General features: G+C 40.2%; 1 protein-coding gene, 2 non-coding genes and 1 pseudogene across 7 annotated transcripts; 2 read left to right on the top strand and 2 right to left on the bottom strand.

Moving 5' to 3' along the window:
- Positions 1-105,881: 105,881 nt before the first annotated feature.
- Positions 105,882-536,266, bottom strand: LTBP1 (latent transforming growth factor beta binding protein 1). Of its 5 annotated transcripts, none has more exons than XM_060117483.1 (34): positions 535,782-536,266; positions 534,641-534,711; positions 479,604-479,901; positions 386,755-386,924; positions 363,331-363,498; positions 317,414-317,638; positions 315,962-316,236; positions 290,848-290,950; positions 286,509-286,580; positions 263,686-263,808; positions 253,954-254,121; positions 250,973-251,200; positions 248,782-248,804; positions 244,021-244,120; positions 243,100-243,198; positions 233,534-233,659; positions 232,195-232,320; positions 231,670-231,792; positions 228,053-228,172; positions 208,055-208,177; positions 201,836-201,958; positions 198,987-199,109; positions 192,185-192,307; positions 186,277-186,402; positions 158,487-158,612; positions 154,975-155,118; positions 143,348-143,524; positions 142,546-142,632; positions 140,494-140,622; positions 139,680-139,820; positions 138,519-138,689; positions 116,764-116,886; positions 110,241-110,390; positions 105,882-108,607 (listed from the first exon to the last, which is right to left on the bottom strand). In XM_060117483.1, exons 1-34 carry the CDS (start codon positions 536,249-536,251, stop codon positions 108,426-108,428), a joined length of 5,136 nt encoding a protein of 1,711 aa, XP_059973466.1. In that variant the 5' UTR covers positions 536,252-536,266; the 3' UTR covers positions 105,882-108,425. The 5 variants fall into 5 exon arrangements, with proteins under 5 accessions (XP_059973466.1, XP_059973467.1, XP_059973468.1 ...); XM_060117484.1 differs by having other exon boundaries at positions 243,100-243,195; XM_060117485.1 differs by having other exon boundaries at positions 250,973-251,041.
- LOC132501770 (GA-binding protein alpha chain-like) lies at positions 245,514-246,916 on the bottom strand (annotated as a pseudogene).
- Positions 528,484-528,591, top strand: LOC132502240 (U6 spliceosomal RNA). The gene has a single exon (XR_009534435.1). It is a non-coding gene; the product is annotated as a U6 spliceosomal RNA (small nuclear RNA).
- A 4,502-nt stretch (positions 536,267-540,768) lies between the features above and the next one.
- On the top strand, positions 540,769-540,884 carry LOC132502259 (U5 spliceosomal RNA). The gene has a single exon (XR_009534452.1). It is a non-coding gene; the product is annotated as a U5 spliceosomal RNA (small nuclear RNA).
- Positions 540,885-576,716: the final 35,832 nt, after the last annotated feature.

Raw genomic sequence — 576,716 nt, 5'->3', positions numbered from 1 at the left:
TTTTAAGCTTCAATGTGTGAGATTAGCATAGGAGCTCCACTTTTATTTGTTTAGTGTGTGCAGATTCTGGAGTCTGATCTCGGTGTCACTTCTGCCTGTGTCATGTATAGCTGAGTGGCTACAGTCTCTGAACTTCGGTTTCTCTAGCTATAAAACTGGAATAATTATATAAAGCACATAGACTTGTTGTGAGGATTATATGAACATAAATACACTTGTACAGCACATCATTTGGCAAAGTGCACAATAAGTGTAAGTTATAACTATTAGTGTTAATATTATGATGGTAGTAGTAGCAGAAGCCTTGAGCTCTTTTCAAGCTCTACCACTCACTAGCACTGGGACCCAGAAAAATGTTCTACAACTTCCTCATCTTTGAAATGAAGGCATTAAGTTGTGCATTCTATAATTCCTATCCTAGAATTAAAAGCTTTGGTTCTATGGACATACTATCTGCATGTAAAATAATTATCTCTGTTATTCTGATATTAATATTTTGAAGGTCAAGATATTTTATAATTCAAAGGATACTCAGATTGCCATTAAGACCCTCTCAGTTTTATGGTGTGTGACTCTATGATTCTGGAGACAAAATTTCACCTGAGAGTTCTTTTGCGCTATCAGCCTTCAGAAAAAGGGAAACTATACCAGAAGCAAACTCCCTAAAGAATGGCCCCTTGGGCAGCTGGTGCCCTGCAGTCAGACAGGGAACTCACGGGGCCACGTGGCCACATGCTGACCCAAGGACCTCGCCCAACTGGTATAAAGAGGAACAAAAGAGTTGGAAATATTATTTTCTCACTGGACATTCTAGGTTTTGTGAATCCTGCATTTTAAGGGAAAGGAGGAGAAAAACCTCCCAATGCCAGACTAGCCAGGCATCTGAATCTGCTTCCATCCCAGATCTTTGGCTGATGTGGCAACTCAAGACCAACCATGCTGAGGGAAACTTGGATAGAACCAGCGTGTCATTTTCAATCCATACTCCATATATGAGGAGATGTGGCAGGGGTGCAGGGAGAGCAGTGCTCCCTCCATGTAGCAGGCAGAAATTGCAAGCAAACTGTACAGCCTGAGCCTATGTGACAATCTGTCAGTAACTTGGGGAAACAAGCACACTTCAGGGTTCCCTGGGTTTCTCACAAGCAAAATAACTGTTTGGTCAGAATTCAAATCAAAACGCCACTCTCTGCCCCCCTCTTTAATGTCCAGGCAATCCAGAAAAGTGAACTTGTTTGGTTACCTGCCCCCATGGGTCTGATTCAGAGGCCTGTCACTTTCAGAGGTTTACATCACTGATGCAGGGTTCTGCCCTCTCCCTTTCCCCTTTTCCTTTCTTCTTAAACATTCTGTCTGGTGAAAACCATGGAAGGACAAAAGCCTGTGAACAACAGCTTTGTTCCAGGGTTGTGCTTGCTTCGCTGCTTTCCCAAGAGAAAGCTCCATTACTGCCGAATGAACCAAAGAAAGAACAAGTCCTCTCAGTTTTGGATGCCAGGACACCCCCCCACCACCACCCTAGGGTTGATAATTGGCTTCAGACAACACCTTTATAATCCAGGTCATAAACAAGGAAGAAAGACTCTGCCCATCATAAAAACATGAACTTCCCCGTATCTAAAAGCAAGAAGACCAGGGACAACTAAAAATTTTAGCTGTAAAGTGATGAAAGTGACTTAGAAAAGCTGTAAAGCAATGAAGATGAGAAGAAAAGAATTATAAAGTATATCTTTCAATGAATTAGAAAGCATGCCTAAAATCTAAATATAATTGCTAATCTAAATATTATTTTGTTAGCTTTCTGTATTGCAGATTTTTACACATAGTTAAATGAGACAATCTTCAAAATTGACTAGGAATGGTCCAGTCAGACATACAATTGATTCACAAGCTATTTCTCAAACAACATTTTCAATGGTTAAAAAAAAAAAAGTTTCAATGATAAAACTGACTAAAATCAAATCTAGTTATCAACTCACTTCAATAGTCTCTACTTTGTAACCTGAATCTTAGCTTTGAACCTAAAACACCGTGGACCATAAAAATTCCGAATACCAGGAAATAAACTCGCTGTTTCCTAGATAGGAATCAAGCAATATGCCTCACTAATCCTTAAAGTTAGAAAACAATGTTGCTGAAAAGAAGAGTTTCTTAAAAAAAAAAAAAAAATCAGTAAAAAGACGAATGGTTATTAGGAACAGGAACAAATAAAATACCTCCTTTAGTGCCAGAAGGAAATCAAAATCAAAATTAAAAATTGTCAGTAGCTTGCAAAACACGTGTGCACATGCACACACACACACGCACACACACACACACACACACACACAGAAGAAAGTTCTCCAGTTACTTACTGGGGCGGTTGGGCGCGGTATTCCTCACATCAGCACCCTGCCTGTTCAGCTGCCAAGTGCCAGAGCACTCTGCGAGCAGCTGTTTCCTTCATGCTGGGGCTCTGTGTCTTAACCAGTCACATGCACCTCCTGATAAATGCCGTTGCATGCCAGGAGGTCAGAAACTGAAGATCATTATTCTCCTAATTCACAAACCTTCTCGTAACCCCTGTGCTGGCTCAGCCATTTCATTAGCATGTAGAGCAGTACATTCCATAATTTGTTTTCTTTTAGTGACAAAATCCAAACAGCTGTTGGGTCACCCTGGAGAGCAGGTCACTGCAAGTGGAAAGTTGATGTGTTTGTATTGGGGAGGGCGTTGGGAGGGATGGGCTGGCAGTCCATCTGCTCTCTTATCTCCCTCAGGTTTTCACTGGGACACGTGAACAGCAGGAAGAAGGAACCCCAGGCAGTACAGCAGGTGGCAGCAGCTCTTCTTTCCAGGTGCCCCTAGACTACATCAATCTGCCACTGACTTTGCTGCACTTGGTTTCGTTTTCTCAGCATCCCAACCTCCAGTTTGTTGCAAGAGCCACAGACTAAGTGGACTCTTCTGAGGAGGGCAGACTAGCAGCCTAAGGATGCTTAGGTTTAGTTTCAAAGGACAGGGCTGCTGTGCCCAGTGATGCTGAAGGCCAGATGTGTGTGGGGTTAATGAGGAATAGCAAAAACACAGCTTAATCTAAAGAGCTAATGGAAATGATTTCAGGCAGCTGAAGACCAAACTTCCGCATAGTTATCTGTTGGATTGTGTCAACATTTGGGGGCGCTGTTGAGATTACCAGCCCGGGAATGAGAGTGGAAACAGAAATTATAGAAATTTACGAAGCACTTTACAGATGTGCTGCTGCCCGCTTTGGTATGCTAGGAAATGGGACCAGCCTGCTGTTTCCTGTGTTGCTCACAAAAGTGGCAAACCATCCTGAATGCTTTGTTGAATTCATGCTTCTCACCTGAGCTGCTTTTCCCAACCCCCCCCCTCCCCCACTTCCTATTCGTCCCTCTCTCCCAAGAAAGCCCTTAAACTATCTGACTTTGGGTAGTATCTAACCTTGGGTATCTGACCTCTTGGTGTAGTAAGAGTGACACTTCCCCAAATCAGTGCCCAAGCAGGGTAGAGTGGAGATACCACAGAGAGAGTAAGCCCTTTTGGCAAACTGAACATCCAAAAAAGATTTTAAAAGGTTAAAATGTCCCAGGGGATTTCTGAACCATAATGAGCCTGTTAAACTTTCAACTTTGATTTTAATAAGTGAGATCTTACTCAATAGAAGAGCCTGTGTGGGCAATTTTTCATATCTGGATTTTGTCTCATAATTATTTACAGTGTTAATCAAACCAGAAGTTTCCCTCTGTACAGAAGATAGACTCTTTTTCCAGAATAACAGCAAAAGACTAAAAACCCCTCAGTCTTACCAGTCTTTCAGGGTATTCACTTGTTAGCAACATGTGAGAGCCCAAAGTACAAATGAAATTTTTTTTACAAGCTTCAAAATGTATCTCTTTTTAAGGGTTCAAAGTTAGTAATAGAAATAAGACATCAACATACAATGTGCTAAAATACATGTCAGCTTCATAAACATTTTTTCTTCATATGTTGATATGACAATCATTAATCAGAAACAGAAAAGGAGGCCTATTGAAGATTTAAAATATTATTTTGATTTATTTTTACTTTGTAACTACAGAAACTTTTGTGACCTTTTGGCATCCATCAGTTACTTTATTTGCAATTGACTTGTTAATTGTTCTGAGGATCTGTTGCATACCACATGGTTAGCAAAAGAGAGAAAGCCTTCAATAACCAATAGAAAAAAACAAACTCAGGAAACGTAAACACAGAAATGCCTTTCTCCTTTTGGCAGAGAGGAAGAGATGGATCCTGAATCATACCTATGAAGCAAACTGTCAACTTCAGACCAAGACCCGGGAACTTCCCGGTCCAGGAATGTAATAGAAGGTTCTACAATAACACCTTCCAGCCTCGTGAAGAAATGCTGAGATCCCACCTCCCTGCCCAAACTGTCTCTAGGTACCAATCACTTCCTTCAACTCAAAAAAAGTCGCCCTCCTCCAACCAGAGGCCATCCACCCCCTGGGTTTGTGTCTAATTTTGCAACTCCTAAATGTTTAGGATGTTTTTTACCAACAACCGTGCCTTCATTCCCTGTCTGCTCACCCTCTTCATTATCTAAATATGCTCACGGTTTTCTATTTCCTAAAAAAAGGATCCTTTGCTTCTTTAATTCCTGCCCTAACCCACTCATTCCCTTCACAACTAAGCTTCTGGGGAAATACTCCTTGTCTCCATCATCTCGCATCCCAGTTAAGTCTCAACCTGCTTACAGTCTGGCTTCTCCCATCCATTTCACTGAAACTGCCTTCCCCAAGTCACCAAACACCAAGCCTATTGGCTCTGCTTTTATTTTACTCGACTTCTCAGCTGCATTTGACCCAACTGTTTCAAATGTTCTCCTGAGACTACCATAAAATTTTACTCCTACCTCCTTCAGCCTCCTATATGGACTTTTCTTCTACTTGCCCCTTAAGTGTGAAAATCCCCTCTTTTCTTTGTGTTTTCTTACATCTCTCATATGTCTTGATTTATTACTGAATGACTATAGTGGTTTCTTAATTAGTCGCTTTGCCTCCAAAAGCCTGTCTCTGCCTTCAGTTTATTTATTTATTTTTACACTTTTAGAATGAAAGCCTCTCAGGGGCCATGGTGATGTCTTTGGTACCTTCATATTCCCAGAACCTATGACTGGGCTTGAATTTTTCTCTTGTATTTTCTGCTGCTGTTGCATTTCTTACTCTGTATTATAATTAGGTCTTCATGTATCTATGTTGCATCTAAACGTTGACTACCTTAGAGAAAGCATATGACTTATTCATTTTATAGCCTGCAACGCCTAATACAATGCCTGACATATAGGAGACATGTGGCTGAAACCATGCTGAATGAATAAATGAATGATTAAAGAGAAGGATTTTCTGCCTACTCCTTTAAGAAAAGATAATTTTTAAAGTGTGCAAAAACATTTTATATTAGGTCATTAAACCATCCTAAGTAATTTCCCCCCAAAAGAAATTATTTTGTCCACATTCTATGACCATGCTATAGTAAAACTATAAAACAATCACAAAAGTGTAAGTTAGAAAAGAGCCAAGCTCTTGGAAAATTTTTATAACTCTTCTTTAAAAAAATCATTGACTGGAAAAGAAGAAAAAAACATCTATAGAATGCTTAGAAGATTTCAATAATGAGAACACCACATACCAAAAAGTGTGCACAAAGCCAAAACAGTTAATTAGAGGCAAACTGACTCAAAAAGAACTTGAAAAACAATAGATCAATAATCATGGAAAAAAGTAAAAGTTATTGAGAACTTGTTTCCAAGAAAACTTTTTGGTCCAAATTACTTACACAATCAAGTTCTCTTGGGGCTTGAAGCCACAGATAATTCCCAGGCTATATAAAATGTTCAAGTGGACAAAACTAGCAGAAAGCTAACATAATACCCTTGACTTAAAACAAACAAATAAACTGATAAAACATAATAAAGGAAACCACAGACTAACCTCCTGTATAAACATAGTTTACCCTTGAGATGAAAAAAAAAATCTCAGTATTAAAGAATGCACTAGCATAGTGACATAAATATGTCAATGGAAAAAAGCTTTCAGTTTAGCACAATAGGTAATCTTAACAAGTCTTTTGATAAAATTAAATATCAATTAAAAAAAATAAAATAGGAGAATTTTTCTTAGCATGGTAAAGATTGTGTATCTCAAACCAAACACAGGCATCATACCTAAAGGTGTAATACTAGAAGTATTAACATTAAAATCAGAAACAAACATGAAAAGGATGCTCATTGTCACTACCATCATTTAGCATACTATTCTGGACCAGATAAGAAAAAGAAGCTAAAAAAAGAATTATGAGAGAGCAGGAGACAAAATTACCCAACTTGTACATGTTATAATCACTACTCAACAGAATCAACTTTTTAAATAATTGGAAATATCAGTGGGGTGAACAGTTAAAAAATAAATACATGAAATTAATAGAATTTTCTACATAACAGCCAAAACCTGATAGGAAACATAATGGGGGAAAAAAAAACCTCATTCATAATAGTAACAACAACAACAAAATTTCTAGGAATGACAAAAAAAGTGAATAACATATTAAAAATTTTTATAAAACTCTATTGAGAAAATAGAAAATATTTCAATAAATGGAGAGTTATACAATTTTCTGGGACCAGAAGACTCAACATTGTCAAGATGTCAATTCTCCCCTATTTAATTTATAAACATAATTAATTTTTGGTTAAAATCCCAAAGAGATTTTTTGAACTGCTTAAAAAAGAAATCCTGAAGTTTATCTGAAAGAATAAAAAACTGAGACTGGTAAAGAAATTTTTAGAAAACAACAGGGGGGCAGTCCTAGGTATTAAATAGGCTAAAAAAATCAAGAGTTAAAAGTTTGATACTGATGCCAAAAGAGGCAGAGCAATGGAACAGAACAGAAAGCCTAGAAATATAAATACAAGTACTATAATAAAATGTTTATTTGTTAAATACAGTATTTAAACTCAGTGGGGAAAAATTATTCAGTAACTTGTTGAATAGTTAATTATTAGGAAAAATAAAGATCCAATTATTACCTCACATCATACACAAAGTAAATGCCTAGTGAACCGAAGAGTAAAATGTGAGAATAAAATCACAAACTTGAAGAAAATGCTGTGATTGTTTTTATAACCTTAAAATCATTTTAATCATGATTAAATATTTTTATCATGAAAATTATTCTATGATCATAAAAGCAGAAACCATAAAGAAAAAATTACTATTTAAATGGATAAAATGTAAAATTTGTGTATGTCAGAAATAAGCCCACCATAGCCAAAATTAAATCACAAATGACAAAATGAGATTAAAAAATAAAACCTTTATGTTAAAGGTTTAAGAGCCTTAACATATGAATAGCATTTGTAATTAACAACTAGGCAAAGGATATTATAAATAGTTCACAAGGGAAGAAATATAAATGACCAATATACATCTGAAAAATACTCAGTTTTCTAAAAATGAGTACAAATTAGACAATAATAGGATACCATTTATTACCTATAAGCGTGACAAAGATGGAAACTTGATACTTCCCAATGTTGGCAGGAGGTTTGGAAAATGGCACCAACAGAGTCTGCTGGCAAGAGTATAAATTTTTACAACATTTGAGGAAGATAATTTTGTAATATGTAGCAAAACTTTAAAAAATATGTATAATATTTAATTCTTCAGTTCCTGTTCTAGAGATATATCCCAAAAATATAATATGGATTTTCATATATAAGGGTGTTTCTCACAGCACTGTTTATACTAGTGAAAAATTTGAAACAATCTATGTGCCAGAAGTAGAATAAATCATAACACATTCATAAGAGGTAGTACTATGGAATCATTATAAAATAATGTTGAAATATATTAATGTAGAAAAATATTTGGCATAGATTAAGTGAAAAACACAAGTTACAAAACAATTTATTCAGTATGATTTCATTTTTCTAAGAAAAGATGTGAACATCTAGAAGTCTGAAACTTTAGATATCAAATTTTTAATAGTGGTTATCTCTGGGAGTTGAGGTCACATGCAATTTTTCCCCCTTCTTTATGCTTATCAACTTTTTTCTATTGTTTCCATGACAAATGTGTATCAGTTGTTCATTTTCAAATGAGATCTTTTTATATAAGAAAAAAGATACAGACCTATAGGTCTACTTAAGTACTTTAATCATCTACGCAAAGAAGAGAAAGCCATTGACAAGAAATATGATCAAGAAAAAAGGACCAAGAGCAGGAAAGCCTCACCATCCATTAACAAAGCCAGACACTTCCTCTCAACTAAGTCTCTATTCTCTACTGCTGGTCCTGGATGCAATAAATATTGCAAATCACTGAAGTGATGGAACTACCAGGTTCAAAAGTTGCAGGAAGAAGAGGGAAACATGGTCTGGCTTGAACACCTTGGATTCAGTTTCTCAGAGACGTCCTGATGGGCCTTTGTGCCTATCAGAGGCATTCCCATAAGTAGAAATTCCCAAATGGTATCCATCCCATGCATGCATGATCAGGTAGCATGAACCAGCCCCTGCCAGCTGCCCCCTCCTAAAGCTGCCCAGCCATCCGTCTACTTTGTGCCAAACTCCAAACAAGCTGCTCCAAGTTGGTGACACACCACCTGCTGGTCAACTTGAGGTACTAATTCCATGCTGCATCCCCACTCCCACCTTCTTTTCAGGGGACATTGTAGGCAACATTACTCTCTTATTTTTTGAATTCAGTAAATTCTACCTGATTATTTCTTTCTCAGATATGTATACTTTTGGTGTCCTTTCTCTCTTTCTCTTTTTCATCCAACATTTGTCTAAGAATCATGGGGAATTTTCTCTACCCCTCTTGTTCTTCCCTTTTTCTACCCCTTGAACCATGTGTGAGCCAAAATAAATACCGAATCACCATCAATTATAAGAGCTGTGCTGGCTACCTGCCTGTAACAAATAGAAAGAAAAAAATTGTGAAAGAATCAGAGTAGAGCTTTTAATCTCCAAAGCCCTTGAACAAAGCAAATCATTGTCAATAAATGAGAAAATACAGTGTCTTGTGTTTAACGTGCATCGCATTTAGGGATTCACCAAAGTATGTGACAAAAATCTCTGCTCTCAAGGCTTGTAATGTCTCTGGGAGAAAAGTGGAACATGTAGAAAGCCATATATAAGGAATAATGATAATTATATATCATAACAATCAGTATCTATTAGTACTGGGTTGGCCAAAAAGTTCATTCAGGTTTTTCATCGTACAGAAAAACCCGAACAAACTTTTTGGCCAAACTGATATTATACTATATTAATATACTGTTAACAGTATATAACAAGCTAACATCTTTGAAAAATGCTCCTTTAATTCTCACAGCAATGCTCTATGGAGATGCTGTTATTATCCCCAGATAAAAGCAGCAAAGGAGACAGTTGGATGTGACTGCCTGTCTGACTCCAAACCCTGCACATTTACCCCACAAAATGATTTATTGTCATAGAAGTTTTCATAGACTTGCTTGTCCTTTTCTAGTTAAACCTGCATATCCTCAAGCACAACAGCCAAGCCAATTGTATTGCACTTTGGGGGCTAACTACTGGCATCACCACAGTAGTTTGCCGCTATTATCCATTGCAAATGTGCACTATTTCAGCCAGTGATATTGGTTAAGTGGTCGTGAGGTGGCCTGGTAGACTGAGTGGCATTTATAACATTGCTTCTGCGGATACTGCTTCTGTGGGTTAAAAACATCTTGAGTTCCAAATAACTGATTCACAAGTGAACCTTTGGAACCGAAGCCTTTCATAAATTGGAGACGGGCTGTAGAAAAATAAAGAGGAGAATGAATGAGGACAGTCTTCACCAGAGGAGGCCTCAGCAGAAGATGCCCTCACACCCCATCCTCTACGACCCCCTTTTATGCACCATTCCTGAAGAAACTCGCAAATTTCTGGACAAATCAGTCCAGATTAAAAATAGGCTTCCACTTTCAGTCTCCTTCTTTTTCCTGCCTATCTCTTCTTTTCTTCTTCCTTTTTATAAAATTTCATTTACTTTTTAAAAACACATTACATATTAGTATAGTTGCATTTATTCAATCTAATTCATTTAAATTTATCTTTATGGCAACATTTTTCCCTCCATCTAAGCTTCTTAGACTTCTTAGCATAGCTTCTTAGACTACACTAGATTTCTAGCTGAAGCTGTATTCAATAACCCAGGAAGGAGAATTAAGCGTTCACGGCATAAAATACCTTACTTAGCATAATTACTTACATAATGACTTTTCCCCCAATAGCTTTATTTCAAAACCCTGACTTGAAAGCAAATTTCATTAGTCTTTGAAGATCTCACCCCTAGAAACCACAGACTCATGGTAAAGTTAAACTAAATCTAAATCTTCTAAAATGTCACTGCTGTTTCCACAATTCTTTTAGTTCTTGAAAAAGGTTGCTTAGAGTAATAAATAAATTAATTAAAATAAAATCCCTGAGGCTGCCTCTGTGCATTTTTCTGAGAATCATTTGGTGTGTAGAAAATAATAGGAGGGGAGTTTTCAGATTTATGGTTTCCTTTCTATTTAAGGGTCAGCATCATTGCTATTTCAAAGCATAAAATACAAATCTGATTCAGTGATAAATGAGGCAAAGAAAATATTTATATTTATTTTTTTTCTTGAAATGTGTGATAGCTAAGTGCAAGAGGTGGGGCACAGTTTGATCTTCCTAGGAATCATAGGAAAAGCATAGTGAGAAACTCCAAACCCTCTTATTCTCATATGCAAACTATAGGCCCCCTCTGCCTCACTTCTTCCCATTCTCTCATTGCTATTTTGCTCCTGTTAGACACTGGCCTCCTTCTGAGTCAGCTAAGCTGTCCTGGGTTCACACCACAGCCCACTGGCCTGAACTGGAGGATGATGCTCAGTAGATACTTTCTAAATGAATGAATGAATGAATGAATTTATGTTTACACCATGGTTATACTTATAAAAAGCCACAATATTTTGATACCAAATCCAATTGCTCAAAATTGTGCATAGTTCTAAACAATGTCAATGTTCTACTTAATCACTTCTGCTCTTCACTTTACCATATTATCCAAACTCAGTCAGCTGACTACAAGTCCTGTTTTCCAGTCTTTTTTTTTTTTTAACATCTTTATTGGAGTATAATTGCTTTACAATGGTGTGTTAGTTTCTGCTTTATAACAAAGTGAATCAGCTATACATATACATATGTCCCCATATCTCCTCCCTCTTGTGTCTCCCACCCTCCCTATTCCACCCCTCTAGGTGGTCACAAAGCACCGAGCTGATCTCCCTGTGCTATGTGGCTGCTTCCCACTAGCTATCTATTTTATATTTGATAGTGTATATATGTCCATGCCACTCTCTCACTTCGTCCCAGCTTACCCTTCCCCCTCCCCATGTCCTCAAGTCCATTCTCTACGTCTGTGTCTTTATTCCTGTCCTGCCCCTAGGTTCTTCAGGACCTTTTTTTTTTTTTTAGATTCCATATATACGTGTAAGCATACGGTATTTGTTTTTCTCCTTCTGACTTACTTCACTCTGTATGACAGACTCTAGGTCCATTCACCTCACTACAAGTAACTCAATTTCGTTTCTTTTTATGGCTGAGTAATATTCCATTGTATATATGTGCCACATCTTCTTTATCCATTCATCTGTCGATGGACACTTAGGTTGCTTCCATGTCCTGGCTATTGTAAATAGAGCTGCAGTGAACATTGTGGTACATGACTCTTTTTGAATTATGGTTTTCTCAGGGTATATGCCCAGTAGTGGGATTGCTGGGTCATATGGTAGTTCTATTTTTAGTTTTTTAAGGAACCTCCATACTGTCCTCCATAGTGGCTGTATCAATTTACATTCCCACCACCAGTGCAAGAGGGTTCCCTTTTCTCCACACTGTTTTCCAGTCTTTAGTGCCAAATTGCTTGCTCAAGTTTTAATCCACCCATCAGCACCTGTAGATTATAAATCTGTGAGGCCTGAGCTTCTAACTTCATTTCCATATCCTTTCCTAAGGTATCACTGTCTTTATCATACACTTGGTTAAATATCGCCATGGTTTACTTGCACTTTATTTGCTGAAACTTTTGGCTGCATCTCAGCCTTATTTATAATCTTTGTGTGTAGAAAGCCTTTGGATAAGATATTCTTTTTTATGACTTCCTGGAAAAACACAAAGGCAACCACAATCAGAGTGGGAACCTGCCGAGGAATGAGGATCTAATATTCTTGCTACAGGGTTTTCTTATTTGCAGATCACAGGAAATAAACTAAGAAAGCCCTTTTAGAAGCACATAAAAAAGTGGTAGGGACATTTCTAGTTTTCCTTCATGTTTTAATTAAACAAGGAGTGTTTGTTCTCAGGGCTTTTCTTGGTGATTGCCATTCTCATCAGTGAAAGGCAGTAGATCCATTTATGTTGTGGTAAAACTCTCAAATTGAGAGGCAAGCGCAGGGGAGGGGTCAGAGCTGAGAGGTGGGTGCTGTTTCCTTAATACAACCATAGGAAGTAAGAAGGTCAGCCAAAGCTTCTTGGCTGGTGGAAATAAACACATGGTAGTGAGAGATCAAAGCAGGAGAGCATGGGCTAAAACAGCTGAAAAGCAACATAAATGGTGAGGCTTCAAAAGGTATTTGAATGCCTATAAATTCTTTTTAAATATATATTTTAATGGTCAGAAAAACTACATTATCACTTGGAAGAATGGTCTTGTTTCCCTTTACAAAATAAGAAAAACAGGATGCTTGTGTGTTTTTTAATTTATAAGATATTTAAACTTAAAAAGCAATAATGCTCATTGTAGCAAGTAAAACAATACAGAGATACACATAAAGAAAATATATTATTATGGAACCCCTCTTTCTCACTGAGATAGCACACACCTATGAGAAATGTATCTCATATGTACATACATACACATGTAGGGTTTTATTTTTCCATTAAAAAATTAATCTGTAATTTGATTTTCCCCATAACAGTGTATCATGGTTATATATATTGGCTCCAAGATCAATAATACAGATTTAATTTATTCTTTTTAATAGTTTCATACTCCTTCACAGTGTAGTTATATTATAGTTAATTCACCTTATTGCTGAACACTAAAGTTGCTCCCAGTGTTTTGCCTCTATAAGCAGTGTTGCACTAAACATTCTAGCACATATATCTTAGTTTCTGGTGCTTTTATTTCCAGAGTATAGATCTCCAAAACTGGGATTATTGGCATTGCAAAGTTATTCATTTTACTATGCATTCTCAGTTATTTTCCCAAGACTAAACTAAAAGCAATGCAAGAGTCATGACCTTTAAAAGACTGATAAATGTCAACTTAGAGCATCAAAATTATTCATTATTCATTTTCAGAATCCTATCCTAGCAGGCATATTAACTAAATCACTTGTATTGAAGATATTTGCCTGCTTTTCATGTAGAATAATATTTTTTAAAAAAACCAAAGCATCTTAAGCCAAATTGACTAAAATTGGCCAAAGTTAAAAGCTGGAGTCTATTTCTCTCTGGCTAATCCTTATTATCTGCATACACCAAAAATTCCATGAACTCTAAAGGCCATTCCAATTGTAGAATCAACTGCTGATTGATTTTAAAAAATGTATGAGCAAATGTGAACTGATAAAAGAACAAAAATGTTAAGGTTGGACTAGAAATTTTTGACTATACTTTCAAAGCATGCAATGGTACTAGTGTGAAAAGGGGTCTCACGCACCCTCACTTGTTTCTAACTTATTTTCTGGACTATGGCCATAGTAACTGAAGAGACACCTCTTCCACATGCCAGCTCAGTGAGGCAGGAATGGGGCCCACAATCCAAACATAAGGATAGGAGCACCCAAGTTCTGCAACTACACTCCTTCTGGCATGGGGTATTTATCACAAACCACCTCTTCTAATTTATATGCTTTCACCATGTCGTTTACTTTGGGACTTTGGAGTGAGAGTTTGGACTATATTAGTCTGTATTTTAACAGCATATATATTCCACATTACCATTAACTAATATGGCTATACCAGCCAACACACTCTAAGACACAGATGACTGAGCATAGGGTTGCCTGCCTTAAGGGAAAAAAAAGTTATATTCAACATGAATTAAGGGAAAATTGTTCACATTACCAAAGCATTCTTTGTTTTAGAAAGCCACTCATTGCAGGATTACAAGAAATATGTGTACCCCTGGTGCATTAAAAATGGCATTCAACCAACCAAAATTCAACTCATATTATTCAAGAACACGCTTATTACGTAAAATAAACATGAGTCCAGTTTTGGACCCAACTTACTGGCCTAGATGGTCTGTGTCCTTTCCTTCAGAACAAAAAATTAGGCAAGCAATTCCTAGCAGCCTGTGGTAGACAGGCTATTTTACAACCCCTCCAGGGATGCTTAAAAGTAACCTGCTAAAAATAGCCCCTCAACTCTTATGTTAGTGTCCTCAACTGCAGGGCCAAGTGAAACTAAAAATTGCCTGAAATATGTCCCTTGCATTCTAATTCCATAGGACTACTATTAGCTGAAAATCCCCAGTAATCTTCTTGACAATTCCAACATTAATAAACTTTTCCTTTTTTAACCATTTTCCAAACTAGTAGGAGAGGCTGCGCGGTGAGTGGTGAGGATGTTGGCACATTGGAGAACTGGGAAATCAGGATTCTCATACCCTCATCAGCCTCTCACTAGCTAAGTCACTTAACCCTTTTAAGTACAGACGGTCCCCGATTTACCATGGTTCAACTTACAAATTTTTGACCTTATGGTGCTGTGAAAGCTATATGCATTCAGTAGAAACCGTACTTTGAATTCTGAATTCTGATCTCTTCCCAGGCTAGCAGTGTGCACTCCGATACTCTGTAGTGATGCTGAGCAAGCTGCAGCTCCCAGTCAGCCCCACAATAACAAGGGGAAACAACCCATACACTTAACGACCATTCTGAACCCCTACAATCATTGTTTTTCACTTTCAGTACAGTATTCAATCAATTACATGGGATACTCAACATTTGGTTATAAAATAGGCTTTGTGTTAGATAATTTTGCCTGACTATAGGCTAATGTAAGTGTTCTGAGTACTTTTTTTTTTTTTTTTTTTTTTTGCGGTACGCGGGCCTCTCGCTGTTGTGGCCTCTCCCGTTGCAGAGCACAGGCTCCGGACGCGCAGGCTCAGCGGCCATGGCTCACGGGCCCAGCCGCTCCGCGGCATGTGGGATCTTCCCGGACCGGGGCACGAACCCTTGTCCCCTGCATCGGCAGGTGGACTCTCAACCACTGCGCCACCAGGGGAGCCCCCTGAGTACATTTAAGGTAGGCTAGGCTAAGCGATGATGTTCAGTTGGTTCGGTGTATTAAATCCATTTTCCACTTAACAATATTCTCAACTTACGATGGACATATTGGGACATAACCCCCTTGTAAGTAGAGGAAGATCTGTGTAAGATTCCTCAACTGCAAAAGGGAAATGATAATATCCAACTCAAAGGGTGGCTATATGGTTTGGAAATAATGCATTGCTTTGCATTTCAGACTTTTAGCCTATTAAAAATATTCAATAAATGAACAAGGATATACATAAGACAAGTTCAATGCAACACTTGTAATAACAATAAAAAAAAGGAAACAACCTAAAATTAAGGGAGATTGATCAAAATAATCACAATGTATTATCAATGCTGAATAAATCATGCAGCCATGAGAAGGATGGATGGGAAGATGGCTTTGATGTAATAATTGAAAAAAGCAAGCTGCAAAAAACAGTAAGCATAAATGATTACTGTTTTAAGCCAAAAAACAACCCCACAATGTATCTAGGCCCATTTTTATTACAATCGTTTATGTTGTCAAATGCATAGAAAATATCTGCGGTGACAACAAGCAATAAACATGTATCTACTCTGAAGAAAAAAAAAAAGAGGATTGCAAGTCTTTCCTCTTTTATACTATTCATTTTGATATTGAGTACATTCACTTATAATAAACTCGCAGTGCATTTATAATTAAAAATTAAAGACAATAAATAAAGAAATGAGAAATAATTAATGTAAAGCACTTAGCAGAATGCCTAGTGGGCTTGGATGAATGGTGATTATCATAGTTACTTCTGTACAGAAGCAACAGAACTCCTTAAGTAAAACAAGTTTACATGCAATCAGGTATGTTCGTGTGTGAACTCAAATCAGTATTTTTTTAAGGGGTTGATTACTATGTTTATTGTGGTGATACATATGGATGTATACATATGTCAAGACATCAAATTATATATTTTATTATATGCCATTTATTATATATCAATTATACCTCAACAAAATTGTTTATAAAAAGTGGAGCTAAAATTTGCAACTGTAAAAACATAAAAGATGGGAGCCTGAGATTGGAATTAAAGGTTTCTAAGATCTTTATGTTATTCAGAAGAAGATTTCTTTATGTTATTTGGAAGATGTTAATATGAAGATATTAACATTAGGCTTTGCTAAATCAAATATGTATTTTAAAATTTTAAATATAACTAATAAAAGAAAAGAAATAGATTACATAACTCCCAAAACACTAGAGGGGAGAAATTGGAATACAGAAAACTTGAAAAATCCAAAAGAAAGCAGGAGAGGAGAGAAAAAGAATGGAAAATAGAAAATAAAAAATACCTCAATAACCACAGTGTTGATTGTCTGAATTCACCATTAAAATACAAAGACTATCATTAAATAACAAACTAAAAAGATGGATCCATTTTTAATCCATTCAGTTCCACAGGTGTAGGATATGTGTATGTATGAGTGTAAGAGTATGTATATATGAGTATATGTATATGTGTTTACACACACAGATAAGAGGATCAGATAATGCTCCCTGACTCAACTTCTTTTAACTATTTTTCTGAAGACTTAAAACTAATTGAAGGATACCCAAAGCAATCTACAGATTCAATGCAATCCTTACCAAATTACCAATGGCATTTTTTGCAGAACTAGAACAAAAAATCTTAAAATTTGTATGGAGACACAAAAGACCCCGAATAGCCAAAGCAATCTGCAGGAAAAAAATGAAGGTGGAGGAATCAGACTCCCTGATTTCAGACTATATTGCAAAGTGACAGCAATCAAGACAATATGGTACTGGCACAAAAACAGAACTATAGATAAATGGAACAGGATAGAAAGCCCAGAGATAAACCCATGCACATATGGTCACCTCATCTTTGATAAAGGAGGCAAGAATATACAACACAGAAAAGACAGCATCTTCAATAAGAGGTGCTGGGAAAACTGGACAGCTCCATGTAAAAGAATAAAATTAGAACACTCCCTAATACCATACACAAAAATAAACTGTGTGTGATTCCAAAAATCATGTATGTTCACCATAAAAAAAATGAAAAGTATAGAAAAGCACAAAGAAAAATAAGATCAGCTCTAATCATACCATTCTTAAAATTTTTATTTCAGTGTATATTTGTGGTCACCTGCCAATGGTCCCCAGTGATCCCCACATGCCCTGTGTTGTCCTTGCTGAATAAAGGCTGACCCAGGGCTGGTCCTGCATGACTACTGGAATACAAGAGCAGCAGTGGTGTGTAACCCCCAAGGCAAGGTCATAAAAAGCATTCCAGCTTTCATCTTAGTCAAGAATCTCTCACTCGGAAGGAAGTCAGATGCCATGTCATGAAGATATTCAAGCAGCCTACAGAGAAATCCAAGAGGATAGGAACTGGGGGGGGGGTCCCAGCCAACAGCCAACACTGACCTGCCAGCCATGGGTATGATGTGCTTCAAAGGTAGGTCTTCAAGTCCCTACTTCAGATCAAGTCTTCAGATGACTGAAACCCCACCTGACACCTGATTGCAACCCACTCTTTAAAGGCACTTAGTTTGGGAATGACTTGTTACACAGAAATAGGTAACTAACTAATAAATATCTTTCCTATCTTTTATAAAATTTAAAATGGGCATATAGATTTTCAGTCTGCCTTTTTAATTTATCATAAATATTTCCAATGTCAATAAATATTCTCAAAGATTCCAATGTCATCAAATATTCCTCTGAAACATGATTTGTCCCATGGCTGCACAATGTTCCATCTTACCTACATAGTATATTATATTATGTCTTTTTTTTGAGACTGAAAGAGCATAAAGCTTTATTTAATGGCCAGAGAATGGAGAAGCAGGAATCTAGTTCACAAATCAACTTCTCTTTTAATATATTATGTCTTAAAAGCAGGTATTTGGAAAACAATGTCTCAGTCCTAAAGAATGAAACCCCAGTGATGGTAAGTTGGTGGTGGAAAAAAATACATATATGAGTAGAAATTCTGTATACCTTGTTAATATTTTTATTCATTCTTTCACCAAACATAAAATTAGTATATTGGTGTGTAATACTTTATAGCAGGTACTCCACAAAAGATAAAAATGATTGACATATCTGCTCCTCTATCACATTTAAATTTGTGTCTTAACAAATCTCATTACAAATTATAATGTCGTGATGACTCACAACAAATGATAAAAGTATTACTTACACACTTATTATACATAGTATCTGGTTCCCAGAGGGAATTTTTAAAAAATAGCTTTATTGGGACATAATTCACATACCATACAATTCATTGGTTTGGGTATATTACATTATTATTATTTTTTAATTGTGGTAAGATATATATAACAAAAAATTACTACTTTGACCGTTTTTAAGTTTACAATTCAGAAGGATGTTACATTCACAATGTTGTGCAACCATTACCATTATTTCCAAAAGTTTTTTACCACCCAGATTAGAAATTCTATAACCATTAAGGAAGAATTCTCCACTCATCCCTGCCCCTAGCCTTCAATAACATGTAACTTGCTTTCTGTCTCTATGATTTGCCTATTCAAGTTATTTAACGTAAGTGGAATTACACAATTTTTCTCCTTTTGTGTCTGGATTATTTCACTTACAAGACACATCCATGTTGTAGAATATATCAGAACTTTATTCCTTTCTATGGCTAAAGAATATTCCATCATATGTATATACCATTATTTGTTTATCCATTCATCTGTTGATGGACACTTGGGTTGTTTCCACTCTTTGGCTATGGTGAATAATGCTTCTATGAACACTGACCTACTCCAGAGGGAGGTTTTCCAAAGCACAAAACATGGCTCATACCTCAAGGAATTCATAATTAGGTCGATGAGAGAAGGAACTCCTGGAAAATTAACTATATAGGCAAATAATGGCTGAATAAATGAAAGAATACCACCAAACATCATGTGATTAAATATATTAGACAATTAGACAGTGTGTTATAGTATTTCAGAAGAGGTGATGTCACAGAAGACTAGCGATGGTTTCATCAAAGAGAGCACATCTGTGCTGCATCTGGAAGCATATGCAGGCTTTGAATTGAGAGAAAAGAGGGGGGTGGCATAACTCTAGCTGGCCAGATCAGCACAGGAAAGTCTAGAGGGAGAGAAAATACATGGCACTTTCAGGGAAAGTTAGGAGACACATTGGTTAAGGCCTGAGAGAGAGAGGTCAGAAAAAATAAGACGCCCTATTACACCTGAATGCCAGGTGTGTAAGAAACAGCTTTGGCGGTCCCAGCTCAAGCCCCTCTTTGCTTAAAACTGCCCCCATCTTCAGGATTAGTATAGTGACCCCCCACTCCCAAGGCCATAAATGACTAGACAAGGTATTGACACCTGAGGCAGGTATAGGTCAGCTGGATAATTAGATTCTTTCTCAAGAGAATTTGGAATTTAGAGCTATCAGTGCTTGAACAAAAAGGACAAACAGGAGCTGATGGACATCCTCTTTCTCCCTGTGCATGGTGAAGCAGGGAAAGATGGAGACAGAGAAAGACAGAGAGAAGCAGAACCTCCCAGGAGGAGTGGAGGTAAGGAACCATCAAGTTCTCCAGTCAGGTCTCAGACCCTTTATCAGCTGGTTTCTGGAGGGAGGCCCCTGCCAGTCTCAGCTTCATTTCTTGTGCTTCTGTGAGATACACTTTTTTTCTTATAACCACTATAGCTACTTTGAATGTATTTCCATTTATTGCAACTTGGCTAAGATCCCAAGCAGTTTGCCTGCCGAGTGTTTAGCTAAGCTACTCCATGGTATTGCTGCCTCGGCATCCATTTTGTTCGGCTAAGTGGCCCTCTGGGTGCCTTAAACTGACACTCGCCCCTCATACAAGGGCATGCCCTAGAAAACAGCCAGAAGAGTCACAGGTAAGTTAACTTCCTGATATGACTTCCCCAATAACCCTTGTGATCAAAGTTTCCCCTACCTCCAAGAGCCCTGTGTCCCTTAGTTAGGAGCCCCAAACTCCTAACGTGGAGCTTACCAAAACCCTGCTTCTTTTGGTTTGAATTGAGCCTTAGCTCAGGAACCCCAAAGCATTCCACCCACGGATTCTACCCTAATATAAGCGTGTGCCCCAGCTCCTGTCCCTGCCTTGACCTCCCCCTCCAGGGCTGCTGAGTACTTCCCCCAGGGTAAACCTCTCCATTTCAATTTCTCTTGTGGTCTTTTGTTTTGCTCACCATCCTACACCTGGGGCTCTACTTAACAAATGTTAATTCAACAAAGTCACAACAACCCCCAAGACAGATTACAGCTGGTCAGTTCTTCTGTATCTGTGGGTTCAAAAAAATTTTTTTCGGAAGATCCCAAAAAGCAAAACTTGAATTTGCCATGCACTAGCAACTATTTCCATAGCACTTCCATTGTATTAGGTATTACACATAATCTGAGATGGTGATTTAAAGTATAGGATGTGTAGTTTAAACGCAAACACTATGCCATCTTACGTAAGGGACTTGAGCATCTGAGGATTTTCATACCAGCAAGGGTCTTGGAACCAATCCCTGAGGATAGAGAATACTAAGGGACGAAACTGCTCTCAGGCGTGTGGAGAGTTGAATGTGTGGGGAGGGGGCACCCTGAGGGAAGGAAATCAGCTGGAGTGAGTCCTTGAATAAGGGGAAAAGGAGCAAACATAGAAGCAATAGGGCTTCCCTGGTGGCGCAGTGGTTGAGAGTCTGCCTGCCGATGCAGGGGACACGGGCTCATGCCCCGGTCCGGGAGGATCCCACATGCTGCGGAGCGGCTGGGCCCGTGAGCCATGGCCGCTGGGCCTGCGCATCCGGAGCCTGTGCTCCGCAGCGGGAGAGGTCACAACGGTGAGAGGCCCGCGTACCACAAAAAAACATAGAAGCAATAGTGACGGTAAGGAAGGAATGGGGTAATCTCAACTCACCTGTATGTCCCTGAATTCTCTTGCTGATTTGTGAAATCAATCGGTGGCCCCACTCAACCCAGACTTCTTGACCTTTTGCCTAAAGACCAGTTTGTGCCTAGCCTTGCCACCTGCTCCTCATTTACTAGTGATAAGGAAAAGCAGCAGTAGTATCTGCAGGATCCAACAGCTAATGGCGCTCACGAAGATATGAAAGACTGACTCGGAAAGCACAATCCACACGCAAAGGTCAGTTGCACACGCCTCCCTCCCCTCCTTTTCCCCCTTCTGGAAGCTGCACAGGAAAATTTAGAGAATGATCCAAGTCCTGGTTCCCCCGCGCTCTGCCTCCCCACCCCCGCCCACGCCTCCAGAAGGACGGAGCAAGTTTGTAGAATTCTCTTCCTCAGGTGTCCCTACATTCACTTTCACAGCAACCTTTCTCTTACCTTCTCTTCTACCTCTCTGCCAAATGTGACTTAGGAAAATCACGCTCTATTTAGGAACCAAAAAAACCTCCTAATTATGGCTACACACTGAAGAGCAGCGCTAGAGGTACTCGGTCCTAAGGACGGGAAAAAAAGGAGAATCCAAAGTTTAGAAGTTAAAATTAGACACAAATGAAAAGGCCTTCGCCACCTAAGAGTCACGCAGATAATAAGGCCGTCTCCTGAGAAAAGAATTCCATCTATTTCCTCATTCTTCTCCAGTGAAGTTGCTTTCCTACTGACATTAGCAAACAAAATAAATACAATTTATCTTTTATGCTTGTCCCGGCATCTGATAGAGCACCTGGCACTTCCTAGATTCTCTATCAGTGCTTTTGCTTTGCGTAGATGGAGATTGTAAGTTGATTCAATATATTATTTTTCTGTTTGGGTTAATTATTCATGTATTATTAACGTATAAATGTAATGTAGTTATTAACAGTATTAGTGCACGGTATAATGTATTAATGTAGAGATGATACATTAATAGTTATATTTCATTGTAAATGCATTGGAATAATTTAATAATTAATACACATTTATAATAAATTATAATGATTTAAGCATAATAATTTAATGTAATACATTGTGAATACATTGTAAATACACGGTAATGATTTCATTGTAAGTATATGAGATATGATATTTTAGGTGCACATACTAGTCACTCTACAACTTTGCTTCTATGGGAAAAATGAAAAGTTTATTCAGAGGGCCAAGAACATTCTTAAAAACAAGCTTTTGGAACACTTCCAATTTGTATATCACGCAATGGATGATCATTATTTACATTTTAAATGTCTTTAACTTTTATTTTGATTTTAGAATTTTCTGATTGCTTTAAATCTAGCTCTGTAATCAAACCTTCATGGAATAAGAAATGAACCCAAAATATGATCATTTCAGTTGGCTGTGACTCCTTGCCAGGACTTCAGAAGCCCTTGTTTCCAGGTCTCTTGCCATTGGCGGGGCCTTAAGAACCTACAGTGTCTTTTAGTTTTATCCACTTCCATTGGTTCTATTTTTGTATATCCATACTTAGCACACAGAACTATCTTTGTCACTCCAGCTGACTGGCATGAGAGTCCCCAGGGCATAGTAGTTATACAAGATTATTGAAGCATACTTCCTACCCTTCAAATAAGACAATGCAGACTGCAGAAAAGACATCAGAAATGGTCACAATGGTAGAAGTGTGTGTGTGTGTGTGTGTGTGTGTGAGTGTGAGTGAATTGCTAAAGATTTCTTTCTTTGTACTAAGTTTTATGCATTATTAAGAGCACAACATCTATAATGCTTTCTAGAAGTTCATTTAAGGCTGTGTAATATCTGTTACCATGTCTAAATTCACTTGGAAACATCATGATAAAATAAAGTTTCTTATAATCATATAACCCAGATTTCAAAAATTGAGAGTTTTTTAAAACCTCTATTACCCTTATTCTCAACTGAAAAATCCATCGTTACTCGCAGCATTCCAGTTGGTCCAATGAACAGTTGGACTGTTCTAAGAGGCCAAAACTTAGAAACTGTCAATCCTTTGCTTGCCTTTCAGTGATTCAGTTTTATTTGATACATGTAAGAGTGGCCTGCTGAGTACATCAGAAAGAAGACTGTGAGTCCTGAGCAGACAGCAGAATCTCACAGCCCAAACTTCACATGCCATTCATGTAACTGCGTAGCACTGCAGCTCTGCTATTGAGATTTGCACTGCCTACTCCAGTAGCCACTAGGCACCTTAAGCCACTGAGCACATGAAATGAGGCCCGTCTGAACCGAGATATGTAGCAGGCATAAAACACACCCTGGATTTCAAAGACTTGGTACCAAAGAAGAAGGTAAGATATCTCATTAACAATCTTTTATATTGATTGCATGTCAGTGATAATGTTTTGTATATATTAGGTTCAACAAATGAGATTCTTAAAACTAATTTTTACCTGTCTCTTTACTTCCTTAATGTGGCCACTAGAAAATATAAAATGACATTTGTGGCTCACTTTATATTTCTATTGGACAGTGCTTGGTCTAGAGGCCTCCCCAACAAATTGCATGACCAGTAATTAGTCTTTCAGATTGGAAGTCAGAGCCGCTGCAGAATTTTACTCCAAATTGGGCTAATCAGAGGAGAATATGACCAGGAGTAAAGATTAAAGCAGCCCCTACATGTTTAGTTTTCCCAAACAAAGCATTTTAATAATACCCAACAGGACAGTTAAGTCATGTCTAAGGACACAAGTCACTGGTTGAGATACTGATAAATGTCACTGCAGTGCACGTAGTACCTGCCTTACTTAGCTCTTTCCCAGTTGATAACTCATCCTTCATTTTCATCTCAGTCGTTGTTAACTGTACTCATTTCATAGCACGGAAACAGGAGAGTGAATCATGAATTCACTTGTTTTGACTTTTTATTGTTGGTTTCCCCCACCATTGCTGTTAAAATGAAGACAAGGGATCTTTTCACAGAAAATAAAAACGTGAATTTGATTTTTTAAAATTTAATGGAAAACAAAACTTTTAAGATTCTGTGTACGGGCAACAGGGGGCTAGTTATTATTATAGCAGCATTGTAACTGGACACGTCATGCACATGGAGAAGTTTATACTGACACTGAATATTAACATACATAAAAATTCAGTCCCAAATCACTGATGTGGGATTACCAGATTACTGAATTAAAAACACATTGGGGGTCACTACTGCCAGCAAAGAGTTGTGTAACTGCTGGTAAAAACAATAGTGATTTCAGGAGTAGATTGAAAACAAAACAATAATATCTTTGTAATGTTCTGAAATTGTTACACTAATAGAACTAAGACAGGCTTCATTGCATTTCCCAGTCCTATTTGCTGACCATCTTGTCTGCCCATAATTGTTTTCTGACATTCATTTCCTCCAATTGTCAATTATTGCTAAAACAATTATGAAAAAAACAAGTGTCTGTCTTTGTTTCCTGTTGCCCATGAATACAGTGAAGTCATAGACCAGACTAGTGCATCATAATCTTTTCCATTACAATGAATTATGCTGTCACAAACAGGATACAGTGGTTTACTAGGCAAAGAAGCCAAAATGGGGCTGAATTAGCACAAACCTGACTGTCAGCCATGACAGCAAACAATTAGAGCACTGGGACTTAGTTTTCCACTTTTTCAAAACATACTGGTTTTTGTACCTGATTATAAAAGTACATGGATAGACCCAGAGACTGTCATACAGAGTGACGTAAGTCAGAAAGAGAAAAACAAATATTGTATAATATTGTTTATATGTGGAATCTAGAAAAATGGTACAGATAAACTTATTGGCAAAGCAGAAATAGAGACACAGTGTAGAGAACAAACTTATGGATACCAAGGTGGGGGGAGTGGGATGAATTGGGAGACTGGGGTTGACATATATACACTACTATGTATAAAATAGATGACTAATGAGAACCTACTGTATAGCACAGGGAACTCTACTCGATGCTTTGTGATGACCTAAATGGAAAGGAAATCTAAAAAAGAGGGGATATATGTATATGTATAACTGATTCACTTTGCTATACAACAGAAACTAACACAACATTGTAAAGTAACTATACTCCAATAAAAATTTAAAAAATAAAATAAAATAAAAGTAGTATATGCTATCCCAGAGACAAAGTAGAAAATAAAAATCACCATTACCTCACTGACCAGAGATTCTTTTTTTTTTTTTTTTTTTCGGTACGTGGGCCTCTCACTGTTGTGGTCTCTCCCATTGTGGAGCACAGGCTCCGGACGTGCAGGCTCAGCGGCCATGGCTCACGGGCCCAGCCGCTCCGTGGCACGCGGGATCCTCCCGGACCGGGGCACAAACCCATGTCCCCTTCATCGGCAGGCGGACTCTCAACCACTGCGCCACCAGGGAAGCCCCAGAAATTCTTATTGTTAACATTTTGGTGTACGAATTTTTAGTTCTTAACTCTTTTTCATATATACATTTATAATTTTTAAGAAAATGGGATCACACCATGTACATAATTTTTTGTCTTCTCTTTTTCACCTAACATTTACTACAAAGAGTTTCCAAAGCCATTAAATATTTTAATGTAATTTAATGGCTATTTGTAATTTCATATTGTGGAATATTATTTGGCAATTCCCTTATTTTGTATATTTGTCCAAAATTTGTCTGTTTCAAATAGATAAACTTTCTTTTACATACATTTTTGCCTCAATCTATGAATATTTCCTTAGGATATATTCCTAAAAGATAGACTATTTACTTTATATGTATATATATATATATTTTAAATTTATTTATTTAATTTATTTATTTTGGGCTGTGTTGGGCCTTTGTTGCTGCGCGTGGGCTTTCTCTAGGTGGGTGAGCGGGGGCTACTCTTTGTTGCGATGTGTGGGCTTCTCATTGCGGTGGCTTCTTGTTGTGGAGCATGGGTTCTAGGTGCGCAGGCTTCAGTAGTTGCAGCACGCAGGCTCAGTAGTTGTGGCTCACGGGCTCTAGAGCACAGGCTCAGTAGTTGTGGCGCACAGGCTTAGTTGCTCCACGGCATGTGGGATCTTCCTGGACCAGGGATCGAACCCGTGTCCCCTGCATTGGCAGGCAGATTCTCAACCACTGCACCACCAGGGAAGCCCCAGACTATTTACTTTTTAGTAGAAAAAATATTGTGTATTTTGAAATAAATATTTAGAATAAAATATCTAGGAAAATTTCTTAACAATCAAGGCACAGATGTGCATTAAAAATTTAATAACCAAGCTTGATATATGTACTTTCCTAACAGGATAAACAAGTGAAATATTTTCAATGATTACAAAGTTTAAGATAAATCTAAAACGGGCCTATCCAAAATGCCCTTTGGCCAGCCAGCTGTAAAAGTCTAAGTAATTCCACAAAGTCCTTTTCCAGAATCTTTTAGCACAACTAGCCTCCAAACCTTTTAGGAGCCCACAGATGATTCTGCAGTGATTCTGTGACCTCTTAGTTTCCTAAAGAGTTTGCTTCTAGTGGCTACCTGCACTGTCCCTGACCTGGGCTGAGCATTGTTACCTGGTTCTGCCACTAGAGGGAAGCCAAGGACAGGGAGAGGTGTTTAACACCCTTCTTGGTCCTGTTTTCTCTTCGGTATGGTATAACCTTTATTTCATAAGATAACCGAGGAGAAATCTAAAAATGAGGCACTGAAGGGAAAAACAATTTAAGTAATAAATATACAAATAAGTAAAATCAATAAGAAAATCTCTGTGTATAAACTATTCCCGTTTCCTCAGAGAGATTAACCAAAAGGTGCAGAATTGTGAGGGCTACCGCAGTGAGGAACAAAGACCAGGCATCTGGTTAAAAAGGTGGTTACAGGGCTTCCCAGGTGGCGCAGTGGTTGAGAGTCCGCCTGCCCATGCAGGAGACACGGGTTCGTGCCCCGGTCTGGGAAGATCCCACATGCCGCGGAGCGGCTGGGCCCGTGAGCCATGGCCGCTGAGCCTGCGCGTCTGGAGTCTGTGCTCCACAATGGGAGAGGCCACAAAGGTGAGAGGCCCGCGTACCACAAAAAAAAAAAAAAAAAAAAAAAAATGGGTTACAGCATGAACAATTGTGCCCTTAGATCTTTGCAGATGGAGAAAGTGAATCCACAGCAGATACATTCTCCACGGGAATGAGTGGGTACATGGCTTTGAGCTCATGCACACCTGGCTTCCATTTTCTGTCTCTAGCTAGGTAATCAAGGACAAGTCACTGAACCTCTCTGAGCCTTAGTTTTCTCATTTATACAATGTGTCTAGCAATGGAACCTGCCCATAGGTGGTTTTGAGCACGAAATAAGAGAATGTATATTAAAAAGCTTGGCATATAGAAAATTCTCCATCAATGTTGGCCGTTGTTATTTTCCAGCCCTCATCTTTCTCCTAAGCTGTTTCCCATTTCCAGCTGTCCACTTACTATTTCTACTTGATTATCCCATCATCACCTCAAATTTAATATGTCTGAAAATAAAATCCTTGCTTCCCTCACTAACTCCCTGACCTGCTTCTATCTCTTTGGCTATTTCTTTGAATGGACTCTAAGTAAAACATAATATCCTCTCTAACACTTCTTCTCCTCCTAAAACCATATCCAATTTGTTTACAAAACATGTGGGATTTGTTCTCTAATGTGTCTCCAATCTGGTTGGTTTCTTTCTCTCTATTGTCACCAGCACCCAGACCTTGGTGACCTGCTCTTTGCCCCAGCAGGTCCTGCCTTAAATGGGCAGATCTTATTGATGTCATTTCCCTTCTCAAAATCCTCAGTGGCTTCCCAGTGTCTTCAAATTAGATTCTAACTTCCTTAGTCTGGCATTATTGTCCCACTGCAGTCTGACTTCAACCTCCTCCAGATGCTTTTCTCTTGTTCTGTATGGGCATTGCCCCTGCTCCTATCAAGCTGGTTGACACAGAGTTCCCTGGTAGGGTTGCCAGTAGGAAATAAAAACACAGGACACTCAGTTAAATGTGAATCAGATAAACAACAAATATATTTTGTATAAGTATGTCTCATGCAATACGCCTCATACACACCAGTGAAATAGGACATACTCTTACTAGAAAAAGTATATGTCGTTTATCTGAAATTCATATTTCAGTGGGAATCCTGTATTTCATCCAGCAGCCCAAGTATCAATACATTCCTATCTCTTCCCACGCACACAGCTCCGTTCTTGTCTTGGATGCTCTTATCTCTTGCCATACCCATCAGATCTCCCTCTTCCCTTCAAGGCTCAGCTCAGCCTCATCCCTCCATGAAGCCTGCCTGGATCAGGTCTTCCTTATCTGTACTTATTATCTACATCATTCATTTGGTTCCATATATAGGATGCCTTGTGTTCTGTGTAATTCCCACCCTCCAAGTAAATGTTGAGTTTATCAAAGGTAGAGAATATATTATAAGTAGGAGAACTTAACAACTATGCTTTGGTGGTGTGGTGCTGTGCTGACCTGTAATATAGGATGTGAGAGGATGAGAGCACAGGAGAAAGAGAACATCCAGAGGCCACTAATCTGGATTTAAGGTGCTCATAGACCCACGAAAATCAATTTGCAACTCCCCCTCCTTCCATAGCATCAGGCCAGGTGGGTATGGCTGCCTGGCCTTGGCATGCTTCTCCCCACACCCCCCCTTCAATACATCCTACATGTTGTGGATTACATTTGGTAACTAAATTTCTTAAAACTCCACTCTATCTGAAGAGTAATCTGATTTCACTTATATTTCTATGTGAGAGTCGGGGTGGCTATACTATGCAACCTGTAAACACATAGTGATTATAGGAGTTATGCAGGAAATGAAGAAATAAATGACTATTTAATTAATAGAGAAGCTAAAAAAATTGGCAATTTTTTTTTTTCAGAATTAGCTAACTCTAATAATGTACCGTATTCTCAGGAGCTTGAGAATATATCAAGAAAGCTATGGGGCTTCCCTGGTGGCGCAGTGGTTGAGAGTCCGCCTGCCGATGCAGGGGACACGGGTTCGTGCCCCGGTCTGGGAAGATCCCAAATGCTGCGGAGCGGCTAGGCCCGTGAGCCATGGCCACTGAGCCTGCGCGTCCGGAGCCTGTGCTCCGCAACGGGAGAGGCCACAACAGTGAGAGGCCCACGTACTGTAAAAAAAAAAAGAAAAAGAAAAAAAAAAAAAAGAAAGCTATGAAACTATTAAGCCTTTCCCAAGAAACCTATTTTAAATAACTGGTATTTCATGGATACATTTATAAGCATCTATGGGCAACCAGAAACCAATGACCAACAACAGACTTTTAAAAGTGAAAAAATACATATTCTTAGAATAAAATACGTAACTCATTATTTTATCTATTATTTAAACCTTCAATAGTGTTTAAAACATTTTTATTCTCATCATGTAAACATATGAATGTGTCAAGTGAGAACGTTGTTTTGAAATTATAAGAGGAAAGATTCAACATGAACAGAAACCAGGATCATTGTAAGCAATGTCCCTATCGCTGATGCACCTGGAGTAGCAATTAATTAGGTTACCTCAGACTTTTCTTTGTGGAAATAATAAAATGGATTCAGCACTGAATTCAGGACTTTTCAGCACTGGAATGTCCTGGAAACAAGGGCTAAGAGTGTTTTATTTCTTTCTTCAGACCCATCATATTTGTCCAGATTAATTTTATTTCGCTCTATTTTTTACAACCTAATTTTAACTAGGAAATATTGCTCTTTCTACTCAAGAATATTATACTTTGCTATTTCCATGGAATGAATTATAATTTTCTAATCAGAAGAAAATAACCCTTAAATTATTCCATGAAAGAGAACAGCCAATGCGATCCACATTGAGACAGAACTGAGCCTTGGCCTCCTGCACTAGTTGCAATCTGGCTGGCTCAGCTTTTCTGGCTTCTAGCTTTGCTATCTTCTTAAGACAGATTCTAAACATACCAGTCTCAAACTGGGATAAGCCAAAATAACAGCAACACATTTCCTTTGGCTCTTCCTTTTCAGTAAACCACCAGAACCTTATTCCTTTGTTTGACATCATGGTAACATTAATCACGTTTCTCCAGGACACAAATGTGGATATTATCAGCGGTGAATGCAAATATGGTGCATCATCTAAACAAACGTACTTGTTTGATGGCAAAGAACGTTAACAGAAGTTGGAATGTCTCTAGGAGCTTTACAGGTTTTTGTGGGCAGCATCAGCTGCTCTCAGATTTAATCCATTCCGTTTCGACCTTTCCACTTCCAAACCCATGGACATTTTTTCAGGTCACTCAGAAAATATATGTTGAATGAATGTTTTGAAATAATAACTTAAATGTAAATAATTATTGTGAACAGTTTCTATCACTGGAGCTGTTATTAAGTGCTGTTTTTTGTGCTGCTAGAGGGTTTTTCTTGGTCTGAAAATGAATGTTCAGGAGAAGCTCTGTATTAAAAAAAATTAATCTTCACATAATTTTATATAAAATTTAATTTTTAGTTAAAATAAGTTTTCTAAAATAGACCACTTTTGCTTGAGGGCCTCTCTATTAAATGTGTTCTAAACCAGTATTGATCCCCCCAAAATGGTATATGGATCACTCATCAGCACTTTGAAAAGGGTAGAAAAACAGACAAATATCAAGAAATTATTTTTCAAAAATGATCTTCAATGAAATTATGTATACTGTTTAATCCCCTGGTGATAATCAAACCAAAGAAAACTTAGTGGCTATAAAGCTATCTTAAGGAAAAAACTACTTTAAAAACATTATTGTTAAAAACCGAAGATGTCACAAGTGAGGCTGATTTCCACATTTTTTCAGAGATATAAGCAAAGCTTATGAGCTCTTCATGAGTGTCCGCTCTCAAATTATACGCACCGTCTGGGGCTAATATCCACAGTGCATAATATGCATGTAGACACAACAATAGACGGTCTTAAAAAGGACACTTACCTTAACTCGCAGGTGTGGAATCATTTCAAGCTCATCCCTCTGTTGAATCTTCTCTTTCCTTCTGCTTCACCAACCCCTAACAAGTTTCTCTTCCACATATCTAAACACCTAGAGATTCCTGTTCTCTCTTTTAAAATGCTGCGTTCACCTTCATTGCCCAAATCCAGTTCAAAAATGGGGAGAGTAAAAAATTCGAATTTGCAAGCTGTTTATGCCTAACGACGACAGCGAAGCTGCTAAGCTTTGAGCTCACTGAATTAAAGGTTGTTTGGCTAAATGGCAGGCACACTTCCTCCTATTCTTTCTGAACTTAGTTTTCCTGCCTCCAGCGGAGCTTTTTCCTTTCCTGGGCTATAAATAGGCTGGTCGTAAGAGTCCGGAGGAAAGAAGAAGGCAGGAAATACATTTGATTTCAAAAAGCCGTCTTAGGGTGTGTGTGTGTGTGTGTGTTTCTTTCAAGTGAATACCAATAAACAAGTTAAGGAAAATTCAGCTTTGGTGTGTGCACCATAGTCAATATTTTCTTTGATTTCCTATAACCTCAGTTTGGCTATAAGCTGTCATTTCTCATAAGCAAAGCTTGGGTTTAGAGACGTATTATTTTCTATAAACCATAAAAAAATCTACATCTAAGCCATCATTTTTCAAAGGATTGCCAAATAAATCAAATTTTCCGGGGGAACTGAGGAAAGGGGCAGACAAGGGGGCTTACCGTAGTTGTTTCTTTTCATTCAAAAGGAGGTGAAGCAGTACTTTTTGAAGCAAGATTCAACAAAAGGAAAATATCAGGTGAACAAGAAAAGCAGATACTTTTGCTTGGATGAAAGTATGACGTCGAATTTATAAGCCAGTCAGCTATTTGCACTAAATTAATAGATTGTCCACAGTCTTGCTACTCAAAGTTGTTTAACTTCTCTCATAATTATATGCAACACAAAGTAAAAGAAAAATTAGACGTCATTTTTCACATGTCAGAATGGCAGATCAAAATTTTGGATATTGTATGCTACCATTAAAGTGTGGAGAAATAAGCATCCGTATAATAGTAGATGGGAGTGTAAACTGGTATAGACTATTTGATAGAGGGCAATTCTCAACCTCTTTCAGAATGTTAAGTGCACATACTCTAACAAGATACTTAAACATGCTTGATTCTGCAAAGCGGGAGTGGAGATCTAGAAAGGGGGAACAGTTTAGTTTCTGATATACATATTTTGTGCTCTTTTAACTTTTATACTGGGTATGCCATGCTTTAAAAACTTATTAAAAGGTAGAATTCTTAAAACTGTTATTACTTAAGTAATAAATAATAACATAGGATTCATAGGATTCTATTATCTATTTATTATCCATCATCTATCTGTCAATCATTATACACTTACCGTCTCAACAAGCTTTTCTTTTCATTGGTTTACATTGGATAACACTTTAAGAAGCAACACTGGAATACCCAGGAATCTCTTGGCGGGGGAAGGGCTGAGTACTGAGAGCACTGTCCACAGATCAATAGCATCAGTAGCACTTTGATCAGAGCCTCCAGGGCAGGGCCCAGCAATCTGTATTTTAACTCCAGATGGTTCTCATGCTCACTAAAGTATGAGAAGCACCAGACTATAGAATTATTTTGTTTGTTTGTTTATTAGTATCTCACCCTCTAAAAAGAATTTGAGAGTACAGCTGGGTGACAAGGGTTAATAATACCATACTGCATATTTGAAAGTTACTAAGAGAGGAAATCTTAAAAGTCCTCATCATGGGCCTCCCTGGTGGCGCAAGTGGTTGAGAGTCCGCCTGCCGATGCAGGGGATACGGGTTCGTGCCCCGGTCTGGGAGGATCCCATATGCCGCGGAGCGGCTGGGCCCGTGAGCCATGGCCGCTGAGCCTGTGCGTCCGGAGCCTGCGCGTCCGGAGCCTGTGCTCCGCAACGGGGGAGGCCACAACAGTGAGAGGCCCGCATACCGCAAAAAAAAAAAAAAAAAAAAAAAAAAAAAAAAAGTCCTCATCACAAGAAAGAAAATTTTTTGTAACTATGAATGGTGGGGATGTTAACTAGACTTACGGTGGTGATCATTTCACAGTATACACAAATATCAAACCATTAGGTAGTACACCTGAAACTAATATAATGTTATATGTCAATTATACCTCAATTAAAATAAGTAAAAAATGAATGAAAATAAAAGGGCTTGAGACAAGTGATTTTATTTTATGGAAAAATAAGGATAACTTTAAACACTTAATGCCATGACTCCTATTTAGAAGGCTAGAAGAGTTCTTACACATAAAGGTTAAAAAGACATACTAATTTCCCAGTTACTTTGGAGGAAGCTATCTAAAGCGAGGCAAAAGCAGTGGAAAGAGCAAGCTGATGGTATTTAAGGGAGAGACAAAAGCAATCTCTCATTTGGGGTTAATTGTAATTAAAATGGATAAATTCAAAGCAGAATTTACTAATGTGGATGTTTGAAAATCGTTGCTACCTGAAATAAAACAAAACAAAGAAAATATGAAGAAATTAAAAGAAAAGTCTCTAAATGCAGACAAAATATTCCACTCCCTATTTTTGTTGAGTAATTTGATGACGGTTTTCTGAGCCAGCCGTTTTTTGTCCGTTCGTAGCCTTAATGCAAAGCCCTATCTTTGAGAAACAATAGGTTGAACAATGAGTGCAGCCTCAGCTGGTGAGGGAAAAGCAACAGTATCTGCATCCCAGGCACAGATGGGGAGGAAAAGATTTCTTTTAAAAAAAAGAGAGAGAGAGAAAGGAATGAATGACCTCGTTGTAATAGCAGAAAGGAAGAAGGAAGTCCACAGTGGTCAGGATATAACAGCTGCAGTGTACTGAAGTGGCTAAAAGGTACATGAGTTGACTTTGGCAGAAAAGTGACTGGCAACGGGGTAATAAGTTTCTGGGAGCAAAACCATCCTCCCATGTGGGAAGAATGAACTCTTCTAAGAAACTCCGAGTACAATTACCAGGCTTTCATTGTTCTCTGGAAACTTTCCTTCTCTTTTTGTGGGGAAATACTTTACTTCTCAAAAAGAACAACTTCATAGAGCTCCCCATATAGCCCATCTCGAGGAATGAAGCATTAAAACATTTATGGAAACAGAAAGGCTCTGTACTCTTAATCTAAAATTAACAATAGACTCTCTTAAAAGGCATTAGGGGAAAAAGCCAAAGGCCTCGCAAGGAAAGGTAATGCACAAATTTCTTCAACTGCTTTGGGTTTGCAAGTGGAGGAAAATACATTTTTTTATTGCATTCATCTACAAAGAATTTCAATGTATACAATATAAAGGAAACCCAAGCAAAAGTCCTCAAGGAAAATGTGAAAGAAGTCTGCATATTATTTCTCAAATGACCTGAATGCACTGCATGTATCTGAGCCTGTATGTCTTGCAGGTATTTTTTAAAAAAGCCTATCTTCATTCACAAAGTGCAGAAGTTCTAGGTATTACCAAATTGTGGGGAACTGTGTTCCTTTGACTTGAATTGTTGTATCATACTAATAAAAATAAATCAGAGCTGCTGGAATGACTAATCAAAAGGACATCAGTAAAGGATGGGTCTCTAAATTTTAGCAGGAACATTGAAAAGCTGGTTGAAAGTAAGGAAGGAGTTCTATGTTATAAAAATAAAATATAAAAGTTAACAACTCTTTGAAGGAATTAGAAGACTTAGTGGGATAAAGTGTGTCCATAAATTGTGTTCATCAGTAGTTTATTTTTTACTTAGCCTAATAATGTTAAAGTTACCTTGCAAAATTACAGTAATCCTGGCACAAATGAAGCAGTTCTCAGTATCTCCCAGTAGAAGCCCAGCCTTGGTTTAAATTCAGTGGAGAAATCTAAATTAGACTGCCCTCACTGGATTTGGCTTTGGACTGGATTGGTATTCTGTCAGTTTGCCATGCACCTAAAATAAAACAGCACTAGTTTCCATGTAATGATGATTTTAAAAAAATGATCTTGAAACTCTCCAGTTATGAATGTCTAGAGCTTATCAGTTTTGTCAAGACTAAAATCTGATGTCATAATAACTAAAGGAAATTCTAATTGGTGTTGTAGTAAAAGTCTTTATTAATTTTAAAACATGGACACTTTCATTTTATTGTTTCTGTCAGTTGTGTGTTCTTTGGGGGAAAAACCTTTGGACTCAACCATGAGGTGGTTTGTGAAGCTAATCACTGGTGGAGGCAAGAAGAAGCAAAACCATCACGGGGAGGAAAATATGCAGAAAAGAAAACAGATCATTGTAGGCACAGTGCATGGCACACTTCTGAAGACAGAGGGAGATTGCCATGGGCTCCAAGAGCATTGGTGCCCAAATATAACATTTTTGTGCAACATTTGGAAAGAAGAAGGGAAGGAAGTAGGGGAGAGAACATGGCAGTGAAATTGATTTACCTATCTAAGGTAAAATTTATTGCTTTGGCAGACACTCTAGTCTAGTGAAGGCCAAGTGGTAGGTTGGTTGCTGATTTAATAGTTCATACAGGTTCCTTGCTTACACAATAGATTAGTTTGAATTCATAATAGAGTCAGTATACTCCATAATCCCCTGAAACATATGATTATACACTTAATGAAAAAAGTATAAATTGAGTTTATATTGATGTTGTCAAGGTGAACGCAATCACAAGCTCTAGAATCCTCACATAAATTACGGGGTGCAGGACTTCCCAGGTGGCGCAGTGGTTGAGAGTCCGCCTGCCGATGCAGGCGACATGGGTTCGTGCCCCGGTCCGGGAAGATCCCACATGCTGCGGAGCGGCTGGGCCCGTGAGCCATGGCCGCTGAGCCTGCGCGTCCGGAGCCTGTGCTCCGCAACAGGAGAGGCCACAACAGTGAGAGCCCCACATACCATACACACACAAAAAAATTACGGGGTGCAAGTTCACACCAATTAGATGCAGCAAGTTAAAATAACTGAGTCTGGATTAAAGACCTAAATGTAAGTCCAGACACTATAAAACTCTTAGAGGAAAACATAGGCAGAACACTCTATGACATAAATCACAGCAAGATCCTTTTTGACCCACCTCCTAGAGAAATGGAAATAAAAACAAAAATAAACAAATGAGACATAATGAAACTTAAAAGTTTTTGCACAGCAAAGGAAACCATAAATAAGACGAAAAGACAATGGGAGAAAATATTTTCAAACACATCAATGGACAAAGGATTAATCTCCAAAATTTACAGGCAGCTCATGCAGCACAATATCAAAAAAACAAACAACCCAATCCAAAAATGGGCAGAAGACTAAATAGACATTTCTCCAAAGAAGATATACAGATTGCCAACAAACACATGAAAGGATGCTCAACATCACTAATCGTTAGAGAAATGCAAGTCAAAACTACAATGAGGTATCACCTCACACCAGTCAGAATGGCCATCATCAAAAAATCTACAAACAATAAATGTTGGAGAGGGTGTGGAGAAAAGGGAACCCTCTTGCACTGTTGGTGGGAATGTAAATTGATACAGCCACTATGGAGAACAGTATGGAGGTTCCTTTAAAAACTACAAATAGAACTACCATACGACCCAGCGATCCCACTACTGGGCATATACCCTGAGAAAACCAGAATTCAAAAAGAGTCATGGACCACAATGTTCAATACAGCTCTATTTACGATAGCCAGGACATGGAAGCAACCTAAGTGTCCATCGACAGATGAATGGGTAAAGAAGATGTGGCACATATATACAATGGAATATTACTCAGCCCTAAAAAGGAACAAAACTGAGTTATTTGTAGTGAGGTGGATGGACCTAGAGTCTGTCATACAGAGTGAAGTAAGTCAGAAAGAGAAAAATAAATACCATATGCTAACACATATACATGGAATAAAAAAAACCCCAAACAAACAAACAAACAAAAATGGTTCTGAAGAACCTAGGGGCAGGACAGGAATAAAGAAGCAGACATAGGGGATAGACTTGAGGGCACAGAGAGGTGGAAGGGTAAGGTGGGACAAAGTGAGAGAGTGGCATGGACTTATATACACTACCAAATGTAAAATAGATAGCTAGTGGGAGGCAGTCGTATAGCACAGGGAGATCAGCTCGGTGCTTTTTGACCACCTAGAGGGGTGGGAGGGAGATGCAAGAGGGAGGAGATATGGGGATATATGTATATGTATAGCTGATTCACTTTGTTATAAAGCAGAAATTAACACACCATTGTAAAGCAATTATACTCCAATAAAGATGTTAAAAAAATAAAAATAAAAAAGATAAAATAACTGTGTCTTATGGTTGTAGCCAATGTGACTCAAAGACTGTCCCTTGCTGGCTTTGAAGAAGCAAGCTGTCATGTTGTGAGCTGCCTCTGGAGAGCACCACGTCGCAAGGTACTGAAGCAGCCTCCCTCCAACAGTCAGCAAGAAACTGAGGCCTTCAATCCAGCAACATGCAAGGACTGGACGCTGCCAACAACCATATGAGCTGGAAACAGCTCCTTCCCAAGTGAAGCTTCAGATGAGACCAAAGCCCCAGCTGATAACTTGATTGCATCCTTGTAAGACTCTGAATCAGTGGACCCAGCTATGTCATGTCTGGCCAGGCAGACTATAAGAGAGTCTCCTAACAAGTTGGTTTATAGTCATGTGTAAGGTCATCATATACACATAACCATGTATATTGCATCACCTTTGCTGCATTCTATTAGTGAGCAGGAAGTCATAGGTCCTGCCTATACTCGGGGGGAAGGGGATAAAAGTGTGTGAATCCCAAGAGGCAGGGGATCATGGTGGCCACCCTAGAGTTTGTCTACCACAGTGGGTAACCAACCTAGAAAGAAGAAACATGTAGACATAATACCAAGTGGATTTCTAAAGGATAGTGAGGACAGTGTTATCCACAGGAAGAACAGACAAAACAACTGCTTAATTATTCCTCCTTCAAAGCAGTGGGAAGTGCACTGCCTCAACAGAGAAGCAGATCATCTCTCCACCATTATACACTCTTGAGCAACTCAGTAACCTAAATGTTCTTCTGCTCCAACTCTGAGGTCCTTTCAGTTCTAAGCTTCTGTGACTTTGGACCTGCCCCTTCAAGCCTCTCAAGACATTTTGGAATGTCACAAATCCTGGTTGTATTCATACAATGCATTTGGTGACCATTGTGTTACTGTTGAAACCTTAAAACGGGGTGGGGGTGGGGAAGAGCATATATAAAAGCTTAATCCCTTAGAAAAGTTAAAAGACAAATCAGTTGGGGTGTTACTATCTGATCCAATGTTTGGTTTTCCACTTGAATGTTTATATTTCTAAAGTATGACATCATTCTAAAAATACATGAAGATAAAACTATTAGGCAATTCACTTTGTACAGGCAAATTTTGGGCTAAAACTATGTTCTCTGTGGGGAACAAATTACATTGCATGTTACATCCAAGTAATATTGAGTGTATCAAAAATTACTTTGGCAGTATAAATTCACAGATTCTCAGGGTTAGATAGAGCCTTCACAGACATTTATCTAAACATCCATCTAATGGGCAAAAATCCTCCAGAACATGAAGAACAAATTGTCTTATTAATTTCTAAGTAAAAAGACTGTCATTGCACATCCTCATGATATCATAAATGTAAATGACTATTAAAATTATGAATTTAATCTGAATGAGGCAACTCCAAATTGCTTTGCTCACTAGATAAATGACACTTTTTTTCTTCAGACAAAAAGTTAAATTCTAAAGTATATGGTATTTAAAAGTATATTCATAGTTATTCTTGTGTGGACAGACTACACGATGAAATGAATGTTATAAATGTTCTCCAATACTTCCTTGTAAACACATTGAAAGTTGCAAGTGAGTTGAAACTAGGAATGCTTCATTTCTATCTAGAGGCTGAAGAGGGATAAAAAGTTCAAAAAGGAAATGACATTTTTAGAGCTATATGAGATCAGAGTCTCTCAGAGTCTGGATTTCAAAACACTAAACACTAAAGCCACATTTTTGGAGATAGCATCACATTATAGCTCATTATATGGCTTGCTCAAATACATATTAATGCACAATTAATTCTAAAATAAACCACATGCTACAGATTGTATTTTATTCGGACAAGTCCAGAAAAATGTTTTTTTTTTCTTTATTTTTTCAACCACATGGGAGTCCTTACTAAGTACAAATCTCTGGGACTGAGCCCATAGAAGAAAAAATAAAATTAAATATTTGGTCCTTGCCTTAAATGCAGCATACCTTCTAAAGCAGAATTTCTCAAACTGTGGTTCAATGACAGCCTGTTTCAACATAATATAGAGTTTATTTAACATACAGATTTTCCTCAGACTCAGGGGATTTCTAATTCTGTAGGCATAGGGTAAGACTTGGAATATGCATATATAATAAGCCTGTGATTTTTATTACACACTGAAGTTTGAGAACCCATGATCCAGGGGTCAAAACATATATTTTTAACTAATACAAGAGAGTGATCCAAAGGATCAAGTTATATAATTACTGTGTGAATTCTGACTGTAGCCAACATCAAGGTTCCATATTGGAATACATGTTGTAGCATAAACTTCCCTTAAAACAAGTTCAAATTTGTAGCAAATTTAATTTGTCATCCCAAATACACATACAAACTAAGTAAAAATAGGATGTTTGTTATGCAAAAGCAGCTTAATGACAGACTCCTTAGCTCCCCCTCCCAGCTGAATTGCTACCCCCAAGTCATGTATGGAAATTTTGATGCTGTTAGGAGCCTCTGATTCTACTATGGCTTGAACCTGAAGGTGGGCACTGATTGTTCTGATCTCTGTGTGTGGGGCCTGGCCAGCTTCATTTTCCCAGTAGCAGGTGTGTGCTGCTCAAACCAGTCCCCATATATGAGACATGCCCCAGCACAATACATGGATGACTGTGTGCCCACCTGGAGGTGGCAGCAGAGAGTGGTGACCATAACCAGCTATTGTGGCTTGCAGTTCACCCCTAGAGTTGTGTAGGCTGAGGACGGAAAGTAACTCTTCAGGTAGCAATCTCCATTTGTCTAGATTTGGGGTTGATGAATTCCAAAGGCAGCTTGCAAAATGATTCCTAATGTGTGTTACCTATTGTCATAGAGTAAGACACACCTGGAAAAGAGGGATCTTTTTTGCCTTGTGGCTCTTTCTGGCCCACCATGTTTACTGCAAGGACCAGAATTGCTTTGAGACTGAAGTTATGAGAGCACTTACTCAATGTGTCCTCAGAATTACTACCTGAACATTGCAGAGTACTAATCCCAGTGACCTTTTCAGCTCTAGACTGGTCCATCTCATGGCATCTCAACATCTCCACTTGGATGTTCCTGGGCATCTCAAACTCATCATGTTCAAGATTGGATTCCATTTCTTTTTCATTCAATTTTCCCCATGGGAAGTAGGTGAGAAGCAATAGCTTTCTTCAATGCAGCCACTGAAACCAGAAATCTCGTGTCATCCTAGAATCTTCCCTTTTTCCTCTCTCGTACTGGCTTCAAACTGCTTGGATAATCTATGTGACATATCAGTGAATAAAATGAAATTTTTTTGCCTAATTGGGAAAAAAATCAGTAAAAGGTAAATCTGGGAAAGACTTTTATTCAAATGTCTCTCTTACAAGGGAATCATGAGCAAATGGAGGGCGGGGCTGCTGATTAGAAACATGGGGAGAGAATTCTGAAGATCTCTAGCTCTGATCTGCAGGAGGAGTTTGAGAACACAAATTCAAAGAGTTGTTTGACTCCTGTTGCCTGATTCTGAAATGCAGAAGTGCCCTGGTAGGCAACACTGTGGAGAGTACAGACTACACCATCCTGCCATTGTCCACCCCACAAGGGGCTGAGCAACTGGAGCAGAAGGAAGTTGTGTTTTTTGTATTGTTTTATTTTTGTCTTAAAGAGATATCCTTCTTAATATGTATATTAAAGTCGTGAATAAAGACGTAGAGGGTATGCAAACTTGAAAGAGATAGAAACCATACTGAATCAGAATCAGAATCTCAAAAGATCTTGACAGGCTAAAGTAAAGGTACAAAGGACAGAAAGTGAAATTAATAGGAGCAAAGGTAAAATTCTGCATTGAGGTTAAAAAACCAGTTGCACAAATTCAGAATGGGGAGACATGGCTTAACAGGATCCTATACTTTTCAAACTTGTCATTGATGTTACGTTCGTCAGCATGTGCTAATTGCTATAATGTCCAAGCTTCAGTGGTTTTAAGATATCCAAGGGAGGAAAAAGTGCCAAAGAGATGACAGTCCTGCCTCAGTCAATTGACTGCTTCTAGCAAGTCTTCAGACATTCCATTAACGTGTGCCCAGTGAGGAGATTTTCAGATAATATCTCATTTTAACTAGGTTAACACTCATATTGGAAAAATAGTTTAAAAGCTTTCTGCAAAAAAGTAACTGGTGAAAGAAAGATAACAGCAAAATGAACTTAAAGAAAATGGCAGAGCAAACCTTTCTACTCTGAGTACAAGTCAGCTGCCTTATGGTAAAAAAAAAAAAAAAAAAAAGAATGCTAATGCGATTAGAACAGCAAGAAGGAGTCCCTCCAAATCTAAAATTATGAAGAAGACCATTTAAAATATGGATTTACATCGACTTACATTAATGGACATATACATTCATGATAAAATTCTCCTTAGTTGGCTAGCATATTATGTCTTGAGATCTTATCTATTAATAATATGAATTCCAGTGATTAACCAGACATTTAAAAGCTAAGCATTCAGAGCAGGAAGACAAACTTCAGCAGTTTTTTTGGAGATTTCAAAGTTATGTGGAACAAACCCAGTTCTTGACAAATCTCATGAAACCTACTGATAATTGCTTAGAAGGCTCTTTTGAGGTTTTTCACTTTACAATTAAGGAACAAAAGCCACGAGCCATCAGTGTCTCTGGTTCTTCCTGCCACAGTAAAAGATGGTTGAAGTAATTATAAAACAAAGGACCAGCAAACTCAAAAGCATTGCTTTGTCAGCACATTTTTGGTGAAGTCACATAGAAAACATTGCTGAAGATATGAAGAAACAAATATTAGAACAGATTGGCCATGTATTTGGGTGAAAGTACAAATGTTTGTAACATGTCTCCATCTATGGTACTTGTTAGATTCTATTTCAATAGTTACATTCCCAAAGAACTGCTTTTTTTGTGAGGCATTTAAAAAACCTTACTGAAAAATCCTACCAAAGAATATCCCAGTGATAAATGATTTCATAAATAAAAACAATTTTTTTTTTTTTTGCCGTACACAGGCCTCTCACCGCTGTGGCCTCTCCGCGGAGCACAGGTTCCGGACGCGCAGGCTCAGCGGCCATGGCTCACGGGCCCAGCCGCTCCGCGGCATGTGGGATCTTCCCAGACCGGGGCACGAACCCGTGTCCCCTGCATTGGCAGGCGGACTCTCAACCACTGCGCCACCAGGGAAGCCCTAAAAACAATATTTTTATGGGAAACCTATTGAAGTGTAACCACTGAATTCAGAGAATAAAAGGTATTCCTGCAGAGGAATAAAAGGATTTTGGAAACCCTGACAGGGATGTTCATCTCTGTGGTGTTCATCCAATGTTTCATTCTTTGGGGAGCTAATTCAGTGAAGAAATTGAGGCTAGAAGTGCCAGTGATACTACTTGATGCCACTGATGTGATTGGTTTTAATGAAAACCTTTAAACAGTAGAACTTTACAAGATTGTAAGGAGATGGAGAGTCTGCTGAATTTGAAAATCTATTTTCTTCTTCTACCTAATATCACTTCCTTCTCTTCCCTTCTACAGGTATGTTTCCCCAAAACACTCCCTAATGCAATTCCCATGTGATGAGGCTGCTTCCCAGGAAACTCAACCTGCAACAGTGGTAGGAGTGGTCCAAGAAAACAGATGCTCATGTGGGATTCTGAAGCTGCCACCTGACTAGCCAGCTAGCAGTGAGGACCCTGATCATCAGAAGGAGGAGGGCTGCTCTATATAATGGGACAGAGAAGAATGTGATGGTATCCTCCTGATCCACTGGAGTGCCTCTTGACATTTCCTTGCTCATCTTGATGATAAATGGATAAACACAGCAGTAATACTTAAGAAAGGCATGGAGATCAGGAGCTCAGAGGCCTCAGAAATGAAGATCTGGGTCTTGCCAACAGCTAAAGCATCTACTCGGCAAAGACAGTGGCTCAGAATGAGCAATCTAGAATGGATAGTAGATGGTGAGTATCAGTTGTGGTCCCAAGTGCTTGAGCTCCAACTGCTTACAGCCAGGGGTATAATGTATCCTATTAACCTTCTTATCCATTTCCCCTAAGAAAAGAGATCCAACAGAATCTTGGAGGAACTCTTCCCAGAATTTATATGAAGTGGATCTGAGTAGTGCAAATGGTGGACCATAGTGGAAGCTGTGATGTGCCACTCTGTCTCCTTGAAGACTGAAGGACTTATTCCTCCAGCTATTCAGGGCACCATTGGCTGACAGTCATCAGAAATTACTATAGGCTGGAGAGTTCTGTCTTGCACAAAGTTCCCATGCTTCCTTCCCCAGGGCAGCTCAGATCTAATAACTGGTCAATGTATAATATAAAGGCCCAAATCCCTCACCTTATCTCAGGACATTAAAGGACATCAGAGCTTCAGGGTCCCCAGAGGGTTAGCCTAGCCTTTGCTGATACCACATCACAGTGCAATTTCTTCTATTGCTTCCTTCTCTCCCTTTCCACAGTGTTCATCCTGAGAGTGCTCCCTAGAAAAATTTCTGCACACTGATCTCCATCCCAGAGTTTGCTTCCTGGGAACCCCACCCTACTACAAAACCATTGGGACACCTGATGAAATTTGAATATGGACTCTTTTTTAAATAATGGGGTTGTACCAATGTTAAATTTCCTGATTTTTGATCATATATTGTGTTTACATAAGAGAATGTTTTTGTTCTTAGGAAACACACAGACAAAAACAGGAATAAAGGCACACAATATCTGCAACTTAATTTCAAATGATTTAGAAAAAAATTGTACATGGAGAGGTGGAAGATCAGACAGAAAGAAGAAAATAGGGCTAAATGGAAACAATTGGTGAACCTGGGTAAAAACTATGGAGGTTGTTTATACACTTCTTGCAACTTTTCTGTAAGTTTGAATTTACATCAATATTAAAAATTACCAAAGTAAAATGACCAGACTTCATACCATTCTCAGAGATTCTGATTCCCTTGGGTGCTATTATATTTCCAGCACTCAGCTCTGGTCTGTAGGTATTCAATAAATATTTATTGAGTAAATGAATGAGTTAATGAGTAACCTTGGAAGTTAAGATAATGAGTTCAATTTTGGATATGGAGACCTTTGAGTGCCTGTGAGTCCTCTTTTGAAAGTCCACTCTAGGGACTGAATAACCTTTTGCTCAATTCTGAAGGTAACAAGTGAAGATATAACTCCTGTGTCCTTTTTTGAGACCATTATTCTCCCTAGCATTTAGAAGTTTGAAGTCCCTATGAGACCTTGTGTAAACAATATCTCATCACTTTGGACCTAATTTGATTTTTAAATGACATAGTGACTGAGTATTGACCTTAAATGATGGAGAAATTGCCTGACTTTTGTGGGCATCCAAATTTCTGTATCCTGTTTTGACCACAGTACACATAATTATCTTTCCTTTTTTAATTTTTTTATTTTTGAACTTTAGCCTAGCAAGTCAGAAGCATATCACATTAAGGTGTTCTGGTAGAAGTTAACTCTAAAAGCATGGCATTTGTAAGTGGACAAGATGGACTAGCTAATGAGTAGAAGGGAAAAAAAAAAGAGGGGGGGAACTCCAAGGATTGTTACTGCCAACCAGTGGTGGTGCTCTCAGATAAAGATGGTTCAAAGCCCATCATTAATCTCTGTTTTCCACTGCAAAGTCCCAAATGCCATTCATTCAAGCTTAGGGACTAAACTGCGATGCTAACTTGCCATGAAATTTGTATTATGGTTTTCTGATTTTAAAGTAATAACTTCAGTTTGTCCTCTTGTGGTCCTGAAGAAGATCATATGCTTCCAGAGCAACCACTTTACTCTGAGAGTGTATTCAATGTGGGGAGAATCTGGCCCATTAGAGCACTTGTCTTGATGACACCCCAAACCCCTGTCCTGTTCTCCCTAGCTCTGCCCATTTACACACCCTTATAGAGAGAGAACATCACTGATTCACCTTTCAGTCCCTACTGGACATTTCCAAGTCATTTTTTATCTGTGAGCTCCTACATTTTAACTGTGAGCTCCTATATTGACTATTTCAGGCCCAGGGAAATAAAAAAGGGAATTGGCCAAAGCCCAACTCATTGATTTTAACCCAGCAAGAGCCTTTGCCTACTGGAGAAAAAAAAAAGAAAATTATCACCAAATTTAGAATAAAAGAAAAAAATTGGCCCAAGCATATCATGTAAGTTTTATATAAAGCACACTTTTTGGCCTTGACAAACACCATCCAGTTTACACAAAGCTCATAAAAGCGTTAATGTTTCCTACTTTTAAAACTCACATATAGTGTTCTCTGTGCACTAACGATGTGTCCTGTTAACCAAAGTTTGACCTTTCTGTGCTGTAAGTCCAAGCCCACACACCAGCTTGTCCAATGCCATAATCTCTGGCAGTGATGTCATTCCTTGACACTAAAAACAAACACCACCCAGATCTGTTTCCTTTCTCCTGCAGGTTTGTAGTCTATTGTAGAGATGCCAATGGGTAGGGGCTCAGGAGACTACAGGGCTTTGCTTGTATCTAGTGGCTTGAGCAGCTGGCTTCCAGGGACTGGCCCAGACCAAAAACCAAAAACAAAACAACAACAACAACAAAAACCCCAAACCACCTCCAGAGAATGCTGTGCAAACTCTGCTTATATAATTCATAAGGATGTAAAGACCAAAGTAAGCAGTTGGCATCCAATAAAAGCTCAATATATATTGTATTTACTGGCAGATAACTTATGCCAGTTTTACAAGGAAATTTGGTAGATGGGAATGTGGAGGAAAAAATTGAAATAGTTTTCATCTTACTTGTTTTAAAGAGAGTTTTAAAGGGGTTCTGTAGATATAGTATTCAATATACAGACATCCAGATGAAAATCACTGGTTTTGATTATGCAAGAATATTCTACTAATCCTGAAAAAAAATAAATTCACATGGTTAAAAAGAAATATATCAGTGACATTTGGTACTGAGTAGGCTATAAAACAAAACAAATTTACTGGTAAGTGAAATCCCATATCCCACATGGAATTCTGTATAAATAGATATCAATACACTCTTCCAACAAATAATGGAAACCAAAAGTTAATAACAACATGAGATAAATTTGAATAAACTTTTACAAAAGCTGACAAATCAACTAGCAAAACAATACATAAGAACAGTTTCTTCTACAGTTGCAAAAGGAGTCAGTTAAAACTTGGTACGAAACACACAACAAGAAAATAAATGTGAAAGAATGCCCATTTCACACTCATACATATAGTAAAAGTAAATATTTCACTGGATATTAGTACAGTCATCCCTCCATATCTGTGGGGGATTGGTTCCAGGACACCCACAGATGCCTCATACATTGATAAAATGGCATAGGACCATTGGCCCTCCATATCTGCAGGTTCCATATCCCAGAGGATTCAACTCTTGAATCTTAGAATGCAGAACCTGTGATATAGAGGGCTGACCGTATACAGTAAACAGCAGAAAAAAATTAATGGATTCTAGTGCAAACCCTTGACACTAACATCATAGCAATGCCTCCATTGGCTCTTAGATGGACAATATCCACTTTGCTCTGATGTTTGTGTCTCCATGCCCTTTTCACTAGGAGATCTTATTATTGCTATTGTCTTCCTGTTTTTTACTCCACCCTTCCTTACTTCCTCTCTACATTGTTGGCTCTTTCATCTTTAATATGGGTACATTGGGGGATGGGGTGGGGAGGATGTATGCTGCTAGAGCAAATGAAGTAAATCTGTGCTTCCTAGGTGCTAGGGCACTGCATTTGACTGTTCTATGCCTCTGAACTGAAGGCTTCCTAGACAAGCCCCTCTGGAAATAAAATACACTCATGGTTTTAATTTTGCACCAATGTATGTACTTAGAGTTGTACACTGTTTGAGAAGTCAAGTCATAATTTCCATAAAACTTCCATAATTCTTACAGGAGAAGGGTTCCCTCTGCCTCTCTGAAGCCATCACTTACTGCTCTACCCGGTGCTCCTTCCACTGCATCCACACTGGCCTTGCTGGCCCGAAAGACACCCCCACCTGAGGTTCTTTGTACTTCCTCTAAGACAGAAGAGTTCCTTCCCCAAGATATTTGCAGGCCTTTCATGCCCTTACTTCACTGAGGCCTTTGCTGAAATATAATCCCAGGAGATGCCTTCCCTGATATTACAGGAAATAGCTGTCTCCATCGCCCTCCATCTAACTTTAGAGAGTTTTTACTAGCATGATGTTATACTTATTATTGCCCCCTCACTAGAATGGAAGTTCCATGAAGGCAGGAATGTTGTTTATAAGATTGCTGCTGGATCCTAGCACCTCATATGCCAGCCAGTACATAGCAGTACTCAGTAAATCTTTATTGAGGGAATAAATGAAGGAATGAATGAATGGGAGGAGATATATACCCTTGAGCCTGACATTGTGCTTCAGCCTCTGTGACCTGGGGCTCATTAATGCTAAGTAACCAGGAGTCTGATAAAAGACTTGCCCTAAGAGACTCTGCAGGAGAATATCCGCTACACCCATTTTAATTTCCTGATGTAAACTGAGGAGTGTATGTTTTCTTCCTAAGCAAGAGTATGCAAGACTGTGGGCAATTGAGACATGATGGATGGGAGTATGGGCTGGGAACTCAGCTGATGCTCTGGGTAATATTCCTTGTGGAACCCTGGGCCTTTCTTTAACCTCTCCAAGCCACAGTTCCTCATCTATAATATGGAGATGGAGTAAGGTTTCATGAAAATCAGACGATAGGCTTGACACAGAACAAGGGATCAATAAGTAGCAGTTTTAATGTTTGGAAAAGGAGACCAGAAAGAGATGGCACAGACAGGGATAGTTAATGCAACTGTGGCAGAAGGTGCTTTGCTGGGAGTGGGGCCCATAAGATCAATATGTAAAATACAACTGTATTTCTCTACAGTAGCAATAAGTAAACTGAAATTGAAGAAAACAATTCCATTTATATTAGCACCAAAAAGAATAAAATACTTAGGAATAAATTTAATCAAGCAATGTACAATATACATTCTGAAAACTGCTTAAAGTTGTTGAAAGAAATGAAAGAAGATTTAGGTAGATGGAAAGACTTCTGATGATCATGGTTTGGAAGACTTAATATTGTTAAGATGGCATTGCTCTCCAAATTGACCTACACATTCAGCACAATCCCTATCAAAATCCCTGTCTGTGTCTCAAGATCCTGTTCAGGATGGGAGAACAAATCCGCAGTTAAACTTGAGATTTCTGCAGGTCAGTGTGGCCAATTTTTCCAAGAGAGGAGCCAAGAAAACCTTAAACATAAAAGACCTTCTTAAAGGGGAATGATTTCAAAAATAGTTAAGGCTGTCCTCAAAGGTGTGGTTTATTGTTATCTAATTAATACAGTTCCCTTCCACCCCACCTAATTCTATCAGTTTAAGCTGATACAGCCTTTTCTGCCCTACACCAGGGTGGAGCCTTGTGCCTTCTGGATGCCCCCCAGTTGACTGAAACAAACTCAGGTATCACCAAGAGAGCCCTGTAAGAAAAACAGGCTGATTTGGGAGTTACAAGACCTGGGTTAAAATTCCTATATATGCAATCTTGGCCAACTCAACTTCATTGATCCTGTTTCCCTCATTTATAAGAAAGGATCATTCAGTGGTGCACTGGTAAATGTTTAATAATCTGCTCTCCATCTGCCAATTTCTTTGGTGTAAATACTCTCACCATGGCCAGTTTCCAGCCACCAGTGAGCTGGGAAAAGATATGCCCGATTAGCTCTCATGAGCTGGTAATGGCCAGCTCCAGCAACACCTCTTAATACTTAGGTTACAGGGTTGTTATGATGATTAAATGTGAAATGTATGAAAAATAATTAGTGGAGTGCTCTTGTAGACCATCAGTAAATAAAATACTATCCAATACTATTGGATAAGGTGAGAAAAAAGGCATTTACTTTGGGTCCACTTGGAGGGGTGAAGTTCAGGCTGGTTAATTGAGGAAAAGCTGGTGGGTTGGGGGGCAGAAATAGGAAAAAGAGAATGAAACTGAGCTTTTATCTCAGTGCCTGGGAGCTCATTGGGCATAGGATCTTCCTGAAAGAAGTCCCATGATTTCTGGAGCCTAGTGGGCACCTGTTGCCCACCAAACAGACGGTTATTTATGGCAGCGATTCTCAAACATTATCATGAGTCAGAATTCTCTGGAGGGCTTCTTAAAACATTTCTGAGCTGCAGCCCCAGAGTTTCTGGTCCAGTAGGTCTGGGGTAGAGCTGAGAATTTGCATTTCTAATGAGTTTCCAGGTGATGCCGATGCTGCTGTTTGGGGCCCACACTTGGAGAACACCTGAGTTATGGCAATGACGGCCAGAGGAGCTAGAGGTGGAGTTTTCTCTGTCTTGGCAGGTATCTTTGGCTTTCTTTCTCCGGGGTTCAGGGCTCTGTAATCCTCCTCTTGCCCCTGTTTGCTGCTATGCCAAAAATGATTGATTATATTTGGCAGAAGTGAAATGTGTGTGGTGCTCTCTGAAGCTAAGACAAGATGATTTATGTGAGTTCATTTGTTGTTTTTCTTAAACATTGATTGTAAATTTGCATTGGAGGGCCGTCGTAGGAACAAAGACATTGTTTCCTTTGCCATAAACAGCTTTCTGCCTAGTACTTCACTGGGGAACCACAGGTTGGAGGAGGGAATTGGGAGAGAATGGATCCTCGTGAAGTGTGAGGGCCAGTGTACGGTCAGACCATAGGGCTGACCACACTAGCCACGGGTGCCTATTTAAATTTAGATAAAATTATCTAAAAGTAGATAAAATCTAAAACTCAGTTCCTCACTTGCACTAACTAATTTTCAAGTCCTCAATAGCCACGTGTGGCTAGTGGCTATCATACAGGATAACTCAGATATAGAACCTTCCCATCATGGCAGGAAGTTCTATGGGATAGCACTGGTCCAGAGAACTAATGAAGAGAGTGCAAAGGAGGATTTGAAAAGGAGGGAAGGAGTGATATCCCTTGGGAAGTGAGTTTCTGCCCCATCAACCAGGCTGGGAAGATTTTGGAGGACATTTAACTGCTCTCAGACAATTTGCAGAAACTGCAGTGTTTTCAATTCAGTGAACAAAGGTGAAAGTAGTCCAGAGGTGTCCCGGCCCTTGTCCAGCTAAGTAATTTTGCAATTAAAGCTTGAAAATCATGAATGGCAATTGCACTGAATGATTTGAGTGCTTTTCTGTTCAACACATTGTTTCTTGGTCACACAGCTTCTTGGTCATCAAGCTCAGTGTCATGGCCTTGCTGGGAAGAAAGGTGTCCCAGGAAAACAGGTTGGGTGTTCCCAGACCGAGCCTACCATGCTATCCAGGAACTGATTGCCTCTCACTCTACATGGTGGTGGAAGGTTTCTGGCCTATTCTCACTGAATCACCAGGATTCAGCTACACTGATGGCAGGACCTCCCTCCTAGGGCCTTGGCTACGTCTCACGATCCCATTCAGGTGGGAGAATAAAGCCTCAGGTACACTTCAGATTATGTGGGTCAGTGTGGCCAGTTTTCTCCAAAGAAGAGAGGATCCAAGAAATTCTTGAAAATTGAATACTTTTAAACTGTGTCTCAAATGACACTTAACCAGCTTGTGCAGCTAAAGCCATTTTGTTCTCCGATTAATTCCCTTTTTCTCCCACACTTTCTAATACAGATTCTGCCTCCAAAATCCCATGTTTTTTTTTTTTATTAACAATGTTGTGCTAGTTTCAGGTGTACTGCAAAGTGATTCAGTAATACATATACCTGTATCTATTCTTTTTCAAATTCTTTTCCCATTTAGGTTATTACAGAATATTGAGCAGAGTTCCCTGTGCTATACGATGCCTTTTTTTCAGAAGGTTTAGATGACTCCTAAATTTTACATATAACTTTTCTAGTTTGACCCTCCAAGATCTTTTGTTTCTGATCCTCCATTGCAGCCATTTCCTCCAGAAAATTATTTCACTATCTGGGCAAGGAATAGGGTCTCTAGATCCTGGAGAAGTGGAGAGTTTAAATGAAAGTGTATCAAAAGAAAGCCTCGGGTTTGGAGGAAAGCAGCTGGGAAGGGAAGAGAGAAGAAGGAATCCAGACTAATTCTTTGCTGTAGTAAAAGGATCATGTAGAAGAGTCAAGGTTTTAAAGTGTTTAGTGACATGGGGCAACGAATAATCATTCCTTACCTGCGCACAATGAATCCTGGTTTGTAAAGCTTTTTCTATATGATCTTATTTTGATCCTTCTACACTCCTGTGAAGTAGTAAGGGCAGGTATCATTGTCCCTATTTTATAGATAAGGAACATCGTTCAAAGAGTAACAGTTCTAAGAATTCCACTGCACCCCAGGCCAATTAAATCAGAACTTCTGGAAATAGGGCCATCAGTTTTTGAAGCTCCCCAAGTGATTCCAATACACAGCCAAACAAAACCCACTTCTTTAAAAGAGTGCTTCTGAAAAGTTAATATGCAGAGGAATCATCTGGGGTATCTTGTTTGTAGGCCAGAGATTCTGCATTTCTGAAGCTCTCTCAGGAAATACAACTGGTCTGAGGACCACACTTTGAGTGTGCCTGGCTTCAGGGGTATTTGGGGAGGGGGTGGAATTCTCATGCAGGCTTCAGTGAATTCTTATGTAAATACATGTGTGGGCATGGGGAGCATGTGGGGAGGAAGCATCAGGATAATCAGAGTCCTATTCAATATTCTGTGTTTGTTCACAAGAAAGCATTGCATGTTTTAGTTATGCTTAGTCATCTATAAAAAAGAAAAACCCTCTTCATAAATGCCTTGGAAGATAACTGTTACTCCTTCAACAATGGCTGTCCTACACTCTCAAAGATAGGTGAAAGCTGGTGATGAAACGGAGGGTAATCGTTAGTTAAATCCAATTCACCTGTAACCTGCCTTGACCTATCAAGGCCGTTTTAATTGTTGCCACAGAAGACTTACATGTCTTCCAAGGGGCAAGTAACTTAAACAGTAAGATGTTTGGCCCAGGTGTCTTCCAGAAACTTGGAGTCAGCTGTGTCTATTTCAGTTGAGCTGGTTAAGACGAGATGGGACCACTGACCCTTCAACTGGGCAGGCGCGAGTGTCCACCTGGTGACCTGAAAGTACACAGACCTGTAGTTTAGCTACGCCTGCGCAGAATGATGATTACCGTGATTCCCGCACCTTTTTCCAATCACGGCTCCACGCCTCTCACGCTCCCCACGTTCCCGACGCTCCCCACCAGGTTCCTCACGCTGCCTGCCTCTTTACTCCTTACCTCAAATACTCCGAGCCCATGCCCTCTGGGAGGCGGATTTGAGATTTGTTCTCCAGTTTCCTCACTTGGCTGCCTTGCGAACAAGTTTTCTCTTTGCTGCAAACCTCTGCGTCTCCGTATTTTGGCTTGCTGTGCGTCAGGCAAAACAAACCTGAGTTGGTAACAGATTTGTTGAGGGCAAGTCCAGGAGGGAAGTCCAGATGGACCTTTTGCCCATGGCTCTTCAGCCCCGTGCAGGTACTGAGAACCTGTGGACAAGTCCCAGCAGCCGCCTCGTCCATTAGCTCTGGCACCATCCCTGGCTTTCAGCGGTGAGGTGCTGCCGACCTTCAGTGCTTAGTTTTGCAGCGGAAAAACAAACGGTTTTGGAGGTTTGGTTTGGAAGACATCTTTTGGGTGAGTAACTTCATTAAAGAACCACACCCGTTTCTAGATTGTGTTTGCAATTCTGACCAGATAGTGGGTTGGTGGCCCCACTGGGCAAAAACAGTTTGGTTTTGTCTGGATTTTGTCAGTCAGTATAAAAGGTTACAGCTGCTGAGGTACTCACTACCTGGGTTAAAGGCCTGGGGCTCTGGTTTTTGTTTTCATCTTGTTTGTCCATGTCCGTTTACGTCTGATTGTCTTAATTGTTAAGAACTGGCTATTGGGGATTAAACTTCTTGACTAGGACCCTCAGAAAGATTTCATTGCTGTGACCCATGGAAGCAATGCCCCTTCAAGGTGGGAAATGTTCATTCAACTCCCTCTTGCAGCCCTCTCTGCTGCATTCTCCAAAACTGGTACATTCAATTATGAATCTGGGGAAAAGAAAAACATGGTATTTTTTGGTAATACTGCATGGCCACAATAGCTTTTAGAGTCCAGAGCAAAATGGTCTGAAAATGGGTCCTTAAATTACAATATAATTTTGCAAATAGACGTATTTTGTAAATGGGGAGAAAAATGGGATGAAATACCTATGTACCGTCTTGTATGTTGTATCAAAATAAATGTGGTCAAAGAAAATAAGATTATGATCCAACAGGAAGGAAAGGCAAACCTGTTTTTCTTGATTCTAATGAAAAGGAGGACAACTTGCTGTTGGTTTAGTTGAACACTCAGAAGCCTCCTTCTCCCACCTTATGTTGATGCTGCTGCTGCTCCTTTGCTGCCAAGGCCTGAGCTGCAGGCTCAGCATCCCCGACTCCCACCCTTGTCTCTGAAGAGGGAGAAATAGGAAGGGTCTTGACCCCTCATACCTGCCAGGGAGCTACCCAAACTCAGGTGGGGCAATATCCATTAAGTCAAGTCCCCACTGGGGATGTGAATGCTGAGACTGGGTAGCTGATGGGATTGATCTGGGTCCACTCCCCTTTTTCAACTTTGGATTTATTTAGTTGGAAGAACAATATGCCAACTTAGAGATGACCCAAAGAGAATGGAAAATCTTTTTTCATCAGTTTGGTTTTTTTTTTCCTGCAAACCGTAACCCAACCTAGGCAGCTGTTCAAAATGTATTAAATAACCTCACTTGAGAAGAATGTAAAATGGTGCTGGATAAAGCTAGGAGAGAGGCAGATGGGCTTCATAAAGAAACCCCTGGCAACCCAGTACTGGCTGCTGCAAGAGTAGCTGTGCCAACAGCGGATCCTAATGAAGTACAGGAGGTAAAACAAACTGCATTAGGATCCTTCAGAATTTCTAGAAGAGGTCTTTAAATCCTAGAAGCAATATACAGATCTACATCCTGAGGCCCAGAGAATTTATTTTTGTCTTTGCCATTATGGTTTATTACAGGATATTGGATATAGTTACCCGTGCTATACAGTTGGACCTTGTTGTTTACCCATTTCTATACAATTGTTTGCATCTGCAAGTGCCAAACTCCCAATCCAACCCTTCCCTGCCCCACCCCCACCTTGGCAACCAGAGAATTTAAATATGGTTAATGGCTTTTATTGGTCAGAGAGCCCCCGATACACAGAAGAAATTGCAGAAGGTGGAAGAGGCTTTAGGACTGCCTATGTCTCTGTTACCAACCAGGGTTCTTGGCCTCCTTAATCAATAGAAATTGATAAGAGGCTGGACAAGAAATTCAGGCAAGGCTTTATTGGGACTCCTGCTGCAGCACAAGGGAGCAAAAACAAGCAACAGGTTCCCTTGGTTACTCCTCGAGGAGGGGCTAGTTGGTTCTTTATATGGGGTGAGTGTAGGGGTGCGTCCAGGGGTGGGGCTGGAGGAGTGGCTGAGGTGTTTTGGTTTTTTTTTGCGGTACGCGGGCCTCTCACTGTTGTGGCCTCTCCCATTGCAGAGCACAGGCTCCGGATGCACAGGTTCAGCGGCCACGGCTCACGGGCCCAGCCGCTCCGCGGCATATGGGATGTTCCCAGACCGGGACACAAACCCGTGTCCCCTGCATCAGCAGGCGGACTCTCAACCACTGCGCCACCAGGGAAGCCCAAGCTTAGGTGTTTTGCGCAGCCCTTTGTGATGGGTGTACAGGGAGCATGCGCAGTACCCTGCTTTTGCTCCCAGCTATTCAGAAGTGGCAGTTGGGTTCTTTTGGTCTTTTTGTATCTTGTTGCCTATAATTTGTCCCAACTGCACGCAGTTGTTTTTAGTTCCTTATAAGTTCTTTGTATTCTGTTGCTTGAGGATACGTTTGTCCAGGTGAAGCACGGCAGCAAAGGGTCCCAGGTTCCAGCCTGTCTCATCTCAACTTGTTGAAATTGCCTTCAAAGTTTTTAACGACAGCGACCAGGTTCAGGAAAAAGGAACAAACAAACAAAAAAAATGAAATAGGCTATTCTGCTTGAAGCTGTCTTAATACAGGGAAGAGCCAGACCCAATGAAGCACCCCAGCAAGGGACTCAGCAAAAGGTAGGAGGCCCCAAGCCCCTACCTTCCACTCGAATGAGGCACCCGATAGTAGGGGCCCGCCAAAGTGCATATTGCAAATAGGAGGGACATTGGAAAAAAGACTGTCCCATCCTGAATAAGATTCTTGAAGGTAAATAACAGGCGGCACATCAGACGCCCATGTAAATGAGAATGACAGTGACCAGGAATGACAACGGGGCCCAGGGCTTCCTTTAAATCCCACTGAGTACATCAATATTGGAATCCCAGGTGACTATGATGGTGGGAAATCAACTTTTGGACTTTCTGATCTAGTTGGGGGCCACTTACTTGGTTTTAAATACCCGGCTTTCTAAACTTTCTTCTGAGACTTAGTAACTGGGGTATCCGGAGAAATCTTGGAAAAGCCTTTTTTCCAGCCTATAAACTGTCAAAAGGGGAGACCCATCTGAAGCATAGCTTTTTTTTTTTTTTTTTTTGAAGCATAGCTTTCTATACAAGCCTAAATGCCCCATTCCTCTTCTGGGATGAAATTTACTAACTAAATTAAATGCCAAGATTACATTTGCACCTGGACGAATGGACATTGAAGTACCACCAGAGCAGGCTTATGCATTGTAGACTCTATTGCTCAAAACCCAAAGAGAATGGCCAGCAACCATTCTGGAAGAGATACTACAGAAGGTGAGCCCAGAGGTATGGGTAGGTGGGACACCAGCAAGAGCAAGGAGGCTATGTCTATAAAGGTTAGTCTTCGCCCTGGGGCAAAAATTCCAAATTTAAAGGAGCAGGCAAAGTGTGGAGTTCAACTCCTGCTAACAGACTTCCTTGAATATGTTTTAATATGCCCCTGCTGGTCACCTTGCAATACTCCAATTTTACCAGTCCAGAAACCAGACACAGATGAGTATCAGTTTATGCAGGACTTAAGAGCAAATAATCAAATTCTAGAAGATATTCATCCAGTAGTCCCTAACCCATACACTCTGCTCACTATTCTGTCCAGAGGTTTTTGTTTGTTTACCGTATTGGATTTGAAGGATGCCCCCCACCACCCCACCTTTTATTTTGGTATACCCTTCAGTTTTGAATCCTAGGAGTTGTTTGCTTTCAAATGTGAAGATCTAGATAAAAAAGTTAAACAACAGTACTGCTAGACAGTACTGCAAGGATTTAAAAATTCCTCCACAATATTTGGAGAAATCTTGGCAAAAGATTTGAGGGACCCTTAACTAAATGAGGGAGCCCTGCTCCAGTATGTGGATGATACTCTGATTGCTAGTAAGACAAAGGACACTTCAGACCAAAATACAGTTTTGACTTTGAACTTTTTGGCTGAATGAGGCTATAAGGTCTCAAAGAAAAAGGCACAGATTTCTCAGCCTTCTAAAATCTTTGGGTTTTGAACTGACGGAAGAAATTTTGACATATTGAGGTATGGGAAAGTCATTCTGGCTTACACGTGATTTAACTTGAATTTTATACTAAGTAAAACAGACTGTTTGTGTCCTATCAAACATATATTGTACATCTGCTTTTTTTAAACTTTTTTTTTTTTTTTTTTTTTTTTGCGGTACGCAGTCCTCTCACTGTTGTGGCCTCTCCCATTGCGGAGCACAGGCTCCGGACACGCAGGCTCAGCGGCCATGGCTCACGGGCCCAGCCGCTCCGCGGCATGTGGGATCCTCCCGGACCGGGGCACGAACCCGTGTCCCCTGCATCGGCAGGCGGACTCTCAACCACTGTGCCACCAGGGAAGCCCCTTAAACTATTTTTTAAGGTTAGTTTCACAATATTATGTAAGTTATAGGTGTACAATATAGTGATTCACAATTTTTAAAGGTTATACTCTATAGTGATTATAAAATATTGGCTATATTCCCTGTGTTGAACAATATATCCTTGTAGCTTATTTTATACACAATACTTTGTACCTCTTAATCCTGTCCACTGGTAACCACTAGTTTGTTCTCTATATCTGTGAGTCTGCTACTTTGTTGTTATATTCACTAGTTTGTTGTATTTTTAGATTCCACATATAAGTGACATCATACAGTATTTCTTTCTCTGCCTGACATTTCACTTAGCATAATACCTCCAAGTTCATCCATGTTGTTGCAAATGGCAAAATTTTCTTCTATTTTATGGCTAAGTCATATTCCGTTGTATGTACACCACATCTTTATCCATTTATCTGTTGATGAACAGTTTAGTTGCTTCCGTATCTTGGCCATTGTAAATAATGCTTCTATGAACATTGGATGCATGAATCTTTCTGAATTAGTGTGCTTTTTGTTTTTTTTGATATGTATCTAGGAGTGGAATTGCTGAGTCATATGGTAGTTTATTTTTAGCTTTGAGAAACCTTCACACTGTTTTCCACAGTGGCTGCACCAATTTACATTCCCACCAACAGAGTATGAGGGGTCCCTTTTCTCCAGATCCTCACCAACATTTATTATTTGTAGACTTTTTGATGACAGCCATTCTGATGGATATGAGGTGATATCTCATTGTGGTTTTGATTTGCATTTCCCTGATGATCAGTGATGTTGAGCATCTTTTCATGTGCCTGTTGGCCATCTGCATTTCCTCTTCGGAAAAATGTCTATTCAGGTATTTTTTTTTTGAAGTATGGTTGATTTACAGTACTATTTCAGGAATACAGCAAAGTGATTCAGTTACACGTATATATGTATTTTTTCAGATTCTTTTCCATTATAGGTCATTACAAGATACTGAATATAGTTCCTTGTGCTATATAGTAAATCCTTGTTGTTCATCTATTTTATATAATAGTGTATATCTGTTAATCCCATACTCCTAATTTATTCCTCCCCCCTTCCCCTTTGATAACCAAAACTTTGTTTTCTATGAGTCTGTTTCTGTTTTGTAAGTAAGTTTATTTGTATTTTTTAGATTCCACATACAAGTGATATCATATAATATTTATCTTTGTCTGTCTGACTTAGTATGATAACCTCTAGGTCCATTCATGTTGCTTCAAATGGCAATATTTCATTTTTATGGCCAAGTAATAGTCCATTTTGTTTGTGTGTGTGTATGTATAATATATATATATCTCATCTTCTTTATCCATTCATCTGTTGATGGACATTTAGTTTGCTTCCATGTCTTGGCTATTTTAAATAGTGCTGCAGTGAACATAGGGGTGCATGTATCTTTGAGTTTTCATTTTTTCTGGATATATGTCCAGGAGTGGGATTGCTGGATCATATGGTAACTCCGGTTTATTTTTGTTGTTGTTCATTGTTTTTTTTAATACATGAGTTAAAAGCATTATAACTCTTATGGCCAAAAAATTATTCTCCAATTGTATGGGGGGATGACAAAGCTGTACAAAAAGCACCCAACAGTACTCTCATCAGTGTACCAACCAGTGAGAGACCCAAGTGGTTCACAAGGGTTGTGAGGTTAAAATGGAATTCCCAGGGAATTCCCTGGCAGTCTAATGGTTAGGGCTTCATGCTTCCCTTGCAGGGGCCCCAGGTTCGATCTTTGGTTGGGGAACTAAGATCCTGCAAGCCGTGTGGCATGGCCAAAAATACAAAATGGAGTTCCCAGCATCTGAAGATTAATTTGTTTTCTCAGGTTCTAAATCTAAATAGTTTACTCCTCTACGGAGTAATTGCCTCTTGGCCTTGTCAACCACTGGTATAGAGGGCATGGCAATTTGGAATCCAGTAGCAGTATCCCTTTTGTGCAGAGTTCATCACTTAAGAATGTCTCTTATTAATTCAAGAAATATTACTAAGGGCCTACCATTCATTAAGCACTGTGTATAAAGATAAATTTTTAAAAAGTGGAGTTTGCCATCTTATAAGAAAAACGACTATAAAGCAGTGTTTTATGATAACATGGGAGGGGGCGATTAAGGGAGCAGAAAAAAAGGAACATGTAACTTTGACTGAAAAGGGCTGGAAAAATCCTTATGGATACAGTATCACTAGAGCTGAGTCCTAAAGAATAAGTAGGTATTCACTTGGCTACAAAGAAGGGCAAAGCATTCCAGGCAGAAGTAACAAGGTCTGCAGAGGGTATTGTGTGTGTGTTGCACACACAGCACATTGAGGAAGGAACTGGAATACTTGCGATTGATCATGATGGTCCAAAAGGGGTGGGGTGAGCATGGGCAGTCTGTGATTTAAATCTTTATACTTTAGAAAGCACAAGGCATTTTCATAGTAAAACTTGTTAAAAAGCTAAGTTTAATAAAAATCTTAGCTGTGTTAAGGATAAACAAGCAGACAAAGGGAGAAATTGAGCCTCTTGGGATAAGGAGAAATCTCTCTCCATCAGAATGTTTATCAAAAAGGAGCCTGGGGGCTTTCCTGGTGGCGCAGGGGTTGAGAGTCCGCCTGCCGATGCAGGGGACACGGGCTTGTGCCCCCGTCTGGGAAGATCCCACATGCTGTGGAGTGGCTAGGCCCGTGAGCCATGGCCGCTGAGCCTGCGTGTCCGGAGCCTGTGCTCCGCAACGGGAGAGGCCACAACAGTGAGAGGCCCACGTACTGGAAAAAAAAAAAAAAAAAAAGGAGCCTGAGGGACAGAAAACTCTTGGACATAAATCACAGCAGTATCTTTTTGGATCCTAGATTAATGGAAATAGAAACAAAAATAAACAAATGAACCTAATTAAACTTAAAAGCTTTTGCACAGCAAATCATAAACAAAAAGAAAAGACAACCTACAGAAGAAGAGAAAATATTTGGAAATGGTGTAACCAACAAGGGATTAATCTACAAAATATACAAACAGCTCGTGCAGCTCAATATCAAAAAAAAACCCAATCAAAAAATGGATTAGAAGACCTAAATAGACATTTCTCCAAAGAAGACATATGGCCAAAAGGCACATAAAAAGATGCTCAACGTCACTAATTATTAGAGAAATGCAAATCAAAACTATAGTGAGGGGGCTTCCCTGGTGGTGCAGTGGTTAGGAATCCACCTGCCAATGCAGGGGACACAGGTTCGAACCCTGGTCTGGGAAGACCCCACAGGTCACGGAGCAACTAAGCCCATACGCCACAACTACTGAGCCTGCACTCTAGAGCCCGTGAGCCACAACTACTGAGCCTGCCTGCCACAACTACTGAAGCCCATGCACCTAGAGCCCATGCTCCACAACAAAAGAAGCCACCACAGTGAGAAGCCCGCACACTGCAACGAAGAGTAGCCCCCACTCACCACAACTAGAGAAAGCCTGCACGCAGCAGCGAAGACCCAATGCAGCCAAAGATAAAATAAATAAATAAATTTATTAAAAAAAAAAAAACTGTAGTGAGGTATCAACTCACACCAGTCAGAATAGCCATCATCTGAAAGTCTACAGATAAATGCTGGAAAAGTTGTGGAGAAAAGGGAGCCCTCCTACTCTGTTGGTGGGAACGTAAATTGGTACAGCCACTATGGAGAATAGTATGGAGTTTCCTTAAACTGAAAATAGAGCTATCATATGATCCTGCAATTGCACTCCTAGACATATGTCTGGAGAAAATCATACTTCAAAAAGATACATGCACCCCACTGTTCACAATAGCCAAGACATGGAAGCAACCTAAATGTCCATTGACAGATGAATGGATAAAGGGGTGTGTGTATGTGTGTATGTATGTAAACAGACACACAATGGAATATTACATAGTGATAAAAAAGTGAAATAATGCAATTTGTGGCAACATGGATGGACCTAGAGATTATCATACTAAGTGAAATAAACCAGACAAAGACAAATGTCATATGATATTGCTTACATGTGGAATCTAAAAAAATTGATGCAAATGAACTTATATACAGGACAGAAACAGACCCACAGACATAGAAAACAAACTTGTGGTTACCAAAGGGGAAAGGTGGAGGAGAGATAAATTAGGGGTTTGGGATTAACATATACATGTTACTATATATAAAATAACCAACAAGGACCTACTGTATAACATGGAACTATACTCAATATTTTGTAATAACCTATAAAAAGAATCTGAAAAAGAATAGATATATATGTATAACTGAATCATTCTGCTGTACACCTGAAACTAACACAACATTGTAAATCAACTAAACTTCAATTAAAAAGGAGCCTGCAGAACACTGGACAAAAACATGATCACACAGGATGAACTAGAGATGAGGCTGGCAAGGTAGGCAGAAGAAGCTAGGTTATGGCGTTCTGTGTTGCCCTGTTTTATGGAAGATCGAAAAAAGAGAAACTATGCACTGGAAAAGATTTTAGATGAAAGATGAGGATTAGTTGTTTGAATATACTGAGTTTAAAATTACTATGGGATGTATAAGTGAAGATATTAAATAGGCAGTTAGAAAGAAGATTTAGAGAGCAGGAGAGAAGCTGGGATTCATGTTGCAGGTTGGGAGTCAGCCTAACATTATAGGTGGTAGAGCCATGGTTATGAATAACATCACATAAGAGTACAGTTGACTATTGAACAATGAAGGGGTTAAGGGTGCAACCCTCCTGGCAGTCAAAAATCTAAGTTATAATTTATAGTTGGCCCTCCATATCCGTGGTTCCTCCATATCTGTGGCTGTCTAGCTTTCCCAACACCACTTGCTGAAGAGACTGTCTTTTCTCCATTGTATATTCTTGCCTCCTTTGTTGAAGATTAATTGACCATAGGTGTTTGGGGTTATTTCTGGGCTCTCTCTTCTGTTCCATTGATCTATATGTCTGTTTTTGTGCCAGTACCACTCAGTTTTGATTACTATGGTTTTGTAGTATTGTCCGAAGTCGGGGAGGGTTATGCCTCCTGCTTTGTTCTTTTTCTTCAGGATTGCAGAATTGCCACAATTCTGGGTCTTTTATGGTTCCATATAACTTTTAGGATTATTTTTTCTAGTTCTGTGAAAAATGTTATGGGTAATTTGTTAGGAATCGCATTAAATCTGTAGATTGCTTTAGGTAGTATTGACATTTTAACAATATTCGTTCTTCCAATCCAAGAGCATGGGATATCTTTCAATTTCTTTGAATCATTTTCAATTTCCTTTATTAATGTTTTATAATTCTCAGTGTATAAGTCTTTCACCTCCTTGGTCAGGTTTATACCTAAGTATTTTATTTTTGGGGGTGTGGTTTTGAAAGTTATTGGTTTTTTTACACTCCTTTTCTGATATTTCATTGTTAGTGTAAAGAAATGAAACTGATTTCTGTATGTTAATCTTGTATCCTGCTACCTTGCTGAATTCGTTTATGAGTTCTAGTAGTTTTTGTGTGGAATCTTTAGGGTTTTCTATATAGAGTATCATGTCATCTGCATATAATGACAGTTTTACCTCTCTCATTCCAATTTGGATACCTTTTATTTTTCTCATCTGATTGCTGTGCTAAGGCTTCCAATATGATGTTAAATACATGAAGTGAGAGTGGGTATCCTTGTCTTGTTCCAGAGTTTAGCAGGAAGGCTTTCAGCTTTTCACCATTAAATATGATATTGGCTGTGGGTTTGTCATAAATAGCTTTTATTATGTTGAGATATGTTCCATCTATACCCACTTTGGTAAGAGTTTTTATCATGAATGGATATTGAATTTTATCAAATGCTTTTTCTGCATCTATTGAGATGATCATATGGTTTGTCTTTCATTTATGTGGTGTATCACATTGATTGACTGCATACGTTGAACCATCCTTGTGAATTTAGGATGACTCCCACTTGGTCATGGTGTACGATGTTTTTTATGTGTTGTTGGATTTGGTTTGCCAATACTTTGTTAAGAATTTTTGCATCTATATTCATCAAAGATATTGGCCTGTAATTTTCTCTTTTGGTGGTGTCTTTGTCTGGTTTTGGTATCAGGGTTATTTTGGCTTCATAGAATGTCTTTGGGAGTGTTGCCTCCTCTTCAATTTTTTGGAAGAGTTTGAGAAGGATTGGTATTAGATGCTCCTATACTGGGTGCTCCTATATGTTAACGAGTGTGATATCTTCTTGTATTCATCCTTTTATCATCATAGTGTCCTTCTTTGTCTTTGTTTATAGACTTTGTTTTAAAGTCTATTTTGTATTGCTACCCTCACTTTCTTGTCGTTTCTAGAATGACAAGAAATATCTTTTTCCATTTCCTCACTTTCAATCTGTCTATGACTTTTGCCCTAATGTGGTTGTCTTGTAGGCAGCATACTGTAGGTTCTTTTCTGCCCATTTTTAAAATTGGGTTTCTTTTTTTTTTTCTTTGACGTTGAGTTGTAGGACCTGTTTATGTATTTTATGTCTTTTGGATATTAACCCCCTATCGGTCATATAATTTATAAATATTTTCTCCCATTCAGGTTGTCTTTTCATTTTGTCAGTGGTTTCCTTTGCTGTGGAATTAAGCTTAATTTGGTCCCATTTATTTCTTTTGCCTTTATTTCCTTTGATTTAGGAGACAGATCCAAAAAATTTTGCTACTATTTATGTCAGAGTGTTCTATGTTTTCCTCTAGGAATGTTATGGTTTCTGATCTTCCATTTAGGTCTTTAATTCATTTTGAGTTTTTTTTTTGAGGGATGTGGTATAATTTTTTTTATTGAGGTATAGTTGATTTACAATGTTGTATTAGTTTCAGGTGTACAGCAAAGTGGTTTATATATATATATATATATATACACACACACACACATATACACACACACACACATTCTTTTTTCAGATTCTTTTCCCATATAGGTTATTACAAAATAATGAGTATAGTTCCCTGTGCTATACAGTAGGTCCTTGTTGTTTATCTATTTTATATATAGTAATATGTATATGTTACTCCCAAATCCTAACTTATCCCTCCCAACCCACTTTCCCCTTTGGTGACCAAAAGTTTGTTTTCTATGTCTGTGAATCTGTTTTTGTTTTGTAAATAAGTTCATTTGTATCATTTTTTAGATTCCACATATAAGTGATATCATATATTTCTCTTTCTCTGTCTGACTTACTTCACTTAGTATGATAATCTCTAGGTCCATCCATATTGCTGCAAATGGCATTATTTCATTCTTCTTTATGGCTGAGTAATATTCCATTGTATATATATATATATATATATATATATATATACCACATCTTCTTTATTAATTCATCTGTCAATGGACATTTAGATTGCTTCCATGTCTTGACTATTGTAAGTAGTGCTGAAGTGAACACTGAGGTGCATGTATCTGTTCAAAGTATGGTTTTCTCTGGATATATACCCAGGAGTGGGGTTGCTGGGTCATATCGTAGCTCTATTTTTAGTGTTTTAAGGAACCTCTATACTGTTCTCCATAGTGGCTGAACCAATTTACATTCCCACCAACAGTGTAGGAGGATTCCCTTTTCTCCACACCCTCTCCAGAATTTATTATCTGTAGATTTTGGATGATGGCCATTCTGACCAGTGTGAAGTGATACCTCATTGTAGTTTTGATTTGCATTTCTCTAATAATTAGCAATGTTGAGCACCTTTCATGTGCCTTTTGGCTATTTGTATGTCTTCTTTGGATAAATATCTATTCGTATCTTCTGCCCATTTTTTGATTGGGTTGTTTGTGTTTTTCTTTGATATTGAGCTGTATGAGATGTTTGTATATTTTGGAGATTAATCCCTTGTCAGTTGCATCATTCGCAAATCATATTTTCTCCCATTCTGAGTGTTGTCTTTTCATTTTCTTTATGGTTTCCTTTGCTATGTCAAAGCTTTTAAGTTTAATTAGGTCCCATTTGTTTATTTTTTATTTCCATTACTCTAGGAGACAGATCCAAAAAGATATTGCTGTGATTTATGTCAAAGAGTGCCTTGACTATGTTTTCTTCTAGGAATTTTATAGTATCCAGCCTTACATTTAGGTTTTTAATCCATTTTGAGTTTCTTTTTGTATATGGTGTTAGAGAATGTTCTAATTTCATTCTTTTACATGTAGCTGTCCAGTTTTCCCAGCACCACTTACTGAAGAGACTGTCTTTTCTCCATTGTAAATTTTTTTTATTTTTTAACTTTATTTATTACTATTTTTCTGTCTTAATTACCAGCAGTATAATGATATTTAAAAAATAAAACAGCTTTATGGAGATATAATTCATATACTATAAAATTCACCCATTTAAAGTGTACAATTCAGTATTCTTTAGTGTATTCACAGAGTTGTGCAATCAATTTTAGAACATTTTCATCATCTCCAGAAGAAACCCCAGACCCATTAGCAGTACTCCCTATTCCTACTTGCTCCCAGCCCCTGGTTCTACTTTTCTCTCTATGGATTTGCCTATTATAGATGTTTCATAAAAATGATATCATATAATGTATGATATTTTGTGACTGTTTTTTTTCTTAGCATAATATTTTCAAAATTCTCCCATGTTGTAGTATGTATTAGTACTTCATTTCTTTTTATTGCCTAAAATATCCCATCATTCCATTGTATATTCTTGCCTCCATTGTCATAGATTAATTGACCATAAGTGAGTAGATTTATTTCTGGGCTCTCTATTTGGTTCCATTGATCTGTGTGTCTATTTTTGTGCCACGAACATACTGTTTTGATTACTGTAGCTTTGTACTATAGTCTGAAGTCAGGGAGCATGATTCCTCCGCTCTGATTTTTCCTCAAGATTGTTTTGGGTATTCAGGTTCTTTTGTGTTTCCATACAAATTTTAAAATTGTTTGTTCTAATTCTGTGAAAAATGCCATTGTTATTTTGATAGGGATTGCATTGAATCTGTAGATTGCTTTGGGTAGTATGTCATTTTAACAATATTGATTCTTGCAAGAACATGGTATATCTTTCCATCTGTTTGTGTTGTCTTCAATTTCTTTCATCAGTGTCTTATAGTTTTCCAAGTACAGGTCTTTTGCCTCCTTAGGTAGGTTTATTCCTAGGTTATTTATTCTTTTTTGATGTGATGGTAAATGGGATTGTTTCCTTAATTTCTGATAGTTTGTTGATGGTGTATATAAATGCAGCAGTATATTAATTTTATATCCTGTAACTTTAGCAAATTCATTGAGCTCTAGTAGTTTTCTGGTGGCATTTCTAGGATTTTCTATGTATAGAGTCATGTCATCTATAAACAGTTTTACTTCTTCCTTTCCAATTTGGTTTCCTTTTATTTCTTGTCTGATTGCTGTGGCTAGGACTTCCAATACTATATTAAATAAAAATGGCAGGAATGTACATCCTTGTCTTTTTCCTAATCTTAGAGGAAATGATTTCAGCTTTTCACTTTTGAGTATGATATTTATTGTGGGTTTGTCATATATGGCCTTTATTTTTAAGTATGTTCCCTCTATGCCCACTCTCTGGAAAGTTATTTTATCATAAATGGATGTTGAATTTTGTCAAAAGCTTTTCCTGAATCTATTGAGATTATCATATGGTTTTTATTCTTCAATTTGTTTATTTGGTAAATCACATTGAGTTGCAAATATTGAAAAATCCTTGCATCACTGGGGTATATCCCACTTGATTATGGTGTATGATTCTTTTAATATATTGTTGGATTCAGTTTGCTAATATTTTTTTGAGGATTTTTGCATCTATGTTCATCAGTGTTCTTGGCCCATAATTTTGTTTTTGTGATATCCATCTGGTTTTGCTATCAGGGTGATGCTGGCCTCATAGAATGAGTTTGGAAATGTTCCTCCTCTGCAGTTTTTTGGAATAGTTTGAGAAGGATAGATGTTAATTATCCTCTAAGTGTTTGGTAGAATTCAAACATTTAGAAGCCATCTGGTCTGGGACTTTTGTTTGCTGGGAATTTTAAAATTATTGATTCAGTTTCATTACTGGTAATTTGTTCATATTTTCTGTTTCTTCCTATTTCAGTCTTGGGAGAGTGTACTTTTTAAAAATTTGTCCCCTTTTAAAGGTTGTCCATTTTATCAGCATGTAGTTGTTCATAGTAGTCTCTTATCCTTTGTATTTCTGTGGTGTCAGTTGTAACGTCTCCTTTTTAATTTCTAATTTCATCGATTTAGGCCTTCTCCCTTTTTTTTTTGTTCTTGATGAGTCTGGCTAAAGGTTTATCAATATTATCTTTTCAAAGAAAGAGCTTTTATTTTCATTGATCTTTTCTATTGTTTTTTTAGTCTCTATTATTTATTTCTGCACTGATCTTTATGATTTCTTTCTTCTACTAACTTTGGGTTTTGTTTATTCTCCTCTAGATCCTTTTAGGTGTAAGGTTAGGTTGTTTATTTGAGATTTTTCTTGTTTCCTGAGGTAAGCTTATATTGCTATAAATTTCCCTCTTAGAATTGCTTTTGTTGCATTCTGTAGGTTTTAGATTGTCGTTTCATTTTCATTTGTCTCTAGGTAATTTTTAATTTCCTCTTTGATTTCTTCAGTGATCCATTGATTGTTTAGTGTCATATAGTTTAGCCTCCACATGTTTTGGGTTTTTTTGCAGTTTTTTTTCTTGTATTTGATTTCTAGTCTGATAGTGTTGTGGTTGGAAGAGATGGTTGATTATGATTTCAAACTTACTGAGGCTTGTTTTGTGGCCTAGCATGTAAGCTATCCTGGAGAATGTTCCATGTGCCCTTGAAAAGAATGTGTAGTCTTCTGCTTTTGGATGGAATGCCCTGTATATATAGATATCAAGTACGTGTTGTCCAATCTGTCATTTAAGGCCAGTGATTCCTTATTTTTTTTCTGTCTGGATGATCTGTCCATTGATGTAAGTGGGGGGCTTAAAGTCCCCTAGTACTATTGTGTTACTGTCAATTTCTCCTTTTATGCCCATTAATATTTGACTTACATATTTAGGTGCTCCTGTATTGAGTGCACATATATTTGCAGTTATTATTTTTTCTTGGATTGAATCCTTGATCATTATGTAGTGTCTTTGTCTTTTGTAACAGTATTTATTTTAAAGTCAATTTTTGTATGATATAAGTATTGCTACTCTGACTTTCTTTTGATTTCCATTTGCATGAAATACCTTTTTCCATCCCCTCACTTTCAATCCCTGTGTGTCTTTTCATCTGAAATGAGTCTCTTGTAGGCAGAATAAATATGGGTCTTGTTTTTGTATCCATTCAGTCATTCTATTTCTTTTGATTGGAGCATGTAGTCCATTTACATTTAAGGTAATTATTGATATGTATGTTCTTATTTCCATTTTGTTAATCGTTTTGTGGTTGTTTTTGTTTTGTCTTTTATTTTCCTTCTTTTGTTCTCTTGTGATTTGATGACTATCTTCAGTGTTATGTTTGGATTCCTTTGTGTGTGTGTGTATACTACAGATTTTTGGTTTGTGGTTACCATGAGGTGTATATATATGTATGTGTGTGTGTGTGTGTATATACACACACACAATTGTTTTAATTTGCTGATCTCTTAATTTCAAATGCATTTTTTAAAATCCTGCATTCATACTCTCCTCCACTCATGATTACTGTTTGTGATACCATATTTTACAGCTAATTTTTCTGTGTATCCGTTAACTGCTTATTGTGGATATAGATGATTTTACTACTTTTGTCTTCTAACCTTCCTACTAGCTTTGTGCATGGATGATTTCCTACCTTAACTGTAGGTTTGCCTTTACCAGTGAGCTTTTTCATTTTGTAACTTTGTTTCTAGTTATGGTCTTTTTTTCCCCCCAACTAGAGAGGTTCCTTTTAACACTCTTTGTAAAGCTGGTTTAGTGGTGCTGAACTCTTTTAGCTTTTGCTTGTCTGTAAAGCTTTTGATTTCTCCACCAAATCTGCATGAGAGCCTTGCTGGGTAGAGTATTCTTTGTTGTAGGTTTTTCCCTTTCATCACTTTAAATATATCATGTTATTCCCTTCTGACCTGCAGAGCTTCTGCTGAAAAATCAGCTGATAGCCTTATGGGAGTTAACTTGTATGTTGCTTTCCCTTGATGCTTGTGGTATCCTCTCCTTATCTTTAATTTTTGTCGTTTGAATTACAATGTGTCTTGGTGTGTTCCTCTTTGGGTTAATCCTGTGTGGGACTCTCCGTGCTTCTTGGACTTGGACGATTTTTTTTCCTTTCCCAGTTTAAGGATATTTTCAGCCATTATGTCTTCAAATATGTTCTCAGGCCCTTTCTCTCTCTCTTCTCCTCTGGGACCCCATAATGCAAATATTAGTGTGCTTGATGTTTTAATTTGCTAACTTTTGTTAAAAATTCTAATTCCTTGCTCTGTGCATCCATTCTTCTCCTCTTTACAATCATTACCCTGAACTCTTTCTTGGGTAGATTGCTTATCTCCACTTCACTTAGTTCTTCTGGGGTTTTATCTTGTTCCTTTGTCTGAAACATGTTCCTCTGATGCTTTGTTTTGTCTAAGTTGCCCTTTGTAGTTTTATGTATCTGTAGGTTAGTTACATTTCCTGACCTTGGAGAAGTGGCCTTCTGTAGGAGGTGTCCTATGCATCCCAGCAGCACACTCCCCTTTTGTCACTCAACCTATATGCTATAGGGGTTCCCTCTCTGAGGGCTGCGTTGGTCTTTCGGTTGTGGTGGGCTGACTATGTGGGTGGTCTGGTAGGCTTGGTTGGTCCCTAGTCCATTTGGTTGCCAGGCCCTGCTTTCTGCAGAGGCTGCCAGCTGCAGGTTGTAGGTTCTGGTCATTAGGTGGCTGACTACAGAACCCTAGGAGGCCCTGGGGCTAGTGCTGGCTCACTGGTGGGTGGAGTCGGGGTCCAGAAGACTCAGGGGCCATTGCCCTCCCACTGGTGGGTGAAGCCAGGTCCTGGGATTAATGACAGGCTACTGGCAGGCAGAGCTGTGTCCTGGGTTCTGGCTGCAGGGCCCAGGGATCCCAGAGCTGGTGTCAGATTGCAGGTGGGTGAGGTTTATTTATGACACAGTTGGATATGGGGTCCAGGGTGTCCCAAATCTTGTGCTGGCCTGCTGGTGGGCAGGGCCAGGGCCTAGCTGTTCCTGGGGCAGGGTCTGGCCTTCTGTGGGCAGGCTGGGTTGGTAGGCTGCAGGATTGTGATTTTGTTGTATCTGGTGTCTGCTCCTTGGTGGGTGAGCCTTGTCCAGAAGCTAAGGCAGGCTTCCTGGAAGGCAGGGCCAGTGCCTGCCTGTTGGTGGGTGGAACTGTGTCCTGGACCTCTGGGCAGGGCTGCATCTAGATGTGCCTGTGGGTTCAGGAAGCTTTTAGGCAGCCTGTCTGCTAATGGGCGAGGCTGTGTCCCCACCCAGTTAGTTGCTTGGCCTGAGGTATCACAGCATTGGTGCCTACCTACAGGCTATTGGGTGGGGCCAGGTCTTGGCACTAATGAGTTAGAGGGAGGATTTTGCATGTGGCACCTGCCAGTGCTAGGGTCCACATGGTAGAAGGAGCTCCTAAGAATGGCTGTGGCCAGGATCTATATACCCAGGGTGAGCCACTGCCATGCCCCATTTCTGAGAGACTCTCCAAGACCAGCAGGTAGGTCTGGCCCAGGCTTCTATCAAATTACTGCTTTTGCCCTTGGTCCAGAGCATCTGAGGTTTTGTGTGTGCATTTTCTTTCTTTCTTTTTTTTTTTTTTTTTTGCGGTACGTGGGCCTCTCACTGTTGTGGCCTCTCCCGTTGTGGAGCACAGGCTCCGGACGTGCAGGCTCAGCGGCCACGGCTCACAGGCCCAGCCGCTCCGCGGCACGTGGGATCTTCCTGGACCGGGGCACAAACCTGTGTCCCCTGCATCGGCAGGCGGACTCTCAACCACTGCGCCACCAGGGAAGCCCTGTGTATGCTTTTAAGAGTGAAGTCTCTATTTCCCCCAGCCCTTTGGGACTCCTGAAATTAAGCCCCCTTGGCCTTCAAAGCCAAATGCTCTTGGGGTTCATCTTCCTGGCACAGGACTCCTAGGTTGGGGAGCCCAACGTTGAGCTTGGAACTCTCACTCCTGTTGGAGAACCTCTGCAGTATAATTATCCTCCAGTCTGTGGGTCACCCACCTGGGAGTATGAGACTTGATTATATTGCAAGTCCGGCCCTCCTACACTTGTTGTGGTTTCTTCTTTATGTCTTCAGTTGTAGAAAATCTCTTCTAGTAGCTTCCAGTCTTTTACATTGATGGTTGTTCTGCACATAGTTGTGTTTCTGGTGAGCTCAGGGGCTGTCAACAACATCTTGGCCTGATCTCCCGCCTCTGCTTTTCTTATTAAAGAAAAGAGTGTATTGACCAGAAGTAAAGAATGTTCATGTTTAAAAATAAAGATTAAATGCCTCTCTTCCTGGGATGCCAGTGCTGGGACTCCTTTGATGAGACTCCTTTCCCAGGTGCCAAGGCCATACTGACTCACTGTGTACATGCTGGGTCTTTTTGTTTTGTTTTTTTAAATCTTGACTGTATCCCTGACTTACTTGTTCTTTGTTCTAACAAGATACGAAACTGCTGAAATCATGCTACTCCAGAGCAGTTTCCCAGAGTTAACAGAAGAGACAAGGCCTCAGGGGGAAGCTCTGAGCGAACTGGGTTGGCTGACTTTTTTTTTTTTTTTTTTTTTTAATGTGGCTTAAAGTTGGAAAGATTTGTACCATATAATAAAACAGAACTGAAAGAAAGTGGGAAATTGTGTTTCTAAAGCTTACCAGCTCCCGGATAGGCAGCCACCCACTGAAACTCCAGCTGGTTTCTATAATTGTTATGGAGCCAATACTTGAAAATACTTTTCTAACCCTAAAACAGCTGGAGCAGAGCTCTTCTGACATTCCAAACCTCATTTTTGCCTGCACATTTAATGAAAGCTGGCTTGATGAAACACACTTTCAAAATTCTGTTCCTGAGAGAACAAAAGTATTCCAGAGAAAGCTTGAAATCGTAACTCTTTAAGTCTTTGAAATGTAAACACAGGCCACATTGCCTGAGACTATAACCTTGACTCAACTAGTAGAACCTAAAACTGAAGGGGGAAAAAAGGAAAAGAGGCCTTTTAAAACTCAAGCAGGAAAACTGAGATCTGTCTCTCTGGATTTATGTATATCTGTTATAAATGTTTTTACCTCTGGATGATATTGTTAACTTATGAAAGAGCTCTATTGAATTGACTTAAAAGTAAGCGCTTACAAATCAAGTATTTCTAAATATAACAAAAAACTAACCCAAATTTTTAAGGGATCATGTGATCTAGGATTATCTTTAACGAAAAACAAGTTCAAGTTGTTTAATGCAGATATGTCTTTAGAGTCATCAACATTAAGTACAATACTTTTATTGTACCTAGGTTTACTAAAATGTCTATAAGCTCATAAATTTGTCAACAAGAAATTGGTGTGATATTTTCATAAGTAATAGAGTTAAATGGGATAAAAGTTCTTAGGTGAACTCTTTAAGAATGGTTATGTTTTATGGTATGTATGCCTAGTTAAAAATCGTTTCTCCAGACTTTTGGTAACTTGAAACTTTAGTGTTTGCTAGATTAAGTTAGATGATGGGAATTCACTGAAGATTCAGATCATTTCTAATTAAGATAAAATACTGACAAATCAATGGCTAAGCAAGGCTAAGTTGTCCTACTTTGTCTTATTGGAGAGAAACTAAAGATGTTTGGGCTTAACTGGGCTCATGTCTTGTACCACACTGAGAAAAGAAATTCTGTTCTGAGAAAATGTATGTTTCTAGAGGTTATGGAATATGTTCATAAGTTTGCCAATCAGGAAACGCTAGTATGAAAAACAATTTACAATTTCTTGTTTCTTGGGTTTTGCTAGAGATTAAGGTTTTTTTAAGGGTTAAAATTACATGTAATTTTAAGCTACTAGAAATAATAAGGGAAATATTTCCATTTACTAGGAAAATAAGATGTGTGTTTTCAGCAAAGGGTATGAAGAATGGAAATGCACTTTAAGGGAAAAGAAAGTGACTTTTTTTTTGGTCCTGAAGCATCTCAGAGATTAATGAGTCTTATTTGGTATGTTAAATTACATGGGAAGCATTGTCAAAAGGTAATATTAAGCCTTTCAATGCCAGTACAGTATGTACTATAAGTGCTCGAGAAATTATGTGAAATTCCTGGAAGTCTTATGTGTCCTGATATAAAGTGTTACCTGGTATCAAAACTGAAGGTCACACTAAAGGGCCTGAACACAAGTATCAGGGAAATGCCCAGCTGACTTACATGCAAAGGCAACAGCAACAGAATCTGTCAAGATTATGGTATGTATAAAGTTCATTCTGCTCCTGCAAAAAATTAACCCCTCATTGTCGGACTTTTTCTATCTTAATGTCCCTGTAACATGGCAACAGTCTGCTCCTAAATCAGAGAAACTAAGATGGGAAATCAATAGCTGTGAATTAAACAATCAGTGCTACAGGAAACCCAAGGCAGCCACATAGCTCTTTCTAGCTCCCTGGCAAACCCCATATTTTTGTATGATGGATTAAAGCCTTCCCTTGCTGCAAGGCTGATGCCCTCACAATGACAAACTGTTAGATATGTTTTCCACTTGGGGTACTTTACTCAGTCTCTAATGATCAAGGCACCCAGTTCACTGGACAAATCATACAAGCCTTAACAAAAACCTCACAAACTTCTTGAAATTATCACTGTCACTATCACCCTCAGTCACCAGGCAAGGTCGACAGAACTAATGGAGAAACTGGACTCAAACAGAAAAAGGATTAGTTTCATGGAATTGAATGAAATGATAAATAGGATAATTTTTATGACTTTTTTTCTGACATATTACTGGCCTTTAATCTTTGCTTTACAGATATAAGGGAACTCTTTCCCTTTAAGCTAATTATGACTTGCAGCAATTTAATAAGTCATACATTTATAAATAGAATTGAAGCATTTATCTTTATACCTGATCCTTCCAGAATTTGGAAACTCTTAGCTTCCCAACAGCCTTTCCAGGTAAATAAGAAAGGGCACTTTTTGACAGGTGCAAGAACCTCAAGAAGAGAGGAATCCACCTAAATCTGTAGGTATTGCAGGCAGAATTTAATGGCATGGCTTTCCTGGTCTTGAGAGACTTTTTTTTTTTTTTTCCGGTATGCGGGTCTCTCCTGTGGCCTCTCCCATTGCGGAGCACAGGCTCCAGACGCGCAGGCTCAGCGGCCATGGCTCACGGGCCCAGCCGCTCTGCAGCCTGTGGGATCTTCGCAGACCGGGGCACGAACCCGTGTCCCCTGCATCGGCAGGCGGACTCTCAACCATTGTGCCACCAGGGAAGCCCGAGAGACCTTTTTTTAAAAGTTCAATTTGAGTTTCCTTAGGAAAAGTTCCAGGAAAGCCAATTTAAAAGAACCTATATGATCAATTACCCTTATGTAAATAATCAGACCAAGTTTATTGAAGCCAGATTTATTTTGCAAACAAATTAGTCTTAATTTGACTATTAGATAGAAATAAGGGTAATTTTAGAGAGAAATTTCAACAATACACCTTTGTAGATATTTCTAGTGTTACTATCTTTGAGGTTTGGTATTTTCTACCTTAAACTCGCTTCCTAGAAGGCTCCTCGTTACTATGTTACATTATTGTAAAGTTTAATTGAATTATTAAAAGGATATTCTAAGTTTGTTTCTGAAGCTGATCTCGTAATCTACCTTTGGATGAAGATCAGATGCCCTGTGACTTATAATCAGGAGATCATGGAAACTGAAAAAGACATCATTTAAAGGGCTCTGTCTAACCTAGATGGAAGAACCCTTATCAGGTACTCCTAACTAGCTCATGCACAATGAAACTGAAGGGAATTGACTCCTGAATTCATACTTCTCACTTCAAAAGAGCCTCTGCACTGGACTGGCCTATAGAGAGAATTGTGAAACTCAAACTCATCTTAAAACAACCATCAAGCCAGGACAAGAAGATGAAAACAGTGGTAGACAGCTCCCTCAAGGATCTGGACCAGGCCTGTAAGACCCACCCTATTAGCTCAGTTGAACTGTTTACCAAATATTTGTCTCCTTATGAAAATTGAAAATTATTGTTTTCACTTTTGTCCCAATGTTCAGGACAGAAAGAAAATTCTTTTGTGAAGTTGTCATAAAGTATAGCTACTGGGATAGAACCCTTATAATGCCTATTACTGACTCTTCAGATATTCCTAACATTACCACTTACCCAGACCAACCTCTCTCTGGCCTAACCTCTCAGGTTCAAATTCTTCAACATATTAATAGGTCCATTCTTTGTCTGATACTATCCTTAGTCATTAGAGACCAACCACAACTTACCCCAGGAGCCCCTCGCTCTGTCCCTTATTTAATGGAAAAATGTCTTAACGGGAAAAAAGAGTAAATTAAGCCAGCAACTCCCATATGTTAAATACCATGCAAAAGACTTCTGGAAACACTACAACAGAAGAGATCCATAGTTGGATATTGTGTTGATGAAGCTTCCAAGTAATGAGGCTATCAATGAGAGCATTCTAGGAGGAATCGTTTGTGCTCCCCCAGGTTTTACCTTCATATGTGATATTGGAGTTGATCCACCTTTCCAAGGATGGGCATATACATGTTTTCAATAGCTGTGCAAATACAATGATGATGTTTATTGGGACATTATGTTACTCCATTGTCTGTACATAAGGAAATAGATAAACTTTTTTCTCCTCATTGCAGAGTTGAGAGATCCATGTTAACAGGATACAAACAGGTGGCAAAATGCTTTGGGGATCTTGGTTCTTAATGAATGAATACATGCAAACAGATGATCAGAAATCTGTCAGCCACCATTGGTCAAATAGCCGAAAAGATTACAAAAAGCATTGCAACACAACAGATATCCTTAAATTCCTTAGCCCAAGTAATAATAGATACAAGGGTTGCCTTAGATTTTCTACTGGCTAAACAAGGAGTCATTTGTGCTATCGCTCAGACTATTTGTTGCACTTTTAATCAATACCCCTGGAGAAGTTGAGACGCGCCTAGAAAAACTTTCGCAAAAGGTGCAATGAGCTGCAAAATGTAAAAAACAAAAAAACTTCTTTATAAAATGATCTGTTCAATTGGCTTCCATCAGGAATAGACAGTCTTTTTTTTCAGTTTTTATTTTATATTGGAGTATAGTTGATTTAACACAACTAATGTGTTAGTTTCAGGTGTACAGCAAAGTGATTTTGTTTTATATATATATATATATATATATCTACACACACATATATATACATATATAACTAAATCTTTTAGTTATATATATATAACTAAATCTTTTTCATATTCTTTTCCCATATAGGTTATTAGAGTTTTGAGTAGAGTTCTCTGTGCTATACAGTAGGTCTTTGTTGATTATCTCTCTTATATATAGTATTGTGTATATATTAATCCCAACCTCCTAATTTATCCCTCCTGCCCCCCACCTTTCCCCTTTGGTAACCATAAGTTTGTTTTCTGAGTCTGTTTCTGTTTTGTAAATAAGTTCATTAGTATCATTTTTTTTAGCTTTCTTATATAAGTGATATCATATGATATTTGTCTTTGACTTAATTCACTTAGTATGATAACCTCTAGGTCCATCCATGTTGTCACAAATGACATTATTTCATTTTTTATGGCCGAGTAATATTCCATTGTATATATGTACCACATCTTCTTTTTCCATTCCTCTGTTGATGAACATTGAAGTTGCTTCCATGTCTTGGCTATTGTAAATAGTGCTGCAATGAACATTGGGGTGAATGGCTCTTTTCAAAGTATGGTTTTCTCCAGATATACGCCCAGGAGTGGGATTGCTAGATCATATGGTAGCTCTATTTTTAGTTTTTTAAGGAACCTCCATACATTCTCCCTAATGATTGTATGGATTTACTTTCCTACAAACAGTGTAGGAGGGTTCTCTTGTCTCCACACCCTCTCAAGCATTTATGGTTTGTAGACTTTCTGATGATGGCCATTCTGACTGGTGTGAGGTGATAAGTCATTGCAGTTTTGATTTGCATTTCTCTAAAAATTAGTGATGCTGGGCATCTTTTCATGTGCCTTTTGGCCATCTGTCTTCTATAGAGAAATGTCTATTTAGATCTGCCCATTTTTGATTGGGTTGTTTATTTTTTGATAGTGAACTGCATGAACTGCTTATAAAATTGAAGATTAATCCCTTGTTGGTCACATCGTTTGTAAATGTTTTCTCCCATTCTGTGGGTTGTATTTTTGTTTTGTTTATGGTTTCCTTTGCTGTGCAAAAGCTTTTATGTTTAATTAGGTCCCATTTGTTTATTTTTGTTTTTATTTTCATTAGTCTAGGAGGTGGATCCAAGAAGATATTGCTGCAATTTATGTCAGAGTGTTCTGCCTATGTTTTCCTCTAAGAGTTTTATAGTATCCAGTCTTACATTTAGGTTTTTAATCCATTTTGAGTTTATTTTCATGTACGGTGTTAGAAAATGTTCTAATTTCATTCTTTTACATGTAGCTGTCCAGTTTTCCCAGCACTAGTTATTGAAGAGACTATCTTTTCTCCGTTGTATATTCTTGCCTCCTTTGTCATAGATTAATTGACCTTAGGTGCATGGGTTTATTTCTGGGCCTTCTGTCCTGTTCCATTCATCTATGTCTGTCTTTGTGCCACTCCCATACTGTTTTGATTACTGTAGCTTTATAGTATAGTCTGAAGTCAGGGAGCCTGATTCCTCCAGCTCTGTTTTTCTTTCTCAGGATTGTTTGGCTATCCAAGGTCTTTTGTGTTTCCATACAAATTTTAAGACTTTTTTGTTCTAGATCTGAAAAAAATGCCATTGGTAACTTGATAGGTGTTGCATTGAATCTGTAGATTATCCTGGGTAATATAGTCATTTTGACAATATTGATCCTTCCAATCCAAGAACATGATACAATATATCTTTCCATCTGTTTGTGTTGTCTTTGATTTCTTTCATCAGCATCTTGTAGTTTTCAGAGTACAGGCCTTTTGCCTCATTAGGTAATTTTATTCCTAGGTATTTTATTCTTTTTGATGTGGTGGTACCTGGGATTGTTTCCTTAATTTATCTTTCTTATCTTTTGTTAGTGTATAGGAATGCAACAGATTTCTGTGTATTAATTTTTTTAACATCTTTATTGGAGTATAATTGCTTTACAATGGTGTGTTAGTTTCTGCTTTATAACAAAGTGTATCAGTTATACATATACATATGTCCCCATATCTCTTCTCTCTTGCATCTCCCTCCTTCCCACCCTCCCTATCCCACCCCTCTAGGTGATCACAAAGCACCGAGCTGATCTCCCTGTGCTATGTGGCTGCTTCCCACTAGCTATCTATTTTTGTGTATTAATTTTGTATCCTGCAAATTTACCAAATTCACTGATGAGCTCTAGTAGTTTTCTGGCAGCATCTTTAGAATTTCAATGTACATTATCATGTCATCTGCAAACAGTGACAATTTTACTACTCCTTTTCCAGTTTGGATTCCTTTTATTTCTTCTCTGATTGCCATGGCTAGGACTTCCAAAACTATGTTGAATAAAAGTGGCAAGAGTGGACATCCTTTTCTTGTTCCTGATCAAGGAACAATAGACAATCTTTTCCACTTTGCTTTGTAGACAGTTATCATTGTCACAGTATGTATTATTTTCCTAGCCATCAAACTACTCACAACATAAATCACTGCTTGCTTTAAGCCTACTGCTAAAAGCATATATACAATGTTTGTGTGACAATCAGTGTAATTGATAAAATGTATATCCTACAAAATATCCCCATTAGCATACCTCTGTGCTTGTTCAGTGTACCTGATTAGTTCCCACCCCCCACCCATCCCAACGTGGATAAGTAGGCCAATCTCTTTCTCTCTCTCTCTATCCCTCTCCCTATATGTATGTGTGTGTATATATAATATAAATAAATAAATAAATAAATAAATAAATAAATATATATATATATATATATATATATATATATATATATATATATATGTAAACCAATAAAAGAAGGCCTAGCACTGAGGACCATGAAGAACCCAGGGAAGGTGGCAACCACCCTGGCAGTGAAGAACAAATATTTTGATCATCAGTGCTTTCTATTGAAAGACTTATGTTCAAAAGAGGGAAGTGATAGAAGATATTTTCACATAGTGAGGAATGGGGAAGTCATTTTGGCTTATACATGATTTAATTTGAATTTTATACTAACTAAAACAGCCTATTTGTAGCCTATCAAACATTATACACCTGCTTTAATTAATAAAGAAAAGGGTTCATTGACCATAAGTTAAAAAAATAAAGATTAAAATGCCTCCCTTCCTGGGATGCCAATGCTGGTATTCCTTCAATGATTAGACTCCCTGCTCAGTGCCAAGTGCATACTGACTTGATGTGTACATGCTGGGGTTTTTTGTTTTTTGTTTTTTTTTGAAGGTTGAAGGAAGGTATCCTTGACTTGTTTGATATTCTTTGCTCTGATAAGATATAAAATAGTGCTGAAAAGAACCATGCTTCTCCAGAGCAGTTCCTCAGAGTTATCTGAGAGGCTGCCTCCCAGGCTATAGTCCTCAGTTTGGCTCAAATAAAACTCTTCTATTACTATTATACATCTTTTATTGATTGTTTTCATTGTCAGAACTTTCACAAGGACAGAAACTTGCTCCCTGACAGAAGGGAAGTTCTAGCTAGGGTTGCAGTTCCCACTACCAAGAGACAATTATGGGGATTCCTGGGAATGACTGGGTTCTGCTGAATTTGGATACCCCACTTTGGATTCATAGCAAAACCCCTTTGTGAAGCTCTTAACTGGACTGGGGGAATTCCATAAGGAATTCCAGGTTATCAAAGAAAAAGTGCCCTGGTTTTAGGCCCTCCAGATATCAGAAAGCTTTCTGACTTATTTATGAGACACAAAGAGTCATCCTTGGAGTTCTAAGTCAGAACCTGGGCAGCATAAGGAGACCTGTTGCATATTTCTCAAAGCCAGTAGATAGAGTCACTAAGGGATGGCCAGTCTGCCTGTGTACTCTCCTTACTGTGTACTCCCTCCCCGGGCTCCCGCACTAGAACAGAAGAGAGGATATAGGTTAACTTCAGGAAGATTGAGAAAATACTAGGCTTACATTATTGGATAATCCTACTGTTACTCTGAAAGCAGTCTTTATCTTGAATCCTACCACTTTACGCCCGATGAATACTAAATTGCCTATGCATGATTGTATTCAGATAATTGAACAGATCTATTCCAGCCATTCTGACCTGACAGACTGGCCACTGAAGGGCCCTTTTCCAGACCTTGAGATGTTCACAGATGGAGAAGCTTTATGGACCAGGGATGACACAAGTCTGGGTAGATGGTAGTGACTCATCAAAAGACACTGGAAGCAGAAGCTGTTCCACCAGGTACCTCCATACAAAAGGTGGAGCTTATAGCCCTGATGAGATCCCTCTATCTAGGTAAGGATAAAAGTAATTATTTTCACTGATTCCAAATATGCATTCTTGGTGGTCCATGCCCATGGGGCCATTTGGAGAAAGAGAGCTGTAAACTGCAGAGAAGAAGGAAATTAAACATGTCAAAGAAATTTTAAACTTACTAGAAGCTTTCATGGAGCCAAAAGAATTGCTATTGTTCACTGTCCAGGACATCAGAAATTGACTGCTTGAGGAAAGAATCTAGCAGATCAAGTGGTAAAGCTAGCAGCCAGGACAAAAACACATAGATCCCTGATGTGAATTTGACAAGATGCTATCCAGAGTATTCTCCTGAAGACCTAGGTAGTACCAATGAATGTGGATTTGATTGGAGTCCTGGCCATTCTCAGGATGCTGACTATAGGTACACAAGGAAGGGTGGATTTATAATAGATGAGGCAAGGTCCTCATATGCAAATAGCTTATGGAAGATGTAGTAAACTACGTACACCAGAGTACCACTATGGTAGAGACGCCACCCTCCAGTGGATTCAGAAGTTCGTTATAGGACCAAATATGCAAAGGACAATTCAAAAGGTGATACAGATATGCATCGTATGTGCTAAAAATAATCCTAAAACTGGGCCACCGCCAATTGTCAAAGGAGTTCAGACTCTAGGTGCTGGACTCAGGCAAAGACTGTCAGGTTGATGTCAGTGTGATGCCAGGAGCCACTAGAAACCTTGGGTATTTACCAGTATTTGTGGATGCTTTTACTTGTTGGGGTAGAAGCATTTCCTTGCTGGTTTGAAAAAGCTTGTGAGGTTATTAACACTCTACTGAAGGAAATAATTCCAAGGTTTGGGTTACCTGTACCCATTCAGAGTGACAGTGGAGGGTGTCTTCATAGCAAGAATAACTCAAGTATCAGGAGCCTTCATCGGAAATTACATGCTTCTTTGTGACCCCAATCTACCGGAAAAAATGAAAAAGATGAATCGTACTCTTAAAAATACTGTAGCTGGGCTTCCCTGGTGGCGCAGTGGTTGAGAGTCCGCCTGCCGATGCAGGGGATACGGGTTCGTGCCCCGGTCTGGGAGGATCCCATATGCCGCGGAGCGGCTGGGCCCGTGAGCCATGGCCGCTGGGCCTGCGCATCCGGAGCCTGTGCTCCGCAACGGGAGGGGCCACAACAGTGAGAGGCCCGCATACCGCAAAAAGAAAAAAAAAAAAAAAAAAAAATGCCAGGACTGAAACCAAGGGTAATCATTAGTTAAATCCACTTCACCTGTAACCTGCCTTTATTAATCAAGGTCATTTTAATTGTTCCTACAAAAGACTTGCATGTCCTCCAAGTGGCATGTAGCCTAAACAATAAGATGTTTTTCCAAATTGTTCTCAAGAAACTGCATCAGCTGTGTGTAGTTCAGCTGAGCTGGTTAAAACTGGATGGGACCACCAATCCTTCAGCTGGGTGTGTGTCCACCTGGTGACCTTTTGAATGTGCAGATGCCGGTAGCTTCATGACACTGGCACAGAGTGATGATTATCGTACCTTTTTTTTTTTTTTTTTTTTTTTGCAGTACGCGGGCCTCTCACTGTTGTGGCCTTTCCCATTGCGGAGCACAGGCTCCGGACGCGCAGGCTCAGCGGCCATGGCTCATGGGCCCAGCCGCTCCGCGGCATGTGAGATCCTCCCGGACCGGGGCACGAACCCATGTCCCCCGCATCGGCAAGCGGACTCTCAACCACTGCGCCACAAGGGAAGCCCTATCGTACCTTTTTACAATCACTGCTCCCTGTGCCTTTATTCTTCATCCCACAAATACCCTAAGCCCCTTGCCTTTGGGGAGACATATTTGAGAGTTGTTCTGCAGTCTCCTTGCTTGGTTGCCTTGCAAAAACATCCTTTCTTTGCTGCAAATCTCAGCATCTCAGTGTTTTGGACTGCTGTGGATCAGGCAAAATGAACGTGGGTCGGTAACGTATTCAGCGAAGGCAAGCCCATGAAAGAAGTCTAGATGGACCTTTTGCCCATGGCTCACTGGTCCCTTGCAGGTACTGAGAGCCTGTGGACAAGTCCGAGCACCTGCCTCATCTGTTAGTTCTGGGACTGTCCCTGGATTTCTCTGGTGGGTGCTGCCGACCTTCAACCCTTAGTTTAGTTTTGCAGCGGAGAAACAAGTTGTTTTGGGGTTTGGGTTTGGAAGACGTCTTTTGGGTGAGTAAACTTGACAAAGAAACACACCTGTGCCTAGGTGGTCTTTGCAATTCTGACCAGATGGTGGGTTGGAGGCCCACCTGGAGGGATTTTGGCAGACAGTATAAAAGGTTACAGCTGCTGAGGTACTCACTATCTGTGTTAATGGCCTGCGGCTCTGTTTTTTGGTTTTGTTTTGGTCTGTTTGGACATGTCCATTTATGTCTGAGTGTCTTTTATTATTAAGAAGTGGCTACTGGAGACTGAGCTTCTTGGTGACTGTAGCAAGGACCCTCAGGAAGATTTCATTGCTGCGACCCCCTGAAAGAAAATCCCCTTCAAAATGGGAAACATTAATTCTCTTCCCTTTTGCAGCCCTCTAGGCTGCATTCTCCAAAATTGGGGAACTTTCAGTTATGAATTTGGGGAAAAGAAAAAGATGGTATTTTTTGGCAACACTGTATGGCAACCATATCGTTTAGATTCTGGAGCAAAATGGTCTGAAAATTAATCCTTAAATTACAATACAGTGTTTCAACTAGACTTATTTTGTAAATGGGAAGAAAAATGGGATGAAATACCTTATGTAGAGTCTTGTGTTTATTGTAACAGAATAAACCTGTGCAAATAAAATGATTGTTCCAATAGGAAGGAAAGGCAAAGAAACCTGTTTGGCTTGATTCTAATGAAAAGGAGGATGACTTGCTATTAATTCAGTTGAACACTGACTGCTCTCCCTCCACCTTTACATGATGCTGCCACTGCTCCTTTGCTGCCAGCGCCTGAGCCACAGCCTCAGGCTTGCCCTGCCCACCAACCCACCCCTTGTCTTTAAGGATGGAGAAATACGAATGGTCTCCCCCTCTCACACCAGCCAGGGTACTCAGTTTGGCCAGGGAGCTACCCTAACTCAGGTGGGACGATATCCATTAAGTCAAGTCCCCATTGGGGGTATGAATGCTGAGACTGGGCAGCTGGTGGGATTGATCTGGGTCCACTCCCTGTTTTCAACTTCACATTTATGGATTTATTTAATTAAAAACAGTATGACAACTTAGGTGGCCCAAAGAGAATGTAAAATCTTTTCTCATTTTTTTTTTTTTGTTGTTGTTGTTGCAACACACAACCCAACCTGGGCAGATGTTCAAAATGTATTGAGTACCCTCTTCACTTCAGAAGAATGTAGAATGCTGCTGGATAAAGCTAGGAAGGTGGTAGATGGGCTTCATACAGAAACCCCTGGCAACTCACTACTGGCTGCTGCAAGAGTAGCTATGCCAACAGTGAGTCCTAATTGGGATGTAAATGGAGGGGAGAGGCCAAAACTTGACCATTATGGAGACTGCACTCTTGTGGGATTGTGAAGAGGGCTACCAGACAAAGAAGCCTTAATAAAGTGCAGGAGGTAAAACAGAAACCCTGAATGAAGATCCTTCAGAATTTCTAGAAAGGGTCTTTATTGCCTGTAGGCAATATACAGATCTAGACCCTGAAGCCCAGAGAATTTACAGATGGTTAATGACTATTAGTCAGAGAGCCCCAGATACACAGAAGAACATGCAAAAGATGGAAGGGACTTTTGGACTGCCTATGTCTCAACTTGTTAAAATTGCCTTCAAAATTTTTAATGGCAGGGACCAGGTTCAGGAGAAAAAGGAACAGTGGAGAATGAAAGAGGCTGCTCTGCTGGCAGCTGACTTGACATAATGATGAACCAGACCAAATTGAAGACTCCCACAAGGAACTCAGCAAAAGGTAGGCCCTAAGCCCCAAACGTCAACTCAAACGGGATACCTGATAGTGAAACCCTGCCAATGTGTATGTTGCGAACAGGAGGAACACTGGAAAAGAGACTGTCTCCAGGCTCCCCATGCCTCAGACCACCGTGCTTTATTCTTTACCCCATAAATACTCAGAGCCCCTTGCATTCCAGGAGGTGGATTTGAGATTTGTTCTCCCATCCCTTTGCTTGGCTGTCTCTCTTTGCCACAAACCTGGGTGTCTCAGCATTTTGACTTGGTGAGAGTCAAGTAAAACAAACCTGGGTTGATATTTAGGGAAATCTGAGTCCTATGACTGTAAATGTTTTGTCCTAAATTAGGAAGCTATTTTCCCTGAGAAATGTGTTATCAGATTGTAATTTATTCTTGCGCTTTGCAGATACCTTCTTATACTTTTTCTCATGGTTGCAATTACCCATTACTTTGATACTGATTCATGACAGCCATCTTTACTTACTTCTTTTCTTTCCTCTCTTTTTAAAAAAAATTTATTTTTTATATCAGAGTATATTTGATTTACAATGTTGTGTTAGTTTCAGGTGTACCGCAAAGTGATTTAGTTATACATACACATAAATCTGTTTTTTCAGATTCTTTTCCCATAAAGGTTATTACAGAGTATTGAATATACTCCCCTGTGCTGTACAGTAGGTCCTTGTTATTATCTATTTTATATTTAGTAGTGTGGATATGTTCATCCCAACCTCCTAATTTATCCCCCCACCACCTTTCCCCTTTGGTAACCATAAGTTTGTTTTCTAAGTCTGTGAGTTTGTTTCTGTTTCGTGAATGAGTTCATTTGTACCGTTTTTTTTTTTTTTAAGATTCCACATATAAGGGATATCATGTGATATTTGTCTTCCTCTGTATGGCTTACTTCACTTAGTATAATAATTTCTGGGTCCATCCATGTTGCTGAAAATGGCATTATTTCATTCTTTTTTATGGCTGAGTAATAATCCATTGAATATATGTGCCACATCTTCTTTATCCATTCATCAGTCAGTGGACATTTAGGTTGCTTCCATGTCTTCGCTATTGTAAATAGTGCTGCAATGAACATTGGGGTGCATGTATCTTTCTGAAGTATGGTTTTCTCCAGATGTACACCCAGGAGTGGGATTGCTGGATCAGATGGTAGCTCTGTTTTTAGTTTTTTAAGGAACCTCCATACTGTTCTCCATAGTGACTACATTGCCATCAACAGTGTAGGAGGGTCCCTTTTCTCCACACCCTCTCCAGTATTTATTGTTTGTAGACTTTTGGATGGCCATTCTGACCGGTGTGAGGTGATACCTCATTGTAGTTTTGATTTGCATTTCTCTAATAATTAGCAACGTTGAGCATCTTTTCATGTGCTTTTTGGCCATCTGTATGTCTTCTTTGGAGAAATGTCTATTTAGTTGGGTTTTTTTTTGATATTGAGCTGTATGAGATGTTTGTGTATTTTGGAGATTAATCTGTTGTCAGTTGCATCATTTGCAAATATTTTCTCCCATTCTGTGGGTTGTATTTTTGTTTTGTTTATGGTTTCCTTTGCTGTGCAAAGCTTTTAAGTTTAATTAGGTCCCATTTGCTTTCTTTTTCTTTTTCTTTCCATTACTCTAAGAGGTGGATACAAAAAGATCTTGCTGCAATTTATGTCAGAGAGTGTTCTACCTATGTTTTCTTCTAAGAGTTTTATAGTATCTGATCTTACATTTAGGTCTTTAATCCATTTTGAGTTTATTTTTGTGTATATTGTTAGAGAATGTTCTAATTTCATTCTTTTACATGTAGCTGTCCAGTTTTCCCAGCACCAGTTATTGAAGAGACTGTCGTTTCTCCATTGTATAGTCTTGCCTCCTCTGTTGTGGATTAATTGGCCATAGGTGTGTGGGTTTATTTCTGGGACTTCTATCCTGTTCCATTGACCTGTAAGTCTGTCTTTGTGCCAGTACCATAGTATCTTGATTACTGTAGCTTTATAGTATAGTCTGAAGCTGGGGGGCTGATTCCTCTAGCTCTGTTTTTCTTTCTCAAGATTGTTTTGGCTATTCATGGGTCTTTTGTGTTTCCATACAAATTTTAAGATTTTTTATTCTAGATCTGCAAAAAATGCCATTGGTAATTTGATAGGGATTGCATTGAATCTATCACCCTGGGTAGCATAGTCATTTTGACAATATTGATTCTTCCAATCCAAGAACACGGTATATCTTTCCATCTGTTGTGTCATCTTCAGTTTCTTCCATCAGCGACTTATAGTTTTTGGAGTACAGGTCTTTTGCCTCCTTAGGTAAGTTTATTCCTAGGTATCGTATTCTTTTTGATGCGATGGTAAATGTGATTGTTTCCTTAATTTCTCTTTCTAATCTTTTATTGTTAGTGTGTAGAAATGCAGCAAATTTCTGTGTATTAATTTTGTGTCCTACAACTTTACTGAATTCATTGATTAGCCTTAGTAGTTTTCTGGTAGCATCTTTAGAATTTTCTATGTACATTATCATGTCATCTGCAAACAATGACAGCTTTGATTCTTCTTTTCCAATTTGGATTCCTTTTCTTTCTTTTTCTTCTCTGATTGCTATGGCTGGGACTTCCAAACCTACATTGAATAAACTGGTAAGAGTGGACATCCTTGTCTTGCTCCTGATCTTAGAGGAAATGCTTTGTTTTTCACCATTGAGAATGATGTTAACTGTGGGTTAACATATATGGCCTTTACTATGTTGAGATAGGTTACCTCTAGGCCCACTTTCTGGAGAGTTTTTGTCATAAATGGGTGTTGGATTTTGTCAAAAGCTTTTTCTGCATTTATTGAGATGATCATATGGTTTTTATTCTTCTGTTTCTTAATGTGGTGTATCACACTGATTGATTTGCAAATATTGAAGAATATTTGCACCCCTGTGATAAACCCCACTTGATCATGGTGTATGGTCCATAATGTATTGTTGGATTTAGTTTGCTAATATTTTGTTGAGGATTTTTGCGTCTATGTTCATCAGTGATATTGGCCTGTAATTTCCTTTTTGTGTGTGTGGTATCTTTGTCTGGTTTTGGTATCAGGTTGATGGTGGCCTCATAGAATGAGTTTGGGAGCATTCCTTCCTCTGCAGTTTTTTGAAATACTTTCAGAAGGATAGGTGCTAACTCTTCTTTAAATGTTTGCTAGAATTCATATGTGAAGTCATCTGGTCCTAGACTTTCTTTGGGAGTTTTTAAATCACAGCTTCAATTTCAGTGCTTGTGATTGGCCTGTTCATATTTTCTATTTCTTCCTGGTACAGTTTTGGGAGAATTACACCTTTCTAAGAATTTGTCCATTTCTTCTAGATTGTTCATTTTATTGGAATATAGTTGCTTGTAGTAGTCTTTTATGATCTTTTGTATTTCTGTGGTGTCCATTGTAACTTCTCCTTTTTCATTTCTACTTTTATTGATTTGAGCCCTTTCCCTGTTTTTCTTGATGAGTCTGGCTAAAGGTTTATCAATTTTGTTTGTCTTTTCAAAGAGCTAGCTTTTCATTTCACTGATAGTTTCTATTGTTTCCTTCATCTCTATTTCGTTTATTTCTCCTCTAATCTTTATGATTTCTTTCCTTCTGCTAACTTTGGGTTTTGTTTGTTCTTCTTTCTCTAATTGCTTTAGGTGTAAGGTTAGGCTCTTTGAGATTTCTTTTTTCCTGAGGTAAGATTGAATTGCTCTAAACTTCACTCTTAGAACTACTTTTGCTGTGTCCCATACGTTTTGGATCTTCGTGTTTTTGTTTTCATTTATTCCTAGGAATTTTTTGATTTCCTCTTCGATTTCTTCAGTGATCCATTGGTTGTTTAGTAGCATATTGTTTAGCCTCCCTGCGTTTGTTTTTTACAGTTTTTTTCCTTGTAGTTGATTTCTAATCTCAAAGTGTTGTGGTTGAAAAGATGCTTGATATGACTTCAATTTTTAAAAATTTACCGATGCTTGATTTGTGACCCAAGGTGTGATCTATTCCTGAGAAGGAAGTGTATTCTGCTGCTTTCAGGTGGAATGCTCTATAAATATCAGTTAAGTCCATCTGATCTAATGTGTCATTTAAGGCCTGTGTTTTCTTATTGATTTTCTGTCTGGATGATCTGCCCACTGATGTAAGTGGGGTGTTAAAGCCCCTCTCTATTATTGTGTTACTGTCAGTTTCTCCTTTTATGGCTGTTATCATTTGCCTTATATATTGAGGTGCTCTTATGTTGGGTGCATAAATATTTAAATTGTTATATCTTCTTCTTGATTGATTCCTTGATCATTATGTTGTCCTTCCTTGTCTCTTGTAATAGTCTTTATTTTAAAGTCTATTTTGTCTGATAAGAGTATTGCTACTCCAGCTTTCTTTTGATTTCCATTTGCATGGGATACATTTTTCTATCCCCTCACTTTCAGTCTGTATGTGTCCCTAGATCTGAAGTGGGTCTCTTGTAGACAGCATATATATGTGTCTTGTTTTTCTATCCATTTAGCCAGTCTATGTCTTTTGCTTGGAGCATTTAATCCATTTACATTTAAGGTAATTATTGATATGTATGTTCTTATTGCCATTTTGTTATTGTTTTGGGATTGTTTTCATAGGTCTTTTTTCTTCCCTTCCTCTTTTGTTCTCTTGTGATTTGATGACTGTCTTTAATGTTGTGTTTGGATTCCTGTTTCTTCTTTGTGTGTATATCTATTGTAGATTTTTGGTTTGCAGTTACCATGAGATTTTGATATAGCAGTCTATACAGTAAGTCCCCTACAACCTTCAAGTTGAGAACTTTCGAAGATGCAAACGTGCGTTCATGTCTCCAGTCATGTAAGTTAGTTCACATGTCTGTTGTACATTGTCATGTGCATGCATCCTCTACAAGTGGTTGTGCTTTTGTGTATTTTATAGTCCTATAGCATTTGTTGTAAAGCTGGTTTGGTGGTGCTGAATTTTCTTAGCTTTTGCTTGTCTGTAAAGGTTTTAATTTCTCTGTCGAATCTGAATGAGATCCTTGCTGGGTAGAGTAATCTTGGTTGTAGGTTCTTCCCTTTCATCACCTTAAATATATCATGACACTCCCTTCTGGCCTGCAGAGTTTCTGCTGAAAAATCAGCTGATAGCCTTATGGGGATTCCCTTGTATGTTATTTGTTGCTTTTCCCTTGTTGCTTTCAATATTTTCTCCTTGTCTTTAATTTTTGTCAGTTAGATTAATAAGTGTCATGGTTGTTCCTCCTTGGGTTTATCCTTTATGAGACTCTCTGTGCTTCCTGGACTTGGGTGACTATTTCCTTTCCCATGTTAGGAAGTTTTCAGCTATTATCTCATCAAATATTTTTTCAGACCCTTTCTGTCTTCTCCTTCTGGGACCCTTGTAATGGGAATGTTGGTGTGATTAATGTTGTCCCAGAGGTCTCTTAAGCTGTCCTCATTTCTTTTCATTCTTTTTTCTTTATTCTGTTCTGTGGCAGTGATTTCCACCATTCTGTCTTCCAGCTCACTTATCCATTCTTCTGCCTCATTTATTCTGCTATTGATTCCTTCTAGTGTATTTTTCATTTCAGTTATTGTATTGTTCATCTGCTTGTCTTTTAAATATTCTAGGTCTTTGTTAAACATTTCTTGTATCTTCTCAATCTGTGCCTCCATTTTTTTCCTGAGATCTTGGATCATCTTTAACTATCATAACTCTGAGTTCTTTTTCATGTAGATTGCCTATCTCTGCTTCACTTTGTTCTTCTGGAGATTTTAATCTTGTTCCTTTGTCTGTAGTATATTCCTCTGCCATCTCATTTTGTCTAACTTTCTGTGTTTGTGGTCCCATAGGCTTCAGGATTGTAGTTCCTCTTTCTTCTGGTGTCTGCTCCCTGGTGCATGAGGCTAGTCTGAGTCTTGTGCAGGCTTCCTGGTGGAAGGGACTGGTGCCTGCCCACTGGTGGGTGGAGCTGGGCCTTGTCCCTCTGGTGGGCAGGGCCATGTCAAATGATGTGTTTAGTGCTGGCTGTGGGCTCAGGAAAGCTTTAAGCTGCCTGTCTGCTGATGGGTGGGGATGTTTTCCTGCCATGTTGGTTGTCTGGCCTGTGGTGTCCCAGCCCTGGAGCCTTTGGGCTGTTGGGTGGGGTTAGGTCTTGGTGTCAAATTGGTGGCCTCCAGGACAACTCACTCCAGTGAGTACTCAGTAACTCCACCACCAGTGCTCTTGTCCCCACAGTGAGCCACAGCCACCCCCAACTCCCCACGAGACCCTCCAAGACCAGCAGGTAGGTCTGTCCCAGGCTCCTGTGAAGTCACTGCTTTTTCCCCTGGGTCCCAGTGTACATGAGACCTTGTGTGCGCCCTCCAAGAGTGGTGCTTCTGTTTCCCCCAGTCCTGTGGAGTTCCTGCTATCAAGCCCTGCTGGTCTTCAAAGCCAAATGCTCTCGGGGCTCCTCCTCCCGATACCAGACCCCCAGATTGGGGAGCCTGATGTGGGGCTTGGAACTCTCACTCCTGTGAGAGAACGATGATATAATTATTTTCCAGTTTGTGGGTCACCCACCTGGCAGGTAAGGGATTTGATTGTATCATAAATATACCCCTCCTCCCCTACCATCTCATTGTGACTTCTTCTTTGTCTTTGGAAGAATATCTTTTTTGGTAGGTTCCAGTCCTTTCTTGTTGGTGGTGGTTCAGCAGTTAGTTTTGATTTTGGTGTCTTCATGAGAAGAGGTGAGCTCAGGTCCTTCTACTCTACCGTCTTGTCCCAAAATTGACCAGAATCTTTACTTCCTTCTTGCCAAAGATTTGAGTAGTAAATCATAGGTGTTCTAGTACATATTTAAATCATTCTTATTTGAGAGTCGAAGAGATGATTAGAAAGTGTTTTAGTGCTGCACTTATTAGAGCAATTCCTAAACCCATGGTTATGGTTTGTCCCCACAAGGAGGGGCATATGGCATTGACAGGCATGTTAATTGTCTTCTTGTACTGTTGACCCAAGTGAAATGTTCATGAACCTCATTTTTTACATTTAGAGTTATTCTTGCCCATATGAGAACATTAAGATTTACCAGGAGAATTCAAGTACATGTTAGAGTAAGAAAATTAGTCCTTTGTGTGTGAAAACACTAAAGCTAAACTATGGTATTCTTTGAACCTATAAACATTTTTTTTTAGAGACATGATGAAATCATGCAAAACAACATTGATACACTTAAGGGTTTGGTTTGCTGGATTTGTACTTAGTACTCATTTCAACAAATATTGCAGAGTTGAAGAATGTAAATTCAAATTGCATAGGCTTAAATTGGATAGCCAGGTCTAGTTTTGGAGCAATGTTTCATTTTTATGCCAAAAGCATAGAATGTTACTAACTGCTAGTATTTTAAGGTACAGAGAACGGTTCTGTGGATGGACAGAGGAAGAGACCCCTTACTCAGGCAGCTGGAAAATACATATATTAGTATACTGGGTTAAATAAAATGGATGAGAAGGTACTACATGCCTGTCTCTTCATGGCTAATAAATTAGGAGCACGGTCACAGAATCCCAAACTTGAGACTTGGAGGACAATTTGGCATTAAAAGTAAAATTGTGTAACTACTGAAAAGAGCTAAAAGAATTGTATATATTATAAAAATTTTTTTTCCAGGGCTGTGAAACAAAACTTAACTTGAACTGTAACTTCTATTTTGTCTATGTATCTTCATTACATATATAGGCATCTCCTGCTTAATGTTAGTAACCTGTGAAAATTAAAGTTTCTGGGCCTCCCTGGTGGCGCAGTGGTTAAGAGTCCACCTGCCGATGCAGGGGATACGGGTTCGTGCCCCAGTCTGGGAGGATCCCATATGCCGTGGAGCGGCTGGGCCCGTGAGCCATGGCCGCTGGGCCTGCGCATCCGGAGCCTGTGCTCCGCAACGGGAGAGGCCACAACAGTGAGAGGCCCGCATACCGCAAAAAGAAAAAAAAAAAAAAAAAAATTAAAGTTTCTGTGTGAAAATGCTAAAAGAATTTATGATTCACTGCAGCCAAAATTCCCCAATCACTTTCCTAGAAATACAATTAAAATACAATAAAATGATGCTGGAATGTAATATGCTTAAAACACCTCTTCTTGATCATCAGTGAGGTTTCCTTAGTGTGCAGTAGTCTTTTCTGTTGTGAGTGCTTACTCACATGGATTCCTTCTCTACAATTTGACACTTGCTCAATCTTATTTGTGACTCCATATCACTAGGAGAAAACAAGAGCTAGTTGGCCATGGGAAACACTATGGAAATGCATTCAGGACCAGCACAGGAGTTAGTGGCTGGTCATACTAAATATGATGTGCCAGGCTTCTTGGTGTCAGTGATGTCCCAGTGCACATCCACTTGGTCGATAGTGTTTGTGCTCTTCAAACATCTATGATTCCAACTATTGTATTTGGAATATAACTCAAGACTGTGCCAACATCATTTAAAATGCTGTATTGAATTGTGGGGATATGAATCTTTACTATATAAACATTAGTTGAAAAATGTTGAGATAGGTACATTCTATGACGATGGGTTATTGTTTTAGCTTTCTAGTGCTGCTGCAACAAATTACCACAAACTTAAGTGGCTTCAAACAACACACATTTGTTATCTTACAGTGATATAGGTTAGAGGTTGACACAAGCTTCACTAGACTAAAATCAAGGTGTCCGCAGTGTTGCATTCTGGAGGCGCTAGGCAAGAATAACCACACCTTGCCTTTTCCAGCTTGGCTCCTGCTGTCTCCCCTTTTCTCCATCTTCAAAGCCACCAGTGGCAGGCAGTCTCATATCGCATCTGACTTCTTCTGTAGTCACACATCCCCCTGACTCTCCTCTCCTGCTGCCTTTTCCTTCCACTCTTGCAGTTACAGGGGGCCCATCTGGATAATTTCTATTTTAAAGCCAGCTGATTACCAACCTTAATTCCCCTTTGACATATACGGTAACATTGTGGCTCTAGGGATTAGGACATGGACATTTTATCTATCTATCTATCTATCTGAAGTATAATTGATTTACAATGTTGTGCTAATTTCTGCTGTACAGCAGAGTGACTCAGTTATACACATATATACATTCTTTTTTATATTCTTTTCCATTATGGTTTATCCCAGGAGATTGGATATGGTTCCCAGTGCTATACAGTAGGACCTTGTTGTTTATCCATTTTAAATATAATCATTCACATCTACTAACCGCAAACTCCCAGTCCATCTCCCTCCCTCCCTCTATCCCCCTTGGCAACCACAAGTCTGTTCTCTATGTCTGTGAGTCTGTTTCTGTTTTGTAGATAGGTTCATTTGTGCCATATTTTAGATTCAACATATAAGTGATGTGATATATGGTATTTGTCTTTCTGACTTCACTTAGTATGATAATCTCTAGTTGCATCCGTGTTGCTGCAAATGGCGTTATTTCATTCTTTTTTTATAGCTGAGTAGTATTCCATTGTATATATGTACTACATCTTTATCCATTCCTCTATTGATAGACATTTAGGTTGTTTCCATGTCTTGGCTATTGTGAACAGCGCTTCTATGAACATAGGGGGTGCATGTATCTTTTGAATTATAGTTTTGTCTGGATGTATGCCCAGGACTGGGATTGCTGGATCATATGGTAATTTTATTTTTAGTTTTCTGAGGAACCTCCATACTGTTTTCCATAGTGGCTGTACCAACTTACATTCCCACCAACAGTGTAGGAAAGTTCCCTTTTCTCCACACCCTCTCCAGCATTTGTTATTTGTAGAATTTTTAATGATGGCCATTCTGGCTACTATGAGATGGTACCTCATTGTAGTTTTGATTTGCATTTCTCCAATAATTAGTGATGTTGAGCATCTTTTCAGGTGCCTACTGGCCACCTGTATGTCTTCTGTGGAGAAATGTCTGTTTAGCTCTTTTGTTCATTTTTCAGTTGGGTTGTTTGTTTTTGTGTTGTTGAATTGTATGAGCTGTTTGTATATTTTGGAGATTAAGCCCTTGTTGATATCATTATTTGCAAATATTTTCCCCCATTTCGTAGGTTGTCTTTTCATTTTGTTCATGGTTTCCTTTGCTGTGCAAAAGCTTTTATGTTTGATTAGGTCCCGTTTTTTTAGTTTTGTTTTTACTTCTGTTACCTTGGGAGACTGACCTAAGAAAACATTGGTATGATTTATGTTAGAAAATGTTTTGCCTATGTTCTCTTCTAGGAGTTTTCATGGTGTCATGTCTTATGTTTAAGTCTTTAAGCCATTTTGAGTTTATTTTTGTGCATGGTGTCAGGGTGTGTTCTAACTTCATTGATTTACATCCACCTGTCCAACTTTCCCAGCACCACTTGCTGAAGAGACTGTCTTTTTCCCATTTTATATTCTTGCCTCCTCTCTTGAAGATTGACTGTAGATGTGTGGGTTTATTTCTGGGCTCTCTATTCTTTTCCATTGATCCATATGTCTGTTTTTGTACCAATATCACACAATTTTGATTACTTTAGCTTTGTAGTATTGTCTGAAGTCGGGGAGGGTTATGCCTCCTGCTTTGTCTTTTTTTCCTCAGGATTGCTTTGGCAATTCTGGGTCTTTTATGGTTCCATATAAATTTTTGGATTATTTGTTCTAGTCTTGTGAAAAATGTCATAGCTAATTTCATAGGGATCACATTAAATCTGTAGATTGCTTTGAATAGTATGGGCATTTTAACAATATTAATTCTTCCAGTTGAAGATCATGGGATATCTTTCCATTTCTTTGAATCCTCTTTAATTTGCTTTATTAATGTTTTGTAGTTCTCAGCATATAAGTCTTTCATATATATAGATATATGTATATATATTGGGTGCGATTTTTTTTTTTTTTTCTTTTTGCGGTATGCGGGCCTCTCACTGTTGTGGCCTCTCCCGTTGCGGAGCACAGGCTCCGGATGCGCAGGCCCAGCGGCCATGGCTCACGGGCCCAGCCACTCCGCGGCATATGGGATCCTCCCAGACCGGGGCACGAACCCGTATCCCCTGCATCGGCAGGCGGACTCTTAACCACTGCGCCACCAGGGAGGCCCATGGGTGCGATTTTAAAAGGTGTTGTTTTACATTCCTCTTCTGATATTTCATTGTTAGTATAGAGAAATGCAACTGATTTCTGAATGTTAATCTTGTATCCTGCTACTTTGCTGAATTCATTTATCAGTTCTAGTAGTTTTTGTGTCCTTAGGGTTTTCTATATATAGTATCATTCTCTTTTGAGTCCTTAGGGTTTTCTATATATAGTATCATGTCATCTGCAAATAGTGTCCGTTTTACCTCTTCCCTTCCAATTTGGATACCTTTTATTTCTTTTTCTTGTCTGATTGATGTGGCTAGAACTTCCAATACTATGTTGAAGAGAAGATGTGAGAATGGGCATCCTTGTCTTGTTCCAGATTTTAGCGGGAAGGCTTTCAGCTTTTCACCATTGAGTATTGTGTTGGCTGTGGGTTTGTCATAAATAGCTTTTACTATGTTGAGATGTGTTCCGTCTCTACCCACTTTGGTAAGAGTATTTATCATGAATGGAGATTGAATTTTATCAAATTCTTTTTCTCCATCTGTTGAGAAGATCATGTGGTTTTTGACTTTTCTTTTGTTAATGTGGTGTATTACATTGATTTGTGTATGTCAAACCATCCTTGTGAACTTGGGATGAATCCTACTTGGTTGTGGTGTATGATCTTTTTTTATGAGTTGTTGGATTTGGTTTGCTAATATTTTGTTGAATTTTTGCGTTTATAGTCATCAAAGATATTGGCCTGTAATTTTCTTTTTTGGTGGTATCTTTTTCTGGTTTTGGTATCAGGGTGATGGTTGCTTCATAGAATGTCTTTGGGGGTGTTCCCTTCTCTTAATCTTTTGAAAGAGTTTGAGAAGGATCAGTATAAGTTCTTCTTTATATGTTTGGTAGAAATTGCCTGTTAAACCATCTGGTCCTGGGCTTTTATTTATAGGGATTTAAAAAAACTATTTCTTCTTGATTCAATTTTGGTGGGCTGTATGTTTCTAGAAAGTTGTCCATTTCTTCTAGGTTGTTAAATTTCTTGCCATATAATTGTTCATAGTATTCTCTTATTTTTTTTTTTTTGTATTTCTGCAGTATCAGTTGAGATTTCTTCTTTTTCATTTCTTATTTTGTTTATTTGGGTTCTCTCTTTTCTTCTTGGTGAGCCTGGCCAGAGGTTTTTCAGTTTTGTTTACCCTTTCAAAGAACTAGCTCTTGGTTTTATTGATTTTTTTTTCTATTTTTAAAATCTCTGTTTTATTTATTGCCTCTCTGATCTTTATTATTTCCTTCCTTCTGCTGACTTTAGGTTTTATTTGTTCTTCTTTTTCTAATTCTTTTTTTAATTTCATTTGATTTTTTATACAGCAGATTCTTATTAGTTATCTATTTTATACATATTAGTGTATATATGTCAATCTTTTTCTAATTCCTTTAGGTGGTAGTTTATGTTGTCTGTTTGAGGTTTTTCTTCTTTTTGAGGAGGGCCTGTATCACTGTGAACTTCCCTCTAAGAACCACTTTGGCTACATCCCATAGATTTTGTATGGCTGTGTTTTCACTGTCATGTGTCTCAAGGTATTTTTTAATTTCCTTTTTGATTTCCTAATTGACCCAGTGGTTTTTAGTAGCATGTTGTTTAGTCTTTATGCAATCATTTTTTCTCATTTCTTTTCCTGTGATTGATTTCTAGTTTCATGCTGTTGTGATCAGAGAAGATGCTTGACACACTTTCTATAATCTTAACTTTGTTGAGGTTAGTTTTGTGCCCTAGTATATGGTCAATCCTAGAGAATGTTCCATGTGCACTTGAAAAGAATCTGTATTCTGGTTTTTTTGGATGAAATGTCCTGAAAATATCAATTAAGTCTAACTGTTCTGTTGTATCATTCAGGATCTCTCTTGCCTTATTGATTTTCTGTCTAGAAGATCTGTGCATTGATGTGAATGTGGTGTTAAAGACTCCTACTATTATTGTATTCCCATCAATGTCTCCCTTTCTGTCTGTTAGTGTTTGTTTTATGTATTTGGGTGCTCCTATATCAGGTGTATATATGTTGATGAGTGTAAAATCCTCTTCTTGTATTGATCCTTTTATCATTATATAGTGTCCTTCTTTATCCTTCTTTAGGGCATTTGTTTTAAAGTCTATTTGGTCTGATATGAGTATTGTGACTCCTGCTTTCTTGTCATTTCTATTTGCATGAAATGTCTTTTTGTATCCCCTCACTTTCGATCTATGTGTGTTCTTTCCCCTAAGGTGGGTCTCTTGTAGGCAGCATGTTGTAGGTCCTTGTTTTTTAATCCAGTCTGCCACTCTGTCTTTTTTTTTTTTTACATCTTTATTGGAGTATAATTGCTTTACAATGGTGTGTTTTTTTTCTGCTTTATGACAAAGTGAATCAGTTATACATATACATATGTCCCCATATCTCTTCCCTCTTGTGTCTCCCTCCCTCCCACCCTCCCTATCCCACCCCTCTAGGTAGTCACAAAGCACCGAGTTGATCTCCCTCTGCTATGCCGCTGCTTCCCACTAGCTATCTGTTTTATGTTTGGTAGTGTATATATGTCCATGCCACTCTCTCACTTTGTCCCAGCTTACCCTTCCCGCTCCCCATATCCTCAAGTCCATTCTCTAGTAGGTCTGTGTCTTTATTCCTATCTTACCCCTAGGTTCTTCATAACATTTTTTTTCTTAGATTCCATATATATGTGTTAGCATCCGGTATTTGTCTTTCTCTTTCTGACTTACTTCACTCTGTATGACAGATTTTAGTTCCATCCACCTCACTACAAATAACTCAATTTCATTTCTTTTTATCGCTGAGTAATATTCCATTGTATATATGTGCCACATCTTCTTTATCCATTCATCCGATGATGGACACTTAGGTTGTTTCCATCTCCTGGCTATTGTAAATGGAGCTGCAATGAACATTTTGGTACAGGACTCCTTTTATTTATTTATTTATTTATTTATTTCTTTTTGCGGTATGTGGGCCTCTCACTGTTGTGGCCTCTCCCGTTGCGGAGCACAGGCTCCGGATGCGCAGGCCCAGCGGCCATGGCTCATGGGCCCAGCCGCTCCGCGGCATATGGGATCCTCCCAGACTGGGGCACGAACCCGTATCCCCTGCATCGGCAGGCGGACTCTTAACCACTGCGCCACCAGGGAGGCCCAGGACTCCTTTTGAATTATGGTTTTCTCAGGGTATATGCCCAGTAGTGGGATTGCTGGGTCATATGGTAGTTCTATTTTTAGTTTTTTAAGGAACCTCCATACTGTTCTCCATAGTGGCTGTACCAATTCACATTCCCACCAGCAGTGCAAGAGTGTTCCCTTTTCTCCACACCCTCTCCAGCATTTATTGTTTCTAGATTTTTTGATGATGGCCATTCTGACTGGTGTGAGATGATATCTCATTGTAGTTTTGATTTGCATTTCTCTGATGATTAATGGTGTTGAGCATTCTTTCATGTGTTTGCTGGCAATCTGTATATCTTCTTTGGAGAAATGTCTATTTAGGTCTTCTGCCCATTTTTGGATTGGGTTGTTTGTTTTTTTGTTATTGAGCTGTATGAGCTGATTGTAAATTTTGGAGATTAATCCTTTGTCAGTTGCTTCATTTACAAATGTTTTCTCCCATTCTGAGGGTTGTCTTTTGGTCGTGTTTATGGTTTCCTTTGCTGTGCAAAAGCTTTTAAGTTTCATTATGTCCCATTTGTTTATCTTTGTTTTTATTTCCATTTCTCTAGGAGGTGGGTCCAAAAGGCTCTTGCTGTGATTTATGTCATAGAGTGTTCTGCCTATGTTTTCCTCTAAGAGTTTGATAGTTTCTGGCCTTACATTTAGGTCTTTAATCCATTTTGAGCTTATTTTTGTGTATGGTGTTAGGGATTGATCTAATCTCATACTTTTACATGTCCCTGTCCAGTTTTCCCAGCACCACTTATTGAAGAGGCTGTCCTTTCTCCACTGTACATTCCTGCCTCCTTTATCAAAGATAAGGTGACCATATGTGTGTGGGTTTATCTCTGGGCTTTCTATCCTGTTCCATTGATCTATCTTTCTGTTTTTGTGCCAGTACCATACTGTCTTGATAACTGTAGCTTTGTAGTGTAGTCTGAAGTCAGGGAGCCTGATTCCTCCAGCTCCGTTTTTCGTTCTCAAGATTGCTTTGGCTATTCGGGGTCTTTTGTGTTTCCATACAGATTGTGAAATTTTTTGTTCTAGTTCTGTGAAAAATGCCAGTGGTAGTTTGATAGGGATTGCATTGAATCTGTAGATTGCTTTGGGTAGTAGAGTCATTTTCACAATGTTGATTCTTTCAATCCAAGAACATGGAATATCTCTCCATTTGTTTGTATCATCTTTAATTTCTTTCATCAATGTCTTATAATTTTCTGCATGCAGGTCTTTTGTCTCCTTAGGTAGGTTTATACCTAGATATTTTATTTTATTTTTTTTGTTGCAGTGGTAAATGGGAGTGTTTTCTTGATTTCATTTTCAGATGTTTCATCATTAGTGTATAGGAATGCCAGAGATTTCTGTGCATTAATTTTGTATCCTGCTACTTTACCAAATTCATTGATTAGCTCTAGTAGTTTTCTGGTGGCATCTTTAGGATTCTCTATGTATAGTATCATGTCATCTGCAAACAGTGACAGCTTTACTTCTTCTTTTCCGATTTGGATTCCTTTTATTTCCTTTTCTTCTCTGGTTGCTGTGGCTAAAACTTCCAAAACTATGTTGAATAAGAGTGGTGAGAGTGGGCAACCTTGTCTTGTTCCTGATCTTAGTGGAAATGCTTTCAGTTTTTCACCATTGAGGACGATGTTGGCTGTGGGTTTGTCATATATGGCCTTTATTATGTTGAGGAAAATTCCCTCTATGCCTACTTTCTGGAGGGTTTTTATCGTAAATGGGTGTTGAATTTTGTTGAAAGCTTTCTCTGCATCTATTGTGATGACCATATGGTTTTTCTCCTTCAGTTTGTTAATATGTGTATCACATTGATTGATTTGCATATATTGAAGAATCCTTGCATTCCTGGAATAAACCCCACCTGATCATGCTGTATGATCCTCTTAATGTGCTGTTGGATTCTGTTTGCTAGTATTTTGTTGAGGATTTTTGCATCTATGTTCATCAGTGATATTGGCCTGTAGTTTTCTTTCTTTGTGACATCCTTGTCTGGTTTTGGTATAGGGGGATGGTGGCCTCGTAGAATGAGTTTGAGAGTGTTCCTCCCTCTGCTATATTTTGGAAGAGTTTGAGAAGGATAGGTGTTAGGTCTTCTCTAAATGTTTGATAGAATTCGCCTGTAAAGCCATCTGGTCCTGGGCTTTTGTTTGTTGGAAGATTTTTAATCACAGTTTCAATTTCAGTGCTTGTGATTGGTCTGTTCATATTTTCTATTTCTTCCTGATTCAGTCTTGGCACATTGTGCATTTCTAAGAATTTGTCCATTTCTTCCAGGTTGTCCATTTTATTGGCATAGAGTTGCTTGTAGTAATCTCTCATGATCCTTTGTATTTCTGCAGTGTCAGTTGTTACTTCTACTTTTTCATTTATAATTCTATTGATTTGAATCTTCTCCCTTTTTTTCTTGATGAGTCTGGCTAATGGTTTATCAATTTTATTTACCTTCTCAAAGAACCAGCTTTTAGTTTTATTGATCTTTGCTGTCGTTTCCTTCATTTCTTTTTATTTCTGATCTGATCTTTATGATTTCTTTCCTTCTGCTAACTTTGGGTTTTTTTGTTCTTCTTTCTCTAATTGCTTTAGGTGCAAGCTTAGGTTGTTTATTCGAGATGTTTCCTGTTTCTTTCTTTTTTTTTTTTTTTTTTTTTTTTGCGGTACGCAGGCCTCTCACTGTTGTGGCCTCTCCCATTGCGGAGCACAGGCTTCGGATGCGCAGGCTCAGCAGCCATGGCTCACAGGCCCAGACTCTCCGCGGCATGTGGTATCTTCCCGGACTGGGGCATGAACCCGTATCCCCTGCATCGGCAGGCGGATTCTCAACCACTGCGCCACCAGGGAAGCCCTCCTGTTTCTTAAGGTAGGATTGTACTGCTATAAACTTCCCTCTTAGAACTGCTTTTGCTGCATCCCATAGGTTTTGGGTCGTCGTGTCTCCATTGTCAGTTGTTTCTAGGTATTTTTTGATTTCCTCTTTGATTTCTTCAGTGATCACTTCGTTATTAAGTAGTGTATTGTTTAGACTCCATGTGTTTGTATTTTTTACAGGTCTTTTCCTGTAATTGATATCTAGTCTCATAGCATTGTGGTCAGAAAAGATACTTGATACAACTTCAATTTTCTTAAATTTACCAAGGCTTGATTTGTGACCCAAGATATGATCTATCCTGAAGAATGTTCCATGAGCACTTGAGAAAAATGTGTATTCTGTTGTTTTTGGATGGAATGTCCTATAAATATCAATTAAGTCCATCTTGTTTAATGTATCATTTAAAGCTTGTGTTTCCTTATTTATTTTCATTTTGGATGATCTGTTTGTTGGTGAAAGTGGGGTGTTAAAGTCCCCTACTTTGAATGTGTTACTGTCGATTTCCCCTGTTATGGCTGTTAGTATTTGCCTTATGTATTGAGGTGCTCCTATGTTGGGTGCATAAATATTTACAATTGTAATATCTTCTTCTTGGATCGATTCCTTGATCATTATGTAGTGTCCTTCTCTATCTCTCTTAATAGTCTTTATTTTAACATCTATTTTGTCTGATATGAGAATTGCTACTCCAGCTTTCTTTTGGTTTCCATTTGCCTGGAATATCTTTTTCCATCCCCTCACTTTCAGTCTGTATGTGTCTCGAGGTCTGAAGTGGGTCTCTTGTAGACAGCATATATATGGATCTTGTTTTTGTATCCATTCAGCCAGTCTGTGTCTTTTGGTGGGTGCATTTAATCCATTTACATTTAAGGTAATTATCGATTTGTATGTTCCTATTCCCATTTTCTTAATTGTTTTGGGTTTGTTATTGTAGGTCTTTTCCTTCTCTTGTGTTTCTTGCCTAGAGCAGATCCTTTAGCATTTTTTGTAAAGCTGGTTTGGTGGTGCTGAACTCTCAGCTTTTGCTTGTCTGTAAAGGTTTAAATTTCTCCATCAAATCTGAATGACATCCTTGCTGGGTAGAGTAATCTTGGTTGCAGGTTTTTCTTCTTCATCACTTTAAATATGTCCTGCCAGTCCCTTCTGGCTTGCAGAGTTTCTGCTGAAAGATCAGCTGTTAACCTTATGGGGATTCCCTTGTGTGTTATTTGTTGTTTTTCCCTTGCTGTTTTTAATATGTTTTCTTTGTATTTAACTTTTGACAGTTTGATTAATATGTGTCTTGGCATGTTTCTCCTTGGATTTATCCTGTATGGGACTCTCTGTGCTTCCTGGACTTGATTAACTATTTCCTTTCTCATATTAGGGAAGTTTTCAACTATAAACTCTTCAAATATTTTCTCAGTCCCTTTCTTTTCTTCTTCTGGAACCCCTATAATTCGAATGTTCATGTGTTTAATGTTGTCCTAGAGGTCTCTGAGACTGTCCTCAATTATTTTCATTCTGTTTTCTTTATTCTGCTCTGCAGTAGTTATTTCCACTATTTTATCTTCCAGGTCACTTATCCGTTCTTCTGCCTCAGTTATTCTATGATCCCTTCTAGAGTATTTTTAATTTCATTTATTGTGTTGTTCATCGTTGCTTGTTTCATCTTTAGTTTTTCTAGGTCCTTGTTAAATGTTTCTTGAATTTTCTCTATTCTATTTCCAAGATTTTGGATCATCTTTACTACCATTATTCTGAATTCTTTTTCAGGTAGACTGCCTATTTCCTCTTCATTTGTTAGGTCTGGTGGGTTTTTATCTTGCTACTTCATTTGCTGTGTGTTTTCTGTCTTCTCATTTTTCTTAACTTACTGTGTTTGGGGTCTTCTTTCTGCAGGCTGCAGGTTTGTAGTTCCCGTTGTTTTTGGTGTCTGTCCCCAGTGGCTAAAGTTGGTTCAGTGGGTTTTGTAGGCTTCCTGGTGGAGGGGACTAGTGCCTGTGTTCTGGTGGATGAGGCTGTATCTTGTCTTTCTGGTGAGCAGGTCCACGTCTGGTGGTGTATTTTGGGGTGTCTGTGGCCTTATTATGATTTTAGGCAGCCTCTCTGCTAATGGGTGGGGTTGTGTTCCTGTCTTGGTAGTTGTTTGGCATAGGGTGTCCAGCATTGTAGCTTGCTGGTCGTTGGCCACTCTGTCTTTTGATTGGAGCATTCAGTCCATTGACATTTAAGGTAATTATTGATACATCTGTATTTATTGCCATTTTAAACCTTGTTTTCCAATTGATTCTATGTTTCTTCTTTGTTTCTCTGTTTTTCTTTTCTTCTTTTTATGGTTCCTTTCATGTTTTATGTTTGCATTCTCTTCTTTTTGGCTTTTATGAATCTGTTGTATGTTATTGATTTGTGGTTACCCTGTTTTTCAGGTATGCTGACCCCTTTCTATAACTGCTTGCTTTAGACTGATAGTCTTAGAATAGACATTGTAAGAAGGAAAAAAAATAATCTACATTTTCTTATTCTCCTTCCCCACATGTTGTGATTTTGATGTCCTTTTTTAATCTTCATGTTTATCCTTTTGCTGTTCCTTATGTTTATCATTGCTTTCACAAATAGGTTATTTTTTCTTTTTGATCTGTAAACCGGCTTAAGTGATTTACTTTCCAATTGTGATTCCCTCTTTCCTATATCTTCTTGCTTCTTTTCTATTTAGGGAAGACCTTTCAATATTTCTTTTAAGATAGGTTTAATATTGCTGTATTCTTTTAGTTTTTGCTTTTTTAAAAATTTTATTTTACTTTTATGGCTGCGTCAGGTCTTAGTTGTGGCATGCGGGATCTTTCATGTGGTGCACGGGCTCTTTGTTGCAGTGCACAGGCTTCTCTCTGGTTGTGGTGTGCAGGTTTTCTCTTCTCTAGTTGTGGTGTGCAGGCCCCAGAGAGAGTGGGCTCTGCAGTTTTCAGCATGTGGGCTCTCTAGTTGAGGGGCGTGAACTCATTAGTTGCGGTGTGCGGGATTAATTGCCCCGCAGCATGTGGGATCTTAGTTCCCTGACCAGGGATCAGAACTTTGACCCCTGCATTGGAAGGCAGATTCTTTATACCACCAGGGAAGTCCCTGAGAAATTCTTTCTCTCCTCCTAAGTGATAATCTTGCAGGGTAGAGTATTCTAGGTTGCAGATTTTTCCCTTTCATGACTTTGAATATATTTTGCCACTCCCTTCTGGCCTGCAGCATTTCTGTAGAGAAATCAGCTGATAGCCCTGTAGGGGGTTCCCTTGTAATTAACTTCTTTTCTTGCTGCCTTTAGAATCCTCTATCTTTAACTTCTTCCAATTTTATTATAATATGTCTTGGTGTAGGACTGTTTGGGACCCTCTGTGCTTCCTGTATCTGGATATCTGTTTCCTTCTTTAGGTTTGAGAAGTTTTCAGCCATAATTTCTTCAAATTTTTTTTTTTTTTTTTTTGCGGTACGTGGGCCTCTCACTGTTGTGGCCTCTCCTGTTGCAGAACACAGGCTCTGGACACACAGGCTCAGCAGCCATGGCTCACGGGCCCAGCTGCTCCATGGCATGTGGGATCTTCCTGGACCGGGGCACAAACCCATGTCCCCTGCATCGGCAGGTGGACTCTCAACCACTGCGCCACCAGGGAAGCCCTTCAAATACATTTTTAATCCCCCCCTTCTCTTTCTTCTCTTTCTGAAATCCCTATTATGCATAGACTGGCAAGCTTTATATTTTTTTACATTATATTGGTCATACTTATTATATTATTCCATAGGTCTCTTATATTGCTTTCATTTTTTTTCATTTGGCTGTCTCCTGTTCTGATTGGGTAATTTCCATCACTATATTCTATCTTGCAGATCACTTATTCTTTCTTCTGCATTATGTACAGTAAGCCCCCTACATACAAATGAGTTCTGTTCCAAGAGTGCATTCATTAAGTCTCATTTGTTTATAAGTCCAACGAAGTTAGCCTACGTACCCAACTAACACAATCAGCTATATAGTACTGTACTATAATAGGTTTATAATAATTTTCAAATAATACATAATAATGTATTTACAAATAATACATAAAAAACAAACACAAAAATAAAACATTTTTAATCTTACAGTACAGTACCTTGAGAAGTACAGTAGTACAGTACAACAGCTGGCATACAGGGGCTGGTGTTGAGTGAACAGGCAAGAAGAGTTACTGACTGGAGGAGGGAGAGGAGGTGGGAGATGGTAGAGCCGAAGGATCATCAGCAATAGGAGACAGAGGGCAAGCTGCAATTTCATTCACACCTGACGTTGATGGAACGCATGTTCACATCTTGGAAAGTTGGCAACTTGAAGGTTCGTATGTAGGGGACTTAATGTATTCATCCTGCTATTCATTGCCTTGAGCTCAGCTTTTGTCTTGGCAAATGAATTTTCTAATTTTTCTTGGCTCCACCTTAATTTCGAATTCCTTTTTACAGTAATCTGCATTTCTGTTGACAGCCTTTCTTAATTCCTTCAGTATTTTCATTACCTCCTTTTTGAACTCGGTGTCTATTAGACTGAAGAGGTCTGTTGCATTGTTTGTTCCTTCAGGGGAATTCTCTTGGTCTTTTAAGTGAGAGTGATTTCTCTGCTTCTTCATTTTGCTTATACTGTATTTCTCTTACTCTGTGAGTTGAGGAGAAACAATTATCTACTGTAATCTTGGAGGTCTATTTATAAGTGGGAGTGTCCCTGTGTAGCTTGTGTGGGTTTAATATTTTTTTGGTGTGAGAGCTGCTTTTAGTTTGGGTGTCTCTTTCCTTACCGTGTGCTGGCCATTATCCCCTTGACACGGGGTGTGCAGTTGCACGGCCCGTGCAAGATCCTGGGAAGGCAGGGACAGTGGTTGGTGCCCGGTCATAGGACTCTTGGTGGTAGAGGACATGGACATTTTAGATGTCCCATTCCTCCTATGGCAGATACTAAAATCCAAAAGCCTGTCTTACAAGAAAATGTTAAATGGGGATATTTTCTGCTGAGTATGCCTATCCATGGTTTGTTTTTGAAAACTCAGATGCTCTTATTAAAAATGATTCTGAGGGATTTCCCCAGTGGTCCAGTGGTTGGGACTTCGCCTTCCAATGCAGGGGCTGCGGGTTTGATCCCTGGTTGGGGAGCTGGGATCCCACATTCCTCACGCCAAAAAGCCAAAACATGGAACAGATGCAATATTGTAACAAATTCAATAGAGACTTTGAAAATGGTCCACATCAAAAAAGTCTTAAAAAAAAAGATCCTGAAATTCAGGTTAAATAAGACAACTGTGTGACTGTAGATTTGTATTAAGTAAGGCTTGGAACATTGAAAGCTATTCTTCCTATGTTATGCACCTGTATTCATTTACCAAAGGCTGTCAAAGTGCCACATACTGGGTGGCTTAAATTTATTTATTTTTAATTCTGGAGGCTAGAAGTTCAAGATCGAGGTATTACAGAATTTTCTTCTTAGGCCTCTCTCCTTGGCTTGTAGATGGCTGTTGGCCCCCTGTGCTGTCCCAGGATCTTCCTGTGTATGTCCTAGTTTCATATAAGAGCACCAGTCCTATTGGATTAGGGCCCACCCTGCTGACCTTCTTCAACCTTAATTATCTCATCTAAAAATACAGTCATAGTCTGAGGTACTGAGGGGACATGACTCAACATGAAATCTGGGGACACAATTCCACCCATAACAGTATCTAACAAATGTAATAATTAACCTGTAAAAGACTCTACATTCATAGAAGACCATTGATAGAGTGGGGTGGTCGGGAACAACTTGTGTGCATATGGTTATTGACATTACTCGGATGTAGAAATTTTCTAAAAAAATGGTGATTTATTTTGCTTTAACATACAATGGTAAATATATTGGGATCATCAAGTTTTAAAATTTGCTGGTCCTACTTTACACATTATAATACTAATGTAAGCTCATTAGTTCTTCCATTTCATTGTAGGAAAGGGATCCAATTAACACCTACCAGCAGCTTGGCTAAAAATGGACATTAAAATCAGATACCACATTGTAAATATAAAGTACTTTTCTCCAAATGTGTATAAAAGTTTTGAAACAATCAATCACTGCCTGCTCCACAGGACAATTTGGATTTTAAAAATGTTCCAGACCAGGAATAGCATAACCCTGTGTAACAATACTTATAATAGTTTAGTTTAAACAATATTTTATCAAAGGCTTTTGCACTTGACATTTGAAAGAGAGAAACAGTAGCCAAGGAACTGCATAACCAAAAAATGAAAATTATATAAAATATTTCCACCACTATTTAAATGCCAGATTTAATCAAGCAATAGTAAAAAATATCAAAACAAAAAACATAATAATACAACCTTCTGTTTAAAATAATAGCACTGTTCTGCCTCTTTTCCACTGAATTTTACATATGAACAGACTATATATACTGTTTTTTCAGAGAAATGTCCATTTGGTCTGTCACACAAGTCAGGCTCACACTGAATCCTTTCGCTTCTGAGGATATACAACTCTATGATGTTTCCATATTTCCAACATTCTGGGTCAAGTGAAATGTCTGAAGTATAATACATTTCTCTTTCTCCTTTACACAGTGCAGAGTATACAGGCTTAGGTTATGTGGCTTCACTTTTACTCCAGGTCACTGTCTTTTTCTAAATTCAAGGCGGTATTCAATGGAGTGCAGTAGTTTGGCTTGTCGGAAGGTACAAAGCCGGGCAGACACACACACTTATAGGAACCTTCGGTGTTGATACACTTGGCATTCTTGCAGAGAGACATCCGGTTGTTCAACTCATCACATTCGTTGACATCTGCAATAAGCCAAACCACGCAGGTTAGCAAGCTTCAGCATCACTCCGGGAGGAAATGCAATCTACACACTACCTGAGGCATCCGGCCTGAACACAGCCTGGCTGTTCTGTGCTCTCCCCCCCCCCCCCCAGTAAACTGCATAGTCTTTCCCATTATTGTCTGTCTGTTCCAATTACATGCAAGAGAAATACTACTTTCTAGATCTTAAAAAGGTGATTATCCAGGAGGTTCTAGAATATCTTTCCCTGTTTGTTATTTAACACAACAGGGACCATTTTGTCAGCTTGACTTTTTATAGTCAAACCTTAAGAAAGCTGGAACAACTATCCTACTTCTAAATTCCTCTCTGCACATGCAGAAGAACTGTTAGGTTGTCACGAGAAATACAGAGAGCCTCTGAGCAGCCTCTCTAAAGGTTTAAGTTACTTTCTTAGATTTCTTTCCACAGGAAAGAAAGGCTCTATGCACTTGAAACATCTTTAATAACCCAGGTTACCTTTTTTTCTAGACCCACCTCAGACTGAGACTAACAAAACTGAAGTGGGGAAACTACACGACAGAGCAAAACAGCCACAAAAATGAAAAAAATGATACAAGTCAAGAGTCATTTAGCAAGGAGGCCAACAGGCTCAGGAACACAGCCTCAATCACAGGTAAGGATAAACATATTTTTACTGTTCTCTTAAAAGTAAGAGGGGGGCTTCCCTGGTGGTGCAGTGGTTGAGAGTCCGCCTGCCGATGCAGGGGACACGGGTTTGTGCCCCAGTCTGGGAAGATCCCACATGCTGCGGAGCGGCTGGGCCCATGAGCCATGGCCACTGAGCCTGCACGTCCGGAGCCTGTGCTCCACAATGGGAGAGGCCACAACAGTGAGAGGCCCGCGTACCGCAAAAAAAAAAAAAAAAAAAAAAAAAGTAAGAGGGAAGGCAACGTGAGAGTTGTGAAAAGCACTTTCTCTAAAATGGAAGTTGTATTTTCTTTTTCATCTATGTTCCCCTCTTGCTGGTGTCAGGTATTCAGGGAGAACATTAGCTGCAGTCAAAAGCTCAATTTAAAAGAGTCAAACTAATTACCCCAAACTTTCTGGCCTTTCCTCCATAGGTATGTACCATTTATATGAATTCTTTTTTTTTTTTTTTTTTTTTTTTTGCGGTATGCGGGCCTCTCACTGTTGTGGCCTCCCCCGTTGCGGAGCACAGGCTCCGGACACGCAGGCTCCGGACGCGCAGGCTCAGCGGCCATGGCTCACGGGCCCAGCCGCTCCGCGGCATATGGGATCCTCCCAGACCGGGGCACGAACCCGTATCCCCTGCATCGGCAGGCGGACTCTCAACCACTTGCGCCACCAGGGAGGCCCATTTATATGAATTCTTAAATATCAACTTTTAAAAAATTTGTGGTAAAATATATGGAACATAAAATTGACCATTTTAACCATTTTTGCGTGGATAGTCCAGTGGCATTAAGTACCTTCACATTTTTGTATAATCATCACCACTGTCCATCTCCAGAACTTTTCTCATCTTCCCAAACTGAAACTCTGCAAATCTTAAATGTACTAGATTGTCTGAGGTCCAGCCACAGGGCATTCAGGAAAAGAGTAATTTCCCATCAAATACATATGATTCTTACCAACACAGGTCATCTTGGCCATATCCAAGTGATACCCATCAAAGCAATCGCAGGTGTAACCTTCCTGCACCCTGACACAGCGCCCGTTTTCACAGCCGTTGAGGATGCCACATTCTTCAGCCTGCAACTCCTCAAAGCTATTTAAAAAGCCTGGAAGGGAAAGGACAGGAGGCAAGTTAGAAATTTTCAACCTCTTACACCGTTTTTTAAAATGACATGATCATTAAGGTTATGGTTCGTCATACATACATATTTCCAATTCCTTAAAGATAGCATTAAAATTTAAGCAGATATATCTGTACACAATATTAAGCAAACTATTACCAACCTTGTGTAGGCTGTACAGATTAGCCCCACATCTTGAATTCTGATGCTCTACATTAAAATCACATAAAACGATACAGCAAGTAGGGTATTTGTTTTTGCCCTTAATTATTAAAATTTTTTGTCTAAGATTTTAAATTTCCTGAGTTCTCAGTAGGGTAAATGTCAGAACATCTTTCAGGACAGAACCAATGGAACTCACTATGAGGGCAGACATTTGCTAAGATGCACAAGCATTGGAGGCAGTGCTCTTTCATGGGGAGTTCCCAGGAGTGGAGAAAAGCCAGGCTGGCCTTGCCATGTGAGGTCTGTTTGCTCTGGCTCTGGAATGAGCCTTACAAAAGGGCTCTTGGGGGATCAAAGGGATAAAGGCAGTAAAAGGGACTCAAAACATCCTGATAAATGAGAAATACATCATAGTTCTGTTTAGAAAACCAAAATTCTTTTAAAGAAAACAAAGAAGCTCTTGTTTGGCTCTTTTTTTTTTAGATATCTTTAAACTGATTCGGAGCTAGAGTTTAGTAATACAAAAACAATGTAGCCAGGCATCAAGAATATTTTCCTCTGTTTCTAGAGAGGAAAGTTGTAAATATAAATCCACGGTGACCCAAACACATTGTTGATGTGGGGGGGTCTCATCCTCTCCCCCACCTTCTGAAGGCACCATGTATTTGCTTTTTTTAATATATAAATTAATTTATTTTTGGCTGTGTTGGGTCTTCGTTGCTGTGCAAGGTTTTCTGTAGTTGTGGCGAGTGGGGGCTACTCTTCGTTGCAGTGTGTGGGCTTCTCATTGCAGTGGCTTCTCTTGTTGCAGAGCACGGGCTCTAGCGCAGGCTTCAGCAGTTGTGGCTCATGGGCTCTAGAGCACAGGCTCAGTCATTGTGGCGCACTGGCTTAGCTGCTCCGCAGCATGTGGGATCTTCCCGGATCAGGGCTCGAACCTGTGTCCCCTGCATTTGCAGGCAGATTCTTAACCACTGCACCACCAGGGAAGCCCCACGTATTAGCTTTTAAGGGAAAAAAAAAAATCAACCTAGGGTCAGAACTCTACATCTGGCCTTTGAAGTAATTCTCCAGTCGAACTGCAGGGGGCAGCAAAATATTTCTTATGCAGGGCTGTAAGGTCTAACAATGATTTTAAAAATTAAGTAATACATCTAAAAAGGAAAAAAAATAGGACTGGGCATCAAGACTGTCAGCAGATCCTGAAGCCAGTTTCAGAAATATTGACAAGAAAGTCAACCTATGGAAATATTTCAAAGTCCAGGTAACACAGCAAAGTCCATTTTAACTAGTAAAATTATATTTATTACAGAAGTTAAAACATGAAATTAAAATTTGAAACTCCTACACACACATTAAGCAGACTCCCCAAAATACTTCTACAGGACTCTAAAACAACAACAGTCAGCAAAGGACAGCCCGTGCTCTAACGTGGGCCTGCTACCTATTTTTATAAATGAAGTTTACTGGAACACAGCCTCACCTATTTGCTAATATCTGTCTGTGGCTGCTTTCCTGATTCCAGAGCACAGTTGAGTAGCTGCAAAAGAGACTATATAGCCTGAAAAGCCTACAAATTTTACTATCTGGCCATTTATAGAAAAAGTTGATCTGTGCTCTAGAAAATTCCAGTTTTAGAAATACTGCTCTAACTAAAAGAAAATTCCAGTTTTAGAAATAGTGCTCTAGCTAAAGGTGACACCAGTCAGTCATTAGCCCAACTTTCTTCAACAGAAAGGCACAAGATGATAAATAATAAAGGTGGTGTGATTCAGCCTCTCTTTTACTATCTTACCCCATATGATTTTATGTCTTCAGTAGGGCCAGAGAGCCTTTGATCCTGGTCTAGGAAGGAGGAGCTATTTCTCTGCAACTTGTAAGAAATTTAAAGGCCGTTACATAGTCAAAGCTGGGGGTCTTTGAACTGCATCTGCAACTTCCTATGTTGCTAAACAGGAAATTGACCTGATACCAACATGCTTATTTCTTAACGTTTGTAGTGAATTTTAAAAGTTTTAAAGCAATGACAGCTTAAAAAAAAAAAACTACATAAGCCAGAACATTTCAACATTAAAATTCCTGGCATCTGAACTATAATGCATTAGAGGCTGCACACACAAGCCATGGCATTGTGTCAGAGTTACACGTAGATTTACCCTGGTATTTTGGATTTATGGGGCAGGCAAACTGTACTTTCTTGTAACTTTAAAAAAAAAAAAGGGAGAAGAAATATTAAAGTAAATGTTTACTGACCTATAAATATATACACAGAAGTGTAGAAACCATAAGTGCACAGGCTTATAGCTGTCAATGTATTTAAGCACATTTCTTGAAGTAGTGCATGATTATTTGTGGTTGATTAAAAGAAAATCTAAGGCAGGGGTCCCCAACCCCTGGGCTACAGACCGGTACTGGTCCATGGCCTGTTAGGAACTGGGCTGCACAGCAGGAGGTGAGCGGTGGGCAAGTGAGTGAAGCTTCATCTGCTGCTCCCCATCGCTCGCATTACTGCCTGAGCTCCACCTCCTGTTAGCATTACGGTGAGTTGTATAATTATTTCATTATATATTACAATCTAATAATAAAGTGCACAATAAATGTAATGAACTTGAATCATCCTAAAACCACCACCCCCCACATCTGTGGAAAAATTGTCTTCCACAAAACCGGTCCCTGGTGCCAAAAAGGTTGGGGACCACTGACCTAAGGTGTTAGAAGTTAGGATAGTGGTTACCCTGGGTGGGTGGGAGGGCGGCTGGGAAAAGGGAACCAGGTGTCCTTCTGGATGCTGGCAATGCTCTAGATCCACTCAGGTCTAGACGACCCAACCCAGCTGATTTAATAGAATGCTGTTTTCATGTAAATTTTAAAGCAGTTTTAATTTGGCAGAAGGATCAATACACTGCATACTTTAAAAAACAAAAGGAGGGAAGGGAAAGAGGGAAGGAGGAAAACACTCTGGCTCAGAACTGAAGTAGCTCCAGAGGCAGCCACAAAGCTTGTGTTGCTCCTCAGGACCCAGGTCACAGCTAGTTTGCTTTGTGCACAGGTGAAAGGTCCCAAAGAAAGAACAGCATTGCTGTATTTTATAATTTCAGCAGTGTCTCCAAAGTCCTAACCCCAACTACCTGGTCTGCAGGGATTCTGTCTTGAAAATCTGGAGCAGCTTCACTTGCTGCAATGAGGCCCCCTCTGTAGGATGTGGAACAGGCACCTGGACTCCACTGCTCTAGTCCCATTCTTGAAGGCAGACAACCCATTATCTACTGATATTTCAATTTGTACCATCCCATTTTTCAGACTTCACATAATTAGTCTGTATTTGCAAGCTCTGGTCTCTCCCACAGACATATTTAGCTTGTGTGGCTTCCTTATCTGGGACACTCTGGTTGTACATTTAGGCATTTACTTTCTAAATGGGAACAGGATTCACACATACACACTCCACCTCCCATTTGAAAAGTCTGCTCACAAATCCAGGAAAAGCATCACACATCATTTCTTACTTAATAAACCCCCTCACAAGTGAATTCTAAAGATTAATCTCTGACCAGGAGAGCAATCATTTTATCTCCCATTCTAAGAGAATGGACTTGAGGACATGGGGAGGGGGAAGGGTAAGCTGGGATGAAGTGAGAGAGAGGCAGTGACATATATACACTACCAAATGTAAGTAGATAGCTAGTGGGAAGCAGCTGCATAGCACAGGGTGATCAGCTCAGTGCTTTGTGACCACCTAGAGAGGTGGGATAGGGAGGGAAATGCAAGAGGGAAGGGGATATTGGGATATATGTATACGTATAGCTGATTCACTTTGTTATACAGCAGAAACTAACACAACAACATTGTAAAGCAACTACAATAAAGATGTTAAAATAAAGATCAACTCAGTACAGTTAATATTTACCATTTCCTTGTATGAAAAAAGACTACAATATAATAACCAAGCTATCAAGAAAACTCTGACCCTTAAACTAGGCCACCACTTCATGGGTAAAAAAATGATTTTGTCATGGAAATTATAACAAATAAGATTTTCTTTAAAGAAAATAAACATCCCAAAGCAATCTACAGATTCAATGCAATCCCTATCAAATTACCAATGGCATTTTTTACAGAATTAATTAGAACAAAAAGTCTTAAAATTTGTATGGAGACACAAAAGACCCTGAATAGCCAAAGCAGTCTTGAGGGAAAAAAGCAGAGCTGGAGGAATCAGACTCCCTGACTTCAGACAATACTACAAAGCTAGGTAATCAAGACAATATGGTACTGGCTCAAAAACAGAAATATAGATCAATGGAACAACATAGAAAGCCCAGAGATAAACCCATGCACCTATGGTCAGCTAATTTATGACAAAGGATGCAAGGATATACAAGACGGTCTCTTCAATAAGTGGTGCTGGGAAAACTGGACAGCTACATGTAAAAGAATGAAATTAGAACACTCCCTAACATCATACACAAAAATAAACTCAAATTGGTTTCGAGACCTAAATGTAAGACCAGACACTATAAAACTCTTAGAGGAAAACATAGGAAGAACACTCTTTGACATAAATCACAGCAAGATATTTTTTGATCCACCTCCTAGAGTAATGGAAATAAAAACAAAAATAAACAAATGGGACCTAATGAAACTTCAAAGCTTTTACACAGCAAAGGAAACCATACACAAGACGAAAAGACAACCCTCAGAATGGGAGAAAATATTTGCAAATGAAGCAACGGACAAAGGATTAATCTCCAAAATACATAAACAGCTAATGCAGCTCAATATTAAAAAGACAAACAACCCAATCCAAAAATGGGCAGAAGAGCTAAATAGACATGTCTCCAAAGACACACAGATGGCCAAGAAGCACATGAAAAGCTGCTCAACAGCACTAATTGAGAAATGCAAATCAAAACCACAACGAGGTATCACCTCACACCAGTTAGAATGGACATCGTCAGAAAATCTACAGACAACAAATGCTAGAGAGGGTGTGGAGAAAAGGGAACCCTCTTGCACTGTTGGTGAGAATGTAAATTGATACAGCCACTATGGAGAACAGTATGGAGGTTCCTTAAAAAGCTAAAAATAGAATTCCCATATGATCCAGCAATCCCACTACTCGGCATATATCCAGAGAAAACCATAATTCAAAAAGACACATGAACCCCAATGTTCACTGCAGCAGTATTTACAATCACTGCAGCACTATTTACAATAGCTAGGTCATGGAAGCAACCTAAATGCCCATCAACAGACAAATGGATAAAGAAGATGTGGTGCATATATACAATGGAATATTACTCAGCTATAAAAAGGAACGAAACTGGGTCATTTGTTGAGACGTGGATGGATCTAGAGACTGTCCTACAGAGTGAAGTAAGTCAGAAAGAGAAATATATCGTATATTAACGCATATATTTGGAACCTAGAAAAATGGTACAGATGAACTGGTTTGCAGGGCAGAAATAGAGACACAGATGTAGAGCACAAATGTATGAACACCAAGGGGTAAAGCAGTGGGGGGGGGGGTGTGATGCATGGGAGATTGGGATTGAGATGTATACACTGATGTGTGTAAAACTGATGACTAATAAGAACCTGCTGTATAAAAAAATAAATAGGGCTTCCCTGGTGGCACAGTAGGTGGGAATCTGCCTGCCAATGCAGGGGACACGGGTTCAATCCCTGGCCCGGGAAGATTCCCACATGCCGCGGAGCAACTAAGCCATGTGCCACGACTACTGAGCCTGCACTCTAGAGCCCATGCTCTGCAGCAGGAGAGGCCACGACAATGAGAAGCCCGCGCACCACTCTCTGCAACTAGAGAAAGCCTGCGCACAGAACAAAGACCCAACACAGCCAAAAATAAAAACAAATAAATTTATAAAAATAAATAAATAAAATAAAATTCAAAAAATAAATAAAAGAAAATAAACGTAATAGCATTCCCACCAGTGAGACTCATAAGCTGATCCGGTGGTTCTCAAACTTGAGTGTACGTAAGGCTTACTCAGAGGGCTGGTAAAGCCGATTGGTGGGTCTCACCCCAGTATCTAATTCATCAGGTCTACAGCATAGCTCCCAGCATGCAAATTTGCATTTCTTACAAGTTCTCAGGGACTACATTTTGAGAACCACTGACTAAACCTCAGAACCACAATTTAGTTCCAAAGTAACTAAAAATGTTGCTTACGGTCCTGAATGAAGTAGGGATCAGCTTCGGGAGCATACTGTTCACTGAAGTCGACCAAGGCATCCTGTCCATATGGCTGCCGGCGTCCCGTGACGGGGATGTTACACAGCTGGGCATAATCATCTGAGAAGGAAATGACAATGAATGTGACACACCATCGCTGTTTGCTCACACCTGGATGCACCCAGTCACCGCGTGCCCCATCTCCCACACACACCCCTGATCCTGAAACATCTCAATATTCTTTATGGATGCTCTATACATCCACATACAATTCACGCTGTATAGCATAATTAAGATTCTGAATAGCAGACCCAACACAGTAGCTGAACAGTTGGTAGAATGTATCCCAGGAGAGTAAAGGATTGAAAAAATGAGCCATCGGAGAGTGCTGCAAGCCTTTTGGAAGAATGGCTTTATCTGAACCCATCAGGTGTTTTCATCAAAACATTTAAAGTGTATAAAGTAGCCATTCATACAGAGATACAGTTTTCCACTCACTAGAGAGAGAAAAAAATGCATCTCCGGTGATCCAAAAATGAGACACAACCAAACGAAGATGCAACGAAGTACCATTTGAATTTTGTACCTACTATTATACTTCTCTACTCAAGACCTGGTCCTTATGAATAACATTTATAGCAGTGATGGTGATGATCATTATCATGACAGTAATAGTGAAGTAATGGTACTAGTAATAATAGCTAAGAGTTGTATAATGTTTGCTCTGTGCCAGATACTGTTTTAAGCACTTAATACACATTAATTCACTAAAATATTTACACCACCCTATGAAAAGGTACTATTATCTCCATTTTACCAATGGGAAGTAGAAGCATGGAGTGGCTAAATGACAACTGGTATGAGGCAGCACCATACGTGAACTCAGTCATGCAGCTGAAGGGCATACACTTAACAGTCTTCCCCTCCTGCATCTACCTTAGCTCCTTTGTAATTCCTGTCTTTGCCTCTTCTGCACCTTAGCTAAATTCATCTGCAGTTACCATTTCTTGAGGCTACATTCCCATTCCCTGGCCATCTGACTTAATTCCCCTTTAGTCCTCCTCACAGGACCCACCTAGCACATGGGATCTTGGTTCTCCACATGTTCGGGGATGATTGTGCTTTCAGTGCATTTCACGGTCTCAGGCTCTTACCCGTACTTTGGAGCACAGTTATTTAGAAGGTCTAGAGAGGAAAGCTTTAGAAGAGATATCTTCATTCTCTGCACATTTTATAGAAAATATACTGCCCAAGGATTTATCCAGCAGTTGGTGAAAATTCTGGGGCTACCTAGACTTCAACATCTCTGCCGGAACTGAGAGCTGCAGGTCAGCCGGCCCCAGGACTGGCTGGACACTCAGGGCAGCCACACCAGGCAGCAGCCACACTTGCCTGGACCAGAGATTGAAGGAGTTTTCCTCTATTTTAGTTCCTTCTGTAACAAAACTAAAGAAAGGCACTGAGGCAAGTGTGTGAACTCTCAAGGCTTTCTTCCATCACCTTCCTCTTAAAGGAGTCAAAGGTGTGTGTGAGGTATGTGTGTGTATGTGCACGCATGCACGTGCACACACCCGCACATTCTCCCCTTAAGGTAAAAAAGGGAGCGTAAAAGCAGAAAAGACCCTGAACCCCTAGACAGGGTAGGATCATGGTTGCCCCTTCCTAAAATTCTTCTTGTGGGAAGCATTCCAGGAATGGCACACACCCCCATCGCAGACATCCCCGAGCACTTCCTCATGAAACCATTTCATGAGAAATATTAATTTCATTAAGGAAATAGCTAAACCTGGAAAAAGATCGTTGACTCACAAAAATAAAGCTTCAAACAAAGAGAACACAAATGGTTGTCAGTTCTGCTTCAGGTTTGGAAGAGAAGAATTAAGGATTTCCCTGCAAAGGCAAGATTGCAGAAATGTTTACAAGTTTCACACACTGAGGTCATTTTCTCTCATGACTTTTTATATATGTTTGTTGTACATCTGAAAGGGAGACAACATTTTGTATCCAGGCAACAGTTGTGATCAAGAGTGGATATTTTAAAAAGTTAATTCATGCTCTTATTTTGCAAACCTAAGTCCAGAGATGGCTGAGCAGTATGCTCCTCTTTAGCATCTTGCTCTCAAGTCCCGGGCCCATGGCTTTTCCCCTAGACCATGCCTCTTCCACCAAGAAATGACCTGGTCTCCACCCTCCAAGCTCTCACCATCTAACATCACAAAAGGAAGGGATCAAATGGGAGAGGAGTGGAGGAGGAATGGACTTCTGTTCCTGTGTGATGTTTAGGAACAGCTTCCTAGAAAAGGGACACTTGACCTGAAACTAAGTAGATGAGAAGGATTTACTTAATAGAAGGTATTTGGGATTCTAAAAAGAGTTTACCCAAAGGCATCACAAAAGCAAACTGTAAGCTGTGTTTGGGGACTACCAAGTAGCTCCTAAGAAAGGCTTTGGACGTGACCCAGGCCGTAAAGGGAAGCAGAGGAGAGTCATGGGCAGGGGACCCTCTGCGGTTTTCTGCATCTTCCTTCCCCTCCCTTCATCCCTGGCCATGCATTTTTTTCAAGTTTCTAGAACTTACTGTCCTTTGCTGCTTCACTTTATCTAACATGTTACCAATCCAAACTTCAAGATTTTTGGTCAGTTATCAAAACATCATTTCTACATTAAATGTACTCTCTTGTATTTGAAGATGTGCTACAGTCCCATCAACACCAGGACATGCATTTTGAGTTATTTTTTTGGGAGCATGATGGGTCTATCCTAATCCACCATGCTGCCTCTCCCATTGCGCACATCTGCTCTCGTTCTTGGCCAGGGTCAAGGGTGAAATGAGCACGGGGTAATGAAAAGAACATGGGCTTCAGAGGCAGAAGCCGGGGCTCAAGTCCTGACTGTACCACTTACTTTCCAGCTTAGCAACTGTGGGCAAGCCTCAGTTTTCACATCTGTCACATGGGGATAATTCCTGTTTGCCTCTCTGTTACTGGTGTATTAAAAAATGAGATGATGTTATGGAACTGTTCATAAATTTTGAAGCACCAAGAAAATGGAGGTTACAATTTTTTCTTTTAGGTAAAATCACTCATGTCCCTGCTAAACATCTGGAAATAAATGAGGATTTGCAAAGACGGTATCAGAATGATTGATATAACATAGTGTTAGCAAAACTTTAAACGTACTTGTCAATGGGCAAAAACTTGTACAATAAATTAAGAGCAATGAAAGCACAGTCTCCAGATGTTTTTAGATATTGTTTCAAGATTTGAAATTTTTAAATAGATGGAGGGAAACTCCAACTCAGTTAACAGAGAAAGATGTCTTCATCTCAAAAATTATTGACTGCCTGGGCAAATTTAATTGCTTGATCAGACAGTGATAAGGTATCAGCAACAACACATTATAACACTAGATCAACAAAACTCAAAATACAGGGGGAAAAACTGATGTTCAGCAGTTGTTAGTATATGCTCGACCCCTTCAGAAATGCCTTGAGTAGCCAGTAGGTTTCTCATCATCTTTTAAGGCAACAACTGGAATATCGTGGAGTTTTCTAGTGAACCCTGGGTAAGGGGTCTCCTCCAGGATCTGGGCACATGCACCTTTCTAACATGTGCTGGATCTCTGAGTATCCCAAGCCACACCAGAGCCCACTGAGCTTGGAGGTGCTTGGCCTTGGTTATCCCTAGGGCTGGTCATGGCTATAGTCCAGCTGGGGAGGCAATGAGTTGTGGTTGGCTGAGGCTGTGGAGCTGGGAATAGCAGATCCCTGAACTGTTTCCACAGCTCCTGATGGCAGCCCATGGGAACCTCTTGGCTGCCATTTCATCCAGCTCAACATGTAGAGAAGAACACATTTTTTGTCCCTAGAGTCTTTTTCCTTCTGCAAGACACATCTTACTTAAGCAAGTTGATGACAATTAAGCACCTGGTTGTCTGGGGCTTGGTGCAAAGGAAGAGCTCTGCTTAGCAGGGCTTGTACTTTGTGAGGCAAATGCCATTTCTGGGACACCATACAATGTGTCCATCCAGGATCTAGCCAAATATGAATGTGAAATGAATAGGAAGTGGAAATATTCACACCTCAAAGTCCCCCCACTCATTGCACTCTTCACCTCTGCAGGCACAAATGCTAAGCTCTTGATCAAAGCTATGAAAGACAGACACATATGGGATGGTGTGGGCCGCCATCACTTACGTGGTCTAAACAAGATCCAGGCTATGGATCACGCTCAGTTCCCTGGCATGGCAGATTCACATGACAGATGGTACTGCTTTGATTTTAATTCTAAATTGAAAAAAAAAGTTTAAAAATTGCCCCCCTGGAGCCGAGAGGTCTGGGGCCCCCGCTGTCAGCAGCAATGGGAAGCACATTATCATATCCTGGCAGGAAATCTCCTTCCTTATGACAGACACATCTGTAGGGCTGGGTCTGGACAGTCACACATCACAATGCCAATCAGGCATGTGAGGAAACTGGGAGGTGAAGTCTGACTGAGGCAGATTAAATTCAGCTGCTTTTAGAAATGATGAAGAGGCTGCACTTTGTTCTCCACACATCAGGGCTGAAAACCTAGTGCTCTAAAGTTTGAAGTGCATGATTTTCAAATAAAGGAGAAGGACCAATTCATATGCATAAGGAAAAATGGGTCATATTTTACTGAAACTTCTAGATCAGGTGTTTTTCCTACAGGCCTCCACATGTACTATTAATTGATGATGGTGTTTGGAAAACATACACACCAGGAAATGGAGGAAGGAGACAGGGAGAATGGAACGAATATTTACCTGAGCGCATGCTGAGCCAGTAGTATAATCGGCATTTTTCTTTGAAATTAGCAAAAGCTATGGAATTAGAAAAATGTTGACCATTTACAGAACATACCATCCAGTACTGATGACAGAAGGAGGAACGTAAGAGAGAGGATTCTACTGGTGATGCCACACCCTGTGGAACTGGACATCTGTTTAGGTGTCTGTCTGCTTATGCTCATTCTCAGAGAGTACATACACTCTTATCCACAGTGCCTGGTGAGCAGGCAGTGAACCTGCTTTCCTGATGTTAAAACTTGCTGAGCTGTGAGAGAAAATTAGGTATCCGAAAAAGCAGCAGTCCCCAACCTTTGTGGCACCAGGGACAGGTTTCATGGAAGACGATATTTCCACGGACTGGGGGGAGGTTCAGGTGGTAATGCGAGCGATGGGGAGCGGCAGATGAAGCTTCGCTCGCTCATCTGCTGCTCGCCTCCTGCTGTGCGGCCCGGTACCAGTCCGCGGCCTGGGGGTTGGGGACCTCCTGCTAAAAAGAGAAGCACCCAGAGTCAAAAGCCCGGGGTTCTAGTCCTACTGCTTCCATCATTGGATGAATGGATAAAGATGATGTGGCACATATATACAGTGGAATATTACTCAGCCATAAAAAGAAACGAAATTGAGTTACTTGTAGTGAGGTGGATGGACCTAGAGTCTGTCATACAAAGTGAAGTAGGTCAGAAAGAGAAAAACAAATACCGTATGCTGACACATATATGTATGGAATCTAAGGAAAAAAATGTCATGAAAAACCTAGGGGTAAGACGGGAATAAAGACAGACCTACTAGAGAATGGACTTGGGGATATGGAGAGGGGGAGGGGTGAGCTGTGACGGGGTGAGAGAGTGGCATGGACATATATACACTATCAAATGTAACATAGATAGCTAGTGGGAAGCAGCCGCATAGCACAGGGAGATCAGCTCGGTGCTTTGTGACCACCTAGAGGGGTGGGATGGGGAGGGGGGAGGGAGGGAGATGCAAGAGGGAAGAGATTTGGGAACATATGTCTATGTATAACTGATTCACTTTGTTATAAAGCAGAAACTAACACATCATTGTAAAGCAATTATACTCCAATAAAGGTGTAAAAAATAATAATAATAAAAAGAGAAGCACCCAGAGTCAAAAGCCCGGGGTTCTAGTCCTACTGCTTCCTATTCTTTGGACTAGATACCTTCCTTTGAGCTGTGTCTGTTGAACAGGATTATGGTGCTGTGCCTTAGCAGCATTAAAGGCAGTTCATTGCTCCATTCAGTGATTGACTCACTCATCTGACCAGAGGCTGAGAATATTACAGGCAGCGTGGGGTTTGGGAGAGAGAGAGGAAGGATAAAACGACAGTACACTGACATGTGCAGTAGTGCATGAAGAAGAGGTAATGCCTAGAGTCAGCCAGGAAGAGCTGCGGAAGCCTTCACCTTGGAGATGAGCATCTACAGAAAGGGGGTCAGCCAGGTGAAGAAGAGGAGGGAAGGTAACTCAGAGTCATAGGCGTATATAACAGGTAAGAAAGTCTTAGGGAAATGAAAGGACCACATAAATGCTGCCTACTACCGATCCCTGCTAAAGAACAGTCGAAAAAAGGAAAGTTAGCTAACATGCACTATTAAGCTCCTGTGTGCTAGGTGCTGTGTACCTTTGCACACACTTTTCCCTTTATATCTCAGAATCCTATGAAATAACTGTAATTAGCTCCTTTTGTCTCCGATAAGGAAGCTAAGGTTTACAGCATAACTGTCCTAGCTTAGTTGAAGGATTGACTCTGTTGGTCTATCTGCAAAACCATGCTCTTTGAATTCCACAGCTGCCCTTCTGAAACCCTTAGAAGAAAATTATTAAATACATTCCCTAGACTGTAAGTATCAGGTAAGTACTTAGTTCAGCAATAAGCATTTCTGACTAAAATTCCAGGGAGAGTAATAACCGTGAATGCTGGTGAGCTCAGCCCCACCAGGGTCAGCTTTATCATTAGCAGGATTTATATTTATTGAATTTGCTCAATTTATTAGGTGGAAGAGATCAAATTGCTTAATGTTTAATTAAATTGTACTTGTCGAGGAGAGGGAAGTAGTGAAGTCTAGTCTCGACAGGGTTTACATTCTGTGGGACGCCTGTAAATGTTAATGCTCTAAGGAAACTCACAGGCTGTAGACCAACCAAGTTCCCTCACCCCCAACCTTCACCTAATGCTGCCCCTTCCAAGTTCAGTCACTCCCAGCATTTTCCATCACACTGCTGTTTACGTAGCCAGACTATAACTGGAGAGAGAGATTTGTTGGGTGTGAATGCCAAAACAATGGAGGTTCCATTTAGAAATCCATTTCTAAAACATGGATTCAAAATTTATAGACTTGTAACAGCATTAAATTATGCCACACATGAAAACCTTAAAATAATGATTGATAACATGAATTTCTCAGGAAGGACTGCATGAAAGGTTTCCCCTATTTCTAAGTAAACAGGGCTTTGGAAATAAAACATTAAGTCTTGCATTCAGGCAATCTCAGAGGAAATTAGGAATGAAGTAACTTCTAATATTCGATGAGACAAGACTGGACAATGCAATGAACAGGCAAATAGGAGGAAAGTTCAACATGTTAATTTTCTAGGCTGATCTACTTCATATTTTTCCAACTGGAAGGACAGATAAACTGTTTCATTTCCTGCTTTCCTAATCATTAAGTGCCGCTCTGAAGTGACAAACTGAGAAGTCAACAATTAGGAAAAATAAATATTATATGGAAGGAATACATTTTGTTTTTTCTGTTATGTTTTTTGCATTAACCAAGTAAGAATTATTATAAAATTTGAGCTACACATGTGCTTAAGATTAAAGAGGATGTTGCACAACATACGGAATATACTAAATGCCACAGAATTATTCACTATAAAATGCTTAACTTTATGTCATGTGAATTTAACCCCAATTAAAAAACAAGTCAAGAGAAACAAAAAAATGTATTCTTTAAAGTCTGGTATTCATCTAACCTTTCTACTTTTAATTGGTAAAATGAGAAAACAAGACTAGTTGATCTCTAAGGTCCTTTCTAGCTTACATATTCTACAATTCTAAGCAGACATTTTTACTATTAGGCTGCAAAATATTGGGAAGACAATCTGTCACTGAAACTTGTGGGCTATAATATGAGGTAATTACCACCAGATGGCGCTATTGTCTTCAGGTGGTGCTCACACGGGTGTTTCCAGATGACTCAGAATAATGGAATTGAATGCACTGTAAGTAATCATGGACAGTCTAACCTCATTCGTTTTCCTGCTGAGGAAACTGAGGTCCAGAGAAATTTAATGATATTTCAAAGGTCAAGTCAGGTTAAATTTTCAAAATATTGTTTTCTTTTAATAAAACTAAATTATTAAAATCTAAGGGTAAAAATAATTGTATCTTAAGTTTTGAAGCTGTTCAAAATTCTCTTAATGAATATTCAAAAGTATAGACCTCAAGGTTATGAAATAAAGATGTACTACTGGATCATCATTTGAAGAGCAAGTTCTAGGTAATTAATGCAATATTAAAGTACTGCTAAACATAATTAATAGATTATTCATAAATATGTATCCCATTTAATTATAGGAAATAAGCTAAAGCTGCAAAGCAAAACTCAAGTGTTTTAAGATCTGTAACTCTGTTTTATGGTTTGCTCATAGATTGCTATTTATCTTAATCTGAAGTAACTCCCTTCTTACCTTCCCCTCTGGATCTATTCAGAATCAAATACAGTCCTAGTAACTCTTCCCTCTGGCAGTGATTTATTTGGCTACCTCGGTAGGCACTGAAAGATTATGATGTGAATGGTAACTTCTAGGGTTGAACAGTGCACAACTAACACAACTGTTCGTAACAGCTCTGCTTGCCACTGAGACTTGAAGCTCAGAAGGAAGCATAAAAGAAGGCCTTGTTGTGCCAGGAAGCCTTCCAATGAGCTAATCTTTTGTAATTTGCTTCTTAAGACACTGGCTACTGATGTTGAGCAAAATAATTATCATCCAAGTTTCTGCTCCTTGCAGATTTATGCCAACACGCCTCCTAAGCACTTTCTAGATGCTTTCCTCCCAGTCATAAGAGGTGCAATCTGTCTGCTGCATGAAGGGAGAGCAGATAAAATTTCCCTCACCCTTCCTCTGCCAGGCGTGCCTGCTCTAGCCATGAGGTCAGCATATAAAAGACATGGGCAGCCAGTGGCTTTTTTCCAGCCATACTTGTCTTATAAAGTCAATTAGGAAAAGGTCAAAATAAATACAACATTATTTGATTTCAAAACCTCAAACACAGAACAGGGCTTTAAGCAATTACATACAGTGATATTTTTCATAGTCCCACTCAGCACAGTTCATTTTCTGAGAGTACATTTCAGCTATCAATGAAGAGAAAAAAATCCTATCGGCAAAATTTCTTTCAAATATGTGAAAGTAAAATTTCCACTAAAGAGAAAATCAACACCAAAAAGGCATTTCTAGAAAATCGAATGCCTATTCGTAATGTCTGATTTCAAGGTAGAAAGTTTAAACTGCTAAAAATTTGATTTAAGATCAATTAGGTTGCTTGTTACTAAAAAATAAAAGTGCTGCTTTTTGTGATCTGATGGATCATTTTACATGCATATCTTAATTTCTCTACTTTGGCTTTACATTAGAAAGATTCTAATAGATACATATGATTATAATAATAATGCAAGTTATTCTCCAGTCAGAATATTTTCAATAACAGAGCATGGCCAAATACCTTCTTAGCACTTCAATGTAGTATAGCTATTAAGAAAATAAGCCTTGAATAAAATTGATACCCCAAAGTCCAAATCGTACACAAACTAAAATTTCAGAAGTGTTCTTGTCACCAACTTTCCATCTTCCCATCAAATTCCCCTCACATTTAGCTGTTCTCTAATAGTTGTTGAGGCCACTGAGACAATAGCTTCAACCAGCGTGCTGGTCCTCCCCAGCTGGCATCCCAAACCCTCGCTGACTCACACTAACTCCAGGGAATTGGGTTTGGGAACTGCTGCCCAGTTCCAGGACACTCCTCCCAAGTTCTGTCACCAACAGTTTAGCGGGAAATGGAGTAAGTTTTCCCCTTTATGAGAGTTTTTTAAATTTTCCTTTTTAGCTTTCCTTACCCTGAGACAAACCGTGTTTCCTACTATGACAGCAATATGATCATAACCTGAACATGGCTTACTTGCCCATTGCTTTCTCTTCCTTTAAAGCACCTGCCCAAGACAATGTTGTTTTAAGAATCCACATTTTGGCTTCATTTCTAGTGTTCTTCCTCTCATGCAGTCCCTGTTTTTGTGCCTGGCCTTTGTATCATTCATTCCTGTTTATTCACTCCCTTCCACAAGTCCAATATCTCTTTCCTGGTTTTCCCCGACCTGCCATAAAAGCCCTGTCCAGCCGGGGGTCCTGATTGAGTGCTCAGTATCCCACCTCCTCCCTGCCCTTTTCCAGTGTGTATCTGGGGAAGGAGAAGAACGACATTTCACTGCCAACTGAAAATAAAGGCCCTTGCTTAAGTGTGTGTTTGTACAGGATGGTAGTGGGAGCTGGAGAAGCTCTACAAAATGCAAATATTTTCTTTAACTGGTTCTCAACCTTTTTTTCAATCCCAGTTGTGATGGCTAATATCACGTGTCAACTAGGCTAGGCCACAGACTGCCCAGATGAAGTTGGTCAAACGTTATTTTGGGTGTTTCTGGATGGGATTAACATTTACATTGGTGGATCTGAGTAAATCAAATTACCCTCCATAATGTGAGTGGGCCTCCTTCAATGGGTTGATGGCTTGATTAGAACAGAAAGACTGGCCCTCCTATGAGAAAGAGAATTCCACTGCCCACTGCCCAACTGCCTTTGGACTTCAGACTTCATCTACAAAACTGGCTCTTTCTGGCTGACAGCTTTTGACCTGGAACCTCGGCTTTCCTTGGGCCTCCACAACATTAGCCACCCTAGAGATTTTGAATTTACCAGCTTCTATAATCACATGAGCCAATTCCTTAAAATGAATCAGTGACTCAATCAATCAATCAATCTTTCTCTCTCTCCTATTGGTTCTGTTTTTCTGGAGAACGCTGAATATTGCCCAAAACCTTCTTTACTGGGTCAGGGGAAGTTTGTCATTTGTGTGGTACAGAATTTCAATAAGGTGAGCACATACCTTTAGCAGAAGGTACCTGATTCTTGAGGGGAGTTATGTGTAGTTAGAGAAAAGCTTTTATTAATTTTATCTGCCCTATTATTCCCTTGAGAGTCACTGCAATGGAAGGTATTGCTTATAAAAACAGTACACATTAGGAACACGTGGGGTCCCCTGTTAACATGGAAACAACAGAATGTGCTCTGCATGTCACACATGGCTACTTAGACTCACACTGTGAGTATACACATCCCGTGTCCTGGTCTTAATTCTCTAATAACTGACAATCACAGTCATGAATTTTTCTACCCAGCAACCTTAGCTGGCCCAAGATGGTAATTCTGCTATACAGATAATGACATACATTAAGTTTAGAACATTAATACTTTACTGTGAAAGTTTTAGAGTAAGGGGTTTTTTGTTGTTGCTATTTAATGTCTATGATGTTTAAGAGAACCATATACTAGATAATCTGATGGGCCTTGTGATTTCAATTTGAAATATCTAGGATTTTATATTACATGAGAATTCACAGAACTCTATTAGGTCAGTAAGTATTTAGATTCATTAGGGAATTCAATTTGTTGCATTTTAAGCTTGATTTGTTAGATTGATAAGAGCTGCTTAAATACCTAAGAAGAAAATGCTTTTTAGGATTGGAGGCTGCCCTTTCAGGTATATAAAATGCATGAGATAAAATCAAATACATAAAATTTATAAATCAGAGGCCAAAGTGTTAGAGACTTAATTAACTGAGTTTTGATATAGAAATAACTCTCAAGGAAAATTTAATCTGTTCCTTGAGCTATATAAACATTAATCACAAAATAAAACTTGATCTTATTTTATATAAAAATATTGGACTTATAAACAGAAGGACAAAATGTTTACGTTGAACTTAAATTCTTAGGTAAGTCCAGGTTTTAACATTGATAAATTGGATACACTGAATGTTCATTTAAAACCCCACCCTGAGTGGTCTTTTCCAGGCACAAGGCCTCTCTCAGACATTATATAATAACTCACACTGGTAGCCTGGAAGCCTCGAGGGGCACAGAAGCAGCAGGTTCTCTCAGGGGCTGCAGAGATTATCTGGCTCTGCATTAGTCCCCAAACTCTCACCTGCCCCTCATCGTCTTTGACTCTTGCTTACTTTCAAAGAGACTTCTAGCACTGTATAGTAAGGTAACAATGGGGAATAATCATTAGCTCAACTCATATCCTGGAACAAGATTTGATCTATAATCATCGCTAACACCTACGAAGCATTTACTGTATGCCAAGCATCTAACATGCGTTAGCACATTTTTAACCCTCAAACAATCCTTAGGAAGATGTTGCTACTACCATTTTACAAGTGAGGAAACTAACGTAATGATCACATTTAATACCAAGGCTCTATGTGCATAATTCACTACTAAATTTTATTTTGCAATAAGCCTTTTATAGTGAGAAAAGTACTTTCACCCTTTTCGGGAAAGTAAGGGGTAGCCTTCTAAATAAATACAAAGAATCTTTTCAATAAGAAACAATATAAATTGCTTACTTGCCCTTCCATATGGTATCCAATTCAGTCTAGTTCCATGGATACCAAGAATTCTGTCCCAGAGAACTGGACCACTTACCTCTGAGAGTATTCTCTCTGTATATATAGTGTACACATATGGTGGCCACTCAATTTAGGAGGCCTTTTATATCTTTCCAATTTGATTTAAATTCTCCGCTATAGCTTATTAACAGCTGCACTTTCTTTGATCATAATAATCTGGATCTATGATCACAATGATAAATGCTTTCATACTTACAGAGTATTAATTATCATAACCTCAAAAGAGTTCTCAACTTCAGATATAGGAAAATGAAGTAACTCGCCCAGTGCAATTGACAGAAGCAGTGCCAAAAGCAGAACGAGATCCCTGGACTGCCCAAACCAAAGGCGGTGACCACTCACTGTGCCTCACATGTAGGATGTTCCAGAGTTATTATTAACATTCTTTGGAAACATAGTTCTTGGAAAAGCCTTTAAACTGTGACTGCTGAAAGGCCTTTTGCAACCGCTGCCCAATTACAATATTTTTTCAAGTTTAGTCCATGAGTCAAATCCCTGTCTTCCTTCACACCTCCAAGGGTATTATGAAACTTCTTACACTCAGATCTTTGGGAACATGTAAGAGCCGTGCACAGATAGGAAAGAAATCACTAGCTTAACTGTTCAAAGACAGATTCCAGATTCTTTCACTCTTACAAAACCATATGAAAAGACGGGGTAGATAAGTTACTAGGAAGTATTAAAAAATAGTGTGTCACAGGAGATGATGAATTTATTACATAAGGATGTTATCTGTACAATTGAATGAGCAATACTGAGGAATGAACTTCTAGTTTAGCAGTACAACATAATTTTATATCATGTCAGTTCTACAGAATTTTACATTTCCTGTAAATACAGACTGTACGTCTGCTCCAAAATTTATTGCCTAGATGTGGCCTTGTAGGTGGTTCAAGTAAAAAATGAAATGAAGGAATATGTAGATAATTTAACTGAAACTGAAGACAGGCAAACTATAAGTAATTTAGACTGCATTTCAGACATGGTTCTTACTAACTGCACCTTGCATATAATAGTTTACTAAACATGTTGTTATTTGACTTTTTAAAAAATAAGAATTAGACATAAATCTATATTACGATCTATAGAATTCTTTACTGACAGAATTGATTTCAAAGTTTTCCTATGCTGTAATGATTATATTTTTCTTCCTGGCACTCAAGTACAAGGATAATCTCTATTCCCACAACCAGAGTTTTCTAATCAAATCTATCTATATATCTATATCTTCGAATTGCTCTGTGAGCAAAACTGAGAGGACCAATGCCTTCGCACTTTGATCAATAGCAGTGTTTCACAAAACATTTTAAGCATTTGACAATTTCTTTTGTGGTACTTCAGTTTCCTTGGAGTTTTTTTTTTTAACCCCACCGTGACTTTTCTATGCCTGACCTGCACCTAGTACTTCAGAGGTTAAAACACCTGTGGTGCAGTACACTGTACCAACCAAGAGGTGGCAATCTCTCAACACACTAAGTCTCCCCTCAAAATGTCTTAACTTATACGTTTTAGATCAAGACTTTATCAATTCTTTATGTTCAGTTTGTTCACAATAAGTCTAATTATTTTAATAATCTACTTAACAGAAGTCTAACTTTTTTTTTGCGGTACGCCGGCCTCTCACTGTTGTGGCCTCTCCCGTTGCAGAGCACAGGCTCCGGACGCGCAGGCTCAGCAGCCATGGCTCACGGGCCCAGCCGCTCCGTGGCATGTGGGATCTTCCCGGACCGGGGCACGAACCCGTGTGCCCTGCATCGGCAGGCGGACTCTCAACCACTGCGCCACCAGGGAATCCCCCAGAAGTCTAATTATTTTAACAAGATAACCACAGACACTGGGATCCCTGGGTACTTTAGATTCCAGTGTTCAAATATGTCTAATTTTCTTTCATTTGCAGGTCAATAGGTTTTTATTTCCATAAGATAATAGCACCCTACATATCTTGTAACCCATAGGTACATTTTTCCAGAAAATTTTGAGTTTATACTTTTAAGAGTAGCAATAAATAAAAACATTAAAAGTTCATTTTACCTATGTGCTAGGCATCACCAACAGTTTAATTCACTGAGAATTACTGACTTGCTTTAATCCATTAATTCATCAAGTATGTATTGTTATCTATTATGGCTACCGTGTGCTCGATTCTGATACAGAGTCTAAGTTGGCTAAGCTTACTGACTGGCTCTAAGGCTGTAGAGTTTCTCTCTCAGCACACAACGCATGAGGAAATTGAAAAAAAATCTCATCCTTAATTTTTCACTTTGTTACTTTTATATTCTAAGTGACACTATTTATCTAAGATGTGCTTTGAGACCTTGGGGAGATAGGGACTGGGGTAACACTAAAGTGGTTGATAGCACGGATGCCTGGATTTGAATCTGCCACTTGCTGGTATCTGACCACAGATGGTAATCTTGTGTGTTTCAGTTCCTCTCCCCCCAAAAGGAGGTAATTATAGACTTACCTCATAGGATGGCTTGGAGAATTAAATATCTTAATTGATGGTAAGCCTCTTGAACAGTGCCTGGCATTGTGTTATACACATGTCAGCTACCATCATTTTTTACTCAGGTGGAGACCCAGAAAAACCAAGCTACATAAAACTCGTATTCAATAAGCTCCAGATTTGAGAGTTCATGACTTCCTTCTAGCATGGCACTGAAAACTTCCAGAAAGATCAAACAATGACCACCCTCTCTCATTCAAAATATGGACACAGTGGTTTGTCTTTCCTGACTTGGTTTTTCGAATAGCTTTTTCTCGCAGAGGCTGGCCATGATAAAGAGCCCAAATTTGATGGTCCTCCCAAAGCAGTTCAGCCATTCTCCTCAAACCAAGGGAAAAAAAATTTTTTTAAGAACAGGCAGGATTAGAGGGTATTGAGAGGGGCAGGAGAAGAAGAGGATGCTGGGGCAGGAATAAGAGAAACTCCAGAGGCTGAGGAGGCGGAGGATGTCAGGACACGACCACTTCAGCAAACTCACTGCCGGGCCGCCCAAAACCATCTGAAACCTTCTCCTAATACCTGGTGTCTGGACTCCCAGACTTTAGCTGAGGATTATAATGGGAGCCCCAAGCAGCTCCAGAAATGTACTGAATGGTACAACTAGGCAATTCTTCTCATGTAAAGTGACCCTGACACAATCCATCAGCCTCCACTCACTCACCCGGCATGTGGTACCAGTCTGCACCTGGTACCAATCTGCAAGTTGCCATCTAACTTCAGAGAACACTATTTCAGGAGCCACTCCTACCTCCTCCAACTACCAGTATTCTCAGATGCAGTTGCTGCCTTAGCGAGAATTAGTGCCCATAACCTATTGGACCAGAAGTGTGAAAGCCTGTTTTGGAGCCAAAGCTTTACTTTACACACTGCACTTTAATGCTCAAAGCTGATGACAAGCACTGCGATTTATTACTTAAATTCCTCCAGCACTGTTTCCATCAGTAACTAATTGTTCCCCACAGCAGTGCTGCACTCCTACGGAAACTGGAAATTTCAGTGCCTGACAGGCTGGAATTCATCCAGTGCTTTTATTAACAAATAGACAATATGGTCCTTTCTCAACTATCATGTATTCCTGAAGAGCAACATTTAAAAGGCTCAATGGCAGAATGAGCAAATCAGTCTTAAAATTCACACATTCTCTGCTTCCTCTACGAAAAATTAATAACGGCATTAAAGTCGGTTTTAACAAAATCAGGTTGAATGCTGCTACGTGTCTCTAGAACCTTGCTAGTGTGGCCTGAGGACCAGCAGCAGCATTGTATTGGGACTTAAGAATGCAGAATCCTGCCCACCCACATCCACCTAGAAACCAGAATCTTTTTTTTTTTTTAATAACATCACCAGGTAATTAACATGCCCATTAATGTTTGTGAAGCAGTGGTCTAGAAGAGAAAGTTTTATATGAGGACAATTATTTCTGCATTTGTCTATCCTTAATTTCTTTTTTTTTTTTTTTTTTTTTTTTTTGCTGTACGCGGGCCTCTCACTGCTGTGGCCTCTCCCGTTGCGGAGCACAGGCTCCGGACACACAGGCTCCGCGGCCATGGCTCGCGGGCCCAGCCGCTCCGCGGCATGTGGGATCTTCCCGGACCAGGGCACGAACCCGTGTCCCCTGCATCGGCAGGCGGACTCTCAACCACTGCGCCACCAGGGAAGCCCCTATCCTTAATTTCTTAATTCATGTTCAGATGCTATTAGGTAAGTGTATTTCATGAGAACCTTAGATTTCAGTTACATTTGAAAATGCATTTGATCTGACTCACCCGGCAGTAGTAGCATTAGGTGCTACAACCTGCTAATGCTTACTGTGTGTCAAGCACCATGCTAAGTGTTCATGTATTAACTGATTCTTACAACAACCCTGTGAGGCAAGTGATATTAGTTGCATGTGAGGAAACTAAGGCACAGAGAGACAAAGGAACAAGGCTGTGTAGATGGAAAGTTGCCAAACCAGGATTCCCACCCAGGCAACCTGGCTCCAGAGTCCATGTGCTAATAACCCCTCTGCTCTGGCTCTTCTTGCTTGCTATACTCCGGCAGAAACATGCTCAACGGGAGACGGTTTGGTGTAGATATGACCAGAACATCAGGTACCAATCAAGGAAATGCCAGCTAATCACAGGGCCTCTGGAAAAATTGCTTAACTTTGCCATGGGCTTCTCCCTGGATTCAGGGTAGAGTATCCCTAAGTCTAGTTCAAGGCCTATAATTTCAGGGGTATAAAAGAAATACTCCTTCTGGGATGTCTAACTACTTCCTATGCTCCAACAGAAACAGAACAGTGTTTTTCAATATATGTTCCCTGGAACCCTGGGGTCCTTCACAGATACCTCAAGAGCCTAACTAGTTGTTCTCCCTACCAGCTCCAGCATCTTTCACGTTAATGAATTTATATATATTGGAAGTTAAAATAATAATTCCGTTGACAAAAGACTACCTTTTTCTAAAAAAATAAAAGACTGAAAATCACTGATTTTTGAGGATTTGGTTGACTGTAGACTAGTGATTCTTTTTGGAAAATTTATCACCAGTACTGTGCATATATAAGCTAGAAAGAGTGCAGCAAAGATACTAAACTTTTTTTTTTTAATTTGGCATGTGGGACCACTATTTCCTCGTACCCCATACTTTCCTAAAGATATTATACAGTATATATGTGTTCCCATGGATTTGTTTGAATTTACATTTAAAATTTTGTTTTGTAAAGTCTCAGTTAAAAATAATTGATGCAATATTCTAGAATTCATTTCTAACACGAAAATAACTTGAATATTCTTTTAAAAACGTAGTCAGTTAGATTTGATTTGCAAAGGCAACTAGCTCATCAGGTTTTCATGCCATAAATACTTAACATCCCAGCATCAGGACAGGGACAGAATAAAGTGCAAATACACGCAGAACCTTTTCATAAAGAAGCTTCCGTAACCCAAGTGTTGGGGTTGCAGACAGAATAGGCACAGCACTCCTACAAATCAGCAAGAAAAAGACACAAAGTCCAACCAGAGAAATGGGCAAAGGGTATAACTCACTGACAGAGAAACACAAATCATCTATAAACAAGAAAAAGATGCTCCAATTCCCTAGAAATAGGGAGACGCATATAAGATACCCTTCTTATCCATATGATAACAATTGTAAAGACTGAGAATATCTAGTGGTAAAAGGGTATGAGGAAAAGGCATTTCAAACACTGTCAGTGTGAGTGTAAATCTGTCCTGTATTTTTTGGAGAGTAATATAGTATAGTATTTTCATTTGTAGGAATTTTCTTATCAAGACACTTCCACAGTATCTATATATAAGATACATATGTGAAGGTTCATTGCAGCATTGTTTATAACAGGAAAATCAAGACTGGGGAAGGGCAGGGGTTGGGGGAGACAGACAGCCCAGATGTCCAGTGCTGGAGGTGATTAAATAAACCATGGTACAGGCATACCTTGTTCTACTGTGCGTCGCTTTACTGTTTTTTTTTTTTTTTAGCAAATTGAAGGCTTGTGGCAGCCTTGCATCAAGCAAGTCTACTGCAGCATATTTCCAACCACATTTGCTCACTGCCTGTCTGTGTCACATTTTGGAAATTCTCACAATATTTCAAACTTTACCACTATTACTACATTTGTTATGGTATTAGTGATCTTTGATGTTACTATTGTAATTGTTGTAGAGTGCCACAAACCCCACCCATATGAGACAGTAAACTTAACTGTGGAAACAAAGGATTTAGAATATTACATAAAACTAATTGAGAAAGCAGCAGCAGGGGTTGAGAGGACTGACTTGAATTCTGAAGGAAGTTCTATTCTAGGGAAAATGCTATTAAACAGCATTGCATACCACAGAGAAATTGTTTGTCAAGGCAGAATCAATTGAGGTGCAAACTTTACTGTTGGCTGTTTTTAAGAAATTACCACAGTCACCCCCATCCCCAGCAATCACCTCCCTGATCAGTCAGCAGCCACCAACAGGGAGGCAAGACCCTCCACCAACAAAAAGATGACTTGCTGAAAGCTCAGGTGATGGTTAGCATTTTCTAGCAATACAGTATTTTTAAATATCATGTATAGTTTTTTAGACATAATGCTATTGCACACTTAACAGACATAAACACTGTACAGTGTAAATTTAACTTTTATATGCCCTGGGAAACCAAAAAATTTGGGTGACCCTTGCTTTATTGCAATATTCACTTTATTGTGGTGGTGTGGAACTGAACCCATAATATCTCCAAGGTATGCCTGTACATCCATAAAACAGAGTCTGTGCAGCCATTTAAAAGTTACCATCTTTCACCAGTTCTAAGATACCCTAGATTGCAAAATACATCCTGATATAACAGACACTAAAATGTAAAAAAATCGCTTGTGGCCATTAATAGATGCCATCAATTATAAGATACCCCCAATTTCAGAGATGCTAACAAGTAAATCAAAAAACGTGTGCCTCAGATCGATGATATGGATTTCAGCTTTAAATATTCTCTTAAATATAAATTTATAATAACTAATATGGATTAAAAATATAACAATAATTAATGTATAGAAAAAAGACTTGGATAATTAAAACCAACTGTTAAGAGTGAACATCTTCAGAGGTACAAGCTATTAGGTATAAAATAAGTTATAAGGATATATTGTACAACATGGGGAATATAGCCAATATTTCACAATAACTATAAATGGAGTATAATGTTTAAAAATTGTGAATAATTACATTGTACACCTGTAACATACGGTACATCAACACTGTACTTCAATTAAAAAAAAACTGTGTGGGGGCTTCCCTGGTGGTGCAGTGGTTAAGAATCCACCTGCCAATGCAGGGAACACGGGTTCAAGCCCTGGTCCGGGAAGATCCCACATGCCGCAGAGCAACTAAGCCCGTGTGCCACAACTACTGAGCCTGCGCTCTAGAGCCTGCGAGCCACAACTACTGTAGCCAGCACACCTAGAGCCCGTGCTCCACAACAAGAGAAGCCACCGCAATGAGAAGCACGCGCACTGCAACGAAGAGTAGCCCCCCGCTCGCTGCAACTAGAGAAAGCCCGCGCACAGCAACGAAGACCCAGCACAGCCAAAAATAAATTAAGTAATTAATTTAAAAAAAAAAGAGTGAACATCTTCAAGGAGCAGATCTTCAAGGAGCGGAGTTCAGCTGTGATGGGGTAGATGGAGGGGGACATAACCTCTTTGATTAATTCTTTAGAAGAAGGATATATTTTTTAAAAAAATTAAACAATAAAAACACTGCCTAAGTAGAAAGGTTTGAGGTATTCAAGCATCGTGAGAAGATGACTCAAGTCATATATATTATAGTCACTTCCTTAAGTTTTCACCTTCTTCTCCTTGTGGCAATTGCCTCTAGGGACAGAGGCTACAGTAACGCTAATAATATACCACACTCCTTGTGTTCCTGCCCTATCTACATCCTCCCAGTTCTCACAACAACTCAACAAGACAGATGCCTCCATTAATGAGCTGCATTGGGTGAGGTTCTCTTTCCCCAAGTCATACAGCTGCTGTGGGCAGTTCTGAATTCCAGATCCAAATTTTCTGGCCCCAGAACCCATCCCCTTTCCATTTCTGGGCTACTATCATTACCATCTATATCTTTAAGAGGTTGCTCTTCATCCCTTGCTGTTCCTTTTCCTTTTACAGCATTTCAAATTACTTTCTTTTTTGTGCTACATTGGTTTAAGTTATTTCCAAGCTAAAAAGCTAATTTATTATTAAATATCTTGAAGATTACATTCTAATTAACTAAAAATAAATGCAGTTCCTCTTTTCAAGCAATTCTTCCCCTCTTGGCCATTCTGAGAATTTGTTCATTATAAACTCTTTCACTTTATATCCACACAGAATTTTTCCAGCTTTAACAAATCGATTCTATAGTCAAAGACAAAATGCTATACTGAACACTTTCAAGTGCTTTCCTTTAACAGGCAGTAAGTAGCTGTGGCGTCAAGAAGAGAAATAAGCAATCGGCGCACAACCCAACAGTCACCAAGTAGCTCAGCCTGGGAGCCAAGAGTCAGCACCTTCCAGCCCTCCTCCCACATGAGGAGAGGGGAGGAAACTGAGAGCTTAGCCAGTCCCATTTTTTTTCCATTTGACCAAAGGTTTTAACCCCAGGTCTAAAACTTGAAAGTCAAGGAGATTTGTTCAAGTACATTTTACTTACTTTCTACTCTCTTCCTTTATGGAGAGATTCTGTGATCTCTCCCACAAAGAGGTTGACATAAAAACTTGGGCTTTGACCTATATTGTCTATATTAATACTTTTTGCTCTAAGTAGAAACTGTTAGAAATGAGGAGGACTGTAGGGGGGGAAAAAAAAAAAAAGAAGTATCAGGAAATATAAATTCTAAAGACCTATGCCACCAACTGCTAAGATGCATTATATTTCTTTGGGTTATTTAGCATTCTTTGGCGAAATGGAACGAGGGTTTCAAAAATTAATGACAAGGTCTGGATTGGATGTAAACCAGGAGCCGGATGTTATGCAGTCCTGCTCTTCCACTCCCTAAACACACACACGCGTGCACACACACCCCCCTCTGATGAAAGCAAGGTATCAGGAGTGCAGGTGAAGATATATAAGTAAAAGAGAATTGTCAGGCTCCAAGGGATACTTCCAAAGGCCTGCAATAGAAGGAACTAGGTAAGGGCTCACCTGAATCTTTCATGGGGCAGAGGGCACACTGCATACCCCAGGCCTCTCCATACAAACAGCAGCACTCAGTATATGTTGTCTGCTTGCCTACAAGAGGCCGGCTACACACATACTCATCACTCAGATGTTCCCAGCACAGATCTTGGTAGACATCGGTTTCTTCAATTTGTTCTGAAAAGGAAGACATGGTTCCATGACAATTGCACTATTATTCCTATTTCATAAACACTGTGGTAGAAGCCAGCGAGTCTCAAAGTTTCCATCCCTATTTCTAAGAGTGACTTCCAAGCAAAAGTCTGAAGCCAGTCTGGTCTTTCCATGGATCAAACCTCTGTCATCTCCAACTGGGTGTCATTCTAATCAGCTGAAATTCAACCTGCCCATCATGTTCCAATTAAATCCTTCCCTCTCTAGCTTCCATCATTACATAAAACCCTCCACTATCTTGCCTGTACTTCATAATCCTGATGGACTTCTTATTCTTCTGATCTTTGATGTTTCACATTTACTCTCCTGTCAAATCCTACCATTTCTTTCTATATAAAATTTTTGGGATTCATCCTTTTTCATCCATTTCATTTGCCGAAGCCCTGAACTAGTGACACTTCATCCTAGGTCCTTAATGCGAACCTTTCTACTTTCCAATTGATTTCAACCAAAGTAGTTTCCTGAATGTGCTGATACATTGATCAATTAAGCCATTGATCAGTCAGTGGCACATTACCTTCTCGGGGATGAACAGGGATTCCTACCGATTCCTTCAGAGCCCTCCACCAACCTGATGAATTCTGCCCTCTGCTCTGTCCAGCCTCATCTGTCTCCTCCAGTCCAGTCAAGTAAACCTAATTATTTTTCCCTCAACTTACATCTTCCTCAGTTGCCTTTAATGGTTCAATGTGATCAACCCTCAGGCACTAACAGCTCTGCCATCTGCTCAGCCACTCCGTATTCTGTTGTCCATTAAATCAGTATGTGCAAGGTGTTAAATCTCCTACATATTGATGATATGCATCTTATTCTTTCTCTTAGCATCTCATTTTAATTATTTCAAAATACCCAAGGAATCAATTTTAAAATTTTCCAACAGCTCACATTTCAGTCAAAAGGAAAACCTTATGATGTTTATTTGGACACAGACTTGCATTTCATATCCAGACATACCATGTGATTCAGTCGGTCGGATACATCTTTTTTCCGAAGCATCCAGGACCATTGGGTGGGTACAGAAGCAGTTATAAGAGCCTTCTGTATTAACGCACTGGCCATCAATACAACTGTTGGGGTCTTGACACTCATCTATATCTTAAGAGAAAAAAATGAAAGAAAATCAGCAATCAGCTGCACCTCATACACTTAACCAAACTTAATACACTGCTAAATTTAGTCCAGATTCCAGGGGCTGCCACATTTTAATCAGCTACACATCATCATCCAAAAGAGAACAGCTCCAACTATAAAAATGTTAAGTTGTATTGACTGGAAAAATAATACCGCCCTACAGCTGCTGACATTAAATAAGCAAAGAAAACATTTAAGAACAGGATATGCTTAGAAATTTAAGATAAAATGTCTCTTTATGACAATTTTAAAATTATTTTCTTTTGCTATGTTTTTCTGCCTAGTGTATACGGTTTTCTGCTTAGGCATTAAAGTCTGGGTCAGTATTTAAAAATGACTTTCAGTGCATGGTATGAGTGATGAAACAGGAGGCTCCCCAGACCAAAAGAACACTTCAGTTATACCAGTGACCTGAATTATAATCCCACATTGAACATTAACTCTTCGAAATCTATTCAAATAGTAGTATGAAGGGTTTTTATTTTCTTAAATATTGCTCAAGAAAAAGATCCATAAAACATTTACAGATCTTTTCAACACATGATTTAGATTCAAAGACATTGTTTTTATATGTAGCATTACTTATTTTTTCCATGTATTTGCATAGCACATCACACTATATCCTCTTAAAACTTACCAAAGCACTGCAATTTGACGGGATCATAGTATGTCCCCTGCTTACAGTAGCATTCATAACCAGGCTGAGTGTTCAAACAGAAGCCATTTTTGCAGATTTCTTGTCCAAAAAGTAGGCATTCATCTGCATCTATGGGGGAAAAATGGAGAAATATTTAGAAAGAGGAGTTATTTTGGGATTTTCAGTTAAATAGAAGAGTCTAACCAATATTGGGCAAGTTAGATATTATAATATTTTTATTACAAAGAGTCTTAAAAACACAGCAATATCAAATTCTTAAAGTTAGGACTAATTCACAGAGGTAGAAATATAATCAGGCTTCTCTGTTTAAGGAGCAATGCCCAAAACATTATCAGAGAAGGTATATTTGTAAATAGAGCTTCGGAGATGCTACCTCGTATTTGATGAAATAGTCTACAGGTTCCATAATGGCACCAATAATATTCTCTGTAGAAAATACCCTTTAAGACATGTGCCTTTCTATAAATGTATATTTTGGCCCATTAACTAGTTGAGATGAAGAAAACTCCCGCGAAGAGTTTGATGCAACTTGATGGAAGTCTTCTTTCTTGATAATGAGCTAATGAAAGCACAGATGCTAAGAATGCTGGCAGACCCATTCCTCCACAGAATTTACAGAGCTTATTGTCCACAAACCTCAGTTTACTCAGTGGTAAACTGGAGATAAGAGGAACATCGACCTGATAGGATTGAAAGGATTCAATGAGAAAATCCACGCAGAGGACTCGGTATACTCTCAAAAAGTGTGATCTATTGCTTTTGTGCAAGTATTATTAGCATCATTTCTAACATTTTAAAGCTAATGTCATCTAGTCCTCATTTAAAAAACTGGAGACTTCATAGATAAATTGCTCAAAGTTACACAGCTGGAAAATGGCAAAACCAAGTCGACAATATATGACTGTTTGAATCCGAATCTAATATTCTTTCAACCATTTACAGCACTGCTAAGATAGGGTGAAGAGGAATTTATTTTTATTTTAAAAAAGAGGATGACTTTATGGTGAAATCAGGGCTCCACTTCATAGCACAAAGTGAAATTTAACTACATCTCTGAAAGAACATAGTATATGATATTTGCAAATTTGAAAACCGTTAAACACATTTCGCCAACTAAGTCTTGTTATTTCACTGAATTAAATCATAGATGTACTTAAAAAAACACATATGGAATTTCTTATCCAGCTGCTGAATTATACCATATTGGTAAAACCCTGGTTTGCAAAAATGGATAGACAATAAAAATGTTTTTAGTCTGTTTTCCAGCCACTTAACAGTTTTCAATATTAAACTGTAAAGAAAAAAAAATCACTTTGTATATAAAAGGCCATAATATCTCTATCACTGAAATATTAAAAGTTAGGGGTTAATGAGGAAATACTCATATCTGTAGTTTAAATTTCACCAAAATTAAAAAGCTGCACATTTATTTTAGAATTACAGACTAATAGCATTAAATATATAAAACACACATCTCCTTTTGCTTTCTTCCTTTCCATTCCTTATTATTAGTCTGTGGCCATTAGTAAATGGTCCTAGCAAAGTAGGATGCTTTCTAAAAAGGCGAGTATCTTTGCTTTGTTGATGACCATTAAAGGCCAACATGATGATGGTCAAATTTATATTGGTCCTAACGTATGATTTCTAATATAATTCTACAATAAAAGAATGAATTTATTAAGTACAGAATTTTGTGTTAAGTACTTTTACATATGATATCTCATTTAATCCTCATGACAACCTTTGAAACATTATTCTTATCTCAGAAGTGGAAACTCAGAATCTTAAGTGAAGTCCCACTATCATACAGCCTTAAGTGTTCTAACACCCAAGCCACGGTTCTCCCTAGAGTCCATTGGAGCCTTCTTCCAATGGTAGAATTCAAGGCTTTGTAATTAGTTTCCATGGCTGAAAAGAATTCTTCTTCTGTCTAACCCAAGCCACGAGTTTATTTGAATGTCAAATATGCATACACACACACACAAAAAAATATGCATACACACTGCAAATTAGTTTCTGCTTGATTCTGACCTTTATAGTTCTCGCCATCAACATCGTAAGAGGATTCTCCAGTGGGGACAAAACCTTTCCCTTTAGGACACATTTCAGTGAATTCAGCTGATTTCAGGAGAGATAAGGGGGAAAAAAAAGTTAAAAAAAAAAAAAACCAATATCTTCCATGAGTATTTAAATTCAGTTTTGCTTGCCATCTAATTCAGACAAATAAATTCATCTAATTTTACTTGCCATCTAATTCAGACAAATAAATTCAGTACAATCTCAAAAATTACAGACTAGGTGCAAATAAACCTAATGACTTCATAAGTATAATTTACAAAAAACCTTGCTAGTTCACCCATATATTATTTACACATGTTTTAGCTATGGGTACTATGGTGTGTTATGACTTATTTCTCCATTACTGTGGTCTCTAGTATTTTCAAATTTCAATAAGAATCCAAAATCCTAGCTTAAATATGCAAGCTCCAGTTAGGAATAATGCTGCGTCATTGTTAGCAAAAATGTTTAGTTTTACCTTAAAAATGGAATAAAACTGAATAATCTTTCTGGCAAAATATTATATGGAATGTCACTATAACAGCATATTGTGTGAGAAACAGAAGTTTAAGAATTCATACTGAAGTGGGATAAGGGTATGGGTCCAGCCCTGAATGAAACCCACTCTAAGGTAATCTCACTTCAATTTGACTATGGCAGGTACCAGTAGATGTTACCATTTCAAGGCTTCAATAACCCAAATGAGAACATTCCAAGGCCCATGAACACCACACAACAAATACCAGTATGAACAGAGCACTTAGCTAATTCTTACCAGTCCCCAAGACTGGGCAGGGGAAAATCTCACAGTTATCTCCCCACCCAGCACCAGAGGTACAGCAGCATTCTTGTTTGGTGACATTGGGGGCCAGCACATTGTCACAAAGACTGGCGTCATTTAGATTATAGTAGCACTCTTTCTTTTCTTCTTTGGGTTGATCTACTTCTAAGTCTAAAAAGAGTAGAGAAAGTAAAAAAGAGTGTTGACAGGATACATCAGATCTACCTGTATCACAACGGAATTGAAAACACAGTGGTAAAAAAGCTTGACTGGACGTGCCAATGGCACTTCATTTACAGAAAGCTGCTTTCCATTTTGTGTTGGATTCTTCCACTTCAAGATAAAAATGCACATGAATCCTGAATTTTGGTGGATTTCTAACCCACCCCAAGAGTGTAAGTCTGTCAAAATCATTTCCTTTTACCTTAACCAATTACTTTATACTGGTAAATTTGGCTGTGAGTACAGTTTCTATATCTGCTTTCTTGCCACACACAGGGTCATTCTTTACTGAGCTAGAACACCTATGTAAATCAATGAAAATATTCCCCAACACTGGACCAGAGATATGGGGCCACACATAATATTTAACCCTTAGATGGTTATTGAGATAACCATGCCCCCCCAAATCTTCTGAACAGTACAAAGCAGAAGATGACAAATAGAAAAACACTGCAGTAACCTGAGTCTATTCAAAAAAAACCCTTTCATTACTAGAAATCTACTTACAGTGCTGCAAATATATGATTCTGAATGAAACAATAAGAGCCAGCTAATCCCAGGGGTAGAATTTCAAGGCTGGGTTCTAGTCCCAGCTCAAGTGTGTCCTAAAGAATATATTGATATATTCCAACAGTGTCTGTTTAACCCTCTGTGATAAAAGTCAAGGTGATATGATAGAATACAAATGATAAGAACAACTCCACCTACTTTCAGTTAATACTAAAAATGATTTAATTCCATCAGATTTGAAGTCTACAAACAAGTTTGTGCTTTTAAAAAATGATAAAAAAACTTCCCTACTAAATGCTATAGAGTTCAAATTACTGCCTATGATCCAGTTAGAATTTCTTATTTTAATTTTATGCTATGTCAGATAAACTGACTACTGCCATCACAATTACTTAGATTAATACTAATGAAATATTTTCATTAGAACTGCTATCTACAGATTCTTAACCCAAAGAAACTATAGGGACAAGGGGATAACACTTGCCAGTAAGGATAAGACTTTAATCTCAATACCTACCTTTTAAAAAAAAGTTGGCAGATCATTATACTATGAGGAAAGTTTAATGATTTATTTTGATAATAGTTTCCTATATATTTACTTTGGCAGGGTCAAACTGACTGCGGAAACCTGATTAATATGTCATATAACAAAGGTGTTCTTAAAATGTAAGTTCATAAAATTCTATCAGAAGAGCTACTGCCCTTTCTTTCCCCTTATGGCAGTAAAGGCAAGCAAACAAAGCTTCGACGTATATATTACTCCCAGAATGCGGAATATCAATGAGAATGTAAAGGATCCCTCTCACCCTTGATTCTGGCTAATTCTCGGATTATTCTACCTTTGACAATTCAGCTTGGACTCTAACTTAGTCTTAATAGCTGATGACAAATTCAAACCTAGAATAAGTGTCCAGGAAAAAACTGAAATGAGGATTCCTATGCAGTTTATGAAGTGGCTTTAAATCATTTCCTTGTGTGTGAAATTGGATAAAGCCTGCCACATCCCTTGTCTCAACTAGCTTTTCAAGTGTGCAGGGGACAGACATGTGCTTTTTGCCTGCTTTCATGGAATAGATCACCATCACTAGTTCATTCCCTTCAAGAGGGGCTCCAAGCTCTTACACAGGGTATTACTGAGGAAAATTAAGGGTAGGTATTTTAAATTAATATGAAATCAATCATGAACTCTGTAAAAAATTTTATAAACTTTCTCCCAGTATATGTGAATAGATTGACAGACTATTAATATGGACAATTCCACTCATTTTATTCAGTTTGCCTAAAACACAGTTATTAATGAATGCATTTAGGAATATAAATCAAGTCAGCAGCACAACTAGAGTTCTGCCAATCAGGTTTACAGTCTATGTTAAAAGAGTGCTCAATAATTGTTTTTCTCTTTGTACAAAGTTGTAGATATGTCACAGTTTTTATTACAATATGGAAACATTGTACAGTAACACTTCAGTGAAGGCTGCTGTATTCATAGGTAATGAGAGACCACAGGCTTCTGAGTCAAAAACTTCATATACATTTAAACACTATTTCTACCATGTTTTCTTATACTCACAGAAATAAAATAGTTTTTTCTTTTTTCTTTGGAAGGAAACTCAAAGGTGACTGCATAAGGGAAATAATAAATATCACTGTATTATTCAGGTTTTACATTGGTTATTACAAGTTTTACTCTTATTTTCTTTCCAAGCAGTTTGAAGCTTCAATGTTTACACAGCTGAAATTGAGGGTTAGTCAGGCCCTCATCCGTGTTTGGAAAGAGATGCAAATTCCTTTTAAAAAAACTGGTCCACAAAGGTCATTCTGTGAAAAGCTACAATTTCCTTATCTTCTTAACCTTTAAATAATTAATTGCCTAGAGCATTTTTCCACAGGGGGAACACTCTGATCAGTAAAGACATGTAACGTGATTTCTTTAAAAAATCTCTATGAGTTTGTCACTGTCGTTAGGGGAGGAATTTTTCTATCACAAAATAACTTTAAAAGATCAAATCAAAAGTTATAGAAGGTGCCAAGCTCAGAAAAGAATGAGTTCTATTTTTCAGAAAGATTTTATTAATAAGGTTAGCCATACTTCATATCTCATGCCATAGACTTCTAGGAAATATATTACTTCACCTCCAGTATTTTCAGATTTGATTTTTCAATATGTATTAAGAGGTTAGCTTAACATTTGTGTATAAAAAGCAATGTGTCTATTTTAATCCCAGGGTATGTATGGCTGGTGATAAGAAATGAGTTTTTGGACCTCTCACGTGTGTGCCTTTTTTGAAGAAATTTTCACAAATGCCTTTTCATGTGATACACAAAGTAACTCCATGAGCTAGACGGCGCAGGTTATAGAGCATCCTCACTTTTTGGAGGAGAACATTTAGGTTGGGTCCAATGTCCAGTGCCTAATGCTTTCCCTAAACCTCTTCTATGGGGCTCAGCTTCTTAGCATTTCAGCGAGCATGAGTTTGTTTTGCTTTGCCTTTGCCCAGGGGGCAGCAGATAATCCTGCTGATATAGAGTTCAGTGACAAAGCAGCACGCAGCGTGACCCTCTTCCCTTGCTCTGAATATTAAAGAGAGGGTTTGAGCAGTAGGTACCGCTGGTGAACTGCCCTTTCTAGAAGCTCTTCTCTCTTTGTCAGAAAGAAGAGGATGTGGGTGTTCACTGACAGGATTATTTCCTGCTTTAGTCTTTCCCTAAATACGTCTACTCTTAGGTTTGCTGTTGGAGTGGGGAGATCTGGAACATTTCTTTGGTTAGAGTGGACACAAACATTCTAAATGGCCCTTGCCTTTGCTTTCACTTTCCATTTGCAATAGTTTCTGAAGGCCTTCAGATGCCAATCCCCTCCACATCCTTCTGAGACAGGATGATGACAGTGACCCAAGAGTCACATCACAAATACGTGTGAGTAAACAATGCCCCCAAATGAAACACCTGCCCTAGTCCTGAAAAAGACATCAATTTATAGTCTGTGTCTGTAATAATGTTCAGCAAACGACTTTGAATAGGATTACTCAGTAAGCTTTATTCTCTTTATTTTGAAAATCACCACAGGCACTAATGTTTTATACCAACTCATACTTTAATGAGAAAAAGCATTCCAGTGTAATAATCCAAAGGGAGTAAAAGAGAACTTGGAAATTCATTTTTTCCCCTAGTTTTCTCATTCAAAGACTTGGAAGATGAGAAGTGTGTGTGTGTTTTAAGTGGAATTTAAAAGAAAGCCATTGGTGAGTTTCAGAAAATAAGCACTGACAATAGGCATGGACTGAACATGAAGGGATGCAAATAAAAAGGAAGATCATAGAAAGGTGGTAACTTCAGATAGTAAAGGACGTGGAAGGAGTCAAAATAAAGTTTAGAAAGTGAAGTACAAGAGCAAAAATACTTTCAAAGCAGATTCTTCCACACAGTGCCTATCCTTAAAGAGGTCAATCAGGTGGTAAGCCACACTGTAAAGGGTCAGGGAGCAAGGCAATCCTGGAAGGCTGCCTGGAGGAGCTGACATTTTGAGTCAAGTTCTTGAAAAATAAACTTTAAAAAATTGGCTAGAAAGTAAGGTGTGACAGAGGTGAGGAGGAGTAAAAAGTACAGCTATCCTTAGGTCTGTGTGGGTAGAGCAGGCAAGGGGAGAAGTGGTCTGTGGAAGGAGTCACAGAACTGATTTTGAGAACAAGAGAATGGGGCAGGGATGCATTAACATGTGAACAAGTGATAGGTGTGTTTGTGACTTAGGTGCTGAGGCAGAGGACAATGCCAGTCTCTATTGGAAGAGAGTCACCTCAGCCTTGCCACGTGGAATGGAGGGTATTTTTGGTTTTGCTTTTTCTGGTGAAGAAGTTAGAAGACACTGGGAGGAGGGAGCCTGGGATAGGAACAGGCTGGGGAGACGGTGAGAAGTGAAAGTCTCAATGATGGAAATATTATTAGAAACTGGAGAAGTCAGAAGAAAAGCGGGCAGATCTGGGTGAAAGAAGAGACTCCTGAAGGCAGAATAAAGCTCCCCAGAGAAAGAAAACTGGGAGATGCACACTGGGACGAGGTGCAACAGGCAGCACAGACGGAAAGGAGATGGCATCACAGCAGAATGACGGCGGTCACAACACCCGCACACGTGCATGGCGAGGCCCTGTGAGGACGACCTCAAGAATAAAGCCACATCTGCAGCGACATGTAAAATGTCTGGAAACGTTTAAACGGAACTGTACAAACCGTTCCTCTCCAGGCCTTATTGGTAGTGAATTCTAGGATACAAAATGCATTTCTAATGCAACAGCGTGGTGTCTCTTGTATTAAGAGGATAAAATGGTTTATGTACATGGTTTACTTAACTGATATGTCAGTTCATTCAAATATCAACACCTCTTTATTAAAAACTCATTTTAGATACTATACACAGCAAGCATAAAACTTCAGGAAAATAAAAGCACCATTTGGTAGTAAACTCTTCTCACTCTTGTTTTTGAAGGTGGGAAGAAACCTGACTTTTTTTTTTTTAAAGTAACAAATGAGCATATTTTCCTCAGCCTTAGCTACATTTATGGTATAGATCCATTACGAATACACAATAAGACCTCAGGAGTTTTATGGCATTTTACAATGTTTGCATTCTAAATACTGTGGTTTCACTGTCTTTAATTTTTTTCCTACCAAAGGTGTTTTTTTTTCCAATCAGAAATTATTAAAAAAAAATTCTTCCAAAGTGAATTTAGTTTACAGGTTACCTAAATACATTTAAAAAAAAAACCACCCCACTGTGCCAGATATAATGGTTGAGTGATATTATATGTGGTCTCATGCCTTTAAAAAAATATGTACATACACAAAACCTGTAGTGGACCTCTCCAGGAACAGAGAACAAGCACTCTGTTTAGGTTCAATTGTCAGAACCACAAGGATGATTTGCACAGTGTCCCCTGTGAGCAGGGACCTGCTCTTTTTTTATTTATTTTTTGCTCTACTTGTAATTTAACCAAAGCACACAGGGGTACTGTCCCCTCTACCTAGAAGTGTGACTAGGTCAATTAAATGTGGTCCACGATACCTTTGATAAAACGAATAATTCTTACTCTGTAGAACGAGCTGGGAACGAGATGATGGGATAGAGAAGGAACACATTCTCGAATGCGGAGAAGCCTATTACTCAACAGGCTACAGTGTCTGCTGTAGGTCAGGCACGATGCCTAGCAGTGAGCTGGGTGACAGACAATACAAAGAGGAATAAATGACTGAGCATAAAGGGTCCTGTTACCCTGCTGATGGATTTGGACTTCATGCTGGAGGCAGGAATAAGCAGCTGAAAGTTTTAAGGGTTTAAAACCAGATGTATGTTTCAAAAATGTGAATTGGCAGCAATGTGGAACAGGAACTGATGGGGGAGGCAGGGAGAGAAGTCAGAAGGCAAGTGCCACAGTCCAGGGAAGACAGGCTGAAGGCCTGGCCCAGGGCAGTGGTAGCAGAGGAGCAGAGAGATTTGAAGGATACTGTTGAGGTAGAGATAGCAGAATGTTATGATGGCTTGGATGGATGGAGAGAGAAAGTAAAGTATGACTTCAGGATCTATAGTATGGCTGTTTGGCAATTAATGAGTGTACACAGGGAGAGCAACAGATTGGAGAGGGTATGGTAATTAATTTGCTTTTGGATAATTTTAGGCAGAGATGCTTCCAAGACACCCTGGGAGGAAGGTTCAGAAACAGGCAGCTGGAAATAGGAGTGTGGCACTCAAGAGAGAGGTGGAGAGGCATAGATATTCAGTTGGTCATCCACACCAAGTAAGTAATACTCCAAGTAAACTGACTTGGAGAAGAAGATAAAATATCCCAGGAGAAGAATACAGAGTAAAAAGAGGGCTAACCCTGCAACTCTCTGGGATGTTATTATTTAAGGAATGGCGAAAGAAAGAGTCAAGAATGAGACAGAAAAAGACCAGGGCAAGAGGTGGGAGGATACAGGGAGGAGTAATGTCCTGAAATCAAGAAAAGGGAAAGGGGGAGGGAAGATGAGAAACTACTGTCACAGGAGGAAAGAGCTTCACCCAGATGAAGGGTCTGAGGGCTCGATCTCAGTGCGTTGAGGATCAACTGGGAGACGGTTCAGTGGAGGCAGGGAGGCCCCTTCAAAGAATCTGGAGGTCAGCATGATCACAGAGATTATCCCTGGACGGTAACACAGCAGGGGATTTTCTCTTTTGATCTATTTTTGTATTTGCCAATTTTCTAAGAATATGCATTGTTTCAATAACAAGAACAAAACAAAGAAATAAAGTGAAAAGGAAGCCAACTTTTAGAAGAATGTGCTGTCATGGGGTCCTCAGCCTTGAGAAGTAGAATTAAGGGGAAAGACCCTGGAGTCGGGTTCCTGGGCCCATTCTGCCAGTCATTAGCAATATGGCCCTACGTTTAACATTTAGAACTTCTCTCTGGGCCTCGGCTTCCTTACCTGGAAATGAAGTTGCTGGGCTGGAAAAACGGTGTTTTCTAGATGTAGAAGTCTAGGGCTTAGCTTGCGATGTGAGAATAAGCTCTCAAATATATTAGAGAAAACTGATATTTAAGGAAACCCTATTGTGAATTGTGTGAAGAACAATTATTTTATAATACAAATAATCTTTAATTTCTGATCTTGTTTATTTATAGATTTTAATTTCTGATCTTATTTATAGATCTTTAATTTCTGATCTTGTTTTTTTGCTTGTCTTAAAGTGAAGAACAATTATTACACAATGCAAATAATCAGCCTGATTTACATGTTTTATCATTTCTGATCTTGTTTACTTTGTTTTCTTAAAGCAAGGCACACCTGCATTAATTATAATATATATCTTTGTGTTCTTTTCATTATACCTTCTGTTGTAAAAATAAAATTCAGTTCCCACCACCACAGAGTCTCCTCTGTGCACCAATCAAGACAGAGAACAGCAGTTTGTGTGTAGGGCTTGAAGGCTGCAGTTGCCAACACTAAATATTTACTGCTACCCTTAGAGTGCCCAAGGACATAACGTTTTTATAGAGTAATTGTCACAGGCACTGAGGAAGTAAAAGCATCAGGCTATATTTCATGGCCACACCCTCTTACAGGTGATGAGTGGTCTGATATGGACATTTTGTAGTTATTTCTGTTTCAGGTGCTTTTACACAATGTATAGCAATGTAAATTAGTGGCCAAAGGCCCAGGCAATGAAAACATTAGACCAGACCTAAAAAATTAGGTGGGAGCCAAGAAGTATTTTAGAAATAAAAATCCTAGGACATTCAAGTTCAAAAGTACCCTCAAGGTCACCTGGGACAATGTCATGCTGGAAGTAGGAGCCCTTCTGCCAGCCAGTGAGTCTCTCACCTGTTCTTGGACACCTCTAAGGAAACACCCACGATTTCATGAGACCGTTATGTGCTGACTGTCTCTAGCTGTTGGAAAGTTCTTCTGCATACTGATCTGAAATCTGCCTTGCTGACAGCCAGTTCTGTCCTCAGTAAGATACCACTTCAGATGATGATGCTACTGCTCCGTGTTGGAATGTCTGTTGTCCTGGGGAAATTTTAAAGCCGAGGAAATATTACAGCCTAGAGAGCAAATGTATCTTTCTTTTCCTAATTACCTTCCAGGAGGGATGAGATCTAAGCTGTTAGTCTATCAGGTATATAATGAAATTAATTTGAATCCGATCTTGATAAAAACTTTAACTTAAATTTGGTACAAAATGTTTTGTTCTGTATAACAGCAGATTCTTTGACTGGAGTATGATACAAACTTTTAACTAGCCTCCACTTAACCACCTTGTTAGATGAACTAATGTTCTCCTGTCCTCTGAAAAACATCCTGGCTAATGCCCACAAGCAGGTGGAAGGCTCACAGCCAGCTGGCTGTTCTCAGGTGGGTCAGCATACTTCTGTACTGACGTGTTGAGCGGTATGCCGACAGAGACTCAGCTATGTTCATTCTCAAACACTCTGTGCCAATGTATTGATTATTGTAATTACATAATTAAATAGTATATAAACCAATAAAATATGAATGAGTAGAAGAGTTGTTTCTAGAACAAGTTAAACCTTTAGAAAGACTAAGGTTACAAAAAGTAAAAAAGAAAAAAAAAAGGTTATCAAACTAGGAATGGATAATACAACTGCAGAAGATTGAAAAAGAAAAAAGAAAACCTAAAGTGACTTTGCACTTATTTACTCAGCAAAGGCCTTTAAATTCTTACTCCCTTTAAAGTGGGCAGTGTAGATAATGCATAATAGATATGGTTTATGCAAGACAAGCCCATACAGAATGCAAATGGATTTCTACTCGAAGACAGACCTTGGCTCTTCTTCGGAGACTGGGGAATAAATGTACATTATGTGCTTTAAGTTAAAACTTAAATATTTAAAAGATGTATTATCTTTCTTTACGATTTCCAGTTTTAATCACCTTTTTCAAACAAATGAGCTATGATGAAGTCTGATGAAGTCTGATGAAGTCAGAGAGGGAAACTCCTGCTGCAGTTTATAGCTGATCTATCTCTCAGGAGAGAGAATTGCTAAAATGAAGATGTTATCATAGACAATCTTAAGACTCCATACGATCAGTTCGAATTTGCCAAGAACCCTACAAATTGAGGTATGGTAGAAGTCAGAATTGCCAGGAACTATACAAATTAATAAGCTTATCCAGTTACTAAGGCAGATTATACTGACATGGACCAATAAAACGACTGAGTATGTACAATATTTGGCAGAGGCCAGAGAACTATGGGGAAAATAAGCAAGAAGCTATTAAAGGATCAGATATAATGTTAAGTGGAAAGAGAAACTATGTATTCACTGGCAGACAAGCTTTATGAAGCTGAGTATTCAAAATGCTGTTCTTTGCAAAAGCAGGAGAGTACTTAGTGAACTCTGACTGGAAGAACTTTCCAGAAAGAGTCAACGAGAGACCAAGGAGACAAAGAGAGCAAAAAGGCAAAGCAGTTGTTAAGGACTTGGTTACAGAAGAACTTAAAAAATAGGAGATGAGGAACAAGGCTTACAAAAAGAGTCACTGTAAAGTTTTAAGAAGTAGTTTACAGTGAGCTAATCCAGTTCATCAAAAATGGTTCAGATTGTCTCATGATCCTATTAAAGCATTATTAATCTCTACAAAAGACATGAGCAAACTTTAGGATCCCAGACATGTACCTTAACTGAAGCTATGTGAACTGAACAAACCACTTCTTGACATTACTAAAACATTCCAGCAAAACTGTATTTATAGTTTAAAAAACCCACCATCTCAGAAGAGATCACAAAAGGAAGAGATATAGATAACCCTTATGTGTTTGAATTTTAATAATTCATTTTAATACTTCATATAGTACTTAGTTATTAACAAATGGCTTTTATGTATATAATTTAAAAAAAAGCATAAAACTCTGTGAGGTAAATATAACCTTTCTTTTATAGGCGAGAAAATTGAAACTCATAGATGTTGAATGCTTACATAACTGGAAAATAGAAGACCAGAACCCTGGTCATTCCAGTTTAAAGTATTACAAAAAGTTTGGAAAATAAAGGAAAAAACTAAAATTTCCATTAATTCTAATAATTATCTTTTTACATCTTCTTTCCTTCCCTCCCTCCACAGATTGTGATCACTGGAGTATCTTTTTTTTCACCTGACATTGTACAACATGCATCTATCATGACTACCTAACCTTCATATAGATGACAATGACTCTACAATATTATATGTGAATTCTTCCAGTCAAAATAATACTATGGGGAAGGCGCTACTCTATAGAACCAAAGCCAAATAAGAAAAAGGCCGTTACTTCACCAGTCCTGTTATTGACCAGCCAGGTTTTTGATTTTTGGTTTTTTTCCATTACAAGTAGAGCTAAAATGAAAAGTCTTTTCTTTATGGCTCATGAGTTGCAGGGGTGGTCACTGAAGGAAGAGCAATCCTTCCCTCCAGAAACACTCTCTTTCCCGTCATAGTGTTTTTGAATTACTGTCCGTACATTTAATTCTGCACCCATCACCTTTCTATATTTAATCATTGAGAAGAAAATGTGTGTGGATGAAAATAGTGTTATATTTTATTCCCTACTGCTTGCAAAGATAATTGTCTCACACAGAACAAGTGTACCCTATTGAGGAAGAGCGAAAGCTTTCTTAGAAGCATAGATAAAATCAACCGGGATTGAGCAAGATAGTAACACAGTCTATGTTTCATTTTATTTGGGTCTCAAAGGACCATTTAGTCTCCTGCTTCCCTCAAAATACAACCATGCTTTAGCCACATGGCGTAAACTGAAATGGTGATCTGGAAGTTGATGATTTATCTGGAAAAGTATCAGCTCTCCATTTCAATATGTGCCATGATGACACAGCCTCAATCAAATTTTCAACAAACACAATCATGGCCACTCTCGAGGCCAAATTCTGGGGGGAAAAAATAAAAAACACCTTAAGAATTCCAAGTGGAAGGAAGTCTTTGTAGATCCTGAGGGGCCTTTATGTTGCTTTCAATTTAGAGAAGTGTCAAAATACGTTTCTCCAAGGGCCAAGAAAGAAGAATTATGCAACTTAATGAGATGTTGCCATATTAAACCCTGGGCTGACGGTTCTGAGTTTTAGGCAATTCCCAGCCAATGTGCTCATCATTTTGGATCCTTCACCCTACCCATGGCGTCTCCGGGCTGGAAAGCACATTAGAGGCCATGTAGCTGCAACAGTCATCACCCACATCCCAATTCCACTGATAAGGCAGGCTCGGAAAGAGCATGGAAGCTTCCAGAAACAGCATGGCGCCAAAATATTTGGTTATTTCTTCCTCACTCCCAGAGTGTTTGGCCCAAACCTGTGTAGGTACAGGTGCCTGAGAGAAGCCCTCCGTCCCGACACAGTGTCACTTACCTGCCGAGGCCCGGGAGCGGCACTGCCCAGTCATCGGGCTGTACTCCTGGTTTTCATCAACGCACACACACAGGAAGGACCCTTCTACATTTTCACAGAAGGCTTCACCACACACGCCACTGAGCAGCTCACATTCGTTCACATCTGGAAAAGGGAGCACAGATCAAGTCAGACGTGTTCCTCACTCCTGACAGCTCTTTGTTTTACCAGCTGTGCCAAGACTAGTGGTGTTTGCTGGAAACAAGGTGACCCCCTGGGAGCAATCAAACCCTTCAGCTATTTGGGGGAAGGGGCTCCCAGAGGCAGGGCTGAAAGCTTTGGTTTGTGTGAAAGGACCGTGAAATCACAAAGCAAAGTTTTCAAACTCCAATCCTGGCTTTAAGGAACAACTCGGAATTGTACTGCAAGCATCGTATGTACACTGTTGAATTTTCTCTTCCCTGACTTTTTGACATAATGAAGTTTTAAATAATATGACACTTCTCTCTCGGTTTTAATTCAAGGAAACTTAGCAGCACTGGCACTTCAGAAACTGCAGAATTCTTTAAGTGCATTTTTAGAAATTGTTTTACATCTACTCAAATGTCTAAAACTATAGTTTCCTAGCAGCCAAAATGTCCATAACTTAACAACCAGAATTCAGGTTGTGTATCCCTTTGAGAAATGAAGGAACAACCCCTGTAAGTAGTCACTGGGCTACATTAATCATTCATGGGAAACAAACTGGTCCAGTAACTCCTCAGTGATTTCACGATGCCTTTAAAAATTCTGTTGGTGTTCCACAGTGTAATTTCTATTTTGCCAGATATTTTTCTTTTGTACTTAAATATACTTAATTAAAACACTAAAAACTCACAGATAAGTCCATTTTATTTAAGTACATGGCCATAAAGAAAGGCTAATTTTGTGTTTGCCCTTGCCCAATACTACTTTTTACCCATTCTCCTCTGAAGAAATTTTATTAATGGGTGTCCAGTTAAACAAAGTACCTGACTTGGCATCTGAAATGCTCATGTATTTTATGCATTAAACATGATTAAACATGTACAAACATCAGTTTTCATGAGCACACTCTGAGATGGTTTATACAAAGTTAAAAATTTGAGCAATTATCCAAATCATTCAGGAAAAAAAATACAATTTTCACCTGCTATTCCCAGTTAATTGGACAAAAAGTTTATGTCTCTTGACTTATTTGGATAATTACCTCGGTTTTCCATTTCACTTTGTATATAAACAGATATAAATCCAATGAGCTGAGTTTTGCTTATGAAAAGATATTATGACAAAGTAAAGCAGACAGTTGGTATATTTAATCAACCTGGACAGTCATAATTTAGAACAGAAAAATTGACTTTAGAAATTTGCCAGTTTGCATTTATCAATTTTAGGTAACTGTCAAATGGAATTTTCTACTTTCTAACTTGTAATATTTCCAAGGCTATTGAAATCTCTCCTACCAGACTGTACATCCAATCAAAAAATATTTTCTAGTTTACTTCTATGGGTCAGATTGGGGAGACAATGATGAGTCAGGCAGGCCCAACTCCTGCCTTCAGGGAGCTTATTGTCAAGTCAGGGAGATTAATCAGATAATCATACAGGCCAGGAGAAGGGCTGGGAATGAAAAGTACAGAGCACGATGACAGCATGGAACAGTGGACCTTAAGTGCAGGGGTGGGTTAGGGAAGTGACAGAGGAGCCAAGCTCTACCTGAAGGATGCGCAGGTAAGAAGAGGGGGCAGCCAGGGTCCAAGCAGAGGGAAAAGTGTGGCCAAAGGCTGCTCCCAGAGGGCTGATTCATCTCTTAAACTCTATAGAACACCCAGAGTGGTGAGGTACATATAAGAGGTGTTCAGTTAATATTTTTCAAAGAGAGAAGAAACAGACAAATATAACGATATTTGTTGGGTTCATTAACATAACAAATATTCCTTCTATAAGGGTGGTATTTTATGGGTCAAAATGAAGCATCAACATGGGTTCGGTGTGCTCCTCTGACTGGTTAGAAATGAACATTAACCAGGGGCCCAGGAGCTATGTGGAGTCAGTGGTTTGACATCTGATACCTCATTAGGTAACAGTTAACATTTACTGAGCACCTACAACAGGCCAAACATTAGGCCCAGCAAGGAGAGAGAGACACACAAAATTCTCAATCACACGGAGCTTACTGCCTTGGAAAAGGCAGCTGCAGGCGGTACATACATGATTAAATTATTGCAAAAAAGCTTGTAAGTACTATAATAGAATTTGTTCAAGGTTTTCCAGAAGCAGGAGAAGGGATCACAGCTCAGCTGGAGTGAGAAGTGGGGCAGGGATGGTATCTGGGAGGAGATGGCATCTAACTGCCGGCTTTAGGAACACGTGGGATGGATCTAGGCTCAGGGAAGGGGAGGCCACGAGGATATTCCCAGCAGAAGGAGCAAACAACAGCCTAATAACTTCCCAGTTACGTGAACAACCATAAGCAGTTTTATGCTGCAGGAACGTAAATGGGGAGGAAGCAGGTGGTGAGGCTGAGAAGGTTAAGTGGGGGCCAGACCACACAACGTATTAAGTCAAAATATCTAGTGAATAGCAGATGGTTTTTACCACTTGTATTTTAGTGCAAAGGAGACTACAGCAGGAATTGGAACAAGTGTTAACGACAGTGTTAGCTTAAAGGCAGTTACTATTCAAGTGCTTTTATTGTTCAATTTCTAGATTTTGTTTTTCCAGTTTAATCTGGATGGGAAATGAATTGGTGCTTTAATTGCAAATTTCCAAACTAAAAAGTTACTGACTCCTCGTCAAGTGTCATCTGCCATGTAACGACCAGAGGTTTCCTCCTTAATTAAGAATAAGGAAAAAGCCTTGCTATCGGTGAAGTTATGAAATGAATACCCTCCTTCCCATTTAACTGCTCTAATTGCAAACGTTTCATAATGAATTTCACTTAAAGAAATCATGGCTGATCAGAACATGAACTATAAAGTATCTTCTTTTATGTGAGCATGTGCTGGACCACATTCTAGGACATCTGATGATATTCAAGATTCCTTCCAGCTCCGACAATCCCAGAACAGATTGAAGAAATATGCTTGCACAATCCAAAGCATCATTTTACGGGTGTCATTCCTGGAAACAGAAACCCATGCCAACACTTTTCCTTAAATGCACTTGCCTAAGGGAGGTGCATTTTGAAGACAGACAAGCTCCACCACACACCAGACTCTATTTCCTGTGCAGGAGGGACTGAAGCGTTCCACATACCCAGCTAAGAGTTTAAACAGATGCTCTTTTTAATATACATTTAAATCCAAAGTTATGCTTCTCTATTTCTGAATGTCCCTAACCATTTCAGAAGCCACAGGATCTTTTTGCACATCTCCAAACCGTACGACAAGATCAAATTATGATGTAATTCTGCCCAATTATCTTGCTTCCATCTCTCCTGTGGTTGATGACTTTGATTTCTTTTCGATTGAGAGATATGAAACATGTCGGGAGAAAAAAATCTAAAAACTCACCCACACACCCTTGCCCATCCTGTGGGGCCTGAAAGCCCTGATAACAGAGGCAGCGGAAGGAGCCAGCTGTATTGTCACAAAACCCGTGACTGTCACAAATAGTGTTGTTTACACATTCATCAATATCTGCAAAAAAGACATTGACCATGAGACACAAAACATAGACAAACACCAGCTATTAATGGGTAGACAGAGGTGCTCAACACACCCCGATTAGTATGAGATGATCATGTTTCTACAGAATGAACTTCTAAAACATTTTACATATACATAAAATGTTTGATGAACGTATCTCATTAGACAAAATATTGGGTTCTATGAGAAAGAAAACAGTTACTTTTCCTCAGGAAATGTTTTCAAACTGAAATGACTGCTGCAGTTGCCACGGTCAGTGTTTTCTAAATGTTTTCAACTCTTTATCTCCAAGGAGAGGAGATTCCTACAGCGGGAATATGTGAAAGTATTGTCACCTTTTTTGATTGCTGTAAATGCTAATCGTTCTATCTGGCGAACTGGGAGCTGAAAGCATTGGCCTGCCTGGGCAAAGATTTATTCAACCCTAGAGATAAGCTTGGTCAAGTCTAAACAGCATTCCCACGAAGGGGGCTGGGAATGGGGGGTGGGAGTAGGGGGAAAGGAGGAGGGGGAGAGGGAGAATTTGATCTGATAAGTTCAGCGGTGTAGCCAGCCAGTCCCAGTTATTCTAGAAAAAAAGACTTTAGTCACAAGAAACAATTTCCTGTCACCAAGTTATAGCCACTCAGGTCCTAAATGTCAGTGCTGCTCCAACTGATTAGCCAGTGGCCAACTTGTGAATTCACTTTGTTCTCTATAAACCTGATGATAGGAGTCCTGTGCTTTCTATCCCCTGTTAATAAAAATGTTCTCATAAAAGTGATGTCTCAATTGTGAAGTTACAAATGGACTTTTCGATACAGTTCTTCCTTACCCTCACAGCTACTCCCTTTCCTCTCCATTCTCCCATCCCCATCACTCCCGTTCTCCTTGTTTATGGCCACACTGCACATTCCACCCTCCAGGCTCCCTGTCCTCTCTGCCTCTGGACTACACAGGCCCCAAACACAAGTTTTTGGAGAAACAATCAAGATAAAACGCAATTACTGCATCCAAATACATGTGAAGAAGATTTCACGTTTATGTTCAAATAAAGAAATAAGATAACAAACGATAAAGAAAGTGACAAGTTAAATTGCACTCGACAGAATTTAGTTTGGTGGAGTTCATACTAATAAAGTTGAGTTTTCTCTTTCTAAAATTTTAAACACCAAGTCAAAAATTTTTCAAGAAGAAAAAGAAGATGCATGCAATGATATTCAGCAGCTCTCACTTCTCTTCCTAACTGTCCAACACTATCAAGCATAACTTCAGAGACTGTCTCACTTCTGAATTGTAAAATATGAGTGACTACAAACTTTTCTTAATTTTCTCAACTCAAAACTGTGTCCGAGGCCCCTTCTCCATCCCTACCAGTCTCTTCTTCCTCTAGTCCCACCTGCTCATCCTTCTTCTGCATCTTCGATTATTCCTCCCTGGCTCCTTCCCTCACTGCCTTCAAACATGTTAAAATCTCTTGGAAAAGCTTTCATTTTACCATGATGTCACCAACCATGTTTTTCCATTCTTTCTATCATTGCAAAACATATCAAAAGAACTATCTACATGTATTGCTTTTATCTCCTAATATACTTCAACAGTAAAAAGGAAACTAACAATACTGATAACATTAATAATATTAGTACATTTCTAGAATTACTATGATAATTTACAAAATAACATGTATAAAGCACTCAGAACATTGCCTGGCATGTAAGGTAGGAAGTGTACATGTTACCTACTATTATTACTACTATAATTATTACTCCTCCTCCTCTTACTCCTCCCTTAATGACCTACAATCTGTCTTTCTAATTCTTCATCCCACGAAACCCCTTTGAGAAAAAACACCAATGGCCAACCTATCGTTAAGTTCAATGATCATTTCCCAGTCAATCTTCATCACCCTAGACCTCTATGTCTGGTCAACATCTTCTCCTTGAACTCCCTTTTCACGACCCCAGGGAGAGTATTATTCTACCTTTAACCACTCTGGCTCACTCTCACCCTTTTCCAGCCTGAAGGTGGTGTCTGCCCGGGCTCAGCCCTCCCTGGGATCTGCTTCATCCTCAGCACTCCCTTCTTCTCTGCTCTCCACCCTTTCCACACTCTCCAGACTTCACAGGGCACAAATCCCCAGAACTTTGTCTCCAGTCAGGATCCTTCTTATTCTTGATCATTTCATCTTCTATTATCATCTCCAACTTACCGAGCCTAAAACCACATTCACTGTCTTCCTACTAAACCCCACTTGCTGGCCTTCGTGAGCAATCCCTCTCACCTCTATCCTTCCTCTTTTGCCTCTTCATCTTACCTCAATTTCAATGGAAAAACTCAATGAAATTATTTCACATCTTAAAAAAATGAATCTCCCTTGCAGCATCTAACACAAAGACACTCAATAAATCTGCCCTGATGGATTTTCAATGTCAGCATCAGGCTGGGATCACAACTGATTTACTAATCACAACCATGAGAAGGGTAACTGCACTGTGTCATCAAGTCACTTCACACAGGCCACTGCTCATTTTAGACTTCCTGAAATGGGCACTTGTTGAAGAGATTACGTTATTCACTGAACCACAGGATTTAAGGGCTGGAAAGAAACTCAGAAATGCTTTAATTACCACTTAACGTACTGACGGTCTCCCAGTCTCTCTCAAGGGCTGGCCCTCTGTCCTTTAGAACCATTTATCTAATATCTATTGGACATGTTCATAGTAAGTGAACTTACTCACCATTTCTCCTGTATTCCCTTCTCCCGAGAACCCAACGCGTCACCCCAGCCATGAACCTTCCTGTCAATCCTTCCCTCTCTCCTACTCCTCATCCCTCCCCAATCATACCCTCTTATCTTTCCTGATATTCCTCATACTCCTAATTGGTTTATCTCTGGTCTTGTCTCCCTCCCTCTAATCCATTCTCCACCAAACTGCAAACCTGCCAGGGACATTCCCTCGCTCTGAATGTTCCATACCTCTTTGCGGCTAGAGAACACCAGACCACTCTTCCTGGCAGAGCCCCGAGCCCTGAGCCCCCTTCATCATCTGGCCTCTGGCTACATGTCTGGTCATGGTTCTTAGCCAACCTCCTTCCTAATTTATGCTCCAGTCCTATGAGGATATGCACTAGAGTTCTTTGAAAACCCTGGAGTCTTTAATTTCTCACTGATTTTGTGCACATCTCTTCCTCCACTAGAAATTCTCCCCTCTGTCCGCTTTGCTCAGAAACTCTCCCTGGCCCTTAGTCAGCCCAAGAGACACCTCCTGTGTGGCAGATTTCAGGGACCCTTCTTTGTGCTCCCAGAGTGTTTGGAGACATTACCGTGCTTATCAGGGCTACTTTTGGGGGTGGGGAACCTTCAACTAAACCTCACCAGCAACTTTTTCCCTACGAAATGGGACAGCGGACAGCAAAGGAGGAGGAAGGGAAAGCAGCGCCTGGAAACCTGGTGGCTTTTCAGTCCAGATTCTTGAAGTAAAAGCTCTTGCTTTCCTTTTTATGAACTCTTGTGCACTTATAGATGACGATTTCTTGTTAATGATTGCCAGCTCAGGGACTGAATAACTGACCTTAAGGTGAACAAATCCAGAGCCGGTTATGAATTACTGGGTGTCTTGCAGTCTCAGACTTACTGTAATAGTGATTAACAGAGAAAGTTTAGATGAGCAATATTTTGGATTTCAACAAATAGGAAAAATAACATAAAATGCCTGGAGACTAGCTCTTCAACAACTAATATTTTATGAAAATGATATACTCTAACTTTCAGCAGTTTCATGTTTCAACAATGAGGTGAAGTAATAGCTTAATAAGAGGATGTTTGCTTCACTTCTCTAATGACCTATATTTAAAAAAACATCATTTCATTAGAATGTTTTTTGATGGCATGAGCTCTCAGAGATTTTTTTCCATTGTTAGTCCTGTCTATAAATAGATTTATAAGAACTGCTACAACTAATATTAACTCTAAGAATAAAGCTAAATATTAAGAAAATTTATTATTATGCTAGAATAAAAGCCTGATCAAGATGCCAACTTCATTAAATGGATGAGTAAAAGCCACCCCATTTTTGCTGAAGTTGAATTTTGAATATGAAACTAAATTTTGAATGATTCATATATCACAGATTTTCTTTTTGCTTAATGAAGGATGACTCTGTTAAATTACTAAAAGAATCTTGCTTGGGCATCTGTAAAAGCCATGCATGGGCTTCCCTGGTGGCGCAGTGGTTGAGAGTCCGCCTGCCGATGCAGGGGACACGGGTTCGTGCCCCGATCCCGGAAGATCCCACATGCCGCGGAGCGGCTGGGCCCGCGAGCCATGGCCGCGGAGCCTGTGTGTCCGGAGCCTGTGCTCCGCAACGGGAGAGGCCACAGCAGTGAGAGGCCCGCGTACAGCAAAAAAAAAAAAAAAAAAAAAAAAAAAAGCCATGCATGATATTATCTATCACCAGTCATACTGTCCACCAGGTAAGTGATACAGGAGTAGCTGTCCAGAGATCTCTCAGCTGACAACCCAGATGAATTTGATACACTACTGTAAAAATTGATTTCTCATGCAAGTTTTTGTGTTACATTTTACTAAGCAAGGCAGATATAAATATTATCATTTCAATGGAAATGAATTCAAGAAAAAATTACACAGACCAAGGAAAGCAGATTACTGGTGTGAATTTTCCAATAACAAGATAACCTAAATGTCAGAAAGAGAAATAGAGCATAGTCCTGGATGAACGGAACTGCCAGGGGCTCATTTTTAAAGGAGTAATGTTGTCAATGACCAACAGGCCCACACTTTGAGGGTCTTAACCACTGTCCTACTTGGTAGATCAATTTTCCTTGTCCGTATGCTTTTTACTTAGTCCATTTTCTCAATGAACCAAAAGTTTTTCAAAACCTACTGACTGTTATTAGGGATTCTACATATAACAGGAGAACTCCAACCTTGTACCATGTCCTTCGATTCTCACTTAGGTAAAGTGAACTATGAAATAACATGAAAGTATGGAGAGGAAACATGATTTTCTAAAAGGAGCTGGGGTCAGGTAAACTTTATTTACTAACCAAGAAATTACAACTGTGTTCAAAGACCTCAACAATGAAATTCATAACAAAACCTCAATGATTCCATTAGATGTTCTGTGTTATATGCAGAAAAGTCCATGTGCATGGGGAAAAGGGGTATTTGGGTATATTCTGTCAAATAAATGATGTGGTTTTCTTCTTTTCAGATATGCTCTTCAGTTTTTTGTTTTGCTTTGAATTAACAAGAGTCTTTTTCTCACTTTCTTAACATCTCCTACCTTTGTTTTCTTGCTTTTCCTTTTCCTTATTCTGAGCAAGACATATCCATCTATTGAAGGAAGGAGCTCTCTGACGAGCCTTCCTTCTGCTGCCAGGGCTCTCTAGAGAGGCGCATGATGGGAACGGGGTGTCATTTTTGATAAGGGATGACTCAGGAAAATCCCCACAGCTCTTGGATGGTTGGGAAGAAAAAGCCTTCCTGTCATCAAAGCACTTTATTTTTATTTATTTTTTTTTAAAGATTTTTTTGGATGTGGACCATTTTTAAAGTCTTTATTGAATTTGTTACAATATTGCTTCTGTTTTATGTTTTGGTTTTTTGGCTGCAAGGCATGGGGGATCTTAGTTCCCCGACCAGGGATCAAACCTGCACCCCCTGCATTGGAAGGCAAAGTCGTAACCACTGGACCACCAGGGAAGTCCCCATCAAAGCATTTTTAGATGAATGATAAGGTTTATCTTAATTCAAAGAGACTTTGAAGATTATCCAGTTCAATCTCTTCATTTTAAGAACCAGAAGACAGAGGCCTAGAGAGGAGAAGTAACTTGCCTCAAGGTTACCCAGTCAATCAGTGGTACAACTGGCAAAGGAACAGAGCTTAATGAAGGAACAATCTTCAGAATCTAAGTTTGTGGCTGTATCCACCACATCTTCTTGCCTCCCACCATGGTTATAAAACTGAGAGGATGAACAGAACTAGCCCAATTGTGAGCCCATCAAGTACACTGGAGTGTGTCCACTATGAAGGTGTAAGTCAGAACACATACTCCTAGACTTACCACTTACTGACTTACAGTTTAATCAAGTAACCTCCGCTTGTCCTTCAACAAGGCCTTGACATCAAGTATCATCATACCTGAAATCTAAAGATCTGAGGTTTTGTAGGTCCTGAAGATGCTACTTTTCTAGGAGACCCTTGCAAAGAAAGACCCATCAAGCACCAGGGATGTGTAACCCACGGAATGTCCCAGGACCATGTCCAGAATTGGTGCTCTTTGGATCTCTCCATGAGAAGGAATGACCCACTGTTTCAGCCCAAGGATTCCTGACCAACTGGAATTAGTTAAATGTTTGGCACTAGACTCTTAGGAGAATAGAGCCAAAGAAAGGGGGCTTACACTGGAAGGGATGTAGGGTTCCTGCTTCAGGAGAAATGCAGCCCTCGGACTCTTTACTGAATGGAACAGAAGCAGACCAGGAGACGGTAAATACCAGCCAAGAAGTGGGACTGAACAATGTTAAACCAGCTGAATATCTGCCCAAAGGAATTTTTAAATGGCATGGCTATGGGCCCAAAAGAGATTAAGGTCTCTCTCACAGCATAGGAGGGAAGCCAAGATTAAACGGAAGATGAGTGCAGGCCTAAAGAAAAAAAATAAAATTTAGCCAATAGGAAATTAAAAACTGGATTTGGAGACGGTCCAGACAACACAATAGGATATGGAAAGAGCCTTTTAAAAAAGGTCCACTGAGGTCTGGCAACATCAACAAGGCTGAAGAATATGGGCCTTATTGTTATGGAAAATAACTTTGTTCTGGGAAATGGGGATGAGCCAGAAAACAGCAGAAGATGACATCCTTGTGCAGAGTTTGACTTCCATGCTGTTGCCTGACAGAGAAGTTGGGGAGAAAACCTGTGGACCTTCATGGTCACAAGTATGTTTTGAAAGCTAGTGGCCTAAGATCAGCATTGAGAAATGACAGATGTATAGCAAGTTATTTCAAATCCAACTTTCCAGCCCCAAATTCTGGAAAACAAGGCTGGCCAGTGAGAGATCAATTTTTTTTTCCAGCCTTGAAACTCACTACTTTAAAAGAGATTTACTTGAATTATTCTTTAAAGCTTACCCAGAGCAGCCTCCCAAATGATATCTGGGAATAGCTAGAAGTTCCCGAGAAACAAAACTTAAACTCTGCTCTGATTTTAATCATCCATTACATGAATAACATACATTCACCAGCCACAATTAAAGATAACCTAGTGGAAAACCACCCTAAAATCACAATCATCATAATCCCAAACTTATCCAAAGACACGGGACTCATCCTCGGTCACCTCCCCACATACAAGCATCGCACTCCTCTGATTTTCTCTCTTGTTCTATCTCCAATCTCTCCCCTCTTCTCCAACCTTACTGGGGGCCTCCTCATCTCTCATCGGAATTCCTGCAGTGACATTCTACCGGGTTTTGTGCTCTCAGCCACTCACTGCCACTCCAAACCCATCCTCCACAATGAGAGAATGATTAACCTATTGACATAGTCCAACCAAATACTTCTTTGCTTAAAGCCTCTTCAGTTTTTCTCCAGGGATAACAGTATCAAGGCCCATGCCATGTGCCTTCTGGAGCTCATCCGTACTCGGCTTCTCAGATTATTTGCTTTCCTAGCTGGCCCCTCTGCCCCTGCATCTTCTACTGCCCTTTCCCTGTCTACTGGATCATTCCATCAGGATCAAACACTTCCTGCTATCATCTTAAAAACAACAAAGAGCCTCAGGGCACAAAATCCCTTCAGCTAGGACCATATTTCTCACCCCCTTTAACAGTCAAGTTTCCAGACTTTCCTACATGTGCTGTGTCTACTCCATTAGTTCTCTTTTGCTCCTGGGTGGCTCTAATATATAGTACTCCACCAAAACGGCTCTTGATAAGGTCATCATTTTGTAAAATCCAAAGGACTCTTCTTGATTGTCATGTTAATAGATCTCTCAGTGGTGTTTAACACACTTGACAACTCTCTTCTTCTTAAAGCAGGCTCTTCCCTTAGATTCCATGGTCCTATATGCTCCAGGGTTTTCTCTTAATCCTCTAGCCACATTCCACAGTCTTTCTCTTTTACTTGACCCCTAGATGTGTTTTTCAGGGCTTAGTCCTAGGCCTTCTTTTCTTCTCATTGCATGGTCTCGCTTGATGGCCTCATCCATTCTAATAGCTTCAAACACCATCTATATCTGGGGACTTCCAGTTTGTATCTCCAGCACAGACTTCCATTTCAAGCACCAGATCTAACTTGATCCAATTGCTTGACTGTCACACCCACATGGACATCTCAAAGGCAACTCTAGTTCAATACACCCAAATCATACTTTTGATGTTAAAATTTTTTTTTTGCTTAATTTTCACCATGTCAGCAAATAGTGCCACCAAATATCTAATTGTTACATTCAGAACCAGGGATCTATCCTCAGTATCCCTTTTCCTCCTTACCCTACATCCAAACCAGCACTATGTTCTAATCCAGTACCAGGTTCTCTTTCCAAACCATTTCTTGAGTCATTCGTTTCTCTCCATAATACTGTTACTACTCTAGCCTGAGCTACCAATATGCTTGGTCTGAACAACATCTGAGAAGACACCCTGAGTTTTCTCTTGCCCCTCTAATCCCATTTTCAAATGTACCCTGGGCAATATACACTTTAAAAATATAGAGTATTGAATAACATCAAACCTAAGAGTTTACTTTATATACCACCAAAAGAGAAAGAAAAAAGTCTCTGCAAATTCAAGTATTTCATACTGCTTATTTTTAAACAAATCACATCAACTGGAAGAAGCATCCCAATATTAAAGTGTGAAAAAATATGCATCTTAGAAATGATGAAATTTAGTATATCACTGTCCTGCTTAAAATCTATCAGTCTATTTCAATTATTCTTAGAATGATATTCAAACCCTTAATGTCTCCTGTGAGGCTTTGTACATTCCATCCCCAACTCTCCAGTCCATCCCTCACTGTGTCTCCCTCCCTTTAAGCACCAGGCATTGGTCTTTTTCACCTCCCTGAATGCACCTAGTACTTTCCTACCTCAGCACCTTTGCCCTTCCTCCAACTCCACCTGGGAACGCTCCACACCACCTCACTCTTCCACGGGAAACTCCCTCCTCAGGGCTCAGCTCAAATGCCATTTCTTAAGAGACCCTTCAGGTGAAATAAATGAGCTTTCCCTCCTCTTTCCTCTCATTGACTCTGTTCTTTCCCTTGCAGCAGCATAATGATCTGTGGTCATATGCTTTTTGAAACGTTTACTTGTGTATTTACTGCTTGCGCCCTGCAAGTGCAGTTCCTAGAAGGCAGAGATCATGTCTGTTTTGCTAATCACTGTATGTCCATAGCCTTGAACAAAGTCTGGCACATAATAGGTGTGTAATGGCAACATTAAACATAATACTGTTGAATACAAAAGCAAGCAAGCCTTCCACAATCCAGCCTTTGCCTACTTCTTTAGCTATATCTTATGTATCACTTTTCCCCCCATCACACATGTTCAACTGAAACCAATTTAATTACTATGTCCCAAAATCCATGCCGTATTTCATGTCTTCAAATCTTTGCTAGTGGCATCTATTATGCCAGAACACCCTCTCCCCATCCGTTCCCCACAGATCTCAGTTCACATTTTTCACCTAGATAATGTTCCTCTGCCCTCCAAGCTCTTCTAGTCTCAGCTGGAGCTTCTTAGAAGATTTTTTGACCCAATCTTGTGTTGAAAATGTGTCTACTCACACAGGCTCTTCCTGACCCTCACTAAACACTTATGAAGATCTTAGAATGATGGTATATCACATCATCACCAAAACACAAGGCTGAGCACTCCCAGCCACAGCATGGGAGGAAGAACTACTGAAGCAATGGAGCTGAGCTAGAAAAACAGCTGGTAACCTAGCCATTTCCCATCCATCCGAAAGCAACAGTCAAATTAAAGCTGTGCTGCAGACAGTTTAAAAAGTAGAATTTATAACGCAGGAACATGTATTTGAAAATTTCAAATTCCAATTTCAAACACTCTTCTAGAATGAGGAGAAAAGGACAAACTGATGGGCAATAAAACATTCTTTTTTTTTTTTTGCGGTACACGGACCTCTCACTGTTGTGGCCTCTCCCGTTGCAGAGCACAGGCCCCGGACGCGCAGGCCCAGTGGCCATGGCTTATGGGGCCAGCCACTCCACGGCACGCAGGATCCTCTCGGACCAGGGCATGAACCCGTGTCCCCTGCATCGGCAGGCGGACTCTCAACCACTGTGCCACCAGGGAAGCCCAAAACATTCATTTTTATATCCCAGATATATGAAAGAGTTAAATACAAAAAAAAAAAAAAAACCTCACAAAGATAAAATACTATAAGAAATATAAATATACAATTGTTCACAACAGAACAGGGAAAATGGCCAAGTATAAAGCAATGAAAGAAATAACGGCACTATAAAATTAAAAGGCAAGTTAAAGAATGGGGAAAACATTTGTAAAATATTGATCAGTGATTATTATCCTTAGTACACATAAATCAGTTAGAAAAACTTTACCTCAGGTAGGTAAAAAAAATATCTCACAGAAGAAAGGAGATAAATATAAAAGAAGTTAACCTAATATAAAATGCAAATTAAATATTATTTTATTCTTATCAAATTAACAGAGAAAAAAATGAACATGAGTTTCTTTTTGGAGAGAATGTTAGGAGGTCTAGGAGGTCTAGACTAGGAAGTCTCATTGGGTTCTGGTGGAAGCAGAAACTGGTACAACATTTCTGGAAAGCAAGGAGCTCACATATGTTGTTAAGACCCATAAAGCTGCTAATATCCTTTGATCTTGTAATTAAATATCTTAGAATCTACTCTAGGGACATGATCATTGATGAAAAGAAATGTTTATATACAAGTTTCTTCATAAAACATTTTTAACAGCAATAACAACATAGGACAGAGTCTATCTCCGTAATTAGGAGCATATCTTTAAAAATGTATGGTACAATCATAATACTAAGTGAAAAAGTAAAGATAAAAGCATATGATCTTATTAAAACACTTAAATACTGAAAACTTAAAAAAGAAATAGACCAAATAGCAACTGGTTGGTTGATAAATGATTTTTTTTTCACTTCTTAACATTTTCTAAGTTTTTCAGATTGAGGACATATGACTCTTAAAATCAGAAAAATTATTTGTTTGCAGTCAACTATTTGAAGATATGAAAGTAAAAAATTATTCTACTTGAGTATATACCTAAGTATATTCTGCACTCTAACAGCAATGAATAAAACTGTACAAAAGTGGAATAGACATTCATAAATATTCTAAAATATACTGAAAAACTTGTAACATTTAAATAATTCTTCAAATTGACAATTAAGAAAGCTGAATGTTTTACTTTAAAATAAACTGTTTTGCTTGAAATGATTTTTAAAAATTACTTAAGAGAAATGCTGCTGATAATTATTAAGTTAGGAAATATTTTAAGTTAGGAAACCATAGCAATTTTCAACAATTACAGCTGCAATTGAAAACAATAAAGCAAACAAAAATAATCCAAACAAAAAGACTTTAAGTGCTTTTTAATCTAACCAAGATTTTTTTTTTTTTTTTTTTTTTTGCATACAAAGCTGTATTTGTTTAGTTTCAAAAACTCTGGAGACGCTGCCCAAAAGTACAGTCTTCTGAACGTGAATTCAGAGATTCTGTTGAATGAAAAATAAACACTTTGAACCTAATCTCTTCCTCAAACACAAATAGTACATTGCCACTTGTAAATGTTTCTATCTGAAGATTGACTTTTCTACTGCTTACAGATAAGTATTGTATACAATTTCACTTTTTATTATGTGAAAATAGAATTTAGACCAAAACATTTTAGATCTCAAACTTAACTTTTGGTGCATTTTATTTTCCTTTCATTCACTATCCAGTTTAAAAATCATAGGAAAACATTCTTTCCAAAATATATATAAAAAAATAAGTTAGGGGTGATATAATCAAAAATACTCTAAAAGGGGGTGGGTGGGGAAGAAAGGAAAAGGAACAAAGAGATGAGACAAATGGAAAACAGAATTAGGTACAGATTTGAACCTCTCAAATACCAGTAATTAAATGTATACAAACTAAATTCTCCAATTAGAAGACAAAGACTGTCAACATGAATTAGACAAGAACTAATATATCCTTTTTACAAGAGAAAGAACGTTCAATATAAGAACAAAGAAAGACAGGAAAAGATAAGTTGTGCAACAGCAAACGAAACCATAAACAAGACGAAAAGACAACCCTCAGAATGGGAGAAAATATTTGCAAATGAAGCAACTGACAAAGGATTAATCTCAAAAACTTACAAGCAGCTCATGCAGCTCAATATCAAAAAAGCAAACAACCCAATCCAAAAATGGTCAGAAGACCTAAATAGACATTTCTCCAAAGAAGATGTACAGATTACCAATAAACACATGAAAGAATGCTCAACATCACTAATCATTAGAGAAATGCAAATCAAAACTACAATGAGGTATCACCTCACACCAGTCAGAATGGCCATCATCAAAAAATTTACAAACAATAAATGCTGGAGAGGGTGTGGAGAAAAGGGAACCCTCTTGCACTGTTGGTGAGAATGTAAATTGATACAGTCACTATGGAGAACAGTATGGAGGTTCCTTAAAAAACTAAAAATAGAACTACCATATGACCCAGCGATCCCACTACTGGGCATATACCCTGAGAAAACCATAATTCAAAAAGAGTCATGTACCACAATGTTCATTGCAGCTCTATTTACAATAGCCAGGACATGGAAGCAACCCAAGTGTCCACTGACAGATGAATGGATAAAGATGTGGCACATATATGGAATGGAATATTACTCAGCCATAAAAAGGAACGAAACAGAGTTATTTGTAGTGAGGTGGATGGACCTAGAGACTGTCATACAGAGTGAAGTAATTCAGAAAGAGAAAAACAAATACCATATGCTAACACATATATATGGAACCTAAAAAAAAAAAGGTTATGAAGAACCTAGGGGCAGGACGGGAATAAAGACGGAGACTTACTAGAGAACGGACTTGAGGACATGGGGAGGGGGAAGGGTAAGCTGGGACAAAATGAGAGAGTGGCATGGACATATATACACTACCAAATGTAAAATAGATAGCTAGTGGGAAGCAACAGCACAGCACAGGGAGATCAGCTCAGTGCTTTTTGACCACCTAGAGGGGTGGGAGGGAGGGAGACACAAGAGGGAAGAGATATGGGGATATATGTATATGTATAGCTGATTCACTTTGTTATAAAGCAGAAACTAACACACCATTGTAAAGCAATTATACTCCAGTAAAGATGTTAAAAAAAAAAGATAAATTGTGCAAAATTTAACTGAAAGCATATGTAGCTATATGAAAGATAAAGTAGATTTAAAGGTAAGATGCACTGATAGAGACAAATAGTGACATTTCAAAGGGATGAAAGGTTCAATCCACCAGGAGGATACAAAAACTCTATATTTAATTCCAGTGTCAGAAAATATATAAAACAAAATCCAGAAAACTAAAATTAGAAACATAAATCTCCATAATAATGGAGATTATAAAATACTCCCTCAGTAAATTATGTAATAAGCAGGCAAAAAAATCAATAGGGATATAGATGATATGAACAACACAATTTACAAACTGATCCCAATTAATATACACAGGTCCAAATGCAGAATATACATTGCTTTCAAGTACACAAGAGATAGTTACTAAAAGTGACCATATTCTGAGCCACAACAAACTTTAAGGATTGAAGTCATTGAAAGTATGTTTAGCTGACTAGAGATAGAAATTAATAACAAAAAGATAAATAAAAATCTCTAAATTTCTAGATATTAAACAAAACAACTCTAAATAATTCATTGGTCAAAGAAAAAAGACAATGGACTTGAAATATTTTTATCTGAATAACAAAAAAACATCAGAACTTGTGAATGCAGTAAAGCCATTCTTAGTCATAAATACATATATTAGAAAAGTTTGAAATCCAATGATCCAAGGATCAATCGCAAGAAGTTAGAATTAAGGACAAATTAAACCCCAAGAAAGTAAAAAGAAGAAGTATAAAAGCAGAAATTAATATAATCACAAACGAAGAAAACTTAACAAAAGAAAGTTGTTTCTTTGCAAAGACCAATACCCCCTAGGAAGACTGAGAGCAAAACAGAGAAAGCATAAATTACTAAAATAAAAAATGGAAGGCATTACTACACATTCTACTGACATTAGGAAGAGATAAGAAGATGATATTATGAACAACTTTGTGCCAATGCACTGGAAATTTTACCTAAAGTGTATAGATTCCTTGAAAAACAAAAGTTACCAAAACTGACATGAAAAGTCAAAAAAACAATGTTATTTTATCTTTTAAGTACATCTTAACTACAGTTTAAAAACTTTCATAACACACACACCCCCAAAATAAAACAAAACCAAAAATTCCAGGCACAAATGACTTTACCTGTAAATTCTTCAAGGAATCCGAGGAAAAAGTAACACCAATTTAACACATACTTTTTTCAGAAAATCCGAAAGAAGGGATACTCTCAACTTATTTTATGAAACCAGAACCACCATGATTCCACAGCTTTACCAGGACATTAAGAGGAAGGAAAATTTACATGAACACGGATGTAGATATTCTAAAAAAATGTTATCAGTTTGCCTCTAGGGATATGTAAGAAGGCTAATACATCATGACTAATGGGTTTATGGTAAGAATGCAAGGGTATTTTCACTAAAAAAAAAATTAATATGGCTGGAATGCACATGTGATGGTGACCACTAGAGCTACCATCTTGGACCATGATACGGAAACCACATGTCAAGGACAGCAGAATAAAACAGCTATTGTCTGGGTTCCAGTGCTGTACACTTGCATTCTGAACGCTCAATTACTTGTTCTTGAACAGCTACATAGAGAGAAACAAACTTTCATCTTGTTTAAACAAATCAGTCCATGCAATTCACATTAACAGAATAAAGGAGAAAATAATTTTTTAAATAGACACAGAAAAAGCATCTATTACAATTCAAAACCATTCATAATAAAGACTTAGCAAATCATAAATAGAAAAGAAGTTCCTTATCTGATAAAGAGTACATATTAAAAACAAAAACAAAACTATGGCAAACACCATACATAAATATTAAATGCTTTCCCTGCTGAGATCAGGAATGAGACAAAGAAGCTAGCTATCACAACCTTTATGTAGTAGAGGTCCTAGAAAGACTAAGATAAGAAAAGTATAATTATCAAAAGAAAATAAGTAAATACTTTTTCATCTATAACATAATGGTTTATGTACAAAATCCAAAAGAATCTGCAGATAAACTACTAGAAATAACAAGTAAATTTAGTAAGGTAATAGATACAAGGTCAATGTACAAAAATCAAATGTAGCTCTATGCACTAGTAACAAACAATTATAAGGGTAAAAAAACCCACTTTAAGTACCATTCACTACAGTACAGAAATATTAAAAACCTAGGCATAAGTCTAAAAATGTTGTGTAAGACCTTACACAAAAAAGCTGTAATGAAACACCAAGATAAATGAAAGAAAACCTAAACTAATTGAGGGATAAGTCTTATTTAGGATTGGAAGACTCAATATGGTAAAATGTGAAATCTTCCCAAATTGACCTGTTGAGTCAATGCAATTCCAAACAAAATCCCAGCAGAGTTTTTTTTGGTGAAAATTGATAAGCTGATTATAAAACTTATATAGAAATGAAAAGGGCCAAGAATAGGCCTGACAATCTCAGTGAACAACAAAATATAACAATTTAGAATTTGCAGCACCATATATTTAAATTGATTATAAAGCCACTGTAATTAAGAGAGTATGCTATTGGAGCAAGGGTAGATAAGTAAACCTATGGATAGAATGAGGAAGAAATAGACCCATATATATTTGACCACATGCTTCATAACAGAGTTACCAGTGCAGATCAGTGGGAAAAGGCTGCTCTTCTCAAACAGCCATGACCCAATTGGACATAGGAAAAAAGTATTGAGTTGGCCAAAAAGTTCGGACATAGGAAAAAAAGTATTGAGTTCGGGTTTTCCCAGAAGATGGCGCCATAACCCAAACAAACTTTTTGGCCAACCCAATAAATCTTGACCTCTATTTCGCACCATATGCAAAAATCAATTTCATGGCAAGGACAGATTCCAAATGTAAAATATAAAATAAAGCTTTCAGAAGAAAATATAAAAGGTATCATAATGACTTCAGGGTTTGCAAAGATTATGGACACAATAAGTACTGATCTCAAATGAAATAATGAAAACACTGGACTTCATTAAAATTAAGAACTTGGGTTCAACTGAAGTTACCATGGAGAGAATTGTTGTGTAGGGTACCTCCTTTTGAAGAGTTTTGTTATACAGAAGTAGACAAATGAAACAATTCTGAAAGAGCCAATATAAAGGTATGAAAAGTTGTTGCACATCAGTCCTCACAAGGGAAATGCAAATTGACACCACAGTGAGATACCATCACTCAGCATAGCTAACCTTTAAAAGGACTGACAATTCCAACTGTTGACAAGATGTGGCACTGGAAGTCTCACACTTAACTGGCGGCAGTGTAAATTGGTAGTCTGAAAAACTGGCTGTATTTATGAAAATGAGACATACATATGTTCTATGACCTATAAATTACACTACCAGGTAATATCCAACAGAAATTAGTGATTACATCCACCAAAAGGTATGTTCAAGATTACTAAGGCTTTATTTACAACAGTCCCAAACTTGAAGAAATCCAAATGGCCATCAACAGTAGAATGGATACATAATTAAAGTATATTCATACAATGAAATACTGTACAGCACTGAAGATGAAGAACTGCTACATATAACACAGGTGAAGTTTATAAGCATAATGTTGAATGAAATAAGCCAGACACAAATGAGTACCTACTACATAATTCCACTGATACAATGTTCAAAAACAGGCAAAACAAAGCCATGGTAATGAAGACAAAATAGTGGTTACTGCTGTGTATGGGTATTGGGCAGGGGGATGGGTAATAATCAGGAAGAAGCTTGAGAGAGCATTCAAGGAGCTCATTACCAAGTGTGCTCACTCTGTAAAAGTTTATCAAAAGTATCCTTATGACTGATGCACTTTTCTTTATATATTTTAAGCAATTTAAAAAATTTACTTAAAAAAAAAAAGCCAATCCACACTGCTATATTTCCTGGTTAAAGACCATCTTACACATTCAAAAGCTCATTCTGTCTCCCTTTCTCCTTGGTAAGAGATATATACTTATTAGACTAAAATATTAAGGGAATCTAAGTAGCAATCCTGGTCACCATTCACTACCTGTCCATTGTAAGCCATTCAAATACTCTGACACTTAAATTTCTTCCATATGCAAATGAAGTCGCTATTTTTCTGTTTTTTCTTAAGTAGGAATACAGGTGAAAATAAGAGAACCAATGTAACACAAAATATCTTTTCTTAAAATTTTAAAATTTCTATGTGACCCACTGCAAGTCAAGGGAATCATTTGAATACTGTCCAGACTATGCTACTATTTTCTGTCTCATAGGTGATGGAGAATTACTATGGAATGAATTTTTAAATCATTTTCTTAGAATTATAACAGCATTGCTGTATGTCCAGAACAGACTGGAATCCTAATGTTCCAGGATATAGGGTTTTAGGAATCATGAATATTTAAACAGAAACATGTGATGTGAAAAGGGAGGTCATATTTGACTATTAAGCATTAATGATGATTGATCTGGATCAGTACAGCTCCCCAGGCCCTTACTGGCAACACTCCCTCCCACGTGCATCTGAAATGCTGAGAGTGGGTTCCTAGTTCTCCTCTCTTTCTCCACCCTACATGCCCTTTCATAAGTTTAAAATTAATACAGCTAGTAAATGTTCTTCTTCATGAGGGTAAAATATAAAATTAATGAGTTTTTAAATTTTGTGCGTTTTTTTTAAGACCCCAGAAAGTCCTAAGAATTTTTCAAGTATTTAAATAATGTCCCTTCTCATTTCCATTTGGCTTTTGAAGACAAGGAAGTGGAATAAATGTACAGAAGATTATCTCTATTATTCAAAATAAGGCCAAGGATGAAAATCCTCATGAATGAAATAATTTTAGGTCAACTGCTTTAGAAAAAACTTCAGAAGAGTGTTTTGGCTTTCACATTTCAAACTGGATTAACAAACTCATGCAGTGAAAGACTAAGAAAATGGGGAAAGTGGTCTGTCTCACTTCTCCTCAGGTTCTGTAGCTGGAAAGGGCATCTGTGTCATTAAACAGCTCTGAAAGCCTGCAGTTTGCACTGGGTACAGATCTTTCCCCTCAGAAAACGGAGACACAGGTGGAGGGGAGAGGTGCTGCCTGGGGAAGCCACTGCAAGCACCAGATGTTTGTTCAATTACGATAAAACCTCGGTATTATCGGTGAAAATCCAAAACTGAGTATCTGTGACATTTAAAGGAAAAACTCTAAGTTGAAAAGGTAGTATATTTTTAATGAGACACCAAACACTTTTTCTTTTCACAAAAGCAAAACTTGTAAACACAATAAATCATCCATGCTTCTTTTGAAAGAATAAAAGTGATTTCTGAACTTAAAAAGCCATTTTCTTCCTATTTCTTCCCACGATGGACTGAAAAAATGTTATATAAAAACTGGGAAACTGAATGAGAAGGATTTGAATTTGCCACAGAAAAAAACATTTCTAAAAATTTAAAGAGAAGAAACTGGAAGAAATCTTTTTAAAAACACTTTTCTACTCCCAAAGGTCAAGAATAATCCTCATTTACCATCATATAATGGAATATCACAAAAAGTGGAGTATTTGAATAAATTCTCCATTTTGAATAAATTCCATGCCATTAAGAAAAAGTTCTTTAGATACTCATGGAAAATATCCTGAACTCCAATTGCATATTTCTCCTGCCACAATTACTTGAAAAAGATACTCTGTGTGTTTTTACATTGTATCAGTTTTTAAAACGCACTATTTTGTCTTATCAGGTCAATTTATAACCGTTTGGATTATCTCTGCATTCATTTAATGGTTTTACACTTTAACACCTGAGCTTTTCTATAAAATATCTCATTCTAACTTCAGAGTCATGCTGTACATTTTCCCTTCTCATATAGTGTCTCTTATACTAAGAGGTGCTGCCAGTGAGACTGGGAGAAAACGCTAAGCACAGGCCAAATACATCAAACCCCATATTCATCTTTTTGACACTTGGGCCCCAGAAGCAATATAAGATCAGCCAAAAAAATTCCCATTTTTTTTCACTATTCTAATTTTTCTCTTTCTATATTCAAACAGGAGGCCAAGAAAGATTAGTTATGAAACCACAGAAGATAGACAGTGTACCTCTAGAAATAACAGTGTCAATACTTAAATGCAAATAAGCATTAGCATGAGCAATCAGTTTACTGACAATTGACACATCAAACACTTAAAAACTTGAAATACCTCAGAGGTGAATGGGGAAAGTTAGTCACATGTAATGCTCAGGGAACACAAAGGGTGAGGAATTTAAAGCAAATTATATATAAATGAGTTACTGTACCATATTCTACATGACTTTAATAAAATTGGGAGTTTAAAAATGGAAAAAATATAGTAATTTGTTTATATCCAGACCTGGACTTAGAACTACCAGACAATTTAATTCACAAACAATACAACTGTGTGTTGTATATTTTCTAAGCACAGATCATTTAAAAGTAAATAGATGTTAAATGTCCCCTTCCTTTTAGGTGCCCACATATTAAGGGAAACAAATGGCAATAACTAGAGTGCCCGTGTAAGAAGTGCTATAATACTAACAATAATTCACATTCATAGAACATGTTCTAGGGGCCAGGCTGCATTCTAAGTTGATAGTTGCCAACACATATCAACACACTTACCTCTCCCAACAAACTCCACGTAGGTGCTGTATTTTATCCTCATCATGCAGTGGGGAACTGAGGCATGTGAGCATCTTACTCAACTTACTCAAGTCCACACAGCTTGGAAGTGCTGGAGCAAGAGTTCAAGCCCATGTATACTCAGACTCCAGAGCCTAACTTCTTAACCACTGCTGCACCAAATTACTAAGCAGGGTGTGCTTTAGGGAATTAAGTCCTCAAAAAAAAAGGGAAGGCTTCGCAGAAGTGCACAACACACTCAATTATGTCTGTTTCCTGACAGTCCAGGATGAGTTACAGACAGTTCATCATCCCTTCATTCGTTCACAAAGTATTTATTGGGCCCTAACTAATGGCACAAAGTAGTGAACAAAACAGATGAAGAGGGCTTCCCTGGTGGCGCAGTGGTTGAGAGTCCGCCTGCCGATGCAGGGGACACGGGTTCGTGCCCCGATCCCGGAAGATCCCACATGCCGCGGAGCGGCTGGGCCCGCGAGCCATGGCCGTGGAGCCTGTGTGTCCGGAGCCTGTGCTCCGCAACGGGAGAGGCCACAGCAGTGAGAGGCCCGCGTACAGCAAAAAAAAAAAAACAAAAAAAAACAGATGAAGATTCCTGTCTTATTAGCCTTAGAGTCTAGCAGGGGGTCGGACAATAAATAATAGATAAGACACAGAAGGAGAATAAAGTAGTTAAAAAAAAAACAGGGAACGGGAATGTTGGGGGTGAGTGAAGGTGAGAAAGGGTGGTTAGAAAAGGGCTTACTGACAGATGAATGGGTAAAGAAGATGTGGTACATATATACAATGGAATACTACTCAGCCATAAAAAAGAATGAAATAATGCCATTTGCACCAACATGGATGCAACTGGAGATTATCATACTAAGTGACGTAAGTCAGAAAGAGAAGACAAATACTGCATGATATCACTTATTTGTGGAATCAAAAATATGACACAAATGAACCTGTCTATGAAAGAGAAATAGAATCAGGGACATAGAGAATAGACTGGTGGCTGCCAACGGGGAGGAGGGTGGGAAAGGTATGGATTGGGAGTTTGGGATTAGCAGATACAAACTATTATATATAGAATGGATAAACAACAGGGTCCTACTGTATAGCGCAGGGAACTATATTCAATATCCTATGATAAACCATAATGGAAAAGAATATGAAAAAGAATGTATATATGTATAACTGAATCACTTTGCTGTACAGCAATAATTAACACAACATTGTAAGTCAACTATACTTTAAAAAAATGAGAAAAAAAAAGGGCTTACTGAGAAAGTGACGTTAAATAAAGACCTAGAGTAGATGAGAGGTGACAACCTCTGCACTTCTTATTAGTATAATAAATTTCTTTATAGTAAGCTGCTCATTGCAGCCAAAAGCATACCAATTAGTACTTAACCTACCTATAGGTTTGTTGTGAAGATTAAAAGAGAAAACGGGTACAACACGCTTAGCATAGTGCCTGGCTCCTAACAAGAACTCAGTGAATGCTGGCTATTACTATTACCGCTGTTGTTTTAATAAAGTCATGAAATCAGACATGTGAAGTATCTCCAGTCCACTCACACTGGGCGTCCAAGACAACCATATGATATTCTCTGTTAGATGCCTAAAAAGTAACTGATTCTGGAATCAATATATTAAGCATTACAATGTAGGTCTAAAGTATAAAAATATTATTCACAACAACCTTCCATGATCTCTCAAGAACTTGGGTTGTTGATGACATCAAAAGACTGGTCAAAGTAGATGCAGGAAGCTCTCGGTGCCCCAGACGTGAGCTGGGGGAGGGGGGGCCACAGTAGGAAGTGTTAGGGACAGCCCGCCTATTCATAGACTTCCCTTTCTGGCAGTTTCATGTCTATTTTTTTGGCTGCAAGGAAAAGTGTTTACTTCTTCTATGAACAGATGATTTTCCATAGCTCTGGGGTTTTAAAAAGTCAGCAGTGATAAAAGGCTTAGGAAGAGCTCTTGAATTTTTTTTGCTACCATTATGAATTTCTTTATAAAAATGTTCATATACGGAGGACAATCAAACAATGCATGGAAAATATGTATTCCAGGTCCAAAAGCAGCTTATTCCAGCAAGATTTCCTCAGCTCTCTCCCTAATGATTTCATCATCCATTTCATTCACTTCTGCAGAAGGACATTCACAGGAGGAGTGAGTGTGAAGAACAGTAGCCTTTACAGCAAGAGGCCACTTCCCTTCCTTACCTGGAATGTTGTCTGATCCTTTTTTACACAAGGGAGGGAAAGGATCCTGTTGTTAAGCTGAATTCCCTGTCTTTAGAAAAGCAACACTCCAGGCTGTGTTCTCTTACTGGGCTTTTCAGTTTCCAACTCTAAAAGTACTAAAAAAAACCCTAAAAATCTTTGCACCAAGCAGCCAGATGTAATATATTATTGTGTCAGGGTACTTCAATGTCCTACTTGGCTAAGTCATTTTCAAAAATATTTTCTCTTCAGTGATAGACATAAAGTTCTATCTCCATGCCACAAAACCACCAACTGCCTTGGAGTGTTGTCAACAATGGTTTTATACTTTCTTTCTACACTGTTCACAGAAAATGTACCTTAAAGTCTGAAAACAAAACCACACTAGCTCCCAGTTCGTTTTTATTTCTTTGATTTGGCAAAGGTTGCCTTTACTGTATTTTCTGGTTCCCAGCAAACACAAAATTGGCCTAAGAGTTTGGACCCAACTTCTTTTAATCTTTCTGATATCACTGTTCTCAGTCAACTTCAAGACACTGGCCTTCCTTACCACTTGCAGTTGTTGTGTTTTCCCTTCCAAATGAATGAGTTAGCAAGAAGTGGTTTATGGTAGATATCTAAATAGGTTACAGCCTTTACAGCTGTTCAACAATAGGACTTGATTCTTTGAGTGCTTTGGGATTCAGAGTTCAGCCTAGATGTTCTAAGAAGTCCCCTTCCAATCCTATAGTTCTCAATTTTTAAATCAATATGAGAGTTGTTTTGAATAGGAGAGAAGTTCCTGACCACATACTCCATCTGGGGTATTATTTTGAAAAGTGAGAAATAAACAACAAAATTCAGGGGAGAAAAAGATAGCAGTCGAATATAGACTTGAACTTAAAGGTTTTGATTTTTTGTTTTTTTCTGATGAAGAACAGGTAATGCCAGGGATGCCTGATTTTTAAAAACAGACTTTAAAGAGCAGTTTCAGGTTCACAGTAAAATTTCACAGAAAGTTTCCACATTCCCCTTGTTTTCCCAAAACCCTCCCCTAGCATCACCCACTGTCAACATCCCCCCCACCAGAGGGGTCCATTTGTTACAACTGATGAACCTACACTGACACATCATGATCACCCAAAGCTGATAATTCACATTAGGGTTTGCTCTTGGTGTTGTACTCTGATTTTTTTTTTTTTTTTTTTTTTTTTTGCGGTATGCGGGCCTCTCACTGTTGTGGCCTCCCCCGTCGCGGAGCACAGGCTCCGGACGCGCAGGCTCAGCGGCCATGGCTCACGGGCCCAGCCGCTCCGCGGCATATGGGATCCTCCCAGACCGGGGCACGAACCCGTATCCCCTGCATCGGCAGGCGGACTCTCAACCACTTGCGCCACCAGGGAGGCCCTGTACTCTGATTTTTTATTCCCCTGTCTGGACAACAGAACTCATGTTGGTAATTGGAAAAAGGTCTTTAGCAGATGATCTCATGTCCTCTTGTCTATTTATTGACAGGCTATTATCACTTAGCCAGGAGATGATCAGTTTGAAAAAGAAAGGCACTTAATATGGCTTTATCTGTTACTCAGACACAATTTTAGTATTACTTTCATTAACCCATATTACAGAGGCAGAACAGCCCATTGTGACTACCCTAGTCTGTATTGTACCAGCTTCCATTCTTCACTCTAGCCCTCAGAACCCCATTACTCCTCTCTTTTTCATGGGGTTTATCACTCTCTAGCATATTACGTAGTTTGCATATTAGTTTATTGCCTCCAAGAAACTGGGGATCTTTTTTTGTTCACTGACACAGCCTCAGTTCCTAGAAGAGTGGCCAGTACATAGCACACACGTAATAAATATTTGTCAAATGGATGAATGAATGAGGCTGCTTTCTAAAGGACAGGGCTTTAGGGAGTGATCTTGTCATGGTTTGGAGGCCTAATTAGCCATGACTAAGCAGGTTCTGTAAGTCACCAATGCTCCCTCTGTGTTGCCAGGCTCCTCTGAGGTCCCTGCTAGACCAGTGTGCCCAGTCTATTACGTGAACAGACTAGAAAGCACAGTGGGGTCCAGAGATGCCCAATGTCCCCAATTCTACTTGTTGTCATACAAGGTCTCAGTCAACCTGGACACCCAACTGGGAGAGCACAGCCATCCCTGGCCAAGAGCAGCCTGCCCAGAGGCACGTGAATGGAGTGATGCCAAGTCAGAGACCAGGAGGCATTTCTCTATGGGAGTCAGGGGACAGACAGGGTGACACTGAGGGTACAGCCACAAGTTTCCCTATTCTTCTTCCCACTCACTCACATTCTGCTGACGATGAAGAAACCAAACCCTGAGTCAGCTTATAAACGGGATGATACATATTTTTCCTATGAATTAAAATGCTGCCATTTAAAAAGTGGGGGAAAATAAAGGAGCCAAAGAATTGTAACTTTTACAACAAATCGATAAGATAAATTGAAATATAAAACAGTGAGCTGAATGAAAGAAGAAAAAATTTCCTTTGTTTTCCTACACAAGATAAAAGCTCTGGCTAGAGGGTGCAAAGGAGGTGGCAGGAAAAGATGAACTGCAGGTATGAGAAGAAAAGAAAGAATTACCGAGAACTACCAAGGTGGAAGTAAATCAGAAGGGTCCTGCTTCCCTGCACTTTCCTGACATCCACATGTAGGACTCGGGGAAGAAAAACCTGTGCATTATAAATTATATATGGCATGCCATACCTTGCATTTATGTATATCCATAAAGTATAACCATGTTAAATTATTTACAACAACATAATTTTCTATATGTACTATTTACTTATTGATCCCTGAATCCCTTCCTAGAACGTAGGCTCCATGTGGACAAGAACAGGGTGTGTCTTGCCCTCGGAACAGTAATGGTGCCTGGCACAAGAGAGGCACTCTGTCACTGCTGAGGGAATGAATAAATAAATAGCTGCTCACCCATCACTTCCTTCCCACTCCACTCAAACTTCAAATGACACTGTTGTTCCTCATCTCACATAGAAAAAACAAGATGTTTCTCCATCCTCTCCCACATACGTGCTCCCAGAGCAGCACATACATAAGGGAAAGGAAGGAGCCGGTGGTGCTGTTTGTATTTCCAAAGAATCGGCCATGCTACTTGATACCTGAGACAGTTCATGCTGAGAGAGTACACCTCTTCGTTGTGGTTCAATAACTGTGCAGAGATGCTGACAACTCTCCAAGTCATAGGAAATCAGGGAAGGGCCCTCCTTCCCTCAGCTGGGTGGGATTCCTTCAGCCCTGCTTAAAGCAGGGTATGCCAGCCCTCACACGTCCACGTGGCTTCAACTGCTTTAATTAGAAGTTCGGAAGTAAGCTGGTGGATGGGCCTGAAATAAGGGTGCCAGCCACTTCTCAATGTTAATTCAAGTCCTATGCACATCACCTCCATAGCTAAATCCCCATCACATGGACTAGCTTCGTCCTACACCACTGCCAAAGGTAGAATCAGGACATACTGCTACTGTCACAAGTTTCAGACTAAGTCCAACAACAAAAAATTTGGACCAGTTTAATATATTGGATTAAGACCACAAAAAATGAAAATCTTGCAAAGCTTATTCTAAAAAGAGATTAACATGCCTAATAATTAGGGAGCTTTCTAGTTATACTGCCATATATCAGCACAATATTCTAAATTATCTACTTTTTTTGATTCCGGAGTAAAAAATATGGAACAAGTGTCAAAGACAGTATATTAAAGTACAGTAATTTACAAAGCACTGCAAGTTTTCTAAAAGCACGTTTTAAAATTCAAATCTCTGCCAAGTAAATGACTAACAAAATTAGAACTGCAATTAAATTAGAATGATTATGTAACTCTGGAGTTGCAGAAATCAGGATTTTAAAAGATACAGAATTAAAGAAAAATTATAAAGTACAAAAGAAAAAATAAATGTGAATATGCTTATATTGGTATATTCTTCTGGAGCAATGGCTTTGACTGGTGAGCACTTGAGGTGACTTACATTTTTTTCTGAATATAGTTTTTGCATGGCACAGCTATTGGCAGTTGTAACCGGGACCATTTTTCAGCAAAGGAAGCCCTTACTATCCATGTTTTAGAGCTAGCTGAAGAAGCAAACCTGCACCTTTCTAGAAGGCAGGGAAATGTGCATTCTGCAAATTCCTTTCGTCCCTGACTCAGATGGGCTAGTACCCTATTCCCTCCACCAGGGATACTGTGATCCCCCCAGCATGTATGCATTCATGCCCTGTCTTTCTTAAGAGCTCTAAATATAAAATTAATTAAAACTCAAACCACTGAAACATGGAGTAAACCTCTCATGGCCATCTTTACGATTTTTTTCTCCATTTCCCCACTTTTGATCACTTTCAAACCCCTCAGAAGCTGCTTGTTTAAACCCCACCCTGCACTATCTCTCTTTCACTTGAAACCAAATCTGGTATCAATGTTTTGTCTGCTCAGCAAGAGAGCAATTTCAACAATCTCCTGCTTTTTATAAGATCAGTTTATTCTTCCCAATATAATAATTAGTTTCAGATGAACCTGGTTGCCGTTCCTCGGCTTGATTCCACTGTGGTATGGGTAAGGAGAGCACACACTTCCTGCTGCACTATTTTTTAGAGCAAAGCATTTGGATCCTATCATAGGCCCAGAACAAAACCTTCATACTTCTTTAAAATATAGCTGGGTTTTGATAACCTAGATTCAGAAAGGGATGGATTAAAATTATGATTATAGGAATCTTCTTGGTTTACTTTTATAAAGGTTCAAATGAATTATTCCTCAATTTATCAAACTATAATAAGTCACCAAGATATAAATCTTATGAATATAACCAGAGCTGTATCCCTGCAAACATACAGAGGTTGCCAATGGGAAGCCCACAGTGTTATCTTAACATCTTACAAGTTAATTAGCTTTTAGGACATAATAAATACTGATAGATAAGAAAATATACTGGCTTAGAGCTAAGGATATTAGAGGAATAACTCTGGAAAATCTCTGCTGACAGTGGTGCAGAGAAAAAATCAAGCAAGGCATTTTTATAAACAGAATGATTCAGATGGTCTATATGAAGCATAATCAAAACTGGCAGAGTCTCGAGTTACATCAGGATGTTGCCCCCGTTTTCCTTTAGGTCTCCCATGTGCACTTAAAATCATCACCTCCCACACATTTTGACTTGTTAATTCAGTACCAGTAGTGGAATCACCTGTGAGTATTTTCACCATTATAATGGCTGGTTATCCTGTTTGTAAATACCAGCCACCCCGAGCTGTGATTTCGGGTAGGGGTCACCTTGGTGCATACATGTTCTAAGGCTTTAAATCATGAGTGTCTTTCAGTGTCTCAGAGCCTTTGCCTATTAAAATAGAGAGTGATCTCCTCTCTGCTTTATCATGGAATAATTATGTGATGTCTTAAGGTTTGTCTTACCTTCACATGTATGTCCATCTGCAGAGATTGAGAAACCCTGCTCGCAGACGCAGTGAAAAGAACCGTCTGTGTTTAGACACTGTCCATGAGGACCACAGAGTCCAGGCTGTTCACATTCATTAATATCTGGAATCGAGAAGAGTTCCACATAGTTGAAAAAAATCTGTTTTGTTTTCTTATGATACCAGGCATACAGGAAGAAAAATCTATTACAAAATGGTCAGACACTTATTTGGTGGCACAACTATACAGTTTGTACACACACCAGACCACAAGACAAGTTGGATTGTCAGCAGAGAGAAACTACTTAGGTTGAATCACAGGAACTAGCCAATTTTCAAACCATTTTCAACCTAAAAAAAAAGCAGTTTCATAGTTTCAACCCAAAGGTACCCTTTTTTTAAAAGACATATTGGAGGCTTGAGGGTCTACAATCAAATAAATCCTCTGTGAAATATTCTTCAGTGTGAATACTGGGCTCTCCTTTGTCCTCTCCCACCACCATGCAAACAACTCTCCTGTGGCCTGTACGTCTCCCCATGTCCATGCCTATCCATCCCTGGGACGTGAACTCCTTAAGGGCAAGGCTGGACGTGTCTTACAGTGTTTGGCTCAAAAATGGCACTTCTCAGATGTCTGAATATACAAATGAAATAGACTACGATCTATATTTCACTGAAAATGGATACAAGAAATAAAGTACAAGAAAAAGGTCTTTGATACCAGGGAAAGTCTTAATATTGGCACAGCTTTGTGATGATGAAATTAGTGAATGAGCATCAGGCACTTAATGCAGTACCCAACACAAACAAGAGTCAAAAGGTGGTAGCGACTGTTACCATGAACAAATCATGCTGTAGTTGTGTTGACCATCTCATACTCTGCTCGCCCTCAATGAAGAATGATTATGCTCCCTGTAGCCAGGGCGATGATGCACTCCTAAACACTGATAATGCCTGAAGTATTGGGTGTAAATGCAGTGTTCTTTCAAACTAATCCTAGTTATGCTGGCTAAGAGTGCCCAAAGTGGACAACATAAGGAATCACGGAGAATGGTTCACCTATTCACACTGGTGCTGACACATGCAACTGCCTATGCGCACTGCATTTTAACTGCTGTTTGTCTCATCTGTGTTCCTCTTGCACTGACTGCTTCTTAAGGAGAACTGCATATTTTAACTCTGAGTCCCCAACTCCTAGCACAGCAAGTGAACAGTGTATTATGAATGTTTGCCCACCAAAAAATTTCACAGTTTTGTTCATGCTCTAATAACTGAAGAGTGATTGATTGAGGCTCTCTTAGTTAATTGGGGGTCATAAAAAGTATCACAGGTCCTTGGCACCATCCAGGCAGTAGCCCTACTAAGGTCATTTTCCTATCTTTCTGAAGTCTCCTAGGTCCTCCTCTTTATCTCTTGCTAAAGAGGTCCTCAACATATCCTCTTAAAAATCCATCTTTAATTCAATTAAAAACTTTTGCCGAAGGCTTCCTATGAGAAGGCTGAGTAGGAAGGGGCCCTTGCCATTATGAAGCTCACAATGTAACAGGGGAGGCAGGAACCGACATGAATAACTGTAAAGCTTAATGGGAACATGGAAAAGGTACAGATGATGGGACCTTCCTAGTGACCTCTAGAACATGCTTAGCCACCAACCCGGCAGCTCACCTCCTCCAGAGAGTCATCCCTTTCCCCGTATCCAGGATCTCCTGGGGCTCTTCTTTTTGCCCTGTTGATCTCACTGTGTAATAGGAATTCCGGCAATATTACTGATTTAGGCATCTCTGTATTAACAAGCCTGAACACTTTACCCTTCCTTCTGCCATATATTTCAGGCTAACTGGCTTATCTAAGGCTGAACCCAACTAAGAAATCAAATACGAATTACTCATTTTCTTAACAATTCTCCCATTCTTCTAATTGTCATTAAAATAGTTCAAGGAAGAGCAATGAATCATTTCCTACTTTACTATTTCTCAACATGATTCCACTCTGTGAAATTCTTCACTTCTTTTATAAAATCTCTGGTAGGTATCTTCTGTGTTTCCTCTCTACCTACTGATAATACCTTAGGTTGTAATCTTTCTTGAACTCTGACCTTCTTTTACCAGTTCGCTCCATTCTTTCTTTCCAATCTGCTGCCTAGAATCTGTTGCCCTCTACCTGGGCAACAAAGTGCCATAAACTTCCACTGGCCTGGAGATCAAGACCCAGGTCGATATCCATCTTGTAGAGCCCTAGAGGTTATCCGAGACCACCTCCTTATTTTATCTGTGACTCAATATGGCCCTATAAAGCTGTCAGACTTTGCAACTTTGCATAGGGAAGAATGGGCATAAACTTCTTGCTTAAAGAGAAGTCACTGATTAACAAATAATTGTCTAAAAAGTCTGATGACAGGAACTGAAGATGAATTCCCAGACTTTTTTCCAGGAAACCACCAAGAAAGAACAACACAAATATCTGGAACCAGAGAAACATATGCATTCAATTTGGGTTGCACTTATTGAGGCATTTCTAAACTATGCTGCTAGTAACTCTGCTGAAAGCCAGACTATATTTAAGTTGGGTTTCTTTCATAGGTCCAAGATTCCACAGAAATTCACAATTTGGCACGTGTAAGTCAAAACGTGAAACTGAGTGTGTTCTGAAGATCAAATGTATGCTGCCACATTCCTAAAGAGAGTATTAACATAGAATTTCCATGCTGTCTGTATGACATCGTTAACTTTGCTGGGGGAAGAGATTCTTACACTCTCAACTGAAAATGCCTTCCTGAATATGGAACTATCTTCAGATTATTAGGTGAGGTTTAAAGTTTATGCCTATCATGCATTATTATTCAAATATGTTCCACGGTTATTCACATCGTCATCAATTATGTTTTCAGCATTAAAACAAACTGAAATCTACACCCATGTACAGAATGCTGACATGATCATGGGATTAGATAGAAGTAGGCTACTAACTTCAGGTAGAGTGAAGGATCACAAAGCTGCCTCCAGTGACGTGGCAAAGAGAGATGATTCAAAACAAGGTGAGTGCACATGGTATTATAAACAGACTCTAATCAGAGAAGGTGGGTGATGGAGCATATTCACAGATAGTATTTTTTAAATGGTACTCGATCCCGCTTCAGGAATATTTTTCATTCGTTTGGATATAAGTTTTTCAAGCAGACATTAATTTATTCTGGAAATCAGGAATCACCGACGTGACTGAGAACAAAGTCAATTTAATAATGATTTATAGTCAATAAAACATCGTATGTTTGGAGCAGTCATATATGAGTTCCTATAAAATCACAAACACAAATTTAATATACAGAGAGAAGACAGTATAATTAATTAATCAGATGGTTAAATGAGTTTTATGCACTTTAACTCTAGAAGTGCATATAATTTGCAATATGAAATCATGGTCTCTTTATATAAGACTTGGTTTTACCTCTATTTGGTCAAAAATTTGTGACAAGAGGAAACAGAAAAAATATTACTTCTAAGTCCAAATGTCTGTAACAAAAACAGGACTCAGGTGGTTTGGGGGCTATCTCTTGGCATGTTTATATAAATCAAGATTTTATTAAGATGTAAAAGACCCCAAATGGAAATATTGTCACATAAATTTATAATTCAAACCTTTCTTCTCAACTACATTAAATCCAAGCACATTTAATTTCTGTATTGGAAACACTGAAAAATTTAAATTCACCTTGAAGGTAAATAAATATATGATATCAAATGAGGTACACACTGCAGTATATTTAAATCTTGGGATCAGTAAGGCAAAGGCCCATGTCTTTTGTACCTCAGGGACACAAAGCTGAGTGTAGATAATGATACACAGAGTATAATATTCACAACTAAGAGAATAGACGCCATATTCCCTTTTAAGAATACTGTGATTTGGGACACGTGAGAGGGATAGAATTAATGACAACTGAGAACAAAAAAGTCATACATGTCCAGTAGCAATGGATAAAAAATGACTCCAACAAGCTTTTATTTATATGTACTTTGGGATACACTACAGAGTTCCATAATGACGGAGGAACAATGAGAAAAAATTTATCCAGTATTAGAAATAAATAAGAGTACAGGTAAGTGAGTTTTCAATGGGAAAAAAGGCATGGATTTATTAAGACTAATAATTATAGGAAAACTTGTGGGGCAGTTAGGTGTAGCTAAAAATGATGGAACAAATGATCTAGACAATCTGATTTTTTAACCCCAGCATCAACAATAACTCAATGTGTTACACTGGGAAAAAAAAATTCACTGAATCTCATTGTCTTCCTTCCTTTGGCTATAAGTGTAACAATAATTGGCACAGCAATGTAGAGAAAAGAGTGGGGAAAGATCTTGGGTTCAAATCTCAGCTCAATTACTTATTAGTGAGGAACATGCTAATTAACTTCTCTGAGCTTCAGTTACTCATGTACAAAATGGATAAAAGAAAAGTTGCCTCTTCAATCCTCTATAAATTAAGTAAGGTAATTCAGCAACTGGCACATAGTAGGTATTCAGTTAAAGCTGTGCTGTGATTGGTGCTGTGTTCTTATTAGTACCTTGCGTCCACTGTACAGTCAGTCCTCCCATACCCCCGGGGGATACATTGTAAGACCCCGGTGGATACCTGAAACCATGGATGGTCCTGAACCCTATATATACTACCTTTTTCTTATACATACATATAATAAAGTTTAATTGATAAATTAGGCACAGTAAGAAATAAACAACACTAACTAAAAATAGAATTATAACAGTATACTGTAATAAAAGTTATGTGAATGTAATTTCTCTCTCTTTCCAATTATCTTATTGTACATATTTAATGCCTTTTTCATCTTAACTAAGGACTTATGCACTGTGGCCGTAACTTTTGCAGTTTGAGGGGTGACAACAAAGCTAGAACAAATTTCTTTTTCCCTCTTTATTCTTACTATAGATCTTAGCAACCTCAACACATGATTTTTTTCTTTCCTTAATAATTCAAGAACTTTCACCTCTTCATTTAAAAAAAGAAGCACCTTTATGGCTTCTTTTTGGTATATCCAAACTGCTGAATCACTACCCTTGTACTCTGGAACTATTATTAGGTAAAATAAGAGTTACTGGAACACAGGAACTGTGATACCTCAACAGTGGATCTGACGACGGAGATGGCTACTAAGTGACTAACAGATGAGACATGTTGGACAAAGGGATGATTCACGCTCCGGGTGGGATGAAATGGGATGGAACGAGATTTCATTACACTACTTAGGACAGTGAGCAATTTAAAACTTGTGAATTGTTTCTGGAATTTTCCACCTAATATTTTCTGACTGCAGCTGACTGTGGGTAACAAACTGCAGAAGGTGAAACCACAGATAAGGGGAGGAGGACTGCTGTTTAGGAGATTAAACATGATAGCACTTTGAAAAAACATAAAATCCTGTCCTCTATAATTGTGACCAAAACATTAGTGAGGTTTCTGGAGGAGAGGAGAAGCTGGATACTGGATAAAAACAGGGATCAGGAAAAAAAAAAAAAAAAAAGCAGATACCTATCAGCTACGGGACAAAATTAAATAGACCCATGAAGGAGATAAAAAAGCTAGAAGATAATTTAGAATCAAGTACCAAGGTTGGCCCATGGAAGGAACAGCAAAGTACAGGTGATCGCAGTTACCACAGAAGCACACAAAGCTAGGACACAGTTCCAAAACACATGAGTTTCAGTTAACATGGTGCAGTGGAAAGGGAGAACTTCCTGTACTTGATGTAGACTCAAGAAAAATATTATACAAATACAAATTGGCATAGCTCACTTACATATAAAGTGGTAAAACCGCAGACTGTCATCAGGAAGCAACACAGAACTGAACAATAATGTAAATTATAACTTAAAAGATGGAGAGAGAAGTACCTTGACATCCTTTATTGTCATTTAGCTGGAATCCATCTGGACAAGTACAATCATAGGACCCTTCAGTATTAATGCAGTCTCCTCCCTGGCAAACACTATTGTCCTCCAAGCACTCGTTGATATCTACAAGTCAATTTACAAAATTTAAAAGACAAAATGTATTTAGAAAAACATTTTCCTTATGTTTACACACCAGACTCACATAAATGAACACTATTTTACATCTCTCATAATGCATGATTTTAAATGGATGACGGTTTACCTTTGAAATATTTTGAAAGGATTTTAGCTTTGCACAATAAACAAACAAGTTTTAACATCAAATAAAATCAATTCAAAGAGGAAAGTAAAGATTCTATAACAAACAGTAATTTACTTGGTTAAATTCTCTGTGATGATAGAGAATAAAATTATTCTTCAAATAAGAATATCTTGAGCATCTATTTATAAAAGATCCTGTATTATGCATTACAGGAAAGATTTTTAAAGTACTTGGCATGCTCCCTGCCTCCAAAGAAAAATGATTGTACCAAAACACCCAAATTATATTAATAAGAAAAATATTGAGTTGCTTTATAAGTTTAAAATAATTTAACATAAGAATTGTCAAAAAAGATATCTGTCGGGCTTCCCTGGTGGCACAGTGGTTGAGAGTCCGCCTGCCGATGCAGGGGACACGGGTTCGTGCCCCGGTCCGGAAAGATCCCACATGCCGTGGAGTGGCTGGGTCCGTGAGCCATGGCCGCTGAGCCTGCGCGTCTGGAGCCTGTGCTCCGCAACGGGAGAGGCCACAACAGTGAGAGGCCCGCGTACCGCAAAAAAAAGAAAAAAAAAAAAAGATATTTGTCAAAAGAATAAAACCAACTTCCAGTGTCACATGAATTTAGAGAAGAGACACTACAGAGGTCAAAGGTGGCCTGTGTAACATAAGGAACTTACTCGGGGCCTTGACAGCACGGTGGAAAGTGGCAGTGGGGGAAGAAGAGTTTTTGGCGGGCAAGGGAGTCAACAAAGTCCAAAGTCACTTACTCAGCAGTTATCACAAACAGGTATAATGTTGCCTGGATTTTTTCTAATGTATGTACTTATAACGTATATGCAACTAAAAATGGTTTATGTAGCCAATAATGGGTCTTGACTGTGAGCATGTAAGACAATTAATGACCCCCCCCCTTGCTGCATGAACTTGAGGCAGATCTTCCACTAGGGCTGTTTATTACCTCATTTACTCCTAGTCACAGCTCATTATTCCTAACAAACTCCATGAGCCCTGATTCTGTTGTATGTGTAGGATTCAAATTATTAGCACTGAAGAAACCTAAAGAACAATTTCTTTTCTCAGAAATTTGGCATGTTATGGCATTTCTTGCTAATAATTATGATTGCTGCTAAAATATATGAGGAGGTCCAGGAAGAAGTGAATATGGAGACTGTTGCTGCCTTATTCTCCTCGCTGTCTGGTTGAAAACGTGGGCACAAGGAATTAAATATTCCTCATAGAACCCAAGCAACTAATTAACTGCCTTCTGTACCATTCATGGGGCAGATAAAAGAGAAGCACCTTATAATTTCATTCTATCAAAATAAATTATTGAGGTTCACCCATTTTTAAAGTGTTTCTGAATACTTGATCCTAAAATGTAAAACAATGCTGTTGTGACTCCATCACAACTAAAGTGATTTATCACTTCTTTAGTGTGTTTCTCCAACTTCACTTAAGTATAATTTACATAAAACGAATGTGTCTAAGAGTCCAGTTCAGTGAGTTTTGACAAATGTAGACACATTCTTGTGACCATCATCACAATCAAGGCACAGGTATTTCTGTATCAATTTATATCTGTAAGGATCCACTGCTGGATTCTTAACATCATTGCAAATGCAATGTTTTTTAAGGAATTAATGACACACCTTTGTAAGAATGTCATTCTGTAGTGACAAACATAAGGCTTGGTGACATTTTCCTTAGTCTCTTTTTCCAGTCTGACCTTAAAATCTCCATTCCTGTTAATCTAATGCCTGGGGTGTTATAATTTCTGTGAAAGAATCCGTAAAGGAACCATCATGCACAATTAAGAAAGGTAACAGCACGGAGGACTAAGTGTCTCCTGCAAAGCTTGACTATGCCAACAAAGTTTTGTTTTTTGGGGTTTTTTTGCGGTACGCGGGCCTCTCACTGCTGTGGCCTCTCCCGTTGCAGAGCACAGGCTCCGGATGCGCAGGCCCAGCCGCTCTGCGGCATGTGGGATCTTCCCGGACCGGGGCACAAACCCGTGTCCCCTGCATCGGCAGGCGGACTCTCAACCACTGCGCCACCAGGGAAGCCCGCCAACAAAGGTTTTATTCACTGATTAACTGACCTTTGGTAGATCAAGATTCCTAAAAGTGGAACCAAATTTAATTGAGAAAAGGTTTTTAGATATAAATTCTGTGAAAATAATTCTTAAGCCCCAACTCTCTGCTTATTTCATGATTTTGAAGTGGTTGAACCAAATGGGGATATTCTAGTCTACTGTTTATGGATCTTTGCCATAAAACATGTACTAAAGGAATAACCTGGACCAATCATTACCAAAAAGGTATAGGCATTTCCATTGCCCCAAAAGGTTACTTGTTCCCCTGTTCTGTTTGGCTTCTTCTGCTCAGCACAGTGTTTTTGAGTTGTCATGTGTATCAACAGCTCTCTCCTCATTATTGCTGAGGAGTGTTCTATTGTATGAATGTACCACGATTTGCCTACCCCTCACCTATGATGAGTATTTGGACTGTTTACAGTTTTGCTATTATGAATGAAGTTTTGATAAACATTCATGTGTAAGTCTTTGTGTGAATATAGGCTTTCATGTTCCTTGAGTAAATTCCTAGGAATAGAATGGCTGGGTCACATAGTAGGATTCACTTTTGAAGTTTCTACTGTGGCTGTATCATTTTACATTCCCACCAGCAAGGTAAGAGAGTTCCAACTGTTCCATATTTATTCTAATAGCTCCACAGCCATTCTAACAGGTGTTGAGTTGGAGGTCCATTTTTAGATCTACCTTTCTTTCTTTGCTCTTTCGGAAATTGAGACAACAAAATAAGAAAAGGCACATTTGATCATTAGCATTATGTGAAAAATCTCAATTCAAAATAGAGCAAGTAGAATCCTGTGGATATGAATTTCAGGAACAACACTCTACTACCAATATATGTGCCTCAGCATAATGGAAATGTGTCAGCTTTGTTCACCCTATCCTAAAATAATTTTCATTCACTTTCCAAAATCTAAGAGAAATAATGCATATGAGAGTAAAAGGAAGCATTTTAAAAATGTTTATAAATAATTGTACAGATTTTAAAACTCAGTGCATTATGTTAGAGTCTGGTTTAGTTTAAAAATTTTGCAAGATAGCTGTCTTCAAAAGCAAAAAAAAGAGTAGGTGGAATATTAAGAGAGCCCAGTGTGGGATTGTCTGACACCACCGACTAGGGTGATATGAAAGAGGAATTTCTTCTAGGAGCTGGCCATCAGGCTTTAAGGATAGCAACAGTCAGTCGTGGTCACCTCTCCACTGAGACTGCTTTGGCAGTCACCAAGGACCTCCACCTGGCTAGATGCCATGGTCAACTTTTGGTCTTCATGTTGCCTAGCAGCAATGTTTGACACAAGCTCATCACGCCCTCTTTGAAATGTTCTCTTCTCTTGGATTCTGGTTTTGCTCCTTCACTTGCCACTTTTTCTCAATCCCCTCTGCTTGTTCCTTATCACCTCCTCACTTCTAAATAAATGAGGGACAAGGACTCAGTCTTTGGACAGCTTCTCTCTTCTAGCTACATTCACTCCCTTGGTGATCCCATCCAACTTCATGGCTTTAAACACTGTCTACATGCTGATGAATCCCAGCTCAGAACTCACCCCTGAATTCCAAACACATAGGTCCAATTGCCTTTCAGATATCTTCATTTGGATACCCACTGTAGGCAACACAAACTGAAAATGCCCAAGTCAAGCTCCTAATCTCCTCCACAAAGCCTTTTCATGGAACACTCCCCCAGAAATAATCAAATGTCATCATCTCAGGCTAACCTCTGCTTGCCTACTTATTTAAGACCATCACTCTCCCTCCCTCCCTCAGCAACCCAACCCCCATGTACCCCACTTTAATTTTCCCCTTAACACTTACTGCCATTTAACAAACTATATAGTTTATTTATTTATCATTTTTATTGTTATCTCCCTCACTAAAATGTAAGCTCCACGAGGGCAGGACTTTTTGTCTGTTTGGTTTATTGCTGTATATCCTGTACCTAGAACAGTGCCTGCCACATCCTTGACACTCAAATTTTTGTTGAATGAATGCATAAATGAATAAATGGATGACTCTGACTTGGAAAGAAATGTCAGAAGGTAAGAAATACTAGCACTTCTTCCCTTTTTCGATTTGGTCTGCAAAGAAATGACCAACAGAGAAGGGCCATAGGAAGACAGAGTAAATCATGAATCTTCTTCTCAGGCTTTGCAAGGGACTAGCATGGAGCAACCACAGCAAGGGGCTGGGGAAGGTGCCAAGGTAGGCATGGAAGCAGAGACTGTGCCTGGAGGGAAAACAAGTCAGAGGCAGAGCCTTTGAAGGCTGAGATGCCAACACCTCTAATAACCAGGACAACTGAGGCCACCTAGAATCACAGACTGAGTGGCTACTGAGTGTGCCGGCATACGTTGCCCACAGAAATTAGCACAATGCTTGGGATTCTGACGCCACAAGAAGGCCAGCAGGACTGCAGGATAATGCTGTAAGAAAACAAGTCTCTGCCAGAGTTAGAAGAGGAAAATTACACATGTAAATAGAAATGCCAACAAGAAAGATGGCTCTTCCTCCCACAGCTGTGAAAGGTATGTGAGCTGTCACAGCTCAGTTAATTACAGCTGCATAAGACTGGGAAGGGTCAGAAACAGTGCTAGTTGGGAATTAGCAGGCTGAAGTGCTAATATCGTTTCAAAGGGAGCTCTGGATTAATTGACTGGGACTCCAGTCCTATTTATAACCTAAGACACTAGGGAAATTAGCCCTGACTTGAAAAGAGTCTGATTATATACTTAAAAAGAAGCTTTCTTATGGAACATATATATTAATGACAAGCAAGCTGGGGAAAAGTTTTTATTTGGCTTGTCATGAAATGGATGGTTTTAGAATAAAAATATTGGACTTCTGGTGAAATGGTTACATATTAAAACAGCCAAAATAGAGGAACATGTCCTATAATAAGCACCCATTACCCAAGACTTAGTCAGTGGCCTGGTTATCCTCTTGGCTAGGCCAGGAATTAGGGCAAAAAACATACTGGTGGTCAGTGTAGGTTTTCAGTGCCTTAGCATGTACCCTACCACCTACTTACTTCTAGAATAGATTCTTCCATGACTGGCTCCCAGAAACACGACTGCCTCTTCCATCTTGCATTGCCACTATGTTGAATCATCAACATTTACCCATATATTGTAGAGTTCCCCATCCACAGTTTTCAGACAACCAATTATTATTGTTATTATGACTTATCACTTGATCATTTGCCTATTTTTTCAATAGGTATGTTGATTACAACTTTTCACTGGATGTATTAACCCTTTGAAAAACATTATTACCTTAGGATAAAATCCTAGAAGATGACCCACTGATTCAACAATAATGTACATTTTAACACCTCTGAAACGGTACCAATTGCCCTCCAGACAGGTTGTGACTGTTTGAGCCAAGTTCTCTGGTCAGAAGAGAAGGATACAATACAGTTGATCTTTCCCAACCAATGGGACTGAAAAGTCCAAAAGTACCTGGGGCCACTGAAGTATGTGCCACAAAACCAGTCACTGAAAAACTCATTCTCTTCTATCAAAGGTGGGGTTCAGGGCTTCCCTGGTGGCGCAGTGGTTGAGAGTCCGCCTGCCGATGCAGTGAACACGGGTTCGTGCCCCGGTCCGGGAGGATCCCGCATGCCGCGGGGCGGCTGGGCCCGTGGGCCATGGCCGCTGAGCCTGTGCGTCCGGAGCCTGTGCTCCACAACGGGAGAGACCACAACAGTGAGAGGCCCGCATACCACAAAAAAAAAAAAAAAAAAAAAAAAAGGTGGGGTTCAGACCCTCAAGCAGACACCACCTCACCATGTGAGGCAAACCCTGCCATGTTCACATTTCTGCTTTCATAACTGACAGGGTCTAAATGCAGCAAATCAGCAGATGAGTGGGAAAAACACACAGTGAACACAGAGAATTCACAAGTGACAGGCTGGTGACAGGCAGTTTCAGCAGCCCTGACCACCCAAAGGGGTTCTGAGCCAAGGCAAGTAGGGAAAGTGGTGAACAACTCACAATGCCGTACACATGGGTTATCTTGAAGAAATATTTTATGTGAAAAGCTCAAAACTGAATTGAAGTCTGGCTTTAAAAACTTTACATTTATCTGGAAAATTAACTTGTCTTTACTTACTTGGATCGTTGGTACCACTGGTCCTGCACCCCAATGGATGCTATACAGAACTATACATCCAGGATAAACCGTCCACAGCTGAGAAAAGTTAAACTGATTCTTTATTCATTTAGCTGGCATAGTTCTTCTGGCATAACTGCTCTGAGTAGTGTAAGGAAAACCTTGATTCTATGCACTTCTTGGCACTATTTGTGTGACCATGGGGAAAATATCTTGCAGGGACCTAGTGTCCTCAACTGTGAAGTCAAAAGTATAGGGTCAAGGACAGAGGCCAGGATGATGTCCAGATTTCCCTGATCCTGATTCTCACATTTTATGATTCTGCAATCAAGAGCAATTCTCACCTTCACAATGGTCTCCAAGGGCGGACGCTCTGTAACCCTGGTCACAAACACAGCGGAAGGAGCCCTCCGTGTTCCTGCACTGCCCATTACTGCAGAGATGACGGTGCTGGCATTCATTAATATCTATGAGCAAGAGAGTAAAAAGAAACTTAGAAGTGGTGCTTTAAAAGTGAGTTTTTAATCATTCATGTAAAGGAGGTCTATAAACTATCTGGTTTCTAATTAATTTAGAATTTTCATTATGTGATTCAAACTGACCTCTAGTAGAAGGTCACTCATTAATATCCCTGTAGGGAAAACCAGATGACCTTAAAATTTTAAGCAATGAGCTAAAAATCTGTACATATTAATTCCACTGGTCACTGATAAGGGGCAAATACTTGGCTGTAATCTGGGAGTCACAACGAAGCTTCTCGGAATTCCTTCTATAGGTTCAAGTTGAACACTCTGAGTTTAAAAGCACTAAGGCCTGTGATAGTCTAAAGCAGGGGTCAGCAAGCTACAGCCCACCACTGCCTATTATTATAAATAAAGTTTTATTGGAAAATAGCACCACACATTCATATACTATCTGGCCCTTTACAGGAGAAGTTTGCTGACCCCCCTGATTGAAAAGTGTCATGGCGTGAATGTCTTCAATTCATTTTCAGTAATTTACCCTTTAGACCCCTAGCAATCAGGCTTCCACCTTCTCTCTCTCTCAATGATTTTCTGGGCAAATCTAATGGTCCTTCAAATGGGCTCTCAGCCCATTTGATACCTACATTGCCTCTGAATCTCTCTTGCTTGACACACACAGCCTCTGCTTAGAGATTATTTGTTTTGTAACCGCAGTCCTGAGCTCAGGCTCACACACGTGCCTGCGTCATATCCACACATAGAAGGCATGATAATATATTGCATGTATTCCATCATTTACTTTCACCATTAGATTCTGACTTTCCTAAGGCAGGGCTTATGTCTACCACATCTTTTTTACTCCTTAGATGACCTAGTGTTTCAACAATCAGCAGGCACTTATTTCATGTTGTTTGCTGATAAACTTTATTCATCACATTTTGCGTATGTGTTACTTCTGGCAATGTGATGCTGCAAGACTTAACACCACAGGGACCCTACACCACTGCTCTATCCTACTCTGCTTATAGCATCACTCTGATTATCCTGGCATTTAGCAACTAAAATTGGTTTGCCCCAATTTCTAACCTGGTGGGTGATTCTCCTGTGTCTGACTTATCTCTAGGAGTGACATCACTGGCCCTTCAAAAGGCAGGACTATGAACACGATGGCCTTATTATATTATGTGTGGACCTCTACTCTTTTTTTTTTTTTTTTTTTTCCTTTTTGTGCTATGTGGGCCTCTCACTGTTGTGGCCTCTCCCGTTGCGGAGCACAGGCTCCGGACGCGCAGGCCCAGCGGCCATGGCTCACGGGCCCAGCCGCTCCGCGGCATATGGGATCTTCCCGGACCGGGGCACGAACCCGTATCCCCTGCATCGGCAGGCGGACTCTCAACCACTGCGCCACCAGGGAGGCCCTGGACCTCTACTCTTATCACACACACTGTAAAGGTCAGGCTTCATTAAATAAAGTATAAAAACTTTGAGAGGGACTAGAATCTAGAACAAATTATTTAATTTATCTGTGTACATGAGTGTGCTTGTGTGTGTTTGATCGTTCTTCACCTCTAGATTAGGTAGTGTAATGACTTTCTATGTTCTAGAAAGGGATAATTGAAGAAGGTTATGACAGTATTGGTAGATGCCTTTGTAGGACCACCATACGTTGTCTCTTTTCTAACACTACCTCAGGAGACCTTTCTACTTATTAAGTATCTAGAGTTTACATACAGACATGGATATGATTTGTTTCCCTATAATAAAACAACTGATCATGTACAGTGTGTATTCTTAAATAAATGACGTTTAAATGACATTTCTTTTCAGGAACTCTGGACACTTGTGCTTGTCACTGGTGATACCATAGTATTTTCAAGCTCAGGAAGCATATACTTGCTGGGAAGTGAAGTACAGTTGACCCTTGAACAATGAGGGGGTTAGGGGTGCCAACCACCACACAGTCAAAAATTGCACTTAACCTGACAGTTGGTCTTCTGTCTCCGCAGTTCTGCATCTGAGGATTCAACCAACCACAGATCGTGTAGTACTCTACTAAGTATTCAGTGAAAAAAATCTGCGTATAAATGGACCCATGCAGTTCAAACATGTGTTGTTGAAGGGCCAATCTGTAATTCTGTATGAAGTTCAATGAAGAAAAATACTTTTTTTAAGTCTAAGGTCAACCCCAGTGAGGTCCAAAATCCTCACTATCACCTGTAGGAACAGGGTATATTTCACAAACTTTATCCCTGAGTATAAGAGGGATGCTATTCCAGTCTTCCTGAAAAGTCTTGTTTAGTGATTATTTTTTTTTAAAGTAAGAATTTTCAAAAGCTCAATGCATATAAAAACTAGATCATTAATATTCCAAAACATAATACCAGGCTGACATAGTTCTCTTCTAAGTGTTAATCCTATTAGGTGAAACTTTCAAATGATTTTAATACAACTGATTTTCTGCAAGTAAGGAATTAACACAGAGAGCAACCATTTTTCTTTCCAATAGTAATGCCCAGCCACTGATCACTAATACCTTAGTTTTCAAATTTAGACTTTTCCCATCCTGTTTCATTGACTTTCCTGACTTAATTGTAAGTCCCTTGATTTCTGGCACAATAAAACAATCACATAGGTAGTTTCTCAAAACCCACTCACTTTACTGAGTGCACTTTGTTTTAGGCACGTGCCTTAAACTGCAATCACAGTAGTTCATGGTGTTATACTCCTACCTTCACACTGGTCTTTTGTTGCTGACAGCTGGTAGCCCTGCCCACAGGTACACCTGAAGGAGCCCTCGGTGTTTTTGCACTGCCCGTTTATGCACAGATTCCCTTGCTGACATTCGTCAACATCTGTAAACACAATGACAATTGTTTACATTAGTTCTTATATCTAAACACCCCATTAGCTAAAGTTTGAGACTGTAAACCAAGCTACTGCCCTCAAAGCCTTCCATTTCCAGGCTGGCCTTTTAAGGCATGACCCACAATAGAAAATTTTTAATAAGCAGAAAAAAAGGCTCTGTCCTTTCCAATGCATTCTGGGGTTATTACCACAAAAATAATAGTACTTCTCCTAGGTGAGGCCCTCTACATTTTAGTTTGAATCAGCCCACCAGTGTTCCAACCATCAACCTCAGTATGCTAAACTGTAGAAAAGAAATAATTACAAATAGATTATAAATTTATGATGAAGTAAAATTGCTTTCAATACAACAGCAAGCTCTTTGGCAACTCTTCTCTCTCATATTTTGGATATAGCACAAACACAATATGAAATATTTTAGAGCTGAAAAAAGAAAGAACCTCAACACAAAATAATGGCTACGAGGCAGTTTGCAGACCTGTAGAAGGCAGAAAATAGGCAGAATTAAAACTCTCCCAAGAATTTAAAAAACAAAACCATAATGGAGGCAGTTATGGGAGGAAATAGACATTTCTACCATTCTAGAAGAACCTGGAAAAGTATAAGGTCAAACAGTTGTGTTAAAGGACACTGAGCTTATTTTCAAAGTAACAAGGAAAGCCAAGAGGCACGATAATGTTTTGATGATAGATGTTGGAATGTCTAAGGAGAAAGTGATGAGTGAGGATTTTTTTTCAAATGCCTTGAATAAACATAGAGCTATTGACTGAGAAAGAACATAATTCTTTATAAGTTTCCTAGTCGTGGATATGAATTTACACGAATGAAGAAAAGCCTGGCCTCCTCAATAACTTGAACACTTGTGGTAGAAGCAGCGCGTGTTTTCTAAACGTTTTTGTTTGGCTGTCAGGTTGGTCTGATCTAATTAGATAGTGCTGTCTTGCCTTCTCTCTGCGGATACAGCCTCAGAATGTTCTGCTGAAGAGCTAGTCAGTTTGTAAGAGTTTATGATTATTAAAATATGGTAGGACTGGGCTTCACCACCTCCACTACAGGTTTGCTGTGAGAATTAGTGGAGACAATGGATGAAAACACACCAGCCCTGTACTCAGAGTGGGAGAGAGGAGTCCTGATCTTAAAAGAGCAGAACTTGTTTTAAGGAAATCACATCCTAAAGATCAATGTCTGACTGGTGCTTCCTTCTGAAAACATCCTGTTACTTAAAATGCATCTACAAGGTTTTTTTCTTAAATTTTTTTATATAGCAGGTTCTTATTAGTTATCCATTTTATACATATTAGTGTATACATGTCAATCCCAATCTCCCAATTCATCCCACCACCACGCCCCTCCTCCATCACTTTCCCCCCTTGCATCTACAAGTTTTTGCCAGGAGAACTCAATTAACTGCACAGTCCTTTCCCTCAAGTATCACTGACAATTACCTGTTTCCTGAGCAAAGTTGCATTTCTTAACCTCTAGAGAGGCATTAACCTTTTGAATTTTATCTTCATGCAAGCAAGGTGTCAGTTTATGTTTCCTGAAAAAGCTCACATTGACTATTAATGTAACTGGAGTTCAGAAATTTGTTTCTGATTTAATTTCTTGCAGAAATTACTTGAGTTTACCAGAAACTTTTGTTTCACTTATTGTGAAGTTGATCCCTTTTGTTTATATATAATTCCTGGCTGTCAACTGTTGACTACCAACAGAGAAATTAAATAAGAATTTTGTCTTACGAATGACTTTACACCTTTCCAGCATTCTCAGTCTACTAGCTTTTCAAGTGGTCGACAGCAAAGACGAGCCCACACCATGTTTTCTTTCAGCACATTCTATAAAATACTTGAGACGTCAGTTCAAGAATTTAAGACCAACAATAGCTCATGTAGCTGGTTGGATCTCACGTAATGTCTGACAACATTTTTAATGCTTTGGCCTCTTTTTGACTTTCTCAAAGAAGATGACAAATTAAGCATTCCCATGTGAAGATGTCTGCAGCAAGACTATACCCTCTATTCCAAGTACTGTCAGGATACACCAGACATCTTACATAAGTTACTCATTTATGTTGGGAAGACTGTCAGAAGTAATTCATTATAAGTAATGATACACATATTTGGAAAAACTTGAGGCAACTCTGTTATCTTGAATGAGGTGATCTTTGGGTCTTTAAAAGGACACGGGAACAGAGGCAGCATAATTCTACACATTAAAAAGCATTTTTTCTTTTCTGATGAGGGACAAAATTCCTATGACAAAAGAACACTTTCTAATAAAATAGGCATGCAGGACAAATGTCTTCTCTCTCTTGTGCCAAGAGATGAACAGAAAATATTATTCTTCACAAAAGGTATTTGTTTGTTTGGTTTTTTAAATAAATTTATTTATTTTATTTTTATTTTGGCTGCGTTGGGTCTTTGTTGCTGCACGCAGGCTTTCTCTAGTTGCGGCGAGCAGGGGCTACTCTTCATTGTGGTGTGTGGGCTTCTCATTGTGGTGGCTTCTCTTTTTGCGGAGCACTGGCTCTAGGCATGTGGGCTTCAGTAGTTGTGACTCTCAGGCTCTAGAGCGCAGGCTCAGTAGTTGTGGCGCACGGGCTTAGGTGCTCCGTGGCATGTGGGATCTTCCCGGACCAGGGCTCGAACCCGTGTCGCCTGCATTGGCAAGCAGATTATTAACCACTGTGCTACCAGGGAAGTCCCAAAAGGTATTTCTTTAAGGGACTTTTTGCATATATTACTATGATAAGTCCTGCTCAGAGTTAAAATAGAGACTATCTCTAGGTATTTATACATTTAGTACATACAGCACTAAAATGTATAAAGAAATACAAAGATACAAATACGTAATGGATTAATACACTAGATAATGTATTTACAACCTGGAAAGAGTTGTCAGTACACTGAGTGAGGTGAAGACACAGTCAGTGCTGTGCTGTTTCCTCTGCCTGCTAAGGTTTTCTCCCCTCTGTATTCAATACTTTAAGACCAAGTTCAAATAGCAACACCTCTGCAAAGCCTTCCCAGAAGCATGCAATCAGAATTAGTCACACACTTCTTGGCTTCAGCAGAACTTTGTACATGCCTATTATTCGGTGAATAACAACATCTACCACAAAATGTCATGCCTACTCCTGCCTTATATCTCATCCTCCATGTATTATCTCTGATATCTCATTACCTTATATTATCTCATGCAACCCTCACCTCAACCCTCATAGGTGCCATTACTGTTACCTTCTTGCAGATGAGCAAGTAAGGCTTGGCGAAATGAGATAACTTATCCAAGCTAATACAGCTTCAGAGTATCACAGCTAGAATATGACATACTGCCTTTTAAAAGAAAAATAAAACTAAACTACAGACTTATTTGGATTTCACCAGTTTCTCCATGCAGGTCCTCCCTCTTTCTGTTCTGGGATCCAATCCAGGGGGCCACATTATATGCAGGTGTCTCATCTCTCCAGTCAGTCTTTCCTTGTTTTGACAACGTCAATTGCCTTGAGGATATGGGCCAGAATTCCACAGAATTTCCCCAATTTGGACTTGTCTGATGTTTTTCTCATGATTAAGACTGGGGTTACAGGTTTTTGGAAAGAATAGCACAGAGGTAAAGTGCTTTGGTCCTCACATAATGTCAGGAGCACATGACATTCACATGACATCACTGACGACTTAACTTTCATCACTTAGTACTTTACTGTCTCCAATGATCTGATGCAGGTTTGCATCTCTTCCAATGAGTAATAGTTCTTTGAGAGATTTCAGCCTCTTGGTAACATACACAGTGCCTGGAACATGTTGGTTCCTTGATACACTTGAGAGGAAGGAAAGGAAGGATGAAGAGAAGCTTCTACAGCAGCCCAGCAGAGTGCCCCAGAGACTGGAAAACACGAATGTTCCTAGGGGTGGCATCAATTGATGGTGTGAATTCTCAGGTAGTAGGGAGACTGACTAGAGAGGAGCAGGCTCATCTGGGATGGCAATGCCAAGAGGAAGACGGTGGTAATGAGTCACTCATTCAACATATATTTACTCTGTGCATTTTCCCTCTAGAGAGTCCAATCCTCGAATTTTAGGGATGACATGATATCAGGAAACCTGAGATTATTTATCCAAGGTTGTACAGTGAATCCCTGGAAGAGCCAGGATTCAGGTCAGTAGTGAGGAAGAAGATGGGTGTGCAGGTCAGGATAATCATGAGCGAGTACTTGAGTCAAAATAAGCACAGAATATACCCAGGGCAGTTGTGACATCAGTTGGATGGGACAGAGACTGCAAACTGAAGAAAGCAGTGGTGACAAATTTGGAATATGAAGTGCGGGCCGATTACAAGGGTTTTTATGAATAAGCAGATGAAAAGAAGCAGGCAGACTGGGAAGAGAAAGTAACATGACAGGTTATGGCAATAAACCAGATACAGCAATCAAATAAAGATTAACAATGGCTTCTAATGCTGAGACCTTCAGCCACCATGAGTCCTGTATGTAAGGAAGATATAATACCTTTCAAGTGATTCTCATGTTTAACTTTTTCTGAGGAGGTGCCCAGCTTAAGGAGTCAGAAGGAAAGCTGCGGATGTGGGAAAGGACCAGGAGAAGAGGGAGATGTGCCTACTTCATATGCTCTCCTGGGAGTGGATAGTATTCTGCTGTATGGAAGGAGTAAGGCACCAGATTCAGACGTCTGAATTCCCTACTGCCAGTGGAAGATGCTTCAATTCTTACAGGTCAGTAGTAGGGTATCTGTTTACTGCTTCCCTACCACAGTGATAAATTAATCACTACCCTAGATCCTTCACTTTCATTGAAACAGTAAAGAAATTTTTTTTTACTGATTTCCTCTTTCTCCCTTTGAAAGAACATGCTTTTAGGTATAAAAGTGATGGAAGATAGCAGAAGGGAAACAATCCATAGATTTAACCACAGAAAAAATGAAAATTTCTTAAAAAATTATTTAAAAAATTAGAAAAACCTTGGACAAATTACACTAATATTCTAAAGAAAATGGTATACGTTAAATATATACACTGTACATAGGTTTATATATATATATCCTATATATAAAGTGTTCATACACATTGACTTAAAAACTTGATTAATGGGAAAAGATATTAACAAATTTACAAAAGAGGAGATATAAATGTTTAACAGATGTATGAAATAAGTGTTTAATAATTATAAGTGTTTAGGAAATTAGCACATAAAATACATACTAAATCTTTTAGAAGTAAAAGAAACACACATTTTAAAATTAGAAATTAGTGTTCTTCTATTGAAATAGTTAAACACAGAACATTGTGCCTGATTATTCCACTTTTATAAATATGGAAGTAATCCGAAAATTCAGGCAAAGGTTTATTTTTTAAAGAGATGCCTGTTAGGTTTTATTTTTACATAATAATCAGAAGCTGGAAAAAATATGTTCTTCAACACCTGAAGAACAGCAAGAAAATGGTGACACAGCAATACACTGGGATATTACACTGCCTTTAAAACTAATGTTTGAAAAAAGTTATTAATGAAATGTAAAATGCTCATGATATACTACTAAATGATAAAAAGCAAGATAGAAAACTGTACACAGAACATAATGATATAAAATATCCATGAGACACAAATATCCACAAATGAGGTTGAAAGATTATTACTTTGTCTTTTTTAACTTTCTGCGTTTGCTACATTTCATATAGCAAATGCATGTTTTTTAATAGCAATTTTATTGAAATAAAAATCACACACCATATAATTCATCTATTTAAAGTGTACAATTCAATAGTTTTTAGTGTATTCACAGAGTTGTACAACTGCATGTATTGTTTTTATAACTGGAAAAAACAAAATAGATCTGTGGTTTACAGATGTTCTCTAAAAAAACACTGTTTTTCTCTATGTAAACAGATAGGGTCTGTATTTAATCACCATGAGGAATCACTTTCAAAGATGCCAACCAAAATGTGCTCCAAGTAGCTCAATCAAAATAAATGACAGGTAGTATATTTCCCTTTTTTAAGGCTAGTTACTCTAATATGTTTTTAAGTGCAGTTCAAATAAAAATGAGACATCTGATCACAGTATTTACCTTTACAGTGCTTGTGGTCTGGAGTTGGGGTATAGCCCTTGTGGCATGAACACATGTAGGATCCTTCGAGGTTGGAGCAAGTACCATTTGTGCAGATATCTGGTTCCAGGCATTCATCCACATCTTAAAGAATGGGGTATAATGGAAAAGGGAAAAAAAAAGACAAAGAGGAAAAAAGAAATAAAACATAAATAAAGTTGAATTTGGTTAGAAACAAATAGTGGATCTTCTAAAGAGGGGCAGATTCTTTTTCTTTTTTTTGGCCGCACCATGCGGCTTCTGGGAGTTTTAGCTCCCCAACCAGGGATTGAACCCAGGCCCTCAGCAGTGACAGTGTGGAGTCCTAACCACTGGACCACCAGAGAATTCCCAAGAGGGGCAGGTTCTTTAAGATAAGCTTTCAAATTAGCCCTTAAGAGGAAGAGAAGCTCTGGTATGAGGTATGTGTATGATGGTTCCATGGCTTAATTTACTTTCTGCAAAGCAACTCAAAAAAGGAACCAAATATGCTCTACAAATAAACTCAATGGAAGGCTTGTTTTAGAGGGGAGGGAGGAAGAGAGGATAGATGTAGAGCAACATCCCCTGCAAGATAAAATATTCCAAAGAACCACGGATGTGTGGAGGTCTAGTTAGGGAACTGATGAACTTCAGTAGAATGTGAGCGTTCATCGAAACAAAAGATATGATTCATGACCCAGAAAAACCATGGGAAAGTTTTAACAGAAAGGTGAAAAAAAATCTGGCAAAACATTCTAAGATGGCATTGAATCGGTGATTAAAGAAAAAAACACAATCTAGGGGACAAACATAAGCCTACTGGGTAGTTTGAAGGTGGGGTATAGGCTGAAGAGGCAGATACAATAATAATAGCTAATCTTTTTTTTTTAACATCTTTATTGGAGTGTAATTGCTTTACAATGGTGTGTTAGTTTCCGCTTTATAACAAAGTGAATCAGCTATACATATACATATACATATATCCCCATATCTATTCCCTCTTGCATCTCCCTCCCTCCCACCCTCCCTATCCCCCTCCCCCCCAGGTGGTCACAAAGCACCGAGCTGATCTCCCTGTGCTACGGCTGCTTCCCACTAGCTATCAATTTTGCATTTTTTTTTTAGATTCCATATATATGTGTTAGCATACGGTATTTGTTTTTCTCTTTCTGACTTACTTCACTCTGTATGACAGACTCTAGGTCCATCCACCTCACTAAAAATAACTCAATTTCATTTCTTTTTATTTACAAGCAGCTCATGCAGTTCAATATCAAAAAAACAAACAACCCAATCCAAAAATGGGCAGAAGACCTAAATAGACATTTCTCCAAAGAATATATACAGACTGCCAACAAACACATGAAAGGATGCTCAACATCACTAATCATTAGAGAAATGCAAATCAAAACTACAATGAGGTTATCACCTCACACCAGTCAGAATGGCCATCATCAAAAAATCTACAAACAATAAATGCTGGAGAGGGTGTGGAGAAAAGGGAATCCTCTTGCACTGTTGGTGGGAATGTAAACTGATACAGCCACTATGGAGGTTCCTTAAAAAACTAAAAATAGAACTACCATACAACCCAGCAATCCCACTACTGGGCATAATACACTGAGAAAACCATAATTCAAAGAGTCATGTACCACAATGTCCATTGCAGCTCTATTTACAATAGCCAGGACATGGAAGCATCCTAAGTGTCCATCAACAGATGAATGGATAAAGAAGATGTGGCACATAGAAACAATGGAATAATAACTAATCCTTATCAGGCACTTACTGTATGAAGGCACTGAAGGCTTTACACATATTCTCTCATTTAATGCTAACAAAACCCATATGGGCTAACCTTTCACAGAGGATGGAACTGAGATTTAAAGAAGTTCAAAGCTTGTCCAAGGCCACATGGTTAGAAACTGATGGCTCAGATTTGAACTCAGTCAGCCTAACTCCAAAGACCATCTTTTAAACTGTAACGTTCTGTCATAGGCAAAGTTAAGTCTAGAGATAGAAACAGTTAAACAGAAAAAGCATGATTTTGTTTTTATGATTCGCTAACACAGCATTTATATCAATAATCATTATCTAAGTGTTCACTGATTTCATTCAACAAACTTTCATTAAGCTCCTACTAGAATATTGTTAATTCAAAAAGAAAAATTTGAGTTCTGTGCCCCATTTGAATGCCCCTGGGTAAGTCCACTATATATTGCAGAAAGAAGGTATATAATGTAGCATAAATAACCAAAAATTTAAAGAGAAAAAACTTCAACCACGAAGTGCAAAAAATATACACAGAATCATAATTTATACTTAATTTCACAGTGGGCTACAACTTAATCAATATATTTTATACATAAGGCAGACAAACAATAAAAAGGAAAAGGCTCGATTGTATCCATTTCACTTCACAATGCTCGCCACAAAAGCAATATAGCTTTCCACCTCAGTATTAACAGAGAATCACGAGCACATTAACAGAGACCTAGTTTTAAGTCAGCAATCATTCATTTGTACTGCATTTCATTAAAACTGTACTCTATCTTTTTCTTTCTTACAATGGAATTCAGAAGTAGAGTATTAGCAAAATAAGGCACTGGGGATCTTGTGTGTGTGCACTTGTGTGTATGCCATATGCATACTGAAAACAGCCAAGTAATTGACACTGCCTAGGCGTTCTGCCTTGCTTTCACAACATCACTAATTATAGTAGAGTGACCCTATTCCATTACAAACAAAAATAACACTTTAGACTGACTCACTATCCATCCTTTCTTTGGTTGTGGGAGTCCACTTCTGTAAACATTGAAAGCAAACTACTTCAAAGAAGCCAAACACTGGAGCCAAAATAAATAATGGGTCAGAATGAACATAGATGCTGGGCATGGAAATTCCAAGAGCAATGCAAAAATGTCGTGTCTAGGATCTGGTTTGGTTTTGAAAATGTTAACAAGTTGAAAAATGTATCAATTGCTCTTTTCAATTTTTCATGCACCAGAGAGTATGATTTATAAGACTGCAGAATATAACAGTAAAATTAATTTCTCAGACCATATTTTCTCTTAAAGTAAATTAACAGGCATTGCAGATTACCATTCAGGAGATACTTATAAAACTTCTATTTTACCAGGCTACTACCATGATTAACGATGAAGCAGAATGCTTTGAAATATCTAGGAGACCCTGATGTGTTTGTTCTTTACTTACTACAGTCATAATTGCATGGAACCAGAATCCTGTAGATAGAACAGTTTGAATTGAATAAGTACATGAGCTTAGTGGCACTTATGCTCTGAAGGAGATAATGATATATAGTAAAATATCACTAAAAATGTACAAACCTCCAGCTGTAAAATAAACGTCATGGTGATGTAATGTACAGCATGGTGACCATAGTTAGTAACATTGTATTGCGTACTTGAAAGTTGCCAAGAGAATACAGTTGGCCCTTGAAGAACATGGGTTTGAACTGTATGCATCCACTTACACATGGATTTTTTTCAACAGTAAATACTACAGTACTACATGATCCGTGGTTTGGAGAAACAGTGGATGCAGAGGGCCAACTATAAGTTATATGCAGATCTTCAGCTGCACAGAGGGTTGGTGCCCCTAACGCCCTCATTGTTAGAGGGTCAACTGTGGATCTTAAGAGTCTTCAGCACAAGAAAAAAAAATTTTGTAACCATGTATGGTGATGGATGTTAACTAGACTTATTATGGTGATCATGTTGCAATGTATACAAATATTGAATCATTTTGTACACCTGAAATATAATGCTATCTCACAATTATATCTCAATTAAAAAAAAAGAATCTCTATACAGAAGGAAAGTGTCTAGAGCGGAGTCTCCCTTGGTGGATGTAAAGGGAATGAAATAAACTCAGTGTTGTATCTTTAGCCAGACCTCTCTCCTTAACTGCTCATTGCCACAGCTATGATCTTAGAAATTAATTTTACTGTTATATTCTGTTAGTTTACTGGGACATCTCTACTTGATGTCCCACAGGCACCTCTTGAGTCCTCAGGGCCCAAACTGATCCTTTTCCTGCCTTCTCTTTATGCTGTCTCTCATGTCAATATAGGCTACCACGACCCACTCAGATGCCCAAGTCAGAAACTTGGGAGTCATCCCTTCTAGATTGCTTACTCTCCCTCTTTCCCCACATTCAATTTACTACCAAGTCATGTAAATTCTACTTACCAAATCTCTCTCAGATACACCCAACTTTACTTCATTCCCACCACTACCATTCTCTCTCACTTGGGTTACTGGCATAATCTTTTGTTCCTCTATTTAAAGTTTTACCCTGTCAAATCCATTATCCAAATTGCAGCCACAGCAGTATTTCTAAAATACAAATCTGACCAATGATGTTATTCCTCTACTTTAAAAACTTTCAATCATTTCCAGGGTTTTTCAATTCAGTCAAGGATACAGTACAAACCTGTGGGGCCCTGAATGGTACTGACAGAAAGTCAGGCCCCCATAATCCCTACTTCTAACCCTTGGGAGGACCAATGTCATGGGAAACAAGGTGGTCTCTACCCACCCTACTATCTACCACCCAACACCCACAGCCCCTTACCCCTGCAGCAGAGGGAGATGGTTATGTCTCTGTTTTCTGTATTGGAGCTCAAAACTCATTCTAGGATTACAGTCTTACAGAAGAGTTGTATCACCCAAATTCTTACACGCATAATACATAATGAGTTCAAAAGGGAAACTGTCCATAAAAAAATGGGTCACAAATTCAAGAAAAACAATTTACCAATGGGCTTTGGGGACATAATTTGGCATGTGCCATTCATGAATTAATTAAACCTCCCACAGTAAGGAAGTTGCCAGGAGTTTACTAGGTCAGCAATTTGTGGATGACTGTGAACGAGTTTATGAATCCACCTCACTGTACTATCACCCAATCCAAATGAATCCTTCTCATCCACAATACCTTGAATGACTCTCACAAATGCCTGGTGAAAACTGGATACTCCACACCTATAGGATTTCCTGATTCCTCCTCTAAAAACCCTGTCGTAAGAGGCAGTCAGAGGCATAATTTGTCCTTAACGAACCTGGCTGATTTTTATGATCATCACATCCTTTAAAAAATGTTTCACCTCATCATTGGAATCTTGCAGTCTACAGTTCTTTTTCAAGATCAACATGAAGTTCAGTGGTCATTAGTTCCCGAACTCCACCTTCTTTCCTCTTTGGGGGGAAATGAGGACATTAATCTCTCTCCAGGTCCTGGGCAACTTTCCATTCTCCACAATTTCACAAAGATGATTCCCAGCTGGCCAGCAATCCCACCTGCAAATTCTCTCATTGCCTTGAGAGGTAATTCATCTGGGTCAGGAACCCTTTTGAAATTTCCCTTCTTAATATCTTGGGAACACACCAGACTGCCAGAAGCCCCTCTGTGGTGGGCAAGACCTCTAAAGTTCTAAGTGTGCTCAGTGGCCACCTTCCCACAGGTCAGCCCGTGGCTGTACTGACCCTTTCGACTTCACCCACCTTGGGTTTGGTCAGAATAGGGTCCAGAGCAAGAGTTTACCTGCATTACTTCCTTTACTACCAAGGAGATGAATCTGTCAACACAGTGAACCAGTCATTTTTCTGAAGCCATTCAACCTCATGTAATTCATTAGTGACCAAGAGACTTCAGTGAGTGAGCACCATTTGATATGGGAAGAAAGCATTTTATTCTATCACTATGCTACATGAAAATACAGGATTACTCCCCACACAAACATTACTTCAATTATCCCTCAACTATTCACACATAGTCTTTACATTGGGTTGGCCAAAAAGTTTATTCATATTTTTCTGTAACATCTTATGGAAAAACCCAAACGAACTTTTTGGCCAACCAAATACTAAAGATGATGGGAGAACGTATTTGACAGAAAAGCAAGCATGGCGGAGAGACCTTCAAGATGGCGGAGTTGTAAGATGTGGAGATCACCTTTCTCCCACAAATACATCAGAAATACAACTACATGTGGAACAACTACTACAGAACCCCACTGAACACAGGCAGAAGACCTCAGACTTCCCAAAAGGCAAGAAACTCTCCACGTAACTGGGCAGGGAAAAAGAAAAAAGAAAAAACAGAGACAAAAGAATAGGGACAGGACCTGCACCTCTGGGAGGGAGCTGTAAAGGAGGAAAAGTTTCCACACACTAGGGAGCCCCTTCACTGGAGGAGACAGGGGATAGGCTGGGGGGAACCTTCGGAGCCACAGAGGAGAGCGCAGCAACAGGGGTGCAGAGGGCAAAGCGGAGAGATTCCCGCACAGAGGATCGGTGCTGACCAGCACTCACCAGCCAGAGAGCCTTGTCTGCTCACCCAGCTGGGACGGGTGGGGTCTGGGAGCTGAGGTCAGATCCCAGGGAGAGGACTGGGGTTGGCTGTGTGAACACAGACTGAAGGGGGCTAATGTGCCACAGCTAGCCAGGAGGGAGTCCGGTAAACAGTCTGGAACTACCTAAGAGGCAAGAGACCATTGTTTCGGGGTGTGCGAGGAGAGGGGATTAAGAGCACCAGCTAAATGAGCTTCAGAGACGGGTGTAAGCCGTGGCTATCAGCGCGCACACCAGAGATGGGCATGAAATGCTAAGGCTGTTGATGCAGTCACCAAGAAGCCTGTGAGCAAGCACAGGTCACTATCCACACCTCCCCTCCTGGAAGCCTGTGCAGCCCACCACTGCCAGGGTCCCGTGATCCAGGGACAACTTCCTTGGGAGAACACAGGGCACGCCTCAGGCTGTTGTGATGTCACACTGGCCTCTGCAGCTGCGGGCTCACCTCACATTCCGTACCCCTCCCTCGCCCCGGCCTGAGTGAGCCAGAGCCCCCGAATCAGCCACTCATTTAACCCATCCTGTCTGAGCAAAGAACAGAAGCCCTCAGGCGACCTACACGCAGAGGCGGGGCCAAATCCAAAGCTGGACCCCGGGAGCTGTTCGAACAAAGAAGAGAAAGGGAAATCTCTCCCAGCAGCCTCAGGAGCAGCAGATTAAATCTCCACAATCAACTTGATGTACCCTGCATCTCTGGAATACCTGAAGAGACAATAAATCATCCCAAAATTCAGGTGGTGAACTTTGGGAGCAACTACAGTTGGAGTTTGCTTTCTGCATCTAATTTGTTTCTGGTTTTATGTTTATCTTAGTTTAGTATTTAGAGTTTATTATCATTGTTTATTTGTTTTGTTTATTGATTTGGTTGCTCTCCCTTTTTTTAAATATGTATATATATATATATATATATATATATATATATATATTTCCTTTTTCTCTTTTTGTGACTGTGTATATGTGTGCTTCTTGTGTGATTTTGTCTGTACAGCTTTGCTTTTACCATTTGTCCTAGGGTTCTGTCTGTCCGTTTCTGTGTTTCTTTGTTTTTTTAGAATAGTTTTTAGCTCTTGTTATCATTGGTGGATTTGTTTTTTGGTTTGGTTGCTCTCTCCTTTCTTTCCTTTTTCTTTTCTTTTATTACTTTTTATTTTTTATTTTTTAAAAAATAAATTTATTTATTTATTTTTGGCTGTGTTGGGTCTTAGTTGCTGCGCGCGGGCTTTTCTCTAGTGGCAGTGAGTGGGGGCTATTCTTCATTGTCATACATGGGCTTCTCATTGTGGTGGCTTCTCTTGTTGTGGAGCATGGTCTCTAGGCACACAGGCTTCAGTAGTTGTGGCTTGCGGGCTCTAGAGTGCAGGCTCAGTAGTTGTGGCATACGGGCTTAGTTGCTCCACACCATGAGGGATCTTCCCGGACCAGGCCACAAACCTGTGTCCCTTGCATTGGCAGGCGGATTCTCAACCACTGTGCCACCAGGGAAGCCTTATTACTTTTTAATTTTTTAATTTTTAATATTTAAAAAAATTTTATTTCAATAACTTTATTTTATTTTATTTATTTTTTTTACTTTCTTTCTTTCTTTTTCTCTCCCTTTTGTTCTGAGCTGTGTGGCTGACAGAGTCTTGGTGCTCCAGCCAGGTGTCAGGCCTGTGCCTCTGAGGTGGGAGAGCTGAGTTCAGGACATCGGTCCAACAGAGACCTCCTGGCTCCACGTAATATCAAATGGCGAAAATCTCCTAGAGATCTCCATCTCAACACTAAGACACTGCACCACTCAACGACCAGCAAGCTACAGTGCTGGACACCCTATGCCAAACAACTAGCAAGACAGGAACACAACCTCACCCATTAGCAGAGAGGCTGCCTAAAATCATAATAAGGTCACAGACACCCCAAAATACACCACCAGATGCAGTCCTGCCCACAAGAAAGACAAGATCCAGCCTCAGCCACCACAACACAGGCACCAGTCCCCTCCACCAGGAAGCTTACACTACCCACTGGGGGCAGACACCGAAAACAAGGGGAACTACGAACCTTCAGCCTGCGAAAAGGAGACGCCAAACACAGTAAGTTAAGCAAAATGAGAAGACAGAGAAACACACAGCACATGAAGGAGCAAGGTAAAAACCCATCATACCAAACAAATGAAGAGGAAATAGGCAGTCTACCTGAAAAAGAATTCAGAGTAATGATAGTAAAGATGATCCAAAATCTTGGAAATAGAATGGAGAAAATACAAGAAACATCTAACAAGGACCCAGAAGAAGTAAAGAGCAAACAAACAATGATGAACAGCACAAAAAAGGACATTAAAAATTCTCTAGGGCTTCCCTGGTGGCGCAGTGGTTGAGAGTTCGCCTGCCGATGCGGGGGACACGGGTTCGTGCCCCGATCCCGGAAGATCCCACGTGCCGCGGAGCGGCTGGGCCCGCGAGCCATGGCCGCGGGGCCTGTGTGTCCGGAGCCTGTGCTCCGCAACGGGAGAGGCCACAGCGGTGAGAGGCCCGCGTACAGCAAAAAAAAAAAAAAAAAAAAAAAAAAAAAAAAAAAAATTCTCTAGTAAGAATCAATAGCAGAATAACTGAGGCAAAAGAACAGATAAGTGACCTGCAAGATAAAACAGTGGAAATAACTACCACAGAGGAGAAAAAAAATTGATGAAAAGAACTGAGGACAGTCTCAGAGACCTCTGGGACAACATTAAATGCACCAACATTTGAATTATAGTGATCCCAGAAGAAGAAGAGAAAAAGAAAGGGACTGAGAAAATATTTGAAGAGATTATAGTTGAGAACTTCCCTAATATGGGAAAGGAAATAGTCGATCAAGTCTAGGAAGTGCAGAGTCCCATACAGGAGAAAAGCAAGGAGAAACAGGCCAAGACACATATTAAACAAATTATCAAAAATTAAATACAAAGAAAAAATACTAAAAGCAGCAAGGGAAAAACAGCAAAAAACATAAAAGGGAACCCCCATAAGGTTAACAGCTGCTCTTTCAGCAGAAACTCTGCAAGCCAGAAGAGACTGGCAGGACATATTTAAAGTGATGAAGGAGAAAAACCTACAACCAAGATTACTCTACCCAGCAAGGATCTCATTCAGATTTGACGGAGAAATTAAAACCTTTACAGACAAGCAAAAGCTAACAGAATTCAGCAGCACCAAACCAGCTTTACAACAAATGCTAAAGGAACTTCTCTAGGCAGGAAACACAGAGGAGGAAAAGACCTACAGTAATAAACCCAAAACAATTAAGAAAATGGTAATAGGAACATACATATCAATAATTACCTTAAATGTAAACAGATTAAATGCTCCAACCAAAAGACACAGGAGCACCTCAATACATAAGGCAAATGTTAACAGCCATAAAAGGGGAAATCGACAGTAACAATCATAGTAGGGGACTTTAACACCCCACTTTCACCAATGGCCAGAACAACCAAAATGAAAATAAATATGGAAACACAAGCTTTAAATGATACATTAAACAAGATGGACTTAATTCATATTTATAGGACATTCCATCCAAAAACAACAGAATACACATTTTTCTCAAGTGCTCATGGAACATTCTCCAGGATAGATCACATCGTGGGTCACAAATCAAGCCTTGGTAAATTTAAGAAAATTGAAATCATACCAAGTATCTTTTCGAACAACAACGCTATGAGACTAGATATCAATTACAGGAAATATCTGTAAGAAATACAAACACATGGAGGCTAAACAATACACTACTAAATAACCAAGAGATCACTGAAGAAATCAAAGAGGAAATCAAAATATTCCTACAAACAAATGACAATGAAAACACAATGACCCCAAACCTATGGGATGCAGCAAAAGCAGTTCTAAGAGGGAAGTTTATAGCAATACAATCTTACCTCAGGAAACGAGAAACATCTCAAATAAACAACCTAACTTTACACCTAAAGCAATTAGAGAAAGAACAACAACAACAAAAAAACCCAAGTTAGCAGAAGGAAAGAAATCATAAAGATCAGATCAGAAATAAATGAAAAAGAAATGAAGGAAACAATAGCAAAGATCAATAAAACTAAAAGCTGGCTCTTTGAGAAGATAAGCAAAAATGGTGAACCATTAGCCAGCCAGACTCATCAAGAAAAAAAGGGAGAAGAGTCAAATCAATAGAATTAGAAATGAAAAAGGAGAAGTAACAACTGACACTGCAGAAATACAAAGAATCATGAGAGATTACTACAAGCAACTATATGCCAATAAAATGGACAACCTGGAAGAAATGGACAAATTCTTAGAAATGCACAACGTTCCAAGACTGAAGCAGAAAGAAACAGAAAATATAAACAGACCAATCACAAGCACTGAAATTGGGACTGTGATTAAAAATCTTCCAACAAACAAAAGCCCAGAACCAGATGCCTTCACAGGCAAATTCTATCAAACATTTAGAGAAGAGCTAACACCTATCTTTCTCAAACTCTTCCAAAATATAGCAGAGGGAGGAACACTCCCAAACTCATTTTACGAGGCTACCATCACCCTGATACCAAAACCAGACAAAGATGTGACAAAGAAAGAAAACTACAGGCCAATATCACTGATGAACATGAATGCAAAAATCCTCAACAAAATACTAGCAAACAGAATCCAACAGCACATTAAAAGGATCATACACCATGATCAAGTGGGGTTTATCCCAGGAATACAAGGATTCTTCATTACATGCAAATCAATCAAATTGATACACCATATTAACAAATTGAAGAACAAAACCATATGATCATCTCCATAGGTGCAGAAAAAGCTTTTGACAAAATTCAACACCCATTTATGATAAAAACCCTTCAGAAAGTAGGCCTAGAGGGAACTTACCTCAACATAATAAAGGCCATATATGACAAACCCATAGGCAACATTGTTGTCAATGGTGAAACACTGAAACCATTTCCTCTAAGATCAGGAACAAGACAAGGTTGCCTACTGTCACAACTATTATTCAACATACTTTTGGAAGTTTTAGCCACAGCAATCAGAGAAGAAAAAGAAATAAAAGGAATCCAAATTGGAAAAGAAGAAGTAAAGCTGTCACTGTTTGCAGATGACATGATACTATACATAGAGAATCCTAAAGACGCTAACAGAAAACTACTAGAGCTAATCAATGAATCTGGTAAGATAGCAGGATACAAAATTAATGCACAGAAATCTCTTGTATTCCTATACACTAATGATGAAAAATCTGAAAGAGAAATTAAGGGAACACTCCTATTTACCACTGCAACAAAAAGAATAAAATACCTCAGAATAAACCTACCTAAGAAGACAAAAGACCTGTATGCAGAAAATTGTAAGACACTGATGAAAGATATTAAAGATAATACAAACAGATGGATAGATATACCATGTTCTTGGATTGGAAGAATCAACATTATGAAAATGACTCTACTACCGAAAGCAATCTACAGATTCAATGCAATCCCTATCAAACTACCAATGGCATTTTTCACAGAACTAGAACAAAAACTTCCACAATTTGTTTGGAAACACAAAAGACTCCGAATAGCCAAAGCAATCTTGAGAAAGAAAAACGGAGCTGGAGGAATCAGGCTCCCTGACTTCAGACTATACTACAAAGCTACAGTAATCAAGACAGTATGGTACTGACACAAAAACAGAAATACAGATCAATGGAACAGGATGGAAAGCCCAGAGATAAACCCACACACATATGGTCAACTTACCTTTTTTTTTTTTTGGTACGAGGGCCTCTCACTGTTGTGGCCTCTCCCACTGTGGAGCACAGGCTCCGGACACGCAGGCCCAGCAGCCATGGCTCACGGGCCCAGCCACTCCTTGGCATGTGGGATTCTCCCAGACTGGGGCACGAACCCATGTCCCCTGTATTGGCAGGCGGACTCTCAACCACTGTGCTACCAGGGAAGCCCCCACCTTACCTTTGATAAAAGATTCAAGAATATACAATGGAGAAAAGACAGTCTCTTCAATAAGTGGTGATGGGACAATTGGATAGCTACATGTAAAAGAATGAAATTAGAACACTCTCTAACAGCATACACAAAAATAAACTCAAAATGGATCAAAGACCTAAATGTAAGGCCAGACACTATCAAACTCTTGGAGGAAAACATAGGCAAAACACTCTACGAGATAAATCACAGCAAGGTCCTTTTTGACCCACCTTCTAGAGAAAGGCAAATAAAAACAAAAATAAACAAATGGGACCTAATGAAGCTTAAAAGCTTTTGCACAGCAAAGGAAACCATAAACAAGACGAAAAGACAACCCTCAGAATGGGAGAAAATATTTGCAAATGAAGCAACTACAAAGGATTAATCTCCCAAATTTACAAGCAGCTAATGCAGCTCAATATTAAAAAAACAAACAACCCAGTCCAAAAATGGGCAGAAGACCTAAACAGACATTCCTCCAGGAAGATATACAGATTGCCAGCAAACACACGGAAGGATGCTCAATATCACTAATCATTAGAGAAATGTAAATCAAAACTACAATGAGGTATCACCTCACACCAGTCAGAATAGCCATCATCAAAAAATCTACAAACAATAAATGCTGGAGAGGGTGTGAAGAAAAGGGAACCCTCTTGCACTGTTGATGGGAATGTAAATTGATACAGCCACTATGGAGAACAGTATGGAGGTTCCTTAAAGAACTAAAAGTAGAACTATCATACGACCCAGCAATCCCACTACTGGGCATATACCCCGAGAAAACCATAATTCAAAAAGAGGCATGTACCACAATGTTCATTGCAGCTCTATTTACAATAGTCAGGACATGGAAGCAACCTAAGTGTCCATCGACAGATGAATGGATAAAGAAAATGTGGCACATATATACAATGGAATATTACTCAGCCATAAAAAGAAACGAAAGGGAGTTATTTGTAGTGAGGTGGATAGACCTAGAGTCTATCATACAGAGTGAAGTAACTCAGAAAGAGAAAAGCAAATACCATATGCTAACACATATATATGGAATCTAAAAAAAAAAATGGTCATGAAGAACCTAGGGGCAAGACGGGAATAAAGACACAGACCTACTAGAGAATGGACTTGAGGACATGGGGAGGGGAAGGGTAAGCTGGGACAAAGTGAGAGTGGCATGGACATATATACACTACCAAACGTAAAATAGATAGCTATTGGGAAGCAGCCACATAACACAGGGAGATCAGCTCGGTGCTTTGTGACCATCTAGAGGGGAGGGATAGGGAGGGTGGGAGCGAGAAGCAAGAGGGAGGAGATTTGTGGATATATGTATATGTATAGCTGATTCACTTTGTTATAAAGCAGAAGCTAACACACCATTGTAAAGCAATTATACTGCAATAAAGATGTTTAAAAAAAAAAAAGGAAGCATGGCAAAATGAGAGACAGATGCTGATTCGGCCAATGCAATGAAATCACCTCACCTGCACTTGAGGTATAGTGAATCCTCAGGATATCACCCCCTCTGTCAATTCTGACGAAGTTAAAAATATGCAGTAGCAGAGCTGCCTACAAAAATAGGTTATATGTTCCTGAAAGACTCATCACTGCTTTTCAGAATTGGAAAACAGCCAATGCTATGTACATCACAGATGAAGATCCAAAGATGACCTCAGAAAATCAACCCACTAATCTGAGCAAATCACTAACTTTCTACCTCACCTTTCTAAAAGAACATTGTGTTTTTCAGAAAATCTCAACTGGGCTACCTATGGATAGGCCTGCCATCTCAGACTCTAGAACCCCTGAGCCAGAACTATTTCTGCTTGTAAGGGATGATTCCAGTCCACATGGATCCTTCCATTCTATGAATTTTTATTTTCCTTATTATCTTAATTATATTGTTTTGTCCTCTAATTGTCTTGGGTGTACATGAGAGGTATATGAGACATTATATAAAACAAAACAATACTAGCTTTGAAGCTAAGAGACCTGGGATCATGCCCTAGCTCTGCCATTTATTACCTATGACCAGGAGCAAGTCCATTGACCTATTTGGGAAAATATTTCTATATCTGTACTACAGGTATACTGTAAACTATGTAACAAGAAATTGTTTGTTATTACAATAACTAGTATTCCCACACAGGTATATTTCCTGCCTTCAGAAGTAGTTTGTTTTTTTCGATGAGATATAATTGACATTATAACATTATGTAAGTTAAGCAACAAGGATGTAATGTGCAGCACAGGGAAATACAGCCATTATTTTGTAAAACCTTTAAATGGAGCATAATCTATAAAAACGTTGAGTCATTACGTTGTCACCTGAAACTAATACAATATTGCAAATCAACTATACTTCAATAAAACATAACGTCGTGCAAGTTTAAGGGATGATTTGATACACATATTGCAAAATGATCAATACGGTATAGCATTACTAACACATCTATCATGTCTCACAATTATTATTTCTTTCCTGGTGAGGACAATTAATATCCAGTCTCTTCGCAACTTTGAGGTTTATAATACAGTATTGTTGACTACAATCACTGAGCTGTGCATTACATCTCCAGGGCTTACCTACTAGTTGCAAATGTGTGTTATCCTCTAACAACATCTCCCCAACTCCCCCACCCCCAGGCCCTTATACAGTTCTACACTGTTTTGTTTTGCTTCTTTACAACTTCAAATCTTCTCTGGCATCTAGCAGACATACACATAGGTAGGCGCTCAATAACTACTTACTGACTGACTAGAAGATTCCTTTAGCATATAATGATTTAGGGACAAGGCTGATGTTTGCACATTTTATAATATCCACAAAAGGTAGACCTTGAGCTCAGCTGCCATCTTACATAAAAAGAATAATTGTAGGACTAAAGTCTTCCATTTTATTTACGTTTATGAATTTTCATATATTCCATAAAGGTTAACAATGAGTCTTAAAATCTGAAAAGAAATCCTAAGGTGAAAAGAACTCCTAGAACAAGGAGCTCTCCACGTTTATCCTGCAAGTTTTCTGCACCTGGTTTTGGTTAAGACTGTGGCTAACCAGTTGTCAAGTGGATTGAACAATACTAAGTTCTTCAAATACCAAAGACCTACTACATTTAGAACACTCAAATGGGAGTCACAAAGTCATCATTAACTTAATTACGGCCAACAAAGAAGGATCACTTTGATTAAAATCTCAGAAATTTGTGTCCCCGTATCACGTGGTTTGTCAGACTCAACTATAAAGCAAGGCAATAAACTCAAAAAAGGCTAGCTGCGCACATCTACCAGGTGACAGATATTATATATTGTGTCTATTGTGTAGATATTGTGAAGGTGAGCAAAGAAAGTGAAGCAAAAGAAAGAGGATGGCAGTACTGTAGAAGCGAAAACATTTGTTAGGGATGACCCTGCAGAGAAGCATTATGATTCTCAAGAGGTATATTCCAGCAAAACAAAAATGCTCAGAAGTTGAAAGGAAACTGTAAGATTGAGATAACTTAAATTCAAAAGAGAAAGCTCCTATGACAGTTAAAAACTATATGAAATGAGCTTAAAGAAAGCCAAAGAGAAGACAGTTATCCATAAAAATGTGACATATAATTTACTTTAACAGGTATCAGTTACTATTGCATTTCTTCTATTTCAGGACAAGGGAAATAAAATGGAGGTAATAGGGTTGGGGGAAGAAGGATTATAACATTTCTTGGGTCCTACCTGTGTCAGACACCTTACTCAGTGCCTTATATCACATTTAATTCTAACAATAAACCCCATGAAGAAAGTATTTCAATACACATGTTACAGATATTGAAACCAAGCTTCAGAGAGGTCACATAGCCCAAAATCTGCCTAAATTCAGGGAAATATGATCTTTATATCACAGTTACTAAATGCATCTTTAAACAATTATATATTAGAGAATTTCCTTTGGGGGATGGCTCTAGTCAGGTCTGAATCAGGCTAGTACTTCAAGAGTCAAGGGAAACCTGTAAATTGAGGACTTGACACATTAGCTTCCTTCAAGAAAGGTTCTGATTGAAAGCAGCCAGATGGAACTGGCCAGAACCCAGGGTGATGAAATAGTCCTAAAAGGTGGGGATCGTGTGGGCAACAGCTCCAGGCTGAATGTGAGGTCCAAGGAATACAGTGTTAAACGATGAAAGTGGCTCTCAAGAGAGCACAGAAATCCACAATTGGAAAGAAGAAGGTACATTAACAGAAGAGCCAACACGAGTTGCCAAAAAAGCATTAAGGGATAGAAAGTTTGAAAGTGCACAATAAACTATTGAGAATGAAGAATCATATGCCCTGAACTAAACCCTAGGAAAAAGTATAAAACCCCAGACAGCACCTGCTGACATTTTACCTGTTTCTGCCCCAAACAATTTCTGTTCTAATTCATAAATCAAGGAGAAGCATCAATCAGTAAGATCCAGTTTACATGGCATGAATACAAAGAGGCCATTAACGGTTTTAGCAAGTTCACCATTTAGTCAGCGAAAGCAGCAGAAAGTGTAACTGGCATCAAATCCCTGCAGAATATAAGGGTCAAAATGGCAATTCTTAATTCTTAATGAAACCGTGTAATAGAAAAAAGAGCCAACTGGACATCAAGATCAACGAGTTTTTTAAAAAATAAAGCCATTAGCATAATGCCAAAGAAAGTACTATTTTGTACAACACTGTACAAGTTTAATTATAATAGCTTTAAAATATGCTGTGAGAGGAGAGTGGTAGAGAAGGAAGGATACTAAGACTTACAGAACAGCCCAGCGAGGTAGGGATTATCATCTCTACAGATGACAACTAACAAATGCTCTGTGTTGGACTTTTCTCCCAACAATGAGATTCAGGAAATTTTTTTAGTCTTTAATGCCCTCATACATTAAAACTTGGGGGAAAATGTCTCATCAATGTACCCTGAATTGTCTGCACTAAAAGGATAGAGAAAGCCTCAAAACTAGTCACATTTAACTGTTAGACACAGAAACAGTCGATTAGCAAGAAACATTTTGTAAACCATTTATCATTTGATGCCTTCTCTGACCTCCATAGAATCTCTAACACTCTCTATATCCCTTAGGCAGTTTTTTTTTTTTTCCTTCATGGCACTCATCACACCTGACATACCATATACTCTACTTTCTTACTTGTGAACTCTAGAGTCTAAGTGCAACGAAGGGAGGAAATTTATTTTGTTCACTCTCAACTCCCAGGGTCTAAAACAAAATGCCTGGCTCAAAGTATGAATACAGTGTTGAATGATGAAAGTGGCAAATGAAGAAATGAATATATGTCAGGTTGTGTTATCAATGAGCTCAACTCAAAGATGAGCTTAGGTAGGATTGCACCTTCTGAAAAGTATTTTAAAGTACCAGAAGTACAAAGATGAGAACTAAAATGTATAAAGGAACAAAACCAAAAAGATATGACTGGGTATTCACAAGCACTGTCAGAGTACTGCAGAAAAATCCAATCCATTCATTGGCTCAATCTGAGCAGAAAGGTATATGTTGCAATATCTGCTTTTCATCCCACTCAACTTTAACATTTAAAGCTCAACTGCCATAAAAAACTAAGATGGAAAAATCCATTTTGGTACAATCTGTAATAGCCCACAGGAAAAATTTACAAGAACTGCAAGTTCAAGGTGAGCAATGGATGGCATTGTAATTACATCACAGAGGAGAAGCTTGATGGACAGATGACGTAGAACCTAAAACTCTACCCAGGGCAGAAGGAGAAAAGTACCCGGCCTACTTTTAATAGGAAATGTGTGACCTTAGTTAGCAATGCAAAACCGAAAGTTATTGCTTGGCCAAGTGGCCAAGTGTGTGACTTGGGGTGAGTAACGTGGTGACCTAATAGTTCTGCTTATGATTCTACTAATCTGGCTGGCAACGTGATATTGCTGTTAAATGAGGTGCTCTGTGTCTGTCACTCAACTGGAGCAGCGTGGTCACAATCAGATTGATTATGCACATCTAGGTGTAAGAACTCATTTATTATTATTCCCCAACCTAGATCCATGCATTTACATTGAAGAGCATCACTTTCCCATTTGGTCAGTCATGTTGCATTAGTAAATTCATTAATCAGGGCTGTGTTTATACCACGATTATGAATTTTTGTTAGTTAAGGTAAAGTTCAGGCTCTGCTCTTGGATTTCAATATGCAGTGATATGTGAAAACGAGTACAAGAATGGAACCTTGATAGGCAACTATGAAATTTATGCCAAATGGAAAAATTAAAACCAAATGCACATTCTGACCGACACCAATTACATAAACAAATGTCTATGAAAACAAAAAATTTTCTTCTCCCCAAAGATCAGCACCTCACAATTCCACTGACAGATACCCTTGGGGATGGGCATGAGATTCAGGGCAGGGGACCACCTGAAACTGGTAGAGGCTTAGCTCATGCTGCCAGTTGATGAGTCCAAAGCTTCGAAATTGGGAGTGCTTCCACCAAGCCTACCTATCCCACCTCCACCAGAACACCCACGCGTCTTCCCAGAGATGTAAGAATAAAGACCAACTTCTTTTTGTAGGACCGACAGGGTCTGGCATGTTCTGCCCCCTCACCCTGCATCAAATCTTCCCTTGTACTCTGGCCTTCAGCACACTAGCCTTTCAGCTTCTGGAACATGACCTGCTTCCTCCTTCCACGAGCCCCCTGCACATGTCAAATGTCCAAAATGATCTCCCTCCCATCCCCTACCCTAGTCAAACCCCCGGCCAAAGCTTAACTCAAGAATTTTCCTTGAGGCAACTCATTTTGTCACATGCTCTTGTAACATCAGAGAACCCTCCTTCCTAACACTTGGCTCATTTGTACATTTGCATTTACTTATGAGATGTCTGGCTGAGTATCTGTCTCCTCAACTAGATAGTAAGTTCCATGAAGAAGGTACTCTTTTGGTCCCTCAGTATATCCCAGCACTGAGTACAACTCTGGGTATAGATAGTGAGTTCTACTGCATTTGTGGAAGACAGGAAAGAAGGAAGGAAGGATGGAAAAGTTTAACTCACATTGTCAGGATGTGGCACGGAGCAGAAAAAGATCAGAAACACGAAGGAAAACCATTAACAGGGAAAGCTAACTAGAGCACAGGTAATTGGGACCAAAGCAGATTCATCACTTATCTTCCTCAGTGCCTAAAGTAGGCACTCCATATTTGTTAAATACTTGAATGAATGAATGAATGAATGAATATAAGGGGCATGGGCAATCAATCCAGATTTCTCTTTCTACATTTGCAACTTCTGCTGCAAGTCTGTGTATATTTCCTGATTCTATGAGTCTGTGGTAGCTTCTCATGCCTTTTCTCTCGTTTTAAGCATTTTGCTTTCCACTTCTCTCTCTCTGTGGCACTGATTATTTTATTTGGTTTTGGGTATTAATCACACCAGGGCTAACAATTTGTTTCAATCAGAATTATCTGTCCCATGTAAAATCTCACTTCCTTCCTGTCAACTGAATTTCTTACTTTCTTCATGGTTAAAAGTTACTTAGAACTTTTCTCTGAATGTCATGAGTTTGTTACATCCCTTTTTTTCTTTTTCCACTTTGAAAGAGGCATTATACCACTCTGTCAGAAAACGGGCCAGACAGATGAAACACAACTATGATAACACTCTAGTACCTACCAAGACACTGCCCATTCCAGCCTCGGAACCCTTCCGTGCAGGGAACACACTGGTAAGATCCAGGAGAATTCACACACTGCTCATCTGGACAAGTACTTGGAGTCAAACATTCATCAACATCTGAAAAAATCGAAAAGCTAGGTCACAGACATTTTATCAGAATACGAAAACACAAACTGACTCGTATGATGAAGGGGAAAAGAGGCATGTTTTATCTACATTTTGGTGAGGAAAACAGTAACTGAAAAAGTGACACACTGGGTCTGTACTTAAACACACAGTGAGAATGCATGGCCAAGTATACCTTGACTGAAATATTTACACATGTTCCAAGGAAGAACTTGGCCCCAATTCTCCAACTGGCAGGCCCAGACCTCTCCACTCTGGGAATTGGCAGTTCTCTGGGGCCACTTTCTGGACATCAAACCTTTCAAGTAATAGCATGGCTTGCCAGAAAGAAATACAAGAAATGGACATGAGAGTGAGGAAGCCATTTATCCACCTGGCTAGAGGTTCTCTCTGCAGACACTGGATGCCCTAGGGAAATCCTTGCTTTGGCTTCATGGCCCCCCAAACATCCTAGGTTTGAATAATTTAAAACATTGCATATAATAGGAATTCCTTGGAGGTGGAAAAAGAATATTAGGAGAGAATGAACTCATCAGATACTTCCAAGATTTTCCAGAAAATACAGTGAATGATCATAGGGTAATACATTCTGGTTTAATATACACCTTACTTTTCACATTCACAGCTAACGAAAGTTATTAATCCTTGTTCTTTTCAATGTGAGGAGAAAAAAAACACCTTAAATACGGATGGAACTGTGGCAGAGATACAAGAGCTTCAGGCTTTTTCAAGAATAGTAAAACAATAAAATGGAGGAAAAGTAACATATAGGAGATGGTTCAATAGTTTAAAATGAGTAGTAACACCTTGGGTACCAACCCCAACAAAAATAGGTGTTTTTCTGGAGTTGAGTTTTGAATTCAAGTGAGTGGATTCAATGTCTAAGTGTCTCAATATGAGATGTATATAGGACCTCTAATCATACCTGAAATGTAAACAGATTTTTCAGGACATAAGCTAAAAAGTGAAAGAAATATATAACAAATACACTGAACATACATGGGTATTTGAGGTCATCATTCTGATAAATTCTCAAAAATCATCTCTCATTATATATCACTAGACATGTGTGAAAAGATGCTTAAGGTAAAAGATGTTATTAATAGAATAAGCACCAGGTCAGTGTTGTAATTTTTTTTTTTTCCTATCAGCGAAAAATTCTTGCCAATAGACAATGACAGTGGTTTTTTTTTTTTTAGGTCAGATGTTCTGGGACTTCTTGTTCTACAAAAAAGATGATGCTTGCCAGTTTCATTTTCCAAACAGCATTACATCCTTCTCTGGATGGGATATTTTAAAAAATGGAACTACAACTGCTAAGTCAGAGAGGGTCATTGAGATAGGCTGGTTTGATAAATAAGGTACAACGCTGAGAAACACAAGACAATATCCCTGCATTTCCTGTTGCTCTCACCTCTGTTTGCTTGTTCCCTCATCTGTAAATGAGGGACTACCGGCCTGGTAATACCTTCACAGAATAAAGTAAGGATGCATGAGTTAACGTCTGTAAACTACAATAGACTCCTTGGAGACTGGCGCTGTTTGAAAGCAACTTTGTCAGTGACAGCTGAGAAAATCTTCAGTGAGCCAGAAGCCCGGGGACCTTTGGTTCTGGTCCATGATGAAATTAGAAAACAGCTACATTATTTGATTCCTTCATTTCAAGCCTTTTCATGGGGATAGAATTAAATAATTATTTACTCAGGGAATGCTGGTGATATTTCTGTTAAATAATTTCTATACACTGAATAGTCTCCTAACTGCTTTCCATTTATTTCCTTTATCTTCAAATTTCTTTTCTATTCCTTTCTACTGTCCATCCTTATGCTCTAGTAATTCCTTAAATAGCTTATCTTCCTGTCCTGAGTCTGTGTGTAGAACTTGAGGATCCATATTTGACCTTCTGGAGGAGCATTGCTTTGCAAATAAATGCTTGTCAGACATACCGACGCCTTTTTTTTTTATAAAACATTCCCACAATTATAGATGTTCTGAGAAGACCTGTGCAAAAACAAAACGAGTCAGGGAAAGGGGAAGTTTAAGGAAACTAACACTTCTTGAGAAGTAACAAGGTGACAGGCACCATACCACATTCTGCAACACCTATTTACTTGCACAAGCCTGAAAGTTCACTGCATGGTTCCCATTTTACAGAGGAAGAACTAAGTTTTGAAGGGGCTGCGTACCTGGCTCCAAGTTAGACAGTTACTGAGTGTGGGGGTCGTGCCATAGTCTCGGATCTCCCCATCCTCAAGCTACCTCCAAAGCAGAGGGAGAGTCCCCCGTAAGAGGAGAGTAGGGACACTTCACACCTGTGCTGTCCCAGGGCCCTCAGCCGTCAGAAGAAGAGTTCATATCTCTGTTCCAATGGGAGCTGATCAGAGAGGCAGTAACATAAAACGCTCCCCACTTCTCTCCAGATAACTCAGGGGCTGAGGCAAGGGGCCAGCAAGAAAAGGCAGGTGCAGGCTGCCAAAAAACTGTCTAATGGGCTCTCCCTCCAGACCCGGTCATTAGAACTGTGAAGAAAACCAACATGTAGGAGCCAAGAGACAGCTGAGAGCAGCCTGCCCCAACCGGCCTATCCCTCCCGAGTGCTGGAGGCCCAGCCACGTCTGAAAAGAGGCTCAATGTCAGGCAGCCAGGCAGGGAACCCCACAGAACCAGCACCATCCCTACAGACAGGCTCCTCAAAAACGTGCCCAGAGACCCCTGCTCCTTTGCCCTCACATTTCTTTGGCAAGATTTAAGCAGAGGTTCAACATATTTCTTCACGAAAATAATTATTCAAAGCATACCATGGTGGTTTCAAAAAGTACCTGTGTGACTTGGACACAAGCACGAGCAGAAATATTCAATGGTTAATCATTTTAATTTTGAAAAGTTACAAACTTTTCAAAACATTTTTACGAGAGCAAATCCATTGCTGGGGTCGATACGAAAGAAATTTTATCTAGCACAGCTGGAATCTGACTTGGAGTTGGTCAGACAGCACTTCTGTAGACAGTCTGCAAGCAAGTCCCAGAACACATGCGAAAGAAAGAAGCTGAGACAAAGGAATAGAACAGGGAGAAAAGGTCGAAAACAAAAAGTCCACACTGGTGACACCTGCACCGTGCCCCCAGATGAATGATGCAGACACTATAATTAAGTCTGGGTCTGTACTAAAATCCTCTGCAGTTAATTGTTCTAAAGTGATTTCATTCCACATACCAGAGAAGGCAGATACTGAAGTGAGTAATAAAGAACATATGAAGGTGGAAAATGACCCAGACAGAGCCACTGAAGTAAGGCAAAGGGGCTGTGATCCCAGAAGGCAGCAAGAGCTTGGATGAGCTGGTATCCTGCACAGATCGGTGGTGAAGGAAAATTCGTACCAGGCCAGGTGCCCGCCAGCCCTGGGTTCTGGACCCAGCCCTGCATTTCATGGTCACGTGCACTCAGCACTTCAAAGGGGCGCAGGCTCCCCATCCTCTCAGCAGACTCACCCTCGCAATGGCCTCCGGGGGTCATGCGGTACCCGCTGTCGCAGTATTCACACCGGAAGGCCCCCACGGTATTGACGCAGTGCCCTTCCCCACAGACGTCTGGCCTCAGGCACTCATCAACATCTACTCAAAGCAGAAAACGTTGTCGGGTTTATTTCCCAAAACATAATTCCAAACCTCTCCCATCTCCCAGGTTAGTTCGATGTTAAGAATGAAGTAACTGATTCCTACTATCTATCATTTCTTTGGTTTGTTCCAAAAAAATTGAGTGGTTTTGATTTACTTGAATCCAAAAGAAACATTTAACGCCTCTGGTTTTTGCAGACATTTGACACTATTCATTCAAAACTGTTGGGGAAAAAATTCCATTTTTTAATCTTCCAGTATCTAGCAGATAACTATGTTGTAACAGGGGTTTAATAATAAATTTGGGGTTGTCTGAATAAGCCCTGGACTGATGGAATCTTAGGGGAGCTAGAAACCCGCATGCGGGAATTTACGCGTCAGAAAGAACACTGTCATTACCTATGCAGTTAGTACCCTCCTCACTGGCCATGAATCCCGCTGGGCAAATACACAAGAAACTTCCCTCAGTGTTTTCACAGCGTCCCTGGGAGCAGAGGTGTTGGGCCTGAGCGCATTCATCAATATCTGTTAACAAAAAGACAGATAAAAGGATTAGTGTAGTCTAGCATGATATTCTCAGTCTCTCTGTTCATGAAATACCAGCACACCATCCCCTGTGTCCCACAAACCTTTATAAGTGAGGAAAACAGTAAAAGGAGACACGATCGGTCTTCCTGAATACCTGAAGGGCTGTTACTGGGAAAAGGGAATACACATACGGTGTACTGCTTTGAAAGCTCAAGCTACAACCATGACATAGGTGTTTCAAAGAGAAAGATTTCAGGTCACCACAAAAGGACCTGCCTGATAACTGGAGTCATGTAAGCACTGGAATTCACTGTGCAACTCCCAGGCCAGCTCAGCAGAGACAGTCAGAAATGTTGGGACAGGCACCCTTTCACTGTGCACTTGGGTAAAGCGAGACTGAATCATCTCGACTGACTGCCCTTTTCAACTTTATATGCTGGGGTTCTAAACATAATACATCTAATGTATACAAATTCAAGAGTAATAGCCATGTTATGGAGCAGGTGGATGTTCCCCTCACACCTCACCCCACATATATATGCAAAACAAAACAGCAAAAGTCACATCTGCATAATTGCATTCACCATATTAAAATGGGTTTAATTAGGTATATGCCTTTGTTGCTCTATATTTGCCTTATAACTCTTAGTGCTGAATTTTCTTTTTCTAAAAAAAGGATATTAAATTTAGTGTTAACACATTAAAATGACTTACTTAACACTATTACACCCCTTTTTGAGATTCATTTTTTTCCCCAAAGAAGCATATATGAGATCCCTACTTTATAGATTCATTAATAGTTTTGTGTCAGCATATATTGATTTTCAATATAGAAATCCCTTTTAAAAATCAAATTTTATGAACTTAGATGAACATAATTCTTTACTGCAGAATATATTCATTTGTTTTGCTAAATACGTTTGTAGATAGCTATTTCTAGAGCTCTTAATTTTATATTATTTAGCTGAAAAGCTTTGGGAAATTATTCCACCTTTATGTAATTGTATTGCACTTGGCAAGGTAGGTAGCACTGAACCAAGTGGTAAGAGCCTCCTAGGAGCTTACTGAACCTCTTTTTGAGTACCTTTAGCTCAGGGATAAAATTTTTAAAAAATTAAACACAATAACATTTCCCCATGATAAAAAATGTTCTTTATGTGCAAATATTTGATATTTAATAATTTCATCTACCAAAAGTGTCTCTTCTTACCAACACATTTCCTCTGTTGCTCACTGAACTTGTAGCCATCATAGCATATACAGGTATACCTCACCGGTAGGTTAATGCAGTGTCCTGCTCCACAGATATCAGGGTTCACAGTACATTCATTGATTTCTTTAAAAATAAAAAAATGTAGGGAAAAACAGATATAAACAAAGATTCCATTGCTACTTGCAAACCATTACTTGTGTTTCCTGATTACCTTATTGCCAAGTATGCAATTAGAAAACAAAGTTTTATACTCTAAAATCAAGTATAAATTCACTTGATTACCGATGATCATCATTTCATTATTGATCAGTTAGTCCCAGCCAAGGTCATCAATAATTCTTAATGAAACAACTTCTAAGATGAACTGGAGAAGGTGGAAATTCAGAGAGAGGCCATGTTAAACGTTATAGTCAATTCTGAATTTCCAAGATGGCCCATCAATGAGTTTCTATCCACTCCAGTTCATTTTGAATGATGGACTAATCACATGATTTCTCCTGATAAGAAATAGATGGTAACTTTCTATTTGTTAGCAGGCCAAATTCAAGTTCCAAAACCTATATTCAACCTCCTTCCAAATTTCTCATTAATTCTCCAGAAAGATTTACCACTTCTAGTCAAAGCAGAACTTCTGGATGTAACTTACTCTTAATTTGCCAATTTCAACAGGAGCATATTTTATTTATACTAGTGTAGAATCTTCTTCCAAATCTTCTCTGCTCAATTCCTCCCTCACTCTCCTCCTGATTCTTGCGTGAGACTGGCTTCTTCTATGAAGCCTGAGAAAATGAGCCCCGAGTCCTCACTCCACTCACAGACAAGGCTGTGGTCAAGGCAAGGTGAGAGGAGCTCCCAGTGGGTGAAGGCCATCACGGCGTGTTTTATTACCAAGAGGACCTGAGGACTCAAAGGTGACCTGAGATGAATTACTCCAAGACAGTCTGTTGATTTCAATGATCTTTGTAAGAATGTATAATAGAATAGTGGGGGGCGGGGGGCACAGCTGGTGGTCAGAAGCCCAGCCTTGGAGGACAGTACAGGTACCAATCTTGCTGCCCTTTCTTAGCTCTGTAACAAAGAGCAAGTTACTTAAACAATCTAAGCCTCACTTTTCTGTCTGTGTAAATGAGAATTATCAGAGCACCAACTTCACAGCGTGAAGTTCTAAAGAGTTAACCTAAATAATGCATGTAGCTCAATGCCCGGCACATTATATGTGTTCAATAAAAGTTAGCCATTATTGGGCTTCCCTGGTGGCGCAGTGGTTAAGAACCCACGTGCCAATGCAGAGGACACAGGTTAGGGCCCTGGTCCAGGAAGATCCCACATGCCGCCGAGTAACTAAGCCCGTGAGCCACAACTACTGAGCCCGCGTGCTGCAACTACTGAAGCCTGCGCACCTAGATCCTTTGCTCCGCAACAAGAGAAGCCACCACAATGAGCACCCACGGCAACAAAGAGTAGCCCCCACTCGCCGCAACTGGAGAAAGCCCGCGTGCAGCAACGAAGACCCAACGTAGCCAAAAATAAAAATAAATAAAAAATTTAAAAAGTTAGCCATTATTACTGATTACTGTGGCTGTTCCTGTTGAAGTCATTTAAGAATAGATAACAAAGAAACAGCACATTTATAATAACTACCTTGGGCTATTATCTCACTGTCATCACGTAGTAAAACAACGCTTAAAACAGATGAGACCATGGATGAGCCCAAGTGGCCCAGTGGAGGAAGACGGGGCCTCAAGCATGACAAGCTAAATCACACCTTTGTTAGAGCAATCTATGGTTTGAAGGAAAAGAAAAACAGGCATGCTACTGACACCAATAACCCACTGTGAATTCTGAAGAAAGATGTGAAAAACAGTGTTTTAACAAAAATTCACTATGGAAATGACCTAAGTTGAGGTTGAGGTTGCTCTCCAAAACCCAAACCACGTTCATTTGTCATCAAGTGTTATTCACTGTGCTGTGATTTTAAGACAACTGATGCAAGTCATTTGAAAAGTTGCTAGGCTTTATAAGGACGAACTGCAGTATTTTGCACCAAATCACTTGGATTATGAAAAAAACGCACATTTACAAGTTACTTATACCTTTAGTGAGCCTATTTATGCTAATTCACTATCAGAAAAATAGACTGTTTATAGTCAGTATAATATCAAATTACAGAAAAAATAATCCAAAAGGCTAAAAAAACATGGGTGATTAACATGATTGCCTAGACTTAAGTGACTGATACTAACAACATAAAACAATGAATTATGATACATACATAGCATAGATCATTATATAATCATTAACAGGATAGGATAATGCTTATTTGTTAAGAAAATATAGTTAGGTACAAATTATAATATAGGATATGATCTAAATTATTTTATACACAGAACAGAAGACTGGAAAGAAATAAGCCTTAAGTGTTACAATTATGGGGATTTGTATTGTCTATATTTTTCTGTATTTTTCAAAATTTCTACAACGAACAGGTATGATTACTTCTATAATCAGAAAAGTCTTTCTTAAAAAATTATTACCTCTAAGTGCCACAAAAATCTGAAGGCAGAAAAGGTAATCTTCTCCAGGTTCTACTCCTAGACCCTCAGGTAAGCACTCCCTTCTCTGTTTATAAGAATTCTTTAGTAGAATAGTGTGAGAAGCACATCTTTAACCAGCTATTCTTTTTTTTTTTTAACCAGCTATTCTTAATGTAGGTGGATGCCTTCTTTGAAAATTATTGGTATTTAGATTTCTTGATTTTGTTTGTAATTATTTCCATTATGTTCTTATCTGCCATTTTCTTAAAACAGAAAAGACATATTGATCAGATTTGCAAAAAGAAAAATTAGAAGATGACTTAATATACTAGGAACAAGAATTCAGAATTAAAAGGCTGTACATCTGGGGTTCTCAGGAAAGGCTTGATCAGTACTCATTGCCCCACCCCCAGCCCCACACATACCAATTTGTTGATTACCAAATATTTATTTGTCCTTATTCAGGCATAGCTTTAGGATGGATTCTTTTACATGTGTGAACAAAAGTCTTCAAAAATATGTGATGCTTAATTCAGATGAGATACATTCCTATACCAGTGTGCCAATATTTAGATCTTTTCTTCTTAAGTCAGCTCTAAGATAGGAGAAATGGTTAAGAATTTTAATTCCTTAGTCTTAAGAAATGAATAATAATAGCCTTTCCTTCCAATCTAGTGTCTTAAATGGAAGTTATGAGGTTGAAATAGTTATGAGGGAAGTTTGAGGATTTTCAGTTGATTACCTCAGATTAAGTACATAAAGATGCAGCTTCAAAATGTTGATCCCAGTTGGTACTAACGTATGTAAGAAAATGTTACTCTGACACCACTAGAGGGTACTAAGAGATACATCAAAGGAGTGAAGGGACATTTACTAACGTATACTTGATTTCTACACCGTTTGCCCCATTTTTTTTAAATATAGGAGTGATGAATGTAACTTATCAGTTTGTCCTCAGAGATACCTTTTATCCATTTGCTAGGAGGATTCCACCCTTCTAAGTTAAACAAAAAAAGAAAGCCATAACAACTTCGAAACACCTCTGCTTTCTCTGTACTACTCATCAAAAAATTTACCAGATTATAATCAACAATACTGTATTATATATTCCAATGTTGCTAAGAGATTAAATCTTAACTGTTCTCAACACACAAAAAGGAAAAGTATGTGACATAATAAAGGTGTTAGCTAATGCTTTTGTAATAATCATAGCGCAATATACAAATGTATCAAACCAACACACTGTATACCTTAAACTTATATAATGTTATGTCAACCACGTCTCAAAAAAAAAAGAACCCAAAAAATTGATCAATACCATTTTTAAGGTAAAAAGTAAATTACTGCTATTCCTATTTTAAAACTTTAACAACATGTCTCCCACCACCTCTTCCCATGCTTTCCCTCCTTGTCTGTTACGCTTTCATTCTTTTTTTTTTTTTTTTTTTATGAAGTGGTATAGAGTAGAGGAGAGAGAGAGATGGGATACATGAGAGAGAGAGAGGAAGAGGAAATGTGAAAGCGACAGCAAGAGAAAACATACAATTATGTGTATCTGGAGCATACAGTAGTAAAGGAAGGACTAGTAGAAAGTAAGAGGCAGGACAAGTAAGCAGGAATGAAATAATCATGTTGGACTCTTTGGCCATTTTGAGGAGTTTGGTTTATAGTATAAAAGCAATGGCTAATATTGGGCTTTAAGTAGAGGCATTTCAGGAGAAATGAAAGGGAATCAGAGTGACCCCAATGGGAATCTTTTTTTTTTTTTTGCTTTATAACAAATTTAATCAGTTATACATATACATATGTTCCCATATCCCCTCCCTTTTGCGTCTCCCTCCCACCCTCCCTATCCCACCCCTCCAGGCGGTCACAAAGCACCGATACGCTTTCATTCTTGATCACATATGTTATACAGAAAGCCAAGTCCTGAGGGTATTGTCTTAAAACTGAAAAAAAGCTGCTGGCTTTCTCTGTGTTTTGTGGGGCACAGACATTATGCTTTACATTTTTCTAAGAGGTCACTCACACATAGGCTTGTGAGCCTGTTCCCATGGAAAAGATCAGTTCAGGTCAAAACATACATTTCTGTGTACATGCTGATAGCGTCAACACAAGCACTGGGAATATGGCAAAGCCTCGCACAGGAAGCACTAATTACTGGCCTCCCGGGCACTCTGGTTAATGATAATGTCTTCTCTTCTAAAGCATGTTCGGTTTCCCAGAGATCAAGAGACTGCTCCCACTGGACTCTTCCGGGTGTCCTCCTTCATTACACCTATCACATTTCCCCGGGTTTGCAGGACCGCCCTATGCTTTCCTACTACATGTGGCCCCTGAAACAGCTTCACCTGCACTGGGCCAAGGACCTTACTGTTTCTTTCCCGGGAGCCCATTTAGAATTTGGAAGAAGAGCCATGACCAAAAGCCAGTGGAAAACCAAATGCTCTATTTATCCCGGCAAAAAGGCCAGTGGTGGATTTAAGAGTTTGGTGTCTTTATTTTTAAGAATTAAATGAAAAAGAGCTTTTGACAAAATATGAGAATGAGTATGCTGACCGTTAGCTTTTTTCCTCATCATGTGATTACTCAAAATAAATAAATAAACAGAGCTGGAAATATTAAAGCATGATGAGTTAACATGGAAAAAAGTTCATCTTCCATTAGCATACATAGTTTATTGAGGCTGTCATGATACTGGTAATATGCTTCAGGGACAAACGTTTTTATAAAGTGGTCATTTCTGAGTTCTCGAAAAGATCCAATGAGCAAAATAGTTGTTATAATGTTTGGGCCATGATGATTACAAAGGTTTACACAAAGCAGTCATGAAAGTCAAAGAATAATTTCTGGCTGGTCTGCAAGGGCCATGGAGAAAGTTTAGGAAGAGCTGGAGGAAGGCATCAAATGTCAACTCATGGAAAGGTTTACAGAAATGCCCTGGCTTCCTAACTGCCCCCACAAAGAGCATAAACTGTCCCACAACAACTGAAGCAGATGTTTCCACTTTGTAAATACTCGCCAGAGAAATAAAGGTTTGATTTTCCAACCTATCCTTGAGCTATTAAGATACTATGCTAAATCGAGAATTTATATGCTGAAATGTATCATTTATTTGGAAACAGTATGCCAATAATATTGAAAACCACCAACTGAGCTGCTGAGAGTGGAAAGTATCACACTTATTCCCTGCAACTATGTGGCTCACTTTGCAAGTCAAAGTGAGTCTGATGAAATCTGCAAAGGCTACTTCCAATCTCACCATCATAAAGCATCGTCCAGCAATGTGGAGCTTATTTTGTTTATTTTAGGCACCTACTTATTATTCTATTCCTTTCTTCAATTTATGGATGAAACTAAGAGTGACAAACATCTACCTCCTTTGTGTTCTAGGGGAAACAAAACAAAACAAAACAAAAAAAACCACTGCCTAATGTTTCAGAAAGAAATGATCAGATTGCTCCTTCAACCTACATGTTTGGCTCTCTTATTAAAACCAATGGGAACATCTATATTTTGATTTCAATTAAATTTGATACAAAACAGTCCTCTTGTTCTAGTGTAGATTACAGATCATATAGTATGGCTCCAAAAATTGCAAGCCATTTAAATTCAAAGACTATCTACAATGTTCTCCCCATGGATTGTTTTAGAAAGATTCTTTTACTATATGAAGTCGGAGCACCTACAAATGCTGCATGAAAATAAAATTTCAATGTCACTTGTTTCCTGGAAGGAAATATTTGTGCTTCAAACATGTGATAGCAGATGTTAGCCCTGTGTCTCTGCCAAACTCAAATTAAGCTGTCTTCTAACAACTTCATATAGCACAACTACTTTCATTTTTTTCAATCAGCTCCACAGTTCAGTTGAAGCTGAGTAACTGCAATTTATTATTCCTCACAGGCCTGCATTTAAATGATGAAACTACCTTTATCTAGCCAAACTTAACCTCTACAAAGCTAGTTTGCAAGAAGTCTGATGGTTGAAGTCAGCCATTGTTAAAAAGGCACAAAAGTATGTCTTCACATTGGAAAATGGAAACAGAGTACTTGAAAGAACTTTTGCACTGACAGACTGCAATTTTTATTTTTAATGCTGATATAAACAATGAGAAGATCCTCGCTGATCAAGATGGTATATTACATGTTTGTATGCCTTGCACTGCATAGCAGAGTCTCTCATAGACGGGATTAATAAAGTGGGTAGACATACATGTGACTTCAGAACAGAGAATAACAATTTTAGCCACAGCCATTTAAAAAAAAAAATCACTAGCATTTCACCGTATCACTAGAAATATTTAGAAAGCTAACATTTCTATAACGCTTTACTCGGTATTTATAGTAAAACCAAAGAGCAGTTGCCCTGCATTCACGTGGGAAGACCATGGCTCTGGGTGCAGCTGCACCTTGAGGGTATCCCTGAAGTAGGTGAAAACACACTGCTGGGTCCATGATGCGACTCTGCACTATTTAGTCAACTGCATTTCACCTTGGGGCAGGGGTGCTTTTTAAAAACACTTTCTAGTCTGCTGTATCAGTTCAAGTATCTAAGAGAAATTACATCCACAATTTTGAGAAAATGGGTAAAAGTTTTTGGTTTTTTAAAACATATAAAAGCTGTATGTATTTGAGGTGTACAACTTGATATTTTAATATGTATACATTGTGAAATGATCACCACAGTCCCACTAATTAACACATCTAACCAAGCACATGTCTATTGGAAATGATGCATGTCATGTTTCTGAAGAGGTGAAATTCTAAGGGAGGCTGCACACTCCTCTATTAGCTTCTCCTGCCAACCTCATTGCCAGCCTCATCCTGCAATGACATCGGGAACTTAAGCTGGTGTGATACATCTTAGTGATATTTTCTCTGATTATAATACTATATTTCCACACAAGAATATGTGGAATACACAAAAAATTCTAAAATGAAACAACACCCGAACATCTCAGACCCCACTACAAAAAATAATCACTGTTAATATCTGGTGTATTTTCTTCTAGTATTTTCTCAATGTATGTATGTCTCTTTTTTATATTTATATTCAATCATATATTTATATTCTCCTTCAGATTCTCTTCCATTATAGGTTATTACAAGATATTGAATATAGTTCCCTGTGCTATACAGTAAATCCTTGTGTTTTTCCGTTTGTTTTAAAATTTTTATCGGAGTATAGCTGCTCTACAATGTTGTGTTAGTTTCTACTGTACAGCAAAGTGAATCAGCTATACATATTTGGTTTAATACACTGTATCCTTTTTTTTTTTTTTTTTGTGGTACGTGGGCCTCTCACTGTTGTGGCCTCTCCCGTTGTGGAGCACAGGCTCCGGACATGCAGGCTCAGCGGCCATGGCTCACGGGCCCAGCCGCTCCGCGGCATGTGGGATTTTCCCGGACCGGGGCACGAACCCATGTCCCCTGCATTGGCAGGCAGACTCTCAACCACCGCACCACCAGGGAAGCCCTGTATCCTTCATTTTTATATACTTCATCTTGTATTTAACAATATCTTGTGACCATTTTCTGAGAGATTTTAATAAAAATTCTTCAAAAATACTGTAGTATTTGATGGTAGCATACTGTTTCAATGTAGATATAATTATCTATTTCCCTATAGTTAAATACTTAGGTTTTTTTTTTTCTATTTCTCTATTATACATGGTGCTGTGGTAAGTGTCCATTTATATAAACCATTACAACAGTTTGGGGGGACGTTATTTCCTTATACTAGTTATTTTAATATGGGATACTGACTTAACAGTCTTGAAGATTTTTTAAAGTTCTTGACACATATTGCCAGTTTGTGCTTTCCAGAAAAGTTGAACTAGTTTACATACCTTTCAGTAATGTGTGAGAGCCTCAATTTCACTCTAGTAAAAATTAAATACTAATTTGTTAAGAATAAAGAATTCTCATTTTAATTTGCATTTCTTTGACTACTCGTAAAGTTGAAATTTCCTATTACAGATATGTTTCTTGGTATGTTATCTATGAATTACCTGATTACATTATTTCCATTTTTCTATCAGCATTTTTGTGTGTGTGTGTGTGGTACGCGGGCCTCTCACTGTTGTAGCCTCTCCCATTGCGGAGCGCAGGCTCCGGACGCGCAGGCTCAGCGGCCATGGCTCACGGGCCCAGCCACTCCGCGGCACGTGGGATCCTCCCGGACCGGGGCACGAACCCGTGTCCCCTGAATCGGCAGGCAGACTCTCAACCACTGCACCACCAGGGAAGCCCCATCAGCATTTTTATTGCTGATGTATAAGACCTCACTATACATTAAGGATATTAACTTTTAGGCTGTTGGTTACAAATTATGATAAATCTTTATAATTTGTCACTAATGATTAAAATAATATGTTTATTATAAAGAATTTTAAAATATATAAAAATATATTGGAGAGCATAAATGTTATCCATGATCCTATCAACTGGGGATGGTTAAACACTGTGATGAACTTTTTCTGTTTGTAAACATTTAAAAAATAAAATTGGAATCACTGTGTTCTATATTTCTTAATATTTTGCCATAAGCATCTCCTCACAACATTAAATACTTTAAAAACATTTATAGCTATGTGATATTCCACTGCATATGTACCATAACTTGTTTAAACATATTCCTCCTTTAAACAGTATTTAGATTATTTCCAAATATTTGCTCTTATGACTAACTCTGCCATGAGCAATCTTGTGATACATGTGATACAGTTTTTTTTTTTTTTTTTTTTTGTGGTACACGGGCTCCTCACTGTTGTGGCCTCTCCCATTGAGGAGCACAGGCCCTGGACGCGCAGGCTCAGCGGCCATGGCTCACGGGCCCAGCCGCTCTGCGGCATGTGGGATCCTCCCAGACCGGGGCACGAACCTGCGTCCCCTGCACCGGCAGGCGGACTCCCAACCACTGCGCCATCAGGGAAGCCCCATGTGATACAGTTTTGACACTACATTTAAAATGAAGTTCATATCCACGTCTCCTCCACAGGCTCTGTGACGTCGATACTGCACCTACCTGTTACTTGAGTAGGTGCAATGACTTGGCTGGCGCTTGATGTTGAAGCTTCAGGAGCTACTTCCACAGGCACAGGAGGTGATGTTTTTTCAATCACTACTATACGAGGAAGGGGGGAATAAAATGAAAATTAAAGGCTGTTATGTGCATTGAGATCCCATTTCAAAATGCAAGCATAATTTAATCTAACAACATACCACAGTAATTCTTGGATATAGGAAACAGCTATGGGTCCCTAAAGCTCATGATATTAGCCTGTAGTCCTGGTTTCAACATGTAGCAAGAATATCTGAGAGCAATTTGGAAGCCAAGAAAAACGACCCTTCATCAAATGATGAACCTCAATAATGTTCTAATAATATATACTACTCCTGACCACAGAAAATAGTGAAAAAATTTTATCGTTACAATACTTATAATATAGTAGTCTCCCGTTATCTGCGGGGGATATGTTCTAAGACCTCCCCAGTGGATGTCTGAAACAGCAGATAGTATCAAACCCTACATATACTATGTTTTTTCCTATACTAACGGGCAGGAAGCATATAGAGCATGGGTACTGGACAAAGGGATGATTCACGTCCCAGGCAGGATGGAGCAGCACGGCGTGAGATTTCATCATGCTACTCAGAACAATGCACAATTTAAAATGTATGAATTGTTTACTTCTGGAATTTTCCATTTAATATTTTTGGGCTGCAGCTGACCACAGAAAGTGAAACAACGGATAAAGAAGGATTGACTGTACCATACTTACACTAACATTATATGAGTATATTAATATACATAAGTGTGTTTCACATTTTACTTCACTTAGGAACTCTCCTGATTAAAACTTTAAAACCAAAGACACAAAAAAATCCTCATCTTACTCTTTTATTCAGAGTACTCTTACAAACAGCACAAATCAACACAGGCTACCTGGAAACTGCGGATGCAGATGAATAGTGGAAATGCCTGGAGAGAGCTGGGGTTGACTAGGCTCAAGTTTGGTTTTCTCTTGATCCAATGAAGGTATTTCCTAGATGGTTGTATTAAAAAGAAGAAAACAGAAAGTAGGAATTTTTAGTTTCCACATATTACTATTTTTATAAATTTTACTCTTAGAAAGGCAACAAATATCACAGGTACACAAAAGCTTGTGCAATTGCTTGAAATTTAAAAAAATGAACCATTGCTGTGCTGCTGCTATACTAAGCCCTTGAGTTTTCCGAGCAGTGCTGATATGTGCACACACCCTCACCCATTTCCCAGGGGCCCAAAGCAAAAGGTCTCTTCAGATATTTTAAACGAATGCCTTGGCTCAGGGGCCCACGTTTGGTCTGGAACAAGGCAAAACTGACCCCAGAGGAGAACTCCACCATCACCTCATTCACATGTGGCTTCTGCCCAAATAAAATGACCAGCCACACTTTGCAGATTAAGTAATGGATACAGGCGTGCCATAACAAAGAACACACAATACATTAAAATACAGTAAGCCAGTCAGTCATTACAGTAACTTTACACCTCCACCTCTCAGAATACTGGTAGTCAAACAGCAAAAGAAAAATAGGGACTTGGAGGAACACCTCACACATCCTGTTGACCACTCCTGTCCTCTGGGCCAGAAGCAAAGAAACAGACTGGCACCCAGGGCTCAGTTTCCAGTTACAGCTCCTTAGGGCTCCTGCAGACTGAACAATCGGGCTAGGTAAGGATCTGAGACCTCACTCACACCATTGTGGGCCCAGAGCGCTCACATCACCACTCCTGGTTAAAGCCCTCCTTGCTTTAATCACTGTCATCTTCCAGAAAGCTCACTCCCCTGGCCTCTGTTTCCCTTTTACCTTATCACCTTTTCTGCTTTTGGTAAAATAGATGTCCTGCCTGAGTATGTCATCAAAGACCCAATTGTGTAGGCATGAGTGCTTATATGGTAACTCCATTTAGATACTGCACAAATTCCTCAAACCCATCCCTTCCCCAAAGCATCCAGGCTCTGATTCCACCTTCTTCATTTCTATTAACGCCACAGTCATTAACCTGTCCAGGTTTAAAGTCAATTTTTAGTACCCCCTCTTTCATTCCTCATTCCAAGCCCTGCCCATTTCCACTATTCCTTGTATTTGTTCATCTTTTTCCACATCCAGAGCCCCTATTACCCTCGTGTGCACTCACTCTCTCATTCTCAGTTTCCTGTGGTCATCTAATCGACCTCTCAAGCTTCCTCTTTCTCCCCATCTCAGTTAATCCTGCTGTGATGTATCTTCTAGAAACATTGAGCACTTATTACTTTTTCTCACATTTCCCCCTCTTCTTTTTTTTCACAAGAGTATGAAATATTTATAAAAAATCATGCATCAGATTGTACAGTCTAGAAATAAAAGAAGATTCAAATTCAGTAATAAAGGTAAGAGCAATACTTGCTCTAACATTTAAGAAAGACCTTGGACTCCCAAAAGGTCCTGGGCTCAATTATCCTTTTCTGTTTGCAAAGACGCAGTAGCCAGGGCTACTGCTGTGACTGGCTGGGCAATTCCATGGAGTTGCATCTTTGTTCTTTGTTTCTTCTGTTCACATTCTGTGACCAAATGGTTCAACTCTGCTGCACTATATCCAATAAGTCTTCAAGTCACAGACAAACTTGTAGACAAATCTCTTGCCTTGAACTTTACAAATCATGTCCCCATCATAATAATACCTTAATGCACGACTAAGTTTCTCATTGTTCATTGCAGGTTTATTTTTACGTTGTCCCCATTTTTGTGCAACCAATTCGGGCTGATTTAGCTTAAATTCTCCTTCATCACCAACCCAAGAAATGCAATCTCGAGCATCCTTGTCAGTAAGAAGTTCTAGCAAAAACTGCCACAGTTGGATTTGGCCATTGTTTCCTGTTCTGTTCCCAGGTGAACTTCTATCTTCTCCTGAAATCCTTGGAGCTCTTTGTACTTTAGCTGCCTTTGCACTACTATTTATAGCTTTAATGCCTGTTGGTGTAGCAAACTGCACTGATGCTGGAATAATTTGCACAGGTTGATCAACTGTAGCTATCTCATTCATCTGTTGTTCTTGGCTTGCCAATACATATTTTCGAAGAAGATCCAGATGACTCCAGAGAATTTCTCCCCGAGGAACCCGCTGAAAAAAATCTTCTTGGTTGAGACTACAGAGTTCTCTTCCGGAAATATTCAGTGTCGTGAGGTCTATCTCGGTCTTGCTGAATTCCTTCATTACCCAAACCACCCAACGCAGGACTTGGTCTGTGGATCACTGTATGGGATCATAGGGTACCCCAAGACGTTCTTGCTCCTTCCTATAACCTTCCAGAGCAGCAGCCCATCTCTTCACTTGTTCTGAGGTTTCATCTGAAATGGTTGTAATGTGTTTTGTGCCATCAAGAGTTATCACTTGAACTTCCTCAACAAGATGTGCTTCTGCTTCGGCATGGTGGGCATCTGGATCAATACCTACTTCAACTGTTTGCGCAGGTTTAACAATTTCCAGGATGTTTAGGTTTGGTTCAATTCCTTGGTAAGAAATTACCTGAACACTAAGCTGTACAGGTCCATCTGTCTTTACTCCTTGGTCAAATAAACTTCGTTCTGGATCCAGCTGGATATCTTTCAGGCAAATTTCAAATTGCCAAAGAACACTGCAGTCTTGGTTCTAGTAGTTTCTTCAAACTGCCTATTGGCTCACTGATGTCTATGGCCGGGCTTACACATTCAGCTGGAGTGTAGGTTTGTTCCACAATGCTTTCTTCCGTGCACTCTGGCTTCTCTGTTCCATCAATCTCCACTTCTATCAGCCCCTCTGCTTCTCTTTTCGTCATGATTGAAGTATTTCAAAAGCTGACCCCTCCACTTCCTCCTCCTGTTTGGCTTCTGTCTCACCTAGAGCCGTCCGGTCGCCGACTGTCTCCGAGACGCTTCCTGTCCGGTGAGTCTCCCCCTCTTCTTAAGAATAGACTAGCTTTTCTATTATCTATTAAAAGGTGACCCCAGTCAGTCTCAACTGCACCCCCACCCCCTGCAGCCCATGGTCAATGCTAGCAAGAAGCAGACATGACCAGATGTGAGTCCACTACCGCAGCTTACAGACAGAATTCCACACCTGCCCCCCGACTCCCTGCCCCCAGCAGCATGGGGCGGCCGACTTCCTACTTCCTAACCAATGTCACTTCTCCACTTGACAAGTTCGGTCCAGTTGAGGAGGAGGGGATTTCCCCACCTACTGCAACTGCAGTTTGGTGTTCCAAGCCTTCCAAAGCAGCTTCCCCCAACCAAGTCCTCTTTCTAACGGAGTCTCTCCTGCTCCCCTAACTGACCTCTTGCTGTCCCCTCCCTCACTGCACCTATGCACACGTAATTTCCCATCAAGGGACCACCCTGCTTTCTCTTCATCAATCTTTAATATTGTGAGACCTCTGCAAAAAGTCAAGACCGCAAAGCCTATGGCTGCATTTTCCCCACTGCCTCCTCTGCAAATAAACTGCAGGAAAAGTACACAAGCAAATTCTCAGGCCCTCTTTCAGATCCTTTATGAGAGTTACCATAAACTCAATCATAAACAGAGGAGAACAAAATCAGATAAGATGAAGTTGTCAGGGAGCTTGGCTGGCCCACTCATGGGCTAAAGGATTCCTCCCACCCATCACCCAGAACAAAATTCAAAATCAACAAAATTGCAAACTACTGTACAGCACTGATCTTTGGAAATGCTACCCAAGAGCTGCAAATATGCATGTAAAATATGCATATCTGTTGTACTTCTTTGGGGGTCAATATAATGTAACATTTTTCCTTATTGGATGCTATCAGTCTAAAATCGTTCCTTTTTTCTAGATTCTTTCAGCACTTTTAACACTTATGTTATTCTATCCCCCTAATTATAAGCTAAAGGTTTAAAAAACTATTTGTAATAATTCACATATGTATATGACCCATCTAAATCCTAACAATTACTGCAATCTTGCCAACTGAATGAACACTACACAAATGTATAAGCATTTAATAATTACCTAATTTTCATGTTACCAATAAAGAAATATTCAGACAAGGAACAATATTACATAAATAAGACAGAGCTCCAGCAAATGCCAGTATTTTCTACTGATAAATCTCACAATTCATAGCCTTTTTCTGGTGCCAAAAAAAGATAGATTAAAATTTCTCTAAAATTTTAAAGAAGCAATATCCCAGCATTTGATTATAAATTTCAAGGGTAAGCTCTGCTCCTACTCCAATTTAACTCAAACATTCACGTCAAATATTAGTCGAACTAAGAAGTACATCACTCAGTATATATATGCACTCTGAGAATACACAATTACATAAACATGTCAGAACCTTTCTTTCCATAGATGGTCCAGGCCATGAACTGACTCCTTGAATTTCATTTAAGCCCCTGATTCCCATCAGTCCTATCGTTTTTTTCTCCCTAGATTTAAGTTCCATGAGAACAAGGAGTTTTGTCTGATTTGTTTTCTACTGTTTTCCTAACATTCAGAGTAGTGCCAGTTATATAGTAGGTGCTCAATAAATATTTATTGAATGAATGAATGCTATATTTCCTTAAACCAAATAATGCATAATAGACATGTTACTGTATTTAAGTCTTAAAAAATCACACATAATCTAGAAGAAAGTCATTTTGAAGGTAAAAAAAGGTGACTTGCAAACACAATGAATAAATTACCTTCTCAGGAGGTACAGTTGCCACTAAAATCAAAAAAGAAAGAAGGACATTAGTACAATTTTAGACAGTCCACTACATAATATTTCATTTTCTAAAAAAGCAACAAAAGTTCAGTATGTCTCCAACAGGATTAAGAATCAAACTAAATCAAATGCAGAATTATGGTCATCTACCATTTTGGAGAATTTTACACGAATGACAGGGGAAAAGTATCTGTGCTACGTCATTCCTCAATTACAGGAGATCAGGTAGCAGATGTGATGAAGTTCTTTCCAACTCACTTGCTAACTAAAAAAGTTAAAGGAGGCAACACTTCCTGGTACATTGTTTCATGTCTAATCTCAACTTTGTAGAACTTCCCACACCTTGGAAAACAAACATATTCATTATATTTATCCTTAACATAATAAATAATGTTTGAAATGCTTTCTGATGTCACTGTTAAAAAAGAACGCCCTATTTCAATAAGAGACCAAAGAAAGGGTGCTGCATTCTTAGTGCATAGTGATCTTTAATGAAGCCCTGTGAGCATTTTCAGGAAGATATGCTAACAAGATCATGAAAAAAATCACAAGCCAGAAAGATCCAATGAGAGATTAGCATCAGTATGTTGAACAAATCACAGATTACACCATCAACGACATTATTATAGGGTGGTGGTGGGAGTGATTATGCCTTTCTATTTTGAAACACTTTTCAAAAATCAGTATGTAGAATTAGTCCTTAAGCCTTAGATCAATAATCACAGGGATTTTTCTCATGAGTCAACGTTTCTATAAACATTAGTATAAAAGGTAGATGCATTAACTTGTAAAACCAATCAGGGCACCAGATTGTTACCACTGCTGCAATGTTCTTGTGGTTAGAAAAAGTCAACTAACCTTCTATCCTGTCTAACCCACCACCAAGAAACTCTTGAGGCAGAATCTGGACCACAGCCCATTTCCTCCTGCTTGTGCCAAGGCAGAGAAGGTGCAAACATCTGGCCAAGTGCACAGGAGCAAACTGGCCAGCACTGTCAATTCTAGGTGAGGTCCTACCTCGTCTGCCTAACCAGGGAGAAATGCAGCAAGTGAGAGAGGGGAATAAAATAGGCTAGAACACACAGACGTTCAGAGCCCTGAAAAGAGACCTCTCTTCCTTGCCAAGCTCCCAGCGCCTCACTAACCTGGGCACCTTCTCCCCTCACAAAACCCATAAATGGACACCCTGAATTCTGACCTAAGAATCAAGTGTGAAAGGCCAACAGGAGCTTTATTAAAGCCAATACCTATTCCACACAAGCTAAGATCTTTGTTCCTCCCATCTGAGGTGAGCACTTTTGTGGTGACAAAGATATTCAAAGTATTGGACATGCTGGTCTCTATGGAGAGACCGAGATAGATAATCCCTCTTTCCGAACCAGAGAGTCAAAGCCCCTTGTCTCTAGTCTCCCTCTGGAGTAGGCGGCCTTAACCACTTCCTCGGAAAAATGTGCTCCTTGGTCATATCACATACTCTTTGTATGACATCTGCAAGTCAGTTGCTCTAAGTCTTGGTTTCTCAAAATGTAAATTTAAAGACTTCACTAGGTGATCTCCAAGATCTCTTTCACTGATCCTGTCTTTCTTCATTTTGCTTCCCCTTATCCCTGACTGCCTGTGAGACTCTATTTCATGGACGCTCAGTTGACGCTTTAACTTTTTTAAGTCTATGGATTCCATTTTTAAAGTAAATACATATTTATTAAATGGCCCTGTAGACACAGAAGTGAATTCAGGCTACTCCCTGAAAAATGTGAATCACTCTCCAGGAATAAACACCAAGAAAAAGTAGCTCCCAAACACAAGACAATGTCCTGAGATGACCGTGGAATACTGCCACCTGCTAGGTGCATACTACTCTGCAGCAGTGGTTCTCAATCAGGGGTAATTCTGCCCTCAGGGGACACTTAGTGATACTTGGACACCTTTTTGGTTGTAGCAACTGGGAGGGGGACGGTGCTACTGGCTTCTAGAGGTTAGAGGCCAAGGATGTTGCTAAACATACTACAATACACAGAGCAGCCCCTCACATCAAAGAACTATCCACCCCAAATTGTCAATAGTGCCGAGGCTGAAAACCCCTAGAGGTTCTAGAGGTTATAAGCAGGGAAACCAAAGCAAAGACCCACAGACAGTTGGCTAGGTCCGTGATCCATTTCCACTCTCACCTTCTGGCTCCACCGCTCCTGGCCCCTGCTCCCGGGAGAAGGTCAGGGCCTCCACTGGCTCTTCCTTGGCTGGGAGAGGTGGAGGATGAGTACTTTTAGCAACAGGTTGAGTGTTCTTTGGCTTGACAAATACAGGTCCTTTACCTACATGGTGATGGATTGGCCTGCGTCTATGAACGCCAGATACCGTATAACCCATTCCACCAGGACAGATTTCCTTAAAAGCAGCTAGATTTGGGATGGGAAAATATTCCTTTTAAAAATCTAAAAGTGCAAACTTATACAGAGGAAAACAGCATGATGAATATCTCTTAATAAATCATCACTAATATAGTTACATTTAAAAACTTCAAAAACAGATGCAAAATGCTTGAATTTCTGTCAAACTTGCATATTTACAGAAAAAACCCAACCCTTTCTTTTACTAAACATTTCTCCATCTGTTAATTCCTTATCCTACCCAATCAGAATTTTATATATATATATAGCATATATAGCATATAGAGAGCACATATTTTATATATATTAACACATGTCAGCTACAAATTAGGAGATAGCATACATATCATGTTTTCTATTTAATATTCTATATCACATCATGTATCATGTATTACACACATAAAATATATGTAATACATTAGATTTTTAGGTACAGAACATACTATATATATTATATATATCTCAGGGGGAGTGTAATATCAGCAAAAATCAGACTGTTCCCTCTTGCTTTGGTCTAATTTCACTAGTTATTAACCAGGAACTCAGTAACATCTAAGTTAAATGACTAGCAAGAAGGTTGAAAAAGAAAAAGAAATCACTATGGAGGGAAATGAGGTGCTGAAATCATCCTAATTTGTTTCCAGTTGAAGAAACCAAAGGACTCAGCCAGGATGGAGGTTATCAGCTGATATGGGGAGGCTGGTTAAGAAGGACTGAAACAGGGCAAGTGGCTTTGAAGAGAGATTCTCAGGATGGTGAAAAGGAATCCAGCAAAATACACATGCTAAAGGGATGATGGGTAGAAATAAAGAAAAAAAGGACACGCCAAGTTAGAATGTAGGTATTTTCAAGGAGAGGGATGACAAGTGAGCAAAAGCCTGACCATGACCAACTGATCGAATTATCCTGAGGGCTGGGAAATATTCTATGCCCTGGAACTGCTATTCCCGCCAGGAAGGTGGTTTTGTACGCTTTAAAAAAAAAAAAAAAAAAAGTTGACTGGGGACCTGTGATTTGCTAGCCTCCATTGCATAATCGCCAGGAATGAGTCAAGGGGAAAGACAAGAGAGGCAAGGCAGTGTGTGGCCCGAGGAGGAACAATCCACCTAAGCCCTTTGGTGTCAGCGCTGGAGGCAAGTTACCAAATGCAGATACCAAGGAGCTCATGGTCAACGTTTTTATTTCTACTTTTAAAACTGAAAGTAAAATAAGTCACTTTTCACTTCCACTGAACAAGAGATCTCCTCTTGATGTTCTGGACCTAAAATTAGCTCTCGGTAAAAATAAAACCCCCCAATACTCCTTAAAACATGCTACAATTTGTTTTTCTAAGGATCACACATTAAATGGTAGAACCTCATTTTTATGTTTAACTATGAAATACAATTTTCATGTGGAATAGATGTTTCTAGCAAAAATGTCTTTCTATCAAGTATTTGAAGCATGAATGAACTAAACATTACTCTTATGAAAATCACCATACATCCAAAAACTGGTTAAGGGCCAAAATTTTATCTTTAATATTATTTTCAAACTTAGTTACTACACTTTATGGAAAAGTCTTCCGGTGTTATATTTACCTTCTTGATTTATGCTTCATGTAAGGGTTACAAAAGCTATCAAAATTGAACTTAAAGTGGGTCTGTGAATTATCAAGATCATGAATTTAATTATTACTTTTTAATACTGAGAGGATCAGATCCCACAGGAGGATACTAGGGCCTTCTGGAGATGTGTCAAGTTACCCAGTAAACCAAACTACCATCAACATTATACTGTCTCTGCTTTACCAGTTCTTTCTGATCCTAGCCATCAACAAACGTGGCTCACGATAGTTAAATTTATATTTACAACTTGTCTGCAACAGTGTAAGTTATAGGCTTAAGACATTAAATGGCCCTGTGAGAGTCAATACACTTCCCTACGTGGGAAGCACCTTATGGAACAAGAAACTGAGTAGACATTTTTTATGCCTACCCCATGCCAGTGAAATTGGGGTCACTCCTTTTTTGATAATATCATGCCCAGTATTTGCAGGTATATTTCTTTCTCTTCTCTTTAACTCTACTTGACCCTGCTTGAGAAGTTGGTGACTCCCTGGTATAAGCAAGGCACTTAGATATATTTATGCTTTCAGGGCATTAGGCCATTACGTACTCAACTGAAGGATAAAGAATCATCACTTCTTAATATTCAGCTCCCACCCAGAAGTTCATGGGAGCTTTGGCAGGATCTGCCCTTGAGTTATTAATCTTCATAGCATAAATTCAATCAATCATATTCATAGTGAATATAATTTTCTCCATTTCCAACTGGAGAAATCAAGCACAATGTTCTTAACAGGACCTGAGAGGCACCCGTTCAATACATGAGTGAAAGAGTTAAACTGCACCAGGTCTAGTCGCTGTGCAGGCGGTGAGCAACCATCAGGAAAGTGCAAGTCCAACAGGGCCTTCTGGTCTCTCCACACTTTCAAACAACAGACTTAGGGCCCTAGAAGCTACGGATAAAACGCAATGGCTTTTCTTAACATCCAAAAGGAAGTCTAATGTTACACACAATGGGAAAAGCTCTTTGCATGTAATTTTTTCCACTGATTCAACCTCGTGTGTTCACGGTTTTTACAAAAGGGATAAAAACACATCGCATTATTAATAACTAATTTTAAAGTCAGAAACTACAAATAACCCAAGCTGCCCAAATCATCCTGTGTGCTTGTGTGGCCAGGAGTGAATGTGAGCACACAGTGGGGCATGTCTTACCTGTGCCTGGAAGGGGACATTTCTCACAGTGTGGGCCCCAGGCCTTGCCCACACTACAACAGCAGAGCTGCTTGGTGAGATGAACAGACAGGGGGTGCATACACTGCCTTCCGGAACTGACAAGTCGGTAACAGGGCCCTTTCTCCTCAGAGATCACAGGGGTATCCGCTGAAGCAGAGAGATAAGGCCTGACGTCACCCAAGAAACGACAAAAACCAGTTCGACATTTCACATAATAGTAAAATGAACCTAAAAGTTTGGATTAGAAGTCATACTTCAGAATAAATCTGTCTAAATGTAGGGCATTACCCTTCTGGATTTAGTTGACCAAATGAGTTTGAAGAGTCAGGACATCAAACGTCCCTGTCTGTGTCTGGTCCCTTCTTCCATTTTAGTAAGTGTTGAAAATCAACTATGTGTGCGTGAGTGAGAACAAATAATTTCAACCAAAATAAACCTGCCTAAATAAACCTAACTATAAAACCTAATTATCAAAATCTCTACCTCATTTGTTGTCTTGTATTTAGCCATAAGAGAGGTAGTTCTGGGCTTCCCTGGTGGTGCAGTGGTTTGGAGTCCGCCTGCCGATGCAGGGGACACGGGTTCGTGCCCCGGTCCGGGAAGATCCCACGTGCCGCAGAGAGGATGGGACCGTGAGCCATGGCTGCTGAGCCTGCGCGTCCGGAGCCTGTGCTCCGCAACGGGAGAGGCCACAACAGTGAGAGGCCCGCATACCGCAAAAAAAAAAAAAAAAAAAAAAAAAAAAGAGAGGTAGTTCTAGGGCAGAATTTGGTAAACAGCCAGGTATCATGGAAAGTCAGGAACTGAACATAGTAGATACTACAAATCAGCTATCACTCTTCTTGCTTGGAGGACTGTGAAAGCCTGCAGGGTCCTATCCGGTCTCATCCTAGGCTAGCGACCAGCAAATGGGAGACAAAGGACAGCTTCTGACTGGCAATGCCACACAAGGCCCCGGTCCAGCCAGACAGCACACCAGAGAAGGAGGAGATGACATCCTCAACCCCTCAGGAAACATCACAAAAGCACATCAGCCCATAGTCATCCAATACCTAAGTCCTCATTCTGATTCTTCTTCTATAAATTTAGTAGATGAGACTTCATTAATCTAACAGCTACTGGGCACATAGGGCAAATATGAGAATAAGAAAGACACATCCCTGCCTTCACAAAGATCATTTTCTAGAGTAAATGTGCATGCATGGAGAATGTTCTACAGATCCAGTTCCAGGCCAAGTCAACACTGCTGAACAGACCAAGCTTGATGGTCACCTCTCTGTTCATTCCCCATGTCAACAAAAGCTCTTCTCTACTGCATCACTGTCCAAATGAGCTTTTCCCAATTTGCCTTTCCCTTACCCAATTCCTCTAGCACCTGGCACTTCCAAATCACCTTCCTTTCCTGCTCAGAGCTAAATTTTCATTCTCACAAAATGACTGACATCTCCGCTACCAGAAACAACCTGATTCAATGAAAGCACTACAGCACAGTGAAGAGAGCAAGGGGTTTTACAGCCAGACAGACCTGGGCTCACATAGTGGGTCTACCACTTGCCAGCAATATAACCTAGGGAAGTCACTTCAACTGGCTGCAATGGTTTATGTGTCAACTTGACTGGGCCACAGAACCTAGACAGCTGGTCAAAGACAGGTCTGAATGTTGATGTGAAGGTATTTTTCACATGAGATTAACATTTAAATTAGTAGATTTCGAGTCAAGCAGATGACTCTCCGGGATGTGGGTGCGCCTTATCCAAGCACTTGAAGGCCTTAGGAGAAAAAGAGACTGATCTCCCCAGAGGAAGAAGGAATTTTGCCAGCAGACAGCCTTCAGACTCTGGCTGCACCATTAGCTGTTCCCAGGACCTCCAGGCTGCCAGCCTACCCTGCAGATTGGAGCTTGCCAACCTCCACATTCATGTGAGCCAATTCCTTAAAAATCCCTTTTCATCCACCCATGCTATTGGCTCCATTTCTCTGTAGAGAATGCTAACTAATACACTGGCTGAGCCTCAATAACTCCCTCACTTACAGGTGACAAGCTCAATGTATAGACTCAAAATATCATATGCTAAACGTTTGGTTCAGAGTAGACACAATATACACGTCAGCCTGCCTTATTAATAAAAGCAGGTATCTCCAGCCTCTCAAGGGCATTTGTACACGACTTGATCACTGCTGTAGTGGTAGAATTTCAACACAGTGAAAACAGTCGAAAAAAGGATATGGGTGAATTGGAGGGGGGAGCACAGGAGACCTTCCTAAGGCTTCAAAACTTAGTTCCTCTAATACGGCCAGGTTTGCCCAAGATTACTAAAAACGTGGTAAAAGGGAGAAGTGTGAGCCTTTTTCTCTCCCTTCTCCTACTCACTTTCTGGAGTCTGTGCAAGTCAGCTATGAAAGATTAAAGGTCACAGAAGAAAAGTAAAAGAAAATTTATGAGTATGGTTATTACCCCCAAAAGGATAAGTTTCTGGAATGATTGACCAGCACTTATATAGCATATGGGTGTGGGTCTGTCTCTCTATATAAGTTGTATAATCTTAAGAACATATACGTAGTTCTAGGATAATCAGCTCACCAAGGATTTGGCTCCAAAATTTCTTCTCCAACCAAAGTGTTTGGAATTCACAACACATATTTCCATAGAAACAACATCAGGTCAACTCACAAGAGCCTATTTTACACGTGGTAGGGATTAATTATAACACGAATAGCATTAAGGTTAGTTCTAGATCCCAAGAACAAGGGCCGTTTAAAGCAGAGCAGAGTTTCCCCAAACCCTGGACATTGGAGACGGTGACATTGGCCCCTTGTGCTGACCTGTCCACACTCGCTCCCTGGTATCCACCTCGCCCTCATATCCAGGGTAGTGATACTACCTTAGGCACCATCCCTGTTACACTTACTCTGCCCCCCATCCAAGGACTCTACCTTAAAGTAACATATCAGGCCTACCGCCCAGATTAACCCCAAACTCCAAATCAGCAATTCAGTTTTTAAGGGATTAGTATGTGTATTTGTGTGTAAGTGAATTATAAGAGATTGCTTGTTCATTAAAGCAAGTCTCTGGTTGAGGCTCCATGCATGGCGCACACACACACAGAGAAAGCAAAATTTTAGGCATTTTATCATGTGGAGAATAATGACAGAAGTCAAGCAAGCTAATTCCTCCTAAACATCTTCTCCTGAAAGGTCTCTGTTTTATAGGTGTTTGTCCTTGCATCATTTCCTAACCCAGAGATTCTCCCTAAGTGCTAGGGGTACTGGTGTTTTTTTTTTTTTTTTCCATGACAGCTTCCAACGCACTTCAAGTGGGGGCCTTCAAGGGAATAAGAATCACTGGCTTACAGAGTCATCAAAACTCAGCTGTTGGTGTGTCAGGGAACATCAGACCATGTTGCAACTAAACATTGTGCTTCACTCCAAGTGCACATAATAATAAGCCATTAACTAATAAAAAAAAATCTGCTCCTTCAAAGATGGAAGAAATCCCAGGAGGAAGCCATTGGAAAGGTCTGGCTTACATACCTAAATTATACTAATGCTCCTATGATTCAAATTTTCTTTGCTCTACAATTATGTGGATCAAAAAGTGTTAATTTATGCCTCCCTCAGATTTCTAACAGGATGTGCCCTTTAAAATGGCCTCTATTTTAATGCCTAAGTCACCTGTTATTCTTTTATCATTTCAAATGACTTATATGGCAATTCACTTATTTCATTAAACACCTCTAGCACTTTCACATTCAACATGATACATAAACCCAGGAACAATATGCTACCTAGAATGATGCATGATTGGTGTTTCTACTGTCTGAGTATCTTTAACCACAGATTGAAAGGCTGGTTGTAAAGGCTAATTCATTCGTATACTACATTTATTATTTAAAATATAATAAACGTGATTATATAGTCTATTGCATCATAAGGATTTACACTATACTAAAAAAAAAAAATCAATATTGCCCAAAGATTGCTAAAGAATTGGTGGAGGGCTTCCCTGGTAGCGCAGTGGTTGAGAGTCTGCCTGCCGATGCAGGGGACATGGGTTCGTGCCCCGGTCTGGGAAGATCCCACGTAGCTGCGGAGCGGCTGGGCCCATGAGCCATGGCCGCTGAGCCTGCGCATTCGGAGCCTGTGCTCCTCAACGGGAGAGTCCACAGCAGTGAGAGGCCCGCGTACCACAAAAAAAAAAAAAAAAAAAAAAGAATTGGTTGAAATGGGAATGGGTCAGAGTAATGAGGAGGAATTACAAAGTGTGCTGGTAGGTTCATATGTGTAGGTTCCCTGAAATACGGGTTTTGCAGATTGTATTTTCTGTACGATGTGTTGCTAAGATTCAGGTGCACAGATTCAGTTACTCTATATAGAGGGAAAAACATTTCAGAAGCATAAACCCTACTAGAAATGCCACATCAGTCAGTCAAGAAAACAAATCTTTTGCTCCTGGTGACAGACATGGGAAAAATCTTCCAAAGAAATAAACATATAGCTGTATATCCAAGTATTGTATTGAATCTTCACCATATATAGCCAATGCTGATGGTGATTGCATAACAAACCACTGTGAGAAGGTAATATGCTATGGTTCTCACATTTGGGCTCCCCAGTAATGTATTAACCAACTTATACTTAATTATAGGGTCGTACAACCAACTCTGATTATACTTTCAAAGCCATGCTGCTCTTATCAATTCAAACATAAATGTAAGTAGTATTAAGCAGATATAAATTAATCTGGTACTTGGAACAAGTTGAAAAACAGAGAAGACTTGAGGAGACAGCATATAAGCTAGCCTCTCCTACTAGTTTGTTTTCACTCCCCCCCCTCCCCCAAACACCTCCAATATCCTTATTCACTTCTTGGATGAAATTCCACACTAGAGTTTCATACCATTAAAGCTTAAAGTCCCAATGGGATGAGTGCTGGGATGCAGGTGTGGGGAGCAAGTAACACTGTCAGAAGGAGTCTGAGAGATGACTTTCCTAGGGAGGTAAGAGCCCATAGGCACCCTTTTCAGGAAACAGGTTATTAAAAATAAATTCTGCGAGAACCAAAATTTCAGAAAAACAATGATTCTGAGGCCACTGCAGAGTCAGACCAGCATTTTACAGTGAGACTAAATAGTGGCTCTGCTTAAATAGATGACTTGCTCCTGTCAATTTAGACCAGTTTCCTCTTCCTGATTAAAGGCTCAGCTTGTGGAGTGAGACAAATTGAGTTTCAAATTTGGGCTCTACCGCTTATAGGCTGTGTGACTTTTGGAAAGATCCTTAAACTCTCTGTGCCTCAACTTCTTCATTTCTAAAATAGGAAGAACAACACTTCAAGCCTCATAGAAATCTTTAAGTATTATATTTGATAATCCATATAAAGTACTCATCACAGTGCCTGGCACTTAGTAAGTAAACAGTAAAGATTACTACATTACTGTCACGGTTTTGGTTGTTACTGCTTTTATATGGGAGCAAACAGTTGGCACAGATCTGTCTGTACAACCTCAAGGCCATGATGCTGTGAGACCACTGAGGAAAACTATGAGCCTAAGCTGAGACAGCCACGGAGGAGGTGGGAAGAAAGGAAAAGGTAGAAAATAGATTATGAAGATCTAACGACTTTCTTGGAGACCAAAGGAGATGACAGAGTCAGAGGTGACACAGAGGCTCCCAGCCTCATTTCTGGGGAGAACAACGTCACCATGGACAAAACCACCAAGTCAGGAAGGAAAGCCCATTTTTCTCTCTCTGCTAGAGAGATCTAGCAGTCATTTACCCAATCAACTTTATAAAAAAAAAAAAAAAGGATCTAGAACTATGAGATCCAATGTGTTAGCCCCTAGCCACATACTACTACTTAGATAAAATGTAAATGAGATACAATTTAAAATTCAATTCCTTAGTCACACCAGCCACTTGTGACTAGTCTTATCACATCAGAAATGTTCTGTATCTGCACTGTCCATCATCACAGAAAGTTCTACTGGACAGCATTGATCTAGCCCAAAAGTCAGCAAATTTTCTCTGTGAAAGGCAAGATAAATATTTTAGGCTTTGTGGTCCATTTGGTCTCTGTTTCAACTTCTCAGCTCTGCCACGGCAGCGTGAAAGTGGCCTTAGACAGTATATAAATGAATGGACATGGCTGTGTTCCAATAAAACTATTTACAAAAACAGACGGTGGGACAGATTTTGCCCACGGGCTATAATTTGCCAATCCCTGATCTAGAACCCTAAAGTTAGAGGCACAAAACCCAATTTTAAACCTCAAATGTCATTTACAAGCTATATGATCTTGAAAAGTTACTTAAACTCTCCTAGCTTCAGTTTCCTATTGTGTAAAATAATTCATACCTCATAAGGAAGCTGCAGAAACTAAAAAGAAATGATGTTCATGAATATGACTGGCTTTTCGAAGGGATGAGTTCGGCATCTCATGATTTCCAGAGTTAGGGCAGAAGCACATCTTATCTCTAACTCTATTTCTGTCAGTGAGCACCAAGTCCATGGGTCAAGAATATTATGAAACAAATTTCACTGAGCAAATATGCAGGCTCAAAATTCTTTTTTTTTTTTTTTTTTTCGGTACATGGGCCTCTCACTGTTGTGGCCTCTCCCGTTGTGGAGCACAGGCTCCAGACACGCAGGCTCAGCAGCCGTGGCTCACAGGCCTAGCCACTCCGTGACATGTGGGATCTTCCTGGACCAGAGCACGAACCCATGTCCCCTGCATCGGCAGGCGGACTCTCAACCACTGCGCCACCAGGGAAGCCCCTCAAAATTCTTTTACCTGGGCCCTTTGAACCTGTGGACACACCCTCCCCAGCATTCATCCTGGAGCTCTTGAATTTCTGAAGAAAATTAATTGCAGCTTAAAAAGTCAGAAAGCTTTCCTACTCCGACTGCACAGGTTATTATACTTTTCTTGGACTGGCTCTGAGAAATCCTGGAGTTTCACCTTTCCCCACAGAGAGGTAGGAGCAGGTCTGGAGAATGCTACTGCAGCAACGCCCTGATCCACAGACACAGAGGTCGGAGACAGCAAACGCCAGAACCCTCCTACTTTCTTCTTTCAGCTTGGCTAAGTCAAGGACAGGGTGCGGGCAAGGAGAGAAAGTGAAGTGGTTGCAACCTTTGGCTGCAGTCAAGGAATTCTGAGGGTGTTCACCTCAGCGTATTCGAGAACAGGGAGAGCTTCCCATTGCTCCTCAGCCACTGCCAAGTGCATTTCTTTGAGTTCACAGAGTCAGCCACACCTTTTATGGCCTGGATATGCCCTAAATTCATGCTGCCTGGAGCAAACGTGGTCAATCTTCTCCATCTGCTTCCACGGTCTATCCAAGGCTGTTTTTATATCTTGCAAGAGCATTTACTCCAAATGACAGATAGCTTTGCTCAGTGCCTTTGTGTGTCTGTCTGCGTGTCTGTGCATGCGTGTGTGCACATGTGTGACCCCCGGTCTCCTTCTGCTACTTCCCCCGTGACTATCAAGGGTACCACCAACTCGCCAGTGCTCTTCCACCCTACTTTGTAAGTATCACCTTCTCCCCTCATTCTTTCTCAAGACATTCCTTCTCTTCAGACTTCCCTATCAACTTCTTCAAAATACAGTTCACCCACAAATCAGACTGGATTGAACCAAGTCACAAATCCTGAAACACTTTACATATCTCTATGATATTACATGTGGTAAATTCAGAGGAAAGAGAAATAAATCTGCCCACTCAATGCTGGTAAAGAGCCCAGGTTTCAACTTCAAACTCTAAACGGGAACATTTAACTAGCAACAAACGTCTCCTAATACTTATCGTTTCAGCCGTTGTAGCTGAACCATAAAATTAAAATATTTATTTTTCAAATACGAATGGATGGTTGTTTAATAAGTTCAGTATTATCTGGGCAATGACAGGGAAAATAAACGCTAAGGAAAGTGTGTTTCAAAAATCTCACTGGCAGTTTCTACAATCTTATGAAAACCTGGATGTCTGTCCTTAGCTCTAGACATCAGATCTAGTCAAATAAAACACTTTGCAACCAGTCCTCTAAGTGTACCTAATCTACAATGTTCAATGTAGTCATTTTAACCAGACTACAAAGCAAATTATTTAAGGAAAAACAAATATTCACAACAAATTCTATGTTCAAACTCTAAAAATGTTTCATGCTTAAATTATACAACTGTATTTACAATACTCTACTCATGTAATTCCAATCAGCCAGAAGTTGTCCTTAAATTATCTGGATATTGTCAATGATGTGATTTTTGGCCTGAAATTTCCAAATCCTTGCATCAGTTTTCAAGTGTACCTAGTATGCAAGCATAATTTTACAGTCTAATTTTGTCACCCACCAAAAAAAGTCCTATAATTAGGTGCCTGCCTGCTTTATGATCAGAACTGTCTGTGAAAGAACATGGAAGAACTTATGTGCAAAATTTCCAAATCTGTATTTGACGGGTTTCAAAGGAAAATAGTAGTAATTAGTAACAATGTTCCAAAACACTCAACAAACTCGTCTAAAAGTAATGAATGAGATTGCTATTTTTATTTTATTACATTTGTCTTTATTTCACCATGTCTATCCATCAGCTTAGGGCACAGAGTTAGAGATGCACAGTTAAAAGCAAATGATGGTACCTTCTTGAAAAATATATCTTGATGATATGACAAATTTAAAACTGGGGACCAGAAAGATACAACTTAACATATACCAATGACACATTATAAAAACAGGTAAATAAAAAAAACCTAGCAAGACAAAAATTAATGCAGGATTGCTCTTAACATTATCTCGACAGTTTTCTGCCATACATTAGTTTAAAATGTTTAACCTTTAATCGTAGGTGACTTTGAAAAATCTATTGCATTTACCTACTTTGTAATAATGGGCATAAGTACCTTAAAAATAAGGTAGTCTTAAAAAATTCTGTGTCTGAGCCCTTTACATCTAAAATGCATACATCTCTAATTGTCAGGTGATCTGTATTGATTACACTGGATTAGGTTTTGTGGCAAGAGATCCTTAATAGGATCTTTTTGGAGAAACTACATTTTCTGTACGAATATTAGAACATAAGATTTGATGGAGGATTTTTATCCTTAACAAGTTAAAAAAATCTTAAAGACAGATTTGTAAGGCAAAATAGTTTAACTTCAGGGACACATATCAGTGGTTTTTGAGGACAACAGAATAGAATATTTGAAATTAGAACTGAATAAAAAAATCTGAAACACAGAGCCTTGCTAACTATTTCCCAGACTCTTCTAACCAAGAAAGTACAGTGAAGCCTCATTAAATCAGACAGAAGTGACTCAGAATTTGGACTAATTAAAGACAGAAGCTGGGACAAAGTTTCACTCCACCTAAATAATGCTTAAAATACTCATGAAGGAAAAATCTGTTTTCATGTCTTAGGTATGCTAATTTTAATTAACTGTTTCTTTGCATAATTCCTCTGTGCACTTGTTCTCTACCTTAAGTTTAAGCTGTCATTTTTTCTGAACACAATAAAAATGCATTTTTAAAATAAACATAGATTTATTGTAGTATATCAGGCCGCCCCCTCCCTCCTGTCATTTTAATGACATTTTCCTGCATATTTACAATATTTAGTTGACCGCTGAGTATTTACCTTCTTTTGGATACTTCCCCCTCCCCCCACCCCCCAAAAAAACAGATGCAAAATAGTAATAAAAAGTGATCATTACTTACGAACACAACTTGAAAAGGTAGGATCTGGCCCAAATCCTATTTTGCAGGTACATCTATAGCTGCCCATGGTATTCAAACACTCACCATTAGGGCACACACCCTGTAGTTGGCATTCATTAATATCTGCAGGAAAACAATTCTTTTAGAAAGAGAAGTCAAGTTCTATGGAACAGATTCTGGCTGTAAATTGCATTCCCTGTCTTTATCAGTATAATACCTCTCAGTTATAGTAAGTAAGAGCTGCGAGCAACTTTTAATGCAGCAGCACTTTAATCAACTCAAACATTTACTGAACATCTACAATTTAGCAAATATTTACTATGCACCTACTATGTACCTGGTTCTATGCTAGATATTAGAGACTTACCAGTGAACCAAACTGACCAAAGATGCCAGCCTTCACAGAGCTTATATTTTAGTGTTAGTGTTTTTAAAGTATTATAGGGCATACAGGCAAGGTGAAGACTCTCGCCCTGGAGACACTTCTAGTCTAGTTGTGCCTATAACTATGTAAAAATTAAAGAAGTGAAAATCGCTATCACAATCAGAAGAAAGGTCATAAACCTGAAGAAATTAAATTATGAAATTGCCTTATAGACAAATAAGAGCTACTAAAGGAAGGTGGAGGTAAGGGAGACTGCAGCATGGAGAAGGAGGTAAGACTTCATCAGGTGTTGAATTTGGGGAGAAGCCAGATGGATGGGCAGGAAGGGGTGAATGATCTACATGGGTGGACATCAGAGCATGAGCGACAGAGACTGGAGAAGGAAAGGGATCAGGAAATCATGAGTCAAACCGTTGGCTGGAAAAGAAGTTTCAGGAAGGTGAATAGTTGGAAAAAGAGCTGGTTAAAGCCAGGCTAGGTTTGGATGCAATTTTATTGAAAACAGGGAAATATATGAAAGGGCTGTGAGCAGGAGGAAGATATAATCAAGGGCGGGCTCTAGGGAAACACATCTGGCCAGCACATGGCTTGGTGAGATGAGATTAAAAGTTTGATCACTGAAGGAATAAAGCAAGTATGAGACTGGTGACAAGCCAGGTTAGTGAGAATAATCAGGAAGAGAAGCAATGAAGTTTTGTTTTTGTTTGTTTGTTTTTGAAGGAACAACTGACAGTGCATGGTGTTTGGTGTCTGACTGGCCAACATGGCATTGGAGAAAAAGAGGGTAAAAGATGCCGTTGAGGCTTCTAATCTGAGCAAAGAGGAAAAGACACTATTGGTTTTGTAGAAAGTTCTGTGAAGGAAAAAGGCAGATGAAGAGATAAGTTTTCCACATGAAAGAATGCTCAACATCACTAACCATTATGCAAATCAAAACTACAATGAGGTATCACCTCACACCTGTCAGAATGGCCATCATCAAAAAATCTAGAAACAATAAATGCTGGAGAGGGTGTGGAGAAAAAGGAACCCTCTTGCACTGTGGGTGGGAATGTAAATTGATACAGCCACTATGGAGAACAGTATGGAGGTTCCTTAAAGAACTAAAAATAGATCTACCATATGACCCAGCAATCCCACTACTGGGCATATCCCCTGAGAAAACTATAATTCAAAAAGAGTCATGTACCACAATGTTCATTGCAGCACTATTTACAATAGCCAGGACGTGGAAGCAACCTAAGTGTCCATCGACAGATGAATGGATAAAGAAGATGTGGCACATATATACAGTGGAATATTACTCAGCCATAAAAAGAAATGAAATCAAGTTATTTGTAGTGAGGTGGATGGACCTAGAGACTGTCATACAGAGTGAAGCAAGTCAGAAAGAGAAAAACAAATACCATATGCTAACACATATATATGGAATCTAAAAAAAAAAGAAAAATGGTTCTGAAGAACCTAGGGGCAGGACAGGAATAAAGATGCAGATGTAGAGAATGGACTTGAGGACACGGGGAGGGGAAGGGTAAGCTGGGACAAAGTGAGAGAGTGGCATGGACATGTATACACTACCAAATGTAAAATAGATAGCTATTGGGAAGCAGCCACATAGCGCAGGGAGATCAGCTCGGTGCTTTGTGACCATCTAGAGGGGTGGGATAGGGAGGGTGGGAGGGAGATGCATGAGGGAGGAGATATGGGGATGTATGTATATGTATAGCTGATTCACTTTGTTATACAGCAGAAACTAACACACCATTGTAAGGCAATTATACTCCAATAAAGACGTTTAAAAAAAAAAGAGGTAAGTTTTACACTAGAAGGTCACTCTGGGATACTCAAGTATTGTATAAATATCCAGCCACAGCAGCAGATTCAGGAATAAAGTGAAAGGAAAGCATCATTGGAAACAGAGCCTCAAGGTCATCTGCATGTGGTGATTGCTATGGTCTCAACGTTTTGTGCCCCCCACCCCACCGCCAGATTCATATGTTGAAATCCTAACCCTCCCCAAAGGTGATGGTATTAGTAGGTGAGGCCCTTGCAGGGTGTTTCAGTCATGAGGGAAGAACCCTCGTGAATAGGATTAGTGCCTTAAAAAGAGGGGCTCCAGAGAGATCCCTAGTCCCTTCCACCATTTGAGGACACAATGGAGACATCTGTAACTGGAAGAGGGCCCTCACCAGAAGGTGACCATACTGGTGCCTTGATCTGGGACTTATCTGCTTCCAGAACTGTGAGCAATAAATACCTGCTGTTTTTAAGCTACCCAGTTGGTGGTATTTTGTTATAGTAGCCCAAATGGACTAAGACAGTGGCCCAAGGGGAAATCAAAATGATTTGGAAGAGGAGAGACGAAAATGTGGCAATTTTTAAAAAAAGATTATAGAGTCATTTGCAAAGGTAATTAAAAATAAACAGAATGTGACAAGTTAACAGTAAAAAAAAATTAGTAGTTATCTATTTTATTCAGGGTGTCTTATGAAGCTTAACAGTTAACAGACTTGGCTTTTAGTGTTTCCATTGAAATTACATTTACTTCTTTCAATCATTAATTCTAATAAAACTTCTATTAAGGATCCTAAAATGTTAATTTTCTACATTAAACTGAACGCCATGGTAGCAAAACATTACTAGCAGAATCATCACATAAAAAGGCAAATGCAGCCTGCAATAAATCACTATTCGCTTATATTTCATATTCTACATAGCCAAAGATATCTACATGGACGTATTTTACCTGACACATGACAATATGACATTTTCAATGACATTCAAATGACAACCCATGTTTGTTGTGTAAATTCTACAGCATTCCAGCTTGCATGCAGCTGGAAACTGGTATAGCTAGATGACACCTGGACCGCATATGGTCCAGCACCTGTCCATCTTACTCTTGATCAGAGTGTGTGTTGTATTATAATGCACATTTATGCACAGCATGTGATTGAAAATATCCCCCTATAACTCATTCTCTTTAAGAGAACCACCATGAAGGACCAGGAAGAGTGCCAAGTCCACTTGGGGCTTACATGGTACAAGCGAAGCCCCTATTGTATGTCCCCACTTAAACCTCAAATTTGGGTAACCAGCCAGTTGTGGTCAAAAAGGCTGGACCACTGTTTCCCCTCATGTTCCCACTAGGGTGTGATCATCAGCCTTCCTCTTTCTCTGAGGGGCTTTTACTCCTGTTCATTGACTACACCATTACGCCTTCCATGTTTACCTCTTGGGACCCAGAATTTTCCCTTATCTGGAAGTTTCTATGACAGTACCATCCCAGTCTCCCTGCTGGCTAACCTCCCTGCAGGTTAAGGTGGTGTTTGTCCCCCACAAAGCATAGATACCTGATACACAACGACTGCCTTATGCTCTCTTCCAGTGTCCCCTCTTTGACTCTCAACATTGCCCACCACTTCGACCATGATGCCATGGGAATGGAGGACAGAAATTAAGCCTTAAATGAAAACACTATGGCTACAGACAGGAAGAAGTAGAGTGAAGAAGAGGAATCATATAAAGCTTTCCCCTTCCCTTTTCCTACCATCTCTATTCTAATCAGCTTGTGCCACTAGCAATACCACTTCCCCTAATTTTGGCTCCAGAAACCCAGAAGCATGGACACACTCTCAAAGTTTCCAGAAAAACTCCCATTTCCCTCAACTACCTCAATTTATTTTTTATCATATTCTAGAAAATACTATAAATTAGAGATTAAATTTTCAAAAATTTTTCTTTTTAAAGTTACATCCAGCTAAGTATATCAATCTTAAGTGTACAACTATACGAGGTTTTTGCATATACATACATGTATACATACAAGTAGATATGTGTGTACACGTGTCTATGCACATACTGTATAACCACCACCCCCAGATCATGACTTAGAACATTCCCAGTGCCTCAGAAGGCACTTCATGTCCCTTCCCAGTCAACCTCTTTGCCCCCACAGGTAACTACTATCCTGATTCCCATCACTGTTGATTAGTCTCAGCTGTTCTTAAACTTCATATAAAGGGAATCATATTGTATATATTCTTTTGTCTGACTTTATTATGCCTAAGAGATTCATCAATGTTATTACATACAGTTCATCTTTCACTGCTCTGTTACATTTTATTGTGTGAGTACAAAGTTAATTTATCTGTTCTACTGTTGAGAGACATTTGGGGGTTATTTCCAACCATGCACCTGTGAACATTCTTATATGTATGTCTTTTGGTAGGCCTACGCACTCATGTCTCTTGGGTATATATCTAGGAGTAAAATTTCTGGGTCACTAAATAAGGCTCATGTTTACTTCAATATATATTGTCAAACAGTTGTCCAAAGTGGTTATGTCAATTTCCATTTCCAGTACCAACTGCTCCACATCCTCATCAAATTACTGTCGGTCTTTTTCATTTTAGTCATCGAGTGGGAGTGTAGTGTTATCTCATTGTGGTTTTGACCTGCACTTCCTTTTCGTATATTTAGTTGCCATTTAGATCTAAAAGCAATCTCTCCTACAATGTAAATACCTATAGGGATGTTGTAGGTCAGTAAGATTGCTTCCCTCTTAGTTGATTCTCAAAGTGGGGTATGCTTAGCTATGGGACACTTTGGGTTGTTCCAAGGACGGGGGAACACTCACTGGGTGGACACTAGGGAACTGAACAAAGTGTGGTTAGTCCCTCTTGACAAAGAAAATTGTCAATAATGCCCTCACTGAAAAACTCACACACAGGGGATGAAAATATGAGTTTATAAGTACAGAAAGGACCATCCTGAAGTAAAGTTGTCTGAGGAATGATGGAGTGGAGGTGAGTGCTTGCTCCATGAGGGGACTTGAAGGGCTGCATTCACTCAACTCAGCCTCTAAACTGTCTACATCTGGATGGTCTCCTGCTGTCTCTGAGATGGTGCTTTGGCCTGAGCAAGAAGCAAAACAGACTAGGTTCCCCAGATCGCTGAGCTCGGGGGCTGTGTGTGGTTTGTGATCTGCAAGACTAGAGTCCTAGCATCACCATGTCTGACCGGGGCTCTAAGGTAATTCATCAGACTTAACTGTGACCTGCGGACCTGTCCCCGGAGACTGGGCACCCTACACACCTCTTTTAAGTAAGGCAGTTCCTTTACATCTGCTTCAAAAACTGAACTTCTAAGATGGCATTTGTAAAGAAAATTTGAAGATCACTGATGTTATTTCCGTGAAAAATCATATTCCAGGTTTCAACAACTCACTCACAAATAAAACTTTAAAAAGCATTCCATTCATAAACTGTTCATTCCTAATATGCCAAATTTGAAATCTAAAAATTGGATAGGCATTCTCTTACTTTTTGCCACTTCATTCTTCCATCCCCTGCTTCGTTCCTGAGAGGACTGTGGGTGGCTAGATAGTTTATATCCTTTGTGTTTAAAGAAAAAGGCAAAAAACTTATGCCCCGTGTTTTTAAATTTAGAACCCCAGAAATTAATATGAAACATGAGCAATTATCTAAATGACTTTCTGAGGTAGTCAGGCTCTTTAAGACCTTTATAAATAAACTGAAGGAAACTAAAGATTCACAGATGCATTAAGAACAAAACACGGGTTGACTGGAAGTGTGCTCTCTGGATATGAGAAGTTTGAGGATTAGGCTGAGAGGAGGCGTTATTGGGCCAAAGTTTAACAATTATATGAAACATGATCAGCTAATTATGAATTATAGTTCTATTTAGGCTTCAATTCCTCAGGCTATTTTCTTATTTAAAATTAAATAAAACTTCTAACTTGATTATAATTTTTTATAAATTCCTTATATTTGACAAAAAAAATTGTTTCAGGAGTCTCATATTTTACTGGATCAGCCAATCTCCTTTAATGCGTTCTGATTAAACTGAAAGCATTGTAGTACTTAGTTTAAAAAAACAAACCAATGGTAAACAAATGAATTTGTTCATGGTTTTCCCTCTGCAGACCACTTAATTTCTCTGGACAATTGTGGAATTCTATCCTTTGAAAGAATGGTGTAACCACTTGCATAGAACACAGCTTACTGAGTTCAAGAACAAGGTCAAGATGAATGGCGGAAGGAGCTGACTCAGAACCAGTCACCGCCACCACCACCACCACCCCGCCCCGCCCCGTATCTCCATCTGAGCTGCTGGGCTGGGGAGTCTAGAAGTTTGCCGAAGCAAAAGGGAAAGGAGAAACTCATAAATCCCAGTGTATACCTTTAGAGTAGGCAAAATCTAGGGTGGAGGGACAGGGAGGCTACAGCTCATATGAAGATTCACATACTTCTCCATTCACTAAGAACATTTATAGAGTGTCTCTGCCCAGTACAGCCTACCACGAACCTCTGGCCATTTATCAAGTTCAATAATACAAAACTGCTCTTCTTATAAATCTAAAATGGTTGAATATTGGCAGTGTCACATGGTTCAACCTAATACAAAAGAAACAGAAGGCTGGGGCATCTATTACCCAGATAGTATAAAAATACAGAGTAGGGGCTTCCCTGGTGGCACAGTGGTTGAGAGTCCACCTGCTGATGCAGGGGACACAGGTTCGTGCCCCGGTCCAGGAAGATCCCACATGCCGCGGAGCGGCTGGGCCCGTGAGCCATGGCCGCTGAGCGGCTGGGCCCGTGAGCCATGGCCGCTGAGCCTGCGCGTCTGGAGCCTGTGCTCTGCAATGGGAGAGGCCACAACAGTGAGAGGCCCGCGTACCGTAAAAAAAAAAAAAAAAAAATACAGAGTAGTTGGGACATATGCATAACAAGAGACTCTACACAGCCTAATGTAACACAGCCTTAACATTTCAGCACCCGAGGATGATAACAACAATCTAGTACTATAGGCAAGGATCCTCATCACCCTCTTTTGTATTTGTACAGCACACCTTCTCTCACTGGAACTTTGTAACAATTATGGACGGTGAGCAACACAACAGTTATTCACAGTTTTATAGAGATAACTTGGTCCAAGCTCTTATTTTTTAAAAGGGTTAAGGGAGAATGGGGAAATCTAATGGGAGAAATCTCTCATTAAGACCTAGTTTGGTAACTAGGATCCTAAATTATGTCACCTAAAGCAAGTCATTTGTTTTCTCTTGATCTCACTTTCCTCTCTTGCAACGCAGATAATCCCCAAGGTTGTTTCTAGCTTAAATATCCTGACTTCAAAACAATCTGCAAGTTGTCAGAGTTGAAAATGCCAAGGAATAAATAAAGTATGACATTTACGGCATAATATATATCATGACTAGCATAAGTACCCTGTGGGAAATAAACACACTTTTATGTATCTATGCTCCTACAGGAAAGTAGGTATGTTTAACAAAGTGAGGACTAATTTACTGCCTTTTTAGTAACACAAGTTTATACAGGAAATGAGGCATGCCCAGTAACCAACAGGAGTTAGGTACCAGGTGAGAACAGTACATGCAGATCTTTAAACTGTGTGAAAATATGAAGTGCTTTGGAGATTCTGGTTTTTGCTGATGGACAGAAATGCCATTACACAACTCAGCAATTTGACTTCCAGATGAAAGCAGGAAAAAAAAACACCTCTGAGGTAAAACTTTTCCTAGCCAGACAGACCATTTGGCTGTTTAACAGGGATCACTTAATTTAGATAAAGGAGGAGTTCACTCTCTAAGAGGACATATGTATTTCTTAAACTCCCCCACCCCGGGAAGCAGCTTCACACCAGGTACACACACCCCTGAAGGCAAGTGACACGGGACACACACGCTTGGATACTTTTTTTTTTTTTTTTTTTTTTGCGGTACGCGGGCCTCTCACTGCTGTGGCCTCTCCCGTTGTGGAGCACAGGCTCCGGACGTGCAGGCTCAGCGTCCATGACTCACGGGCCCAGCCGCTCTGCGGCATGTGGCATCTTCCCGGACCGGGGCACGAACCCGTGTCCCCTGCATCGGCAGGCGGACTCTCAACCACTGCGCCACCAGGGAAGCCCTACTTTTTTTTTTTTTTTTTTGGCTGCGTTGGGTCTTCGTTGCTGTGCGTGGGCTTTCTTTAGTTGCTTCGAGCGGGGGCTACTCTTGGTTGCGGTGCACGGGCTTCTCACTGCAGTGGCTTCTCTTGTTGCGGAGCATGGGCTCTAGGCGCGCAGGCTTCAGTAGTTGTGGCACACAGGCTCTAGAGCGCAGGCTCAGTCGTTGTGGCACATGGGCTTAGTTGCTCCGCGGCATGTGGGATCTTCCTGGACCAGGGCTCAAACCCGTGTCCCCTGCGTTGGCAGGCAGATTCTTAACCACTGTGCCACCAGGGAGGCCCATGCTTGGATACTTTTATTTAAGGGAATCAATTCCTAGATCTTGAGCCTTCATGTGTTTCCTTCTCTAAAAGTGCTCTAACAACACACTTGCCCATCTCCTTTTCCCTCTCTCCTTTACTCAGTGTCTGCTTTCTCTTCAAGGTACCCTTCTGCCCATCTGGAATCTCTCCAGGTGCACTGCCCTACAATGTGAAATTATCAAAGGCACCAAACAAATGAACAAGTCACAAATATATCCCTCCTGAGGGACAGTCACAGGAAAAGGGATAAGTCTGATTTATTTCATAAGAAAGTCTGGTTTTGCCAATTAGGTTAGATGGCAGACATCATTCATAGAGTAAATGAGCCAATGCTGCTGCTGAAAATATGTTGAAAGCCCCTATTTAATAAAACATGCCAGAAATGAATTTACTACACCCATTTAATTTTTGATTAAAAAATGCAGATATTGGCTTAAAAATGTGTGAACACCTAAGTTTTTCAAAATTATTTTAGGAGATAAGGCAACAAAAAAATGTTAGAAGATCAACATTCAAGAGCAATTTTATATAAAATTTTATATAAAATACCCAAGGTATTTTATATAAAACACAAGCTTTGTGAGACTTCTGCTAAAAGAAGAGTTCTGTGGCCGAATATGATCGAGAAACGCTATATATTCTATATACATTTGCACATGAAAGACCCCCTGAGAAGTTCTTTGGCGAGGACTCTTGGTTTTCTCTGTTTAACTTGGTATTCTCCACACTTTTGGCCATGGAATCTTTTTTCACACACCACCTATTAACATCCAGCTGACCTAGTGGTCTGTGGAGCACATTTTGTGAAATGTCGCTCTCTTGGGTCAGCCCCAGGAACTATCATATGGGTCTCTTTGTGATTGTATTTGTTTCAACCTAGGCCCTACTGCAGCTGTAGCCTCCCCTCGTGACCTGTAACTGTCCCACATTTATAAAATAATCAACTAGCATGGGGTGGATTCAATCATTGAACTCACTCAAAGGAAGCAAACCACTGTGGGAACAACTCCCTGCCTTCCAATGCTTCTGTCTGCAGGGTAACATGATAGAAGAATTATCAGAGCCCAGAGAACAGCCTGTATTTATTTCTCAATACATGTGTGCTACACATGGGAGATGCACATCTCTGCTGGTCTTGGATTTCCAACTATAATCTATAGACAGTACATTAATTTCTCCTTGAAACATTCATAGTAACATATCTATTACAGGCTTTCCCCATGACTCGTGATACAACAGGCATCTTCCCATTGATTTTATAGCCCCAGAGACTAAAGGTCAAAGAGCTATTGGAAAACACAATGTGCTAATGACTCACTTCACCACTGTCTTTCCTGAAGAAAAGTAAATAAAATAAGCAGACATTTCCTTTTTGAATCCTATCCCAGTGATAGGAGCATAGTAAGAGGACACACAAGAAAATGATTTTATAATGGATGGGAATGGGTCCCAAACTGATTTTAAATGCTAAAATGATACTCAGGTCCAAATCAAAACTTTAAATTCTTACCCAAAATATTGTGCCTATTTAGACTAGAAAGAGCAGCAGGAGTTCCAAGAAGATGTCTAGGCCAGTAAAGTAACACCTTCACATCAGTAAAACATATCAATTGCCTCTTGGTCACTGAGACTCAAAACATGATTCAGAATCACATTAAGTACCCCCCACCCAGTTTCTGGGATTAAATCACTAAATACAGCAGAGCACTGTGATGAATCTGATAGGTAAATAAAAAGAATTTTAAACATTTTAAGTACTTTGAATAATTTAATTATCAAGTCTGGTTGACACCAGTCTTAGTTCACGCCTACTGATTTTCTACTATGATTTCCCAAATATATAGCAATAACAGTGGACTCTAAGTTTCATTTTCATACCCACATTAGTCTCCTATACATATTGCTTATTTCCTCCTGGAAAGAAAGAAATATCAGAGTAATAAATTCCCTTATGTTAATGGAACTGAAGGGAACTTTAGAGAAAACACTAGCTGTAGCGAATGTTGCATAAACCAAGAAGTCACAGAAGAACATGCTGAAGGAAGGGAGAAGTCACTGAAAAGATTTAAATGAAAACATCAATGGATATTATCACGTCACTAGTCACAGTTCTGAATATTAAAGAAATGGTATTGGCCACATGTTGCTAAGTGAAAGAAGACAGACACAAAACATTTACTGGATAATTTGAAAGTTCCTAAAAAGACAACTCATCTGTGCTTATAATAGTCGGGACAGTGATTACTTCTGGAAAAGAGGGAGAAAGTAAAAATTGAGAAGGGAAAGAGGGAGGATTCTGGGGTGCGGGGGATCTTCTATTTCTTGACTTGAGTGATAAGTACACAGTTATGTTCACTTTGTGATATTCACTGAGCTAATTCCCTGTGATGTGGGCACTGTTCTATATATAGGTTACACTACTAATAAAAATTTAAATAGATAATAAACTACATAATTTCTAATATTATCAGATATTTTTCACCAACAATTTTTCAACATGGCCTCATAAGTTTAGACATAAAGTGACCTCCCAGTAATACAATAAAGATCTTCAAGGTGTTACAGACTGATTTCTAAAATTGCCCCAATTCTTCACCTCTTTTTGTATCCATGACTTTGTCTATGTGACTTTGTAACTTCTCCCACTAGCAAGTAGAGTCTATTTTCCCACTCCTTGAATACAGGCTGGCCTGTGACTTCCTTCAGCCACCAGTTACAGCTGAAGTGACAGTGTGTCAATCCCAAGCCTAGGCCTGAAAAGCTTTAGATAAGACACCTTGTGGAAGATTGCTGAGCCATCCCTGCTGAAGCCATCCTGGACCCCAGCCCCAGGCAGCCATCAGCTGATCACAGACGCAAGACTGAGCCTGGCTGACATCACCCATACCCGGCCTGGGTCAGCAGAACTGTCCAGCTGCCCCCAGAAGTGTGAGAAACACATGACTGCTTTAGTAAAGTAACTGTTAACTTACAGGGGAAGGGAGAAGAGGTTATACAGAAGGGGAGTGCCTCAGGAGGAGTGCTCAAAAGGAATGCAAGCTTAAACAAACAGGCTCTAGAGGCCTCAAAGTTCTGCTTGTTAAGGACTTCAGGATAAAACTAAGGTACAGGGCTTCCCTGGTGGCGCAGTGGTTGAGAGTCCGCCTGCCGATGCAGGGGACGTGGGTTCGTGCCCTGGTCCGGGAGGATCCCACGTGCCGCGGGGCGGCTGGGCCCGTGGGCCATGGCCGCTGGGCCTGAGCGTCCAAAGCCTGTGCTCCGCAACGGGAGAGGCCACAACAGTGTGAGGCCTGCATACGGCAAAAAAAAAAAAACCAAACCACCACCAAAAACTAAGGTACAATGGCTTGTTAATAACAAGAGAGAAAAACACTTATTTTACCTACAAAGCAGACACATTTAAAACAAGAAAACTTGCTGCAAAAGTTAACAATGAAGTGTGGAGAACTCTGATTTCTAAACCAAGTTACTGAAAGCACCTAACAGGATAGTCTGATCTAAAGAGTAAAAGAACCAGAGAGCATCTAATATCCCCCCCAGTGCTGCTGCTTTAAGCCATGGTTTCCCCACCTGTAACAAGCAGATGCAGTCGTTGTCAGGAATTAATGACATAAAAAGCCTAAGAAGTACTACAAACTACTACGTAAATGTTAGTAGCACAGACGCGGGGAGAGGGAGCCCAGGCATCAGAGGTAGATGCTAGCACTCTCCAGGTATGCTATCTTCCATTACTTAATTTCTTTGAGCCTCAGGGCTCAGTTTCACTACAAGTTTAAAAAAACATAACACTATCTCACAGGGTTACTGTGAAAATTATGACATAGCTGAAGTACCCAACCCAATGGCTCCACTAAAAAGGCATTCAATAAACACTAGCAAAATACATAAACAGGTAGATAAAAAGATGTGTAGGCGATAATGACCAAAAAGGAAATTTATTGTATTAGAAAAGAGAAAGTTATCAAGTTTCTTATCCAAGTATTACCATAAGGAGAGAAGTAGCACATAAATAAAATCAACAGTAATTAGAGCAGCAGATGGCCAACTAGTTCCACCTTAGGAGAAAGTCTGGAGAAAAGTTGGGTGAGAACCTAAGAATACTAGAGGAAGCAGGTGGGGTAGGTACAAAAGGGTTAAAGTGGGCTTGAGAGCTGGAGAACTTAGCAAACTTAGACCTTTCATGGCACTTGCTGTGTCAGGATCACTGTCACTAAAAACATAGTTATATCTACAGATCATCACCGTCTCCCTTGTTCCTTGTTACCACCACTGCAATAAGACCCAGAACAAGGTGAGTGGGCCTTGAAAGAGATGGGGAGACAGGGAGGAAGGGAGCATGGGAAAGAGAAAAAGGGAGGGAGAGTCCCGAGCACTCACTACAGTCATCCCTTGATAACCCTGAGGGATGGGCTCCAGGACCCCCTCTCCTCATGCAGATCCCCAAATCTGTGGATGCTCAAGTCCTTTGCATCAAAGGGCATAATACAGCCAGCCCTCCATATCTGCAGATGCAGAACCCACGAATGTGAAGGGCCGACTGTACTAATTTGAAGACATTTATATTAGCTCAATGACAATTTGGTCACAACCCAAAATCTCTGAAGCAAACCAAAAATGTCAATGGAGGAAAAAAACAAAATTAATTAACAAACTATATCAACTTCTCATGTATTTAAAATAAAACCTTGAAAGAAGCTTACACTCACTAGCCTTAGGTACCGTACCAGACAAACTTCAAATTCAGCCTGCTTCAACCCCCAACATACCTCAACTGACTTACCCACCTCCACTGGTGCATGTTCTCCCATGCCCGTGTCTTAGTTCCTTTCAGCCCTAATAACTACCCTGACCCATATATCACCATCTTCCCCAAATTACAATCATTTGAAAGTAAAATTATTTTTCTACATATAAAACTCAGACAAAATTATTAAAACCAACAGGAGTTAGTTCCAAGACTGTTAAAAAAAAATAACAATCTTGCTCGTAGCCATATTCAATATAAAGTACCTGGGGAAAGCCTAAATGAAAATGTGAAGAGCCCATGTGTAGAAAAACATACTACTTAACTGCCCTTTTTGTGTTTTCAAATTTGTAAAGAAAAGGAAATAAGGAAGGAGAGGAGGGACACAGTCATTGGGCTCTCTAAGCCTAGTGGGAAGGGAAATTGTACACCCTCTCTGAAGTCTAATGTGCACAGGATGAATCAAAGCTTGGGAACCAATAATGTCTCTTCTATACGTAATCATAGCTTCACATGAAGGTTTATGTTCAAGTACACCCCTGACAGCATTATATATATATATAAAGGAAAAAAAGAAACTAATCTGAAAATCCAACTTTTGGGGAATGGTTAAATGAATTACCCTATATCCATTAATTGGGATTCTATGTTGGCATTAAAATAATTTTTAGAAGGTTACTTAATAATATCAGAAAATGTTCATTATCTATTAAGTAAAAACACAGTTTTCACAACTATCCATGAAATATAATCTCAAATTTATATATATGTATATATATACATATATATGATTGGTAGAAAATATAACAAAATACATTTATTTCGTAATTTTTGTTTTCTATACATTTCTCTAGTTCCTAAATATTAAACAATAGGTGTGAATTATTTTTATAAACAGGAAAGAAAGTGCTTTTTTTTAAAAAGGAATATGTTTTTAAATGCCATCTGTGATTTTTGAACTCAATGGGAACTGTCCTCTGAAACTGCATAGTGTTTGGTTCATTTCTTTTACAGCACTAACTACATGCTGCCTTGATGTTTTAATTATATGTGAGAACAGTGATTTTTGTAAGGGTAGGAATTGAGTTTTATTAATATATTTCTCAGTGTGCCCCCACTTAAATCGTCATTAAATATTCATAAAACAAATGAGTGAATGCATGGCAGATGGTGAATAAATTTATGTTGATGGGCTGCTTAATTATAATGGTTAAAAAGACTATCTGTGGATAACAATTATATAATATGAAGTTTTCTGAAAAGCTTTTCTGCGTTCTCAAGGAAAAGCAATTTATTATATTGATACACATATATATATATATGTTAAAAACCACATTCTGATACTGATCTCTTAAAAAAAAAAACCTCAATCCTGATATGGATACTTTTTTTTTTTTAAAGTAACACAGTAAGTTCATGCTTTGGCATTCACCCCAATTCCTAACATAAAGCAATTACAGATAAAATATCAAGGTCAAAAAACAAGGTCAACATCTCAGTAAACCTGAAATGGTATAGAAATACATGGTAGCTGGTGGTCACTGAAGCTCTGGGTCTGCTGTCTAGAAAGCAGCACAGGAAGCCAGGAGTTTAACACATTATTGACCAAGGGATTTTGGCAGAAACAAACGCCTGTGGCTGTAATACGTCTCCAGTCAAAAGTGGGTTTAACAACTGAGGATAACAAACTAAACCTATTTATGCAAAAACACTCCTCCCTCAGCAACTAAAATCCAGCTAAACTTTTCAGTTTGCTTAAAAAGTTAAATAAATACATTTTAAAAAATGAAAAAAGAACAGGTTAGCTATGAAAAACAATGAGAAATTTTGGAACTGATAAATAATCTTAGAATTAAAAGTGTAACAGATGGGATGGAATCTAGATTGGCATAGTAAAGCAGCAGTTAGAAAACTGGAAGACAGAACTGAGGTATTCACGCATAAGGTAGCAAAAAAGACAAGAGGATAAAAGCACAAAAGACGTGTTATAAGAGACACGAAAACCAGAGGCTCCAACACTTGTCTAAAAGGAGTTTCAGCTGAAAAGCACGGTGGAGAAACAATATTTTAAGAGATAACAGCGGATCATTTTTCAAATTTGAGGAAAGACCTGAGTCTTCAGATGGACAACACAACACTCTGCCTACTGAGTAAAATCAAGATAAATCCAAATATAGACACACATTGTGGTAAAACTACAGAACATAAAGAATTCAGAGATGATCTCCAAAGAGAGAAACATTATCTATAAAGGAAGAAAGTATCAAAAAGAGGTCAGAAAGACACTGGTATAATGTAGGTCAAAAGTATTTTTGGAAAATAACTGTCATCCTAGAATTGTACACCTGACTAGTCTCGTTACAGAATGAGCTCAAAATAAAGATATTCTCAGACATGTAAAGTATATACTTCTCAGCGATCCTCATTTAAAGAGCTGTTAAGGGATGTGATCTCAAAATATAAATTAGCAAATAAAAATACAGGATACCCAGTTAAATCTGAATTTCAGATAAACTAATACTTTTAAAATACATGTCCCAAATTATTTGCTGTTTATCTAAAATTCAGATTTAACTGGGCATCCTATATTTTACCTGGCAATCCCACCACAACAAGAAAACATGAACCCACAAAGCAAGCAGAGGACACAAGAAACAATGCTGAGTGCAAAAACTGATACAGTGTCAGTAAATTTATTTAACTATTAACTGTATGAAAAAGACTATTTCCATTAACTCTACCTTTGAAGATAATTCTAAAATGATAACTCTTCTCTAAGCCACAAATCCGTTTTCTTTTAAATGTCATTTTGGCCATTGTCATAATGGCCTTTGGACATTTCTACATTAAAAGAAGTGTAAATCCAACAGCTGTTTTCCCAGCATGTATCACAAAGCCCGTTATATTACAAATGATACATGCAATTAATCATAAGAAACATAAGAAATTTGTCTTAAAATTAGGCATCACTTCATCTCACCCTACCTGTCTGCTTTAACCCAACACTATGCCATAGGCCACATTCTTTTCTCCAGCCAAGTCAGCTTTCCTGAGGGTCCCTCCTGTACTTCCTAGTCCCCTCAAAGCACTCAAAGACCAGTGTTCCTCTATGTGTTCACCATACTCCATTCACAAGCAATTTTTTGATGATCATTAAGACATCTGAAATGTAAGCTACAGTCCAGACAAGCTCTTCATAACCAAGAAGTTCCATGTACAGCTTCCTTATGTGGATGATTAACCAAGATTGCTGAGTTTCATGTAATGACAGAGATATACCCCTGAAAAAAAAAGTGCATTATCTTTTCTATGGTCTGAATACAATTCAGTTTTAGATGCACTTCGGGGCACTTTCTATCAAAAAGGAGACCTGCAGTCAAAGTTTTAATAGAGTATTACTGTCTTAGTGTATCTGTGTTGTAAATTTATTTTATTAAAGCAGAACAACCAGTGTAATAAAATAATGCCAAAAGAAAGTTATGTGGACAGCTCTTTCATACTTGCTTTAACAGGCTCATCTGGAGGCAGCTGAAATTCAGCTAGATGGATGAGTGAACAAAGCAAATCACATCCTGCTGATTCAAACTGATTTAATTACACTAAATCCAAAGGGCAAGACCAATGTCTTATTCATCATTCATCACATATCCTCAGTCTGTAGCTCAGGAGTGCTCCGCCAACTAATGTTTGTGGATTATGGAATATTTTTTAAAGATTTCAAAATTATTCTTTAAAAAGGAATATGCGTACACTGGACTCTGAAACTGTAGATGGCTTCTAGCTATGTATTTTGGCGTTGCCCACAGCACCTCTGCACATGCTAAAAATGTAGAAAACAGCAGATGGATTAATTTACAGTTATAAAATCAAACAGGTAAGTGATTTTAGCATATCAAGAGATATTTGCTTTTAATAAAAGATTTCACTGAAAAGACTGGTCCCCAAGTAATTTCAGAACCCAATTCTAGTTTTAAAGGTTAGATTTACACCTAATTTTTAAGAACTCATTTATTTCATGGCAAAGTTAAGGGCAAATGAGTAATCAAAATGCAGGGAAGGGGCTTCCCTGGTGGCACAGTGGTTGAGAGTCCGCCTGCTGACGCAGGGGATACGGGTTCATGCCCTGGTCCGGGAGGATCCCACGTGCCGCGGAGAGGCTGGGCCCATGAGCCATGGCCACTGAGCCTGCGCGTCCGGAGCCTGTGCTCCGCAACGGGAAAGGCCACAACAATGAGAGGGCCGCGTACCGCAAAAAAAAAAAAAAAAATGCAGGGAAGAAGTATGAAAGTAGGAGCTCCTATGATCATTTCCATGAGGTACTACTTCATTTAATTCTAGTTCTACATCAAAACTTTAGAATAATAATCAAATGACCCACCAGGAAATTTAATGGTATTGTTTGTTATGATAAATGAAGCAAATTATAACAATTCCATAATGTTGAGGGGAGTGAGGCAAGGTTTTAGAGCTCCATGTGTTTATATGTAATAAATCATTCCTTTGAAAAGATAATTGTAGCACCACTAGAAAGGAGGGGAAAAAAACCCCAATTATTTGAAAGCTCCTCAAATTAACTTGTGAACAGTTGGTTCTTTGTTACGGAGTGACCATTATGAAAAGTTGTTTCAGGACATTAATTCACTTAGTTGAAGGAAATAATGTAATTCTAGTTATTAATCACTTTAATTTTAAATGTGCTTTGTAAACTGAGAAGACATTAAACTCCAAGAACAATGTGGAATGCACAAGTAATTAGATGGCTAATGGGCTTTTTTGGAAAAACTTCAGCATAAAATCAAAAGGCTTCAAGGCTCTAGGAAAATCCAAGTGTATATATGTAATGTGAGAAAGTTCTACCCAATTTTAGTGACCAATAATATCACCAAGGGAGTGAAATTAAGCCCTTCTCTCAAAAGCAATTTCAATAGATTCATGTTATGTTATGAGTCAATCTTCTCTGTAGTGTAATTTAGCTGTTCCTTCTTGAGGCACCGTGAAATAGAATTTTCTGTGATACTTCATTCCAGAATTCATGCCAAAAAGTACAACACTGTTTTGCAAATATCTTCCTGAGACCAACATAAGCCAGGATTTGGTGTTACTGAACATCAGTGCAACTGACTGAGGTGGAACCATTTGATATGCTCAGTATGAACAAAACTTGCTAAAGGTCCCTCCATACCAGCCAAACCAGAAGAGGAAAAGACAAAAAACCTCAAGGAATTATTTAAAGGATTCTCCATTTTATTTTGCTAAATGAGATGACAAATGATTACTTGCAAATTTTCACTTCCACTTCTACAGTGTTTTTTTTTTTTTGTGGTACGCAGGCCTCTCACTGCTGTGGCCTCTCCTGTTGCGGAGCACAGGCTCCAGACGCGCAGGCTCAGCGGCCATGGCTCACGGGCCCAGCCGCTCCGCGGCACGTGGGATCCTCCCGGACTGGGGCACGAACCCGCGTCCCCTGCATCGGCAGGCGGACTCTCAACCACTGCGCCATCAGGGCAGCCCTACAGTGGTATTTTTATGAATATGAACTGTTAGAACCTTGAACCAGCCAGTAGAAGGAATATGTTAGATAACCATCCTTTCTTATTAAACAAAACCAAATTAACATTAATTGCTTTGACTTCTACTCGTTCTCAAAAGAGATGGCATATCGTATCTACATTAGTAATACTTCACAGATATATACAAAATTGGTAAAGGAGGTCAAGCTGCAGACAGAAACAGAGGTGGCTTGGGAGTTTAATCCTAGCTGGGCTTCTTAATTATCTGTGTGACCTTGGGTACTCTCAGTCTCTCTGTTTCTAACTGGGATTCTTAAGGTCCAAATCTCACCCCACCCCGAGAAAATAAGTATATTCTTCATCATTTGACATTCAGAGGAATTAGGAGCATCTGACATTTCTGGAGAGTATCTAACAATTAGCCATGTAGGATTAGGATGGTGAAGGATAAATAAGGATCCTCCTCTTTCTACAGCTTAATGAAGCAACCAGATATGCCTGATCAAGGGGACACTTCAGGAAACTACATGTCTAAAAATTGTGCGACAGACCAAAAAGTAATTTCCCTCTTCTCATGCACAACCTCTGTCCTTGGTGACAGAGTAATACTGGCATCAGAGTACTGGAATGAACCTACAGAGTTATTTAACGTTATGTACTGCATAGGATAGAAAGTCCCTGTAGCATCCCAAGCCAATAGTTATTAAGGATCTGTTGGATCACCTCTAAGTGCTGGAAGCTCAGTACTTCCAAAGGTGTTTCATTACAGTGATGGGGAACTCTAACCCACAGAGAAGGTTTGCTTGTAGTTGTTGTAAATATGCCTCCTTATAACTCCATTCTATTGACTTTGGCCTTTGAAGCAACTCATAAAAGTCTTGTTTTGTAGGAAAGTTGATCAAACATTTATTTAAAACCATGTTTGTAAGGCAGCCATTATACTTCTCTTCAGTCTCAACTCCTCTAGGCTAAACACCCTCATGTTTAACATCAGGCCCTTCACAAGCCTGGCTGACCTTATTAGCCAAAAGATAATGAACACCAAATACCCAAACCCCAATTTCAGTCTGATTGGCAGAGTACAAGGTCATTACTTCCAATGCCCTGCTCATTCTGCTTCTACTAACACATCCTCATAATGGGCTAGGGCTTTTCATATATATTTTCATCCAAATCTGTGAAACAACTTGGTTTATACTGTAGAATACACATTTAGCCATCTATTCATTCTTCCATCCATTTAATTCAACCTTCCATCCATATAATATGAACTTTTAATAATATCGTAAATTCTACTGATTCTTACATAATGTTAATTAATCCATTACTCCCATGTACCTAGCAGTACTACAGGTTTGCAGATGTTTCTCAAAAAGCACCTTGGGCACCCTCTCCTTTGCCAACATTCTTTCATCTAGGATGAGGGCTTATAATATTTGAAGGCAAAACTTTTTAAAGACATGGTATGTCTATGTGCATTTCAAGAAAAAGATTCTTTTTAAGTCAGTAAAAGCTCTACAAATCATAAAAGTTAAACAGACACAGTATTATAGAGACAATTTACTTGAGAAAATTCTCAGGTAATTAAGATATTCCTTTGACGTGAACCATTTTAATAGGGATTAATCTATATATTGTTAACATTACCTAAATCTACTCAGCCCTATAAACACATATTGGCCAAGGAGAGAGAGCCTGAAACCACAAGTCCAAGGACATGTGCTGTGTTTTGATATGGATTTTCGTTCAATAAGACTCTTGGAGTCTCTTTCAACATTTATTCCAAAGTACACATAAGTTACTACCACTACCACCTTCATCCTAGATGCGTACTGGGAAATTAGCAGCATTAACTGGGCATCTCCCAAAGTAACTGAAACGAACTGGTTATCATATATGGATACTATACTAGGCACTGGTAAACGTGAGTTACAACTTCAGCTCTATTTAGCCACAGGAAAGTCATTTAACCAGTCTGGGCTTGAATATCCTCACTTGTAAAGTATAGACACTGAACTGGATGATTTCTGAAGGTCCCTCTGCTGTAGTTTCCATATACATTGAACAAAAGCACTTAGGGCTGTCAACAAACACATGAAAGGATGCTCAACATCACTAATCATTAGAGAAATGTAAATCAAAACTACAGTGAGGTATCACCTCACACCAGTCAGAATGGCCATCATCAAAAAATCTACAAACAATTAATGCTGGAGAGGGTGTGGAGAAAAGGAAACCGTCTTGCACTCTTGGGGGGAATGTAAATGGATACAGCCACTATGGAGAACAGTATGGAGTTTCCTTAAAAAACTAAAAATAGAACTACCATATGACCCAGCAATCCCACTACTGGGCATATACACTGAGAAAACCATAATTCAAAAAAAGTCATGTGCCACATGGGCTTCCCTGGTGGCGCAGTGCTTAAGAATCCGCCTGCCAGTGCAGGGAACATGGGTTCAATCCCTGGTCCGGGAAGATCCCACATGCCGCGGAGCAACTAAGCCTGTGCACCACATCTACTGAGCCTGCACTCTAGAGCCCGCAAGCCACAACTACTGAGCCTGAGTGCCACAACTACTGAAGCCCGCGTACCTAGAGCCCATGTTCCACAACAAGAGAAGCCGCCGCAATGAGAAGCCTGTGCACCGCAACTAAGAGCAGCCCCCACTCGTTGCAAATAGAGAAACCTGCGTGCAGCAACAAAGACCCAATGCAGCCAAAAAATAAATAAATAAATTTCTTTTAAAAAAAACAAAAAGAGTCATATACCACAATGTTCACTGCAGCTCTATTTACAATAGCCAGGACATAGAAGCAACCTAAGTGTCCAGCAACAGATGAATGGATAAAGAAATGTGGCACATATATACAATGGAAAATTACTCAGCCATAAAAAGAAATGAAATTGAGTTATTTGTAATCAGGTGGATGGACCTAGAGCCTGTCATACAGAGTGAAGTAAGTCAGAAAGAGAAAAACAAATACCGTATGTTAACACATATATATGGAATCTAAAAAAAACCAAAATGGTTCTGAAGAACCTAGGGGCAGTACAGGAATAAAGATGCAGACGTAGAGAATGGACTTGAGGACACGGGGAGGGGGAAGGGTAAGCTGGGATGAAGTGAGAGAGTGGCATGAACATATATACACTACCAAATGTAAAACAGATAGCTAGTGGGAAGCAGCCACATAACACAGGGAGATCAGCTCGGTGCTTTGTGACCACCTAGAGGGGTGGGATAGGGAGGGTGGGAGGGAGATACAAGAGGGAGGAGATACGGGGACATATGTATATGTAGAGCTGATTCACTTTGTTATAAAGCAGAAACTAATACACCATTGTAAAGCAATTATACTCCAATAAAGACGTTAAAAAAAAAGCACTCAGGGCATTTCACATTTAACTATATAGTTTTACCCTATTGACTAAGAAATGTGTGTTTGCTCTGATATTTAATACCTGAATACTTCAAGGTAGCCAGAAATAGTCTGATGAAAGAAAAAAGGGGACTCTGCTGCCCAATCATATGTCAGTAAAGAAGTAGTACTTCTAGGTCCATGTATGTGCTCACATGCACACACACCCACATGTGGACAGGAGGTGACTAGCGTGGAGCCCACAGAGGGCTCCATAATGTAATCCCATCTCTCGTGGATTTCATCACAAATTGACAGAAGGGGGGAAAGTTCCATAAAGTTTAAATGGTAGTGAACTAATTCTAGCAACCACACACTAAACTTCAATTTCCTAAACAGTGAGCAAGAGATGGTGCTCTGTGTAACCTTCACATGCTGGGCTAATGAACAAAGCATGGCAAAACAACTCAGGTTTCTCAAAAGCCAAACAATTGTTGAGCTCATACACCAATGAAGTCAGTTAATCTTACCTTGACAAAAGGTGTTGTTAACCCGTTTATAACCTTGTAGACATTCCATCATTTGATTATATCCATGATAAGCTGTAAAGAAGAAACAGTTATGTTACATGCTTAATTTAAATTCTTACAACCCTAAACTACTATATGTGATAACCAAAGCCATATAAAGCATCAGTGATCTTATTTCTAAGATACCAACCCAAGGTATATGCATTTCTTTCACATTTTCCTTGTTTTTCAGTATACCTCATATTTTGCAACAGACATAAATCTCAATTAGTTTTCAATCTTGATTATGTTAGTTCAAAGAATCGTAAGACTGTTCTATATTTTCTTCCAATTAGTGATTATTTATTACCAAAAAAAAAAAAGAATCAATTCCTCCCCAATGATTAACTACAGGCAGTTGAATTTTCTTATAAATTCAGAAAGGGTGACTATACATCCTGGTCTGCCTCGGACAACCCTTGGTGATACCTTTGCTCCAGCAAAGTTCATCAATAGCACTCCATTTCACTTTAAAAAGTGTCCCAGTTTAGACAATAAATTATATGTTCGCCTCATTTACAGGCTCACATATTCCAGTGATGAACTGATTCTTTATACCATGAAGCTGGGAAGAATAGAAGGTGAGGAGAAGAAGCTGGGAGAGGTGAAGGGCTGCTCTGATCAGTTGTATGGTTCATCAACCCAGAAAACTCATCAAAAATACAAATGTCACGGTCACCAATTTATCAACAAAATCTTAGTCACTGAAATTCTGACATCCTAACGTGATACCCGAGAACCTTTCTGGCATAAGTTCTGGGACCAAGCTGACCTAGGTTCAAATCTTGGCTCTGCCACCTTGGAAGACAAGCTTCCTGGGTTTCAAATGGAATTCTGTACAGTGGGAGTATTGCCATCTATTGAGGTCAGGGTTGTTGTGGAGTTTAGAGATAATTTATGCAAAATGCTTACTGCAATGCCTGACAAAAATAAGCCCAGATATCACTGTTTCCTGCAATAAGGTGTTATTTTATTAAGATAATGAGTAACAGAAGACGGGCTGTCATCAAAATAGGATGAATGGTCAAACCACTTTGAAGACCTGAACAAGGAGCAAAAAAAAGAAAGTTGCAAGTAAAATGGAAATTTTCTTCTGAAAAATAAAATTATTTTGCCCCTAACACATGCTCTTTATTCTCACCACTAGTGAACGGCGTGAGTATTTACTAGTGGCATTCATCTCCTCTATTACTTCCTTTCTTTGCCGTATTTCTCCTGCCGGAAAATGGTTAAAGTGAGGAATCTGGGAATAGTGGGTTAAAAGAAAAAAGAGGTTGGTACAGGGGGAGTCGCCCATTCAGGCTCTTGGCCACATGTCCAGTCTTATCCCATATAACAAGGACACCCTGTAGTAGGTTACCTACAGAGACTGTGCTATCTCTGTCTGTGAATTGTTCAAAGGCAAAAGAGAGATCATATCTTGTTTAAAAATTAACAGCCATCTACCTCAAGGCAGAAAGGGCTGGACCAAACGATCTTAAATTCTTCTTCCGTTTAGAATTTGATGCTAATTTTCTTCTAAAAAATGTTTAAAGGACAAGCGACTTGTTCATACCAAGTACATTTTTAATAGAGTACAGACTCTCTAATGAAATTATTTGCAGATTTAAAATTACGTTTTCACAATAAGAACTGATCAACAATGAAAGGTCCTTCTGTATGTGGCTAAACCAAAACTTCAAAACATTAAATAAAAGCCACCTGAAAACTGAATTTTGAACTACTTCGAGTGAAAAAAAAAAAAAAAAAAAAAGGCACGGAACACAGAACCTTAGCGTCTAAAGCCAAGGAAAGTCTGCTCTTTTCCAAAACGAGTATGATTTAGATTAGTACCAACCAAGGCAAGTTTGTTAAATGACACAGGAAGAATGTGACCCTGAGTGTGTTTCTTGGGAGTGAGTCACATCGTAGGACGGCACAAAAGGAGTAAATGTCAAGATGTTAATAGTTTACTTCATTCCTAATCTGCATTGCTCTTCATGAAACAGAATCAATGTCTTCAATTTATACATTAGGCGAGCCCATATATGACCTTATTTTCATCAGCATTTAGTTAAAAGTGATAGCTACTTTGTGCTTTCACGTTCTACTTAAATTATCATATTAAGATATAAAACCATATAAAGCAGTGAATTTATCCCCAGATGATAAAATTCTAGATAGAACATGATAGAAGGTCGGGAGTTAGGGATTAAAAAACAAAGCAAAACAGAAAAACACAACAGTATGATTCCCTTTACTCTTAACTTCTGTCCTTGTCTTGCAACGCTGGGGTTTGGAAATAAGAGGAAAGAGAAAAAGCTAAAAAAGCAAAAGATACACAGAGAAGGGGAGAAATGGAAAAGAAAAATAAGAGATAAAATGGAAAAAGTATTAGTGAACATAAATGTAGTCCCAAAACCAAGCTGTAAGAATTGGACTTCTCTTTGTTCAGCCCTTAGACTTAGCAGTGGGAAACATACCACCCTTCACAATATTCCTGAAGACAAACTTACCCAAAAATGAAGGGAAGACATTTTTAAAAAGGCAATGCTTCTTCAACATTTTAAATATAGATTCGTTTCATGATCCATAAGACTCCACAGCAAATGACAGAGCTGGAGTCAAACTCAGGTCTACCTAACTCTAAACTCCATGCTCTTGAAATCATACCAAATGTCCCCTAGATGTCCCTTCAGTCAGGTTGCCACAATAATTTTAGGCAGATGGGTCTTACAGTGAGGCAGGACCATCACACTCAACCCACTTGCTGGAAATTCACGTTGGTAATCATTACTGAAACTCAGAGAAAGTCCACTGGGGACAATGTCTCAGTACTGAATGTCTTTATTTATGTGTTCCCCCCCCCCATAGGAAGAATTCATTAATTATCAGAAACTTTAGTAGGTGTTTCCAAAAATTATTCCTCTAAAGGAAGATAGGAGCAATTATCAAGAAAATAAGTGAAATTAATGTAGACATCAAAAGGTTTAGAGAACATGTAAGTCTGAAAGACAAGGAAGAGAGACAATTTATTTAAAACAAATTATGATGGCGATGGAAGAACAGTATGTAAGACAGACCTATGGAGCAGTGATTCTAAAATGGCAGATTCTAGATTGAACAGGTTTAAAAGGCAGTTGAGAATATCAATCAAATCAACAGACATTTAAAGAAGGGTAAATAAAACTTATCCAATTGAAGCCAATGAGAAATTCCTTGCAGCATAAACTATTAAAAAAAAACTATAAAAATCTTCAATAACACAAAGCAAAAGATGATGAAGAGAAAAACATCACTTGCTTTCTTGGCAAAAACATGACGAATAAGAGGAAAAAAGCTCAACTTAAAACAAGTTACCTCTGGCTTTCTGAAAAGTATTAGAAAAATTGTGAAAAAAGTAATAGAAAGATGTACATTTGGATTTATTCACTTCAACAGGTTCTGAACAACAAATTTTATAGACTAAATGCATGTGGGTGTCAGTAGAGATTCATGTCACGAAAATGTGATAGTTTAACAGTAGCAACTAAGAGGAAAAGGAGAAAAGCACTGTGTCCTAGTGATTGTAAGTTTCTCTTTCACAAATCAGCAATCATTGGTTTCTCCATTTTAGCTTTTCCTTTCAGTGAAATTTGAAAACCTATAGTGTAATAAAAACTACAAGAGAAGTCGTGGATATTAATAAAAATTTCATTTAAGGAATGTAATTTAAGAAATAGCAACTGCTCTGACTTTTTATAGGGTTTGGAACATTTAATCATCATTTTATTTTATTTTATTTTATTTATTTATTTTTTTTGCGGTATGCGGGCCTCCCACTGCTGCGGCCTCCCCCGCTGCGGAGCACAGGCTCCGGACGCGCAGGCTCAGCGGCCACGGCCCACGGGCCCAGCCGCTCCGCGGCATATGGGATCCTCCCAGACCGGGGCACGAACCCGTATCCCCTGCATCGGCAGGCGGACTCTCAACCACTTGCGCCACCAGGGAGGCCCTAATCATCATTTTAAAAGAGATCTTATTTTTCTTTCACCTCAGAAAATAGAGCCTACTTATAGCACATCCCCTTTCTAAAGACTTTTTTTTAAAAAATAAGTAATCCAGCTGGACAAGGCAACTGATAACTGTTTATTAAAAAACAGAATCCATGTGAAAGCTTTCTCAGACTTGCAAGGTTTCTGAAAATGCAAATGCTCACACTACGTTCTATAATTCAATGCGATTTCTTTGAAGTCTAATGTTGTCTCACCATTAAAACCATAATCATAAGGAAACAGATACGTTACATTAACTTGCAAAGGAATGATGAAACGTCACTTACATGGCTTCTTGGGGCATTTCTGGCATTTATGAAAGCCCCAGGAGGTACCCACGGTTCCACAGCAGTCCTCCTGCTTTGAAAGGCCAGGAAGCGCTTTGCCACACTGCAATGATGAGGTGTGAAATACAAAGGTTAATTGAATGCAGGATGCCCAGCTCCAGAGCACTGCTGTGCTTCACAGCCACATTATAAAACAGTTCCCTTGTTATTGACACAGAACAGGGTGGGGGGTGGGGGCGCAGGGAGACCTCTAAAACCTCAGAACAAAACACCAGCACACAATCAATACCGTGCTTAAGTAAACATGCATATTTCCAAGAGCTCCTTGGCATTTTTTGGGTCTTCAGAAAACCTGTCACTGTTCAGAGCACTTGATAAAACTTAACTTTCCAATGCCATTTTTTCCTTAGTAAGAACCTCAAAACTTAAAAGATAAACTTTTTATAGATAACCAATAAGAACCTACTGCATAGTACAGGGAACTCTATTCAATACTCTAATGATCTATATGGAAACAGAATCTAAAAAAGAGTGGATGTGTGTATATGTATAACTGACTCACTTGCTGTACAGCAGAAACTAACACAACATTATAAATCAACTATACTCTGATTAAAAAATTAATTAAAAAATTTTTTTAAATTAATAAAAGATAAACTTTTTAAATTTGAGTTTTAATTGTCTGTTGAAATCTCTGCCGTGGACACTCAGGGAACAGAGCTGTAAGGGTGAGGCATGTACAGAGACCTTGAGAATGTGGCACAGATCCCACCTAAAGAGGCCACTGGTCCTCCTGTAACACCAAGGCCTGGGCAGGGACAGGATATGATCACGGGCTGAGCCAGATGAGCTCTGGACAAGACAAAGGTTCCAGGCATCCAAGCAGCCTGACCCAGGGAAGTCAGCCAAGCTAGGAAGGTGCTGGCAGGTTTAAGTCAGGCCAGCAGGCAGAAGAGCCAGGCGTAGAGGCCACCGGAGCAACCCGAGTTGACAGATGTGAAGATTCATCTCATCTTTTGGTCAATCAAGGTCAGAAGAGGCTGAGAGGCAGGATCCTAAAGTTAGACCAACTCAGTGGGGCTGGGAAGGCTCTAGGACAACAGATTCTGCTCTGTGTACAGATTTGGAGGCCAGCTGTGCAGGAAGGGCCACCTGACTCCTCAGCCCTATTGTGCAGGCTAAGCCCACGCCCCGGATCTAAGGGGTCCCTCTGCCTTCCTCTGCCTCAGTCTCTGTAAGATTCTCCAAATGGTTTCCAGAGTCATCCTTCCAAAGACAAGTCTGATCACACCACTCTGATTGAAAACCTTCAGCGACTCTCCACTGTCTGAAGACTGCAACCTCCCTAGCATGATACATGGGACCTTCCTGTTCTCACCTTAGACAATCTTTCTCTCTGTCCCCTTCCACCTCTCTACATCCATTCTTCAGGCTCACCAAAGGACTCCTTATCTTCTGTACAAACTGTCTTTCCAAAAGCCGTTTCTCCTCTCTGGAACGCCCTTCCTTCTTCTTTTGCCTGGAGAAACTTTCTTTATCCCTTAATCCCCAGCCCTGCAGAACCCTCACCACGAAGCCTCCCATCTCCTCAATTTCAGCAAGTTCCTCCAACCATCCTCTCTACTCCAGGGCACTTTCTACACAATTCCACTGCTTCCACTATGCATTTTAATTAAACACAGATGTATCTTATTTATATCCCAATACACAGTACACATTGCAAATAAACGCTCAATAAATGTGGAAGGAAGAAAGGAGCAAACAACTTGAGGAACTAGGAAACCAACAAACTAGTTGCCATCCATTCAAGCAAGCAGTGGTTCTGGGAAAAACCATGGAAATTAGCAAACTCGCCCAGGCTAGCAAGCAGAACTCAGGGACTAAAAGCTGGGGCAGGTGGTGACTCGAAGAAAGGCAGCAGTGAGTAGACACCAGTCACCTGGCAGGCCTCCAGGGACAGCGCTGCTTTCCCACCAGGTCCACCCATGCAGCATTCCCAATGAGGCTCTAAGTAACTATATGTCCCAATTGTAAAACAAAACCAGAGAAGGCTCAGCTCAGCTAATGAAGTTTTGGTTACATCATAGCTTTGAATTCCTTAGGTTTTTGTGGTTTTTAATGATTTCAACAGGATGTTGTATGCTCTCCAAAAATAGCGTATGATAAGCAGGAGGAGGGGAGGGGGGAAAGGGGAAGGGAGTGTGAACACTTGTACAAAATGGAGAACCTGAGGGAAGAAGAGCACACACTGGCTGGACTGAGGTAGTTCCCAGACTCCTTTAGCTTAATCAGAGAAGGCTTAAAACTGAAATATGAAGCACGGAAGAAAGAACAGTGCTCCAGGCATAAGACTGGAAACAAAATGATTATGATAAGAACACAGAGGTCTCTACTGTTGCAGTCTACTGCCAAAGTTTGCTTATGGTTTATTTCCAGTTTTATCAGTCAGATTTACATAAGACACCAGTGCAAATCACATGTAGTCCATTCTTGTCACAGACGCTCTAGGTTCTTCCCTTCATCAAGCAAAACTCTCAACACTTGCCAATTTTAAATGCTCTAAATTTTAGTAGCAGTTAAAATCCAATTTTCACCTTGGATTCCTAGAATGTTTTATTTGGGAGGGCAAAAATAAATCATGCTTCCCGACCAGGCCTCAAAACAGGTACAAGGTTTTCATTACAGGATTCAGGCCGCTTTATCCCAGGCTTTGTTTTGCGGGTCCACCGCCAAGAGCAGCACAAGCCATCCAAATCGATTAAATAAGTGGCAGAGTAAGTAGTACCATGACACTGTGTGTTCTTCTCAAAACTGGGTCTGCACAGTATGAGGAGAGACTGCAAGGGATGAAGCCAGGCTTGTAACAAGGCACAAGGTTTCACGTATGCCCCTTTAGTTATTTAACGATGCAGAGACTTCAACGTGTAGCTAGAAACTCCACTTGAGACATCTTTGTGGCCAGATGAGGGCTCTCTCACAAGAGACTACTCAGCACCACTACGTCTTACCTGCATGTAGGAAGCATCTAGAGTAAAAGAAGGTAGAGGAAGAATCTCCCCTCCACACCAAAAGGCCACATTGGAGACAACCACATTGAATAGGATGTTAGAATCCAGGATGACCTTCACTCAGAATGGAAGATTCTACTTCTCCATGAGACATTATCACGTGGACACAGGCTGACTCTACTGAACCACATTTTTATTCCCAGATTAAAGTGATTTTTACAACTTAAAAATACAAACGAGAGAGGGTAGACATCAGAAGAACTACAATCCTGCAGCCTGTGAAAAAAACCCACATTCACAGAAAGATAGACAAGATGAAAAGGCAGAGGGCTATGTACCAGATGAAGGAACAAGATAAAACCCCAGAAAAACAACTAAATGAAGTGGAGATAGGCAACCTTCCAGAAAAAGAATTCAGAATAATGATAGTGAAGATGATCCAGGACCTCAGAAAAAGAATGGAGGCAAAGATGGAGAAGATGCAAGAAATGTTTAACAAAGACCTAGAAGAAATAAAGACCAAACAAACAGAGATGAACAATACAATAACTGAAATGAAAACTACACTAGAAGGAATCAATAGCAGAATAACTGAGGCAGAAGAACGGATAAGTGACCTGGAAGTCAGAATGGTGGAATTCACTGCTGCGGAACAGAATAAAGAAAAAAGAATGAAAAGAAATGAAGACAGCCTAAGAGACCTCTGGGACAACATTAAACACAACATTCACATTATAGGGGTCCCAAAAGGAGAAGAGAGAGAGAAAGGACCTGAGAAAATATCTGCAGAGATTATAGTGGAAAACTTCCCTAACATGGGAAAGGAAATAGCCACCCAAGTCCAGGAAGCGCAAGTCCCATACAAGATAAACCCAAGGAGAAACACACTGAGACACATAGTAATCAAATTGGCAAAAATTAAAGACCAAGAAAAATTATTGAAAGCAGCAAGGGAAAAACAACAAATAACATACAAGGGAACTCCCATAAGGTTAACAACTGATTTCTCAGCAGAAACTCTACAAGCCAGAAGGGAGTGGCATGATATACTTAAAGCGATGAAAGGGAAGAACCTACAACCAAGATTACTCTACCCAGCAAGGATCTCATTCAGATTCGAGGGAGAAATCAAAAGCTTTACAGACAAGCGAATTCAGCACCACCAAACCAGCTCTACAACAAATGCTAAAGGAACTTCTCTAAGTGAGAAACACAAGAGAAGAAAAGGACCTACAAAAACAAAAACAAAACAATTAAGAAAACAGTCATAGGAACATACATATCAATAATTACCTTAAACATGAATGGATTAAATGCTCCAACCAAAAGACACAGGCTTGTTGAATGGATACAAAAACAAGACCCATATATATGCTGCCTACAAGAGACCCACTTCAGACCTAGGGACACATACAGACTGAAAGTGAGGGGATGGAAAAAGATATTCCATGCAAATGGAAATCAAAGGAAGCTGGAGTAGCAATATTCATATCAGATAAAATAGACTTTAAAATAAAGAATGTTACAAGAGACAAGGAAGGACACTACATAATGATCAAGGGATCAATCCAAAAAAAGATATAACAATTATAAATATATATGCCCCCAACATAGGAGCACTTCAATACATAAGGCAACTGCTAACAGCTGTAAAAAAGGAAATCGACAGTAACACAATAATAGTGGAGGAGTTTAACACCTCACTTACACCTATGGACAGATCATCCAAAATGAAAATAAATAAGGAAACAGAAGCTTTAAATGACACAGTAGACCAGACAGATTTAATTGATATTTATAGGACATTCAATCCCAAAACAGCAGATTACACTTTCTTCTCAAGTGCACACGGAACATTCTCCAGGATAGATCACATCTTGGGTCATAAATCAAGCCTCAGTAAATTGAAGAAAATTGAAATCATATCAAGCATCTTTTCTGACCACAACGCTATGAGATTAGAAATGAATTACAGGGGAAAAAACGTAAAACACACAAACACATGGAGGCTAAATACTACGTTACTAAATAACCAAGAGATCACTGAAGAAATCAAAGAGAAAATTAAAAAAAAAAACTAGAGACAAATGACAATGAAAACATGACAATCCAAAACCTATGCGATGCAGCAAAAGCAGTTCTAAGAGGGAATTTTATAGTTATACAAGCCTACCTCAAGAAACAAGAAAAATCTCAAATAAACAATCTAACCTTACACCTAAAGGAACTAGAGAAAGAAGAACAAACAAAACCCGAAGTTAGCAGAAGGAAAGAAATCATAAAGATCACAGCAGAAATAAATGAAATAGAAACAAAGAAAACAATAGCAAAGATCAGTAAAACTAAAAGCTGGTTCTTTGAGAAGATAAACAAAATTGATAAACCATTAGCAAGACTCATCAAGAAAAAGAGGGAGAGGACTCAAGTCAATAAAATTAGAAATGAAAAAGGAGAAGTTACAACAGACACCACAGAAATACAAAGCATCCTAAGAGACTACTACCAGCAACTCTATGCCAATAAAATGGACAACCTGGAAGAAATGGACAAATTCTTAGAAAGGTATAGCCTTCCAAAACTGAACCAGGAAGAAATAGAAAATATGAATAGACCAATCACAAGTAATGAAATTGAAACTGTGATTAAAAATCTTCCAGCAAGGGCTTCCCTGGTGGCGCAGTGGTTGGGGGTCCGCCTGCCGATGCAGGGGACGAGGGTTCGTGTCCCGGTCCAGGGAGATCCCACATGCCACGGAGAGGCTGGGCCCGTGAGCCATGGCTGCTGAGCAGGCGCGTCCGGAGCCTGTGCTCCCCACCGTGAGGGGCCACAATGGTGAGAGGCCCACGTACTGCAAAAAAAAAAAAAAAAAAAAAAATCTTCCAGCAAACAAAAGTCCAGGACCAGATGGCTTCACAGGTGAATTCTATCAAACATTTAGAGAAGAGCTAACACCCATCCTTCTCAAACTCTTCCAAAAAATTGCAGAGGAAGGAACACTCCCAAACTCATTCTATGAGGCCACCATCACCCTGATACCAAAACCAGACAAAGATACTACAAAAAAAGAAAATTACAGACCAATATCACTGATGAATATAGACGCAAAAATCCTCAACAAAATACTAGCAAACAGAATCCAACAGCACATTAAAAGGATCATACACCATGATCAAGTGGGATTTATCCCAGGGATGCAAAGATTCTTCAATACATGCAAATCAATCAATGTAATACACCATATTAACAAATTGAAGAATAAAAACCATATGATCATCTCAATAGATGCAGAAAGAGCTTTTGACAAAATTCAACACCACATTATAGGGGTCCCAAAAGGAGAACAGAGAGAGAAAGGACCTGAGAAAACATCTGCAGAGATTATAGTGGAAAACTTCCCTAACATGGGAAAGGAAATAGCCACCCAAGTCCAGGAAGTGCAAGTCCCATACAGGATAAGCCCAAGGAGAAACATTTATGATAAAAACTCTCCAGAAAGTGGGCATAGAGGGAACCTACCTCAACATAATTAAGGCCATATACGACAAACCCACAGCAAACATCATTCTCAATGGTGAAAAACTGAAAGCATTTCCTCTAAGATCAGGAACAAGACAAGGATGTCCACTCTCACTGATATTATTCAACATAGTGTTGGAAGTCTTAGCCACAGCAATCAGAGAAGAAAAGGAAAAAAAAGGAATATAAATTGGAAAGGAAGAAGTAAAGCTGTCACTGTTTGCAGATGACATGATACTATATATAGAGAATCCTAAAGATGCCATCAGAAAACTACTAGAGCTAATCAATGAATTTGGTAAAGTAGCAGGATACAAAATTAATGCACAGAAATCTCTTGCATTCCTATACACTAATGATGAAAAATCTGAAAGAGAAATTAAGGAAACACTCCCATTTACCACTGCAACAAAAACAATAAAATACCTAGGAATAAACCTTCCTAGGGAGACAAAAGACCTGTATGCAGAAAACTATAAGACACTGATGAAAGAAATTAAAGATGATACCAACAGACGGAGATATATACTATGTTCTTGGATTGGAAGAATCAATATTGTGAAAATGACTATACTACCCAAAGCAATCTACAGATTCAATGCAATCCCTATCAAATTACCAATGGCATTTTTTATGGAACTAGAACAAAAAATCTTAAAATTTGTATGGAGACACAAAAGACCCCAAATAGCCAAAGCAGTCTTGAGGGGAAAAAAAACGGAGCTGGAGGAATCAGACTCCCTGACTTCGGACTATACTACAAAGCTACAGCAATCAAGACAATATGGTACTGGCACAAAAACAGAAACACAGATCAATGGAACAAGATAGAAAGCCCAGAGGTAAACCCAGGCACCTATGGTCAACTAATCTATGACAAAGGAGGCAAGGATATAAAATGGAGAAAATACAGTCTCTTCAATAAGTGGTGCTGGGAAAACTGGACAGCTACATGTAAAAGAATGAAATTAGAACACTCCCTAACACCATACACAAAAATAAACTCAAAGTGGATTAGAGACCTAAATGTAAGACCAGACACTATAAAACTCCTAGAGGAAAACATAGGAAGAACACTCTTTCACATAAATCACAGCAAGATCTTTTTTGATCCACCTCCTACAGTAATGGAAATAAAAACAAAAATAAACATATGGCACCTAATGAAACTTAAAAGCTTTTGCACAGCAAAGGAAACCATAAACAAGACGAAAAGACAACCCTCAGAATGCAAGAATATATTTGCAGACGAATCAACGGCCAAAGGATTAATCCCCAAAATATACAAACAGCTCATGCTGCTCAATATTAAAGAAACAAACAACCCAATCCAAAAATGGGCAGAAGACCTAAACAGACATTTCTCCAAAGAAGACATACAGATGGACAAGAAGCACATGAAAAGCTGCTCAACATCACTAATTATTAGAGAAATGCAAATCAAAAGTACAATAAGGTATCATCTCACACCAGTTAGAATGGGCTTCATCAGAAAATCTACAGACAACAAATGCTGGAGAGGGTATGGAGAAAATGGAACCTCTTGCACTGTTGGTGTGAATGTAAACTGATACAGCCACTATGGAGAACAGTATGGAGGTTCCTTAAAAAACTAAAAATAGAATTACCATATGATCCAGCAATCCCACTACTGAGCATATACCCAGAGAAAACCATAATTCAAAAAGACACATGCACTCCAACGTTCATTGCAGCCCTATTTACAATAACCAATAGCCAGGTCATGGAAGCAACTTAAATGCCCATCGACAGATGAATGGATAAAGAAGGTGTGGCATATATATACAATGGAATATTACTCAGCCATAAAAAGGAACGAAACTGGGTCATTTGTAGAGATGTGGATGCATTTAGAGACTGTCATACAGAGTGAAGTAAGTCAGAAAGAGAAAAACAAATATCATATATTAATGCATATATGTGGAACCTAGAAAAATGGTACAGATGAACCGGTTTGCAGGGCAGAAAGAGACACAGATGTAGAGAACAAACGTATGGACACCAAGGGGGGAAAGCAGTGGGGGGGTGGTCGTGGTGGTGTGATGAATTGGGAGACTGGGATTGACATGTATACACTGATGTGTATAAAACTGATGACTGATAAGAACCTGCTGTATAATAAAGTAAATAAAATAAAATTCAAAAATTTAAAAAACAAAAGAAACAAACAAACAAAATACAAACGAATTTCTCCTATGTGAATCACTCACCACATTTTCAGAGAAAGCCTGTCTCTCATTTCAAGGCATATCTTATTAGAAATCCAGGAGAAATGTGCTAACTTTATACCCCAATATTTAGCTATTTCAAGTTAGAAAGAAAAATCTATCCTGTTCATCCATCAATGTGATAAAGCTCCTCAAAAAGTTCCCACAACCTCTGGCTGCAGATAGGGGACACTCTAACCCCACATGTCCCTTCTAGGATTCAGCAAATGTACGACCCACCTAGAGGTGTCCAAACAGAACAACGAAGGTTCTGGCAACCAGGTCCTGTGAGTATCAACTGAAAAAAGTAGAGATAGTAAGACAGATGGCAGAGTTCAGATATGTTAAACAAACTTGTTGTTTGAAGTTAGCTGCATGGTGAAGGTATTAGCAGGACTAAAGGCTGCAAATCACAGGAAGAAAGGACTCAACTCATTAAGCAGGAGACCTTTTCAACAGTTAATAATCCTCAACAATGGAAGAGGTCAGTATCTTCTCTGGGAATGGAGGCTGGAGGACCATCTCTCAGGAATGCTCAGGGTATGAAGCAGATGACTCTTAGGGTTTCTGCCAGGTCTAGGGTTCCATGCTCAGTATACACTGATAGGTTGCATTACTTGATTGAGGAAATGCAAATTACTACACACTAGAGAAACCCCAAGTACTTCTGTTGCTCTCACGTCTCTACAGGACTGTGTCTGGGCAGATGCATTCCTGCCCATCTCCTGTGTCTCACACCTCGTCCCTCAAATCAACATCACCAGAGATGCTCACCCCAGCCTGAGAGGTGAGGACTTATGCAAACTAGATAGAAAAGGGAAAAACAAATAGAGCTACTCCCAGCCCTAATCACCATGATTCTTAGAAGATTGGGTGCATGATAATAACTCAACCTTTCTTATTTTCATACCTGTATTAGCACTATATATCAGAAGGTAAGACTATTTAAAAATCATTACAATTACTCCATGAATGTTCATGGTTTGATTTTTACAACAAAAAATTATTGCAATCAATGGTGTAAAAACTTTTGTTAAACATTGTTAAGAATTAACAGACTGCAAGACACTGTACTCTTCTAAATCTTGACCTGATTGAGAACACTTATCTGCAGACTTATCTGAAAAACTTACCTTGGAAATCCTCGGTTTTAAAACACCATACCACTTTCCTGATACTCAAAATAAAGCTGTGATGACAACTGGTTTTAGATCTCCCTATAAATATATGAGCTGGAATGATAAGTTTTCAACTTATCATGGCTTATATTTTTTGTCAATTAAAAACTCACCACTGGAGTTGCTTCAGAGATGAACAACTGCTTGAAGAGACTGTGATAAACATTGGAGTGTGGTTTCAAGAGATTCAATTTTCATACCTTAAGATTACTGGTACCTATAATAATATTCTCATTTCAAGAACGCTTGCTACACTGGGCCAGTGGATCTTCTCCAAGCAAGACTCAGCCTTGGGGAAAAGGAAGGAGTACTGGATTGGAATCATTACACCTGGATCTAAACTCCAGCTCTCTCTGATGAGATGTTCCACAGATTATCCAGCCTCTCCTGACCAGTGCTGAGACAATGAAACAGTAATCCCAACTTCAAAGGATTGTGGTGAGATTAAATGATGCATGTCCAAGCATGGTTGACCTTACCCCATCAGCCCCTGTGCAGGGACTAAAAGAAAGTGATCTTTTGGGGTGTGTTCTGCACCAGGACAAAGTGTTTGGTAAGCAGAGCATGGGCTGGATCTGCACCGTCCTCCTCAGCTTATATCTTGTGTGGGTGCAACCTATCAAGTGGTACAGTGCTGGCCAATTTATTAGGCTCTCAGGATACATGTCTTAAAAGGGTTCAGATATTTCAGTAGTAGAAGGGTCACTTCATGAAGATGGCCACCATGTCAAGGACTCACTACTTAAGACATTTAAAAATGTTAATCCTGAAATACTCTTACAAATTATCCTTATCACATGTATCTACCTCACTTTATTTTATTATCAGGAACCATTATACATTGAAGTATAAAATACTTTGAGTTTGAATAAAGAACATTTTCTCAAAGAGATTAAGGCACTAGAACCAAAGAAACATATAAACGGAACCTAAAATGTTAAAAGAATACAGATTTTTAAAATGCTCCTAGAGATTGCACCAAAGTAAAACATGAAAGAAGAGAGGCTGATGCATTGCAACTCTTTCTTGCAAGAGTATGCAGAGCTGTGTTTAGGCAAGAACTGAAACAAGGCAGTGACTCAACGGCTGGACTGGGGAGAGAGATTCCAAAGGGATGGAGCAGCTTTAACTAAGCCCAATACCTAATACAACTGGAAGGGACCCCAGGGCGAGGGTGGGGGAAGGACAGAGGAAGGCAGGCCAAATGCAAAGGAACAGCAAGCCGGTGGGGTGGGGAAAGTCAGAGAATGAGGTGGAGCTAAGCCATGGAGAATTCTCCCAATTTGGGAGTCAATCTGTAGTTGGATATCAAAATTAATCAGGAGACAGGGAAAAGCAAAGGTCACCATTCCTTTTCCCAAAAGTTCTGGATTGCTTCCAGTGAGATATTTGACATCTTTGAAGCAGTGTGGCAAAACACGGAAATATTGATAAAGAGGAGGAAGAAGAGGAAGAAAAGAGTATGTTTTTATAAAAGTATAGTATTCTACATCTGGTACTTCCCCTCAAAAGTAAGTAAGAATTATCAGGATAGAGTACATCATTCATGGGGGAAAAAAGGGAAGAAATTATATTTAAGGTCAACATGATCAGTAATAGAGGACCAAAATATAAAATTGGATAATTATTAAAGGTCCGTTAGCTATACTTCTCCTCACATGACTAGCAGAAGAGGGCTTTTAAGTTCACCACAAATGATCTCTTTCCCAACAAATGCTGTCCCAGTAAGAGAGGTCCCAACACAAAACAAACTTCCAGGCATCGCCATGTTTGGCAGAATTAGTGCTTTATGACTGAAATTGACCTTCCCACACAATTCTATCCCCTATGGGCCCAGTGAAAAGCAGTGTAAAGATGACCCATAACTGAATAAATGACAAGAGCATAGTCTTTGAAGTTGGAACAATGTGGGTCCAAATCCTCACTTTACCCATCATCACCTACATGGCCATGGGCAAAACTCTCAACCTCTCTCTGTCTATTTTCTCTATATAATGGAACTAAAAATGTCCATTTTCACAGAGCTTTCAAAACTTAGACAATACATAGAGGCAGATTCTACGTGAGACAGCCACATGTCCAGACATGCATGGTTCACAGTCAATATTAGACCCCTTCCTCTGGGTCCCTCATTTAAAAATCCGGGCTTATTTAACAAAATGACCAAGTAATCTAACAGTTACTCAATAAAATACAGTGTCCCAGATTCAACTTACAGAGAAAAGATGTATTTAAAAAAAAAGTTAGCTCTAGATATTTAAGAAGAAACATGATATTCTTAAGATTTTGCTAAAAATGTTCAGGTTTTCACAAAAGTGCTCTGACCAGTAGAAAATGGTCAGGGAGTAAATGCTGTGGAGAGTTTGTGATTATCTGGATTTCATCTTTATTCTACTCAATAAGGACAACATGGTATCACAATAAGTCAACCAGTTAATATCAACGTTCAAGCAGCAGATGATTTCACTTTGGGGACATCAAGATCCTTCTTGTCATATGCCATGTCTTGGTGCCAGAGGACCAAGACCATGAAGCTAAAATAGTGAAGCCTACTCTGCATCTACTCCCAAGCATACATGGTGCAATCACAAGACACCACAGAACATGAAACTCCCTAAAACATGTCCCAGAGAATGTATCTGTTCTTTCATGTTCAGCTAGTATTATGGACTGAATGTTGGTGTGCCCCTCCAGGCAAATTCACATCTAACCCCTAACAGGATGATATTAGGAGGTAAGGCCTTTGGGAGGTAATTAGGTTTAGATGAGGTCATGAGGGTGGGGCCCCTGTGATAGGATTAGTGTCCTTATAAGGAGAGGAAGACAGATTAGAGCCCTTTCTCTCTCTGCCATCTGAAGACAGTGACAAGGTGGCCATCTACAAACCAGGAAGAGAGCCCAACCAGGAACTGAATCCTCAACATCTTGATCTTAGACTTCCAATCTCCAGAACTATGAGAATAAATTTTGGTCGTTTCAGCCACCCAGTCTATAGTATTTTTTATGGCAGCCCAAGCTGACTTATACAGACAACAACGGTTTCTTGTGAATCCTCCACACCCAGGAGAAATGACCTAAGAGCCTGGATGGAACAGTAGAAACAATATTGGAGTAGGAAGCAGAAAGCCTCAGTCTTGGCCCTTACCTACCATAAACTCAAAACAAGACGTGAAGCAAATTTATTTCTCTCTGGACTTTAGCTTCCTCACCAATCAAATTTTAAGGATAGACTAATTGCAAATATTCGTTGATGCACCTAGATTCTATGATTTTATGAAGACTCTAGTGCAGGGGTGAGGGTAACCTGTGAAGCTCCATGTTCCTTAAATGTTCCCTGCCTGCCAGGTTGATACACTAGATTCCCTGCTGCCACATGCTTCCTAGTCCTAACATCATACCATGACCTGGACCAACTTGTTCAGTGATAACCAGAATGGGCTTCCTCTTCTGGACCCTGCTTCATACCCTCTCCCTTTCCTGCTAGTCAGTACCCACACAAAAAAGGCAGCTCTTTCTAAAAACAGTCATGGCTTTTAAATGGCTCCTTTCTAAATTATAAGAATTATAATGAATAGATGATTACCAATAGGCAAAATATCAGAAATTATTCAAGACAGTCATGGAGATACAGATTTTCCATGCCTTGAGCGATGACTCATTTTAAAGTCACATCATGGTTGATCAACCCACTCTGCACAGGTGTCCCATAAATTATTCCAAGTGTGCAACTGCCATGCTAACCTCTACCCCCACCCAGAAGCACCTTATTCCAATGTTCTGGCACAAAGCCTTGAGGTATTCTGGCAAACAGAAGCTACACCCTCAGTTCTATGAATCTGGTTGAGGAATGTGAATCCCATTTTTTTGAAAATCTGGGATTTCTCATAAAAACCAGAATGAGGACCTTCATGGGGAAAGTTCTCCCTGTATGTAATGTAACAATAAATCCAAACTTCTGTCACAGGGCCTCTTTGTTTCTATTAATCTTTTCGCTGTGATATAAACACATCTCCACTTTGGCAAAATGACTTCTGCCCATCTTCCGAGCAAAACAGTCCTCCTCCAGCCTGTGGACCAACTATGGCTCCAAATCAAACTAGAAAACCTCATGAGAACTCTTCAGCGTCCATGTATCAGAACATTAAATATGTTCATGTCTATGTGCCAATGAGAAAAAGGGCCCAAATCTCTGAACCCTATCGCTAATGCAACTATAGCAACATATTTGATCAACTTGTTCTAAAGGCCTGTTGTCATAAAGGAGAATATTGTACGATGGAGCACTGGCAGGGTAACAGGCATTGTCTCATAAGAAGAAGAGGAAAACGCTTAAATACTTCCAGATTTTCTAAAAGAACTTGTAAAAAATTTGCTTTGGCTTGAGCAGAACATTCTTTACAGGCAAGATTTTTTTTGTTGTTTTTGTTTTGTTTTTTAAAGTCCACCCAGCTTTCTTTTATTAGAGTAATTAAAACAATGTTAGGCATGTGGTGTATCTGATACAACTATAATCCTCTGATATTTCAGGGTATTGATTTTACAAAGTATCTACTGTGACTAGGGCATTAACTGTTGGAAATGTATCCACATTGATTTCTGACAGTGTATTTGTTTAAAGCCTGCTGAAGCCAAACCATGGGCTTCAAGGAATTCCAGACAACTACTTTAGTTTTATGAAACAGTATTTTTAAAGTTACACTAAGACAAAAATGGTTTTAAAGTAACATAAAAGGAGAAAAAATTCTTAAGCATGAAATGTATGATTCTACTTGACATCTTTTCTAAATAAACGATCAAATTTGGGCTGCCTATTTTCTCCACCTCTACAATGATTTGAGTATTTCAACAGTCAAGTCTAGTAGGCTATGATGTATGTGTCTTGCTATTCTTAAATTGCAAAAAGAATTGTATTTTTTCATGATTATATCCCAACATCATAATTCCTGCTAGCCTTTCCTTGCAGCAAAACACAAATAACATCATAAATCCTAGTACTAGATGGTACAAACATGAAATTTATCCAAACTTCCATTACCAAGGATATTCCCTTTATAAAGTTAGACTCAAGATGAGGGAGGAAATAAAGACAGGCATGTAGGCATGGCATGGTTATTACTACAGCAATCAGATCACTCACAAATGATGAACTTAAGGCCTATTCTCCCCAATGCTTATTTCTAGAACTGTATTGAGAGAAATTCTTTCTATGAAGCTTCATTGCTTGTCAGTTTCATTTTGTTTACATAGAGATACCGAAAGGAACAAAAACCCATTTGGGGCCTCATAACACTATGTCAGCTGTAACACGTGCCTCACTTGGTTAAGCTTTCAGTTTTTCGGTATCTCATCCAAGTACACAGAACTCAAAACTAATAATTACCTGTGGTTTGGTCGCAAGTAGTATAGAAAAACGGAATGCCACAAACCATATTAATAAGTTTCTTTAATTCCCTGTGAGCAGGGAACCATGTCTGTCTTGACCACTGCTCTGCCACTTGTGGCGGGAACCTTCACTGCTCACCAAAGAATCACTTGCTTCCCCACATGTTCTGGTCGCTTACTCTGTTAGTCAGCTTTGACTGCCATTATGAAACTCCAGAGACTGGATGGCTTCAATAACAGACATTTATTTTCTCTCCCAGTTCTGGAGCGTCAAAAACCAAAATCAAGGTGCTAGCATGGCCAGTTCTGGTGAGGACTCTCTTCCTGGCTTATAAGAGGCTGCCATCTTGCTATGTCCTCACATGATGAAGAGAGGGAGCTCTCTGGTGTCTCTTATTACAAGAACACTAATCCTATTGTATCAGGGCCCCACCCTTAAGACTTTATTTAATCTTAATTACTTCCTTACAGACTATCTCCAATTACAGTCACATTGGGGGTTAAGACTTCTCTTGTTGTCAGAATTGAGAGGTCCTATATTCCATATAGCACAGCAGTAACATAGTGGAGACCACCATCAGCCTGAGTCCCTGAGAGATGTATAGCACAGAGCTCCCTGCTCACCTGTTAGACATATAGTGCATACAAAGTGTAAGCTTTTGTAATGTTTATTACTGCAGCAAAACCTAGCCTACACTGACTAATACTAATATACTTACTGACGACTCACCTGTGCCCAGTACTGAGCTCAGTCTGTAAATGGCCCTGTCCTCATGCAAAGCACAAGCTTGTGGGGAAGAGAAGAGAGGCACAAAATCATCAACTTTAAGACAACTAAATTCAAAATAGTCTGATTGGATTCTACATGCAGTAAAAGGTCGGGAGGAGAGAGCAATGTGCATTGAAGGATTGAAATGCTTTTTAGAGGAGCCAACACTTGTGTCTCTCAAGTCGGGGTGGATTTGAAAGATCTTTCTAGGTATTGACTGTATTCGAGGTTTGTACAGTTTGCTTTGTCCACAGATCTTGTGCATACGTGAGTATCAGTGGTGTCTAAGATTACAGCAAAGAAGAGAGACATCAAAATCATCACAGTCAGAGAACTGCATGACTAAAAGAGGCCTTGGTAGTCTTCTCAGCCAAACCAGTTATTTGAAAAATAAAGAAACCAAGGGCCAGAGATATGGTGAGTTTGCCAAAGTGGAAAAAGAGCTATTATCTTGGAAATACCAACACAAGCTAGTCCCCTTACCTCTCTGAGCCTCAAGTTTCACTTAAGTAAATGGGAGACAACAATACCTACTTTTCCTTGTTATGAGGTTGTTTTGAAGGTCAGGTAAGGCCATACATGTGAAGGTTCTCTATCAACTATTTTATAAAAATACACGGCTTTACTAAGATGCCTACCCCAAAGCCACAGAGCCGTCAGACCATTTTCTCAACTCCATCAAAGCCTGCACACTCTAAGCCAGTCCTCTCCAAAGTGTCATCTTGAAAGCACTGCTGTCTTTGTTCAAAATATTTAGAACTCTGCTGTCCGGATTTCAGAATTCTCTTCAGGGCTGAAGACATGTTATTTTAAACGCCCTCAGTGGTGGTATTCAGCTCACGAGAAGCTGAACTGAGCATCAGAAGCTTTCGGATTCATTGAGAATATATTAAATGGGTGAGCTGCAGAAAATCGAAGACTAGTTTTCACGTGCAGCTTGTTAACTGGTTCTGAAACACTTCCTTCAAAACCAGTTTCCAAACTGCACAACAGCAGTATCACTAGAGTAAATGCACAGTCTCAAAGAGAGACCTTGTTGAAACAATATCCAATTTCATATATAAATTCTTTTATATACAAAAGGAGAAAAAATGGAACGAGGATGAGAAAAAAAAAACCAGTATTTATCATCATTGTGGGGGAAGGTGCAGGGCAGAGTTGGGGAATCCTTTTATCCTTTTATTTGTCTTTTCAACAAAAAGCAACAATGTTGCTTTTTTCACTACAACTTTATGGGTCAGGTTCTGAAGAATTGTGTTGTTTTGTTTTTTAGCAAATCAGATGATTCCACTTCATTTTAGCAAATCTCAATTCCAAGGGGTCATGCAGACAAAGCCAAGAAACAACATCAGATCCTAGAAATACCAGCTGTGACTCTTCAAACATTTTTGTAATGTATAGAGCCTAAACCAGCCATCAGTTCAAGTCACGGGCTCTTAAAACCACTTCCAACATGCTCAAAACTGTCATCTTCAAATGTAATGATCACAAAATCTTGCCACTTTGTCAATATCAGAAGTGACACAACATGCATCCACTCTGAACTGCCCCATGATTATTTTCAATGCCTACTCCTCTGAAAAAACAGAAGTCTAATTAATAGGTATATTATTTTAGTGAGCCTTAGAGGTATAAAACACAGAAATTTGATATTCCATGTCATGATAAAGGCATTTTCACTGCCTTTATCATAAATAAAATGAAAAACATCTGAGCGGACCGAAGAAACATAAACTTGCTTGTCTATTAAACAGGTCAGGGTAAGTGGACACTTGAAGCTGACAGCCTCTTTGGTGCCCAGAAGACATTGGCCTGGGTAAAGACTCAATATTAGGCAGTAGGAAGGGTAATGTCTGGGTCATCACCCATTCTCTTAAGTACTCTACTTCAGTTCTAAGAATCTATATTTTGATTATCCTAATGTCTCAGTCCTACATTCTCAATCCAAGTAAAACCAGCAGTTCTTCCCGCCACTGGCAGAAGCCCAGTGACATGGAGACATGTTCTCTTTCATGTGCAGTGTGTTTCCCCTTTGGATCTTATCCCTGTCTTTATTGATCTTTTCAACTCCAAGGAAGAGGGCCCCTGCACAAAGTCCATCTGGCAGAGGCAGTTGGAAAGACCAACTGACACTGCAGAGGTCCAAGACCTATCACTGCGATGCATGTGACACCTTCAGTGACACCCTCTGCTGTTGACACAGGTAAGGTTTGGCAAGGATGACCATTTTACAGTTGCTGGGGATAACCAGACTCCCTAACAGTCAGTTAAATATTTCTTAGATTATGCCAAAGGACTATTTGAGTAGGATACTGAAGTAAACCCCAGATGGCATAGGAAGTGCCTGGTGTTCATGACTTATTCCACCTGAAGGAGGCCAAACTTCAGTAAATGCAATCAGCACACCCCCACAGGGCTCTCTGCTCCTGGAGAAGGCAGATGTCTGGTGGCTCTGGCCCTGCCTTCCCTCATCACTGTCCAGCAGCCCCTCTGCAAGAAGGCCAAGTTCAACCGGGAGGGCCCCAACCCCAAAAGCATGTGGCCTGGGGAAATGGGGAAGAGAAGAGAGCCACATACACACCTGTACCCACTGTTGACCCAGCCTGGATGACTCAGTTCTCCTTCCCACATAAGGGATAACACAGATACAAGAGGCCAAGAGCCTTTGGTAAAATGTTTTATAGTTATTCTTTGTTTAGACTTCTCATCTATTTATGTAGTTTATGGACTCAATTTAGGGAATTAACCAGAGTGAAAGTGTTACAACCATGCTGGCATTATCCTCCCCTCAGGATAAAACTGGTATTTCATCATAGCTTCAGGCCTCACCCCAGTAGTGCTCATCATGAGGGCAGAGAAGAGTCTGAAGAAATCAAAGAGGTTTCTAAGCAGAATTTCACGTCCTTGATCCCTTAATTGAGCACTAAATTCCTTTTCCATCACTGAGAAGAGATTTGGAAAGTCTGCAGCCCATATCTACAGCTACATCTCTACTTATCCATCTCTGTTTTTTCTGCCATGTGGCACTGACAGGCATCTGTTTCTCTACTTTCTCATTGGCTTCTGTGTGGTAGAAACCAGGAAATATTTTTCTTCAAAGTCCTGTGACTTTTTTAAAAAGTACTTTCAGCAATGTAGTTCAGTTACTTTTCCACTTCAGTGAGTTCACACTTTCCTGTTAATTTCTCCATGATGCTTATTTTTTTAACGTTTTTTTAAACAAAAGCAAAGTGCATCTGCTTGGCTCTTCAGAATTGTGTGTGTGTTTATGTTCGTTCCAGTGTTAAAGTTTAGAGCTTGAGGATGTTTTTGAATTTGTCTGCCAAAAGAGACCAATCTCCAATTAAAGAATCTTTTTCTCCAGTGGCCTATTCTGTTTCTATTCTTCCTGTCCAAAAAGAACTGTTGGAACAACTTCTGGAACCTCTAAGAGGATCCCACATTGTTCTCGTGTCATTTTAACTCAGTTTTTGCCCCAGGGCTTAAAATTTATATGACCAGTAATTAAAGGAAAGCAAGGTTTTTCCAACGATATCAGGATTTCACATCAAGAAGTGGTCCTTTTCTTCCTAATCCACATAAAGCTTGTTTTCATTTATAGAATATATATTAGAGAATTTAATCTTAGAGTGTTTCTTATGGTTTTGTAAATTAAACTGTATTTTTAAAATTGAAGTACAGTTGCTGTACAATATTATATAAGTTACAGATATACAATATAGTGGTACACAACTTTTCAAGTTTATACTCCATTTATAGTTATTGTAAAATATAATCTATGCTCGCCATGTTGTACAGGATATCCTTATAGCTTATTTTATACCTTATAGTTTGTATGTCTTGTACCTATGGGTTTTTTAAAATCATTATGAGGGGGCCTCCCTGGTGGCGCAGTGGTTGAGAGTCCGCCTGCCGATGCAGGGGATACGGGTTCGTGCCCCGGTCTGGGAGGATCCCATATGCCGCGGAGCGGCTGGGCCCGTGAGCCATGGCCGCTGGGCCTGCGCATCCGGAGCCTGTGCTCCTCAACGGGAGAGGCCACAACAGTGAGAGGCCCGCATACCACAAAAAAAAAAAAAAAAAAAAAAAATCATTATGAGGATTTTATGGTTGCCAACTATGAAAGTGGGTTTGTATGTTATTTGATTATCTTTATCCGTGCTAGAGTGCTGTACTAAAAATACCCTCTCTCTTCTGTTTACATCTACTTCAGGTTTTCTAGTATTTCTATCCTTATTTAACTCAGGTATTTATACATGGAATTTGCTGCTCTTTGGCACTTGCAATCGGAAAGTCTTGAGGCACTTGAATTTTTGTCTCATCTTGTAACTCCTGTCTAATTAAGGGGCATGTTTCCACAATGAACAAAAAGCACATGATTTCACAAGGCAGCAATGGCACACCCAACATGGAAGCTGGACTCTGAACCCTGCCTCTCACACAAGGTCTTTTCATACCCTCTGACATCATTAGGTCACTGTAAACGTTTATTTCCAGTAATTGGGCAATAAATAAAACAGGTTTGAAACAACCAAAAACTCAGATGCCAAATAAATCTCAAATTTAGTCGCTGTTAAGAGAACCCGTTTAAAATAAAGGACACCTTTGCACAATGGAAAAAGTGTACACATTCGATGACCCTGTGGTGCAAAAATAGATTTGAGGGGTATTTTTCTGAAATTTGGCCTCTCCCTAGAGATGAAAACTTGACTGGAAATGTTGAAGTTTTAAGCACATGAAAACATGAGATTATACTGAAAGTAGGTGGTAATTATAACCCCTAGAAATGTAATTCTAATTTGATCTACACATTGAGCAAAATCTCAGAAATGTTTTCAAATATATATGGCATACCATTGTTTACTGCAGACAGCACAGATACTTATCTCTGCCAAAATTATGACTTTTCAGCTACTTCAAACTTGATTTACATTCAAGAAGCCAAGTCCTCTTAGCCACCCTGTATGTTCTATTAGATTAATTTCTATTCTTTTAATACTTTAAAGTGAATTAAGTGATGCCTGTACCCAGCCTGATTCACACAGAAATCAACAGTTTATATAATCTTAAGAACAAGAAATTATTTTTAGGACTCGGAAAAATGAAACATCACTTTCTACAATAGGAAAGGTATTTCCCCCTTTATCTTGACACTCTCCATCAAGGTGAAAAACACTTTAGATATTTCCAATCCCATTACTCCTCCTCGTTCCACTTTATAATCCAAGCCAAAACAATCTCTGTTCTTATTAATTTAACTATCAACACTAAGTCTAGTCACTGACCACTGAGTTTTCTCCATTAATCCTCTCTCACTTCATCTCTAAAACAGCACTGGATTCCATGATTGATATTCAAGAATACCTGATTCTTGACATCAATCAAAGATGGAACTGGTTAAAACAAAGATGTAGCTACTCATCTTTACCTCACAATCCTCCCCTCCAAGGGCCAGTTAATCAATCAGAGAGCACATTTATCTGATTTCTGAAGCCAAGGAGTTCAGAATACTCCAACTCATCACCATCTTTTTCTTCACAACAGCCCATAATCAAATCCTGACGCTGGACTCTTCACAAAGGTCTCTGCATTAATCTCTTCATCTTTAAATTTACTTCTTAGATTGGACCCCGATCATTTCACAATGGGACTAAGGCCGACTTCTCTTCCCTGGCCTCTTCATGTCTACCATCCCCACATCCACTTCCATCTCATTCAAAAGTTGAAACTTTTAAAATTTTCTAAAAGTTAATTAAATGTATTAAACTTAGAGCTTTTAAGTTCATCTTAAAATTATATTATTCTATTTATAAGTCTAGGAAATGTTCACATTTTCCTTCTTTTCCTCATAAGGAATTTTCAACTATGCTGAGAGAATTCAAAGAATACAGTGATCACTTGCTTTCCCACCTCTCAGAGTCAACAATTTTTACAATTTTGTTACATTTGTGTATAAAAGGCGTTTGAAAGTAAATTACAGACATCATGGCATTCCTCACTCAAGAATAAGGACACTACCCTACATACCTCTAACACCATTATCACACCTAAGAAAATAATAGTTCCAAAAATACCATCTAATATCCAGTCCGTATTTAAACTTCCTCCATTGTTCTTCAAATGTCTTTCAGAGCTGGGTTTTGATTTTTTTAAAACCAAGATATGATTAAGGCTCATATATTATATGTGCTATTGTCTCTCTTTAGTCTCTTTCTGAGGAAGTCAATCTATATTTTTTAACGATATGAAGAAACCAAGCAATAATACCCTACATTATCATTCTTTGTGATGTGAGGGAGTATGATAGTTTTGGCTTGTTTCTTCACCCTCAGTATTCCCTATGAGCTGGAGGTTAGGTGTAAAGGATTGATTAGATTCAGCTCACACATTTTTGGCAAGAATACCTTTAAGGTGTTGCTCTACACTTCATACTGCATCCCATCAGGAGGCATATAATATCAGTTGTCCCCCTTCTAATGATTCTGAGTTTGATCACTTGATCAAGGGGGCATCATGCGATTTTTACCTTGATACCAAGTCTTTTATTTTGCCTTATGCCTCAGGTTAGGCTTCATATCTGTGCCAAAGCCTGCCAGGAACTCTAAACTAGTTTACTTCTCTGGTCTCTTCTGACACTTCTTCCTTACCTGTTTCTTGCAGTGTTCTCTCTCTTCTGTTTAATTTCTCCCCCACTTCTCTGTGAGCTTAGTTTCCTAACCAATCATCCATTTTCCTCCACCATCCAAGCAGTTCCTGAAATTCTATTCTATGAAGCTCCCATGAAGTTAAATAAATACACTGATCACAGTTCATGTTGGCTTTTCAACCTCAAGTTTACTGCCTCAGTTTTAGAATGTGCCACAGAAACAAGGGCTATTTCTACTAAATTTGTTTTGTATATGACCTCTAATGGCAATACATAAACATAGGTGCTTACTGATGACTATGACATGAAGGTCTCAGTAGTTATAATCTGCATCTAATAAGAGTTTTCTCACTGAGCAAAGCACTAGTAAGTATTTATGCAGTCGTTTCTGCCATTCATTTAAAATCCACCTGTACCTCTCTCTGTAACTATGTTTGCAAACCAACCACAGCAAGAAGACACAAATATTTTCAAACACCTTTGTAGGATACATCTTATATACTATTGACTATTTGCCAGTAATTTTTTTTTTAATGCCTGGATCATCCTAATTGCACAAATTGGACAATCATGGGCATTCAGCAATATTTCTCACCAACAGAAAAAGCAAATATATTCTGAGAATGTTTTCTCAAAACAGGTCTTATTTTGAAGCTGTGTATTAGTTACTACACATGCAAAATGAATTAAGAATTGAGATCACTGTCTGGTTCATTCAGACCAAAAGTCAGAGAAGTATCCAGATAAGGCAAAAAAGTGTTCCACTGAGTTTGGATTATTTGGGTAACTCCACCGACTATCCAATTCATGTGGATTGTATAGTTCAGCTTAGGCCTAAAAGTAAATAGTCTGTTTATATTCTTTCTAGTTAGCAATCATCTGCCTACTATTATATGTAAAAGAATAACAAGTCTGTTGACATCTCATTTTCTTGCTTTTTACCATCTGTATTCCAACTTGGAAACTAGGGAGAAGGATACTGGGCACAGAATTTTAAAAGGAGCTGCTTTTTTCCTTTCTCATGACCAGCCTAAGCTGAAATGACTAAACAATGCAAATGGCACCAAATTCATCCTCCTTCTCCAAGGCTTGTCTGGGGCAAACTGTGCAGCATACGAGGTTTACATCAGCCCCACTGTCCCTATAAAAACTTGCCCTTAACACAGTAATCCAGTCTTTACTTCTAAACTAAATGTAAACTGATGATATTCCTTCTCCAAAAAGCATGTGTTTAAACCTGGTCTTCCACTGAGGAAGGAAAAGGTCCCTCTTAAGTAGGCATTTCAGGCTCTGCAGGCAGACCAAGGTTGTGTGGGGCATCAAGGCTTCCCTGTCTTACTGAAGTTACATGACATAAGCAATCACCTGCTCTATTTTTATGTTTGACTCTATCAATAGGTAAGTGTCTTCTAAGCTAGTAGTTGCATAGTTCTGTAACATTTGCAGAGCATGTCACATTACCTTGTCTAATCTTGACAAAGCCCCATATTCTTGTCTTCACTTTACAAATAAGGAAGCTGGTTCCCTGCCACCAAGTGCTGAGCCCATGGCTCTAACCAAGGTCTTATAACTCTACATGGCTGTTCTTTCCATTCTGGTCTACAAATCAATTTTGCCTCTTCCCCTAGAAGAAAGGGGATGACCCAACCATGGACTTGCCCAGCACCTAAAAGTGTTCTCCAGGTTTCAAAAGCAAGGACGATTGATTCTACTACCAACAGATATTTCATTCACACACAAACACACACACAATTTTTTGAATATTCAGGTAACAGCAGGAATAATAAATAGATCTTTCCTATTCTTCTCACAGGGGGTTCAAACCATAATCAGGTGACAGGAGAAGAACCATAGGACAAAGCTATGTCATTATCACATAACTCCAAAGCAGGAAGCACCAAGTAACTGGGGTAGAGGAACCAGTAATTTTATGTTGCTTTTACTATGCACATTCAATGATGAGTTTTAAAGAAAAGTCAGCCTCTCTCTCACTTTATGATATATAGACCTAAAGTTACACATAAATCCAATGATATTTAAAATGCACTTCAAACAACTCATGCATTGCCATTCTAGTGATAAATTTTTATAAGAAAATAAAAGATGACAAATTATGGCAAACTTTTTCTGAAAAGGGCTTTGCAGACCGTATTTTAGGCATTTCAGATCATATGACCTCATTGAAAGTATACCATCCTTCTGTCCATAGCATGAAAGCAGACATAGACAGTATGTAAATGATGGGTATGGCTGTGGCCAATAAAGTTTTGTTTACAGTAACAGGCCCACAGGTCAGTTTGCTAACCCCTTCTACAAAAAACTTACTTTTACCAAGTCTGTCTTTCCTGCTACAATGAGACTAAAATGGGCTGGGCAGTGTTGCTCACCTGCGACCCAATAGTCTCCTGGAAGCACCGGCCAAGCTGCGTCTTAGCAGCCACCGGATACACGTGAGGAATGACTTGCTGGTGGGAGTATGAGGAATGGACTGTCTGAGTCTTCTGGACAGGAAGTCCTTGGTAAGAGACTTGGGACTGGCCTGGTTGAGCTTCTTTTACCTTCTGGCCTGTTGGGCCATCAACTCTTGAAACCTGATGTATCTGGACTGAGGCCTCAGGAGGGTGCTTCACATGGATATTGACTATGTTAGGAGGAAATTTCACTAAAACAGATTGGGAAGAAAACTTATCAGTCATAAGTAATTAATACGCACATCAGGATGAAAGTAAATGTTCATGCTAGTCAGCAGGAAACTAAGTTTTATATACACACATAAACTTAAGTACATATATATTATACCTGGGATAAATGATACATTTTTAGTGTGTATCTGTTTTTGCTGCACAGCCATTAAAAAACTCTTGAGAGTAAAAGGGGACACTCAAAAATTAAACCTGAATTTATATACTTTAAAGAATAAAACTGCTTTTACAAAGAGAAATTTAAACTTCTCACAGTAACAGATCCATGAGACAAAAATTTTCTTCAGAGGAGTCATAAAACTACAAAATTCGTGCTACTTGTGGTCATACATTCTATCAAACAAGAGTAATAAAGACTCAAGAGTTTGATTATTTTTGAATTTCTCACAAAGTTTCCATCGTAGAGACTATAGGATTTACAACACAATTTCACAAAGCATAGTACTCTTACTCTTAAACCTGGTGTGTACATACTTCTGTGCTTCCTGTGACACACACAAAATACCAAAGTGTGATATTTTATATCTCTATTTTCTTTCTCTGCAGCTTTCACACAGAATTTCATCTTCTGATGCTAAGACTCAGGTTTTAAAGAATAAGAGCCAGTAACACTCCTCTGACCCCTTTTTAAAAAATTGTGCATGTGTAAGAGGTGCCAGGTTGAAAAGAATGAATTAGTCATAGAATTTCTGAGCTCCAAGTGACCTAGTTTACCTTCCTCTTCAGATGAATAAACTGAAGCCCAGGGAGGTGAGGTTACAGATTGTTTAGAACTAAAACCAAGAGCTCTTCGACTACAAAATAGACTTGGTGTTCATCAGCAGGTACTGTGGGATCTACTAGTTTATTAATCCCATAAGGGCCAGAACACCATCTTGTTCATCTTTCCATTTCCCAGGACCTGCCAGAACAGTGCCATGTATGTTTACCAGCTCTTGGTCCTGCATCACCAGAGAAAGATGGGCTCCATTTTCTTATTTCCTAGTTACAATTCCCTATAGCCTAGAAAGCACTGGCACCATATACCTGGGCCCATATTCTGTTCCAATACCAGCCCTGCAGACACTTGGCTTCTGTAAGGGTTTGGCATGTTAACAGAGTTCTGACAAATGGGCAAAATCAAAATAATCAGCTTACCTTTGACTCCTTGCTGGCTGGTCATGGTCAGAGGCAAAGTATGTGTTGAGTGGACGACATGTGTTCCCAATGCCTTGCCTGACTGCTGGGAATGCTGATAAAGTTTAGGCATGCTAGCACCATGGACCGGAATCTGACAAAGCTTCCCTGTGAAATTTGGAGGGCACTGGCATTTGTCCCTTGAACTGCATTGGCCTCCATTCATACATGGAAGATGGCAAATTACTGTAAAGGAAAAGAGAAAATGTGGAGAGTTGGTTAGTTTCTCAAATGCTAAGTAACAATCAACCAACAAATCTCCCCCAAAGCACAGCCATCATATTCCCAATGACTTTAGAAATGGTAAACAAAGGAGTATACACTATGACAAAAATACTTCCTTTTTTTCTTCTTTTTTTTTTTTTTTTTTACTATCTTTTTCTTTCCACCTTGAGTAAGTCATTTAGCTCTCCAATTGCTTGTGGTTGTTCACCCACAATGGTGGAAAGAATTCTTGGGAAAAAATATACATGTATATAAATATATATAAAGTAGCCACTCAGGATATCTCTTGCATTCTATAATTACTTTGCTTTCCTATTTAATTACTAGTTTATTTACTGTCTCCCTAGATTATAAACTCCTTGTGGGAAAGGAATATGCCTAGTTTAATGACCTTTGTATCCTCAGCACCTAGAATAATGCCTGGCACACAGTGGACATTAAATATTTCCTCAAAGAATAAACAAATGAGAGTGCTAAAAATAATATCTGTTGAGAATTTTCTCTACATAAGACACTGAAATAAGTGCTACACAGAATAAGGGAGCAGAAGTTTGAATCCTGCTTTACAGGAATTTGCAATCTCATTGGGATAACAAGACCACAGCGAATCCTAGAAGTAGCAGTGATTAATAGCTGGAAATTTATTTAGAATACCAAAAGATAAAAGGACATGTTTGGGTGAAGAATTTTAAGAGGAGTTTTGAATTCTGGCTAAATACAACTTAAGGCCAACCTATTTATCACAAATGAATTCTTCCTATCAGCCCCGGAAATGATCGGATTTCCAGCAGCTTAAAAAATAGCCCCTCAACTCCATTTTCTTCCAGCTTCTACTCTGCTTCAATCCTCTCCTCCATGACCAAACTTTCCAAAAGAATTGTCTGCTCACTTCTCCACTCACTACCAGCCAGCCAGGGTCACAGTGTGTTTCCCTTTCCCCACACCTCTCCTACGCTGAACCTCCTCTTACTCAGGTCACTAATGGTCTCCATGTTGCTAAATCCAATGGATGGATTTCAGTCTTCCCTTGGCTTCTGTGACATCTCAACCCATCTAGTTTGCTCTTTCCTCTTTGTTCACTGTATCTTAATATTCTTTGCAGACTCCACTCTTTCTTTACCCTTGAAACACTGATGTGCTTCAAGATTTGGTCTTAAAATCTTCCGCTTTACTAACTCCATACATTCTGATTTCAGCCTATCATATGATGATGTCACCCAAAACTATATTCCTTAGCCAAAGCTTTCTGCTGTGCTCCACACTGTCTACTACTGTTTACTTCCTGTAGATCTTCTACAGGCATCTCAAACTTACAATGTCCTAAATGGAACTTGATCATCTTCCTCTAACACCTCCATTCACTGAGAGACCCTTAACAGAAACCTGAGTGCTGCTCTATCCTTTCACCCACCCAAACATCCATCTCCAGGTCCTGCCTTCTAAACATTCATCAAATATTCCCACATCTTTCTCATCATAGAGATCCTGTTCTCTCTGAAACCTCATTCCCTACAATCTAACTACACTGACCTGGATTCAGTTCCTCAGCGGACAGGGCCTCTCACCCCTCCTTAAGCTTTATATACCCTGTGTCCTTGGCCTGGAACACTCTTTCCATTTGTCCCCCCTCACCTACCTAGCTCCTACTCACCTTTTGGATACTGCTTAAACCTCAGTTCCCTGGAAGCACTTCCAATTGCCCCTCATCTAGGTTTGGTGCTTCTCCTCTGTGCTTCTGTGGGCTCTCATTCACTGCTCATCATGCTGCTTGGCTTACTGCATTACAATCACCTGACTACTTTTCTGTACACCTCATTCAACTAGAGTGCTGTGAGGTCAGGGACTTTAATGTTTTACCTCTAGTATGTATCTCAGCTTTTAGAAAAAAGGCTGCAGCTCAAAAAAAAAAATACTAGATGAAAGAATGAACACATTTATGGCTACCACTTTTTCAAATACCATTCTACACACTACAGAAGAAAGTAAAAGCTAACTGGAACTACTAGGTAATACATGATAACTAAAAATACAAATAAGTAACATTGGAAAATATAAAATGTAAATTCTGTGGAACTCCAGTGAAAAGTCATTTCTGGGAAGTCAAAACAGACTTTACAGGAGAACTCATTTGAGATAAGCCTTTGAAGCTGGGTAGGCTTCAGAAAAACAGAAAGGATTGTATCCTAGGAGGATAGTGTGTAAGAAAGAGGGAGGTAGGCATATTTGGGAGATAATGAGAAAGTCTATCTTGTTGAAACCCCAGATTCCTGAGGGGAGGGGTCAGGTGATAAACTGGGAGATGTAGGCTTAATTCAGACAATGGATAAAGGCCTGATAAAAAGTTTGGATTTTATTCTGTAATTAGCAAGTTATTTTGTAGACCCCAAGGAGAGAATTTTCCAGGAAGATTACTCTTGTGATAGCATGTGGCATTAGTTGGAAAGGAGAGTGACCTAGGTGGAGAAGTCAGATAGGAGACTATTAAAATAACTGAAAGAGAAGTTGAAAAATCCATGGATTAGGATGATGGCAACAAGAATTAAAAGAAGCATGAAGTAATATTATGATAGATGGGCAATCAGTACAACATGGAGATAGGACACAGGAAATAAACAGCAAGCCAAAGAAGAGGGAAGACAGTGAAGGAGAAAGGAAAGAGCTGGAAAAAATGACCAAGGTAACCACCTACAACTGTGTCCAGGATCTCACTATGTGGCAGATGAAGTCAAAACTGCCCACGCTGGATAGGGTCTGGAATATGTTTCCACTAGTGTCTGATCCACACTGAGGTGCAGAGTAAGAAGAAGAGTCAAAGCTGACTCTGAGGTTGAGTCAAAGACTTTGTAACTCCCAGTTCAATTCTGAATTGAATTTCTAAATGACAGGTTGGCTACGCTGGATGGGTTCAGTGTGTAATAGGCAAGGACACAGGGAGCCTGGCCAAGATTTCACAATACTACAAATAATTTATAACTGGAATACAAGCACTCCTCACTTTGTATGGTTCCAATATGCAGGAATTTCAGTTAATGCAGTTTAGCTAAATAACTTCAGTCCCCCAACAACACGGTTTGAACTTCATTTGCCACAATATTAACTAGGTAACTGCATAAAGTACAAACTTCACTGCTAGCTCTTTGGTCCACAAACCACTACATAAATAAGAGATGTGTACCATGATCAGTAATCAATCATGTCACTTCCTTCAGAGGCTGTTGGCGATTGGCCCCAGCATATCTGTTATTCAGTTCATGCACAGACAGCAAAGCAGGTAGTTGTGTTGCCTCCTCACTTTACATTGATAAACTTGCATGACATTTTACAGAAGTGTATAGTAAAAAGGGCCAACAACAACAACAAAAAAGCATGGAAAAGAAATGAAAAGTGGTGACATTGGAAGTAAAATTGGAAAGTGGTTGTGATGTAGGATAAAGACGGTCCAAAGGAAATAACATTAAAGGAACTCACAGATATTCCACAACTTTGAAAGCATAATGGTAAGATATTGGAACCTGATTCAAACTTGGGAAGGAGTATAATGGCTCACTAAGGCAAAGAAGAGATACTCCACATCATAAAGTATATGAGAAGAAAGCAAAAATGTTCTAACTACTCTTATTAAGTTCTACTCGAAGAAAGAAAACACTTCAATTCTCAGTGTTTCTAACATTTTAAATTACAGGGCACTAGATAAATATCAGCTTTACTATTTTTTTTCCTTTCCCCATAAATACATCACCTACAGTAAAACAATTGTAATGTTTTGACAAAAAAATTTTTTAAGGTGATAGAACTAGTAATTTTCCCATTGATTATTAAGATCGTTTTGCACAGTTACAGCTTGCATGGTTATTTTTATGGTCCTGCATCACCATGCAAAGAGGACTACCTTTAATCTTTATTAAAATAACTTCATCTATGTTATCAGCTTTTCTTTTTTTTTACAGAGAAGCTGACTTTTATTTCTAATATCAATAGCAGATTTTGGAATCCAACATGAATTTAATGAGCTTTGTTTAAAACTATTTTTAAACCTCTGAGATAGCTTCCACACAAATATTTCAAGAACTGTACTAATCTAAGTGGATACAGCAATAATCCCAGAAGAGAACTCCAATAACCCTGTTTCTCTCTGGTCATAAAGGAAACCGTTTCTGCTGACTTATTCCAACCAACAACAGGCCACTATTTATAACCATTTATGAATGAGAAATAAAATACCTATTCTCCTGTTCCAGCATTTTCATAAAATCTAAATTATAATTTAAAGTTCTTTGCCCCAGCTCACTCACTGTGCATTGAGTTCTTTGTGGCAGGTGCTATTTTTAAAGTTAAATAGTCTTTTATGTCAAAGAAAACAAATTTAAAATCAACCTACAAAAGTTAAGGATTTAACTATGAATAGTTTCTTTCTGTTTCAAAAGTTCATGCCACTCTCAAAACATCACCTGGTGATATATAGTCTGTGCAGCCAGCGTTCTATAAAACTTTCTCAACATATAAAGAGGAAAAAGAATAAGTTATCTTTAAGGCTGGCTTGTGGAATGCTGGTTGTAAGTCTAGCTATGGCACATATATTTTAGAACATATAACTGGAAGGTGTAATGTAGAATGCTGGCTGAGAAATTCCATAACCTTGTCAGCTTGACATTTTGCTGGCCATCACCATAATTCACTACATTGCATCATACGGTCACCTGGGACCTACAGCAAATAACAAGAGGTATACGGGCCTTCAGCCTGTTATTCCAGAAAGTGGAATATCGTGCCAACCACTCCAAGTATCTCATGGTACAACTATAAAAGGTCACAATGAGCAAAAGGATCCAGGCTGGAAGAAAAAGTTGGAGGCTTTAAATATGCCCAGCATTTCAGTGCATTCCATCATTCACGCTGGTCTGTAAAACAACTTGCAGGACTCAAGAAACTGGGCTGACAGGATAATATTCACAGTCTATGCCACAAATTGGAACTTAGTTTAAATGAATAGGTACTGACTTGGATACAAATATGGGAAAACCTAATTTTCTGCAGATTTGAGTTATAAAAAGCTAGACTCTCATTCTTCCCTGTTATCTTAGCTGACTATAAAAATATTTCAGCTGCTTGTCCCCAAAAGGCGCTCTAAGAATGTACTTGACTTTCCTACAGCAACACCCGGGCCCCTCCACCCACCCCCTCGCTTTGTGTGCCAGCAGACAGACTGTTTCAAGTTATTGTGGCTAAGGCAGAACAGGGAAAACAAACCTCCATCTGAAGGAAAACTTACATCTGTCATTTCACAGAACAGACATACACATGATTTTGATTTGAATAGCTACTTCAACTTTCCCACTTGTCTCTGATTAGGAGAATAATGTTCCCTTAAAGGCTTTCAACATTTTGTTTGATGTCCCTTGCAGGGTGAAAAGAAAGCAATAACATTTTTAGAAAGTACAAGGTACCATTTTATTTCTCCCTCAATATACCTACATCGCCCTCTTTTAAAGGGTACCCATAGATTCTGTTCAGCCAGAAAGTAGGTTAAAAATGTAGCTATTTAGGGCCTCCCTGGTGGCGCAGTGGTTGAGAGTCCGCCTGCCGATGCAGGGGATACGGGTTCGTGCCCCGGTCTGGGAGGATCCCATATGCCGCAGAGCGGCTGGGCCCGTGAGCCATGGTCGCTGAGCCTGCACGTCCGGAGCCTGTGCTCCGCAATGGGAGAGGCCACAACAGTGAGAGGCCCGCATACCGCAAAAAAAAAAAAAAAAAAAAAAAAATGTAGCTATTTAAAGCTTTCAGATAACAAGTACGTCAGATAATAATTAAATGCCACAGCAAACCACTGCTCATTTTAAGAACCTATCCCACTTTTTAAAAACCTGCATTTTTGCCTTTTAATTCAGTATGCATCATCCTGCCGCACCAAAAAATAAAATAAAATAAATAAAGCAACTGAAGCTGAAAGCCAAGACGGAAGTCACGTTCCTTTGGAGCAAGGACAGAGGCACTGAGGAGGCCTAGTCTTACACAGAAGCCAAGAAAGGAAGTACAGAGATTAGTAGGCATTTACTAAAATCTAAGTTTGAGTATTTTTATTGAATGCAGAGATTTATCATTGCTGTGCTCCAAAATTGCTTACAGCCAATTCTTGATTATCTGTCTGCTAACATATACTGAGTCCCAGACTGAACCAAGAAAACATTCATGTAACAGGTTGTCTGGAACAACCTATCCAAGGAAGTGACATTTCACCTAAACCTAAAGGGAGAAGAATCCCGTGATGTGAAAGTTGGCAGAAGAATGTTTGCAGAAGAAGAAATAATAGGAGTTAAGACCTTGAGGTGAGACATGGCTTAGAAAGGCCCAGAAACTGAAAGGAGGCTGATGTGGTGGGAATGTCAGAGAAGAGCAAGTGAGAAAAGCTAGGTGGAGAGACAGAGCAGGGCCAGATTCCTGTTTCTCTCCACAAGGATATAGGGCTGCCTACAATACAGTAAACAGGAAAAATGTAAGTAAGTTAATACTTGGGACCAGGACAGATTATGAATCACAGGAGACAGAACCAGGGGAAGAGAAAGAACAAGGATAAGTAAGGGTAAGTAGAATCATCTATTGTATACACAAGAAATGTGTACTGTAAACTTGGCTTTGAGTTTCTGGACCTTAGCCAGATTGAAGTTAAATTCTGGAAGGTTTAAGACTCAAATAGATAATGATTCTACAGATAAGAGGACTTCTAAAAAATTCTTTATATTGATTACATTTGGGCATGATAATCGTAGTGGGTGGAATGGTGGTCTCCCAAAAGATACACCCATGTCCTGTGAAAGTCCAGAATCTGTGAATATTACTTCATGTGGTAGATGAGTGAACACCACCTTACAATGCAAAACAAATGTGATTAGAAATCCTGAGAGGAGGCACTTGTCCTGGATTATCCAGGTGACCTCTCATTTCAGTGACAAGGTCCTTTTAAGAGTGAGGGTCAGGGAGCTTTGACCGAAGAGGAAGAGGCAATATGACTGAGGCAGAGATCGGAATGATGCAGCTAGAAGTCAAGGAGCACCAACAGCCATGAGAAGTGGGAAGAGGCAAGGAATGGACCCTCCTCTAGAGCCTCCAGAGGGAGCGTGGCCCTGCCTACACCTTGATTTTGACCTTCTGGTCTCCAGAACTGTGAGAGAATACATCTCTATTGTTTTAAGCAAAAAAAAAAAAAAAAAAAAAAAAAAAAAAGAAGAAGAAGAAGAAGAAGAAGAAGAAGAAGAAAAAGGTACAATAATACAATGTGTGTAACATTATGAGACTAATGTTCTTCATAGTATGTGTAAAAGGAAAAAACAGAGTCTAAAGAAATCTTGGAGCAAAGAGAAAATGCTTCCACAAAAGCTACAAATGCACCCACCATACCCTTTGCTGCCACAGACAATCTCTTTGTTTTACCTGCTCTGGAAATTAAGATGACCATTTTCATCCCATCCCCATCTATCAAATGCTAAAGTACACTGGACTAGAATTAAAGGAAACTCACATTTCAACAAATGCAATATCTCAACCTTAATACAAACAAAAATCCCACAAACCTAATTTTTAATGCTGGTGCACATTAGCGAATGCTTGGATAGCATGTTCTGTTTATAATCCAGGAGATAGGAAGCCCTACCACCCACACATGCATCAGAGCTTCCTATTTGGGATAAGAACATTCATCATCTCAACTTTGTTTATGGCTTTCTGCTCACTGATCATCAACCTCACCATAGCTGTGGGCTATCTAATTTGATCTAGTTTTATATTTTTCATAACTTACGGAGCTTCCTATATAAAGCAAATCACAAAATTCCACTTTATATCCTCCATCCATAGAGGCTTGCTCTCAGTAACTCCCAAACTCTGGGCTCTCTTACCCTTAGGAATAACACAGCAACATCTGCAGGCTACAGAGTAAACACACCAGTCCCACACACCTTGGGATAGGGGCAAATCATTTCATTTTGTAGATTACTGTGCCCTCCTCTGCAAAAGGGGGTGGTCCAATGACACAATCCACAGGTTCCTACAATTAAAATTCTATTCCTACAATTAAAGTTCTCAAAACGCTAACCAAGTTAGTAGAGTGAAATTCAGATTTCCTCATCTCATCTAATGGGACCGGCATGATATAAAATTTTTAAAAGGGACAAATACATATCCCGCCACTCGCAATTTACGTAGAAGGGACAGGGTTATTAACCTGTTACATGGTGTGCTTTGTTCTTATTTTAATGTACAATCAGACACTGATTCAAACATAAGTTGCCTACTTCGTAACAATGCACTTAATAAAATGCCCAGAGGTTTATGCAAAGCTGACTTCACTTGGGAGAATTATGTAAACATAATTGGGGAAATGATAGTGCTGCACACTAATGGACAGGGAGATAGGTTTCACAAAAATGACAACACGCTTCAACCTTAAAGACCATACCTTTTACAGTGGTATCACTGCAACTATCTTCAGGGACACGAAGTCATTTTAGCTATTGTAGCAGGGCATTTTCTTTAATGTCATTGCAAAATGCTTTCTCAAGAACCAAGTAATACCACTTAAGCTATACACAATATTAACAATAAGTTTAAAAATGTACTGCACCAGAGGGAGGAACACTCCCAAACTCATTCTACGAGGCCACCATCACACTGATACCAAAACCAGACAAAGATGCCACAAAAAAAGAAAACTAGAGGCCAATATCACTGATGAACATAAATGAAAAAATCCTCAACAAAATACTAGCAAACAGAATCCAACAGCACATTCAAAGGATCACAGGCAAGGTGGGAGGGAGGGAGACGTAAGACCAAGAGATATGGGGATATATGTATATGTATAGCTGACTCACTTTGCTATACAGCAGGAACTAACACAACATTGTAAAGCAATTATACTCCAATAAAGATGTCAAAAAAAAAAAGGATCATATACCCTGATCAAGTGGGGTTTATCCCAGGAATGCAAGGATTCTTCAATATATGCAAATCAAACAATGTGATACACCATATTAACAAATCGAAGGAGAAAAACCATATGAACACCTCAATAGATGCAGAAAAAACTTCTGACAAAATTAAACACCCATTTATGATAAGAACCCTCCAGAAAGTAGGCATAGAGGGAACTTACCTCAACGTAGTAAAGGCCATATAAGACAAACTCACAGCCAACATCGTTGTCAATGGTGAAAAACTGAAAGCATTTCATTTAAGATCAGGAATAAGACAAGGTTGCCCACTCTCACCACTATTATTCAACATAGTTTTGGAAGTTTTAGCCACAGCAATCAGAGAAGAAAAAGAAATAAAAGGAATCCAAATCAGAAAAGAAGAAGTAAAGCGGTCACTGTTTGCAGATGACATGACACTGTACATAGAGAATCCTAAAGATGCGACCAGAAAATTACTAGAGCTAATCAATGAACTTGGTAAAGTAGCAAGATACAAAATTAATGCACAGAAATCTCTTGCATTCCTATACACTAATGATGAAAAATCTGAAAGAGAAATTAAGACTCCCATTTACCACTGCAACAAAAAGAATAAAATGTCTAGGAATAAACCTACCTAAGGAGACAAAAGACCTGCATGCAGAAAACTATAAGAAACTGATGAAAGAAATTAAGGAGGATACAAACAGATGGAGGGATATACCATGTTCTTGGATTGGAAGAATCAACATTGTGAAAATGACTCTACTACCCAAAGCAATCTACAGATTCAATGCAATCCCTATCAAACTACCACTGGCATTTTCCACAGAACTAGAACAAAAAAGCTCACAATTTGTATGGAAACACAAAAGACCCCGAATAACCAAAGCAATCTTGAGAAAGAAAAACGGAGCTGGAGGAATCAGGCTCCCTGACTTCAGACTATACTACAAAGCTACAGTAATCAAGACAATACGGTACTGGCACAAAAACAGAAATATAGATCAACGGAACAGGATAGAAAGCACAGAGATAAACCCACGCACATATGGTCACCTTACCTTTGATAAAGGAGGCAAGAATATACAGTGGAGAAAAGACAGCCTCTTCAATAAGTGGTGCTGGGAAAACTGGACAGCTACATGTAAAAGAATGAAATTAGAACACTCCCTAACACCATACACAAAAATAAACTCAAAATGGATTAAAGACCTAAATGTAAGGCCAGAAACTATAAAACTCTTAGAGGAAAACATAGGCAGAACACTCCATGACATAAATCACAGCAAGATCCTTTTGGATCCACCTCCTAGAGAAACGGAAATAAAAACAAAAATAAACAAATGGGACCTAATGAAACTTAAAAGCTTTTGCACAGCAAAGGAAACCATAAACAAGACAAAAAGACAACCCTCAGAATGCAAGAAAATATTTGCAAATGAAGTAACTGACAAAGGATTAATCTCCAAAATTTACAAGCAGCTCATGTAGCTCAATATCAAAGAAACAAACAACCCAATCCAAAAATGGGCAGAAGACCTAAATAGACATTTCTCCAAAGAAGATATACAGATTGCCAACAAACACATGAAAGAATGCTCAACATCATTAATCATTAGAGAAATGCAAATCAAAACTACAATGAGATATCATCTCACACCGGTCAGAATGGCCATCATCAAAAAATCTACAAACAATAAAGGCTGGAGAGGGTGTGGAGAAAAGGGAACCCTCTTGCACTGTTGGTGGGAATGTAAATTGATACAGCCACTATGGAGAACAGTATGGAGGTTCCTTAAAGAACTAAAAGTAGAACTATCATATGACCCAGCAATCCCACTACTGGGCATATACCCTGAGAAAACCATAATTCAAAAAGAGTCACGTACCACAATGTTCATTGCAGCTCTATTTACAATAGCCAGGACATGGAAGCAACCTAAATGTACATCGACAGATGAATGGATAAAGAAGATGTGGCATATATATACAATGGAATATTACTCAGCCATAAAAAGAAACGAAATTGAATTATTTGTAGTGAGGTAGATGGACCTAGAGTCTGTCATACAGAGTGAAGTAAGTCAGAAAGAGAAAAACAAATACCATATGCTAACTCATATATATGGAATCTAAAAATAAGTAACTAAATAAAAGGTTCTGAAGAACCTAGGGGCAGGACAGGAATAAAGATGCAGACGTAGAGAATGGACTTGAGGACATGGGGAGGGGGAAAGGTAAGCTGGGACAAAGTGAGAGTGGCCTGGACATAAATACACTACCAAATGGAAAATAGATAGCTAGTGGGAAGCAGCCAAATGGCATGGGGACATCAGCTTGGTGCTTTGTGTCCACCTAGAAGGGTGAGATAGGGAGGGTGGGAGGGAGATGCAAGAGGGAGTTGATATGGGGATGTATGTATATGTATAGCTGATTCACTTTGTTATAAAGCAGAAACTAACACACTATTGTAAAGCAATTATACTCCAATAAAGATGTTAAATAAAACAATGTACTGCACCACTGTAATTTGCAAACTTGGTCTAGAGACCAAGTGCATACTCTCACCAAGTTCATTAATATCTGCTTGTTATTTATTTATCCTGAACCTTCAGGATAGAGTTAGAGATTAATCTAAATTTAGAATTTTAAAATATTTGCCAAGTCAAAACCTTGACGTACATATCTAACTTGAGAACACAAAACTGCACTAAAACCTCCTATCTTCATAGCCAGTACAAATTCTTGGAGCCCTTTCAAGTCAGGTCTAAATATGGCCTCCAATAAAGAAACTTTCCTCCAAAGAGAGGAAGATGCTGAATAGTAAGAATCCTAGGATTTGCAAATGGGGTGGGGGGTATCTAATATAAGTTCTGTGTCATTTATCAATCTGCCTTGTATTATAATTATTTTTTTGTTTCTCTTCCTCCTAGTAGATTTTGGATACAGTAGTATAGAGGCCATGTTCTCATTTTTGTATCTCCCACATTTTTCATAGCACAGCATTTTGCAGACAAGAACTCAACATAAAAATGTTGCCATTAATTCCCTAAAAACTTGAGATGGAAAAAAAATGCATCATTTACCTCTTGTAACACTCCTCATTTTTCTTCTGATGCTGTTTAACTTTAGCACACACAGATCTTCCTCAACTTACAAAGGGATTACATCCCAATAAACCCATCTTGATCTCAGTTGATGGGTTGAGAATATCAAAAGTCAAACATGCATTTAATACACCTAACCTACCTAGCTTAGGTTTGCCTGCCTTAAACATGCTAAGGACACTTACAGTTGAGCAACATGGTCTAACACAAAGCCTATTTTATAACAAAGTGTTGACTATCTCATCTAATTGATTGATTACTATACTGAAAGTGAATAACAGAATGGTTGTGTGGGTACAGAGAAGGGTTGTGTGTATATCGGTTGTTTACCCTCATGATGGTGTGGCTACCGGGAGCTGCCATGGCTGCCACTGACCAGCCTCATGAGAGAGATCCTACTGCCTACAACCGGCCCAGGAAAAAATAAAAATTCAAAATCCAAAGTACAGTTTCTACCAAAGGCACATGGCTTCCACACCATTGTAAAGTAACTCAAACCACTGTAAATTGGGGACAATTTGTACTAAAACAGTAGTTTTCAAACTATGCTCCAGAACACACTATAGTTTCCACAGAGGTGCTAAAAAGAACCAGCTAAATAACCTAGTTCAATCACCTTATCCTACAGACAAAGAGTGAGTTACAGAGACTGTGTGTGCTTAGGATTCAGGGCCAGATTGTGACAAAAATGGGATGTGAGCCCACATTTTCCTAAACCTTGGTCCAGTGCTCTTTTCCACATAGCTCTTATGATGGAAGGACCTAGAGGTGTCCCTCAAGTCTCACCACATAGTCTTGTCCTAAGTCTTCCTTCCTTCTTCCACAGAAACATTTTTCATAATTAGTCACCAGATGTGCTAATGGAACCCTAACTTAGATGGAGGTTTGGCCAGTTACAGATGAGGTACACTCATAAACTCCTTCAGGGATTGAAATATGAGTAGAAACTACCAAGCTGCCTTCTTTTTTTTTTTTTTTTTTTAAAGGAGGACACACAGGCATGAGAGGAAGAGTAGGAGCAGGAGGAAATAAAAAGAGTAGGAGGAAATAAAAAAGGAATTGCACAACACTTGTTAGACGGCACAGACAGAGAACATTTCCATCACTGCAGAAACTGCTATTCTGCTCTGCTGGTCTATCACTGCCCCCGTCAGTTCCAGTGAGGTTCCAGTAAAGGCCAGAAGCTCAAAAAGTGGTGTTGGCTCATTCAGTGAAGATTTATTCTATGTCTGCCATGGCCAAGCACTGTTCTAAGCCCTTAGCAAACGTCAAGAAACAAAGCAAGAGAAAGCTTTTGACAAAATTCAACACCCATTTATGATAAAAACTCTCCAGAAAGTAGGCATAGAGGGAACTTACCTCAACATAATAAAGGCCATATATGACAAACCCACAGCCAACATCGTCCTCAATGGTGAAAAACTGAAACCATTTCCACTAAGATCAGGAATAAGACAAGGTTGCCCACTCTCACCACTATTATTCAACATAGTTTTGGAAGTTTTAGCCACAGCAATCAGAGAAGAAAAAGAACTAAAAGGAATCCAAATCAGAAAAGAAGAAGTAGAGCGGTCACTGTTAGCAGATGACATGATACTGTACATAGAGAATCCTAAAGATGCTACCAGAAACCTCCTAGAGCTAACCAATGAATGTGGTAAAGTAGCAGGATACAAAATTAATGCACAGAAATCTCTTGCATTCCTATACACTAATGATGAAAAATCAGAAAGTGAAATTAAGAAAACACTCCCATTTACTCCTGCAACAAAAAGAATAAAATATCTAGGAATAAACCTACCTAAGGAGACAAAAGACCTGCATGCAGAAAATTATAAGACACTGATGAAAGAAATTAAAGAGGATACAAACAGATGGAGGGATATACCATGTTCTTGGATTGGAAGAATCAACATTGTGAAAATGACTCTACTACCCAAAGCAATCTACAGATTCAATGCAATCCCTATCAAACTACCACTGGCATTTTCCACAGAACTAGAACAAAAAAGCTCACAATTTGTATGGAAACACAAAAGACCCCGAATAACCAAAGCAATCTTGAGAAAGAAAAACGGAGCTGGAGGAATCAGGCTCCCTGACTTCAGACTATACTACAAAGCTACAGTAATCAAGACAATACGGTACTGGCACAAAAACAGAAATATAGATCAACGGAACAGGATAGAAAGCACAGAGATAAACCCACGCACATATGGTCACCTTATCTTTGATAAAGGAGGCAAGAATATACAATGGAGAAAAGACAGCCTCTTCAATAAGTGGTGCTGGGAAAACTGGACAGCTACATGTAAAAGAATGAAATTAGAACACTCCCTAACACCATACACAAAAATAAACTCAAAATGGATTAAAGACCTAAATGTAAGGCCAGAAACTATAAAACTCTTAGAGGAAAACATAGGCAGAACACTCCATGACATAAATCACAGCAAGATCCTTTTGGACCCACCTCCTAGAGAAATGGAAATAAAAGCAAAAATAAACAAATGGGACCTAATGAAACTTAAAAGCTTTTGCACAGCAAAGGAAACCATAAACAAGACAAAAAGACAACCCTCAGAATGCAAGAAAATATTTGCAAATGAAGTAACTGACAAAGGATTAATCTCCAAAATTTACAAGCAGCTCATGTAGCTCAATATCAAAGAAACAAACAACCCAATCCAAAAATGGGCAGAAGACCTAAATAGACATTTCTCCAAAGAAGATATACAGATTGCCAACAAACACATGAAAGAATGCTCAACATCATTAATCATTAGAGAAATGCAAATCAAAACTACAATGAGATATCATCTCACACCGGTCAGAATGGCCATCATCAAAAAATCTACAAACAATAAAGGCTGGAGAGGGTGTGGAGAAAAGGGAATCCTTTCGCACTGTTGGTGGGAATGTAAATTGATACAGCCACTATGGAGAACAGTATGGAGGTTCTTTAAAAAACTAAAAATAGAACTGCCATACGACCCAGCAATCCCAGTACTGGGCATATACCCTGAGAAAATCATAATTCAAAGAGAGTCATGTACCACAATGTTCATTGCAGCTCTGTTTACAATAGCCAGGACATGGAAGCAACCTAAGTGTCCATCAACAGATGAATGGATAAAGAAGATGTGGCACATATATACAATGGAATATTACTCAGCCCTAAAAAGGAACAAAACTGAGTTACTTGTAGTGAGGTGGATGGACCTAGAGTCTGTCATACAGAGTGAAGTAGGTCAGTAAGAGAAAGACAAATACCATATGCTAACACATATATATGGAATCTAAAAATAAATAAATAAAGGTTCTGAGAAACCTACAGGCAGGACAGGAATAAAGATGCAGACGTAGAGAATAGACTTGAGGACACGTGGAGGGGGATGGGTAAGCTGGGACAAAGTGAGAGTGGCCTGGACATAAATACACTACCAAATGGAAAATAGATAGCTAGTGGGAAGCAGCCGCATAGCATGGGGACATCAGCTCGGTGCTTTGTGTCCACCTAGAGGGGTGGGATAGGGAGGGTGGGAGGGAGATGCAAGAGGGAGTTGATATGGGGATGTACGTATATGTATAGCTGATTCACTTTGTTATAAAGCAGAAACTAACACACCATTGTAAAGCAATTATACTCCAATAAAGATGTTAAAAAAAAAAAAAAAGCAAACCAAGATTCCCTGCCCTCCTGGCTCTTACCTTCTGTCATCTCATCATCTTTGTGAGACTCTGGGCATGAGAACAATCTTGGTTTGGGGCCCAGGAGCTGGACGGCGTTCAATAAAGGCTTGTTCTCTCAGTTCTACAGGCTACCAAACACCTCTCTGAGCATGAAAAGAGGTCAGGCAGGGCACAGAGCTGGCTGTTCCGGGAAGGGACCTTCCACAAGGCAGGGCTGGGGCTCTCTCTCAGGGCTCCATCTGTAGTGGCCCTTGAAGGGTCTGGATAGGAAGACCTGGGCAGATGTTTTGTCGTGAAAGCAGCTCACCAGCACTGGGTGGGGAGTGGGAGAGTACCCTTGCTGATCCTCAGAAACTCTTGCAAGGGGTACAGTAGGGATGAAGGTTCTGTGTAAGCAGGCAAGAGTTTGGGGCTAGCATATCTTGGGTTTATCATTATCATTATATTATCTATACCTGCAATGATAATGCCTAGAGGGGCATGCAGGTTACAGTTAGGATTACCACAATTCACATTTGCAGTCTTTTGTCCCTATATAGCCATGACACTGTTCCATGCTATAAGCTGCTACAGAGCCTGAATAGCTAAGCTACATAATATCCCATTAAGCTGACAGATAGTAAATTACATAGTCATTCCTTTATTATTTGTTTACATTGCCTGAATTTCTTATTAACTACTTCAGATAAGGCTGCAAGGAACATCCTCAAGCATGTAATTGTATCTTTCTTAGTAATTTTTTTTTTTTTGCGGTACGTGGGCCTCTCACTGTTGTGGCCTCTCCCGTTGCGGAGCACAGGCTCCAGACGTGCAGGCTCAGCGGCCATGGCTCACGGGCCCAGCCGCTCCGCGGCATGTGGGATCCTCCCAGACCGGGGCACGAACCCGTGTCCCCTGCATCGGCAGGCAGACTCTCAACCACTGCGCCACCAGGGAAGCCCCGTAATGATTTTTTAAATTACTTTAATTATGGTTTTTACGTATAATACAATTTAATATTTTATTTGTCCTAATGATGAAAGTACCTTTGCAAACATATTTCCTGTTCATTTAAGTTTAGTTTGTTTGGATACAGATATTTTATTATTTCCATATAATTAAGTTTATAGGTTCCTTTCTCTATAATGTTCTGTTTCATTCCTTTAAAAGTTGCTACCCCTCCAAGTGTCTGATAAATAACCTATTTCATACTAGGTCCTTAGATTATTTCCATCTCTTTCTTGCTTATTTAACTTGTTCCATCTGGAATTTTTACCCAATGTATAAATACGGGGTATCACTCATTTTGCTTCAAATTGCAATCTAAATGGCTTCACATGAGTTATTAAATAAAACTTCCTTTCCCATTTTTTTAAAAAGCTAAGTTATTTTGAATGGGAGTCTTCAAAAGGGGGAAGACATAATGTGGTGGAAAAAAGAAAGAAAAAAGGGCAGTTTAGGGTGGAGTCCAGGATGGGAGGAGGAGGGAGAATGCAGGATAACAGACCGGAGGCCCAGGACTAATACAAAAGCAGAGAAACATTCCCTGAGAGACATGAAAGAAGAAACTCACTGGGTAATAAAATGAAATGGGGTCTGTAAAATTCAGTCGGATGCCAAAAGGGATAAATTCTGAGTAGACAATGTTCAGGAACCATTACTATAAACAAAAATCTGCATGGCCCGTCTACAGCTTCCTTTTATTCCCACCCTCCATGGATCATTACTCTTCCATGGCTCCCACCTAACTGTGCCACCCTAGGCGAGCATATTTCTTTATCCTGGTCTTTTCTTTCTTTTAAAGAGCAGGGATCCCTTGCAGCATTCTCTTCCTGAGTAGTAAGCTGTCACTGAGGAGCATAAAGGAAGGTGACACTGGGATGCAGTACCGGACGTCACAATCACCATGATTAGGAAAATATCCAACGCAAAGGATACAGAATATCCTGTGTAGCTGCTGATGGGACGTGCATTTGAGCAAGGCAGCCACAGGTCTTTCTAGATATCTGAACTAGAAAATCCTTAGGCAGGAAAACAGACTCTTAATGCCTTCTTTATGTACTTAAGAGTCCAGGCAGATTATGACCTTAAAACCTCCATGTAACACAAAAATGCACAGGGAAAACCAGTTTAGAAGCCTGTCTACACTGGTGGGTAAACTGTCCCAAATACTGATGAATTTCAAAGTTTTACATATAGGTGACAGAATATACACATAGGTATAGACAGAGATTGCCTAAACTCACAATCAAAATGGGCTGAATAACCACCTGACAATTGCTGTCACAATTAGGTATCAGTTTCTGCTTCAGTTAGTAAGAACTGATTTGTCACTTCTTTGCCTTTTAAGACTCATACAGGCCTTAGTGAAAGAGTTGAAGTTAGAGGTAAAAGAGGGGCTTTTTACAAATACTAGATACTAAAAACTCGTAAGACTGCATCACAAGTTTCAATTCTACAACCTGTTAGATTAAAAAACCCTACCTCAGATTTCTTATCTGAAATAGCATCCCATTTTTGGGTCTCATTTCTAGGGGAAAAGGAGGATGAGACTGCCTAACGGGAATGAGAAGGTGATTTATGGATATGACCACACACTAGGATGGTAGTGAAGAGCTTCCCAAATAGTTTTTACTGGATCATTCCTTCTGAGATTCAGGCTCATTTGAGCTAAAAGCCAAAAACATCAATTTCCTGCTTAACAATTTCAGAGATTCTCTGTATCACCAAAGGAAGTCATCTAAACCCAATCATGGCAGCAGGGCTCTTCTTTTTTTTTTTTTTTGCGGTACGCGGGCCTCTCACTGTTGTGGCCTCTCCCGTTGCGGAGCACAGGCTCCGGACGCGCAGGCTCAGCGGCCATGGCTCACGGGCCCAGCCGCTCCGCGGCATGTGGGATCTTCCCGGACTGGGGCAGGAACCCGCGTCCCCTGCATTGGCAGGCAGACCTTCAACCACTGCGCCACCAGGGAAGCCCAGCAGGGCTCTTCTTGATCTAGTTCCTGCTACCTATCCAGCCTGGTTCCCCACCATTGTGGTCTTGTTCCCTTCAGTTCCAGTCATTCCCAACCCTTGGTCTGTTCTGAGCACACCATGCTCCCTCACACACATGTGGTTCTATACAGGTTCTTTCCTCTCCTCCTCCCAGCTCACCACCCCAACCCTACTATGTCAACCCAAGCATCTGCCTACGCTTTACCTCATCACTAAGGCCCTTCCTGATGACACCAGAGAAAAACTGACAGCTCCCACTTCTGCCACACAGTCTCAGAGCAATGTATTCATGTGCACAGCCAGCCCAGCACAGCCAGCATTCCACTATAATTGAGGGCATGCCTGACTTCTCCGAAAGGTCATGAGTGCCTGGAAGGGAGGAAACCTTGTCTTTGGGATCTTGCCTGTTTCAGCTGCCCAGCCCTAGAGCTTAACAAAATGCTAATCACATGGTGGGTACCCAGTACGTGTTTTTTGAATGAACAAATGAACAAATGGAGCTTTTTACACAACATTGTTTTTAAATTGTGGAGCCAGCTGAATGCCAAATTCCAGTTTATCGTTTCCTTTCCAATTTCTAATGTTGTCTTACCTTACCCTAAATTGACAGTCAATACAATATTAGTTATTTGCTTTTATTGAGCCTTTCTGAATTATTCAACTGAATATTCATAAAAACAACTCTTTTTTTGATCAGCTTAAATACCATTTAATTTAATGATGTCATTTCCAGTCAGAAACAAAAGAATTGACCCTTGGAAGCCATATTATTCAGACATGGGAGGTATAATGTGCGGAATGAACTATCGGCTAGGAATATTCAGCATGCCATGGGCATCAGTCAGTGTATTTTTAAAGAGGAATGGAGGGAACTGGTTCATATGCAAATTCAGCTACATGGAGGTCATTTTAGAAAGCTTCTGCTGCAGACGGCTTAAAATCACATGGCAGAACTTTCCAGAGTCAAATGCTAAAGCTATTCAAAGCCACGTGATTCATTACTGACTATAAGATGAGCCAAGATGTCTTCTTCCATTTAACTTAAATGACTTGATATGTCAAGTTCAGGTTATTAAAATATGCCTATTCATTCCTCAGGGCTCCATATATACTTCCTGAATCTGGAACATTCCACTAAATCAAGACAATATGCATCAAAACTGACTTCCTAAAGATAATTCCTTTTAATCCCCAATATTGGCCCATGAATATGTTTCTAATTAACTCTCTTGAGATGTAGCTCAGACTCAGAGTAAGCTGACTTTTGAAACATCCTAGTGTATACTCTAATACTCAGTTACCACAATAAAACAATCAGAGGTCCAGATTTTGCACAGGATTAAGAATCCGAGGCATGGAAGAAATGTAAATTAAAACTACCATCATTAATCAGGACTAGAAAAATTTCCAAATCCTCCTGGCAAAGTTCCTAAATAAACCAAGTATCATCAGGGAAACTACCTGGGCATACGAAGAAGAATTTCAGAAACTTTTCCCTAGTATTCTTCCTGTTTCATTCCTCTTTCTTTTTATGGCCAGTCAGACACTGAAGTTAAGGAAAGTATATAAGGATATTTTAATTCAGAATTATAAGGCAATACAGTGATGCTACTGATAAAAAATGAAGTCTTTTCATAAACTACAATCATTTCTCTGTAATTTTTACAAGCTAAAACATTTTACCAAATTGATTTCAACATGAAGTGGTATAATTTATCACATATTTGATTTGACCCAAACAATAAGAAAAAGCCTATACATTACTTAGAGAGATATGCATCTATCAATACTTTCAGAGTTAATGCTGTTCTGGAAAAGGTAGTTGCCACAACTGAACTGGCAACTTGAAAAAGCTGAAGAAGGGGAAGGAAGAAAGCATTTTACACCTTTTATATCTACTAATACATTCAATACCATCAGAGCTTGAACCCCAGCAACTTCAAATACATATTTTCACAAGCCATTTAGAGCAAAACATTTTCACTGCTTCACTTCTAAAATTCTATTAATTCTCTTCATGGAACTTGACCACATGATTCACATTTTGTAGTCCATTACTTTTATCAGGAAAGAGACCTAACCAATAAATAATAATAATAATAATAATACTTCCTGGATGTGATACAAGTTTCAAGTCTAGTGTGTCAGAAGGTCCATGTACTGGGAGACTAGACACCTGAGTTCCACCTCGTAGGTCTGCATCATACAGCTAAACAACCCTCAGCAGTTCAGTTCAGCTCTCTGAAACTTGGTTTTCTAATTGGTAAAACAATAGCTCTAACTGATATAAATTTTTTTCCCAGTGCTAAACTTTTATGGTCCTATAATCTATTAAATATGAAAGAATACTGCTTAGGAGCCGCAAACATTGGAGCCTCGCTTCACCATCCCGACACACGCACATCGACTGTAACCAAGTTCTACTGATTCTCTCTCTCTCGTATGTCTGTTTATTTCTTCCTTTCCACAACCCAATGCCTTTGTCCAAGTTCAGGCTATTGTATCCTGCACAGACTATGGCAGAGCCGTTTTGATAGCCTCCCCACCTCCTTTCTTACTTCTCTCCAATATGTTCTCTCCATAGCCTGGCTAGAATGTACTTTCTGACATGTATACTTAATTAGCTCATTTCCCCATATCTACGGCTATCACGTAAAAAAAAAAAAATCCTGTTTTCTCAATGGAATTTGGGTAATAAGCCCATGGGCTGCCTCACGGGGTTTGCAGTGAGTGTCAAAGGCCTGGCTTATGGTAACAGTGCATTAAATGCCAGGTGCTACCAGTCTTACCTCCACCATGTCCTGCCTCGGGCATTTTAGACCACAAAACTGATCTACCTGAGTCCTGAAACATACCACTCTCTCTCCCCTGAATCCAAGCCAATGCACATGTCATGCCTCTGGCTAGATTTTGGAAGAATTCCTCTTCCCTCTTCTTCAGTTGCTGGACCTAAACCCCCCTCCAGGTCCCCCACTTCAGCGAGGCCTCCTGTGACCCTCCGTGAGGTTCAGGTGCTCCTGCCTTCCCTGCACCTGGAGTGCTCTGAGTAGGTGCCCAGTAAACGTCAGTGATTTGAAAGCACCTCAGTGGGGCCAACTCTTCAGCCTTCTGACAGAAGCCAGAAGACCCAAAGTTAAACTCTCTGGGTTTATACAGGGACCAAGTAAGAATGTTTTTCCCAATACAGCTTTGTATGTTCCTTTTTGTTCCAAATGACACCAAAATATGTAACATTTGAAGTGAAGTGATAGTTTTCAGCTAGCATTCCATGGTATTTTAGACTGCTTCCAATGCTTTTTCCGCTAAATAGATAGCAGCAATCCTGGAAAGATTTTTCTGCTACCTTAGTCCCAACCCTCAAATTGTCTTTAAAACTTTTAATATTACATCCAGAATACTTTAAAAGCCATATTTTGTATTCTTTCCGTCATTTTTAACGTACTGGCATATTTCCAGTGTTAAGTGATAAAGCTCTTAAAGCTTCCTATTTCTTAGGTCTAAAATGAACATTATCTCACTCTCTTTACCAAAGCCCTTCTCTTTTGTCTGTATCTGGCAGGTCTCTTCTGGATTCTCCTTATTAATTCTCCAATTAATTGCTAGCTTACTTTGTTGTTCTTTTTTTTAAAAAGCAAGAAAACTACAATAAAATTTCATAAATATTTTACTAATATTTCATTTTTGAATATGAAGCTTCTATCACTGGGAGAGAAAGGCTATACATGTGGATAAACTTACAGCTTATTCATAATCTTTATGAGTGATTTATGATTAGATCTTCCAGCTGTTAGCACGCTGATCAACAGCCAAGCAGAGGAAAGACACTGAATCTTACTTGTCAAAAATACGTGTACATGCCACGGAGCAACTAAGCCCGCGCGCCTAGAGCCTGTGCTGATATACAACAGGAGAAGCCACTGCGATGAGAAGCCCGGGCACCGCAACGAAGAGTAGCCCCCGCTGCCCGCAACTACAGAAAGCCTGTGCGCAGCAATGAAGACCCAACGCAGTCAAAAAATAAATAAATAAAATTTAAAAAAATAATAATAACAGCACCAATCCATAAAAGTTGGTGTTTAAAAAAATATATATATATATGTGTGTAATCAATGGGGTCTAGATTAGGAAAGCTTAAACTTGATTTGAAGGCTAGAACAGAATTTCTGCTTTCACCATTAGCATAAAACCATAGAGTTCTTACTATTAAAATGGAAAATTCAGGTTTTCATAGTCCCGTACCCCAGGGAAAAAGGAAAAACCAGAGATTGATAGAATTTTCCAAGTAATTATTAGATATATGATCACAATATCCAGTCAGAATTCCTAAAGCCAAGAAGAAAAATGATGATTAAGGAAAAACTCAGTTTGATTTTTAAGAGGTTATTTGGCCACTACCTTTATATAGGTTCACTTATTATGTATGAATCTACTGACACACATACAAACAAATGCAAGTCTACTAAACATTCACAATTGATAAATGTCATCCTCTATTTCTAGTACCTTAAATTCAACACTTCAGCCACAAAAGGTAGATAAGAAAGACACTACTGTGTCCCTTCAAATTTGCTTTTCTGAGCCAAACAAGTTATTTATATCTGGCTGTCACTCTATCCTAAAAATGATGAGTCTAACAAGTTCCTCACCATGTGTTTTTCAGGCTCTTGTAAGGCAATCAAAGAATGCTAGCAAGCATGCTCACTTTTACCAAGTCACTCCATTCCCATCTGAAAGAAGCAATTCAAAAGCCATGAAGGATACAGGACCAAAAAAAAAAAAAAAAAAAAAGAATTCAATGAGAACTGTCTAGAAGTACAGAAGACATTATTCAGTAACTAACCAAATGATTCAAAATTTATAAAACTGGGGCTTCGCTGGTGGCGCAGTGGTTGAGAATCTGCCTGCCAATGCAGGGGACATGGGTTCAAGCCCTGGTCTGGGAGGATCCCACATGCCACGGAGCAACTAGGCCCGTGAGTCACAATTACTGAGCCTGCGCGTCTGGAGCCTGTGCTCCGCAACAAGAGAGGCTGCGATAGTGAGAGGCCCGTGCACCGCGATGAGCAGTGGCCCCCACTTGCCGCAACTAGAGAAAGCCTTCGCACAGAAACGAAGACCCAACACAGCCAAAAATAGGAATTATGTTAAAAAAAAATTTATAAAACTGATCATCAGTAAAGTTATCAACTGAATGTTTATTCCAAGATTCAGATTCTTTAATATGCCCAACATAAACCTGTTGAAAAGTTTCCACTTAATTTGTTAATAAATTAAAATATATTAACCTTTTTCAGCTAATATATTTAATATATAAAAGCGATGGAAATAACATACCTATCTGAAAATGCTTTAATGCCACTCTTGACATTACTTATCCATATGAAAATATTTGTTGGCAGAAGACAAGAACAATAAAGTTTCAATAAGGAAATGGCTACATGGCCTCTACACAAAGGAAAGGTACTAACAATTGTTGGACTTCTACTCTTTTACAGGGTACTATGTTCACTATCCCAGCTACTCCTTCAAGCAACTCTGTGAATGACATATTTTTATACCAACTTATAGAAGAGTTAACAGATTCTGAGACATTTTGTCTTCTTCCCAAAATGGTAGAATCGATATTCAAAGTCTACCACGCTATCTATCTCCAACGTGTGCATATTGCCCCAGCAGATTTTAGAGAGGCCAGGAGGGGATGGAAAGGCCCAGTCATTATTGCTATGACCAGGGGGCTGCTGCAAACACCCATGGAAGCAGCAGCTGCAGTGTAGGTGCTATAGTCTCTCCTCCTCTACCTTTAACAAAAATTACTTGTCTACCATGGCTCTTGCTGGGCCTAGAAAGAGACTCTGAATCCTTCTCAACACACTACACTGGTCAGTCACAGGTAGAGTTGGGTAAAATCTACTTTCCATTCCAAAGTACTGCAATCATCAATAATGAGACAGAATAGTTGCTACTAATCACAAGGGCTAAACACCTAGTTGACAGTGTGCTTGTCTACAATATATAGTTATTCTCAACAGTGATGAAAAAGCCTATTTCTATAGTAGGTCAGCCCACTGTACTGAATTCCCATACTTTTCAATTTACTTTACTAATCATTATTAGAGAAACAACATAAAGATGTGGTGTCTCATCTGTAAAAGCTTAAAAGCTAGCTAGAGGAAACCAAACTTACACAGGCATTCAAGCTCTTGGGAGGGCCACCCAAGGATGCTGACACAATCAATCAAAATACTCCCTTGGAAGTAGCGTTGCCCTAACCACATGAATGATCTGCTCAAAAATAATTCCAAAGCACTTGGATTCCATTAATTTCAAGTTCCGCTATTCATCTACCAACAATTAAAAGGGGCCAGTCTCCTCAACACCCTAATAAATTTTCTCCATGTGGCTACAGAAATGGAAATTGTCCACAATAGTTATTTTTAAAATTGGATTCAGCATTACAGTTCTCTGGGATTGAGTACTTTAATCTGCTAGGCCTCTGTTTTCTAATTAGTAAATGGGAATAATATACCTATTATTCTCAGGATGAAAAGAAATTTTATGTGAAAATATCTAAAACTATGATGGGTACAGCGAAGGTACTCAATAAACATGAGTTTTCCTTTCCTTCCAGCTCTGGACCAGATCTTTCCCCATGGTTTTACTCTGGGAATTTTTCCTCAATAATCCATCCAGTTATCACACAGGAAGCTAAAGCAGCCTAAATTGGACCAACCCATAATCCAAGAGGCAGAGTCAATAAGCAGCATTAGTAGGGGCCTTCAAACAAGCATGGCCACTGGTGTTCCTATTTTTAAAGATATTATTTAAAGACTTGAATAATCAGACACAATAAGATACAGATAAGGAACAGAAATTCTTTAACAATAGAACTAGTGATGTGACTTTTAAAAGGTGCTGGACAGGAAGTGCTGGCAGTGGTGGCTTTTTTGATAACTCAAACTCAACAACTTGGTTAAGTGGCTGCTGAACTGGCTGAGCCTTGATTTTACAGCAAGCACTCAAGTTTCAGAGGGACTATTATCATTAATTTAGCTGCAGCCTGGAGGGACCCATATTTCCTATTATTTTCGATAGGAATCCCTTGAGTCACAGGGCCACAGCAGGAGCAGGCTGCTCTCTGTGAAGACTAGCAGGGCTCAGTCAAGGCCAAGGGGAGGGAACCAAGCTAAGTGCAGCTGTTGCTACTATGGCCACAGCTCACTAGGCTGCAGCTTTGTTCCCTCACTCACAGAGGCACGCTCAGGGCCAGGATTAAGCAGACCCTAAGCCCCCTGCATTCCCATCTCATTGCATTCTGTCTGGCCATGAGACAAAGCAGCACAATAGACATTTTTCATCTCACCTTAAATGAGCTCTCCAAACAAATGTGTTTCCTGTCTCACTCTATGATGTGCTAAACTAAAAATGTGTCATCATTCTGCAGAAAAGAAAAAAGGTACACGCTGTGTTTCTGCCATTTTGAAGAAGACCAATCGTTCTTTGTCTTCAGTTACCCAGCATTTAGGTACGCTATGATGCATTTGAAGCATCAGGGTTATCGGCACCACCATACCTTTGTTATGACTCTACACTTCACCATGAATTCCTCTCTTTTCTCTCATTTTCCGTCGATTGAAAGAGACACTCTTAAGGGCTTGCTCAAATGCCACCTTCTCCAATAATAATAGCTTGGTCTCCCCATCCAGAAAAAAAAAAAAAAAAAAAAAGAATCGGCATTATAGAGAAGGAGAGAGGGAAGAAGAGGAGATAGGAAGGGAAGATGCATTGATTTCTGGTGTTTAAGAGTTACTGCCAGGGGACTTCAGTTTATATTTTAAATTCCAGGAAGTCGAAGTGTTCTGGGTAATACATGTGAATCACTGGAAAGAAATCTTTCATTTTCTGGCTAGAAGGTGTCTCCTTTGATAACCACAATGTCCATGAATCATCGGTACTTTATTACTCGACTTTCCCTAAATGAGCTAAGAAAATGTCACTCAGGATCCCTCTAGGAATTAGCTAGGGAAAAGCGTCTCAGACCTGAGCTCATCTGAAATTTCCTCTCTCAGTTTCTTCTCTGGGTTAATTCCAGAAAGTGGTAAAGAACTGGGGCATCCAGTCCTTACCAAGCCCTGCAGAAGGGGCTATGGGTGGGGAGTAGCCTTCTGTGGCTGGGACTGGAGGACCCGCCTGCCAATGCCCCGGGATGTTCCTTCTGTATGACTACTTGTAGTTTTAATTCTTAATCCCTGGATATCTGAATTTGGTATTCTACACATCACTCTATCTAAAGTTTATACAGCATAGTCTACTCATTCTTTTGTTGAGCAAAGGTTCATAGTGATTGAGGAATACTGTCTTATTTATGTTTTTTTGAGTATGGTCAGTCTATCTTTGCCCAATTACCCAGTGACTCTCACCCTCACCTTATTTGGGTGGGAATGGGGTGGGTAGGGAGTGGCTGGAGCAGAATCCCTCTCGGATACTCCACTCTTGTACATTCAAGCTGAGTTAGAAATCACCACACAGGGGCAATGGCCAACAAAAGGCCACTTTACAAAATCTCCAGATATAATAACCTTACAAAAACAATCTCATTTGGCAATGCAATGAGAATCACAAGGCAGGGTCTGAATCTGAGCTCTGCCACTAGCTGTGACCTTAAGGTCATCCCCTTCCCTCTCTGGGCCTCAATTTTCTGATGTGTAAAATGAAAAGGGTGAACTAGATGTTCTCTAAGCCACTCCCAGTGCTAAGGGTCTGGCATTCACTTCACGAAACAAATCCCCAAAGATTTCCAAGAAATGATGACCCCTCATGAGCACAAGATTATTTGGCACAATCATACGATCATAAATTTTGACTTTTCAGAAACACACTAACGGTAAATAACACCTGTGAAATGTCAGTTTCCTTCCTTCCTTGTTTTCCGTCTTCATAGCTCTTCATTTCCATACATGTATTAGCCACATGATCATTCTATTTGCACTAATGACATCTTAAGTAAACCCAAACAATAAGTCTCTGGAATCTAACACCTTTGAAGTTTGACTTACAAATTTTTCAGCATCTGTAATTTTAAAGTTAAATTATATAGTTCAAAGTCCAAGTACTTCAGGAGGGAAGGAAATCAACGTGTGCTTTCCAGGCATGTCCTGAGTCCAAATTTTAAAAACCTGCTCTTTAGCCACCAATGGAGTGACTATCAACTGTGTAAAAATCTGCCATTTGCAGAACTGTGAAGTGTTTAAATTCTTTATGAAAACCCCAAATAGTAAATTAAATGGGATCAAAGTTCGTTGGATTCTCCTAAAGTTAAAGCTATATATAGGAGAAAATAATTTCTTTGTATTAGACTTGAAACTGCAGCTAAATGATGTAAGATTAAAGTACCAGGCAATGCCATTAATTTGTGATGTTTGGTCAATTTCAACATACACAAGTTATTCAATATATATTGGTTACTTTTGTTAATGCCAATCTCTTATATGTTACAATATGTTTAAATATGTTCAGTGTTGTAGTTTAATGAATTGCATTTTGATGTAATCAAATGTATGCGGTGTCATAATCAAGCAATTAATAAGAAAACTAACACCTGATTATAGGGACACTGTTCTGATCATAAAGCATTTTTTTTTTCAAAAAACCATGCTCCATATTTAACCCTCACAACAACTCTAGTATTAATCCCTCCCGTTCTAGAGATGAGGAAAGTCAGATTCACACACAGATTTGACAGAGCTCAGGCCAAGACTGATGACTGAGTGAATGACTTGAGTCAGATGCAATTAATTGAAGTATTCTGTGGGTCTATCCAAACTCAGTAGAAAGAAAATGGATCTCAAAGACACATCAAATGCACTCTTTCCCCTCAAAATTCCCTTGAGGCTTCATGGCAATCCTGGCACAGAGAGGTGACTCCAAGACACCACCATGCAGGGCGAAGCACGGCCCTAGGTTTCTCAAGGATATGAGTCTCAAGTCTAGCTGTGCTATTTGCTTACTCCTCGGTCTTAGGCAAGTGACTTAATCTCCTTGTTCCTGAGTTTCCTCACCTATAAATTCATAATAAAAACCTGCTGACTCAGGCTGCTCTAAGATTAAAATGTAATACATGGAAGGTGACCAAAACAGGGCTGGGCTTGCCCTGCCTTCTTGAGAAGGCACTCAAGAAGTGTTAAGTGAAGATTTCTAATCCACTCAATATATTTATATGCCACTCAACAAAATTCAAGGCTTACCCTGGTATTCCCCATGGAGTTTGCTGTCTAAGATTGAAGAGGTGTCTCTGCAGATCAAAGGAAGATGAATTTGGTACCTTTATTTGATTTAATTTTACAAAAACAGATTTCTCTACCAACTATAAGTGGTAAGAAACAGACTGGTAAGTCTGATTATATAAAAATTCAAAATTTCCACATGGCTGAAAAATAAAGAAAAAGAAAAAACTACCACAAGCCAAGTTAAAACACCAACAATCCAATGGAAAAGAAAAACAGGCAAAGGAGAAAAACTTTTAGACCAGTGGGTTCTCAACCAGTGGTGACTTTGCCCACAGGAGCATTTGCCAACAACTGGAGACATTTTTAGTTGTCACAACCTGGGTGCAGGGTGGGGGTGGGAATGCTACTTGAATCTACTGTGTAGTGACCAGGATGCTGCTAAACATCCTACAATGCATAGGACAGTCCCTTGAAACAAAGAATTTTCCAGCCCAAATGGGAATAATGCTGAGGTTGAGAAACCCTATTTTAGACACATGAGGAGACTCATTCTCATGCACAAGTAAAATACAAATGAGAACTCATCTATCAGCATTGCAGAGTTCAAAATGCTTAATAATCTATATTGCAAAGAATATGATGAAACAAACAATATCTCTATTGGGAGATGCAGATTAGGGTTCTAAATCCTCATTTCTCACTATTGGGAATGTTAATGATTCAGCTTTTATAGCAGATGATTTGGTAAATATCTGTTAAAATTAAATCAGAACATACCCATTGATGCAGCAATTTTGCTTCTAATAAGTTATCCTCAGATAATCACACATGTGTACTAAGAATTTATTATTCACTGCAGTTTGGATGATAACAGAAAAAGTTGCAAAGGCAAATGCTGAACAATACAGTCTAATTAAATACATTATAGTGTATGCCAGCATGGAATATTATGCAGTCATCAAAAAGAACAAAGCAGATTTGTTGGTGCCGATATGAACTGCCAGGTGAACAAAGCACAGTGAAGTATACTAAATAAAATATTCTAGCAGTTTCAAGATTATATGCTCCCACACTCAAATTCAAGAAGAATACTCAAGAAATGGGTAAGAGTATTTGCCCCTACAAAAGAGAACTTCATTTTCACTCTAGAGTAGGCCTTCTTGTGTCTTTTAAGTTTTGTACCATGTATTACATAATCAAAAAAGCTAATTATACATATGTTTTAAAGTAGATGCCATACAAATCGACTGTTTAAAAAATCTGCCTTCAGATCTTTTAACTAATTTTAGTATGAGTCAAAAGACTGTCAGGAAAAAGAGGAACATTAAAGTGGGGCAAAATTGAAGACTAATAAAGAGATTCTTGACATCGGTACATAGGAACTCTGCTGCGGTCTGGGAAAACCACAGTGAGAATAGTATCCTGGGAGTGCAAAAATAAGGACCTGGCAGAGAGCTCCTCATGACAGGGGCTGCAAATAAACACCCCGACCTCTCTCCCGCTCCACCCGCCAATCTCCTGAAGGAAAAGGGAGCTCACTGATGCCTCTAGGGGTGCAGAGCAGGCTGGATTTCCAGCACAGGCAACTATTAAACTCTGTATTTTGACTGTTGCAGAACACTTGTGCATCTGGCTTTTTCTTTAATTCCACAGGAAGAAAAAAATTCAAGGAGCTGTTAATCCAAGTAAATTGAGATAACCCGGGGAATTGGCAAGAGATAAATGAACTCAAACATGTGTCAGATGGAAAAGCTACCTCTTCAATTACAATAAAAACTATGTTCCTTAAGTTTAAAATTCGGTTTTGACTTTATCTTCCCTGTAAGGTGATTTAAACCCTTACAGCTCCTATTTTTAATCCTAAACCACACATTTGTTATAGTTTGCAGAAGGGGTCCAGCACATTCTAAGGCATGCAGGCCTTCACTTCAGTGCTCACCACCAAAAAAAAAAAAGAAAAAAAAATTAGCTCTTTATAAACTGAGTGGCCGAACCCACATCAACTCCATCCTTGCATCTCACTCCATACAAGCTGTGCTTCCTTCAGGCCACCATGGAGGCATTCTGTTTCTGGCTAAACTCTTCTCAGCACTCTGATCTAAATCACTAGGCAAGAAAAATAGAGTTATTTGTAAGTTTGTCAAATGTTTCAGGCCTCTAGTATTCTGATCAAGCTTGTCAGGCCGACCACACATCACCACACAATATATTACTAAACTTGTATAAAATCATCCTTTGATTTAAAGTGGAAAGTGGAGCCAAAAAAGTACAAAAGGGAACACACTGTACATACTGGGAAATCATAGTAAATATTTTCAGAATAAAACATACTAAAGATAGCTTAATTCCATTTACACTTCTAAAATCATTCTCCTAAAAGGGCTTTATATTAGACAGGATAATAGCATTTTAGGGCTGTAAAAGATCTTGAACATTTACTCCTTAAACTCCTCCTTTTCCAGATGAAAAATTTAAGACTTAAAAATGAGTCTTGTCCAAATGGCAGGACCAGGACTAGAACTCAGGTCTCCCAGAAGATTCACAATTAATATCAGCTATAGATAACACTGTAATTAAACACCTAACTTGGTAAGTGGAAATCCCAGTTTTTAAAAAATCTACCACAACAAACCAATTCAAAATTGGGCAAAAGAGGGCTTCCCTGGTGGTGCAGTGGTTGAGAGTCCACCTGCTGATGCAGGGGACACGGGTTCGTGCCCCGGTCCGGGAAGACCCCACATGCCACGGAGCAGCTAGGCCCGTGAGCCATGGCCACTGAGCCTGCGTGTCCGGAGCCTGTGCTCCGCAACGGTAGAGGCCACAACAGTGAGAGGCCCGCGTACTGCAAAAAAAAAAAAAAAAAGAAAAAAAAATTGTGCAAAGGACTAGAATAAATATTTCTCCAAAGAAGATATGCAAAAGGGTGATAAGCCCATGAGAAGAGGTTCAACATCATTAGTAATTAGGGAATCACAAATCAAAACCACAATGAGATGGACATATATACACTACCAAACGTAACATAGATAGCTAGTGGGAAGCAGCATAGCACAGGGAGATCAGCTCGGTGCTTTGTGACCACCTAGAGGGGTGGGATAGGGAGGGTGGGAGATGCAAGAGGGAAGAGATATGGGGACATGTGTATAACTGATTCACTTTGTTATAAAGCAGAAACTGACACACCATTGTAAAGCAATTATACTCTAATAAAGATGTTAAAAAAAAACAGTATTTAAGAATACTCACGGTAAATAAAAATTTGTAATGCCCCCAAATCTTACAGTTCAAATGAGAAAGTTTCTTCATAAATGGAGCAGTTCTAAAAATTTACATGACAACACCAATAAAGAGTTGTAAAGATGAACAATACTTTACATGTTGTCAATAATCAAGTATAATTTTTATCACCCTGGTAAAGAAAGGACTTAATTATGTTTCTCTTTTCTCTGTAGAAAATGATATTGCAGAATTGCTGTCACAAATCATGCAACCAAAATGTAGGTTAAAAGGTATTTCAGAGGTGTGTTGAGCATTTAAATAATAAAAAATAGTGTGTTATTTTTCTGGGAAAAAAAAACCCACAATGAGATACTACTTCACATCCACTAGGATCCTATTACCAAAGGGGGGAAAAAAAGGAAGTACTGGTGAGGACACGGAGAAATTAGAACCCTAGTGCGCTGCTAGTAGAAATGTGAAATGGTGCTGCCACTGTGGAAAACAGTTTGACAATTCCTCAAAAAGTAAACAGAATTACCATATGATCCAGCAATTCCATTTCTAGATATAGACCTCAAAGAAATGAAAGCTGGGCTTCCAACAGCACTTGTACACCCGTGTTCATAGCAGTCTTTTTCACAGTAGATGGAAACAACTTAAACGTCTGCCAACAGATGAATGAATAAACAAAAGGTAGCATATACATACAACGGAGAATTATTCAGCCTTAAAAAAGGAATTTTGACACACACCACAACGTAGAGGAATCTTGAAAACATTACACAAAGTGAAATAAGCCAGACACAAAAAGACAAATGTTGTATGATTCCACTTATATAAAATACATAGAATAGGCAAATTTATAGGGACAGAAAATAGAACAGAGGTTATCAGGGACCAAGGAGGGAGAGGGATGGGGAGTTATTGTTGACTGGGTATTGAGTCTCTGCAAAAATGAAAAGTTCTGGAAATGGAGAGTGGTCATGGCTGTACATCATTGTCAATGTACTCAATGCCTCTGGAGTATACACTTAAAAATGGTTAAAATGGTAAATGTTATATTTTACCACAACTAAAGAAAAGATACAACAGAAAAAAATCAGCCACGTGAATTATATGTTTGGGGTCTTATGAAGATAAGCAATAAAATATATCACCGCTATATTGACGGAATTAAGAACAGGCATTTCATTCAAGTGAAAAAGCACCAAAGAATCAACTGTGAAAATTCCAAGTTTCCTGGGCAAGATGACCAACACATAACAGAAAACTGCTATAGGAGGTTATAGGCAGGTGAAGGCCATGTCTTTACTTGCTCCCTAGTGCTCTTGATCCGTCCAGTGCTCTTGAAAAAAGTGATATATACTTCATTGTCCAGCTAACCTAGAGTGTTTGGGCCATGGAAGTTTTTCTTTTTTCAACAAGTTAAATAATATGTCAGACTTTTAATGCTTGGATAGTTTTTTCTTTCAAACTTGGCAACACGACCCTTCAAAAGGCATGTGTAAAGACATTTGGGTTACAAATAACAAACCTGTACCCTCCCAAGGTGCTGTGTTTATTTGAACATGTGATGATGCTATCGTTCAAATAAACACACTTGGCTTTCTTTCCTTTCCCAACAGCCATAGCACAGGCACTTTGCAAACGGGTATCCACAGTAGCAATGGTTAGTGTTGAAAAGTGGTTTCTATTATACAATCACTTCTGAGATGTGCTTTTTTTAAAAAAATGCCTCCTGTGCTAAGTGTTTTCCCATTTGTTATTTCTTCAGTTTCTAAAGAATCCTCATAATAAAGGCCAATCAATCCTACTTGTTGAGTCATCCTGAGATATCCCAAACCATCTCGATCCCTGCACCCTCTAAAATCCAACGAGATCTCATATAAACAGTCAAATGCAAATGAAGCCTACAGAAGCCAGGGTCCAGTTTATTAGGGAACACACGTATGAGGAGGGCTGAAAGAGCTGTCAGTTTGAGGCCCAGAATCATCACAAACAGAATACATTTGTGTCAAAATGCTGGAGGTTTTACCTAGAGAACTACCTGGAGATTTAAGAGGGAGGGTTCTCCAGGGACCCAGACAAAATTACCAGAGTGTGGGTTCAAGATGTTGTCCAATGGGGAAAAAGGCAATGCTTACAGCAGAGCTTCTTAACTTTGGCACTGTTGACGTTTGCAGCCAATAATTCTTCATTGTTGTGGGACTATCCTACGCACTGTAGGCTACTTAGTGGCATTTCTGGTCTCTACCCATTACATGCCAGGATACCTCCCCCTCCCAGTTTGGACAACCAAAACCGTCTCGTAACCCCGTCAAATGTCTCTCCTGGGAAGCCAAACTTCTCCTGGTGGAGAACCATTAGACAAACTCAACTTTCCCCTTCCTATCCGCATTATGGGTGTGAACCAGGTATTTCAGAGGAAGAAAGGAAACCGAGGGAGCCCCCAGCTAAGGCTATGACTACTGCATGTACCTAAAATAAGAGGATCTCAGAGACAAAGACACAGAACCCATGTGTCGGTAGACGACACTGGAAAGAGGAAGAGGCCACACTGAAGGAAATACGGCGGGCTTTTGGTGGCACAAAGAAACGGGAGTTTCAGCTCTACTGTCCCAGCTAATAAATTCATGTGGACCACTGTCCACTAATTCAACTTCTCTACAGTGTTGGAAGTGCTCTCAAGCACCATGATCATAAGTCAAAATCCAGGCACTGTGGATAGGAAAGTTCAGAATAGAGATCTTATGTTATCAGAAAGGACGATGACAGGTTTAGTCAACTTGATATCATTCAAGTGCATCTTCTCTTAAAGACCAGCCTAAAATACTTTCAAAATGTTTAATGCTCCCAATGATTGTCCCACCTCCCCACCATAAACATCTTTACACAGGTGAATTCACTCCTCCCTCCAGAGGCTTCATTAAGTCACCGCCAATCTCTAACAAAATGGACAACTGGCTACAATGCTGCTTCTGTGAGCGATGAAAACTCCCATTCGAAATGATCAAAAAGGACAAAAATGGCACACCCAGTGGGGACATGCAGAGCAAGATAGGCTGTAAAGACACTGGAGGCCTCCAACTTGAGCCCTGTCCACAGCCGCCTGGGATATGTCAGCTTGACTCAGCACTGACTTCTCATAAAGGCTTGTTATTTGTGAATGAAGATGAAAGGAACCATTCACCAGCCACCACCAAATGTTAGGTTTTCTTGTCTTAGATTTTGTCTTGAGGGAAGAGGGAACAGGACCTGATTTAAATCAGACCCTGACTTAGCCGCTGTGATTGCTGCATACCCAAATATTCAAACTCAGCCACCATTGGAGATCAGATTTCAAATAACCAGCTAAAATAGAGCCCAGAACTCTTGAATCCCAACCCAGTTTCTAGGATAGACTATTAGGCAAATTGGGCACTATTAGTCCCTGGTGCAGTATGTTTCTAAGAGTTAATTTCCTTAAATGAGATCCCTCAGAATTCTAAGGTTTTCAAGTAACTGCCAGGTAAAAAGAAGAAATACTTCTTCTGGCAGAAAATGGTCTATAATATGATGAAGTTTGACAGAAGGGAAATGATAATTACTGTATGAATAGCACAGTCAGGAGTCTTTTACCAAATAAGGTTATGATTTCTGCAATGAGTGTATTTCAATGAAAGAATATTTTCAGCCTGAAGAGCCTAGCTTCTTTTTCAAAAATGGTAGAATAGAGTAAATTTTGTTTAATGCTAATGCATCTATTTATCAAGTACACAACTTTGGCATGAACATTATTTTTTTCTTTTCCATATAGCATGATGGTTTTCCGGGCACATTATAGGACTCTCAGATGTTCCTAATTACCCTGTGTGTACACCCAATAAAACAGCTGGCTCAAGATGTTATTAATACCACAAGAAGATCCAAAGGACTCATAAATCACCCTTCCTTTAGAAAGGGACAATGCAGTGGCAAAAAGTGACATATTTTAATCTTGCTAAGTAGACTTAAGTATGTTCTAGTGCACTTTCCTAATTTGCCAGGAAAAGGGCAGTGGTCTGCTTTCCTCACTGCAAAGGATTTTAATGTCAAGTTTCCCTTTTACCTCTTCTAGGGAAAATTTGATGAAAATCAGGCTGAGTTTTTGTACTAGGAAAGCTTAGAAAGTCCCCATAATCCAGAACAAATTTTTATTGAATCTGATGGGCATCTGAAGTTTGGTCTCAGAGTGAAAAAATCTCTCATTACTGCATAAAGTTCTTTCTTTTTTTCCACCAAATCTTACAAAAAGCCAACACTGCAGTCACGCCAATTTTTCAGTAATTATTGCATGAGTCTAAATTCAAGATAATAGAGTCAAGCAGTAAGCCATTCCTTAAACCCATACCCTTTAACTCAACAGAAAATTGAGTTTTAATAAGTGCATCAGTGAGAGCATTACATTAAATTGGCAATAGAAGGGCATCTGGCTCATCTCATTTTCTTTGTGATATAACTTTGGGAAATAAATCACAAACAAACTTCCTCACTAACTTCATCCTTCCCCATTTGGTAGTTATTTTATTTTCCTGGACTGCATAGGCTGAAGAGGACTGTGTGGCTGCCCTCAAAAACATTTTCACATCATCTGTGATGTTAGTTCCAAGAGGTTTTTCCAACAATATACAAATTCATTATTCCTCCTCCACTTGGAAAAATTATATATACCTGAATATGACAAGCTGGTACAAATGTTCGACTTTTAGACAACAGATGCAAAACTGAGCCCAACTCATAAGCCAATAAATGCTGCAGGTATATACTGTATCACATAAATATGACTTCAATATCTATTTTAAGTCCAGCAGCATCTTTAATTTGACTCCAACCTAGGAGTCCAGGGGTAAATGACACAAACGACCGCCAAGTGAACAGCACAAAGCAGGATCAATTGTTATAATCCTACATCTCTGGGGATGCCCCATCTCTTCAAGATGATTACTTTTCCTCCTGACCATAGCTTTTGATTCCAAAGCTTGCTACGTTGTTTGAATGCTCTCACCCTTGCCAGCAGGCTTGGCAACATGCAAGAGCCTCCTGGGTAAGCAAGTGAACCCCTCAAGGAGGTGGTACATGATCCGAGGCAGAGGTGGGCACAGTGCTAGTAGGTTGTCTCCGCCATGTGATGATGGTAACTGACAATACTTTGTGGGTAGTCTAACCCGCCCAGAGCGAGCCTACATGTAAGTAAAGAGCCTTCTGCGCACTAGTGGAGTTGGTACTAGTAGAGTGCCAACATGAAGGAGTACTAGAAACATCCTCCTGTGTCTTTCTTGATGCTACTGTGCTATAGGGATCAGGAAACAAAGGAACCACCGTCTCTGTGTGACACAGGTAGCACACCCTATCCAGGAAAGGGAAGTACTCTCCCCCAGTTCACAGGAGGTAGGGTTTGCTACTTAAGAGCAGGATTGGTTATTTTCAGAAGTAGAGAAAGATCTTCAAGGCAATCAAGGGACCCACATACACCACCAGCCTGCTGCTTCTCGTGAGCCCCAGAACAGTTCTACAGGAAGGTCAAGGCATTATCAGATTCATTTTACCAGCATGGAATCAAAGAGGTTCAATCACCAGCCCAGGGTCTTGGGAGCAGTCAGTAATATACCTGAGCTAGACCACCGAGTGTCAACAGGCATGGTAATGACTAGAGGCAAAATAGGAAAAAAAAAAAAAAATAGCACAGACAGAAGTGTTTGAAATAGAACTTGAGGTTGTTCCTTAAAAGACTGTCAGTATTTAGATAGACGCAGGATGGGAAGCAGGAATGCCGTGCAGTGGGAAACTGTACTAAAGGTATGGAAATCTAACTGCACTTTGCCCTGAGTAGAAAGAACACTGCAGTCAGTGTTAAAAATGTAAAATCCAAACTCCAAGCACAGTGTTACAAAGGTGCCCTTTTTCATGCATCTTGCAGATACTGGAATGTGTTCTCTCCTGTGACCCCAAGCCCTGTAGAGACTTCTCAGATGATTATTCTGCTCCTGTGATTTCAGTTGCCCAAGAAGTCCCGAAAAAGCTGTGCTGGGTAGGTGTGTACATGCCACCCTCACGTGGGCACCTGCAGAGACAATGTACTCTGTCAACCAGAATGAGTTAAGCATCTCCCAAGTGAGGTACTACACCAGCGCTGGGGACACCAGCGTGAAGCAGACAGGGCCCTGTCCCCAGTCTGGAGCTCAGTGGAAGAAATAGGCATGGCAACAAGTAAGGGAAGTGAGGCTCTGTAGCCTGAGTGGTGCTTGGCTGACTCTTGCAGAAGCAGTGGGTGATGCCCAGGCAGACTGGGTGAGGGAGCACACCCCCCAGGCAGAGGCATCAGTGTGAACAGAGGCACAGAAGGCTTGGAGCACTGGGGGACCTTGGCACCCCTAGAGGCTCAGTTTGGCAGAAGCAGAGAGAAAGGGGCACAGCCAGGGGGCCAGGCGGCAGCTGATCCTGGAGGGGCCCCGTGTGCTATGCTAAGCAGTCTGGAGTTTTCCAAAGATCATTCCACATGCTCAAGCTGACAGACTAGGAAAGAACACATGCTTTGTGACATTGTGTTGCAGACTCCAAGGAATTTTGAAAGGTCATTTATCCTAGGCTAGCCTAGCAAGACTCCTTTAAGAAGTCCCATCCACCCCCATGATACAGGCCAGACATAGCTTAAAAGCAGCAATCGATCACACATGACTTTCTCACAGAGCCAGCAGACTGCTGAACCCTCTTTTACCTAAGGTATTTTTTTTTAAACTGTTATGACTACAGACATACTTTCTATACTACCCACTCTGATGCCCCCACTTTCCTGGCTTCAGGAATCTGCATCTTCAATCAAATAGCACCCCATTTTCTCCCAATTTTGGCTTTTAGGGTCAACCTATTGCTCTTCCTTGGTCCGACCAACCCCTGGAACTACCTTTCCATGAAGCTCCCTTCCACTCACTACCCTCCCCCTAACACACACACACACACACCCCTCATAAACAGAATGGATTTTATTTCCCTTACTTAAAAGCTCCAGCCAAAAATCATGTCATCTGTCTTTTACAAAATAATGTTGAAGAAAGAAGTGACACAGCTTTTTTGGTAATTTGTTTCTACATCTAAGACCCTATCCTTTTTTTTTATTATAAATAACCAAGATTCCTTTTGCAATAATTCCAGGACCATTTTTCCACCCAGGGGACAAGACTTGCTTGGCTCTCTCCTCTGTACATGAGGCTCTTTATCTAAAGATATTATTAAATATGATTCCCTGATACCATACACATCACTAAAACCTAACCCAAAATGACATTTGGAAGAGTATGAATAAATGCTTCTCACACCAGCCTTTGGAGAGGCTCTACAGTTTAAATAAAATAACAAACACAGTCACAGAGTTAGATTATTAAGTGTGTGATGTTCCCTCCAAGAGCTCATCACTCACACTTCATTTAAGTCTCTGCTTACGTAGCATCTAACCAGAGAGCCCTTCCTAACATGCCCGAAATAGTGATCCATACCTCCCACCAACACTCCCCATGATCTTCCCTCTCTCAACTTTTTATTTCTTCATGACATCTATCACTACCTGACATTATATCATATATAATGTTTCTGACAGTATATTTTTGATAGTATACATCTGACAGTAATGTACACTCTTTTGTCGTTTTTAAAAATTTTGGTCGAATACATGTGATGTAAAATTTACCATCTTAACCATTTCTAGGTGTACAGTTCAGTAGTGTTAAGTATTATATATTCATATACTCTCTCGAATGTTACCTTCAAAACTGAAATTCGGTACTCATGAAATAATTCCTTATTTCCCCCCTTCCACCAACACCAGCAAGTACCATTCTCTTTCTCTAAGAATCTGACTATTCTAGATATTTCATAAGTGGAATCAGAGTATTTGTCTTCTTGTGACTGGCTCATTTCACTCAACATAATGTCCTAAAGGTTCATATATTATTGATATATAGCCACATGTTTTTAACATAGCAGAAGAGCAAGGACTTTGCCTATTTTATTCATTGCTATATATTCCTAAAGCTTAAACCAATTCCTGGCACATAGTAGGTGCTCAGTAAGTATATGTTAGATGAATAACGTTCCCAATACCTGCCTTTTAAGGGTGCTTCACAACTTAAATAAAGGCAGTGCTCAACATTATGACATTTACTCAGTATTAGAAGATAATTTTATGAGGCTAAATATATTTTGGAGTAGTTGCACAAGTTCGTAAGCACTCTAACTTGCCCAAATGAAAGGCAACCATTTTCTTAGTATTGTATTGGCTAATCTTTAAAAAACATAAAACCTGTACAATGTGTTAAGGGGAAACTATATGCACCAGTTCAAAGAGTGACATGTTGCCTTTCACTGGTTTCTGTGCTGGATAAACACCAAGGGATCCAAACAATGATAAGAAGGTGAAGGACTCAGTGTCTGAACTAAGCCGCTCCCCAAAAAGTGTCAATGCTTCTCCCGACTGAGCAGTGATGTTGGTTTATTTAATGCCTCATTGAGAGTGAATTTTTTTCCATCCTCATGAGGAGAACCTACCTAATGAGTGTAGCATCAAGGACGCTTCCATTCCACCCCAAAACACCGTAGTATTGAGTTGGCTTTCTGACATACGTGGGGAGATTCCCAGTGTAGGGCAGCAAAGGAACCTCACAATAGGTGAAAGCAGCCAGAGGTTGTCATCATTACCATGGGCTGTTCAGAGCTTATTTAGACGATTAGATCACTAGTTTCCTGCCTAAAAAACTGAGAAACCTTCCCTCTCTCTTTTTCAGAATGATAAATATCAATGTCCCCTTTTCAGAGAACTTCTTCAGTAAGTTCTGAAAGAGTAAAAGCCATATTCCTAAGCTTGAAATTCAAGGTGCTCCACAGCCGTGCCCCAGACTTGCCATCCAGGATGACTGCCTTTCATGCCTTCACCAGTAAATGCAACTCCTCTCAATTTCCACAAACCACCTGTGCCTGCAAGTCTCCATGCCTCATTCAAATGGGTAAATTCTTCCTTCCCTTATCAACTTTACCTCTCCCTTCCCATCCATCTTTATTTTGGAACGTATCATTGGGTCAAGTTGCACTGCCCCCATCAGTCTGCTGTCAGACAACCTACTCCTACTGTGAGCCAACATGTTTAGCAGCTGGGGAGAGCACAAAGAACTGAACAGAAAAGTCCCATGCCATCCCTTCTCTCTCAAAGTATTTCCCCTCAGCTAGAAGTGGTATCTCCTCTTCTGAGGTCCTGCTATGAGCTTTCTACCTTAAATGAGGGTTATTTACATACACTCCTCATCTCCTCCTCAAAGCATAAGCTCTTCAAGGGCAGCTTTACGATTTTCTTGTCCTGGAAAATCTAGCACAATGTTGTCTACATAATCACTTAACACATGGTCACAGGAGGCAACACAGGAAGAGAAGAGGTTTTTAGACTCTGGAATAAGAAAACCTGACAACGTCACCTTTGATCAAACCACTAAAGCCTTGGTACTCACATCTATAAAATATGGATACTACCATTTACGTCTCTCAGGGGAAGCAAGCACCAAGTGAAATAACATGGGATCATAGTTTTTAAATTCTCAAATACTTTTTATCAGTATTCAATTGGTGCTAATGGAACATGAGTCCCTCATAACTCCTCAGAGAAAAGCAGCATCACATAAACCAAATGTGTTAGCTTAGCAGTTGTGATTGTCTTTCAATCTCTCTCTCTACAAGTAAGATAGGCCAAGCAACAGTATTATTTTATTTGAAATATTCTACTTGTGGCAACAGAGAATTCCTATGTTCTTCTTAATAGAGAAACTTATAACTCTATAAGCAACAACTTAAAAGTCCCAGGAGGTCATCTTCATTATAACCCCCATGAAATGCAAAGAAGCCATTAAAACTGGGGATATGTTTCCATTTCGTAAAAAGGCAAAGGCAGGAAAGTGCAAGGAGGCAAAGGTCAAAATGCCAAAACAAAAGTGGTATTTAGAGTTTGCTTTACAGAAAATTCCCCTTAATGTAAATATTCTGTTATATCATGTCAGCATCACATTCACAAAAATGAGTTTATCTTAGAATCTCAGAGTACTTCCCTTGGACATCATCTTCATTCAGGCCTCACTTTTAGAGTCACATTAAGTAGAAGTTAAGGTTATTTCTCCCACTGAATTCCCAGGAAAAGAGAGTACATGCTTCCTTGTCACAAGAAATGCACCTGCCTCTCACATCTGACCAGCCCAGACTCATAGTCACCATAGACCAGAAAGAAAAAACAGGAGCAACACAAAAAAGGGAGGAAGGAACCTATGTCACCCCTGTGCCTACTAAACCCACCACCTACCTATTATCACCTGCACTGTGTGGATGAGTGACCTGAACCTGGAAAGGACAGTGAGCCAGGTAAGCACCACATCACAATAGGTGAAAGCATCTATGGACATGATGCCAATGGACATGAAGAAGCCAATGGACTTGACCAATGGACATGAAGAAGCCAGCATTCAAACCCAGGGCTATTTGACTCCCGGTTGCTAATTCTCTGTTATACCATCCGGCCTTCCCAGAAAACCCAACTCCCTCAGGTTCTTCCTTTACTTGTCCCTCCTACACATCACAGTCAGACCCCAGAGAGTTAAAGAGGACACAAGGAGACCTGGGCTCTAGTCCCAGCTAACTGAATTGCTGTGTAATGAAGGGAGACTCACTTAAGCCAGTGTACCTCAGTTTCCTTGTCCAAAAAAATGGTAACAATAATATCCATTCTACCTCTTTCAAAATAACTGGACATCACCATGGAAATGTTAAAAATTATTTCTGCTCTTCTGATCATCAAAATGGATTATTTAATTAAGGTGCCTTAACTATGAAATCTATATGGCTTTTCCCTGTATTATTTTGACTCCTTGGGGCAGGGGTCAGCAAACGCTGGCACTGGAGTCAAATTCAGCCCACTGACTGTTTTTGTAATGCAGCCACACCCTTCCTGCACCTACCATCTCTGGCTGTTGTCACGCTACCACACAGGGTTGAGTGCTTGTGACGCACACTGTATGGGCTGCAAAGTCTAAAATATTTACTCTCTGGACCCTTAAAGTTTGTCAGTCCCCACCTTTTAGTAGCCTTAAATATCAGAGGCTAAAGAGTAGCTGACAAGTTACAATACATTTTGAATTGTCCTCAAACTACTGTTTTCCATGTAACACATCTTATTTGTCAAAAGATTTAACATATTGTGAATATAGTGAGAAAAAATCAATTAGAAAACCACTTCCTGTAAGTAATAAAATTATACTAAACCAGTAAATCCCCAGAAGATATCTTACATGCCTAAAAATGAATTTTGAAATTCTCTGTATTTCTAGAGAATCATAATCTCTAAATTCTACAAAATTACCATCTTCAGTAAAATAATTTTTAAAACTTGTCTGTCAGATTACCCTATATTTGAATTGAAGTACAGAAGAGAAATAGCTCAGGATATAAATGAAACAATTCCCATGATTTCCAATTTGAAACTAGTCATTACTATGCCCTCTCCCTTTTACTATTATTTTTAAAAATTAAACTACTTTGCCAATGCTTTTGTGGCAGAGTTTTAGTGCCAGTTTTGAGATTTTTTTAGTAAATAGTTGTGTTCCATTTTGTATTTTGAATAGGCTGTGTGTATCCTGTTCCTAAACATCTGCTCTAATGCCAGAGAGGAAAATGTGCAGCATGCTTTAACAAGTAGACTTCCTCTGCTTCTCAAAGCCTTCAAATATTTAGTTTTGAAGTGAATACACTGTAAGCCAAAAAATTACCACCCACCCAATTGCTTTGTCATTCCTACTGTAAAGGTTTATGAAAAATGCCAAAAGGAAGAGGAGCAGACATTATCGATGATGATGGAGGAAGAAAAGCAATGAGACTAAGGAAGGCAATCAAGGAAAGTAAAAATGGGAATAAGCCATTTAGCCCGTAATAACCTAATTGGGAATTGCTTTTTCTCTTCCTTGTCTATAGCTCTGTAAAATAGCTGAAAAACAATTTTGCTTATTACTGATAAAAAGTCCTAGGATTTTAGAGATGGACTGAATTTTAGACATCACTAAATAGAAGCCATTTATTTTATGGATGAGAAACACTAAGGTCCAGAAATATTAACTGTCGCACCCTGTGGATTAGCTAGTTACTGGCAGGACCAGGACCAGAATCTAGTTTCCTGATCATCAGTTTAACACACTTCCCATTAGACTCAGCTCTCTGTCCTGCTAAAGCATAATGTGCCATTTGGCACCTAACAGTTAAATTCTTTTAAAAAATATGCCTGAAGTACCCCTATCATAGCCAGGAAATTAACAACACCCCTTTAAATAGTATCTATGGGCACATGTTTTTTTCCAAGTATAGACTATGAAGAGCAGTGCTTTGACCTCAAAAGAAACTGGAGTCACAGTAAAACAGGAGGATAATCAAAGAGCTAATAAGGACTTCAAACTGCCTCCTTGTATTTTGTCTCGATGGAAATCAGTTTGAAACAGACACCCCCTGCCACCCCCTAGACACATGCTCTCAAGACTAAACAGCAATATTCCATAAAAAGACCAGATCTAGCCAGTGTTATTGTCTGTCTGACATTCGGGTTATTCTTGTGAGTAACTCATAAAGTATCATGGGTGTCTGTGATTATTTGAGTACACATGGCAAACCATAATTGGTCAAAAAATAATAAAAGACATTTTTCCGTGACAAAAATACCATATTGCATGACAACATGGCAGTGTGACAGCATTCAGTGGTCCGCAATACTTTCTCCATTTCCAAAGTAGTAAAAAAGAAACAAGAATTTTAAAGCAAAAAGCCTTTTTGCAGTAACTACCACAGTTCATATTTAAATTATGAAAGATTACAAGGCTTTAAGTGCTGACAGTAATCCACTAGCATATCTTCCCCCAAATCCATGTCCTATATCAACTTATAATTTAGCCTTTTGATACACAGCAGAAACGTGGCAAAAGATGCAAGTCTGTATCCCTTTCTACAACTGAAATACAGATTTTTGACAATTTTTAGAAACTTTTTAGAACCTGGCTATGTATGACATACAAGTTTAAACTTAATCACTACCATCCCAATTTTATAACATGATTCAAATCTAACATAAATTCTACTTATCACTGAGCAGATAAAATTTGAAATGGATCCCTGCAAGCTGTACATTAGGGTCTTAATCTAAAGCCTCTTGCTTTCTGTCCTACTGATACCTCCCCATCACCACAAGGCTGTACACATGATAAACAATTAGGGGCAATACTCTCCTTGCCATCTCTCTCAGAAACCAAATACCAAGTGAAACATTATTCCGAAAGTAATTTAAAGGATCTCGTGAAAGCAGCCTATGCGTACTCATAGACAGAAACCCATTCAAGCAGAGAGCAGGGTGAATGGAGGGGGTGTCTAAATGCTACGATCTCAAACTCTAGTCGGTAAGGACAGTTAGAACTCACCCACTCGGAAGTTCGTGGCTGTCAGGGTGTCGGCAGCGTGACCGTTCTCACTAATAAGAGTGGTGGTGTTCCCCTTCTCACAGCTGTTCTGACAGCTGCCCTTGGTGCAGGTCACTTTACAGATGCTCGGAGTAAAGACCACCTTGATGCGGCCAGTGTGGTTACTCACTAGGAGTGGAGGCAGGGAGAAAAAGAACAACAAACACATCAGCTTAGTATCCATGAACTTGCCTTGGAAGGTTATAAAAAAAAAAAGGAAAAAGAGAAAGGAAAGGAGGGAGAGGGGGAAAGAGAGAGCCCACAACCCGACAGGTTAAGGAAAGAGGGAAGCCTTTAGTGCTCGCTGCTCTGTATCCAGTGGTGTCTCTGAAACAGGAGTAGGAAGCTTAGCAAACAGAACTCTGGGATGCACTCCAAAACCACATTTGAAGTCGAGTCACTGGAGTGGGATTACTAACCACAATGCTGCACTTTATTCACGGGCAGACAAAGAGCAGTACGGAGGGCACGACAGATGAAAGAGCCAGCCCTGACAGGCAGATGTAATGCACAGAGGTTGGCTGTGCACCTAGTGGTGAATAAACTCTTGTGTCCTCGACTTGCATACTTTCCCTGTTCCTCCACTTATTAAGTCACTATTTGCAGCCCGACCCCTGGAAATGTTTTAGGCATGCAGCATGTCTGAAAACATCTGTCTCAAATCTCCTGGCACTCCCAGCTGAAGTGATCAAATCCTGTGACGCAGCTGCAGGAGCCCAGTGCTTTTTCACAACTCCGGGCACTCCTTCTCCATATAAATTTATGCAACCTATATTTTGTTTTACTGTGAACAGGGTCCATCTAAGAAAGGGAGGCCAAGGCCCCGGGCTAAAGGATTGCCTCGGTTAAAATGCCACCCTGGAGGTCTCACTGCGGCTCCTCACAAGCCACCTAAAGGAGGTATTTCTTTCATGCATACAGCCCTCTTTTAAAAACCAGTTGCTGTCACCTGTTACACAGCAGAGGCGGCACAATATCACATAATGGACACTCGTCTTCAAGTCAGATTCTGGGTGGTCATCCTGGCTCAGCCATGCTATGACTCTGGACCTGTCATTTCACCTTTTCTCCAAAACATGAGAGAATTAGAAATGATGTTTTCCAGCCAGTTTTAACTTTCAATGTTTATCAGGGGTCAGCAAGCAACGGCCCTGGGATCAAATCTGGCCCACTGCCTACTTTTGTAAGTAAAGTTTTATTGGGACACAGCCACTCGTGCATTTACATACTGTCTAGGGATGCTTTTGTGCAGTAACAACAGAGTTGCACAGAGATGGGATGGCCTCGTCCAGGATTGCCACTTGCAGCCAGGCCCCAATATAAACTCAGGCAAAGCACAATACAGAAACCCTATTTTGACATCCACATTTGTGAAATGCCCCCAGCCAGGTCCTTCTGCTTCCCAGGAGCCTAGGCAGAAAGCAAAAATGGTAGCAGCAGCTCAAGACAGCGGAAGACACATGATTCATCTTTGAAGCTTTAAGGCTGATTGGAAGCAGTGCCCTTCCTGTGGTCACTGTGTTACTGCAGTGGGCAAAGGAAAGCCTGCCTTTGGGTCAGCCTATCTTCTACCATCCCCTGCCCAACAGAAGAGATTCTCCCCCTTTATATTGCTTTGGTTTGACCAGCATTGTGTTTTCAGAAAATCATCCAAGAAGCCTCTAAAGGCCCACAATAAAATAAACTGTGGTCAAATCTGAGCTTGGAAACAAAAACCTTAACCAAAGGAGCCGTTAGAATTTCAAGGTTGGAATGGCACATCAAAGGTTTTCTGACAACTTTTATTTGAACATCGCTAGTGACAGGGAGCTCATTACCCGCTAAGATGGCACATTCTAGTTATGGGCAGTCCCTAACAAGTGCTATTCTTAAGCTGAAGTTATGTCCTCACAGTCAGCTGCACCCATTAATCCTAATTCACCTCCCCACATTCTCACAATCTAATGCCTCTTCCACCTGACAGCCCTTCAATTCCTCACAGACAGTACCACAGAAGCCAAGAAAGCTGAAGTTACAAGGGACCTGAAGAGATCCACTTGGGTTGGCCCTCTCGCTTAAAAGAAAATGATTCTTCTGGAGCAGAAATACCCTCAGCTCTTTTCAAGTGGTTTTCCAAGACTGTTTCTCATTCACCCGTGGTTCTAATGCAGGAGATCAAGAAACATAGTCTGGGGTGGGAAGATATCCTAGTGGCCAACCAGGTCTTCCAGCCCCTTGCAAGACGGCATCCAGAAACTTTTTCCACAAACAGCCAAATAGTAAATATTTTAGAGTTGTAGGCCTAAAGGACTCTGTTGCAACTATTCAACTCTGCTGCGGTAGCAGGAAAGCAGACTGTCAAAATCAGTATGTCAATGAATGAGTGTGGCTATGTCCCAATAAAACTTTATTTAAAGACACACAGTTTTCAAACCAGTGCTTTAAATGTTTTCAGGACATTTAAAATTTCTCTAGGACTATACCTCATAAATTAAAAAAACTATAATGGAATGCTGATTCTACAACAGACAAAACTCACCTAGTTTGATTTTTTTTTTTTACAGTAGAAGAAAAAAAAAATCAGCTTACTCTAAGTTGTCAGACCAAGCTTACAAATATCTTGAGAATACTGTGTGTGTGTAAGTGTGTGAAGCCCAAGACAAAAAAGAGACAACATCGTCCCACTTCAAAAGAATATAAACTTCTATTTTTTTTTCTGGCCCTTGGAACAATAATGAAGTTGGAAATGGTGTGCCAACTATTTTGTCTTCTCTGGCATTAACTTTCAGTACCAGCAGCTGCCATGCAGATGCTCATACCATCACCTAAATTATGCTCACTTCAGCGAACTGAGACATCCAAAGAAAGCAAGCCCTTCATCATTATGCCCATGTTACCTCCCAGCTATAGTAGTCACTTTATAGGCACTTGAGATTCTCTGGGCTTATTGTTTTTAAAAAACTTAGTATGTTTCTTTGCCCAAAAAAATTCTTTTTGGCCTGGAATCATCTGTATTTTCAAGAGGCAGAGACAGTTTCATATGACTTAATTCTGATTTTTATAATGTTCACATCTTCTTGGAAGCAGAAAATATATTTTATTTCATATTTCCCCCCTCGTGTTTTATAAGCATTCTGCTATAAAGTAATCTAATTCTAAAAGAGACCCTTATACTCTCAGATGATCCTCTTGTGTCTATAGGAAGCATTTGTAATACTTCTCCATTATTATTAGTTAAGTTTTCCACAAGCTCAAAGTCAGCATTGAAAAACTTACCTGTTTGACACTAGATTGTCATCCACAGCTCTGAGAGGATGTCCGTAAACATTAAATGCATTAGATAATATTCTCTCCTGTGTTTGCTCCTTTAAAATCATTTCCATTACTTTAAAATCATTTCCACATTATCTAGGGTATTGTGTAAAGAGTTTAAGTTTTAAAGCACACAAAACTAACATACAGTGCTCTGAGTTTCAAATTCCTCAATGTGACAAGCTGAAGACAATACTACTCATCTCTCAAGAGTTCAGTGGGACTTCAGTGACAGTGGCCTTTCCTACACAGGCCATTTGCTGTTTAAGAGGCATCTTCCTCAAATGCCTTGAATAAATTAATACCTAAGGACCCCTAGTGCCTTCTGTAAAGTAGGTAACCCAATAAATGTGGAACCAAGTGACTCAAAGGATGACTGTCCAACCCCACAGAGATCGGGGCCCACAGGATGTTGGAGGCCATTCTGGTCCAAGAGCCTTGCTTCACCAGTGATGAGAGTGAAGCCCATGGGTCAAATCCGTGGAAGAAGATCATCCCTAGCTGCACCCATTGGCTGATTAAGAATTACAAATCTGAGAAGCCAAAGTCAGACGAGTCAGGAGTTAACAGGGCAACTGTTGGCACAGTTTTCTTGCTTGGTCCCTCTGACAAAAACATGTGAGTTACCCTGTAGGTAAATCAGCCCCAGAAATGTTAACCAGGCACTTTTAAACTTTGGGTTTTGGAGTCCTTGGCTAGAAACAGATTGCCTGGAGCCACACAGCACCTCCACTGGGCCTCCTAGTCAGTCAGTCAAGACACTCAAAAGTCAACATCCCGTCTGCAGCTTCTGCCAGACCCTGTGTGCATTCATACCTCCAAGAAGAGGTGCTGGCACGTGGGTTAAAACAAACCACAGACGTTCAGACTGAATGTCAAATGGGATGGAAGTGGAGCTGATACCCTCCCCAATATAAAAAGCTTTCATTTCTGCTTCCCAATCATTAACGACAGAGCAAAATTCAAAAATGTGAACACTGTTCTTGACAAAATGGACTTCAGCCTAGCTGCCATCTTTCGGTCATTAAACTAGGATGTGACCAAAAGCAAAGGCAGCTAAAGAAATAAATATAACAAGTTCAAGACTCACATCAGAGGTCATGAACAAAGAGTCTCGCCTCTGCATTCAACCAGAGTGCTGCGACAGCACATCAGCATGCATCCAACTTCAACAAGGGGAGGCCAGCCAGCACCAGCAGTATCCTCTGCGAAGGAGAAGCATCCTGCCCTGTTGACTGAGTGGGACTTCGGAGCCAATTCAGTACCCAGGTCACGTGGGAGAAAAACTGAGCTAACAGCTCATTCTCCCATTTTGCAATCCATTGCCTGCCGGGAGGCCAAGAATTCTTTGAAGGACAAATCATAAACGTATTAAATAATGCTTAGAATAACAAGACTTGATCGTTCAGCTCTCCAGCCTTGCTTAACTCCTCCAGGACTCTTAAAATAATGCCCACAGAATACTCTGTGCCTCCTAAAGGTGCTATGTAAATAGAAATCAGTATCAAATCTATTACTTCATCAGATTGCCCCAGTCATGGAAAATTCTCCAAGAGGGAAGGAAACTCAGAGATCTCTAGTTCTGCTGTGGGCACTTCCTCAGATCAGAATCTAGGGTTACTTTCCAGAACCACCTCTTGTAGTTTTTCCACATAGAACTAACTAAATGAAGAGGTAGAGAAAGAGTTTCTACACAGGTGATATAAAGTAAAACATCTGTGCTTCCTCCTCTTTTCCATGTTCCCTTAATATTCACTGAAGGAAACTGTATCACTTACTCATCTCTTGCAGATACATGTATGATTTCTTTCCTTTTTTATACATGTAAAGAGACAGGCCTATAGCGAGGCAAAGAAGGCGAGTATATTAAATCATTTAATACAAGAATACGTTTCTGGATATATTCTGAGTTTCTTGAAGAATTGCTTATTTCTCAAAAAGCAGGTACTAAACATAAGCCATGTTTAGAAATGTAACGGCAGTCCCCAAAATATTCATTTGGCAGAAATGCAGCAGATGATTAACTAGTTAACTCTCAAGTATGACTTCACTTATTATTTCATGGAGAAAATAGAAGCTACGAAGCCAGGCCTACCAACTTACCTGGATCTATAGTTGTCCTGCCTTCCTCCCGATGAAGGAGGTGGTTCTACCTAAGGCCAACCCTTCCACTAAAGCAATGCATCCCCTTCCTATCTTGCCGAAAGACTTCCTCCCCATTCATTTCCATCAGCAGGCAAACCCGCTGTACTGTGCCCCATCTGTCGAAAACACCTCTCCTCTCATGGTCCCCATTCCACCCTCTTGCAGCTGCCACTCTATTTCCCAGCTCTCCTTAAAGAAAAGCCCCTCAAAAGAGCTGCCCTACTGGCTGCCTCCACCACCTCCCCTCCCATTCTCTCTTGAACCCGCCACAGCCAAGCTTTTGCTGTCAACCCTTCACCAAAGCTGCCCTTGTGAAGGTCACCACTGGCCCCCATGTTGCCAAAACCAACAGTAAATCCTCTGGCTCCTTATGACTCAAACTTCCAGCCTATTTGACACAGAAGAACCACTCTGCTTTGTGCTCTTTTTTTTTTTTTTTTTTTTTTTTTTTTGTGGTACACGGGCCTCTCACTGTTGTGGCCTCTCCCGTTGCGGAGCACAGGATCCGGATGCGCAGGCTCAGCGGCCATGGCTCATGGGCCTAGCTGCTCCGCGGCATGTGGGATCCTCCCGGACCGTGGCACGAACCCGTGTCCCCTGCATCGGCAGGCAGACTCTCAACCACTGCGCCACCAGGGAAGCCCGCTACTCTTTCTTTACTTGGCTTCTAGGTTATCCTGTTCTCTCACGGTTCTCTCCTGCCTCGCTGGCCACTGCTCCTCATGACCCTGTCCAGAGGAAGCCCTAGAGCTCAGTCTTTGTAGCCTTTTCCTTTCCATACTGACTTCCCAGATGCTATTATCCTGTCTTATCTCATGGATTTAGATACATCTACAGATTTCTGTATAGAAAATGTTTAACTCTAGCCTGGACCCCCTCGACCTTGTATATGTGTATATGAGTAATGCAGACGTGTGTATTTGTGTGTGTCCAAGAATCCAGCTGTCCAGCTGCTTATGAGACTTTGCTAGGTAGGTGTCTAAGGTCTAGTGGCTGTCCCAAGAAAACATTCAAAATTAAGCTTTGATCCCTCTCTGTATCCACATCCAAACCTGTTCCTTTTCAAGTCTTCCCCCATCTCTGAAAATGGCAAGTCTATTCTTGACCCTTTTTTGGTCATCTGAGACTCAATACAACATGCAAACCCTGTTAACTCTATTTCCAGAGGGGACAACTTTTCACCACCTTCATGGCAAACACTGGTGCAATTCACTATCATCTTCTGTCTGGATTATTTCAACAGTCTCCCAGCTGGACTTCCTGCTTCCAACTTTGCCCTCCTACAGCTTTTTCCCACACGGCATTTGGTGCATCCTTTAATGTATGGCAGTCAGATCATGGCACTCCTCCCTTCAGTGGCTTCCCATCTCATTCAGAATACAAGCCAAAGGCCTCAGAAGGGCCTACTGGGCTCTCCACAAGCTGTGAGCTCCCCGACCTTGTCTCTTACACGTGTTCCCAAAGCACTCACTCTGGCCTCCTTGCTATTCCTCACATACTGGGCACATTCCTATCTCAGGGAACCTCCTGTTCCCTCTGCCTAGAATCCTCTTCCCCAGATATACATGGCTTCCTCCCTCACCTTCAAGACTTCACCAGAACGTCACATGATCAGGAGGTTTTTCCCGACTACCTGGCATAAAACTGCAACATCCCACACACATTGATTCCCTGTGTCCTGTTTTACGTTTCCTATTTATAAGTACACTTTATAGATTTAGCATTGGATTACTGTCATAAAAACACAGGCTCCATGAGGGCGGGAATGTGTCTGGTCACTACTAAATACTCAACATGTGTCTCATAGCAAGTGCTCAAGAAATAGCGAATGAATGAATAAACTTCACTGACAGAGAGCTAAAGAAATAATATTTATCTAAGGGATAACTGTCAGTAATTTTTTTAAAAAAAATAAAGAACACTTCTATGAAACCTGTAGCCTCAAAACATTTATTTTATGCTATATTTGTCAGAGAGAAATGTTTTAGTCATAAAAGCTTCAGATCAAGGGAAAGCACAAGTTGTTATTCAGGAAACCCTGCAATCATTACAAAACATTTTTCCCTAAAATCATTAAAACATTACCAAAAAATGGCCAATGATATAAAGTAAAAATTTTCAATTAAACATGCCAATGACAGAATAACTGAATAAACAGGAAACAAATTTCTCAAGCACTTTTTCAAAAGAAAAACAGACAATTACTTGCTCCCAAAATTCCACAATGTATTATGTAAAAATCAAATTGACACATAAGGGAAAACTTCCACTAATTTTATAAATAAAATTGATGATGATGTCTAAGGATTTTGGTTTTTTAATATATTTCTGATTTACTTAGTATTCATTCCCTTTGTTAGGCTAAGAACAGCTAGGAAATTAAAAACACTACTACCCAGATTCTTCGAGTCTGATGTGAATTGCCACTAAGCCATAAGATCCACCCAAAAAGAGAACTTTGGTTCCCAGCTCAGGGAGATTGGGAGAGAGACTATCCAGAAGTCCAGAAATAAAGATGGCAGATTTCACCCCAAATTTCCACCTATTTTAGGAGTTGGGTCTCATTTCCCATTTCACTAATTTAATCTTTGTTTTAGCCTGACTCGAGATTTAAGGACTAAGATTTTCACCTAGAATTGCACGTTTTCTCAACTTCAACCTTGCCCTGCCAGCCAGACTCCACTACCCCAGTAGGACTTTAAAAAGCACACCAGTAGGTGTGCTTTTTAAAAGTCCAGTAGGACTTTAAAAAGCACACCTTGAGACTATGGGATTGTTTTAATCTTTCCTTTTCCTCCCTGGAGTTTTCTCTCTTTAAATACCAAACCTAAGTTCTCTTCTCTAGAAATATAATAAAAGGTCCTATTTTTATCCCTGGAACAAAATCAAATACGTTTCAAGGTATAATATATTTTACAGTCAAAAGAAGCTAACTTTTACCCAATAAGTAGTTTACACACCCAGCAGGATCTGACCCAGTATATTTGGGGAAAGAAAATATAGTTGGTAATAAAAGTAGAGAACTAGCAAAACAAACGGGTGACTTTCTGACATTTTCATTTTCTGACCTTTTCTGTAAAATATTTTCCTTTAACATCATAGACCCTGAGGGGATTCAACCGACCAGGCATACTTCATGGGGTACCCTCCTCAGTTATGGTGTCCTACAACTGCAGCAGGCCACTGTCCCGTAGTGTTTTCTTCAACATGACTTTAAAAGCCCCCATCTAGAGCATGTGAAAATCTCTCCTCTGCTCATTCTTAATACCAGAGAGCCAGCCTCTCCAGAATGAACAGTGGTATTTGAGATGCTGTGATTGCAGAGTTGAAGAAACACAAGACTTAATGTGTTTTGTGTTTAAAAGTAATAAAGAATAATGGGAGGGAGCACAATATACTTTAAAAGTAATAAAGTAATAACTTTAAAAGTAATAAAGAATAACAGGAGCGAGCACAATATACCCACTTTCTCAATTCTGAATTGAGAGTGTAACTCACGGCCTGGATCTAGAATCCTGACATTTGTGGCAAGCACACTTGGCGAGGGTTAAATAAGTTTGCCCAGGGATTTTTAGAGGAGTTTTTTGGCATCATGGTTCAAGATGTTACTCTAAGAGTTCATCTCTCGAGGGATAAATACCATTGAAAAGATGCACTTTTTCACGTGAAAAGTCTCCACTTCCCTCAAAGAACCTATGTCAGCGTTCACCGCAGCGTAACTCTAGCTTCCACACTGTGGCCAGGGCAGCAGAAGAGGCTTAAGAGAAGGACTTCACCACTGTCTCTGAATCAAAAGAACAAGTTGCAGGGCAGTAAACACTTCCCTGTCTTCCATCTCTAACACTCATTCAATCTGGCCGGTTTGTGTGGGCTCCTTACAGAAGCAGTGGGCTACACACGCTTCACATGATTCGAATTTTCTATCCCTTAATTTTAGAACAGAATTAGGTTTTATTTATCCCCACATTTGTTGTTTTTCCAAAAAGAAGTCAATGGAGGCACTTGTTATCAGTCTATCACTCACCATTTCCATAAATAACGTGTTTGCTTGCACATGGAGAAGCAAGTCTGACTAAAATGATCCATATCTACTGGGCTGCGTGTGTACCAAGGAACAAATTTCATGACTTACTCACAAGTTTGATAGAGTAGGGGTCATTCCCCATGAGGGTCCCCAATTATCTCTACTATGTACTTGGAGAAATAGGATTCCATTTAGTCTATGTAGTTGTTAAAACAAATATTTCCAACAAAATCAAACTCCTTCAAAGGAAATGAAGACTCTTTCCCACCTACATCCAATCTAGCCTCAACTTCAGCAACCACACATACAGCCAGGGAATCAGCCGGGCAGAACTGCCCAACGATCCTCACTCACACGCCTGCTTCTTTCTCACAGTTTCCTCCCCGCCACCCCCCACCCCCCACCCCAGAAAACCTTTCCTCCTTTCTCTCCACCTTTCATCCCTTCACTCCCATCCACGATTCTCACCAACCTAGGCACGACCATACATTCCACTTTTTCTTGGCTCTTTGCACATACTTCTATTTATGTATGTTTCTCTCCTCCAACATTCCCTTGGCCTCAATCAAGCCAAAGAAAACAGTTTGTATTCTCATCCTCCTTTGCTATTTTTAACACACATCCCACCTGGTGATTCTCCCTTTTTGGGAATGGGAAAGAGTATGTGGCAAGAGGGGAGTGACGTGGGAAAGAACACAGTGGGAGGAAATGGACTCAGGCCGGGAATACAGGGGAAGACAGACAAAGCAAAGGGCAGAGAAGCGACTTTAACTCCAACAGCTAATACCTGGAAGTCACAAAAACATTAACAGAGTTGAATGCCACCAATGTTCTACTATTTCCACAAGGGGCTTGGAAATTTCCCTCTTATATTAAAGGCAGACACAAGGAAGAAAACGACCTGTTACACTTTACAAAACCTAAATTTGCTTGAAAGAAAAAGTCAAAAGACAGGATAGAGAGGGAAACCAAAACCTACTGTGCCCTGGACAGGCATTCTGAGTTACTGGAGCTGCCAGGCCAGGAGGAGATACAGTGATGTGCCTCTGAGAGATCCCAATTCTTTTGTGTAGGTAATGAAAATCCAGTACAAACAAAATATTAGAAATTTGAATGCCTTTTATTTTGAGAAGCACTAAGGAAGCTGAACATAGGAATATTTGTGCAACTATCAAAACTCCTCCAAAGTTTGATGGATTCAATTGAAAGAAAAAACTGTTGAAGCCATTAGTTATATAGAAGAAAACTGGCATTTTTTAAATCTCTAAAGTAATTTAGAATTATAGAATCAGGGATCTCCATGCTTGCAGAACACCAATTCTGTCAGTTCTTTTTTCCCCAGCACAAATTTCTCCCTGGCTCAGTTTTTAAATGACTCCATCAAATGGCCCCAGCTACTCTCCCCAAGGGATTACTGCCAAATTCAATAGATCTCACCATTAGGCAAGATTTCAGCCTAAATATCGCTTTTCTCAAAGTCGTCATACTATATCTAAATATGGTCCAGTATCATGTCATAAATAAAATTGAAAAATGATTAGTTGCCAATAAAAAATGAATTACTGATGTGTAATTACACATTGTAAGTTTTTCAGCTGTCAGCTAATTCTTTTTAGGTTACTCATTTTCAACTTTTCCCTTTTGACTCTCATCAAGTTAATGTCTCTCCTGTTGAACACTGACGGTTTAAAAATGTGTCCACAAATTCTTTGCTATGTCTTTCTTCAAGAGATGATGGCCAATTCCCCTCCCCTTGAGCCTGGACTGGTCTTAGCGACTCCTGTCTAAAGAACAGAATAAAGCAGGGTGATAGTTTGTGACTTCAGAGCCTAGATCATAAAAGGCACTGCACTGCAGTTCCCATCCTGCTCTCTTTCCTGGATCACTCATTCTGAGGGAAGCCAGCTCCCATGCTGTGAGAATACTTGAGGCGTCTATGGAGAGGCCCACGCAACAAAGAACTGAAGCTTCCTGCCAATTACCGTGTGATTGAGCAATCCTGGAAGCAGATCTTCCAGCCCCAGGCAAGCCTTCAGATGACTGCTGCCCTTGCCTGATACCCTGACGGAAACTTCATAAAAGAACCTAAGCCAGAACCAACCAGCTAAGGTAATTCCCAATCCCTGACCCACAAAAACTGTAAGATATTGCTTGTTGCTTTAAACCACTAAAGTTGGGAATGCTCAGTTACATGGCAATAGATAATATAAACACACACACTCTTCTTCTCCACTTTATTTTCTGCCTAGATTCTGAGAACATAGAAATAGTATATATGGGCCTTTCTAAATGCACAGAGCACTGTCTGCGTGATTGACGGACTCATGAAACATGTACTGGGCGCTTACTAAGCTCCAATACACACCACGGCCATGTAAGTTACACTCATAGCCATTTCACAGACTAGGAGACTACAGAGACATTCGTCAGAAACTTGACCAAGGTCATTTTGTTAGGAAAGGGTGGAAGCTGGGAGTTCAGTGCAAGCCCTGCTCTTTCCTCAAAACCCCAGTGCCTCTCCCACACTTTTAATGAGCAGTACTATGAAAATTACACGACACGAGGCACTTGGAAAGGTTGGGATGAAGGAGAAAAATGAAGATGGAGCACATATGGGAAGGTCAGGATGAAGGAGGGAAATTAACAGAGATGGAGCACAGACTACGTATCTGGCAGCATGTTAGGTGTCACATGCCATCTCACTTCATTCTTACAACAAACAGTCTTATGGAATAAGTGTTAAGAGTTTTATTTGTCCAAGAAACGGATAGAGGTTCAACAAGATGGGATACAATAAAACCACTCTCTGGCTCTACCCTCCCAATCCTGCAATCAAGAGTAGAACAAAGACATGCAGAATAAAGCCATCCAACCCATTACCTCACAAGGCTGTGGCAGGGGCCATATGAAATAATTTGTATGAATATGATTCATAAGCTGTTAAATACGCAAATTCAAGAGGTTATCATTTCATGCAGTCAGCTCTTAGAGGAAAAACTCAAATGAGCAGCAATACTTACTCCAAGATAAATTACAGAGCAAAACACACAAGACCTTCTAAATATGGGAAAATTTCACCTCGAAATGTTTGCTTTTATGATCATAATTACTACTAAAAACTCTAGAAGAAAGTATAATTCTACTGTGGACTTTGGTCCTTACACAATTTCCAGGTAAGATCTGATTGCTTCATTTTGTTTGAAAGCTATCAAAATGGATCTCAAACGGCAATAGGAACCCACTGATTAGAAAGGTTTATTTTGCATTTGGATTATTTTTGTTAAAAAAATTCTTCCCAGAAGCTCTATATTCAGATAATTTTTTAAATGTGTCATGGTCATTAAAGTCCTACATATAATAAAGTTGACAAAATTTTTAAATATAGTCAAATTTTGACTTTGGACTCCCCTGAAAGTAACTTACACGAAGAGCTAAAGTAGCAATCTTTTCAATGAACAAGTTTTGTTTTGGCAATTTATACCTTGTTATATTTTTGCTTCCTAACAAATACACGCATAACAAGTAGGGTAACAGTTTAAACACTCAAACAATGTTCTAATGGGCTTCCCTGGTGGCGCAGTGGTTAAGAATCCACCTGCCAAGGAAGGGGACATGGGTTCAAGCCCTGGTCTGGGAAGATCCCACATGCCGCGGAGCAACAAAGCCCGTGTGCCACAACTACTGAGCCTGCACTCTAGAGCCCGCGAGCCACAGCTACTGAGCCCATGTGCCACAACAACTGAAGCCTGTGCGCCTAGAGCCCATGCTCTGCGACAAGAGAAGCCACTGCAATGAGAAGCCCGTGCACCGCAACTAAAGAAAGCCCGTGTGCAGCAACAAAGACTCAGTGCAGCCAAAAATTAAATAAATAAACTTATTTCAAAAACAGAATAATAGGGCTTCCCTGGTGGCGCAGTGGTTGAGAGTCCGCCTGCCGATGCAGGGGACACGGGTTCGTGCCCCAGTCCGGGAAGATCCCACATGCCACGGAGCGGCTGGGCCCATGAGCCATGGCCGCTGAGCCTGCGCGTCTGGAGCCTGTGCTCTGCAATGGGAGAGGCCACAACAGTGAGAGGCCCGCGTACCGCAAAAAAAAAAAAAAAAAAAAAAAAAGAATAATAATGTACTAATATTACAATGTAACATTGAATTAATGCATATGCAGCAATTAGCACTGTGGCTGGCATATGGTAAGTGCTAAATAGATGAGGAGAAAGGCCAGGATTGAATCCACAGTGTCTTTGGAGAATATAAATGAGCCTATGTCCAAATTTCCTGATCTTCAGAGACATGAATATAATTTACAACACCAAGAGCAGGTTTTTAAAATATGTATTGTATGTTCTTGAGGTATATTAAGGTGTGGTTTGGAAACTGGGATCTCTGACAAGAAACATTATGAATCACTTTCTCTGCTAAGAGTATTTTTTAAACTCCTTTAAAAAGAGGCCTCTAACTTCGCTATATTTCCAGGTTCAAGACATGGCAGAGAATGTCTGCTATGAATTTATACACACTCCCCGCTCCCCGCTTTGTGGTTGCCTGAAAACCCATACCAAAAATAATGATGAACGAATAAAAGGTATAATGGGATTTCGGAAGTGTTACTGAAAGTATTCCTATCCGCACTCACTAACAAACTCTAACTGGACGCTCTCCATTCCATATGAGCAAGAATCCCTGAGACCCAAGAATGCTTCTGTTAAAAATCCTAACGGCTGCTCAGACATAAATGTGGTAACACATCAGGTCCTACTGAAACCAGGCCAGGCAGAACAATTCTTTAGGTGTTTCAGTAGTCTTGAGGAAATGATAGAACTGACCCATCCACTCCTCTATGCATCACAAGCCCACCCCAGTGTTTGATGCTCTGAGATGTCACGACAGGCAGCTGTTAGAGGGAAGGGTACAAATAGAACATGTGTTAGCCAGAGTCTCTGTCCACAGCACAATGTGAGGGGTGCATGTTATCTGGAGTGATGGAATGGTAAAGCTGTGTGAAGCAATAAGGGAGATAAGCCCCAAGAATTCTGATCCAGGGACAGCCAGCCCTCGTGGAGACTAGGGCACATTTCAGTAACTGCAAGGATGATGTTGAGAATCCACAGTACTTGTAGCACCCCATTATATGTTGCCCTGTCCCCAGTGCTTTTCAGAAAAGGCTGATGAACTTCATTCTTATATACAACATTAATGAGACAGAAAGCTTCTCTCTGGCTGCTTCTGCTGGTGTTTCACTTTTGTAACAGTTGTGTACTGCTTAGCTCTAACTTACAAACACCTTAAGAGAGATTCTGATTCATTTCATCAGTATCATCCCTGCTGGGGAAAGAGGGATCCTGAGATGCACCTGTAGCCGTTAAATGGTGATCATTAAAACAAGCAGCGCAGCTGCCTGGTGCGTGGGGTTCCAGACCTTGTTAAAGGAGAGTGCTCAATCCCACATAAGAAGCCCAGAGGCCATCAACCAAAAGAAACTATGACTAACACCCTCTCACCTGCACTATGATGCTTGCTTGCTTTCAGCAAAGCTTTCCAAATCTGTTTCTAGGATACAGGGTTTTAAAATATCTATGATTTTTTTTTTTCAAGAGCAACCACTGCCTACCTAAAATGTTTTCATTTAGTTAAACTGGTACCTTGAGAGAAACTTGTGAAGCACAGTTAGGGCTACAAGAAAACTTCTTTAATGGATACTTGCTATATGGATACTATAAGGAGCTCCAAAAAAGTAAATTTTTAAATAATACACATTTATGTATTTGATTGAATATATTTGTGTGTTTATGTGTATATGCACATATTTCATTATTTAAAGTTTGCCCGCCAGAAGAATTACTCACATAAAACCATGTTGCAATTACCTCCTAGGGAAGAAAGGTTTTCCTCCTCCTCCCGCCATGTATTAATTTCTACTACCTTTGTATGCGAGGAGAAAGGGAGACCAAGGACAGCTGGCTTTCAGCTTAAGGATAATTTCATAAGATGCTCATACTAAGTCAATATTGAAAAATAATGCACAACTAAAATTGTAGATAACCACAACACAAAAACTTCTTTAAGAAATGTCATACAGGGCTTCCCTGGTGGCGCAGTGGTTGAGAGTCCGCCTGCCGATGGAGGGGACACGGGTTCGTGCCCCGATCCCGGAAGATCCCACATGCCGCGGAGCGGCTGGGCCCGCGAGCCATGGCCGCGGAGCCTGTGTGTCCGGAGCCTGTGCTCCGCAACGGGAGAGGCCACAGCAGTGAGAGGCCCGCGTACAGCAAAAAAAAAAAAAAAAAAAGAAATGTCATACAAAAACACAAAGAAGGTACTGAGGTCTTTACCTCCACAAAGTGGGTACAGATTCACCACAAGGCCATCATTTTCAATGCTAAGAGGACCTTTCTATAAGGAGACTGACCCACAAGAAGACAAAGCATTCTACTTTAATTCCTTTTATAACATCTCATAAGTAGAACTTTTGTATCAAAAGTATCATTTCAACTCTAATGATGATTAATTTTCTAGAAGCTATTTTCCCATTTAGAAGAAAAATCAAGTCAAGCCCTCAGTTTCTGGTAAATAAATCCTAAGGCTGCGTAGGCACCATCTTTTTTCAAATTCAAGTTTTCTCCTACCAAAACGTTGCACTGTAGTTTCCCTCAGGCAAACTGTAAATTCATGTGTTTTATTTTTCCTTAGAAATATCACAGTTTGGTCACAGAATATTCTGGAGCCACACAGTGTTTCTCAATATCTTGAACTCAGTCTCAACACCCAGAAATATCCTTGGATTGGTTTGTTATGAAATCTTGGGCCCTTTGGGTTTAAAAGCCTCTTTCTCTGGCACGGAAAGCTGCCCACTGGGGAATTTAGGTTACATAATCCTCTCACTCTAGGTTTTCCTCCACTGTTTTCACATTGCTGGATAAGCTTCTTGGCAGTGTTTATAATCAATCCATGCCTACCACTGCCCAGCTATCTTGAACTGTGCGTGAGTAACCAGGCGATGAGAAGTTCACATCCACATACCTTCCGGGGTATGACCAAACAACCCCTGGATAAAATAAACCACCTGCCCTCGCCCCTCCAACTGAGGCACGGCGGCCACAGCCAAGACCACACATGGAACAACTTCTATAATAGGTAATACTCTGTCCTTCAAAGGAACATGAATTCTTAAGGACATCAACTCAGCAAAACCCTGGTGTTCACCCACATTCACCAGAATGCTTTCTCAAGCATTTTTTAATACCCAGTATGCTGATGCTTTGCTGTCTAGGCTTTTAAGGCCAACAAGGATTTTACCAGAAATTATTGAAGACTGGGTGATTTTCTTCTGGCCATCTTAGTGCTAAGATCCACATTGCCACATGGCTGGGAAACTGGCTCAATGTTCCTGATTCCCAAACAACACTGAGTGGGGATGACCAAGCAGCTCCAGGAGCTTGCTGATTTTACAAGGGAAAAGGCACAGAGCTTTACTACCAACCCGTCTTCCAGGCAGTATGTTTTCACACCTAGTATCCTTTTTAAATGCTAAATCGTTTGTTAGTTTGCATCAGCTTCCTGTAAGATCGTTTCTGGCTGGTACAGCTTCCACTGTCACTTCGTACTTGTTGTATTGGTGTGGGGCCATTCCTTCGAGACACACTTACCTGCACATGACAAGCTAAGGGTAGTCTCCATGCAGGGAAGGATTTCGAGTGCTGAAGAATATTAAGTCTACGGAATTCTCCTTCCTCCCAAGTGCCCAGTGTGTCCGTCTGCAAAGCTTTGCCTTAGTGGGGCTCCCAAGCAATCAGGAACTAACAGAGAGAGCATCTCAGAGAACTGGGATTTGCCAGCACACTTGATTTCCCCCTCCCTTTTCTCTCCTCACACGATCTTCCTATCACTCACATCTTAAACTTCAACACCCAAATGAGGTGAGGGTGGTTCTCAGGACCAGACTCTTCCTCACCCGCATTTTCAAACTGTTCTTCCTCTGGAGGTATCCCTATTGCAAATTCATCCTGCACTTAAGAATCTGGTTCCAATTCTTCTCATCTGCACTTATTACATCTACATTTGCCTTCATCTAGTTGCCACTCCACGGCTTCTCCCATTTTTTGGCAAAGGCCCAGTAAGTGGAGGATGAATGTGGTCTTCCTTAAAGCCAACTTCCATCTATGGTGGGTGCTCTGAACTACACCACAGACTCCCTCCCTGTGAAGATTCTGTAACTAGCACTGTGCATCTGAGCCTCTAATGAGTATTCCTGCCCACCTACTTGAAATGGCTGGCATAAGCACAACAGTCTAAGCCAAATACTGCCTGCCTATCCTTTAAACTTCAGATTTGTTTTGCTAAAGCAAAAATCTTGGATGTGTCCTCTAACCTTCTGCAGAACTACTCTCTTCTCTCAGGGCAACCAGGAAGATGCAGTTTTAATGGTAACATCTTCGCTCTATCAGTCTGCAACCACAGAAAATCTGCACTCCAGACACATGAACTTTTTTTCCCGGGGAGATATAACACTTGTCATCAAACCCTGAGATACTTTCATGCCTTATGCTTCTTGGTGGCAGTGTGAACACAGCCTGAAGGCTAATGCTAGCACATTCAACCATAGTGTGGCTAAAAGAGGAAGGCTCGTGTGCCCAAAGGGCCCGCGCTCTTCAGAGTATGGGAACATGGACTGCAGTCAGGCCAGAACTGGGCTGCAGGGATTTGGGCAGCAAAGTTGCTCAATGGACTCTTTGCCTCCCTCTCAGACCTAAGACCTGCTGAGGAGGGCTGTTGTATCTTCAAATGGGGGAGCCAGGAATTCCAGTCAGCCCGTGACTCATGTGGGGGGGTGAGGGTGGGAGCAGAAGCTGAGTCGACTGGCCTGTTGCAAGGAATGGGAGGGGTCAGCACAGACCACAGGATCCAGGGCTAAGATGTTTCCTGAGGTCCCAGTGCAGGCATGATAAGGTTTTCTTCTGTCAGAAGCAGCCTAATGGGGCTGTGTATGTGTTTCCTGCACCACTATGGGTGTTTACCTAGCAGAAAGCTTAAGTTTAACAATTTAAGTAAAAATTAAATGTGGGCTTCTCCTAACTTTTTATAACTGAAAAGTATCATATTTTCTCAATGACAATAATCAATCACTCTCTCATGTCTCTGAGCACATCGGGAGATAAATTAGCAACTCTTTTAAGAATCTGATTTGTATCAATTTTAGAAACTTTAGAAAGGTAGTATATAAAAGATGGTGTCTGCCTTTCTTGAAATCTAAGATTTTGGCTTTGTTGAATCTGAAGTAAGATTTCAATAGACAACTTTAAAATATAATTAACCTTTTTAAAAGCTAAGTCCACCTTGAGAAGAAAACCACTGGAATTAGCAAGGAGAAATCCAATTATAAAAGTTTACATTTCTAAAAATTTCCAATTAAACTGAGGTAATAGAAAACAAAAGTGGAGCAGGTGAATATTCAAATCAGAGATTCTCCAATTTCTTAGCTCTAGGACTCTTTGCATAACGCTGCAAATCAGTAGTCTAGGGAACTATTTCAGCTACAGGGATATTTCTGCTCATCCTAAAGCTCTCCTTTATAAGTCACTCCACACTCTACCTTAGGAAGCTCTCCATTATTACCCCTGATGATAAAAAAAATCCTTCCACCATGGACCAAAATCGAAATGTTATTTTCTGGTTTTAGTATGATCAAGCATCCCATGGTATTTTCAGCACAACAGCAGATAGTCTGGAATGGATACTTATTACCCTCAAGCAAGATCTTTTTCTAGTGCATTGTATTGAAATCATCTCTTTAGATGTGAGATATTTGGGTCTGCCCCTGAGCAGATACGAAGATAATCTGAACTGGCTGTTGTCATAAGATTGCCTTTAAATGTTATCATCATGTCATTTCAACTTCCCTCCCTCTAGGTTAAAAACACTGCTAAACCAACCACAATAGAATTTGGTTTACATAGTCAAACCTTTCCTACAAATTACTGAAGGAGGTACTGGATAAAGCAGATCCCCTCTACCCAACGCCATTCTTAGCACTTCTGAGAGAACCAGTGACCTCCATTCCTTGAAACTTTTATAACTACTTATTTGGAAATAATTTTTAAGTATTTTTGTGTTATTTTTAACATAACATGGCTTTACCATATTCACACTTTGTGCGACCATGATAACCATTTAATTCCAGTACACTTCCATCAGCCCCAAAGAAACTCCTTAACCATCAATGGTCACACCCAATTCCTGCTCTCCCCAGCCCCCAGCAACCACTAATCTACTATCTGTCTGCATGGATATTTCATATAATTTGCCTGTTCTAGACATTTCATATAAAAATGGAATCATATGTGATCTGGATTCTTTTGTACCTGGACTCATTCAGTATGCTTTCAAGGTTCATTCACGTTGTGGCATATATCATATTTCATTCCTTTTTGTGGCTGAACAGCCAATGGCAAGATATACCACATTTTGTTTATCTACTATCAGTTGATGGGCAGTTTGGTTGTTCTCACTTTTTGGCTATTGTGAATAACACTGCTATGAACATTTGTACATATGTTTTTGTGTACACATGTTTTCACTTCTCTTGAGTATATACTTAGGAGTGGAACTGCTGCATCATAGGGTCACTCTGTGTTTAACTTTTTGAGGAACTCATGGTGATTCATGCAATTCAGTCCAGCTGCATGGCCATTAATAGGTCATCCAGTGAAAATGTTATTTCCATCAGTATCAAAAGGCTTTCTATAAACAACCAGGAGTAACATCCATTACTTTCCCCAGTGCTGTGTGGCATGTCACTCTAACATTAAAGGAAACTAGACTTATCTAACACAACTGGTTTCCTGGTAGTTCATGCTTTTCTGGCTGCCTCCAAACCAAGTGGAGCTACATCTGAGAATCATCATGGGGAGGAGGGGGGGTTGCTGGGAATAGTGACACTGAAGAACAGTTGCTTACACACAGGGCCTCTAGAGCATCTTTTGGTTTAATTGTCCTGTTTCAGGCACCAGTCAATCAGGTCCAAAATCTATATATTTTCAGCAGATTGATTTTTTTCAGTTGAAGCATGGCTGATTTACAATACTGTGTTAGTTTCAGGTATACAACATACTGATTCAGCATTTTTGCAGATTATATTCCATTATAGGTTATTACAAGACAGTGGATATAATTCCCTGTGTTATACGTATATCCTTGTTGCTTATGTATTTTACATATAGTAGTTTGTATCTATTAAACCCATACCCCTAATTTGTCCCTCCCTCCTTCTGAGTCTGTTTCGTATATACATTCATTTTATCTTCTAGATTCCAATACAGGTGATATTATACAGCATCTGTCTTTATCCAACTGATTTTACTAAGCATAATATTCTCTAGGTCCATCCACGTTGCTGCAAATGGCAGTATTTCGTTCTTTTTTATGGCTGAGTAATATTCCATTGTTTATATACACACACCACATCTTAATCCAAACACCTGTTGATGGGCACTTGGTTTGCTTCCATATCTTGGCTATTGTAAGTAGTGCTGCACTGAACACTGGGGCACATGTATTTTTTCAAAGTAGTGTTTTCATTTTTTCCAGATACATACCCAGGAGTGGAACTGCTAGATCATATGGTGGAATTGCTAGATCTTATGGTTGCTCTATCTTCAGTTTTTTGAGGAACCCCTATACTGTTTTCCACAGTGGTTGCACCAATTTATATTCCCATCCTCAGTGTACAAGGGTTCCCTTTTCTCCACATCCTCTCCGACACTTGTTATTTGTAGACTTTTTGATGAGAGCCATGCTAACAGGTGTGAGGTGATACCTCGTAGTTTTGATTTGCATTTCTCTTATAGAGATGTTGAGCATCTTTTCATGTGTCTGTTAGCCATCTGTATGTCTTCTTTGTAAAAATGTCTATTCAAGTCTTCTGCCCCTTTCTTGATTGGGTGGTTTTTTTTTTTATATATACTGAGTTGTATGAGCTGTTTGTATATTTTAAATATTAACCCCTTGTCAGTCACATCATTTGCAAATATTTTCTCCCATTCCATAGGTTGTCTTTTTAGTAGATTGAGAAACTAAGTCTCTAGATTACCAGTTGGCAAACTACAGCCCATGGGCCAAATCCAGCCAGCTACCTGACTTTTTTTTTTTTTAAAACAACCTACTAGCTAAGAGTTTTTACAGTTTTAAATGTCTACATTTTAAATAGTTATGTACGTACCTATATATAACATCCTCAATTTGTATCTTGGCTCCTAATGCCTAAAGTACTTATTACCTGATCCTTTAAGAAAAAAATTTGCAGACCCCTGCTCAAAATGATACTCATGCAAATTAAGCTAGTCTCCAGTCTTAATACCAGAGATTCCCAAACCATCTTTTCCTGACACCTCCATGAAATTCAGAATTCTTTTATCAGTATGATCATAAGCTTTCAAAAATTCTTCCCATCACATTCTAATTTTGGAGAGCTTTTATAAAATATGATCTATATAAAGCTTCAAGGAAATAGTAGTACCTCTTTAGATTTTTAGAGATTAGAAAAATACTATATACTTAGGGATATTTCTAGAGAACAGGCTATTAAGCACTGAAATCAAAGGAGCTTTAAAAACAAGATGATAGGGCTTCCCTGGTGGCACAGTGGTTGAGAGTCCGCCTGCCGATGCAGGGGACACAGGTTCGTGCCCCGGTCCGGGAAGATCCCACATGCCGCGGAGCGGCTGGGCCCGTGCGCCATGGCCACTGAGCCTGCGCGTCCGGAGCCTGTGCTCCACAACAGGAGAGGCCACAACAGTGAGAGGCCCGTGTACCGCAAAAAACAACAACAACAAAAACAACAAAAACAAGATGATACATCTATTGTTTTGCAAATAACTTGGAAGCTATCCTTTCTAAAGGGCAAGGAGATGATCTACACAATTTCTCCATTCTTCCCTCATCATCCCAATAAATCACCTCAGACAATTGCTCTGGGGTCCAGCCTCAAGTCCTGAGCACAATTTTCTCAAAAGATGAAACGTGGAATGTACATACCTTATATTAGCTACTCTTTTTGTTAAGTGGCCAATTCCGGGATGTGGAGCTGGTCCCCAGGAATCAAGCCCATACAGACACAGGCTTCTGAAGTGCCAAACAGTAGTAAGAATTCTCTCTCAGCTCTCCACACTACTCTGGGTGGTGAAAGACAGTCCTTTTCAACCTCACAACTGGCATTCTCTTTCATTACTTGTGGCGCAGGCCATCCGTCACCGTAAGGCAGAGCAGGAAGCTGCTGGAAGGAGTGTGTGCATCCAGCCTGCCGCCTCACTGAAGAACGTTTTCTCCAGATGCTGCCAGCAGACACTCTGTAATACTTAACCCACAAATCATCACATTCCCCACCCTCTGCGCTGGGGCTTGTCCTTGAACCTCCCCCACAGTGAGATATTACCCAAGCTGGCCACTGATACAATAGCTCTTTACAAACGCAGTCAAACCTGCCACACCATGGAACCGATATACTAAAAACACTGCCCTCCTAACATGAAAACATCCACTGTAGGTAAATCTCGGAGGGTAATGCAGGACACTGCAGACATCTCACAAGGAATAAATCCTGGCTGGCTCACTAAGGAAAATATTTTATCAATGTAAACACATCAGCCATACAACTGTACAGAAAATGAGAGCAAGTATATCTTGGAAATGGAGCCATCTTGCAGAAACAGTATTACAGGCAAGTCACTTCAGATCCTGCAATGTCCAGGAAAACTGCCTTTCCTCTGAAGAAGGAAAACATATTGCTGTCTGGTTGTTTCAGGAACCAGTATGGATTTTTAAAAAAATGATTCTTGAATTTTATCTACTGTGACACATTAAAGCCATCTACAGAGCGAAGTGTTTCCAAACCATGATACTGTAATTTAGAAAGATGATTGACAGGACATACTCACACTGAAAAGGTGCTGCCACATGATCGTGTCCAAATCTTAAAGGGAATGAACCTTCAGTAGACTGCTCTCCCGAAATCACCTTCTGAGCTGCAAAGTACTTGGGCTTGAGCACATATTCCTGGGCCTGGCCATGATGAATCATCACATTCTGTGAGGAAAGGGGTGTCACTCTGGAAAGAAGCAAAGTAAGGATAAGGAAATTAATAATGGACTTTTAAAGTCAAGTAAGAAGGAAAGAATAAGAAATCAGTTAAACTTAGAAAGGAGCATAAAAATTTCATACAAGGCTATTTTTTTCCTTCAAATACTGTAGTCACGACATAGTAAGAAATAATAACACCTTACCCTTGGAAACCTCCAACATAAAGGGAACTCTGCCTGTCTAGTCAAGAAGCATAAGGACATACAGGTCGTGAACAGACGGAGTCTATCAAAGCACTGAAAGCACAGCTACCATGAGCCCTCATGCAACACACGCAAGTTATATTTAAGACAAAAACATACACGAACAGGTATGTATATCAGGAAGGTATTAAGCCTCTTTGAACCTCACTTTCCTATTCTGTACCATGGACTATCTGCTGCACAAGGCTAAGAAAAACATTCTTGTAAAAATCTGAACACATAAAAACTGAAAAAAATTTTATAATCTTTTGAAATATAAATTATGATGATGGGGAAAAAAACGCACTCATATCATTGTAGTTAACAGTTATTTTAATATTTCATGCTGTATCTCAATGATTAAAACTGTACTATTTAGGTTAACTGTTTCATAATTACTAGTCTCTAAGAAGAATAATAATTTACGACAATCTCATAATTTTGTCAATGACACGAGTCAAGACCTCTGAGGACTCCTGAACACGATTATGTGTTTTCACCCTCCTGGTTGAACCCTTTTCTCTTCTATGACAGTTTTCTACTGCTGCATGTACTGTATACTTTAAAATAAGCCTTCATCCAGATCTAATCACTCCCTGAGGGACAGAATTGAAATCATTCACTAAGCAAGACAAACAATGTAGAATATAAAGAAGATATACCAAATAATTCTGGAAAATGCAAACTTGCTATTAAAATTGTTGGAACAGACCATTTTAGTAGCAAACTGAGCCTCTGGAAGGAAACTTGCCCTCTGCTGTAATCTTGAATATTATTGACCGTGACACATTAAAGCCATCTAAACCGAACAATATTTCCAAACTACCATAGTATAACTGGGGTTTTGTGGCACCTTATTAGCATGAGTTTAGCCCAGTCAACCATCTTCCCAAAAGACTGGCCCTAATGAGGGACTATCTGAACAAGAGGAAGAAATGACACCACGGGTGGTGAGCAAGAAAGATAAATCATCAAGCCACCAAAAACACCCACACAGTGTCTCATCAAAAGCAGTAGCAGAATCTTGAATAGATACAGCCTATTGGATTCATTCTGGTTGGGATGGATGAGCTATTTTGTGAGACAAGACAACCATGAGAGACAAATAGAAGAGGCTGGGATTAAGGGTGCTTCCCTCTTAGCCAGTCAGCGATCTAAACCTATTACTTTCAACCCTGTAGTCCCAGGAAAGCCTAGGAAAATACATCTTGCGCCTAGATTTTCCCAGACGCAATGCCATGGAAGGGCATTCTCTTTGTCACTGGATGACTGACTTAAGTTACTAAAAGCCTAAAGCTTAACATTGGAAACACTTTTGTTTTGATGATGTAAGTGTCGGTTTGAACTTTAAGTATGTTTGGTTGGGATGAAGTAGAAAGTGAAACAGCTGGACACATCTGGTGGTGACTGATAAGAACCACAAGGCTGCTCTGTCAGCCTTGTGGAAAGGGGAAGCCCTCCTTCTCATCTCAGGGGCAACTCGCTCCCCAGCTACACTGTCAACCCCGTCACTATACTACTGGGACCTGCTGAGAGAAGTACAGGCTGACTCCTGTTCAGAAGAGGACAGCCCGGCATTCCAAGAGACCTTGAAGCTGCTACAACTCATTCCTGCTCCGACCACTGCCAGATAAGGGTGACCGTGGGCTCTGCCTTCTAGTTGAGGTCCTCCCTTTCTCTCCCCTCTGAATCACAGAAGTGAGAAGCAGCAAGAAACGAGCTGAAAGCATATGTGCGTGTGGGCTCCTTTTCCCTAAACCTTAACAAAAAGGTAATGAACAAACAAGAGAGCTGTACCAGGTCTAGAACTTGAGTAACAAACCTCAGCCATCATTAACTAAAGGAAATGAGTAATAGTACTGGTACCGGTACCCAGGTCTTACTCTAACTATCCTACAAGCGACAAACACATTGCAGATATGAAACTACACAGAGCTGTGCTTCCTCGTCCTCCACCTCCTTCACTTTCCTCCAATTCGAGGATGCAACTAAATACATGTGCTCACCAAGACACACAGACACATGAACAGACAGGCCACTCTGTCTCGTGGCCTCGTGGAGAAGCAAAGCCATAAGAAGTGACACCATGTGGGGCAAGTAGAGGCAGCTGTCCACTCACTCATTCCACAAACAGAAATTAAGTGTAATCACCATCCTACTCTCTCTTCCTCACTTCCTCCTTCATGGTTGGCATCTACCTTCTCCTCTAATTTCACCCTTCACAATTATTTCCACTTTGGACCATCTCTCAGCCTTACAAATATATATCCTCTTTAACTCTTCTTTTCCTTCTCTTTCACTGAAGTATATGTAGTGTTTCCTATCTCCCAGGGAAGAAAAAAAAAATCTCCTTTCAATTGGGATTTTCTCCTCTCTTCCCCCATCCCTTTACATAAAAAAAAAAAAAGGCTTAACCATCGCTAGTGAAAATCAGATCTCTCATAGCATTATAAATAATTTTTTAAGGGAAAACCAAAATGTTTAAAGAAAATTAGATTAAAATGAAAACTACAGGACCCCTGGTTCAAAATGGATTTGGGGGCACCCATATATTTTCCCTTCCTCCAAAGAAGCCCTAAAAGATATAGGTAAGGAATAAAAAAAGAAGAGAAATCCAGACTTGACATTTGGCTGTTATGCAATAGGACAGCCACACTAGTCATTAAAACATTGAAGTACTCTGTTCTGACAAACATCTACTGTCCCAAGCCCTTTGTGTTCCTCCCTCCCCCACTCCACTGGACTCCCCAGGATATCCACTCAGTCCCATAAGTAAGAAATTCACATTTGACAGAGCTGGAGACCTCAGGGTCTCGGCTCCAGCATCCTTTCTGATGTGTGGCACAGGTACTGTCCAAGGATACTAAAAATGTTTCACAAAGCCCATTAACACATACAGGAAAAATTTCAACAAATCTGTAAGAGAGCCGGGCAGACTGAGAAATGTTGACTGTTGTAGCAGGAAGGAAGCCATACCTAAATATTTTAACTTCTTTTATCTCCATCTACAGTAAGAAGCACATTTCACATGGAGATCCAGTACACATCCATACATATATATTTTTTAAATACAGCTAAGTATTACAAAATAGTATATTTATCCTTACTATGCAAAGGACACGAATATTCTCTCCTGTCATTTTTTTAAATGACAGTCTTGAACTACTACATTGATGTCATGACTTTCTGACTCCTAATGGGTCACAAAGTAGCTTAAGGACACTGGTCGAAAAAAATCACACAGGCACAGAGGAAGCCATCTTCCCAGGAGACCACAGACATGTTCTGGATACTCAAACCAAGTAAAGCACAGGGTGATAATGAGAAGTAGGGCTGAACACTGGTGTCTTCACTAAGAAGGCTACATATGAAGGCAGCTGTTCTCCCTGATTCTAGCAAAGAGAACATCCAAAAGTCAGGCTTCTACCCCCATCCGGGAAAAACATGGTTCTTCTTCTCTAAAAAAATGGAACGATGTGGTACAAACCACAAAACTTACTCCCCCAGAGTAAAGCCCTCTCATTCTGGTGTTTGGAGATCCCCTAGCTTCAAGACTGGTTTCCCGTATTTCCCCTAAAAGGAAGGTTGCCAGGCAACCAGGAGACAGGGCGCTCCAGGAGAATGATCCTAGGGAGAAAAGGGGGAGTCATGAGAATGGAAAACATGATTGAGATTTTGGAGAAACTTGACTATATATATGCAATTGATGGAATGGGAAAAGGGAGAACCCATTCCCATTTGATGCTAGGAACAACCTCCTTCAGAAAGCACAGAAATGTTGGCTATGGACACACAGAGGGAGCAACCCAAGCACCCTATACTCGGCTTTGCCTTGAGTGGAACACCCACAGACAATATTGCGAAGGCTGTAACTGCTAGAAACAACCCATGTGACCAACGTAGGTGATATAAATGAACATACCTAGCTGGAGGAGGTTGGCAAATTCTGGAAGAGGAAGAGGAGAAGTGAAGGGAAGATGAGGAGAGCCACTGCCCTCATCTTACAAAATGGAGGGTCATGAGAGAACATTCACAACCTTGAAAGATGAGGTTGACGGGAGAGGTTTAAATGTGTTGGCGGAGTATGAGAGACAAACTCTTAATACTGAACAATGATGTTTGAGAGGAAGGGTGGGGAGCAAGGGGTGAAATGAATAAGCTGAATCTTCATCTCCTACGGCAAGCAGTTTTTAGACAACATTTAAAGGGAATAAGTCTAGAACTGGCCAGAGGTCACTACCAGAAGGAGTAATAGGACTTGAGGATTAAATTAAGGGTGGCAGGGAGCAAAAGGAAAAGGAGTCAAGTGATGATGAAGGTTTCCAGCCTGGTTGACTAGAAGGGTATTTTTGGTTCAAGTCCAAGAGGAAAAGTAAAGGCAAGGAGGTGTGCCGAGTTAAAGCAGTCAGAAAAAAGGGCCAGTGTGTGAGGAAGATAATTATGCTAGTTCTAGAGAGAGAAATGTGGGGTGGATCTCTGGGGAGCAGATACAGAAAGCCTCTGAGTTTAGGAACAGTGATGTTCCAAGAGAGGCCAAATTCTTCTAAGGCAAAAATGTTTCAGAAAAACTATGGAACCACACAGTCTTGGAGGCTAGTCGCATTTAGTGGTGGGGACACAAAGAAAATCAAGAGGAGATAAAAACAAAAATAACACAGATACAGAAACGATAAGTGGAAGAAAGTTTCTAGATGGAAAGGAGAGAGAACCACCTGAAAATTGCTGCAGAAAAGGCAGGGAAACAAGCAATTGGAAAAGGCCACTGGGTTGGGTTGTAGGTCAACAGCCCCCTCAGCACTGCCACTTTACTAGTGACAGGAGTGGGACTGCATGGGGTGAAACACTTGATGAGCGCTCTACTAGTGACACTCGGAAAAGGAGAGAAGCAGGCCAGAAGGCAGGGGTACAGTCAGCCATCTGAAGACTTGAATCTGTGTAAACCTTTGTATCTTTGTAAGTAGAAAGGAAACAATTACATAAAACTTCTTTCCTTAAAAGAAGGGATTAGTTACACACTGTTTACACTTCTGCCTTCAGAGTGGCAATTTTTGGCACAAGAATGGACTAAATTTTTCCATATTTCTACTAAATCCATTATTTGACCTGTAGAGCGGGTGGGAGGATCTGGCAACACCCAAGCCCCTTTCCACTTAAGGAAAGGGCTTTGACCTCACAGAAGGGAGCCTCCAACAGACCATAAAATGTTTCCCACAGAAGGTAGGTCTGACATGATCCAACCCTCTCCCCTATGATTAGGGCACTCAGGTTTATAATCAGGATGAAGAAAAACTAGGAGAGGAAACAGGCTGCCACAGAGAAGTCAGCTCCAGTCTTTCAGGGCCTGTTTCTCTTTACAAAATTCAACTGGTCATATGTGCCCTGGTTGTGTTTCAAGTAGCTTAGAAGCGTGGGTGGATGCTCCTCAAAGAACAGAATGCACCAAAGTAAATAAGAAATGCAAGCTGTGATTTGATGGAGAAAGGCTCTTTCCTGCAAAGTTCAAGGACAATGTGCACAGAGATGGACAAAGAAAAACCTCCCTCTAGGAAGAGGTCGCAAGGCAGAGTAACACACACACACACACACACACACACACACAGAGGTAAGGGGAGACAAGTGTTTGTTTTCAGTAACCCCATTCATAGGAAATTATCTATCCAACCAAAAAAAATAAGGAGGTAAAAGGCTGCTGATGACGAGACTAAAGGACAGCACAGACTTCCAGTAACAGAGTGAGGGCTAGAGCATGCCAGAACAAACACAGAGAAAGTGAAATGAAACGAGCAAACACAGTCATGAGAACAGGAAGAAAGTAAAGATTACACTGAAAATATCAATGTAGGGATAGAACAGTAAAAAGTCTTACGCTTCAAATGAGATGAAAAAGACAAAAAAATATTGAAAAAATAAAATTAAAGAAGGTAGATATTGGGGGTTGGGGGGCATGTTGGAAAGACATGGAAATTAAGGGAGCTTTGGTGGTCATCATGAATAAACATGGTAAACTCAACCAAGTTGAACCGATTTTCTTTTACCAGTGGTTCTTAACTGGGGTGATTTGACTCCCAACCAGGGACATTTGGCAATATCTGAAGGCATCTGTAATTATCAGGATGTGGAGGTAAGGTGCTCACATCTAGTGGGTAGAAGCCAGGGATGCTACTAAATATCCTACGACATACAGGACAGTCCTTCATGAGAAAGACTTATTGGGCTAAAAATGTCAACAGTTCTGAGGTTGAGAAACACTGCTGTAATCATGAGCTATTAACACAAAACAGGTGTAATGAACACCTGAGTAAAGAGCCAATGGCCTCCAGGAGTAGCAATGAAGATGTCCACAGAAATGATGCAACCAGGAACACAAGAATTTAGATTCAACAATAAAGAAATTGATAAAAAACATACAACTTCCACCTGTGTCTTTTGGAAGCCCCATTAAGGCCACAGGAAGGTGGCCTTGTACTCAAGTTGTTTGGGTGGCTTGGGTATAAGGAACGCTAGAATATCACTGAAAATGTAATGGGATAGCCAAGAAAATAATCATTTTTATTAGAACTCCTCAAAGGAACAGTATAGAATGTGGTTGGAGAAAGCCCTTTGATAAACTGCTTAGCACTGCGCTGAGGGTGTGCCATAAAGACATGATGCAAAAATAAGATCTGGTCAGTCACTAAACCGCTTTCTAAGGAAGGTGAGTCCCATCTACTGTATGGCTTTGGTTATGCCAACAAGGTCAGAAGCATTTGGGGCCAGACATGAATTGTCTCAGATAACAAGAGAGAAAGGCTCAGGGCTGCACCAACAATTCTCCACACTACTCTCACGGTCCTCACGTTCTCCTCTGAAGACATCTGTCTGACCTCAAGTGCTGGCCTCTCAGAGGCACCCTGTGCCCTGGAATAGCCCTGGTTAGAAGAGCCTTCTGGACCTGACTGCTACATGCGAACATTCAAGGAATTCTCCAACCCTCTAATCCCAAGTTCCTAGAAGGGAGGGGACTATAATAAAAGAGCTGTAATGAAGAAGAGACTCTAAGAAGCACAGTGAGCAAGGCCTCCTCTTGGGAAGTTTAATAATCATAATGCTTGGGAGATTAAAAAAAAATGAAGTGTAAATCAACTATACTCCAATAAAAATTTTTTTAAAAATGAAGTGGACTGAAATTAAGCGCTTAAAAAATGTAAATGGTCTTAACTCAATGAAAAGTCAAAGACTGTCAGACTGAATAAAAACGCCCAGGTGTTGTATATGCTGCTTGCAACAATTCCATTTTACATATAAAGACACAAATAGGCTAAAAACAAAAGGATGAAAAAAGAGGTAACATGTTAACATGAGTCAGATAAAAGCTGCAGTGGTGCTGTTAATAATAGGCAGAGTAGATTTCAGAGCAAGGAATATTATCAAGGATAAAAAGCATCATTTCATAAGGATAAGGGTCAATTCATCAAGAGGACGTAAGAATCCTCAACAGTTGTGAACCTGATAACAGAGCTTCAAAATACATGAAGTGAAAACTTAAATGAGAATTTTTAAAAAGCCATGAGAAATAGATAAAACTTTGTAGCTGTAACTGCAGGTTTAGTACCTTTCAATTGACAGAACAAGTACACAGAAATCAGTAAGGATACAGAAGACTTGAACAACACTATCAGCTAGCTTAACCCAACTGACATTCATAGAACACTTTGCCCAAGGGCAGAGCACATGTTTCCCAAATGCATACAAGATATTTACCAAGATAGAACACATTCTGGGCCATATAAAAAATTTCAGTAACTTTTAAAGGGTTTGGGTCATACAAACTATGTTCTCTGACCATAACAGAATTAAATTAGAAATCAATAACAGAAGTATCTTTAGAAAATGCTCCAAATACTTGTAAACTAAAAACCAAACTTCAAAATAACCAATGGATCAAAGACAAAATCAAAAGGGAAACAAAAATTATTTTGAACTGAATGAAAATGAAAACACAACCTATCCAAATCTGTGGGATGCTGCTGAACCACTACACCAAGGAGTAAATTTGTAATGCTAAATACCTATATTAGAAAAGAAGAAAGGTCTCAAATCAATGACCTCAGCTTCCAAATAAAGAAACCAGCAAAAAGGAAAATAAAACCCAAAATAAAGAGAAATGAAATAAAGACCAGAGCAGAAATATATGAATTTGGGAGGGAGGGGAAGTCAATAAAAGCTGTTTGAGAAGATCAGTAAAACTGATAAATCTCTGGCTAGAATGATAAACAAAAAGAGAAAGAAGACAAGTTATCAGTATTAGAAATGAGAGAAGTGACATCACTATAGGTCTAGAAGGTCAAAAGGTCTAATGAAGCAATTTGAAGAAGCCTCCATTAGCCAAAGAATAACTGTGATTGGGTTGAATTATTTGAAATATGTTTAAATGTAAACATTCATTAAAAAAACTAAGTCACCTTTGGAAGATGTTAATCAACTCATTATTTGAAAACTGGTCAATCAACAATTAGCACTACACCCTCATGTGATGGTTAATTTTATGTTTCAACTTGGAGGGTGTTTTTGGATGAGATTAACATTTAACTTGGTGGACTCTGAGTAAGCAGATTGCCCTCCATCATGTGGGTGAGCCTCATCTAATGAGTTGAAGGCCTGAATAGAACAAAAAGACCAGCCTCCCTGACTAAGAGGGAATTCTGCAGCAGACTACCTTCTAACATTACCTGCACCATTGGTTAGGTTCTCCTGGATCTCTGCCTGTTGGCTCTACTTCAAACCTGGACTTGCCAGCCCCCATAATCACATGAGCCAACTTCTTAAAATAATCTCATTATATACGGTATATATGCACACACACATATGCACACATGCAATTGGTTTTGTTTCTCTGAAAAAGCCCAATATATAACCCACTACTTTCTCTATACAAACTGAACCTCAAGCAAACAACTGAGGAGAGATGGTTTGGAAAATTTTTCTAGCAGAAAAAGGATAGAATTAAAACACCATATTTGCTACCCCTATTGAAATGTAGTCAATAATCAATGACTGCTAACATCTCAAAAAGAGACAACACATGCCCCATGCTGGAAGAGCACACCACCACTGTGGAAGCAGTCCCATCAAAAATCAAACCTGAATGTGATCAAGCATCTAGACCTACACACCACTTACAGCAAATTCAGCGGGCAAAGTACATGTTAATTTCCCAGCAAAATCTACAGTTCAGTGAAGAGATTTCAAGGAAACAAAAAAAGAGGGAAGAGGGACTCACAGATAAAAATATTTAAGAAACAAAAACTGCCACGATAAATATTTTTTATCCCAATTTGAACAAAGAAGCTGTTAAAAACTTACAAAACATCTAGGGAAATTTACCTGGATTCCTAATGATAAATTTTATTAATTATCTTAGGTGGGATAAAGGTCTTGAGGGTATGTGTTAAGAGCCCTTATCCTTTAGGGATACTGAAATATAAGCTAAATATTTACAGATTGACTTCAAAATAATCAGGGGGAAGAAGAGAAGCAGGCAGAGTATAAAAGAACACAATTGGCTCTGAATTGATAAGGATGGATACACTTTGGAGTTTCTCCATACTATTTTCTCTGTTTTTATGTGTTTAAACCATTCTCTAAGAGTTTACAAACTACAAGTATATGAAATTATTTTAAACCTGTATCAAATGAGATCATCTATTTACAAGTATTTTGAAAAGTAGAAAAAAATCAATAAAACTAGAAGAAAAAAGTTAAAAAGTAGAAAACGTTACTTACGTGTAAGGTGGCAATATTGCTTAGTATTCACAAAAAGAAAAAGAGAAAACAAATAGCAAGAGAAGAAAAAAGAATGAAAAGACAAAGAAATTCCAGCCATGCACATCCTCACTTTTCTTCTATTTCTAATTATCAAAGCTACAAGCTACGGACACTGTAAAACTCTTAGAGGAAAACATAGGAAGAACACTCTTTGACATAAATCACAGAAAGATCTTTTTGACCCACCTCCTAGAGTAATGGAAATAAAAACAAAAACAAACAAATGGGACCTAATTAAACTTAAAAGCTTTTGCACAGCAAAGGAAACTATAAACAAGACAAAAAGACAACCCTCAGAATGGGAGAAAATAGTTGCAAACAAATCAATGAACAAAGGATTAATCTCCAAAATATATAAACAGCTCATGCTGTTTATATATTTGCAGCTCAATATTAAAAGAACAAACAACCCAATCCAAAAATGGGCAGAAGACCTAAATAGACATTTCTCCAAAGAAGACATACAGATGGCCAAGAAGCACATGAAAAGCTGTTCAACATCACTAATTATTAGAGAAATGCAAATCAAAACTACAATGACATATCACCTCACACCAGTTAGAATGGGCATCATCAGAAGATCTACAAACAACAAATGCTGGAGAGGGTGTGGAGAAAAGGGAACCCTCTTGCACTGTTGGTGGGAATGTAAATTGATACAGCCACTATGGAGAACAGTATGGAGGTTCCTTAAAAAACTAAAAACAGAATTACCATATGATCCAGCAACCCCACTACTGGGCATATACCCAGAGAAAACCAAAATTCAAAAAGACGCATGCACCCCAATGTTCATTGCAGCTCTATTTACAATAGCCAGGTCATGGAAGCAACCTAAATGCCCACTGACAGACGAATGGATAAAGAAGATGTGGCATATATATACAATGGAATATTACTCAGCCATAAAAAGGAATGAAATTGGGTCATTTGTAGAGACGTGGATGGACCTAGAGACTGTCATACAGAGTGAAGTAAGTCAGAAAGAGAAGAACAAATAACGTATATTAAGGCATATATGTGGAATCCAGAAAAATGGTACAAATGAACCGGTTTGCAAGGCAGAAATAGAGACACAGATGTAGAGAACAAACATATGGACACCAAGGGGGGAAAGCGGGGGTGGGAGGGTGGTGGTGGTGGTGGGATGAATTGGGAGATTGGGATTGACATGTATACACTGATGTGTATAAAAGATAATAAGAACCTACTGTATAGAAAATAATAATAAAATAAAATTTAAAAAAAAGCTACAAGCTAATGAGGCAGATATCCTATCTGCAAAGGATGAGGTAACTGCTCAAAAGCTCTGAAAAGCACAGATGACTAAACTTATTCAGTTCAAGGTTTTGATGATTTATTTAGCAAGTAACCATGGAAGGAAATATTGTTAATAACCAAAGTCCTTAGTTTTGTCAAAAATGAGTTACCACATTTGGTTACTTGGGACAGCATCCCTGCACACAAATTTAAAAGGAATTGCAGCCATCTCCTATTTATCTAAACTAAGAGAGGCCAGGGTAAACCTAACTAAATACAATCTAAGAAAAATGCAAAATGTAAACAATAATTAAGGGCTTCTACCCTACTGAGGAAGTGACAACTGCAAAGCTTTTTCATCAAATTCTAGGAACCAGATCCTAACGCTACCACTTGCCGTGGGAAGGAAGGGGAGAATTATCTCAATTTCCTCACTGCAACATGAGAGTGATGATATCCACCTCACAAAGGTAATGTAAAGACAACATGAAATGGGATTTGTTTTTTTTAAAACGATTCAGTTTTATTAATTAACATATATTAATTTCACACATAATCTAAATAAAGCCTTTTACAATTCATTGTGTGATCCTTGATCAAAATACAGATTACAAGCATAGAGAAACATTTTCATTCCTCTGATATAATGATCTGAGAATTGTGAGTCTATGGTTTACAAAATGAAGCCTCGTTATTTAGTAAACATGGGGGTATGTTAATTATATGACTTTACCTATACTTTTCTTGGGTATCAGTAAGTTAAGTGTGTGAAAATACCTAGCACAATATCTGATGCACACACAAGGGTGTCAGATTCTTTTACTCCCCTCCACCAATAAGGAGGAGAGCACAAATACAGGATTTTACCCCTCTGGTAACATTAGAGTTCATATTCAGAGACTGCCCAAATGTATAGTTAAAAGCAATGTTTGTTTCAAACAATTTTTATTAAAAAAAAATTCTCAAGTTATTTGTAAATATTGAGTTCGGAATTTACAGTCCCTTTCAGCAACCCTGAGGTCAGTTATCTATATAGTTATACCTACAAGTGAGAGACCTCCACCAGTTTCCAATAGAGAGTCAAGGAACCTAGCACCACAGCCACTATGGAATATAGTTTGGCAGTTCCTCAAAAAGCTAAAGACGTAATTACCATATGGTCCAGCAATTCCACTCCCATGTATATGACCAAAATGAACTGAAAACAGGGACTCGAACAGATACTTGTACACCAATGTTCACTGGAGCATCATGCATAATAGGTGAAAGGTAGAAACAACCTAAGGTGCGCCCTTTGACAGACAAATGGATAAACAAAATGTGATATACACACAATGGAATATTACTCAACCATAAAAAGGAATGAAGTTCTGATACATGCTACAACCTGGAAGAACCTTGAAAACATGATGTGAAGTGAAATAAGCCAGATACAAAAGGACAAATTCTGTATGAGTCTACTTAAATGAGGTGCCAAGAGGAGGCAAATTTATAAAGACAAAGCAGAAGGGAAAAAATAGTGGGAGAGAGATGGAGAGTTATAGTTTAATAGGTACAGAGCTTCTGTTTGGGGTGATGAAAAAGTTTTGGAAACACAGTGGTGATGGTTGCACAACAGCATGAATGTAATTAATGTCAATGACTTGTGCACTTAAAAAGGTTAAAATGGCCAAGGTTTACCACTATAAAAAAAAACTATGTAAAAAAGACCCCAGATTCCCTACAAACAAACCCAAAACTAAACAAAATAAAAAAATAAAAATAAGAAAACAGGGAATGAAAGGGCAGGTTTCTTACCCTTCCTGTTCCCCATCCTTCAGTATTTCTGGATGATAAAACGTAAGGCTTATTCATCCCAGTCTATTCCAAATATGTTTTTGTCTCCTTTTAGCCAACTGTTTAAGATGCCAGTTTTACAGTAATAATCAGGTATATGTTATATCCCCCACATTATCACTTCAGTTTTTTTCCCCTCCTGCTTTCTAACACTCTTCCCTTTGGTAGCTGCTCCTTATACCACATGATGAGATTTCAGCCTCTGCTGCCATAATGTTACATTCTCCAGTGACCTGTGTCTTACAACACTGCAAGGAATTAATGGCTGGTTGGCCAGATATGGGAAATAAATATCCACTTGTCTGGGAAGCCTTTCATACCCAACTGCTCATTCTCCAGATTCTTCTCCCACAGCACTGTTAGAGCTATTGTATTTACAAGAATTTTTAGTCAACTCTCTATCATGGACCCTAATGGCAGCTGAAAGGGACATTCATGGTTTCTGGTTTTGGATGTTAACTTTGTACACTCCTTCCTCATTACCTATAAACCCGGAAGAATGCAAAAGATAGTGGGAACCTGTCAGACAAGCTGTTCTTCTACAGTCTTCCCTCTTCCTAGCCAGCACCTTCCTTACACTGAGCTCTGAGACTGGCCTCTCAAGAGCCAAGGATGGATACAACAGTAAAGGATCCAAGAGCTCACTTTTCCAGGACACGGCATCCACAGCACTCAAGATGGAGAAAGCACAAACACTGAATCAGATTTTGGAAATTCAATTGTACTTCTGCCTGTGCTACTGAATCTGAGAGCCACGGATCAAATTCCTCTAAGTCTGTTCCCTCATTTATAAGGTGTAAGGCTCTATGAGACGACCTCAGAAGTCCCTCAGCTCTGAAACTCCATTATAAGCACATCAAGAACTGTAGCTCCAAAACTGTTCTCTAGTCACATCAGAAAATATTTCATATGGGAAACTATTTTTAATGTAGTATACATGTAAATGTCTGTTCAAAGTGGGAAGAGAATCTCTCGGGGTTTTACTTCCCCACATTCAAGCTAACTAAAATTAAAAGGGGAACGGTTTTTGATTTTTAAGGTGAATGCAATAAACTCTGTTTTTCCCAAATGGCCTTGTTTTTTTCTATTACAACTGCTGCTAAACTAGGTCACCTAAGTAATAAATATTGAAAGCATTTAACCAAATTCAAACATCTGTTCCATTCCTCTTTCAGGGTTTGATCCAGCTGAAATAAAATATCCACTGCCCTACAGGACCTGCAAGATCCACACTGCTGGAAATGTTGTTTTCTTAAAGCCAATATTACCTAATGAAAAAATATGGCCTATTTCAATAAGGCACAAGGAGGACAAAACTATGTGAGAGGCAGCAAAATGCGATCAAGTAAATCCTGCCCTGCTGGATATTCCCACAGTAGGGCAACAGGGCTCATAACAAACCTTGCTTGGGTATGTGCCCAATTTAAGCCCCTGCTCGGTAGGTCTATCCAGAGAACATGGTGAAGGCAGTGCCTCTCCAGCTCCTGTATATACTAGGAGAACTTTGCTCTCAGGGCCGTTACCCTATTCTGCATTGGAATTTCTAAGCAAATAATTCAAATTTGACTTTGGGAAAAATTACGTTGACTTTAGAAAACAGAAATTGGTTTATGCATAGAGATACCACAAATAAAGTTACTAATTAAATAAGAGATTAGAAAAGATACCTGCAATGCACGTGAAAAATATGGGTATGAGATACAAAGATCTCTTATAAATTAACAACAAAACAAATGGGTAACCCAATGGGAACAAAACCAAGTAAGAAAATGGACAAAGGACATGAACATGCAATTCACTGAAGAGAAAAATCCAGAAGACGGAGAAGATGCCCAGCCTCACCAGTAATGCAAACTTAAAACTGCATTTCACACCCACTCTGCCAAGATTTTTTCAAATCACGAAAATGTGGGGAAAAAAGGATGGAACTATGGCTGACAGGGACATAAAGTGGGAGAAGAACAATACTCTTTGGCACCACTGGTGGAAATGTGAGTTCTAAGACCTTGGAAATCAACCTAGAAAACTTAAATTCAAGATAAAGCTATCCAATGACCTTGTAACTGCATCTTTTATAATTTAAAGAAATATATCCCAGTATATAAGGATATATATTTAACATGTTTATTGAATCACTGTTTATAACAGCAAAAAAAGTTAAGAACACTGGAAACAAGCTGAATGGCCAATAGAAGAATGGTTCAATAAATCAGCACATTTACAACATGGAATATTATGTAACCATTAAAAATGAGTTTTATCTATGCTGGAGGATTTTCTACAACCTATTTTTAGTTAGAAAATGAAGACGCAGAAACATTCATATACTATGTCCTTATTATTAAGCAATAATAAATGACTGTATGGACATGGGAAACATAGCACAGCTTAGGCACTAAGTTATTAAGTTATCTATGAAGGGGAGTAGTATGGTTCAAGGGGGGAGGAATGATAGTAAAGGTAAAAAGCAAGATTGAATTTTAAAGCTGTCCATGATTGTTTTTAAAAGGCATATGATATTCCAGTTGTATAAAATTTTATGTATACTCCATAAATAGAAATACAGACAGATGATCTGAAACAAAATAACTACAAGTACATCCCATTTTATTGTCACTGCAGTGGTCTTCAAACTAGATACCATCCTCAAAAGGTACAAAATATAATGCTGTGATCCAATAATACTAGAACTTTACTTTTGTTTCTTTGTATTTCTCTTTTTATCTTCTGTTTAGAATGTTTTATAACATTCATAATATATTAGCTCAATAGTTCATGGGCTACATATATAGGGTACATACTAAGACGTTTTTGCTGCTATCAGTGTACGATTCAAAAGTCTGGAGAGCAGAGTGGATACATTTGAGCAGGATACTTTTTACACCAAAACTCCTTCAGGAAAGTTTTGATCACCTAGTTACCTATGGATTCTGTAGACTTATAATTCTAGATCACCTAGATTCTGGCCATTGTTTCTACTAAGAGTGGGTTATCAGTGCCTTCCTCTTTCCTCCATCCCCACCCTTTCTACCCTATCAGAGTTACTATAAGAGAAGGATCTCTCAGAATTTATTAAAAATAATTTTACAAAAACTTTGTTTGCTCCTGCAACTACTTCCAGTCCCCTTAATGTGGGACTGATCTACACCCACTACCACCACCACTTCCTTTTCTCTTACAAGCTGATTTTCATATCATCTAAGTTCTTTCTCCCACAGTCCTGTGTGAATGATTTTATAAATGACCTACACATGGTTTTTTTTTAGTTTTATTTATTTATTTATTTTTGGCTGCGTTGGGTCTTCGTTGCTGCGCGCGGGCTTTCTCTAGTTGAGGCGAGCGGGGTCTACTCTTTGTTGCAGTGCATGGGCTTCTCATTGCAGGGGTTTCTCTTGCGGAGCACAGGCTCCAGGCACGTGGGCTTCAGTAGCTGTAGCACATAGGCTCAGTAGTTGTGAATCGCAGGCTCTAGAGCGCAGGCTCAGTGGTTGGGACACACAGGCTTAGTTGCTCCGTGGCATGTGGGATCTTCCCGGACCAGGGCTTGAACCCATGTCCCCTGCATTGGCAGGCAGATTCTTAACCACTGTGCCACCAGGGAAGCCCGACCTACATGTTTTTAAAAAACTAAAAACTACAAAGCACCATAAGATTCTTGTTCGTCTTGTAAGAACACCGATGTTTCACAGATCTCACTATCCTTAAGATCTCTACAGCACTCATAATATATTAAAATGTATGAATTTTACATCTACTTATGCTATAAACCCCACACTATTCCATCTGGTGGAATCTGGTGTCATTTCCCTTAAGTCTGAAGAACTTCCTTCAGATTTTCCTGTTGGGAAGATCTACAACAAATTGTCTCTGTTTTCATTTCTCTGAATATACTTTTATTTCACCTTTGTCTTTGAAGGATTTCTCTTTGGACATAAAATTTCAAATAGCTTGTTTCTTTAGCACTTTAAAAATGTTCTACCACTTTACAACCTCCTTTGTTCCTGATGAGATGTGACCCATCATTTATATCATTGTTCTACTGTATGTAATTTATCTTTTAGCTCTGGCTGTTTTCAATGTTCCGGTTGATTTTCAGCTGTTTTCTATGAAGTGCCTAGGTGTGATTTTCCTTGTATTCATCTTGAGGTTTGCTGACCTGCTTTCATCTTTAAGTTTGTTTTTCACCTAATCTGGGAAACCATCAGCCATTATCTTTTCAAATATTTTTCCTGACACATTCTCTTATCTTCTGAGATTACAATTACATATATACTATTTGATATTATCCTAACAGCTGATATTATCCTAACAGCACCAAGACACTTTTCTGTTTTTCTTGAATCATTTATCTTTGTTCAAAATGGAATAACTGAACTTGAAGACAGCCTGATCAAAATTACCTTATCTTACTTCCATCTGGGTTTTTTGTTTTTCTATTAAAATTTCCCATCTATTGTTGCATTATGACCATATTTGGGGTCTACAATATTTATAATATCTGCTTTTAAAGTCCTTGTGCACTAAATTCCAGCATCTCAGTCATCTTGGGGTTGTTTTCTATCGACTGTTTCTTCTCTTGACTATGAGTCATTTCCCTTTTCTTCATGTGATTGGTATTATGGGAAGGTATTGTGAATATTATGTTGTAGAGACCATCTTTTTCTGAAGAATATTTATCAGTTACTTAGCTAGATTCAAACTCCAAATTGTTTCACTATGGTGTACAGTGGCTGGAACTACTCAGTTCTTTCAGCTTTCCAGCTGTTTCTTCTCACTGGGAACTTTAGAGTCTCTGCATGAATCAGCCAAGAATTTGGACAGAGTTTAATGTAAAATGTTGCGGCTTCCTCTTCTGTGACTCCCTCCGTTCCTGGATGTGTCTCCTCACTTTCCAGTCACTCTGGCAGCCACAAATGCCATTCATCTCCTAACTCCTCCAGCCAGTAATTGCCACTTTCTGCTCTACGTCTAGCCATCTCACTATACACAGACTGGGGAATGCCACCAGGCAAAAACAGTATATGAATGTTAACTTTATCCAGTGCAATTCACATCTTTCAAGAATCAACTTCCCTCCAATTTCTGTCAGCTATCAGTTGCTCTCTGGTGGCTTCAAATATGGATTTTATATCTTGTCCCCAGTTTATAATTGTTATCTGCATCAAGGGTCCTCTGATAAAAGTATGCTGCTATTGGCATGACCAGAATAAGAAGTTCCCCGCAATGATATTTTAGAAACATGTTTTTCCTTCATTTCATTTAACCTTCTTATGTCCTTAAAGACTAGAGACAGCAAAATTTGCTTACACTAAACAAAAAAACAGTATAAACTTGGAAATGATCACATCTTATTATGCATCTTTACATTTGGTAATGGAATTATTTTTAAAGTGGGGAAAAATATGTCCTCTTTAGAGAAACAGGTAGATGTAGGGTTCTCCCCTCATTGGAAGCATTACCTCGCACATTAGCTCAGAAAACCATGGGGGTTTATCATCATGTGCAATGTGACTCATGAAAGCAACGTGTCTGCCAAGGCCAGAAGATCCATCACGGTTTTGGCAACTGGGGAATTTGTAAGATCTAACTCACTGAACAATAGGATAGCATCATTATGTGATACACACTGAGCACGGCAAGTCAATTAGAGTAAGCGGCTTTGTGTAGTTTCCCCAGACTTACTCTGCAATTCATGGGATAATGGTCTGGTATTCTACATTCTGCAGTGAGGCCAGTTATACCCTCATTGATGGAAAGCAGTGTTCAGACAGCTAAGAGATTGGACATGATTTAGTCCAATCACGTTACTCTACAGATGGGGAAACTGAGGGCCAGAGGAATTCAGTAACTTATTCAAGACCAAAAAATTAAGTAACTGTCAACAGTGGCAGAAACAAGACTAGAGCCAACTGCTTCCTCCTGCACTTCACACTATTTCTCTTACATATGGAAAAAAAATTAAATATAAAAGATACAAAATAGACCAAAGTATTAAGGAAACAAAACCCCTAAATTTTTTCCCTCTCACTGCTTAACAAGATTGGGAATTTAACCTTCTTGTGTCTTTAAAGACTAAAGACAGCAAAAAAAATGTATTCCAAAAGAGCAGTCCTTACAGAATAACAAAAATTATTGCCAATATTTCACAAATATCATCAACTGTAAGAGCGCCACTGAAAGTTGCTTATTATTTACTTACATTACTAACCTGCTACCTTTTTTGCCAGAACCCATTTGTCCTGTTAAAATCTCTTTTCAGGTCTTTCAGTTCCACATTAAACTTCAGTAAAATTCAGTTCCCATATAGGACCCAGGAGATACTGAGTTCTATGCCCTAATTTGTTGAAGTGTTGAAAATAAAAGGACTGGTAACTTCCTCACTTCTGTGGGATTTTCCCATAAATGCCAAGGCAAGTCCTATGAGATCAGCATTGTCATTACTACTACCTTATATTACTATAATGTATAGAAACACTCTGCATGGAGTTCAATTAGCTGGCTTCTGATAGGTAACTTCAGTTATTATTTCTCAACAAAAATAATTGCATTTTTAAACCAAAAAAACAAAAGTAATCTCTGTGTATGTATACATTATACCAGTTGCCTAGATTCTTAAGAATGAAATCAAGAGAACAATTTGGAAACATTTACACTGGCAAACGCAGAGCCCACTAAGGTAAAACATTTTTTAAAAAATATTTTGAGCAGGCCTATCTTAGCTGCCAAAAAAAAAAAAAAAAAAAAAAAAAGCCAAGAAACTGTTTCAAAATGCCTGTATTATTCTAACTGCTTCCCCTACCCTACCTCCCAGCTGTTTCCACCAGGCAGTAAACAAAATCCCATCCGAGTCCCAGGGCAACAGGCTATCAGACTATCTGGGAGGCAGAACAGGGGCCCAAAAATAAGGAGGGGGGCAGGCGAGCGAGCCAAGAACGTTTGCATTTAACCATCTTAACTGCTGTAAACCAAATATTTGATTTTGCTCACTTATTTCCTTCAAAAATACATGCGAGTAAAAACAAAGGTTTGATTCAAATGTATGAGGGACTGGTTAGAATGTTATGAATAAACTGCTCGTCTGCTGAAAGGTATGTTCCACTTGAGAGACTGTCTGCTGGAGTGAGTGGTGTGGGTACCACATGGTCCTGTAATACTTTGGGATGCCCGTGAGGTTGCCTCTTCCTCTTACCCCTTCAGTTTCCTACCTTCCACCTCTGACAGGAATGAAAGAACATATGTAAAACCTAAGTGACTGAAAACTTCCCCGTGAAAGGAAGGAGCCCAGATCTCTGAAGCAGCCCCAGAAAGGTGGGTGGGATTTTTTCAACAGAGAACAGAGTTTACTGGCAGAAAACAAGGCCAGGAAAGGAGGTGGGGTGAAAAGAGGTTCAGAGCATTTAGGGTCATGGGAATGGGGACTCTGGAGGGTAGCTGCTATGTGCAGAGATCGACAGTAATGAGGAAAGAGGATTTCAAGTTTTTCTGTGGGACCCAACAGCTCCTCAAATGCTTTACCCATTAAGTGTTTAAACTAAACGAGATAAATTACTGATGTGCCCTGTAAGGCTAAAACTCCACCTATAAAACATCTCTCCACTATTTATCCCTCCAAGAAAAACATATTCATCCATTGTTTGTATAATGTAGATGAGAACATGGGGTAAAAAAGTCAGAAGGAATAATCCAGAAGTCTTAAAGTCTGGAGTTGTCAGCATCTCTTTGATAGGAGCCTACACCAAAATCCTCAATCTTTTTGTGTCAAAGCCCAGGTTGAAAGGTCTATGAATTTGACTAGTCATAATACAGACTATCTTCACAATAAATTTGCTAATTAAAAAGAACACAATGTTATAATGGCATGCCATAAGCTGTCAAGAGATGGAGAGAACCCAGTAAAGAAGAGATCCTTTACGTGGTGTAACTGGTAGATGGATGGGCTTTGTGTGAGGGGAGTCTGAGTCCCACAAAATTGTGGTTTTTTTAGCATATTCTTAAAAAGCTCGATTAAAAAAAAAACTGGTGAAGAACTATGGAAATAGACTACCTACTACTTCAAGTCCCTCACATTACAGAGGAGAAAACTGAGATGCAAAAAAGGCCAACCTCTCTTCTCCAGTCCCCAGCTAGAGGGGGCCCACACCTGGAGCTGGGGGTGGGTAAGGACTTCCCTCCAGGGCAGCAGGGGAGCCACCATCAGGGAGTGTCAGAATGAAGAATCATACTGAAAGTCAAAGTCCAAATGGCATCAAGGAACATTTGGAAAGCTTTCCCTGCAAAGGCTCCAGAAGCAGATTTCTGAAGTTGGAGTGGAGACTGGGAAATCCAGACCTGAGAGACACAAACAGGTGGAGACCCTGAGAACACAAGGCTTCCTTCTGGCAGCTCATCAGGCTCGAATACCTGAGGCCCTTTGTCACTCTTCTTTGGTTTTGCAGCTCTGCATTATGTTCAGGTAAAAGCAATACTTAGTTTCCACCTGTAAGGTTGCACAGGCAGCATGCATTCCTTCAACTAACATTTATTAACTACCATGTGCCAGAGATGGAGATGAAAGATGGAGAAAAGATGAAGAAGTGGTGAAAAGGGCACAGGTGTTCACATCAGACAGTCCTGCATAGGAATCCCAGCTTTTCCACTCACTGGCTGATAACCTTAGGCAGTTGCTCAGTTTCCTCATCATTCAAACCAAGAGCACCTAGAACACATTTGGTCTCTATTATGACTACTGTTAACACATTATCTGTCCTGAAGGAGCTCACAGACCCAAGAGAACTGAGCAGAATTAACTAGCTACACTCCCATGGGACCCGAGTTCTATCAGGCATACACCCAGCACCCACAGGAGACACAATACCTCCCTCATCACCGCTAATGGGAGTCACAAGTGCGTGCACACATGCACACAAAGCGTAGTACAAACCTCAATTCATTTAGCTTCCTAGACGTGAAAACCCTGTAGAAGTGCTTCCTACCCAGAGATGCTGCCATCCTAGACCATCGTCAGGCAGAACTAGAGGGTCGTGGGGCCTGCAGAGGTCTGTCTAAACTCAAGCAGCCAAACCTGACTTGGGGAGCTTCTTCTTGGGTCACAGGTGTTACTGCAAGTCTGTACCCCCCCATTCTGCCCCAGCTTCTAGCGAAAGGGAGGGAAAACTGACTTCACAAGGCAATCCTTTTAAAACCCCATTTCCTCCACCAGCAAATGCCTTCCCTGTCCTTGCAGAACTTTAAGAAATGGTGTTGTATTATAGTTCACTGATGTCATCAGACCTCCCTCCATATTATCCCCCTCAAGGTATACCACCACCAGCTAACCCCCCTCTTTTGAAGACAGCAAAGGTCATTACGCACGTCTGGCCCCACCACCCTCTAGGTTATACAACCACGGACAAGTGGGAATTGTAAAAATAGCGATGCCTCATGGCATTGTGAGAGAATAAAATGGGTAATTCATGAAGAGCATTTAGTGCTGTACCTGAAACAAACTAAAGTCCTAAGTATCATCAGTTTTCACTACAAGAAGCTATACTTGAGACAGCACCCAGGAGTTGAACACAAAGTCACAAGCATGAAAGATACAGCAACCTCAGAGCCCCTCTGGAGAAACATCAGACCACCAAAGTCAACACCAAATGAATAACTGATGTGTCATGCAACATCCAGGAAAAAGAGTCAACTTTTAAGCCAACAGTAATAAACACAAAATATGTCTTCTACGTTTTTTCCACTCCATACAATTAACGCAGACATGATACATTGCCCAATGTCTAATGAGAAAGGAAACAATGGAATTACCCAAATTTTCCAAATCTCTTCTCCTGCCTCAGAAATCTACAATATTCTTCCAGAGGAAGTAGAAATCTGATTTTAATGTTTGCAAAAAAAAAAAAAACTTAACAGATTTAGAATGCAGGCTATGTGCCTACCAAGCAGATAATATCATCGAGTTTCATGTCATCATTAATCAACATTAGTAAACTGATCAAATTATTTTGGTCAAATGTACTTTGATCAAACTGACAAGTTAATAGTTCCAATCTTCTGTGGCAGTTGTAAGTGTCAAATAATAGTGTTTGCTGAGCTCAGCAATGATTCATTAGATATATGTGTATTCTACTGTTTGGAAAGCAAGTAACTTCTTATGATACATAAGTATATTGATGAAAAGAATCCCTGATATTGACAGAAACTAAGAAAACTAACTTAGGTCAGGAACCGAAGTATCAAGAACTGAAAAAAAATTCATTTGCTACATATTAACAGAACAAATAATATCTCATCCAACTGAAGATATATATGGTGACACTTTTTAATTTGATCAATATTTTAATATTATAACTTTCATGAATGACTAGGACAGGGTTTTTCAACTTCAGCACTGTTGATGCTTTGTACCAGATCTTTTTTTTTTTTTTTTTTTTTTTTGCGGTATGGGGGCCTCTCACTGTTGTGGCCTCTCCCGTTGTGGAGCACAGGCTCCAGACGCGCAGGCTCAGCGGCATGGCTCACAGGCCTAGCCGCTCCACGGCATGTGGGGTCTTCCCGGACCGGGGCACGAACCTGTGTCCCCTGCATCGGCAGGCAGACTCTCAACCACTGCGCCACCAGGGAAGACCACCAGATAATTCTTTACTGGGAGGCTTTGTCTTGGGCACTGGAGGATAATTTAGCACCATCCCTGGCCTATGGCCACAGATGCCAGTAGTATCCTCCCAAATCCTGACAATCAACCATGTCTCCAGACACTACCAAGTGTCCCGAGGAAGGCCAAAAGCACCCTGGATGAGAACTACTGACTTAAGACATGACTGTTTCCTTCTCAGTTTTATCTGAAAAAAACACTAATGAGAAGAGAAAGCCACTGTTCTATGTTAGGTATTCTACACACATCATCTACAATCTCACAGCTGTATTTTGCTCCCATTAAAGAAAAACATGGTCAGAGCAGTCTTTCTAGCTCTGAAGCTCCAGCTTTGCCTATTTTGTCATGCATTTACAGTATACATACTTAAATGATGTATTTAGATGATATATTCATATCACTATGATCATGATCAAGAAACATACAAGCCCTCTCATTAAATTTACGGTTTCACTTACTAGTCATTACTAAAGACATACCTTCATTTCTTACAGTCTTTATATACCCATTCATTAACTCACTCAACAAATACATATTAAGTCCCTACTTTGCACTGTTCTGGGCCAGGGGATTCAGTGATGAACAAAACTGACAGCGCTTGCCTTCAGGAAGCACGATCTAGTGAGACATTTCCAAGCACAACACATGAAGACATCAGCATGGGCAAATCAACAATCTGCTTTAGCATTTTCTGCTTCAAAATCCTATCTCCAAGAAGGCATTGACTACTTAACAAAAGACTTCTATTGCATTATTCTGTGCAAGGAAGACAACCACTTCAAACACTCTATCTGTAAAAAGTTTCTACACTTAATGTGCCTCGTACTATCCAGGAATTTTATCAAAGTGAATGCCTAAAGACTGAAGTTTCCTATTTTAGTACCAAAAAGTCTAATTCTCTTAAACTATGTTTACATTTCAATGCACCAGACAAAAATCACTTCAAGTTCCAAATCTGCACCCCTACACCATACAGTTAGTTACCCACAAGTCACGCCCAATTTTTAGAATTCTCTAATTTAAGACAGCAATCAGAACTGGATGGTATGACTTGTCAAGTAAACTCATTTCAATTTCTTCAAAGTGAAATGTACTTAGTATTTAACTTAAATAATTAAGGCAAAGCAAATTCTGTTTGGATAAACTCTATTGGCATTTTTTGAAAAAAATGATGTACTTGTGTCCAACTTTCCAAAAGATGGTTTGAGACAATGCTATCATTTACATACTGCTTCCTCCCATGCTTGAAGTTGGGGACAGGGTAGAGTATGGGCTGGTAAGTGATCTGTAGGAAAGAATTAGAGATTTCTGACCTTGGGTCTAATACTGATGTACTATATGTTACCTCAATACCTTTATCTTAATAGAATGTATAACCTATTCCTTAAGATGATCTGAAGGAGCAAATGAAATCATTTTTAGAAGACTCTGAAAGCATTAAAAGTGAAATATTAGGGTAAAGATAAATCAGTATCACATGAGATTGTCCAGCATTCCATATGTCCAGAACCCAATGTGATAGGAAACTTGGAGACTAAGGAAGGCTTCAAGAAGTACATCTAGTAGCTTCCAAGTGAGAGGATTAGAAGTATCATGGTAATTGCTCACTCAAAACAGGAAATGTGGGTTTTTTAGTTCAAACAGTATCTGAAGGAAGCTGGTGAGCAACAGCTGAGAAGATGAAAGATCAGATCAACGCCTCCCTTTGAAGTAAAGACCACTCAGACTGTTAGACCTTCAAGATGGCAGAGGAGTAAGACATGGATATCACCTTCCTCCTCACAAATACATCTACATGTGGAACAACTCCTACAGAACACCTACTGAACGCTGGCAGAAGACCTCAGACTTCCCAAAAGGCAAGAAACTCCCCACATACCTGGGTAGGGCAAAAGAAAAAAGGAAAAACAGACAAAAGAATTGGGACGAGACCTGCACCTCTGGGAGGGAGCTATAAAGGAGGAAAAGTTTCCACACACTAGGAAGCCCCTTCACTGGCGGAGACAGGGGGTGGCAGGGGGGAAGCTTCAGAGCCACAGAGGAGAGCGCAGCAACAGGGGTGCAGAGGGCAAAGCGGAGAGATTCCCACACAGAGGATCAGTGCCGACCAGCACTCACCTGAGAGGCTTGTCTGCTCACCCGCTGGGAAGGGTGGGGGCTGGGAGGCTCCGGCTTCGGAGGTCAGATTCCAGGGAGAGGACTGGGGTTGGATGCGTGAACACAGCCTGAAGGGGACTAGTTCGCCACAGCTAACTGGGAGGGAGTCGGGGAAAAGTCGGGAACTGCCTAAGAGGCAAGAGACCATTGTTTTGGGGTACATGAGGAGAGGGGATTCAAAGCACCACCTAAACGAGCTTCAGAGAAGGGCGTGAGCCTTGGCTATCAGTGCGAACCCCAGAGACAGGCATGAAACTCTAAGGCTGCTGCTGCAGCCACCAAGAAGCATGCAAGCACAGATCACTATCCACACCTCCTGTGCCGGGAGCCTGTGCAGCCTGCCACTGCCAGGGTCCCAGGATCCAGGGACAACTTCCCAGAACACATGGCGCACCTCAGGCTGATGCAACGTCATGCCAGCCTCTGTCACTGCAGGCTCACCCCATATTCCGTACCCCTCCCTCCCCCTGGCCCAAGTGAGCCAGAGCCCCCTAATCAGCCGCTCCTTTAACCCCTCCTGTCTGGGTGAAGAACAGACGCCAGATGGCGACCTACACACAGAGGCAGGGCCAAATCCAAAGCTCAGCCCCAGGAGCTGTGTGAACAAAGAAGAGGAAGGGAAATATCTCCCAGCAGCCTCAGGAGCAGTGGATTAAATCTCCACAATCAACTTGATGTACCCTAGATCTCTGGAATACCTGAATAGACAACAAATCATCCCAAAATTGAGGCGGTGGATTTTGGGAGCAACTGTAGACTTGGGGTTTGTTTTCTGCAACTAATTTGTTTCTGGTTTTATGTTTATCATAGTTTAGTATTTAGAGTTTATGATCATTGGTACATTTGTTTATTGATTTGGTTGCTTTTTTTAATAAACATATTTTTTTCCTTTTTCTCTTTTTTTTTTTTTTTTTTTTTTGCGGTACGCGGGCCTCTCACTGCTGTGGCCTCTCCCGCTGCGGAGCACAGGCTCCGGACGCGCAGGCCCAGCGGCCATGGCCCACGGGCCAGCCGCTCCGCGGCATGTGGGATCCTCCCAGACCGGGGCACGAACCCGTGTCCCCTGCATCGGCAGGCGGACTCTCAACCACTGAGCCACCAGGGAAGCCCTCCTTTTTCTCTTTTTGTGAATGTGTATGTGTATGCTTCTTCGTGTGATTTTTCTCTGTATAGCTTTGTTTTTCCCATTTGTTGAAGGGTTCTGCCTGTCCATTTTTTTTTTTGTTTTTGGGAGGTTTTCTAAGTATAGTTTTTACCACTTATTATCACTGGTGGATTTGTTTTTTGGTTTGGTTGCTCTTTCTTTCTTTTTTTAAATTACTTTTTAATTATTTATTTTTAATAATTTCTTTTATTTTTATAACTTTATTTTTTTCTTTCTTTCTTTTTTTCTCCCTTTTCTTCTGAGCCGTGTGGCTGACAGGATCTTGGCACTCTGGCCAGGTGTCAGGCCTGAACCTCTGAGGTGGGAGACCCGAGTTCAGGACATTGGTCCATGAGAGACCTCCCAGCTCCACGTAATATCAAATGGCGAAATTCCCCCAGAGATCTCCATCTCAACGCTAAGACCCAGCTCCACTCAACGACCAGCAAGCTACGGTGCTGGACACCTATGCCAAAAAACTAGCAAGACAGGAACACAACACAATCCATTAGCAGAGAGGCTGCCTAAAATCATAATAAGTTCACAGACACAACAAAACACAGCACTGGGTGCGGTCCTGCCCACCAGAAAGACAAGATCCAGCCTCATCCACCACAACACAGGCACCAGTCCCCTCCACCAGGAAGCCTACCTAACCCACTGAACCAACCTTACCCACTGGGGGCAGACACCAAAAACAATGGGAACTATGAACCTGCAGCCTGCGAAAAGGAGACCCCAAACACAGTAAGTTAAGCAAAATGAGAAGACAGAGAAACACACAGAAGATGAAGGAGCAAGGTAAAAACCCACCAGACCAAACAAATGAAGAGGAAATAGGCAGTCTACCTGAAAAAGAATTCAGAGTAATGATAGTAAAGATGATCCAAAATCTTGGAAATAGAATGGAGAAAACACAAGAAATGTTTACCAAGGAACTAGAAGAACTAAACAGCAAACAAACAATGATGAAAAACACAATAAATGAAATGAAAAATTCTCTGAAAGGAATCAAGAGCAGAATAACTGAGGCAGAAGAACGGATAAGTGACCTGGAAGACAAAATAGTGGAAATAACTACTGCAGAGCAGAACAAAGAAAAAATGAATGAAAAGAATTGAGGACAGTCTCAGAGACCTCTGGGGAAACATTAAATGCACCAACATTCGAATTATAGGGATCCCAGAAGAAGAGGAGAAAAAAAGGGACTGAGAAAATATTTGAAGACATTATAGTTAAAAACTTCCTTAATATGGGAAAGGAAATAGTCAAAGAAGTCCAGGAAGCACAGAGAGCCCCATACAGGATAAATCCAAGGAGAAACATGCCAAGACACATATTAATCAAACTATCAAAAATTAAATACAAAGAAGAAACATTAAAAGCAGCAAGGAAAAATCAACAAATAACATACAAGGGAATCCCCATAAGGTTAACAGCTGATCTTTCAGAAGAAACTCTGCAAGCCAGAAGGGAGCTGCAGGACACATTTAAAGTGATGAAAGGGAAAACCTACAACCAAGATTAATCTAACCAGCAAGGATCTCATTCATATTCGACGGAGAAATTAAAACCTTTACAGACAAGTAAAAGCTAACAGAATTCAGCACCACCAAACACTTTAGAACAAATGCTAAAGGAACTTCTCTAGGCAGGAAACACAAGAGAAGGAAAAGATCTACAGTAACAAACACAAAACAAATAAGAAAATAGTAACAGAAACATACATATTAATAACTACTTTAAATGTAAATGGATTAAATGCTCCAACCAAAAGACATAGACTGGCTGAATGGATACAAAAATAAGACCCATATATATGCTGTCTACAAAAGACCCACTTCAGACCTAGGGACACACAGAGACTGAAAGTGAGGGGATGGAAAAAGATATTCCATGCATATAGAAATCAAAAGAAAGCTAGAGTTAGCAATTCTCATACAAGACAAAATGACGTTAAAATAAAGACTATTAAAAGAAACAAAGAAGGACACTACAAAATGATCAAGGGATCAATCCAAGAAGAAGATATAACAATTGTAAATATATATGCACCCAACATAGGAGCACCTCAATACATAAGGCAAATGCTAAAAGCCATAAAAGGGGAAATCAACAGTAACACAATCATAGTAGGGGACTTTAACACCCCACTTTCACCAATGGACAGATGACCCAAAATGAAAATAAATAAGGAATCACAAGCTTAAAATGATACATTAAATAAGATGGACTTAATTGATATTTATAGGACATTCCATCCAAAAACAACAAGAGAGAATACACTTTCTTCTCAAGTGCTCATGGAACATTCTCCAGGATAGATCATATCTTGGGTCACAAATCAAGCCTTGGTAAATTTAAGAAAACTGAAATCATATCAAGTATCTTTTCCAACCACAAAAAAGACACTAGATACCAATTATAGGAAAAAATCTGCAAAAAATACAAACACATGAGATTAACAATACACTACTAAATAACCAAGAGATCACTGAAGAAATCAAAGAGGAAATCAAAAAATTCCTAGGAATAAATGACACTGAAAACACGACGACCCAAAACCTATGGGATGTAGCAAAAGTAGTTCTAACAGGGAAGTTTATAGCAATAGAATCCTACCTCAAGAAACAAACAGCCTAACCTTACACCTAAAGCCATTAGAGAAAGAAGAACAAAAAAACCCCAGTTAGCAGAAGAAAAGAAATCAAAGATCAGATCAGAAATAAATGAAAAACAAATAAAGGAAATGATAACAAAGATTAATAAAACTAAAAGCTGGATCTTTGAGAAGATAAACAAAATTGATAAACCATTAGCCAGACTCATCAAGAAAAAAAGGGAGAATACTCAAATCAAGAGAATTAGAAGTGAAAAAGGAGAAGTAACAACTGACACTGCAGAAATACAAAGAATCATGAGAGATTACTACAAGCAACTATATGCCAATAAAATGGACAACCTGGAAGAAATGGACAAATCCTTAGAAAAGCACAACCTTCCAAGACTGAACCAGGAAGAGACAGAAAATATAAACTGACCAATCACAAGTAATGAAATTGAAACTGTGATTTAAAATGTTCCAACAAACAAAAGCCCAGGACCAGATGGCTTCACAGGCGAATTCTATCAAACATTTAGAGAAGAACTAACACCTATCCTTCTCAAACTCTTTCAAAATATAGCAGAGGGAAGAACATTCCCAAACTCATTCTACGAGGCCACCATCCCCTATACCAAAACCAGACAAAGATGTCACAAAGAAAGAAAACTACAGGCCAATATCACTAATGAACATAGATGCAAACATCCTCAAAAAATACTAGCAAACAGAATCCAACAGCACATTAAAAGGATCATACACCATGATCAAGTGGGGTTTATCCCAGGAATGCAAGGATTCTTCAATATACACAAATCAATCAATGTGATAAACCATATTAACAAACTGAAGGAGAAAAACGTATGATCATCTCAATAGATGCAGAAAAAGCTTTTCACAAAATTCAGCACCCATTTATGATAAAAACCCTCCAGAAAGTGGGCCTAGAGGGAACTTACCTCAACATAATAAAGGCCATATATGACAAACTCACAGCCAACATCATTCTCAATGGTGAAAAACCAAAAACATTTCCTCTAAGATCAGGAACAAGACAAGGTTGCCCACTCTCACCACTATTATTCAACATAGTTTTGGAAGTTTTAGCCACAGCAATCAGAGAAGAAAAGAAATAAAAGGAATCCAAATCGCAAAAGAAGAAGTAAAGCTGTCACTGTTTGCAGATGACATGATACTATACATAGAGAATCCTAAAGACGCTACCAGAAAACTACTAGAGCTAATCAATGAATTTGGTAAAGTAACAGGATACAAAATTAATGCACAGAAATCTCTTGCATTCCTATACACTAATGATGAAAAATCTGAAAGAGAAATTAAGGAAACACTCCCATTTACCACTGCAACAAAAAGAATAAAATACCTAGGAATAAACCTACCTAAGGAGACAAAAGATCTGTATGCAGAAAACTGTAAGACACTGATGAAAGAAATTAAAGATGATATAAATAGACGGAGAGATATACCATGTTCTTGGATTGGAAGAATCAACATTGTGAAAATGACTATACTTCCCAAAACATCTACTGATTCAATGCAATCCCTATCAAACTATCAGTGGCGTTTTTCACAGAACTAGAACAAAAAATTGCACAATTTGCACAAACACAAGACCCTGACTAGCCAAAGCAATGTTCTGAAAGAAAAACGGAGCTGGAGGAATCAGGCTCCCTGACTTCAGACTATACTACAAAGCTACAGTAATCAAGACGGTATGGTACTGGCACAAAAACAAAAATATAGATCAATGGAACAGGATAGAAAGCCCAGAGATAAACCCACACACATATGGACCACCTTATCTTTGATAAAGGAGGCAAGAATGTACAATGGAGAAAAGACAACCTCTTCAATAAGTGCTGCTGGGAAAATTGGACAGCTACATGTAAAAGAATGAAATTAGAACACTCGCTAACACCATACACAGAAATAAACGCACAGTGGATGAACGACCTAAATGTAAGGACAGACACTATAAAAATCTTAGAGGAAAACATAGGAAGAACACTTTATGACATAATCACAAGATCCTTTTGACCTACCTCCTAGAGAAATGGAAATAAAAACAAAAATAAACAAATGGGGCCTAATGAAACTTAAAAGCTTTTGCATAGCAAAGGAAACCATAAACAAGATGAAAAGACAACCCTCAGAATGGGAGAAAATATTTGCAAATGAAGTAACTGACAAAGGATTAATCTCCAAAATTTACAAGCAGCTCATGCAGCTCAATATCAAAAAACAAACAACCCAATCCAAAAATGGGCAGAAGACCTAAATAGACATTTCTCCAAAGAAGCTGCAGCTCTATTTACAATAGTCAGGACATGGAAGCAACCTAAATATCCATCAACAGATGAATGGATAAAGAAGATGTGGCACATATATACAATGGAATATTACTCAGCCATAAAAAGAAACGAAACTAAGTTATTTGTAGTGAGGTGGATGGACCTAGAGTCTGTCATACAGAGTGAAGTAAGTCAGAAAGAGAAAAACAAATACCGTATGCTCACACATATTATGGAATCTAAAAAAAAGAAAAAATTGGTTCTGAAGAACCTAGGGGTAGGACAGGAATAAAGACACAGATGTAGAGAATGAACTTAAGGACATGGGGAGGGGGAAGGGTAAGCTGGGACGAAGTGAGAGAGTGGCATGGACATATATACACTAGCAAATGTAAAACAGATAGCTAGTGGGAAGCAGCCGCATAGCACAGGGAGATCAGCTCAGTGCTTTGTGACCACCTAGAGGGGTTGGATAGGGAGGGTAGGAGGGAGATGCAAGAGGGAGGAGATATGGGGATATATGTATACGTATAGCTGATTCACTTTGTTATAAAGCAGAAACTAACAACGCCATTGCAAAGCAATTATACTCCAATAAAGATGTTAAAAAAAAAAGAAGTACATCTATGAGAAAGTGTACAAACCAGTTAATTTTTTTTTGTTTGGTTTTTTGTTTTTTCGGTGGGGTTTTTTGGCTGTACCGCACAGCTTGTGGGATCTTAATTTCCCAACCAGGGACTGAACCCGGTTCATCACAGTGAAAGCCCCAAATCCTAACCACTAGACCACCAGGGAACTCCCTAGTCAGTTTCTGTTTGCACCTGTAGAAGCTAAAACACCACACAAATATCCACAAGATGGGGATATTCTCCTACCAAAAAAAAGAAAAAACAAACAAGCAAACAACCAAAGCGTTACTCTATTTTTCTTTGCCAGAAGTTAACAAAATATGGAACAGGGCCAAACAAGACAAGAATGCGAAAACGATTCTGGCTGCTCAACCAACAGAAACTGTTCTCAATGTTTCTAATGAATTAATAGATACTAGTAAACGCTGTAAAGATAATTTTACTGAAAATAAAAATTAAGCAAATGATTACATCATTAGGCTTAGAGAAATCCTATGTTGTACTACCCAGAAGTTGCGTGGCTGAACCCTCATGTTCCCTAGTCATAATAAAAAGATAAATAAGAAACCATACTGATATCAAGGGCTTACTCAAAAAACTTCCAGGCCTAATGTATGTCACCGTTACCATCAGGTCATAACCCTTGGGGTTTCAATGCCAAGCTCTATCTTTTTCCCATCAGCCTGCAGCCGCTGTACTCTTCCCAGGGGTCCCAACCGACTTCTGGACTTGGTGTAAGTCATTCCTGTTGCATACTGGGGTTCACCACTGGCTATGAACCCCAGTTCCACCACCTTGCAATTTCCATCAACTGCATACCCATCAGATAGCCTGAGCTGATATCTTTCTTGGTAATCTACCTGGTACTTCAGTTCCTCCTGAAAAGACCTCTGCTGCTTCTTGCCCTCCCCTCACTCAAGCACTTCTCTGTACCTAAGTCCAAGCAGTCATACCCCACAACTTATGGATGGTCCCTTTCTGTGCTAATATAGTACTTGCTTCACAATGGGCTAATACGTGTTAAACACTTAGAACAATGCCTGTCGTATTAAAAAAAGGCTAACAAAGTTATTACTTGTGTTCTAACTCCTGGATTTGCAGTTCACCTGCTCGCACTCCACTACTCCAAGATGGGCCATGCATGGTGCTGTCTCCCCCGACTCACCATGCCCTGTGGAGCCCACATCCTGCTTGCCAGGCCAGACTTCCTCCTGCAGTTATAGCTGAGCCAGTCACCACCCAAGACCCACCACACCTAGCAGCCAGGCCATGTCCACACAACATGGCACCCCAAAATTTAAAATGTGGTTTATTTTTCAACCTAGTTAGAAGGTGGTTTGAATTCTGGTCCTGCCTCCTGCTTACTTATGATCTTATACAAGAGACTTCAGTTCTCTAATCCACAGTTTTCCATCTTTAAAATGAGGGTGCCTAAGAATGAGAAAGAGTTGCTATAAGATAGTGGAAACACATGCTTAACACACAATGAGTGCTCAACAAAGTAGTTGCTTTTCACATTATTCCTAAGACAAGGAGGCACATGACACATTTGAGGGGAAAAAATATTATCACGATTCAGAATGAGAATTCCACTTCTGGAAACCTGCCCTACAGATGAGCTCTAGCGGGTATGCATGGATGTGCCTGGAGAGGGTGTTCAGTATCTTTCAGAACAGGGAGAGAGGTTTTCATTAGCGTTTGGGCAATGTGTTCGTTTCCAAGGACTGCCATAAAATTACCACAAACTAGGGGACTTAAGACAGAAATTTATTCTCACCGTTACAGACACCACACGTTAAAAAAAAAAAAAAAAATCAACGTGTTGGCAGGGCTGCACACCCACCAAAGACTCTAAGGGGGAATCCTTCCCTGCCTCTTCCAGCTTCTGGGGGCTCCAGGCACTCCTTGGCCTTTGACTTCATATCCTTCCCAACTCTGCCTCTGTCTTTATGTGGCCTTCTCTTCCTCTCCCTGTCTTTTCCTCTTCTGTCTTGTAAGGACACCTGCGATTGGATTTAGGGCCCACTTGGTTAATCAAGGATGATCTCATCTTAAAATCCTTAGACACATCTGCAAAGACTTTTTCCAAATGAGGTCACCTTCCCTGGTTCCAGAGATTAGACTATGGACTTATCTTTTGGAGGCCACCCTTCAACCCACTGAAGGCTGGAAACCAGCTGAGGTGTTTATCACAGAGACCTGGTCAAATTGTGGAACATGATGGAATACTCCCAGCTGTGGGAGGGGCTGAGCAGGACTGATCTGCTGAAGGCGGCACCTGAGGATAGTGTTGGCAAAGGTGTTTGTAGAACAATGTGTCAAGTGGTACAATTTAAGTGGGAAAAAGGATATTCATGTTTTTTAAAACGTGTGCCTATTTGTGCAAAGAATTTTTTTTAAAGCAGGAAGAAACAGGAAACTGGTGGCTTCTAGAGAGTGGGACACCGTGAGAAGGTGACCCTTACTTTTCATATTATATCCTTCAGAATAGTTTGAGTTACCTGCTTGCCTACAGGATATCCAAGAGAGTTCTCTAAATGCAGGTTGTTACTACTGCCTAGGATCTACCAGCAGGCCTGCACGAACTGCTACAGAAACAATGCGGATACACAGAGAAGCCTGGAGACACCCTCTCTGACAGCATCTTCCCAGCCCCAGAGGCTTGCCCGCTTCACAGTTCCCTTCACAACCTGAAAGCCTCTCTCCTCCCAGTCTTGCCCTGAATATGCCTATCTGAATGATGTAGGTAATTGAACCAGACTTCAAATTTTAAAGCATAAATACCTATCTGGGCACACGCACACACAAATCTGATCCATGTATGTGCCGCAAATAGGGGATCATCAAGTTTCGCTGAGACGTTTTCCGTGTTTTTTAATCCTATAAAAGCCTTCTTTGTCTGCTATTTTCTGAAGAGTCACAAAGAATGCCTTGGAGATCCACAGCTCACCCTTTGAAAGGAGAAAGCATTTCTCGACCTCAGGTTCCTCCACCTGTAATGCAAATTTAATTAACACTCAACTAGGCCTCCTCAAGTTAACGAACTATTAGCCATCGGGGAGCCCCTGATCCTCTTAGAGGAACTTCCTCTGTTAGAGCGTCAAATGGCCTTTCAGGTCAAAAAACCACTAGGAATTTAAGCTTTCGCCATTTCACAGTGCATCAGGAGGTCACAACAGAAAAAGAACATTTCCTTCTAAATGACATTCTGGAACTTCCTTTTTCAGTGACTGTTTCTTGACCTCTGAAGTTTTCCATTCAAATAGTGACATTCTGCAATTGCAACAGCCCTGCCTTAAGGGCACATCCAGATAAGAGTTAATACAACTTCTTTTTGAGAGTTCCAGGAACTAAACCCTTGAGTGAGGCTTGCAAGGCAGCAGCTACGCATTGTTAGGGAAACTCACTGAGGCACAGGAACTAACTACTGCACATGCCTGCAGGGACCACAACAAGAGCCCTGCTCCCAGACCCTCCCACTGCTGTCAGGTGCGTCTTCCCAAAGCACAACCCTGATCCTGTGTCACTCCGGGCTTCCTGTTCCTTCCTGTTCCTTGCCTCCCAAGTGGAGTCCAGATACAGAGAGACAGAGAGACACACACAGAGACAGAGAGACACAAAGAAATGGATAAATAAAACTGCTTTCAAGGATTAATTTCTATGTCAGTTATTTGAAACAGAAGACTTTCACAGAAAGTACATTTTATAAGACAAAATATGATGTAAATATATATATTTTTAAAGATTTTATATTAAAAATAGAAATGCATTTGAGTGTGTTTTGAACCCAGATATAAAAAGAGCTTAGATTTAAGTAGGTGATGAACAAACAGATAAAGACATGGAAATTTTAAATAGAACTTCTGGAATTTTTCAAGGGCTTAAACAAATGAGGACATTGATTCTACTTCAAAATGTGGTCTGCCTTAATATAGCAGTATCATTTGTGTTATTTTCATTATCACTAGTCACAATTAGGGCTCTTTTTGGCCTACATTTGCAACGCAGAAAGAAAGGGCATCAGGTCAAAAAGAACAGTACTATATGGATTAAGAAGAACATTTCTTAAGAGGCAATCTATTGGGGAAGTAGCTGTAGTGCATGTAGTTAAAGAATTACAGGGGCTTCCCTGGTGGCGCAGTGGTTAAGAATCCGCCTGCCAACGCAGGAAACGGTTCAAGCCCTGGTCCGGGAATATCATATTTCGCAGAGCAACTAAGCCCATGCGCCACAACTACTGAGCCTGTGCTCTAGAGCCTGTGAGCCACAACTACTGAAGCCCACGTGCCTAGAGCCCATGCTCCGCAAGGAGAAGCCACCGCAATGAGAAGCCCGCGCACTGCAACAAAGAGTAGCCCCCACTCGCTGCAACTAGAGAAAGCCCACACGCAGCAACGAAGACCCAACACAGCCAAAAAAAAAAAAAAAGAATAAATTTTTTTAAAAAAAAGAATTACATGCTGCATGGCACAGCCAAAAAAAAAAAAAAAAAAGGCAAAGGATCTTTACAGGCATTTTTCCAAAGAAGATATACAAATGGCCAATAAGCATGTGAAAAGATGATCAACATTATCCATCAAGGAAATGCAAAGCAAAACAACACTGAGATACTATTTCACACCCACAAGGAGGGTTGCAATCAAAAAGGCAAATGATAACAAGTGTTGGCAAGGATGTGGAGAAAACGGAAACCTCACACACTGCTGGTGGGAATGCAAAATAATGCAGCCACTCTGGAAAACAATCTGGCACTTCCTCAAAAGGTTAAACATAGCGTTACCATATGACCCAGCAATTCCACTCCTCAGTCTATACCTAACAGAAATGAAAATACATGTCCACACAAAAACATGTACACAAATGTTCATACAAGCATTATTCATAAATGGTCAAAAAGTGGAAACAACCCAAATACCCATCAACTAAAATGCGGCACAGCCATACAATGGACTATTATTTGGCAATAAAAAAAGATCAAAGTACTGATACATGGTACAACATGGCTGATTCTTTTTTTTTTTTTTTTTTTTTCTTTTTGCGGTATGTGGGCCTCTCACTGTCGTGGCCTCTCCCGTTGCGGAGCACAGGCTCCGGACGCGCAGGCCCAGCGGCCATGGCTCACGGGCCCAGCCGCTCCGCGGCATATGGGATCCTCCCAGACCGGGGCACGAACCCGCATCCCCTGCATCGGCAGGCGGACTCTCAACCACTGCGCCACCAGGGAGGCCCATGGCTGATTCTTTAAAGCATTAAGAATGAAAGCTAAGTGAAAGAAGTCAGTTACAAAGAATCACAAGGTGAATGAGTCCATTTACTTAAAATGTCCAGAATAGGCAGATCTATAGAGAAAAAGTACATTAGTGGTTGCCTAGGGCTGTCAGGAAGGGGAGGTAAAAAGGGGAATATTGCTAATGGGTATGAGAGTTTTTTCAGGGTGACGAAATGTTCTAAAATTGATTGTAGTGTTATTTTTCTGGGTTTTGTGAGTTTATAGCGTTTGTCATCTTTTTAAAATTTATAATTTGTTGTGATTTGTTCTCATTCTAAATAAATAGTCTCTTCTGTAAAAATAAATAATAAATAAGTTTCGTCCACAAAATCAAAAAAAAAAAAAAAAAAAAAAGAATTACAGAAACAAGGTTCCTAAGAAGCAAGAAAAGAGGTGACAGGGTCAAGTTGTAGATGATGCAGTCCATATGACACACCCTAGGTGGCGCCAGCGGTCTAGGATAGCCTGGTTGCCTTTCAGAGGGAGCTGGACTATACAACTGAGAGTGTAGACTGCAACTGGTCACTTCACCGTATGGATCCTTTTTAAGTCAGTAACAGAAGTATGTTATAGTACATATATCTATCACAAGTTTCACTCTAAAGGTTCACATTTTATCACCCAGAAAAAGTGGAAATGCTTCTGGATAATGACTACTAATCTCACATACATCCTATTAACACAGTATTTCCTAATATTTGTTCTATATTAATTCTTCAAATTGCCTGACTTGCCAAGAAATATAATCAGTTTAATTAAAAGAATTACCACATTCCCACCTGTTGGTTTTGTCATTTGAGCGCAATAACTGGAAACATCCAAAAAGCTTCCTTTATCCTACATCTGTACTCCCATTTTATTGACTATGATAATTTCCATCCCATGTCCTGTGATTCTGGTTTACTGTTTCCTCCACTAGAATGTTTCATCACTGAGGACAGTCTCACTTATTTATCTTTGTATCTCCTGCACCTGATACAAATTAACTGCTCAATTAACGTTGAATAAATAGTTTTAAAACAGTCAGAATATACGAGAAAACAAAATTAACAGGTAAAATGAAAACGTAATTATCCTATCTCAAGACCACAGGAGGGTAAAAACACAACCTTACTGAACTGACTATACATAAGTCCAGTTTAGTGATGATTAACTACTTGTAAATTCCTACTTTTAAAAATAAGTATTAAAGATTTTCATTAAAATTAACTCAAACTCACCTTTGATTAAACTGTGACTATAAAATCTGATTAGATTATAAACATTTTGTTTTCCTTTGAACTAAAAATAATTATCTATATAAAGATTTATTGCTCCCCCAATTTTTCTTCAAATAGTTATTTCCACAATTATGCATCCCACAGTAAAGATACACGTACTCAAAGTGAGCTTGACCTTAACAACAGTGCTTCTGGTCACATCACTAGTATTCATCTTTCTCTCTAACAGCTTGGTTAATTTTAGGCAATTAATTGCTTCAAAATTCAGGTCTGCAGGCCTGTGTAAGTGTATGACTGCTTCATTAAAACTGTTGACTGCCCTGCAGAGGTCAAAAATGCAGCCTTTCCACTTCCTTGAGAGAAAATGTTGATTGTGTTCCCACCAGTTAACATCAGTTATGTGACCAATTCCAAGTTCATGATGTTATGACAGGGGTTATCACATTTCATGATGAATGAACAGACTCAATCATCTCAAGTATCCAGTTACACATAAATGTCTCCAAAATTTATACATCTAGATGGGACCTTCCCAGTTCCACTTATTTGCAACTGCATCCTGGGCATCTACACCCAAATGAACATCCTCCTGCAGGCAAACTCAGCTGCAAAACATCCAACAATGAATTCATCAGCTTCACCGCCTTCTGGGTTCCCCTTATCAGTGAACTGGTACCTCACTGCCCACATCCACCAAAAATCAGGTTTGAAAAGAATACACAATTTATCGGTATGACCTATATTACAGTTTCAACAGTTTTTAAACATTATCTCTGAGAGTAAAACTCAGGAATAACAATGCTTTCCTAAAACCAGATAAGCAAGTGGAAGAAACTCTGAATCACCCTTCATAATTATTTGGGATACAAGCAAAGCTAAGCTCCAAAAAAAGAACTTTCACCTAGCAATGCAGAAACATTCCAAGTGGGAAGAAGAATTGTGGCCTGGCCATTGGTTGGGTTTCTTATATGGGACAACCACTTAAGCCAAGTGATATTCTTAAACTAGTCATGGCTGACTCTGCCCTCTTTCAAGACTGACAGCTTGCCCTCCCTATGTAACAGGGAGCAATACACCTCCCTATCGCTACCAGTTCATCTCCACTGGCAGAGCAGAGACACAAATCTCTCCTAACTACCCATAGTCAAAATATACACCGTACGCTTGATACTTTTTTTTTTTTTTTACTGTTGGTGTACTGGCTTAGAGTACCAGTAATCATTTCAACCACTCACAGAGGTTTAATATATTACCAAGAAATCAGAAAACTTTTAATTGCCTAATTCTGCTCACTAAAAATTCAATCGCTGAACATATATAATAACCTGAAAAAAAAAAGGCCCAATGTCTAGCAAAATAAGCACGTGTATATTAGAAAAAATGACCTTTAGAAGGATTTGCTTCCTAAAGCAAATCACTTTAAAGCACATGGAAATGACTTTTTATCAGAATACCATCCTATTCTAAGAAGTATGGACTATATCACTTGCTTAGAGTATTAAGTTTAATAACCCCCATTGAATAAAACACAACACCTAGTAAAATCAGTAAATTGGTAACAGGCAGCTGGATAACTTCAAAGTCAGATGTGGGTTCAAACACACATCAGACCATTTTAATGGTGCAGTTTTACAGTCCATCCTTCTTGCATCTTGCCAAGAAGGTGGGAAGAAATTTTTCATAAATGTAATTCCAGTATAATATTCATAGCTGAATAATGTCAATTCTTTGATGGGACCAAATGTTTTTTGCAGCTATCTCAGGATAATTTAAAGTTATACTAATAACTTTACTGCACTTCAAATTTTAAAGTTGAAAAATCACAAGGCAAGTTAATTAGTAAGAAACCAAAATATATACCTAATATTTACTGTTATTTCAGCAGTCAGTTCTCTCCAGCCCTTACCTGTTACTTGAAATTCTACTGCCTGAAAGAAATGGGAGACTAATGAGAAGAAAATGGTAGCTAAAAAATAAAAATAAAAAAAATCATTTTTGCCCTTGGGTACATCAGACCTGATTTGCAGCCACGATTACTCTTGATCAATTCTTGTATGTTAATGAAGTACCAACATATTTAAATATTTAGTTCAGGACAGCATATTGTATGTTAAATCTACTTTTTGAAGTCCTGTGAAGTCAAGTAGAATTGATGCCTCAATTGCCAGTTTCAGATCATCTGCATCTTGACTTCAGACCACTAGCTCACTATAGGAATAAAATGTGCACTCCATGACTTCTTGACCACCAAGAAATAATGGAAAAAGTGGCAACAACTTACCTATTACTGTACAACTTACCAAGTACTTTCACATATCTTGCTTACAACACTGAACTCAGCAAAAATGGACAACTGATGTTTTGGAGCAAATTTGGAGACTGAATCAGATTTAATTATTTCAAAACTTCCAAAAACACTAAATAAAAAAGGCAACATAAAGAAAAAAGAAATGTAAAGTCCACTTCCTCAAAAAGCTTGGCAATTCTCCTAATACACTGACTTTGGCACAACAGGAAAACTTAGAAAAAGGAGTGATTTCTTGTTTGAACGCAATACTGAAAAGGAACACAAAATTGATTCAACTCCCACTGGTTATTTCTGAGATTATCGAAGCATAAGCACACAGCAGTACCTCACGGTTAAGGAATAATCTGTTGAGATGTATCTGATACACAGAAAAACCACCATGACACCAGTCAATGATTAAATCAAGAATGAGGAAAGACTAGTGATTAGAGCTTTTCTGCCTGGTGAAACTATTTCTCTAATTTCTTCCTCCTACCTCTGTGCACTTTCCCATTTGCCATTGTCTCCTCAACCCACTGCAATCAGAGAATACCTCATCTCTCCGCAACCACCACCCTGGCCAGTACCAACAAGGACCATATCCTTGCCAATTCCAACACCATGTTTAATCGTCATGTTGCCCCCTCTGTGTTGACACTAGTGCCGATCACTAAATGTCTCTGGATCGCCAATCTTTGGACACATAATAAGAGTACATGTCCTCACTCCCTTTGAGGTGAGGCAGGTCCTATGATATCACTTATGCCAATGAAATGTGAAAGCAAAGAACATGGGCTGAAATTTTGAAAGCTAGTGCCTGGGTCTCCCTAACTTTTCCCCTCTGCCATGGCAACAAGCAATGTGTCAGAGAGTGAAAAGTACCCAAGTTCTGTCAACTTAGTTCCCTAATTACCTCAATAGCCATGGCCCAGGGGTGATTAAGTAACACAGAGCCCAAAGCAACCTATGATGGGTATTTGCATGAACCAGAAACAAACTTGTTATTTTTTATTTTTATTTTTTGTGGTACGCAGGCCTCTCACTGTTGTGGCCTCTCCCGTTGCGGAGCACAGGCTCCGGACGCGCAGGCTCAGCGGCCATGGCTCAAGGGCCCAGCCGCTCCGCAGCATGTGGGATCTTCCCGGACCGGGGCACGAACCCGTGTCCCCTGAATTGGCAGGTGGACTCTCAACCACGGCGCCAACAGGGAAGGCCCAAACTTGTTATTTTTAAGTCCCTCAGATGAGTTGAGTTTTGTTAAATCATAACCTAGCCTATGCTTGAATTCTTTCCTCCTTTGCATTAGCTTGCGGGACCACACTCTTCTCCTCCTTCTCTTGCCTTTACCACTGTTACTGGTCCTGCTCCAAAACCCACTAGTCAGCTCATCTCTTGGATGCTGTGCGAGGCAGCCTCAAAGATGGCGCCCAATGACCCCTACCCTCCTGGTATTCAGGCTCGTGTGTAATCCCCTCCCCTTGAGAGGGGGCAGACAGTGAATCATTTCAAGTCATTACAGCCAAAGTGATAGGATGTCACTTCTGCTACTAATTTGGCTTCTATCTTGCTCACTCTGAAGGAAGCCAGCTAGTTACCAATTTGTGAGATGCCGTACGGAGAGGCCCAGTCATGAAATGGGAAGGAGGCCTTAAGCCAACAGCCAGCAAGGAACCAAGACCTATCTAAAACCACCTGAGTGTCCTTGGAAGTGGATCCTGCCCCATCAATCCTTCAGACAAGACCACAGCTTCGACCAACAGTTTGACTACAGCCTTACAAGGTTTTGAAACAGAAGTACCCAGTTAAGCTGCACCTGGAAACCTGACCTACAAAAATGGAGATAACATGTTTATTGTTTTAAATCACTAAATAATGACGGCATCATTTGGGATAATTTTGTTATCTAACAATAGATAACTAATGCAGATTGAGGCATTTCTTTTTCCCCTACTCTCTATATAGGTAGGGCAATTTTATTCTTTTCTGTGGTATTAACTTCACAATGATCACTCCTAAATCTCTATTTTGAGAACTGGCCCCTTTCAAACGCCCTACTAGATATTTTTGCCTGAAGGTCCACACATCTCTTCAACCTCCGCAACTGATACCTCCTCCACTCAACTGCTTTCTGTCCCTCGTAATCCATACGTCAAATGACGTCCAAGCCTTCTCCTTAGCACCCCAGCCAGAAACCTAAGAATCAGCCTGGACTATCCCTCTCCCTTACTTCCTATATCCGATTACCAAGCTTTACCAATTTAGTTCAGGACCACAGTACCTCTTTCCCAGGCATCTCCCTCTGCACCCACACCCCAATCTCTCACATTCATAGTCTTAGTCACTGTGACCTCTCTAAACAGCAGAGACTACATCCCTCTCCTGCTAACAATATTCCAAAGGTCTGGGATATGAAACTCCTGTCTCCGAGCCTGGAACCCAAAGCCTTTGATGATGAGCCTGGTCTTCTAACATTCCCACCAACTTCACGATCAAGTAACATTCATCATCCTCCCAACTCAGTCTGCTCTGTCAGGCTTCTGGTCCTGTGCACCCCTGCACCCTGTTTCCTCTTAGCTCACACACTCACCTGCCCCAGGTTGCTGAGTGAACTCCTACCCAGCCTTCAAAACTACTCAGGCTTTACTTCTTCTCTAAAGCCTTTCCTGATAACCTCCCAAGAGTAAATTATTCCTCTACTCACCTATCACTGTGCTTAGCAGATTGTACTCTAGTTATTTTTTTATATGCCTCTCTCCCTCCTTTGAGTCTCTCACCTGAGAACCTCTAGCATCTAGCAGAGATCCCAGCCCACAATAGGATATAACAGTATATTAGACAGAATTTTATTAGATAGCCTAGGAACACTCCTCAGTGTTCAACTCAATAGTGGATTGAGAATCAAAAGGATCAAAAATATAAGAAACCACCTTCAACCTTCGTAAAAACCCGAAATCCCAACCCCGTGCTCAGGTACCCCTCTGCCGCCTTTTTGCTAGTATCCCTAAGCTTTTGTCCCATCCTGTTCTCTGCCCCCAGAGTCTTTCCAAAAATTTCACTCAATGTGATGCTCCACCTGCCAGAGCACAGAACAATTCCGATGTTTCTATTAAGGCAAAAAAAAAAAAAATTTATTTCTCCCTTTTCAGTATTTTTAAAACCTGCACACAAAGTCCTACTTAAGATATGTTAAGGATACCTAAAATAAGGTGTATTAACCACTCAGTCTTTGTTCCTGTTATCTAGCTAGTTCTTAAAGTAATTCCTAACAGGCAGGTGGGACTATAGGCAGAGGTCCTCCACTCTGGCCGTAAGGAATTTTGGCAAAAATATTCACTCCTCGGGCTCTACCCAGACCTGTTGAACCCACCATGGAAGTACAGTCCAATCAGGTATATTTAAATAAGAGTCCACAGGTGTTTCTGATGCATAGCAAGGATGTGAACCGTTGTTTTATAGCATCTCTCATTCAACCTGGTAATTAGATAATGAGGGGAAACCAGAGAAACGAACTGTCTGTGTCAAGATCTTACAGCTACTGGCCAGCCCAGAGTTCTGATCTGGTTCCCCGACCACTACACAGGTGTAATTCCCCCAAACCATACTGCCTTTGCTACTGGGGCCTGCTGTGAGCTAACACCACAACGGAGACACAGGAGGAAGGCACAGCCCTGCCTTCAAGGATCTGCTTGCAAGAAATCTATAAATTAGGAGTGAAGGAGCCAGTTGGAACATGTTTCTTCCATGAACTGTAAGAATAAACCGAAGACTGGAACAGAGGCTCTGCTTCTTGTAAATTAGGTGTGGTCCTCAGGCTCTGGGGAAGTTCCCAATGCAGGCTAGCAAGTCTAGGCATTCTCTTGGCACAAAACTACTCAACGGTGAAGAGGTATCCACTTAGGTGGGGAACTGGGCAGGCATCAATTGAAGGGCTTCTTTAAGCAAAACCCAGCCACACTTGAAGTGAGCATCTGTGGCCACCAGCCACAGCTAGCCACCCACCGCCTAAAACAAGCTAAGAGGTTCCATCTTCCCAGACAGGCACGCCTCCCCAGTTTATTTTAGCCTTCACTTAGGGCCATAGTCACCTTGCCATGGCCCTAAGCAAACGATCCTTGTCAGGGCAATAACCAAAGCCAGACAGAGAAATGACAAACTATTCCAACAAACTTTTCAAAGAGAGGGGGAAAAAAAAAGATATTTCTGAGTTTATTTTTTGTGGGCAGCTGGAAAAAAAAATAAATCTACCAAATACCAACACTTCTCCAAAAGTTTTCTTGCCAGGACCATGATGACTGGTGTTAAGAATGCAAGTTTCCGGCAAAGAGAATATGACACATCACTGAGTCAAAGGCAGGTCCAGCCCCGGCTGAAAATCTTTGTCAGAACTGGGTTATGCTTTCACCATAAGAAGTTTAAAATGAGAGCAATGGTGAAGTCCCATCAATGACTCATTTTCCCACACGCTATGCTCACCTTTCAACATGATTGATAGACCAAGTTTCCCATGACCTTCCTTTAGGTTGCAAGCTGTTTCCGGCATTTTGGAGGGTAGTGGCTCAGATTATAAGGATGTCTCCAGCACTGTGCTGACCTATTCCCCACCAGGAACCCAGAGCAATTAAGATTGCACAAAACAGTAATGACAGTAAAAATTTGTGGACAAGAAAGAGGGAGCTAAGAGGCAAACAGTGCAAGTACACTGTATTCATTCTTCTCCAACTTTTAAGAGAAGACTGGTCTATAAGCTGACGTCTGTGCTGTGGGAACCTAAAGCTATGATGCTTGAGAATAATCAGTCCTGATCCAGGACTTCCAGACTATTGCACGTGTGCATATGCGTGCTTGAGCACGTGCGCACTCTCACACACACGCTCCCTCCCACTCCGTGGGTTTCAAGGGCAGCAGAATCACTGTTACCTGTTTCCTCTTCCCTCTTCTTCCCAGGGAAGCCAAAGGAAACAGCAGGAACTCTGGGGCAAGCAGTTGCGACTTTCTAGGAGGTGACACCATCCTCCAGCCCAAAAGGAACTGTCCAGAGTGAATGGCAGGCGTGGGTGCTGACCCATGGAGGTTGGGAGCTGCGGGATTAGAGGGGTGTTTCCATGAACAGGAGGAGGAAGAAGAGCCCTCAGCGTAGTGGCAGGAGGGAATCAGTGCACAGAGCCCACAGCCTCCTTCCCCTCCTCAGTTCAAACTGTCAGAAACCAGGCCTTGAGCGGGGCTGTCCTCCCAGGGCAGCAGGGATACCTCACAAGTAAACAGGGAGAAGGATCCATCTTGAACCATCCTGTTCTGTGCTCTGCCCTGAACACAGTTCAAAGGCAACAGTAAAATTTAAGTTAGCGTAACTTCTAGAGCAAAACGACCTCAGCCTCAAACAAAATCTCCTTCACAGTGGTTTCTGAAATAAATCTTTATCAGAACACAAAAGCATTCATTCCCTGTATATGGATAGCTAGAAAAAGTGAACACTGATATGAATCACAGGTTAGCAAACATTTTTGAATAAAGGCCACAGAGTAAATATTTGAGGCTTATGGGCCAAGAAGTAATAAAGGATATTATATTTAAACAACAAAAGAAAACCTCCCACACATTTGCCAAAACTTGAAAAATATAGGACAATTATTTGTAATATAAACCTCCTAATGTGAAGAATGATATCCTATTTGGGAGATGACAATTTGCTTAACTGGGGTTCAGAGTCAGTGCCCCTTATCAAAATCAACTGTGAACGTTAATCTGTCAATGCTGATCTGTAATGCAATTCTACATATTTCATCTCTGAAATGTCTTTTCACACTTATAGGCAATACCAAATACTTATTATATCCATGAGCAGAGGGTTTTAGTTAAGTATATTCATCATTTGGGTGGCATTTAAGAAATTCGGTTAAATGCTTCTCTTGATATTTTCCTTTTAGTATGTCATTAGATTGCAGATTCTTCACTTCCAATTGAAATTAGGTGGAAGTTCCTGATTTTCACAGTTAAATGGATTTTGAAATATGGAAACTTCCTTTGTCCTTGCACTGAGGTCTGAAAAGCAGTACTGGTACTTAGTTTAAGAAAATGTAGGGCCTCCCTGGTGGCGCAGTGGTTGAGAGTCCGCCTGCCGATGCAGGGGATACGGGTTCGTGCCCCGGTCTGGGAGGATCCCATATGCCGCGGAGCGGCTGGGCCCGTGAGCCATGGCCGCTGGGCCTGCGCATCCGGAGCCTGTGCTCCGCAACGGGAGAGGCCACAACAGTGAGAGGCCCACATAACGCAAAAAGGGAAATAAAAAAAAAAAAAAAAAAAAAAGAAAATGTATTTGCTACAACCTTGTTTGGGGACAGAGATCTCTTCATTTTTGACAGTACAGGAAATACATAAAGCAGCTTGACATTACTAGTGAGACGACAACCAATATTGTTTGACTAAATGACAACTTCAATATTAAGTTTCACCTATAAGTGTTGTTTTGCCTTGTAGTTTTATGTTGAATTCACTATCAACTCTTCAGTGAAAGCCTAATGTCCAAAGCCATTCAATGTTCAATAATGGTGGCTAAAGGCAATTCTTCCTTTTAAGAATTTTCACCTCAGCCCTGGGCTTAAAGATTTTTGTGAAGAACACACACACACTTTTACCATATCAGGCCATCAAACTGTTTGTGCAGTAAGGCAAATGAGGATATACAGCTTCTGTTTTTTGACAAAAATTCATAGAGTTGACCAACATGAACCTAAGAGAACAAATGAAGTTCACTAGCATCACTTGTTCAATAGCACAAGACAAATTCAAGTATCTGCAAAGTCCTGGTGATAAAAACAGCGAAAGGCTTTAAATACCTTACATTTCCAAGAGCTTTGTAGATTTATCCAACTAAGCCTTTTTCTGCTTTACACGTACCGGGTTGGCCAAAAAGTTTGTTCCAGTTTTCCATAACATCAAGACCCGAACGAACTTTTTAGCCAACCCAATATTTTTATCATCATCGATCCTAAACCACCTTAGCAGATTCCACTTCAAACTGTACTGAATTCATATTCTCTTGATTTTTTTGAAAATCTTATGTTCTATACAGACTATTCAAAGAGGCTAACTTTTCTGTCACTTCAAACTCTGTGCTGACTCCTCAGGAAAACAGCAACTGAGTGGTACTGGTACTATTTGTCAACCCATCAAGAGCCAAGGAAAACCAGCCAAAACCATTTGCCTTGTTAATTAGCTACTGACATTGAGCCCAAAGACGTCAACTCCTTCAGCAACAGTTCTCTCCTCAAGACTAAGAGTTTGAACGATTTTGTTCTCTCAACACATTTCTTCAGCTGCTGCAATAAAACATGTTTTCATTAACTCACCGTCAAACAGCTTTTCTGGCTTGGCTAACAAACAAGCCACTTGGAAACTTACACTGGCTGCACCTCATTTTCAGTTTTTATTTTTGGGAAGAAACTGTTGTTATGAGATACTTGGTTTTAAGTTTTCCCATTTTTTACTGTCACATTCCTGTGAGTTGGGCGTATTGTAATGAGTGCTCAATCTGCTGATGGAGATGTATATTCGTTTAGGGCAGTTATCTCGTCGGCATGTAATAACTAAGATGCTCTGCCATCTCACCAGTAATAAAGTAACCTACACTCCACTGTGCCTTTAAAGCACACCACTCACAGCCCGCTTTTCTCCTCTCTCCTTGTTTTGACATCAAGGATATGCACTGATAAATAAAGTGTCACTGTAAAGCCATACACGTGACAGTGAACACTGTTGAGTGAGAACTTTATCACTGATTTGCAGTGCACAGAGCAGCAGTGCTAGGTGACAAGGGTGCTCTCCACAGCCTCTGTCACAACTCCTCACCTTTGCTGTTGCAGCGAGAAAGCAGCTATAGACAATATATAAACAAATGAGCATGCTGTGGTCCAGGAACACTTTACTTCTGGCAAACCTCGTGAAACCTGAGTTTCATAAATTTTTACATTATATGTCATAAAACGTTACTCTTTTGATTTGTTTCCATCACTTTAAGATGAAAAAACATTCTTACAGGCAGTACAAAAACAGGAACTAGCTTAATGTTAGTTTTCTAAACTTTTATCAAATTTCTAGTTGCCCTAGGTACTTAGAAAAGAGAAATATTAATGGTTGTGGGGAGAGCAAACAGGTTGGAGAAGTACATAAAAAGGTGCAATTTGATCTAGTTTGATGTATGCTTCGAAAAAGTAGGATTTGGAGAGACAGAAGGAACACATGACAACATGCCAAGGAAGAAAACTGCCCTAAGTCAGAATGAGGCTAAGCATTAGGGTCACAGATAGAAAGTATGAAAAATGATGCTGGAGAAACAAAGTGGGCTTAAGGCAGTCAGAGTAACATGAATTTAAGACTACAGGAACTAGGGCCCCAAAGAGTAGGGAAATACTTCAAAACAAGATCTGGGGAGCTATCAGATGTAGCATCTATAGAAGAGATAGATCCAGTTGAAGGGGTTAGAATCAGAGAAACCAGAAAAAACCTATAGTGGTAGTTAGGAGAAATATTGTCTCTCTTGCTTCTGCAAGTCTTCTATCAGCTTTTGTTCTGGATGATCTTTTCAAGGATTCTGGATAGCCCACAGACTTGGAAGACAATGTCTCCCTGTGGGGCAAAGGGCTGATGTGTTTTCTGTCCAGGAAAATGAAAAGAACATCTCCGTCTGGGGCAAAGATTAGGCAAGGTTTGCTAGAGCTTCTTGTAGAGAATGAGATTTTCTGAGCTCAGGCTTCCCTGCCTGTGACACAAACCCACCAAGTCAGTAGCATCTACCTGGGCATTTCCCAGTGGGACTTAGGGGCTGTGGGGAATCAATGTGAACATGAAAGTACTGCCACCTGCTAGGGTGAGTAATAAAGTCCTCTCTCTGACTTAGGATTCTCGTGTCTTCTATCAGCATCCATGAAACTGTGGGAGGGTAATTTGTTAGCTTGTGATCAGGATAAAATCTCAAACTCCTCAGTTCTTGAAAAACCACCACCAGACTGGTGTCTCAGTGTAGCAGATTTGCAAGATTCAGGTCAACAAGTATAAATCAAATGTTTTTCTATATATTAGCAGCAACTCGTTGGAAAATTCTATTTAAAACTCTATTCCATTTACAGAGTAAAAAATCATATAACACTTAGGAAAACATTTAACAGAAGATATTTTAAAATGCCAATCTGAAAATTATAAAACATAATTGTAGAGACATACCATGTTCATGAATTGGAAGAATAAATATTACTAGGGTGTCAATTATTCCAAATTGATTTATAGCAACAGTTTTCTATCTCTGTTCTCAGGGCTCCTTTGACACTTTAAAAATAACTGAACATCCCAAAAAGCTTCAATTTATGTGAGTTATATAAACTTTACCACTTAAAATGAAAAAAATATTTTAAATGATCACTCATTAAATGCTAACATATTATAAAAATTCATTCTTCCTAAAATAAATTTTAAGTGAAAATATTTGCATTGTTTTACATTTCTGCAAATATTTTTAATATTTAACATAATACAAGATAGCTGGATTTTCCTACCTGCTTCTGTGTCTAAGCCATTACAATATCCCATATTACATAGCCTCTGGAAAACTCATTGTAAACTCCTGAGAGAATAGGAGCAAGAAAGCAAATAATGCCTTGGTATTAGGAAAAGAGTTTTGACCTGGTAAATGTCAGGGTTTCCAGATTCAAGAGAATGCAAACTGTAACCCCACTGGGCTTTAAAAAATAAATATGGCAAGCTGATTCTATCATTTATATGGAAATACAAAGGGCCTACAAACATCAAAAAACAGTTCTGAAAATGAACAAATTTGGAAGATTTACAGAATTTGATTTTAAGACTTACTTTCGAAACTATAGTATTCAAGACAGCATGGTTCTAGCATAAGGAGATCAACAAATAGATCAAGAGAATAGGCTAATAATTACCACAAAGCAGAGGAGATATAGTTGACTGATTTTTTATTAAAAGGTGCCAAAACATTCCAAAAGGGGAAAAGAGCCTTCTCAAAAAATAATGCTGGAACTAGACATCAGTATGACGGGAAAAAAAAAAAAAATGAACCTGGGTCCTTACCTCACACTACACACAACTCAAAAGTTAATCACAGACCTAAATGTAAAAGTTAAAAGTATAAGGCTTCTAGAAGAAGTCACAGGAAAATATCTTTCTAACTTGGGGATAGGGAAAGATTTCTTAAATAGCACACAGAAATCAACCATATAAAAACAGACGAATTAGACTTCAAAATAAACAACTCCTGCTCAAAGACATTTTGAAAATTAACAGACCAGCCACAGATGGGAAGAAAAAAAGCAGTGTATGTGTGACCAAAGACTGATATCCAAGATATGTAAAGAATTACAACTTAATAAGGGAAAAACTCAGTAAACAAATGGGCAAAATACTGAACAGACATTTCACTAAGGAAAATACAGATGGCCAATGTGTGCACTAAAAACCATTCACCATCATTAGTCATCAAGGAAATGCAAATGAAAAACACAGTGAGATACCACAATACACTAAGGAAGATAAATATTCAAAAGACTGACAATATCATATGTTGGCACAGATATGGAGCAACCAGAACTCTCACATCCACTCTTAGTGGGAGAGTCAAATAGTAAAACCACTTTAGAAAAAGGTCTGACAGTTTCTTACCAACCTAACCAAACACCTACCTTGCTACACAGCAATTCCACTCTTAGGTGTTTAACCCAACAGAAGTGAAAGCATATGTCCACGCAAAGACTAGAAACAATCCCTTGGTATTCAACAGATGAATGGATAAACAAACTGGTGGATTATACAAAGGAATACTACTCAACAATGAAAAGGAATGAACTACTTATTCAGATGATAGTATGAGTGAATCTCAAAAACAGTACAGAGAGTAAAAGAAGCCTTATAAAAAGGGTATACACTGTATGATTCCATTTATACAAAGTCTTAGAATGGGGAAAACTAATAATGAAAAGAGCAGAAGAGCAGTTTTCTCTGGGGTAGAAAGTAGGATAAGTGGGAAAAGGCATGAAGAGACCTTCTAGGTAACATGTATACATTTCTCAAAATTCAAAGGGCACATGTAAGAATTGTGCTTTTCAGTGCATGTAAAATTTACATTTAAGTGATAAGCAAAGAGTGACCTCTACTTAGCGACATGTATGCTAAAGCATTTACAGGTAAAAACATACTGATGATGTACCATCTTAGTCTGAAAAGCATCAAGAAACCAGGATGGATTGATGGATGAACACTGTAGTTCCAAGGTAGAAGAACCACTATGAGATTTGTTAGGAAAATGAAATTATTCATAAATATAGACTAAATTATACTCCATAACCACTTTGGGGAATAATTAGGGACAAAGTAATCAAAGTGAAAGGAACATGCCAACCAAAACTAGTAGTTCCTCCAACTCAGTACCAGGCAAAAAGCCCCTTGTTATTGTTATACAATCTAATATAATCAAGTACTTGGCTACAATTCATTTTCAGTTTTCATTTGTTCAACTGTCTCCAAGAGCCATTTCAGAAAAAAAATTATAAAAATATCATTTTTATTTTTAAAAAAGCTGCCACACACAATAAAATTCCAGCTGCTGTAAAACATGAGTTTTTTAAAAATGTAAACACTACATTTTAACTTGAAAACCAGAAGCCTTTCTGACCTCCTAACTTTCTTTTGAAAATGAAAATAATCCTCCTTCTGATCACTTTGCTATTGAAGACCACAAATATTTCAGTTTTATCCATCAGAAACACATTTCCAGAAAAAAATGAATTTTAAATTCAGTGCTACAAATGGCATGTAAAAGTTCCCTCCCCTCTCTGCCCCGCCCCCGCATACATCACAGTCACACACACACACACAGACCCTCAAGATCATTTACACACAAGCCCAAGTTAAAATGTAAACCTTGGGCTTCCCTGGTGGCGCAGTGGTTGGGAGTCCGCCTGCCGGTGCAGGGGATGCGGGTTCGTGCCCCGGTCTGGGAGGATCCCACATGCCGCGGAGCGGCTGGGCCCGTGAGCCATGGCCGCTGGGCCTGCGCGTCTGGAGCCTGTGCTCCGCAATGGGAGAGGCCACGGCAGTGAGAGGCCCGCGTACCGCAAAAAAATAAAAATAAAAAATAAACCTTAATGGCAAAATAATTGTGCCATTATACTTAGTGCTTAAACTATTCCCAATAAGAAGCAAAAGCAACACGTTACTAAAATCCACTTACCCTGAATGCATTTATTCCTACAGATATTAGAATTAAATATCTGTGTGTGTTCTAGGACTAGTGAACTTTAAAAGGGGTGAGTCAAAAGAAAAGAGATCCGTATTACCATTGTCATTTAGCCTCTCCACATTTATTTCCTCTCAACCTGCTTTTCACAGTTTCAGAAACCCAAATTCTCAACCATCATGCACCAGCCTGTAAACTAACTTAAATAATCCCTGGTTTTAGAACTTGAACAGTAGAAGGGTAAAGCATGTGGGAGTGAAAGTCTGCAGTGTAAAAATAGGCCTATGTGCACAGTCCAAAGTCAGCTTGCAAGAGAGGAACTATGAAGAATTTCTAATACTGCCTGAACCAACATCTAGAAGAAGTTGGATTTCTTTTTCCAAGCTTCTCTTGCCTATTTTCTTTTTTAAAGAACTGAATGAAAGGCCAGTCCGCCTGCCAGAAGTCTAGGAATAGACTGTCTTCATATTTGCCATAGACGTATCTGAAGTCTTGAAGGCATTTCTCCATTTTTCAGGGATGTGTCTGATTTATATTCAGAAATTCACACCATTTTCCTCTGTCTCGGTGAAAAAGCTTTTATGCTCTTATTTTATTGCCCCCAAGTTAGTTTCAAAAATCCACTATAATTATATGCTGAATGAAAACATTCTCCCCTCCTGCAAAATCATCTTACGATTTCCTTACCTATCTGGTATATGAGTGGATACCCCTAACTGAAAGTATCCCTGTACATTTCCCACCTCTTTAGACCCAGACTTCCTAACCACAAGCCTCTCAAATCTGAAGGCTAAGAGTGACAGTGTTTGGCTCAGCTGTTTTAGTCCTAGAGGGGTTCTCTGCCTTACATCTAGATTTTTCAGTTCAACCGTTACACTGGGCACTGTGGTCCTAGCAAGTCTAAACAAAAAAAAGGAGTCCCTTTAAGGTGTTTGAAATTAGATCCCAAGGCTCACTTGAGGTTTCCACATTCATTCTTTTGATTTATGGGTCTCATTACTGGGGATGGCTGAAATAGCTCTCTTCTTTCTATCCACCAGTGGCTTCAAAGCACTGTACGCTTGGTTACCCAAGTACATTAAAACTAATTTAAATCATCTTAAGCACCAGTGTGCTCAACAAACCAGAAAAGACCCTGGAATCCAAAATATATGGTCACATTTTATACTTAACGGGACACAAAGTAGCAAATCCATCAACATAATGGTATGGCTTGTTATGGGCACAGGCAAGACACTTCTTAAACATTGTACTACCTAATTCTGCCTTTTAAAGATGAAATTCACATCATCCTTCAGCTCCTGAAAGGCAAACTTAAATTAATGATGACCACTTATAAGGATAACTCCAAGTGACCGTGAATGTGTATGGCTGTGAGAAGATAAATGCCTGTATTTGTGTAAACCACAGGTAAAATTAACAAGCTGGCAGCATTTTCCATCTTCTCCTTGAAGCATAGTCATTTCAATGCACACGTCATGTCACTTCCTGAGCTTAAAAGGAAATGCTTTTTCTCCTGCTACACTTACACTAAACTGACATTCTCAAAATAAAATAAAAATAGGAACAATTGAATTACTACCAGTTAAACAGAGTTTCTGGAATCAAAGTATAACCAGGGTTTCCCTGGTGGCACAGTGGTTGAGTCCGCCTGCCGATGCAGGGGACACGGGTTTGTGCCCTGGTCCGGGAGGATCCCACATGCCGCGGAGCGGCTGGGCCCGTGAGCCATGGCCACTGAGCCTGCGCGTCCGGAGCCTGTGCTCCGCAACGGGAGAGGCCACAACAGTGAGAGGCCCGCGTACTGCAAAAAAAAAAAAAAAAAAGTATAACCAAAAAACTTGACACTGCTTTTCTGTGCTAAAAATCATATCAAAATACGAAATTCAATAAAAATTGCTTCTTAATGTGCTATTAATAAATTATCAACTTGAAATGCAGATACACAAAATCGGTCCTGTGTATTTATTATATAGCAACTATGTATGATTCCGTATCTAGAAAAATATTCCAGAACATTCACATTCTTGAAGAAAATGCTTGATTTAATGGGAAGAACTAGGTTTAAAAGTTATTCGAGTTGTTTTATTTCTGGCTTTGCTTAGGCAAATCACACTTTGGAAGATTTAGTTTCTCATCTGTAATGGAGGTAGGTTAAGTTCATTTCCAATTTCCTCTAGGCCTCTAAGAATCTATAATCAATGGTCTTTTGCAGGCATTAATCTCTTTCAAATAATAGCTTTTAATGCTAAATATAATTCCATTACTAAATTCTTACTACTTTCGTAAATATTGGCAAATTTCTACATACTTCCTTGTAGATAGTTATTACTGGTCTCCAAGAACTTTAGAAACACCGTAAAACACTTCTCATTTAACAGTTACCACTTTGAGGAAGTGGAGAAGTCCAGGTATACCGAGGCCAAAGTAACTAGAATCCAAAGATAGAAACATTTCTAGGTTTCTAACTCTTTACCTAGGAATCAAGTTGAAAGAGCTCCCAATGGCCAAAGGTGGGATAATTTGAACAAAATAATGATCATATAACCGGAAGAATAAAATGAGGCTAAATTAACATAAATAAATGATTGAATAACTAAGTGGGGAAGAAGCGACAGACCCTTGATTTACAAATAATGTATGAAGATATGTCCCTGCTCCCTTCCCCCTCCAGACAGACAGCTTAATTCCCCTTTCCTTGAGTGTGGATGGCATTCAGTGATTTGCCTCCAAAGCACGGAGTATGAAATGTGCAAACATTAATTTTACAGTGGCAGAATCTGGCAGACAATACCTTAACCAAGTGGTCAAGATAAATATCACCAGTGATAATTCAAGTTCCTTTCTCAAACACTCTCATATGATGTGATGAAAAAGGCACTTTACCTTTGCAGTATTCTTCTCCCAAACCCATAATCCTAGTCTAGTCATAAGAAAGCACTGATAAACCCAAATTTACAGACATCCTACAAAATACTTTCAAAAGTGTCCAGGGAAGACTGAAAAACTGTCGATTACAGGAGATTAAGGAGACATGACAACTGAGTGTGAAGTGTTATCCTGTCCTGGAACAGAAAAAGGACATTAATGGAAAAACTAGTGCAGCCAGAATGAAATCTATACAGTCTGTAACACTATACCAATGTGAGTTTTAGTTTTCACAAATGTACCATCGTTATACAAAATGTAACATTAGAAGAAACTAGGTGAAAGATAGGGGAACTCCCAGTATTATCCTTGCAACTTTTCTGAAAAACTAGTTATTCTAACTACAGTTTATTAATATTAATAAATCAAGATGTTCTTTAAACATTTAGAGTCAAATGTTTTACATGGTGACTCAGACTCCATAAAAACTCACTGAATTAAAATATGCCGATATGGGACTTCCCTGGTGGTCCAGTGGGTAAGACCCCATGCTCCCAATGCAGGGGGTCCAGGTTTGATCCCTGGTCAGGGAACTAGATCCCACATGCATGCTGCAACTAAGAAGTCCGCGTGCCGCAACTAAGACCCAGCACAGCCAAAATAAATAAATATATTTTTAAAAAATATGCCAATAATCCAAGGAATTTTGAAATATGCTGAATAAAATAAACATCTTAACACCTCAAAGATATTCCCGAAAGAAAATTTTGAGATACATTCGTTGTTTTAAAGCACTGTTTCATGATAACTCACGATTTTATGGAATTATAAAGTAAGAAAAGCCTCCCATTTTCCATAAAGGAAAACTCTCCCCAATCCAGAGATATCTACTAGGTACTTGGACTTCCTCACCTTTAACTCCAGTTCTGAACTGTAAAGGGAAGACTGAGAAAGGAATGCAGAAAATTGTCAAGTCAATGACCTCACGGAGGAAGTATCTTCCTGAAAGTCAAATAAGGGAGAACACTGAGACTGAACCTCGTGTGTGATCTGAGATTTCCCACAACACAAGGAGTCTCTCATTTGTGCCCTAGTCAGACATCAGCTTAGGCGATGCACTGAGTGATCTGTGCCCCCTTCCCTGCCTGTCTGCACAGGTGAGAAAAGTGGAGAACCCAGCGAATGGAGAGGTGAGCTGTGAGACGAACAGCCTGCCCTTCTGTCAACTGTAGGGCAAAGAAGAGTGGCCATCCCATGAGTCAAGTGGACAATCACAGAAAATGAGCAGGGCGGTGCCAACGTTCTGTGTTTGCCCTAGTGTTTTCTTCTTCCTGGGCACCTAGAGGGACTACATTTCCCAGTCTTCCTTGAAGTTAGGTCAGGACCTTGTAAGTTCTCCCCAATGGACATGTGAGTGGAAATAACTCTCTAACTCTAGTTATAGGCAAGTAAGAGTGGGTGTGAGATAACAATATACTAAACCGAATGAGTTGTACATTTTAAAACTGGTGAATTGTGTGGCATGTTAATACTATCTTTAAAAAGATGTTATCGGGGGGGGTGGAAATAAACGTGGGTATGAGTCTCTAAGCTCTCTCTCCTGAACTCAGAGTTGGAAGCAAAGAACTACAAGATGAGGGGCTGCAAAGTGGAAGCAACTGGGCCTTTGATTCACTATTGGAGAAGAGCCAGCATGGTGAGCCACATTGAACTATGACATCAATGTGTTAAGCCATTGAGATTGTATTTGTTATTACAGTGAAACTTGGTCTATCCTCATTAATGTAAAGATAGCTTAAGCTTTCTTGCTTAGTATCCTACTAAAGGTGGTTACTCATAGGTACCAGCAATGGACACTCATTCCTAACCCATCCCTCCACCCTGCCCCAAACCTCAGAGGACTGAAAGTAGACCATGCACCACTTCCTTCTTCCATCAACCTAGCCCCAGCTCTCAACAGAGACTGAAAGAGAAGGAGAATTTTTTAGTCTAGTTTGAGATTGGAGTTTTAAACTGAAAGAGACCCAAAAATCATGGACTCTGACCAAGATGGTAGATTTTAACAAAGCATAATTCTAAAATGGCAATTATGAAAAATAAAACCATTTATTGTTAAAGACTCCTCGATAAACCTATTTCCCTTAGCATCTCAGTCTCTGCTTTGTCCTGTATCTTGGCTCTACGCGTTTTTCTTTTAGACAATATAAGTCTATTGTCAATATAAAGTATGGTTGCCAAATAGTAAATCAGGTCCCTAGACTCACACATAATACCAGACACTGACTATTTGGGGTTTTTTTAAAAATACATTTCTCCTAGATTTCAATAAAGGAGTTTCTTTGTTTTGTTCAACATTTTCCCATTCACTTTTGGATGGAAAATGTTTAAATATGTCTAGAGAACCTAATTTAATCTTAGCTAGATATGAACATTAAAAATGGTTCACAATTTAATGAACATTAGCAGACACCTCTTTCAAAGAATCAGTGCACCATTAAAAATGTTTTCACCTAAAGCTTTCTAAATACCACACATGCATATATTTGGCCATCAGTAAAATGTAGATTATGAGCGCTCATGGTTATTTCCCATAACAACGGTCATATGACATGGCCTTCCACTGGAGAGCCAGAAAGCTGCCTTGGTCCTGGCTGAAGTGTCATGGCTCTGGACAAAAAAACACATGGAACGCCACATGAGCTTGTCCGCCTGAGGCACAGGCATGAGACCAGGCTGAAACCCTAAAAGTCAATGACTATAAAACTGGACTGAGATATGCAAAGCTGACTCCCAGCTTCACACACATCTGTTTAAAATTCAAACAGCTTGTGCAAACCATGGATCGGTATTCCAATAAAACTGCAAAGGGCTGTATTCATTTAAAAAGAAAATGAACGTATGTGCCCATGTCTTTGGTTCAACATTTCCTGGGGAGAGTTGACAGGCCTACTAGGACTGAGATGCTTGTAAGCCTAGCAGAATGAACAAGGTGTGGGAACAGAAATCAGCCGGCTTTTGATTAGAAATCACCAGCATCCCCGGGCCCATAACACACCATGCAGGAGGCCAAGGCTGCAGACCCCCAGCAGCTTCACACAGATTATAAAACTTGGCGACACCAGCTTTGGGAACCCAAGAGTAGCCCTAAGTGCAAGTGAGCCATCACAAACAAAACCCTGCTCTGAGGCAATGCTGATATATTGACAGGTACATCCAGAGAATTCTCAATTTCAGCAAAAGCAGGACCACCATAGTTGGGATGAAGGCGGTTACCTACCTGCTTTCACAGCACTTTCCCTGCCTTAACTCACTGAACTTCACAGTAAGATTGAAAAGTGACCGTGCTCATCTTCTGGCTAAAGAAACTTCATCAAAATGTTCAATAACTTGCCCAGATTATAAAGCTAGGATGACGCAAAGGAGAAACCTGACCCCAAGAGTTCTAAATCCAGGGCTTTTTCCCTAGACCAAAGCTCTCATACCCCACTTTTAGGACATTCAGGTGACAACATAGGTTCAGAGATATCTGCATGATCTTATACATAGAATAACTTCTATTCTTTGAGTGGCTGTCAAAAGCTAAGTTGTAGCATCTCGGTCTCTGTCTGGAAAAATTGATTCCAGAAACAGTACACAACTCACCTATATGTTGGCTATCAAAATGTGTAAGTCACTTAATGATTATATATTCTTTAAAAATATATAGGACTCCAATTTTTTTTTTTTTAAATGGTGGTAGTTGAGGATCCTGAATCCAGCCAGGTATATAAGCCCATGAGGTTAGATGATCTCCACTTCTAGCTTCGCAGTAAGGTTTCTGATTGTGCTTGTTTTAAAGGTGCATTAACTCGGTCTATCAAGCCCTCAAAATGGGGCTAGTTCAAACTGAGATGAAAAGTGTAAAACTACACACTGGTTTTCAAGACTTAGCATAGAAAAGCCACTGTAAGATCTCATTCTCTATTGATTACATGAAATAAAGTTTTAGATATATAGGGTTACACAAAATGTATTACTGAACAATTTCATCTTTTTGCTTTTTAATGTGGCTACGAGGAAAATTAAAATTACATACGTGGCTCGCATCATGTTACTACCGGACAGTGTTATCCTGAAGGCAGACTTCGCCATCAAAACTGTCGCTACCAGCAATGGCATTAACAGGCCTCGCAGAACCTCTGCAAGGCTTTCCCTCCTTCCCTCCCAGCTGCCAGAGCCTTGCCAGCAGGGCACAGCCCTGCCTCCTTCAGTAACAGCCCCCCTCCTTCTCCACAGCCCAGCCCACACCTCCCAGACTCTCAGATAAGCAGGGGCCCCACTCAATCTATGGGGCACGGCCTTCTCTCCTTCCTCTTCCCCTCTCCTGTCACTTCTGCCACCTTTCCCAGTGCAGGAAAGACTGAGGGGTGTTTCAGGGATTTTTCAGTCTCTGAGACCAGGATGATTTTGTAAATAAGTTCCAGCACATTTCCTTTTGTATGCCAACGGCCTACCAACTTTTATGATCATGTACCACATCAGAAATAAAGTTTAGCCTAACCCCCAATATATGGTTATTTACAAATTATATACATGTTTACTGCATTAATATGTACATTATACATCAAATACAATTTGGAAAGCTGAGATAAAAATGCAGTTAAGAACTTAAAAAATGACTTTGCTTTATCTTTTTTGTTTCCACTAAAACATTTCAGTGACTGCAACGTGACCATCTGCTTCATTTTTGTTTTTTTTAAATCTTCGTTTAACACTTTTCCGATAGAGCAACTCAAAGGTCTAAGTTCAGTGTATTTCGATATTCAGCTTCAAGGTCTGGTTTAGCTAAAATAGACACCTGACAAAGACAGACCCAGAAAGAAACGTGCTTCCAAAAACCTCACGTTTCAGTCTCATACACTAATTTCTCAAAGGCTTAAAAAAAAAATTAAAATTAGTAGCTTTCTTTGTCCTGTCACTCGATTGGTCTTGCAAACTAATTGGAAGATGTTTTAGTTCAGTTTGAAAACCTTTGGAAGATTTTGGTTTGTTTCCAAGGGTTAAGTGTGCAGATATGAGTTTTATACATAAACACAACTATCATTTTCACCAATGAAAATCACCTAATAATGGAAGTATTTCCATATACTTATTTTATCAATGTTCTCTCCACAATTAAGTATTTGCAGGGCAATAATCCCATAGCCATGTACTACGTAAAAGGCCAGCAATTTTGAAATGCCCATCTCTGCAAGAAAAATTCTTAATCCACATTCAACAACTCGCCTTTAAGTAATTTGCTCCAGTTACCAATTGTGGTACAAAAGATTACAATGATCACCACGCCATGTCATTATGAAGTACAGTAAGATTTTTTTTTTGGCCTTTTAAAATGGTATAATCTGTAAATCTTTTCAGTTGGGTAGAGAGAAACTTCTATCAATGAAGTCAGCCCACCTGTGGGAGGAATGTACACTCTTCCCTTGAAATGCTGAGGCTGCACGCCCTGCCACTGACCTTCTGGCATTTGGACCACATGAAGGCATCAGGGTCAGTCTGTATGCTGCTTATCAGTAAAGTTGAATTCCTATTTTTAGATACAAGTATGTATAAGTAGAATGTCTACCTTTTTTTTCCTGCATCCTAATGGAAAGTCTTACACAAGTGAGGTACTCTCACCTCAGACCTTGGAAAGAGCTGTTGCAGGTATCACTGTGCCAGGCAAACATTTAACTGTTGCAACCACTTCTAACCCAGCTTGTTTTGCTCTACTAGTAGAGGCCAATAACACTGTTCTCCAGAAGAAACCTGGAGCATCTGTACTGTACTCCCAGAATCCCATCATGGTTCTGGTTCTGTCTTTCCTGCCAGTACTTGGCTGCACCGTAAGGAATGGGTTCAATTATGGTCATACACCTCCTCGTACTAAATAAACGCTCTTAGCCTCTTTCCACCAAGATAATTTCACCTGAAATCCTCAGCTTCCAAACTCCTGATGGCCCTTTTGTTCTCTTTACAAGAGACCTCTGGAATCTACCACTCCAAAATGGTGCCAGGTAACAGCACTATGGATCTTACCTTATTCAGTGCCATAGTGCTGGGTTCATCCCACCTAGGTTTTTTTTTTTTTTAAGTTTTTTCCTTTAACAACTCTATTTAATAAGAGGTCCAAGCACTTTTCCTTTGGAATATTTAAAAAGATCTTCTAGAAAACAAGGTATAAATAAATACTGTGAACATGGAGTCTGTGTCAGAATCATCTGACCCTAACCCCCTTTTCGTCTCTACGAAACATGACCCCCCAACCAGGTTTTCCCAAAATGGCATTTCATTTATGTCGTATTCTCAACCTTGCTTGCATCTGATTCTCCTAATAGGAATACTCCATGTGAAACATGCTCAGACCATTTTCTCCCTAAATTTCCTCCCCTGAGCAAGTGCTTACACCTTTTCCCCCAACTAAAATGCCATTTCCTCCACTTTCAGCCTCTTGACTACCATCCATCCATCCAGCTGTGGCTAAAACCTGCCACCCAGCCTACCACTCTCCTCCTAACACAATCCCTTAGGCTTCATGCTCTGCTTGTAGACCCCTTGCCTTCTCAAAAAGATCATAATGTACACTGTCTTGTCTTCTCCAATATATAGCATGGTACAGTGCATAAGTTAGGGTCACCCTATAAGTTGGGTTGATTTCTTATTAAACACAAAAATATAGTTTGTGTAATTATAGCTATATAACCAGGAACACACATTAACTGGGGTACTTCGTTTATTAAGTTAAAAAAAAGTTTTCCTGGCCAATTGTTAATTATGTTGGGAAGAGAATCAAAGCTGCCTATACAAGAGCTAAAAAGACTCTAGGGGGCTTCCCTGGTGGCGCAGTGGTTGAGAGTCCGCCTGCCGATGCAGGGGACACGGGTTCGTGCCCCGGTCTGGGAAGATCCCACATGCCGCGGAGCGACTGGGCCCGTGAGCCATGGCCGCTGAGCCTGCGCGTCCGGAGCCTGTGCTCCGCAATGGGAGAGGCCACAACAGTGAGAGGCCCGTGTACCGCAAAAAATAAATAAATAAATAAATAAAAATAAAAATAAAAAGACTCTAGGCTCAATCCCACTACTTGAATGTACACCTAATTTCATCTGACGTAGGACTTCCTGCCATAATGTTTTCAAGTTGAGACACAGAATGTCTGCTATGCCATCACTATAGTGAATTTGCCAAGCACGCCCTCTAGGGCAGTGCTTCACAGCCATGTGGGGGTTAGAGGCCTCTTTGAGGCTGAGGAAAGCTATGTAACCATCCCCATAAAAATACTCATACACAAGTGTATGACAATGTCAAGGGAAAGGGGGGGGGTCAGATGTCCCAAAGGCCTTGAACCCCAGTAAAAGTAGAAGAAGCCTGGTTGGTTCTCCCAATGCCAAAGGGCCTACAAGTCAGGTGACAGAAAGGGAGAGTTTTAGCTGTACAGACTCCTTCCCAGAAATTTTTATGTAATAAGCCAAATAATAAATTGGTGGGGTTTTTTTTTTTTAAGGAAAAACAATTACCAGTATAGATGTTGAAACTACATACATCGTGTCAATATCGAGGCAGAGAGTAAGGCATTCTTACCTTTCCTCCAAGTACTGGACATCTGCTTAGATGACTCCAGGGTTACAGAAATAATTTGAGGTCACAGCCCAGTGGTATCGACCTCCCACTGGCCTTGCCTCATCCAGTACTGGGCTGAAAAGGATGAGCATCTAACAGCCTCCCTGCATTTCTTCTTGTTGTTGTGGAATTGCTTTTCTCATCAGAGTAAACCATCCCTTTGGCATTTCTAACCCTCCCAGCTTCCACTGGCAACTGAACAAATCCCTGTTTTCCTTTTTAGACTGAAGATCAAAGCCCCTCCTGTGCTTCCTGGCTTTTTTCTCTCTCTCCCTTTTCTCTGTCCTCCTGTTTCAAAACCACATTGAGGAAAAGCACACATTAAATGTCATCCTCACCACTTGTGCTCCAGTCAGGATTAAAGTCCATTTCAGTTTTCCTTGGCAATCACTCCTAGATCATCTTCTTTGAAGCACTTTATAAACTATTTATATCAAAAGCCACTGAAAACCTAATTAACAAATCCTTGAAAAGGAAGTTCTGTTCAAGATCAGTCATATCAATAATAAGAAAGCCAATAAGCCAATAAAAAAACATGGGTGAAAGATCCAAACAGACATTTCACCAAAGAAGATATAGGAATGGCAAGTAAGCATATGAAAAAATGCTCAACATTTTTCTTTAGGAAAATTCACATTAAAACCAAAATAAGCAACCACTATACTCTTATTTAAAAGGCACCAAGAAAAACTGACACTACCAAGTGCTGGTGAGGACGTGGAGCTACTGGAACTCACACTGCTGCTAGGAATACAAAACGGTAGGGTCACTGGAAATCGTTTGTCAGCTTCTTATAAAACTAAACATGGGGCCTCCCTGGTGGCGCAAGTGGTTGAGAGTCCGCCTGCCGATGCAGGGGATACGGGTTCGTGCCCCGGTCTGGGAGGATCCCATATGCCGCGGAGCGGCTGGGCCCGTGAGCCATGGCCGCTGAGCCTGCGCGTCCGGAGCCTGTGCTCCGCAACGGGGGAGGCCACAACAGTGAGAGGCCCGCATACCGCAAAAAAAAAAAAAAAAAACTAAACATCCATGGGCTTCCCTGGTGGCGCAGTAATTGGGAGTCCGCCTGCCGATGCAGGGGACACGGGTTCGTGCCCCGATCCCGGAAGATCCCACATGCCGCGGAGCGGCTGGGCCCGCGAGCCATGGCCGCGGAGCCTGTGTGTCCGGAGCCTGTGCTCCGCAACGGGAGAGGCCACAGCAGTGAGAGGCCCGTGTACAGCAAAAAAAAAACTAAACATCCCCTTACCAAATGACCCTCATCCAGCTGACACAGTCAAAAAGATGCAAATAGATGTGCCTGGCACAAATTTCTATCATTGTATTTATCGCATTGCACTATACTTTTCTTTGTGTGCTTGCATATACAGTCGGCCCTCCATATCCAAGGGGTCCACAACTGTGGTTTCAACCAACCACGGACGGATCAGCAGAGGGTTGACTGTACTATAACATTTTACATAAGGGACTTGAGCATCTGAAGATTTTGGTCCTGGGACCAATCCCTGAGAAGACTGAGAGATGACTGTATACATATATGCCTTCCAGTAAATTGTGGATTCTTCATGGGTAACTATCCTGTCTTCTATATCTTTTTATCCCCTGCTTATGTCTTAACACAAAGCTCGGTACCTGAGTGTTCACTGTTTGCTGAATAAATAAAAGAATGAATATTTACCACGTGCTCCATTCCAGACAAGGCACTGGGAATACAGACGATGGAAAAGATGTGGTCTCTGTCTTTAGAGAGCCATACAGCTAGAGAAACAGACTTGACCAGAAGAAATGGTGAACCCAAGACTGCAAATGACTGACCACTAGTTGTGTTAAGTGACGTGGTAGTAAAGAGTTCTCCATCATTCTTTGGGGTCAGACAGGCTTGGGTTCAAGGTCTGATTCTGGCTAACTAGCTGTCACTTTGGCAGGTTACTTGATGTTTCTGAAACAAATTTTCCTGATGCGTAAGAAGAGGGTGTTAATGATGGGGTTGTTGAAGGGAAGCCTGACAGTCAGCTAGCAGATATCAACATGGTGCTACCATCATAAAACTGTTGAAATTCTTCCACAGCAGATGGCAAATAGGTGCTGTCCTGAGCCTCCCGAGTGCCATTCCCCCCATGAAACTTCCCCAAGACCTCTCTATAATTCACTGCCAAAGGAATAACCTCCAGGACAGCAGGTGACCTTGGGGACCCTGCCTGCCCCACACCACAGCTGGCTCTGTTCCAATTGCTCTGTGCCTATGTTGTACAGCAATGATTTAAACAACACCCGTTATGAGATCATGCATGCAAAATGCCAGATGTGTTGTAAACATTGTTCTCAATAAATGTTGGCTACTGAGAAAGTTCAAGGGAGGCTCTTAGGAATTGAATCATGCCCTACAATTCAAGGGGGATTTGATGAAAGAAAACAAAAGTGCAAAGCTGAAAAAGATTATGAGGGATGAGGGGTGGGATGAGAAGGAAGTAACAGACTGGGAGAGGAGACTGGGCCAGGAGGAGGGGGGACATGGGCTGGAAACTAATGAAAAGTAAAGGGTGAGCAAGTAGTAGACGGGTCCATATCACAGAAGGCTCTGAAATGGGTTTAGGTTGGATGGAGTAGGAAGTGGTAGGTCACTCTTCAACTCCCAAAGCACCTGCAGCAAAACCTCTCCCATTACCTTTACCACAATGACACATTATTCTCTGTATGTATATACGCCTTCCACTGAACTGGGAGCTCCTTAACTGCAAGGAAGGGACTCTAATCACCACTGTGGTGGGAGAAGCACTGTCTGGAGCTGGAGTCACAATACCTACTGCTCCAAACACCTGGGTCCACACCTATCCTCAGGTCCCCTGTGAACTCCCTCTAACTGCCAGGCTTCCATCCCCCTGTCTGCAGACCCTCATTAACTACTGATTATCACCTCCTTTTAATAAGTACTCATGATCACAAATCCAAAGCTTATCCTTCAAGTAACCCTTGCTCATTTTCTTCCGCGCCAGGGGATGAAGCCTCTATGAGTCTCTGTCCTCTGGTACCCACCATACTACCCACTGCAGTACCTGGCCCTTGCCAGCCTCTCCCAGACTCCAAAACCTGCCCCATCAGATCTCTGCTCTCTCCTCGATTCCTAGCCTACACTCCAGGATTCTACACCTAGCCTCCTTCCTCATCCTGTTTTCAGTCCCAATGTAAATAGCACACAAAACCAAGCTTTCATACCTGAAGCCTCAACTTCAAGCAACCATTATCAGCCTTTCCTCTGCCCAGAAGCTGCCTCTCCAAACCTGTTATCACCCTGCATTTGACAATGACATACTAAACTGATGGTTATCAAATTCCAACTTGGATTCCTGAAACAGAAACAATATGGGGCAAAAAAACAAAAGAAGAATTTCACTCACTCCCTCAATTTAATTTAATTGCCCATGATTATATTATTATAGCCCCCCACAAATGTAACATGTAATTTCTCAATGACTTAGACAAGTCTGAGATTAGAATTGGTCAGCCAAAAATATACTTGATCTCAATTTTGGCTAGAAAAGATGTTTAACTTGGTGTCCTGGTATATTTGGCAATGCTCTTCAGACTGCCAAGTTACAGGTGGTCATTGCAAGGGATGAGTCTAAAACAGCACTAAAGTTTATGAATTGAGACCCAAGAAGTAGCACACTCAAAACAGACACAATATTACTTTCATTTATAGCTATACAGCTACACTAATTCAGGCATATTAACGTAGGTATCGATGGGCCTTCGACTCTCCCTTGTAAGAGCGGCTGTTTTTCCTCCTGTCAGATGCCACTGGAGTAGAAGAAATAACTATGTGTCTGCCCTTTTCCTACCCCCAAATTACTAGCCCTCTCCTCCTCCCCCCCTGTGTAATAATAAACAACCCTTCAATTTTCCTTCATCAAACCCTGAAAGAGAAGAGAGGGATTATAACACACAAAGGCCAATTTAACCTCTGAATACACTCATCAGTACTCTAAAAGTACATGTCTGTGAGAGCTTAAGAATGCCCAAATGAAACTGTTGAGCAAAATGAAGCAACAGGAGATGAGGCTTAACTAGGCTGGGGACAAAAAGACAAAGGGCAGGAAATGGAGGCACAGCCCAGAGCACAGGTGTCCCCGTCAGGGTGCCAAGGGGCAGACAGGGGGAAAGCTGCCCCAGAGGAGCCTGCAGGTCCCTCAAGCTCACTGTCTGCTTGGTTGGATGAGTTCCCTCCCCTCCCATAAAAAGGGAGGTTTTCATAAGACTTCTCATGCTATAAACGACAAGAATGCATGAATCACTCCAAAGACCTAGAGTATACTTATTCAACTGTGAGATGAGCTGCTTGGAGCACAGGGAAATTTAGGTTTATCCTCCAAATATTAGGTTTCTTATTTCTCAGAACAAAAGCTCTTTAAACTAAATTAACTCGGATCACTACTTCTGGCAGAACAGAGGGTTACATGTCTAGAGAAAATTTGCCAGAATTGGACAACTAAAATTGCTGGACAAAATACCAAACTATGGGTGAGCTGGCAGAGCAGAGTAAGAGGAACTCTCAGAGGCCAGACACAACCTGAGAGCATGAATCCAGGGAAATGAGTTGGCACCACAAGAGGTATTTGCCCTGAAGGGGTATCTGCCATTTCTGGATGTCTAGATTATGGGTTTTAATGTGCTGTATGGGGCACAGGCACGAACCCAGTTACCAGAAGAGGTAAGAGATCCATGTGAGACCAAACGGCAACACTTTCAGTAGGTGACCCAAGAAAGCCACCTTATAGAAAGACTACGCAGATATGTGCCTGTCTCAGCTTGGGCTTTGGTTATACACGAAGTTACAGTAACAAAAATAATCTGGGAGTGAGAATTCCTAATTATAGATCCACCTTTGGGCGGTTTCAGCAGCCAAATTTAAAAATAGCTGAAAAAAAGAAAAACAGGGAAGGAAAAAAAAAACCAAAAACTTGAGTGACCAGAACAATGGCAACTCAAATTTAAATGTGGGTCGAGATGGGTAGTGCCCCAGGAACTTGTTAAAAGCAAATATAAACTCCCACTGTAGGAACATATCTTAAAACGAGATCTGGGCTTCCCTGGTGGCGCAGTGGTTAAGAGTCCGCCTGCCAATGCAGGGGACACGGGTTTGAGCCCTGGTCCAGGAAGACCCCACATGCCGCGGAGCAACTAAGCCCGTGAGCCACAAATACTGAGCCTGCACTCTAGAGCCCGCGAGCCACAACTACTGAGCCCACGTGCCATGCCACAACTACTGAAACCCGCAGGCCTAGAGTCCGTGCTCTGCAACAAGAGAAGCCATCGCAATGAGAAGCCCGCACACTGCAACGAAGAGGAGCCCCGGCTCGCCACAACTAGAGAAAGCCTGTGTGCAGCAACGAAGACCCAATGCAGCCGAAATAAATAAATTAAAAAAATCTATTTTTAAAAAAAATAAAGTTTCAAAACATGAGAATAAAATTTTTAAAAAAAACGAGATCTGGAGGGATTCTAGAAACAAAATTCCAGTGAATATTTACTCATAATCAGAAATCACAAAATGTACAAGGAAATAAGCCACAATCAGCACAAAAAATCAAACTGCAGTCTCAGTCCAGTAACAACTGAGATTATTACACTTATATTCTGTATCTTACAATTCCAGTCTATTGAATATGCATAAAGATGCTATTGAAATTATGACTAGCTGATAAAAGACTTAATATAGTAAGACTAGGGAGAGGTGAAAAAAACTGAAATATAACTTTTAGATTTAAAAAATATGTAACATTTGAAATGGGTAACCCCAAAGATGACAGCAGGTATAGCAGAGCTCAACAGAGAATTAGTAAACTGCAAGAAACTGCCCCATATGCAGCACAGAGAGACAAGGAAGAATATGAGATAGAAATTAAGAGACTGAGAAAGTTTAATAGTTGTCTAACCACACCTATAAAATGAGAGCTGGGAGAGGAAATAGTCAAAGAAAAAAAATGACTAAGAATCTTCCAAAAGGAAAGAACATGAGTCCTCACATCCCAATAAATCCCAAGATAAATTTTTAAAATCTAAAAAGAATAGAGAGATTACCTATAAAGGAACAAGAATCAAACCATCAGCTGATTTATCAACAATTAACAAGGGAAGCCAGAAGACCATGGAACAATGGCTTCAAAATGCTTACAAAATAGCCGTCAAGCTACAACTGCACACCCAGAAAAATTCAATGAAATCAAGACCCTCGCCACAGGAATTTCTGGAAGTGGCACTTCAAGAAAAATTTTCCCAAAGAGACTGTGTAAAATGCAAGTAGGAATGGTGAACAACAACAGAAAAAGGGTCAAAATGTGGTAAGATCTAGATAAGTATTAACTATATAAAGCAATGATAACATTTAATTCGTAGGATTAAAGTTTTTTTAATTCAAATGTTGAAAAATAACAGCCCAGACCTCTGGAAGGAGTGATCCAAGTGTAAGCATCCCAGGGCTTATACTGTTTGGTAGGAGGGTAAAAATTCTAAATACCTTTGCCTTTGTTAATTTAAATATACGTGTTTATTTGGGGTAAATATCTAGGCTAATCACTAAGAACAGAAATGGAGTATATCATCCAAAGTACTAGGGGTGGGGGGGGGGGAACAGCAGAAAAAGATAATCCAAAAAGGAGAACCAAAAAAAGACCAAAAGATCAAGTACAAATAGTAAGTACAAAATGACAATAAAAATTAGATCACCCTACATGGAAAATACCCAAATAGTTTTATAAATGAGTCCTACCAAACATCCAATCTTATACAAAATTTTCTCAAGAAAGGACTGAGAAGGAACATCCTCTCCCCATCTCATTCTATTATGCTAACATCACCTTAATACCAAAGTCATATCAAAACAGTGTGAAAAAGCACCAGTCTCACTCATGAATACAGATGCAAACTGAGAGCACTGAAAGGTTAAAAAAGACATCATGGCCAAGTGAAGTTTATTATACGAATGCAAGGTTGTTCCAACATTAGCAAATCTTTTAATATAATTCCCCACATTAAAGATAAAAGGAAACCATATGATCAAATCAAATGATCCAATTCAACATCTGTAACAGATACTCTTGGCATTCTAGCAATACAAGGGATCTCCTTTAACTTGATAAAGTCTAATTACAAAAAAAACCTACAGCACATGTGATGCTCAACAATTAAAGGCTAAAAGAACTCTCCTCAAAAGAAGGAACCAAACCCACTATCACTACTTCTGCCTCACAATGAGCTGGCGGCCCCAGCCAATGCAGTAAGGCATAAAACTTACAGATGTGAAGGTTAGAAAAATAATCTCTCTCCAAGATATAATTCTATATAGAAAACCCAAAAGAATCAGACAATGTTACCAGAATTAGGTGAGTTGAGCAAAGTTTCAGTGTACAAAAAACATGCAACCTCATTTCTATATGAAAGCATGTTTGAAAATGGAATTTTAGGAAAAATTCCGTTACTACAGCAACTGGGAATATTAGTTCAATAGATCTTACAAAAGATGTGCAAGAACCTCATGAAGACAGTTATAAAAACCATGTTAAAAGACATGAAAGATCTAAATAAATGGAGGGACATATTTATGGATAAGAAGAGTCAATATCAAAAAGATGCACATTCATCTCAAAATTTTATACTGATTCAATGCAATAATCAAAATTCCAGGCAAGTTTCTAGAAAAAAGTGTGACAAGTTGATTGTATAGTTATATGGAAATGCAGCTGAACAAAGAGGGAGGAACTGCCTGCCAAGACTTACTATGTAATTATAGTACTTAAGGTATTGACTCAAGGATAGAGACCAACATAACAGGACAGAAAATCCAGAAACAGACTTACATATATTTAGAAATTTGCATATGACAAATATGGTATCACAGTTCAGGGGGAGGGGGTAGAGGTGGGGTTTGTCAATAAATAGCACTAAGCCAGTAAGTTACACATATGTAAAATAAATATTATAAAATCACACCATACCCAAAAATCAATTCCAGGTGCACTAAACAAATGTGAATGGAAAAGCTTTTAGAAAAGTATCTTAGAGCAATGAGAGAGGGAAGGATTTCTTAAACAAGATAATTTATAAAGGAAAACATTGATCAATTTAACTACTCTATACAAGTTGTTTTAAACTCTTGTGATGAGAGAAATCTGTAAAAAAAAAATTAAAAAGTCATTTCATATAGTAGAGTGTGTGAAAGAACTTTCTAAAACAAAAAGTTTTGCAAAACAAAACTTACCCTTAAAGACAAGTGGAACACTTGGATGTTTCCTTATTCCATTCTATAAAAACTTAATATCTGACAGAAGGCTCACACAAAAGTGCTCATCACAAAACTGTTGGAACAGCAAAACTCTGGAAGCAACCCAAATGCCCATCACCAAGAGATCGGAGGTATATTCACATAATGGAATACTACACGAAGGAAGAATAAATGAATGCCAGCTATGAAGCATCAGGGTTATCAGTGGCTCTCAAAGAGTGGCCCCGAGACCAACAGCATCAGCATCACCTGCAAGGTTGTTAACCAGGCCCCCTCCCAAGACCTACTGAATAAGTCTGTCTACAGTGGGGCCCAGCAAGCCGTGGTTTTAAAAGGCCTTCAGGTGAATCTGATAGACTCAAGTTTGAGAGCCACTGTTACAAAGGGCAGAAGAGCTACTCTCAGAAGAATACAAACAATATACTTATTTTATACTTTTAAAATAAGTCAAAAAAATGGCTACTGAATTAACAGTGTTCAGAAGAACCAAAACACATGGTAAAGCTATAATAAAAAAAGAAAAAAAGAGAGAGAGAAGCAGGGAATGATTCATACAAATTACGCATGGGAGGAGCCACATAGAGTGCCTCTACGATAACGGTAGTGTTTTACCCAGTTAGGCAGTGGGTATGAGCACTTTGGTTTTTCATTATCACCCTTTAAACTCTGTAATAAACTATTTTGTAAATATGATTTCTAACACAAAAATGCAGAGCTGGAATAGGAAAAAAGTTTGAGAACATAAACAATTACGAACATAAAATATAGCCCATATGAACTCAATTCTAACAAAAGGCCTAGAAAACTATTTAAGTACATAGCAGGTGTTGGATATTTATAGACTATTAAATGTTTACAGTGATTCATAGTCTTCTTCATTCTCTTCTCCCGAATTTTTCACAATGCACAGAACAATCCAAAAAGAAATATTTCTTATAGAAAGTATAAACAAAGAGTCTATAATTTGGTGCCCACTTCACCATCACTCCCATCTTTAAGCTTAATCTTTCTTCCAGACTTGAAATTCAAATCCTCACTAAACACACAGTATAGCCTAAGGGAAGATAATGGTTTTCAATTCTGGTCTTAACATGTATTTTTCTTCTCCAATTTTCCAAAAAATACTTTCATGGAAATCTGTTCAGTTCTGTTTAATTACTTCTCACACCTCCATATCAAGGTATCTAGCCAGTAAGAAGTGATTTTTTTAAAGTGAAACCAAAAGAAACCCCCAAAGATTACATATGTAAGATTTACTATTAGGTAAAACTGTACAACAAAAAGTCTTATAAATCATACAGGGACTGCCCCAAGAAACTCATTTGTTTCTAATTTATTTTCTCCATTAGCAATGTGTTGCTAAAAATCACGAGAGAATAAAGCATCCCTCATATGAATTAATTCCTATCCATTTGGAACATGGGAACCCAAAGGCCGGCTTCAGCATCCAAAGAAAGGCAATTATGCACAATGAGCAAAGGAGGTGGTTTAAGGTCGCACTGCCAAGAAATGACATATTCCAGTGGATTCAAACCACCCTCTTCAAATTTTGGCATTCTATGGTATAAAAATAAAACCCAAGTTCATTGAAAAGCAAAGCTTGCCACCTGCTGCCCAATGGCATAATCATAAAAGTTCAACTTGTGTCCATATGTTTCAACTTGAATCATTTTATGAATCGATTGGTATAGATGTTTGCATTTTCTGTATTCATCATTGCCAGTCTTTTTTTTTTTAAGAATGCCAGCCCCCGTTTTTAACTAAATGCTATTTCAAACCCTTTACCAAATCAGCTATAACCAGTGTGCCTAAAACAAAAGCAAAAACCCAACTTCTAAACTATCATACATGTTGTGTATATAATAAATCGACCAAACTGCAGTTGTGTTTATTATAGTATCCAGACCAGGGAAGAATTCCTTTGAAAACGTGCCAGCATTGTCCCGGGCTTCCATGGCCTGTCATCATTCTAGAGGATGTGGGATACTAAATCCATTTTCTGATCCAGGCAGACTTTAAAATCCAAATATTAATAGTTTAACTGAAGTTTATATACATTTATATTACAAAGTTTTAGGTAGCAACCCCACCAACCAAAAAAAAAAAACTCACCTCCAAGATTTCACCAGTGCTTTGTCAGTGCTAAACATTTAAACTCTTAAGTATCTTAATTGTATTAATTTTGGCAAGCATTTTCATAGGTTAAAATACTTCCACTATTTTTTCATTTGAATTTATTCTAAGAAAATCTGAGAAGTAAAACCATTTAGCCTTTTTTTCCCTTAAACAAAGACAACAAACCTTCCAATTTTGTCTTACCCTTCTAACTCCATAGATTTGTGTATCTAGGCCCCTCATCCCCTCAAAGAAGAAAAAGAAAAAAAAAAAAAGAATACAAAGCACTCTTAGGAAGAAAGTGAAACTTTGAATTTAGGGAAAAAATACCATCTGAGAGAAAGAGAGATGTCTTGAAAACCTGTCACAAGCCGGATCAACAGAGAAGAAGTGCAAGCGTTCCTCCACATGCCCGCCTTGCGCCCAGGAAGCTGGGCAGGTGGGATTCCTGGGAGCTTTATGAGAAGCAGCCTCATCACACCACATGGATAACTCCTGAGGCCCCTTTGAAATACACCTTTAAAGGCTTTTGCCTGCGGAACTTGTCCATATGCAAAATAGCACCAACGCTAGTTGAAGTTTTTTACTCGTCTGGGAACTACTTTAAAGCAGACAATAAAAAATAATTCATTCTCAAGATAGATGGCACCATAATGTTGCACTATTTTCTAGTGTGAATTTTTTCCTAAACACTAGAGGCAGCGTCTCCATACAAAAGGAAGCCCATCCAGATGAAGCCAGTTAGCATTCAGATTCTGCTCTTCCTGGGAAATATCACAAACACCAAGTGCCCCTCTTCTTTTCTGTGGCTGCCTTACCCTATTCTTCAAAAACTCTACAGGAGCTATCAACTCATGCACTATTGTTGCTCAGTGTTTCCAGTCAGGCAAAAATCTCTTTTCTCATTCTTATCTAATTGCCCACACCTGCAGTGGTTTGAGTTTGAAAGGCTAGTTAGGGGTTAGTGAGATCTTCCCAGTACTGTCTACAAGTCAGAAGGATGCCTGGCATGATATTACAGCAGGCTAATCATCTAATTAACTGATTTCAGGCCTGTTAAAACCAGAACTGGACTTTCATGGAACAGGTCAGATATTTGATTTAATATCAATAGAGGGAATTGCACTACAGATGCTTTCTCCTATAAAAATATAGCTCTTTACTAAAAAACAAATAAAAATTTAACTCCTCATTCTAGAAATACTAAAAAGGAAGGCGAGAAACATAACAGATATGGATTATTCACTGAAATGAAAGAATCTTTAGTTTAGCCACTAGCACAGTACCTGGCACATAGTAAGTACTCAATAAAAATACTTGAGATTCAAAGTCCCAAATCATTTCCTTTGGTTTCTTGCCAAAGAATTCCTAATGGACCCTGGACCAGATCCTTCCTTTTTTAAAGACCATCCTTTGAACGTGAAGATGATATACATAAGTTTTTTTTTAAAAGAAGCACAGTATTTCCTACTGCGTTTGGAAAGTATTTCTGATTCTGTGAAAGACAACACTACTGTTACTATCAAGTAGCATGTTGCTGGACTGATTACTTCACAAAGTAAATCATAAAACCTTTCCTAACAACCCTAGGCCCTAACAACTAAATTAAACAACAAAGGTAAGTCATGTCTGAAACAAAATTGCATTATTTATTATTTAACATTGCACAATAAATAATAATGCAATTGTTTCAGACTTTAATTCTTTTTATTACATTATTTTAAATAATAATAACTAATGAGACCAACTAGAAACTAGATAATGCGATCCAACTAGAAAGATATTGAGCCTGTCAACATGTAGGTTGTTACACAGACCTGTGTGTGTGTGCATATGCACATGTGCGTATGCGCGTGTACACACACAACTCTCCAAGGCTCCTTTCCAGCTCATCAGTAAAGACATCATGGAAGATGTGGGACTTCAGTCCTAGTGGAGGAGGCATATAGGTGAGTTGATCACTCCTAGCATAGCATGAAAACCACAGAGAAGATGCAGAGATGCTGGAAGGGGCAAAAATAACGTGAATGGCAAAAGCTGTCAACCAACAAACGTAAAGGTGGGAAACTGAAGTCTGATGAACATTTGAAAAAGTAAAAAGGGACCTTGGTTTTTGTATACAACATGATGAAATGTCACCAAATACGTTTTCAAGTGTTAGCTTGATCAACACAAAAGAAAATAGAATCTGGTTCTGATTACAGGTGGGTGAATTTAAATCCAGGGATAAAGTAGAGTAAGGAGAAGGAAGCTTTCAAAGACAGTCCTGCATTTTCCCATTCCTCAGGTGGATGGTCATGTATCATTTGATTTAACATATCTAGAGAGAGAGAGACATACATATACTTCCTTAGTCTGGATCCAAAGAAACTGTTTTCTTGACTTGTAGTCTGTATTCCTTCTATTTTACAGAAAATCAGATTTGCTCTCAGGAAGTTACTACGAGGGGTAGGTAGCCTGCAAAGCCGGCTCCTTCAGGCATCGCTTTCTCTAATCTGCCCATCAACACCTGGGCCTCCCCTCACAGGTTCACAGCACCCTACCTGACCTGGCTTCCCACAGGTAAGTCTTATATTTCTTTAGTGATATCTCTCATTTCTCAACACTCAAAGATCCTCTCCCCGATTGTCAGGGATTTCCATAACCTGAATCTACCCAACCCATCTCATTTCCTACTCTTCTTCAATGCCCCCTCATGAGATTAATCTCCCACCTGTCCTATGGAAACAGGAGACTCATTCCCACCATATCTTCTATCTTGTTACTGCCTTTACTTAAAGGCCAGCTTCTCCTTCACTTTTCTAAGTCCTCCAGATTCTAGTATGTTTTCCCTTACTCCTGTCCCCACTGATGGCCCCTTTCCTGATTCTTCACTTGAATGTATAATTTACCAGTCAGCTGGGTATTATCCTATATTATTAACTATTTATCAGGCATTTTAGCCTGATCTCTCCAACTGGAGTGCCTAGAACATTACCTGGCACGTGGTTGGCACTCAATAAACATTTGTCTACAGACTGAATGAATCAACCATAGTAAATTAAAATTTTGGATTGTGGAGGTGAGGAGAACAGAGCTTCTAACTTCATTAAGGTGAGCCTGGGTTAAGGCAACCAGTTCAAAATGCCTGAGAACTATTTAGGCTTGGAAAGTTGTAGACGGTTCAGGAGAACCTAAAGATGTCTGCCTGTGTCAATCAACAAGCCTCTTATAGGAGAGAAGAATTATGAAATAAACTACCCAATGAGTCATAGATTGTATTCTTGTCCTCATGTGCAAGTGGGATTTTTCAGAAATCCAATTTAAGAAGTTTCTTCCAAATGGGGATATAAAAAGATTCAATAAATACTAATAACATTCTTTGTATACAAGGGCTTCCCCCTTTGAGAGTTCTTGAAATGTTTAACAAAGGAATCTTTAATATGAAAAGAGCTCTTACAAATTAAAAAATAAATAATTATAACATGTAATATAAATTACATGTAATTTAAATGAGGCAGAGAATGTAAATAGATTATCCACATAAAAATACAAAGGGCTAATAAAAGTGGAAAATGTTCTACCTCAATTTAAAAAAACTAAGAACAAATTGAAATTATTCTGTGAGCATGTGATAATATCATACTTCATAGGAATATTCAAAACCTCTAAGACTTTACAGACTATAATTTATCAGTCTTATTTGACAGTGACCACACTTACTCTGTTCAAAATATTAAGGATCTGAAGCAATCTAATAAACATGTCACTGACTAACATATTTACTTCCACATAAAAATCACTACATTAAATTAATACAAAACAATATTGCAGCAAAGAAATTAATCAAGGAGATTGCAAAGTGTTTCAACCTTGAGTAAAATATTTCTAATATATGCACACTAAATTTTCCTACTATTTAGATTCCCAGGTTCCCTTTCAAGACATTAAGCCAATTAAGTTGTGAAATGCTTGCCTCATACATGGAAATGAGTTTCTTAAGAATTTTTTTTTTTTTATTCCTTCAAATAGCTTACTTAAACCAGGAGGAGCCACAGGAATGGAAGAGAAACAGGAAGAGAGAGAAGAAAGAGTTCCACAAAGGGTCAAGGAGGAAAAGGGTTATTTATGCCCAGGGAATGAGAAATGGAAAAGAGAGTGCTTCCTTTCAAATTTCTTTTCTCAAAGTAAAGCACACCCTAATCTCCTCAAAATGTCCATGTCATCTTCCTGTTTGAGTTAAGAACATCCTTCCTAGAAATATAATTAGGAAGGATTAGCTGCTGCATAAAGAGGCTTTGAACAAATTAAGAAAGAATGATGTCTCACTTTAGATTCTGTCCATCAAATCTCCAAATACTGGGACTTGGCAAAACACCAACATCAGGCAAAAAAAATTTTTTTAAAAAGGCGGTGCTTTAAAGCAATAAAAGTGATACCCATGTCAATAAAGCCCTAAAATGAGAATTTTAAAACATAATTTCTGTATCTGTGGTGGAGATACTAGCTAATTTTTAAAGATTTAGGACAGCTTCTACATTGGTAACTTACTATAATGAACTGTCACATTTTCTTCATGAAACAGAATACATTTTGACTAAATGAATCTTGATTGTTTTGAAAATAAACAACTTTTTGTCAAACAAGAGTGGTTTACTTGAGAATTCATGCAATGACTAAAATTTTTCACTCCTCCACCCTTTTAATTTATATTTTGGGCTTCAAAATTACTGTGCAATTTTTTTTATTATTATGGTAAAAGAATCAGACCACAGCATATAAAAGATAGCAAGGACTAAGAACATGGACTAAGAGGTCAGGTTCAAGTCACAGCTCTGCTGCTACCTTCCCATGTGACTCTGGGTAAGGTATTTATTTGCCCCTTTAGGCAATACAACTTTATGATCTGTGCTGGTTGAAAATTTTAGATGATGAAAAAAAAATCTGTATCTAATACATTCTTGTTCTATTTTCTGCAATGCTCAAATAACTTTCAAAAGAGACAAGTACACAAGATTAATTCTATTCAAAGATATTGATAAAATATTTCTTCTGTTTTTTGGTAAGAGCTATAACTCCATGAAATCACATCACTCTGGAATCATATGAACTCTAAGTGAAAAATAACTGAAGTCTGTCTGAATGTCCTTGTTTGCTTTCTGAGACTTGAGCCAATCTTGCATCAAGGTTCAAATCAACCAATATTTAATTAAATACTCATGAGTATTAGGAAATTCGAGCTCATAAACTGGATTTATAGTGTCAGTTTCAGTAATTTTCCCAAGAGACTGGCTGCCTGGGCTCTGCTGTCACTTTCTTTTTTTTTTTTTTTTTTTTTTTTTGCGGTACGCGGGCCTCTCACTGTTGTGGCCTCTCCCATTGCGGAGCACAGGCTCCGGACGCGCAGGCTCAGCGGCCATGGCTCACGGGCCCAGCCGCTCCGCGGCATATGGGATCCTCCCAGACCGGGGCACGAACCCGTATCCCCTGCATCGGCAGGCGGACTCTCAACCACTGCGCCACCAGGGAGGCCCTGCTGTCACTTTCTTGTTTGTTAATGTGCCTTGTGTCTATGACAGACATTCTAAGAAGTGTAAGGAGCATGGAGATTTGGCACTGCAACGTCAAGAAGATAATATCCAGAGAACTAAGTGGAATCTGATCCATTCAAGTTCCTATAATACTCAGAGATACACAGAAAGCAGGTCCCATCATCACCTAGAGGTACCACAGAAGAATGGGATGGATGCAGGGCTGAACGACTGTCCTGTAATAGTGAGTGGGATGACTGAGTGAACTTGTGCCTACTCTGATCAGTGATTTATTGAACTTGTCTCTTCTGATTACTTTGGGGAAACGGAGGCAGCTTAGAAGATGGGTTAATATCCGCATTCCTGTGTGATCAGACTTTCCGATTCAGAGCAGTCATATCATCACCTACATTTTTCCATTCACCAAGGAAGCACTGTGTTTGGTACAGTAAATCACAGAAATTGAAATGAACACTGTGAAGGGAGGAGGTGAGGAGACATGGTGCTAGGAAAGCATCTTTCAGGGAGTAAGGGGGGTAGCAGGGAACGCTTTCCCTAGGAAACGGAGACCAGTGGAACAAGCAGGTATTAACGGGGAAGACAAACATGTATGGCACAGGTAGCTGCAGACAGAGAAAGTGTGTCAGTAAGGAGCTGGGCAGACTCAAGGAGCTGCCTGTGACACAGTGACAGGCTGGGCAAGGGGAGACCATGGAGTCCCATCCCCTAGGATGCACTGAGAAGCCAGTGAGGCACTTACACAGAGCAGGACAAGACAAGACTCACATTTTGAAAAGATCCCTCTAGTTTGAACTAAACTTCCTAAAGTCCCCAGCACCTGGCAAACAGGGGACAGTCAGACCCTTTCTGCTCCACTCATGGAAAAGCCCCCCAAACTCTAATGGGTACAGGAACAATCTCCAATCCAATTTAATTTCACCCAGTCTTGTTGGTTCCTTCTGCTATTCTGCATAAACGCATGAACATCTTGTTCAAAAACTGCAGTCCTGGGCTTCCCTGGTGGCGCAGTGGTTGAGAGTCCGCCTGACGATGTGGGGGATGCGGGTTCGTGCCCTGGTCCGGGAAGATCCCACATGCCGCGGAGCGGCTGGGCCCATGAGCCACGCCCGCTGAGCCTGCGCGTCCGGAGCCTGTGCTCCACAACCAGAGAGGCCACAACAGTGAGAGGCCCGCGTACCGCAAAAAAAAACCCCAAAAAACTGCAGTCCTGAAAAATGACAGATATTTTTTCCTGGATTAGCAAATTGAGGCTTTCTCTTCTTCACAGTGTTTAAGTAGACTTTCTCTCCACTTACAAGTTCTTGTCTCTGGACCCTAGGATCAGCTATTTCTGCTAGGTCATCTCTAGTATAATGAACAGATAAATAGGTAAAAACTATACTCAACCTTGAAAACCTCAGTGAAGATATACTAACTGTAGGCATATTTACCACACAAGTTATTTAACTCAAATTTTTATTTCCTATGTGTGCATATTTTGTATTATGTGAGGTGTACTTGTCACCTCCCTCACACAGGACTCACGTCTTATAGGTTCTTTATCCTAATCCCAGGCAACTCCAGGGCAGAGAACTGCTATAAAAATTTAGTCTTATAATTCAGTCTTCACTTTTCTCAAACATAAACAAACAGCTAAGCCAAGGAAAACAAGGAAAGAGGATTTAGTGCAACCCCAGAGGCACCTTGGAAGGATTCACAGGCAGTATCTATGGAATGCCAAACATATCCAAATGTAAAGAGGAATCTTTACTTTAATCTGCATAACACCCACAGTCAGGCCCTAAAAATCATTCTCATGCTTGGCATCGACCATGCAGGCCAGGCTAAAGCTCATGGATTCCATGTGTCAGCCAAACTGTGTTCTGTTCCAATTGCTTATCAGTGGCTTCGTGTGTGTTTCAATCCCAGTTCTATGGTCCGTTCGCAGCAAGTGCTCTGACAACTAATTAATTCAACTTTCAGTGCAGAGATTTATTTCATCATAGAAGAATAATCACATGGGAAATAGTTTACAGGACTCGAGGGCCCCAGTGTAACTGTTGAAGGGAGGGGTACTCCTCGCCCTCTCCCCACTCCTCCCCACGTCTGTCCACCCCTTCCTCACTGCCCCACCTCCCAAGAGAGTTGCAATCAGAGTCCACAGGCCACTTTGTCTAGTGGGTGGGGCCATTATATGTCAAAAGCGGTGTTGACTTTTCAACCCCTAGTTCCACGAGGCAAAGGGCATGAGGAGAGCCAGCCCCTCCTGGTGCCTGGCCATGTCTGGGCCCTTGATCTCTTGGTTTCCCCCCTTCCATCCACCACAAGTGCCTGAGTGTGCTGGTCCCAAGGTTTCAGAGAACATTGGGGGCCATTTTTAGACCTTAAATCTATGTGAAGTGTTTAAACCTAACAATTATAAGAGTCATAAGGGCTGTCTCTGCTCTTCACTGAAGAGGACTGTGATGACTATTTATCAGTACTATCCCTTCTGATTATAGCTCACTCGTGAGTAGCAGAGAAGACTGCCAGGACAAGACCGGGTCCCTGGTAAAAGTCTGTGGTAGCCAGAATAACAGCCCCCCCAAAGATGTCCACACCCTACTCCCCAGAACCTCTGACTATGCTAGGTTACGTGGCAAAAGGAAATTAAAGTTGCAGATGGAATTAAGGCGCTAATCAGCTTACCTTGCGATGGAGAAATTATCTTGGACTACTCAAGTGGGTCCAATGTCATTACAAGTGTCCTTAAAAGTAGAAGAGGGACGCAGAAGAAAGAACCAGAGACTGGCAGTGAGATGGACTCAGACCGAGATTATCAGCTTTGACAATGGAGAAGGGGCCATGAGACACAGAATGCAGCAACCTCTAGAAGCTGGAAAGGGCAAGGAAACAGGCTCTCCCCTTGAGCCTTCAGAAGGAAGGCAGCCCTGCCAACATCATCATTTTAGCCCAGTGAGACCCATTTCAGACTTCGGACCCCAGAATTATGAGAACAAATGTGCACTGTTTGAAGTCACTAAATTTGTGGTCATTTGTTACAGCAGTGATAGGAAACTAATGAGAACACCATCAAAGTAAGAGGCAGTATACAGAGGTTAACTTCACAGGCTGCCTAAATTTGAATCTTGACCCTACACTTATCAGCTGAGTGTATTGGGGCAAATTATTATTATTTTTACTTTTTATTTTTTTGCGGTACGCGGGCCTCTCACTGTTGTGGCCTCTCCTGTTGCGGAGCACAGGCTCCAGACGCGCAGGCTCAGCGGCCATGGCTCACGGGCCCAGCCGTTCCGCGGTATGTGGGATCTTCCCGGACTGGGGCACGAACCCGTGTCCCCTGCATTGGCAGGTGGACTCTCAACCACTGCACCACCAGGGAAGCCCTTGGGAAAATTATTTAACCCTGTGCACCTGAATCGCTTCATCATATGAAATGGGGATGATAATAACGATAATGATAAATGTCTATCTCACCTTCCTTTGAGAGCGTGAAATGAGATAATACTCAAGAAGTAATTAAAACAGTGCCTGGTGCAGAATAAACAAACACTCAGTAAATATTAACTATTATTATTACTATACTGCACCAAACACCATCCTGATTTCTAGCAATTAAATTGGAGGGCAAACTATCCCAGCACCTGCCCTTTTCAATCACAGACTTTGAGTTTCCACATAATTCCTTATATACCTTTGTCCAGAACTTAAACCCAGTCAGATACTGGTTGTATCTCAAAACCACTGTTGGCCAAGCCTTCCTTGTGAGACCCAGTAAGGTGCAGACAGCATGGAGTGCAAAGTGACCTCCCTGACTCTTCCCCTGCCTCTCCACCCAACTCCACAGTCCACTCTTCCTGCCAAGTCCTGCTCAGGAAGAAAAAGTTCCTTGCTTCCAGCTCCTCAGACGCTCTGTCACCCCATCCCTTCCCTCATGTGCCTGCTTTTCTCAAAGAGCCAACAGATACCAACATGATCCAACTTCACACAACGGATTGTGAGGTCCTTCTCAAACCCTGACATTGTTGTAACTAGTTGGGCTTGTTTTTCTGGTGACTTAGATTCACAAAGGTCTTTTTCTGGAATTTGCACATATACCTATGCACATGGCATTCTTCATAAGAGCCCAAAACTGGAATAATTCCAAACATCCATCAAGAGCAGAACAAATGATAAGTCGCAGTATACTCATACGATGGAATCATCTCTGGAATGTAAATGTGAACTGCAGCCACACATAATTACGTAGATGAATCTCAGACATGATGGTGAGTGAAAATATACACGCCGTATGATTCATTTCTATACAGTTCAAAACAGACAGAACTGATCTCTGGTGTTAGAAGTCAAGATAGTGGATCCCTTTAGGGAGAAGAAAAAGGGCAAATCTAGGAAACAGGGGGGTTTGTGGTGCTGGCAATGTTCTACTCTTTGACGTGGATGGTAGTTCCATGTGTGTGGGATAATCACCAGGCGTGTGCACTTTTGATTTCTCTACTCTTCTGTATATAATTTCAATTTAACTCCTACGTTTAAAAAAAGTTTAGCAGACTTCCCTGGTGGTCCAGTGGTTAAAACTCTGCACTTCCAATGCAGCGGGTGTGGGTTCAATCCCTGGTTGGGGACTAAGATCCCACATGCCGTGCGGCATGGCCAAAAAATAAATAAATAAATAAATTGGCTTTTAGAAAGTTAGACTAATAAAATATTGAATTAAAGGCTATTTCTAAAAATAAAAGTTTAAAAAACATTCACATAAAACGATAAAATCAGTCATCGGTTCACATTTTTAGTTCCCATCACATCCATAAAGTGTCATGGACGCTAAAATCCCCAGATTGAGTTCCTTTTCTTCAACTTTCTACCACTTTGCCTTTCTTTTCCCCCACATCATAAAGTAAGGCTCAAAACCTTCATCTTATAGACCTGTTGGGCAAATACAACAAGGAAGGCAGAGTATTGTGCAAATGTACAGGGCTTTACGAAGGCAAATGGTATTATTCCAAGAGAATAAGGTCACTCCTGCACTATCAGCATTCAGGAAACAATCCTTAGACAGGGACTTAGGGATTCATATTTTTTTCTCTAGGAAAAACTCAACAAAAATGTATTAAACGTTTATTGTAGCCCCTCTGTGTACCTATGTAGATAAAACAGATGATTGTGCAGTAAGCATGATGACAATGGTTAAGTACAGGAAGCACAGAAGAAAAACATGGGGGAGGGCCAGCAGAGTGGGGGGGTCAACACTAAGCAAGGGCCCCCCACAGTCTGAGAGATCATTTGGGGAGACCGTCTATTCAAGTACTGACCATTTCCTTGGCTACTTTAATAAATTCAGATAAGGTCACAACCTCAGCTATTAGTGCACAAAAAGCTTGAAACGTCTCCCTAAAATTGCACCTGTTGGTGTAGTTTTATAATGAGTTTTTTTTTTCCTTTAGGAGTAGTGTGAGAGAGTCCAAATAAAGCGAATGAGCTTATATTTGTTGCTGCTGCTGTTAATCTGGAGAGCAGAATACTTCAAGAAACATTCCACGAAGTCTCCCATCCTTGTACATATCATTGCATATAGTTTTTTTAAGGTTCAAACAACCACAGGGACAGGAAGCTAAGAACTGGAAAGAGATAAAGGACAGGGTAGCACCCTCTTCTCCCTGGCACAGACATCACTCGCCACTGCTTCCTATCAACCGACCCGTGGTAAATGTGAAGTATTCATTTCTCGAGACCTTTGAAAGTGGAACCCATTATCTCAATGTGGATTTTAAAGGGCCCTCCCCTATAGTTAGAAAATATCTGGTGTAGTATAAGCTCACTTGATAAACAGAGAACATATTTGAATTATGTCTGTCTTAAAAGAGACCATTTTCTAAATTGCTTCTTTTCTCTTTACCCCATCCCTGAGAAGACGATGACAGAAAAGACATCCACGACATCCAGTAACTTCAGGCCCCCTCCACTGGTTTGAGACAGGAAAAAAACTATTTTTTCCAGAGAAACTAACCACCATCCTTTGAAACATAAAATGATGAAAATAGCCATCATCAGGGAAGAAAAAAGACTGGATACATGTGCGCTCTTGAGATAGATTTGACATCCACATCCTGAGTGAAACCAGACTTCCTTCTCAAGCTCAAAGAGCGGTGACTGGGCACACTGTGTCCTGCAAAAGTGCCTCCTCCTTACACAGTACAGATAACAGCTCCCCATTTGGCAAAGCAGTGGTCATTTGCACCTACATTCTCTAAACAAGCAGAGGACATCAGCAGCTGAAGAATGTCCCTTACGACCTCTGCCTCATGGGTCCATGGTCAGTGCCTGTAACACCCATGATGATTAACAAGGATAAAGACAGACATTTCACACAAGTTGAAACAGCCTCACTGAGCAGCACTGAGGACTGAAAACAAATTCTTGTGGGAAACTTCAACATACATGTGAAAAATGATACTGACAGGTGAGGAAAAAGCTCTGGAAAACTGAACAGTTTTGATTTTTGCTCCTCTGTGGAGTTCCTGGCCACAACATATAAGCATCAACACCTTTTTACATACAGGACTAAAGACAGACACCGGGGGTGCACCTGTGACCTAACAGCAGCAATTCTTTGCTGAATACCTGGACAGCTATACATGAACAACATCTACAGGATGCAATTATGAAAGTAACCTGAAGTGTTAATATTCTAAGGAATGCAGTATTATCAAGGGACATAAAAGTTCAAAGAATGAGAAAAGTGATGGCCAAAATTTGTATACAGGAAGATGAGGCCTCATTTGGTCTTGTCTTTAGCTCATGGAGGATCCATGATGTGGCCCGGAAAACTGGAAAAGGAACGCCATAATAATAAACTTCCATGGAAAGCATGAATGGAAATACCAACTACAGCAATGACTACTGCCACAATGCCCTGACCAAGGTCTTTCCATACCAGTACCTGACCAAGTGGCCAGGCATGTACCACTGATACCCACTTGCTTTTAGTCCCTGCTGGGGTACAGAGGATGATCTTGGCTATTCATCTATAAAGCTCTGTCAGAAATCATGCATTCACCAAGTATCAACCACCATCAAAGACCGTGGAGATCCATGATACTACCAAGAAATATTGGAAGACAGTAGGATAGAAAGACCTCCACACCCTCCCTTTCGCCCACAGTCCCACGCCTGGATAGTACCTGATTCTCTTTTTCTTTGCCTCCCACATTTGAGTAGGTGCCAAGGTCTTTCATTAACAACACCTCCCGAGCTCATGTCCTTCCTCTAGGTTACCAGCACCACTACACCCGTTACAGAGCCACCCTCCAATTACCACTAGTCCTAATCCATTTTAGATGCTGCGGCCAGATTAATCTTCCAAGGCAGAAGAAAAATTGTAGCAGTCTTCCTCCTTGAAACTTTCTCTTTTTTGTTACTCTTCACTACAGAAAATTTCAAAAATACATAAAGGTAGAGAGAATTGTGTAAGAATTGTGTGCCTATCATCCAGCTTCAATAATTATCCCCTCATGGCCAACCTTGTTACTGCTATACCTCAACCCACCGGATAATTGCAATCAAAGCTCAGACATCATACAATGTCATCTGTAAATACTTTAATATTATTCCCCTTCCTTACATAACTACAAGGTCAGCAGCACAGCCCCCAAATCAACAATCATTCTTTTATATCATCAAATTTCCAAATTATTGTCAGCATTTTCATGGTTGTCCTATCATCATTATCTTTTTTCTTTTATGTGTTTGCATCAGGAGAAACATAATTTAAATATTGTGATTGGTTAATATGTTTCTTAAACCTCTTCTTTTTTTAACACCTTTATTGGAGTATAATTGCTTTACAATGGTGTGTTAGTCCCTGCTTTATAACAAAGTGAATCAGCTATACATATACATATATCCACATATCTCTTCCCTCTTGCGTCTCCCTCCCTCCCACCCCTCTAGGTGGTCACAAAGCACCGAGCTGTTCTCCCTGTGCTATGCGGCCACTTCCCACTAGCTATTGGTTTTACATTTGGTAGAGTATATATGTCCATGCCACTCTCTCACTTTGTCACAGCTTACCCTTCCCCCTCCCCTTGTCCTCAGGTCCATTCTCTAGTAGGTCTGCATCTTTATTCCCGTCCTGCCCCTAGGTTCTTCATGACCTTTTTTTTTTTTTTTTTTTAGATTCCATATATATGTGTTAGCATATGGTATTTGTCTTTCTCTTTCCGACTTATTTCACTCTGTATGACAGACTCTAGGTCCAACTACCTCACTACAAATAACTCAATTTCGTTCCTTTTTATGGCTGAGTAATATTCCATGGTATATATGTACCACATCTTCTTTATCCATTCATCTGCTGATGGACACTTAGGTTGCTTCCATGTCCTGGCTATTGTAAATAGAGCTGCAGTGAACATTGTGGTTTAAACCTCTTTTAAGCTATAGGTTCCCCCTTCATTACTTTTTCTATTTTGTTTTGTTGGGTCTTTTTGGAATTGTTTTGTTGAAATCTTAGTCTTTAACTTGGTTTTTAACCAACCTTTAAAAACTTTCATTACCACTAGTCTTCATTTATATCAAGTTCCATTCAAATCATATCTAAATGTGGTCATTTTCAAATATGTTCACAAATTCTTTGATATTTCTCTCTTCAAACAATGCAGCTTATTAACTACAGTCCCTCTGAGAGTGGACTCAACTTAGTGACTCGCTTCTAATGAGTAGAATAAGGCAGAGGTAAGGGTGTGTCATTTTCAAGACTGAGAAGGCCCTGTGGCTTGAGGATCACTTGCTCAGGGAGAAGCCAGCAGCCATGTTGTGAGGATGCTCAGGCAGCTCTGCAGAGAGGTCTGTGGGGAAAGGAAGTGAAGCCTCCTGCCCATAGCCATGGCAGTGAGTCACCTTGGCAGTAGGTTCTCTGGCCCCAGCAGAGCCAACCCTGCTGACTGCAACCTCATGAGAGACTCTGAGCCAGAGCTTCCAGCTAAGCACCTCCTGGATTCCTGACCCACAGAGACTGTCAGACAAAAAATTTTTATTGTTTTAGGCTGCCAAGTGAGTGGGGACCTATTACACATCAGTAGATAACTAATAAAGCAGTCTTTCTGGTGTCACATCATTGCTTTTCCTAGAAATGCTCTTCTCCAGTTCTTTGTGGTCAAGTTTAACCATCTTTTCAAGCACACAGATGACACTCTCCAGAGCCGTCCCTAGACCTCCACATCCCCAATGCTCTAAAATCTATAAACAATTGCTCCCTCCTTTGATTTTTCTAGAGAACTTTGTATCTGGTTCTAAGCCAAGCTGTCTAAAACCAATTTGGCCAAAGTAAAACCAATTCATCCAACCCCCACCTGCCTAAAATGTGTAGTTTTAACATTACAGTTTTACTAAAGTCGTTATTCCTCAAACAGCCCAGACAGGCTCCCGCTGGGGCCTCTGCCCTAGCCCCACACTTCTCCATGATTCACACCCTCACCTCCTCTGGGCCTTTGCTTAAATATCACCTCCTCAGCAGAACCTTCCCTGAAAGCCTATTTAAAACCACCAGGGCCCTCATTCCTTCCCATCCCACACCCACCCTGCACTCCCTGTCCATTACTGCAGTTTTATTTTCTCCACAGCACTTACCGCAATCTAGCATATGTTTTAATTACACCACTCATCAATCATCTCCCCGCTTCCAGACTGTAGGCTCCAGGAAGGCAGACATTATGTTTAGTTTTCAGTGCTACATCCTGAGCCCCTAGAACAATGTATGGTACATAGCATGTGCTCAATAAAAACCTGAATAAATGATCAAGACTGCAGCATTTCATATGCCACACAATGGATGTAACACTAACTACACATTTTGATATTTTAGGTGCCTTTATGTCTACAAGCATTTTAAGAAGGCTTAATTAATTTCCTCCTTCACTAAACAAAAACCAAACCAAACCTGAAACACCCTAAAGTAGACAATATTACAAGTAGGTAACTTAAGAATTGTTACATTTCTCAAAAGTAGCCAAAATGGTCCTATCATATGTGCCTCCTTGACAGTTTAAATTTCAGGTGATCGGGTCATTACCTAAATTCATCAGTGGGCCAACTGTACCCCTTCCTTTGTACCCCTCTCAAGTGAGAGCTCATCTATCATTTCAAAATCTCCTTAAGAGCAGAATTGGATCTTGTACATCTTAATACTCCCTGCAGTACCCAGATAACAGGGCAACTGACAAAAGTTTATTAGGAAAACATCAGAATTATTAGCATCTTGGGCCATCTCTTCTCCTCACCCAAAAGCACGCAGTAGGCACACCCATAAACACATGCCTATAACAATGTGATCGTAAAAACCATCTTCATTCAGCAGATGAGGTCTCTGAAGCAAATTATCTAATGACTTTTATTTTCCCAAAGCCAAGTTGGAGCTGAAACCTTAGCCTCCCCTTTGACTCACAACATTCTTGTCTAAATTACACTGCTGCTACCAAAAAAAAGAAAAAAGGGGGAGGGGGGAAAAGGTTGCTCCTTTATCTGACATCTGACATATGGTTCTCACTAACAATCCATATATACACATCATAGAGGGTCAAATTCTAACAGGGGATGGTGATATTCAGGATAAATAATGTCGCTTGTAAATGACTTCACAGCTTATGTAAGTAATAATGCTAGAAAAAAATAACTGCAATGCACAGTAATCTGACTCTTGATTGCCAAGGCACAGTTCAACACAGAATTGTTCTTTGTTTTTAAGATCCAGAACAATGCAGGGAGATATCTAGCTATGATATAATCAATGCTTTATATTATTTCAAAGACACTTGTTCTGACACAAAAAACCACTACTATCCTTTAGAGAAGGGGTCAGCAAACTACATTTCAGGGGCCAAAGCTGGCCCACACAAGCTGTTTCTGTATGGCCCATAAGCTAAGAATGATTTTTACATTTTTAAATGGTTGAGAAAAAAAATCAAAAGAATAATATTGCATGCCATGAAATTTATATGAAACTCAAATTTCAACATCCATCAATAAAGTTTTATTAGAGCACTCACACTCATTCACTTAAGAATTATCTATGGCTGCTTTTGTGCTAAGGGCGGCAGAATTGAGAAGCTGCAATAGAAACCATATGTCCCACAAAGCTACAAATAGTTACTATCTGGCCCTTTACAGAGAAAGTCTGCCACCCTTTACACTTCAGGGCATGGATGCTGGAGCCTGGCTGCCTCCATTTAAAGCCTAATATGTATTCTCCTTATTCTGCCTCTGTTTAAATCCTAACACTTATTATTCACTTATTAACTGTGGACCTTGAATACATTACTTAAGCACTCTGCACCTCAGTTTCCTCATCTGTAAAATGGGGTTTGTAATGGCACCTACCTGATGGGGTATCACTGTGAGTTATAAATGAACAATCATACAAATCACGTGAAACAGTACCTGGCATGCAGTAAGCAGTTACTAAGTACTGGCTATAACTACAATTCCTTCTTCTTGAGGGCTGCAGGATGTGTTTTCCAGTTGAAATGGTAGCAAAGTGCTTAGATTCCAGCACAGCCTCCCAAATCCCTTTATCATGGTAGAATTGAAGAATGAGGCAAGAAGAAATGAGAGGGAAAAAATGAAAAGAAGAGGACTGAGGAGGGAACAAGAGAAAGGAAAAAGTTATCAGGACCCCACTCATCAGGGACAGTAGGTGGCCTACTCAAAGGGGAAGTATAAATTAGGATAATTTCATCTGTAGTAACAGATTAAATAACTTCTGTGGGCTGACGGGATACTAATCACCAGGTGGAAGCTATCCCGGGGGGTTGGTGGGGAAAGCATTCAAAATTCCAAGCAAGTGACTTACAGATGAACTGCTGGGTCATTTTTAAGTTGAGAACTTCCTGTATTTTACATTCCTAGACAAATGACAAGCGATAGCTGCAGTAATTCTGCATCTTGTCATCCATGTAGGGTAGCTAATTAAAAGGAAGCAATTTGTGTAAGGACCCTGTCCTTACAGAGTTCTCATTTTGTTCAGAATAGCACTTACTTCCTAACGCTAAGAAAAAAAACCATGCTCCCATAAATAAAACACAAGCTCATTCACCAAAAATGGACCTGCATGGCAACTGGGAGGTAAACATGGTGTTTAATAGAAGATACACTTAACCTGTTACCAAGGTGCAGAAATTCTCTTTCCCAGGACTCACTTTCACTTGAATACCTTCTCTGTGGAAAGATGAGTTCCTACCTTTTCCATGTATCTTTAAAAATCACACTCACGGTTTCTCTTTTTAAATTATGACTTCAAAAACTTGAAAGCACCCCCCACCTCGAAAAAAGAGAATTGTTTAACTCACAACTCCACCATAACCAAACAACTACCTCTATTATTCCCTTCCAACCTTGATCCCCTTAATCCTCACTACTGCTTTGCTTAATGCTTATGGTAAATCTTCCCTGCAGAGGCTAAACACACACATCAAGTATTTTTAAGACACTTGATGTGTAAACATGACATGTAAAACCTTAAGAAAAGGAAAGAAGGACATTACTATCCAAGTGATTTCTGCAAATTGTGCAGGAAAAAAAGAGTGATTTAAAGCAATGCATCCAAGAGAGAACTTAAGATGCTCCTGAGCTGGAGGCAAGTTCAAAACACTCACTGAGAATGTATCTGCTGGGAGAGTCCCACTGAAGGCTTCGGCTTGAGGGTCAAGGTCATCTGGGCCACAGGACTGACTCTTGGTAGAGTGTCTGCCTTCTTAGATGAAGTGTGCTTTGCTGCTTGCTCAGGAGGGACCCAGGAGGAAGCAGCCACAGGACTCTGCCCTCCAAACACTGGTGACGAGGTGTCCTGGGCAGCTGTTGTCTCACAGGCTTTGCCCTTGGTCCCTGGTTTACACACACAGAGTTGAGGCCGGAGACACATCCCTCCATTCTGACATGGAGGAACACAGCTTGCTGCAGAAAGAAATAGAAGACACACTTTGAAGAAAAGCATTGTAGACTTTACTAATTCTTCCAAAGGCTTACCAGTAGCATTGGGCTATCCCTCAATAAAACAAAATGATGCTGATGCTGATGATGATGACGATAATAGATAATATTTATTAATGGCTTCCTATGTGCCAGGCATTATTCTAATAGATATCGACAAATTTAACCCCCCAGCAACTGTTTTAAGTAGATACTTTATTTTGCTCATTTTACTGATGAAGAAAGAGGCTCTGGGGTTATATAATTTGCCAAAGGTCACGCAATCATTAGTAAATAGAAGAGCTGGGATTTGAATTCAAGTGAACTGGCTCCAAAGTCATCATTCTTAACCGCTTTACTATAGCTGCCACTCAGAAATGCATCAGAAATACAGGGAAAAGAAGAAAGTATCCTGCCCTTCTTTTTAAGTTGTGTTCTGTGGCTTAAGTTTAAATTTTAGGCATCCAAACAACATTTGGCAAAAAACAAAAGCCCAATTCCAAACCCAAGCCCCCAAAAGTGTTACAGCCTTCATCTTGCATAAGCTATCAGAGCTTGGAGTGACTGTTTCAGAAATCTAGTCCAACCTACTTTTTTTTTTTTTTTTTGAGAGAGAGAAAAACCAAGGGCAGAAAGGTTGAGAGTTAACCTTTATATATATATACACACACACATATATATATATACACACACATATATATACATATATATATGCATAGATTTTTTCTTTTTTTAAGCAAGTACATCCCTAATCTTATAACAAAAGGCAACCAAAAAGAAACAACCTCTTTATCTCCTATTAACTAGGATGCATGTACTCTGAATCACCAGACTTGTGGCCGAGCAGAGTTTTAAAGTCAGCAGGGCTATGGGTCACAGGTAGGGTGAGTGGATTTTATCATAGGCAAGGTCCCCTGGGAGTTTAGATGTTACTGACTTAAATTTTATGAACATCATAGGCCTATGGACATGATTCCTTCAGTCCCTTCTTTATTTGTCCAAATTAATTTATTTAAATGAACCTTTTGCTATTAGCCCACCTCTGACTTAAACTCTTTGTCCTGAGGCAGATCCCAACACTAAATCTCCCATAAAATTCAGCACAAGGTTCAGTCTACAAACAACCACAAAACAGATGAGGAATATGAACCAGAGGAGGCTCAGTTATGGAGGAACCAAATGACCAAGACCTAAAAGCCCTGAAACCTACTGATTTTCTATAAACAAGAGAAGATACTTTTCCTATCTCCCTACAATTCCTATTAATTACAGCAAATAATGATAACAAATGGCTGTCAAGTGTCAGAATACTAGGCTGACAAATTTTCTAAAAATTTGGAAGGATTCTTGGGAGAAAAATAATAAAAGGAAATTTAAATGCAGCCAGCTCCTGAAGTGACCTTGGGGTAAGTTACTTAAGCTTGGCCTCTGCACCTGTACAAGCCCAGGGGCAGGGGGGAGGGCAGTAGCTGCTTGTTCTAAAATGGTCCCCGAGGGCTCTTTCCATATTAGGCTTCTAGAATTCAAAGTCAAAAGCTATGCACTTCTAAAGTTCACGATTCTAATTTATCAGCGTTTTCCTGGCCGAGGGATGATCATTAGGGACGAGGGATGATCATTAGGTCCCTACTCGGCCACGGTTATTTATGGAATGTCACAGGAATGGAAATGGGCTCCACCCAGAGAGAACAGAAGTGGCCACAAGCGAGGACTGGATGGGGCTTTCAAAGCTGAGACTCTGCCAGAGATCACCCCCCACCCCCCGGCACTTTCATGTATACATTCTCTTCATGCTTTCAATTAGAAACATGTTTCAGTTTAACATCTGAGAATGATTTCCACTTCTCCTCCCTCCCAAGGTGTACTGCAAATGTCTACAAATCTACCAGGAAGGCTGCACGCCAGGAGAGGCTTACAAAAGCTGGTACCTAGATGGAAGCCAAGCACCGAAATCTTCCCCAAACCACTGAGAATATGCAACAAGGGCCTATCTTGAGGAGGACATGGATGGGTTAGAAGTATAACAGGGTAGCGATTTTCTTTTAACCTTTCAAATTTTGCATGTGGTAGGGTGAGGGGAGTGCGGAAAGAATAATTAAGGAAAAAAATAACTTTAAACTCACACAGAAAAGAACATATGACATACCAGTATGACTATATACAATAACACCCTTTCACACTAAGTCTGAAAAGACAATAAGGAGAATGATTAGACAATTTCCTCTTCCACCTTCCCCATTGGGCTCCAACAGCAGCCTCCTGGAGCATGCAGACAGGAGGGGCTGGCTTAAACTGGGGGCAGGGACAGATTCCCTAATTGCCAAGACAAGCCCCTCCCCTGACACGAAAAGCAAAACTCAGGTTCTGCAACCACATTTTGTCAAGCCCTTTTTCGTGTGATACTTGGACCTTCTGCAATAGCGGTTCCCACGTGTCACTTCTCAAACTGTGGTGCTTGGACCAGCAGCAGCATCACCTGGAAACACTTTAGAAATGCACATTCTTGGGCTGCCCCTGGTCTGCTAAATCCCAAACTAGAGCCCAGCAATCTGATTGCCCTCCAGGTGAGTCTGATGCTCACCCCAGTTTGAGAACCACTGACACAGGATTTGGAAATTGGCAGCCTTCCACCAAAGTTTTTTGAGAACTTACATTTTTATCACTGCAAGTTTGGTATTTTCACACTACAATGGCTTTTATGTGACTGAATTCTTGCCGTGACAGACGTGTTTGTCTTATGTTGCCCTTCTGTTTTTAATGCAAAAAATTAAAAGTTTTTTTCCATGTGACCAAATTCTCAAGATAATTATGGGTCCCTTCCAAACGTTTATACATTTGTCACCATCTACTTCATGGCCAATGTAAAAATTTGTAGGCATTTATGAGAAAACTGTTATTATTTTTTTAATTGAAGTATAGTTGACTTACAGTATTTCACTGGTTTCAGGTGTCAGCATAGATATTTAGTATATTTACAGATCACTCCATGAAAAGTTATTATAAGATAAGGGCTATAATTCCCTGTGCTATACAATATATCCTTGTTGCTTATCTATTTCATACATACTAGTTTATATCTGTTAAACCCATACCCCTAATTTGTCCCTCCTCCCTTCCCTCTCCCCTTTGGTAACCACTAGTTTGTTTTCTGTGACTCTGTTACTGGAAAAAACTGTTATTCTAACTGAGGTTCTGAACTATGTGGAATATTTTAACTCTTACAGAAGTTCTTTAAAATGTTTTCCACTAGGGCTTCCCTGGTGGCACAGTGGTTGAGAATCTGCCTGCTAATGCAGGGGACACCAGGGTTCGAGCCCTGGTCTGGGAAGATCCCACATGCCGCGGAGCAACTAGGCCCATGAGCCACAACTACTGAGCCTGTGCGAGTGGAGCCTGTGCTCCGCAACAAGAGAGGCCACGACAGTGAGAGGCAAGCACACCACGATGAAGAGTGGCCCCTGCTCGCCTCAACTAGAGAAAGCCCTCGCACAGAAACGAAGACTCAACACAGCCAAAAATAAAAATAAATAAATTAAAAGGCTCAACATTTAAAAAAATAAAATAAAAAATAAAAAATAAATTAAAAAAAAAGTTTTCCACCAGTTGGTTCTGCATTTGCCTGGCCAGCTGTGGTTGAACACAATGAGTAAACACTACATCAAGATCTTATCAGTGGGACTTCCCTGGTGGCACAGTGGTTAAGAATCCACCTGCCAATGCAGGGGACGTGGGTTCAAGCCCTGGTCCAGGAAGACCCCACATGCCGTGGAGCAACAAAACCCATGTACCACAACTACTGAGCCTGTGCTCTAGAGCCCACGAGCCACAACTACTGAGCCCATGTGCCACAACTACTGAAGCCCACGCGCCTACAGCCCGTGCTCCACAACAAGAGAAGCCACTGCAACGAGAAGCCCACACACCACAAGAAGAGTAGCCCCCACTCGCCACAACTAGAGAAAGCCTGTGCACAGCAACGAAGACCCAACGCAGCCAAAAAAACAAATTAATTAATTACTAAAAAAAACCCTTTTTTTTTAATTAGAAAAAAGATCTTAGCAGTGGTGTGGGCAGTGGTTCTCAGGCTTTACAGCACATTAGAATCACCTGGGGAGCTTTTAAAAACTCTCAAAACCCAGGCCTAACTCCAGGCTGATTGAATCAGAATATCTGGGGGAAGGGGCTCATGCATCAGTTTTAGTTTTGTTTTTCAGTTTTTTTAACTCTCTAGGTGATTGCAATTTGCAGCCAAACTTGAGAGCCAGTAGGTGAGGGAACAAAATCCTACCAGACTTGCTGACAGACTAATCTTCCCGAAGTGCAGCTTTTAATTTTTTTCTCTCCGTTTAAAAATTTTCAACACATTTTAGCTGCCCTTGAGATACATTCAAGACCCTCTACATCTGGACCCCAACCCCCCCTTTCCACCCTCAGTGCCCCCTGGTCCATCCCTGCAAAAGTTCACCCCTTCCTGCCTCTGCACACCCGGTGCCCTGTCCTGAAACACGGACCGGCCCCTCAAGCTCTTGCTCATCTGAAAGCTCCTCCTTCTCTGTGAAGTCCTTCCCAAACGCCCACCCCGACCTCCTGCACCATTTTTTTATCACCTGAACCTCCTGCTCCTTTTTCATCATTCACTTCACATTTCACATGTACTGTTACATACATTAATCATCTTTTAACAAAGCTCTTTTATTTCCCAACTAGAATACAAACCGTGAGGTCAGTTATAATTGGCTAACGCAAAACTTTTTGTACCCAAGGACAGGAGCCTGAACCTCATCTTGGTTGACTGATGTCAAAGTACAGCCATTTCTTTCCAAGAATGCTGGGATTTAAGAACATCTATAAAGGGAAGATAATAAGTGGGCTCTTAATCCATTACATAATAACAACTACGTCTCTGGGTTTGGTTTGCCAGTTGTTCAAACAGTCTCCAATCTTTCAAAGATGTTTTTAAATCAAAATTAATATTTAAATGAACTCTGCTCATGTACATGGTCTGCAGTGGCATTCTGCAGTATGCTGTTAAACAGTTTCAGAAGCCCAGATCCAATGTGTTCTAAAAGAACTTTGAAGGGTAGGGGCACTCAGAAACAAACTGGTTGTGGATTCACAGAAAAGAACATCACAATGGGCTGATAGGAGCTGTTACAAGGTACTAAACCTCCAGTACAAAAGCGCATTAGGGAATTAGCCTAAGACATTCAGGTGCAGTAGAAAAAAAAGCTTCTGAGAGATACTCAGTTTGTGAAAAGGAACCAGAAGTTGGGGGGAGCCCACCATTCATTAAGTAGATAATCCTGTAAGATGACTTCTCCTCGAGATAAGCACAGTGAATTAACCCTCTACCCTGTCCCCCATTCCAAACACAGAACAATCATTTTTAAGATTGTTTTCATGTTAAAGAAACGGATTTCCATGATGGAAACAGGTGGCCATGATGGAATAACTGTTACCAAACAAGCCTTTTTTTCCATAAACAACTAGGAAACTGGATGAAAGATATAAGACAACTGTTGTTAGATACCAGACAACTGGCAAGAGAGGACTGTGAATCCTAAGAGAAGGGCATAAAGAGGAGGGCCCTAGGATCACCCCAACCACCTGCAGGAAGCACTTGGCAGATCACCGCGCAGGGAGGGAGCCCACGCACAGCGTGATGGAGGCTGAGTGGCCGGAATCTGCAGGGCAGAGTACTAGAGAGGAGAGACCTGCACACAGAGATAGCCCAGAGATCTGCAGAGGGCCCAGGACTCTTCTCCTGATACTGAGCTGCACAGGCATAGGATGCAACAAACTATCCAGGACCTGTAAGCTGCAAATTCCCAGTCCTGACCCGCCAGAGTCAGGACATTCAGTACAGACCCCAGAATTAAACTCCCTTTAAGAGTAAAACCTCAATATAAAAATCAGGCAAGAACTGTACACAGAAGAAAACTCATACAAATCACAGTTAAGAATATAGATGCACAATTCCTAAATAAAATATTAGTAAATCAAATACGATGGTATTTCCAAAACAGAAAAGCAAGCCGAATTAATTCCAGAAACATAAGGATGGTTTTAAATGTCAGCAAATCTATCCATGGAATTCCACGTTAAAAATTAAATGAGAACTTGTCTCGATGAATGCATAAAATTTTCCAATAAAATTCATCACTTATTCATAATAACAAACAAAAACTGTTAGCCAACTAGGAATACAAAGGGATTTCCTTGTTCTGGTAAACAGTAACTACAGCAAATCCCACACACAAAGAGTATACCAAAACCTACAGCAAATATTATGAGGAAACTGTAGAAACATTCCTATCAAAGCTGGAAACAAGTCTAAATGCCCACAATAACCTCTACTGCTGATGTTATATTGTAAGTCCCAGCCAACCTGGCAAAACAAGAAAAAAGAAATAAAGGTCTAAGAAGTAGGAAGGGAAAAACAAATGTATCATTATTTTAGTTTACTTATGTGTCTATGTAGATAATCCAAAAGATTCTACAAACTACCATAACTGATAAGAATGTGGTACCAGTTCAGAAATAGAAAACAGATCAATGAAATTTAACAAAAAGCTTAGAAACAGGGCCTCCCTGGTGGCGCAGTGGTTAAGAGTCCACCTGCCGATGCAGGGGATACGGGTTCGTGCCCCGGTCTGGGAGGATCCCATATGCCGCGGAGCGGCTGGGCCCGTGAGCCATGGCCGCTGGGCCTGCGCATCCGGAGCCTGTGCTCCGCAACGGGAGAGGCCACAACAGTGAGAGGCCCGCATACCGCAAAAAGAAAAAAAAAAAAAAAAAAAAGCTTAGAAACAGACTCAAATATAAATGGAGACTTGCAACATGATGGAGAAGGTATAACAAATCTACAGAAAAACAGTGGACTAAAAAACTGGGGGTAGAAAAGAAAGAGTCAACCATCTAAAAGAATCAAAATTAGATCCCTACCCCACTTAAGAATATACATACCAGATCTTTAAAATTTTTAAGAGGAAATGTGAGAGAATATCTTCATGGTTTGGAGGAAGAAAGAATTTCTCAAATGTGAAACAGTAAGTAAAAATCCAAAAGAATTTATGAACTTGACTAAAACAAAATTTAAAAGATACCGTACAAAACATTGAAACACAAATGATAAAGAGAAAACAACCTGCAATATATTTAACAAAGGATTAGTAACTAGATATATCAAGTATTCCTAAAAATCAATAGGAAAAAAAATGGACAAAGGACATGAATTGGCTATTCACAGATGATGAAATGTGAAATAAATGTGAGAAGATATTCAACCTCTCCAATTATCAGAGAACTGAAAATCAAAACAACATTGAGATGCAATTCTACACCCAAGACACTAGCAATAAGTCTGTTACCACCAAGTGTTAGCAAAGATATAGGGAAATGGGAACTCTTATATACTGCTCATGAGAGTAATTTGATACTCACCTCTGTGAAAAGCAATATGGCAATATTTAGTAAGGTTATAATGTGAAAACCCTAATACCCAGCAATTTCACTTCTAGGCTGTCATGTGCTCAAGCAGACATATACAGGAATGTTCATTGCCCACCAATTATAGTAGGAAAATAGTGGCATTGATAGATGAATTGATAAACTGTGGTATTTCATATAATGTAACAGTATACAGCAGTTAAAATCATGATCTAGATCTATATACCAAGCAACATGGATGAATCTTTTGAACATAACATTGACTGAAGAAAGTAAATTATAGGATGCTACTTTATAATACTGTTCTTTATATGATATTATAATAACTGTCCATGTAATTTTTAAATACATAAAGCAATACTCATTGTTCTTATGGATACATAGGAAATCAACAAAAGCATAAAAATATGTACTGCAGTCACACTAAATTCATGACAGTGACACCTCAGGGAAGGAAGCAGAACAATTCTAGAGAAGGAAATGGGTCACTTTATTGGAATTTTTTTCTTTAAAAAAAAAAAGATGGGGTGTTTCCCTGGTGGTGCAGTGGTTGAGAGTCCGCCTGCCGATGCAGGGGACACGGGTTCGTGCCCCCGTCCGGGAAGATCCCACGTGCCACGGAGCAGCTGGGCCCGTGAGCCATGGCTGCTGAGCCTGCGCATCCGGAGCCTGTACTCTGCAATGGTAGAGGCCACAACAGTGAGATGCCTGCGTACCGCAAAAAAAAAGAAAAGAAAAAGATGGATAGAAAGTATGACAACAGGTTAGACCTGTATTCACTGTGGGTAGTAGATACATAGGTGCTGACTATGGTAGCCTTTTTACTTTTCTGTATACCTTTCAATTAAAAAAATTTTTTTAAATAAGCCAACAAAAGGCAATTGAGTTGAAGATAGTTAAAACCTGACCCTTAATCACAGGGTGAAGGGATGATCATGGGGGTGAGGTTGGTCAAAGTGGCAGAAATTGCCAACATGACAATAATGAATTCAGTTTGCACAAAGTGGGCCTGCAGGAAGCCCACATCAAGACCTGGGTGAGAAGGATGGGCAACAAAATACTACTCCATCCTGGCTTCCAAGTCAGCCTTAGGAACACACTCATCATTTGAAAGAAATCCTCAATTTTTGCCCCAAACCATACTCTCAGATTTCTTCCACATTTGAATCCTACTCCATTTAACAAGCTGATCCTAATGTTCTTTAAAAGTTCAGTGACTGTATTTTTAGGAAGTATCCCATGCCCTGAAGCTTAGTCTCTATTGCTCTTATTTCCAAAAAAGTAACTCTTGATTATATTTAAAACTCGCCCCAGCCCACACAGGGCAAACAGAGTGACTCCCTGCCCCTTGCCTTTCTCTCCAAACAAGTTGCAGCATGTCGACCGCATGTGTCGCAGGGAGAAATGTGAGTCTAACTGTGTCTTCTGTGATCAGAGACAGCAGGTGAGAAATTGCTTTGCTGTGTGTGTCTTCACAGTAATTCCCAGCTGCCCTTTGAAGTCATTCAATAACACTAAGTGATATCAGATCACAAGAAACATAGCATGAGGTCACACAGTTTCATCTACCTCTTACTCTGTATGCTCCTTGTACCAAACCCAAATAAAATGCTGCACTTTCATTGCAAATGTCTCTGGGTCTGCTTCCTCCAAAATCCCTAAGGAGCAAAAAAAACAGTAGTATAACACCCCAATGCCTTTTCTATCCAGCCTTGTGGAATAATGAAGAATTCCACGAAACCGAATGTTCTAGATAGGTGAACCATGCACCAACACATTTAATAACTCACGGGTTTTGATCGTTATGAACATCTCTACGAAAAACCTCAGATGTGTGTGTGCTTTCACTGTTCTCTCCCCTCCAAGCCAGGCTCTCTCCCTACCCTTTCTACGCTGTTTGCTTTTCTAATCTACTCTCAAGTGACAATTTAACCAAGCAGATAGTCAGATGGTTGAGCACAGCACAAATTACATGGGATACAAGTCACAAAAGTTGTGTGCAGAATTTCATGGCTTTATGAGGAGTTTACTGCCTTTATGTCAAGGACTGCACCCTCATCTGCCTGATTCCCCAGGAGCTGTGTTCTGGAAGGTGGAAGTTCTGGAAGCCTGAGCTCAGCAGGGGTAGCTTGTTACCATGTTATTTAATTTAAAATAGATGGTCAGCTGAGGCCAAACACACTCCTCCCCACGCCATGGGTAACTGAAATCACTCACGGAGTATAATATAATTAAGTCAGAAGTCATGTAGTGAAGAACTACCAGCAGTTTTTCTGAGTTCTGTTTCTGGTCTTATTACTGCCGTTTTATTAAGTTTTTTTTTTTTTTAAGTCAGTGAAAAAGAAAACAAAGTTACAGATCTACAGTTTAGACTATGTAAATATTTAATTTAAAATAGCAAAAGAAAAAAAACAGAAAACTTTCAGAAAATGCTATTATATAGAAGGAACTGATAAAAGTTGTCTTTAACAAATTAAGACCAAAATCGAAAAAAATGAAAAAAGGCCAGAAATAGACAATTAAGACAAAAGAAAATACAATTAGTAAATAAACCTGTGGTATAATGTCTAAATTAATTAAGTCATCAAAGGAAATGCAAACTAAAACAAGGAGGTACACTATTATGGCTAATTAATTTTTTAAAAGGCATGTAAGAGTATTAATACAACATGTCACAAAGGTGGTAGTAAATTGAAACAAGCCTTTTAGAAAGCAGTTTAACAATATGTTTCAGGCTATTTCAGTAGCCTCATTTCTAGAAATTTACCCTAAGAAAATAGTTTAAAAAAGGAAATAACTATACACATACATATGTCCAGCTGTCCACAGCAGTGTTATTTATACCAATGAAAATGCAAAAGCAGCATATAGATTGAGTAAAATATGTCATTACAGCCTTTCAAAATTAGAATTATAAAGTGATACTATAAATTTTTAAATATCAATACTATTAATGTGAATAAAAACACAAGGTTATTTTGCTATTCAGTCATTCATTAAGTACCTTCTCTAATAATAGTATAATTTTATTTTGTGCACTAATGCTAGCATGTATGTATAATAAACACAAGTTTCTGACAAATCTTGGGTTTTACAGACTAAACTATTATGCACATATAAGGTATGATTATAAATGATACCTTTATAGTTCATTGGAAAGAAGACCATATATTTCTAAATAATAAATCTTTAATCTGTTTTAGTACCATCATAATATTCCTTCATTCATTATTCAAACATTGAGTCCCTCCCCCTTATATACTAGCACTGTGCCAAGTACTGTAGATAAAAAGATGGAGAAGACAAATTTCCTGCTCTCATGAAGATCAGAGTCCAGTAGGGAAGACACACAAGTATAAAAAAAAAAAATCATCACCATACAGTATGTGTTGGAATAATAAAGGTATAGAAGAAATGAGGAGGGAGGGTCCTAAATGGTTAATCAACAAATATTTTATAGATACTTTTCTTTCTTTTTTTTTTTTTTTGCGGTACGCAGGCCTCTCACTGTTGTGGCCTCTCCCGTTGCAGAGTATAGGCTCTGGATGCGCAGGCTCAGCGGCCATGGCTCACGGGCCCAGCCACTCCACAGCATGTGGGATCTTCCTGGACCGGGGCACGAACCCGCGTCCCCTGCATCGGCAGGTGAACTCTCAACCACTGCGCTACCAGGGAAGCCCCAACAAATATTTTGAATTATTATATTCAAGGGACCAAAAAGGATACAAAGAATTCTCAGTATGGTTTGTTTCCTTGAGGCGATATAAAATCCTTCTTGCCCAAGCTCACCTACTGATGGCAGTAGGCAGTGGGGTGAGATGAAGCTGGACTCTGGAGTCACACAGACCTGAGTCTGAACCCCCCACCCGCCCCAGCTGTGTGCCTTAGGGCCAGTTCCAAGTCTGACCTGTGCCTCAGTCCCTCACTCAAAAAAATCCCGAGTGACAATTCTGCACTCCATTTTGCACCAGGCACCGTCACAGGCCCTGTGACTAGAACTGTAGAGAAGAAAACACTATCTCTGCCCCGTGGAGCCCACAGCCCAGCCAACAGACCAACAGCAACAGTGATTATAATTATTACAAGCATTCTGGAAAGGGAAGACGGTGTGTGTCGGAGAGGCCATCCCTGGGGGACTCGGGGTATTAGAAAAGACCGCTCTGAGATCATGAACTTACTATGAGATCTGAAAGCTGAGAGGAATAAATAACTCCTATGCCCAGTCCCAGAGTGCAGGGCCAAATGTTTGTGGTGAAACCTGCCACAAAGCTGTCAAGAAGCAAAATGCAAATTGACTCTACTGATTCCAGAATGACTTTTCATAAGAGATCGAGTTCAGGGGAACAGAGAAGGAATTACCATATATTCTTAAATGTATGTGTCCAGAACGCTGATCTAGTACAATTTAATGTAACCAGCAGAGACATTACCCTGTAAATCAGGAACAAAACATTGATGCCCATCATCACCACTGTAACTTAACACTGTTCTGGATGTTCTGGTCAACTCAATACTGTATGCAAGAGAGGCGTGAGCCAAGCCAGCTCCTGCACTGCCAAGGCGAGGGTCCACGGGTACAGACTGTCTATAAAGCAATCGGCCATATTTAAGATTAAGCCCTAAGAACACTCATGCCGTTTGTATTTTATCATTCCTAATCTAGGAAATTTTATATTCAAATCTGTTCACTGCAGTATTCCAATCAATATGGTGGTAAAAAAATAGAAATATCTTACCCATAAAACAAAGGATAAAAATCGTGAAATCTGATTAAGTCATCAAAAACGATGTTTTAAAAACATTTTTAATGACATGGGGTAATGCTTATGATGTAATGCCAAGATGAAAAAAAAACCCACAAAAAAACAACCCTCCTACTCTCTCTAGAACTCAGACCACTCAGCTTTGCATCTCTGCCTGTCCACTGAGTCAGAGTCCCTGGTCCCCTCCTGGCTGCCAGTCCTCCTGGCTGCTAAGGTGGGCCTTGTCCCTTCTCGACCAAGAGCAGCGCTGGGTCAGTCCCTCCTCCCTCACCACCTTCCTCCCTGGGCTGAGCCGTCACCCCAGCAGCCTCCTTCCCACCTCACCATCAACCTTCTCAGTCTCCCTCCGGCTCCACTTTCCCTTCCTGATCTCTCAGTGTTGACATTTCCCAGGGCTTGGTTGGTCCTTGGACCCTTCTGATGACCTCATTTAGTCACGTGGCTTTGATCTCCACACAAACTGTGCTCCAGTTCAGATCTCAGGCCCTGTCCTCCTATGTGAGCTCCAGGTCTCCATGTCCAATCACCTCCTCGACAGCTCCGAGTGGACGTCTAACAGGAGCTCAAACCTAGCACACCTTGATTCCCCTCCTCCCACCAACCCCCAGCTCCTCCTCAGCATTCAGCTCCTTAAAAGGCGCCACTGTTCGCAAAGTTGCTCCCCCAGTGCATTTGTTACCTAGTGCTCCTGTATCAAAGCACCGCAAACTTCACGGCTTAGACAACAGAAAGTCACCGTCTCACAGTCTGGAGGCTGGAAGTCTGAAATCAAGGTGTGGGAGGGGACGGTTTCTTCTGAAGGCTGTCCTATTGCTCTCTCCAAACTTCTAGTGGCCTCAGGAATTCCTTGGCTTGTAGAAGCTCTCTTCACATGTCTTCCCTCTATGCATGTCTCACCACGTGTGCTCAAACCCTTCTCCAGGCCACCCTGTCCCCTGCAATCTATTCTCACCAGGGCAGTCAGAGGGATTCTGTTAGAACCAAAGTCAGATCACATTGCTCCTCTGCACTAAACCCTCCAAAGGCCTCCATCTCACTCAGTGAAATGCAAAGCCCTTATTTTTACAGCCTGCAAGTCTCCACCACCTCTCCCATGTCACTTCCTAGCATGCCTTGAGCACCATACTCCTGTCACACTGGCTTCCTTGCTAGCCCCTGGGCAGACCACGCCTGCTTCCACTGCAGGGCCCTTGCACTGGCTATTCCTCTGCCTGTAACATTCTTCCCTAGATATTCACGGGCTACCTTTCTCACATCACTCAGCCTCCCTTGTGACTGTCCGCTCCAAAACAGCAATCTCTGGGCCTCGATTAGCCTGCCTCGTTTTTCTTTAAAGCACTTATCCCTATATTATTTACCTATTCATTGTCTGTTTCTCCCACTAAAATATCAGCTCCTCAGGCAGAAAGACTATTTTGATAGCTTCTTTTTCCCTTGGGTTTAGAATAACATCTGGCTCAAAGAAGATAACTAACTGCTGAATGAATGAACACATGAAGGAAGGCTGGAAGAAAGATATACTAATGCAAACATGAATTATATACCAATGAGTGGTGAAATTACACAAGTGATTAAGTTGTTGCTTATACCATATTATACTTTCCATATTTTCCACAATGGCCTATTTTTACTTTCATAGCATGGCAAAAATCAACAATACTTTATTGAAAAGAGATGTTCATTCACTTAATGGCGAGTTTAAACATATTTAAAATTTTAAGGGGTGTAAATCCTACAATCTAAATAACATGGGAGGGCTTCCCTGGTGGCGCAGTGGTTGGGAGTCCGCCTGCCGATGCAGGGGACGCGGGTTCGTGCCCCGGTCTGGGAGGATCCCGCATGCTGCGGAGCGGCTGGGCCCGTGAGCCATGGCCGCTGAGCCTGCGCGTCCGGAGCCTGTGCTCCACAACGGGAGGGGCCGTGGCGGCGAGAGGCCCGCGTACCGAAAAAAATAAAAAATAAATTAAATAAATAAATAAATAAATAATATGGGAGACAGAGTACCATACACTAGACTTTTTCATAACTGTACTATATTGGAACACTGAAGAGTTTTACTTTGAAACTTATTCTTAACATACTATGATTGGGTAATATGGCAAGCACTATTATTTACATGTTTAACCTGTTAGAAAAGCTGACTTCTTTTATTTTTGTGAACCAAAAATGTTTTTGAAAATCAGAGCAATAAAAAATAAGCATTATTAGGCCAAAATGACTGCCAACTTGAGAATCAAGTATCTGAAACTTGGATTAAAATAAAGGGAAAAAAAGACTAAGACAGAAAACATAACTTTACTCTGATTAGGGAGTGTCACCTAGTGGTAAAGAGCCTACTGAAGCCAGGCAGCCCAAACCAAGCCCAGCTCAGACACTGACTAGCTGTGTGCCCTTGGGTATATTTTTATTACTTTTTTTCCATCTCAGTTTTCCCATCTGTAAAATGGGAGTGATAAAAAGAAGAGGGTTTCTGTGTGGATTAAGTGAATGCATATATGCAAAGCACTAGGATAGGGCCTGCTTCAGAGTAGGATTTGACAGGTGTCAGCTATTATTATTATTCCACACATCAAATTCGTCCCACACGTGCCCCAAAATAGACTTTAAGGAAGTTTTTGAGAAGCAGGTCACATCTATATCTGGGATAGAATTTTATTTCTACCATTGGAACTTTAAACTTATCCAAGACAGCCTTTCACATTGAATCAAACATAACAAGCTAACTTTTTTTCTTTCTTTCCCACATTTAATCATCCAGAATAAAGCTGTGGGTGGCAAAAAAGTGACAGAGAGCATCATTAGTCCAAAATAAAATATTATATGGTTATTCTCGTGCTCAAGACTCGTATTTTGAAACAAATTCTCTTAACTGAAAAAAGAATAATAGCTACATGAGTGAGACAGAGGCTTTAAAAATTACCCTTTATTTTGACAGCATTCCTTCAGGTAAATTAAGAGTATTATGTGACCAAGGATGGGAATACCCTGGAAGATATATAATCCAGGCCATGCAAAGCCTTTCCTTGCTAAAATAAAAACACTTGCAAATGTCACTGATGCCTGAGCATCAATGTAGAACACAAACATTCAACGGACTGTGGACACAGCCCCAGCTACAGGGATCACAATAATTGGGCTCTAAAACCCAAGATGGGAGCAACAATTGAAGCCTCACTGTGAAATATAAGGCCATGCCTCTAAATGGAAGGAAGAAGCACAGCAGATGATGCTATTTGCAAACACTTAGCCCTCTGACTACTAGCTCTATTATTGTGAAATGTGATATAACCATTTTCAGAACTGAAGCTGAAATAGAACTAAGAACTCAAAGGGCCCATCAGCAAGCAGTTGAAAGGAATAAGCAAAGCTCTGTTTTCAAAACTTTAATATACAAAATTAAAATTGTTTAAATAGCTTTTCTTATTTCTGACATCCTTCAGAATAGAGAAATTATTTTAGTAAACATTGTGAATGTAAAATGCTCCTTTTATCCATATACTGGGCCTATCTTCCATATGCATTTAAACTGTTTTTTTACTAAATCAATCTCTCAGGTCCCTTCTATAATATCTGATCATCTCAGAAGTGAATAAAAATGTGTAATCAGCAAATAAACAGAAATTTAAAAATTATTAGGAGGAAAATTAACAAGAATGATCTTTCTGTTAAAGTTGTCAATCTTAAAATAAACCAACTATTTCCATTTGAAACATGATGCCAGAAGTGTTAAATAATGGATGATGATGACCATAGGGTGTTACTATTCCCAACTTCTTAATGTTTTTGTGTTTTCCAAGAAAATAAAGCATATAAATTTTAAAAGATTTAATTCAAGTAATTGTTTTCATGGTTCAAAATATGCCATGAATAACCTACTTATTTTAGTAGTTATTTTATTTGTTTCTGTTTTCTTAGAACTGCTAAATTTCCTGCTAATCAGTTCGGGAAAAACATAATTAAGAGAAAGTACAGAAACTTTACACAATTCTTGAAGTAGAGATTTTAGTAAACTGTGAAAAATACAATAATCACGAATGTCTCACAACTGCCTGTTTAACAGACTGACTGTGCAGTCACTGTCCTCAAGCCACAATCCCCCAAAGATCATGTATTCCAGGTACTCATTTTTTCCCTTAGATTTATTCCCATTATTTGTCATCACCAGCTCATACCATGATTAGGGGTAGCCTTCTGTGGAGTGAGAATGAGGAAGAAAGACTACTGTGGTTCTTTGTGGTAGCTAGTCTCTAAAGATGGTCCCAAATCCACCCCCATGCTGCTCCTCCCATCAAAAGGTGGACCTTATGTCCCTCCCCCCTGAATCTGAGCTGGGTCTAGGACTATTCTACCAAGGAAATGCAGAAGTGCCCTGCTGAGAACCTCCAAGCCCAGGCCTGAAAAGCCAGGAAGCAATACTTCCTCCCTCTTGGAACCCAGCTGCCATGTTAAGGGGAAGCCCAATCAACCACAGGGAGGGGCCCATATGGAAGAGAATTGAGGCCCTCAACCAACAGCCCCTGCTGAGCTCCTAACCAACAACAGCCAGTATCATCTTGCCAGCCATGTGAGTGTTCTAGCTGATGCCATGTGGTACAGACACAGGCCATCCCTACTGAGCCCTGCCAAATTGCAAAATCATGAGTAAATAAATGATGGTGTTTGTCTTAAGCCACTAAGTATTAGGATAATTTGTCTCACAGGAATAGATATAAATAGAAACAATCTTCCTGAAGAAGAGTCATCATCTCTCACTCCAGGGCTTCTGCTAATTCTAATTCTACCATGCTAAATTATCCTGCATTAAACACTTACAAACTGTGGTTGTGTAATCAAGTCTTCAAAATAAAAATGAGCATAGAGCCTCCTGGATCATATAAAGCAGGGAGAAGACCCAGCACAGGCCTCTGTATCTATGCATTTTCAAGCACTGAATATGATCAAAGACAAAGACAGCTTTCCAACGATTTCCTGGCCAAGTTACCAAGTACAGAAAAATACCCATCTTTGATAACAGTAGCCACAACTGAGTACTATTACAAATTTTATGTTATATATACTTTACCACAATTTTTAAGATAATGTAATACACACCAAAAAAAAAAACACTGTACATTTTAAATGGGTGAATTACATGGTATGTGAATTATATCTCAATAAAGCACCTTCCATAAGGTCCTACACACTGCAAACAGCCCAGGTCATCTTTGAACAGCTCTATCTTAAAAACACTTTTCCTGATATTGTGTTAAAATTTGCCTACCAGGGCTTCCCTGGTGGCGCAGTGGTTGAGAGTCCGCCTGCTGATGCAGGGGACACGGGTTCGTGCCCCAGTCCAGGAGGATCCCGCATGCTGTGGAGCAGCTGGGCCCGTGAGCCATGGCCACTGAGCCTGCGCATCCGGAGCCTGTGCTCCGCAATGGGAGAGGCCACAACAGTGAGAGGCCCGCGTACCAAAAGAAAAAAAAAATTGCCTACTCACAGTTTTCATTCACCAATTCCCCTTTCCGTAGTATTTGAAGAAAGCTCTACCGTCCTGCCCATGACTTCTTTTCTCCTGACTCAAAGATACCCATTCCAGCACCTCCTCCTCAGGTCAGCACTGTGCCACCTCCATCACCTGGCTACACAGCTCTGAGTATATTCCAGCAGCTCCCGGTACTGGAGAAGACCATGAGCTTTGGAGTCAGAATGCCTAGGTTTAAATCTGAGTTCCATCACTTACTAGCCCCATGAAGCTTCAATTTCAACATGTGTAAAATGAGAGTAGGGGAAGGAAGGCTCATCTTTGGGAGGGAGCAAGGCAGGGAGTGAAATCAGGGCCTGAGATGACGATCACCTGTAGTCAAAATGCCTTGCAAATCTACTTAGTATGGGCAACATACTATCTCTCAAATGTCTTTCTGCATTTAACAAGCCACCATTTCTTTGTTTAAACACCATCTCTCTCCCTCTGCCAAGCACGTGTAGTAACTCAAGCTCATTAAGTGCATGAATGATGCAACTTCACTAGAACAGAACTCACCTCAATGTTAAGCAAGGAGCAACAGGGTCTGGAACCCAGGAAGCCCACCAAAATGACTAGCTTCTATCATTCTATCTATTGCGATTCCAGGGGGGAAGGACAAAATCTAATGTGATGTTTCCAAAGTGGTCAGCCCAGCCAACATGGGACAGAGCAGACCTACAAGTGGGACAGTGATGGGAACGGTTTTTTGAAATGTCATGCCAGCACCTCGTTTTCTGTTTTTGATTATCTTCTACTTCCTTCAGTTGGCAGGTTACAGAGGTCTGGAACATCCACCCCCAAGAGCACTGTGCAGAAGAGACTCGGTCCTCCCCTTCCAGGATATTCCCGCCCGGTGCCCATCAGTTCACGCTCACCTACGAGTACTCATCCTGATTCTCAGCCCCCGACCCAGCCTCACGGGCAGAAAAGGGAAGAGTGGTTCTGCCTGACCCCACCCCGCCAAACATGAAACACACATTTTCCTTTCACCATCCCACAGACGCCCGCCCCATCAACTGCACAAACGTAATTACCTTCTTAACTAAACTTCTGCACTTGTTCACAAGTAGTCAATGGAGTCATACAGGTATACTGTTGAAAACTGAAATTAAATATATTCCACCACAGAGCTGAACCACTACAGAGGTTAAAAAGCACAAGGGCTATTTTTTAATGTCACAATAATTATAGTCATCTGCCTGATCAAAATGTCAAATAGTGGGGAGAATCCAGGCGGATTTCCCGCCAGTGACTGGTGATACCTCCAACCCAGGCAGCAGGGTCCATGATCCCGTGTCTGCCTGGACACTGGAAGGACATCTCTCTCTGACTTGCCACCATGCCCAGCTCTATGCAAGAGTGTGGGACTGCAATGAGGGGAGTCCTTAGGAATACCATTTAGGGGCTTCCCTGGTGGCACAGTGGTTGAGAGTCCGCCTGCCGATGCAGGGGACACGGGTTCGTGCCCCGGTCCGGGAAGATCCCACATGCCGCGGAGCGGCTGGGCCCGTGAGCCATGGCCGCTGAGCCTGTGCATCCGGAGCCTGTGCTCCGCAACGGGAGAGGCCACAACAGTGAGAGGCCCGCGTACCACAAAAATAAATAAATAAATAAATAAATAAATAAATAAATAATAAAATAAAAAATAAATAAATAAAAAGAATACCATTTAATACCGGACACTTCTGTCCTATGATGCCTCAGAAGGGAAAAAATATTGCCTTTCTGATAACCAGTGTTTGGCGATGGCCCGCCACACTCTCGCCTGACCAAGCCCTGGGCAACAAGAAGCCACTGGCAGATCCCTGTCACCTCGGGCAGGGTCCAGGGGATGAGTGACAAGGGGAACACACTTGCAATGCTCCTTCCAGCAGAACCATATGGTAAAGGGCTGTCAGCCTAGCAGGTGAGCCCAGCAAAACCTACTGAGGACACAAAGGACTGAGCCATAATCCGAATGCACAGAGTTCTTCACGCCACTTACCATTTACTCTTCAAGCAAGACATTTTCTGTCATCATCCTTCCTAACACCGAAGGAAGGGCGACCCAATGAGAAAATCTCTTTAGCAGGAGAACTGAGCCCCAGGTGCATCAAAGTTATTTAATCTTAAGGCAGTGGTTCTAAATGTGGTCCCTGGACAAGCGGCATCACCTGGGATCTTACCAGACAGGCAAGTTCTCACGTCCTACCTCAGACATGCAGAAGCCAGCAATCTGTGCTTTAACAAGCACTCCAGGTGATTCCGATGCATGAAAAATTTTGTGAGCTACAGTCAGATTTGAGAGTCACTGTCTTAAGGTACTAGAATCTATGCAAAGGACATTTCTGGGGTAACCAGCATTCATTAGCTGTAAAGTATCAATAGTTTGGGACTTGGGGCAAAAGGCAGAGTCAGGCAATCCAATAATATGAGTGGAGTCAGGGTCATTCAGGACGATAAGCACCATGGGCAGCTCAGGGATTGACAGTCCCAGTGACAGGAAGGATGGGTGATCTGTCCTGAACTGTGGCTTGAGAGGTGAGAACCCTGTCAGCTTCAGGGAGGTCCTGTACCACTGGAGAGCCATGACTCGTCTTCATCATTTTATAAAAAACACAATCCTCTCTTCAAATGCAATTTTACACTAAAGCTTAATATATGAAACAGACAAAGCAGGGATGAGTGACTGAGCACCCTCCCCACCCTGTTTCTCCTCTTACCTCTCCCCCTTTGTAGCTGCTGATATACTTCACTGGAATCCTGAGGGTTTCTGAGAGCACAGGTCGAAAAGCATGGGCTCCAGGCTTCCCTGGTGGCGCAGTGGTTAAGAGTCCGCCTGCCGATGCAGGGGGCACGGGTTCGTGCCCCAGTCCGAGAGGATCCCACATGCCGCAGAGTGGCTAGGCCCGTGAGCCGTGACCACTGAGCCTGCGCGTCCAGAGTCTGTGCTCCACAACGAGAGAGGCCACAACAGGGAGAGGCCCGCGTACCGCAAAAAAAAAAAAAAAAAAAAAAGCACAGGCTCCTTATCAAACAAGCTGATTCTGGAGCCTCACCAGACAGAGTGAATAAGAAGAGCTGGGGATGGGGCCTAGAGACCTATATTCTTCAGTTTCTCCAGGTAATCCTGATATCAGCCAGCTCACAGCCTTTGAGCAGTGCTTGTCCCAGAGTAGGGCCTGGACTTTTACATCAGAATCATCTGGGGGAGCCTGTTAACCCTGCATATTCCTGGGCCCTTCCCAAGCCCTGCTGAGGCTGGTTCTCGGGAGTGGAGCCCAGGAAGCTGCAATGGAAGGCGGTTCTTATGTGCATCAGGTATAAGCAGCATTGTGGTGTATGACTGTTCATCTCCACCCCCCCTCAATCTCATGTTCTCAGTCTCTCTCAATCTCTCACTCTCTCATCTGAAAATATAAAGAGAACTTATCCCTCCTGATCTTCTTGAGGCAGGGAGTCCTCTTGGCCAGTCCCGGAGCCTTGACTCCCAGAGCCTGGATGTCGAGTCACACTCCGAGATGCTGGAGGAGCAGGAAGGAGGCATGTCTTGGGGCTCGACTCCTTTTCAGTCTCATCCCTTACGTGCCAGAACGGGATCGCTGACAACCAGGCGCCAACACTCAGGCCACTGGGTCTCAACGTGGTTTGCGTGATTAGAATCACATGAGGAACGTTAAAAAAAAACAAGGCGTCTAGGCGCCACCCAAGCCCACAGATTCTGCCTTAATTGCCTTGGGTGGGAGCAGGGGTATTTTTTAAAGGCCTCTCAGATTATAATGCACAACCAGGGAAGAAAATCACAGCCTAGGGCAGACCTGTGCAAACGTGAATATGCACAGATCTTGTTACAATGAATATCTGGTTCAGAGGGTAGAGATGGGGCCTGAGGCCCTGCATTTCCAACAACCTCCCAGGTGCTGCTGCCGTGCTGGTCCACGGATCACATCCTGAGCAGTAAGGATCTTGTGGTTCTCAAACTTTTGAATCACCTGGAGGGCTTGTTAAAATACAGATGACTGGGCCCACTCCTACAGTTTCTAATTCAATATGCCTGCGGTAGGACCCTAAAATGTGCATTTCTAACAAGTTCTCAGGGGATGCTCGGTTGACGATCCAGTGACCACACTCTGAGAACCAGGAAGGCAGTGGTTTTCAAATATTAGTGTACATTAGAACAGTTTGGGGAGTTTTCAGAAACACAGATGACCAGGCTTAATGCAGATGATTCCTAGGCGGGGGGAGGAGCCCAAGAATTACAGCTCTGCAAGCTTCTCAAGGGACTCCTGTCATCCTCTAGGCCAGGGACCATATTCAGGTCTAGAATTTGCATCCTGCAAATGCAATAACGTATCAGGTACTGATCGCAAGCTTTACGGGAAACAGAGTCTGAACATCATAAATGTACTTTATAATGTGTCACCACCGCACACGTAAGACACTCTCATAAACCAGGACCTAAGGAAGACAGAAGAAGTCCACGTGGAACTAAACGAGTTCCAGATCACTGCTGGTTTCCTGGGAGACTTTTCTCGAGGGTTCCACACCTAGCCCACGGGCTTAGAAGAGGAAGACAATGCCACAGAAGCTTTTCTCGGAACCATATCTATATGCCTGGGGGAAAGCAATGTAGCAGGGTAATCGCTCAGGTGTCAGATTCAGAAGACTCAGGGTAGCACTCTGACTAAGCTCTAAAATGGGGGGAATGATACCTCACCTGAAGGCTGTTGAGAGGACAGGCAATAATGTACATACTGTACTTAGCAGAGGGCTGTCACTCAGTAAAATCACGGACACATGACAATTCTGACAGTTGAGCCATAAAGTCTCAAAGCTGGAAGGAACCTTGATGCTTAGCTTTCAGCCATAAAGGAAACTCAAAGACCATTAGCACAGGGCCTCCCTGGTGGCGCAGTGGTTGAGAGTCCGCCTGCCGATGCGGGGGATGCGGGTTCGTGCCCCGGTCTGGGAGGATCCCATATGCCGCGGAGCGGCTGGGCCCGTGAGCCATGGCCGCTGAGCCTGCGCGTCCGGAGCCTGTGCTCCGCAACGGGAGAGGCCACAACAGTGAGAGGCCCGCATACCGCAAAAAAAAAAAAAAAAGACCATTAGCACAGCATCACTTAGACGTGCAGTGTCTCAGGCCCACCCCAGACCTTCTGGATCAGACCCTGCATTTTAATATGACCTCCAGGAGATTCCTGTGCACCACTGCCCTACAGTAACCCTACCAGCTATGGAGTACGGCAGTGGTTCTCAGCCCTGCTGAGTTGGAATCATCTGGGGGCTTGAAAAAAAAGATTCACGGGAAGTCCTACCCCTAGAAAGTCTCATTCAACTGGTTTGGGAGGTAGCCTGAGAACTGAGATTTTTTTAACCTTCTTAAGGCAGCAAAGGTTGAGAGCCCCTAGTACAGAATAAGTGTACAGGCTCTGGGGTCAGGGCACTGCAATAATCACTCAGGTTGGCCCTTCCCACAGTCCAGCTCTGCCGGATGGTCCCTGAATGACCCCCTACACACACACATGCACACGTACACACACTCCTAGTAGAAGACCCCTTCTGTCTGGGCCACTGCTGTGAACGCAGCCCAGAGGTCCTGGCCTGGGATGAATGCATCACTTGAAGCAGCAGGAACGCGCAACAAGAAGCCCCAGGCTCTGCCTCCGATGAGCTGTGTGACCCTGGCCCAGCCACAGCGCTCTAGGCCTTGGCTTCCTCATCCATTACACAAGGGGTTAGGCCAGGTGGTCCTGGGTCCCTCCAGCATCACCCTTCTTGGGTTCTCTGGGGTCACAGTGCCAGGAAGAGGCACTCACAAAGGACTGGGTCGTGTTTTCACCTCACGGTGTTCAATAGAACAAAAAAGGCAGCCCTCTTCCCACTGTGCACTCAGTGCAGACGTGCGATGGACATTCCTGCAGTCTCTTAGTGATTAGCCTGTAAACTGAAATTTAACAATAGGCTTTCTCTGAATGTCTTCTAAATATAGACACATTCTCTGGGTGAGCTGAGGATTTCCTGAAGGGTTTTTCTGAGGAAACTAACAGACCTAAATAATAGATGGTGTTTGGTTTGTACTCGTATACATGAGTGTGACTGTGTGTGTGTGTGTGTGTGTGTGTGTGTGTGTAAAAACAATGTGGCGATTGTGTTGGGTTTTTTCCCTGAGAACTCTAAGATGCCGGGAACCATTCGTCAGGCTGTCTCCACCAATTCTCCTCTCACAGCGTCTCTTGAATTCATTCCTTTCTTTGCTTTTAAATGAGCCCCTTTTTGGTTCTGGCTCCCCCTGCAACACATCCAAGGCTGGCCTGCACGCTGGGTGCAACTGGGGCTCACTGCCGCCTGCCCACGTGCCCTGCGTGCTCCCTTGGGTGCAGGGAGACTCCCCTCGCTGAGTTTTCCCACCTCACAGCCCACCCCTCAGGCCCCGCCTCTCGCTCTCCCTGCAGGACCTGCAGGCTTCTCCACGTCAACACGCCCAGCCCTGGACCCCCCTCCTGCCCCCCTCCCTCCCCACAAAAACCTGAGGTGACCTCTCTCCCCTCTTCCTCCTGCCCCAGACATTAAACCTGATTCCACCTCCTTGATCAATGTCTCTGGCCCTCTTTTCCATTCCCCACTGCACCACTGTCGTTTACACCTTGCTTTCTTTCCTGGGGTGCCACCTCTGAAGTGGCCTGTTTTCCTCAACAAATCACCCTGCACTCCCCACAGCAGCATCTGCTCTGCTCTCCGGCTTCTCTAAGCCTATCAAATGCAGAGATAGCAACAACTGTTGTTTATCAAGCCTCTGCTCTGTGCCAGGCAGGGCGTTCGCTTCTTCATTTACCTGTCCTGCAATCCTTAAGATGTGCACAGATCTCCATTTTCAGACCAGGAAGCTGAGGCTCCGTGACAACACCTGGATTCCAATCCACTGAAATCATGATGCTGCTGGACAAATAACTGAGGTGGGGAATCCAGCCTCTGGGAGCTCTTGGCTCAGCCTACCCCGTGGTCCTTATCACCTTCCCTTCCTCCACAAGCATCCTGTAAGCTGTAAGCTGAGCAAATCCCCACCTTAGGGACACAACTCATGCTTCCCACCCCCAGGCTTGGTTCATGTTGATCTCTCTGCCCAGAATGCCCTTCTCCCAGTCTCAGCCTGCAAAAGCATCCTAACCCAACTAACTCAATTTCCTCTGCATGTTGCTCTGCAACTTCTCTAACACAGCCTAGTTTGATACAGACCTCTCTCCTTCGGACCCCCTGGCATTTGGTTTCCCTCTTATACCAATCCGTGTGCTTTTCTGATCCACTTCATGCTGCAGCATACTCTTGGGGGGCAGGAACCAGCTCAGCTTTGTGTCCCTACATCTTCCACCCTAGCATTGAGAGTGCCTCGTGTATAAATGACCCTCGACAAATACTTGCTGAATTGAGCAGATGTTGTAAGATGCTGTCAAGGAGAAGCACGCTGAGAAAACGCAAGAGTCAGAAATTACATGTCATCATCCTACCTCTACCAATATTTTAAAGAATTCCTTATGTCCGTGAGGACTCTTTGTCGCCTACAAGTAGAGACTAACAATACTAGCAAATGAATGAAAGTTATAAGGAAGCACATTTAAGCTCTAAAAGTCAATTTAATTTTTCACAATTGTTTAAAAAAAAAAGGTTGGACATGAAGAAGTGAACTTGCTGTCTCTAGAAGGATTCAAGCAGAGGCTAAGTGTCCTGCGGAAGAGGTGCCTGGAGGATTCCTGGGCTGGAGTGGGGATGGGGTAGCTGGATTAGAGGTCTGGTTTTCTAGATCATTTCCAAATGGGATTCCAGCCACCCCCTTCCCGTTGTCAGGACACCCGCTGAAGATGACAGACATGTTCTGTCATGTACAACTGAAAACACTTCCCTGAAACCCTACCCCATGTCTCTTTGCCAAGCATCAATGTGTCACTTATCCCTGAAGTTCTGTAACAGTAAAAAGTCAAAGCAGCCAATGAGTTTATCCTCTGGTCCCCAAACCTTATTTTTATCATGAAAGTCTACGTGTGACTTTTACACACTTTCCAAACCCACCAAAAGCCAGCTTCGTATTTAGATAGTTCAAGTGGTGATTATTTGGCAAACTTTACTGAAAAGTTAAATTATACAACCATGAGTCGAGAAAAAAAAATCAAGTCATTAGAATCACAAAGTTCATTTGCAAGTAATAATGATAGTGTGTAACGAACCAAAAAGTATGATTAATGCAATTCCGGACACCGGAGGTCCATTTAAAAATGATTTCGCAGAAGGAGACCTTCAAGATGGCGGAGGAGTAAGGCGTGGAGATCACCTTCCTCCCCACAAATACATCAGAAATACATCTACATGTGCAACAACTCCTACAGAACACCCACTGAACGCTGGCAGAAGACCTCAGACCTCCCAAAAAGCAAGAAACTCCCCACGTACGTGGGTAGGGCAAAAGAAAAAAGAAAAAACAGAGACAAAAGAATAGGGACGGTACCTGCACCAGTGGGAGGGGGCTGTGAAGGAGGAAAGGTTTCCACACACTAGAAGCCCCTTTGCGGGCGGAGACTGCGGGTGGCGGAGGGGGAAGCTTCGGAGCCGCGGAGGAGAGCGCAGCAACAGAGGTGCGGAGGGCAAAGCGGAGAGGTTCCCCCACAGAGGATTGGTGCAGACCGGCACTCACCAGCCCGAGGGGCTTGTCTGCTCACCCGCCGGGGTGGGCGGGGGCTGAGAGCTGAGGCTCGGGCTTCGGTCGGATCGCAGGGAGAGGACTGGCGTTGGCGGCGTGAACACAGCCTGAAGGGGGCTAGTGCGCCACGGCTAGATGGGAGGGAGTCCGGGGAAAAGTCTGGAGCTGCCGAAGAGACAAGAGAGTTTTTCTTGCCTCTTTGTTTCCTGGTGCGCGAGGAGAGGAGATTAAGAGCGCTGCTTAAAGGAGCTCCAGAGAGCTCCTAAGCCGCGGCTTAACAGCGCGGACCCCAGAGACGGCCGTGGGACGCTGGGGCTGCTGCTGCCGCCGACAAGAGGCCTGTGTGCGAGCGCAGGTCACTGTCCACACCTCCCCTCCCGGGAGCCTGTGCAGCCCGCCACTGCCAGGGTCCCGGGATCCAGGGACAACTTCTCCAGGAGAACGCACGGCGTGCCTCAGGCTGGTGCAACGTCATGCCGGCCGCTGCCGCCGCAGGGTCACCCCGCACTCCATGCCCCTCCCTCCCCCCGGCCTGAGTGAGCCAGAGTCCCTGAATCAGCTGCTCCTTTAACCCCGTCCTGTCTGAGTGGGGAACAGACGTCCTCAGGAGGCCTACACGCAGAGGCAGGGCCAGATACAAAGCTGAACCCCGGAAACTGTGTGAACAAAGAAGAGAAAGGGTAATCTCTCCCAGCAGCCTCAGGAGCAGCGGATTAAATCTCCACAATCAACTTGATGTACCCTGCATCTGTGGAATGCCTGAATAGACAACGAATCATCCCAGAATTGAGGCGGTGGGCTTCGTGTGATTTTGTCTGTATAGCTTCGCTTTTACCATTTGTCCAAGGGTTCTGTCTGTCCGTTTGTTTTTTTATTTTTAGCATAGTTTTTAGCACTTGTTATCACTGGTGGATTTCTTTTTTGGTTTGGTTACTCTCTTCTTTCTTTCTTTCTTTTTTTCCCTTTTTTTATGACTTTTTAATTTTTTATTTTTAATAATTATTTTTTTATTCTTTATTTTAATAACTTTATTTTATTTTATTTCTTCTTTCTTTCTTTTTTTCTCCCTTTTCTTCTGAGCCGTGTGGCTGACAACATCTTGGTGCTCTGGCTGGGTGTCAGGCCTGTGCCTCTGAGGTGGGAGAGCCAAGTTCAGGACACTGGTCCACCAGAGACCTCAAGCTCCATGTAACATCAAACGGCAAAAGCTCCCCAGAGATCTCCATCTGAACGCTAATACCCAGCTCCACTCAATGACCAGCAAGCTACAGTGCTGGACATCCTATGCCACACGAGCAAGATAGGAACACAACCCCACCCATTAGTAGAGAGGCTGCCTAAAATCATAAGGTCACAGACACCCCAAAACACACCACTGGACGCAGTTCTGCCCCCCAGAAAGACAAAATCCAGCCTCATCCACCAGAGCACAGGCACCAGTCCCCTCCACCAGGAAGCCTACGCAAACCACTGAACCAACCTTAGCCACTGGTGGCACACGCCAAAAACAATGGGAACTACAAACTTGCAGCCTGCGAAAAGGAGACCCCAAACACAGAAACGTAGGCAAAATGAAAAGACAGAGAAACAGCAGATGAAAGAGCAAGGTAAAAACCCACCAGACCAAACAAATGAAGAAGAAATAGGCAGTCTTCTGGAAAAGAATTCAGAGTAATGATAGTAAAGATGATACAAAATCTTGGAAATAGAATGGAGAAAATACAAGAAACGTTAACAAGGACCTAAAAGAACTAAAGAGCAAGCAAACAATGATGAACACCACAATAAATGAAATGAAAAATTCTCTAGAAGGAATCAAGAGCAGAATAACTGAGGCAGAAGAAGGGATAAGTGACCTGGAAGATAAAATAGTGGAAATAACTACTGCAGAACAGAATAAAGAATGAAAAGAATTGAGGACAGTCTCAGAGACCTCTGGGACAACATTAAGCACACCAACATTCAAATTATAGGGGTCCCAGAAAAAGAAGAGAAAAAGAAAGGTACAGAAAATATTTGAAGACAATATAGTTGAAAACTTCCCTAATATGGGAAAGGAAATAGTCAATCAAGTCCAGGAAGTAAAGAGAGTCCCATACAGGATAAATCCAAGGAGAAACATGCCAAGACACATATTAATCAAACTATCAAAAATTAAATACAATGAAACTATATACTAAAAGCAGCAAGGGAAAAACAACAAATAACATACAAGGGAATCCCCATAAGGTTAACAGCTGATCTTTCAGCAGAAACTCTGCAAGCCACAAGGGAGTGGCAGGACATATTTAAAGTGAGGAAAGGGAAAAACCTACATCCAGGATTACTCTATCCAGCAAGGATCTCATTCAGATTTCACGGAGAAATTAAAACCTTTACAGACAAGCAAAAGCTAAGAGAATTCAGCACCAGCAAATCAGCTCTACAACAAATGCTAAAGGAGCTTCTCTAGTCAGGAAACAAAGAAAAGGAAAAGGCCTACAATAACAAACCCAAGACAATTAAGAAAATGGTAATAGGAACATACGTATCAGTAACTACCTTAAACATAAATGGATTAAATGCTCCCACCAAAAGACATAGACTGGCTGAATGGATACAAAAACAAGACCCATATATATGCTGTCTACAAGAGACACACTTCAGACCTAGGGACACATACAGACTGAAAGAGAGGGGATGGAAGAAGATATTCCATGCAAATGGAAATCAAAAGAAAGCTGGAGTAGCAAATCTCATATCAGACAAAATAGACTTTAAGATAAAGACTATTAGAAGAGACAAAGAAGGACACTACATAAAGATCAAAGGATCAATCCAAGAAGAAAAATAACAATTGTAAATATTTATGCACCCAACATAGGAGCACCTCAATACATAAGGCAAATACTAACAGCCATAAAAGGGGAAATCAACAGTAACACAATCATAGTAGGGGACTTTAACACCCCACTTTCACCACTGGACAGATCACCCAAAATGAAAATAAATAAGGAAACACAAGCTTTAAATGACACATTATAAAAGATGGACTTAATTGACATTTATAGGACATTCCATCCAAAAACAACAGAATACACTTTCTTCTCAAGTGCTCATGGAACATTCTCCAGGATAGATCATATCTTGGGTCACATATCAAGACTTGGTAAATTTAAGAAAACTGAAATCATATCAAGTATCTTTTCCGACCATAACGCTGTGAGATTAGATATGAAATACAAGAATAACCTGTAAAAAATACAAACAAATGGAGGCTAGACAATACACTACTTAATAACCAAGAGATTACTGAAGAAATCAAAGAGGAAATCAAAAAATACCTACAAGCAAATGACAGTGAAAACACGATGACCCAAAACCTATGGGATGGGGCTTCCCTGGTGGTGCAGTGGTTGAGAGTCCGCCTGCCGATGCAGGGGACATGCGTTCGTGCCCTGGTCCGGGAAGACCCCACATTAGAGAAAGAAGAACAAAAAAACCCCCAAAGTTAGCAGAAGGAAAAAAATAAAGATCAGATCAGAAATAAATGAAAAAGAAATGAAGGAAACAACAGCAAAGATCAATAAAACTAAAATCTGGTTCTTTGAGAAGAGAAACAAAATTGATAAACCATTAACCAGACACATCAAGAAAAAAAGGAGAAGACTCAAATCAATAGAATTAGAAATGAAAAAAGAGAAGTAACAACTGACACGGCAGAAATACAAAGGATCATGAGAGATTACTACAAGCAACTATATGCCAATAAAATGAACAACCTGGAAGAAATGGATAAATTTTTAGAAAAGCACAACCTTCCGAGACTAAATCAGGAAGAAAAAGAAAATATAAACAGACCAATCACAAGCACTGAAACTGAAACTGTGATTAAAAATCTTCCAACAAACATAAGCCGAGGACCAGATGGCTTCACAGGCGAATTCTACCAAACATTTAGAGAAGAGCTAACACCTATCCTTCTCAAAGTCTTCCAAAATATAGCAGAGGGAGGAACACTCCCAAACTCATTCTACAAGGCCACCATCACCCTGATACCAAAACCAGACAAAGAGTCACAGAAAAAAGACTACAGGCCAGTATCAGTGATGAACATAGATGCAAAAATCCTCAACAAAATACTAGCAAACAGAATCCAACAGCACATTAAAAGGATCATACACCATGATCAAGTGGGGTTTATCCCAGGAATGCAAGGATTCTTCAGTATATGCAAATCAATCAATGTGATACACCATATTAACAAATTGAAGGATAAAAACCATATGATCATCTCACAGATGCAGAAAAAGGTTTCAACAAAATTCAACACCCATTTATGATAAAGACCCTCCAGAAAGTAGGCATAGAGGGAACTTACCTCAACATAATAAAGGGCATACATGACAAACCCACAGCCAATATCATTCTCAATGGTGAAAAACTGAAACCATTTCCAGTAAGATCAGGAAAAAGACAAGGTTGCCCACTCTCACCACTATTATTCAACACAGTTTTGGAAGTTTTAGCCACAGCAATCAGAGAAGAAAAAGAAATAAAAGGAATCCAAATTGGAAAAGAAGTAGTACAGCTGTCACTGTTTGCAGATGACATGGTACTATACATAGAGAATCCTAAAGACACTACCAGAAAACTACTAGAGCTAATCAGTGAATCTGGTAAAGTAGCACAATATAAAATTAATGCACAGAAGTCTCTTGCATTTTCCGATGAAAAATCGGAAAGAGAAATTAAGGAGACACTCCCATTTACCATGGCAACAAAAAGAATAAAATACCTAGGAATAAACCTACCTAATGAGACAAAAGACCTGTATGCAGAAAACTATAAGACACTGATGAAAGAAATTAAAGATGATACAAACATATGGAGAGATATACCATGGCCTTGGATTGGAAGATTCAACATTGTGAAAATGAGTATATTACCCAAAGCAATCTACAGACTCAATGCAATCCTTACCAAACTACCAATGGCATTTTCACATGACTAGAGCAAAAAATTTCACAATTTGTATGGAAACACAAAAGACCCTGAATAGACAAAGCAATCTTGAGAAAGAGAAACAGAGCTGCAGGAATCAGGCTCCCTGACTTCAGACTATACTACAAAGCTACAGTAATCAAGACAGTATGGTACTGGTACAAAAACAAATATAGATCAATGGAACAGGATAGAAAGCCCAGAGATAAACCGACGTACATATGGTCACCTTATTTTTGATAAAGGAGGCAAGAATACACAATGGAGAAAAGGCAGCCTTTTCAATAAGTGGTGCTGGGAAAACTTACAGCTACATATAAAAGAATGAAATTACAACACTCGCTAACACCATACACAAAAATAAACTCACAATGGATGAAGACCTAAATGTAAGTCCACACGCTATAAAACTCTTAGAGGAAAACAGGCAGAGCACTCTATGACATAAATCACAGCAAGATCCTTTTTGACCCACCTCCTAGAGAAATGGAAATAAAAACAAAAATAAACAAATGGGACCTAATGAAACTTAAAAGCTTTTGCACAGCAAAGGAAATCATAAACAAGATGAAAAGACAACCCTCAGAATGGGAGAAAATATTTGTAAATGAAGCAACTGACAAAGGATTAATCTCCAAAATTTACAAGCAGCTCATGCAGCTCAGTATCAAAAAAAACAAACAACCCAATCCAAAAATGGGCAGGAGACCTAAATAGACATTTCTCCAAAGAAGATATACCAATAAAGATTGCCAATAAACACATAAAAGAATGCTCAACATCACTAATCATTAGAGAAATGCAAATCAAGACTACAGTGAGGTATCACTCACACCTGTGGCCATTATCAGAATGGCCATCATCAAACCATCTACAAACAGTAAATGCTGGAGAGGGTGTGGAGAAAAGGGAATCCTCTTGCACTGCTGGTGGGAATGTAAATTGATACAGCCACTATGGAGAACAGTATGGAGGTTCCTTAAAAAACTAAAACTAGAACTACCATACGACCCAGCAATCCCACTACTGGGCATATACCCTGAGAAAACCATAATTCAAAATGAGTCATGTACCACAATGTTCACTGCAGGTCTGTTTACAATAGCCAGGACATGGAAGCAACCTAAGTTTCCATCAACAGATGAAAGGATAAAGAAGATGTGGCACATATATACAATGGAATATTACTCTGCCATAAAAAGAAACGAAATTGAGTTATTTGTAGTGAAGTGGATGGACCTAGAGTCTGTCATACAGAGTGAAGTAAGTCAGAAAGAGAAAAACAAACACCGTATCCTAACACATGTATGGAATCTAAACAAACAAACAAAAAGGTTATGAAGAACCTAGGGACAGGACAGGAATAAAGACGCAGACGTAGAGAATGAACTAGAGGACACGGGGAGGGGGAAGGGTAAGCTGGGACGAATTAAGAGAGTGGCATGGACTTATATATACTACCAAAGTAAAATAGATAGCTAGTGGGAAGCAGCTGCATAGCACAGGGAGATCAGCTCAGTGCTTTGTGACCACCTAGAGGGATGGGATAGGGAGGATGGGAGGGAGACGCAACAGGGAGGAGATATGGCGATATATGTATATGTATAGCTGATTCACTTTGTTATACAGCAGAAACTAACCCAGCATTGTAATGCAATTATACTCTAGTAAAGATGTTTAAAAAAAAATGTGTTGGCTTGCAGAAACTAACACACCATTGTAAAGCAACTGTACTCCAATAAAGATGTTTAAAAAAAAAAACGTGTTGGCTTAAACTCTCTATAGTTACACGTATTTTTGTGGGCAAATATATAAAAAGAAAGGTAAGCAAGTATGAGATCATATTTTGTTTTGTAACTTTGAGTAACATGTTCTGTGATATGAGATAAAAAGCAAAATGAGTAACAAATTCAAGCAAAAGAAAATAAGCACTGTCTTCTTAAGTCAAAGTTTTGTCATCATACTTTCAAAAATCTGCCACAACTATCTTTATTAACTGTGTAATCCTACTTGGAGCCAGGGGTAGTAGCTATTATAATCTTTGAAAGTAAACTGTTTATCTGTGAGCAATGAACTGTCCACCGTGAGCGATGAACAAATGCCGGCGCTTCCCAAGAGAAAGGATGCCCCTCAACCGCCTTACACAGTTAAAGAGGTGACTAATCTCTTCGTGGAGAACTCTGACATTCACCTTCCTTTACGTGGCACCCAAAAGCTTAATTTGTCTCAGATGAAAACGCTGCACAGACAGGTAGAATCCTAATACCAAACTGAGTCATAAAAATGACTAAGGAAACGTTAGGACTTTTCCCCCCACACAGCTGCTTTGCAGTGCTGTGCTATGAATCAGACAAGGTATCTGAAGAACACTCCCACACACACGTTCACTTATTTAGCAGTTTATAAAACAGTCATCAAAGAGGGTATTCAAGAAACCTAGACGAAAAGCATCCAAATTCATGAAAATGTGGTTAGTGACCCAGATACCAGTCTTCATGTAAACAATATAAGCAAATAGTAAAGAATAATATGACTCCAAACCGACAGTGTTAAGGGAAACTCACTCCGGGAAACTTTGGGAAAACTCACTCCATGTGTTTCTAATTGAAAATTTTAAACTGGAACTCCATTAGAACTTGATGGAAAAGTTACTCATACTAAACTCACACTAAAAAATATTTTTTTACCTCCTCTATACTTTGTCTCCATATGATCTGATAAAAATAGTCATCACTGGGTTGAAATCTGAAAATTAAATGTGAGCTCTAGAAGCACTTCAGGCTGGCAGAACACCCAGAGATCATGAAAATATCCAGTAGACCTGAAGAGATTGTAAGCTAATTGGCCTGAAACCTCTGCAAACTGCATAGATACAGAATATCAGTGGGCACAATAAGCACTGGATCAAGAAAGCAGCTCCCAAAATGGTAAAATGCAGGACTTACCCTTGGTTATTACTATTCTTGCTTGGAAATTAACAATAGCTCACACTTAACCTACTGCTAGGTAAATGGTTTTTAACAAGGGTTCCCACATTTTCATTTTGCACTGAGGCCTGCAGATTATGTAGCCAATTTGGTCCTGTTATGACCATTCAAACCCTTAGATCCAGCAAGACCTAAAGCCAGCATCAACCTTAGGCCTCCCAGTTACCTGGCAATAAAGAGCCTCTTTTCCTTTGGCCAGTCTGTGTAACTTCCTCTTACAACCACAGGGTCCTGCTTAACTCTGCCTCAGAGTCCACCCTCTCTCGCACCACACCCTGCAGACGCCCACTCCACTTGGCTCCAGCTGCCTCTGCTTTATCCTCCAGTCAATCGATGTGCTCACCAACATCATCCTAAAAGTCCTAGCTGATCCCCTGCCCTGAGAGTCTAGACTTCCCTCAGAAATACAGATGAATCAAGTTCAATCTTCTGTGTTTATAAGACTCAATTGTGCCAACAGGGTCAGAAAGATGTGAAAGATTCATTCATTCAAAAATATTTTTTGAGTATCCACCATGTACTAGGCACAAGAAAGAATAGAGGGCTTCCCTGGTGGCGCAGTGGTTGAGAGTCTGCCTGCCATTGCAGGGGACACGGGTTCGTGCCCCGGTCCGGGAAGATCCCACATGCTGTGGAGCGGCTGGGCCCGTGAGCCATGGCCACTGAGCCTGAGCGTCCGGAGCCTGTGCTCCACAATGGGAGAGGCCACAACAGTGAGAGGCCAGTGTACTGCAAAAAAAAAAAAAAAAAGAAAGAATAGAAAAGAAACCTTCTGGCACCTGCAACTGATAGCAGAAAACACCCTCAGAATGCTTCAAATTATCTGTGACCTTCCTTCAGGAACAGATGGGCAGAGAACCTTAAAGTGTGGGAAAGGGAAAGGAGCTGATCAAACGCCAGATATGGAAGGGATGGAAAAGGGAACACTCTGGTCTTCCCTGCTGTTTCCAGAAGAAACCAAGAAGTACCCCTGGAGGGTTACACAGGGCACCATCCACCCCTGAATGTCTGCATTCTCACCCCTCAACATCCCCAGACCTGCCTACAGAACCTCTGCCACCCCACTGGGGCCTGGAGCCTGGAGCCTAGAGGAGAAGAGAAATTGATTTCCATTCTCACATCCTGGCCCCGCAGGCCCACAAGCCAAGCCCACTCTACAGGTATACCTGCGTTAAAACAGGCCAGAGAAACTGCTCTCCTGTTTTTGAAAAACCATCAGGAAAGGAGATTTCATAAGATCACAAGATCAGAGAAGCCCTTCAAAGCCATGTGTTATACCACCAAGCTGAGTGATGAGAAACATCAGGAGAGATGAAGGGGAACCTGAAATGTATTCAGATCCAAAAAAAAGAGGCTTGGCCAAAAGCACTTGTAATATCAGCGGTATTATGAGATGATCACCGGCAATAAAGCAGAAGCCGACAGTCGTGTGCTTGTCCAGGTACACACTGGAAAGAAGATACACACTGGTCCTCTTTGGACTGACATATTTAGGAACTCAGAGCTGTGGGTGAGGCCATCCTGTTATGGACACCACTTTGTAGCATGGTAGGTACCTTCTGTAAACAGCATCCTTGGAAAGGGTCCTTAGAGGACCTAATTTGGGTGCCCTCAGCTAAAGGCTAAAAACATAATAAATGTAAGCTGCTGTCTTCATTACCCACAAGTCCCCCTCAATAAGAAAAAATAATTGGCTTAGAAGAAAATTATTCAGGACTATTTTGACAATCTGGTTTTATGATTCAGTGATCCAATATAGGACTTGAATGAAAGGGAAAGATTATCAGAGGATGCTTCAGAGCCCTTATGATTTGTAATTTTATTGTTTTTAAAATAAAATGTTATGCTGTCCACTTTGGCCATAGAGCTTACCCCTTTAATCTATGAGGGTGCCTTATTCATCTACTGCAATGGTATTCTTCCTCTTCAATAAAGACTTACGGTTAAAGCAAATCCAAACCCTCCAAAAGTGAAAACCCCTTTTCCAGCCAAACTGTAAAAGTCAGCACCATCCATTACCTGAACGAGAGGTTTTCCCACCAACAGACTCCCCAAGTCCAAGTTCTCTCTATCCTCAAAAGCCATTTCAAACCATTTCTACTCTAATATTCCCCCAAGGGAGAGCAACGTCCTTCTCTCATAGCCCCACTACTCCAGACTGGGAGCTACTTGAAGGTACAACCATGTTTTATTCATGTTTGCATTTCCAGTGCTGGGAAAGTGGATGACACATAGAATGTGTTCACTAGGTGCTCGTTAGATGAATGAACGAGACTTGGGGCTGGGCTGCTCTTCCGGCATCTGCACATTCTTCCTTGTATCAACTTTCTTCTAGTGGTACCTAACAAAGTATCACCATTTCAAAGGCTTATAACAATACACATTTATTATCTCACAGTTTCTATAAGTGAGTAGTCTGGGCACAGATGAACCCAGTCCTCTGCTTCAGGACCTAGCTCTTCACAAGGCTATAATCAAGGTGTGAGTGGGGCTGCAGTCTCATCTGAGGCTCAAGTGGGGAAGAATCTACTTTCAAGACCATTCAGGTTTTTGGCAGACTTCGGACTGAGCACCCCAGGTTCATACTGGCTACCAGCTAGACCCAGCCCACAGCTTCCTGCCACATGGTCCCCTGCATAGGCAAGCCACAAGCCCAACAGGGCAGCATACTTTTTCCAAGCCAGCAGGAAGTCTCTTACTCCAGTTGGCTAAGATGGAGTCGTATATAACACAACAAAGTCAAGGAAATGACATTCCATCGCCTTTTGCATATTCTATTGACTTGAAGCAAGTCACAGGTTCTTCTCACACTCAAGAGGAGGGAATTATACAAGGGTGTCACCCATCAGGGGTTACCTTAGGGTGTGTCTGCCACACTCCTAGTATTATGGTCATCTTGTCCTTTCCACTAGACTGTCAGCTCCACAGAGCAGGGTCTTCTTAGCCCATAACACAAGGCCTTCTATATAGTAGATAATTTATAAAAAGTTTAGTGAATTAAAATGAAAGGTTAGCAAATGTAAGATATAGGCCTCTAAGGACATATACAGAGAGATAACTCAGCTATAAAAATGTTAACAGTTGTTTTAAAAAAAAAAGGGGGTTTACCCATCTAAGACAGAAGGAGTGAAAACTAATTTTTTTTAAAAATTCATATTTTAAGCCATTCCTGAAATTTGGGTCTTTTCAAAATTTGAGCACCATTTTCTAGTATTATGGCCTTATCTACATGATATTCAAACATTTGAATGTTTTATCAAAAGTAACATGTAGGTATTTGGAAATAACTAGATGTTTGGGAAGAAAAAATAAAATATTTACTTTTAACCACATATAACTATTACCACAGTAACTGATGATTTAAATAAGGTACCTTCCCCCAAAAAAACTTTCTATTTGGAGAAGAAATAAATATTTTTTAAAAACCTAATTTTTCTTCCATACACAGATAAAGTGTTTTTGCATTCATTATTTTGCAAGAAAAAAAAAAAGATATGTGTTGGGGAAAAACAGTCCCTATTTCACAGGACAAGCAAAGCAACTCCTCATTCACTCTTTCTCTACAAAGTTTCCTAGTCTTATTATAGGCAATTCTTCTCCTAAATACACATCTCATAAAAGTGTGTGTCATTGCTGGAATTCTCAACTGGTCAGTTTCCAAAGATCTGATGCATTCCTCCAGTGACTTCTAGGAATGAGTCAGCAGGACCCCAAGGAATGGCCAAGCTACTCTGCCTTGTCCATTCTCCGTCTGAACTTCCTTATCTTCACACGAGAAAGCTTTGTCCCTGCCAATGCCGAGGGCATGTTCTGGACCACAGCTTGCTCTTCATTTCACTTCTAAACTATCTTGGAAATGAGTAGCAGCACCTGCCTCCAAAACAAGATGTCACATTCACTCCTGTTCCTTTTATTTATTGTGTAATACCTTTCTCATCATTCCTTGCCTGTGACATCTTTTATTTCAGTATACCCACTTTAAACCCAGGGTCCTCAAGCTTCCATGTGGATCAGTTGGCTGGGTGCTTGTGAAAACGAGGGTCATGGGTCACCCCTGGGGGTTCCACTGTGGTAGGTCTGGGGTGGGGCCCCATAAACTGCATTTCTTTTTTTTTAATTGGAGTATAATTGATTTACAATGTTGTGTTAGTTTCTGGTGTACAGCAAAGTTTTTCAGTGTGTGTGTGTGTGTGTGTGTGTATACACACTACATATATATGTGTATATATATATATATATTCCTTTTCATATTCTTTTCCATTATGGTTTATTAGAGGACACTGAATATAGTTCCCTGTGCTATATAGTAGAACCTTGTCATTTATCTATTGATATTTTATATATAGTGTTTGTATCTGCCAATCCCAAACTCCTAATTTATCCCTTCCCCACCCTCTTTCCTCTTTGGTAACCATAAGTTTGTTTTCTATGTCTGTGAGTCTGTTTCTGTCTCCTAAATAAGTTCATTCCCACAACTTGCATTTCTTATACATCCCACAGGGGGTTGTGAGACAGAGGGGATCCATGCACCACACAAAGTTGATAACTGCAGCTCTGAAGAACATGAAGAAGTGATTTCAGCACTGTCCACAGTAAAGAACAGAACTAGGAAGGCCCAAAGGTACAAAACTCACGTTCACTGGATGGCAAAACGGCTTCTCCAAGTCTCCTCGGTCACTGTGCAGAACAGGCTGTGTGTCAATGTGCACAGCTGCATCTGGTCAGGTCCAGAATTCCCACCTGAGACAAGGGAATCGCTCCATTCCGTTGGGAAGGGGAGAAAACACAAGCTTCTAGTCCCCAAGGCCTGGAGCCCAAAGGAGCCAATTTCCCTGTACTCCTTCTCCCCCTTGGATGATCAAGGAGGGGTGCTGGGGGGGACACAGAAAGGGAGGAGGAGATGGGTTTAGCGAGAGTAGTGGTTCTCAAACCACAACTATAACGGCACCCCCTGGAGGGCACATTAAAACACAGAGTGCTGGGCCCCAACCTCAGAGTTTCTGCTTCAGCGAGTCCAGGGTGGGGCCTGAGAATCTGCATTTCTAATGAGTTCCCAGGCAATGCTGCTGCTCCTGGTCCAGGGACCATGCTTTGAGAATCCCTAGGTCTATGAAGTGCCACTCAAGCAGTCTGTATTATAGGAAGGAATGGGGCCATTTTACCAGAGAAAGAGCCTCTAGCACTCAACACTGAGCATTAAAAACTGTCACCCAGGGAGATTTGTTGCGATATACATTCTCTCATAACAAAAGCAACAGCTTACTGACATAATCTCGGTAGCCACTGAGTTAAATGAATTTCAGCTGGTCTTTTCCTCAAAACAAATGTGACTTGTAATGCTTATTAATCAAGCAACTAAGGGTCTATTGTATATGCAGAACCACTGGGTAGGCCAACTTCCCAAAGGATACAAAGTAAAACAAAAAAACAGGGTCCCTGACTTTAATTTATCATCTGCATTATTTCACCTCCAATTACTGAGAAATTTTGGACTAAAAACATAACCTTTTCACTATCACAATAAGAAAGAAACGGAGCTTTCTCAAAAGAAGAAATCTTCGTCTTTGCTTGCACTCTACTTTTAGGAGACTAAAACAAATCACTCGTGCATGTGGATGGGGAATTAAAGTGGAGAGTTAGGTATTTTTGCTTATTTTCAAGCCAACTTCCAGGATGTGCCCCCAGAGACCATAAACGGGATGATCACTGTAGAGGTGTGATACACAAGATCTGTGACCCCCAAAACTTACTGAAATACATTAAGCATTCTAATTTTCTTTTTTATATATATATATTTTTTTTAATATTTATTTATTTATTTGGCTGCACCAGGTCTTAGTTGCATCACGCGGCATCTGCGTTGCCACGTGCAGGATCTTTAGTTGCAGCATGTGGGCTCTTAGTTGCGGCATGCATGTGGGATCCAGTTCCCTGACCAGGGATCAAACCCAGGCCCCCTGCGTTGGGAGTGCGGAGTCTTAACTGCTAGACCACCAGGGAAGTCCCAAGCATTCTAATTTTCAAGAAAAGAAATATACCAACACATTACAGAAAAAAAGTTTTCACCAACAATTGAAAAGTTTTCACAAAACAGCCAGAAAAACTTTATTAATAATATCACCTTATGTTTATAGGGCTCTTCTGTGAAGAATGTTCATGAACCTCATTTTATTTGCTCTTAACTGCAAAGGGTGGTATTAACCTCATTTACAAATAGGAACAAAATCTCCCAGCAGAGGCTACCTTTGCACCTATCTCGGGCTCACCCCACCAACAATAAGTTAGATGGGGCGGAGGCATTGAAGAAAACTTCAGAACAGAATTCAAATGTATTCCAAAAATTTTACACTCTTACTTTAACACATCCTAACTGCTCTCTGTGAATTTTCTACAAGCACAAGATTGGGATTTTTATGTTTAAAGTTTTTTAAAGGATTTAACATTTTATTTTTTATTTAGTACCATGTGAAGATCCCCCCTAGTTTGCTTTTCAACACAGCAGTGACCAGAGACTTTTTTTTTTTTTTTTTTTGATCCTCAAACTTCCATCCTAAGTCTTGGCCTCATGGCTCTGGTGAGAGTGTCACCTTCTGCCAGAGCTCAGCAGAGGCACAGAGGTCCAATCAGCATGGGGCTGGTCTGGCCATCTGGGTACAATGCAGGCAGTTAGACTGCAACAGTAATTTATGTATGGCCTTGGGTACTTCACTATTCTATATGCAGCTTTTCTCATCAATAAAAATTAACAACAAAGGTGATTCAATTTTCTATTTAAAACATTATTTTTCGATTAACATTCAGAAATCTGTTGCATGTCTTTACACTAACAATGAAATATCAGAAAGGGAAAGTAATAAAGCAACCCCTTTTAAAATCACATCCAAAAAAAAAAGTACTTAGGAATAAACCTAAGTAGATGAAAGACTTATACATTGAGAACAATGAAACATTGAATTGGAAGAATTAATACAGTTAAAATGGCCATACTGCCCAAAACAATCTACAGATTTAATTCAATCCCTTATCAAATACCTATGACATTTTTCACAGAACTAGAACAAATACTCCTAAAACTTATATGGAACCATGAAAGACCCAGAATTGCCAAAGTAATCCAGAAGAAAAAGAACAAAGCTGGAGGCATAACCCTCCCAGACTTCAGACAATACTACAAAGCTACAGTAATCAAAACAGCGTGGTACTGGCACAAAAACTGACATATGGATCAATGGAACAGAATAGAAAGCCCAGAAATAAAACCACACATGTACAGTCAATTAATCTTTGACAAAAGAGACAAGAATATACAATGGACAAGAATATACAATGAAGAAAAGACAGTCTCTTCAGCAAGTGGTGCTGGGAAAACTGGACAGCTGCATGTAAATCAATGAAGTTAGAACACACCCTCACACCATACACAAAAATAAACTCAAAATGCCTTAAAGACTTAAATATAAGACATGACACCATAAAACTCCTAGAAAAGAACATACACAAAACATTCTCTGACATAAATCATAGCAATGTTTTCTTAGGTCAGTCTCCCAAGGCAATAGAAAGAAAGGCAAAAATAAACAAATGGGACCTAATCAAACTTATAAGCTTTTGCACAGCAAAGGAAACCATAAACAAAATGAAAAGACAACCTATGGAATGGGAGAAAATATTTGTAAACAATGAGACCAACAAGGGCTTAATTTCCAAGATGTACAAACAGCTCACGACTCAACAAAAACAACAACAACTCAATCAAAAAATAGGCAGAAGACCTAAACAGACATTTCTCCAAAGAAGACATACAGATGGCCAATAGGCACATGAAAAGATGTTCAACATCACTAATTATTAGAGAAATGCAAATCAAAACTACAATGAGGTATTACCTCACACCAGTTAGAATGGGCATCATCAGAAAATCTACAAATAACAAATGCTGGACAGGGTGTGGAGAAAACATCTACACTGTTGGTGAGAATGTAAATTGGTGCAGCCACTATGGAAAACAGTATGGAGGTCTCTTTAAAAAGCAAAAATAGGGTTGCCATATGATCCAGCAATCCCACTCCTGGCCATATATCTAGGGAAAACTATAATTCGAAAAGATACATGAACCCCAATGTTTATAGCAACACTATTTACAATAGCCAAGACATGGAAACAACCTAAATGTCCATCAATGGATGAATGGATAAAGAAGATGTGGCATACATATACAATGGAATACTACTCAGCCATAAAAAAGAATGAAATAATGCCATTTGCAGCAACATGGATGGACCTAGAGATTGTCATACTAAGTGAAGTAAGTCCACTTACTTACTTCCACTTTATACGTGGAATCTAAAATATGATACAGGGCTTCCCTGGTGGCGCAGTGGTTGAGAGTCCGCCTGCCGATGCAGGGGGCACGGGTTTGTGCCCCAGTCCGGGAGGATCCCACATGCCGCGGAGCGGCTGGGCCCGTGAGCCATGGCCACTGAGCCTGCGCATCCGGAGCCTGTGCTCCGCAATGGGAGAGGCCACAACAGTGAGAGGCCCATGTACCGCAAAGAAAATAAAATAAATAAAATATGATACAAATGAACTTATTTACAAAACAGAAACAGACTCACAGACATAGAAAAGTAGTGCTGATAAATACCAAATCCTGTATTGTGTTTATTCCTTAATAATAAAATCTACTTGCATTTGTAAGTCCCCTATTTATGGCTTTCCACAGCCTACAAGACCTGACAGGGGATGCAGCCCTGTCTCCCTTATCCCCTATTACTCTAGCCTACACTAACAACCCAACAAAACTCACTTCTGGGTCCCTGTACAGGGCCATGCTTAATGTATTTCCCACCCCAGGGCCTTTGTGCTAGCTGTGCTCTTGTCCAAAAAGGCTCTTCCACCAGACCCTTTCATATCACACAGGTCTCATAAACCACTTCCTTACAGTGACCTTTCCTTACTCCATCCCCCGGCCCCCGGCCCCCATCACTCTCTATCCTCTCTCCCTGTTTTATTTTCTTCATAGAAAATAAATCTTAACACCTTCTGTGTGCCAGTACCTAGCACACAGGGACTCAGTGAAGTACAACAAATGAATTCATTCATTCAATTAATCATTCATTCATTCATTCCTTCCATAAAAGTCTATGTGCTTACTAGGTACCAAGGATACCAAGATGGTTATGGTGTTGATCAATCCCTCACAGACAGAGCTCACATCCAGCCGGGAAGCACACATCCACAAGTGCACACACACAACAGTGACACACTGTGAAAAATGTGTAAAATAGATAGCTAGTGGGAACCCGCTGTATAGCACAGGAAGCTCAGCTTGGTGCTCTGTGGTGACCTAGATGGGTGGGATGTGGGGCAGGGGGGGCGTAGGTCCAAGAGGGAGGAGATATATGTATACATATGGCTGATTCACTTCGTGTACAGCACAAACTAACACAACATTGTGAAGCAATTATACCCCAATTAAAAAAAAAAGTTAAGACAGAAGAGGATTTGTATGCCCAAAATTCACAAGAATGACTTGAATTAGGTTGGGTGATGAATGGCCCTATCACCATTCATTTCATTCAGCTTGAAAAAAAATCTGAGGAGTTAATTAATTGATCTGCTTGAAACTTCACAGCTAATGGCAGAGACAGAAGCGCTCCCACTCTTGAACCAATGTAGCAAATGATTCATCAAGATGAGGTGGTACCTCTTAGCCGACTTAAATGGCTTTTACAATGAAACATGTTGAAGATGCTAATTGTTAACTGCCCACTTGATATGGTGTTAAATGTAACACATATGGGTGAAAGGATAGAGATTCTACTTTTATTTTATAGTAACAATAATAAACTGAAGTTCCTGCAAGATTGAAAGGGAGATTGGAATTGTTTGGTAATCCTGTAAGAAATACAAACATTTTAAAGTCTACAAAGACACAGGATCCTTATTATTATATTTTCCTTATTTTATGATCCTCTTTTCCCCCAGTGGCTTTTTGCTGGATACATCTTCCTTCCCCTGTGAAGATTCTCCCTTAATTCATTACCAAAATATACTTCTGAAGGTTCCCCTCCAACCATTTAGTTCTCACCTTTAAATAACGGATGAGTAAATTGACCACATCAACTTCAGTTAAAAACACCTCCCCCCAGGGACTTCCCTGGTGGCACAGTGGTTAAGAATCCACCTGCCAATGCAGGGGACACAGGTTCGAGCCCTGGTGCGGGAAGATCCCACATGCCGCGGAACAACTAAGCCCGTGCGCCACAACTACCGAGCCTGTGCTCTAGAGCCCGCGAGCCACAACTACTGAGCCCAAGTGCCACAACTACTGAAGCCCACACACCTAGAGCCCGTGCCCCGCAACAAGAGAAGCCACCGCAATGAGAAGCCCATGCGCCGCAACGAAGAGTAGCCCCCGCTCGCCACAACTAGAGAAAGCCCGAGTGCAGCAACGAAGACCCAATGCAGCCAAAAATAAATAAATAAAACAAATTTAAAAAAACCTTCCTCCAATTTGTCTTCCCATCCACTGACCAAACTCATCCTTCCTCTGGTCCAGCAGAACCAAGAGCATGTATTAAAAAACCAGCTCATCCATCTCCTAATTTACAAAACACGACATTTCGCAAACTGTTTACTTAGGTCCATGCCAACAATATTACTCAAATGTAGTGGAGTGAAAAAACCACAGGGAATAGTGTAGTTGGCCAAGAGAAGTATTTGGGGATCTAAAATTACAGGGAAAATCATACAACATTCATTTTACTTAGTCCCAAATCTCTATCAGATGATGTTTAGCAGAAAGATTCTAAAATTGGCAGTGAGAAAGGAAAAGCTGTCTTAAAGTTTGCGCCATGCCAGGGTAGCCTTCAGAGAAGTAGGAGGAAATGGAATAAGGTGGTGTGTCCTTGAAAAGCTGTCATAATAAGCAGTGTCTGTCAGGCAAGGGATGAGCACACAGAAAAAATAGTAGAAAGAAAACCAAAGGAGAATTATTGCCCAAAGGTGAGAGGAAACAAAAAACGAAGTAGATTTCTTTATGTAGCATTTAGAGGATAGTATTTACAACACAGCAAAATCAGAGATGCTGGTTCAATTCATTTCCACTCAATTCAGTTAGCATTTGTACTATGGCAAGGAACAGAGCCTGGGTACTTAAAATGACACAAAGAAAATCCTGCAGGACTTCGCTGGTGGCACAGTGGTTAAGAATCTGCCTGCCGATGAATGGACCAACACAGGTTGGATCCCTGGTCTGGGAAGATCCCACATCCCGCGGACAAATAAGCCTATGTACCACAACTACTGAAGCCTGCACACCCTAGAGCCCGTGCTCCGCAATGAAGAGTAGCCTCCACTCTCCACAACTAGAGAAAGCCTGTGTGCAGCAATGAAGACCCAACGCAGCCAAAAATAAATAAACTTATTTTAAAAAAGTGTTTGTTAAAGAAAAGAAAGAAAGAAAATGCCGCTCCCCAGGAGCTCCACGTTGATGGGGAGGCAGATGCCCCTCTCCCCTGGTCCAGCCACACCCAGAGCAAAGTAAGAGTGAAAACAGAGTGCTCCCAGAGAGGGGAAGAGAGAGCCATGATTTTCACCAGGGGATCTGAGAACACCAAGAGGGGTGTGTAAAAAGCTGAGGCACCCAGGAGGGAGAGGGTCTAAGCAAGCAAACAGGAACCCCTGAGAGCTCACATCTGTCAAATACTGTTGTGCGGGGGGCAGGGGGACAGCTGCTCTCCGAGAACTCTTTGTATATTACTTCATGCGGTCCCCCAACAAGCCTCTGAATGATGGCACAAACCATCATCACACCTGTCCTCTGAATGGGGTAACTTAGCCTTGCCCCAGCTCTCACAGTCCAAGGTCACATAGTGAGGATGTGTTGACAAAGTGTTAACATCAAGTTAGGTGCCTTGTATTCTAACTCCAAAGACTGAACTTCTAACCACGGACCTATACTGCCTCTAGTTCAGGGCAAGCAAAACTGAGGCCTAGTAAGGAGAGAAAGAGGAGGAAGGCAAGAAAGGCGGGTCAGGTGGGACAGTAACAGGTAGCATTTCCTTCTTGTAACCACATTGTCTTGGGTCTAAATGACACTGTGCACACAGATTCTTGGTGCCCAATGGACTGTGCTTACATGAAATGTTCAATCCTTAATAATAAGCTAGGCAAATTAATAGGTGCACATGAGCTTATACAAATACAGCTCTGATGTATTTTTCCATAAGTACCAAAACAACCAGTTTGTGTCACACCAACAATTTATGTACTATCTTCTCTCCCCTAGGAAGATAGGAAACATCATTAGTAAAACATGCAGTTAGAGCAAGATAACCCTGGTGGCACAGTGGTTAAGAATCCACCTGCCAGTGCAAGGGACACGGGTTCGATCCCTGGTCTCAGACGATCCCACATGCCACGGAGCAACTAAGCCCGGGTGCCACAACTACTGAGCCTATGCTCTAGAGTACGCACACTGCAACTACTGAAGCCCGTGCGCCCAGAGCCCATACTCCACCAACAGAAGCCACCGCAATGAGAAGCCTGTGCATCACCATGAAGAGTAGCCCCCACTCGCCACAACTAGAGAAAGCCCGTGTGCAGCAATGAAGACCCAACACAGCCAAAAAAAAAAAAAAAAAAGAGCAAGATAAGACCATAGTTTCTCCCTTATCTGTAAATTATTGTGCTTAATTATCACATCAGGGTGGTTTTAAAAACATGAGCCCGATGAGCAGCAGCTGGATATATTATTTTCTGCATTTTTGTGTATTTAAAATATTTTATAATTAAAAATAAAATATTTAGTGGAAAAAGTGCCCAATGTGTTCCAAAGTGTTTCAACCTTTTTTTAAAACCACTTTATTTAACCACCTATGTATCATTAACAACTTTGCAAGTGTCCAACTCTTGTAAAAATACATGTATCTATCATTCAACTAACTAAAGAAAAACTGGGTGTAATAACCCCGTATGCAGCCATCTTTGTACGTACTATTTAAAACTGACCTAAAGCAATGTTTAGAGGGCTCCCGCCTTGACAAGTTTCTAAGTGTTAGGCTTGGCCTTCAGATTCCCACACAAAGTGTCATAAATATTGCCCAGGACAGGGTTCCTTCTGGATCACTGTTTCTCAAAAGGTGGGCCACCTCCATCAGCATCACCTGATGTGCTTATTAAATAAAAATCCCAGAGACTGATTCAAGAAAGCAGTTTAACAAACTCCTCCAGCGACCAGCTGCACATTCATGTTTAAGAGGCACCATAGAATCTCTTTAAAGCAGACCAAGTGGAAATGGCCAGAGGTATAACCAAAATCACCAGTGGCCAATTCCTCACATTTTCTGCTCCCTGAAGCATCCAGAGCTCCTGAATTAGGGAAGAAGCCACATTAGATTCACAGTCACAGACTATGTGGGAGAAGCGCAACTGAGCCTCTGCCCAGCCACCCCGGGGTCATTGCTAGGGAATCCCTGACTGCCTCAGGGGTGGCCCAGCTCTGAGCAGCCCACTTCTCAAGCCCACGTGCAGAGCATCTATGGCCTTCTATTATGAGTTGAATGGTTCCCCCCACAAAGAAAGCTATGTTGGATTCCTGATCCCTGGTACCTTAGTTTGTGACCTTATTTGGAGATAGGGTCTTTACAGGGGTAAGCAAGTTAAAAATGAGGTCATTAGGGTGAGCTCTAATCTGATATGACTTGTGTCCTTATAAAAAGGAGAAATTTGGACACAAAGATAGACATGCATAGCGGGGAAATGAGGTTGAAGAAACACAAGGAGAAGACAGCCTTCTGCTAGCCAGGGAGAGAGGCCTGGAACGGATCTTCCCTCACAAGGAACCAACCCTCTCGACACCCTGATTTTGGACTTCTAGCCTCCAGAACTCTGAGACAATACATTTCTGTTGTTCTAAGCCACCCAGTTTGCGGTACTTTGTTACAGGCTTGGGAAATCACACAGTGAATTGAGGCAGTGAAAGCCAGTCCAAAGCAGGGCTGTCAGGAGAGTCAAAGACCAAGACCTCAAGAGAGATGCTGCCACACTGGACGTCCAGGAAGCCTAGGGCAGTAGAAAGAACAATAAACCAAGAGCCACAGAGCTGGGGTGGGGTCTGAGCCCTGCCCCCCATTTAAAAAGGGAGTAATAAATCATGGCTGCCTGGTCTACACTCCCAGTGTGTGAAGGTCAGGAAAATGCTCTCCAGTGCTGGCTTCTGCAGCACATATACTAATACTGGAAAGATACAGAGAAGATTTAGCATGACCCCTGCACAAGGATGACATGCAAATTCGTGAAGCATTCCTTTTTTTTTTTTTTTTTTTTTAAAGTAAAAGAAAGAAAGCGAACGCCCTCCACAGGCTCTAAAGCACTGCACAAATTACCCTCCCCTCATCAGCAGCTTCTCAGCCCCTGCTCTGATCTTGGTCAGTGTTACAAGAGTGGTGACACCGCCCCAGCACTCCTAGTTGCCCTGTTTATTGCTAGGAAGAACTTGGAAGCAAAATCTGCATTTTAGGAAAATTTAATTGAGCTCCCAAACATGTTTGAGTATGTTTGGAATATCCAAGACAACAAATAACAGGCTCAGAAACAGCAGACTCCTGTGGTGGCCAAAGGTCCTTTGAACAAGTCAGGCTTCCTAAGGGCCAAGGGTTCACCGGGCAGAGAAACACTTCACTAAAGCAGGCCGGGCAGGGGCTGGAGGGCGGGGTGTTCAGGTTGGCCCAGGGGCTGCAGGGTTTCACAATGAAGGTTTAAGTATGATCGCAGCCCAGGATTTATGGTTCCTAAATGTTTGTTTTAACCAGTGCTGAGAACACATATTTGACCCAGTGTGAACTTGACCTCTGGGTCCTTCTCCCTTCACCGGGCGGTCTGTGCCGCACGACAAGATTTTCCAGCCGACCCTCCCACCCCTGCTCCCAGCACTGGGGACGGGGCGGTGCTCCCAGCAGCTGCCACAATAAACTTCACTGTGGATCTACTGGCGAAGCAGCTGTCAATGGCCACAGCGGGCAGATGAAAACTGTGTGATCACTCTGGGCCCGACTCCCGAGCTCAGCTAGCACAACACCAAGCCAAGAGGGACAGGAGATGGCCTGAAAGGCCTCTGTCACCTGCAACTCCAGCCACACCCCACACTCATGGACGATGCCCTCGACTGCAGCAACTCTAAGCACCAAGGGTATACGTGACTATGTCTCTTCTGTATATAATTAAGGAAAATGTCTAGGGTTGGCTTTTGGGTTTTCTTCCCCCCCCCCCAGAGCACTGTGGGCTGAATGCCAGTGGAAAAGCATTGGAATATCGATTTTCTGTTTCTTGCTAAGGAGAGAACAAGTCATTTGATGTGCCATGAGTTAAGTGAGTAAAAACAGACCCTGCACTCTCTACAGCTGGCTGCATTTCTACTCTATTCATAGACCCTGGCACATGGTAAAAGCTAAACAGATATCCATTAAAGAAATGAAAGAACCATCCATGCATTTAGGGAGGGCTTGCCATGTGCCAGGCACCCGCTTTGGATTCAGATCTGCCATCTTTCCTGTTCCATCCACCTCATCCTGCCAACCTGGCCTCACCCTCATCTCCCCTTTATTCTTTTGTGTTGTCTGTTCCCAAGTCCAGTCTCCTCTTTAAAGCTGAGCCCACTGGCAATGTCTCTCTCTGGCCTGCGCTTACCCTGAGAGGGGGACAAAAAGATTGGAACAACCAAGAGGGGGTGGGTTCAGTTTAGACAGAGGGAACGAAATGCAGAAATGGGGACAGGCTAAAAAAAGGTAGCACCTTCCCAATAAATGTGAACCCCTTGGAAAGGGAACAGATGCAGTGCCTTCTCCAAAATGGACATCACTATCAGCAGTCATTCCACATTAATAACTAAAATGCCATATCTCGAGCTGTGATTTCAATTCCTAGAGACACACATACAGAGGGTGTCTGGAAAAGAAGCATTAACATGCAACTGGGCACCTCTATGTAGAGACTGGGTGGCTAAAGCCCTCGGGGCTGCCATTGCGGACACCCACATCCATTCTCTCTGCCCGTGTGGGTCTGCTGCTGTCTGTTTCACATCCCTCTGATTGGCAATTTCAGGTTCGCTAAATCTTCAGTCTTCAGAAGCATTTGCCTATGGCCCATTTGAATTAAGTTTCAATCAACTGAAAACAATCCAGTCTGCCTCGAAGAGGCACCTTGTTTTCCTCACAGGATTAAGCAAACTGAACAACAGAAACACATCCCAACTCTTATGCAGAAATATTTTTTGCATCAACTGGAAAACAGTCTCTACAAACTGAAATTCTTCAGCTAAACCCTTTCAATTATCCTCAAAATAGAATTGACAATTACAAGGCATCCTTGCTGTTGATTTAAATTTAATGTGCTCATTTAAATGTGCATACACATTGTATAACTACTACGTTTTTTTAATTTGAAGTATAGTTGTTTTACAATGTTGTGTTAATTATGTATATGATGATTACTATCTTAATAAGGAAATTCATGTTGACATGCCATTGGTTTTTGTATTTGTTAAGTGTAATAAACCATATCCAAGTGCAATTGTTCAATCTCAGCATAATAAGGAAGTGAGAGGGGAAAGAGACCACAAATAAATTTCTTTTGCAGTCTAAATTTCACTACTATTTACCAAAGTAGTTATAGTCACAAAAATTGGTGTCAGAATTTTTTCCATTCAATTTATGAATACCTTAGGGGAGTATTTTCCATCTAAACAGCAAGCTTTACACAAAGAGAACTAGAGATACACAAATAATCTAATATTTAGTCTCTTTCAAAGTTCTTTTAAAATAAATCATTCTGGGATACAGAACAACCCAGCCTACTTGATTTCTTTTTTCTCAGTAATCAAAGCCAGGCAAGATGGAAGTGACTGGCTTTTTCATTTATTCCTTTTTTTATTCACCTATATTGAGGTATAATTGACAAATAAAAATTGTATATATTTAAAGTGTATAATAATGTTTTGATATATGCACACATTGTAAAATAAGCACCACAGCCAAGCTAATAAACATACCTCTCACCACACAGTTAACATTTTTGTGTGTGTGGGTGTAGTGGGAACACTCTAAGATCTACCCTCTGAAGAAATTTCAAGTATATAACACAGTACTGTTAACTATAGTCACACTGCTGTATATTAGATCTCCAGAACTTATTCATCCTGAGGGACTGAAACTTTGTACCCCTTGACCAATATCTCCCTATTTCCCCCTCCCCCGGCCCTAAACTACTTTAAAGCTGTAATATAAAAAGGGATCCACATGTACATTCTTTGAAAAGCAGATGATGACAATAGCTGGAGAAACATACATAGGGAAAAAAGAAAACCAAATAATAGATAAATGAGACAGGATTTACTTGGCTTGATTCAATAATAAACTCTAAGACTCCTGGTTTCATCAAGGCTTTCACATCCATCATTCTATTTCACCTTGATACCTGTAACAATCCTAGAAAGTAGTCAGATTTTGGGGATTTTTTGTTTTGTTTTGTTTTTTTGGTCACGCCGTACGGCATGTGGGATCTTAGTTCCCCAACCAGGGATCGAACCCACACCCCCCACAGTGGAAACGTGGAGTCTTATCCACTGGACCGCCAGGGAAGTCCCAGTAGTCAAGTTTTTAGCACAGTCATTTCAGGATGGGAAAATATAAGGGTAAGAGAGGTCAAATGAATTCCCCAAGGCCACACAGCTAGTGAATGCTTGAGGGTTTAAACTCAGGTTTCCTGAACCCAAGGCCAGAGGTCTTTCCTGGTGTCACACTGCTTAGCCATGGACACAAGTTTTGCCACATCAGTGGTAACCCCAGTTGTCCCGTGTGAAGGTATAAGGCTCCCTCATCTCCCTGGCTCTGCATAGGGAGACAAACACAAGACCCCCCCATTGAAACATATCCATCTAACGTATATTACTTTGGATTGAGCACTGACCTAACCCAGCATCATTTTTAAAAACACAACAGTTTGTGATTTTAAAGTTGTGATTTAAGCTTCCAGCATTTGGGCCTGAATTAATTTGTCAGATTGGGCAGTACTGGAAGGCTAATGTTGCACTGATTGCTTAGGTCCCGGTGCTGTCCAAGGGCTACTTTCTAGAAGCTGGAAGGATAACTTGAACCAAAAGTCGGAAGCATTTGTTATTGGTATCATGAGACTAAGCCAACGGAGCAACTTCCTCTGGAACACTGTATACAGTAACTGTTCAACCCTAACTTTTCTGACTGGTAGCCTTTTGCAGCCTTTCTCTTTCTGGGTCACCAGAGGGCAAACCTGGCTAAACCGAGGCACACTTGTGCCCTTGCCTCCCTCACTTGGAGAAGCAGGAAGCCATGAGGTGATTCCTCAAGATTGGATGTTCTCCTTCTAGAGCATCTTTGGATCTTCTAGAACATCTTTGGATCTGCAAATCCTCAGACAACCTAAGAATGGGGTACTACTCTCTTTTCAGAGAGGGCACTCAACGGCATCATTTGCCAAGTAAACTTCTTTGAAAGTCTTAACACATTCTCTCTAATGGGCATCAAGGAGGACTTGCCATCATCTATAACAACCTGCTCTGTATCTTTAATCTTTACACAGCAATACCCCACTTTACACAGCAATGCTGCTGTCATGGATGGGCTGTCTGCCACATAACAGGCAAACAACATCATATCAGGTTTTGAGCAGGAGTTACCAAAGGGAGGAGAGGGTATGTAATTGGACCCAAGCAATTGTAAATTCAGGAAAATGGTGGTGCACTATTGTCAAGTGTCATCTAAGAAGTGAAAAATTACGACTTAATCTAAAATGCCTGGGGCTTCCCTGGTGGCACAGTGGTTAAGAATCCGCCTGCCTATGCAGGGGCCACGGGTTCAAGCCCTGGTCCAGAAAGACCCCACATGCCGCAGAGCAACTAAGCCCATGCGCCACAACTACTGAGCCTGCGCTCTAGAGCCCGCGAGCCACAACTACTGAGCCCGCATGCCACAACTACTGAAGCCCGCGCACCTAGAGCCTGTGCTCCGCAACAGGAGAGGCCACCGCAATGAGAAGCCCGCGCACCGCAACGAAGAGTAGCCCCCGCTCGTCGCAACTAGAGAAAGCATGCGAGCAGCAATAAAGACCCAACACAGCCAAAAATAAATAAATAAAATAAATTTTAAATTAAAAATAAAATGCCTACAACCCTGAGTATTTCTGATCTAGCGGTTTGAGTTCAACAACAAGGAGGCTGATTAGTGAGTTCATGTCTGCCACTACTCCTTGATCACAGCCAAATCATAACCCACCTGGACATTGCTTTTTACAAAACTAAAGCCACTATGCCAAAGTCCTGTTTCTTTCAGGGATTGAAGGCATCTTCCAACAAGCAAGTTCACCAGAATGACTGTAATAGAAATGACCGTAATAGATAACTTTTTAAATTCATTCACCAGCATTTTAAAATCCCAACTGTATACAAGACAAATTGCTAAATTTTACTTATTACACTGAATACCAATAAGCAGCTAAAATTTTGAACGATTCTAATCCACATGTTTATGGTTCAAACTCTATGCAGAGAACACATAAGAACGCTTAACTTTTTCTGAATGGAAGTCAGATTTCTTTATTTCCAGTTAGCACCAGACAGAATCAACTCGTCAAGAGGACCCTCAAAGAATATTTTACCTTAATCCTTAATTTCACAATGCAGAGGGAAATATTTTCTGATGTTCTCAAATCTATATGCATCATTAATACATGTTTCAAAACACTCCTAAGCCTGTGTATTAGCTGGAGAAGCGATGCAGGAAAACCCACTTGTCAGTTCTGAAGGACAGTAGAGTGGTTACCTCCTAGGAAACAGGCCACAAGGATGGCAGATTCCGAGTGCTGTTTTCAGAAAGCTTTAACACTACTGATGTTTTATTCCAGAGCAGGGCCTCCTACTTCCCATTCCCCTCCTACCATCAACTTAAAGAATGTTTTTCATTTGTCGATATCCATGTTTAACTTAATTGTTGTACTGGTTCTGCCATATGGCACATCCTCCAATGGGAATTTCTTTTCCTAGCCCCTGATTCACGGTTGTAACAGAGTAATTAATACCACGGTTGGGTGCAAGGGAATCTTGGATGCACGGCACGGTTTTGTACAATGAATCGCTGCTGGCACGGTTTTGTACAGTGAATCGCTGCTGGCCTTGATACCATCATTACCCTGGCCCAGCCCTTCCTGGGTGGTGATGAAGGCTTCAGATGACGGGGTAGACTGCATCTCAGACATTGCATAGCGTCTTCAAGTGACCCCTGTGGGGTCAGACCCACTTCACCTACTGTGCAGGGCTGCTGTGAACATGGAAACTTACGTTTGGTGCATCTCTGGGAGCCAGGGGCCTTACTCCAGCCATGGCAGCACTGCCCTCCACAGACATTGACCCTGAAACAAACAAAGCAAGACCCCTGAGTCCAGTAGTAGCGACACTCCCTTCCAGAGAACCCAAGCCTCCAGGGGGCTCCTGCAAGCCCAGCCTCCTGCTTCCACATTCCTCTGGCTTCGAAACAGGGACCCAGGATGTCCAACCCAAAGCTGCCCAAGCAGAAGGGTAAGGACGGTGTATCAGGCAAGGATGGGAGAACCAACACCTGCATAACCTAGAACTATACAGGAGGGGAGAACAAGGTCCAAATAAGCGGTTTTCTTAACTCCAAAAGTAAAGTAGAGCCAAATGTATTTTGTGTATTATCTGTGCCCACGTTTTAAATTGAATCTGAGTTTCAGAGAGAGGCGTCCAAACAGGAGTGAAATCACAACGCTTGGAACCACCCCTGAAGAAAACAACAACAACAACAACAAATAAGCAAAACAAATCCTCCCCCACACTCTCAACCTGTGATTAATGAGGAGGAGTGGCAGGGAGGACGTTTATGAACGCCCAGTAACAGAAACTATCCAACCGAAACTCCTGTCAATGCTAAGACACGCCGCCCCAGGAAAACAGACCCCACAGGTGCAGGGAAGCCAAGCTCACAATTACTAGGATGCTGAAAATTCCAGGTCACAGAACAGGAAGTGGATCTTTACAGGCAGCCCTCCTCCAAACTTTTTTTTTTTTCCATTAGCTCGGAAAAAAATTAAACTGAGCTGCAAAGAGAAGTTTAATTGATGCTGAGGGATTAAGCTGTAGTGACTTCATGTTTACGCCCATCTTCTAGGAGTAGTTTGGTTCGCGCATAGGAGGTTACGCCCCAGGCAGAAATGCCTTTTGTGTTTACCCGCAGCTCAGTAACAATGCGATCGGAGTTTATCCTCAGTCAGACTTCCCCGGCTTCCCCGCACTCCGCTCTTCCCGCCGCGCTGCATGCGAGGCAGGCAGAGGCGGACGGGGAGGAGACAACCCACCGACGGCGCACGACGCCCACGGCCACCGCTGGGCTCCGAGGGGCCGCGACTCCCCGGGTCCCCGCGCGGGCGGCGCGCGCGAGGAAGGAGGGAGGGTGTGGGCTTACCCCTGCAGCTGCTGCTTCTGGTGAACCTGCAGCCTCGAGCCCCCGCCGCTCTGGGTCTCCTGCGGCACTTTGGAGCGCACCGCTTGCCTGCCTTGTTTGGCGAACGGGGAGGCCGCCGGGTGACCGCCAGGCTTGGGGTGGAGCTGCCCGCCGGAGCCCCCAGGACGCGCCGGCTCTGGCGGTGGCGGTGGCGGCGGCCGGAGCCCCTGCAGGGCCGCGCCGCCGGGCGGGCTGGTTCGCCGAGTCCGCTCCGAGGGGGCCCCGGCGCCCGCCGAGCTACGGCTGTACCTGGCGTTGAGCGCGACGTTGAAGGTTCGCGGGCGCTGGGGCCCGCCCAGGGGCAAGGCGCCCGCCGCCAGGCCGGGGCCCGGGCGCACCACGTACGTGATCCTCCGCACCCGGCAGTGCACCGAGGACGCGAGCAACCCTGCCCAGAGCAGGAGCCCCCACCTGAGCCAGGCCCCCGCCATCGCGGGCCCCAGCCGGCGGCCCCGGCCCCCGCCCCCGGCCGCGCCGCTCGCCCGGTGCGGCCGCCCGCGCGCGCTCAGGCTCCCCCGAGAACAACCGGGAGCCCGGGAAAGGCGGGGAGGAGGAAAACTCTGCTGCAGGAGAGGAAGTTCTGCGGGCTGCTGAACGGCCCCAGACCCCAGCCGAAAGCGGCGGGGAGGAGGGGGCGGGGTGGGGGTGGGGAACGCGGGGCCCGGGAGGGGAGGGGCGAGGGGCGCGGGCCGCGCAAGGTGAGGGTCCGCTCGCCCCGCCGCCGGCGCAGGGGCTGCCGCGCCCGGGACCCGGCGAGAGTGGGCGAGGGCGGGTGTGAGCGCGCGGGACGCTCAGCGGCAGCCCGGGCTGCAAAGTCTTTAAAAAGTTTCTCTCGCCGTGGAACCGAGTGTCAGATCTGAACAGCCAATCTCCGGCAGACGTGACGTCAGGCAGTAAATCCTAATTGGGGAAAGCGTGAGATGAGCCCGAGAACACGCCGCCACCCTCCACATCCACATCGATTGTTCCTATGGGTCGGCAAGGCAGAGGTCCCCGCTCCTCGATCCCGTCTCCCGGGAAAGGACAAAGGACTCGGCAAAGTCAGTGAACGGTCCTTTCCTTCTAGAAGCCCCACAGGACTCATTTGATCTGTCTGGAAGGCATTTCCAGTCATTTTCTTATCCGTGTTTGCTCGGATACTTGCTGCGGGTATTGGATTAAAATACTAGATTCAGTCCCCAGAAAGGACTGCTCGGGGTGCGCCGAGTGTCCATCGAAAGTGTTTAGATCGTTCCCTTTGGGATTGTAAACTCCGCGTGACTGTTTCTGAGTGTGCAGCTTCTGGTACCCTACTCCTCTCTTGGCATGTACCAGGGTGGGCAGCAGGGGGCGCCCGCGTAGACTGGGAAAACCGCAACAGGAATCGACCCCGCAGGCAGCCCTGCTCCTGGTGAAAAGGCCTCTATGACAGGAATACAGGGTTTAGGATCCATGACAACGCCAAGCCATTATTAGTCTCTTTTTAAAGTCAGATCAGTTCCCTGGACCCCTGTCCGAAAGGAAAGGATCACTCACTGGAGATGACCCAAAATCACATTAAGGGAGATGCAGCATGTCCCAGGGAACAGAGTCCCTGGGGTCAGGGTGCTTTTGGGTGGAAACCATGAAATAGTAACATATTTACTTCTAGCATTTGAATTTAAAACGGTGTCTCCAGCAGCATTCACGCCTTTATTACATGAATGCAATAGAAAACCCCGCATGGGCTAGTGGACGATTGGTAGCAGGTGACAAACGTTTAAGAAGAATTAATAGAAAATGATTTAAAGCTGAAGAAACTTAATCCCTTAATCTATTTTTTCTGTACATTGGAGAAAGACCTCCAATATTTGATATGGCAGGAGAGGGTCTCAGTCCATCTGCCTGACCACCAGTTTCATGTGAGAACACACTCTGAGAGCCAGTTGCAGAATAAACAGCATCTGACCAGAGGGAGAGACCTCAGTTCAGTCCTAACACTGCCGCTAAGTAGCTGAAAGACCACAGGCAGTTCACCTCTCCTCTCTGAAGCTCGACTTCCTCCTGTATAATCCAACAGAGAAGTTGGATTAAAAATTCCTTCCAGCCCTAAGAGTCTGTGTCTCTAAGAACATCCCTGTGGACAAGATGAGGGAGGTCACTCAAGGTCAGTCTCTGAGCCAGGCCAGAGGGAACCAGCTGAGAAGACTGAGGAAGGAGGGTGGGTGAAGAAACTGCCTCCCAGCCTGGGATTCTGTAGAAGGGACATAGCACAAGCTAATAAATGTTCACCAAGTACTACTCTGAGGCAAGCAGAGAGGCTGACCCTTTGCAGAAACAAAGTATCACAGGCACAACCTTTTTGTTCTGGAGAAACTTCCTATCTGGTTAGAGAGAAAAAATGTAAATAAACAAAAGCTTTTTAAAAAGATAAATAATAAAGCAACAGTTTGAGATAATAACCGAACTCTCCCAAGGCAGTATCTGATTTGTGAGAGGCCAATGTCACTGGACAACCCATAATTCTTTGTCATCTCATGGAGAATTCACAACATGTAGGGAAAACATTTCCTACCCGCAGCTGAAATCAGTCTACAGAGATTTTCTCTCTCAGGTAGGGATTATGAGCAACAGTTGAAGTGGATGGGGGCAGGGGGTGTCTAGAAGCAATAACTCCATGCTGAAGAGCCTAGGCTGGAAAGAAGACGTGTCAGACAGGTGAAAGCTCAGGAAATAGTGATGGACAGCATCACCAAAGGACCAGACTGCAGTCTGTGGTGGTGAGTGAGCTCTTCTTGTTAGGCACTCCAGGACTCACATGGACGGCATACATCAAAGCCTGTTTCGGTCAATGAGAGGCAGCTGCCTGCAGAGGGCAGAGCCTGGACAGGGATCCAGAGGGCTGGGCTGGAGCAGTGTGGCTGCTTCACTTCCCATGGGAACTTGAGCAAGTCATTTCACCTGAGAGCCTGTTTCCAGAGGGCCTGGAGATCAACCCAAGGTCCTCACATTTGGGGACAGCAATGAGCTCAACCATGCTCTATGACTCTGCAGAAAAAAAATGTTTAAAAAGATACAACACAATCTTTCTCTTGACCCACAGCAAAGCAGAGGTGGGTATCTCACCCCAGCCTTCAATCTGATTACGACCTGCCTTATGACAGATTTGGATACGTTACAATCAGATTATCTCTGAAATGTAACCACAGGAAGAATCTCTAGTGTAAATGTTAATCTCATCCGTGAATGATCCATACACATTTGTATGCATGTGTGTTTATATACAATCATTAATGTGGTAATATACACATAAGCAAGCAGCCCCACTCTAGTTGATAAACTCCAGCAAAGTCACAGTTTTTCCACATCAGTCTCTTGCTATCTACATAACTAGTAAGATAATCCTTGAAAAAATGTGTTGTGCAACCTATGTACTATCATATGAGATGGTCACTCATCTAAAACACTGAACTCGCTATTAATCTGAAAATGAAAGCCCAGTTTCTGTCAGGCATGGGGACCAGCTTTTGCCAAGTTTAGACCCTGTTTGATGCCAAGACCCCTAGGTTTCAAGGTCCATTTATATTGGCAGTACACAACTTCCTGGTTCAAAACACAAGTCTTTAAAGATCTCATAAAACTTCTTGGACTTCAGATGGTTTTTACAAAACAATACTCAGATGAGCTAAGTGTAAATGAATCAGAAAAAAGGATTATATTTCCCATAAAAACTCATGGTTTTGAGGATTAGGGGAAGAAAGGAAGGCTGGCAAATGCCAAACTTTTTAAAGCACTTTGAAACCATTAGTCAAATTCTAAATGCAGCCAGTTTCCCTCATCCTTACATTTTATGAGTTTTGTAATTGAAAATCTTTTCCTACATTTAAGATCAGCTACAAATCAACTTTTGTGGCTGCCTACGATCAGAATCCCTTCCACCCATCTTTTCTTCCAGCGAAGGATTTCATGGAGCCTCTCTTAGTTCTAATTTCATCAAGAAATTCTTAGAAAGAGAAAGAGAGGTGAGAAGAGACAAGAGAGAAATAGGAATTCAGTGAGTTGTAGACAAAGGGAAGAGAAAGGACAGTAAAAGCTAGAGAGAGAGGGAGATTGAGGAATGGAAAAGAAAGGGACGGGAAAACAGGAGAGAAAGTGTGAAGACAAAAAGAGAGGGGATGCAGTGGAAGGAGGGACAAAAAGAGGTGGGTGCAGGGAAGCTAGGAAGAGGATGGATTGGAGAAGTGCAAAATGAAGGAGAAATCAATGAATGAGAAGAGGAGCAAACAGGTAGGAGGAGGGGAAAAGGAAAAAGGAAATACACGGAGAGAAGAATTATACCTGGCATCCACGGGCTAATCTTCTCAGGTTGCTCACCAGGATCCTGGCAGCCATTTCTGAACCTTGGCTGGTTCTGACCTGAACATCAGCTTGTCCAGGTTTGGGCTAGAATTAAACCTGTGACCTTAGAAGGTGCTAGCATGGTGGCTGGCTGGCTGCCCTACACCACATGCGAAGCAGGAGGCACAGGACATCCCGTGTTCTCTCACACAAGCTGGTGGCCAAAGACCGCAGCTTCAGCTTGAGATGCCTGCAAGTAGGTACTACATTTACTCTTGTGGTCCTCTCCCTTGTTCTTTCAACCATTTCATCAAAAGAGCAGAGATGAAGGAGATTAGAAGTGTGTGAGTTCCTCCACACGTTTTTTTTTTTTTTTTTTTTTTTTTATTGTGGTATGCGGGCCTCTCACTGTTGTGGCCTCTCCCGTTGCGGAGCACAGGCTCCGGACGTGCAGGCTCAACGGCCATGGCTCACGGGCCCAGCCGCTCCACGGCATGTGGTATCCTCCCGGACCGGGGCACGAACCCGTGTCCCCTGCACCGGCAGGTGGACTCTCAACCACTGCGCCACCAGGTAAGCCCGAGTTCCTCCACATTTAACTCAGCTTCCATGAAAAATCACACGGAGCTTTACCAATGAAGAAGTAAAGCTGATACTCTGGTTTCTCTTCAGATCATATAAATCTTTTGCCTTTTACTAAAGATTTCCGTGGAAAGGAACAATTCTGAGTTTTTACCCAATTTTTTGAGGTCTTGCGTTTGCAAGGCCAATAAAAAAAAAAAAAAAGAAGTAAAGCTGAAGACTCAGCCTATGGAGGTATCAATGTTTCTGCCAAGATGTGTCAGCAAGATGGAGACAGAGCTGATGTGCAGAGGAAGATGAGGTGCCCCTGGAACTGAGCAACAAGTGGAACCAAGGTTTACACCAGTGCCTTCCTTCCCTTTAAAGCTTCAGGTTTGAAATCTAAGCATCCTTAGTTGTCATTCAGCAAATGTTTGTTGACCCTAAGGCCCCCAGCTAGCCTACGTAAACCCATACAGCAAAATCAAAACAAACTTCCATTTCAGGTGGAGAAGTTTAAATAATGCCTGGCTGGATTGAAATCCAAAGTTCCCCTGGGCCAGCGAGTGCCTTTGTGCTGACCCTGAGTGCCTGGCCATGGCAATATATGGAGTCTAATGAGGTAAACAGACCTGGAACAAGTAATTACCTGTGTGGTGAGTACTGAAAAAAGGACTGTGGGAAATGAAACCCATAAAAGGAAAAGTGTCAGGGTTATGGACTAGCTTTCTACAAATTTTGAAGAGCCCATCCACAAAAGGAAACTCACCAAAAGTAAAGTTTTATGTACACTAAATTTCCCTTTCTGATTATTTTGGTCCTTTCTTATTTACCTTGAGTATAATCAAGGATAAGTATCACACAGTGGCAGCTGCCAAAGACAATGAAATGCCTCTCGGTCTTCAGGGAACCAAAATCTGTTCATTAATTTACTTTCATTGAGGCTTTTCATACCCATTTAGTCAAATTTTTGAATATTAAACATGAAACTACATAATAATTAAGTAGCTATCAATACAATTTTATTTATACTTTTCATTCACTTCCTCCAAACTTCACTGGGTCATTGGCTGGTCAACATTCAAGAGGGCACAAAGGAAATGTGTTCTTTGTCTCAAAGAGTTTGCATCTTGGAAAATACTTGGATGTACACTGAACTGAGATGCCCTTCAACTCTATGAAACACATGCCTTTTGATCACAAAACAGCCCCCAATGAAATGCAGTTCACTTTGGTGTCTCAGTTATAAACACTCTGACCTGGGGCTTCCCTGGTGGCGCAGTGGTTGAGAGTCCGCCTGCCGATGCAGGGGACACAGGTTCGTGGCCCGGTCCACGAAGATCCCACATGCCGCGGAGCGGCTGGGCCCGTGAGCCATGGTCACTGGGCCTGCGCATCCGGAGCCTGTGCTCCGCAATGGGAGAGGCCACCACAGTGAGAGGCCCGCGTACCGCAAAAAACAAACAAAACAAAACAAAACAAAAAAAACACTCTAACCTTCCGTTCAGTCAATGGACGTTTACCTAGTTTCCCTGCTTAAATTTAAGTTCAAAGATACCCAGACACCTGCAAGGTTGGTTGAATGCCTGGTAGGCAACCAGAGTAATGCTCTCTTCCCTCTCTTCCCTCAAATGCTACTGACAAGTCATGATCCAATTTTAAAAGGAACCTTCTGCTTTGTGTCAGCCTCTATGCTTCCCGGGTTGTTGAGTTGCTGGAATTGCTTCTTTACGTAAATTTCAGGATACTAATCATTGTTATTTCTCTTGTCTGCATTAGAATTTTCACCCAATGGTACAAGTATGTGTTGCTGCCTGAGTTTAGCACTTGATTCTAATTATTTTTTTCCAAAAATATTCTCTCTGCCTCCCATAAAATTGATTAAAATATCATACAGTGAATAAAGCAGCCTAGAAAAAAGAAGAAAATGAGGGAAGTTACTGTACCACCTCTACATATCAATTCCTAGACAGCCTGTCTGGTCCTCTAAGACCCAAGGCCCTTCAAAGATTGCTTCCTTCTCACTCTTTCAACCTCATCTTGGGCTACTCTCCCAAATGAACCTCTGTTCCAACTACATTTATCTACCCATTTTTCTTCTCTTTGAAAGAAAAAAAAGGCTGGCCAGCCACTAATCTGCAAAAAAAGGACACCCATATTCCTGCCTCTAGTCTCACCTTACATCATTCTCCTGACATACCATCATCTCTTCAACTAAGTCCTACTCCCCCTTCAAAATAGAATTCAAGATCCTTTACTTCCATGAAGCTCTTTGGACCACCCGAAACCTCAGTTTACTCTCTCTTCCTAATTCTTATAGCATTTCTCATCCATCTCTGGCATTAAGCACAGAATACATGCTTGGTAGTAGACACAGAATACTTTTGCAGCTGAAGACTTTTTTTCTTCTTGGTCTTACTAAGATAAACCAGAACTAAGGCAAGTCATGGTTAATGATAGTTGAGGTTTGGTTACAATGACAACGGATGACAAAGTGACTTGTCTTTAGCTCTTTGAAGGCAGGGTTCTGCTGAACAATGGGGTTTGCCCAAATTTTCCCCAAAACCTAAATTAAGTTGAATCAAGCAGTGGCTCTCTGTAGGAAAGAAAAAAAAAAGTTTTCTCCCTCTGAACTGACAGTTTGAAAAGTTCTGTAGAAAGAATTTTGTCGTATTTCTGTCTGAAAACTGTTACATTCCCAGTAATACCATTAAAGTAGTGAAGGCTTTTATAGGATCTCTTTTTTGTTGCCCTCTCAACTTACCCTGTTATGGGAGGCCAGGACATACTCTGAGAATGGATCTAGTAAAAATCCACATAATATGGATGAACTGAGCAATATACAGAAGTAACTCACACCGCCAAAGAAACACTAGCTCCACAAGGAGAGGCCTGGCTTTCTAAACAGTGAGGGGAGATCAGTAAAACCAGCCCAGTCTCTGTTGATTCCTCCAGGTTTCCTGGTTTTAAAGCCCAAGCTACTGCTGAGAGGGATCAGATTACATTTGCCAGCTGCTCCAGAACTTTCCACTTAACCCTTTTCAATCCACAACCTGGATGTTACACTTCCATTTCACTTCGAAGAGCATCTTCCATCTTTATATTTCCCCCCATGTTTTCTTCCCAACATACAAGTACCCGGCCAACCCTCAATGCCACCCCACCCCCATGAAGCTACCTGCACCTACACTGACTTCCATGCCTCCACCTCATCACTAGAGGCCTGTGTTGAGGGCAGACACCTGGTGTGTCACGTTCCCAGTGCCTAACACAGTTTGCAAATCATAGTAAATATCTGTTGTAAGTAAATGCACGGTGTTTGTTGAGTGAATGACTATCCTTTTGAACATGTAACTGCTATGAGCAGTCCACGACAAGAAACCTCCAAATATCTTTCCTTCTTTTTTTTGGCTGTGTTGGGTCTTCATTGCTGTGCACGGGCTTTCTCTAGCTGTGGCAAGCGGGGACTACTCTCTGTTGCGGTGCGCGGGCTTCTCATTGGGTGGCTCCTCTTGTTGTGAGGCACAGGCTCTAGGCACGCGGGCTTCAGTGGTTACAGCATGGGGGCTCAGTAGTTGAGGCACGTGGGCCCTAGAGAGCTCGGCTTCAGTAGTTGTGGCACACGGGCTCAGTAGTTGTGGTGCACGGGCTCCAGAGCACATGGGCTCAGTAGTTGTGGCTTGCAGGCTCTAGAGCGCAGGCTTAGTAGTTGTGGCGCACGGGCCTAATTGCTCCACTGCATGTGGGATCTTCCCAGACCAGGGCTGGAACCCGTGTCCCCTGCATTGGCAGGCAGATTCTTAACCACTGCGCCACCAGGGAAGTCCCTATCTTTTCTTCATCATAAGCAAAAAACCTTGCCCAAGATCCTTAAGTTGTCAGGGGTCTGGAGAGTGATTCATTCATTCATTCATGGATTCATTTATTCATTCACTAGCCATTTTTGAGAGCCAATTGTTTTCTTCTTTTTTTTTTTTTTTTTTACCACTCCACGCAGCTTGCACTATCTTAGTTCCCTGACCAGGGATGGAACCTGCACCCTTGTCAGTGAAAGCATAGAGTCCTAACCACTGGACCACCAGGGAATTCCCCCAATTGTTTTCTAATTAACTAAGAATGGAGAATAGATTTTAGAAATTTTTGCTTAGGGATCTAATAGGCCTGAATAGATGCAAGGATTCTCTCTGAAACCTGGGGAAGTTTTCTTTAGAAGGCATGGGATAAAGAGATGGATATATGGGATCTCTTCCCACAGTCCTCTTGTAGCTAATTGCTAGAAAAATCATTAGCGGAAAATCTATGAGCACGTAGAACAGCATCTGTAGGATGTAAGGACATGATCCTGGATATTTGCTTGCCAGGAAGGAGTAGAATATATGGTTAAGAGCACAAACTTTGGTGTCAAAAAACCTGGGCTCAGTTCTTAGTTCTGCTCCTGAGTTTGGGAGTAAACTTGTGTGCCTCAGCCTATGTTCTGGATGAACCTGGGAGAAGCTGACTGGGCATTAAGGAACTAAGTTCTTGAATCCCCCTCGAACAATCACTTTTATGAGGGAATGTTTTTGGGGTTACTCAGTTCTGCCCTGGGAACCGCTTAGATAATCTCAGCCTTAGATCTGTCGAGGCTGCTTTTTTTTTTTTTTTTTAATCACTGTCTGGTTCAGCAGACAGAAGAATTTCTTAGTGATCGTGAAGTGTTTCCTGATAGCCAGCTCAGCCTCTACACACTTACTGCGCTAACTCTTCCAGTAGCCATTTCTGGGGAAATGGGGCTTCCTCCAGGGGCTTTAGAGTCAAAGACACCAAAAACTGATGAGTCTTCTGTGAGATTAAGAGCAGAGATGGGAGAGGAGACCTTAAGTTTACAAAGGGAGATGGTGGGAGGAAGGGAAGGGAAGAGAATCGTTCATGTTCATTTGCTGAGCACTTATAAAGACCCATAAATGGCACAGGGGGTTTCTGCACCTGCCATCACTGAAGGGGGCCACGTGGTAGACATTTACCTCTGTAATCAAAAAATGGCATTCCATGATTTAATAAACCATGCACCTCTTGAAGCTTCTTATCTGTGAAATGGGAATAATACCTAACACAAGGTTTAGCAAGCTTTTCTGAAAAGGGACAGACAGTAGGTATTTTCAACTTTGCATGCCACACTGTCTCTGTTACAACTACTTGGTTTTGCCATTGTAGCATGAAAGTTGCCTAGACAATACAGAAATGAATGGGCAGATTTGGTCCACAGGCCATAGCTTGTCTTCATCTGGTCTAATCCCCTGGGCTAATATGTAGGGTGTTAAGAGGATTAAATAAGCTAATCCAAGCAACATATTCTTCGACAGCATGCAGCAAATCAGCACTCAATAACTATTTGCTATTATCATTGCTCTGGTTTTAGACTCTCCCATGTGTACGCACTACCGTTGCTCACCCTAGTGAATGAGGTAGTCCTCAGGTCTCCCTGGGAGATATTCTTAGCCCTCCCCATCTTGGGCATATGGAGGGTGTCACAGATTGGGTTCTCTGGGAAGGACCCTGAGATGGAGTTTAGTGTATAGGATGTTTATTTTAGGACTGTCCTTGGGAGTAATCCTGTATTAAGAAGGAGAAGGAAGAAGGACCGGGCAGAGGCAGAAGTCGAGTTTGCCCAACAGCAGACTGAGCCGAACCCACGAGGATCTCTGAAGCTAAAACGGCCATTCGAGTTGTCCTGCATTGGGTCAGAGTGGCTGGGCCTTGATGCCCCACCTGGAGCAGTCACTGGATGTGGGCTGCCCTGGGAAGGGGGGCAGCTCTGCAGCACACGCACTCCTGGAGGGGCTGACAGGGGAGGACTGTCTGCTGACAGCATGCCCAGCAACTGGGGTGACAGGGGTGGCGGGGGGAAGACATGACCCATTCTGACCATGAATGGTGCACAGAAATAACACGTGGCATTTGCAAACCAAGCATTTAATTGTTGCTGCAAGACCCTCCAGAGCTCCTTCCCTCTGTGGTAACCAGCAATTTCAAGACGGTGGCTGCTCCATCAGTCTGGGTCCCAGAGGGACAACAGTGAAGAGAGTTTCCTATCAATTGTACTGGAAACCTAATGTGAGCAAGACTTAAATCTGAGTTCTTTAAAGCCACTGAGATTTTAAAGTTGTTTGTTGCTGCAGTATTGTTAGCTTTCTATTATGAGTCCTCAGCTGCTGCACTGGATGTATTTGAAGGTTTTGAAGAGAAGACACACCTGATAATCTTACAAAATCAGGGAACTGGTTTGAAACCACCATCATCATTGCCAGCATCATCATAGCTAACACCAGCATTTACATGAATTTCCTAATTTCATGCTCATAACAACCTATGTATAACACAGGTATTATTACCCTCATTTTAGAGATTAGGAAACTTACGCTTATAGAGGTTTATTAATTTGCATGAGGCCAGGGGTCTGCAAACTATAACCAGCAGGCCAGATCCAGCTCACTGCCTGTTTTTGTAAATAAAGTTTTATTGGAACACAGCCATGCCCATTCATTACACAGTATGTAATTATGGCTGCTTTCATGATACTGTGGCAGAGTTGAGTAGTTGCATATGGCCTGCAAAGCTGAAAATACTTACCATCTGGACCTTTTCAGAAAACGTTTGCCCACTCTCCCTCTCTCCCCGCACTCTACACAAGGCCTGGTTCCAAACCTAGGTTGTCTGACTCCAGAGATGCAGCTCATAATTCAGATATAAGTAAATACTAGGTAGGCTTGGAGCCTGTAGGGGTATTATAAAACTTTCCCATTTCCATTATCCTAACTGTACATTTTTTAATTTAAAATTTTCATGACATTTATTTCCAGCATTATGACAGACTCCCTATCATGAAAATCCTCCCCTAAAAAAAAAACCTGTAAAATTCTGAATAAAATGAATAGCTGACTTGGCAAGAAATTAAGGTAAATACTAAGGGGCTAATAATGAAGTAGAAGCCAGAAGCCAGAATTAGCAATGGTAAATGCTCACTCAAGCAGGTAGTGGACCCCTAATGGCATTTGCCACTGTTGGGGGGGACATGACAAGGCAGGTGAGTGTCAGCATAGACTTTGGAATGAGTCCCTGAAGGCCCAAATTTCCAGTGAAAGAATGGACTGGAAAATATTTGCCCTGCAAAAGGAGACATCAAAAAAATTCTGTGTCTCAGCTCTGATTTGGGTTGCAAGGGAAGAAAAGGTCCCCACCTGCCAACCAGAGGAAATAACCATACCCCAGACTTGAAGCCTGGGGTTCAAATTCACTCTACTTGCCTATTCTGAAACTATTTTAAACCAAAGAAACTAATTTAAAATAGTCCTAGATTTTTAGCTCCCTAGGTACTTGGGCAAAGTAAACACAAATAAAGGGAATATTCTCTCAAGTTGCCTCCTAAAATTCTCACAGATAATGCCCCAACAAAAATGAGCTCACAGTGAAAAATCACAAGACCACTCACAGAGCAAGACACCATGGGACAGAGCAGAAACATCAAATAGCAGAATCAGACACACAATTTCTTTAGTAGAGTTATCCCATGTAGCAGGACTTGACAAAGTTTTTCTATAAAGGCCCAGGTAGTATATATTTTAGGCTTCGCAAGCTATGCAGTCAGTATCAAAAAGATTCAACTTTACCATTCTACAGTGAAAGCAGACACAAGCATTATGTAAATTAATGGGCTTAGCTGCATTCCAATAAACCTTTTTTACAAAAATAAGGAGTGTGTTGGACTTCCCTGGTGGTCCAGTGATTAAGAATCTGCCTTCTGACACAGGGGATGTGGGTTCGATCCCTGGTCGGGGAACTAAGATCCCACATGCAGCAGGGCAACTAAGTCCATGCGCCACAACTAGAGAGAAGCCCGCACACCGCAAGGAAGAGCCCACGTGCCACAACTAAGACCCAATGCAGCCAAATAAATAAATAAATAAATTAATAAATTAATTAAATACAAAATTTTTATTTTATTTTAAAAAAAGGAGTGTGCTAGATTTGGCTGGCAGGCCATAGTTTGTAAAATAAGTATGTTTTCAATATGTAAAGAATTCAGTATATGGACAAGGAATGAAATATTATCATTAATATCCAGGCAGATTCTTAACTTCTGCAAGTAAAAGGTATAGTTGAAATCTTAGGATTCAACATATGAGTTAACTAGCAGATTAGAACAACTGAAAAGCATAATTAGCAAGTTGAAAGTTGGATATGACAAAAGTACTTAGAGTATAGTACAAAGAGATAGAGGAGGGAAATATGAAAGAGAGGTTAGTAGACATGAAGTTTGAGTGAGGAGCTCTAACATTCATCTAATCAGAGTTCCAGAAGGAGTGAGTAGAAAGAATGGGAGAGACATAATAGTCAAGAATTTTCATGGATCCTAATGTTTAGGAACTACAAAATATTCCAAAAAATACTTACACCCAAACTCATCCTGGTGAAATTGCAGAACACATAAGACAAATTGAATAGCTTAAAAACTGTCCCCCTCCACACCAAAATACAGCTTACCTGCTTTATATCTGACTTCTTATGAACAACAGCAGATATCAAAATACTGTAAGATAATGTCTTCAAAGTGCTGAAAGGACATAATTGTAGATCTATAATTGTATATCCAACAAAATTTAAAGAATGAGGATGAAATAGAGGTGTTCTTATACAAACAAAAGCTAAGTTAATTTATTATCAACAGACCCTCTTTAGATTTAAAATACAGAAGAAATAAAGGAACTTCTTAAAAATATATACTATAGGAAGAAGGAAAAGCACCACAGAAGAGAGATTTGAGATTTAAGAAGGATGGTAACCAGGTGAGCAAAGAAACTGCATTTATCATGTGGATAAATCTAAATAAACATCAACACTAATACATTTAATTTGAAGTAAAAAAAATTGGGGGAGGGGGCACACAAATAGAGGTAATATTCTGTCTCTTAAAATAGTAGGTACAAAAAAATAGTAGGTGCATAAGTATTCATGAGTGTGTGTGTGTGTGTGTGCTGTATTCTTTTCTATATATGATAGGTTTTGCAAAACATTTTTAATAGAAGTAAAATACTAGGTAACAATAGCCTATAAGCTGAAAGAGTTAAAGCCCTCTAAGTTTTAGGAAGAGAGTAAACATAATTAAAAACTCTAACCATTAAAAAATTAGAAAGATAATCTATAAATTTCAAACTACTAGAGGAGCAAAAAAAGTGAAATAAGTAAAGAACTTTAAAGGACAAATAGAAAGCATGAAAAAGATAGTAAAAATAAATTGAAATATATCAATGATCGCAAAAAATAATGAATTAAACTTGCCAGTTAAAAGTTCATTTTTTTGAAATCCAGCTTTATTCTTCTTATAAGAAACGCTTAAAACAGAAGCACACCAAATGTTTGAGGGTAAGATAATCCGAAAAGCTCTGTAAGGCAGATTAATTTTTCCAGCAAACAGAAATACATTCTATTTGCTTTCTGGAGTAGCCTTTCAATCCGCATACAAAGTGATGTGTTATAATAAAGCAAAGAGAAAAACTGAATATGAAGAGAGAAATGAGAGATGACCTGGGTTCAAAATTAATATTCTCTGACAAAGCTAAAAACATGGAAAAATAGTTCCCCGTTTGCTATACCTGTGGAATTCAAGCAAGCATGGGTAGAAACTTGAGGCTTAATAGTGAGCCAAAAATAAATACAATTTATCATTATCGCAATTTTGGTCAAATTTCTTGTCTTAAAAATGGAGTTTACAAAATAATCAGATAACATTTCAAAATAACTTGCATTTTGAGACAAAGGATGGTGAAATCACTTTTCATTGTATTAATGAGACATTCATTTAAACATAAGGATTCTAGGGGAAAATATATCAGAAATCATTTTGAAGTACGAGTGGATTTGAGGAGTCAGGGACAAAAAATTATGTATAAAGGTGGATAATTGCTGCATTAAAATAGAGAAAGATTAGAAAGAACCTAAATAAATAACACAGGAATGGATAAAGTGTAACGCATGTGTAGAATGAAATGTTTTTATAGCTATTTTAGTGACATGAGGAAATACCTATGATATAATTAGTAAACAAAATAATATATGAAACTGTAAATACAAAATGATCACAAACATCTAAATGTAGTAAAATGTGTCTAGAAACAGGATTAGGAAGAAAAACAAAAGAATAGTAAGAGATAGGGAAATGAATAATTTGTATTTTCTACTTTGTATTCTATTTTCCAAGTTTTTGCAATGAGAACTTTTATAATCAGATAGTAGCATAATTTTATTTTATATCTTTAATATTTTGTTAGTTTATATATATTATGGCCCAGAATTCTGTGAATGAAATAGTACGGGGAATATGAATTCTGGAAAGAGACAACGGGGCAAGCCTTTAAGAGAAGTCTTAAGAGACAGGAACGGTGCTGTATTTCCAATTAGTGTGTAACTTGATATAAAGCAGCTTCCTCTCTCTCTCTTTTTTTTTTTTTTTGCAGTACGCGGGCCTCTCACTGTTGCGGCCTCTCCCATTGCGGAGCACAGGCTCCGGACGCGCAGGCTCAGCGGCCACGGGTCACGGGCCCAGCCGCTCCACGCCATGTGGGATCCTCCCGGACCGGGGCACGAACCCGTGTCCCCTGCATCGGCAGGCGGACTCCCAACCACTGCGCCACCAGGGAAGCCCAGCTTCCTCTCTTAAAAGGTTCATGAATGTGCAACAAAGCCACTCCCAGCGGTTGCTATGGCTACGAGGTAAAGCTGATTGGGCCGGCGTTCACTCTGCTTCCAGGTGAAGCAGGAGAAAGAAGGTCGGGCTCCGCGAGTGCGACAAATCCCCCCTTTGGGCCTCTGCCTTGTCTCCTCTCCCATCGGTCCCTCTTTCCTCCCCCGCCCTTTGCCACCTCTCCTCTCTACGTCTTAGCCTCCAGTGCAGTCAGCATCATCAGACCCAGCTCTTCCTGACCGCCCGCATCCTCCACCCTCCAGCCACCACCTCCCTTTTTGCTGGGCTTCCATAGGGCGCTGCACTCTTCCAGCACCTCCAACACCGCAAGCTGTGGGAGGCGGGCTTCTTTTCCCACTGTGGCCTTGATGCCCAGGACCTGCCCATGGTGGGTGACCAATAAATATTTGTTGACTGAATGAATGAACGAACGAACGGAGGCTCATTCTCAGTCTTTACTGGGGGTTCCTCTTCATCTGCTCATCCTTAAATACAGTCATTCTTCAAGATTCCATGCTCAATTGCTTTTTCTTTTCCTTCTTTATGTTTCCCCTGGATGATCTCTCCTCCTTCTGTTTTAGCTAACATGCATATGAAAATGAGCCCAACTTTTCAACTCAACTTCATCTTTTTTCCTCATCTGTATTTCCAACTGCTTTCAGCTGGACCTACAGACACTTCTCATCCATAACGCATCATCTTCCTCCCAGTCATGCTTCCGCCTTGAGCTCCGACGCACTTAACATCACCACCATCCCCTCAACATTCCAGATGTAAGCTCAGAGAAGCCTTTTACTCTCCTCCAACCCTCCCTGATGAGTCTCTATGGAGTTGTGTCCCTCTTTTCTATTCCATTCCCACTGCCCCAGTTCCACTTCTCACCAATATCATCACCAAACCCTGTGGGGTTTCCTTACTTTGAATCTGCACCTCTCATGGCTGCTGGATTTATTTTCCAAACCATACAACACATCATGTTCCCATTTTGCTCAAAAACTCCTGATGTTTCCCATTGTCTTCAGAATAAAACCCAAGCACACAAGGCTCCTCTCCGTCTTCACAGGAGATGAAGTCATGCCACCTCCGTGACTGCTCACATTTCTCCACCTGCCTGGATGCCATTCTCCCACTACTCTGCCTCTCGAATTGCTCAGCCCCCTGCAAAGTCCATATCAAGTGTCATCTTCTCTGAGAAGCCTTTTCCCAAATCTTCAGTCAGGATTAAGGGCGCTCTCCTCTGTGGTCGGATAACCTCTCCATGATGCCTCCATAAGAGCACAGGTCAAGGTTGCGGGCTGCAGGTGGGTGGACAGAGGAAGACAATTGAGGAGCCCTAGAGAACCTGAGCACGAGGGAAGGGAGGTCTCCCTCCTAGAGTGAGTCCAGGTCTCTAACGTTGAAACCACTCCTCCTTCCACTTTACCACAAATAAATAATTCATGCCCCACCTGATTTCCTCACTGAACAAGATCTGTTCCATTTTCTACCTTTAAAAAGGTCAAAGTTAAATTCTGGCCCATTCCTCCTTCCTCCCTCCTCTTTCCATGTGTGGTTATATGGCAGAATCATGAAATGGAAGGAAGGTTCACTGACTCCAAGAAAAAGTCACTGCCATAGGCAGCTAAAGCAACAGAATATTTTCTTTATAAAAATAATTTTGGCAGAACCTGGCTGTTTTCTGCAGACTTTTTTTTTTTTTTTTTTTCTTTTTGCGGTATGCGGGCCTCTCACTGTTGTGGCCTCTCCCGTTGCGGAGCACAGGCTCCGGACGCGCAGGCCCAGCGGCCATGGCTCACGGGCCCAGCCGCTCCGCGGCATATGGGATCCTCCCAGACCGGGGCACGAACCCGTATCCCCTGCATCGGCAGGCGGACTCTCAACCACTGCGCCACCAGGGAGGCCCTCTGCAGACATTTTAAGCAACCAAAATAAGGGTTGGGATTTGCATTTCCGAACAAGTGAAAGCTGCCTGTTTAGCTCACGCTTCCCCCTACTCTCTAGGAAGTGGAAATTTTACAACAGAAGTAATTCCCTTCATCTTTCCATCCCCTTCACAGTGCAACCTCTGACCTTTGGAGCCTCCACCTCGAGCCAGAGGTAGACGACTAAATAGGAAAAAGATATGCAAACCTTAGGAAATGAAGAGTTTGTCATACAAAGCGTTACATTCAAGCCACTGTCTCAAATGTTTTGGATAACTCTTGTCTTTAGTTTAGGAAAGAAAATCTGAAACAGAACAATTACATCACAAATGGAACATTTATATGGTCACTGGGATAGAAAAACGTTCGGCGAAGGAAAAGGCTGCATGATTTCAATGAGATCCAGGTGGGATAGCCCTTTCAGCAAATGTCTACACACCAGCCCGTAAAAATGATGGAAAAGGCACAAGACAAGAACAAAAGCAACAGAGTGCCAGGTGCTCATCCGACTAAATCCACATCCTCTCTGAGCTTGTCCTTTCCAGCTGCTCCTTCCATCTATTCTCCCTTCCTCCCAAGGGCTTGAATCTCTCTCATGCCTTCTGGGGTCTTCTGCTCATTGTCCTCCTCTCTTCCCTCACCAGGCAGCCAAATTCTCTCCTGACCCAGGGCTGCGGAGGGCAAGAGGGTGAACAAAATTACCAATGCCACTAGTAATAGTAACAACAACTTTGGAAGCCCTCGCTAAGCATCAAGTGCTGGGTTGGATGCTTTGTGTGGATTATCTCATTTAGTCATGACAACCCTAAATGGTAAGTTCTATAGTTGTTCCCATTTTATAGCTGGGGAAAATGAGGCTTAAGTTAAGTATCTTGCCCCATATCACACAGCTAGTTAGTGGCAGAACCAGCTCTCAGACTTCATCTGACTCCAAAGTTAATCACCCTCACCAACAGAGTTCCTGGAGGAACACCTTTCCATACACAAGAGTATTAGCAAAAAAAAGACTAGGGTGATGGAGCACTAGGAAGTCATAGGGAAAGTCTTCTGAAGGGATGAAGGAGGATGGGAATCAAGGGTGAGAAAAATGGGACAATCTGGAGAAATGAATGGAACACTACAGGTGGTACCTCATACCTAATCCTTAGTTGAAAATGAGAGAAACTCATCAGGAAAAACCCTTATGTGCTAAAAGATTTCTGACTTCGATTCACAGAGGATGGGATGTAAAGAAAGAGAACTTGGAATGTTAACATAAGCATGGCCATTCTCACACAGGTGAGATGAGTCACCTGCCTGAAATGCAGCAGGAAAAGGAAGCAGCAGGTTCAAAAGAAGCAGGAAGAAATAGCCTTATATATGAAAAAGAGATGCAAAAGATGCCACTGTCCTGTACAGAAAGCCACTCAGGAAGAGTGGAAGCAGGATAGAATTACAGGAGAAATACAAACAAGGGTCCTTCTGGGGTGAGCCTTTACCATGGATGGCCCAGGCAAGGATGAGGCTTTCTGAAGGCAGACCACATAACTACAAGCGAGCAATCATAGGGATGGGGACTTGAACTATCTTTATGTCTCTTGGAATTCACAGTTTGCTAAAATAGAGTTGCTTATAAACATTTTTAACATTCCTAGCTAACAATTTCAGCTCTCAGACAGAAGGAGAAACTGCCATTCTGGATATAATTTTAACCAATGAGAAAGAACTGGTTTCCGTACAGAAATTACAGGGACCTTGGGAGAACATGACCATGTCTTTTGGGAGTCTATAATAGCAAGGAAGGGGAGGATTACATACATTCTAAGGCAACGTAATAATGAAGAATTCCAGTGAAAGGGAAAAGGATAAGTAAACTCATAAGCCAGCATGGCCACACAGAAAACTTTCTCATGAACTCATATTTTTTTAAAGGACCAGTTCATGAGAGATCATGAGGGACATACAGTCAAGAACCAATACAAAAAATGATGGTTTTCAGGAAGGCTAAAGCCTCAGCTAATGGGAAATCCAAGAAACACAAGTGACTAAAAAGGTCTTCCATGAAAAATTCAGTTCAGAGAGAGAGAGAATGGGGTGGGAGAGGAGGAAGGGAGGGAGGGAGGGAGGGAGAGAAAGGAGGAAAGGAAGAAGGGAGAGAACATAAGATAAAAGAACATAGGGGCTTCCCTGGTGGCGCAGTGGTTAGGAGTCCGCCTGCTGATGCAGGGGACACGGGTTCGTGCCCCGGTCCGGGAGGATCCCACATGCCACGGAGCGGCTGGGCCCATGAGCCATGGCCAAGGAAGAAGGAGGAAGAGAATGAGGAAGAGGAGAACAAGGAAGTGACAGATCCAGGAAGAAAGTGTCATGTTAACAGGCAACTAAAGGTCCAAGTTGCCAAATACTCAAATTCCATATTCTGAAGCAAGGAGAATAGATTTTGAATTCTAATTGTGCAGCAAAGGAGACCATGAAAAGAGGAAAGTGGAGCCCACAATAATTTAGGGAATAAGAAAAATCTAGGCATACAGATTATTTCAAACCTCCAGATCCAGACAAATTATATTACAGAGTACGAAAAGAATTTGCAGATATAATCTCATAGCAGTGAGTTTGAGAAACCATAAAGAATGGGAAAGATGCCAGAAACCCTGGGAAATGTTCTATTTTGCAATATATTGGGGAAAAAAACAACAGATCCTGAAAACTAAAGATCCATAAGCTGGATATGATTCTCATCAAAGAAGGTGAGTCCTACTGGATCCTGTGGTGGTCAGAACACATCTGCTTTTTCAATGCGGGATGTCGTGAAACTGGTATCTTCCAACAAAGAATGAACACTGTGATGAGAAAGTTGGAAGCCATGCCCTACAAGGTAAGGTTCAGAGGTGTGTATAGCACAGAAATCAGATGACTAAGAAGGGTATCAAAGATTTGAAATGTCTGTATAAAAAGCCGTAGAGTCATTTTATGTTGCCTTCAAAAACAGAACTAGAATCAACAGTAGAAATTTTAAATAGGCAGATTTTTCTTTAATATTTGAAAGTATTTTCTGTTCATTCATTCAGCAAGTGTTTATTGAGCACCTACTTTTTTTTCCTTTTTTGGCCACACCACGCGGCTTGTGGGATTTTAGTTCCCCAACCAGGGATCGTACCCAGACCGTCCGCAGTGAGAGCACGGAGCACTAACCACTGGACCGCCAGGGAATTCCCTTGAGCGCCTACTTTGTGCCAGATACTGTGCTAAGCACTGAGGATACATGATAAATATGGTTCCCACCTTCACTGGACTTAGTCTTGTGAAGGAAAACAATAAACAAGTAAATAAGGAACATAATCACAGATTATAGCAAAGCCCAGAAGGAAGGAACAGGAGAAAGAGAGAATAACAGTGAGTATCTATCTAAAGATGGTTTTAGGGAAAACTTTTCTGAGGAGATGCCATTTGTGCTGAGACCTATATGATGACAAGGGTAGAGTTGTGTGAACACTTTGGGGCAAAGAGAACAGCAAGTGCAAAGGCCCTGAGACTGGAAGAGCTTGACTTCTTCCCAGAACTGAAAGGAGCCAGGAAAGTAAACTTGGTGAGCAAGAAAGGGGAAGATGGGAGGTTGTGAGATAAGGTTGAAGAGACAGACAGGAATGAGGGGCTAAGATGTTGCCATCCTAAGGAATATAGAATGTGTGCCAAGAGATATGGGAAGCCGTTGAACGTTTTGAGCAGGAAAGTCACACGATCTGATTGATGTGTGTGTTTTGATAGTTATTCCAGCTGCTCTGTGGTAAATGGATCCGTGTGGGGCTGGGGGGATGCAGGGAGAGCGTTTAGGAGGCTACTGTAGTATTTAGATGAGGCTGAAGTGTGCATTGAGGGTGTGTAGTCAAGTTGGAGAGAAGTTCATTTGAATTATTTTTTGAAGTAACTTAGAATTTACTGACAAATTGAATACGGAATTTGAGGGATAGGGGGAAAATGGCTAGAATGATACAAAACTTGACTTGGGTGGCAGGCACTGAATGGCCACCTGAGTGGACCCTGCAAAATGGGACCTGGAACTGGGCTGGCAGGATGGACTGGAAAGACTGAGGTTGCATTTGATTCAGTGATGACAACAGAACTCATGAAAACACATGTCAGGCACCCATTTCATGCTGTGCGTCTACCAAAAGCTCCAGAAAAGCGGCTTTTGGTTTGGCACAATTCTTAAACTGAAAACGGTTATAAACTTTATCACAAGCATGTTTCTATGGAAACTCACAGTGCTCCCAGTGAAAACAACAAGAAAATTAGCAAATTAGCAAAGTTGCATATATACTTTGTTATATGCATATTATAAATACATTTTATATTATTATATATACTATATATTGTATATACATATGGTTTATAAAATTGCAGTCCCTTGCTCATAGATTAAAATAGAGAAGGCACTCATGCTTTCAATGCACATAATATACATTAATACCCAACAGACACAAATACCACAAATTTTACTAAAGACAGCACAACATTCTCGTCTTGCTAAGTCACCAGGAGAAACTCTCTCTTGTAAAGAGAAGTTTTTGAAATTTAAGACTTAAGGCTTTCTCATATCAGAATAGATCAGCCAATTGAATCCTCTAATCAATATTGGGTGCTAACGGCCATGCACATGAGAACATAACTGTGGCAAAAGAGTTCTTTGCTGGAATATGTCAATCTTTAAAGGATAACCAGACCTAAACCACAGATAACCGTTGAGGCTAGATCTGTTGTGTTGTCAGCCATCTATGTCACATCTGTCTGGCATCAATCAAACTCCAGATCACAAACAGCGTGACCTCAGCCACACTACTCAAGCAATCCATAGTTAGGCCACCTAAAATATTGATGGAATGAAGTTTATGTGGGAACCTAACCCTGGGTCCTTTTTTCAACAGTAAATTCATTTGACATTTAATGTTCTTTGTTGGAAAGGAAAAAGAGAGAGAGGAGGAAAACACAAGGAGCAATGCTGGCCAGCAGGTGTGATTTTGCATGTTTCTTATTCAAGGGCCTAGGCTGTGGTTTCAACGCCAATGGGGTGTTTTGTCTAACTGTCTGAGCTAAAACATGTGTTGTCCCACAAACAATTTGTCACACCATGAGAGTTGCATATTTGGGGACAGAGATAGCTCATGCCATATGGCAAAAGGTGAGACTCTTGTCAATTATCATCCTCGGTGGCAGGTAATTTCTTAGACTGCACGTCATGATCTCGTCAGAACTCTGTCTATTGAGTGCTGGGTGATAACCTTGACCAGGAAAAGTCAGCCAGGAAGACACGGCTGTTAAAAGCCACAACGTATAAATGGCTAAAGAGCTTTCACACAGTAGCAACTTTTGGGTGGTTCTTTGGAGAAAACAATGTTTGAAAAAGACAGATTTTACTACCAGATGCTGGTTTTGGCATAGATAACCTTAATGAGGTTAAGGATAGGTCTTAAAAATATCAACTTTTGATTTTTTTTCCATTTGACATTTGTTTTATCCAGCTGTACCAGTGAAACGTCTTTGTAGAAAAGTACACAATTTAAAAGATAACGGAGTCAGCCAGTTGAATGAAACCTTGCAAACAATGCAGCGTCAATTAAGCATGCTCCCATAAGAAGGATTCAACCCAGTCAGGAGTAGGCATGCGGGGGGGGGGGGGAGCTTCTCTTTTTATAAATCATCCTACTGGCATTCTGCTCATCTTTATCCAAAACAATAATAATTTTGAGCTTTTGCATAAATGTGAGAGAGAAGCCCTGGCAGAAATCTGGACCTGAAACCTGGTGAAGCAGTGGACGGCAGAAAAGAGAGGGCTGGCATGTGGAATGGCAAGTTGAGAAACTGAAAAATAATCAAAAAGAGAATCAGAGAATAGCAATAGTGAAGGACAGAAGAAAAACAGCTTGGGCTCCTCTGGGAACTCTCTTTTCCTGAGTTATAAAACCCTTCTGGTTTCCCCTTGTCTGGAATCACTGTCCACAACACTAGAAACAGTATGTTCTTATTTTCTGTTTTGAAAAGACAAACAACCATGAAAACAATTTTAGGGTAGCTTTAGTGCAGAAGAGAGAAAATTTTCTTTGCACCAAATTAATTACGATATTGGGGAAAGGGACAAATGCTAGGGGGAAGGATGCCAGCAGTGACAAACCCCACGACTGGCTTTCAGTCATGACCGCCGATGCACCAGCCTCAGTGAAGAGTGGTGAAGAATAGGCCTGCTTTAGAGTTGATTCAATTGAGCAGATCTGTATTGAATATTTATGACAGTCTTCCTGCAGATTCAGAGAATTACGTGGCCTAGGCAGATTTTCTAAGGCAGAGCCGACACTTTGATCTTCTAGGGGCTCTGACATCTGTTCTTGTCGTCTGCACATTTGTACGTTCCTAGCAAAGCTCAGAGCAAGACCAAAGAACAGCAATCTGAGGCCCCAAAACTTGTCCAAAATAAACAGAGTGGAGATTTACACTTATTGAGATAATAGCATTGCACTAATGCAAGCCAAGAGGCCATCGGCCCATTTGGATTATAAAATATTTGATGTGCTGCGGAACGGAGAATATTGTTTTAGAAATGAATCCCAAGTTACCCCAGCCTTGCTGGCCCTTGAGTGCAGTATTATGGCCCAAGTTATGATGGCTCTTAGCCCCCATATGGAACTTTAGCCATCACCTCCTAAAAGGTTAACAAAAGGGTGCTGGGGTAGCAGAGCCCCATGGCTCAGGAACAAGCCCACCCTCACTCACTGGCTCAAGTCTCAGGCCACTGTGAGGTGCTGGTGCTCATGAAGAGAGCCCACCCTGCAAGGCCTGGCTCGCCTCTGCAGAGACATCTGTGAGCCCCCAGGATGCCAGAGCTAGTCCACGGATCAGGGCGGCTAGCGTGGCCCACGTTCCAAATCTCGTAGACTGGGCCAAGAAGCCACTTGTTGCTTGACTGCAAGCCCTCAAACTCTTTCATGGACACAACTCCTGCAGCTTCTGTCCTGAGCACCCTCGTGTGGGATGTGCTTCCCAGCTTGCCAGCCCACCCACTTTGCTCTCTCCCAGCACCCTCTGGCTCTCACAGGCCTTTCCACTTGTGAGCCCTTCATTAACCCAGGGGATTGGCTGCTGGTGGAATTTCAAGTACCACAGCAAGTTACTGAGAAAGGGGATGGTGTGGGGGAGGTAGGGGAGGCCTACTCCCCTCTCCAGTCCCACTCTGGGAAGAGTCGTCTTCTCCACGGCAGCACTCCCCTCCCAGATTCTTGCAAGACTGATGGCTCACTCTGGCTAAGACTCATTGGCTTCAAGTGGATAAGCACCATTTGTTGAAAAAACTATTTTTCCCCCATTGAGTAGTCTTTGACACGTGGGTTGAAAAACAATTGGCCATAGATGTATGGGTTTTTTTCTGGACTCTTTGGATTCCACTGGTCCACATGTTTATCCTATGCCCGTACTATTGGGTTGGCCAAAAAGTGCCTTCAGTTTTTAAGTAAAAGTAAAAGACATTTTTCATTTTCACCAAGAACTTTATTGAACAATATGTTCACCGTTTTGTTCCCCTACCTTCTGCCATTTTTCAGGCAACTTCATAATTCCATCTTCCCAAAACTTTTTATCTTTTTGAGCAAAGAACTGTTCCAGGTACCTTTTGCAGTCTTCCAGGGAATTGAAATTTTTTCCATTAAGAACGTCCCAGCCAAGCTGTAACAGTTTTTGCCTGGTCATCAAAGAAACGTGCAGTCTTGCATTATCCTGATGGAAGATTATGCGTTTTCTGGTGACTAATTCCAGACACTTTTTGTCGAGTGCTGCTCTCAGTTGGTCTAATTGGGAGCAGTATTGGTTGGAATTAATCGTTTGGTTTTCCAGAAGGAGAAAACCAATCCCACCATGTACACCTTCTTTGGATGAAGAGCAGCCTTTGTTTTGGTGTGGTTGGTGGTGGTTCATTTTGCTTGCCCCACGATCTCTTCCGTTCCACATTATTGTACAATATCCACTTTTCATCGTCCACCACAATTTGTTTTAAAAATGGAACATTTTCATTACGTTTAAATAGAGAATCGCATGCAGAAATATGGTCAAGAAGGTTTTTTTCCCTTAACTTATGTGGAATCCAAACATCAAAGCGATTAACATAACCAAGTTGGTGCAAATGATTTTCAGCATTTGATTTGGATATTTTGAGTATGTCGGCTATCTTTCACATGGTATAACGTTGATTGTTCTCAGTTATTGTTTCGATTTGATGGCTATCAACTTCAGCTGGTCTACCCGACCATGGAGCATGGTCCAGAGAGAAATCTCCAGCACGAAACTTCACAAACCACTTTTGACACGTTTGATCGGTCACAGCACCTTCTCTACACACTGCACAAATCTTTTTTTGCGTTTTTACCTTCCTTGAAATAATAAAGCATAATATGCTGAAAATGTTGCTTTTTTCTTCCACCTTCACTATTAAAATGGCTACACAAAAGTTCACCAATTCTGGGCTTCCCTGGTGGCGCAGTGGTTGGGAGTCCACCTGCCGATGCAGGGGATGCAGGTTCGTGCCCCGGTCCAGGAGGATCCCGCATGCTGCGGGACGGCTGGGCCCGTGGGCCATGGCCGCTGAGCCTGCGCGTCCGGGGCCTGTGCTCCGCAGCGGGAGAGGCCACAACGGTCAGAGGCCCGCGTGCCGCAAAAAAAAAAAGTTCACCAATTCTGATAATTTTTTTTAAATGCACGCTGATATGACAGCTGTCACGATACAATCTAACAAAATTGTTTCGAATGAAGTTAAAGACAACTAAGCACTACTAGAGCCATCTCATGGAAAAAACCAACCGACCCTTTTGGCCAACCCAATACACTATCTTGATTACTGTAGCTTTGTAGTAAGTTTTGAAATGGGAAATATGAGTCTCTAACTTTGTTCTTTTTCAAGGTTTTTCTGGCTATTCTAGATTAAAAACGTCTCCTACACTTTCCATCCATGCTGTGAAACTGTGTTCTCTCTCTGAGATGCCCCATACAGAGAACTAAAGAGAGCAAACAATGTCAAAATAGCTTTACCTTTATACTCTCTTTTCTCTGACTTGGTTATACTATATCATTTTAAAATACAAAAAGATCTTTCTCCTTCTCTCTCTACATTTCACTCCAGTATCTCCATGGACTTGTACCGTATTTCTCTATTTGTAAAACCCAGAATCCATGTCCATATAAACATAGGAAAAGGCACCTATATCCCCTTTCTGCCAATGTCGTACTTCCTGGGCAAATTCTGAGATAATTCTAAAAGGCTAGAATCCCTTAGAGTCTTATATTTCACATAAAGAACAAGTTTAGTTTAGGGACCAATTATTTCCATTTGGGGTTAACACCTTTAAGACGTTTAACTCTTTCTAGAGAATTAAAACAAGTAGCATACCTACAGCAGTTACAAAGTGAGAACAAGAAGAAAGTCTATTTTAAGAGTCAGAGGCAATGTACCTTTCTGAAAAAAAAATGCTGTCTCTTTTCTATTTGAAATCAAACAGAAGTAAATTTCTTAAACTATCTACCCTTCACAGACAAAATGTTGTGTGGTCATAGAGCCTGGGAACAATTGTGTATTTGAATAGGTGCTTAGAAGAATATGAAGATATAGAAATGTGTGTTTCACTCTGTGAACTGATTTTGCAGTCAATACTCCAGTGGTTTTTGTTTCTGATGAATACATTTCACTAAACTACATCTAACAAGGGTTTTCAAGAAGGCTACAGAAAAGCATAAGGCAGCGTAGATGGGCTGCTATAGGGCCACAAGAAGCACCAGCAGCTCACCAAAAAGTTATAAGTTTAACAGCTATATTGGGGGCAATAGATTTGGTTCTAAGGGCCTTTTCTGCTTTAATTGGCTTTCTTAGAACATGCCAGAAGGTCTTCAGCAGCCACACAAGAGCAGAACACAAGCCCAGGCAAACCTGCTGCTTCAACTACTCCCTAAATCCTTCCATCCTTGACAGCAGGACTTCTCCCCCATAAAAGGAAGAAATCAAACTCTGGATGCAAGGCCTGTATTTAAAGAGGCACAGACTCTGGGCAACTATGAATCCTTTATCCCTTTTATCCTCCATAACAGAAACAGCTCTGAAGAAATTCTCAGAGATGAAAATAATTTCAGCTGAGGAACTTCAATAGGTAGTGACTGGATGTGTTCAGCTTGACAGAAAACATTCGGAGATACAGCAAATCTATAAACCATAACTGTGTGGGATAACTGCATGAGATAAAAAGTAGCACAGCTTTAATTTATTTTATTTTATTTTATTTTATTTTTTTTTTTGCTGTACGCAGGCCTCTCACTGCTGTGGCCTCTCCCATTGCGGAGCACAGGCTCCGGACGCGCAGGCTCAGCGGCCATGGCTCACGGGCCCAGCTGCTCCGCGGCATGTGGGATCTTCCCTGACAGGGGCACGAACCTGTGTCCCCTGCATCGGCAGGCGGACTCTCAACCACTGCGCCACCAGGGAAGCCCAACACAGCTTTAATTTAGAAATAACATTCTTCAAGCACCAAGTCAAGTGCAAATAGCAGAGAGTAGCATGAGATGGGGAGTTTAATATTATTACCTAATCCTTGAAAGTGGGAAAAAAAAAGGCAACAGTGTTATAGTTGCAACCCCAGTTGCAAGGTTAGGACTCATTTAGAGAAAAAAATAAGTGTATTATTAGATTCTGTTTCATAGGATATCTAATAATACGGCAAACATTGGGATCAAATTTTATGACAAATAATGCTGACCACGAGAAGGAGCGGGTGGTGTGATGCTAAACATGTTTGGGGTGTGTCTAATTATTGAACTATTCTGGAGTAGCCGAGAGGTCAGTAGAGGTACTGACCATGTACTGTTTCACAGTAGCTGTGTAGACCTTGGGTTTGCTGCTCTGTGTCCACGTAAACTTTTTTGCCTGAATTTTTTTTTCGAGACCCTCTTTCTTCCTCCCAGCTTTGACCACACCACAGGGCTTCCTTCTAGTGGGGGGTGGATTTCCCTCAGAGATGGTAGCCGCTCCATCCTTAGTCCTCTCCCCTCCTCTGCTTCAGCCTGACCTTCACCCATGAAAATTTTCTTCAGAATCCTACCTTTTTTCATCCTTTAGAAAACCACACTCCTGGAGACAAGGCAAAAGGCGCACGACTCCCTGAAAACCATTCTGCTTGGGAATGGCTTTCGACTGTGGATGGCAATCGCTACGGGACCCAGAATAGCAGAGTATTCTTCATCTCCACAGGGGAACATCAGCCTGAAATGGACTAACATTACAGGAAGGTTTTAAGTTCAACATAAACCAAGGGCATCCTAACAACAACCACAGATCTGCTCTAATATTACACAGAGAAGATTCTAGAACTTCTCCCCAAACCACTGACATATGGTAAAGGGGCCTATGAGGTTTAGATACAGGTCTGTTAAAACACATGGAAGGTCCAGAGCTATGCCATCCAATACAATAGCCATGCCACCTGTGGCTGGTGAACACTTGAAATGTGTCCAGCATCACTGAGGGACTGAATTTTAAATTTTATATAATTTCAAATAATTCAAATTTTAAATTTTAAAATGGAACGTGGTATAAAATATTTTTCTGTTAGACACAACTTTATTGTTTCAGTTGGACTACACTTGATTTTAACTGTTAGATCATGGAAGATATTAGTGTCACAGTGCATGTCAGCACATATATTAATTCTAGTCTGTATTAATAATTTTTAACACATCAGTTACATATTGAAATGATAAGATATTTGATATATTGGGCTAAATAAAATATATTGTTAAAATTAATTTCATCTCTTTCTTTTTCTTTCTTAATGTGGCTACTAGAAAGTTTTACCATATATATGTGGCTTGCATTATATTTTAATTGGATAGAGCTTGTCTATAGGACAAGTGAGGTCTTCGAATACAGAACAACAAAGCTGTGGCAGATCCGGGAAGGAGAGGGGATTGGCAGTGGGTTACAATGCCGTTATTTCTTTGGTTTTTATCCAAGAATAATTTCTTTCAAATGGGGAAATGGAAAATGTTTAAAGTTTGCATTTTTTATTGTGTAACATTAATGCTTAAAACTTTTCATATATTGCCAACTGGCCCTCTGCCCCTAAAATAAATTCTTAAGCTAGGGAATAGAAGGACTTTGTGTACGATGGTCCAGGGTAGGATTGTCTGAACTACAGCCCCAGACTCTTGGGAGGACTTGGAGCTATTGCAAAGAGTCCACAAATCCATGTGGGCCAAGCAGTGTCTGTAGATTGAATAAATAACCTCTGGCCTATACTGGCACTACAGTCTTTCAAAAGTGTAGGCGATGCCATGATTAATAAAATACAAATTCACTTTAACATGTTACCAAATTCACAGTAGTTAAGGGGTTACCATATATTCTCTCAGTCAAAAGACTCTAAAGTCAGCTGAAGCATTGGGTCTTTGCTAGCTCATTTGGTGCCTTTGTGCAAATTAGAGCAAGGCAAACCAGGGATTTCAGCCCCAGCTCATCCCCAAGGGTGTGACCTGCACAACAATACACTGCAGTCCTGATATATTTTGATATTCAAAAACTTCTTTGAACTGAAAAGGCTATATTTGTATCCTGGAGAATGCTGTGGACAAAAAATGTTGCCTCCCATTTCAGTAAACAATGAATTATAATTATGTTTTTTGCATCCATGCTTCTTTTTCTTTTTTCTTTAGAAGGCATATGAAAGGAAAAGTATCAGTAATGCACTAATCTCCACAGCAAATCATGAGACACACTGGATCTTGCAGTTGAATATAAGGTGACTTAAGTATTATAAAAACGTAACAGAGAGTGAATACTCTTCAAAAGCATGAAAACATCAATGGCCCAAGAGAGGGAGAAGACCTTTAAAGCATACTGCAAATTATTATTATTTTTTAACATCTTTATTGGAGTATAATTGCTTTACAATGGTGTGTTAGTTGCTGCTGTATAACAAAGTGAATCAGCTATACATATACATATATCCCCATATATCCTCCCTCTTGTGTCTCCCTCCCAACCTCCCTATCCCACCCCTCTAGGTGGACACAAAGCACCAAGCTGATCTCCCTGTGATATGCAACTGCTTCCCACTAGCTATCTATTTTGCATTTGGTAGTGTATATATGTCAATGCCACTCTCTCACTTCATCCCAGCTTACCCTCCCTCCTCCCCGTGTCCCCAAGTCCATTCTCTACGTCCGCATCTTTTTGTGTGTGTGATTTTTAAATTTTTTTATTTTTTTGAATTTCATTTTATTTATTTTTTTATATAGCAGGTTCTTATTAGTTATCCATTTTATACATATTAGTGTATATATGTCAACCCCAATCTCCCAATTCATCACACCACCACGCTCCCCACCACTTTCCAGCCTTGGTGTCCATACGTTTGTTCTCTACATCTGTGTCTCTATTTCTGCCCTGCAAACCGGTTCATCTGTACCATTATTCTAGGTTCCACAAGTATGCGTTAACACACGATATTTGTTTTTCTCTTTCTGACTTACTTCACTCTGTATGACAGTCTCTAGATCCATCTACATCTCTACAAATGACTCAATTCCATTCCTCTTTATGGCTGAGGAATATTCCATTGTACATATGTAGCACATCTTCTTTATCCATTCATCTATGGATGGGCATTTAGGTTGCTTCCATGACCTGGCTATTGTAAATAGTGCTGCAATGAACATTGGGGTGCGTGTGTCTTTTTGAATTATGGTTTTCTCTGGGTAATGCCCAGTAGTGCGGTTGCTGGGTCATATGGTAATTCTAATTTTAGTTTTTTAAGGAACCTCCATACTGTGCTCTATAGAGGCTGCTTCAATTTACATTCCCACCAACACTGCATGAGGGTACCCTTTCTCCATACCCTCTCCAGCATTTGTAGATTTTCTGATGATGCCCATTCTAACTGGTGTGAGGTGATACCTCATTGTAGTTTTGATTTGCATTTCTCTAATAATTAGTGATGTTGAGCAGCTTTTCCTGTGCTTCTTGGCCATCTGTATGTCTTCTTAGGAGAAATGTCTATTTAGGTCTTCTGCCCATTTTTGGATTGTGTTGTTTGTTTTTTTAATATTGAGCTGCATGTGCTGTTTATATATTTTGGAGATTAATCCTTTGTCTGTTGATTCATTAGCAAATATTTTCTCCCATTGTGAGGGTTGTCTTTTCGTCTTGTTTGTAGTTTCCTTTGCTTTGTAAAAGCTTTTAAGTTCCACTAGGTCCCATTTATTTATTTTTGTTTTTATTTCCATTACTCTAGGAGGTGAATCAAAAAAGATCTTGCTGTGATTTATGTCAAAGAGTGTGCTTCCTATGTTTTCCTCGAAGAGTTTTATAGTATCCAGTCTTACATTTAGGTCTCTAATCCATTTTGAGTTTATTTTTGTGTATGGTGTTAGGGAGTGTTCTAATTTCATTGTTTTAAATGTAGCTGTCCAGTTTTCCCAGCACCAATTATTGAAGAGACTGTCTTTTCTCCATTGTATATCCTTGCCTCCTTTGTCATAGATTAGTTGACCATAGGTGCGTGGGTTTATCTCTGGGCTTTCTATCCTGTTCCATTGATCTATATTTCGGGTTTTGTGCCAGTACCATATTGTCTTGATTACTGTAGCTTTGTAGTATAGTCTGAAGTCAGGGAGTCTGATTCCTCCAGCTCTGTTTTATTTCCCTCAAGACTGCTTTGGCTATTCGGGGTCTTTTATGTCTCCATACAAATTTTAATATTTTTTGTTCTAGTTCTGTAAAAAATGCCACTGGTAATTTGATAGGGATTGCATTGAATCTGTAGATTGCTTTGGATAGTATAGTCATTTTCACAATACTGATTCTTCCAATCCAAGAACATGGTATATCTCTCCAACTGTTGGTATAATCTTTAATTTCTTTCATCAGTGTCTTATAGTTTTCTGCATACGGGTCTTTTGTCTCCCTAGGTAGGTTTATTCCTAGGTATTTTATTCTTTTTGTTGCAATGGTAAATGGGAGTGATTCCTTAATCTCTCTTTCAGATTTTTCATTAGTGTATAGGAATGCAAGAGATTTCTGTGCATTTATTTTGCATCCTGCAACTTTACCAAATTCATTGATTAGCTCTAGTAGTTTTCTGGTGGCATCTTTCGGATTATCTATGTACAGTATCACGTCATCTGCAAACAGTGACAGTTTTACTTCTTCTTTTCCAATTTGTATTCCTTTTGTTTCTTTTTCTGCTCTGGCTGCTGTGGTTAGGACTTCCAAAACTATGTTGAACAACAGTGGTGAGAGTGGACATCCTTGTCTTGTTCCTGATCTTAGAGGAAATGCTTTCAGTTTTTCACCACTGAGAATGATGTTTGCTGTGGGTTTGTTGTATATGGCCTTTATTATGTTGAGGTAGATTCCCTCTATGCCCACTTTCTGGAGAGTTTTTATCATAAATAGGTGTAGAATTTTGCCAAAAGCTTTTTCTTCATCTATTGAGATGATCACATGGTTTTTATTCTTCAATTTGTTAATATGGTGTATCACATTGACTGATTTGCTTATACTGCAGAATCCTTGCATCCCTGGGATAAATCCCACTTGATCATGGTGTATGATCCTTTTAATGTGCTGTTGGATTGTTTGCTAGTATTTTGTTGAGGATTTTTGCATCTATATTCATCAGTGATATTGGTCTGTAATTTTCTTTTTTTGTAGTATCTTTGTCTGGTTTTGGTATCAGGATGATGGTGGCCTCATAGAATGAGTTTGGGAGTGTTCCTTCCTCTGCAATTTGTGGAAGAGTTTGAGAAGGATGGGTGTTAGCTTCTAAATGTTTGATAGAATTCACCTGTGAAGCCATCTGTCCTGGACTTTTGTTTGTTGGAAGATTTTTAAACACAGTTTCAATTTCATTACTTGTGATTGGTCTGTTCATGTTTTCTATTTCTTCCTGGTTCAGTCTTGGAAGGTTATACCTTTCTAAGAATTTGTCCATTTCTTCCAGGTTGTCCATTTTATTGGCATAGAGTTGCTTGTAGTAGTCTCTTAGGATGCTTTGTATTTCTGCGGTGTCTGTTGTAACTTCTCCTTTTTCATTTGTAATTTTATTTACTTGAGTCCTATCCTTCTTTTTCTTGATGAGTCTGGTTAATGGTTTATCAATATCTTTATCTCCTCAAAGACCCAGCTTTTAGTTTATTGATCTTTGCTATTATTTTCTTTGTTTCTATTTCATTTATTTCTGCTCTGATCTTTATGATTTCTTTCCTTCTGCTAACTTTGGGTTTTGTTTGTTCTTCTTTCTCTAGTTCCTTTAGGTGTAAGGTTAGATTGTTTATTTGAGATTTTTCTGTTTCCTGAGGTAGGCTTGTACAGCTGTAAACTTCCCTCTTAGAACTGCTTTTGCTCCATCCCATAGGTTTTGGATCATTGTGTTTTCATTGTAATTTGTCTCTAGGTATTTTTTGATTTCCTCAGTGATCTCTTGGTTGTTTAGTAACGTATTGTTTAGTGTCCATGTATTTGTGTTTTTTATGTTTTTCTCCTTGTAATTCATTTGTAATCTCATAGCGTTGTGGTCAGAAAAGATTCTTGATATGATTTCAATTTTCTTAAATTTACTGAGGCTTGATTTGTGACCCACGGTGTGATCTATCCTGAAGAATGTTCCATGCGCACTTGAGAAGAAAGTGTAATCTGCTGTTTTTGGATGGAATGTCCTATAAACATCTATTAAATCTATCTGGTCTATTGTGTCATTTAAAGCTTGTGTTTCCTTATTAATTTTTTGTCTGGATGATCTGTCCATCGGTGTAAGTGAGGTGTTAAAGTCCCCCACTATTATTGTGTTACTGTCGATTTCCTCTTTTATAGCTGTTAGCAGTTGCCTTATGTACTGAGGTGCTCCTATGTTGGGCACATATATATTTATAATTGTTATATCTTCCTGGATTGATCCCTTGATCATTATGTAGTGTCCTTCCTTGTCTCTTGTAACATTCTTTTTTTTTTTTAGGGGGGGGGTACGTGGGCCTCTCACTGTTGTGGCCTCTCCCGTTGCGGAGCACAGGCTCCGGATGCACAGGCCCAGCAGCCATGGCTCATGGGCCCAGCTGCTCTGCGGCATGTGGGATCCTCCCGGACCGGGGCACGAACCCGAGTCCCCTGCATCGGCAGGTGGACTCTCAACCACTGTGCCACCAGGGAAGCCCTGTCTCTTGTAACATTCTTATTTCAAATTCTATGTTATCTGATATGAGTGTTGCTACTTCAGCTTTCTTTTGATTTCCATTTGCATGGAATATCTTTTCCCATCCCCTCACTTTCAGTCTCTATGTGTCCCTAGGTATGAAGTGGGTCTCTTGTAGACAGCATATATATGGGTCTTGTTTTTGTATCCATTCAGCAGGCCTGTGTGTTTTGATTGGAGCATTTAATCCATTCACGTTTAAGGTAATTATCGATATGTATGTTCCTATTACCATTTTCTTAATTATTATGGGTTTGTTTTTGTAGGTCCTTTTCTTCTCTGTGTTTCCCACTTAGAGAAGTTCCTTTAGTGTTTGTTGTAGAGCTGGTTTGCTGGTGCTGAATTCTCTTAGCTTTTGCTTGTCTGTAAAGCTTTTGATTTCTCTGTCAAATCTGAATGAGATCCTTGCTGGGTAGAGTAATCTTGATTGTAGGTTTTTCCCTTTCATCAATCATACCACTCACTTCTGGCTTGTAGAGTTTCTGCTGAGAAATCAGCTGTTAACGTTATGGGAGTTCCCGTGTATGTTATTTGTCATTTTTCCCTTGTTGCTTTCAATAATTTTTCTTTGTCTTTAATTTTTGTCAATTTGATTACTATGTGTCTTGGCGTGTTTCTCCTTGGGTTTATACTGCCTGGGACTCTCTGCGTTTCCTAAACTTGGGTGGCTATTTCCTTTCCCATGTTAGGGAAGTTTTTGACTATAATCTCTTCAAATATTTTCTCAGGTCGTTTCTCTCTCTCTTCTCCTTCTGGGAACCCTATAATGCGAATGTTATTCTGTTTATTGTTGTCTCAGAGGTCTCTTAGGCTGTCTTCATTTCTTTTCATTCTTTTTTCTTTATTCTGTTCTGTGGCAGTGAATTCCACCTTTCTGTCTTCCAGGTCACTTATCTGTTCTTCTGCCTCAGTTATTCCCCTATTGATTGCTTCTACTGTATTTTTCATTTCAGTTATTGTATTGTTCATCTCTGTTTGTTTGTTCTTTAATTCTTCTAGGTCTTTGTTAAACATTTCTTGCGTCTTCTCGATCTTTGCCTCCATTCTTTTTCCAAGGTCCTGGATCATCTTCACTATCATTATTCTGAATTCTTTTTCTGGAGTGTTGCCTATCTCCACTTCATTTAGTTGTTTTTCTGGGGTTTTATCTCGTTCCTCCATCTGGTACATAGCTCTCTGCCCTTTCACCTTGTCTATCTTTCTGTGAATGTGGTTTTTGTTCCACAGGCTGCAGGATTGTAGTTCTTCTTGCTTCTGCTGTCTGCCCTCTGGTGGATGAGGCTGTCTAAGCGGCTTGTGAAAGTTTCCTGATGGAAGGGACTGGTGGTGGGTAGAGCTGGCTGGTGCTCTGGTGGGCAGAGCTCAGTATAACTTTAATCCTCTTGTCTGCTGATGGGTAGGGCTGGGTTCCCTCCCTGTTGGTTGTTTGGCCTGAGGTAACCTAATACTGGAGACTACCCGGTTCTTTGGTGGGTCTAAAAGTGGACTCTGGGAGGGCTCATGCCAAGGAGTATTTTCCAGAACTTCTGCTGCCAGTGTCCTTGTCCTCTCGGTGAGCCACAGCCAACCCCCACGTCTGCAGGAGAACCTCCAACGCTAGCAGTAGGTCTGGTTCAGTCTCCTATGGGGTAATTGCTCCTTCCCCTGGGTCCCGATGCGCACACTACTTTGTGTGTGCCCTCCAAGGGTGGAGTCTCTGTTTCCCCCAGTCCTGTCGAAGTCCTGCAATCAAATCCCGCTAGCCTTCAAAGTCTGATTCTCTAGGAATTCCTCCTCCCGTTGCCAGACCCCGTGGTTGGGAAGCCTGAGGTGAGGCTCAGAACCTTCACTTCAGTGCGTGGACTTCTGTGGACATTTATTCTCCAGTTTGTGAGTCACCCACCAGCAGTTATGGGCTTTGATTTTATTGTGATTGCGCCCTTCCTACCATCTCATTGTGGCTTCTCCTTTGTCTTTGGATGTGGGCTATCTTTTTTTGGTGAGTTCCAGTGTCTTCCTGTCGATGATTGTTCAGCAGTTAGCTGTGATTCTGGTGCTCTTGCAGGAGGGAGTGAGTGCACATCCTTCTACTCCGCCATCTTGAACCAATCACTACGTCTGCGTCTTTATTCCTGTCCTGCCCCTAGGTTCTTCAGTACTTTTGTTTGTTTGTTTTATAGATTCCATATATATGTGTTAGCATATGGTATTTGTTTTTCTCTTTCTGACTTACTTCACTCTGTATGACAGACTCTAGGTCCATCCACCTCACTACAAATAACTCAATTTCATTTCTTTTTATGGCTGAGTAATATTCCATTGTATATATGTGCCACATCTTCTTTATCCATTCATCTGTTGGTGGACACTTAGGTTGCTTCTGTGTCCTGGCTACTGTAAATAGAGTTGCAATGAACATTGTGGGGTACATGTCTCTTCTTGCATTGTGGTTTTCTCAGGGTATATGCCCAGTAGTGGGATTGCTGGGTCGTATGGTAGTTCTATTTTTAGTCTTTTAAGGAAACTCCATACTGTTCCCCATAGTGGCTGTAACAATTTACATTCCTACCAACAGTGCAAAAGGGTTCCCTTTTCTTTTTCTTTTTTTTTTTTTTTTTTTTGCGGTACGTGGGCCTCTCACTGTTGTGGCCTCTCCCGTTGTGGAGCACAGGCTCCGGACGCGCAGGCTCATCAGCCATGGCTCACGGGCCCAGCCACTCAGTGGCATGTGGGATCTTCCCGGACCGGGGCACGAACCCGTGTCCCCTGAACTGGCAGGCGGACTCTCAACCACTGCGCCACCAGGGAAGTCCAAGGGTTCCCTTTTCTCCACACCCTCTCCAGCATTTATTTAAACAATGAATTTTGCCCAGCATAAAGCCATCAGCCACTGTAGCTGCCCCAGTGCTGTGCTCTGAGAGGATTTTAGGATGGAGAAAAACAGAATACTGGCCCTAGATAGTTAAGATGCTTCTCGAATAAAAAATTCCAATAAGCCCAGACTCTTGCATCTTCCCATACATAGAAAAGCACTAAAATCATTATGTGAGATGTCTGGTTTTTGTGATTAGCAGTAATCTTTTGATGTTTTACTACTTTTTTTTTTTTTTTCAGCAAAAACTCCTCTATATTCTGGCTCCTCCCTTACCGCTTTGGAACTGTCCCTCAGAGCTATCTGAGAGGCTGTCTCCTGGGCTATAGTCCTCAGCAAGTTCCCTAAATAAAACATAACTCTCAACTTTAGGTCAAGTGTGTTTCTGTTGTTGTTGTTCTTGTTTTTTTAGTCGACAATACCCAAAGACTATCAAGTAAGGTATGGATGCTCCACTTCCCAGGAGCCCTGCCCTTGTCATTGTCCTGAGTCAGTGTCCCTGCTTTAGACCTGGAGCCTGGTGAGGTATGCTCCTGTGTTCTCAGCCAGGTCTCAGGGCTAGGGTGGGCCCACCATTGGCACTCACATCATCTATCCTCACAGGGACTGCAAACAGGAGCCAGTGGTCCCATGGCCCAAAAGGTTCTGGAACGAGCAAAGTAAAATTGGAAGGAAGTTGGAATCAGGATCCTCTGACCTTTAATCTAGGAATTCATAGTGTAGAGAAAAATATGCTATTTCTTCAAAATGTGTTAGAATTTATTTAAATTTAGAACAGGGTTTCTCAACCTCCGCACTCCTGACATGTTGATAATTCTTTGTCATGGGGCTGTCCTGTGCATTGTAGGATGTTTAGCAGAGTCTCTGGCCTATACCCCCTAGATGCCAATAGCACACCCCTCCCAGTTGCAACAATCAAAACATCTCCAGACATTGCCAAATGTCCCCTAAAAGGTAAAATTGCCCCAGTTGAGAATCACTGATTTAGAATATCAAAACATTTGTGGCATTAGCTTATTTTCACAACTTACATATTATAGCTGCGAGTATATGGACTTCAGAATCCAACATATCTGGAATCAAATCCTGGCCCACACATTACTAGCTGTGTGACCTGGAGAAAGTAACTTAACATCTCTGTTCCTCAATTTCCTCACCTGTAAAATGGAGCAATAACTGGGCTATTCTCATAGAGATGTTGTGAGGATTAATAAGACAAACCTCTTAATAGGTGAGATAAATATCAGCTAGCACACTCCCCAGCCCCCTTTTGTACTGGTCTAATACCTGATATTTATGGATTTAGTCTCATGTCAAGGCTGCCTCTGGTCTTTGAGTTAGTGTGGCAACTAAGAACCCCCAAGTCCAAGTACCAGGGTTCAAACTCCAGGTGCAGTCTGGAATGCACTGCTAAACCTCTGAAACCACAGTTTTTCATCTATTTTTAAAGAGAGAGATAATGAAAGACTCTTCCTTGCAGGGCTGTTGTGGGAATGAAATGACATATTCAGAGGCTGAGCTTATTCACATTATTAGGTGCTGCAAGGCTGCACGTGAATGCAGGGAAAAGCAAAGGGAGACGTTTTATAAAATTCTGAGAAAATCCTAGTTTTTCTCAACCTTCCTCCCCTACTGCTGCCCCACCTCACCCCACCCCACCCTGGGTAAATTTTCTGGAACCCCAAAGCCCTCATACCTCATCTTGTGAACACCTAAGGGGTCATAGCAGTTCCTCCTGTCTACCTCTTGGGGATCCTCTTCCTGTTCCTGGAGGCTCTCCTCAGTCTCCCTGGGCTGTGCTGTTCCCAGGTCCACTCTGACGACCCCCAGGCTCTTACTGTGGTGAAGCCAGACTTTCCTTCATGCCACGATCATGCTGAAGTGGACGCGATGCTCTTCCCGGCGTTGCAGTCTGTGATTTGGCCACAGATTCTCTGCCAAGTCTCAATTTCCTCACCTGCAAAATGGGGCAATTCAAGTACCCTCTTCTCCAAGAAGCCTCACCTCCTTCAGGAATGCTCCTCATTCCTGCTACGCTGGGCATTTCTCTATCCCTGTAATTCTACCTCCCTTTAAAATAAACCTGTTTCCTTTTCTGAACCATGAACTCCCTCAAGTCAAGGACTATGTCCTATTCATATTTATATCCCATAATGTAATTCCTGCCACAAGGCAGATCCTCAATAAACGTTTGTTGAATGAATGAGTGGGACAGACTAGGACATATGATCACGCTCAGAACTCTAAGTGGGACAGGCTGGGATTTTCTTCCCTTCTCACTCTTCTCTTGCCTTCACTTCCCAGATACTTGCTGGGAAAATATCTTTTGTAAGGTGAAGCAGAGACTGATGCTCGGTTAGCAGAGTAACTTGTGGATGCTATGCTGTGAAAAGTGGTTAACGTTTCAAGATAAATGTGATTTGAGTTGGGGGGTTTGGTTTCTCTGGGGAAAACCTAAAGCATCTACTGCTGCCCCTTCAGACTGAAAGCACTCAGCTGAGAGGGCCCTGGGAAGGGCGGTCCAAGGGCAGAGGGGACTGTGGGTGAGCAAGGAAATCCTAGTTAGCCTCCAGGGTGGGCTCCAATATGGACAGGCAGTGCCCTGATGGGAAAGGAAGCAAGAATCTGTATCATCCTCTGGGTTCCGAGTCTTCAAAAGCATCTATAAGATTTTCTTTCTGGAAATCACGATACCTGGAGCCTCCCACCATCACTCCCAACAAAATAACTTGACTTAATTAAGAGGGTACATTAAGAAAATGGACAAAGCTGACATTATGGTTTAACTGCTGTAGTTCAGAACTACGAGGCTGTCCTTGTGGGTTATCCATAGAGTGAAGATTTGATTGACACTCTCCAATCTGGGAGACCACAGTTCCAGCCCTATTGGCACAATTTACAGCCAGGTCAAAACTCAGATGACTGGGTCCCCGTTTTCTCCCAACTTGCAAAAATGAGTTTTGTTTTTTGTTGTTGTTTTTTTTTTGCGGTAAGCGGGCCTCTCACCGTTGTGGCCTCTCCCGTTGCGGAGCACAGGCTCCGGATGTGCAGGCTCAGCGGCCATGGCTCACAGGCCCAGCCGCTCCGCGGCATGTGGGATCCTCCCGGACCGGGGCACGAACCCATGTCCCCTGCATCGGCAGGCGGACTCTCAACCACTGCGCCACCAGGGAAGCCCAATGAGAAGTTTTATACTTCACTGTGGGTCAACTAGATGGACTAAAGCATCACGTTGTTGCTGTCATGGCAAGGATGCAGAATAAGAAACCGATCCTAACATGAAGCCTGCCAATAATTTGCAGCGTGACC

Source organism: Mesoplodon densirostris, chromosome 14, assembly GCF_025265405.1.
Source record: "Mesoplodon densirostris isolate mMesDen1 chromosome 14, mMesDen1 primary haplotype, whole genome shotgun sequence".
Lineage (NCBI taxonomy): Eukaryota > Metazoa > Chordata > Mammalia > Artiodactyla > Ziphiidae > Mesoplodon > Mesoplodon densirostris.
Note: the sequence above shows the minus strand (reverse complement) of the source record. Positions and strands in the feature narration are given on the sequence as shown.

Coding starts and splice junctions, on each gene's coding strand:
- LTBP1 (XM_060117483.1), bottom strand. CDS start 536,251: ATGGCGGGGGCCTGGCTCAGGTGGGGGCTCCTGCTCTGGGCAGGGTTG. Junction 290,951..315,961: donor AGGAGACTATTGGGTCGCAG/GTGAGCAACACT, acceptor TCATCATTGCAG/TGTGGCAAAGCGCTTCCTGG. Junction 158,613..186,276: donor AGATGGACATACATGTGAAG/GTAAGACAAACC, acceptor TCTTTTTTGCAG/ATATTGATGAATGTGTAAAC.